We start from the raw sequence: 576,716 nt of genomic DNA on the forward strand, positions 1-576,716 counted from the left end.
GGTGGCTGTAGGATTCCTTTATGGCATAATTATTCCGGAACTGCTGGCGTGTGTTCATATCTGTGAATAAATTTGTGTTTAACACCTTGCGAATGTGTTGTTCTTTAATTTCTCAGACGCATGCGTAGTTGGTGCAGCAGGCCTTTCATCAATTTAGTTTTGTTTGAGACAATATTGACTTTCGTTCTCGGTGTTATGATCGGCCTGCCTGGCTTGGCGCCGCTTTGACGCCTGAGACGTTGCGGCTAAGACTACCCTGATTTCTTCCGGGTCAGCGGTTCCAGAGATGCCCCAAGAGCGGCGACAACACGAAGGTCGTTCGTCTAATATTCTCAGGTTGTCTGCGCCCCTCGTAAAACCCTTTGGGCACGCCTGACCGACTGACAGTTTAGGAAGAGTTGTTGGCCGTCGAGGCGGCTTGCTTTGTCGTCAAGGTGCCCAGGACAAAGGACCCAGCGTCTGGGAACCGTCTGCGGATGCATTTCCCACGTTCTCCGTGGCGCCTTGTTGCCGCTGTTTCCACAATTTCGTGGTCTGCCTCGCGCATACCCATCATTGCAACAGACTACGAAATTGACTTCCACGTAAGACTCAACGTCTTCGTGCTGTGCCGTGTGTGCGCGGTGGGCAGTGTTCTTCCCTCGCCATGGGACGAACTGGACGTGCCTCTTTCTCCTTTCGTGGGTTGGGAAGGAGGCGGCGTTTCACTTTCCCCTTTTGGGGGCGGAGGTGAAGATGGAAATTTTCATTGGACTGTCCTGGCCTCCATTGTTTTTTCCTACAGGGAACCCTGGGAAGACCAGGACATAAAATGCGAGCGCCGATGCGCTCCCGACAAGCTCTCACAAGTTCTATCAAGCTCTCACGAGCTCCGAGAGCTTCCATGATGCTAACCCCATCATGTAGCAACACGCTACCTGTAAATAAACGTTACTGTTAACAGCTCCGGGCTCCTCTCCTCGACATCTCCCCGGGACTCTGGCTGGCTCCGGTCCTCTGGGCAGAACCCCGACTACATCAACTGGATGGCAGCGGTGTGATGCTGCTGACAACTGGAACACATCAACTGGTTAGCAGCAACGGGATGACCCATGCTTGACTCGGGCCTCAACGATATGGTGAGTGCTTGACTTTCTTTGAGTTTTGCCAGGTTTTAGCTTTTGAAGTTTTCTAAATCTGTGTGTAATCTTCTGTGCGTATAGGCTTCGTTGTACCGCTACCATACGTCACAGCTATTCACCATTTTAGCTTTCATGTTCTAAAACTGGCAGTGTTTTACCGTACGTCTAGGCTTCGCTTGTTCGCTACCTAACGTCACGGCGGGTAGAAAGTCCTCACTCGTGAAGACCATGGAGTTGGTAAAGAAGCTAGAGAGACCAGACCTCTTACTACTGTGTGAAGAGCTGGGAATTAAGGTTGGGAGAGAAGAGAGAGTCACAGCTGATTAGGGCTATTCAGGAATGCGGTGCGGAGGATGACGAAATTGAGGAGTGCTGGGAAGAAGTAGAAAAAAGGCAAAAAGAGGCCGAGAGAATCAAAAGATGGGCTGAAGAAGACAGGATAAATGAGAAAAGGCGATTGGCTTTAGCACTTTATCAGGCATCAAGTAACCCGAATAACGAGAAAGCAGCCTCAGATAAGAAAAAGAAAGGCAGTCCTGCTAAGTCCACGTCTACAGTGAGCCACCCAGAAGATCGAAAGAAAGAAAAGGCGTTTAAGGCTAGGAAGCCGGTTGTATGCCACCGTTGCAAAGAGCTAGGTCACATCGCAATCGGCGGCCGCAAGCCTAGGAATGTTCTCTGTTTTCGGGACAGCAGCGACAATAATCTGGAACAATTGAAACCCCCCATTCAGGAATTAGTTGAGGAAAACATACTGCGGGACTCTTCCGCAACGTTTGGTAGTGTACATCCGTTCAGACTGCTCGCCACGGAAACTTTGGTGTCCCAAAACCTGCCCGAGCATTATCCCTCTCAGAATGATGTGGATATGCTTTCGAAAGGCCTTTGTTTTGGTGACGAATCGGCGGCAGCTATGACGGATCCGATGGCCTGTGAGTCTGCTCATGAGGTTCCGGAAGCAGAAAGCGCTAACGAAGCAGACTGTAAAAGTTCAGATGATGAGGCGCTTAGCTTACCACGAGAAGGAGAGGCGCTCAACATAGCGCGAGGTGATGAAGCGCTTAGATTAGCGCGAGGTGATGACTCTCATCAAGGAGAGACATCTGATGGCGAGCCGGCTGGTTTAGCAAGTGTCGATTGTAGCGTTGTTTCTGAAGAGCAGACAGCTAGATATAACGCCGAGGATAAGCCAGTTGAGCCGCCTGGAGTTTTGAGCAATTTACTTCCGAGTATTATTGCTGAGTCGGGGAGCGTTCCGTGCAGCCCTGAAAGAAAAAGGCGCCAGCGAAAACTTCGGGGAAAGGGGAAAGGTCCAAGTTGCCTCGACGGAGGCTGGAAACCCCGAAAAAGTTCTCTAAAAGTCAAAAGTTGCGGATCTCGCACAAATCGAGATTAGGCATAAAGCGTGTCGCGAGGGCCAAGAAAAAGAGACGCCGAAGTGGTCGCCTGGTTTCATCATCTTTGGTGAAGGCTAAACGGTGGAGCAAAGCGAGGTGGTGCGTACGCGACTGTAACGACAAAGGTCCTCCCCCAAGTTTGCGAGAGAGTGACCGCTGCTCTGGGCGGCCCACAATGAGGAAGCTTAAGCGTCCGGGTGCGTCTTTGTCGAAGTTCGGGGCCCGCGGAACAAAGGTCACCGCCACTGTGTGCTTCGGACGGGTTGGCTTTTTGTCCCTCCGTCGCGATCTGGCCCATCGACAACTGTGGTATGCGCGTCCCCCCAGAGCACGTCTGAAAGGGTGCCGCATTAAATTACGCAGTGTCACGAAGGATACTAAGAATTTGTCTTGTATCCAGTTTTATTATTGTTTTGTTTAGCTGTCTAACGTTTGCATGTCTGCCGATGAGCAAGGACTGTGTCGATTTTTGAAAGTTTTATTTTCCTCCTCATCTTAACTGCAGACATTGAGATATTTGCTAAACTGCTTGTTTGCTTACATTTTGCAAAAGCTAGCACCCGAGTAGAGGGTTTTGCGCTGATTTTAACAGAGAAGTAGGCTGAAGGTAAAATCCTCTGTTTAAACCTTCTGTTCTTGCAGTGAAGTGTAGGTTTTTTTTCTCTGTTTGTTTTATGTTTTACGCGCAAGTTTATCTTAACAGAGAAGTAGGCTGAAGGTAAAAAGCCTCTGCAGTGTAGTGTGGGTTTTTGCTTTTGTTGATTTTATTTTATCCGCATAATGTTCGGACAGTGTAAGGCTACCAAGAATTTCTCTTGTATCCAGTTTTGAATCGTTTTGCTTTTAATGTTCGCGTGTCTGCAGATGAGCAAGGAATATGTCGGTTTTTGTAACTTTTATTTTCTTCCTCATGATAACTGCAGACATTAAGATACTTGTTGTACTGAGTGTGCTTACATTTAGCGAAACCTAACACCCGAGTTGAGGGTCTTGCGCAAGTTGATTTTTAACAGAGAAGTAGGCTGAGGGTAAACGCCTCTGTGTAAACCTTGTGTAAATTGCAGCACACTTGTTAGTATGCGCATCAGTGTAGTGTAGGTTTTTTTTTTCTCCGTTTGTTTTATTTTCATACGCGCAAGTTTGATTTTGAGTTTTACTTATACTGTGAGAGGCGTAATTCATTAACTACCTCCTTTCGTTTTGTTTCGCCCGTAGCACCTGCGTGCCTTGAACGCTGTGAATCTCTCTGGGAAATGATACAAAACGTTAGGCTGTTGATTTGCTTCGCACGTAGTAGGTCTGAGTTTGTTATGGCTTCGTTATCTGATTCTTGATTTTCACGAGTGAGCGCACCAATTATAAATTTCTAGGGAGTTTTACCAAAACTGTAACCTGGCATTTCTCGAGGTCAGTTGAGTGCCCTATGTTTGTTGTGCCTCGGGTCTTGCGTGGTTCGTTTCTGGCGTTTGCTGGCCATGGCTCAGGTCCAGAGATTGGTGCAGCCTGCGTCAACGTCTACAAGGGAGCAGATCTACGGTCTCTGCGGAGTGCTTTGGTGCTGCAACCCCTTCGAGACCTCCTGTGACGGTGGACGGGCTGTTATGATCGGCCTGCCTGGCTTGGCGCCGCTTTGACGCCTCAGACGTTGCGGCTAAGGCTACCCTGATTTCTTCCGGGTCAGCGGTTCCAGAGATGCCCCAAGAGCGGCGACAACACGAAGGTCGTTCGTCTAATATTCTCAGGTTGTCTGCGCCCCTCGTAAAACCCTTTGGGCACGCCTGACCGACTGACAGTTTAGGAAGAGTTGTTGGCCGTCGAGGCGGCTTGCTTTGTCGTCAAGGTGCCCCGGACAAAGGACCCAGCGCCTGGGAACCGTCTGCGGATGCATTTCCCACGTTCTCCGTGGCGCCTTGTTGCCGCTGTTTCCACAATTTCGTGGTCTGCCTCGCGCATACCCATCATTGCAACAGACTACGAAATTGACTTCCACGTAAGACTCAACGTCTTCGTGCTGTGCCGTGTGTGCGCGGTGGGCAGTGTTCTTCCCTCGCCATGGGACGAACTGGACGTGCCTCTTTCTCCTTTCGTGGGTTGGGAAGGAGGCGGCGTTTCACTTTCCCCTTTTGGGGGCGGAGGTGAAGATGGAAATTTTCATTGGACTGTCCTGGCCTCCATTGTTTTTTCCTACAGGGAACCCTGGGAAGACCAGGACATAAAATGCGAGCGCCGATGCGCTCCCGACAAGCTCTCACAAGTTCTCTCAAGCTCTCACGAGCTCCGAGAGCTTCCATGATGCTAACCCCATCATGTAGCAACACGCTACCTGTAAATAAACGTTACTGTTAACAGCTCCGGGCTCCTCTCCTCGACATCTCCCCGGGACTCTGGCTGGCTCCGGTCCTCTGGGCAGAACCCCGACTACATCATCGGCCTTGCACGGTTCGATAGAATTGTGGGTCTTAATCGCACACTAAGACATCAGTGGAGCAGTCGTTCTAATTAGGAAGCATTTTTCGAATATGGCACCAATGGCAGTCGATGAATGTCGTTGGGCCGCTAATAGTCTATTTTACTCACTGTGGTTACTGTACTTACAGTACAGTAACCACTGTAATACCGAACTGCCGTGGTCGGCACGCAGCCATTTTACTTTATAACACATGTATCAGCCTGCCTGATCAGGTTACTTTACGTATCGAGCAGCTACCGCAGGTGTCTCCATATAAACTAGCTACGTGCCGACCACGACGGTACAGTACTACCGTACTTAACGCACGGTAAGCCACCACTTCTAAAACATAATAACGTGTGTAAACGGTCAGGCCGACGGCTACCCGACGTCGGCGGGGCCGACACCGCGCCAGCATCGGCTAGCATACATAGGCCCAATGACGGCTTGCCATCATCGGCTGAATAACGGCAGGCTCGTCTCGGACCGACGCTGGCTAGCCCACGTCGGCCCGAAGCCGGCAAGCCCGCATCGGCCCAAAGGCGGCTAGCCGACGTCGGGCCGATGCGGGTGAAAGTAGCGCGACCGTGATTTGCCGACGTGGGGCCAATATTGCTGCCGTCATTTGCCGACGTTGGGCCGAGATCGGTCCAATGGCGGCGTGCTGCCTGGGAAGTTTCTGGAGAAGTCCTCAGAATTTCTGGCGGAATGCATTCACGCGTCAACACGGCGGTTGAAATCTTTTCATGTCCTAGATTTATTTATTTGGCTGTAGCGGAAGCTTCGCTTTTTTGTGTAGCTTTCTCTAGCTGTGTTTCTCTGTGTTCCTGTAGGCCATGCCTCGCGAGAAGCGCATTGCGTCCCCAGCACTGAAAAGTAATTTCATCGTTGGGGTGTCTCTATTTTTGGGCAGGCCCTCAAAAGACCGTGAAGAGTTGAAGGAATAATTGCAAGATCCTCAACTTGGCGGTACAATTTGAAATTTACACAAAAAGCGATCGGTTTGGTTACACGAGGTACTTTTGACCGCGATCAAGTCGGCTGCAATCCGAGCGGGGATCGATCGCCCTCGAAAGTGTCCGTGCGACATCGTGGTATTAATGAAAGTATGCTTCCAGCGCAAGGACACGAGGACGACCCACATACTGTCATGAATTTCCAACAAGCCCAAGCCACCCTCGTGGTAATAAGCTGCGAACACCAAGGTACTCACCAACGTGTTCTCAGTGACAGCAGTTAGTGCTGACAGTGCAGCGACGAGCTCTTCTTGTTGCCCCGTCTGCAGCGTTATTATTTTCGCTGGCCATTTTCCAGAATGGCAAGGCAAACGACGCTGCTTGCCATAACACGTCGTTGTTAGGAAAAGCTTCAGCAATCAACACCACAGGACACCGACACTACCCTGCGAAGAGGTATTTTTGACTGACGCGGTTAACTCGCATGCTCCGATCAACAACAAGCACTGCAGCACATGGCAGCACCAGGTGGCACACGCACTGGTCGCATAGTGTGGCGCTTGTGGCTGCCAGTATTGCCACGTCAAATTTGTCGACAGAAGTAAGTTTCTACGAACATCAATCCATGTATTCTCCTCAAAGCATCTCGGATAAGCAAAAAATATTTGTGCGATCGTATAACAAATCAAGATCGTTTAATGCAAAAGAAAAAAAGATAAACTTGTGAAACTTGTGAGTCCTCGGTAGCTTCGGTACATCGTAGCAACGACAAAACTCGAAAAGTGAAGGAGGCGTTGGTGTGCTCAGAAAAAAAATGGCGACGAGATGAGCCTTCATATTTCCTAATAAAATGCTTACGCTCAATCAACATTTCACGGGAAACATCTCAGGCGACGCAGAGCGCTGCGTAACTTGCAAGTGGCTGCCAATGTACCACAGACTGACATGCACATTTTTTGCTATTTTCGGTTATTTTCAGCGATACATTGGAACGTATGTGATGTTCAGTGTCTTAATCCTAACGTGTGTGTGTGTGTGTGGTGGGGGATAGCAAGGAGACTAGACTCATGCGAATGTTTCGCTACTCAAAGATTACATGTAATGTATTGATACGGAAGTGATCAAGGCCGGATTAACAGTGCTGAGGGTCCGGTTCAAAAAGACAAGGGAGGCCTCTCCCCCCACGTGCCTGTCTCGTCATTCTTTGGACTTGACGATTTTTAGAATTCACTACAAAGAACACATGCCGTATTCACTCGAAAAAAATTTTCCAATGATGGTATCCCTACGACACCGGGAGCAACGACTCAAACTTTCACTTTTTCGCAGTGATTCCAGAATCTGAGTTCCATATAACACAAATATTTCATTGGGCGTTGTTTACACTATCGTGAAGGCATAATATAACTTGGACACATTTGCGTCAGCTTATTTCAGGCTATTATTATTATTTTTCTCAGCCCATGAAACGAGATTTCATCAAGAAACCGCTCTCTATGCGCGTTCGCATTGCGTGTTTCGGAACTGCTGCGTTTGTACTGAAATCCCAGTCCGGCTGCTCTCTGTGCACATCCCAATGGACCAAACTTATCCATTGGATGTCCGATTTAGAGCCAAGCGTCCACGTCCGGCAAATAACATCCGTCGTACAAACGGAGGACGTACATTTTCGGATGTAAAGAAACGTCCGCACTCTAAAATACGGTGGAAGTCTAGTGGATGTTTGATTGCGAATTTACCAGCAGCGAGCGTCCCGCAGATGTCCTCCCATGGACAATAATTGGTTTATGCTTTTGTCGGCACATTAAGCACGTACGTGGAGCTAAATGATATATGATCACGATGATTTCAGTAATATGTAAAACATTAGCAAAAGTCGTTTGATTTAACATTGAAAGTGACTGCCACTGCAAGTCGTACTGCAAAATCACCTCCTGGCGTAGTGCTCAAGAAAGGATAAAATCTTCGAACCACCTATTTTTAATTGTTTTAGGGGCGAAGCTCCTTAAAGCGGCACCCGTTCGTCCCTCGTAGTGCGTAACCAGTCGTAACGCTAGTACCAGATCTTGACCTCCAAGGTGGTGCCGGTGGGAGATTTTTCCTGTGCGTTGTTGAACAATAAAAAATTCGCAGCGTGCACGTTAACTAAAAGCCGAATTATTCTGTCTCTCATTCCCCATCAGCAGCCATTGGCATGTTCCAGTAGGAAACGTTAGTAGAAGTAGAAGTGTAAGTGTTAGCTAAAAGCCGACTTCTTCTGTCTCTCATTCCCATTAGCAGCCATTGTTTACCTCCAAGGTAGTACCTGGTGAGATTTCTCCTGTGCGTGGTTAAACAATAAAAATTTTGTTCAAAACGCCGTTGATTGATGAAATAAACCAACGAAAGACGCCAGATGTTTTCTAAAGCAAAACGAAAAGACGCCAGATGTTTCTAAAGCAAAACGAAAAGACGCCAGCTGCTTAACGAAAGACGCCAGATGTTTCCTAAAGCAATGCTTTTGTAAACAATGAAAATTCACAGCGTACATGTAAAATTAAAGTGAGCTGCAAGTCGTCATAACTCTCATCGAACCTTTAGTATAAACGCGCCCGATCTCACGTCGGTGATGATGTACTGGGCAGAATTCACGGAAGATTCACGGTTTACCGATGAACCTCCGCAGCTTCGCCCACTCATCATCATTCACTCCGTAGATATGCTGTGATTTTTTTTCGAAAACCGGAACAAAACGGCTAAAGAAAACCGCTACTCGCTGAACCGGTGTTTTGGTCGGTCTTGTCGCCGTACGTTATAGTGGCGTTTAGGTTTCGCGTTGCCCGTTCACTTCCAATCGTCATGGCCATCAACAGTGAGAACCGACGGAACAATCGTCGAATCGACGGAACAACGTTGCAGCTGGGCTTTTCGCGCGCCTTTCGAGACGCTACAAGTGTCGCACCACATCAACTGTGCGCATTGGAAACACGGTGAGCGAATTTTTATTCTGTGCATGTTGTTAGAGGGCCATTTTTTGCGCGGGGAGTGCTGACGCCGTTAACAAAACTGCGGTTAGGCCTACCGTCACAACTCGCGTACTGCAAGTCAAACTTTTGTTCTGGCTTCCTACGCACGTCGCGACCACCTGACAGGCGTGCGTGCGAGAAGACAATCAAGGAGACTAAGAAATTGATTGAAGTTTTTGCAAATTGTTGTAAACACAACCGTCTTTAACAAGACTGTTTGTTGGCCTAGTTGGTACTTGCTTAGTGACATCTTTTAGCCGCGAAAGAGCACAACACAAAGGAAAGAAACACACAACGACAGGACGGGCGGTGTGTGTTTCTTTCCTTTGTGTTGTGCTCTTTCGCGGCTAAAAGATGTCACTAAACAACCGTCTTCGTTCCGAGGATTCCTTGCTAAACGTACCGAAGCATCATGGTCAAGCGGTCGGAACAGCTCAGAAAGCTTAAATCTCATACGTGAGCTCTGAATAAGAGGACTGCCGCGAATACCTAGCACCCGTAGACACACCGATGACGGGGAACAATGTACAGATGTCGCTTGAGATCTGCTCACGTTTGTGCGTACAGTAGTGACAGTGATGAAGAGCGCGAATGCGAACTCCCATAGTAAGTGCAAACGCATGCAGTCACCGAGGTGTTTCTTCCGTAGACATGGGTGTCACTTCCACACTACAACATTGTCATAAACCAGTTGAACAAAGGTAGGCGTATAACATTAGTAAGGAAGAATAGGCATACCAGTGTGGTGCATTAACAAGGCACCGATAACGAACAACGATAGGATAAGTAGAGGCAAAGAGCGCTGATTTGTTGGTGCCCACCCGACCTTTTAACGTCTATGCGCTGTTAAATGGATCCTTACCAACTAGCCCAACCTTCATGCGTGGATCCGATTGTACTGCAGAAGTGTCCTTCGACTGTTAAAATTAGCTGTCTAGATCACGACTCGTCCCTTGAGGTGGTCATTCAAATAGGCTATATTATGCGATGTCTTGATGATTATCCACAAAGCAAGCTTGCACTGTTCTGTTTTCCCGTACCTCACACGTTTATAATCACTGTGCACCTTTATGTTTCTGCAGAACAAGTGGAGGCCATTGGCATTACCATTGGGTTGCATATGATGGGAGCCATGATCAAGGGACTGTAGGTGCATCTGAGAAAAGTTCCTGTTTGGTTGTGTGTGCCTGTGCGACTGAACCTTGTGCAACTTTGGGAATCTTTTGGGGACTATGCAACACCAAGGCATGTTCTGTACACTGAAGGTAGCTACTAGAGCTGTGCACGGGCCGTATTTCTGGGCCCGAGCCCGGCCCGGGCCAGCTGACTTTGTCGAAGGCCCGCCCGAGCCCGACGGCAAAGGGCTGCGAGCCCGCCCGGCCTGGCCCGACGTACGAAAACACAATCCCGAGCCCGGCCCGGCCCGGCTTTTTGAAGGTTCGCTGTGAAAACAAACATCCTTTTCCGGTAATTTGGCATTTTATTGAGCATATAAAATATGATCAAACGACACACGACGAACAGTCTCTATTGCACAGATTACAAATTGTCGTGCAAAAACAGCAAGCAGTCCACCGATTCCGGCTTCAACGATGTGCGGCACTTTTGCATTATGTAGCCCGCCGAACTGAAGTTACGTGCGCGTCTTGCACTCGTCGCTGGAATCGCTAATATCTTTTTGCCAGCCTGGCAAGCTTGGCATATCTCTGCTGTTTGTTTTTTCCAGAAGACTAAAACTTCAGATGGACAGGACGGCGATTCCAGAGAGACATAATTGGAGAGCTCATCTTTTGTAACTGCTACATTCTCACCACTGTCGCTCCACTCGCTGAACAACTGCAATGGAAAGGAAAAGCGGAAAAGGCGCTGTATGCGTGCTGGAAAACAATTCCCGCTCATTCTCTATGTTTCGGGCTTGATTCGGGCTTTGCGCCGGGCCCGAGCCCGGCCCGATAAAACTCCAAGCAGCCCGAGCCCGGCCCGGGCCCGAGGTGAAAATACGTCGGCCCGCCCGAGCCCGGCCCGCGGGCCGGGTCGGGCTCGGGCTTTCGGGCTACCCGGAGCCCGTGCACACCTCTAGTAGCTACCCCATGGTATTTTTGTTTTTATTTTTGGAGATATTTTCACGTGCCTATTGATAGCTTGCACGTGCTTTCATGGATTCAGGTTCTTACCCAGGCAGCACACAACGTCGGGCCGATATTGGGTTTACGGCGGCTGTGCGCGGCCCCACCTCGGGCCAGCGTTGCCAACCTGGCGCCGATATCGGCGGAGCCGCTCACTTTCGGCGGCAAAATAGGGCCGATTTTGCCGCCTTTCAGCCGATGTTGGGCGTTCACCGGCAACATTGGGCCAAGTTTTCCGGCGTTCAGCCGTCTTTCCGTCGATATCGGCTTAGCCGATTTCTTTCACCGGCAACAATGGGCCGATTTTGCCGGCGTTTTGCCGTACTTTCGCCGACATCGGCCGAGCCGATGGTTTTCACCGGCAACATCGGGCCGAGCATGCCGTCATTCTGCCGTGCTTCAGCTGACATCGGCGATGCCGATGGCTTATCGACGATGTTTGAACTTTCTTGTCTCCCTTCAGACAGTTATACATGCCCTGTTGAGAACGTCCTCCTGCGTCGCGGCGCTCCAAAAGTCCTCGTCACCGACAGAGGTACGGCTTTTACGGCAGAGTTAACGGAAACCATCTTGAAATAGAGCCACACAAGTCACCGACGGACATCACCCGCAGGCGAATGGCCTCACCGAGCGGCTAAATGAAACGCTCGCCGACATGCTGGCAATGTACTGTACGTCGAACACATGACATGGGACGCCATAATATCTTCCGCACATAACCTGAAATTAAGAAGGCAGTGTAAGAAACGGCGCACATATCACGCCGTTCAAAGTAGTTCACGGAGGCCCCTCAACGACACTGGACGCCATGTTGCCGGCCGTCAGTGACCAGAATAACCTCGACGTTGCGCTCTACCTTCAGCCCGCCGAAGAAGCCCGGCAGCTCACCCGTCTAGGATACAATCGTAATGCAATAGAGCATTAGGCGCTTGAATATTTGTAGCTTAAGCTGCAGAATGCCTCTACATGAATTGCTGTACTAGCAAAAATAACAAAGTTCAAATATTGTACCGTGCTAATGCCACACGTACGACTCGGGGCGCGATGTATCGCCGACTGAATAGCTTGCATTCTCTTATTAGTTTCTGCTATGACAATGACTAACAACTATCACTAGCACAGTCACTTGTCTACCAAAAAAGGTGGTCTTTAGAAGAATAACTGACTCAAATTAGATGGCCACTTCGTTGACCAGCTGTTCAACGCTATCAAAAAATGTTGAAACGTTATAACACATATCATTAACCTCATGGGCCAAATTCGAGGTACTTTTGTTTTGTAAAAGTGTTTGCCACTGGTCGGCCGACTTGACTAATGTATCCAGCATCAAAATTCACCCAAACATTACCGCACGAATGCTTTTAGCGGAAGAAGTTTTATGTGAATATTAATTCTCTGCATAAATCGAGCCTGTCATCATATTTATAGCGCTATATTCTTTCAGCCGCGGAATGTGTGGCGCGAGCGCTCATATACTACACGGACAGTTTCCGATCTCTGTGTTTATACATATTTACTCACGCGCGTGTTTGGGTCAAGCGTAGCAAGCGCATTTGCTTCAGTGATGTCACATAATTTTACTTTATGAAAATAGTAAAAAGCTCAGCAAGGCATGTTGCTGAGCTAGTTGGTTCATTACTTGAGAAAAATAGGTATGGTGCAAAAAATACCAGACGAAGTGAAGACACGTTTTGTCGTTTGAATGTTTCCAAATCAACTAGCCCGCTGACCAACTTTAACGTACTGACAAACACGTGTTTGCCACGCGTTTGTCAGTTCGTATTTGCACTTCGTTGCCATCCATTTTGTGACATACATATCTTTTTCAAGTAAAAATCTCGCTCAGCGATTGCTTCCCACGTGCTTTCACAAACAGTCGCATAAAATTATTATTATGGCACGTGAAATACGATGAAAAATGCGGCTCCAACGTGGTGTACGTTTTCATGTAGCGACATGGGGCAACAAGTGATGCATCGAAAATTCGACGAACGCCTTTCTCAAACGGCATGCCCATAGACATGCTGGGGGGATCGCACACCATTGTGGTAGGCTGAGCCGTGCTTTCAAGAAGGGAGAATTCGACTTTTTTTTAACTTTTTTTTTTCGCCTTCTTCAACCTATACTCCCCCCCACCCTCCCTCCCTTCCCCTCTTGAAAAAACTATGAGCGCACAGAAAACACGGACGACTAAAAGACACACATATGCACACACGTACGCGCTACTTCCAACAAAATTTATTCTTGTGATCCACTGCTACTTATAGCACACAATCAGCCCATATCGATGCGCCGAACTCCCAAACCCCCCAGATGACACTTTTTATTTATTTTTTTTTACGTTGTGATACCCAGATATTCAAACTCTTTTTTTGTTAGTGCAATGGACGGTATGCTTACGCATTTTTCGCCCAGCTTTTCAATCTGCTCTGCCTCGACTATCTCTCTTGTCAACTGATTTCGATTCTTGTTAACAATTCTACATGTGTCAAACAAAGGCACGCAGCCACACTTCTTGCAATGTATCCCTAAAAAGCCACCAGCCACGTTCTGGACATTGTACGAGTGCTCACGTAAGCGGTCGTTGACGCAGCGACCTGTTTGTCCTATATAGCTGCGGCCACACGACAACCGTAGGCAATGAACAACGCTTTCAGCACATTCTACAAACGTGTTTTTGTGCTTCTTTTCACAGACGCGTTTTCGCTGTGCTCCTGGAGCTGTCATCTTGCAGAGCTTCTTCAATTTTGTCGGAGCTGAAAAAACAACCCGCACGTTGGCTCGCTGTGCGATTTTTTTCAAGTTATGGGAGACAGTGTGTATATACGGCAACACACTCATGCGTCGTCCGCGCTCGAACAAGTTAGTCGAAGGTTCATGTACACTTTTCAGGTCTCGCAAGATGCGCTCCGCTACAGATACGAGTACAGGCTGTGGATAGCCAGCATCAGTAAGTCTTTTCCGCTGCAATTCAAAGCTCAAGGAAACCGAGTGGTGACACGACTTCCTCAAGGCGTTCTTGAAGCAGAGGTTGGCAATTGCCCTCTTAACCAATTTAGAGTGTGCAGAATGGTAAGGAAGCAAGGGTTTATTTGCACGTGGCTCGTAATGCCAACAAGAGTGATCCCCCTTACTTGACAAGCATAGGTCCAAAAAACGCATGGTTCCATCTTGCGGTTTTTTGGACCTATGCTTGTCAAGTAAGGGGGATCACTTTTGTTGGCATTACGAGCCACGTGCAAATAAACCCTTGCTTCCTTACCATTCTGCACACTCTAAATTGGTTAAGAGGGCAATTGCCAACCTCTGCTTCAAGAACGCCTTGAGGAAGTCGTGTCACCACTCGGTTTCCTTGAGCTTTGAATTGCAGCGGAAAAGACTTACTGATGCTGGCTATCCACAGCCTGTACTCGTATCTGTAGCGGAGCGCATCTTGCGAGACATGAAAAGTGTACATGAACCTCCGACTAACTTGTTCGAGCGCGGACGACGCATGAGTGTGTTGCCGTATATACACACTGTCTCCCATAACTTGAAAAAAATCGCACAGCGAGCCAACGTGCGGGTTGTTTTTTCAGCCCCGACAAAATTGAAGAAGCTCTGCAAGATGACAGCTCCAGGAGCACAGCGAAAACGCGTCTGAGAAAAGAAGCACAAAAACACGTTTTTAGAATGTGCTGAAAGCGTTGTTCATTGCCTACCGTTGTCGTGTGGCCGCAGCTATATAGGACAAACAGGTCGCTGCGTCAACGACCGCTTACGTGAGCACTCGTACAATGTCCAGAACGTGGCTGGTGGCTTTTTAGGGATACATTGCAAGAAGTGTGGCTGCGTGCCTTTGTTTGACACATGTAGAATTGTTAACAAGAATCGAAATCAGTTGACAAGGGAGATAATCGAGGTAGAGCAGATTGAAAAGATGAGCGAAAAATGCGTAAGCATACCGTCCATTGTACTAACAAAAAAAGAGTTTGAATATCTGGGTACCACAACGTAAAAAAAAATAATAAAAAGTGTCATCTGGGGGTTTGGGAGTTCGGCGCATCGATATGGGCTGATTGTGTGCTATAAGTAGCAGTGGATCACAAGAATAAATTTTGTTGGAAGTAGCGCGTACGTGTGTGCATATGTGTGTCTTTTAGTCGTCCGTGTTTTCTGTGCGCTCATAGTTTTTTCAAGATGGAATACCAACGTGCCCAAACAGCCGCACTGCTGCCCTTCCCCTCGTTCAGCGTCATTGTCGCGAAACTCGCTTGACCAGGCAGGTAGGGTGGCCGTCCCGACGAAGGGCCAATCGCAGCTGCGGGAGCAGATTTTTTTCACTCCGACCAGCAGAATTCTTCAAGAAGTGCGGTGTGTGGACATGTGTGGTGGAAAGTCAAAATCGTGCACGAGACGGATACGCGACAGGATTCCGGCATTGTTTTCGGCAGAAATCACCGCAGCGAGAAACCAGTGGCCCCCTGCTTCCATGTTGAACTCGCTCACCACATATAAGGCCACGTGTTCACTACTGTTATACGTCATCAGATTTTTGTTCTCTTCTTATCGCGTATTTTCTATTGACCATCGTGTTTTGTGTATTCTGATATGGTACGCTTGCATTTTTTATTCGCTCGTGTTTTTAGCGATCCAACGGGCACACGTGAGTGGTTTTTATGCACGATTCCTTTCTGTTACGATCAATGCGTGCGTGTCTATCTTGTTTAGATGTAGAGTTCATGGGATCTTGTGGTACCGCTCGCAATGTTTTTCGCGTCGCGTGCAGCAGTTTATCCATCTTTTTGGCCCTAAAGTTATCACTGAAAAGTTGGAATTTCCGCTTATAGGATAACGCTAATTTAATTGCCAGTCATATGTTGCGAATGCCTACCGTTCCTTGGTGAATAAAATAAAGGTCGGGGGGGGGGGGTGCTCCTCTGCTCCTAATTAGCTCACGCGTTGCACAATCTTCTAGTCTAGTTGCCACTCTTAATCTCGCTTTTCCGGCAAGCCGCCTAACATTATCTTTCTTTTCTTCGGGTCCGTCTTTAATCCTACTTTGATGCTGCTGTCGTTTACATCTCCAGAATTTTTTTCGTGATTCGGCATCGTCGTTACTGAAAAGCGCGATATCGTCCGCAAAACGCAAGTAGCTAAGATATTCTTCGTTAATCCTTATTCCTATTTTTGCGCGTTCTAGTTCTTTCAATATTTATAGTGAGTGTACCGCGCATAACGTTGATGAGATTGTAACTCTTTGCATAGGCGTGCGCACAGTGGGGCAGGGGGGCGGCCGGCCCCCGTAGTAACCTAAGAAGATATGGGCCCAAGGTCTGCCAAACACATTGACTTAATAGGGAGGGGGGGGGGCGCCGCGATGAACCTTCGCCCCCCCCCCGTCCTATGAAGGGGAACCCTGCTCACGCCTATGATTTTGCGCCTGAGCCCATTCTCGATTAGGATTGTCCTGCTTTTTTTGAGGAATACGGTGGCTGTGGGGTTGTTTTAGATGTTGGCTACGGTATCTATAAATGTTTAAGTATTCCTTTATGCCATAATTATTCCGGAACTGCTGGCGTGTGCTCATACCTGTGAATAAATTTGTGTTTATCACCTTGCAAATGTGTTGCTCCTTAATTTCTCAGACGCATGCGTTGTTGGTGCAGCAGGCCTTTCATCAATTTAGTTGTGTTAGAGACAATATTGACTTTCGTTCTCGGCCTTGTACGGTTCGACAGAATTGTGGGTCTTAATCGCACACTAAGACATCAGTGGAGCAGTCATTCTAATTAGGCAGCATTTTTCGAATATGCCAGCAATGGTAGTCGATGAATGCCCTTGGGCCGCGAATAGTCTATTTTAGCGCTGCTGACTTACAGTACAGTAACCACAGTAATACCGAGCTGCCGTGGTCGGCACGCAGCCATTTTACTTGATAACACGTGTATCAGCCTGCCTGATCAAGTTACTTTACGCATCGAGCAACCGGTGTCCCCATATAAACTAGGTGCAGACAACGACGGTACAGTACTACCGTACTTAACGCATGGTAAGCCACCACTGCTAAAACATAATAACGGGTGTAAACGGTCACGCCGGCGGCTACCCGATGTCGGCGGGGCCGACACCACGCCAGCATCGGCTAGCATACATAGGCCCAAGGACGGCTTGCGATCATCGGCTGAATAACGGCAGGCTTGTCTCGGACCGACGCTGGCTAGCCCACGTCGGCCCGAAGCCGCCAAGCCCGCATCGGCCCAACGGCGGCTAGCCAACGTCGGGCCGATGCGGGTGAAAGTAGCGCGAGCGTGATTTGCCGACGTGGGGCCAATATTGCTGCCGTCATTTGCCGACGTTGGGCCAAGATCGGTCCAATGGCGGCGTGCTGCCTGGGTAACGTGCTGTATTCCAAAGTGATCGCTTTGATGTCATCTATGTAGCATAATTAGGTCACAGTTAACCGACTTCGATGTGATCACAATGCCGCTGGATTGTTCTGGGCTCTGTGCATGCATAAGAAAGAACCTGATGCGGTGTACTCATAACATTAACGTGACATGGCAATTACGGTGAGGTCACTGCAAGCCATGCATTGCTTCTTTTTATTGTGCCTCTGTACAAAATATGCGCGAAGAAACCACAACATTAAATACGAGATATTTCTTGCCTAAATTTCTGTTTGTCCGTTATGTGTATCTCTTTGTTGAACCACTGTTAGCATTGAAGATGCCAGTGCATGGTTCATACGCAGTGTAGACTGCAAGCGGTTTTTTTAAGTTTCATTTGTCATCTGCATTGCATCACGTAGCACTATCTTGATGTCACTGCAAAGCCGTACTTTTGTGAGACCAGTATTCAGCCCTCTTGTAAAATAACCTGCAAGGAGCCTGTTAACATACATAATTTTACGTCATAAAGGATTCCGTTATCTTCTACGTAATATACGTTGCTGTTATTGCATAGCCATACTTTTGTGAAACCACAGTGTTATGCGTATAATTTAGTGCGAGATATTTTCACCACGTCTTATTTTTTTGTGTTTGTGTTTTAGTCACATATACCGCGTGTCCCAGCTATCTTTAGTCAAGGGTTAAAAAATACAGTATAGAGGCAGGTGAGTGAAATCAGTTGCAAATTGCTGACAGCCACCTTGCGCACCACAGACAATTTTCTGTTACGTAATTGATTAATTTATTAATTAGGATTATTTATTTAAGTTGCTAATATTGGCTTTAGGTAAGAAATGCAACTTGCAAAGTTTGAGAGCGTCTTCAGAAAGCGCCATTGCATAATTTGTGATAAAGAAAGTATCACGTACACAATTTTTTCCAAGCTGCAAATAGAAGCACGTGGTAAAGCAACAGCTGAGAGCAGCATCACGTGGTTCTTTTTGCAGCTTGGAAAAAATCGTATATGTGAGACTTTCTTTATCACAAATAATGCAATGGGGGTTTCTGAAGACACTCTCGAGTTTTGCAAGTCGCATTTCATGCCTAAAGTCAATATTTAGCAATTTAATTCATTAATCCTAATTAATCAATTACGGAACAGAAAATTGTCTGTGGTGCGCAAGGCGGCTGTCAGCAATTCAGAACTAATTTCACTCGCCTGCCTCTAATATTGTATTTTTCAACCCTTGGCTAAAAATAGCTGGGACACCCAGTATATTTGCTGCACCAAGAACAGTTTCCTGCTACAGGAAAGGTGTGCCTTAGCGAAGTATCCCAATCAGCTTTGTACATTGTGTATACATTGCTGTATGTTGCATGCCGTAGTTCTACTTTATATAGATTAACTTTTCTGTGCAGTCCATGCTCTGGATATGCCTACAGATAATGTGTCATTGCTATCAGTCTATATTTATGACATCCAATGAAAGAGCCCATCTGTTTTTTGCATCCTGTGGAATACTATTTATTGTTGGAAACATGCCATTTCATGTCTGTACAAAATGTGTGTATTCCTTGTGCCCGATATTTGTTCACGTCTATTCTGTTCCTTGAGGTTGCAGTATTGTAGTTCAGGCGTAAGCGTAGTCAATTTATTCCAGTAATTTCATTTTCCTTCAGAAAAACATGTTAACATCACTGCTCTAGGTGGACAAGTAAAACAAGTTAAGGGCAGATTGCTTAGTAAAGGAACACTCGACTTTATGTTGTGTTAAGTGACTTCAAGGTGCATTTATTATTTCTCTTCTGTGCTACTCTACTGATGCTGAAATTTACATGTACAATTTATCTTGTTATTTTTAATTCTTGTGTGTCCTTATCGGCTTTTAGTTAATGTGTTCATATGCTAGGGTTTGCTGTGCCAGGTGTTTTTATGCATACAAGTAATGTGTTTGCAGTATGCTTTTTAATAAAAATGCTGTTGATCTGCTTTATGTGCAAGTCTATACCTCAGTCAGATCGTCACAAAAAGCTGTACAAGTCTTATTAAAATGCTTATATGCATTATTTCTGATGACTGTGTACCAATTCAGTCAACATGAAAGATGTTGAACTTGCTGGGGATGCTATGGGTGTTGTTGAATGGGCTGCTGTTGTGGATCTAGTGCCCTGTGCTAATATGTTGTCACTCATCCAACTGTTACCAGTGAGACTGGCCTATATTTGCCTTGGGGTACGCATTAGTGAACGCAACAGCACAGTAAAGCAAATGAAGAATGGTGCATATAATTGGTGCTCTGATTCTTGAATAGAGTACAACCTCTAAAGCACGGAAAAAGCTGAAGTATGACAAGCGATACACCAACAAAAACCAACTCATACATCTCCGTTTTCAATGCTTCAGAAGCTGTACTCCTGACAACCTATGCACCATGCTTCACTTTCTTCACTTTGCTATTATTGACAAGTGCGGCGAGTTGGGCGGGTTGGTAAAGATGCATAACTAGGGACGTTCAACGCAATAACACGGAGCCACAAGAGCGCATGTGTTGTCTGCGTCTCTTTCTTGTGGCTCCGTGTTATTGCGCTGAACGTCCCTAGTTATGTGCTATTATATACTGTGATGTTATATGCGTTCACAAATATGTGCCCTCAAAGCAACTAAAAGACCTTCTTACTGGTAAAGTTTCCATGGGTGACAACATATTACCTCAAGACAGAACATCCTCAGCAAGAGCCCATTCAACATATTTAATGTAAGTTACATTGGTGTGCAGTCATCATAAATGTATGAAAACTGCTTCCACGTGCACCAAACTAGCCAAAATATGCATGATAAAGGCACTGTATATTAACTTGAATAGTCATAACTGTTAATTTAAATATTAGGCTTGTTAATGTGGAACTGAATGATGCATGCAAGTATTTTATTAAGCCGTATGTGCCCAGTGTCCTACATATAGGACGCTTCTTTGGTGCACTCCCCAGTACATCACTATTTCTTTAGCTGATGAGTAGCGCCACCTACAGCACATCAAGCAGGCCCCAAAGAGGCCTGCTTATTTCGATGTGCGGTGGGCGGCGCTAGTCATCAGCTAAAGAAATAGCGATGTTGGATTGCATCAAAGAAGTGCCCTATATGTAGGACACTGGGCATACATGGGTTAATTAAGGCTTCAAAAATTCCAGATTTATCACGGATGTCCGCATTTAAAATCCGACAAGTGTCCCGTGGACGTTCATGTCCAAATTATTGAGTCCGGTGGACGTCTGAATATCCGTGAAAGACGTGTCCAGGACGTCCAGTTTAACGCCTTTTTGTTTGCGCGGGACGGTCCGTCAGATATCCGCCGTACGTCATTGGGATGTGTACGGATGTCCACTGGACTCACGAACATCCGGCACTGAACATCCATCGGATGTACTGGGGATTCTTTGAGGTCCATTGGGATCAGCTTCATCAGCTCCGTCGCTCTACGCGGTGCATGGTTGTGGACGATTGCAACATTTATACCTGAGACTGAATAACTTTGAGCTGACTTCAGGAAGATGCGCATATGCAACGAACACCTTTTCTGAGAGTTCTGTTTCGAGAAATCGGCTGGAGGCTTAAACTTCAAACAATTTTTTTTCTAGCCCTCAGGGGGCCCCGTAAGTATGGCCCAGGTCACTTGAACCCTTTGAACCCTGTATAAACCGCCCCTGGATCATGTGATATCTTATCAGCTGTGTAGGAAAAAATGTCTCCAGAATTTACCTCCCCTCTGGCATTGCTCTCTAGGAAAAGAAAGTCCCCAAGGGAAAATAAACCGAGAAACGAATCCTGTGGGAACCAAGGAGATTGGAATTCACTTGACAAAAAGTGCAGTCTCTATTCGACACTTCGCAAATCAAGTCGCCAGCTCTCTTTACCCTCCTTTAAGTATCCGAAACATATACGTTTCGTCAAAATATTCTAGTATTTCTCAGCGATCTTCTGGCATTAATTCTTTAAAAGTGGTGCGAGCAAACTGCTGCCTCCGGATGATATGCATGGGCGCTGAACTGCCATCCCCTTTATGTCGCTTCGGGCTCGTGTAATAGCTAAATAACGCTGTATCTGACATGCGCATTGTATGTGATATTGCATCTGACATGAAACTTTCATAGATAAGTCAGAAAGCTGGGCGAGTTAGTCGGTAATTATTGCGCCCCATTTGTATTGTCGCCTTGTACGCCGTGGAAATAATACAGATACATATTTATTGCACATTAAATTTCAGTATAAACTGCAATCTTCGCTCAGATCCTTCTTTTTTTCAATGAGAATTAAAGAATTAGCTACTTGAAGGCGCAACGTATTGGCGCCCCCGTCTGGGGCGTCTTTTCCAACAACGCAAATGGGGACCTTTTTTCCGGGGACGTATCTTCCGGGGACATTTATTCGGGGGACGTCTTTTCCGGAACCCCAGCTTGAGCATTTAGTGTCGTGAAAACTATTGCGCCCTTGGCAACTGCGTTTAGCCGCCTTGGCCATATTTCTCGCGACCAGGCGTCTTTTAACATGACAAAGGGCTATAGCTTCTCCATAATTTATTGTATTCCATATTATTGTTCTTTTCTTATTCTATCGGCTCATAATTGCTTTTTTAGCGCAAAAAACGACACCACAAGAAAGAAGACGGAACACAGCGCTTTTTTTTAGCAAGTTTGGTGAGGCCTACGTTATCCAACAAGGAAACTGCTTTGCTTTTTACCTTGTGAGGTTTCGCTGTGGACGGAATGAAGTTCTTGTTGACAGCCTGGATGGCTTTGTCGTTGAAGACTGCAGCCGGGGCTCATAACCCAACCATTCTTCTATTTTCGATACATACTTGACGACCAATTTATTCCTTTTCCTTCGTCTAAATTCTAAATTACCCCTTAATATTCCCCGTCGGTTTCATGGCCCCCCCATAGGTAGATAAGATCCATTAATGATCGAAGGATCAAGCAAGCAAGCAAACAGCCGGCCCAGTGACCTGATGCGGTCTCTCTCTCTGTCCCTCTCTCTCTTGCAATGTTCTATATTAACGTCGTATTAAAGCAGACACTCTCGGTAAAACCGCATCCTTTATATCTGTAAATACGTGCAATATTGCACTTACAGATTTCGTCTCGGCCACACATGTGCTTGCTGAACAACTGTGCGTTTCCTTGTTACGAAGCATGGCACGGAGATATTCTGCGAACCAAATGTCTGACTGCATGTTTCGTCAACACATTAAAACTGTTGAGTCCAGTGATGGAATTAAGTGCTGCTCCCATAGTGTTTTACTTATGACACGATACGGTTGCACCAAACTGCTCCAGAAAAGAAAGAGCCGCTCATTGCAAAAAGTGATATTAAATGCGAAGCATTTCTTAGCGAACCTCTGGCACTTTGGCCGTTTCTATCTACGTATCTATCTATCTATCTATCTATCTAGCCGCCTACGTCTGGGTGCTCTCCTGGTCGTCTCCATCACTTGTGACATACCAAAATTTGCATAGCAGGGGATCAGAGTGTGACGAACACGATTCACTGGTCATGAAATGAATAACGCAAAGTACCTGTCACGTACGTCATGAAACCCTTTCTCTCAGTCACGTGTGGCACATACCCTAAACCAGAGTTAATGTTATGCGGGTATGTGCCACAGGTGATACTGTCACAACCAACACAGTAACTGCGAACACACACATTGACACGCAAGGAAAGTGATAATAATAATATTTCTTAAGTTTTTATGTCCGAAAACCATCGGGTGTTCTTCATCGTGCACCGAGATCGCACAGAACACGGGCACCTAGCATTTTGCCTCCATGGAATTGTGACCGCCGCGGCCGGGATCGAACCTGCGACCTTCGGGTCAGCAGCCGAGCACCTTGACCGCTACACCACCGCGGCGGACGCAAGAAAAGTGAGGAAACTGTACACAGAGCCCCTTGGAAGACGCTCAACTGCCATCCAATCATCCACGTGGTCCGCAACGTGGACCACTTGGATTACGCAAAAACTGGCGTCAATGCTTCCTACAATAAATCTGCTGAGAGAAGCAGGCCTCTCATCATTACCGGTGACTTCAACATTGATTTATCAAGACCCAACAACGCTTGGTCCTTATACTGCGTGCAAGACGGATTGGATCTAGAGAGGGCATCAAAAGACATCGTTTCCACGTCCACGACAGGAGGCATCATAGATCATTTCATCTTAGGAGGCATCCAGGATTTCCACCAGCTGCACTATACTTCGCACTTCGCTACACTTAGACTCCTCATAACCGCGATCACGAACGGATCCGATTAACAAGTCCGGTCCAGCTGCTGGTGCTCACTGATCACGATGATGATGCCCTTGTTCAAGAACTGTCAAGAACCCCTTATACATATACACACGGGTACGTGAAACGTGCGCGCGTTCTTTGTCATAACGGACAAGTATAAGCATAACAACTGTAATTGTGACGGTAACATACGTGCATTGCGCCTGCGCGTGCAGCTCGGCTGTGTATATATGTAGGGAAACTTTCCTGAATGAAGTTTAGTTGGGAGTAAGGCCTGTCCTGTGCATCTGTCTTCCTTCTTTGTTGTGTTCGGATTCGCGTTATCGAATATTGAAGAATATAAGCACTACATATCAGCTTACCGCGTCTGGTGTTGGTAACACCCTTGTTGCTGTTGCCATCATTACGCAACTGTAAACAACTGGTTATATATTAGATATGCGACTCTTTAACATATGAGTGTGCGTATACCACTTCCATATTTCTGTAGCGCCATTTCGTAACGTTTCGCTTAATGTGAAAAATTACGCCACAGTCACCATCCCACGCATGCTTCGCATAACATCGATGCCCACGTTAAGTGGGATCTGCCAAATTTTTGTTAGGAACTGCTCCAAAACGCCTCTGTGAAACGAAAGACGGGGAACTTTAACTCTGCGACCAACCCGCAAGTCCTAAAAAACCACAACAATCATCCTAGTGTAGAATATACCACAATGCGCAGCTTTATTAGCTCGGTCTTATACCTCTTTTGTGTAACAAAAACGACATATCAAGTATACAGCTCATCCTAACGTTGTTTTTATTTTGTCCACCTTGAGATGCATGCATACAGGCTAAATTGGTACGTGAAATGTGAAGATTCCCCACCCCCATATTAGGGGCCACAAATTTTCTGTTGTCCTGACCCGTTCGCGCGTACTGCGAGAGCCGTAGCGCCCCCCCCCCCGCCTTTTTTTTTTTGTTACACAATCGCCAAAGTGCGAGAAGTGGCCTATAGTGATGCCACCGTGGTCTAATGATGACGCCCGTCTGCTGAAACGGCTGTGGAGTAAAACTGTATAGTGCGCTAAAAAACCACAAGAAACACACAGAGACTGACGAGGCTTGTTGAAAGTGTTGAAGTGCTCCTCGTCAGTCTCTGTGTGTTTCTTTTGGTTTTTTAGTGCGCTATACAGTCTTATATCATGGAATACCAACTAGCCCAATCATCCACCCGCCTGTGGAGGTGCTGGGGCTGTTCGGCAGTTCAGTCTAACAACCCTAGTTCAGTCTGCCATATTTTTTGTCGTTCTTTTGATCGCACGACGAACTGACGTGCACACGTGCTTTTCAACAAGCCTCGAGAGTTGCTGTACTTGGTGCACTGGAAATGTTTTCGTACTCGGAGCTGCATTGATTCTGACGGAAGGTGAGTCAATACATCTTTGGCCGTTTTTCTTGTGCAGTTACAAACTAAGGCGCGTCGGGTGATGCTGTAATCAATATCGCACACGTTGATGTAACGCCGTCGGCTATCGCTTTGCTCTTCGCCGGAAATGCAACACGCCATAAGCGGCAGCATTTCGATGGGGGGAAATGCAAAAGCGCTCATGTGCCGGGGATCGTAGGCCCGTTAAAGACCTCCAGGTTGTCAAAACCAATCGGCAGACCTTCACTGTACGACATACCTCGTAACTAAATCGTAGTTTTGAAACATAGAACCCAGGAATTCAATTCACGCAATTAACTGCAGTTTACCGATCTGCCACGTACTGGTTCTCTTGCGTTAACAGTTGGAGACAAGCAAGTTGCCTTTAATAGATTAGAATTAGGTTGATGCCGATTCTAACTTTGCATTCACAAGTAATAAGTTATTATGAGCACCTGAGTTTTGCGAGGAAATGAATCTCACAAACTTTGGAGAACAATTAAAAAAACATATCTTCATTTCCTTACTTCATAATCCTGGCAATCAGCTTCAGCTTAATATTCAGTTGCATGATTATAAGTTCCTTAACGCACTTGAAGCATAAGGCGTTGCGTCAAAAATAGCCCTCCTCAATCTCCTTCAGATGCTGCTTGCCATTTGTAAAACAATTCATTTATTACAGTAAGGTACCTAAGTAGCCTTAGTGAAGCCATATTGATCATTTGTGAAAGAATATATGATTTCTAAGGTTTTATATATGTGTACAGAGAATCATGGTGGTTACAAAGTTCAACAGTGCGTGTCAAGCATGAAAACTGTTCATGCACATGCTTTTCATCAAAGGCCAGCGCATCTCGAATAGATCTTTTTATCCCTTTTGCATATGGCTGGTGGCTCTGAGCTGGCTGTGTTTAATGGTAGTAACTGCGACCTTTTCACAGCAGTCTCCTGTGTGAATCAGTTCTGCTAAATCCTGCAAGGTGGCGGAAAGGATAAGGAAAGTAAATTGAAATCGCTCAACTGGTAGAGTGACCGCCCCAGAAAGGCGTTGGTCCCAGGTTCGGTCTCTGGGCCAGGACAAATTTTAGAGAGCAGCTCTTAGGTGCCCGTTCCTGTGTTGAGCTGCTAGTAACGTCAGCATAATCGAGCAAACGAGTATGCGTCATAGGAATTGGGCAAGTCCCACTGCCGGTACAGCAGGTGCGAGTGTTGTAAAGAAATAGAGGAAGAGGGAAAACAGAACCCGGCCGTCTGGCTGTATCGAAGGATTAGAACCAACTGAGCGTGCCAGCGCCCGTGGCAGTTGCTCCTGAGCCTCGCCCCTTCGTCCTCTTTTATTTGTAACACACTCCCGCGGCCGACAAACTTATGACGTGCTGCCTGCTTCGAGGAGGTAAACTTTCTGGACGGGACGTCTAATTATGGAGCCCGACGCCAACCTCAGGCAGCACGCTCGTGCGATGTTGTCGCGACCCGGTAGCAGTTCGGTCACTCCAGCCATTTTCCACGTTATTGGTGGTGAGTCGTCGTGCACCGGGACGATGTCGCCGACCTGAAGCCGTGGTGGTATTTTGGGTGCCGCTTCGTGGGCCGACCTCAGAAGCAACAGGTACTCCTTGCGCCAGCGCTTCCACAGATGATCTGTCAGCGCTTGTCTATGTAGAACTCGACGTCGCAGATTGACGCCCGTTGACTGAGGGATTGCGGCGCCGAAATCTTGCGGCAAGCATGTCGCACGTTTGCCGAGCAGGAAGTGCGAAGGTGTCAGTGGGCGTGGGTCGTCGGGTTCAGCAGATAAAGTCAGCGGGAGGCTGTTGATGTTCGCTTCCACCTCGCAGAGAACCGTCGAAATTTCTTTGAAGGACAGATGGCTGCGACCCAGCGCTCGTTTGAACGTGTTCTTGGTGATGCGTACGAGTCGCTCCCACCATCCGCCCAACCAAGGGGCTCCCTCGACACTGAACTTCCACTCGATGCGGTGGTCACTGCAGAAGTCTTCCAGACTGGAATTTGCGTGATTTCCGAGCTCTCTTGCGCTGTGATGGAAGGCCAGTGCGTTATCCGAGTATATGGTGGTCGGTGTTCCGCGACGGGAGATAAAACGCCGAAAAGCTGCGACAAAGCTGATGGCAGTCATGTCCGTTGTGAGTTCTAGGTGTAGAGCGCGCGTTACAGCGCATGAGAAGATGGCTATGTAGGCTTTAGAGCTAGTCTACTTCGCTGCATGACAATAAAGTGGTCCGCAGAAGTCAATTCCGACAACCGCAAATGGGCTTGCTTCCGTAATTCGGTCTTTTGGTAATGACGCTGTGGGTGCCGATTCCGGGGCAATCTTGCGTCGTCGGCACATCAGACAGCCTCTTAATGCGGACTTTATAGCTTTTCGACCTTTCAGCACCCAGAAGCGCTCACGTAATTCGGTGAGTGTGTGCTCGACACTTGAGTGAAGCATTCGCTCATGAGTGGAACGAATCAGCAACTCAATGACAGCGTCGCCACCAGGAAGCACGATAGGGTGACGGAGGGCCATGATGCCGGGCAGAAGTTGGAGGCGCCCTCCAACGCGTGTGAGTCCGTCGTCATCGATGAACGGACGCAGAAGCAGGAGATGGGAGGAAGTGGGCACTGATTTTCCAGCCGACAGTGCTGCAAGGTCGTCAGGAAAGTGCGAATGCTGGACTTGCTTGATCCAGTAATATTCAGCTCGTGAGATTTCTTGGGCATTTAGCGGTCCGACTGTCGACGCTCGCCGTGTTGCTGCGTTATCGATGAAACGGTAGATCCACGCCGTTACTCGAAGAAGGCGTGAGTACCGGCTGTAGTCGGTGACCTTGAGTAATGCATGTTGTTGGGCAAGGTGGACGACGCCTTCGGCCTCAGGTCCTACTTCTTCAGCGGTTAAAATGGGCTTTGGGCATCTCCCGTCATCCTCCCAGGCGTGCTTGGGCATAGAAAACCATGAAGGACCTCTCCACCATAGAGATGAACGAAGAAGCGCGACCGCAGTGATACCTCTTGTCAATAGGTCGGCCGGATTTTCCTTGCCTTTGCAGTGCTGCCACTTGTGGCCCGCTGTATGCTGCTCTATTTCTGTGACTCGGTTTCTGACGTAGACGTCGCGGTGCCCTCGTTCTTGTGACATCCAGTGAATGACAATCTGAGAGTCAGTCCAAAAAAACGGTCTTGTCTTTTGGAAACATGGTATGTTCTTGCTGTGGTTGTAGATGCCGGCCGCTGTAAGACAGGCTAGCAGTTCCAACCGAGGCAGAGAGACAGCTTTCAGTGGTGCAATTCGGCCCTTGCTCATAAGAAGGTAAGTACTGCGTTCTTGCGAGTGCATTGACTCAGCACACACGTAGACAGCTACACCGCACGCCCGCATGCTAGCATCTGCGAAGACGTGTAGCTCAGTGGTTTTAATTGGATGCCCTAGCGCCCTGTTGACTTGTCGTGGCAGGCGAACCTCGCGTAGCGTCGGGATCTCGGAACACCAGGCGTTCCATGCTGTTAGCTGTTCTTGCGGTAGTGGGCAATCCCAAGGATGCTTCATTTTCCATAGATCTTGGAACATCAGTTTAGCTCGAATAGTGAACGGCGTGAGGAAGCCGAGAGGATCGTACAAGCTAGCGAATCCTTGGAGCGTTGTTCGTTTTGCGGTGGGCATGGTTGATACCAAGGAGGTTGAAAAAAAACTTCTGGAGTGGAGGCGGCGCGCCGCCGCTGAAGCCGACGACCGCCATATTGCTCCAGGCAGAAAACGTGTGGGTCGTCGCTTGAGCCCGCGCGGAAGTTCCACAGATGGCAAATTTCTCCATTCTTTTGATGACAAGCGAGTGTTGTGGATGTATCATTTTTTGGACTGCGATCCACCCGATAACCCCATTTACAATTTGTCGAAGACTGCCAAGCTGTACATAAAAAACGCCGGGCCTGCGCGCAGCACAGTCACCGCGAAAGCTGGAAGAGCGGCCTTTCTAGATCCAGTTCTAAACTCTCTTGGGGGAACTAATACAAGTACACTTGCAAGGTACCCACTACGCCGCAAATCATAATTTTTGTAAAGTACGGAAGCAATCACTATGCCATTATTCATCTTTCTGCGGATAAGCGAGGCACCCGCTACACATCTGTAAGGCATTATGTGAACTTTGTTGATGCTGCCTGCAGTTGCTGGATGAAGAATTATGGCTGAGCCTTTTGTAATGGATTTGAAGCAATTAACGATCCGGTCACTCGTTGCGCAATTAGCAATATGTGACGCCTGGTGGTTGTTTTACTCTTCTGACACGCTATATTACACATTTAACGCAATTCCTTGCCCGACATGACGCCTGTAAGGATGCTTATGCAAAGGAGTTCCAGTCACTAGCGTGGCTCTGTGGTAGAATACTCGACTGCCACGCTGAGGACCCGGGTTCGAATCTCATCTGAGCCTGTTTATTTTTATTTATTTCATTTTTTTCTTATTTCACGCGATAGTAGTTACGGACACCGGCGGCGGCAGCGGACAACCACCCCACAGCCGTAGTGATCTGATAACAGCTTTCGCTGTAAAATCAGGCTTCACCACATTTCGAAAGAAATCAACCGGAAGAAAATTCGGCAGATCCCACGCGTTGTGGAAATCTGTTTCATGCGAAGCAGTCAGCGAGTACTTCTATGCTGTATTTTATGGCTTTTAGCCAAGCGTTACGAGGTGGATCAACGTGTTTTTGTAAGTGCAGTAGCTGTGTCCACATCGTGGGCTTACCAGGCACGTCGACAACACTGGCGTTTAAAGGGTAACTTATGGTGCAGCGTAACGCCAGCCCTCACGTAAGAGTACATAGGTCAGTATTATCGAACCTAAGTGCACAATATGGTACAACCATGTGGATATGATACGTAACTTTCGTTAATGTATTCCTCTGGGTCGAGCAATGCTTCAATATAGCTTGATGAAACAGAGGAATACAAATGTAATGTTTATTACACTGCTATAAAAGCGTAGCCAACACTGGAACCGCAGACGTTAATCTGATATGACGCCTGTATCGTAGGAGTACATACGTGCTACGTATTGCTTTCTTGCAAAATTAGATAGGCAGCACCACAACCACACTTGACCATCTTTGCGCAGCGCACGAAATTGACAAGGACACAAGAGAAGAGGACGGGACAAGCGCTGAGCCCGAAGAACTAGCAATAAGTTTATTGCTAGTTCTTCGGGCTCAGCGCTTGTCCCGTCCTCTTCTCTTGTGTCCTTGTCAATTTCGTGCGCTGCGCAAAGACGGATAAGTTCCAACTCGCCCGCCTATCAATCCTACTACAGTTTATTGCTAGTTCTTCGGGCTCAGCGCTTGTCCCGTCCTCTTCTCTTGTGTCCTTGTCAATTTCGTGCGCTGCGCAAAGATGGATAAGTTCCAACTCGCCCGCCTATCAATCCTACTACAGTTTATTGCTAGTTCTTCGGGCTCAGCGCTTGTCCCGTCCTCTTCTCTTGTGTCCTTGTCAATTTCGTGCGCTGCGCAAAGATGGATAAGTTCCAACTCGCCCGCCTATCAATCCTACTACAGTTTATTGCTAGTTCTTCGGGCTCAGCGCTTGTCCCGTCCTCTTCTCTTGTGTCCTTGTCAATTTCGTGCGCTGCGCAAAGATGGATAAGTTCCAACTCGCCCGCCTATCAATCCTACTACAGTTTATTGCTAGTTCTTCGGGCTCAGCGCTTGTCCCGTCCTCTTCTCTTGTGTCCTTGTCAATTTCGTGCGCTGCGCAAAGATGGATAAGTTCCAACTCGCCCGCCTATCAATCCCACACTTGACGTTGCACCGAAATTACGCCTGCAGAGGCTCTTTTTCCAAACCAGTCTATATACCCGACGTACCTCTGTGGTAGAATACTTGATGGCCACGCAGAATGCTTGGGTTACATTCCTGCTGTGATCTTAATATTTATTCTTTCCATTCGTCGGGTCAACGCTCCCGATGTCGGTTTTTCTTAACGCTCTCGCATTTAAAGTACCAATGTCTGTTTTCGCCGTTCCTGGGTAGATATAAACTGTCAATCACATGTGGCTTATACCCGTACACCACGGCCAGTGGTAAACGGCTATGTGCCACACGTGTCTGGAGGAAAGGGTTTGACGACCTACGCGACAGGATTTTCCTGTTATTCATGTCATGATACGACAGCCATATCCGTCAAATCCTCTTACCCTCCCATGCCGATCTTGCTGTACACCAAGTTAAGGAGGCGATTATGAGAGCACTTCGGCGTAGGTGGCTAGGTAGATAGATTCGTAGATAAAAACGCTGAATATGCCAAAGGTTCGCTAAGAAATGCCTAGCATTTAAAAATCCCAGAGCGGAGTAAGAACACGGCTGACAATTAAGGACTGTTATTTTAAAAAAAATTATAGACGAGTGTAAACAAGAGCTGCAGCAAGCTAGTCAATTAATCTGCTTTCGTATCTCTTCTTTTTGCTGTGTTTACTTTTTAAGGGTGCGTGTTTCATATAGTTAGTTTCGTGATTGTCTGCATTATGCGTAAACCAGAGCAGCAGCAAGCTGGTCAACTAGTTTGCTTTTGTATCTTTTCTTTTGCTGTGTTTAGTTTTTAAGGGCGCGTGTTTCATACGGTTAGATTCGTGGCTGTGTGCATTATGATGCATTTTGAAGTTAGTTTGGATTTGTTGCTTTATCGATTCACGTATAAACCACATTGCATATTCTTATTTTTTCTTTTGAAGTTGTGTAAAAGCCGGGGGTGAATAAAATTTTATGTACCACTTATTAACTCCTCCATGTGCTTCATTTCGGGAATGCTGGAAGCGAATTCTACGTGTTATCAGGCACGCTTCAGCCCATGTATTATGGTGGAAAAAACTGCCTTCTTCAATCCTGCAGGACAACAAAAAAATTCGGCCAAATAAGGGACACTAACTATCCAGTTCTCACGCTGAAACGCCCCCGCGGAAGCTCACAATTACGCTGTCCGCGCTCAAGCTGCGCTGCCTCTTGCCCGGAGCAAAATGACTGCCAACCGGTTTCCCAGGCTTCACCCGCTCGCGTGGGCGCGTATAGGGGACCTCCACTCCAGAAGTTTTTTTTAAACCTCCTTGGTTGATACAAATTTGATGACGTGGTCGGTGCTCACGATAACGGAATCATTGTCTCTTTCCCAGCAAAGCCCGAGGACCTTCATTGTATGTGGATCGCCGCCTTCATCTTCCAATGATAGTCGGTCCGTCCGGAGCTGTTCTCTTAGCAAGGAGCTTTTTGATGCCCACTTACGAAGCTCCATGCCGGCGTCCGCTAGAATGATTCTCGCCTCCGATTAAATCCGTTGAGCCGTCTGCAGGTTGTCCGCACCGACCACTAAATCATCGACGTAAAATGATTGTCGGAGGCATTCCACTGTTTCGGGGAATCGCTCTTCGGAGACTCGGAAATGGTGATGTAACGTTGCTGCTAGGAGAAAGGGGCTGGACTTAGCGCCGAAGGGCACGCGGGTCATTCGCCACTGAACGATTGGCGGAAATGGTTCGTGTTCCGTCGGGAGATGAGCAACCCATAGGAAACGCAGCGCGTCTCTGTCCTCCGGGCGAATGCTGATTTGAAGGTACGCCTTCTTAATGTCAGCCACCATGATTATTGGATGCATTCTGAAGTTGAACAAAAGTTTAAGTAAGTCGTCATCCATCTTAGGCCACTTCATGAGCACGTTGTTCAAGGATGGTTGACCGGGAGCATGAGATGACGCGTCAAAAACAACCCGAAGCTTGGTGGTGGCGGCATCACGACAAATTTCTCCATGATGCGGCATATAGTACGTGTTGGGCTTGGGCACCGTGTCGTTGTCTGGAACTCGTTCTGCGTGGGATTCATTTAAGTATCCCTTGATGGTGTCGTCATAACGAACAAGAAGATCTGGTTGCCGTCGGAAGCGACGGAGCCGCATCAGGAGCCGCTGTTTAGCGAGGTCGTAGTACCTTTGTCCGGTTTCCAGACCAGGCTCCCGAAGAAGAAGGGGAACCTCGTAGCGCTCTCCTTTGTTGGGCACGTCATTTTCGAACAATTCAAGGGCGATGCTGTCGCTTTGGCTGCCGTCAGGACTGTCTTGCACACCTAGAGAGTCGATGCACCATAGCTTGGCAATTCGCATGTACAGGGCGGTATCGCTTTCAGTGACTTCTTTGACAGCGATGAAGAGAGAAGAAGCTCGCGTTCTCGATCCTTGCGCTAGGTTGCTCGGAGTACCCTGAATGGTCCATCCAAAAAGGGTTTCTGCCGCTGTTATCTGAGGGGAAAGCCTGGGTGTTTGTCCGGTTGCCACGTCCCAGTAGATGTCCGACCCTATTAATACACTGATCTCGTCCTCCCGGAATGTTGTCGCTTCTGGAAGTGCATCAGCCGTGAACATACCTTGTCGTGTCATCATGGTGACGAGCTCGCTGTCTGCTGGAGGGTTTGTCACTGGGCTAATTTCTGGTATTGCCAGAGCTTCTGTTGTGGTCTGGTTACTGCTATGTTGGCTCCGAAGCGTCACCGCAACGCGCTCACAAGTCAGAGTCGCGGGACGTTGCGTTTTCCCGAAAGTGAACAAGGTAAGACGCTCAGTTCCTCGAACGGGACAATTCAAGGCACAAGCGATGTCCTGCCTAACGAAAGAGCGTATGACTTCCTGTGTCGAGCAGGAAGCGAACGAGCACTGTCTTTTCTGGAGCGATAGCCCATGCCCTGCCAGTCTGCAGCAGCACGGGCGTGAGACCAGCGCGGCTAGTTGACACTGAAGTTGTTCGAGGTGGGGTTGTGGCAGACCCTAATGTGCGATCTTGTGGTGCCGAGGCGTTGGCGGTGCGCTGTGACCTGTTCCTGACCTTGTTGATGTCGCATAGCGAAGTCAAATGCCGTCCAGCGCATTGGTGGCACTGCAGGGATCTGGAGGTTCGGCAATCGTTGGCGAAGTGGTTGCGTTTGGCGCAGCGGAAGCATAACTTGTCCACCTGAAGCCTCTTTCGTTTCTCTTCCGGAGTGAGGCGTTCGGAGCACTCCTGAGTAATGTGTTCGCGCGAGTTGCAGGCAGGGGCGCGAGTAGGGGGGGGGGGGGTCGAACTTCGGCTGATAAAGCCACAGCGGATGGTAGGGGTGGTTGTGGTGGCCGGAATTCTCGCTGCGGATGCTGCCGGCTTGTGGACGATGTCGCTTCTTCGAGACCGCTTTCCTCCCGTATTTCTATCTGAACTCGACTGAAGTTCATGAGGTCTTTCACTTGTTCTGACTGGGATCCTTGAGATGCATCAGCGTTTTCCGCTAGCAGGGCTTCCTTTTGCCGCTGACGATACAGGAGGCTGAGGTCCGGAGGTAACGCCTTCAAGAGGATGCGCCGCAGAACCGTGCAATACTCTCCTGGAGACACTCCGAGACCTTCCAGTGCGTTGATGCGAAACGCTGTCTCATCATAGAGATTCCTTAAGTTGGTCACGTCGGCTGAGCTTCGAAGTGGCGCGACAGACAGCAAACTGTCTAGATGATCGTCGACTAGCATGTCGCGACGGCCGAAACGGTCGGACAAGGTCTGAATGGCTACGTCGTAGTTAGCTTCGGCGAGGCAAATACCTTGAATGGCTGCCTTGGCTGGCCCAGTCAGGTATGTCAGTAGGTATTTGAATTCGTCAATTTTTGGGATCCAGTCGTTGTCATGAATGCTGACTCGGTATTGGTCCCAAAATCCTTGCCACTCGCGCCGCTCACCGGCAAAACGTGGGATGTGCAGCTTGGGCAAGGCGATGCGAGATGGCGGCGTTGGAGTTGAGAGGCCGGGCGAAGGTGAATTTGCTACCTGCGTCGATGTCGATGCGAGAGGCTCACTGGTAGAACTTGCGGTAACAGGGACGGATGCGGGTGGCGTCGGGGGCCGCGGCGCGTTTACGCGGCAAACTCTCGTTTGTGCATAGCTGACTTTCTCCTCGTACTCGTAGGCGGTAGTCAGGTCTGCTTCCAACTCATCATCGTGAAGTGCGGCCTGGATTTCGCTGTTGAAGTGGACGAGTTGGGCGTTCTTTACCACGATTAGGTCGAGGATCTTTTGGAGCCTGCCAGCCGGGGTGGTCGAATCTGCGAGCAGGGCGTCGAGTGTTGAGAGGGCTTTGGTTATGGCGGTTCGGGCGAAGCCGTGCTTAGTGCGTAGTTGGTCCATGGTGGAAGGTCGAGGACTAGACGACCGGGCGATTTTCGGCACCAGAACGAATGTAACGAAATAGACCAAGAGAGAAAACAGAACCCAGCCGTCTGGCTGTATCGAAGGATTAGAACCAACTGAGCGTGCCAGCGCCCGTGGCAGTTGCTCGTGAGCCTTGCCCCTTCGTCCTCTTTTATTTGTAACAAGTGTCAAGCAAACTGGGGAAAATGAGAGAGAGAAAGAAAGAGTAAGAGAAAAACTTCATGCAGTTGCAGTGGATGTGAAAGCTGTAGGAAGTGCAGAACAGTCACCAAATCACGCTTGGAACTCTTCGATAGAAGTGAAGTCTCCCCTTTCGAGGGCCTCATGCATTCCCTCGTAGCGTTGTTTCAGTCACTCTCGGCGCACTTTTTCTACTCCGTCTTCTGTCGACATGAGTGAGCTGCCCGGTGTCCATGACAAGCAAGGGTGCAGTCCTTTTCTCAGCGCTTACTCCAGTCTTGCTAGGTGCTAGATCATTTAATGCTGCATGCGACAGGTCTAGCTCTGCTCGTGCCTACGCAGACTTTGTTGTCCTCGCTGCACAAGCCCGGGCCCCTAAATTGCTGTGCACTTAATATCATTTCAAGACATTTGAAGAACAAGAGGAAGAGGACTTCTCTTTGCTGCTAGCATGCACTCAGTATGCTGCAGATGGTACGTTATGCCAAGCGATGACAGCATAGACCATATGACAGCCCAGGCCCCTGAACAGCTCCGCACTTAGTACAGTGAGCAATAAAGGGAGAGTGAGAGAATGGTTGATGAAAGACAGGGGAGTCAACCAGGAAGAGGTCCGGTTGGCTACCCGGTACTGGGAAGGGGAAAGGGGGTATGAAGACATAAAAATATAGAGACAGCAAAAGCCGTAGAAAGAGAAAGAGACAGAAATAAACAGACGTGAAAAAGAGAGAGAAAATAGAAAGAGATAAAAAAGAGAAAGAAGCGGAGAGAGATAAAGAGAGATAGAAAATAACAGCGGAAGACATAAGGGAAGATAAAGAAAGAGACACGAAAAAGAGATAGAAAGAAAACAGAGAGCAAGACAGAAACATGAATGAAAATAGTAATACAGTTCAACTCCTTTATAAGAGACACCTCATATAAGAGACAAGAATTTCTCCCCCGTGCATGGCTCTTATAAAGGGGCTCAACCGTAAAGAAAAACTAAGAAAAAAAGCAGAGAGAAAGAAACGAGGACGAAAGAGCACATGCAGGGCTGGCACATGAAAGGCAGCTGGCTTCGCTTGCTGTGGCAGGACTGTAAACATTTCGCTTGGTTTACGACACCTGCAATGCCCAGAGTGATGTGCATAGCACTCGGGGCGCTAGCACTTTCTGCGGCAGCATTTAACGAAAGTTACATTGGTACGACTGTGGATAGCCGAACCTCGAAGTGCTCTTTGTGGCACACATTGATGTGTGCCACAAATTGCCGACAGCTAAGCATAATGAGCATAACATATTGTTCGATTTGTGCGCCGCATCAAGAGGAACGGTTTCCTTGCTAAAGCAAGAAAGAAAAAACTTGACACCAGAATGCTTGGTTTTGATGAAAATCGCCCAGTGTTCATCAATGAGCACTTGACAAGGCAAGGCAAACAGTTACTGAGTGCTGCAAAACAAAAGAAGAATGAGGTCGGTTGGAAATACGTGTGGACCACTGGAGGGAAAGTAATGGCCAGACGTAATGAAACATCTCCTGTTCTCCATATTTATAGCATTGATGACATCAGCAAGATGGTTACCTAATCTTATTCACTCAAAGCCTTTTCTTTTTTACTTTTTTCAGTATAGTCATGGCTTCAATCGATAAATGTCTCTATCATGATTACGTTTCCTTTAGAAATACATCTGCCGGGCTTGAAAAACATATTTCAGTCTTTCATTTAAACGCCCAAAGCTTAAAGAACAAGCAAGATAAAGTTGAAGAGTTGCTTCAACAGATCGAAACCGATCTCGATGTGCTTCTTTTTACTGAAAGGTGGCTTTCTGATAAGGACTACCCCTTCCTGCTTGGTAACTACAAGTATCACGGATTAGACCGCCCCTATGCTCGGGGTGGTGGCTTGGCTGTCTATGTACGAAATGACCTAAATTCGGAGATAATTTCGGATTTTCCTCTGAGTAATCAAAACATTGAATGCCTCACTATTCGTCTTAAAACAGTAACATTTTCAGTAGTTTACAGACCACCTTGCGGAAACAAAAAAGAGTTATTTTCCTATATGGATAAACTTCTATCTTACCTCAGCGAAACAGGCAGAATGTTCGCCATACTAGGTGATACGAACATAGACATGATGGCTGAAAATGCAACAACTAGAGAATATAAGCAGTTGATGTACACTTACGCATGCTCGAATATTATAACACTGCCAACACGAGTTACTGCTTCTAGTGCCACCCTATTAGATGTTTGTATCACCAATGTACATGCTCCTGCTGTGACTGCCGGTGTCATGTCCGTTGACATAAGCGATCATCTTCCAATTTTTTTGTTTTCTGCCCTGCTCTACGAAATTCAAGCGTAACACCTTTTCCTATCGTCTCATTGATACAACGACGCTAGCCCTATTTCGCTCACTTATTAGTGAAATAAATTGGGAATCTGAACTGCTTGAAAGTGACCCGAATAAGGCGTACAATTCATTCTTTGATAAACTGATTGTTAGCTACGATAAAGCCTTCCCGCAACATAGTGTTATAAAACGACCTAAAAGAATTAGGAAACCGTGGGTTAACGCTGCGCTTTTCACAAAAATTAAACGAAAAAATCAAATGTACCACACATTCATTAAAACACGGGATAATAATCAATTAGCCGAATTTAAGACTTATCGTAACCAGGTAAATTCAGAGCTAAGAAAAGCGAAGGAAAAATATTATGAAAAGGTTTTTTCTCGCATATATACGAATCCAAGAAAAATTTGGCTAGAAATTAACAAGCTGTCTGGAGTGAATGCTACTTGTGAAGGCGTACGAATATCTTCGGTAAATGGTACTCTTACAGACCATGAAGCCGTCAGTGCCCTAAATAGTCACTTTGTTGAATGCTGTAACAGTACTTCCTTTGACAATCCAGAGGATATAAGACTCACTGTAGCGAAACAATCTGTGCCAAATTCTTTGGTATTATTTCCTACGACTGCAGGTGAAGTAGAAAGGGTAATCAGTAGTTTTAAGTGCAATGCAGCTGCAGGATTTGACGGTATTCTGGCATCTCCCATAAAATACGTATCCGATATCATATCTGCAGTTCTAGCCCACATTATCAATCGAATGTTCGAATGCGGAATTTTCCCAAGCAAACTTAAAATAGCCCGCGTCTCCCCAATTCACAAAGGGGGCGCAGACTACTCTGTAAACAATTTCCGACCTATTTCAATACTACCGCTCTTTGCAAAACTTTTTGAGGCTGTTATAAACTCACGACTGGAAGGATTCCTAAATAAGTATGCTATAATTAGTACATCTCAGTATGGATTTCAGAAAAATAAATCATGTGAGGATGCACTCCTCAAAATAAAACATCAAATACTACAAAATATTGAAAATCGTTTATACACGGTCGGTTTATTCCTGGATCTGCGTAAAGCATTTGACAGTGTGAATCATGAAATACTGTTATCTAAACTTCATAGCTATGGGATACGCGGTACAACTTTAGATCTCATGCGAAGCTACCTAACGGATCGTTTTCAGTATGTTTCACTCAATCAGGTCACCTCTCCACATCTTAAAATACGGACTGGCGTACCGCAGGGATCCATACTTGGCCCAGTATTATTTAACATATACATTAATGACCTCCCAAACATTTCACCTGCACCGAACATAGTCATGTATGCGGATGACACCAACCTTTTCTTTTCAAATGCATCGCTACAACAGATTGAAAAAGACATTAATGATTATTCAGATTTGTTATCTGACTGGCTGAACTTAAACTAACTTCAATTAAATGTTAGCAAAACTAAGTATATAATATTTAAACCCATAAATAAGCCAATGCCTGTTAATATTACTGTTTCATTTAAAGGAAAGCAGATAGAACAGGTAGCAACGCAAAAGTTTTTGGGGGTGTGGTTTCAAGAAAACCTCTCTTGGGACAATCATGTAAATAAACTCAGCAGCGACCTCAGTAAAGTAGTAGGCTCTATGTATAAAATTAGCAGTCTTATACCACTAACACTAAAGAAAGCAATGTACCACGCCCTCTTTTACACAAAACTGAGCTATTGTGCATCAATATGGGGAACAACAACTGCAAAAAACTACGACAAATTAATAAAACTGCAAAAAAGGGTAATACGATGTTTCGAAAACTATCATGGTAGAGCGCGAGACTTACCCACACACAATCTTTTTGATAAACACTCATTAATCAGAGCAAATCAAATTTACTATTATAGATTACTTTTGCACATAAAAAAGCACAGGCTCCATGTTAGTAACCTACCCATTTCTTCCCCTCGATATAAATTATGCCACCAAATGAGAATGCCACCACTCATGCGAACTAACTACGGGCGTCAGGACCTTGAGTATCAAATACCCCGGCTATTAAACATTGTTGAGAATCACATAGATTTTCATGCCCCCCGCTTTAAACAATTTGTAAAAAACTTCCTGTTACATTCCACGATAACTTATCAATAAAATATATCCCACTAATAGCAATGTAAATGCGCTGAATGAAGCACAGACGAGAAACGTAACAAGGGACAGGACAAGTGGTGCGCAATTGTTACGTTTCTCGTCTGTGCTTCATTCAGCGCATTTACATTGCTATGCCGTACCAACTAGCCCAAATTGAAGCTTTGCTGAAATATCCCACTAATCTTTTTTATGTACACCGCATACACATGTTTTTTTTCGGTCTGAGTTGAATTTTGAAAGTTCACAATTTAATGCGTATATGTATATGTTCTTGAAGTGTTCGTATGATATGTTTGTTTTTCATGAAGTATCATGAAGTGTTTTCATGTATGATGTCTACGTGTATTGCTTTATTTGCAGTGATAATGATGCACATACATTTTTTATTTCTCTGGTTGCTCCATTGTTTGTACTCGCTTCGAAAACGTGTACATGCATGCCGAATGCGCATAGGAGTAAGAGCCTCTGTCAGGCAATATGGCCTTTAGCTCTTACTCCTCTTTCTGTATCAGAAAGAAAGAAAATTAAACTTCAAACTTCAAACCTCTTGGCATTGCCCCAACACGATGCTGCGCTCAGCATTCGCATTAGGGAGTATTGTGATGGGCTGTGAATTTTTTTGGCTACCAAGAAGCTTTCTTTCTGAGAAATCTGCGTGGATTTCCTAATGGGATTCGTGCTACAATCAGGCGGTAGTCTACTTCCCTTTTTTAGTAGTCTCCTTCATTCCTTCTTTGGATAGCGCATTTGCATGTTTTGTTTGAACATAGTAGACATTTTTTGCATCACAAACAAGTGTGAAGATTAGCTCAGGCATTTTCCCCAAAAATTGTGTGATGTTGGCATGATGTCCACATATACGAGGCTTCCAGGCTGACGACTTAGTGCACTGTTAGAGAACAGAGGGAGTAGCTGCTTTCATTGAAAATTTCGGACATGTCACTAACAAAGTAAAAAAAGCTACCTGCCTGCTTACTCATCTTGCATGTTCTGTTCTGTGTATTCTTGTTAGTGGAACTGAAGCTGACAAAATCTTTTTGCCAACAATTATCCTTGTCACTTGAGCCAACAGCTGAGATGTTTCTTGATCTCTTATCTGCATCAGCTTGTCTAAGGTTCTTCTCGTAACACGAGGGAGAAGGCAGTTCTATGAGCTTTGTAGTGATATACCAGGCAGCTGAGTAGAGCCCGAACTATGCTGCACGCTGCTTTGTGTAGTGTTCGGAGCACTTCCACCATGATTCTTTGTGCACGCTTGTGAATGTACACACATTCCGAAACTGGTAGGCACCCAGTTCACGTGGTTGCTGTCATTTCTTCTCAGATCACTCATAGTCATTGCATCAGTGGGCATTCTTGTTTTAAAAGCTGCAGACAATGCTGGAGATGCAGGGGGAAAAAGGGTCATGTGCCTAGGTAAAATGGCACTGTCATCTTCAGTATTTTATGCAATAGTTTTATGTGACTTTCCCATAAGGTGCATTAAGCCCCACAAATTCAAGAAGTGGAGAATCCATCTGAAACCTCAAAATTGGCAGCATCTGTAACATGCTAGGAGGAACGGTGCGAGTTCGCAATGCACACTACTGGACAGGTAGCATATGAAAGGGTTGAAGGCTGCTTGCAAGTAGCATGCACATAATTTCATTTCTATGCTTGGCTTGGGGCTGTTATAATAGGTTTGCATCTCAGTAGCTCTAATTTTTGGAGCTCCTGGGGCTTCTGCCTCTTTTGCCTGTTTTTAGCATACATAATGTTAGTTATCGATGTTTCAACCCTTTTTCATTATAGATGGATGGAAGGAATATATTCACGTGTAACCGCTGCCAGCACAGGACACATTCTCTGGCTTCCCTTTTCCGGCATTTTTGTGCCTCGCATGGCACAGGGACGGCTGGAATTGTAGCTTTGAGGGCTGCATGAGAACGTACAGGCTGTACAGTTCTTTCCGGAAACATGTGACCCGCCATCACAAACATTTGTTCCTCTCAAGTGCCATCGAAAGCTCTGTGGACCTGCTGCTGCCCAACTTGCATGATGGAGTGGATGAACCCACCGAGGAACCCATCGAGGAAACCAGTGATGAGCCTGGTGATTATGTTTTTAGTGCAAGTCATCACTGTGTCATGCATTTGTCATCACTACTTTCAAAATGGCAGGAGGGCAGGCAACCACCGGAAAGTACTGTAAATGAAATAGCAAATGATGTTATTAACTTCGTTTGACATTGCAAAGAAACTCTAATTCAGATGCAGTGACACAGCTCGAGATGCTTGCCAGCAAATCAGGCAAGGAAAATCATTGGAAAAGGTTTTTAAGTTTGTACCTTCTGAGACGATAAATCTTTCTGGGCCAGGTAGCAGTGACTGCTTTGAATATGTTTCAATTTTGGAAACCATTAAAGCTGTTGTGAGAGTTCGCAAACTATTTGAAGAAACTGGAAAAGGCTGCTCAACCCTTCTACGGGACGTGTGCGACGGCACATACTACAAAGAGCACAGTGTCTTCAAAAATGCTGACAGAGAAAAGCGAACAGCTCTTCAGCTATATTTTGATGATTTTGAAATTTGCAAGCCTCTGGGCAGCAAACGAGGGAAGCACAAACTTCTAGCCGGATATTTAACTATCTTGAACTTCCCTCCAAAGTTTCGGTCCAGGACATCGGACAAACACCTGGTCCTTCTAGTGAAAAGTGCCCTCGTAGCCAAATACTCTCTGCTTGAAATTGTTCAGCCACTTATTCAAGATCTCAAGATACTTGAAGTTGGTATTGAACTAAATGGCGAAGTTGTTAAGCGGTCGCTTTTGTTCGTGTGCGGCGACAACCTGGCCAGTCATCAGATAGGTGGCTTCCGCGAATGTTTTCCATCTGGGCCGATGTGCCGTTACTGCATGGCAACGAAAGCAGTAATTAATGAGAAGTGGCACGAAGAGGACTTCGCTATTCGAAATAAGCAGACACATGATCGTCACGTCGAGCTGATTCAGCAAGACCCTAACCTGTCTAGCATCTATGGCGTAACGGGTAAAAGTTGCCTGAGTTCCTTGCAGTCATTCGATGTTACTCAAGGACTACCACCCGATGTCATGCATGATCTTTTTGAAGGTGTAATACCATTTGTAATGAAGCATGTCATCCGGCACATCACTGCAAGTTGCAGCCTGACCCTTGAAGAATTGAATGAGAGGCTTGCTTGATTTCCTCTCCAAGGAGCTGACAAAAAGTCCAGTTGCCTGTTCTGACACGCCAGGCAATATTTGGAACATCAACTATCAAGGGGTCAACTGCCGAAAAGCTTTGTTTTTTTTCGTTTTTTTCTTTGCTTGTTGGGGACATTGTCCCAAAAGGAAATGCAGCTTATGAAGTGTATCTTGCTCTGCGTGCTGTGGTAGATGTCGTTCTGGCTCCCCAAGTGTGCTATGGTGCAGCTGCACATTTGAAAGTGCTTATTGAAGACTTTATTTTGCCTTTAAAGACACGTTTGTTGCCGTGAACATCATACCGAAGATGCACTATTTAGTGCATTACCCAAGACTCATACTTTTGTAGGGCCGTCTGTCGAAGCTCTCTTGTATGCGCTTTGAGGCCAAACATCATTTTTTTAATCACTTTCTAAAAAGACCCGCAACTTCAAGAACATTTGTTCAACACTTTGTCGCCGACACCAAATGCAATTCATGTATACGTTGTCTCAACCCCAGGAATCACAGAGTTTTGTGGGAAGCAAGAGAGTGGATGTATACACATTGCCTGACCTCTTGCGTGATAGGCTCCAGGAACTGAGTTTAGATTTCGAAGACATTCATTGTGTGAGCTCAATTACTGTTCCTGAAAGGACACTCAGTGTAGGTTGTGTTATACCCATTCATGTGCCATGTGATGACTTGCCACATTTTGCTCAAGTGAGATTAATAGCTGTGAGTGGCCTGAAGCTGTTTGTGGTTGGCTTACTACTTGACACGAGGTATTTTGATAATCATTATCATGCTTTTGATGTACAGGCCACAGCTCACAGTGTCATCATAGAAGATATTAGCCACTGTGGGGAGTTTTTTGAACAGATTTACATGTACAAAAACAGAAATTTCCACTTTGTCACACCCTCGCTCTGCTTTTTTCACTGATGCAGACTAGTAACTCCTGGCATTATAGTTAGCCATGCAGAAATTGGGAATAATCATATGCTTAGTGCTCCGGCAACTATGGGCTCGTCTGCCATCTTCTATGGGACGCCGTCTCGGAATCGTCTGCTAGCATCTCCATAGGGAAAGGCCACAAAGAGGCTGATCTGTATTCGTTAGCGGAGCTCTCGGACCAAGAAAATGTGGCTGTTTCTTTCGTCACCTAACCCCCCTGTGCTGCCGCAAATCAATGTGAACTCAATATCGGAGCTGTGTGCGCTTAAAAGCTCAGCTGCAAGAGGCGAGCACCGCATCGCAAAGCCGAACTGCTGTGCTGTAGTGGCGTGCGCTTCCGATCCGAGGTAGGAGTTTAAAAAAAAGTGTTCGTTGCAGAGGAGATGTCAGTGACAAACTTCTAAGATAACCGTGCACTGCAGTACATGCGCACTGTATTTCGCACAGCGATTTTTTTCCACGTATCATAACCTCTCGTCAGATGTCGACCCCACGTTTTTTCTACGCGACCTGTGCAACACTGTTTCGTTTCCGCTCTACCTTGGCTATAAAGGCGGCCCACCCTGCCTGCGACAACTGGGACACGACGCTCTTCGTGGCCTGTACTCACCTCACTTTATGTACCAGGTTGGTTACATGAAACACTCGCTCTGTTACCGGTCGAATAACGTCTTGCTTATAAGAGTGTCGTGCCCCATCAACAAGCGCTTATTGTGGCATTGTGCGTATTGCTTTTGGTTGGGTATGTTGTCCGGAATGGAATGCGCGGCCTTTGACGTGTGTCTCTTGTTTCGCGATGGGCTATTACTTCTGTGTGGGGATGTGGAACTAAACCCTGGTCCGATGACAAAATCCGAAGCTGAACATTTTGAAAAAATCACACAGGTGCTCGCGCAGCTACAGGCAGACCAGGCAACTGTTTTGTCCAAACTAACTGCCATTGAAACGAGCCAAATAGAACTTGAAAAGAAAATTGACAGCGTGATAGTGAAGACTACTGTGATTGAAAACCGTATTTCACAAGTTGAGGATTCAGAGCGGAAGCTTGCGGCTAGAATCGACGACCTCGAAAACAGGAGCCGGAGGCTAAATCTGGTCTTTTTTGGCATCCACGACAATGAGCCGAAAGAAACATGGCAAAATTCTGAACAACTAGTCAAAAGAGTATGTCAAAACAACCTTGGCATTGACGACATACTTATAGAAAGGGCGCATCGGGTGGGAGCATACCGGGAGGGGAAAAATCGGCCTATTGTAGCGAACTTCTCGAGTTGGAAAGCACGTGAAACTGTGTTACAGAACGCTAACAAATTTAAAGGCACGGGTCTCGGCGTTTCGGAAGATTTCAGTCACGCAGTCCGAGAAAAACGGCGTCTTCTCTGGGATTTCACTAAAGAAAAACGTCAAAGCAAAGAATTCCGTGTGCGTCTAAAATATGATAAGGCGATCATAAATGGGGACGCATATGTATGGGACTTTAACACAAGGCAACCAGTTTTACTGAGAGCGCCTGCGCGCTCTCATGGCGGGGAATGACATGCGCAAGATAAAACCTCTCAAAGCCGCAACAAAGGCTCGGTTGGGCTCAAAGAATTTTCAGTGCTCCTAGTAAACTGCAGAAGCATAAAGAATAAAAGAGATGATTTTGCCTCTCTGGTTGAAACTGTACAGCCACATGTCGTACTAGGCACCGAGTCCTGGTTAGATAACAGTATCGCTAACATCGAAGTGTTCCCACCAGGGTTTACAGTCTTCCGCAAAGATAGACACCGGCACGGTGGGGGCGTTTTTATTTTAATATCAAATGGCTTGCCTAGTGAAGAACTTCATTTTGAAACCGATACAGAATCAGTATGGTGTCGAGTACACTTCCCAAAGGGGCATAAGCTCGTATTTGGATCCTTCTACCGCCCACCCGATAGTAATGAAATTCCGATTCAAAATCTTGCTGACACCTTATCAGTGCTCTCTGATACTGTCTTTTTGGGTGGTGATTTTAACCTCCCAGATATAACTTGGACTAGCGATGGTGCAATAACTAACAAATCACGAATTAATACAAGTTTTAAAGAACTACTTATGTTAAACAACTTAACCCAATATGTTCTCGTTCCTACTAGACAACAAGCTACATTAGATCTTGTCCTTTGTAACGACCCCAGCGTTGTAACCAAGGTATCAACGCAGCCTGGACTAAGTGACCATGAGGCAGTCGTTACAAATTTAAACATTTCAGTGGTCCCGACGCGGGTGCAAATCCCACGGCGAGTATTCTTGTACGAGAAAGGTAACTTTGACGCCATTCAAGCAGAATTAGAAACATACTTGCCAATTTTCCAGCGTCTGTCAGAAAGTAGCGATGCAGAGCATTTGTGGTCCACCTTTCACAGGAAATTATTAGAACTACTAGAGAAATATATTCCTACAAAATTCCTGCGGCAAAAGAAAAAAGATAAACCGTGGTTTAATTCTGAAGTGCGCAAGTTGATACGGAGAGCAAGAAGCGCGTACAAAAACTTCTGTAGCAATAACACTTCACTTAACCGCCAGAACTTAGCTGATGCAAACAGGATGCTAAAGCTAAAAATAAAGGAAACAAAACAATCATTATTTGCCCAATTAAACACAGACCTGAAAAAAAACCCTAAAGCCTTCTGGAAATATGTAAAAACAAGCAGAAGTGATGACACTTCCATTCCAGCTCTAAAAAAATCCGATGGAACTACTACAACGACAGACGCTGAAAAGGTTGAAATGTTTAATCATTACTTTAAATCGGTGTTTTCTGACGGTATAATCACCGGTACAGCTGCATCCCTTTTTTCCAATGTTAGCCCCGCCGACGGGATGCCTGAAATAACCATAGATGTAAACGGTATTGACTGTCTCTTGCGGGAGCTGGACACCTCAAAAGCTATCGGTCCTGATAGAATTCCATCATATATGCTAAAGAAATGTCATGGTATTATCGCACAGTATCTATGTATTGTATTTCAAATGTCTTATAAGACCGGGTTGGTTCCACAGGACTGGAAAATCGCGGCTGTTAATCCTATCTTTAAATCAGGAGACAGAAGACTGGTGGAAAACTACAGACCCATTTCCTTAACGTCGGTATCTTGCAAGATTTTTGAGCACATAATATACAGTCAATTATTTAAATACCTTGAATCAATGAGCTTTTTTGCTGCGTCACAGCACGGATTTCGCAACGGTCACTCATGCAATACTCAATTAGTTGAATTTCAACACTATATAGGTAAATCCCTTGACAATAATAAACACGTCGACGCACTATTCCTCGATTTCAGGAAGGCGTTCGACACAGTATGTCACCGCCTGCTAAATACTAAGTTAAAGGGCTTAAACATACACAATAAAACCGAAAACTGGATTTGTAACTATCTAAACGGTCGTAAACAGTGTGTAGTCCTTAATGGTTGTAGCTCATCATACATAACAGTATCATCGGGAGTGCCCCAGGGCAGTGTTCTGGGGCCACTGTTGTTCCTCATATACATTAATGATATTGTAGATGACATACAGTCCCCCATTAAACTTTTTGCAGATGACTGCGTCGTCTACAGAGAAATTAATTCTATATCAGATATAACAATCCTGCAGACCGACCTTGATAAAATAGTAAATTGGTGTCAGCGGTGGCAGATGAGCTTGAATATTAGTAAATGTAATCACATCCGCTTTTCAAACAAGAAATTGGAACGTCAAACAAAATACACAATTGAAGGCACAACGATAAACACAGTCCCAGAGTGCAAATACCTCGGGGTATACTTTACGCCGAAACTAAAATGGAACGAACATATCCAACACACAATATCTAAAGCAAGTAAAATGTTGTTTTTTATTCGCAGAAATTTCAAATCAGCGTCCAAAGATGTCAAAGAAACACTATACTTTTTACATGTTAGATCTATCCTAGATTACGCCTCTATGATCTGGGACCCTTATCAGGACTATTTGATAAAAGCAATAGAAAAGCTTCAAAATCAGGCTGCACGATTCGTCTCCAGTAATTACTGCCCTTTTCAAAGTGTCACTGAATTAAAAGCATTACTGGGCTGGGAAACTTTAAAAGCTAGAAGAAAAAACTTAAGACTCAAATTTTTCCACCGTATTTTTTATAATCAAACAGGCATTAACAGCCGCACCTATTTGTCGGAACCATCCTACGTCTCGACTAGGCACGACCACTCCAAGAAAGTGCGTGCATACAGCTGCAACACAAATCATTTTTCCAGATCTTTTTTTCCACAAACTGCTCGAGATTGGAACCTGTTACCGGAAGACTACGTTTCTGTACCTGATAATCATGATTTTTATTCCCGATTGTGTTTACAATAATGTATAATTGTGCTAGTTTTTGTTCCAACTTTATGTTACCTTTGAACATGCTAACCTATTGTCCTTTCACTTGTTTATCTTGATGTTAACCTTGTCTCATATATTTTTGTTGCTTATTTTCACTGTAAAACATGTAGCATATGATCATACAGATGTCTCCCCTGCGATAACGCCTTTGAGGCAACGCAGGTATCTTGTAAATAAATAAATAAATAACACTGTGCTGTTTTCCTCGGTTCGGTTTTTTAGCCACTAGTATCTGTACACCCTCCGCTGCAACGTGTCGCATAGCTGTTACGAAATAAGCAAGGCGTGGACATGTGCATGAGCGGTGCGCCGCAAACCAAACAAAAATACTGATGGCGCGTTTCAGCGTGTATACAAAGAGAGTGACCCGATTTGTGCTCTTATAATGTACACTGGTTGTTTGTAATGTTTTCTGGTCGCAATCTATCGCCCGAATATAGTAAATTGTCGCTCTATTTTTCTTGCACAGTAGACGTGAGCGTTCACTGACACATCCCTTTAAAATATTGTGCTATTTGCTTTCGCATACCACGGAGGCGAGCATGTGAGGGTCCGATGTATCGCGGACAAAGAGCTCCATCTAGCTGGACTGCTCTGTAACTCTGCTCCGTCTTCACAGCGCACACTAACCGAGGACAGCGCAAGAAAAATAAAAGTAAAGGGTTAACGGGGCGTACAGCGAAGGGCAGATGCGGCAAGCGGACTTCGGCGCGCGCTGCGTTGCGAAGCTTGCAAATAGATGCCAGGAAGAAATCTTGCGCCAATCGTGTTTCATGTGGCTGCACCGTGGATGCGCGCAGCAGCGTGTGCCTGGCTCTGCTTACACACATTTATATGCGTAAATCATTGCGTTCGTCGACCTGCAACACCGACAAGGTAATGTCGATCAATTGTGCTCTCCCGTCTGCGACGTCAGCAGTCTGCTTTATGCATATCGTAATATACTGTTCTGCAAGTCAAGCTTATGATGGAGGCGAGCAACTGAATTACACGGAGAAATAAGAACTGAGGTTTAAAAGCGCTCGTACGCGTGCCGGTCATTTTCGAACCAAAGCAAAGTGCCGATCTTGTTGACGATACAAGTTCGCGTCGGTACACTCTTTTTCTTCGTTCAGGTAACTGATAATTCCGATTAAAAATAGTGTTACCTTGTTGCCGGCATTCTCAGGGCTCCCTCGCCACCTGAACAGCGCACGAAGCATTGGGAAGTCATCGCAGAACGAAGATAAAAAACCAGTAGCTAGCACCTGAAAGGCTGCGATTTGCAACTGGTTTCGTCTTCGCGCCCCATGCAACATGGTGGATCGAGCTTATGAGACCGTCGACAGATGGCGGTGTACATTTTGAATATCCCCTATTCTGTAGTTTTCTGTAGTATTCTGTTGAATATTGTGCAGGCTATGTTCACTGTTCACGCTTCCTAAAGCAGCCATAGTTTAGGGCTCAGTGCGTGTTGATATTCAAGGAACGTTTATAGAATTGACCACCATTTCATGTTGCTTAGCCCTGGCAGTCATAACTGCCGGTATGCGTCCTGATTCAAGTCAATTCTGCACCACTATTAGAGGCCTTTTTCCCCCCGTGGTTTGATTCGCCACTGAATACAAACCACAAGGAAATCCTCTGACTGGACGCATCTCTCTGTTCTGAGCACAGAGTGAGCATGTAAACATGCCTTGGATCATATACTCTGCCACTAACTGTGAATCACGTGCTGTAACCCAATTTCTGCATGTTGAGTGGTGCAGTGCAGCTGAAGTTCATTGACGAATGAATGGTGTATAAGGCAAAACTTTCCTGAGTGACGGCGAGGTGCGGCAGTGGTGTAGGGAATGGGAAGCAGAGCACACAGACATTCACGATGCAGGTGCGCAGGGAAGGAAGCAAGTGCCAATTGATCTTATTCTGCAAGTGGATTAGGTGATTTAAGAAAATTGTTGCAAAACAGTTTCTGTGCTGAGTGATTCATTTCTAAAAACTTCATGGTCAGGTGTCCATACCATCGTGAGTGAGAGACTCAAGTACTAGAAAGTCTGCGTGAAGTGGATTTCCAAGATGTTGATCGGCCATTACAAAACGCCGCGAATGGGCTTAGCCTAAATGTTTTCCAGTGCTACCTTGATGGAGAAGCTTCTTTGAACACAATAGTGGCTGGGGACCAGATGTGGTTCCATTTTGAAACTGAAGAAATGAAGACACCATTTAAACAGAGAAGCAGTCAGATTTACCGAACGTGAAGTTCAAGTGAACCTTCTGCGCCAAGAAGTGTATGGCTGCTGAGTTCCAGGACAGAAACGGTCTTCTTTCGGTGGAATTTATGGAACCTAGCATGACCATCACTGCAACCTCCCAAAGCGTGGCTCTCGAATGTCTACGAAGGGCTAACCACGACAAGTGAAGAGCAGTGTTGGCATCAGGCATTGTCGCCCTTCATCACGATGCGCAACTGGCTAGTGCAGCTGTTACAAAGAAGCTTCTGCAGCATTTTCGATGAGAAGTGTTGGATCACCCACCTTGCAGCCCCTACTTGGCTCTCTTTGATTACCATCTCTTTTTTCTCATGAAACTGACGTGGAGGACAGGAGTTCTTGGACAGTGAGCTGCGAACCGCTGTGCAGAAATGGTTGAAAGCACCGGTGACTGAGTTCTAGAAGGATGGTATAGGAAGGTTGGTGCCACACTACAGCGATGTCTTGACCAAAACAGTGATGAAAGTAGAGAAGTTCCTGATATGTGCACCTGAACGCTCGAAACAAGGCAATTTTAGTTTTTGCGCTGTTCTTTTTATTTCGCTAGTGATGAGGTTTTGAAAAAAGTCACAGTTTCGCCGCAAGGGCGAAGCAATGAATGCGATAGCAAGAAACTAATGCTATATGAAGCGAGGCTCGCCAATGGATACTCTAAGTTTGAACAACGCTCCTATTGCAAAGGTGGCCGAAGCAGCGAAAGAAACTAGCGTGCTTCAAGTGTCGAGCTGTGACACTTGATAGTTCGCGCTCATCTTCTGTTTGTTCGTTTAGCGGCGTCCCTTGAGCTCGAGTGGCTTTCGTACGCTGCGTAACATGAGCGCGGACATCACGGTGAAAGCGTGAAACACTCCTCTTCCCCTCAGCACAAGAAAACCGCGCGAGCAGACAGCGGAAGGGCAAGGTTCTCCCTGCGCAAGTATAAGAAGAAGCGAGCGCGCGAGCTGACGACTTTTAAATGCGCCTGTCGTGCTCCTAACGCCATCTCGCCGGTAATGAAGAAACGCTTATAAGCGCAGCCGTCTCTGAGTCCGTCCAGCGCTAAAGGGTATGTATATAACGCTCGCCGTTACCTACGTGGAGGATCTGCGTTTCGTGGCGTAGTGGCTAGCGCCACTCGCTGCGGAGGAAGAGGTCCCTGGTTCGATTCCGCGCCTCGGAAGCATTTTTCTGAATTATTTTTCTTTGGGGCTTTTATATATATATACATACTTATACATATACGGTGCATGACGGCGACGGCGACGGCAAAATTCAGCCGAGACTGTCCATATAATTGCTATCGCAATAAAAGAAAAAGCCTTCGTAATTTTCAACAGGAGTAGGTGTTGTATTTCTTGACAGTTAAAGTATCGGCTGTAATCCACAAGTGTAGTTTGTTTCTACTGAAGTTTAATTAGTGCCTTACAATGTTTTCTTGTGTGCTTTGCTATGTCCTTTTCATTTCCCGCTATGTTCTCTGGAGAACATCTTTGGTTCAAACAGTGCATAATTACCCTTCATGTTTAGTTATCAGTACACATGGTCTTATAATGTGCATAGCTGCCATGAAGCAACATGAAAAGAATGAACTGTATTTACAGCCACATGTTTGCAATGTTTCCTCTTTTAGAAAAGTTGCGTTTTTGCTGCATGCTTACCGCGAAATCTCCAGGCGTGTATGCTTTTTTTTCGTTTTTGTTTTTTGTTTTGTTTGTTTTACTGGTCCATCACGGTTTTTCAAGTCTAATCAGTGCCTGAAATGATGTATGAGATGTGCTTAGGTTCTCAGCACTAACTTGCAGATAACTGCATTTATGGCTTTGTATACTGTGCTGCCATTCTTTTGTCCATTGGCTTGTTTTGCAGTTCTGTCTGTGTGTGCAGTTTTGCATAACCTCTACAACCTAAGTTTGTGTGTTTCTTAAGTACCTCAGTGCTTGCTCACTGATAATAGTGTAATCACATTTGTTTTACTAATTTATCAGATGTTTTCTATTTTCATAATTGGCTGAAGTACAAAGAGCGTTACTTCATTTCAACATCATTTCCTGTATGTGACTGAATCTTTGGCTTTGAATTTTCCTGTATGGTCAGTGCCTTGCCCATGTCTTTTTTGCAGTTTTGTATGCATGTGAAGCTTTACAGCCATTGTTACTTCGGTTTGTGTGTTTCTAGAAGAGCTTCAACGCTTGCAGGCACTGGAAAATGCATTCTTACATTTTTTCTTTGCTAGTTTTTGAGAGATTTGCCAGTCTCATGAATGGCTGAAGTAGAAGAGTTGTTACACTGATTCAACAGTATTTACTTGTATTTTTGGATTTTCATATTTCTCTATTGTCGCTTGTTGTTTTGTTTTCCTGTTGTTTTCTTGACTGCATGTGATGCTTTGCATTGCCAATGTGGCTTAAGATTGTGCGTTTTTGAGGAGCCTCGGTACATGCACACACCGAGAAATAAGTGTATGTCTTTCATGATGGCACTGAGCGCAGAGAGTAAACGTTTGGTGGATAATCTTTGTCTGTGACGTGGCACATGCGCGTGCGCAAAGAAATGTATTGTGCCCTTCATGTCGATTAAATAATCCGTTGAAGTCTAGCGGTCGTCCTGCCTCTTTCTATGTCGCCCTTTGTGCGTGTTCGCTAGCAGTATGGAAGCATATAAACAAAGGACAAGCAAGGTGACTCAGACTCTGTGCGTACTTCGAACTAAAATTTATTTCAAAGGTGGACACATATAAATACATACAGACAAAAATAACCCAGCAAAAAAAACGAAAAAACGAGGGCTTGAGAGAACAAACAGAAAAGCACCGACACAAATGAAAGTGCCAGGTTATGAAAAGAATCTTGCGTCACCTACATGCAGTTTGACAGCCCCCATCTCTACGTCGTGCCAGAAACAAAAGTTCTTTACCAGAAAGGTGCAACAATGACATACTTATGCATGTGTAACCAGGCCATGTGGTCTCCTCCGCCTTCATTACTTCCCTCAACCTTTGATCTGGACTACGTACAAGGACTACAGTGCCATCGAAGACTGGCGTCCACTCGCAATACCGCATGTGGACGCCAAGGTGCCCCGACACCATTGTTTGAATGCTGTAATGATGCTCACGAAGCCTGTCATTCAGACAGCGTCTTGTCTGGCCCACGCACATCCTACCTCACATCAGAGCAATAGCGTACACGACACCTTTAACAAAAGCCTCAAACTTTTGTCTATGATCTGTGTTGCAGTCTCTTCTCTTAATCATCACAGACGTCGACTTGCACAAGCCATAGAGCTTCTCAGGCGCTGAGAAAACCACCCGAACTCCAGCACTTTAATTTATCCCTAAGCGTGTGTGAGACATCATGCACATATGTTACATCTCGTGTCTTCGATCTGACTCGGCGCTCCTCTTTGCCCCTGAGATTCCTCACATCCCTAAGCGGGCCTTCGACCACAGACGACAACACGTCTTGAGTGAAACCTGCGACTTTAAATGAGTACTGACACGAATATATATTTTCAGATTGCTGCTCTAGATGGTTGTTGAGATCCCTAAATAGAGTGTCGTAGTGCCTGGGAATGCATTGAATATAGTTTTACTACCGCTACCTTAAAACAGCAATTTCAGTTTCGATATGGTCATGTCAACACAAGTCTGACGTCATGGGAAAACAGCAACTTGCAACATACTGGCAGCAGCTTCAAAACTTCAGAATCAAAGTAAAATATTTTATATGGGTTGTAAAGCTCCAGTGTATCGAGAGCGTTAATAGTACGCACCATAGACATGACAAATGTCCCTTTTAGGGTGCGTCAAAATCGTGTCCGTGCTCCTTTAACTCTGGAAACTTTCTCAAAAATTGTCCTCAACCTTGTGATGAGAAATTTGCACAGGGCATTTTGCAAGGCCAAGTGCACAATCACCCTTTCACCAGCTTCATGTGCGCTGACGAGAAGGGCAGCAATGGCTTCCGAGCACAAGACTAATACCGCTAACATGTGCGCTGTTCCGTAAGAAATGGCCTCAAGTCAAAAAAATTGGATTAAGCCAGATCACGAATCTCGAGCAGGATGCTAATGTTGCATGTGGGTGAGGTAACATTCTTTTCCTAACCTGACCCTTTTTTGTGCATGTGCTTTTTATAGCTTTTTTTTCGCGTGCAATGTTTTTCTTTTTTTGTTGTTGTTGCTTGGCTCTATTTGTCTGTACTCATAAATAAGTGTGCACCTTTCGAATAAATTTTTGTTAGAACAATGCACTGTGGTTTTGTCATGTTGCCTGTCCTTTGTCTACCGTTTGCGCTCCGTACCAATCTGATTTACTTGTTCCAACTTGCCAACTAGCAACCCTGTTGCGTATATCTATTTCTTTCATTACTACTTTATCGCATTTTCGCCAAAGAGTTGTTACATCACTTCAACAGCCTTTACTTGTAACTAAAATTTTTGGCTTTGAATTTTCCTGTATATTCATCCTCTTGGCCACAGCCTTGTTTGGCTGTTCTGTGGACCGTTTGTGATATTATGGCTCACGTTTTGTTCCTGAAGATACTTGGCACTTGCCGAAAGTAATGTACGGCACCTTTTAAGTTTCCAATATTGCTTGCCCTTTTGTGTGTGGTGATGCCTGTAATGTACAGTGGTATACAGTAAAACACCTGTGTAACGGAGCTTGTGGGCCAGTGATGATTCTTCATTGTACTCATCACATCATATGCATTGCACACTTTAATGAACTAAATAACGTAGATAAGCATCATGAGAAATAATAAAAATTCGACAGATCCCACGCCCCGTGGGAATCGGTTTCATGCGAAGCAGCCTGTGAGTAATTGGTTATGCACCATTTTTTTGGCTTTGAGCCAAGCGTTACGAGGTGGATAGACATTAGGTGCATTAGTTGTGTGCACATCACGGTTTACACAGAACATCCACTACACTGGTGTCTGCTGGTGACTTTACTGGGTAACTTATGGTCTGACATAATGTCAGCACTCGCGTTAGAGCACAGACATTATTATCTAAACGAGGTGCGCTATATGGTGTGGCAATGTGAATATCACACGTAACTTTCGTTAGTGTATTCCCCCGGGGTCAAGCAACGCTTGAACGTAGCTTGCCGAACCATAGGAATGCAAATGTAATGTTTATTAGGCTGCTACAAAAGTGGAGCCAACATTTGAACCAGAATTGACGTTAGCCCGGCATGATGTCTGTGTCGTAGACTTAGGTATGTAATGTTTATTGCTATGTTATGAAATTAGATAGCCAGCGCTGCAATCACAATTGCACCGTCCTAACGCCTGCATAGTGTTTTTTTCCAAAACAGTTTCAAGACTTTGCGTGGCTTCGTAGTGGAATACCTGATTGCCACGCAGAACACTTGGGTTTGATTCCTGCTGAGATCCTGATTATTATTTGCATGGGTCTGGTAAATGCTGCTGATGTCAGTTTCCCTTGACATTTAGTTACTAATATCTGTCCTTGCTGTTCCTAGATAGACGCAAAGTGTGAAACACCTGTGTCGCATACCACGGCCCATGGTGTACAGCATGGTTTCTCAAAGTGGGTTCCCCAGGCCCCTCCTCGGGGTTCCGTGAGCCACTAATAAATTTTTCCTGGTTCCACACTCGCTGAGTCACTTAGATTGATCCAAGAAACATCCATTACTTGCGTCCATTGGTTGGTGCTACTAATGCGACTTCATTTGCACGTCAATGAATAAGTTTTTTTATAACCTTGCTTTTCAATTTATTGCATGTGATTGTAACGTGAACCGAATGTAAAATTCTTACATGGGGTAGTCGTCATTGCTTAGGTATGCTTGACTGTGGTGCTGAATGCATTTTGTGAAAAAAAATTCGGCAGATCCCACGTACCGTGGGAGTCAATGTTATGCGAAGCATGCGGCGGGTAGGTGACTGTGGCGTAACTTTTTTACTGAGCGGCACGTTACAAAATGATGCTAAAGATTTGTATAAATTTTATACGCACACATATATATGTTGAAGAGCCGCATATGTGTTATATAACCAGTTGTTTACGGTTGGGTAACGCTGCCACTGGCAACATGGGTATTACCAACACCAGAAGCGGTAAGCTGACATATAGTGCTTATACGTGTCACGAGAACTCACGCACGTTTTACGAACCGGTGTGCATGTGTGCAAGAAGTTCTTGACAGTTCTTGAACAAGGGCGTCATCATCGTGATCAGTGAGCACCAGCAGCTGGTCATGACTTGTTATAGGATCCGGTCGTGATGGTGGTGACGAGGGGTCCATGTGTGGTGAAGTATGTGGTATAGTAGAGCTGTTGGAATTCGTGGATGCCTCGGTCATTTCATCGACAAATTGTCTGTGGACAGAGACGGCGACATGTCGGAACCTGAAGCCACCCTTCGCGTTGGTGAGGTATAGGCCGTCGAGGCTGGTAGGCCTGGATAGTGCTACGTAGACCAACATCAATGGATGGTGTTAGTCGTATTCGTACACTACCTGAGCGTATGTGTCCTACGTAGCCTAGTCTACAAAGCGGCTGTCAATCAATCTGGCATCATCCTTGGTCAGCATGAGGCCATCGCCCAGCCTCGTTAGAAATAAAGAGGCCACTGCATCGTTCTGGTGGACGAAGTGCACTTTACGGTGCAGTGATGTGGATATCATATGTAACTTTCGTTAATATATTCCTCCGGGCTCGAGCAATGCTTCAATATAGCTTGCTGAATCATAGAATACAAAGGTAAAGTTTATTAGACTGCTATAAAAGCGTAGCCAACACTGGAACTACAGACGTTGATCTTATATGACGCCTGTATCGTACGAGTACCCATCGTAGGAGTATCATGTAGTGTTTATTGCTTTCTTGTAAAATTAGATAGACAGCACCACAACCACAATTGACTGTCACCGCTATTACGCCTGCGTAGGCTGTTTTACCAAACCAATTTATAGACCTGGCGTGGCTCAGTGGTAGAATACCTGATTGCCACGCAGAATGCTTGGGTTCGATTCCTGCAGCGATCTTAATTTTCATTCTTTCCATTCGTTGAGTCAAGGCTGCCGATGTTGGTTTTCCTTAACGCTCTAGCATTTAAGTTACCAATGTCTGTTCTCACCCTTCCTGGGTAGATATAAATTGTCAATCACCTGTGGCGCATACCCGTACACCGCGGCCCGTGGTAAACGGGTATGTGCCACACGTGACTAGTGGAAAGGGTTTGACGACGTACGCGACAGGATTTTAACGTTATTCATGTCATGACCCGGCAATCATATTCGTCAAATCCTCTTACCCTCCCATGCAAATTTTGGTCTACACCAAGTTAAGGAGGCGATTATGAGAGCACCCAGACGTAGGCGGCTAGATAGATAGATAGATAGATAGATAGATACGTAGATAGAAACGCCCAAAGTGCCAGAGGTTCGCTAAGAAATGCTTCGCATTTAAAAGGGGGCGAAGGTAAATACCAATATTGGGTGCTACAGTCAAGCATACCTAAGCTATGTTAGCGCCAGCTCGCCCAAAAAGAAGTCCTTTCGGGAGGAGTCGTCGTTCTGCTGGCACGTTCTCCTGGGGGGGGGAGGGGGGGGGGCTAGCGGATTGCCCCTGTCAGTCTTGTAACGGTCGCCATGGGGTCAACATATTGGCAAATGCTGGCACATTAGAGGGGTTGGCGCTTAGCCTAGAATTTTCAGAACTGATATTTCGAAAATGTTAATAGTCGTCACTTGCGTTGAACTGGTATCTTCGATGGTACTCTTTCAGTGCGAAATACTGGGGTACCACGACTCTCATTACCACACGCATTACAGCCAGAGGCGGCGCCAGGAGGGAGTGCAGGGGGTAGGGGTGCAGTTGCCCCCCCCACCCCCAATATCAAATATAATTATAACTCCACACATACGTTTCCCGCCTCACTGCTCCCCTCAGAAGCACCTACCTGTCGTCACCCCCCAAGCCAAAAAATCCTGGTGCCGCCGCTGCTTGAAGCAGACAGCACTGTTGACATTCTTAAAGGATTGTGCTCAGCGAGCATCGCATCCCCTTTAAGCACCATCACTATGGCTGTTTGTACAATATTTGTGTGCCAGTTATGTAAATTCATGTCAAATGGAAAGGAAGCAACCCTTTGAGACGCTATGTACACAATTGTGTACACCACTTGTTTTTGCTAATCGTGTCAACTAGGGGCTAAGAGGGCTAAGAAGGAGCAAGATATATTGAGCTTTGGATCAATTGAGCCTCCTGCATACTAAATTTGTCTTCATTTTACTTCACTTTGCAGTTTACTGTTGCATATGATCACTTTCCTGAAGGCACTACCACTTTCGACGAGTTGGTCGACGGGCCGCTTCCTGCGAGCCATGTGGAAAGTGTAATTTTTCTTTGCTCAAAATAGACATTATCAAAAATGAATTTGCACTATATTCAAAGCCAAAGATTTAATTCTATTTATGTCAAAACAGAGCATCAACGACTTAAGGATAAATAGAAATTTATTGAACCTAATTACAATTACTATAACGCACATAAATGTACATAATATGGCCTTACCTTTGTTGCAATAGAATATTGAGTCGCTCAAAATAACGTTGTCACATTTGTCACATATGACACATTTGCCCACAGTTCTTCGTAGGTGGCATCTGAAAGGGTTAAGCTCTGAACATATTGTTTGGCCGAGATGATAAGAAACCGATTATGCCACCTAAAGGTGGGGTCTGACAAATGGAGAGGCTCGTGCAGATAAAAAAGTCGAAAAGACTGATCAATGATACCAATGAACACGTGATGCTTGCAGTAATCTATCTCTGCATTTAGCATGCCACTACGTAGTTCATAAGTGCGCAGTGCATCACACAGAGGCGTATTTATGTCCAAAGCTGAAGCACAGGATTAATCACAGAAAGCACGCCTTGCTTTTTGTGAAAACCTACCAGGCACTTTGACGAAATGAATGCTGTCTGGGCACCAAGCATGTTCTTTAATGAATGCAAAGAATTTAAGGCACAGAAGTGCAGAGAAGAACGCGCCAGATCCTTGAAATTTTGGATAACATATTCCTATGCGGTAGCAATAAGCTACACAGCTTGATTAGCCCACTCAGGCCCAGGCACTTAACAATGGCCATTCAATGTCACACGTTACACACTATCACCTAATGTTGCCTGCCATATGTCATGGTACTGAAAGCGAGGCTGCCAGTGCTGGATGCCCCCGCCCCGCTCATTCTTTTTGCAGATGCACCCCCGTGCGAAAGGTTCTGCAGAAGCCCTTGGTAATGTGCACATGTACATGCTTTCTCAGTGAATAGCTATTGCTAATTTAACTTCATTGTACTGCGCATTGCTGCAGACAAGCACTTTGCTGAAAGCACTACTATATTTGATGAGCCGTTCGATGTTCCCTGTTCCAGGAGCTATGCTAAAATGACAATTTATGTTTGCTTGAACGACTACAACTGATGCTATTCCCTGAATGCTGTGGAACCTCTTGCTCCTGTACTTTGAGCCTGAGAGTTGCTAACTTTTACACGAAAACAGGACATGACTAATTTCAGAATAGGTATTTAATTACACACTAAGACTAATTGCTGAAAATGCACAGATCAACATATCACCACCTTCTCTTCCTTCCAATAGAATATCAAGTGCCTTGGAATCAAGTAGTAGAAATTTGACACATTTACAAACAGCACATCAGAATTCTTGCATGAAGGGTATATCTTTTAAGAGTTGTAAGTTTCCGTCAGTAAGCCTCTTCCATAAACAATGGTGGGTGACATTGGCCCACCTGTCACATGTATGAAGGTGACGTTACTAAACCTCCTTTGTTTTCTATGTTGTGCTAGGCCAGTTTCTCCTGGCATTAGTTTATTGAAATCCTATAGTTACAATACTGCTCAGCTCTCGACATATTTACATGATTAGGTATGTTCAGCTTTTTCGAAATAGCTTTGTGCAGGTAATTATGTTATGAATAAGCTTGTACCACCCAGACAACACCTGCCAGAAATTTTTAGGGGCGAAGCTCCTTAAGGCGGCACCAGTTCGTCCCTTGTAGTCGTAGTCGTAGTAGTCGTAGTGCGTAACCAGTCTTACGCTTTGACCTCCAAAGTGGTGCCGGTGGGAGATATTTCCTGTGCGTTGTTGAACAATAAAAAATTCGCAGCGTGCGCGTTAACTAAAAGCCGAATTCTTCTGTCTCTCATTCCCCATTAGCAGCCATTGGCATGTTCCAGTAGGAAACGTTAGTAGAAGTAGAAGTGTAAGTGTTAGCTAAAAGCCGACTTCTTCTGTCTGTCATTCCCATTAGCAGCCATTGTTTACCTCCAAGGTAGTGCCTGGTGAGATTTCTCCTGTGCGTGATTAAACAATAAAAATTTTGTTCAAAACGCCGTTGATTGATGAAATAAACCAACGAAAGACGCCAGATGTTTTGTAAAAGCAAAACGAAAGAGCGCCAGATGTTTCTAAAGCAAAACGAAAAAAACGCCAGCTGCCTAACGAAAGACGCCAGATGTTTTCTAAAGAAATAGTTTTCTAAACAATGAAAATTCACAGCGTACATGTAAAATTAAAGTGAGCTGCAAGTCGTCATAGTATAAACGCGCCCGATCTCACGTCGGTGATGATGTACTGGGCAGAATTCACGGAAGATTCACGGTTTACCGATGAACCTCCGCAGCTTCGCCCACTCACCATCATTCACTCCGTGCATATGCTGTGATTTTTTCTTTCCGCATTGGTTCTGCACTTAAAGCACACCTCGACCTTGAAATGTGGCAAGCTCCCAAAGGGCCTGGCGTTTTAAAAGTATAGCCTGCCGGTCACTGAGGCACGATTTTGAATAATGTAGACACAACTAGAGATCCGCGATATGGGTTGACTCGTAGGCGGGCAGCGCAGCGCACATCTGTCACGATGATTCGCCCGGTTTACGTACTAGTACGTGTTTGCCCTTCTCTGCCAACAGTGCCAAGAAAACGGATTACACTTTCATTCAGACGCGACAAAACTGTGGAGACGTTAATTCATTGCATGAGTACAGACCGGGGATCCATTACGAATGAGCTGGCGAAGAATCGCAATGCGTCGGCCGCGAAGCGACATCAGCGGCTGCACGAGTCGGAAGCCAACATTTGGACGGCACCCCATAGCTCACCGCTAGTATTCGTTTACCTTCAGTAACATCGTTTATGTTAAACGAAGCAGCGCTCAACATGGGCATTTGTTCGAAGCTACTTGACCTCGAAGCATTCCGATCGTGCTTGCAGGCGCTCGTTTTCGCTTACCGGAATCGCCGTGGATATACGACACGCAGCGCGACGGATCGCACGACGGAACAGAGCGCCACAATATTGTGATGGTCTCGAGTCTAGTCTCATAAATGATCGTATGTTCGATGCGCGGCATTCGGCTTCTGGTCTATATATAAGCACCAACCGGCAGTTGCAAATACTCGCTGCACTTACAATTTCGTTGTCTGTCGACAAATGCACATCCATGGTACGCACACAAGGCACTACACAAGGCACTGGAGCTTAAACAGATGCCCGTACACACACACACACACACACACACACACACACACACACACACACACACACACACACACACACACACACACACACACACACACACACACACACACACACACACACACACACACACACACACACACATCACGACATACAGTGATTTTTAAAACTCCCACAGGGAGTTCGTAACCACGCGCACGCCTGTCACGACCAAAAATACTTCTTCAAACTCCCATAGGGAGTTACTAACCACCTGACCAGAAACTCCGTGGGGAGTTTAACAGGGTCATGTCGTTCATCAACTCCGTCATTAAGCGAGGGGCGTTTTACGACGACATGTGCCGACTTCACTCCCCTACCATGGAGTAAATGAATGGGGCATGGGAGTTTTGGGGACTCATGTGCCGGAAAAACGCCCATCTCGGCTAGTTTTTGCTTACATTGTACTCGCATAGATTTAGTAGTGTCTGCGATTTCTTCCTTTTCGATCCTCCATTTTTGCGATCTGCTATGCGAAAGTTCGCTTGGCATAGGCGGAATGTTCTTAGGGAAAGCGATCCGTTACCTCGTTAAACAGGTTACCCTTATGTGCAGTAAAGCTTTTATTTGGGCTAGTTGGTGCAGTCTTGAACACATAATTAGGTTGAGCGAAAAAAACACGGATGAAGAGGAGTACACAGGACGGGCCCGTACACAGGTGTACCCTTATGTTTATGTGCGTACACATATGGATATAAAAGTGTGGGTTTTTTAAATGCGAAGCATTTCTTAGCGAACCTTTGACACTTTGAGCTTTTCTATCTACGTATCTATCTATCTATCTATCTAGCCGCCATGGGTGCTCTTATGATAATCGCCTCCTTAACTTGGTGTTGACCAAAATTGGCATGGGAGGGTGAGAGGATTTGACGAATATGACTCTCGGGTCATGACATGAATAACGCGAAAATCCGGTCGCGTACGTCGTCAGACCCTTTCCTCCAGACACGTATGGCACATACCCGTTTACCACGGGCCGCGGTGTACGGGTATGCGCCACAGGTGATTGACAGTTTATATCTACCCACTAACGGCGAGAACAGGCATTGGTAACTTAAATGCGAGAGCGTTAAGAAAAACCGACATCGGCAGCGTTGACCCGACGAATGTAAAGAATGAAAATTACGATCCCAGCAGGAATCGAACCCAAGCATTCTGCGTGGCAATCAGGTATTCTACCACAGAGCCACGCCAGGTCTATAAACTGGTTTGAAAAAACACCCTACGCAGACATAATGTCGGTGCCGCGTCAGCTGTGGTTGTGGTTCTGGCTATCTAATTTTGCAAGAAAGCAATAAACACTACATGATACTCCTACGATGTGTAATCCTGCGACACAGGCGTCATATCAGATTAACATCTGTGGTTCAAGTTTAGGAGAACTTTTTGTTGGGCAAGTTGGTGAACGTTCATAATTGATTTTTAAGGCGCAAAGCAGGACATACACAAGAAAGGACACGGGACGGAGCGCCACTAACAACTGAAGTTTATTCGCAGAAATTCACATAAAAATGTATGTCGTCCTCAGCGCGTGCGCAGAAAGTTGTATTGCCATCAATGGGGGCGGGATAAAGCATGTTCAATGAACTTTTTCTCTGATTTGTACAATACTATAGACGTGTCGCTGACGCACATGTCACCTTTTTTATCGATAAAAAATGCTTCCATTAATTCTCTGGCAGTTTGGTCTGAGCTTTTAGCGATAACCCGCACGTCAGTAAATCGCGGTCCACAAGAGCTTAACGGGCACTGCCTAATGTGCTTAGGTAAATTGGGGCCCTGTTTATTTTGCTCTACATTTCGTTCGTGCTCCCTGATTCGCTCATTTAGGCATCTGCCGGTTTGTCCAATATAGGAGCAGCCGCACGCAAGAGGAACCTCGTACACTACCCCTTCAGCACATTTCGTGTAGGATAGCCCATGTCGAGTTCCACAGCCTCTTACATTCTGAAGGTGTTTTTCTTTTTCTTTTCCTATTTGAGAGCAAAGCCCTCCGAGCTTCCTGGGCGCAGAAAAAACGAGCGGAACACCATGTCTGCTCGCAACCTTTTTCAGGTTATGGGCCAACTTGTGCACATACGGCACGGCCACCAGTCTGACCTCTTCACGAGGGACCTCAGCAGCGGCCCTAGGAGCCCTTTTCTTCATTTTTTGCATGAGGCTTTCAGCGACTCCGGTGACGAGCGAGCCAGGGAACCCAGCTGAAGCCAGCCTGACCAATTGGTTGTCGAAACTAGACTGCATCTTGTGAATACACGACTTTCAGACGGCGGATTCCAAACATAGCGATGCGATTCCCCGTTTAACTAACTTTGAATGACAGGAGTCATATGGCAGAAGCGCCTTCTTTGTACGAGGGGCATACCCCCAACAGACCTGATAGGCACAAAACACAATTTGCAGATCTAAAAACTGCAAGTGATTACCATTAGGCAGTTCACTCGTAAATTCCAAGCCTTTTCCATGTTGTCTGAATAGCGATTAAATCTGGTCCACAGCCTCATCGAAGTTAACGCTTCCTTCCTTGGTTAAAATGATCAAAAAATCGTCCACGTACCTAAAAACTTTAAGAACAGTGTTAGAAGGTAAAAGCTGCTGCAAGACCCGGTCAATTTGTGAAAGGAAAATATTACATAAAACAGGCGCGACACAGGATCCAATGCATATACCGGTTTTCTGCAGATAAAACTGCTCGTCAAATGCGATACAAGTCGACTTCAGGTAAAAGTTTAAAAGGTTTAAAAAGTCATCAATGGAAACGCCAGCAGTGTTTTGAAAGGAAACAGGGTCATTTCTTTCAATGCACTCTCGAACTGCAGCAAATAAGGCTTCATGTGGAACAGAATAAAATAAATCAACCACATCTACAGAAAAGGCCCGTCCAACATCACCGTTTGCATGGAAAAATTCACACACATCATCGGACCTTTTCGTTAAGAACGGGTCGTCTACGTTTAACATGCGCAAGTGTTTCAACAGATAAAGGCTCAGCTGGTTCTGCCATGAACCCTTCTCGGTAACGATTGCTCTAAACGGCAAACCATCCTTATGCGTTTTTACTGAAAAGACTGAGTGCGCTACTTTTACATTTGTTGATTCCTTTAGCGAGGTTGTCCAAGCCGAGGCGTTCACACAACGCCACAGCTTTGCTTTTAACCTTCGTAGACTTAACAGGTATGGGTGAAAAATTCTTATTAACTGCCTGGCCAGCTCTTAGTTTAAAGTCATTATCAGCCATAACAACAAACCCACCCTCCTTATCAGCTTGGAGCAATGTTAAACAGTTTCTGCTAAAATAGGACACGATACATCTGGTGGACATTTCCTTCCCACGTGCAGGCTTCGGAAAACCTGATTTTAGAAGGCAGTCTACTCCTTCTAGCAGGCACTTTTCTCGCTGTTCTGCTTCTGCTTTCCGAGCGATTCGGCGATTAACGGCGATCAGTTCGTGAGGGGTAACCTTTGGTTCTAAACCAAACTTGGGTCCTTTTTGAAGCACCGACGACACTTTCTCAGGTAGATTAATATCCCCCACAATCACTACATCACTTCCTACTTTCGTCTTGCTCTTTCTAACTTCCCTGAGCAGCGAGTTCAACTTGCACAGCCATAAATGTTCCGTCATCTGGCCGGTCAACCTCTTGACAGGTCAACCTCATTCAAAGTTAGTTAAACGGGGAATCGCATCGCTATGTTTGGAATCCGCCGTCAGAAAGTCGTGTATTCACAAGATGCAGTCTAGTTTCGACAACCAATTGGTCAGGCTGGCTTCAGCTGGGTTCCCTGGCTCGCTCGTCACCGGAGTCGCTGAAAGCCTCCTGCAAAAAATGAAGAAAAGGGCTCCTAGGGCCGCTGCTGAGGTCCCTCGTGAAGAGGTCAGACCGGTGGCCGTGCCGTATGTGCACAAGTTGGCCCATAACCTGAAAAAGGTTGCGAGCCGACATGGTGTTCCGCTCGTTTTTTCTGCGCCCAGGAAGCTCGGAGGGCTTTGCTCTCAAATAGGAAAAGAAAAAAAAAAGACCTTCAGAATGTAAGAGGCTGTGGAACTCGACATGGGCTATCCTACACGAAATGTGCTGAAGGGGTAGTGTACGAGATTCCTCTTGCGTGCGGCTGCTCCTATATTGGACAAACCGGCAGATGCCTAAATGAGCGAATCAGGGAGCACGAACGAAATGTAGAGCAAAATAAACAGGGCCCCAATTTGCCTAAGCACATTAGGCAGTGCCCGTTAAGCTCTTGTGGACCGCGATTTACTGACGTGCGGGTTATCGCTAAAAGCTCAGACCAAACTGCCAGAAAATTAATGTAAGCATTTTTTATCGATAAAAAAGGTGACATGTGCGTCAGCGACACGTCTATAGTATTGTACAAATCAGAGAAAAAGTTCATTGAACATGCTTTATCCCGCCCCCATTGATGGCAATACAACTTTCCGCGCACGCGCTGAGGACGACATATATTTTTATGTGAATTTCTGCGAATAAACTTCAGTTGTTAGTGGCGCTCCGTCCCGTGTCCTTTCTTGTGTATGTCCTGCTTTGCGCCTTAAAAATCAATTATGAAGGTGGTTCAAGTGTTGTCTCCCCTTTCATAGCAGCCTAATAAACATTACATTTGTATTGCAATGATTTAGCAAGCTATATTGAAGTATTGCTCGACCACGGAGGAATACATTAACGAAAGTTACGTATGATAATCACATCATCGCACCGTAAGGTGCACTTAGTCCGCCAAAACGACGCAGTGTCATCTTCATTTCTTACGAGGCTGGGCGATGGCCTCATGCTGACCAAGCATGATGCCAGATTAACTGACAGCCGCTTGGTAGACTAGGCTACGTAGGCCACATAGGCCCAGATCGTCTACGGATAGGACAAACACCATCCACTGATGTTGGTCTACCTAGCACTAACCAGGCCTACTAGCCTCGACGGCGTTTACCTCACCAACGCGAATGGTGACTTCAGGTTCCGACATGTCGCCGGCTCTATGGACAGACAATTTGTCGACGAAATGACCGAGGCATCCACGATTTCAAACAGCTGTACTACACCTCATACTACACATGGGCCCCTCGTCACCGCGATAACGACCGAATCCAATAACAAGCCATGACCAGCTGCTCACTGACCACGGTGATGATGACCTTGTTCAAGAACTGTCAAGAACTTGTTCGTAAAACTTTGGTGCGTTCTCCATCATAAGTGACAAGTATAAGCACCACATATCTTGCTTTTCGTGTTGGTAATATCCACGTTGCTTTGGCAGCGTGGCCCAACTGTAAACAACTAGCTATATAACACATATTGGGCTGTTCAACATATATGTAGGGGTATAAAATTTATGCATGTCATTAGCTTCATTTTGTAAAGTTTCACTGAGTAAAAAGAATTACGCCACATTCACCTTCCCGCCGCATGCTTCGCATAACATCGACTCCCACGGTACGTAGGATCTGCCGATTTTTTTCTTTATTACTCTCATTGTTCGTGAGAAAGACTACCTTGTCCTTTGTACACTTTATCGTGCACCTGGGTTTTCTATTTTCGTAATTTTTGTATCCTACCAATTACCCTATTAGTAAGTTTTATATACATTTATAAAACTGCCCAATTCATGGCCAACCCGCCGCAGCGGGTTCGAGGCACGAACAGCCGGCTAATGACGATGACGCAGTCTGCAGGAACCGAGCCTCAAGTCAGACGCGGCCAACCACCTACGGGGTAGCTTTCCCTAGAGCGAAAATTTACAACCTATGAAATTTACAGCCACCACCATGGCACACCATCTTGACGTACACTCGAACCCGCATGTATCCAAGTCGCAGAAAATGTAATCAGTTCGGTATATAGTATAGTTCTACATAAAATTTTTCAATAATTTAGCCTATTTTCTCTGCGAATTTTGGTGCGCAAGTTGGCTTTACGGTACTGGTTGATGATAACGCAAGAAAAGCGGCTTCCGATGCTTCCGAATAATGCTTCCGATGCTCGGACGCGTTATTCGAAGGCCGCAGGTTCGGTCCCTGCCGGCGGCAAGTTATCGCTTCGTCCACTTTACTTTCTTCACATTTATATCCTGTTTACTACAATTAACATCCCCTATACTTTCCTTGGCATTATATTGTCTGTTAGTTCTCATTATATCTACATCAATGACATTCGTACGGCTATAGAACCAGGTATTACAATGAGACTCTTTGCAGACGACTGCGTCACATACTCTCCTACTGACACAACAGAGGACCAGCTAAAACTCAACAAATCTTTAGAGAATATTGGATAATGGTGTGAAAGACACGGTATGCAAGTTAATACAGATAAAAATATGTGTATTAGAATTACCCATAGAAAGACACCACTCCACTTTAAATACACCCTCTCTGTGGCAGACATCAAACACGTGAATACCGTAAAGTAATTGGGCCACAATAACGCAGTCTTTAAAATGGGATGTTCATATTCATCAGATTTGTGCACGAGCATTCAAGCGACTAGGCTTTTTAAGGCGTAAACTGACTGACACTTCTCCTCAGGTTAACCTTACAAAACACTATTTAGACCCGTCCTACTAGAATACGAAGCAATAGTTTGGAACCCGAAGCACAAGAATATGACTGATGTATTAGAAAAAAATGAAAATACCGCTCTTAGATTGACTTATTCAAAGTATGCCAGGCAGGAGAGTGTTTCCGTGATGCGTTTGCAAGCACGTGTCGCAACTCTCGCTAGCGACGACAGCTCGCTTGTCTGAAGTTTCTTTTCCTTCTTTCGAACGACTCAGTAAATATAAATAAGCACACGTGCCTAAAAGCTCCGAACCGTCGCTCCAGGAGAACTAGCAACGAGAAATGCGTACGCCCATTCTTGTCACGTTGTCACACGTTTAAGTATTCTTTTAGTTCCGCAGTTATAGAGTTGTGGAATGACCTGCCGAATGACGTCGTGAGCGCTGAATCACTTGATTCATTTTCGTGGCTGCTGGAATGTCACTTAGAGGCATTGCAATAGGTTCACTGGTATCGGTGCGCAAATAAAAGGAAAAACAATGTATGCCGCATATACTTGCACATTAATGCACGTGTTCAAGGGTTTTCACCTGTGTGTATTTCATGTTATCTTGTTCCGAGGGCCTAACCTTGTTATTGCAACATTCTTATTTGTCTTGATCATGTATGCTAGCTTTTTTTTCTTTGTTACACCCTTCGAATACTTATGTGCATGGTTCATCTGTTGCTTTTTCCTTTTTGCTGTTGTCGCTGTTATGCTTACCTTGCACTGCGGATTTTCCCATTTTATTTTCCTAATATGAAGTCCACTTTATTTTGTATGCCCTCTCCTGTATAAGGCTTAAAAGGCCCACAGTATTGAATTAATTAAAAAATGATAAAATATGACCTCCGTGTGGCAAGAGGATCAGAGATGAGTGCATGAATCTATTTGAGGAATGTCACCAAGCTGGTAAATGATGTCCGATGGGTATTTCTGGATGGTCGGCGAAGCAATCGAATTTCCATGTTGGAGGAACTATTGGAATCCGGTGGACAGTAGCAGACACCAACCAGTCAGTATTTTCGCCGTTGATGTAGTTCAGGCACACACACTACTTCAAGGCAGGAGTCGGTATTTGACCGAGACGACGCTAATCCGTTTTGGATAGCTATAAGGACACCGCCGCCTTTTTTAACGGTGAGATCATGTCTATATAGGCTATACTTATTTGCGTTGGCAAACATTTCCTTGTCCATTACGTTGAGATGCAGCCAGGTTTTCGTAAGCGCAACGATATCGCAATCAGCATCTACAAGAAGGAACACACTTCATCACTTGCAGCAGAAGGCTTCCAATATTAGTAAAAAATAAAGATAATTGATGACTACTATGACTGCGACTAGCAGGGACAGTTGGGTGAGTTGGTGCACATTCATGTTTGAAAAAAGCGCGAAAAACCACTGCACACAGGCACGAAGGAGACAGGACGCGTTTTGGCACTGTGCTGTGAACTTTAGGTTTCAAAATATGAGAATTTCTGAGTACACAAACAACTACTGTTGCGCGGACGCTATCAGAGCAGCTCAAAAACAATTTCGTTACAACTACGACTTCGGTGCGCCTATGTCAACTTTCTGATGTGCCGTCGCGAGGATTTAATGTTTTTTTTTGTTGTTTCTTTTTCCGGTCTAAACTTGTGTACGTTTCATGACAAGTTGTCTCGCACTGTATATTGATCGGTCTTCTCAGCGGACAAATGCAGCTGATTCTCTTTCTTAATTCAGTGCCTTTGTTTAGTTCGGTGCTCTCACAAAGCATGAGCAAATGCGACGCCTTTTTAATATGCTCTTTAATTATCGCTCACTTTACATTCCATTGAACTTGCCGCTCTCTGCCATCAACAAATTGATAGACCAAAGCTTCACTTTGAGATTGCTGGTGGAAGGAGAAGCGGTCTACGAGGTCAACCATGCAGTAGCATGTGACGCCAAGGAAACGATAGAAAATACAGCAACGTTTGCCTGACTTGTTCTGCAAACATCGGCTGTGAACAAGGACCCACAGGAACTTGAAATAGCGGTGAAAGAAAGAGAAGTTATTGCAGCAACCACCAGCCGCAAAACAGGGTAACAGCAACGCGTAAAGAGTAAAATGCAAAATTTTAATGCGCAGCATTATTTGGTGAGTAACCCAGCAATTTTGGCAGCAGTGTCACGTCTTACGCAAACAGCGTGACATCTTTTCCACATAAATAAATAAGGCTCCAAGGAAATACATGAGGTCAGAGAGGCCCAACTTGAGTTTGAGAGTGGCGCAAATGAGTTTGGGCTTTTGAGCACCAGAGCTACCTCGTCGACGCCACCACATCGCTTCCATCACCAGCTCACCTGCCTTCATGGAAGAAATAACAAGATTTATTCGTGGGCAAGTTCTGTAATCTTTGTTTGTAAAACCACCCCTTATGTAACACCGCTCCGGGGTCTTTAAGGTAAATAAATGAAATGCCTTCCTTTCAATTCACTGTTTCCGTCAGGAGAATGCAAGCATGACTCAAAAAATGTTATTGCCAACATAAATTCAGCACACATCAGTCGCAGCATTTGACTCGTTCTTTATGTACGGTACGGTCCACTGTTAAGGGAGCACTCGAATGAGCACCCTTCATATTGCTAGCCCCCTAGCGGCAAGTGGATGGGGAAACTTCGTTCGTGCATGGCACTGTTCTGTCAAAAGGAGTCGCAAGCGTCAACCACCAGCAGTCTTATACAAATCTAAGCCACTATGCTTTTGCAAGAGAGCGAAATCCGAACATGCCCGGCACGCAAGCGTTCCCTTTAACAGTGGACCCGTCTGTACATCCACCAGGAAACGATGTAGCTTATGAAGGCGAAAGCCTTTGATGCCTCATCAAACGGAAAGATTGACCGTCGGCGTCCCTCGTCGGCGGCGTCAACACGAATGATGAAAAAAAACATGGCTGATCCCTCTGTCCTAGGAATCGGTATAACACGAAAGTGAAACGTGTCTTCACAGACGTAGTTGAGCGTTTGTTGCGCATTCTCTCGCCCCAAGGGCGAAGGAATGAATGCAACAGCAACAAACTGTAATGTCACGCGAAGAAAGGCAAGCAGCTCGAAACTTGCAACGTGCTGCTCAAGCAGAAAGGACGCACGGAACGAACATACACAGGATGTGAGCGAACTAACTGTCACTTTTGTAACTTATTTCTGCGTGAACACCGCGCTCCTTTCGGAAAAGCGGCCGCTGCAGTGAGCCAAGTGACCTTTGTGCTCTCAACGCGAGACGTACAAACCACCGCGATCACGAGATAAGAGCACGCAAGAGCGACCACGCCATGTAGACGTGGGCGCTCGTCGCAATAGCGACGACCTCTAAAGGGCGCTCTTCGAGCCCTTCGCGACATCTTGCTAGTGATAACGAAAACACGCCGTAACGTCGATCTCTGAGTACCGCCACCGGCAAATGGTGTATATAAATAGCTCGCCGTTAGCATTGTGAAGAACGTGCCATCCGTAGCCGAACGTTTCGCGCTGCACGCTGCGGAGCGAGGGATCGTAAGTTCGATACCCGGGGGCGGAACCTTTTCTTGTGGTTCTTTTCTTTTCAGTAAACATGCCCTATTGCTCACGTTACCAACTAGCCCAACTTTCCTCCTTAAATGTATCTCTTTTCTTTGCCCACTGTTAGTTTTTATATTTCACAACGTCATATCCGTGAGGGAAATACTTCAGCGGAGCCGTGGTGGGCCCCGGCATAAAACTTTCATGTTAAAAATAATCGTCGCGTGATGACGTCACCACATATGACGTTTTCATGACGTCACAGATAGCGAAAATTTGTAACGGCATTAGGGCGTCACTTAATGCGACGTCACATGACGACATATTCACACGACATGGTCGCTTTGCATTTCCTCCGTGATCTGTGGGCCGATCACGGAGGCTGTGCAAAACCGCGTTAGATGCAGAACGCTTTTGGAGGGGAGCGCGGGAAAATCAGTGCATCAACTGACAAGAAGAAGATGGCTTTCGTCTTCTAGTCATTTTTGGTGGATGTATAAGAGACCATGTGATTTTTTAAATAAACCTATCTAAACAATGACTTCCGTATCTGCAGCTGATATTGTGGACGGGGCCGACGTTAAAGAGGCCGCACGGGAAGGTTCTCAGATGGTATCGCGCCTGGTCAAAAGTAGCGGCTTTTCCATCCTGTGGCAGATAAGCATTATTAGCAGGCGGGAAGCGCGCGCGAGCCACCGTCTTAGTACGCGCTGTCTGCTACTAACCGAACATCGCAGCCCCGACGCAGTAGCGAAAGCCTTCGTCGCGGAAGTTCCTGTTGCACACACGACTCGTAGCCGATGGCTACTTGTCGGTTCTTAGCTTCACAACCCACGCTTCACGCAGTTTCTTGTCGCGCCGTTAACGGTTCATGCTGACACTAGGCTCAGTTGCGTAAGCCTGGCACTGCGGCCCCGAGCGGTAGAGCACCATGTTAGTCGCCTTCGGAGGTAGCCACTCTGATTGATTACAATATGCGAGAAAACCTCCGCATTTGAAAAGACCGCAGCGCAGGCGGAACTTGGAACTCGTTTTCAAAGCACGCGGCAGTGTTCCACAAGCAGCCGGTGCCGCCGCTGAGACCACGTGATCCTGCCAAGCACGTCACGCCGACGGTGGCGCCGGCGTTCCCAGTGGTGGGCCTCGTGCCCAATATCCAGTAAATGTACGTATGTGAAGCTAATTCATTGTGCCCGCCCTGTAACAACCCTCAACAGAGGGTTAACAGTATGACTAAAAAAATTACACCATTTCCCGCTAAAGGGGACCATGAGGCGATGCGAAGCCGGAGCACTTGCACGATCGCGTTCCGCTGGCATTCTTTGGGCATGCTACCGACCTCGCGTCGTGGAACGCGAAGAGGAACGCTACGCGCGTTTTATCTTCCCTGTATCCTGGCCGTTAATTCTCGCAGGGCGAGCGGGGAGCGCAGTCGGCAGGCGTGCGAGAGGGGCCAGCGAAGGGGAGGAGAGAGAGGGGGAGGGGACGCGCACGCGCTGGTGCTCATCGCGGCGTTGCGCAGGGGAGAATTTCGGCATGTCTAGCCCGCGTTTCAGAGGACGAGCGGAAAGGGGGAGGAGAGAGGGGAAGTGGAGAGGGAGAGGGAGAGGGGAAGTTGAGAGGGGAAAGGGGAGAGGGAGATGGGATGTGGAGAGGAGAAGTGGAGATGAGGAGGGGAGAGGAGAAGTGGAGAGGGGGACGGGAGAGGGTGAGTGGAGAGGGTATGCGCATGCGCAGTAAGGGTGGTCACGCCGCACACCACCACCACCACCACCGGATTGAACTCCGCCATAAGGTACTTCTCATCTAATAATAAAGTGGACGGGGGGACGACCGCTGCCGTAGCTCAAGTGGTAGAGCATCGCACGCGTGATTAGAAAGTTGTAGGTTCGGTCCCTGCCGGCAGCAAGTTGTCTTTCCGTGCACCTTAATTTCTTCACACTTATGTCGTAGTTACTACACCAAACATCCCCTATATTTTCCTTGTCTGGATTTTCTGTTGGTTCTCATTAAAGGGGCCCTGCGACACTTTTCCAAGTAGCCGCGGAATGCCTTCACTGAACGAACTCATTGCCTCACGAATCAAACGCCGCCAAAATTTTAGATCCGTCCAGAACGAGCGGAGTTACAGATTTGTCGCACGCTGTAATTGCTTTCTTTCTTCTCTCAACCCGACGAAAGCGCTGGAAGCGCAGCGGCGGGGGCGGGGGCCTCCTGATCTTGAGCGCATTTTCTTCTTTTTTTAACACGAAAGTGTTTTATGCCGGGGTCCACCAACTACATCCGTCACGGATATGACGTTGATAAAATGGACGCCAACGGGTGAGAAAGAAAAAAACCAAGAAAAAGATACCCCGCTGGGAATCGAACCCACGACGTGGCGGCCGCGACGGCAAGCGCCCGACGCTCTACCGACTAAGCCAACTCGGGAGATGCTAGGAACGGCGCGAACGCGCCTTATATCTTTCACACCTTCTCTTTCGCGGCGGGCGGAGCGGGGCGGTGCCGCCGTCTGTGAGAGGTGAAAAGAAGTAATGCTTCACGATGGACACTTACTAGCGCTTACTCCGAGATTGCACGTGATATCGGAGGTCATGGTTAAAGCGTCTCGGTACCAGAGAGGTAGACTGGCCGCGCTGGCGTCGCCGAGGCGCCCTTGACGCAGTTACGTTCTTTGCCTTTGGGTTCGTGGTAGCGTGCGTCGGCTCATCGGAGTAGTGCAGCTTCCACGTGCACGAACGGGATTTCTCTGCCGCCGACTGCTTCAATTGCGAGAGCACCGACTAACAAAACTGCTGCAATATGCGTTGCAGAAAGGACGCGATTTCGACGGGCGAATGTCGTGCCTTGGTGGAGCGAGAGCAGCGCCTGTGAGACAGAGGCCAGCGGGACGCACGCGTTTGTGGCTCAGGCTACGAACCTCTACCTCCCGCGTTGCTGAAGTGCAGTGTGTGTATGTATGCATGAGCACAGGCGTCGGCTACCCATTACTAGAAAGCGCACACCGTGCCGTTTCTCTCCTTAATTGACGACGCTTTGAAGAAGTGCAAACCGGGTACCAGTGTTGAGTATGAGCTTGTTGATATCATCCTTACGCGGGATTCACGATTCGCTGTGTCAAATATATGTTCACACCGTCAGCTACCTCAACGGTTTAATCATGATCATGGGCGTTGGTCGTCGCTATAGAGACATGCTGTCAACATGGGTGCATCCACGTCAAACGGTGCTATAGCTGCCAAACACGAATAGACATTGTACAAGCTCTCATATATCATAAGCACTACTTCTGTGAAGACACGTTTCACTTTCGTGTTATACCGATTCCTATGACGGAGGGATCAGCCATGTTTTTTTTTCTTCGAACGCGTGGTGTATTTCAGTGTAAGAATGACAGACTGGGTTCAACATATTTGAAGTGGGAGGCGCGACGACGACAACAGACAAAATGGAGAGTACACACACACGGGCTCTCCGGGTGTGTGTACTCTCCCTTTTGGTTGTTGTTGTCGTCGTCGTGCCTTACACTTCAAGTATTTCAGTGCGATCGCGCGCGCGGTCGAGTGGCGGCCTCTCGCGGCGGCCGCCGTCACTACCGAGCGCGCCATGTTCAATTCGGCCAATGGCGTGGAAACTGCTTGCAACGCCGTAAGCATCATTTTTTATCGAGAGAAGAGGAAGCGCTTTTTAGCTAACTTTGCGAATTTATTGTAAATCCCAGGCCGCGTGCTGCGGTATAATGTTTGGCTCGCGTGTTCTCGGGAGCCTCGACTACCGACCGGCAGCGTTTTGCAGGGGCGTAGGAAGAAATTTTTTTCGGGGGGGGGGGGGGGGGGGGCACCTCCTTGATCTGTAGTGGGGACGAGCAGGCAGATGTGGTCGAGTGTCATTTTCTGCACTGTATGCTATGGCAAAAAAAAATTTCGGGGGGGGGGGGGGCACGGGCCCGGTGTGCCCTAACGTGGCTACGCCCCTGGCGTTTTGTGACTATGCTGAGAAAGTGTTGCAGGGCCCCTTTAACGTTTTGTCTACTTTTAAATTCCCCTACAGAACGGAATGGCCACTTGCGGGGGCAACTGTATTGCCGTGCCTTCTTTAGACGCCGACTGCATCGTCTGATTACCTGCGGCAACGTTTCTGTCCTATTTTCCTTCTGCAATAGTGCAACATTGCCATACACCAAGTTTAGCAATTGTCAAACACCGTGATAACAGAAACTCGCAATTGTGTGCCGTGAAGAAAACGCCTTAACATTGTCGGAAGCAGAACGTGGTAGCGACGAGTATTGTTGCTAGTACTCAAAACGGTTGCTAGGGGCGAAGATAAGCGCGCGCGCCCGCAGCTGTTGCTATGGGAGAGGGAGTGAGAGCGGAGAGGAGCGCGGACAACGCCGGGTGCCTCACATAGCCCGACTAAGAAATGCATTCGTATTTAAAAAGGGATACATATACCCACACATATGCGCCTTAACATATTTTTAACAGCAGAGCTGTTTCAGCTTGGCAGAAGTCCGGGATCGTCCGCACAAAACAGGGCGGGTATGCGCCAAGCACCCCCTAGCAAAGCGTGGCCGCGCACAGTATAGTATAGCGAGAGGTGGGACAGGGAAGAGAGGGTGAGGGCGAAGGAAAGAAGGAGGGAAGAGGGTAAAGCACTGCATAGCCTTGTATAATATTGTTCAGCGAGGGGATAGGAAAGGGAAGTGAGGGTGAGAAGGAACGATGATATGGTGCCGAGGAGGGAAACAAGGAGAAGGAGGAGGTGAGAGGGTAAACCATGACATAACCTTGTACAGTGTAGGTGTGGGGGAAAGAAGTACGTGCCAAGCAGTCCCTACCATCTAGCGTGTCCATTCCATATGGCAGAGTATACAATGGGGAGGGAAAAGGAAGTGAGGGTGGGGAGTGGTAATGGGAGGATGAATCAAAGCACAGCCTTGTATTTTATAATATAGCAAGGAGTGGCAAAGAGAACTGAGGGTGAGGAGGATGGAAAAGAGGAGGGGAGGGGATATAGCATAGCCATGTACAGTGTGGGGTGGCCTTTTTGGACCTACCGTTTTGCTTTCCTTGTCCGATCGAGTAATCATGAGTTGCAATTCGTCCTCTGTGTTCAATCAATCGATGCAACGACATCAGCGAATGCCAGGTTACTAAGGTACTCCATATTAACTCGTATCCCTAACTCTTCCCATTCTAGGCCTCTGCAAACCTTCTGCCAGCACGCGTTGCATAGAATTGGATAGATCGTATCTCCTCGCCTAACACCATGGAGCCAGGAAAAACTGAAGAGGGGCCCTGAAGTCACGCTCTGTGAAGCCCCGCGAAGCCAGAAGAATGCGCAGATTCTCCTTCATACTTTACAGGTCAACACCGAAGCGTTTCACCACACTTCACTTCACTTCACTCAACGCCGAAGTACGTGGTTTTCCGTTAAGGGCGGGTCGATATTGACAGCCTGTGGCGGCCACGTTGTTTTGGTGGCGCCTCTCCAACCTGTTGCTTATTGGTCAGTCACTGTTGCCGAACCCCCATGGCAAATTGGACGATTGAGAAGCACGTCCAAATGATAAAAAATATTGCCACGTGCCTTTCTTTATCACTTTTGGTGTATTCGGTTTTCGGCCACAAAGACTGTCAGCAACGCTCAGCGCGAACCGCGCCTCATTGTTCGAGAACCTTCGCGACCATTGTAGATCGTTTTTTAAGATTGCGCGCAAGACGCGCACACTCGAGCTTATTCTAGAATTTGCACGACAGCCAGCGATAACGCTGGAATATTCGACGGCACATGTTTAAATGCCGACGCGCTTCACCGCTAGTCAGTTGATCGACGAACGACGCCCTGTTCGCCGCTATCATTGTACAGCGTGTATCGCTGTAGTTCTAGTTCTCATTTTCCCGGCCACAAGTTCGGCCAAATAAACAGTTTCATCCCGCAAACGCCGACTGCTGTCTTCGTCGACGTCACGACCACGTGACAATATGCTATCGAGGCGACTTTTGTTTAGGGCAGACGTGCTGCGCGCGTGGCACTCACTTTACGGCAGACGCGGTGGACTTTCAAAGCCGAGTCTCCAACGTTTGGTGGCCAAATTCGAGACAACCGGTACGGTAAACAGTCGGCCAACACCCGCTCGTCAAAGGAACGCCAGATCGGCCGAGAATGTCGCCGCGGTCCGTTGAAGTGCACCGGAGAACCCGAGACAGTCAATTTTTCGCACTCAATAAGAACTCGGCCTTTCGCAGACTTAGGGAATTTTGCGTCGATACTTGAGCCTACAACCGTACAAGATCCAACCGACTCAGGTGCTCATCCTTAATGACTATGCATAAAGCCGTTTTTTCGCTGACTGCACTTCTGAACGCTTGGAGGAGGACTTGAATTTTGGTCGAGTAATCACCTTTAACGATGAGGTGCATTTTGGATGAATTGCTGTGTGAACAAGCGCAATTTTCGTTTATGGAACGATGCCAACCCACAACAGGTTAACCAGGTAGCAATACATCTACAAAAAGGTGCTGTTTGGTACGGATCTTGGGCCAGCACCGTCATCGGTCGACACATTTTTGAAAACTACGGTGGTGAGGTTATAAAGGTCAACGGCGAGCGCTACAGAACGATGTTAACCAATTTCTATTGGCCCAAAATTAACGATATGGACGTGGACGACATGTGGTTCTAGTAGCAGGACCACGCTACGTGTCATACAGCGGACGTCATGATGGACATTCTGCATGAACGTTTTGACGGTATGGCTATCTCTCATAGAGGTCGCGACACGAAGATCGTGCTATTTGACTCCGCTAAACCTTTTCTTTTGGCGTTTCCTGAAGTGGCAGGTCTGTGCCAATAGGCCGCAATCGACCAATGCCCTTAAATCAACATAACCCATGCCATCGCTGAAATTCGGTGGGATCAATGTGTCAGAGTCACCGAAAATTGCACAACTCGGTTCCGCACCACCGCGAGAAGCCGCGGCGGACATTTGAACGATGTTATATGCCATACATAATGGCATACATGGGCCTTTCAAATAATAAAAAAAAAGATGGAATTGTGTTATTATCTCACACACAGATTGTTTTATTCCATTTCAACATCGACCCGCCCTTCATGCAAAACCCTCCTTCTCAGGCTCAAAATCACGTGCAGTGCGCGCGAAAAAGGGACTTAACAAATAGTGATAGTGAATAACTGTGCACTTTCGCTGCCCCTCCTACTCTTTCTGTGCGCAGGATAACAGTGTGATGAATTTACTGAAGAACCTTGAGCGCGCCAAGCAAGACTGCAGCATAAACGAAACCCTGCCAGCGCCCAACGCAACACACAACAGATCCGCGCTTTCCTTCACTGCAGCGGATTTCGTGGTGTCAGGTAAGCTTTCCCATAAAGCTGGGCCCTTATCTTCCTCACGTTTAGCAGGCTCCCACGAATGTAGATAGGTACTGCTGTGAGTGTTCTCTGCATACGGATTAAAAATAACACGCCAGGCACACGCACAGCACAGCCACAACGAAAGTTCGAAGAGCGGCCTTTCTAGAGCTCGTTCCAAACTCTCTTGTGGCATCTAATACACGTACACATTCAAGGTATCCACCACGCCATAAAACATAATTTTTGCGAAGTACATAAGCACTCACTATGCCAATCTTCGTCTTTATGCGGTTAAGCGAGGTACTCGCTACACGTTTAGGCATTATGTGCACTTCGTTTATGCTGCATGTGCCTGATGACAATGAAGAATTATCGTTGAGCACTTTGCAGCGGCTGGGAAGCTTTAAACCGTACACTGGTTGCGCAATTAGCATTGTGAGACGCCTTGTTGTTATTTTACTCTTCTGCCAAGCTATATTATATTGCCACGCCCACTTCTTGTTTTATTTTGATGTGTTCCAGTTTCACCAGCAATGATGGTCAGCAACGCTCGGCGCTCACCGCGCGGCAGTGTCCGAGAAGCTTCACGATTGTAGTAGATGACTTTGTTAAGATTGCATGCAGGCCGCGAACAGCCTAAATTATTCCAGAGCTTGCGCGACCATCAGTGATAAGACTGGAAAGTTCGATGCAAAGACGGCGCGTCCCAGCCATGAGCAGTTTTTCGACGGCCGACGCCCAGTTCGCCGCTATCAGTGTACAGCGCGTATTGCTGTAGTTTGAGTTTTCATTTCACGTCCACAAGTTCGGCCAAATAAAGAGTTTCATCTTGACCACGCCAGCTGTTGTCTTCGTCGACGTCGAGGATCCAGAAAGCTGGCTGGAGGCATACGACCGGGTCTCCACGTTCGACAACTGGGACTGCGACGAGAAGCTACGCCACGTCTACTTCTCCCTTCAAGATGTCGCAAGGACCTGGTTCGAGAATCGAGAGTCCACGCTAACATCATGGGACCTCTTCCGCACCGGATTTCCGAACACTTTCACGAGCGTCATCCGGAAATAAAGGGCTGAAACCCTTCCGGAGACCCGTGTACAGCTCCCCAACGAGACCATCGGGCTGTACACCGAAGAAATGACTCGCTTATTTCGCCATGCCTACCCCGCCAGGTCCGAAGAAAAGTTTCGCTTCCTGGTGCGGGGAGTGCGCAGATATCGTGATAGCCGCGCCCGGGAAATTTATGAAACACTCGCAATTCATTCCATTGGACCATCATGTGTAAGCACACCATCGATCGCACTAACCGACAAGGAAATTAGGTATCTCCGCACGTGATCATAGCACCGTCATGGACTAGTTGGGACGCATGCGTTGACTTTCCCCCCTCTCTCTTTTGTTTATTTCCGTTTCGCAAGAAGCGTATATATTTGTGCACATACGAAATAAACGCTCATCTTGTTAGCCAGCGCCAAGTCCTGTCAGTCTCTCTTGTCTCGTGTTTCTGCGCTGTTCCCTGCTATGAAGCCAAGCCAACAAGCTCAAGTTTACGCCCTTTTGAAGGAAGAACGTTTCGCCGGACTTGTGCGCAACCCGCCGAAGACGGTCTCGGAATTCGTTTCGGAGGCTGCCACACTCGAAAAGGCGCTAGAAATCTGCACTAGGCAATATAACCACCGCATGCCCACGTCGAGTTACGGGGATGTTGAAGCGCTGGGAACCAACGACCTGCTCGAGACGATCAGAGTGGTCGTGCGTGAGGAGATGCAGAAGATGTTCCCCAGATCGCAAGCTCAGGTGGATTCGATAGCCGTGATCATTCGCTGGTAGTTGCTGCACCGCCGCAACCTGAGCCGGAAGCCATGAGCTATGCTGCTGCTGCTGCTATATGTTAACGGGATTCCTTGCCCAACGAGACGCCTGCACAGGCATCTTTTCAAAGGAGTTTCCAGCACCAGCGTGGCTTTGCATGTTTCTTGTGTCTTGTAACATAGGTCTGTTGTCCCCATTTGTCTGACGTACAACCTGGAATAAAAAATAATAAAACCATCGTGGCTCTGCGGATGAATACTCGATTGCCACGCAGAGGGCCCGTGTTCAAAACCCATCCGATCCTGAATACTTTTTATTTATTTCATTTTTTCTTATTTCGCGCAATAGCGGTTATGGACACAAGCGGCGGCGGACAGCTGCGTACCGTTGTGATTTCATAACAGCTTTCGCTGTAAAACATAGTTGATCCTTCAGTCCAGACCCGTAGCCAGGAATCTCTCCGGGGAGATGGGGGGTGCACTTGCTGAAAAGCTGGACTGTTTGACAAAAACACCTATTTCCATTATTTGTTGTTGGTAAAAACACCTACTGCACCAAAATTCCGGCGGGGGGTGGGGGTTGCTGGGGCCGCAAGAGCCCCCCCCCCCCGCTTCTCTACGGGCCTGCCTCAGTCATGGGAATCGGTATAATACGAAAGTTAAACGTGTCTTCGTAGAAGTAGTTCACTGTTTGTTGTACATCGTTATACGAGAGCCTGAACAATGCCTATTGACGTTTGGTAGCTATGGCACCGTTCGACGTAAATGCACCCACATTGATGCTTAAAGGCACAGCTCCATCCCGGAGGCTAACGCCCGTGATCCTTTTTCGTGGTAGTTGATGTAGATAACATACAACTGCACGCAGCATATGTTGAATCTTTTTTTTTTCAAGTGAAGTCAAGTTTATTAAATAGTTCAGTTGACTTACATTGTTAGCGTATTACAGCAGGTGGTCCCAATGTTTCAGAGAAACTGACAGGGGGACCTCCTATGGCTACATGAATGGCGTAATTACAAAAAATACAGCAATAGTATATGGACGTGTGAGTAATAATGAATAAGCTTGATTAACAGTAATAATACGATCAATACATAACATAATGCTAATGCTCACTATTAAAAATATGATGAAAATAATCAAAAGCGAGTGATGACACACGAAAGACAAAAAAACAGTATTAATGAACAGCTCTACTTGACAAATGCAACTCGTTTCATTAACAGTGGTATCAGTTATACAGAAGCAAATTTAATAATTCAATAGCACAGAAGTGTTGAGATCTGTAAACAACTAAATGCACAATTCAGATGAGCTGATAAATTCCTGAACGAAATATTTCTTGCTGCACGAGGTGAAGATATGAATGTTGTGCGATGATTTTAATTCGAAAGGCAATGAATTCCAAATGGGTACGCTAGTAAATAAGGTCGAGAACTTGCCGTAGTCTGTCCTTAAGGCCGGCAAAAGAAGAATATTGCACTGGAAAAACCGGTTAATGTTGGTATTAGTTAAGTGACGATGGTCAATACATGCGATAAAAATGTCATGCGTGATGAGTCTAAAGGCGACTATGGACATTCTATGACAAAATAATTGTCTCAATGGGAGTATTTTAAGCTGTGGAAACAACGAGCTACAGGAGAAATAAAATGGGCTGAAAGTCATTAGTCTAACTGCTTGATTCTGAAGTCGCTGCAAACGTTCGATGTGCGTAAAATAGGTGTTGGCCCAAGATGATACACAATACGAAATACGGCTATGAATATAGGCAAAATACAAAGCACGTATGCAGTAAGGCGGAAAATAAGTTCGTGTCTTGATGATAACGTGGATACCAAATGCAATCTTTTTAACGAGTGATGCGGCATGTTTATGATATTTCAGGAGGATCGAAAGGTGGGCCAGTTGGTAATTCATTTTCTTCGTTCAGCGAACTGGGAGCGCAGAAAAAACACACAAAGGACGAAGCGAGGAACCACATAAGACACATAAGAACCACATAAGAAAAAAAAAAGATTATGATATTTCAGTTCGTTATATCTAAGATGACGCAAGAAACCGCGCTTCACTGGAAATGTTTATGACGGTATTACCGATGTGAAGGGAAGGCTGTATGCCAAGGGAAATGCGCGGGGAATCGAACACTATACAGACGGTTTTAGTAGCATTGATCCGCAGATAATTGGCCTGGCACCATAAAGTTATGTTATGAGAATCTACGTTGTGGTCAGACTGGAGTGTAGAAACTGATTTAGATGATTGAAAGATGGTTGTCTCGTCAGCGTAAAGTATGCACTTGGTCCTTGTAAGAATGGTAGGTAGGTCATTAATAAACATGAAAAATAAAAGTGGACCTAAAATTGATCCCTGTGGAACAGCAACGCTAACTTGGGCGATGAAAGATGGCCATTAACATGTACCATTTGAGACCTGTTACTGAGGTAGCTTTTAATAAATTTTAGTGGCGGACCAGACATACCAAATGATTAGAGTTTAGTAAGCAGTACGAGATGATTTATAGTGTCGAAAACCTTCGTCAGATCTAACATGTAACCCTCTGTCAATAGCTTGTTTAATTTCCTCCATTAACGTAATTAGTGCCAGCTCAGTTAAATATCCTTGACGAAATCCGAATTGTTGTGGAGATAAAAGAATATTTTTTTTCGGATAACCCATTAATCTAATGTGGAATAGCGTTTCAATTACCTTACTGAAGAAAGGCAGGATACAGATTGCCCTATAATTCTGTACAGAAGTCTTATCAGCCTTCCTAAAAACTGGAACTATTTTACCAGCCTTAAGGCAGCTCGGAAACACACCCGCAGAGAACAGCTGGGTAATAATTACTGCAAAAGGCGGTGATATTGTGTTTGAAACTAGTTTTACTTTAAAAGGATCAATATGATTTAAAGCAGCACTCGTGGTCTTTAGTGATGTGATGACCTGAAGGACTTCATCTGCAGAGGTCGAATGAAGATAAAAAGAATGAGTACACCGTGGTATATCACGTAAATGACCTGGTGATTGCTGCGTATCCGCAGATGCGCAGAAGTGCTCACTGAACGTGGCGGCCACTCCTACAGGGTCGCTATACATTTCGTCGTCTTGCTTTATTTTTATTGTGGGCGCTGAGCAGTTCTTCTTGTTAAAAAATTCTTTAATGACTTGCCAGCAGCGTCTCGTGTTACCTGTGTTTTTTGCAATGAGATCGCGGTAGTAATTGCGATGAACACGCCTCAATAAGGAAGATAATGTTGCTGAGTATTTCTGAAAGCGGGATTTTAATGCGAGGTTATAAGGCTGCGTCTTTAGTTCCTAATGAGGTTATTCTTTTTATTAATGGACTTCAACAACGAGCTGCTTATCCATGGATTTCTAGGTGAACGATACCACTTCGTCACAGTAGTGGAGGCGGTGGATGCTTCTATACCTGAAGCTACTACTGCTGAGAAAGACTCAAAAGCCTTTTCTGCGCAGTCATGATTAGTCACCGATGTCCAGTCTACTGCACTATATTATTTGCACAAATTTGGCCGCATCGAATCGGCGTTTCGTAAAGATGTCACTGGCCTTGGTATTTTCGGAGCCCAGAATGAAAAAAAAAAAAAAACAGGATTATGATCTGTAATGCTATGATCTATCACACCTGCAACGTGTTAAGTGGAAATGTTGGAGATAATATGACATATTAGCGTGTTCGAACCTAGTAAATCGTTTCTAGTTGGTGCTGAAATATGCGACGTAAAGCCAAAGCAGTATAAACAGTTCATATATTCTAAGCACGATGCACTATCAGGATCAATGATATTTATGTTAAAATCACCGCATAAGACGTTTTTATTTTCCCTCACTAAGTTATTAAGAATGATGCTTAACTGATTACAAAAATCGGAATACGATGGTGAAGGTGACCGCATCTCGCACAAAGATGGCATCAGCAAGCACAAAGCAACACTGCAGTAATTGATGTGAACTTATTCAACGAATCTTCCTTTGAGGAGAGACACGGCAAGGCGTGCGCTTTCCAGTAATAGGGCAACCTACGCCTGTGCTCATGCATACACTACCACCACACAGCGCTTCCGGAACGCGAGAAGCAGAGTTCGTAGCTTCAGCGGTGAACGCCTGAAGGCGTTCCGCTTCCCGCTGGCGTATCTCTTGCAACACCGAAGCACGCATTTGCGCAGCATTCTCTCGTCGATGTCATTGCCTTTCTGCGGCGCTTATTGAAGCAGTCAATTAATCGGTGCCATCGCACTCGCAGCGTTAGGCGGCGGAGAAACACCGTTGGCGCATGTGGAAGCTGCGCTATTTTGGCGACGAGGCGTCACACGCTAACACGACGCGAAAGGAAAAGCACGTAAATGCGTCGTCACCGAACCGCACACGCCGAACTGCGCCGTCCATAGAGTTACCTGCAATAATGCACCGAAAACCTCCGCTGCTCTGAGACTACCGACACGCTCTCTGTCGGCACTCGTTAGTGTCATCATGCAGTACTTGACCTTACCGCTCCCACACGACGTCACCGCCCCCGCCAACTATGAGCAGTGCGAGAGAGAGAAGGTGTGAGAGATATAAGGTGGGTTTGTAGAGCCTCGTGCATTTGCATCGGTAGCGCAATGGGTAGACTGCCTGGCAGCTTTTGCCGCAAACCGAGATGTCCTGGTTTCGACTCCCGGGTCAGGCTGAAAAGACAGGGCGTGCAATCACGGACACAAGAAGGAAGTCAGGACACCACAAACGTCGACTAACTACTACAACAACGGCGGAAAAGGACGAAGGCACGAAAACTTATCTGCGCATGTCCATGCAACTGGCGAGCCTATCAATCCGGCACGCGTGGGGTTCTATATGGAAGATAAGTGTTAAGGTATTTGATTTCATCTTTATGCAAGTTAATCGACGGTTGGCTCACGCATGCGCTACCACTAGTCTCGATATGCCATGCTTCAATCATCAGGCGCGTTTCTTCATTTCTATGCCGGTGCAACACTGCGCATTCATCGAATTTTGGCGTGCACTTATAATCTCGACAATGTAAACATAGATTATAAGGTGAGCCTCCGGTTAGCGATCTCTAATGTTCCAATAATCTCTGGTTAATGCAGCGGCCCGTCTGTCCTACGTAGAAGCGACCGCAGCTGAAAGGGACCTTATACACCACACTCGTACGGCAATCAGTGAATTTGTTGGTGTGTTTTACGAAACCAATATCGGCTTCGCTTCTTGTCTTTTACTCGCTCATTCTTCCTCTGCACAGCGGCACAAATCTTACCTAGCTTATTGGCAGCCGTGAAAACAACATTAACGCCGTATCTACTTCCTACTTTCTTTAGCCTGTCAGTTACGCAGTGAATGTACGGTATACCTACGAGACGTTTCTTCCTATCGCTTTCTATTGCTATTGCTTTGTCCGCCGTTGTGCGTCTCTTCAGTTGTTAGTCGGCGTTTGTGGTGTCCTGACTTGTTTCTTGTGTCCGTGTTTGCACGCCCTGTCTTTTTAGAATGAATACTTACCAACACTTACCAACTAGCTCAGCTCTCTGTTATTCTGAACTCCCGGGTCATCCGCAGGAACGACACTTTTCTCTAGATTTTCTTTGAGATTTGTTCATGTGTCTTTTAGCTTGAGGCCCGTATACTTAGATTTAGGCGCTCGTTAAAGAACCCCCGGTCGTCAACATTTGCGGATTCCTCCACTACCACGTCCCCCATAATCAGGTCGTGGTTTTGGGAAGTAATACCCAACAACTAATACTATTATCGTGTGCATTTTAGCGGCGTCATTTCCGTGACGGAAATGACCTTACTGAAGTCTTAGCGAAACCTGGCACAAAACACTTTCGTGTTAAAAAAAACATACAACCGTCAATACTGCAGTTGAACGAAAGAAGGGCCTTTTAAGCGCTCGATTTTCTTTGCTAGGCACACCATTAATTAGAACTAACAGGCAAGATAGCCAACGAATGTATAGGGGATGTTATTTGTGGTGAGTATAACGTAAATGTGGACAATATAAAGTGCACGAATAGATAACTTGCCGCTGGCAGGGACCGAAGTTGCAACCTTCAAATAACGCGTCCGAATAACGCGTTATTCGAAGGTGGCAGGTTCGGTCCCTGCCGCGGGGAAGTAAACTTTTGGTCCATTTTACGTCCACATAAGAGTGACGGGCTGTGACGTTGTATGTGTGTGCTTTCCTCTCTCTTTATACATTCCACGCTCTCTTTCTTTATACTAGAAACGTTTAGTCTCCCCGTCTCTTTCCTCATTGTAGGCTCACATACCGGTCATTCTTACGTGGTGAATATCCCTGCCTTTGCTCTAACTCCTGTTTCTTCCCCCCAGGTCGTGAAAACCGAAATATTATATACTTTGCTTTAGATTCTTAGCTACGCAGGATAAAAAAAGCACACAGTATCATTTATGTATTTTCCTAAGACTGGAAGACGACAGCCACCTTCTTATCTCTTCTCACTCGGTCTACTGACACTCCTCGCTCCCCTCTGAAATCCATCTGCACCTAACGGGGTTTGGCATGGCCTCCAGGTTCGGAGGCAATGCAAGCTTTCTCCACCTCACCTGGTTTTGCACTTCCTCCGTGATCGTCCCCTCTTTGACCAAGCGATTGCATGTGATGACGTCATCATGTGACGTCATGGTATGTAACGTCATGATGACGTCCCAAATTTTGGTGATCTGTGTCGTCTTGATGACGTGTAACGTCATCACATGATAACAATTTTTGGATCACACGTGTTGGCGCCGCCGACGGTCTATTTTCGCGTTGGATGAGGTTTTAGCTAAGGCTTTAGCCTTAACAACATGCACAAATTGCACAAGCAGGTCGTTTCATGACCGCAAGCAGGTGGCTTCACGTGAAATTCTTTTACTGTGTCCAGAACTGCGTTAGATATCCACTTATGAAACCGTAGCTGCAGCTCCTATGTGCATAGAACTTGAGCTGCTGTAATCAATGACCCCATTGCAGCAACCAATCGGTAGTCCAGTTCTGGACTCTCCTTAGACCCGTATGTCGCTATGTAAAAGAAACCATTCAAACTCCATTCTCCAGTGGGTTGGGGTCGACGATACATTAAATGACGAAGTTGTTGCAGAACGCCTGAAATTCAGAAGGCACCTACGAATTGCCGACCCGTTATACCAGCTCAATTACGATGAAGTAGCCTTCGTATCGTGAGAGCACTGTGCTGCACAATTGGAAGCGCATAAGTGTTGGCCCACCATACAGTCTGCGCATAGAGCGTGCGATAACTTTGAGCGGAGCCGCTATAGAGGAGAAGTTAGGCGCGCAGTGCAGACACGTCGACTGAAAACTACCCCAAATCAAACATTTCGAATGATACGGCGAGGGAAAATACGCAGGAAATGCCTTCGCGAACAGTTCGCTCGCCAGGGCTGCTGCGTGACGTAATGCATGAGCAGTTTGGGGGAAGCTAGGAAATAATAATATCTGGGGTTTAACGTCCCAAAACCACGATTTGATTATGAGAGACGCCGTAGTGGAGGGCTCCGGAAATTTTGACTCCCTGGGGTTCTTTAACGTGCACCTAAATCTAAGTACACTGGCCTCAAACATTTTCGCCTCCATCGAAAATGCAGCCGCCGCGGCCGGGATTCGATCCCGCGACCTTCGGGTCAGCAGTCGAGCGCCATAACCACTAGACCACCGTGGCGGGGCGCTAGGAAATTAGCGCTTGACCCTGACGGCTGTGGCATCACCTGGGACTTGAGAAAACAGTCGATACCAGACTCCAACTCGCGCACCATGCACAATGGCGCGGCATCACTTTCATACTACAGGTTTTCCCACTCACTTTAATCCAAGTGCCAGCTAAAATAATCCGCACGCCACTGAAATAATCTGAGCGCCATACTATTTAATCCATGTGCCAAACATTTAATTCTAGCGCCAACATATTTAATCCAAGCGCCAGCACGATTAGGCCGCGTGTCAGTGAATTTAATCCAAGTGCCACCATGTTTAATCCAAGCGCCAACAACTTTAATTCAAGTGCTAGTCAATTTAATCTATACAAAATAAACAGAAATACGGGGCATGAACACGGCAGTGCAATAGAAATACAGTTGCTACCATATGAAATACGATAGCCGGAAAGCAGAAGACTGCACTAATATTTGTATTCACCGCTATTATTCACCGAAAAAAAAAACTGACTGCCATAGTTTGCTTGAGCCGTGTTTAGAGGGCCTATACTTTGCTCTGCATGTGGGGCAATGTTTGCGACCATATTAGTGGGAACGAACGAAAGGCATGCCGCTCATTACAAACATGTTAACGAATATTTTGTAGTTCAGCAAAATTAAGTTTTACTCACTAGAGCTCATAAATGGATTTTGGTTTTGGCACACAAAAGAGCCGCAGCTCCAGGACAGGTCCTGTAATGCGAAGGAAAGACAATCTATGCTCAGTTAAAGTGACGCAATGGCTACCAAGATGTGGAATACCTAGCCGAGGGCGGCAATGGGTCTAATGGAGTACGGAATTAAGAAATTATCAGGCTCGCGCAGGGCAGGGCAAATTGGACGTAGCCTAATTCGAAGAGCTTTTCGTTCTGCAGTGTAAAAAAACATAGACTGCTGATTACGATATGTGGAAAACGGAAGTTATATTTTATATTCGTGTTAGTTTTTATCTTTTCCTTAAAACAAAATGTGTCCGATGATTTGAACAGTATTAACTGTTGGCCTAGTTCACACGGTGACATATTTAACGCAGTGAGAGAAAACATACGCAGAGAAAACATAAGGCACAAGGACGAGCGGTGGTCCTTGCTCCTCCTCTTTACTTTATACTCGTTTTTCCGCGCTGCAATATGCATCTCAGCGAGCATTTGAATCTTACGGATGTCAGCGGAAAGATAAATTTATTGGATCAATTTTGTATATCTAACGTGTACACTCACAAACACATATATATAATTTAGTCAATGAGAGGGGGCAAAATGGCATTATAGGTAAAACGAAAGAGAACCATATATTTGCACACTCCAGATCACTCGAGAAATGCAACATAAGCGCAGGTTATAATAGGTATTTATTAGAATAGCGCTTTCTCCTAGGGCTTGGAAACGGACGTTCACAAGTCATCTTCACGCAATGCGGCAGGCACAAAAGAAAAATTGTGCCGGTCAAAGGCCGCGCAGTCCACGCGCTCTATCTGCTGCATGGAGTGCCGAGCTGCGTCCAGCAGCAAAGAACGCCTGTGCTCCTTTTTCGTCATGCCTTGCGGTGTCACCAGCACTAAATCAGGGCGTTCGCTTAGGTAGGCCTTCACGTGCGACTTGAATTTCGAGAACACCTCTTCTATTGGGTTGAAGAAGGGACTGTACGCTGGCAGGCGCTTGATAGAGTACATTGAGTTAGCCAAAGCTGCCTGCTCTGCCTGAGCATGAGCAGGTGCGCCATCAAAAATGAACACAGCTTCTGTGTTTGGCTCCTCGCTTTCCACACGGGCCGAAACATCGCTGAGTAAATCGTTGAAAACAGCCCAATGAACACTGTCCAAGTCCAGTGAATAACGCCATCTACTGACATACATGCCATGATGTTCAAGTGCGCTCCTTTTGTCGTCGTGGTCGTGTGGACAGCTGGTTGCCCTTTAGCTGCCCTGCCGAAATTCCTGGAACACCAAATATTGCAGTTTGTCTCGTCCAAGTAGAACCGACACACACCTGGTCCATCGAACTGCAGCCACTGGGCGTACACCTTACGGCTGTGCCTGACGTCGTCCCGGTTGCTGCCTGCGGGCCTCTGCGTCACCAGCTTCACCGAGTAGCTGTGGGCATCCAGCAAGCGATCAACTGTGCTTGTGCTGATCGTCACTCCAGGCATTTGTTCCTCCAGGGCCGCCTTTATGTGTCTTAGAGTAAATGTACAGTTTTCGTTCGCAATTCGCCTCAAAGTACTCACGACGTCATCTGCAAACTGTTTTTAAAACCTCCACCACGCAATGATGTTTGTCTGCCGGTAGCTGCAATCGATCTTGCTGTTTTTATGTTGATGCCCAGGGCCTCCGCCAGTTGCCTTAGGTCGCCACCACCGCCTGTAGACGTCCACAATGCTCGCTCTGTCGAGCACCGACACCCTGCTGTTTTTTCGACGAGGTTCATCTGGATATTTGAAACGTGGCCCTCGCTTGCGTCCAGCCATGATTTCAAGCAAAGCTCTCTACTCGTCTCGAAATATTTCCCTCCGAAAACACGCGTGTTACAAGCGACGACGGTTCAGGAACACATCATCGTCTGTTACATGAACATGACCATCTTGTTTGACGCTTTTACATAAAACTCCGTTGCATATAAACCCAAATAAATGCACCGTTACTTGTTTTAAATGGTTATTCTTTGATTTCAGGAATGGGTGAATATCGTCTGTAAGTCACCATCGCTCTCATCGAGCCGAACAGACGACTGCGAACGCTTTTGCAGAAACGTAGCCTTAGTGCCGTCTACTAGCAGACGACGTGAATCTCTCCCAGATGCAATCAACGGAGTACGTGATTACCCAAAATTCTGCAGTAGCGGTGAAGCATAAACTGTCTCGATGCTTAAACTTTTACCACGTGCTTCTAATGAGCGCATAGATTTAGTAGCCTAACATATATAATTTAACCGTACTGCTTTTTGATTCCTAAGATAATTGACACCAAAACGTTCGGGCAAAATACCGTAGTGCCTTATTTCCTAAGCGCGACCATGCATTGGCAAAAAATAACTATTCCTCTCGCTTCATGTTTACCTTCTTCCGACATTTAGACTATATAAATTGGCAAACCGTCTGTTTCTTGTGTATGGATTAAATAGATTGACACTTGAATCAAAGTTGTTGGCGACTGGATTAAACATGGTGGCACTTGGATTAAACTCACTGGCACGCGGCCTAATCGTGCTGGCGCTTGGATTAAATATGTTGGCGCTGGGATTAAATGTTTGGCACATGGATTAAATGGTTTGGCACTAAGATTATTTCTGTGCCGTGCGGATTATTTTAGCTGGCGCTTAGATTAAAGGGAGCGGGAAAACCAGTAGTATAAGCTGAGAATTTTCGTGGCACCCCTGTCGCTGTCTGTAAATCGCTTAATGGAAAAGTTTTAATCAATTCAACCACTTAAATGAAACCTGAACATGGATGACGGTTAATTATTTTGCGCGACACTTTTTATCAATTAATCTATTAATCGTTCATCGATTTTAGCATCACGACGCGGAGGCGTGCACACTTTTTCATGAGCGCCCGTTGGTGCCGCTCGTGTGCTTGAACAAGGCTTTCATATCGTAGGGTGAAGAAGTGCACTTTTCATGAGGACAAAACGGCCAAGAAAGACACGACGCTCGTTACACTCGCAGGTAATTTTATTTCAGAAACAGAACTTCACATATATATGCAATCCCTTAACCCCATGCGACATAGAAATGAAGTGCGATAGTGTTCTTTGTTATCTGCTTCGCTTATGGTGGTGTTAACAAGTGTGTATCTATTCAAATGTAACCTCACCCCGTTTACTGTAACCCCCCCCCCTGTGTAATGCCCGGCAAGGGCCTTTAGGGTATGTGAATAAAAAAAACAGTCAAATGCATTCTCATCAAGGAACATACTTCGTGCACACTCAGGCGATAGCAGAATTAAGGGATGTGTAGCTAAATGTGTAGACAAGGGTAACAGCCAGATAAGATATGTTGGTAGTAACTCACGCGTGCTCAGAACATGAGTGGAAATAGATAACTGGGAGGGGTGCGTGGCAATTGGAATCACTAGAAGTTTAATTGACTTTAACACACTTGAGACTAGTGTTCTTCCAGGAAGGCGACTTTCAAATGACTAATTGAAACGGATGACTGAGTAATGCTACCCTCTTTTGTTAGCGTGCAATGCTTGTACAATTTCCCTGGTTAATTGGTTCCCATCTTGAAAAACCACGGTGGTGTCCTTGAACAATGGCAAGCACCCACACTAAGTGTAATGTCCCTTTTTGTGGGAATGAATGAATCAATCACCAGCTAACCGAGCTGTGAACCCGATCGATGAAGGTCCATTACGATAGAAAAAGGGGTCATGCAAGGCGCCACCAATACCAGCTACAAAATACCTGTGGGCAGAAAAAAAAAAACTGCCTTTTAGTGGCACAATAACTCCCACCAGTTCGTACGACACTACGTTCAGCTATTTGATAGGAATAAATCCCAGCAAAGTTACAAGTGTGCACAAAACAACGAATACAGAGAACTCAAACGATGACTGTCCTGATAGTCGGTGTTCTTGTAGTCTGTTTTAATTCTGTGGTGTTCTTGCCTGCACAACTAAGACTTTATATGGCGAATGCTCGTCGATTACCTGGCTTATAGCGAAGATATTTAGGTGCAGCTCGGAAGGAAAAAAGCTCTGAACTTCGCAAGGGGTCATAGAAAAAAAATCACAGGGTCCCTTGTGCATTCACGTAAGAGGAATCGAAGGCCATCTTCTTTTTCTTCTCAGTCGATGTGTTGGAGAGTCTACGTGAACTGCCGGTCATGCAGGCTCCTTCGATGTATTTATCCTGCGCCGCCACCATCCGAAAGCTTTGTGCAGCTAGCGTGGTTTCCCACTGCAGCCAGGATCGGAGGTATCTCACCTGGTTTGGCTCTGCCTCCGTGATCAGCCCACGTTTGACCTAGCTACGATGTCATGGGCTGACGGGGTAGCCTTATGCCGCAGTAGCGAAGGAATGAGACCGCCGAACCAGAATCGACGCCAGCAGGGAACACGAGCCGTGGCTTCACGTGCCACTGCGAAGCGCCGTCTTTATTTTGTTCTCTTGGGGTCGCACGCTCTCCGAGTTTGTTCGCCGCCTGAAGGAGGGCGATACAACGGCATTATGTCATCGTGACGTCATATTGATGTCAAGTTTTTTTTTCGATCTGCAACGTCACCACGTGACGATGTTTTTTTGCATCACTCGTCCCCGAAGCCGCAGGACGCCCAAGGTCAATATTTTTCGTGTTTAGTGAGGCATATAAGGTTTTCGTCTAAAAACTTGTTTTGCCTTCAAGAACGCGATAGCGTAATCGAGCCCCGTACGCGTCCCCTTCTCAATCGCTAGCCTGGTTTCGGTTTTTGGTGGATGCCGCAACCGTGGCGCTAGGAAACGAACGTCTGTGCGCGCAACATTGGCCGTTTCAGACTATCCTAGAATGCTTACTGCAAGTACAGTTGTGAAGTGCCCACAACGCATAATTCGTCCTTTTGCGAATGAGCGACTACGCGTCCGTAAGGCAACACGCGAACCTGCACGGCAGCTCACTTTGTTGATGATTTTGCTGATGATGATTATTAAATATTTCTGAGTACTTTATAATGGATGGGCCTTTAAAACACCCCCAGGTTGCACAATTCACATGTTTTGACGCCTGGCGCGATTCCACGATCCTGCCACGCAATATCAGGCGTTAAGAAGACTCCTCGCACAACGTTATTGAAAACCAGCAGATAATGAAGCCAGAAAAGGTATAGGGGACGTTAATTGTACTGTTTTATGCATACTGTAGTAACTGTGATGCGAAGCAAGGAAGTGGAAGAAAAGACAACTTGCCGCCGGCAGGGACCAAACCTGCAACCTTCGGATTACGCGCCCGATGCTCTTACCAACTGAGCTGCGGCATCGGTCGTCGCCTCGTCCACTTTATGGGGTATTTATGTGCATGAAAACCCTGGGAGTGTTAGTCAGCGCGGCTCGCTGCCATGACGGCTAGTGTGGAGCAATCTTCATTTACCAGCTGGCGTCCGTAGCACGTGACCTTTTAACGCGCGGACAGCTGACCAAAATGCATGGCTGCGAGCAGCGCTGGCTCCAATATGAACTGTGAAGGTAGTCAGATAGCGAAGCTCTAAACGACACCCAGGACGAGTACCCATTGCGACGTCGCTTGAATCTTCCGCATTAGAATAGTACAAAAGTGTGATTGGCGTCTGGCTCACAAGGAGCGATATCGAAGAAGTGCGTCTGATTTTAGAGACCGGCCATGCATGTTTCATGGTACACAACTGTGTGACTCGACGCATTCATAGCCATGACGCATTACTTTGTGTGATCCAAGTCGTAGACGTATATCGGCCTCTCGACCTCGTCTTCGTCCATTTCCCCTTCGTCCGGTAGGCGTTGGAAAGTCTGTGGGTTGAAGCGGATGTAGGTTGAACTTGTTGAGCAGACTCTGGAGAAAAAATTGGGGAGGGGCGAAGCATGTGGGGAAGAGTGTTTAAGCTCCACTAACGTGAAACCTTTGGAGGGGCGAAGCATGCAGTATGCGCCGGTGTTTCCCGCAGCACAATCACTGCTAATAGGCACTGAGAGACAGAAGAAATATTAGACACAGAGACCCGCACTTCGCTTTTAGTTAACGTCCACACTGCGAATCTTTATTGTTCAACTACACACAAGAGAAATCTCTCAGCGGCAGTGCCTTGCAGATCAAGATCCAGTGCCTATATATCTATGGGGTGGTCGGTGAATGGTTGTGCAGCGCGAGCAGTCGGTCTTAGGGGCGAAGCAATTTATGGTCTAGGCTTGTCCGGTGTGTAGTGTTGTCCGTGCTCACGGTACAGCAACGGGTAAAATCCCGTAAAAGTGGTTTCACAATAAACCTAGAAGCACAAACCCTTTATACTAGTGGAAGATTTCAACGTAGACATTATGGATCTTAGGACCTTGCTTTGTCGTCGACGCTGACTGTCCGCGGTCAAGGTGGTTAGAAAACCGTTGCTATAGTCGAAACATATGTGTGTATGTGAATAAAAAAACGTTTACAATAGACGAATGACAATCGTAATTCTGACAAAACAATATAAAATACCTACAAGCACAAACCCTTTATACTAGTCGGCGACTTCAACGTACACAGTATGGACCTTAGGACCAAGCTTTGTCATCGACTCTTTATGCAGAGCTGGGCAGAGATACTTGGAAAAGTATTCCGGAATAGAGATATCGAAATACCTGCGTTGGAAGCCTAAAATACAGATACTGAGATATATTCGCCTTTGCCATAACGGGATATTTCGGAGATACATTTGCGAAAAGACGACAAAAGATATTCCGGTATACAGATACAGCAATACAGATACTGGAATACTGTTTTTTATTTCAGGAATGCTCATACTCAGAAGACATTTACTAAGTGCCGCATAATGTTGTAATAAAGTTGCAGCGAATTGAAATTTGCAGTTTATTTATTCATTTATTACAGTGCCCTCGGCGCCATTAAGACACTACAGAGGGGAGAGTGGGTTTACAAAGTACATAAGTGGTAATAACGACATTATTGCCACGCCCACTTCTTGTCTTGTTTTGATGTATTCGGGTTTGACCGGCAGGGACGGTTATCAACGCTCGACGCTGTCCGCGAAGTAGTGTTCTAGAAGCGTCGCGATTGTAGTAGATCGGTTTGTTAAGATTGCGCCCCGCACGCGAATGTTCCAGTTTTGTCTAGAGATAACGCCGCCACCAGCGATATTGCTGGAAAGTTCGATAGCGCCTGTATAAAAGCCGACGCGCTTGATCGCTTGTCAGTTGATCGACGGACGGCGCCCTGTTCGCCGCTATCTTTGTACAGCGTGTATTGCTGTAGTTCGAGTTCTCATTTTCCGGCCACAAGTTCGGCCAAATAAACAGTTTCATCCTGCAAACGCTGACTGCTGTCTTCGACGACGTCACGACCACGTGACATTTTTACAGGTATCAATTGCAACAAAAAGTACACTATTTCACAGCAAGAGTAACAAGCATTGGGCACCAAAATCGACATGCTTGGTGACAAAAAAAATGAGCTGTGCTAGAAATAGCATAGTCCAAGCAAATCACTCGAATCACTAACGAACACCAGTGAATTGAGAAAAAGTATACATTCATTTTGCACGTAACATCTGTTTTGCTGAGAAGGCTGCTGTGTTAGTTGCACTTAAGCAAAAGGAACTTCTCAAATAGGCTGTCTTTTAGATAGCGTCGGTTCGGCCTCAACACAAGACTTGCGAAAGGAAAAAGTCTCTCTGCTGCTGCAGACGAGCACAAATTCGTGTTATAGTGAATAAATACCGCCTTCATAGCCGGATAGACCAGTTGCATGGCGATATCTTTTCTCAGGTCATCTAGGTACCGAAACACTTCCGCCTTACGTGGGTCTGTTCTGCAGAAGAATTGATGTCTGGGCAAGTTGGAATTGGTTATGCATCTTAGAAACGGGTGGCGCAAAAACAAGGACAAGGGAAAGACTACACACCACAGAGCGCCTTCTCACAACTATCTTTATTAGAAAGAACATCCTCCATTTAAACCTTCACCAAGTATCACGCGCTCTTACATCATTGATAGCCGAAAGCATACATAAACATGTGTTGCTGTAAAGATTAGAAACCGTTACGAAACGATGATCCATGTACACATTTTTATATGTGATGAAACGATTGAGGAAACAAATTTCATCGTCGTGCAGTGCTATTGATGGCATACTTAGACATAGATTGCCTTTTTTGTTAATGTAATGAGCCACAACAATTCCTCTAGTAGCTTTATTGTTACGACTGAAAATACATATGGTGTCATGAAAGTTGGGGGTGCATCCGGGTTGTGCACAGTGTCGAGCAACGTCCGAGTACGCATTGCTGTCCAATGAACGCCTGTGTTCGGACAGCCTTACAGTGAGGAAACGGCCAGTTTGCCCAATGCAAACGTGAGCGCAGGAAAAAAGGAAGCTACCATACAACTCCCATTGTGCAAGGCACAAACGGTGACGTCTGCCTTACAGTGCAGCCTTTTTTTTTTGTCACACCTGAACCTTTTTCTGCTAGTTTCCTTTCAACTATACCACAAATGCTATTAATTTTTTTAGGGGTGGAAAAAACAACATTTATTTTATACCGACCAGCTACATTTTTGAGCGCATGCGACAACGTATCACATACGGAATTACAGTGATTTTTTTTTCTTTTTCTACGGACTTATTATCTTTGGTGAGCGTTTCACTTTTACACGTTTTAGGAGCTTCTGCACATTCACCCTGATAGGACTTTCTGGAAAGCCTCCCACCCTTAGACGCTCAATTTGTTTCACACAGCTCTCGGCGGTTTTATGGAAACAGGATTTGAACAGGGATGAAAATAGTTATGAAAACGCTATGCCATTTTTTACGACTTTTGAATGAGCTGGTTTGGAGTTAAGAACTGGTTTTTCGGATCTTGGACTGTAATTCCAGCAAACATGATTGTCGGTTACTTCAAGCTTCACTTGTTGGAACAGTAATTCTTTATTCGGCGGTACTTCATGAGTGAAGTTTAACGCGGAACCACATTTGTGAAACACCTCGACAGCGTTAGTAACCGACATTTCAAAGTTAGAACTATGAACCATTACTAGAAAATCGTCCACGCATCTTAGCACATTGACTATGTTGTCACAGAGATTACTTTCAATGCGTTTGTCTACCCTGCCTAGAAAAATATTAGTGAGCACCGGGGCAACTCTGGATCCAATACAAATACCGGACCTCTGTCGAATCAAATTGCCCTTCCACTCTACACAGGTTGAAGCTAAATAAAAGGAGAGTATCTCGAGAAAAGCGCACACAGGTACACCACTCCCACAAGTAAAGGCTACTTCATCGTTGTCCTCAGTAATGCAGTGCTTTACACTTTCCATCAAAGCATCATGAGGTATGCTATAATACAGTTCTTCAACGTCAACGCTAAAAATATTGCGGTCACCTGGATTCGAGTCGACAAGGAAGTGAACAAGGTCGTTTCAATTTTGTATCGAAAACGGATCTATAATTTCTAATGACTGCGAATGTTTCTGTATGTAGGTCGACACGCACTGCTGCCAACTGTCAGTGCTGGGCAGTATCGAAGATACATGTATCCTAGATACTATCTTAGATACTCTATGGGTATCTTGTATCTGTATCGCGATACGTCTCCGAAGACGGGTATCTGTATCTGTATTTCCGATACATTCGATAATGTGTCGTGTATCTTAAGATACAAGATACTCCTATCGCAACACAACCATACGGAGCAATAATCGCTGGCTAAGCTCCACTTCTCAAGCTGGTACTGGTGCCACTAAGCCATCTGAACAAGTCTAAGGGCAGTGAAGCAACTTTATTTATTTTTCCACCAAAGTCCTCCAGTGAGGGCAGAGGACGAGGAAGACAAGCGCGCAGACGTCTACGGCCAGTCGACGCACCTTTTGTTTTCTCGATTTCTTTTCTTTTTAGTTGCGCCACTGCCGCGACACTTGCTCTTAGCCACTGTCCTGCGCCGCGTACTCCACTGCGTGCGGCGTCTATCGCGCAAATTTTGATGTTGCTAAAGTGTCGTTATTGAAGATTCTCTTGCGTCTTGCTCCGTAACGAAATGTGATGCGTGCAAGAATGGAGTTGATTTGTGTCTCGTTGATTTTATACATCAGCGATTTGAAGGATCCCGTGGATGTTTGACTTGCATGCAATGAACTGACTTATATGCAAATAGGTTTCTAGCAACTTTAGCACCACTGGTACTGATGCTAGATCTAATAGAGCAAACGTGTGCCTAACAGAAACTATATTGGCGTACCGTATTTTTCACTTCCTGCTACATTTATTCAAAGAATGCATGAAATCATATTATGATTATTAGCACAAGTGCTTTCTTGGCTGCCATTTTGCATTCCATACGTTACCTAAGTCTCTGTACCGTTTTTTCGGTGTGGTCACTGCAGTATGTCTCTTGTAACGCGCTCCCAAAATAAGATCTCGGCTTTATTCTCCCAAATGTCTGCTTTATTTCTACTACTGTTTACACATTTACACTTTGCCAATGCGATACTGAAAACAAATACATAATTATGTGGGCGTGCCTTGAGTATACAGTATAAAACATTATGCTTACCGCTTAGGAAAATATCGAAATTGAGTTTGCATTATAATAATGGAAATCATTAGGAGCCATCTTAAGGATGTTAGGAAGGGGATTCCAGAGACGTTGTTTTACTGAATGTTCCGTTTTACTCATGAGCGTTCCAACGAGCCATTTCAGGCAATTTTCCATAGGCACTGAATTTTCTATTGTCTCAACAGGTAAGTGGACGATACTTTATGCTTATAGCTATTAAGGGCACCGTCTGTATTGTGTTTCTGTACTCATTCAATCTGAATGTATGATACAGAACCACCTCTCTATTTTACTTATAGTTGTTTTTCTGTTTTAGGCCTTCCTAAATATTTTTCGTATTACTACTCGCCACGTTATGGGAGCTATAAGCGGCAATAGTGCGAATAGCGGCGGTGTCCTGCGGCGCTTTATGCAACCATACAATACGTCTGAGATGTTTCTGGGTTGCACATGTTCTCTCGTTTAATAAAAGTTGCTAAGAGATTGCACGTTAGTGAGTATATCAACAAAGAATCCTTTATGCCAGCAGATAAGTAGAATATGAAAATTCATTGCAGTTTTACGTCATCTACGTATATACCAGGGGTCTCAAACTCAGATATATAAATTAAGAGGGTGTTGAGGCGAGCTCGTTGGTACGGATCCATTATAATGCAGCTCTTAAAGAACACAAACACTTAGAACGAAAACGAGGACGGGCGCTGACTGCCAACAGTTGGTTTATTGTGCGTTCACATATATAAAGAGGGCGAGAAAAAGAAGGGAGGGGGAACATGGAAGGAAGAGGAGTTATGCGCATGGGTGTGACTATGACATTATGCCAAGCTGCTTCTGATTACTGGCTGAGATATCTGAATTCCTTGTCTGTAAGTGTGAGCGAAGGGGCACTGACACAAGCCGCGCCTTTGCACATCATGGTGTACGTTTCAAAAAGTTTCGCTCACACTTACAGACAAGGAATTCAGATATCTCAGCCAGTAATCAGAAGCAGCTTGGCATAATGTCATAGTCACACCCATGCGCATAACTCCTCTTCCTTCCATGTTCCCCCTCCCTTCTTTTTCTCGCCCTCTTTATATATGTGAACGCACAATAAACCAACTGTTGGCAGTCAGCGCCCGTCCTCGTTTTCGTTCTAAGTGTTTGTGTTCTTTAAGCGCTGCATTCTAATGGATCAGATATATAGCCAGCCGGCCGCAGTCGCCAAGTTTAGTTCCAAGGGCCAGGGCAGTGAAGATGGTGGGAGAGAGTCTGAACAAAATGACGTTTGAAAGAAAGCCTTTCCCATATCTCATATATAGGTCATTTCTGAAGGGGATTTGGAGTCAGGGTCCGAGAAACATCGATACCCATGTACACAACGAGTGAAATCTGGACGCGGATTGTTAAATATGGAGTTTTGTCCCACCGTTATGTTTCAGCACATGGTGACCACATGTTCCTCACGAAAGGAATTCTTGAGACCAGTCATGTCACGAACTCACTTATTTAGAAAATAAAAACAAATGGGACGAAGACGGTCATGTGTGCGGGCCGGCCCTCTAGCGAAAGGTCTCAAGTACACCATGCGCCCCCCCCCCCCCAAAAAAAAAATGTCGCTACCAGCGTTGTTGCTGCTGTGTCCGGATGAACAGTTTTGTGCAGACTGTCTTCTACGGACGAGGTAAAAGTCCACACGGGTATTTGCGCCGTCGTGCGAAGGCTTCTTATTGAAGTTATTGTGATTATATGGCAGCCCGCTAGCTGGTCGGCAAGCTGAGCAGCGACTCCCATCAATTGCAAAAATGAAAAGCAAGAACCGCTGTCAGCGAAGTGTATAAGGAGTTGGCCTGTGAAGAAGCTAAAACAAACCCCAATAAGTTGTTTTGGAAGGAAACTAATGTACTTTGAGCAAGAAGGGCAAACGCTTTGAGATACTAACAGTCATTTTATTCAAGTGAAGGAAAATACGTCACTGTTGCGAAATTTTCAAGCAGACATTTTCGTGCATAGGCGTTGGCTGCTACATTATAGGCATCTATAAAAACAAATTTGAGATTCTATCGAAGCATCTTAAGATACAATTGCCAAGTATCGTATCGGATACATTTATTGCGGCAGTATCTTGTATGTGTATCTCAAATGCTTCTTGCATGAGTACCTTGCATCGTATCGCGATACAATTTCAATATATCTTTGCCCAGCCCTGCCAGCTGTGCCGTTCAGTGAATATCGCTCGGAATGAAATGTTAATTTTGTGTGTTTTGGCAGCAAAAAAGCTATCCAAGTTAAGTCTTTTTGCCTTCTGTACCATTGTCACCAATTGTTAAAGATTATGGCTATGAAGCAACGTCAGCGCTCGCTCCTTGCACTTAGTTGGCTTTCGATCTACTATCTTAAAATTCTTGTCTATTTCAGCCATTGGCTTTTCCCCAAAAAAACGCTCTCTGGCGCTAAAACAATAAACCCTGCCTTATCTGATGTCAAAATATGAAGATCGTTACTCACAGCGTACTGCACCACATCCTTTATAGTCCTTCCTATGCACTGAGTATTTTTTCCCGATCGTTATATCACTTCGACGCATTCAGCTATGAAGCGTGGTCTCTCCTCTTCGGTGCCTCTGCGGTTGACGTTCCTAGCCATGGCTACCTTCTCCGGTGGGCTGAGGCTAGGCTCGTGGGCAAACTTCGGTCCCAGACCAAGCGCTCTCCTATGCCCGTCCGGGATGGTTCCTCCTCCAAGAACTAACACTTATGCCTCGGGTGCATTCATCTTCGGAGCTTTCGGAAGAGTAGGTCGTGCGGCGTTCCGCATCCAATCCGCCAAGTGGTTTGATCTTTTCCGCCACGCCAGGAAATCCCTTCTGCTCTTGCCCTTAGCTTCTTCCTGTCAACATGCTGTTCGGAGACACTGTGAAGCACCGAGCTTGATTCCGAAAGCTCCGAAGATAAAGGCAGCCGAGGCAAAAGTGCTAGTTCTTGGAGAAGGAACCATCCCGGACGGGCATGGGAGAACGCTTGGTCTGGGACCGAAGTTTGTCCACGAGCCTAGCCTCAGCCCACCGAAGAAGTCGCCATGGCTAGAACCATCACCCGCAGAGGCACCGAAGAGGAGAGACCACGTTTCATAGCTGAGTGCGTCGAAGTGATAGAACGAAACGAAAAAAAAAAGACTCAGTGAATAGGACTGTAAGGCATGTGGTGCAGTACGCTGTGAGTAACGATCTTCATGTTTTGACATCAGATAAGGCAGGGGTTTTGTTTTAGCGCCAGAGAGTGTTTTTTGTGAAACGGCAATGGCTGCAATGGACAAGAATTTGAAGATGGTAGATCGAGAGCCAGCTAAGATCAAGGAGCGAGCGCTGACGTAGCTTCATAGCCATATTCTTGAACAATTAGCGACAACGGTAAAGAAGGCAAGAAAGACTTAACTTGGATAGCTTTTTTGCTGCCAAAACAAAAAAAAATTAACATTCCGTTCCGAGCGATAGTCACTGAAAGGCACAGTTGCCAGCAGTGCGTGTCGACCTACTTACAGAAACATTCGCAGTCATTAGAAATTATAGATCCGTTTTCGATACAAAATTGAAACGACCTTGTTCACTTCCTTGTCGACTCGAATCCAGGTGACCGCAATATTGTTAGCGTTGACGTTGAAGAACTGTATTATAGCATACCTCGTGATGCTTTGATGGAAAGTGTAAAGCACTGCATTACTGAGGACAACGATGAAGTAGCCTTTACTTGTAGGAGTGGTGTACCTGTGTGCGCTTTTCTCGAGATACTCTCCTTTTATTTAGCTTCAACCTGTGTAGAGTGGAAGGGCAATTTGATTCGACAGAGGTCCGGTATTTGTATTGGATCCAGAGTTGCCCCGGTGCTCACTAATATTTTTCTAGGCAGGGTAGACAGACGCATTGAAAGTAATCTCTGTGACAACATAGTCAATGTGCTAAGATGCGTGGACGATTTTCTAGTAATGGTTCATAGTTCTAACTTTGAAATGTCGGTTACTAACGCTGTCGAGGTGTTTCACAAATGTGGTTCCGCGTTAAACTTCACTCATGAAGTACCGCCGAATAAAGAATTACTGTTCCAACAAGTGAAGCTTGAAGTAACCGACAATCATGTTTGCTGGAATTACAGTCCAAGATCCGAAAAACCAGTTCTTAACTCCAAACCAGCTCATTCAAAAGTCGTAAAAAATGGCATAGCGTTTTCATAACTATTTTCATCCCTGTTCAAATCCTGTTTCCATAAAACCGCCGAGAGCTGTGTGAAACAAATTGAGCGTCTAAGGGTGGGAGGCTTTCCAGAAAGTCCTATCAGGGTGAATGTGCAGAAGCTCCTAAAACGTGTAAAAGTGAAACGCTCACCAAAGATAATAAGTCCGTAGAAAAAGAAAAAAAATCACTGTAATTCCGTATGTGATAAGTTGTCGCATGCGCTCAAAAATGTAGCTGGTCGGTATAAAATAAATGTTGTTTTTTCCGCCCCTAAAAAATTAATAGCATTTGTGGTATAGTTGAAAGGAAACTAGCAGAAAAAGGTTCAGGTGTGACAAAAAAAAGGCTGCACTGTAAGGCAGACGTCACCGTTTGTGCCTTGCACAATGGGAGTTGTATGGTAGCTTCCTTTTTCCTGCGGTCACGTTTGCATTGGGCGAACTGGCCGTTTCCTCAATGTAAGGCTGTCCGAACACAGGCGTTCATTGGACAGCAATGCGTACTCGGACGTTGCTCGACACTGTGCACAACCCGGATGCACCCCCAACTTTCATGACACCATATGTATTTTCAGGCGTAACAATAAAGCTACTAGAGGAATTGTTGTTGCTCATCACATTAACATAAAAGGCAATCTATGTGTAAGCATGTCATAAATAGCACTGCACGACGATGAAATTTGTTTCGTCAATCATTTCATCACATAGAAAAAAGTGTACATGTGATCATCGTTTCGTAACGGTTTCTAATCTTTACAGCAACACATGTTTCTGTATCCTTTCGGCTATCAATGATGTAAGAGCGCGTGATACTTGGGGAAGGTTTAAATAGAGGATGTTCTTTCTAATAAAGTTAGTTGTGAGAAGGCGCTCTGTGGTGTGTAGTCTTTCCCTTGTCCTTGTTTTTGCGCCACCCGTTTCGAAGATCCAAAGGGTCTGTTCTGACTGTTGAGAAGCCGAAGTAGGTCTCTATCTTCAGACTCCTCAGGCTCTGGCCCGGTCGGCGCCGCACCAGGCGGCTGAGAATACCCCTGCCCATAAAGCTTGCCATAATTACCTAGGCGCAACGAAGCCCAACATGTCAGAACTGCACAATTCAAAAACTGGCTTCCTAAAATCATGTTCTTTGCGGGTGCGAGGGTTTAGGCCCTCTCGGGTAGCTCCTGCCAGCTCTCTTAAACAGATGTGAAAGCAGGGACAGCTACTCAGTGCTCCCTATCAGAGGCTACAGCAAGCATTCGTCGCCTGGTCCGAAAGGATCACTCTTCAAAAACGCAGCCACCACCACCCATTTCAGTAAGTCACAACAGGCGAAGTCGGCTCCGTTGGTGGGGGAGCCTTGTACCCCAAAAGACCGTTTCACGCTCATAAATGAATTAGGAACGCACCCTGACACGCTGGCGGGGTGTATGAAAGCACGTCAAAGATAGCCATCTTCTAATCTCTTCCGCCCCCACTACAGGAATTGCTGTTGGAAGTGCCGCCGCTTTGAGAAATGAACGCACACGAAGGGTTGCAAAGCCTCTGTTTCAAGGCGGCATCTGCACGGGAGGTCACGAAGCTTCCCATCCGACAAAAATTAGGCGTGCTGCACTAGCCTTGAGAGACAGCGGCTTTCATCGGCAGAGTCGGACAATACTGTCTCCGCGATTTTGCCGCAAGCGGCGTCGCGCGCTTTACCACATGGGCAATTCTGTGCATGAGGGGAAACCATCACAGCATTTCCTGTGTCACCGACCGCCAGCGCGCCTTTGCTTGTCTTAGCACATAAAAAGAAAGAACCTTCATTCCCCATTTGGAAACACGGCTCAACTAATATCCGCCAAAGAAAAAAGAATGTAACGAGATACCCTTGTCCTGCATAGTATCACGATACAAGCGATACATAGTAAAAATATTTCACTACTGAGATACAAATACACTTTTTCAAATATATCTCGATACAGAAATACAGATACTGAAAAGTATCTCTGAAATACTATCGCGATACTGCCCAGATCTGTCTTTGTCACTTTATGTCACTCAATTTACATTATATGCGGCAACGCTCGGGCAACATATGTGACACACAAAAAAAGGTTGAACAGTACACTAATATCAATCATAATTGTGACAGTACAATATAAATATCCTACAACCCCAAACCCTTTATACTAGTCGGCGACTGCAACGTTGACATTATGGACCTGAGGACCTAGCTTCGCCCACTCGTCATCATTCACTTCGTGGAGGTGCGTTCCATACCACGCATTCTCTTTGTGCCACAAAATAAAAAGGTCAGAACACCTAAAAAAAATTCACTGCATATCCACGGAGTGAATGATGATGAGTGGGCGAAGCTGCGGAGGTTCATCGGTAAACCGTGAATCTTCCGTGAATTCTGCCCAGTACATCATCACCGACGTGAGATCGGGCGCGTTTATACTAAAGGTTCGATGAGTTATGACGACTTGCAGCTCACTTTAATTTTACATGTACGCTGTGGATTTTCATTGTTTAGAAAACCATTGCTTTAAAAAAATCTGGCGTCTTTCGTTAAGCAGCTGGCGTCTTTTCGTTTTGCTTTAGAAACATCTGGCGTTCTTTCGTTCTGCTTTTACAAAACATCTGGCGTCTTTCGTTGGTTTATTTCATCAATCAACGGCGTTTTGAACAAAATTTTTATTGTTTAATCACGCACATGAGAAATCTCACCAGGCACTACCTTGGAGGTAAACAATGGCTGCTAATGGGAATGAGAGACAGAAGAATTCGGCTTTTAGTTAACGCGCACGCTGCGAATTTTTTATTGTTCAACAACGCACAGGAAAAATCTCCCACCGGCACCACCTTGGAGGTCAAAGCGTAAGACTTGTTACGGGCTACGACTACTACTACTACTGCTACTACGACGACGACGACTACGAGGGACGAACGGGTGCCGCCTTAAGGAGCTTCGCCCCTAAAATAGCGACATTCAGCGCCCATCAATCAAGCATATGAGAGCACGATGCACGCAGGAGTGAAAATACTCGAGAGGACGCTGCGGTGCAAATGCCTATGTAAGCGCGTTCCAGACCACACATTCTTTTCCTGTCATGAATGAAAACAAACGTAAGGCGCGGCATGCGGCGGCTCAACGGGAACGCCGGCGACAAGCTACTACTGCGGAGGCGAGGGCGCGGGAAGCTCTCCAAGCGTTGTTATAGCTATAGGCTCTCCAAGCGTTGCTTGGAGAGCCTGTAGTCGACGCGCGCCGTTCGCTCTCTCTCGCCACACGGCGAGCGCTAAGGCGGTGGCGCGCTCTCTTGCGCTCAAGCAAATTTAGCGGACGACGATGCAAGATGCACGCCGACATTCCGAGGTGCTACACTCCTAAAACATCTATTAAATTTAGAATCTGCACCACCCCTGAAGCGGTTGATAGCACTGCATCTTCGTTGCTTACTCTGGAAGCACACGAGAAGCGGCGTCGAGAACGTCTATTAAATTTAGAATCTGCACCTTCGAAACAGAGCTTTGGAGCACGACGCTGTGTTCTTTTGTTTTTACGGAGCGTCCGAGCGCGTTGCCTTTTTCTTGCCCACTCGTTTTTTCGCCCATGGAGAGGAAACCGCTCGGGGGCAAAGGTATGCAGCTTCGTTATCGAACTGAAACGACACCTTCGACAGAGTTAATACGCGTACCTGTTGATGTCTCACCTCCAACGCGGTTTCACTGTTCTCAATAGACCTCTCCCTGTTTGCAAACAGTGTGACGTCACTGGCAGTGTCCCGCCCCCAAGTCTCGCCTTCGGAGCAGGGGCTGGTTGGCAAGAAAGTTCCGCCGGCGGGATCTCTCTGCATAACAACGCTGCGTGTGTCTGCGTTACTTCGATAGAAGTTTTTGCAAATTGCTATTTTCTGAACTCACAGCTGTTAGAAGGAAGAGTTACTGCCTGTAATGAACGATTCTGTTTGGTGAACATATGTTTTGCTCGTCGTGGATGACAGCCATAAAAAATCTTATGCTCCTCGAAAGCGAACGTTGTACATTTTCACGACGACTGGTGTTTGGAGAAATATTAGCATGGCATGGATGTAAACGTACTCAATTTCTGTAGCGAGATCTTCACTGCTGTTTTAAACGATGTACAGAATTGGCGGCTACTGTGCGCGAGGTCACGGATTAGATTCTCACTCAAGGCGCAAAATTCTGATCGGAGAATGAAAGAAAAAAAAAGACGAAGGAAACACTCATTAGCGTGCGTTCGGTTGACAAATCCCCGTGAAAATTCAAGCGAAGCTTTCCCCTACGGCGTTCCTCATAATCCACTGAGCAGTTTTGAGATGTTAAACACAATAATTTAGTTTTAAATAATCTCTTGCGCGGTTACTTCGCTGTATCTGATGCCTACAACGTCTTTCCATACTAACTCCCCTTCTTTAGACTTGGTACACAAACTCGAAATGTCACTTCATAAATATCGAGCCGTAAAGATAAGCTAACTAGAATATGACAAACGGGAATTTCCACTGCTTCCATTAAGAAGTACATCTCCAATAAAAGGCGATACGCGTACAGGTCTGGATATTCGCCGTGGTAAATCGTACATGCATGTTCGGAAATGCTAAAACACGCTGGTAGCTCATGCGTAGTCTCACCTTTCAGCTCGGACATCATGCACCTTTTTTTTTCTTTTGTGCACGCAGCACAAACACTGAGATGTACGCACTCGCAAATCACAGCGTCAAATAAAATGTCCGATCCTGCTGTTCCGTCGACAACCGGTCACTGCAAATTGCCCTGTTAGATACGACGCGCGCCAATGTTTTCGCAAACAAGATGCATCGTTATTCACACAGCACACACCGCACACAATATTGTCAGTTTCAACGTACGCAAATGTGAACCGATATCGTCGCTGCCTTTAAATGCACACTACACGCCACAGTAAACGAGGCACATTTTCGAAGCTGATATCGCTGTTCCTCGCACAGACCACCACGTGGGTCGCCTTCTCCAAGTTGAACAGCCAGCAGCGTGGCAAATTTTTCGTCACGCAGTCCACTACACATTTAGATGTTCTTTGACACATCCCACAAATAATCTTGGAACCGAAAGATTAAGGAAAAGGTTCAAAAGAAAAAAAAAAAACGTGCGCCAAACACCGTGCCACTGTACCACGGTGAGCCGCTGAGCCGGCAGCGGGAGTGTTTTGCCAACCACCCGCCGTTGCACGTGCGCCGAGAAGTCACGTGACCTGACGTCATGGGGCGTGAGTGACGTAGGCCGGTAGAGGTCTATTGAGACTAAAATCGATAAAGCAGTTACTGAAATACGCCGTCTCGTGGGCAAAGAACCCGTGTGGTACCGATCAAGCGTACTAATTTGCTTGTGGCTGGTCTGCTGTTTTAATAGTTTTAGGGGCGAAGCTCCTTAGGGTGTGGGTCGTTCCCTCCTCTGTAGTAGTAGTATGTAGCCACCTCGCCCGATCGGGAACGGGCGAGGTGAATCGGCAACGGGCGAGCGCCGATCCGCGCTCTCTGCGTTGCAGATGCGTGCTCTAGTCCCCCCCCATCCTCTCTCGCCTCGCGAGGCCGACGCAAGCAGCGTCTGCTAGCGAGTTTCTTGATTGAAAAAATCGACTACTCGCGCTGCACAACCGTTCACTGACCACCCCGTATATATAGGCACTGGATTTTGACCTCCAAGGTAGTGCCTGTGTGAGATTTCTCTTGTGCGTGATTAAACAAAAAAAAAATTGACAGCGTACATGTAAAATTAAAGTGAGCTGCAAGTCGCCATGACTCTCATCGATCCTTCAGTATAAACGCGCCCGATCTCACGTCGTTGATGATGTACTGGGCAGAATTCACGGAAGATTCACGTATGGCGCGTGTCGTTGGTGGAAGGCAATCGTTTGATTTAGTGCGGCGACGTACGCTAAGGTGACCGTTGTAATAAAATCCGCTCGCTGTTGGCCCGCTTTCACTTTCGCTCGGAGTATTCACGGTTTACCGATGATTTCCTCCGGAGCTTCGCCCCACTCATCATCATTCACCCCGTGGATATGCTGTGGATTTTTTCCCCCTTGGAGACCCGACGGTATTTCGCCGGTGTGAGAAGAAGACTATACTCTTGAATGAAGAGACAGAATGAGAGTCTGCCTGCGAAGCGTATCTGTAGGCTGCTACACCTCGCCTGGGCAAAGGGAAAGGGAAGAGAAAGAAGTACGGGGGATTATGATGGCAGGTGACTATGGTATCCGCTTGGAGCACTGGTATGGTGGCGCTACCGCTCGGCTCCTCTAGTGACTAGTGAGAAGGAAGGCGGTTTCCCCATTGCAGCCCATGCATTTTGAATGAAGTTTGCGATTCCGTTGCGCAAAAACAAACTAGCGCCATCTCTCCACAACACGCCACACTGACGATGCAACACCTCTTCTTGCTTCCACCGATCTGCTACGCTCCATGTTAACCCCCATTTCCCTTTTTTTATTTCTTTCGGTTGCCGTGGGAGCGCACGCTGTGCAGTCGGCAGCGCACCTGCCAAGACCGGCTCTGCTCGTCGCTTTCGTCGCGTCATCCTTGGATGTTGCAACGTTAAAATTGTGTTAAAGCGGTGGCCACACGTCGGACGATGAGCCCTGATTTCGCTCAGCTGCCATCCCATCAACGACAATGTTTTCAGACGCCTCAGTTGTCAACTTTTGTCCGTTAGTTGCTGGACAAGATGGCCTCCTGCAAGACGTCAGCTATGTGTGCAGTTCTCGGCGTCGCAACAGCTTCATGACGCGAAGAGGTGAACTGGTGCTTCATCGTGGGAACCACTGAAATGACTGCAACCTTTGCGGCTTCGTGCCAGAACATTCTAGCGTACTATATGCGCACGATTGTGCTACAGGGAAAATACCACACTTGACCTCGCGCGTCAACTTGATATGACTTTGTGAAACAAGTGTGTTGTTATCGTTGTTGCGTCGGTTAATATTGAACTGTAATTTGAATACCATTTTTGCAAAGGTGAGTGAAGCTGTAAGTAGTTGCCCGTTTAATGCTCGCTACTCCATGAACATTACAGATAAAAACGCGTGTCATTTGGACGTTTCTGAAGCAGGCATACAATCGTAGTATCCATTGTCCTAGTACTGCTTAAGGTGCACAATAAAACTAGAATACTTTATCGTATTGCAAAAGTCTTTATTTCGTCTGTGTTAACAGATCACGCGAACAACTTAGACGCATGTAAGAAACGTATGCAGTGCATCGCACGCACGCAAAGACAGAAAACAAGAAAACGGGCCTGCCATAATAAAACAAATAAAAGAGAACAATAGACGGAATAAACGGCGTACTTGTCGAGTGGAGGAGCGTCGGCGGTGCAAATATCAAACCAGAATGGAAAATTAATATAAAAATGGCGAGTAACGGGCGCTTTGCGCAAGGCTTCTATGCGCCGCGCGCATCCAGTTTTCGCAACCGTTCGCTGTTAGTGGCGCCACCTGTAGAGCTCAAAGCAGCAGCGCACACAGGGCTATTGTACACACGTTGCGTTCACTAAGGGCAGGAATCTTCACACCCCTAGTTTCAGATAACCTAAAACTTGAAAAAAAACAGCGCAAAGGCAGGACAAAGGAAAGTGGCACGAGCACGGGCTCGTGTCACTTTCCTTCGTCCTGTCCTTGCGCTGTTTTTCCAAGTCTTAATTTATGTGCCAACTAGCCCGCCTTTCGCCACTTCTTCAGATAACCTCTCTGCAGTGATACTGATACTGCAAAACAACGGTAGTACGCGTGGGCTACCGGAAAGTGTCCAATCAAGGTAGGAAGGTCAGCCGCCTTTCGTATAGCCGGGATAGAAATGCACACAAGGTCAATCTAAATAGGTCGCGAAAGTCGGAACGAAAAGTGGTCGGAAACCTATTGCGACAAACATCAACACCCGCGTGACGATTAAAGCGCTACTAGGTGAGGGGGGGACAAATAATGAAAACAAAAAATTAATTAAGCGTTTATTTTCATTAGTTTTAAATTTATTTGTCACGAAATAAATTAGTAGATTACTTTAATCAAACTTTAGTCTTGGGTATGTGGTTGAGTGGCCAATTTTTTTCGTTTATTTTCAGAAACAGCGGGCACATGCACGCAGTCTGGTAACATGGGCCAACGGTTTTGCGCATTTTGAGATGCAAATGGCGTCGCTCGTTTTTGCGCAGTAGGTTTGTGCCTGTCGTCCGTAGATATTTCCTCGCATAACCGTTGTTTTCTAGTCGTGGTACTTGGCAGAAGGTAATATAGCCCATCGCAGCCATCGGGAACCGTTTCAGTGACTGTGTTTTGCCAGCGCACGGCCGGCGTGCTGTCGCCCATCGGGACGATGAGGCCGCCACGCTACGCGAAGAAACGCTGCTCTGTCTACGGATGCAAGAGCAACACGTGTGCAAGATTTGTGTGTGTGATGATGTGGATTGTGTGGCCCGTGACGGAGCGAAGAGGGAACGACAGTTCTGCTCTGCTGTACGCCTTGGAGGGGAAGACGACGAAAAGGAAGCGCGAGCGGGGCGTGCGGCTTGAGGAGTTGGAGCGCGACACGGTTGGAACGGCAGCCGCTGGTCGGCGGTTCGGGTCGCGACATCGCTTAACCAGGCGTCCGGCAGCCATGTGGACCTGGTGAGCCTGATTCCCGCTTTGTGCCCGTTGCTGACACGGAGACCGGCAGCCTAGTCTGTTCCTGGCCTGAAGTCCTGGGGCCCGAGTGGTGTCACGAGGTGGCCGCGGCTCATGTTGGCGACGGGCAGCTAACCTGCGCTGCAGTGGCCTGGTGATCTACCGGCCTGCAGTGCCATCATCACCACCACTACCACCTCGCCACGGTCAAGGCAGCGTGACTGTTGACTACCCAAGGAGTACCGGTGACGACCGACCTCGCCGCAGCGGCAACAGTTCATAACGGCGAGTAGGACAGTTTGTGTGCGAGGCGCGTAGGACGTTTAGGATGTAAATAAGGAATGCTGTAGTGTGTTGTGTGTGAATCGTCAGAGTTATCGGGTGTGTTAAAGTCTGTGTTGTGTGTACAGAATCACCTGACTGCCGGTTGAATTATTTCGGATCCTGGGCCCACATTACACCATCACAGTGTCCACGTTGAATTGTTATGCTACTTCTGATTTCTGTGTTATATATTTTGGGGTAATATCCTGTTCAACTGCAATATTTCGCCAATAAAATACACCTTATTTATCAAATCTGTCTTTTTCGTCTTCCCGTTATCTTGCAGGCTTCCATTATGGAGCCGTCATAGTGATAAGAAAAAGAACATGCAGCTATAAAAAAAGTAAGAAGCGGCGTCCTGTCAAAAAATTTCGTAATTTCGCGCCCATCGCGTTAAAACGTGACGTCATTTCCGCTTCCGGTCGTGACGTCGTCTTTTTTTTTTTAATTCTGTTTGTCCCCTCCTCACATAGATGGCGACTGTTGCAACAACTAGCCACCGGCTTGACACGTGGGCTTCTACGGAAGTTACGCTACCAGTTTACATATACCTTGATGCACACGTGAAGTTGTTTACAGTCGTACCTAGGCGGCATGCGCACTATCCTCACAGAGTTCTGTACAAACGTCTGTCTCTGCTGCTTCAAATAAGCATTTGTTGATAGTTAGCGATTTTGCCGTTTACCTTACTCCTTCCCTGTCTGAGTGCGTGCTGTTCCATCAACGTAATGCACCAACAAGCACAAGCTACTGTTTTCAGATCTGTACAAGTGAATATCGAGTACCAATGCTTATTTTGAGCTTGTTGATGCCATCTTTGCGCGGGATTTCCCGTATGCTGTATACAGGCACATGCTAACTACTGCAACTACCACAAATGTTTAATCGCGATCATCGACCTTAGCCGTCGGGGTGGAGGTGTGCCACCAGGCGTCAACATCGATACGTCCACGTCAAACGTCAACATGGATGCATCTACGTCATACACATTGGCAAGCTCTCATATATCAATGTACAATGAGCAATCAACTGCTTTTGTGGCGACTGCTTTCACCACCGGTTCCTAGGACGAAGACATCAACCATGTTTTTGTGGTATAACTGCTGCACGTTGAATCTATGAATATAGTGCGACTACACCAAAAGCATTGCTGCGCTCTTCAGTCAAGAGACTCTCAGTGGTGAATAAGGTAATTTTTCGCTTAATAAAGAGTAGTCTTGATGAAATCAACACTTTTCTTTCCAGGAAGCCTTTGTCCGAGAGTGTGGGATGGCATCTTATGCTGGGACAGCGTACCGGCTAATACCACGGCCAAGGCCCCTTGCCCGGCATACCTACGCGACTTCGACACAAGCCGTACGTACCCTACTTACGATTTACGTAGTTTGTGGCACAATACGAGATTCTCCTTATTCTGTCTGGCATTACCCTGTCGTCCGCCATTTTCGGAGACGTCTCCAGAATCGTAGAGCGCTCGTTCATATGCCTCCTTTTTCACTTTTTTTAGTAGTACTACAATTGTAAAATGTATATTGTATGCAGCCTTCTCGAGAGACACAGCACTTCAGGAAATCTTTGAAGCATTAGGAAATACATAGCCTCGAGTTCCCAGCAAAGAGCTACATTCAACCCACTTGCACTGACGCATACCGCTCAGGAAAAATCAAGTGGGGGCTCGCGTGTTTTTCATCATGCTCAGCCTGTTTACGTCCACTGCAGGATGAAGGCCTATTCATTTTAACCTATCCGCTGGCCTATCCAGTTTTCCCTATCTTACTTTGTATCTGTGTGCGGTAGTGAGCAGTGTCTGAAGTAAAAGCTTCACTGTCAGATGTGGCACTGCTTATAAAGGGCACACACAAAAGGAGACATGCGCAGTGGGTGCCTGTCTGGGGCGCGTGTACATGACGAAGCCTCTAGTTAAATCTTCCTTTTTTTCGAAGAGAAATCATAACATAAGCTAACAACGGTCAGAGAAAGGGAAGAAAATGCTAGAAGCGAGCTCATACATTTGACAAGGGGCTACCACTGTCGTCTTTCAGGTAGGAGATAACGTAGTGGGGCTCTGCGGACGCAGTTACTCCTGCGAATTGCGTCTGGTTGTGCCAGCGCCGTCGCAGGGCCAGGCTGAGAAGATGGCGCCGGCGAGCGCGTCCTAGGGTTGGCCTGCGGTTGTATTTCTGTCAGATGCTCCCTGGTACGCCTCAGCTGTTGTCCGCTATTTGTGTGGCTAGATTGTACGACCTTGGTGTACCTGCAGGCCCAATGACCACTGATGGGGGCCTGGTTCTACGTGTAGTGTTGTATACCGATCAGGCCCGTAGCCAGGAATTTTTTCGAGAGGGGGGGGGGGGTGCTGAAAACCTTGACTATTTGAGAAAAACACCCATTTTTTAAATTTATTTTTGGTAAAAACACCTACTTCACCGAAATTTTTGGGAGGAGGTGGTGTTTAGCCCCCTTCCCCCCACCCCCTGGCTACGGGCCTGGTACCGATACTGCAGAACCACTGGGAAGTGCTGGCTGAAGCTTGGCAGTGCTGTTGTAGAAGATCCCTTGTTTTTCCCGTATTTATCGAAGGCGGTTGCTCATCTTCATTTTTTCTCCCCCTCCGTGGGCGGCGTGTGGCAGGCGGAGTACCTTCGGTCGCTTGCCTGGATGAATGACGATTTTGTTGCTCCTGAGTAGCAGACTATCCTCGACGTGCAGCTCGTCGCGGTAGCGCCAGTAAGGGCGCTGGGCATGCGATAGTTTTTCCCTCGTTTCTGGCCATTCTGTGCTTGAGTAGCTGCGAAGTTCCGCCATGGCAGCATCTTTGTTCGTTTCGTTGCGAATGCTCTCGAGCGGTTGATCTGACACCGGAAGAGAAGAAATGGTGTTAACTTGGAGTTGTTCTGTCTCATCTTTTAGCTGAGTAGGACTTGGGAAGCGAGAAAGCCCATCAGCCAGGAACAGGTGTTTGCCTGGTTTATAAGTCACTTTGTTTGGGTACCTTTGTAAAACAAGGCTCATGCTTTGCAATCTTAGCGGGCATTCGCACAGTGGTTTCATGAATATCTGTTCTGAAGGTCTGTGATCGGACTCGACGACAACTTCGGACTGCCCAAATCTTGAAATTTTGTACAGCCGTGAAGAATGGCGAGCTTCTCGGGAAGGGATTGGTGCTTACACACGAGTTGCCGACCGATGGTGCTTTGCAGTTTCTAGATTTGAGTATCAACCTGCAGGAACGTCACGCCTGTTGGCTTTACTCGCCTAGGTCTAAAAACGAATTGCTGCCATACGAGTCGGCACATTCCAAGACCGTGAAAAGAGCCATAGCCAAACACTGTCTAGAGTCTGCACTAACCAGCTTGTGCCCACACGTCATGCAGAAGAGCTTTCAAAACCAATTGGATTGCTTGACCTTTGCTGGTTTCCCTCGCACGCTCCTCAACGCCATCGCCGAGTCGCTCCTCCAGAAGTTCAAATGTGAACACCACAGTGCTGGGGTTGAGCAAGATCGGGGAACGGTGAGACCTGAGGTCGTCCCGTATATGCACCGGATTTCACACAACCTCAAGAATGTTGCGAACAGGCACGGCATGCCAATTGCTTTTTCCGCGCCACGGAAGCTATCTCAGCTTTGCCCGCGTATTCTAAATGACGGGAACAAAAAAAAGTGGCTGTGGCAAGAAGCACGCAAACTCATACACAAAATGTGCCACCGGTGTTGTGTCTACGAATTTCCGCTCTCCTGCGGCAAGACATATGTCGGCCAGACGGGAAGGTGCGTGAATGAGCGTGCGCGGGAACACGAGCAGTCACTAAGGGACACATTTGCCGGTCCACTGCAATTCCCACAGGTGTGAGCCGTATCTGCATAAAATTCAGATTCTAGGGAGAAGCAGGGACACCACTGCTCGAGAACTGATGGAAGCTTTTCACATAAAAGCACGAGGTTTACTATGCATTAGTGACACTTCAGTGTTCCTTTCGCAGGTAGAGAGCACGTTCTTGCATCGCAGGTTGTGATTAAGATGGTATCCGATCGTTGTGAGCCTGCCCTTTTGCGCATGTCTATACCTATGTAGTGCATTGCACAAAACGTTATCTGTTCGATGTTTGTCTTGCTTTCCGCGCATGCCTTTGCATATATATACTACTGCAGTAAATTTGGAAGAAACAGTCGAAAGTTTGCGCTCCCCATAACCCTTTCATTGTGATTTCTTTGCGCAAAATAGCCACATCCGTGGCTTCTGAAAAAACCGCAAGGGCTGTGCTGAATAACAATGACGTGCGCCTCTCTTAAGGGGGCGCTAAGAAAATGATTTTTCGTAATAGTTATACACTGTCATACAATCTTGGCACATAGCACCTACATAATATTGTACGGGAAATAAATGTAATTTGTAAGACATAAAGATTGCTTTACCCTTGAATAAAACTTGGTTTTTCGCTATTAGTATTTGTTGCCTCCAAACATAATCGCGCTTCAATCGCAGCACCCATATTTCCCCTTGCTGGTGTCGTTGGCAATAAGTTCTGAACCGCTTTTCGCCCGAAGCTTCGCGATCTATTTGTATCGACCTTGTCCTGACAGCGCATCTAGGGTAGAAAAATTTTGTGCTTAATGCCGTCTTGACAAAATATCTTCCAATCAAGGTGTGAGAGCGGGCTAGTTGGTATTCCATAATACTAAAACTTTAGCGCAAAACGAGCACGTCGGACAAAGAAACGACGAAGACAGGCGCTAACTTCCAACTATCGTTTATTAAAGCAACACACACATATATACCTGTCACATGTGATTACACAGATATCAATCAACGCAAAAGGCAGGGTTGCCACTGACTTTCGAGTAAATGTCGCCAAACGACGAGCAGAAAGTCGCCAAAAGTCGCCATTTTTTTACGAATTTCGCCAAAAAAGTCGCCATTCTAGATATGTGCGGCATATCCTAGTAATAAGAATTTCCACTGATGTATAGCCCCGTAGAATACAGTGCCATTCAAAGCCCTTAAAGTATATTTACATTTCTCAATACCAGGAGCATCGCACGTTCACCATGGGAGTACTTGGTGCACCTGGTTCTCCGACTAGCCGCAAGATGTGCGCGGAGGCGCAAGTATGAAAGGATAAAACGCTCATGATATCCTTCCATCCCTGTCCGCTCGTTTCAAGGGTAAAAGTGTGGTAAACCTTAGGCGAAAGCCGCGAAGGCGTTGTTTGTAGACAGCTTTACATCCCCTCGTATGAAAAAAAGGATTAACAGGTTTATTGAAAGTAGCAAGACAGAATTCTTACATGTATCGTTCATTAGTGATTCTTATGCCTTTCAGTGTGAACTAATATGATACCGGACGCCACTGTCCCTTTCACATATAATCACTTTTATCTACCCGCGTCAATCCAGTGCGTTATAATTGAACAGGTAGACATTGTAAAATGTTATATAGCAATTGTTTTCATTGCACGCGTCCACCGAGAACAGTAGAAAATGCCCGAATAAATAATTTTTTATTGCACGAACACCCGCGTATCCGCCCATCTTCGCTATACGAGCTCGATTAGGGGATACTGCAGCAGTGAATAAGTCGCCAAACTATTCAGAACAGTTGCAACTTTGGCGGAACAAATGGCCGGAACACACGACCAACCCGTCGTCTAGCCCCTTCAGAAGCGAAACTTTAGCGAAGCTCTGAAGCATCTAGATGAATCTAGATGAATTGAGTTAGAAGCATTTAGATGAATTGAGGAGATACACACGAGTTACAGGACGGACACACAGATGGGCGCGTAATGTGCACCTCAAAAGCCAGAAAAATACAGAGAATAGTGCCGCTCATTCGTTGGGAAGGCGCTGAGCTTAGGATGCATAACTCAGTGGAGACCTAAGCTGAAAATCGCCAAAAATTCGCCATGTCGCCATTCAGAATTTTAGGTCGCCACGGGCCTCTGGAATTCGCCAATTTGGCGAAAAGTAGCCACCATTGGCAACCCTGGCAAAAGGGGACACTTATATAAATAAAAGCAGCAAAACTACGCAGGACCTACACGTGCGGGTGAATTTAAGTAATCTAGTTCCTCTTTTGTTAGTGCGATGGATGGCTTGCTGATGCAGCTTCCATTAGCAATCGCTGCCGCCTCAATGATGAGCCTGATGCTATCCTTAGGGTGAGATGCCAGAACTGATGTAGTGTCAAATAAAGGCACGCATTTACATTCTGCGCAATGAGCCGCCAAGAAACCATCACTGCCTTTTTTCACTTTCTGGTTGTGCTCGAGCAATCTCACATTCAGGCATCTGCCTGTCTGTCCGACGTAACTTTGACCAGAAGACAAAGGAATGTGATACACTACGCCCTTCACACATTCGACAAATTTGTTTCGGTGCCTAATTTTGCAGCTATTGGAAGGCCTTCCTACCGGACTGGTTCTGGCACATAACTGCGACAACTTATTAGGCGCTGAAAACACAACTGATATCCCCGCTTTTTGACCAATCTTTTTCAGATTGTGGGATAACACAATTGGAAGGCCTTCCTACCGGACTGGTTCTGGCACATAACTGCGACAACTTATTAGGCGCTGAAAACACAACTGATATCCCCGCTTTTTGACCAATCTTTTTCAGATTGTGGGATAACACAATCTCACAATCCCACAATCTGAAAAAGATTGGTCAAAAAGCGGGGATATCAGTTGTGTTTTCAGCGCCTAATTAGTTGTCGCAGTTATGTGCCAGAACCAGTCCGGTAGGAAGGCCTTCCAATAGCTGCAAAATTAGGCACCGAAACAAATTTGTCGAATGTGTGAAGGGCGTAGTGTATCACATCCCTTTGTCTTCTGGTCAAAGTTACGTCGGACAGACAGGCAGATGCCTGAATGTGAGATTGCTCGAGCACAACCAGAAAGTGAAAAAAGGCAGTGATGGTTTCTTGGCGGCTCATTGCGCAGAATGTAAATGCGTGCCTTTATTTGACACTACATCAGTGTTGGCATCTCACCCTAAGGATAGCATCAGGCTCATCATTGAGGCGGCAGCGATTGCTAATGGAAGCTGCATCAGCAAGCCATCCATCGCACTAACAAAAAAGGAACTAGATTACTTAAATTCACCCGCACGTGTAGGTCCTGCGTAGTTTTGCTGCTTTTATTTATATAAGTGTCCCCTTTTGCGTTGATTGATATCTGTGTAATCACATGTGACAGGTATATATATATGTGTGTGTTGCTTTAATAAACGATAGTTGGAAGTTAGCGCCCGTCTTCGTCGTTTCTTTGTCCGCCGTGCTCGTTTTGCGCTAAAGTTTTAGTATTATCTTCCAATGTCGGCATATGGTAGCTCTCTTTGAGAAGCGCCTTGTTCAAATCTGATGGGTCTAAGCACATGCGCACCTTATCTTACTTTAGTATCAAAATAATATGGCTTGATCAGGAAGTAGGTTCTGTTACCTTCGTAATGACTCCGCCTTGCTCCATCTTGTCAAGCTCCGCTATGACGCGTTCTTGAAGGGCAACGGCGATGCGCCTTGCCGACTTCATGGTACCTTGAGCTTTTGATTTCGACCAACCCTTGAAAACCATGTTGAAAACCTTTGGCTAGTGCTTCAAGCCCTGAGGCGCCCACCGCGTTTATGCGGAAAGTCAGTCCTAAGTGTTCGGCGACTTTTCCACTTAGTGTAACCGCGACTGCTTGTTTCACAATAGAGAACAGCAACGTTGACGCTTTTCTTGCACTAGCAATCGGCAGCTCAATCCTTTGTGGTGTCTTTTCCTTGTGCCCCAAAAACGACCGCAGCGTAGAGGAGCAAGCTTGCACTGGCTGCGTCGTTATATTCCTTGGAGTAGCCTTGGACATGGAGCAGCAGTTGGTCCTGATATCAGTCTTACACCTGATGGAAGTCCCAGCGACATCTAGAGTAGCCGACCAAGGGTCATGCTCATCAAGTGCATTGACTTGTAACATTTGTAGGAAATAATCCTGTTCCTCTGCCGCCTCGACATGCTGTTTTCTGCGTCCCTGACTCCTCAATCATGAGTGCAAATGAGCGCAGCCGACAGGACGGGACAGAAGAGAAGACGCTCATAACACTCATAACACACTCATTTGCACTCATAATCATATTGTACTAACACGCCCAGTGCTACAGTCTTCTTGACTCCTCGTTATTGCTTGTGGTTTACGACACACGCGGGCGAAGGGGATCGGCCACCACACTTGTTACAGCGCTTGCCTTGACAGAACACCTTGCTTTTGCGTGTTCTGCGAGACCACAGCCTCGGCACGTACTGAGAGTGGTTCCAGTCTTCACAGAATTTACACCGCTTTCATCTGCTGTGCTCGCCAAGACCTCCTGGATTTCGTTAAAAGAATTCTGTCCTTGCTCTTTGGCGCGGCAAATTTAAATAGCTTTGGTATACGAAGGATTTCCCGCCAGAAGTTTCTGCTGCAAGCTCTTCTCTCTGATTCCCAGGACAATTCGACTGCGCAATACTCTTTAGTTATCCGAATAAGCGCTGAGGAGCGAGGATTCTAAGGTCGGTAACAACGATAGTTGGGCAAGTTGGCATGGGTTCATGATTAAACTCGGCGCAACGGACACGAGATACAAACGAAGAATACACAAGGACAGGCGCCGCACTCTCAACTGATCTTTATTCACGTCGACACACACTTATGTAACATCCACGTGGTCACACAAAAATCTCGCGAAGGTGGTAAAAAATATACAGGGTTTTTATCACGCTTGCCTGTTCAAATACGAAATTTCTTCTTGCTGCAGGGCGATGGACGGAACGCTGATACACGAGTTGCTGTTATGAATGTGCAAAGCTTCTCTTATCTCTCTTATCTATTATCAGGAGTATTGTTTTGATTCGCGTGTAGCGGCGCTTATTTGCTGCACTGCGCATCAGCGTTCTCGTGTGCCCGCTCTCGCTGGTGCATTTTCAAGCGAAGTTTGCATTGACTAACCTGTGTAGCTGGTGATGGTAGTGTTCCTGAAAACCCTCCTCCCCCATAGCTGGCGCATACCAACGAAATAGTAAATAAAACAAAATAAATTTTCTTTCCGAGGCTGCTGTTTGGTCTCGGGTTCCCCCAGTCCGCGAGCGAGTGCCTTGAACATTAGCCCGCGCGCCCATGCTTGTCCATTGTGAACTGAACTCAATCATACGAGTCCGTTCTAGCGGCGTTGCGAAAAACAACTGGAAAGCAGTACACCTGCTATGGCCACTTTATTGAAATGTTTCGTGTTGGCGGACTCAAAGCGATCTGCAGAACGCGTACGGTCGATATCAGGAATTGCATATTTCAGAAAAGTTCTCACTTCGAAGAAACTGAATTCTTAGTCAGCACTTGCAAGATCGCGTGATGATCCTTTCGTTGGGCCGTTGTATAGGCTGACGAAGGCTGGAAAGAGCGTGAAAGACTCCATGTCGATTCAGCCCAAGAACAGCGTGCCAGGAAGGGACGCTACCTGTAAAGAAAGAAAGAGAGAGAGAGAGAGAAGGAAAGAAAGAAAGAAAGAAAGAAAAAAAGAAAGAACGAAAGAAAGAAAGAAAGAACGAAAGAAAGGAAGAAAGAAAGAAAGAAAGAAAGAAAGAAAGAAAGAAAGAAAGAAAGAAAGAAAGAAAGAAAGAAAGAAAGAAAGAAAGAAAGAAAGAAAGAAAGAAAGAAAGAAAGAAAGAAAGAAAGAAAGAAAGAAAGAAAGAAAGAAAGAACAGCAGTACGTCAGGTACACCAACGCCAAGCTTCGCTTGCCCCCATTTTTCCGTTTCGGCAAGGGCCGATCTTGTAGTTCTCTTATTGGTGACTCCGTCAGTGCTTGAGTGGAAAACTGGCGACTTCCCCTTCCCAACCCTGTGAAGAGTCAAGTGTTCTTCCCCATCACCACCTGCGTTGACCTGCATTCTTTTGGCAATTGAAGGGGGTCTCTCCCCGCGTCCACACGGTGTGTATCGCGGATCTCCAGAGTTCAGAGCTAGCAACCTGGCTTGAACGTCATTGGCTGCTTTCGACGCTGCCGCTCTGATGACGCGCCATAGCACAGGCGATGCAACAATCCGGCCGCCGGCCGCGCCGCGCTTTCAATGCGTTTCAAGGCGAGTGGGCTGTGCGGAAATCTCCACGAAGAAAATGGCGTCTCCCGCTTCACGCAGAAGAGCATCCCCTCTTCGCTTGACTTCTAACCTACTTTACAAGAGTGTGAAGTTGGGCTTGTTGGTGCTCTGTTCAAGTAGCGCAGAAATTTTGATAGGACAAGAGAAGGGACGAAGACGAGCGTTCAACAATGTTCATTTCGGAGAGCGTACGGAGATGTTCTCTCGTAATGCGAAAAACAAAAAAAAAAATCATTCAAGATGCACACAACTGCCTTGCGCGAACATCTTAAAATTTGAAGTAATCTTAACCCACAGTGCCCAAGGTATCAATATTGATACGGCGAATTCAAACGTCCCTTTTACGGAAGAGATCGAAACTGAGTCCCTGAAGGCCGCTGTAGGGCGCTCTTGACATGTTGAAAAGTGTTTTAGCTTGTAGCTGCTTCCGATTCTTACCACCAGAGGTCTGCGAGGCGAGTTGGAAAAATGGCGACAGCCAGCAGCACGCGCGCCGGAATACCATGGCGAAATTTCTATTCCAGGAAAGGTAAGCAATTGTTCATTTATGGCAGTGACAGTATCGATGCTGTTCTGTGTACGTTTCCGGATCTTTGACGTAATTGTCTGCCCTAGACTGTAGTTCTGCGCTGCATGACGACGTCGCGAATTTATCCGTATCATATATGATACAGTGGGCCTTAGTGAAGTCTTCTTTCTTGCCATGGGTTTCTTGCCCTGGTGACTCGTATGCCTTGATCGCGATAAGCTATTGCGCTGTCCTTGCATTTTGAACATAATATTTTTCTCTGCACAAGGCGAAGTGATACAATGTGACTGCGCAGTTACGTTAGTTGTGTTCACAATTCACTGCTGTTCTCAAAGGCACAAACTGCGCTTCGCCGCGTACGTTCACCATTGATCACAGTTTGTTTTTGTTTGTTTTAGGTGGTACCGTGAAGGATATCCTCGCACGTGTCGCTCCAGGGGATGATGTGAGTGACTTCAGCGACCTTTCAGAAAGTGACGAAGAGGGATGGACCGCACCAAGTATCGGTGCCCCTGATCACTCAAGTGAAGATGAAGAGGCGGATGACATTTGTGGCGGTTCCGCTGTCGCATCGTCTTCTCCTCCTGCAAGAAACAGGGAGAAAGCTTTGCTCCAGGTAACCCACCCAGAGTTTTCGGGGACATTCAGCGAACTGAACGACCTGAAAACCCTGATCGTGATTTTCAGGCGGCTTCTAACAGACGACATGCTTGCAATTCTGGTCGACCAAACAAACCAGCACACAGAAGTATGGAAAATTTGTGACCACAAGTGTCCCCGAAGTTGAGCAGTACATTGGCGTGTTCTTGAAAATGGGCCTCGTTCAAATGCCAAACGTGAGGCGCTACTGGGAGCGAGGCAGCAGGCATTCGCTCATAGCAGATACCATGCCAAGGAATCGCTTCCTGAAGTTGATGGCGTGTGTACATGTTGTTGATAACATGGAAGTGCATGAGCAAGAAAAAAAAAAACACAAAGTGTGGAAGCTGCGACCTTGGATTGTGGAATTGCAACGAAACCTTCAGCAAATTGAGCAAGAGGAATATAATGCAGTTGACGAAATGATGGTGCCCTTTAGAGGAAAACACTAAAGCAATATATGCCCAACAAACCGGTACCATGGGGCTTCAAGGCGTGGGGCCGGGCTGGAACAGGTATCCTGTATCAGTTCGACGTGTACCAAGGGAAGGAGGACGGTAACTATACATTTGGACTGGGTGGCGATACCGTCCTGAATATATGTAGCAAGCTGCCCTCTGATGAGGGCTTCAAGGTAGCTGCGCATAATTTCTTCAGCGCTTTGGAGCTGGTTGAGAGGCTTTCTGGTCGCGGGATTCAATACGTCGGTACTCTGCGCAAATCAGCTCAAAGATTGTTCTCTCTTGAGAGAAAAAATTGGCCGCGTATCTGCGTGCTTCGCTGCAAATGTCGTCTAAAGACGACAGAAGAGGCGCTGCGTGAGATATGGACACCATCTGGCAATACGTCGGGAAACATGAGTGCTGTGTTGGGGGCTGGTAGTCCCGGCGCAGCGGCAGGCGAGGACCGGCGGTGACCAGCGCGACCGGCGGGGACGCCAGCCAGCCCCAACACGTGGTTTGGCGCGAAGCGCCGAAGCAGAAGAAACGTCCGCACTCAACGAGTACTCTCCACACATTCTTTTATTTACACGTCGCCTGGGTAAAACAGAAATGCCAGAGCGGCGCCTCATGGCATTCGTACAGTGCAATACTGAACCGAAACCGAAACACAACAATGAGCTCATGCAGAGGGCACGGAGGAAGGCAAGTTTCAGCGCAGTCGCATTTTGAGCGCAGCTTAAGAAACTAGGGTCTCTAGAATTTCGTATCTATGTATTTTCTATTAAAGGAACACACCACCTAATACTTACCTAGTGATGTTGCACCTCAGATATGCGTAATGTTTGCTTTTTGATCAACAATGTACACAAGTATGAACCTGGTCAGCCGTTCAAGATGGCTGGCTCTTGGGCAAGTGGTTCAACTTTGGCCGCGTGGCTGAATCGAGTGCCGTGCCGACAAACAGAAAGACAGACAGTTTAGGTTCCCCAAGAAAGACTATCGTCTTTAAAAAGCCTGAAGCCACTTGGGCAAGGTGCCTGTGATCATCGTGTTGACAACGGCACGGGTATTTCTGCTGTGCGCTGGTTCGACAGAAAGGCAGTGACATTGGCGTCGAACTATGCGTCATTAGCGCATGTCAAAAAAAGTCGAGCGGTACGAACGCAAGGCCAAAGTACATGTTGATGTACCACGACCTGCTATCGTGGCTGTGTACAAGTTTCATGGGCGGCATTGACCAGCACAATTATCAAGTTGCCCTCTATAAATACAGGATTACATCCAGGCGCTGGTACATGTATATTCTCTACCACACGTTGTATATCTGTGCGATAAATGCGCGTAATATTCACAGGCGTCAGTGTGGACAACTGGGAAGAAAGGCAGTGAGGTTGATAGTATTCATTGCAGAGCTCTCAGAAAACTTGATGCTCTGCGGAAAGACTAGAAGAGGACGGCCCGCTAGCCTCTCATAATCTGTCTCAAAGAAAAGGAAACTAGCGCCGAAACAGCCCCAAAATGATGCCAGGAAAGATAGTGTTGGCCACTTTCCCGTCATAACAACCAAGAGGATGCGATGCAAGCACTGTTCTCCGAAAGAAAACACGTTCAGTTCTGTTGCGTTTTCTAAATGCGAGGTGGCACTTTGCCTGAACGAAGAAAGAAACCGTTTTTTTTTATTTCCACAGGCAATAAGTTCCCGCTTTGCTCCACTTGCCTTACGTAGCAAAGAAGCCCACTGTATCAAATGTAATACGGACTACGGTTTTGCAATACTTATATATTTCTGCAATATTTTTGTATAACTTGGTTCATGGTGATCAAAGAATTCAATAAACAAGGTATCGTATTTTTCCTTCATGTGCTTGTGCGTCCGGGCTTTCCGGATACAGCGAAAGCTGTTATGAGATCACAACCAGGGCCGTTTTTGGCGCCGTAGTCGTCCACCGCCGCCGCCGGTGTCCGTAACCGCTATCGCGAATAATAAGAAAAAAATCACCCGCATCTTCCCACAGGGGGAACTCGAGTAAACGCGTCGCACAGTGGTGGGGGTACCGCGTGATTGTTGCGTAATTGGGTATGGTTTGGGAATGCTTAATTGTTACAGGATGCGCACACCAAGTACGACTTGAACGGCACCAGCGTGCACGAAGTTCCGGGTCCGCAGCTGGCTTCAAACGCTTGCGTTCAGCGTCGTATGCTCGTCTCTTCGCAGCCTTGTCTTCTGCGTTGCTTGCTCTTGTTGACGCCGACGACGGTGAGGGTTGGGTAACGTTGCCTTCAACGAGTGGTGGGACGCTGGTACTGTTGCTTCCATCGCATCTACTCGAGTCAAGCAAAGCCTCAAGCGAAAGGCAAGTAAAGACGCCCTTGATTGAATTCCGAACGCGCGCTCCGCCGCTTATATACACACCGCCCGCGTTCGAGGGAGAGGAGGGAGGGAGAGGAGAGTTTTGCTGCCGGCACGAGACGAGCCGAGCATGCGCAGTGGGGGTTCGGACGGCGCCGCCGACGCCGCAGGTGCAACTAAGACATGCTCCGCATTTAAATAAAGACGGAATAAGAAAAAATATCCAGGATGGAACGGGGTTCGAACCTGGGCCCTCTGCATGGCAGCCCAGTATTCCACCTCAGAACCATGCCGGTGCTAGAAATTGCCTCACAAAAAGATTCTACACAGGCTTCATATTGAGACGGAACCACACTGACACATGTAATGTAGCTTGGTAGAAGAGTAAAATTACAACCAGGCGTCACACAACGCGAATTCTGTAACCAGGCCTCACACAATGCGAACTGCGCAAAGAGTGGGTTGTTAAATGCTTCCAACCCATACAAAGGGATCTGCCATAATTCTTCATTGCCATCAGTCACATCATCAACAATGTGCACATAATGCCTTACAGGTGTTTAGCAGGTACCACGGTTCTCCGCAGAATGAAGAAAAAAAGACGCCGGCATCTTCCCACGGGGGAAACTCGAGTAAATGCGTCGCAGAGTGGTGGGGGTATCGCGTGAATGTTGCGTAATTGGGTATGGTTTGGGAATGCTTCATTGTTGTTTCGTCTTTATTATTATTATTTATTGAATGAAGGAGAAGCGAAGGCAAGGAGTGTAAAGTTAAAGTGTGTCTTTATTGCTTGGTGCCGTCGTTGTATTGGACGGAGAGGATGACTGCTTTGCGGTCGCTAAAGTGCACTGTCAAGGGGTCTTTGAGGCGCGGTCGTGTGATTGCGTAACTGGTGAACAGGAGGTCGATGCAACTGCCGTGGATGGTGGTGGGCTGGTTGCCGTTGTCGACGCTGTTGTTGGACACGCAGTACAGCCCGTGTCGAGTGCACATGTAGTCGACTAACCAATCGTCCTTGCGTATGTCGACGTTGAAGTCTCCGACGAGCACGAAGGGGTCAGACTTTCGCAAACGCGCGTACACGCTCTCCGTTGTACGGTCTACGCACTCGGTGACTAGCATTCGAGCGAGGTTGGGCCCTATACTCGGCAACAACTTATCTTGGCATTGGAGCGAAGGCTACGGAGGCGGGGCATCCGCACATTTGTGTTACTACGCAAGTAGTTCGGCATCTTGCAGCCGATTTCAGTTCTAGTTTTGGTATCGCTTGCTCGCATCGCTAAAGCGTTTAACACCACGTCTACATGCAGAATGGGAAGATCAGTGCGCGTAGATGCATCTACCTACTGTACTGTATATTGTCACAGGGTTGTTACGTTGACGAAGGCAGCAGTGGGTGTGTCGAAGATGAAACTCTTTCATTCTAAAAAGACAGGGCGTGCAAACAAGGACACAAGAAAGAAGTCAGGACACCACAAACGCCGACTAACAACTGAAGAGACGCACAACGGCTGAAAAGAAAGAAGGCACGAAAACTTATCTGCGCATGCCCATGCAACAGGCGAACCTATCAATCCGGCACGCGTGGCGGTCTACGTTGAAGATAACTGTTAAGGCATTTGATTTCATCTTTATGCAAGTTAATCGACGGTTGGCTCACGCATGCGTTACCACTATTCTCGATATGCCATGCTTCTATCATCAGGCGCGTTTCTTCATTTCTATGAAGGTACAGCACTGCGCATTCATCGAATTTTGGCGTGCACTTACAATCTCGACAATGTAAAGATAGATTAGAAGGTGAGCCTCCTGTTAGCGATCTCTTATGTTCTAATAATCTCTGGTTGATGCATCGGCCCGTCTGTCCTACGTAGAAGCGGCCGCAGCTGAAAGGGATCTTATACACCACACTCGTACGGCAATCAGTGAATTTGTTGGTGTGTTTTACGAAACAAATATCGGTCCGCTTCTTGTCTTTTACTCGCTCATTCTTCCTCTGCACAGCGGCGCAAATCTTACCTAGCTTATTGGCAGCCGTGAAAACAACATTAACGCCGTATCTACTTCCTACTTTCTTTAGCCTGTGAGACACGCAATGAATGTACGGTATACCTACGACACGTTTCTTCTTATCGCTTTCTGCAACCATGCTCGGACTTAACACAATAGACTTCTTTAAACGTTCAGCGACCGTGGCCACTGCATCACGAGGATACCCTACATCTAAAAGACGCGTAACCTGTGCGTTAAAGCTATCACTCATTTTGTGCTCACACGACTTGGTGAGGGCTGATTTAAGGCAAGACATGGCGATACCGTTTTTTACAACCTTCGAGTGCTTCGACGAAAAATTTAACAGCGGTTTCGAAGATCTAGGAGAATACTGCCAGCACACGTGGTTCTTCTGGAACGTTAAAGAAATGTCTAGAAATTGTATTCCATTATTCTGAGGCACCTCTTTAGTAAATCTCAGCCCACCTCCATTAATTTCAAATTTTTCGCTCACGGAAGTTACCACCTTTTCAAAGTCCTCACCACTACAAAAGATCAAGTAATCGTCCACATAACGAAAAACCTTAATAACCGAATTACCTAAGGCGCCTTCCAAAAGATTGTCAGTCTTGCTAAGGTATAGATCACTAAGAACCGGAGCAACCTTAGAACCAATACATATCCCTGATTGCTGCACATAAACGCCTTCCTTCCAACCTACAAGCGTCGACTTTAAATACATGGAAAGGATTTCTAGAAAAGCCCCGGTAGAAACACCACATTTGTCGGTGAAAACGGTCTGGTGCGCTTGTTCGTTAATACATTCATTAACACAATTTAACAACTCCTCATGCGGCAAAGAATAATACAGGTCTTCAATATCCATACTAAAAGCCTTACAACAGCCGGGGTTCTCCTCGGAGAGGAACTGCACTAGTGCCTGAGAATTACGCATACGAAAAGGGTCTGAAAAACTCAAAGAGGTTAAGCAGTTCTGCAAATAACTAGATACAGCGACTTGCCAGGTGCCTTGCTCTGAAACGATTGCTCGAAATGGGATCTCGTTCTTATGTGTTTTGGCTGAAAAAAACAATTCTAAAGTAAGTGATTTAGCCTTCTTGACATTACAAGCTATTCTCTCAAGATTATGTCTTAACAAAAGGTCGACAGCACGTTGCCTGACTACCGATGGCTTAAGTTTTACAGTCCTAAAATTCTTTTCTATGGCTGTTAATGCTTTTTCTGAGAACAAACTGTCCGGCATAATTACAAAATACCCTTCCTTATCTGAAAATACTGGCCTGAGTTTCTTTTCGACACAGTAATTAACCAAAGGCTGGACAGGATCAGAACACTTGAGATGCATATTTGAACCCTTGATGCTAGCAACGCAGTCTGAAATGCAGTGGGAACGCTCTTCTTCAGGAACAAGTCTAGTGATTGTACGCGGCAAACTTAAAACGTCTATTGGTTTCAGGTTCGGCTTAAAACAGTATTTAGGACCTAAGGCTAGGGTTTTACGGTGACTATCATCTAAGGCAGCTCCTCCAAGGACTAGCAAGTTATTTTGCGATGAAACAGTAGAAATAATCTTCCTCTTACATGGTTGAAGTTCTCGAAGTTTTACCCTCCATATGAATTCCGCATGCTGGTTAGCTACCCTCATCCAGTCGGCGTACATCTGCTTCTGGCGGCGATCGTCACGCGAAGTCGAACAACGGACCTTGAGGCATTCCTGGTAAAATCTCACTTGACGCCATGATTCCGTGGTCAATATGGCACATATCCTCCTGGCATGTCCGGTAGATGGTTGCAGAAACCCGCACAACAGTTGAACTTCAACTGGGCAAACTCTATTCTTAGAAAACCATGAAAAAGTTCTAGCACGGACCAAGCAAATAGCAATTAAAGAAGCCAAAGAGGCAGGATTGTTCAGATAAGTAGGAGAACACGGAAAAGGGCTCAGAGTACTAGAAATGAAGCTTAGAATAACAGAGAGCTGAGCTAGTTGGTAAGTATTCATTCTAAAAAGACAGGGCGTGCAAACAAGGACACAAGAAAGAAGTCAGGACACCACAAACGCCGACTAACAACTGAAGAGACGCACAACGGCTGAAAAGAAAGAAGGCACGAAAACTTATCTGCGCATGCCCATGCAACAGGCGAACCTATCAATCCGGCACGCGTGGCGGTCTACGTTGAAGATAACTGTTAAGGCATTTGATTTCATCTTTATGCAAGTTAATCGACGGTTGGCTCACGCATGCGTTACCACTATTCTCGATATGCCATGCTTCTATCATCAGGCGCGTTTCTTCATTTCTATGAAGGTACAGCACTGCGCATTCATCGAATTTTGGCGTGCACTTACAATCTCGACAATGTAAAGATAGATTAGAAGGTGAGCCTCCTGTTAGCGATCTCTTATGTTCTAATAATCTCTGGTTGATGCATCGGCCCGTCTGTCCTACGTAGAAGCGGCCGCAGCTGAAAGGGATCTTATACACCACACTCGTACGGCAATCAGTGAATTTGTTGGTGTGTTTTACGAAACAAATATCGGTCCGCTTCTTGTCTTTTACTCGCTCATTCTTCCTCTGCACAGCGGCGCAAATCTTACCTAGCTTATTGGCAGCCGTGAAAACAACATTAACGCCGTATCTACTTCCTACTTTCTTTAGCCTGTGAGACACGCAATGAATGTACGGTATACCTACGACACGTTTCTTCTTATCGCTTTCTGCAACCATGCTCGGACTTAACACAATAGACTTCTTTAAACGTTCAGCGACCGTGGCCACTGCATCACGAGGATACCCTACATCTAAAAGACGCGTAACCTGTGCGTTAAAGCTATCACTCATTTTGTGCTCACACGACTTGGTGAGGGCTGATTTAAGGCAAGACATGGCGATACCGTTTTTTACAACCTTCGAGTGCTTCGACGAAAAATTTAACAGCGGTTTCGAAGATCTAGGAGAATACTGCCAGCACACGTGGTTCTTCTGGAACGTTAAAGAAATGTCTAGAAATTGTATTCCATTATTCTGAGGCACCTCTTTAGTAAATCTCAGCCCACCTCCATTAATTTCAAAAGAGATCGCTAACATAAGAGATCGCTAACAGGAGAAATAAGAGATCGCTAACAGGAGGCTCACCTTCTAATCTATCTTTACATTGTCGAGATTGTAAGTGCACGCCAAAATTCGATGAATGCGCAGTGCTGTACCTTCATAGAAATGAAGAAACGCGCCTGATGATAGAAGCATGGCATATCGAGAATAGTGGTAACGCATGCGTGAGCCAACCGTCGATTAACTTGCATAAAGATGAAATCAAATGCCTTAACAGTTATCTTCAACGTAGACCGCCACGCGTGCCGGATTGATAGGTTCGCCTGTTGCATGGGCATGCGCAGATAAGTTTTCGTGCCTTCTTTCTTTTCAGCCGTTGTGCGTCTCTTCAGTTGTTAGTCGGCGTTTGTGGTGTCCTGACTTCTTTCTTGTGTCCTTGTTTGCACGCCCTGTCTTTTTAGAATGAATACTTACCAACTAGCTCAGCTCTCTGTTATTCTAAGCTTCATTTCTAGTACTCTGAGCCCTTTTCCGTGTTCTCCTACTTATCTGAACAATCCTGCCTCTTTGGCTTCTTTAATTGCTATTTGCTTGGTCCGTGCTAGAACTTTTTCATGGTTTTCTAAGAATAGAGTTTGCCCAGTTGAAGTTCAACTGTTGTGCGGGTTTCTGCAACCATCTACCGGACATGCCAGGAGGATATGTGCCATATTGACCGCGGAATCATGGCGTCAAGTGAGATTTTACCAGGAATGCCTCAAGGTCCGTTGTTCGACTTCGCGTGACGATCGCCGCCAGAAGCAGATGTACGCCGACTGGATGAGGGTAGCTAACCAGCATGCGGAATTCATATGGAGGGTAAAACTTCGAGAACTTCAACCATGTAAGAGGAAGATTATTTCTACTGTTTCATCGCAAAATAACTTGCTAGTCCTTGGAGGAGCTGCCTTAGATGATAGTCACCGTAAAACCCTAGCCTTAGGTCCTAAATACTGTTTTAAGCCGAACCTGAAACCAATAGACGTTTTAAGTTTGCCGCGTACAATCACTAGACTTGTTCCTGAAGAAGAGCGTTCCCACTGCATTTCAGACTGCGTTGCTAGCATCAAGGGTTCAAATATGCATCTCAAGTGTTCTGATCCTGTCCAGCCTTTGGTTAATTACTGTGTCGAAAAGAAACTCAGGCCAGTAATTTCAGATAAGGAAGGGTATTTTGTAATTATGCCGGACAGTTTGTTCTCAGAAAAAGCATTAACAGCCATAGAAAAGAATTTTAGGACTGTAAAACTTAAGCCATCGGTAGTCAGGCAACGTGCTGTCGACCTTTTGTTAAGACATAATCTTGAGAGAATAGCTTGTAATGTCAAGAAGGCTAAATCACTTACTTTAGAATTGTTTTTTTCAGCCAAAACACATAAGAACGAGATCCCATTTCGAGCAATCGTTTCAGAGCAAGGCACCTGGCAAGTCGCTGTATCTAGTTATTTGCAGAACTGCTTAACCTCTTTGAGTTTTTCAGACCCTTTTCGTATGCGTAATTCTCAGGCACTAGTGCAGTTCCTCTCCGAGGAGAACCCCGGCTGTTGTAAGGCTTTTAGTATGGATATTGAAGACCTGTATTATTCTTTGCCGCATGAGGAGTTGTTAAATTGTGTTAATGAATGTATTAACGAACAAGCGCACCAGACCGTTTTCACCGACAAATGTGGTGTTTCTACCGGGGCTTTTCTAGAAATCCTTTCCATGTATTTAAAGTCGACGCTTGTAGGTTGGAAGGAAGGCGTTTATGTGCAGCAATCAGGGATATGTATTGGTTCTAAGGTTGCTCCGGTTCTTAGTGATCTATACCTTAGCAAGATTGACAATCTTTTGGAAGGCGCCTTAGGTAATTCGGTTATTAAGGTTTTTCGTTATGTGGACGATTACTTGATCTTTTGTAGTGGTGAGGACTTTGAAAAGGTGGTAACTTCCGTGAGCGAAAAATTTGAAATTAATGGAGGTGGGCTGAGATTTACTAAAGAGGTGCCTCAGAATAATGGAATACAATTTCTAGACATTTCTTTAACGTTCCAGAAGAACCACGTGTGCTGGCAGTATTCTCCTAGATCTTCGAAACCGCTGTTAAATTTTTCGTCGAAGCACTCGAAGGTTGTAAAAAACGGTATCGCCATGTCTTGCCTTAAATCAGCCCTCACCAAGTCGTGTGAGCACAAAATGAGTGATAGCTTTAACGCACAGGTTACGCGTCTTTTAGATGTAGGGTATCCTCGTGATGCAGTGGCCACGGTCGCTGAACGTTTAAAGAAGTCTATTGTGTTAAGTCCGAGCATGGTTGCAGAAAGCGATAAGAAGAAACGTGTCGTAGGTATACCGTACATTCATTGCGTGTCTCACAGGCTAAAGAAAGTAGGAAGTAGATACGGCGTTAATGTTGTTTTCACGGCTGCCAATAAGCTAGGTAAGATTTGCGCCGCTGTGCAGAGGAAGAATGAGCGAGTAAAAGACAAGAAGCGGACCGATATTTGTTTCGTAAAACACACCAACAAATTCACTGATTGCCGTACGAGTGTGGTGTATAAGATCCCTTTCAGCTGCGGCCGCTTCTACGTAGGACAGACGGGCCGATGCATCAACCAGAGATTATTAGAACATAAGAGATCGCTAACAGGAGGCTCACCTTCTAATCTATCTTTACATTGTCGAGATTGTAAGTGCACGCCAAAATTCGATGAATGCGCAGTGCTGTACCTTCATAGAAATGAAGAAACGCGCCTGATGATAGAAGCATGGCATATCGAGAATAGTGGTAACGCATGCGTGAGCCAACCGTCGATTAACTTGCATAAAGATGAAATCAAATGCCTTAACAGTTATCTTCAACGTAGACCGCCACGCGTGCCGGATTGATAGGTTCGCCTGTTGCATGGGCATGCGCAGATAAGTTTTCGTGCCTTCTTTCTTTTCAGCCGTTGTGCGTCTCTTCAGTTGTTAGTCGGCGTTTGTGGTGTCCTGACTTCTTTCTTGTGTCCTTGTTTGCACGCCCTGTCTTTTTAGAATGAATACTTACCAACTAGCTCAGCTCTCTGTTATTCTAATGAAACTCTTTATTTGGCCAAACTTGTGGGCGGGAAACGAGTCAGTCAGAGCGTCGTCCGTCAATAATTCTGACAAGTCGTAAAGCGTGTCGGCTTTCATACATGTTCTATCGAATGCTCCAGTGTTATCGCTGGTGGCCACGTAATCTCTGACTATTCGCGTACCGCGCGCAATCTCAACAGAAAGATCTAAAACAATCGTGACGCTTCTGGAACATCGCATCGCGGTCTGCGCGGAGCATTCCAAACAGTTTTTGCGGGTGAAGCCCGAAGACAACAAAATAAGACACATGGCAATATGATAAACGCTGCCAAGTGCACACCACAGCCTGAATACGGTATTTGCTCGATTGTAACGCTATCACGATTGTGACGCGAGGGGCGACTTTAGTAGCAAAAAATTGGAGAAAAAGCTCGCATTGTATTCGAATAAATACGGAATGCAAGTACCATGATACCGCTGAATTGGGTTTAGATTTAAAGAGAGCTCACGCTTAATGAAAAAGAGACTGACGCATATTATTTTATCAAGCTTCGCTGGTCACACACCTTCACAGAGCATAACGGCCACCGATGTTTTTCCATCTGTACATGCAGTATGTAACAGGTATTGTCATAATACCGATTGTCACTGGTAGAAAAAAATAAAGCATAAAAACCGTTCTTATCTTTTATCGCATTGCATCCAGCCGTGATTTGAAACAGCAGGAAAGCAAAACGCAAGTAAATATATTTTACAGCACAAGAAGGCACATTGCAAACAATAAGACCAAAAGTTCTTGTTGCTCTAAATCAGGATTTTCCAGACAGTTAGCTAACAAATCAGTCTTGTCCAATTCACAAATCACTTTACATTTTTTCAAATCAATCATTATGTCCGACAACAAAAGCATTTCCACATAGGCTTTCAAGGTCAAATAAGAAAGCTTTTCTGCAGTGGGGAATACAATATTTTTGGGCACTCTATGTCAACATATTGTTTTGCGCTTATGGTACAGAACGTGATAACCATAACAACTTTTTGCTGACATTCATAACAATAATGCACTTGCGACATAGAACATCATAACCATTACAACCATTTGCTGGCACTCGATGTCAACATTACATTTTACACGCGTGAGTCATAACACAGAACATAACCATAACAATGTTCAGCTGGAAATGCATGTCAACTGAGATTTCGCACTTGTTACCATAGGTCCGCAAAAAAATATCCGAAGTTCACTCAAAAATATATTGCTCCGAGAGCTCAATGTGACTCAGGCTCACGAAATTCCCCTCATCCGGACTACCTAAACCTTTTCTCGACCACTCACTCGATTTCAAACTTTTTTTATTTAAAAAGAAAAGAAAATAACATCAGAAGGTAGGCTATATTAGAGCCGGCGGTCTCACCAAGAAGAAGAAAGAGGCCATAACAAGAAAAATGAAAACAAAGAAAAAATAGAAAAAGAAAAACAGTCAGCTGAACCATGCACATATGGAACATGCGTCGCACAAATTCGCACTTGCAGAGTCCAAGTGCAGAGCCTAGCACATAGAGGGTTATGTCGCATAACACCTCGGATGCAGTCCACACAGCCAGTCTCCCATACAAGGACATATGACATGACTAGAAAGTATTCTCAGTAATGTAGTGCTATGAAAGTAAAGAATCATCTTGAGAAGCTTTTAGCGCAAAATAAGACAGGGACACAGAGGGAGGGAACAACACCAGCGCTACTATCAACTGAAGGCTTTATTAGGCCAGAAGAAAACATATATACTCGGACTACGTCACCCGCGGCACATGCGCACGGTCAACGGTGCAAACCAAGGCCCTATCTGTCCGTACCTATTGTTAACCCCTTTCCTTTAGGAGCGAAACTTCTTTGTTAGAAATCGTTACTGACGGGTGACTGATGCAAGATGATCCCCTAATGTGTATGTGATAAGCCTCTGCCAGTTCTCGCGTGGTGCGATCACGGTGCTTAAATAAGGTGACCGTGTCAGAGAAGCGTGCTTGGCATCCACACTTTAGCGTGAGCGGCTTTCCTTTTAAAGACGAGAGGTGCTCCCTTAAACGTATGTTAAGGCAGCGACCCGTCTGCATACGTCCGTCCACAACTTAATGGAATGCAGTATACAAGGTTTGAGGCACATGTAACAAAGCTAATTTTGTGCTTGACGTTGCAAGTACGAGAGGCCCCTCTGTCTCCAGCGTCCAGCTTATTTCCAATCATGGAGCACATCTTGCCCAGTTTATTCTTGGCTGAGAAGACCACATTCAGTCCATACCTATGGGCGGTCTTTTTTATACGGTGCGAAAGAGCATGCACGTAAGGAATTACCGCCCATCTGGGTCGTTCCAATTCTTGATCACGTGGAAGGCCCCCTTTTATATGCTACGTGGATGCTCTTTCGCACCGTATAAAAAAGACCGCCCATAGGTATGGACTGAATGTGGTCTTCTCAGCCAAGAATAAACTGGGCAAGATGTGCTTCATGATTGGAAATAAGCTGGACGCTGGAGACAGAGGGGCCTCTCGTACTTGCAACGTCAAGCACAAAGTTAGCTTTGTTACATGTGCCTCAAACCTTGTATACTGCATTCCATTAAGTTGTGGACGGACGTATGTGGGGCAGACGAGTCGCTGCCTTAACATACGTTTAAGGGAGCACCTCTCGTCTTTAAAAGGAAAGCCGCTCACGCACTTAGCAATGCATTCTGCGCAGTGTGGATGCGAAGCACGCTTCTCTGACACGGTCACCTTATTTAAGCACCATGATCGCACCACGCGAGTACTGGCAGAGGCTTATCACACACGCATTAGGGGATCATCTTGCATCAGTCACCCGTCAGTAACGATTTCTAACAAAGAAGTTTCGCACCTAAAGGAAAGGGGTTAACAATAGGTACGGAGAGATAGGGCCTTGGTTTGCACCGTTGACCGTGCGCATGTGCCGCGAGTGACGGAGTCCGAGTATAGATGTTTTCTTCTGGCCTAATAAAGCCTTCAGTTGATAGTAGCGCTGGTGTTGTTCCCTCCCTCTGTGTCCCTGTCTTATTTCGCGCTAAAAGCTTCTCAAGATGAATATGTACCAAATAGCTCGACTTTCGGTCTTACTTCATTAATGTAAAGAATAATGGCAATCGTAAGTCTGCATCAATTAAAAAATCCAAAAGAGCACTCATAGCCCATCTTTTATTGTCAGGATTTGGCCATAGTCCAACCTTGCAAATTGAGAGTGGTCGTTTGTCAAGTCTCTTGAGTAGGTCAATAAGTCGAACACGCTGTCCTTCATATTTCGGGCATTCTATAAGGAGATGCTCCACTGACGCATCAGAATTATCACAACGGTCGCTGGTATTGCTCGGCAGAGTAACCATTTCTAATAACCAAATCTAAACAGGCAAGAGTAGGAGCACATTGATAACAAGGAAAGCCAGGGTAGAATAACTCAGTAAATGAGTAAATAAAACACAAAAATTAGTAGTGGTATTACAATTTCAGGTCCGATTGCGACAGAAATGAAACAAGGCAGCATGCGCCATTGACATGAGGTCAGAAAGAAAAGGGAACCGTATTTTGATCCTTTCAAGTTCTAGGACAAAATGGAAGCCAATAGAAAAATTCTATCCTCAATTCACTAGTGCTGATTTTCTATGTTCTTTTCTTTTTCTTTTTTTTACATTGCGTTTTATTTATTCTGTTCCGCTTGTCTATTTAGTGTTGTTTCTATTAGTTTCATGTGATACTGATGATGTTTATTGTTATGAAACTTTACTTTATGATTGTTTTTTTTACGTATTATAATACTGTCACACGTAGCTGCTTTTACACCATTCGATGTTTACTTATTCATGTACGCTGATTTCATTGTTCAGTGTGTATTTTATTTATTTGCCACATTAACTGTATCCCCCCCCCCCCCTATGTAATGCCTTCTGGGCCTTTAGGGTATCTGAATAAAAAACTAAGCAATGTGGTTCTCGCTGATGCAGCATATAATGTTAACATTTGCGATCAAGATAATCACATCCCAGCCACAGTGACGGTACAGTGCTTACAGTACGTGGCTGCTGACACAGAAGACTCATGTTTGAGCGTGTCGCATTTCAATGAACGTGAAATGCCAGATGCCCGTGTACTTATATTTGGGTGCACATTAAACAACCGCCAGAGGTCAAAATCTGTAGAACCTCAAGCACAGCATGCCTCATAATCACATGGTTTTGGCACACAAAATCCCCGCAGTCATTATCACACCACGATAACCTAACCAGAACATGCACGAAGTGCAACGAAAGAAATCAGCAGATAAAATCACAATGAATTGAATAAGCGATAAAAGTGTAAAGAAACAGCAGTCACCGGTAGTCCTCAGAAACAATATCGCAGTTTTGGTTAGGTACATGTGTAATCATTTGCTCGAAGCATTGGCAAGGCACACATGGTGATGTCATGGCAGTTCATCAATTCCACTCATGTCGGAGCTGCTCGACTCATCTGAAGAACTTCAGTCTATGCACAAAGAAATAATAGGACTGTCTGTTTGGCTGTCTATAATGCCATCACGCTCCCATGCCTCATCCTCAGCCTCTTTACGTGAGTGCAGTCATGGAGCCAGTTCTGTTGGGTCACACTTGCGATTCCTTCCTGCAGCAGCTTCTCGACAGATTCAGTCTTGAAGTCTGTGTTCCTTGAAGCAACATAGCCTTTCACTTGGCTCCATACAAGCTCTATAGGATTTAGCTCACAGTTGTAAGGAGGCAAGCGCACAACCTCATGCCCGGCAGCACTGGCAAGTTTGTCAACCTGGTAAGCAAGGAAAAGATGCTTATTCTGCTTAACGAGCTGCAGCAGTTCACATTTCAGTTGGTCATCCGAAAAAGGAATATTTTTTGATATCAACCAGGACTGGATTTCCTCTTTTCTGGATGATGAGCTTGGTAGCTTCTCAACCTGAGCACTGTAATATGGCGCATTATCCATCACGATCACACTGCGTGGCTTGATGTTCGGTAGCAACTGTTCAACAAACTTGTTCTGGAAACGCGAAGCATCCATTTCTGTGTGGTAATCACCAGCGCCCTTCTTGGCACGGAAAACTAGGGCGGCTCCATCAACAAAGCTGCACTTCCAGCATGTAAAACAATTAGGCGTCCTCCTTTACCGCTGGGTGCACGGAAGCCAGTTGAGAGCCCTTGACGAAATGCGTCTTTCCAAGTCAACACGCTGGTGCCGTTCCAAACTCTCCCCTTTGTATGGCCGGCGTTTACCCAGGTCTCATCAAAGCAGTAGATGGTCCTGTAAAAAAGAAACCAGTCTTATTGTTAACAGCGCACTTTCCCTGGCAAGAGCCCATTAACAAAGCAAACAGCCTTCATCCGAGTATATGCCTCTGTTTAAGGGCAAAAAAGTGCACTGACAAAACCTATGTGAATACATATAACATGCATAATCTGGCAAAACTCTTTGTGAAAGAAAACTTGTTTCAGGCTGCCAGAAGCGTAGCCAGAAGGCGGCACTCCAGGCCTGTGCCGCCTCCCCCCCCCCCCCCCCCGAAATTTTCTTTCTTCCACGGAATACAGAGCAGAAAATGACACTTGACCACATAGTCCGACCCGGCCCCAGGCTCAGACGAAAGCGGTGTAAAAAAATTCTGCCTACGCTCCTGCAGGCTGTATATCAACGCTGATGCAACCACGTCCCCAATCCCCAAATACATGCGCAGCGTATTCGCTCCATAAAATCTGCAATTCAGAGGGCCATCACTAGCTATTCCTTTCTCCAAGCCATTGAGACTCCTTGCTCCTACGCGGAAAAACGGCAATAAGTCTTCTCAAACGATGCCACGGCAAATGCTGCAATACACAACGCTGAGTTAAACCTACACCACATGCAACGGAATCCTCGGCGAATACTATTATTTACCGTACAAGCGCAAACATGAACAGCCACCATATCTTAATGGGGAATTTCGCTGCTTCTTCAGCCAGGATTATGTAAAGCTTTCAATCACGTGATCACGCCAATATCACACGTTTGGCGATCGCAAATGCAAAGCACACCTATCGTTTTCGCTAACCAGTTGGTCAACACGCATGCTCACCATTCGCGTCAACTTTTTTACCAACAATCACGCGTAGTGAACAGAAAGTTTGCAGAAATAAAAAGAACATAAGGACTTACCGCCGCTGCCTCCGCATTTCTCGGATGGTCCGGAGGTACTTTCGACGCCAAGCAACGATGTCGCCTCTCTTGAGCAACGCGAAATTCCTTGTTCTTTTTCTGAAGGCGAACCCCAAGTCGTTCAGCATTCTTTGGATCGTACGATTGCTGATGGTCGGCATGTCCATGTCAGGGTCGCTGATCACGTCGTTGCGAAGCTTCTCTGCCGTAGTTATTTCATTGAGCATGAAGTAGCTGTGCACTTTGCGACGCAGTGCTGCCAACGCAAACGTGTCATAGCGTAGGAGCCGCGGCTTGCCAGTGATGCGCTTCTCAGCTTGGCCCGAGAAATTCAATTTCTTGCGCTTTGGGGAGGCAAGTGGGGCCCGCAGAGCTTCAGCCTTGACTCGCTTAACTGTTCACTCGCTCACTCCGGTGAGCTCGGCGACAGTCTGGCACACTGTATTTGTAGACAAGTCAGGCTGACGGCGCCTCACTCCAGCGTAGACGTTGCAGATAACTTGCTTGGTCTGTTTTGATAGCCACTTTTTGTCACATTTAGTGTACAGCTTCCTCGGAAAAGGAAACGGTGAGTTTGCGGCCGCACACGGTTCAGCCGGCATCACGGACGCCATGTTTACCAAGAGAGCAGGCGTGAGGAAAACGTGGTGCTGTCCAAGAAATAAAAAAGACAGAAAGATAATTGAAGTTTACAATAACTTTTTTTTACGAACGGCTTCCCATACTTGTTCTCTTTTTATAGCGAACCACTCTTTATTTATTCGAGCTAGGTAACATTTCGCATTAGAAATTAAATATAAGTACTATTTCTTGGCGCGCGCGCATGCAGGCACTTTGGCTCTGTAGCTTCCACAGTGGTGCCAAGAAAAGTTGTCACCGAGTATAGATCTGTGGTGGCAGTAGTGCAGCCTGGAACACCTTCGCCACCAACTGCTTCGCCCTTAGACTGGACTGAATTCAACTTCGGCCCGAACTTAACTCCTTCGCAGAAATCCGAGATCCAAGCGCTTCCACAAAAAGTCCGTGACTGTGTGGCCATGTGACCGAGTGAACTTTGCCACGCTCCTTCACTGCGCACAGAATCGACACCGGCTCTGAACCTCCTTTTCGGCATCCCCCACGTCGTGTGTCTGCCCCCGAACGTGCAGAAATCACTAGGCATGTGGATGACATGCTTAAGCGTGGTATATCAAATCGCGCTCGTCTAGCCCTTGGTCGTCCCCCGTAGTCCTCGTAAGGAAGAAAGACAGCACGATCCGTTTCTGTGTTCACTATCGACGCCTAAACAGTGCCAACAAACCGGACGTATATCCGCCGCCTCGTCTTGGTGATGAACTTGACCGCCAGCATGGTGCCCACTTTGTCACTACGCTGGATCTTCTTTCCGGCTATAGGCAGGTGGAACTACACCCAAACGACGCTGAAAAGACCGCCGTTACACCTCCGGGCGGCCTATAGTCCTCGTGCGCTGCTGTTTGAAATCGGACATGCAGCGCCGCTGCGGCAGCTGCTGGTGACATGTCCCTGTTCCCTCCGCACAGCCGCGCTTTGCCGCAGCAGGTACGCGGCGAAAAAAGTCGACTTCTGTCTGCTCTTACGAGTTCGGATGTCATAACAGCCACAAGAACATGGCTGGTAAACTGCCCAAGCTGCAATTGTATCATTTTTCATTGAAATCAAATGAGGATGATCAGCGAAAACGGTGAATCGCAGCCGTTCGGCGCCCGATACGCAAACTCGTCCGGTCTTCGCACGGTTTATTTCGCTTTCTATCCAAGTCACTGGCGTAGCCAGGGGGGTTCACACAACGCCCCTCCCCCCCTCCCCGAATTTTCTCTAAATTTTACATGTGTATGCAAGTGCGCACACTTACAAACGCACGGTCGAACACGTATAAAGTATACTTTAACCCCCACTGAAAAAATATTTCTGGCCACGCTACTGCTCCAGGTAAAATTAACACATTTTTGGGTTCCTTCTAACTTTTATTATTGCTAGCCCGAACGGACATTTGTGACAACCATTGCGACCCAAAACAGTCCTCCGCAGTGTCCGCTTTGTCGGCTGCGCACGACTGTATGGCCGAGAGGCCTTGGGATGGGCTTTATGATGGGGCGACATGGACGAAAGACGAATACGAACGTCGTACTGCACGCTGTTCATTTGTGCGGCGCATTTTGCGAATATTTCGGACGGACCGACGGCACTGTGCAGTTCTTATTAATACGACATTAGAGTTCAATCAACCAAGAGACCAGGCAGGATTACGTACAGGCTTCTCAACAATAGACCATATTCATACGATCAATCAGGTGATAGAGAAATGTGCGGAATACAACCAACCCCTATACATAGCCTTCATAGATTACGAGAAGGCATTTGATTCGGTGGAGGCATCAGCAGTCATGCTGGCACTGCGGAATCAAGGCATCGACGAAGCTTATATAAACATAATGGAAGAAATCTACAGCGGATCCACAGCCACTATAGTCCTCCATAAAGAAAGCGACAGAATCCCAATAAAGAAGGGCGTACGGCAGGGAGACACGATCTCTCCAATGTTATTCACCGCGTGTTTACAGGAGGTTTTCAGGGCCTTAGATTGGGAAGAGTTAGGGATAAGAGTTAATGGAGAGTTCTCAGTAACCTACGATTCGCTGATGACATTGCATTGATGGGTAACGCGGGAGACGAATTACAGCTCATGATTACTGAACTGGATACGGAAAGTAGAAGAGTAGGTCTGAAAATTATTATGCATAAAATTAAAGTAATGTGGTACAATCTTGGCAGAGAACAGCGCTTTGCGATAGGTGGCGAGACACTGGAAGTTGTAAAGGAGTACGTCTACTCAGGACAGGTAGTAACCGCGGAGCCGAACCATGAGAGTGAAATAACTAGAAGAATAAGGATGGGATGGGGCTCATTCGGCAAGCATTATGAAATCATGAATGGTAGTCTACCACTATCCCCCGAGAGGAAGGTATATAACAGCTGCATCTTACCGGTTCTTACCTACGGATGAGAAACTTGGAGACTTACAAAGAGGGTTCAACTTAAATTGAGGACGAAGCAGCGAGCGATGGAAAGGAAAATGACAGGTGTAACCTTAAGAGACAGGAAGAGAGCTGAGTGGGTCAGGGAACAAACGGGGGTTAAGGACATCATAGTTGAAATCAAAAAGAAGAAATGGATATGGGCCGGGCAGGTAGCACGTCGGCAGGATAACCGGTGGTCATTAAGGGTAACTGACTGGATTCCAAGAGATGGAAAACGCGTGGGGGGAAGAGAGAAAATTAGGTGGGTAGATGAGATTAAGAAGTTTGTAGGTATAACGTGGCAGCAGAAAGCACAGGACCGGGTTGATTGGAGGAACATGCGAGAGGCCTTTGCCCTGCAGCGGGCGTAGACAGGCTGATGATGGTGATGATGATGATGATGATGATCATGATGAGACGAGAGACACAGTTGCACATGTTCAAAAATGTAATTTCGGACGCACTAACAGCGCTAGAAAACTAAGAGACGGGCACTTCATGCGGTCACTATCTTTTTATCGTTGTAATGTGTTATTTCAACTATCCCAGCTTTCTGATAATGCGCGCCGGTCATGGGAGAAACGACACGCGAGGCTGCCAATAAAAAGTATTTTATCGTATGCCACGAAAAAAGTTGTCTCGCCTCTAAACGAACGTCGTACTCCACGCTCTTCATTTGTGCGGCGCATCTTCCGAATATTTCCGACGGACCGACGGCACTGCGCAGTTCTTATCTCACGCAGTAAAGTTGATTACCGGCATGCAAGTCGCCGCGCCGAAGCGAACTACTTCATTTGAAGTACTCCTGAACATTTGCCCTTCATCCGTAGCCACAAAAAAGCAAGCTGGGCTCGTTTTGCGTTGCCATTTTCACGCACCGACGTTGATCGCACACAACTTAGAGCTACGCGCCGGGAAGGGAACGGAGACAAAGTGCGCGAAGTGGACGCATTGCCGCTGCTCACTCGGAGAACGTAGAGTCAGTGTATATGCTAGCTTTAGGTAGCAGAGTTGCGCATCTGTCTTCCAACGCCGCTAGGAACCATGCATTGCGGAGAAGCTGCCGCTTGGGCCAATTTGTTTTATTTCTCGACGCTGCCGCTGCAGCGAACTGAATTAACGCTAGCCATCGACAGCCAATGTTTGCCGCCGGTCTTCGACACGCCAGACAGGTTAATCGGCGACACGGTAGGCATGTCGCCTGCAAAAACGAAGTGCGACTTCACCGCATAGCTGAGGTTGCTAGCCGGACCTATGCGCAACTCTGCTACCTAAAGGCAGCATATACATTGACTCTAGGAGAACGGTAGCGCTATCAACTGAGCGCACGAGGCCTATACCAGTTAAACCACCAGCCATTTGGCCTCTCCAACGCTCCTGCTACATTTCAGCGATTAATGGACCGGGTTCTTGGACACATCAAGTGGTCGGTGGCATTCGTTTATTTAGAAGACATCATATGCTCCAAGTTTCCTGAACGCCTCAGGCGTTTGGAAATGGTCCTACGTGCTGTCCGAAATCCTCACCTTCACGCTAAGCCTTCCAAGTGCTTCTTCGGTTTCTCGGAAGTGACTTACTGGGGACACGTAGTCAGTGCTCAAGGCATCAGCCCTGACCCTATGAAGCTCGAGGCCATTGCCTGTATTCCGGCCGCCTCCCACCACGGCTAAGCAGCTTAAAAGTTTTTTTGGGTTTGCTCCATATTTTCGACGCTTTGTCCCTGACTTCGCTTCTCGCGCGGCACCTCTCAGCGAGCTACTAAAGAAAGACATTCGCTGGAAATGGGGTCCTGATCAAGAAGCTGCCTACCGCGACATCAAGCCTGCCCAAAAAACGTGAACTCTATGCAATTTCCTGCACTGGCATGGGACACTACATCTATGATCCGCGGTGAGTGCACGACGCTTTGCTAAAACTGTGAAATACAACCTGTAAAGCTGCAACGTCGCAGCAAATCAAGAGATCTAGCGGTCTTCAGCCTCTTTGAACAACAAAGGCGCTGCTTGAGTGCTATGAAACGCACCCCACTACCCACGCCTCGCGAAGAACGAAACTGAAACTGTAGAAAAAGATCCGTAGACAGGTCGCTAGCTAACGCAATCCAATCCGAATCCTGTACTTCCCGTCATTCTCATGGTGGCTGAATGATCGCAGCGCCAGTTTCCTCTCTAGGTTATTGTATGAAACTCTATGGTTAGACGATGAAATGATCTTTTGAATATGCGTACGCCCGATCAAGTCGCTGGATACAGTGATACCGAGGTATTTATAAGAGGTAGTTGATTCCAGGGCCAAGCTGTTAATTGTGTACGGAAACTTCAGCAGATTAATGCTGCGCGTGAATGACGCAGTTTTGCATTTATTTACGTTTAATGTCATTTACCAGGTGTCACACCATTTGGGAGACATTAGCAAGATCGTTCTCTAAGGTTAACTGGTCAGAAGTGTTATGTATGGCGTGTTAGATAACGCAGTCATCTGCGAACGTACTTGTATTACTGGTTACATACAAAGCTAAGTCGTCTATATAGAATAAAAATAGTAACAAGACGGTGAGATGGGCTAGTTGGTGAACATTCATGTTAAAGCACAAAGCTTTTAAGCGCACATAAAACGAGGACCGAAGATTTAAGAGACAGGACAGCGCTTAACTCACAACTGAAATTTTTATTGAACAGAATAACAGTTAAAAGCACAAGAGAACCAATTGCACATGCGTAGTCGAACAAGAGGCCTAACTGCCTTCAGGCCCAGAACAATGATAACAGAATAGTGAAACTAACAATCTTCACTTATAAAGAAAGTCAAGCTCCTTATCCTGTAACGTGATGGAAGGTTGACTAACACAGACACGGCCTCTTTTTCTAATATGATATGCCTCCACTATTTCACGTGTTGCCCGATCTTTATGCCTAAACAGTACCTCGGTTTCATGCAACACAGGATAACATCCGCATTTATGGCAATGCATTGAGATATGCGAATGGGATGAAGCTTTCAAGGAAGCGTGGTGTTCCATAAGACGTTCATTTACGCACCTACCAGATTGGTCAATGTATACCTTACCGCAAGAAATCAGAATCATATAAACAACTTTCAAGACACTCCACATATTGGTTCGGTTTTCGATGTTTCACGGTACAGCCACTTAACTCCTTCGGTTTGTTAACCCTAGGGCACAAGCGTGCCAACTTGTTCCTCGCTGTGAACTTCGCACCCACGCTATATCTGTTTCATATATGCTTCAAGTTGTGTGCGAGCCCGTGCACGTAGGGCGTGAAAGCCATCCTGCGATTTTTTGAAGCGGCTTCTTGCTGTGTGCGTTCCATTTTCCCCTTCTTGAGTTCTTTGATTAAACTGTGACACACTGAATTCATCAACTGCTGGGGGTATCCAGATTCCTGGAATTTCACTTCTTGGCTTTTGAAACAATTGCTTACGAGATGCACACACAATTTCTGCAATGATGCCATGAAACATGCTTTCACGATGCCCCTTTTGCTAATTTAGAGTGCCCGGACCTGTAGTCTAGCGCTGGTTTGACACTTCTTGGTTGGTAACCCCAGCAAACAAGATCATTATTAAAAACCAGCCGTAAATCTAGAAATAGCAATTTTTTGTTGTAGGGCAGCTCTGAAGTGAAGCAAAGACCCATGCTATTTTCCCTGAAAATCTTTATCGCGTTCACCACTTCTCTGGACGCGTCCCTACCCTGTGTGAACATAAGAAAATCATCCACATACCTAAAGATGTGATTAGCAATACCAGAGAGGCTTCATTCAATTCCCTTGTCGAATTTGCTCAAAAATATTTCACTCACGATGGGTGCGACAGACGGCCCAATACATATACCCGATCGTTGGAGGAACGAGTTTGCTTCCCAAGAAACAAAAGTGGATCGTAAAGTGGATCGTAAGAACAAAAGCAAAAGCAATCGTCGAACCACCCCAGCCTCAGCCACAAGCCATGAGCTACGCTGCTGTAGCCTGACGGGACGCTCCCCCTAGGCGCCACACTTCAAGACGCCGCACAGGAACACTACCTTCGCCAGAGGACGTCACCACCGCCGCCGCCATACCGTCAGCCTGCTGGCCAGCGCTACGCGCCAAGAAAAAAAATCACAGCATATCCACGGAGTGAATGATGATGAGTGGGCGAAGCTGCGGAGGTTCATCGGTAAACCGTGAATCTTCCGTGAATTCTGCCCAGTACATCATCACCGACGTGAGATCGGGCGCGTTTATACTAAAGGTTCGATGAGTTATGACGACTTGCAGCTCACTTTAATTTTACATGTACGCTGTGAATTTTCATTTTTTAGAAAACCATTGCTTTAGAAAACATCTGGCGTCTTTCGTTAAGCAGCTGGCGTCTTTTCGTTTTGCTTTAGAAACATCTGGCGTTCTTTCGTTTTGCTTTTACAAAACATCTGGCGTCTTTCGTTGGTTTATTTCATCAATCAACGGCGTTTTGAACAAAATTTTTATTGTTTAATCACGCACAGGAGAAATCTCACCAGGCACTACCTTGGAGGTAAACAATGGCTGCTAATGGGAATGAGAGACAGAAGAAGTCGGCTTTTAGCTAACACTTACACTTCTACTTCTACTAACGTTTCCTACTGGAACATGCTAATGGCTGCTAATGGGGAATGAGAGACAGAAGAATTCGGCTTTTAGTTAACGCGCACGCTGCGAATTTTTTATTGTTCAACAACGCACAGGAAAAATCTCCCACCGGCACCACCTTGGAGATCAAAGCGTAAGACTGGTTACGCACTACGACTACTACGACTACGACTACGAGGGACGAACGGGTGCCGCCTCAAGGAGCTTCGCCCCTAAAAATCACAGCATATCCACGGAGTGAATGATGATGAGTGGGCGAAGCTGCGGAGGTTCATCGGTAAACCGTGAATCTTCCGTGAATTCTGCCCAGTACATCATCACCGACGTGAGAGCGGGCGCGTTTATACTAAAGGTTCTATGGGAGTTATGACGACTTGCAGCTCACTTTAATTTTATGTGTACGCTGTGAATTTTCATTGTTTAGAAAACCATTGCTTTAGAAAACATCTGGCGTCTTTCGTTAAGCAGCTGGCGCCTTTTCGTTTTGCTTTAGAAACATCTGGCGTCTTTTCGTTTTGCTTTTAGAAACCATCTGGCGTCTTTCGTTGGTTTATTTCATCAATCAACGGCGTTTTGAACAAAATTTTTATTGTTTAATCACGCACAGGAGAAATCTCACCAGGCACTACCTTGGAGGTAAACAATGGCTGCTAATGGGAATGAGAGACAGAAGAAGTCGGCTTTTAGTGAACGCGCACGCTGCGAATTTTTTATTGTTCAACAACGCACAGGAAAAATCTCCAACCAGCACCACCTTGGAGGTCAAGATCTGGTACTAGCGTTACGACTGGTTACGCACTACTACGACTACGAGGGACGAACGGGTGCCGCCTTAAGGAGCTTCGCCCACAAAAATCAAAGTATATCCACGGAGTGAATGATGATGAGTGGGCGAAGCTGCGGAGGTTCATCGGTAAACCGTGAATCTTCCGTGAATTCTGCCCAGTACATCATCACCGACGTGAGATCGGGCGCGTTTATACTAAAGGTTCGATGAGAGTTATGACGACTTGCAGCTCACTTTAATTTTACATGTACGCTGTGAATTTTCATTGTTTAGAAAACCATTGCTTTAGAAAACATCTGGCGTCTTTCGTTAGGCAGCTGGCGTCTTTTCGTTTTGCTTTAGAAACATCTGGCGTCTTTTCGTTTTGCTTTTAGAAACCATCTGGCGTCTTTCGTTGGTTTATTTCATCAATCAACGGCGTTTTGAACAAAATTTTTATTGTTTAATCACGCACAGGAGAAATCTCACCAGGCACTACCTTGGAGGTAAACAATGGCTGCTAATGGGAATGAGAGACAGAAGAAGTCGGCTTTTAGTGAACGCGCACGCTGCGAATTTTTTATTGTTCAACAACGCACAGGAAAAATCTCCAACCAGCACCACCTTGGAGGTCAAGATCTGGTACTAGCGTTACGACTGGTTACGCACTACTACGACTACGAGGGACGAACGGGTGCCGCCTTAAGGAGCTTCGCCCACAAAAATCAAAGTATATCCACGGAGTGAATGATGATGAGTGGGCGAAGCTGCGGAGGTTCATCGGTAAACCGTGAATCTTCCGTGAATTCTGCCCAGTACATCATCACCGACGTGAGATCGGGCGCGTTTATACTAAAGGTTCGATGAGAGTTATGACGACTTGCAGCTCACTTTAATTTTACATGTACGCTGTGAATTTTCATTGTTTAGAAAACCATTGCTTTAGAAAACATCTGGCGTCTTTCGTTAGGCAGCTGGCGTCTTTTCGTTTTGCTTTAGAAACATCTGGCGTCTTTTCGTTTTGCTTTTAGAAACCATCTGGCGTCTTTCGTTGGTTTATTTCATCAATCAACGGCGTTTTGAACAAAATTTTTATTGTTTAATCACGCACAGGAGAAATCTCACCAGGCACTACCTTGGAGGTAAACAATGGCTGCTAATGGGAATGAGAGACAGAAGAAGTCGGCTTTTAGCTAACACTTACACTTCTACTTCTACTAACGTTTCCTACTGGAACATGCCAATGGCTGCTAATGGAGAATGAGAGACAGAAGAATTCGGCTTTTAGTCAACGCGCACGCTGCGAATTTTTTATTGTACAACAACGCACAGGACAAATCTCCCACCGGCACCACTTTGGAGGTCAAGATCTGGTACTAGCGTTAAGACTGGTTACGCACAACGACAGGGACGAACGGGTGCCGCTTTAAGGAGCTTCGTCCCTAAAACCGGCATTTGGCGCGCCCCTGATTACCGCCCGCTCTGCTACCACTGCGTAAATGGCGGCCACGCCTACGGCCGCTGCCAGTACTGCCAGATGGGCATACGCGGCTTCGCCGTCAACGCACCGCGTCCACAGCGTGGTGAGCGGCGACGTGACATCGCCGACTACTTAGCCACAACTGAATAGACACCTCGAAGTCCCTAGCATTCACCGCCTGCTGAACAACCGGTCCCCTCAGCGAGGACAGTCCTACAGCGGCTCTAACAGGGGCCGTTCCGCGAGCCCATATCCAGGAAACTCAGGGCAGCAACCGATGGAGGTGGAGGTGCTGTACGACGAACTACCTAAGATCCTCCGCCACCGTCGACGACGCCGCGACGAAAGCTTAAGAACATGACGCAAACCAGACTGAGCCCTGACGACGAAACCTCCGGGCCTGCAGAAGACCTCTCGACGCGACGTAGAAGCAGCGGGACCAGCCGACGTGGCCGTGACCCGACGCCGCGACTTAACCGTAACGCAAAGCGACGGACTAGCGACCTCGACGTAGTATTCGACGGCCACAACGTCACCGTTCTGGTCGACACTGGAGCCGAATATCCCGTCATCAGCGGAACGTTCGCTACGAAGTTGAAGAAAGTGAGGACTGCTTGGCAAGGCCCCGAAATTCGGACCGCAGGAGGCCATTTAATAACGCCGGCTGGAGCCTGAACCGCAAGAGTGGCCGTCGATAACCGGACTTATCCTGCGAGCTTTGTAATCTTACAGCATTGCTCCAGGGGTGTGATACTTGGGTTGGACTTCCTAAGTCACCACGGCGCCGTCATCGATACGAGGTCCGAGTCAGTAACACTAACCTCAGAAAAAGCGCTGCCTCCCCACACGGCGCCAGGGAACCACGCATTGAATGTGTTAGAAGAGCACGTCACCATTCCGCCTCTCTCCAGCATTATCATTTCCGTCGGCACCAAAGAACCCGCAGACCTTGAAGGCGTCATCGAGGGCGATGAGCACCTGCTTCTGAACCGCCAGATTTGCGTCGCAAAAGGTATAGCCGAGCTGCGTGATGGCAAAGTTACGGTAATGCTGACAAACTTCAACCACGAATATAGGTACTTCAACATTGATATGACGGTTGCTTACACCGAATTCGTGGACGCCAACAATGGTTTCGCTCGCTTCGATGCTACCGAACCTGCATCAGTGGATCGAGGTCAGCAGTGCGGCGGTTTGGGCACGTTGGTATTCCATCTTGAAAAATTGTGCCTTTTAGAGTCATTATCTCTGAGTATGACACATGGCAAAAGCCAGTCGCGTTGTTTTTACAGGCCAAGCTTGATGTTTTACCCCTATGTGACCCATTCCTGATTAACAAATCGGAAGCAGTTGTTAATTTTATGAGACCGAACCACGAAAAATGCATGCAATTTTTTTCTATTGACGTAAAGGATTTGTTTTACTCCCTTCCTCATAATGAATTGTTACTCTGTGTTGAGAAGGCCATTGATGAATATGGTGTCATTAGCTTCCAGAACGTGACAGGTCTGTCGTGTGGGCATTTCTTGGAACTTCTCCAGTGCTACTTGAAATCTACCTTTATTTTGTGGGATGACACCCCGCATTTACAGAAACAGGGCATTTGCATCGGGTCTTGCATTGCCCCCCGCCTTAGTGACTTGTTTTTGGGCCATCTTGGTAAAAAGCTAGCCGAAAGATTAGTGGGAACTAAGGTAGAAAAAGTGTTTAGATTTGTGGATGATTTTCTGTTTTTTGTTGATTGTCATGACGATCTGTTTGAAGCTGAGGTGCAAGCGCTGTTGCCGATTATTCAAGATAGCCTGAAACCCCTAGAAGTGACACACGAGTTACCGCAAGATGGAACCATGCGTTTTTTGGATTTATGCTTGTCAAGTAAGGCAGATCACTCTTGTTGGCATTACGAGCCACGTGCAAATAAACCCTTGCTTCCTTACCATTCGGCACACTCTAAATTGGTCAAGAGGGCAATTGCCAACCTCTGTTTCAAGAACGCCTTGAGGAAGTCGTGTCACCACTCGGTTTCCTTGAGCTTTGAATTGCAGCGGAAAAGACTGACTGATGCTGGCTATCCACAGCCTGTACTCGTATCTGTTGCGGAGCGCATCTTGCGAGACATGAAAAGTGTACATGAACCTCCGACTAACTTGTTCGAGCGCGGACGACACATGAGTGTGTTGCCGTATATACACACTGTCTCCCATAACTTGAAAAAAATCGCACAGCGAGCCAATGTGCGGGTTGTTTTTTCAGCCCCGACAAAATTGAAGAAGCTCTGCAAGATGACAGCTCCAGGAGCACAGCGAAAACGTGTCTGTGAAAAGAAGCACAAAAACAAGTTTGTAGAATGTGCTGAAAGCGTTGTTTATTGCCTACCGTTGTCGTGTGGTCGCAGCTATATAGGACAAACCGGTCGCTGCGTCAACGACCGCTTACGTGAGCACTCGTACAATGTCCAGAACGTGGCTGGTGGTTTTTTAGGAATACTTTGCAAGAAGTGTGGCTGTGTGCCTTTGTTTGACAAATGTAGAATTGTTAACAAGAACCGAAATCAGTTGACAAGAGAGATACTCGAGGCAGAGCAGATTGAAAAGATGGGCGAAAAATGCGTAAGCATGCCGTCCATTGCACTAACAAAAAAAGAGTTTGAATACCTGGGTATGACAACGTCAAAATAAAAATGTGTCAAATGGGGGGGGGGGGGGGTTGGGAGTATGGCGCATCGATATGAGCTGATTGTGTGCTATAAGTAGCAGTGGATCACAAGAATAAATTTTGTTGGAAGTAGCGCCTACGTGTGTGCATATGTGTGTCTTTTTGTCGTCCGTGTTTTCTGTGCGCTCATAATTTTTCAAGGATCGAGGTCCCCAACCGGATTTCGACGTCAATGTGACCCTCCGAAAGCATAAGCAAGGCTAGCTCAAAGCCCTGCTCCTGCAATTCAAGGACTGCTTTTCGTCATCGTCAAGAATACGACAGACCCCAGTCGCGAAACATCGCATCATAACAGAAGAAGGTGCCCGACCAATCCGTCAGAGCACTTACCGAGTTTCGACGCGAGAACGCGAGGCCGTTAAAAAACAGGTCGACGAAATGCTACGTGACGACATCATCCAGCCATCCAAGAGTCCGTGGGCGTCACCTGTGGTGTTAGTCAGGAAGAAGGATGGAATCCTACGTTTCTGTGTCGACTATGGTCACCTGAACAAATTCACGAAGAAGGACATCTACCCTCCCCCGCGAATACACGACGCCCTAGATCGACTTCACAACGCAAACTACTTTTTTCGATAGACCTCAAGACCGGTTACTGGCAAATCGGGATCGACGAGAGAGATCGAGAAAAGACTGCCTTTATAAGACAAGACGGCCTGTTCGACTTCAAGGTCATGCCCTACTCATTGCTCGGCACCCGCGACATTTCAACGTGTTATGCATACAATACTGGCCGGTTTGAAGTGGCAGACGTGCCTCGTGTACTTGACGGCGCTGTTTTGTTTGCCTCAAACTTCGACGAATACCTCTGGCGCCTTGATGCAATCAAGACCTCCGGACTCACCTTGAATCCTGAAAAGTGCCGCTTCGCGTACGAGGAGCTCTTGTTCTTGGGTCGCGTGATCAGCGAGGATGGTGTTCCCTCAGACCCGCGGAAAAGAGCTACCATCGCTGCCTTTCCGCCACCCACCGACAAGAAGGCCGTACGCCGATTTCTCGGCTTGTGCACCTACTACAGACGCTTCAAGGAATTTTCACGAATCGCTGAACTGCTGACGCACCTCACGAAGACCAACGTGCCATTCAAGTGGGAAACGGCGCAAGTCGAAGTATTTCAATAAATAAAACTACGCTTTCAGATGCTTCCGATACTTGCACATTTCGACGAATACGCCGATACGGAAATCTACACCGACGCAAGCAGCATAGGGCATAGCAGCATAGGTCCTTGTGCAGAAGAGTGACGGGGTGGAAATGCTCATCACTTATGCTAGCCGGTCGCTATCAAAGGCAGAAACCAACTATTCCACAACAGAAGAGCAGTGACTGGCCATCATCTTGGCTACATTGATGTTTCACCCCTACATCTACGGCAGGCTCTTCAAAGATGTGAGCGACCACAACGCTTTGACTTGGCTAGCTAACTTCAAGGACCCTTCAGGTCGCCTCGAATGGTGGAGCCTAAGACTTCAAGACCTGGACATTACTGTTGTTTACAAGTCCGGAAGAAAACACTCCGACGCTGACTGCCTGTCTCGTGCCCCCGTCGACCCACCGCCGCAGGACGACCAGGGTGATGACAGCTTCTTGGGGACCGTAAGTGCCGATGACTTCGCCGAACGACAGCGAGCCGACCCGGAAATCAGAGGCCTTGAAGCCTCGAGTGCACGACCGCCGTTTTTCCAAAGGTATTCAAGCAAAGACTGGCGTCGTTTTTCTTGCGAAACGGCGTTCTTCTAAAGAAGAACTCGCGCCTTCGAGCCAACTACCTTGTCGCGATGTCTTCATCATTGAGACCAAAAGTCCTCCAGGCCCTACCCGACGACCCGACGAACCGACGGCTGGACACCTCGGTGTTTCCCGCATGCTCGCAAGGATACAGGAAAAGTACATCTGCTCGCGCCTTGCCGCCGATGTCGCTCGATACGTAAGGACATACCGAGACAGTCAGCCACGCAACACACCGCCGACAAGACCAGCAGGCTTTCTTCAGCCGATCGAACCACTTAATTCGCCGACCATTCCAGCAAATCGGTATGGACCTACTGGGGCCGTTCCCTACGTCGACTTGCAAATTAAATGGATCGTCGTAGCTACCGACGATCTTACCCGCTACGCCGAAACAAGGGCAGTGAGGCAGTGCCGCTGGCACGTAGAGGCAGTGCCGCTGAGGTAGCGAAGCTCTTCGTTGAAGATACGGTCCTGTGTCACGGGGCCCCAGAGGTTCTCATCACCAGCAGAGATACGGCCTTTACTGCGGAGGTAACTCAGGCGACCTTGAGACACAGCCAGACAAGCCACCGGCGGACCCCCGCCTACCACCAACAGACCAATAGCATCACCGATCGTCCAAACAAGACCATCGCCGACATGCTGGCCATGTACGTCGACGTCGAGGACAAGACGTGGGATGCTATCCTTCCGTACGAGATTTTCGCATACAAGACGGCAGTACAAGAAACGACGCAGCTGTCGCCGTACAACATTGTCTCGGAAGGAGCCCGGCAACGACGCTCTACGCAATGCAGCCAGTTACCACCGACGAAGACAATCCTGACGCCGCCAATTATTTGCAACGTGCCCAACAAGCTCGACAGCTCGCCCGCCTGCATATCAAGAACCAGGAGATGATCGACAACCGTCAGTATAATATTCGGCGAGGCCATATGGAATACCAGCCCGGTGACCGTGTGGGTGTATGGACGCCGATACGCCGACGTGGACTCAGTGAGAAATAGGGAAAAAAACAATAAGGTTACAATGTTTTTGCCACGTGCGTGACCTCCACCAAAGGGGTGATCGATGTATAAGCGTTCCGTCACTGCAATTGTTAGAAAAAGGAATGAGCTATTTGACGTCACGCACGTGACAAAAATCTTGTAACCTTACCGTTTTTTTCACTATTTCGTCTGTCTACTTATTGGTTTCGTCAATAAAAATTTCAGTGAGAAACTACGCCCGCGATACTTCGGGCCATACAAGGTGCTACGACGGCTCTGATCACTGGACTACGAGGTTGTTCCGGACGGCATCACCAACTCTCAGCATCGCAGAGCACGACCTGATGGCGCTCACGTCGAGCGCCTCAAGCCGTTTTATGCGCGTTGAGGAACCGGAGTACACTGCTTTTGCTTGCTTTGTTGTTGTTATTTCAAGTTACATGCATTTCTTTTACTCCATGTTCTCTTTTACGCATGGGGACGATGCTTTTTTTTTTCAGAGGGGGGCATTGCCACGCCTGCTTCTTTAATTTTTATGTACTCGAGTTTCACCCACCAATGCTGTTAGCAACGCCCGACACACACCGTGCCGAAATATTTGTGAAGCTTCACGATTGCCTGAGATCATTCTGTCAAGATTGCGTGCAGGACGCGAGCAGTCAAATTTTTTCCAGAACATTAGCAAGCGCCAGCGCTAACTCTAGAACCTCCAATGCCGCATGTATAAATACCGAGGCGCCTTACCGCAGATAACGTTATCGACGGACGACACTCCGCTCACCCCCGCGGTGCGTATTGCTTGCAGTGTGACTTTTCGTTTCCCTGCCACTAGTTCTGCCAAGTAAAGACTTTCATCTTCGACCCGCTGACTGTGGCCTTCGTCAACGCCACGACCCCGTGACAATATCGAATACCAGTGTTGAATACGGGCTTGTTGCGCCCCCCCCCCCGAACTTTTGGTGAAGTATGTGCTTTTACCAAAAATAAATAATAAAAAATAGGTGTTTTTCTCAAATAGTCAAGGTTTTCAGCAAGTGCCCCCCCCCCCCCCCGAAAAAAAAATTCCTGTCTACGGGCTTGGCTTGTTGATGTTATCTTTACGTGGGATTCACGATTCGCTGTATTTCAACAATTTCATTTACCCTATGGTTTGATCATGATCATTGGCATTAGTCGTCGCGATGGAGACATGCCACTAGGCATGGGTGTATCCACGTCAAACGGTGCTATAGCTGCCAAACAAGAATAAACATTGCACAAGGTCTCATATATCACTACACAGTAAGCACTACTTCCGTGAAGACACGGTTCGCTTTCGTGTTATACCGATTCCTATGACGGAGGGATCAGCCATGTTGTTGTCTTTCTTCCCTTTCTCTCTGTTTCTCGCTTCCTCTTTTTTTCTCTCTCTTTCTTTCCCTTTCTGTCTCTCTATTTCTCTCTTTCGTTCTGTGATATGCTTTATTCTTTCCACTTTTATCCCTCCTTTTCACCCTCACTTCTCTACTCATCACCCTCACTTCCTTTTCCACTTCCTTGCATATTCCTTTTCATATTCCTATAGAAGAATATGTTATGCTCTGGTAGCGTGCCTGGATAAGCTGAGTGGTTGCGATGCTCGACTTTGGGTCGTGGGTAGGCGTGTTCGAATCCCGCCTCGTCAATCAATCGTGTTCGCCAATAATTTGCCTCTTTCGCTTTCTTTCTCTCTCTCTCTTTCATACTCACTGGCGAAGCTCGCACTAAGCCGAGCAATTTCTCTGGCACATCCCCGTTTATGAATCGTACCGTACAACTTACGGCTAGCTTAAAGAGCTTCGCTTTTAAAAGCAGTGTTTGGTATTACAATGCTTATCGAGTCCTACCTGCTAACGTTTCAAGGTGTTTGCTCGTAATTTCTATTAAATGCTTCGGGGAACATCTAGGAAAGAACGTCGATGTATGTCCGCGGACCTCTTTTAATTTCGCTGAAAAATATATATTTTGCTGTTCGAGTCCCCAGGGCCACGAAACGACTGTTAGTTTTGTAAAAAAATGGCCCGAGTAAAAAAAAAATTCGCAAGTCTCACTCAGCAGAACCGCTTTTTGTGCATTGCGCGAAAATGGGATTTTGACGAGCTCCTACAAAATAGGTGTTGTAGCTGTGGGTCTCCAAATTTTTCTTGGCATACTCCGAGTAACGTAGGTTCACAGAATGTTGTTGTCGTGCAGTTTCTTTGCCCGCAACTTACAGTTAAAAATTGCAAATACGTCACATGGCGCAATAATGCTCTAGCTTCAGATTTTTCACTTTGCGTCTATATTGCCACGTGCGTTTCTTTATCACTTTTGCTGTATTCGGTTTTCGGCCACAAAGACTGTCAGCAACGCTCAGCGCGAACCGTGCCTCATTGTTCGAGAAGCTTCGCGATCATTGTAGATCATTTTGTTAAGATTGCGCGCAAGACGCGCACACTCGAGCTTATTCTAGAATTTGCACGACAGCCAGCGATAACGCTGGAATATTCGACGGCACACGTTTAAATGCCGTTGCGCTTCACCGCTTGTCAGTTGATCGACGGACGACGCCCTGTTCGCCGCTATCATTGTACAGCGTGTATTGCTGTAGTTCTAGTTCTCATTTTCCGGCCACAAGTTCGGCCAAATAAACAGTTTCACCCTGCAATGGTCGACTGCTGTCTTCGTCGACGTCACGACCACGTGACATCTGGTGGAGGTGCTGCTTCATGATCCGGACGCCACCGCGGAGAGCTGACCCAAGCCCAAGCCGCGAAGAAGACGACTCTAAGGACAACCCGGATCTTCGAACCAGCCGCCGGCAGAAAGGACTACCCCCCCCCCCCAATACGGACCCCTACCGGAGAAGACAAAAGCCACGGCTACTAGAACAACAGGCACGATGACGGCCGCAGCGAACCCTGCCGCGATAGTGACGCAGCCGCCCAGGGAGCCGCCGACATTACGTGGTTCGCCATGTGAAGACCCCGAAACCTGGCTGGAGACGTTCGAAAGGGTCGCAACATTTAACAACTGGAACGCCGACGACAAGCTGCGCCACGTGTACTTCTACCTGGAAGAAGCAGCAAGGACATGGCTCGAGAACCGGGAGTCCACGCTTCGAACCTGGGATCTCTTTCGCAGTGCTTTTTTGGAGACGTTCACGAGCGCCGTCCGAAAGGAAAGGGCCGCAACCTTGTTGGAGACACGGCTTCAGCTCCCGAACGAAAACGTGACCATCTTCGCGGAAGAAATGACCCGGCTGTTCCGCCACGCTGACCCCAACATGCCTGAAGAAAAGAAGGTTCGTTTCCTCATGCGAGGAGTAAAGGAACAGCTCTTCGCTGGCCTTATGAGGAATCCGCCGAATACCGTCCAAGAATTTGTCTCCGAAGCAACAACAATCGAGAAAACGCTTGAGATGCGAACACGGCAATACAACCGCAGCTTCTCGACCACAAGCTACGCCGACGTTCAAGCGCTAGGATCCGCCGACCTGCGAGAGACGATTCGAGCGATCGTGCAAGAGGAGCTGCGAAAACTTCTACCTTCGTCGCAACCTCAAGTAGATTCCATCGCCGACGCCGTGCGCCAGGAGATCCAGCATTCACTCGGTGCGCCTCAGCTAGTAAAGCCACAGCCGCAAGCTATGAGCTATGCTGCTGCAGCCCGCCGTCACGCTCCTCCTCCACGCCCACGCCAAGACGACACACCGCCGCAGTACCGTCGCCAGACGCCGTCGCCGCCGCCGCCCTACCGCCCACCTGTCGGCCAGCGCTGCACCCCGAGGAAGACCGATGTCTGGCGCGCCCCTGACAACCGCCCGCTCTGCTACCACTGCGGGGAGGCCGGCCCCACGGACCGCCGCTGCCAGTACTGTCAGATGGGGCTACGCGGATTCGCCGTCAACGCGCCGCGCCCGCAGCCAGGTGAACGGCCTCGCGACATCGACGACTACCTCACCGGAACACAGTGGCAAGAACGACGACCTTCCGGCTCGCCGTCGCCCGGCCGTTACATGTCGCCGCACCGCCGGCAGTACACTGGACCAAACCGGGGCCGGTCGCCTAGGCCGTATCCGGAAAAGTAAGGGCAGCAACCGATGGAGGTGCGGTTGCTGAACGACGAAATGCTGAAGATCCTCCGCCGTCGACGACGACGCCGCGACGAAGTTCCGAGCCCCCGCCGCACGCCCAACAACGTCCTGAAGACGAAACTTTGCGACCGGAAGCAGACCTGACGACGCAACGCGGAAACAGCGGTGCAAACCGACGTAGCCGTGACCCGACGCCGCGACGTAACCGCAACGCAAGACGGCGGACTAGCGACCTCGACGTTCTGATCGACGGCCACAATGTCACCGCTCTCGTCGATACTGGAGCCGACTACTCCGTCATCAGTGGGCCGTTCGCAGCACAGATGAAGAAAGTTAGGACTGCTTGGGAGGACCCCGAGATCCGGACCGCTGGAGGCCATCTGATAAAGCCGATTTGTGTCTGCACTGCGCGAGTCACTATCAATAACCGGACTTATCCTGCGAGCTTTGTAATCCTACAAAACTGCTCCAGGGATGTGATACTTGGAATGGACTTCCTAAGTGACCACGGCGCCGTCATCGACCTGAGGTCTGAGTCGATAACACTGACCTCAGACAAAGCGCTCACGCCCCACGCGATGCCGGGCAACCATGCATTGAATGTGATAGAAGAGCAGGTGACCATTCCACCGCGCTCCAGCGTCATTATTTCCGTCGGCACCGAAAAACCTGCGAACCTTGAAGGCGTCATCGAGGTCGATCAGGACCTTCTCCTGAACCGTCAAATTTGCGTCGCACGAGGTATAGCCGAGCTGCGTGACGGTACAGCAAAGGTAGTGCTGACAAACTTCAGCCACGAATATAGGCACCTCAACTTTGGTACGACGGTTGCTTACATCGAAGAATGTGTAGCCGCCAGCGATGCTTTCGCCCTCTTCGATGCTGCCGAACCTCCTTCGACGAATAGAGGTCCCGAAGCGGATTTTGGCGTCAACCCGAGCCTTCCGAAGGCCAAGCAAGACCAGCTCAAAACCCTGCTCCTGCAATACAAGGACTGTTTCTCGTCGTCATCGCGGGTCCGACAAACGCCCCTTGCGAAGCACCGCATTATAACAGAAGAAAATTCTCGACCACTCCGTCAGAGCCCCTACAGAGTTTCTACTCGAGAGCGCGACGCGATAAAGAAACAAGTCGACGAGATGCTACGCGACAAGATACGATACACTGCGCTTCTGCGTTGATTGTCGGCGCCTGAACACAATTAGGAAGGACGTGTACCCCCTCCCACAAATAGACGACACCCTGGATCGACTTCACAACGCGACGTACTTTTCGTCGATGGACCTCAAGACCGGCTACTGGCAAATCGAAGTCGACGAGAGAGTGAGAAAAGACTGCCTTTATAACACCCGACGGCCTCTTTGAGTTCAAGGTCATGCCTTTCGGTCTTTGCTCGGCACCTGCGACGTTCCAGCGTGTCATGGACACCGTACTGGCCGGATTGAAGTGGCAGACGTGCCTTGTGTATTTGGACGACGTCGTCGTGTTTTCCTCGACCTTCGACGAGCATCTCCGGCGGCTTGAGGCTGTACTTGAAGCAATCAAAGCCTCTGGACTGACCGTGAAGCCAGAAAAGTGCCGATTCGCGTACGACGAGCTCTTGTTTCTGGGCCATGTGATCAGCAAGTCTGGAGTGCGCCCAGACCCGCGGAAAACAGCTGCCATCGCCGACATCGCTCCACCCACCGACAAGAAGGCCGTGCGCCGATTTCTAGGCTTATGCGCCTGTTACAGACGCTTCGTCAAAAACTTTTCACATATCGCCGAACCACTGACGCTTCTCACGAAGAATAACGTGGAATTCAGGAGGGAAACGGCGCAAGTGCAAGCCTTTCAAGAACTTAAACGACGCCTGCAGACGCCACCCATACTTGCGCATTTCGACGATTGCGCCGATACGGAAATACATACCGACGCAAGCAGCGTAGGACTCGGTGCCGTCCTTGTGCAAAAGACTGACGGGCTTGAAAGGGTTATCAGTTATGCTAGCCGGTCACTATCCAAGGCAGAAGCAAACTATTCCACAACAGAAAAGGAATGCCTTGCCATCCTCTGGGCTACGTCAAGTTTCGCCCCTACCTCTATGGCAGGCCCTTCAAAGTTGTCAGTGACCATCACGCCTTATGTTGGCTAGCTAACTTAGAGGACCCTTCAGGTCGTCTCGCACCATGGAGTCTGAGGCTTCCAGAATTCGACACTACCGTCGTGTACAAGTCCGGACGAAAACACTCTGACGCCGACTGCCTGTCTCGTGCCCCCGTCGACGCGCCGCCGCAAGACGACGACGTTGACTGCTTCCTCGGAACTATAAGTGCCGACGACTTCGCCGAAAGGCAACGGGCCGACGCGGAACTGGGGGGCCTTATTGAGTACCTCGAGTGCAAGACCGCCGTTGTTCCGAAGGTATTCAAGCGAGGACTGCCGTCGTTTTTCTTACGGAACGGCGTTCTCCTGAAGAACTTCTCGCCCCTTCGAACCGGCTACCTTCTCGTCGTGCCCTCATCATTGCGACCAGAAGTCTTCCAGGCCCTACACGACGACCCGACGGCTGGACGCCTCGGTGTTTCCCGCACGCTCGCCAGAATACAGGAAAAATACTACTGGCCACGCCTTGCTGCCGACGTCGCCCACCACGTTAAGACTTGCCGAGATTGCCAGCGACGGAAGACACCGCCGACTAGGCCAGCGGGACTTCTGCAGCCAATCGAACCACCTCACCGGCCGTTCCAGCAAATCGGGATGGGCCTACTGGGGCCGTTCCCGACGTCGACTTCCGGCAACAAGCGGATCGTCGTAGCAACTGACTACCTCACCCGCTACGCCGAGACAAGGGCCTTGCCCAAAGGCAGTGCCGCCGAGGTAGCGAAGTTCTTCGTGGAGAACATCGTCTTGCGTCATGGCGCCCCAGAGGTCCTCATCACAGACAGAGGTACCGCCTTTACTGCGGACTTAACTCAGGCGATCTTGAAATACAGTGAGACGAGCCACCGCCGCACCACCGCCTACCACCCACAGACCAATGGCCTCACCGAACGTCTAAATAAGACCATCGCCGACATGCTGGCCATGTACGTCGACGTCGAACACAAGACATGGGACGCCATCTGTGGTGGTTCTTGGGCCCTCAGATGCAGGAAAACCAAGACACGAACATGAAACACATTTATCGACTTGACACACACACAATTACACACGCTTTGTCTGACTCAACAATACAAATATCCCTCAAGTCTTAAATCTCAGAGTTTATAACCCACACGCGAGAGGATCGGCGCGTCCTGACGTATAGGCCCGTCGAGCGTCACTCACAGTACCGCAGTCAGGTAGCGACGATGCCAGCACGAAGCGGACAGGTGCGTGGTGCGAAGGTGCACGAACAGACGACGACCTGCTCGTCGCGGTACTCACAGGCCCACGCTTACGACGGCCAACTTGGATGTGGCACCACGGCCACGATGTCGGCTCCGGAAAAGGGTCCGCTTGGACGTGGCGCCGAGGCCACGATCTCGGCTCCGGAACGGGGTCAGCTCGGGTTGCGCCGGAACCGCTTGGACGTGGCACCGAGGCCACGATCTCGGCTCCAGAACGGGGGCAGCTCGGGTTGTGCCGGAACCGTCTGGACGTGGCACCGAGGCCACGATCTCGGCTCCTGGCCCGCACGCTCGTTCACCACAGGAACAGCTGCTGGGCCCGGCCCGTAACGATTGCTCGTTCCCGGGACGCTCGTTCCTGGCCGCGTTCTTCCAGCCCGGCGACGTTCTGCAGCTCTCGAGCTTCGCGAGCGTCTCGCTCGCGCACACCGTCGTCGTCCTCTTTGGTTCCGTTTTCTCCTTCGGTTGTGGGTTACAGTCTCTTACTACCACACCATCCTTCCGTACGTGACCTTCGCGTACTATACGGCCGTACAAGAAACGACACAGATGACGCCATACAAATTCCCCGCAGGGGCGTCTGCGCAAGTAGGCGTTTGGTGTGTAGCGACACCACGGACCCGAGCTAACGGGGGGTTTCGACCCCTCCCACGCCTAGCCGTGCGTGGCTTTGCCGTGTCCGGGGAAAAGGGGATCCTGGGGGTTGAGCCGACGCTGGGTGATTGGACCTTTAAGGCCCCCCGGCAGAGGTAACACACCCCTTTGGCCCCGGCTTCACGTAGACGGCACCCCTGGGCTGACCCACCCAGGGGAAACCGGCAGTCGCCTTTTCCTGTCTCTCTCTCTCTCGCCTCATCTTCGTCTTTCTCTCTCACTTTTAAACTTTCCTGTCTACTTCTCCCTTCTCGTTACTTCCGATTTTTCCTGGCGGCAAGGGTTAACCGTGTGTGGCTCCCAACCTTGGGTAGACCATATTAGGTTATAGTGACGGCGTACTGCTGGCGTTGCGCAGACTTTTCGTATGTTCTGCCACGTCCCCCTGTTGGGCTCCGTGGTGGGTGGTAGGCGCCGTTGCCGAACAAGCGACTTTTTCCATGGGACCCTCGAACCCCTCTTCCACCGATCGTGCCCCAAAAAGGGTACGCACCGATGCATCCCAATTCTTCTGGCCCAAAAACAATGACAATTTTCCGAAATACCACGTGGTTCACTGTGAACAAACATCTGAAAAAGCTAGAGCCATTTCACCTTTTCTTGTTGCTAAGTGCTTGAAAGACACCATAGGAACGGGATATAAGGCCACAAGGATGGCAAGCGGGGACCTACTCCTCGAATTAAAAGACAAGGAACAGTACATTAATTTGTCACATCTAGTCGCGTTTGGAAACATCCCCGTCTCTGTGAGCGCGCACAGGACCATGAACACTGTCAAAGGTGTAGTGTCCGATGAGGACCTCATTGGCCTCAGCGAGGAAGAACTACTAGATGGATGGAAAGATTCAAATGTCACTCATGTCCAAAGGATCAAGATAAGGCGCGACAACACCGAAATACTGACCAAGCATTTGATACTTACTTTTGCCTCCAGCACACTACCCGAAAACATTGAAACCGGCTACGTCAAGCTTGCTGTACGACCTTTCATACCAAACCCGCGGCGATGCTTTAAATGTCAAAGATTTGGTCACGCGTCTCAAAGCTGCCGAGGGCAGCTGACCTGTGCAAAATGCGGAACGACGGGTCATTCTGTTGATGACTGCGCTGGTGATGGGACTCACTGCGCGAACTGTGAAGGTGATCACCCTGCGTACTCCAGGGCCTGCCCGGCCTGGAAGAAGGAGAAAGAAATACTCACGATAAAAGTAAAAGAAAACATAACGTTCCGAGAAGCACGACAGCGAGTTTCATCGTCATTTCCAGCAAGAACATCTTTTGCCGAAGTGGTGCGACGGGGGGCAGCACCACAACGGCCTATCGCGTTTGCCCGGACCACTCGCAGCGTGCCGAGGCAAACGCCACCCGCCCCCATGGTGGGAGCAGCGAAGGCTGCCCCGCCTACTCTGAATCTGACCACACCGGCGGCCACTACAAGCTCCGGCACCGTAGAGGCCAAGGAGAGCACATCGCCCTCCGGCTCGGTGGCGTCCAAGACTTCGTCACACCAGGCGAAGTCCCCACCTGCCAAGCCAGAGATCCCGGCGACTCCAGGGTCGTCGGGTCTCACGACCACGCCTCGCCAGGCGAGGTCGGACAAACAAGCCAGTAGCTCGCATACGCGGGCGTCCAGTGCCTCAAACGAGGCAATGGACACAACTCCGGTGCCTCTGGTACCGAAAGAGCGGCGTAGCTCCCTGGAGCGCGCTAAGAAAACCAAAAAGCCGATAATGGGGCCCGACGACGGCCCTGCTGCCTGAGCTCTAAATTTCGACCTAAACAACACCCACTTCCTTCTCGTACACACAGCACTACCTGACATCCAATATGGAAGCACAAATTATACAATGGAACGTGAGAGGACTGCTTAGAAATCTCGACGATGTCCAAGAACTCTTACACAAACATACACCAAAGGTGCTGTGTGTACAAGAAACACACTTAAAATCCAAACACACGAACTTTCTACGCAGCTACATTATTTTCCGGAAGGACCGGGATGATGCCATCGTGCCATCCGGGGGTGTAGCGGTTATAGTTAATCAAGGAGTAGCATGCACACATTTACCTCTTCGAACTTCCCTTGAGGCAGTGGCTGTTCGAGCGGTTCTTTTGAACAAACTCGTCACCATTTGCTCTCTCTATATACCTCCACATTACCAGCTGCAAAAACATGAATTTCAGTCTTTAATAGATGAGCTCCCTGAACCTTACCTTGTACTTGGGGACTTTAATGCGCATAGCTGTCTATGGGGTGACTCCCGCTGCGATGCGCGAGGTCGTCTAATTGAACAGTTCCTTTTCTCTTCTGGCACGTGTCTCTTGAATAAAAAAGAGCCAACATACTATAGCCTTGCGAACAATACCTACTCGTCCATAGACCTCAGCATCACATCTCCATCACTTCTGCCCCTTCTAACATGGAAAGTCATTAATGATCCCTATGGAAGTGACCATTTTCCTATAGTTCTGAGCACCCCAATAGTTAATGGATGTCCTCCACAGGTTCCCAAATGGCAAATTGACAAAGCCGATTGGGAACAGTTTCGTAAAATGGCTCTCTTAAGTTGGACCAACATGCATGCTTTGAGCATAGATGAAGCTGTAGACTACTTTACAGTTTTTTTGATTGATGCCGCAATGAAGTGTATCCCACAAACAGCTGGACTGCCCGGCAAACGACGTGTGCCATGGTGGAACACTGAGTGTCGAAACGCGCGCAAAAAACAAAATAAAGCATGGAGGCTGCTTCGGGACTCGCCGACAGCCGAGAATCTGGACAGCTTTAAAACATAAAGTCACAAGGCAGGAGAACTCGCCGACAGGCAAGAAGACAAAGTTGGCAGAAATTTTTATCGGGAATTAACTCATACACACAGGAGGCTAAAGTCTGGAACATGGTTAGTAGGGTAGCAGGCCGACAAGCGCATTCACTTCCCCTAGTAAACACACAAGGTGACAGCTTGGAAGACCAGGCGAACTTCCTAGGTGCACACTTCGAACAGGTATCGAGCTCGTCACACTACACGGAAGCTTTCCAACGACACAAAGCAAAAATCGAACAACAGAAACTAGAGCGCAAATCCACAAAACACGAGGAAGCATACAATGAACCTTTCGGCTTAGCTGAGCTACAGGCATCGCTGAACTCATGCAATAAATCCGCCCCAGGTTCCGACCGTGTTGTATATGAAATGTTGAAACACCTGCCTTCTGAAACCCAAAAAACCCTCCTTTCCCTGTACAATGCTGTTTGGTTTTCCGGCGAGATCCCCTCGGCCTGGAAAGAAGCCATCATAATTCCGATTCTGAAGCAGGGTAAGGACCCATCCTTAGTTTCCAGTTACAGGCCAATAGCCCTAACAAGTTGTCTGTGCAAGGTTTTTGAAAAAATGATAAATCGGCGGCTCCTACATTTCCTCGAAGCCAGCAAATCACTTGACCCATACCAGTGCGGTTTTCGAGAGGGTAGATCTACCTCTGACCACCTTATCCGTATCGAGGCACAAATTCGCGACGCTTTTGTTCACAAGCAATTCTTCCTTTCGGTGTTCCTCGATATGGAAAAGGCCTACGACACCACATGGCGATTTGGAATATTAAGAGACCTATCCCACTTAGGTGTCCGAGGAAAGATGCTGACCATAATCGAAAGCTATTTGTCCAATCGCACGTTCCGTGTTCGAGTGGGTAATGTCTTGTCCCGAACATTTGTCCAGGAAACTGGAGTGCCGCAAGGTGGTGTCCTGAGTTGCACACTTTTTATTATAAAAATGAATTCCCTACGTCTGTGTATTCCACGGAATATGTTTTATTGCACATATGTCGACGACGTGCAGATCGGTTATAAATCTTGCAACCTTTCAATGTGCGAGCGGCAGGTGCAACTTGGTTTAAACAAGGTAACCAAATGGGCAGACGAGAACGGGTTCAGCCTTAACCCGCAAAAAAGTACTTGCGTATTATTCTCAAGAAAGAGAGGCCTACATCCCGATCCAGACATTGATCTGCATGGTCAGCGGCTACCTGTGAAAACGGAGTATAAATTCCTCGGCGTAATTCTAGACGCGAAACTTACCTTCATATCACACATAAAGTATATAAAGAACAAGTGCATAAAAACCATGAACATTCTAAAGGTATTGTCACGCACTACGTGGGGTAGTGACAAGAAGTGCCTGTTGAATCTCTATAAAAGCCTCATACGCACGCGTCTAGATTATGGGGCGATAATTTATCAGTCTGCGACACCAAGCGCGTTGAAGATGCTTGACCCTGTCCACCACTCGGGCATTCGTATTTCTACGGGTGCTTTTCGCACCAGCCCCGTGGAAAGCCTCTACGTCGAATCGAACGAGTGGGCGCTCCACCTGCAGCGATCTTACATGTCGTTTCTATACTATCTCAAAGTGAACGCAGACAACGAACACCCCTCACACCCCACAATTAATGATATATCTAGTTCTGCCCTTTTCGACCACCGTCCTTCGGTGCGACAGCCCTACTCACTTCGTGTGAGGGGCTTAGCTGAGGAAACGGGTGTGCCACTTTCCGAACACTGTCTATTGGCTCCCGCTGCACAACTACCGCCGTGGCGGTGGCAGCTTATCGACTGCGATCTTTCTTTCATGGAAGTAACGAAACACGCGCCTATTGCACATATCCGTACATACTTCCTTGAACTACAACACAAATACACTTGTGCAGAATTCTTTACAGACGCCTCAAAGTCCAATACTTCTGTGTCTTACGCAGCCGTTGGGCCATCCTTTACGGATTCCGGTATTCTACACCCTGAATCAAGTATCTTCACGGCAGAAGCTTACGCGATACTTGCGGCCGTTAAACACATTCAACAATTAAAACTACAAAAGGCAGTGATTTACACAGATTCTCTAAGCGTGGTAAAAGCTTTAAAAACTCTGAAAAGACACAGAAACCCCGTCTTTGTCTCGCTGTATTCTCGCTTAAGCACGATCTACGCACTCGAACAACATGTCGTAGTGTGCTGGGTGCCAGGGCACCGCGAGATTCAAGGCAACGTGTTGGCGGACCAGCTAGCAGCATCCGCCCACGAAAACAGTCACAATAGATCCTTAGGTATTCCCCCACTAGACTTAAAACACTTCCTGAAAAGAAAGCTCAGAGCCTTTTGGCAGACCACATGGGATATGCATACACGAAATAAGCTACACGTTGTCAAACCGCATCTAGGTAATTGGCCGCCAATATCAAAATCACGCCACACAGAAGTTACACTCTGCAGACTTAGGATCGGTCACACATACAGTACACACACACACCTTCTGTCCGGTGGCGAACCACCTTTGTGTGATAGATGTGGGCAGCCACTCACTGTCCTTCACGTCCTCATCCAGTGCAAGGAACTCGATGCTATAAGAAAAAAACACTTTTCATTACCCTACCGACAGCAATTTCCACTTCATCCTTCAATGTTCATCGGTAGGGACCCGCTTTTTACATATCAGTCACTGTCTGCTTTTTTAAACGATGTACAGAGTTTTCATGTCATATATCAAGGTGAACCGTAGCACGGCCTCTAAGCGGAGGTCGCTGCTGCGGGGAATACATTAAAGATAGCACTTGCCTCGCGGCCCTTGGGCTCAAGGGCATTGACGAGGCATTCGTGCTGATGTCATATCTTCAGTTTTATTCTTGCGACCACTTGTCATTCATTCCACTACACATATTTCACGTCACTCTCATGATTTTAATGTATATATATATATATGTTTTACCCGCCTTTAGCGCGAGGAATTTTAAAGCCCTTATACAGCTACTTAGCGCAACCATTGTTCTCATCCTTTGTCCCATGAACTGGCGCTCTTTGGCCATCTCTTGGCCCTTGCGCCAATAAACACCACATATCATCATCATCACGCCATACAAATTGGTCTACGGACGGAGCCCGGCAACGACGCTCGACGCCATGTTACCAAACGTGACCGACGAGGAAAACATCGACGTGACCACCTACCTACAGCGCGCCGAAGAAGCACGACAGCTCGCCCGCCTACGGATCAAGAACCAGCAGACGACTGACAGCCGTCGCTACAACCTTCGACGACGCCACATGGAATACCAACCTGGTGACCGTGTATGGGTATAGACGCCAATACGCCGACGGGGACTTAGTGAGAAGCTTCTTCGACGATACTTCGGACCGTACAGGGTACTTCGACGCCTCGGCGCACTCGACTACGCGGTTGTCCCTGACGGCATTACGAACTCTCAGCTGCGCCGTGCACGACCTCAAGTCGTCCATGTCGTGCGCCTCAAACCATATTACGCGCGTTAAGCGAATCTGAGGACTGTCATTTTGCTTTATTATTGTACTTCCTTGCTTGTGCTTATTGTTTATTGTACTTTGTTGCTTTATTGTTGTGATTTATTGTTGCATGTATTGGCCAAACCCCCCTCCCAGTGTTCTGCTTTAAGCATCGGGACGATGCTTTTTCAGAGGGGTCATTGCCACGTGCGTTTGTTTGTCACTTTTGCTGTATTCGGTTTTCGGCCACAAAGACTGTCAGCAACGCTCAGCGCGAACCGCGTCTCATTGTTCGAGAAGCTTCGCGATCATTGTAGATCATTTTGTTAAGATTGCGCGCAAGACGCGCACACTGGAGCTTATTCTAGAATTTGCACGACAGCCAGCGATAACGCTGGAATATTCGACGGCACACGTTTCAATGCCGTTGCGCTTCACCGCTTGTCAGTTGATCGACGGACGACGCCCTGTTCGCCGCTATCATTGTACAGCGTGTATTGCTGTGGTTCTAGTTCTCATTTTCCGGCCACAAGTTCGGCCAAATAAACAGTTTCACCCTGCAAAGGCCGACTGCTGTCTTCGTCGACGTCACGACCACGTGACAATATCACTCAGCATTCACAAAACTTCCCATAGCGTCGCCACAGATTACTTTAACAATTGTGTTAAATATGATTGCCGGGAAAGATGTAAAACGAAAAATGCATAAGTAAATGCAACATTTTGAATGCAATTAAACAAAAGGCTATCTTCGATTTACACAGAAGTAAACCCCAGTGTGCACTGTAACTTGAACTGTGAAAACGTGTTGCATTATTTTTGTGAGATTGGAGTTACAAATCCGCCAAAGTGCCCAAATTGACTTTCCCCTGCAACCACTTAAATAAGCGAGCATGTATCTGTAGTTGCCATTCTCATACTATTTAAGTCTTAAATGTTATTTCGTGTTCACGAAACATGAAATTAGCAGAAAAAAGACGAAGAGATGCTTGAAAGTGCAAATGTGCACATACGTGTGTTTTTACTCGTCGTACTATTGTTCCTGGCGAAATCAGTTATGGGAAAAAGTTCGTCCAGATGCACACTCGGGTCAGGTTTTCGAATGCAACAGTTGCTTCACCCCTAATACACACAGGACGTGAGACAGGCATTCAAGGAAGTCTAGATCCGCGCAGAAGGTGTCCTGCAGACGGCACCCATGACATCTGCCTTCTGCTCCTGGCGTAGGACGAACGACAATGATGTTTCCCTTCACTGCCATCCTCAGAAGAGAAATTTCTGTTATGTAAATTACTAACTCTAGCTCCTCATTCTAAAAAGACAGGGCGTGCAAACACGGACACAAGAAAGAAGTCAGGACACCACAAACGCCGCTGTGCCGCTGTGCCGCTGTGCGTCTCTTCAGTTGTTAGTCGGCGTTTGTGGTGTCCTGACTTCTTTCTTGTGTCCGTGTTTGCACGCCCTGTCTTTTTAGAATGAATACTTACCAACTAGCTCAGCTCTCTGTTATTCTAGCTCCTCGACAGCATTTTGCTCAGGAACAAAATTTTTGACAGAAACAGATGCATCTGTACATTTTACGACGACCTGATTGAAGAGGCTGAAGTTTCGAAGACGGAAAGAGTTTCTTCTCGAATAAAGCTCACGAACAAGGCGTTATCCAACTCTTTTATACCCCGAAAGTTCCGCTTATAGCTAACATTTTCTTGTGCTTTTTGAAATAGCGCTAAACGCTCGCTTTGAGCTGTGCAACTGAGCCATAAATACCAAAATCGCCGCATATCCACGAAGTGAATGCTGACGAGTGGATGAAGCGCGGAAAGCGTTTCGGTGGTACCGTACATTTTCCGTCCGTTGCCCGTAGAGCTTGTCAAGATGTTTTTCGTTGTGCAGGTGTTCAGTTTCGGTTTCGGTTTCATGTAGCGTGACGGACACCGACAAAGAGAGGTAGAGGTTGTCACGATGTTTTTCGTTGGGCAGGTGTTCAGTTTCGGTTTCGGTTTCATGTAGCGTGACGGACGCCGACAAAGAGAGGTAGAGGTTGTCACGATGTTTTTCGTTGTGCAGGTGTTCAGTTTCGGTTTCGGTTTCATGTAGCGTGACGGACGCCGACAAAGAGAGGTAGAGGTTGTCACGATGTTTTTCGTTGGGCAGGTGTTCAGTTTCGGTTTCGGTTTTGTGTAGCGTGATGGCGCCGACAATGAGAGTTACAGGTTGTCAAGATTTTTTTCGTTGGCCAGAGACTGCTGCGCCGCGCGGTGCACGAGCCGCTCCCACACAAAAACGACTCCTGCACCGCACGGAAGTGACGTCATGCATTTTCCGGTTAGGCGCGCCGTTTGAATATGCCATTAAATCGCGGAATCGGCAAGCGAGTATGCCTCCCCATCGGCCTCCCGTCAGCCGGACTTGCTGCCGCTTGTGGCCTTGTCTACAGGCCCTATGATACTGGATGTTTGATGACCACGATGATGATAACGGCCGAGATGATAACGGCCGACACGTGATCGCACTTTGCCAAAAACCTGCAGTGCAGGAGCAGTGGCCATCGGAGATCACAGGCTGTGCAAAAACACTTCGCAGCCGCACTGGTATTTCTTGGGCGTCCGAGCGTTCACACGAACTGTGCAACAACATTTATTTCATCGCCGACCATGTACTTCGCGACAAGCAAAATGAGGTACTCGGCTGCAAGGGCACTCTCACCTTCGACAACACCACGTTTTGACATTGCAAACTAGAAAATGCAGTACTCCCAACAGCAACAATCCGCAAATCATAGTGAGAAACTCTGCGCCGCACATGGACTTTATCGCAACTGCCATATTTGCCACTGCTATTAGCCCCGAGAACGAACACTGGCGGCTCGGCAGTCGCGGCGATCTGACGTCAAGGCAAGGTCTCGCTTGCGCCGCGGCCGAGGATCGCCTTTTTCTGCGCCCGCCACGTACCCGCTCTTTCGCGATATGGTGGTGATTACTGCTCATTCTTGCGATGCAAATCTCCCAAGGGGGAAGGTAGAAGTTTACCCTACTAGCGAATGTTTAGTAAGCTGTAAAAAGTTTGGATAATATAGCTTATAATGGGCGAATTCCCTCCCGAACGGAAGCTTCACCGTGAAAATGGTGATGCACGAGAGCAAGACATTGGCTGTTTTCACCGCGTGCTCCAAGACATCGGTGCTAAAAAAATTTACGCTAATGGTTCTAACTTCATTACAACTTGGCGTAGATCCAAGGTTAGAACACGGGTCCCGAAGATTACAAATTAAATTTGCACGTTTTCAATTCACTAACTACATCGCGGCTTATCGTACAAGTTATGTATGCCTTTGCAGACTATCTAGATGATTTGACAGAATTGCGCTTTCTGCTACAGAAGACTTTAGATGAATCTGTCTATCGTAAATAATCACTTAATACATCCGGGAAATTAAGCAAATAATACTGCCACGCACACAATTTTTTCGGGAAATTCTGAGGTGTTAGTATACTTGGATTATGTAAACATTTCTTCTCAACACTCGTCTGGGATTATGTGGCCGTGTACCTTGATTTGCATGAACTGCTGGTCTGATCAACCGCCGGGTCACGAGCGGTAATGTTAAATTCTCGTGGGATCACTGTTGATAACAATCGTCTGCAAAACAAACACCTGAAAGTCGAAATGAGGGTTTTGAACTGTTTCGATGGCACTCTCAGTGATGTGGCCCACGTATTAATTGAACGTCCTTCGCTTTAATGGTCTCGCACGTCATGTCCATATACACATAAAGGTTAATGATGCTCAGGGGTAATCAAATGCAAAAAAATAATAATAATTTATGAGCTGGCTATCCAAACTAGTACTTATACAAGTGTAACAGCGCCGTTGCTACGATGCTGCATGAAGACACAATCTGACAGCAATAAGGAGTTTCCACAATTAACCTCAATTTTTTTATGTTGTGAAATGAAGCCCCGAAATTACTGCGAGAAAGACGTGAAACTAAACAACATGATGAGTGAACGAGTACAGAAGAAAAACAAACACAACTGCGGCAGTATTCTCGGGCGAGCGCTTTCGAGTTATTTTGCGAAGCTCTGAAGCTCCGAAATATTGCGAGAAAGACGTGAAACTAAACAACATGATGAGTGAGCGAGTACAGACGAACAACAAACACAATTGTGGCAGTATTCTCAGGCGAGCGCTTTCGAGATATTTTCGAAGCTCAATACTGCATGCGCTTTCGTGCACGGGGCTTGGACACCGGCAAGAACGCTGTCCGCCGATCGCGGATGCGTCCGATGCAAATAACACTTGTGGAGGCGAAGCCATCATATTTTTTAAAGGAATCGCCCGTGAACAACGCAACCTAATAATGTAAATAAGGTGTCTTGCGTGTCAAGACCACGATATGAATGTGAGACACGCTGCAGATTATAGTTGACCGTCTCAAATTCTTTAACGTGCTCCTGTATCTAAGCAGAGGAATGTTGCTTTTCACACCCGTCAGAATGCGGCTGCTGTGGTCGGGAATCAGACCCATCCCCGAAGTTAGCAGCGCGACACAACAACAAACCTGGTCACCGCTTTCAAAGTGTGCACGACGGCGCGTGGGCACAGTTGGGGACTGTGAAGCAAAAATGCATATAACTTTTTGCCGTTTTACTAGGAACTTTATCGATGCTGTTTTCGTCATTCATCTGAAGCTTGAGACAGGCAAAAAGCGAACGTAAACAGCGGAACAGCGCACGAAGCAAGCGCGTGACATGCCGACGCGTCACGGCGGGCGACAGAGAGTCCTTGCCGTGACGTCATCCACGCCTCCCGCCAGGCGGCGCCACTCCAACTTCTCGGGGCTAATAGGGAGCCCGCATGAACGGCCGTTTTTAGGGTGGAGACATCTTAATAAGTGCCTTCAAGAAACTCAGCCAAAACCAGCGGGCAATGGGGCACGCTGTTGCCAGCTTCCACCAAATTCAGCATAGTTTTCCGTGCGCCGCCATATTGGGGCCAGCCGCCGCTCCCTCCAGCTACGCGAAGCACTCTTGCTCTCCACAAGGGTTGCCATGAATGGATTTACTCGTGATCTGCACGGTTAGCAGTGACTTGCTGTGTATTGAAAGGCCCTTTTTTAGGCGAAACCCTTATTAAGGCGAAAGCCTTAGATTCATCCAACGCCAATTGTAACCGTCGTTGGCGTCCAGCGTCGGCGTCAACACGAGCGATACATCAATTAGCAATACCATGGTATGAAACCAAAGTGTGATGTTATCATGAGAATCACTATGACGTAACACGTATGATATCGCCATACAATGTCGGCGGCGGTGTCAACACAATTGATTCAAGAAAACAGAATAAAGGTAGGCAGATGTCACGTGCTGGATAGGTGAATGAGTGCGAGCCGACGGCGCATCGAAAGTCGCATGACCTGAATGTCAATCGATCTCATCAAGGAGCCGACCATGTGACGCCGTCATGAAGTCAAAGAGCTCCGAAAATTGTGACGTGATCATAACGTTTCATGATGACTTCATCACATGACCTCACATGATGACGTCATCACACGCCATGGTCGCTTGATGAAACGTGTGCCCATCTCGGAGGCAATGCTTAACTACGAGAGTGGAAAATAAAAAGTTGCAATGCGTATGATCGCGGAGGCAATGCAAAAGCAAGTTAGGTGCAGAAAGCTTCCGGGGTAAGGATAAATATAATCGAGGGAAATGAGAAGGCTTTCTGCTTCTTGTCATCTTAGGCAAAGGCATCAGGGGCCGTATGGTGACATAATACTGAGGTTACGCTGACGAGAACTCACGCAAGGGAGGCAACAGCTCAGACTAGCGAGCGCGTCTCCGTACGAACGCGCGGACGCGTCCCGTTTGTAGGCTGCCTACTCCCAATGCGTGGACGCAGCAACGACAACTTCGTTATCTACGCATTCGCGAACACCGTGAAACACATATAATGTGTGCTGCAGCAAAAAAACTGAACGAAATACGCAGTACTCACAGAGAAAGTACGAGACGCACTCTCCCAGCCGTCTCGCTTCACTTGAGCCAGCCAGAGTCGTCGTCGGCCAGGGCTCGCTGAGAAGCGGAACATTCGCACGCTCTTTCTGTTGTGGTTACTGCAGAGTGGTACGCAGTATCCAAGGCTTCACCGGCAGCGTTTAACACGCTACCGCAACGTTCGACGACGTATTGTCGAGAACTAAACGCAACCGGGCGTAGACGCAGTGCGGGCACCAAGATGGGGTGACAGCGCGGCGTTGCTGTCTGGCAACATTGTGTTTTGGCGGGCGGCGGTGCGTTGGCGGCATGTAGTGGGTCAAAGGCTGACATCACCCTAAAACGGCCGGTCATGTAGGCTTCCTACACTGCTATCTTTCGCAGCGCCCCCTGGATTTAAGGTGCTTGCGATATGTCATTACTTGACAAATGCAGATTAACTAACTCGTCAAACACTTTTTGTTTAATATTTTTGTAGGTTTAACGCATTATGAAGTAATAATCAGTCAATTTCAGTTGTTTAAAATTAATTTATTAACGTGACGTCACTTCTGTGCGGTGCAGGAGCCAGTAGGACGTCTCCTGCACCGCGCGGCGCACGAGGCGTTGCCTTTCCCTTGTACAGGTGTTCAGTTTCGGTTTCGGTTTTGTGTAATGTCACAGACGCCGACAAGAAGAGGTAGAGGTTGTCAAGATGTGTTTCGTTGTGCAGGTCTTCAGTTTCGGTTGCGTAGAACGTGACGGACGCCGACAAGGAGAGGTAGAGGTTGTCAAGATGTTTTTCGATGTGCAGGTGTTCAGTTTCGGTTTCGGTTTTGTGTAGCGTGACGGACGCTGACAAAGAGAGGTAGAGGTTGTCAAGATGTTTTTCGTTGTGTATGTGTTCAGTTTCGGTTTCGGTTTTGTGTAGCGCGACGGACGCCCACAAGGAGAGGTAGAGGTTGTCAAGATGTTTTCAGTTGTGCAGGTGTTCAGTTTCGGTTTCGGTTTTGTGTAGCGTGAGGGATGCCCACAAGGAGAGGTAGAGGTTGTCAAGATGTTTTTCGTCGTGTATACTCCGCGACAACTTTTCTTGGCACCACTGTGGAAGCTACAGAGCCAAAGTGCCTGCATGCGCGCGCGCCATGGAATAGTACCGATATTTATTTTCTAATTCGAAAAGTTACCTAGCTCGAATAAATAAAGATTTTTTCATTATAAAAAGAGAACGAGTATAGGAAGCCATTCGTGAAAAAAATGGCATTGTAAACTTCAAGTTTGTTTCTGTCTTTATTTTTTGGACAGCACCACGTTTTCCTCACGCCTGCTCTCTCAGAGTCTCAGCAAACATGGCGTCCGCGATGCCCCGTGAACCGTTGGCCTGAACCGTGTGCGGCCGCCAACTCGCCGTTTCGTTCTCCGAAGAAGCTGTACTCTAAATGTGACAGAAAGTGGCTATCGAACCAGACCACGCAAGTTATCTGCAATGTCATCGCTGGAGTGAGGCGCCGTCAGCGTGACTTGTCTGCAAACGCAGTGTGCCGGACTGTCGCCGAGCTCACCGGAGTGAGTGAGCGAACAGTTAAGCGTATCAAGGCTGAAGCTCTGCGGGCCCCACTTGCCTCCCCGAAGCGCAAGAAATTGAATTTCTCGGGCCAAACTGAGAAGCGCATCACCGGCAAGACGCGGCTGCTGCGATATTACACGTTTGCGTTGGCAGCATTGCGGCGCAAAGTGCACAGCTACTTCATGCGCAATGAAATACCTACGGCCGAGAAACTACGCTCTGTGAAGGTGTGTGACCAGCGAAGCTTGATAAAATAATCTGCGTCAGTCTGTGTTTAATTAAGCGTGAGCTCTCTTTAAATTTAAACCCAATTCAGCGGCATCATGGTACTTGCATTCCGTATTTATTCGAATACAGTGCGAGCTTTTTCTCCAAATTTTTGCTACTAAAGTCGCCCCTCGCGTTACAATCGTGATCGCGTTACAATCTAGCAAACACCGTATTCAGGTTGCGGTGTGCGCTTGGTGGCGTTCATCATATTCCCATGTGTCTTATTTTGTTGTCTTCGGGCTTCACCCGCAAAGACTGTTTGGAATGCTCCGCGCAGACCGCGATGCGATGTTCCAGAAGCGCCAGGGTTGTTTTAGATCTTTCTGTTAAGATTGCGCGCGGTACGCGAATAGTCAGATATTACGTGGCCACCAGCGATAACACTGGAACATTCGATAGAAGATATATAAAAGCCGACACGCTTTACGACTTGTCAGAATTATTGACGGACGACGCTCTGACTGACTCGTTTCCCGCCCACAAGTTTGGCCAAATAAAGAGTTTCATCTTCGACACACCCACTGCTGCCTTCGTCAACGTAACAACCCTGTGACAATATACAGTACAGTAGGTAGATGCATCTACGCACACTGATGTTCCCATTCTGCGTGTAGACGTGGTGCTAAACGCTCTAGTGATGCGAGGAAGCGAAACCGAAACTGGAACTGAAATCGGCTGCAAGATGCCGAACTACTTGCGTAGTAACACAAATGTGCGGATGCCCCGCCTCCGTAGCCTTCGCTCCAATGCCAAGATAAGTTGTCGCCGAGTATAGGTGTTCAGTTTTGGTTTCGGTTTTGTGTAGCGTGACGGACACCCACAAGGAGAGGTAGAGGTTGTCAAGATGTTTTTCGTTGTGCAGGTGTTCAGTTTCGGTTTCGGTTTTGTGTAGCGTGACGGACGCCCACAAGGAGAGGTGGAGGTTGGCAAGATGTTTTTCGTTGTGTACGTGTTCAGTTTCGGTTTCGGTTTTGTGTAGCGTGACGGACGCCCGCGAGGAGAGGTAGAGGCTGTCAAGATGTTTTTTGTCGTGTAGGTGTTCAGTTTCGGTTTCGGTTTTGTGTAGCGTGAAGGACGCCCACAAGGAGAGGTAGAGGTTGTCAAGATGTTTTTCGTTATGCAGGCGTTCAGTTTCGGTTTCGGTTTTGTGTTGCGTGACGGACGCCCACAAGGAGAGGTAGAAGTTGTCAGGATGTTTTCCGTTGTGCAGGTGTTCAGTTTCGGTTTCGGTTTTGTGTAGCGTGACGGATGCCGACAAAGAGAGGTAGAGGTTGTCGAGATGTTTTTTGTTGTGCAGGTGTTCAGTTTCGGTTTCGGTTTTGTGTAGCGCGACGGACGCCCACAAGGAGAGGTTGAGGTTGTCAAGATGTTTTTTCGTTGTGTAGGTGTTCAATTTGGGTTTCAGTTTTATGTAGCGTGACGGACGCCGACGAGGAGAGGCCTCTCTGCATAGACGACGACGAAGAGAAGTACAAGATTAAATATATCTGCCTTAAAGAGACACTAAAGAGAAACAGATTATTCGCATATTGGTAAACTGCAATTTCAGCATACCGAAAGCACCACTCTTACCACGAGAGGACGCTCAGTAGTCGAGAAAACTAGGGTGTCTTGATGTGCTCCTCCGGAACAGGGTGGAGACACTGCTTTTGTGGACGCCATATTGGTTCAAACGTTCGCGTTCCGCGGCAATGCCTGGCATGCAAAGATGGAACGCTTTCAGCGGAATGCGCGGTAATTTGGCCCAGTTTATCTCTTCTGACGGTAGGGCTTGCACATATAATGTTGGCAACAAATGGATTAGACACTAATTATTACGCGCGAAGCATTCGATGGCGAAATAAAGGCATTTAGAGCGTATCTATCGGTCTATATCATTGACTGCGTAGGTCCTCGTGCTCTCGCGGCCGATTGATTAAGTTGACGAGTACCAAAATTGGGGCATGACAAGAGCACGTGAAAAACATAAATGACTGCTCATTACATGAAAATTATGACATGCCTTTAATGTACGTCATGACATACCTGACGTGGTCAAGGCGCTACAACGGCCGTTTGGTCAACTTCATGTATACTAAAATTGACGTGGTATAATAAGAGCATGAGGAAAATATACATGACTGGTCATAACACAAACACCTTGTCATGCACGTCATGTAGGGCATGACATACATCACGCGGTCGTGGAGCTCTAACAGCCACTTTATTATTTGATGCCCACCAAAATTGACACGAGATGATAAGAGGGCGTAACTATCATAACTGACTGGTCCTAACATGAAAATCATGTCATGCATGTCATGTGCGCCATGACACACGTGACCTAGTCATGGGGCTTAAATGGCGGATTTTTAACTTGTTGACTACCAATATTGGTATGGCACGGTAAGAGCGTATAACTAACATAGGTGACAAGTAATAACACATAAATCATGTCATGCATGTCATGCAGGCCATGCCATACATGACTCGGTAATACAGCTCTAAAGGCTCTTTTATTAACTTTCAGTATACCAATATTGACAGAGCACGATAACAGCGTAAAATGAATATAAATGACAGCGCATAACATGAAAATCATGCCATGTACGTGCATGACATACATGACCCGATCATGGAGTTCTAACATGGAGCTCTGTCAGAGCTCTAAGATGACCCGGGCATGGAGCTCTAACAGGCAAGACAATCTCACTCTAAATTTTCTTGCTTGTGATTAGCTTAATGCGTATTAGCTTAATCCGGCTTAATCCACACTAATTTGTGGCCCTACTCTATCACCCAACTGACTAGACAAACTGAATTTACTCAAAATGGCTGACTCGGAACCACATTAGTCCGGATTAGCTTAATCCGGTTTAATCCGGGCCAGATTATTCCGGCTCAATCTCTATTGTCTTATTGAGACCATACTCAGTCATGCAAATAGCTAGGCAATTTCTACTTACTGATAAGAGACTTGCTCAAGATTAGCTTAATTCCGATTAGCTTAATCTGGCTTAATCCGTATGGGCTTAACCTGGCTATGCTCCGGCATTCAACAGGCTAGACAATCTGAACTCACTCCAAATTCACTTGCTCGTGATTAGATTATATGTAGATTAGTTTAATCCAGCTTATTCCACATTGCCTTATTGTTTCCATACTGTGTCATCCAACTGAAAAATTTTGCAGCGCAAAATGACACAGGGACGCGAAGGGAGGACACAACACTGTCCCTGTGGTATTTTGCGCTGCAAAAGTTTTCCTAATGTCTTACCAACAAGGCCGAATTCCTCCCCTTGTCATCCAACTGGCTAGGCAATCTCAACTTACTCAAAATTGAATGGTTCAAGATTCGCACTACCTTAATCCAGCTTAAAGGGACGTTGAAGTGGTTTTGACGATTTTGTACAAACACATTGGTCCGGTAGAGCAAGTCGTAAGGATCTTGTACAGACCGATTTAAGCTATGTGCGTAAACTGTGTAATTTATTACAAGTTTTTAAATCTGCGAATCGCCACCGATCACAGCGGCTCAGCTGTGATCCCCGCCCACTTCCAGTGCGTGTTGCACTGGAAGCGCGACGTCATGCAGGCGGCTGATCTGATTGGATATGTCCAGTCCACGTTACTGAACCTCCTGTGGGCAACGAGCGTCGTCTGCCTTGTGTTACAACGTGCTCTGTGTTGACGTGAGCTGAGCGACAGTGTTTATCTGGAGGTTTCTTTTCTTGGACAAAATGAATTGACCTAGCCGTGTTGAGTACCACATATCTAGCAATTGGTGACTAGTGGCTGCGACATCGTGCAATGTTTGTGAGGCATCTGGCGAGCGGAATCCCTTCAGCTCGTCGCTGCAATGAGCGTCGCGCTTTCGCTATCCGTTCAATACCACGATCCACATGTCTGCGGCTGTAACTTCACCCCTGAAGACACAACCACATTACCAGGGTTTACGCTTATCGTTGATCGTTCTCGAACTCTGTTTGCCCGCATGCTTTTGCAGGTTGTCGCCGTACAGGAGAATGAAATAAGGTTGACTGGTAGTGTGGCGACACCTGTCGGAGCATCTATTAACCACTCCGCGAGCGGCGTGCTGCTGGGCACACGGGGCCTCCGAGATTGCGCGCAACCTGTCGGCGCGCAATATCGGAGGCCATGACTGGGCGAAGCTCAAACCGTCGAGTGCGCCTATGACAGCGCTGCGATCGCCGGCGATGCCAGCGTGTCTGTGAGTTGAGGGTGCAAGGCAGAGTGTGGAGGAGGGTATATATATATAATTGTCCGTAGTGGAATTGGCACACGGTGCGTCGCTTAATTTATGGTGCGAATGATTTAGGGATGCTCTTACCTAAACGCTGACAAAACTTAAAAAAAACCGTTTCAGGGCCCCTTTAATCCAATTTATTCGGACCGGCTTAACGTGACCATACGCAGTCACCTAAACGGCTAGTCATTCTCAATTCACTCAACATTGACTTGTTCAGGATTAACTTAACCCGGATTTACTTAGTCATGCTTAATCCGAAAGAACATAGCCTAGTCGGGTATAATCTACCTCATAGCTATGCCATCTCGTCTTGGACCGGATTAGCGTGGTGCGACATAATCTCCACTAAGCTTGCCTAATCCCACTTGATAGGTATCTACCAGTAGAGATTGGTATCGACTAGCGTTAAATTAGCTTCTCCAAACTCAATTAGGCTGCGATATACTGGTTTAACTAGGCTTTTTCTAAGCTTACCCTGGTTTAATTCGCCGGCTTAATTGGTATCAGTGAGTATCAATCAGTATTAATTTGTATCGATTACTACTGATTGCTTCGACTATGCTTATTTAGCTTGAGCTATGATTAACATGTCTTGACCAAGCTTATCTAAGCTGATCGGCAAGGTGGCCGAAGCATCTATTCACTCCGCACGGCTTAACGCAAAGCTTAACATCCTCTTTGCAAAAACAGCTTCACGCGATGATTATGCGATGCAGCTATAGCGAGACAAGCAAGGTTTTCTTTAACAGCGTGCTCGCTACCAGCGATAAAAAATGCACGGCTACATGCTGCACAACTCAACAACTAACCTCGCATATATTCGTGCTGTCGGTCAGACGCCAGCGGTCGCTTGTACTTCCCATTTTTACAGCGAAAGCTGTTATGAGATCATTTCACCGGCCGTTTTTGGCTCCGTAGTTGTCCGCCGCCGCCGCCGCCGGTGTCCGTAACCAGTATCGCTCGAAATAATAAAAAAAAACGAAATAAGAAAAAAATTCCAGGATGGAACGAGGTTCGAACCTGGGCCCTCTGCGTGGGAGCCCAGTATTCAAGCTCTGAGCCATGCCGGTGCTTCAAACTGCTGTGCAAAAAGGTCCTGTACAGGCTTCATGTCGGGAAGGAACCACATTAGCATATGCCATATAGCGTGGTAGAAGAGTAAAATAAGCACCAAGCGTCGCACAACGCATATTCTGTAACCAGGCGTCACACAATGCGAAGTGCGCAACGAGTAGGTTGTTGAATGCTTCCAACCCATTACAAAGGGCTCTGCCATAATTCTTCATCGTCATCAGGCACAACATCAACAAAGTGCGCATAATGCCTTACATGCGTTTAGCAGGTACCAACGCTCTCCGTAGAATGACGAAAAATGGCACAGTGCCTGCTGCCCTACTTCTCAAAAATTACAATAATTTATAGCGTAGTGGGTTCCTCGCAAGTGCACTTGTATTGTTTGCCAAGGAAGCCCATAAGCGCATGATCCATATCCTCGGGGTCTCAGTAAAATTACAATGATTTATAGCGTAGTGGGTTCCTCGCAAGTGCACTTGTATTGGCTGCCAAGGAAGCCCATAAGAGCAAGATTCATTTCCTCGGGGTCTCAGAAAAGTTCTTCGCCCCCCCCCCGTCTCTCTCCCACGTCAACGTATGTTATACAGCATGACGGGAGAGGGAAATAGCGACCGGGCGTCACCCAATGCAAATATATAACTGGTGGGCCGTTTAAAGATTCCAACCCATTACAAAGGGCTGAGGCATAATTCTTCATCGTCATCAGTCGTCGCGTCAACAAAGTGCACATAATGCCTTACAGACGTGTAGTTGGTGCCTCGCTTCTCCGCAGAATGACGAATAATGGCTTAGTAGGTGCTTCCCAACTTCACAAAAATTGTGATTTATGGCGTAGTGGGTACCTTTCTAGTGTACTTGTATTGTAGCCCCAAGAGAGCATAACGGGCTCTAGAAACGCCGCTCTTCCAGCTTTCGCTGTGACTGTGCTGCGGTTTCAGCGCAGGCCTGGCGTTTTTTTCTTCGCTCGCTGTTACGAGGGAAGCGAAACATCCGCTGGCCTTTCACGTGTGAACTAGTACACACGCAGTGGCACACATGCAGTGGCCTGTCATAGCGGCGAAATAACAACGTGTTTACAGCACCGTTCCCGCGCTAGCCTCTGCGCGCCGACGGACACTTTTGAACCAATATGGCCACCAGGCGGCGCGGAGTCTTTCAAAAGGTGTCTCCACCCTGTAAGCGGAGGCGGGCGCACATCGAGGCACCCTAGAGAAAACGCACAAAAATTAAATGCGGGTGGCGCCGCCGTTTTAATATTCCCCACCAAACGCTGTTACGGCATGTATTTTGACGGCGTCTACTTGGTCATACGTAGTCCCTAATCGGTAAAAAAGAAGTGCATTTTCCTCTGAGGGGGCCGTAGACTTAACATGCCAAGTTTCAGGAAGTTTCGTAGAGCCAATGTCGCCAAATTCGAAAAATATTATTTAAGATCAGTGACGTAACGCACGGAGTTTCAAAGGTCAAGGTTTCATTGAAGAATGAAACTTTGGCCTTGAATTTCTATTTTATTAACGAGCCTATGATGGTGAAATTAAGGACATTACATTTCTCAGAGTACATATTATCAATCTAAGCCGATTCATTGTTTCACTTTAGTGTCCCTTTAAAATATCATTTTTTTTCTTTGAAAAACCCGCACAAGCGATAAAAATGTTGCGCCCCTGATTCGAACAGAAATGACCTTCTTCGAAGCAGTACATGGATCGACGCTGTGGAGCCCGTATACACGATGTGGAATCGTTAGTGACAACATATTTTAAAGAAACCGCGAGTTCACAGAACACGTTCATGGTAAGATCTGCAGAAGACATTCAAGCGGGAATGAACAGCTTCATTACTGTTGCTTGACTGAGACATACGGAACGCTACCCGTTTCAAGGAGTGCGCACAAGAGCTACCGAAGAATTTGACAACGAACAATGCTTGTGTGGTTGTGTGGACGCAGCTACCTTCCCGTCCGCGTCGTAGAATCAAATGTTCAGTCACGGAACTATGAACCGCCACCAACGCAGGAATCATGGCATAAAGCTTAACGAACTCGCTCAATCGACAATTTTCAGTGTCACTCCGGCTGAGTCATGCTCAAAACTGGTAGGTCTCTTTTATTCTTATCACTGCTTAGTAATTCTTTTATTTGCTCAGCTGTTCTAACCAGATTAATGAATGAAGTTGGTTCACACGGGCCTTTTTCTCAGAACGCAGTAACTTAACGAACGTAAGAAAGTAGCCGGCAATACGCATTTAAATGCAAATAATTTTGGACTGCAAACCTCTGGTTTTGTTTTTATGCGGCATTTATACAGACACTGCATGCTCATTTTTGCCGCCGTCGTCATGTTCGGTATAAAGTCCAAATCAATAACATCGCCCCTCGCGTCGTATGATCTATGTACGAGTGAAAGCGCGCGAGCACTGTCGAAGGTCGCAACTCTAGCCGAGATTGAAAGAGCCGGCCGTCTCCGTCGCGCGAAAGCTGCATGGAGGGTTGCCGGAGGGGGTGGGGCTGCATGACTCCTAGAGAAATTGCGTTCTTTGACCAGCCGGACGTAGTCATCCGCGGTCGCGCGTGCCTTATCGTCATAGGGGATCAGCCGACGGTTCATACTTTTCTGTGTGTTGTGTTCTCATCGCCAAGTTTGCGTGGAAGCCATATCCAGCACGAACATAATTTCGCTCTCGGCAGCGGCCGCGTTTACTTACGCCAACGTTTTGTTTAAGTTACGCCAGGTCTCATGTTTAAAGGAGTGATCTGCTATCCTTACTTCATCTAACGCTTTGATTTCGCATTCACTGCTGTCTCCATTGTGCCGAAACAGTGACATGCTTTGATATTTCAGATAGATGCGTTGTTACGAAAATATGGTACTCAATGATGCTACTTAAGTAAACCTACATCCTCCTCAGTCATCTCCAAAATTTCTGAGTAATCGTCAGCCACTGCGAATTCTTCTGGATCATTCTCATTTTTTAGAAAATTTGCGAATTAGGATAACGAACTTCTAATTGCTAATGATCTGCCAAGACTCTTAGTGCATTCATAGTCATGTTGCATGTTGTCACTTAATACGTAAACAAGCATATACCTCAATAATCTTTGTTCTTCACACGCCATTATTAACTCCTGTTACTCGGTGCAATTCTAATCGACATATCTTGGGCACCTGTCACTTGACGCATTTCATCGACTACTTGCTAAGGTTTTCAGCAAAAATTATCTTTCATACTAATTATCGATAACTAGCTCTACTAATTTTTTGTTACCCTTCCCTGGCATTACATTGGCATACATTAATATGCTATCTACTTATACTATACACATCCTCTTAAGTAGACAGCTTTCAATGGTACGCTTCCAGTTTGTGATTTCATTATTTACATTATAGCAGTAGGACGCGATTATGAACGAATGATGCTGAGTAATTCTTATTCACTGCTACTTATTCTGAGTCGTTCTCATTTTTTGTAATGAAATACTTAATTAAGCTTAAGGTTACTCTACCTACTACTAATTAGCCACTTAAGATTATCACTGCATTCATCATCTCCTTCTCCGTTTTCATTTGACACATCACGAGATCGTCCAAGTAACTGTATTATTAATTGCCACATTTCCCAATTAACCGTAAATGTCAAAACTATTATTTACAAACAACCATCGTCAGCTCTTATATACATTTTCTCTTACATGCTTCGCCATAAAGTTGTTACTAGCGTGAGTCATTAATTGCCCCGGACCACTATTATTCCTATCCATCAAAAATAGCAGTTACAGATATCATACCACTATCTCCGGTCGTATCGTATTGTGTACTTCTAATTATTAAGTATATGTACTATAATGTCCATCTGGAATGAGAACTTTTATACAGAAGCTTAACTTGAATTTATAGTTGTCATGGAAAACATAAAACTGCCCTACATACAGGACACAAAAAGAAAGAAGTGGACGGCACCAGCGCAGTCTAGCTCAGACAGTGATTGAAACGGTTAGTCTGCGTTGGTTCCGTCCACTTCTTTCTTCGTGTGTCCTGTATGTAGGCGCAGTTTTATGTTTTCCATGTCTTACCAACAAGCCCCCCCGCCGTACGCTTCTTATAGTTGCCATTTATTAGTCACCCTACAGCTTGGAAAACAAATGTGCGTAAATGTTGCAAGATAATTATAACTCCCTGTGAATGCTGATGAATCATTCTAGTTCCCGTATTGCGATGTTTATACAAACCTTCTAAGTGCTAATTACAAATTAAGACTTTCCCTGCAGTCATCATCTCCCTTTCGTCATACAGTTACGTCGCGCAATACCACTTTTGGAATATATCGAGCTAGTGAAACGGCCGCGAGTAGACCATGAGCGTGGCATGTAAGGCATGCCATGCATGACATGCATATCATAATTTGTTTGTTAGGACCTCTTATTTATGTTCGTCATACAGTCATGTTGCGCCATATAAAATTTGGTATATATCCAGTGAATGAAACGGCTGCGAGCGCATCGTGAGCATGACATGTAGACCATGCCGTACATGGAATACGTGTCAATATTTTTATGTTATAACTTAATATTAATGAGAACTAACAGAGAGCATTGCCAAGGAATGTATAGGGGGTGTTACGTGTAGTCATGAGAACACAAATGTGAAGAAAGTAAAGTGGACGAAAAGATAACTTGCCGCCGGCAGGGACCGAACCTGCGACCTTCGAATAACGCGTCCGATGCTCTACCACTGAGCTACGGCGGCGGTCATCTCCCCGTCCACTTTATAGGGTATATATGTGGATTGAAACTTAGGAGTGTCAGTCAGCGCCAGTCGCAGCCATGGCGGCGAGTATGGAACACTCTTTTTTCTGCCTTTTTTGGCGTCACGTAGCACGTGATCTATTTACGAGCACGTAGCACGTGATCTATTTACGAGCACGTAGCACGTGATCTATTTAGTTCTCAATAATATTGTGTCTAACCAAGAAAAAAACGAGCCCTTAAATGTAATCTTCTTTCCTTCATTCATAGCGGGGGTCTCGTTCTGGCAGACATGATGCCTTCAGGTAGTATGCGAGGGATTATTGGTCAGCTGCCTGCTCGTAAACAGATCACGTGCTACGTGACGCCAAAAAAGGCAGAAAAAAAAAGTGTTCCACACTCGCCGCCATGGCTGCGACTGGCGCTGACTGACACTCCTAAGTTTCAATCCACATATATACCCTATAAAGTGGACGGGGAGATGACCGCCGCCGTAGCTCAGTGGTAGAGCATCGGACGCGTTATTCGAAGGTCGCAGGTTCGGTCCCTGTCGGCGGCAAGTTATCTTTTCGTCTACTTTACTTTCTTCACATTTGTATTCTGATGACTACACGTAACACCCCCTATACTTTCCTTGGCATCGCTGTCTGTTAGTTCTCATTATCATTGTGTCTAACCAAGAAAACAACGAGCCCTTAAATGTAATCTTCTTTCCTTCATGTTATAACTTCTCATTTATGTTCGACATACAGTCACATCGTGCAATACTAATTTTGGTCTATATGAAGCTAGCGAAACGGACACGAGCGCACCATGAGCTTGGCACGCAAGTCGTGCCGTACATGACGTGCTTATCATAATTTGCTTGTAATGACCTGTTATTAATGCTCGTCATACAGACATGTCACGCCATATGAAATTTGGTATATATCCAGTGATTTAAACGGCCACGAGCGCACCATGAGCGTGGAATATATAAGTCATGCCGCACATGACATGCATTTTATGATTTTAATATTACCACCTGTCATTTATGTTCGTCATACAGAAATGACAGGTGGTACTGTCATAACAATTTTGGTACATATCCGTTTAGTGACAAGGCCGCGAGCGCCCCAACATCGTGTCTTGTAAATCATGCCCTACATGACATGTATATCAGGACTTGCGCGTTACGACCAGTCAGTTATGTTCGTTATATATTCTTGTCACGCCTTACCAATTTTGGTACACATTAAATTAACGAAACCGTAGCGAGAGCACTAAGACCGCGGCATGTAAATCATACCGATCATGACTTGCATGTCATAATTTCCATGTTATGGCCTGTAATTTATAATAATAATATCTGGGGTTTAACGTCCCAAAACCACGATATGATTATGAGAGACGCCGTAGTGGAGGGCTCCGGAAATTTCGACCACCTGAGGTTCTTTAACGTGCACCTAAATCTAAGTACACGGGTCTCAAACATTTTCGCCTCCATCGTAAATGCAGCCGCCGCGGCCGGGATTCTGTCATTTATGTTGCTCATGCAGTCACGTCATGCCATACCAATTTTGTTGTACATCCAATTTACGAAACGGGCCAGAGAGACAAAGTCGTAGGCGGCTAAATAGATAGATAGGTAATATGATTGTGTATATATATATATATATATATATATATATATATATATATGATAATACGGTGTTTACTAAATAGATATAGCTGTTAGTGCTATTTAAAAAAATTCAGCAGATGCGACGTACCGTGGTAATGGATGTTATGCGAAGCATGCGTAGGATAGTGACTGTGGCGTACTTTTTCACATTGAGCGAACCGTTACAGAATGACGCCAGAGAAATGTGGAATTGGTATACGTACACTCATATGTTGAAGAGTAGCATATGTATTATATAAGCAGTTGTTTATAGTTGCGTAACGATGCTGCACTGCTAGTCAGCGATAGTTACATTGTGACGCACCACAGATGTATTCCGAGAGCTCTGCGCGTGCGCCGAAGTGGGGGCGGCAGTGTTGTGGCCGTGGATGCCCCCAGTTGCGATAAGAGCTGCGGCGCCGCTCGACGTTGCTTTGGAAGCCTATTGTTGGGGTCGAACTTCGTACGTTCGCCGAATGCCTTCATATTGTTACCCGCCCCACGGCCGGCGTTCCCACGCCAACACGGAAGCGGTGGTTCCGGATGATGGAACGACGACTGTCTGCTGGTCATAAAGGACGCAAATACTCACGTCTCCCGAGGGGTACAATTATGGTGCCTTACAGGAGACACTGGCCGAGCCGGCCTGCAGGGACGGAAGGTACGCTTGCGCCTTCGCTAAAAGCAGCGGCAACGGCGGCAATGATGCACGTATTGATGCAAGTACGTACTCGGAGGTGCTTTCCTACGACCCGTCAACGCCTGATGCCGAACATTCCGGGAACCGGGGTGAAATGAAGCTGAGCGGCGGCGGCGAACCGACGAGTGGGCGAGAGGCGCCGGTTCTTCGAGGAGGTGGCGAGCAGGAATCCAGGCCTGGTACTTTCAGAGGCAGCCGACTGGGAGTCGAGGAGAGAGTTATTCCTGCATTTCGATTGGACTGTAAGAGTGTTTGAATGGGGAGATAGGGAATAAAACCAGGGGTGCAGCGACAGTAAGAGGAGGGAGAGAAACGAATAAACGTCTCTATCCAGATGATGCCGGAGCGGTCGTTTCCTCAAGGTGCCAGCAGATGAAAGTTCTCGTCTTCAGCTTCCTTGGCGGCAGCAGCAAATGTCGCGCAACCAGCGAGGCGAGTGGAAGAAACAAATACAACCTAACTCCTATGCTTGCCTGTTATGACGAAGAACGCATGCACGTTTCACGAACACGTGTTCATGTGTGGAAGGGGTTCTTGACAGTTCCTCGACAAGGTCATCATCACCGTGATCAGTGAGCACTAGCAGCTTGAGCGGACTGGTTAACCGGATCCGTTCGTGATCGCGGCCATGAGGAGTCTAAGTGTAGTGAAGTGCGAGGTATAGTGCTGGTGGTGGAAATCCTGGATGCCTCTTATTTTGAATGATCTATGATGCCTCCGGTCGTGGATGGGGTAGAGAGATCTTTTGGTGCCCTTTCCACATCCAAGCCGTCCTTCACGCAGTATAAGGACCAAGCGTTTTTGGGTCATGATAACTCAATGTTGAAGTCACCGGTAATGATGAGAGGCCTGGTTCTCTGAGAAGATACATTGTAGGAAGCGTTGACCCTGGTTTTTGCGTAGTCCACGTCGTCCACAACGTGGACGACGTGGACGAGTGGAGAGTAGTTGAGTGTCCTCCAGAGGTGTTCTGTCTTCAGCTTCCTCACTTTCATTGCGTCCGCCGCGGTGGTGTAGCGGTTACGGTGCTAGGCTGCTGACCCGAAGGTCGCGGGTTCGATCCCGGCCGTGGTGGTCGCATTTAGATGGAGGCAATATGCTAGATGCCCGTGTATTGTGCGATCTCGGTACACGTTAAAGAATACCCGATGGTCAAAATTTCCGAAGCCCTTCGGTACGGCGTCTCTCATAATCATATCGTGGTTTTGGGACATAATACCCAAACACCTATTATTATCACTTTCCTTGGTTGAGACTCTGTATTATCTGTGGCACATACCCGCATAACAGGAAGTCTGGTATACGGGTATGTGCCACACGTGACTCAGAGAAAGGGTTTCATGAGGTATGCGAAAGGTATTTTGCGTTAGTATTGCGATAACAACTGTATGGACTCTCTCGGCTGATTTTTGCCGTCGCCGTCTCTCGACGCCGTCATGTCTCGGATATGTATTGTATGTATATATATAAGAAAGGCCAAAGAAAAATAAAGCAGAAGAAAAAATTCTGAAGTACCCGACCGCGGATTCGAACCAGCAACCCCTCGATCCCTAGCACGCTGCGTTAGACAACTCAGTCACATGCCATGTATGCGCCGACGAAATAACGGCGAGCTAAATATAGACACCATGTACCGCTGGTGGTAAGCAAGTCTCGGAGGAGCGTGAGCACGTTTTCTATCACGCAACGCTCCTAATTTTCTTTCAATTTGAAAACTGCCCATGAGTCGCGCACGCCAAAGTGGCCCTTTTCTGTACCCACTCGGGATGTGGAAGGAAAAAAAAAAAGAAAGAACACCGGGAACACCTTGCATGAGACGCCCCCTGTGGTAGGAGACGCAGAGGGTCCATCCACGCGCCGCAGTTTAAAAGAAGAATGAATATCTAAGAACCTAAAGTCTAAATTTCCCCACTTCTATTAACCGCCGGTTTCATGGCCAATCCTCCGTAGTGGGTAAGAGCCAAGAATTAAGGGTCAAACAAGCAAGCAAGCAAGCGTCTGATTCTCCACTGTCGACACTTGCGGCGTGTTGCTCAAGCACATAGGCGTAACAACTTTGACAGTTGTTAGTTCACGCTTGCCCTGTGCATGCCTGTGAGTTCATTTAGGGCATCCTTCTTTTTGCTTCAGCGGCACGCTGCATGTATCGAGCTGCATCTTGTTCTTCGTGTGACATCTATTTCTTGCTATCGCATTGATTGCTTCGCCCTCGCGGCGAAACTGTGACTTTTTCATGTAATGACCAGTGCATCGTGCTCGTCATATACTGATCCCCTGCTCTGCCAATTTTGGTATAGTACAAGTTATGGAGACGACCAGGACCAGGAGAGCGCCCAGACGTAGGCGGCTAGATAGATAGATAGATAGATAGATAGATAGATAGATAGATAGATAGATAGATAGATAGATAGATAGATAGATAGCAGGCCCGTAGCCAGGGGGGGGGCTTGGGCCACCCCCCCCCGAAATCTTGGTGAAGTTGGTGTTTTTAACAAAAATAAATAATGAAACTAGGCGTTTTCCTCAAATAGTCACGGTTTTCAGCAAGTGCCCCCCCATCGAAAAAAATTGCTGGCTACGGACCTGATAGATAGATAGATAGATAGATAGATAGATAGATAGATAGATAGATAGATAGATAGATAGATAGATAGATAGATAGATAGATAGATAGATAGATAGATAGATAGATAGATAGATAGATAGATAGATAGATAGATAGATAGATAGCCCCGCCACGGTGGTCTAGTGGTTATGGCGCTCGACTGCTGACCCGAAAGTCACTGGGTCAAATCCCGGCAGCGGCGGCTGCATTTTCGATGGATGCGAAAATGTTTGAGACCCGTGTGTTTAGATTTAGGTGCACGTTAAATAACCCCAGGTGGTCGAAATTTCCGGAGCCCTCCACTACGGCGTCTCTTATAATCATATCGTGGTTTTGGGACGTTAAACCCCAGATATTAAAAAAAGATAGATAGATAGATAGATAGATAGACAGATAGATAGATAGATAGATAAAGAAAAGCTACAGATGGTCACTTGGCTACTCACTGTAAAGAGTGTGGTTGCGTGCCGTATTTTCACAACACATGCCTTTTATATCGTGACAGAGATTTGTTAACCCGTTTGAATGTGGAAGCAGCTGAAATGACATGTGATGACTTTAAGTGTGTAAGCGCATCATCCATCTCGCTCACGGAGAAAGAACTTTGTTTTTGGATGGTGTGGTTAATCATAATGGATGAGTTGTATGGCACGACACGTGGGCTTTTGGTGGGTTGTTCTTCGTTCCTCTTTCTTTTTTCTTTTCTTGCCCCCCTATATATACTGACATTTTGCAATAAACGCTTAGTTGAAGTTAAGCGCTTGTGGCTCTTCTTTCGTGTCCTTTGTGAAAGTTGTGCGCTTCCTACCAAGATGGCTCGCATCCACAGCGAGCAAAAGATCGACTGCTGGCGGTACAACCTTCGACGACGCCACATAGAAAACCATCCCGGCGACTCTGTCTGAGTCTGGACTCCGATACGCCGACGTGAACTCAGCGAAAAACTTCTTCGGCGATATTTCGGCCCATACAAGGTGCTTCGAGGTCTCGCCTCTCTAGAATATTATACCGGACGGCACTACTACAACTCTCAGCGCCGCAACGCACGACCTAAAGTCGTTCATGTCGTGGACTTATCGGGGCGATGCCTTTTCAGAGGGGGGTGTTGCCATGCATGTTTACAGATCCAGCTTTCTCCGACACCAACGTTTAGTTCGCGTGTCCTAAATGTATTTAATTAAAGTAATCAACTATATTTAGGCCTAGATTGACTTGGGATGCAAGCTATATGTGACCAATCCTGAAATATTCAAGTGAGACCAATTAAGTTCACTGAGGTCATTAGGGTACTTGGTGCTGTGATTGCCAAGCGATCCCCAATGGAACGCGCCCGATACGTAGTCAATACTCGTGAATTACAGTGTGATCACGTGAACACTTTGTGTGTGCGCTTGTGATTTTCTGTGTGCCTAGCCAAGCCAGGACTAGCCGAGGGCCTGCTCTGCTCTGCCCCGGTTTTGCGCGACTCAGCGCAAGCGGCGCGACTATGTTGCTGGGTCGAAAAGCTCGGCCGATGGCAGATATCAAGGGGTTGGAGTACATTTAACAGTCTAATGACAGCATTTCGCAATATCGAGCCCTAAGTTTCTTAGTTTGCAGCGTCTGGTCACTTGCCTTCCCCGTGTTTTTAGAGCTTTTTACTTCCAGTTCGGTTTCTCTGGCTACAGAGAAGTTGGTGATACACTCTAAGAAAAAAGAGAGTCAAAAGAGGGTCATGGAACCGTGACTCTCTTCGGGTGTCCATCTGACCCCTTTTGGAAGGTACAGGCAGAAAAAAAGAGTTCGCATTTGGGAAGGAGTCACTGGACCCTCCTGAAGCGCGTTTCGATTGGCTTCGCTATACGGAAGAGCCGCCGTATACGCCATACATATCGCACGCTCGCCCTTTGGCGCCGTTGTGGCGCCTTGCTCGCCAACGTAGTCGGGGTTGGCGCCGGGGTGGCGCGCCGCTTTCCTCTCTCAGTCGTCTCAGTCTCCTGGTCTATTGGAATGCGCTGCGTGGTTGCGTGGGTTGTACGTCTTCGGTGGTGTTGACGCCGGCTCGAGCCGTGCACGAAGTGACGCTTGGAGGGCGAAATATTCATGGAGCTGCGGACACCGACAACGGGCGCCAGTTAACGGTGAGTGTACTGCTTTCGTAGGTACTAATTATACAGCTTTAGCTTGGCGTCTGCAGCAGCTCTGCGGAACCTGCCAGCCATTTCCAACAGTAGCCTGTATCCGCGAGGCTGTTGCGGATGCCCAATTAAAGCTGTCAGTTAACAAGTTGCCACCGTTATGCGCGTTGCTGTACAAGCTCCCATAAAGTGAGCGATGGAAACAATAATCGAGGGTCATTTCTTGCTGATCGCACGTCGTGTCTGCACTACTGAAGGTGAAAGATGTCGTTTTGAGATGAACTTTAGTCTACTTCATAATAACATTTCCATCGACCTTGAGTGTGCAGCGTGCTTCCACGCGTGGGAACGTGAAAAAAAAAGCCTGCGTACAGAACGCTCAGACGCACTATATGTAATGGTTTTTGTTGGCTTAAAGATGGTAGTTTGAGGTGCAGATATAGTACGGTGGCTTCCAGAACGTACGCGGTAGTCATTCAAGTTAGACACGCCTCGCCGGTAAAGTGAAAAAGCTCTAGAATTTCGACGGCGCGCGTTGTTGCGGCCGCCGGCGCGCACTCTTTTCCCTCGTTTCTGTTTGCTGTTTTCGTGGTTTGCATACACTGCGATGACGTTGGGCGCTATAACAGAATCGAGTGAATGTACGTGATTGTAGGAGTTATGAGCGCTAATTCTAGCATATGACATGTCTGATCTCGACGTATAGACGTCGTACGCACGCGCTGGGTGTCATTCGGGCCCTAGTACTCGCATCTGTTTATCTGAGTATTTTAGGATGGGTTACCTTTGTAAAACATGCGGTCAATAACCGCTCACGGCATGCCCCTGGCTGCCGGAGGATGTGCTTTGTTGTTTTGTTGTTAGCCTTTATTATGCCTGTGTAAACCACTTATTGTGTAGGTTTTGCAAACCTTTACTGCAATTTAATTTTCTCATCATAATATCACGTTCTGCTTTTCAGATACCGTTTTCCATGTGCTCACGCTGGACAGGAGCGACAACATAGCAAGCCACAAGTCTGATGCCTCAAGCCGTCACCACTTTTTGATTTATTCTTAATCACGAGGAATAAATATGGAAACATGATTGCGATTTCTGCTGTTCATTTAGCACCATATGACACTGTGCACATCACAGTCACACATTTTAGTTGGCTATACTCATAGAAGCATGTAAATGAGGAATACCCAAACCTCTTAATTGGAAATCACAGACCATCTTTTCGCGCTTTCTATATAACTTTGCTGGAAAATATGTGTTGTTTTGACGAGTTTTGTTAAAATAATGCTAAAACTGAATTATTCTTTTTTTACAGTCGCTGGGCAGAACGGCAAGTATTATTGGACTTGTTTAAAATGAATACTCCATTATTTTCAACAGTAGTCGCGCAAAAGTAGAGCAAGGATCAAATGAGTAGCTTAAAATACTTGTGGAGTCGCTTGATGCTTCGGTGTGGGTCCCTTGACCCCCCTAGCAGCGTTACCGGCAAGAGTCGTCTGACTCCCTATAAGCGGTAACGTGATCCTCCCGATGAGAGTCTTTGCACTCTTCCTAGAGGGTCAGGGGACTCTCCTAGAGCGAGCTGACCCTGACCCACCAAGAGAGTCACCGTGACTATTTAAAGAGAGTCCTATACGTGGCAAGTCAGAACTCTCCGAAAAGAGTCACGCATACGCTTTTTCTTAGAGTGTACTTTTTACAATAATTGTTGTGGTTTTATGCCCCGAGAACACGATATGTTGTGAGTGACGCTGTAGTGGAGGGCCGCCGATAGTTGGACACTGTGATGTCCTTTATCGTGCATTAAATCTAAGCTCACGGGCTTCTAGCATGTTGCGTCCATCAAAATGCGCACGCCGCCTCCGAGATTCGCTTCCGTCACCTAACGCGCTGTTGCGTGAGATCTCTACGCACGCGTCTTTAGTGAATTGTTCATGTTATAGTTTGTGTATACATGAATGAATTGTGTATTGAAATTACTGAGTGTGTATACTATGTGTCTGCCTAGCGAATGTGTGCGTATTAATAAAATGTGTATCAACATTCCGGTGTCCTTGAGTAATCCATGAATGGGCCCACCTCGCCCAAATGTATAGCATAGTATCAGCGTACGCCACCGCAGTCAGAAACATCTATTTTTAGTATCGTTTAATCCCTCTAGATGGTACCAGCTACCACCTATTTCGCGGCTTTGGCGCCTTCACAGCTCCACCTACTTATATGTTGTTGAACATCTATCTATCGAAACTTTCCTCTGCTGCGCCGGGATTGTCTTGATGCTACAGATTGTACATTTTGGAGGCACATGTCGGAGCCTATTGCCCTGTAAGCGCGTGGATAACGTCGCTACACCGCGTGATGCTTCGAGAAATAAAGACAGCAAGCCTAACGCCCAGTCTTCGGGTGAGAGAACTTTTGCAGTATCCGTCTCTTTTAAAGTGAACGCCGTCTCGCTGGCCGAGCGAGACGTGCGAGTTCCGTCGTTCCGTTTCGCGAGGTTTTCATCACCACAGGTTTGTCTGCTTGATTTTATTGTCATATCGTTCGATATTAAAGGGGCCCTGCAATACTTTTTAAGCAGGGTCAAAAAGCACTGCCAATCGGTAGTCGAGGCTCCCGAGAACACGTGAGCCAAATATTATAGCGAAGCGCACGGCCTGGAATTTGCAATAAATTCTCAAAGTCAGCTGAAAATCGCTCCCTCTTCTCTCGACAAATGATGTATTAGTCCGCAAAATATGACGCGATTGTCAGCAGCTCCACCATTGGCTGATGTTATAATCACAATAGCACCCTCATTATTACTGTCGTTGTTAATTTTGAGTTCAGTAAGTAGATAATATGTATGTTTATATTAGGTTATGGCGGTAAAAACACCGAACAAACATTAATATTAGCACTTCCGGTCTCACCGACAGCTCGTCTGCTCGTAGTTGCGTGGTTGCGTTTGCTTCACCATGCGCAGTGCCGAAAACATGAATATTTTTGTGCTTTTGACCATCGCCGGTTGCCGTTGAGAGTGGCAGCCGTTCGAGTGTTGCCTCGTCAGCTGGGAACAGCATCGTTGGCACGTTCTCACGACCGACCGAGGCAGGGGTGCAGCATTTCTTCGATAACAATGCTGGCGCCGGCTAGTTTAGGATACCTGCGTTCGCTGTATGGCGAGAGTCCCGTTTACTGTCTGTTCACTATATCATCGAGCCGTACCTCGCGTCTGCGTCTCCTCCCCGTAGTCTCACGTTCCTGAGAAACCGCGAGCAATCTAGCAGGCTCGCATTTTCACGGCAGCTGCAGACAGCCGGGGGATGGGTTCGTGCCGGCCCGATGCCCCACGATCCTTTCTTCTAGTCTTTAGTTCATAGCAAGAGCGCCGAGCGAGCGTGCTCAAGGTTCGAAGTCCACATTCACATCGAGTAGTGTTTACTGTGCTGGCGCCGAAGGCTGCCGGTGAACTCAAGTGACAGCCAGTGCATCCCTGACCTTCGCCGATCGTCTCTGTTTACGTTGGAAACACAGCGGCCGCGCGCAAGTTACGGCAGTCGCCTCGTCGTGCTGCCTCGTTCGCCTCGCAACGCTTTTACTGCGTTTAACATGTCCGGGAGGACACGCAAACGATGTGATGTTGCTGGCTGCGAAAGTGACAGTAGTGAAATGCATCGGGTTCCTGAAGATGTCGAGCGTCGGCAAACGTGGTTACGGCGCATTGGTTTGCAGCTTCAGAAAAGCGCGCACGGTTACGTATGTGGACGGCATTTTTCTGACGAGGATTATACTCGAAACCCGGCTGTGATGCAAGCCATGGCGTTTCAAGCCGGACGCGCACGTCTGAACCCGGATTCCGTACCGAGCTTATTTCTGCCGACCATTCCGGTAAGTGTACATGGTGTAGTGGAGCACTCCAAACATACAGCAGGTGCTGTTGCTTTCTCCAATCAAACGGTGATGCATTTCATAAATAATACTGCAATGGATGAGATTCGCCTGTCATAGTACATACACAATTAAAATATTTGGGTGTGAAGTATGACAGATAAAGCACATCCACTGGAGTTTTCGACTTGACATGCACAGCACATAATTGCTATAATGTAATATTAAGCTGCTGCACTAGTGCACTTCACAAGATGTAAGTTAAGATTATCGACTCATACATACAGCTCCTATTTAACGTCCGAGTTGAGTGCATAAGAGACCAGTATAACATGTCCTAAAGAATGTGGTTATGGTGAATTTCACTTATTAGTTTCGACACAAACAAATTCACTTTCATTCAACCCTTCTTAATTTACCTGCAATCTTGTCTTCACGCAATCTTCAGGCAACAGTCACGTGTGTATCACCTAAAGGTTGCATGTTAACCAAAATAGTGCTCGACTATGTTTGGCATTCATCAAATATTTAAGTGTAGATTTGATTTTACTACTTCAGCCACATGCCACGGATGCTCAGTCATCACAGGAGGCTGCAACATCAGCTGCATCAAGTAGCAGTTTCATGGATGTTCCTCCAGTCAGTCATATTACTTTTTAAAACCAGCAGGGTTGCTAGAGGTAATGTGCCCATTCTCAATGCAATACCTTTCAAATTCGTTTTCCTGTCAACCTGTTTGATTGAGCCACCTGTCAATTACCATTAGATTGTTCAAAGTTCATGATGCATGAATATACTGACTTAAATGCAAAAGTTTTTTCTCACATCACGCTATAGGGTAGCAGCTGTATTGCTTTTTATTTATATCTTTTTGTGTTATGCCTTCTTAGAAGTTCACCCAAGGAATATGGCACAGTTCCGAAGGTCGCGGGATCGAATCCCGGCCGCGGCGGCTGCATTTTCGATGGAGGCGAAAATGTTTGAGCCCCGTGTACTTAGATTTAGGTGCACGTTAAAGAACCCCAGGTGGTCGAAATTTCCGGAGCCCTCCACTACGGCGTCTCTCATAATCATATCGTGGTTTTGGGACGTTAAAACCCCAGATATTATTAATATGGCACAGTTGTACAGCTTCATCTTTATACTAGTATGGTTCTTCTGTTTCTTTACTGTGTACTCGTGCTGATTTTAAAAACTTGCCCGAAGTAAATTAAACAGCTGCACTTCAACTCGGCCATTTGAAAATATGTAGCAGGATTCTTTCCCTAGCAGGATGTGCAGATTTCTAAAACTCACAGGAGGTGTAAGTACACTTGGATGTAATTCAACTTTGTTACCTAGGCAGGCTGAGAAATCAACGCTCATATTTAGATAAATGTTGTCAAGCTTTAAAGTTCCTAAATGATTAGGTACCTCCAGAAGTGCATATTATTCGTTAGATTGGAGCTCATGTCTGCAAAAGAAATGGCCACAACTATGTTTTGTTCATGTAGTGAATGGCTCCTTCCGTGATCTATATGTATAGAAAAATTGTCACAGAGCCATGGACGAAAATCGTAAGGGTACAAAACGTACACTTCAAACTTAGTGTTCCTCTGCGCAATTACATGTGATAAACCTGGCGTGGTCACCAATAATATTCCTAAGAGTCACACCTCACAGCAAATGTCATTTCAACTACGCACCGAGCCAATCACTGCAAACCCAAGCAGCTCCAAGCAGCTGTGTCAGTAGCACCTGGCAGCTGCTCTTCTGAAGCATTGCACACGTTGCTATGCACCTCCTTTTCAATTAACAGATATCAGCTGCAAAAAGGACTGGCTATGGATGGAGGATGCCTATGCACTGTTTATCATGGTGCAAGTGCTATAATTGAACTTTAAACTACTGCACCACTATCCTTCACAAAATATAAGTTAAAATTATTGTTACAGACATAGAGCTCCTATTTAACACTTATCTTAAATCTACCGTCAGAGTTGAGTGCATAAGAGGTCAGTACAACCTATCCTAAAGAAATGTGGTTATGGTGCATTTTACTAGTTACTTTCGACAAAAACGAAAGCAGCTTTCATTCACCCCTTGTTGATTTACCAAACATCTGTTCTTCACGCAATCCTCGGGCAACAGTCAAGTGTGCATCAACCTAAAGGTTCGTTGTTACTAAAATAATGTGACTACGCTTGGCATTTGTCAAATCTTTAAGCACAGATTTGATTTTACTACAGCGACATGCCATGGATGTTCAGTCATCATAAGGCGCTGCAACATCAGCTGCATCAAGCAACAGCTCCGTAGATATTCCTCCAGTAATTTATACTTCTGTGTTATTCATCGCAGTCGTCACTCATCGGTAGCAAAAATGAAGTCAAATGTTGTCAGCACTTTTCTTCCATTTTCACATTGTAGCGATGACAAAGGATGGAAGAAAGAGCAAAGGTATTAGCAGAAAGTGTAGTTATTTATTTAAAAAAGCTTTTTCTGTGCCCCCTCTCCCTCTAAAAGTTTTTTGCATGTACTGCACTGCATTTCAGGGTCGTTATACATATGAGAATCTATAACATCACTTGTGCTGAGCACAAAACATGATTGAACAAGATTTCCAATGCGGAATCTCAAGCACATGGAGCTGGCATGTCTTGCATTGAGCCAAAGATCAGAAATAATGACAATGTGGCAGAGAGCAGTGGTCATTACAAAGAAAAAGAATGTATGCATGAAAGTTCCCCATTTTCTAAGCATTACAAAGGTGTTGCAAGCACTACTTGTAAGTATGCCAGACGCATGATAATTGATACCAATTGCTGGTTCAATATTTGCAGGGAAAATATCAGCCCTGAAGTATTGTTCATTGAGCAGATGAAGTACGCATTTTCGTAAATCCTTTTAGTAAATTCAAATGCTCACTACTTACAGACCACAGTGTGCCAGTGCAGCTGCCACTATCCTGCAAGTGTGTCTGTGGCTACACAATGCTCACTTGGCATGGAGGCAACAAGGGATATTGGTGAGCATCCATTTATTTTGCTTAATAATGCTGCCCTCTGCCAGGAAATTCACACTATGGCTAACATGCTAAGATTACGTGATAATCCCAGGCAAGCAGAACATTGTTATAATTGCGACCAGTACCGTCAGGTAGAAAAATATTAATTTACAGGTGTACTGGCTCAGCTGGACATCAAGCTTCATGTTCTATGCTAATGCCACTGCAACTAAACATTAATGAGCGCAGTCCTTGTTTTCGTGTGCCTTCATATTTATTCATGCATATCATGCTCAGTGCCAAAAAGCCTAAACTAAATGACTCACTACCTCAATTTCCTAGATAGCATGTGCATAGAATTCAGGTAAAACCATAAAATGTTTGCATAAAAACTGATATCCTCATCAAGAACATAAAACTATACCTCGCAACAGGACACAGGAAAGAATTGAACAGGACGAGTGCCGACTAAAAACAGATTTATTTGAGCGACACTTTTTTTTACAACAGCAAATCGCATGCGAAACAGTCGTCCATAGCCGTACATCCTAAGATAACATTGTAACAACCAAGAAAGTAAAGTTATTTTTTGTACAGCTAGCTCTAAATATGCCAAACACATTTATCAGGCTCATCTCTTATTATATGCAAGACTCACACGATTTCATGCCGTTTTTTTTGCCTTTTGCACAGTCGATAATTTTGGTGTGCCTAAAAAGCGGCTTGTATTTTTTATTTTATTTTATTTCACACAACTGGCAATGTCTAGGTAAGTGCATTGCTCTGTGGGGACAGAAAGAGTTACAGTGCTCTTGAAGACTTAATATTTCAGCCTCCTGGCTGCCCAACATATACTAAACTGCGGCTGAGCGGAATCTCGTAGACAACATCCATTTTACAAGGCACATACTAAGTTCTGTGAAGGATTCCACGGCATGCTTTGTTTTAAAGTTTTGGTTGGTCGTTAGCAGAAATGGGTCACCTTGTAGGCTTTCAGGAAAAGTTGCGTGTCCAACAATGTGGCACATGTATATGTTCGAGCATCACACCTGTTCACACTAAGATCTGTTTAGCCGAAGTTGACGTGTTGCTCTTACGTATCCTTTTCAAGTCAAAACAGCACCCACCTTTGGTACGCATGGTATTAAGTTCTTTTTTAGTTGAATGATGTCACCAACATCTGTTATTAGTGAGAAGATAAAAATATAGCCCATACTGCTCGCCAAAAATGACAAGTATACCAAGTGTTTTCTGCTCTCCTGTTATCCCTGCCCAGTCTTTTCAATGGTCTGATAGCATCAACTGAGCATTAGGAAGCTGGAAAATGGTTCATAAACACAGGCTAAGTTATAGTCATACCTTTTCACCAGAATAGCATTTGAAGCCCAGTAAAGGTGGGCACCTGATGTTGCGATGAGAAATGAGAGGGATAAATTAAACTTGACGTCACGTTCCTTCTTTAGGGTATTTTCTCCATAATTTCAAATTGTCACTGATTGCACGTTGGCACTAAGTAGAAATTTCTGTTCACATTCAGATGCCCTGTATAATATCTTAAACAAGAGCAAAACTATAAGACTAGCAGGCTTCCTAACAATGAAAATGCCCTTTTCTTATTGCAGCATATGTCCGGCTCCTCCTCCAGGATGTCACTGAACGCTGCAATGTCTCAGTGAGAAAGTATTAGCCAACAAAGCAGCTCACAAGGCTATCACATGACTGATCCTTATGTCGACACGCCTTCAAAAGAAGAGCTCCTGATGACACAACAGCACCGATATCGAACACAAAACTAGCTGGTTTTTTTTTTCAAGATAGTCGTTTGCTTGTCCAGTAGCTGCAACATATTGTGAAAGTGTGAGCTGTTTGGTGGTATGAATACAAAATGACATTCTTTGTAAGGGAAGTGTAATGCATACAGGATCAAGCACAGACTCATCATTCAAGTGAGCTGCTTGGCCAGCTTAGGTTTCTGATCCAATCTGCTAAACGAGCGGGGGGGGGGTGCTTTTAAAAATGTAAGAAGGACAATATTGTAGTACAATTACTAATAATAATCATGTAAGGTCTTATATGTGTCCAAACCACAATATGATTATGAGGCACGCCGTGCCTCGTAGTCGTATTCTCTCTGGAACATTTACTACCTGGGGTACTTTAACGTGCACCGAAATTTAAGTACACGGGCTGCTAGCACTTCACCTACATCGAAATGAGACTGCAGCTGCTAGGGTCGAAACTACAACTTTTGAGTTAGCAGTCGAGCACCATAATTACTGCACCACCGTGGCAACTCTGTTTTGTAGTTCGGCTGTCATGAGCATGTCCAAAGGCTTACTGGCAAGGGAGATTACCGAAACTGCGTAGATGAGCGCAAACTTGACAATGTGCGTCAACGTACACTCGGTACCGCTCACTGATAAATAGGCTTAAATAGGCTTTATGAACAGTTGGTGTAACCGTTTTTAATGATAACTTTTATTTTCAGCCCTGCTATCTCACATAACTACTCCTCACGATGTGTTTGAATGAACATGCATGAGTAAATCCTTTCGTGAACTTTCCAATGACAACCTCTTGAGAGTGTCTGTCGTGTGACATCCCCATTTGCTCATGCCATCAAACCACTCATGCCTTTACAATAGCTGTTTTGTGTTCATTCTAGTTCTGTGCTGGATATGTCAGTACAAAATAAGATATCTAATTGGAAATGTGATATCGTACTGCAGCGCAGCCTCCTTCATGCATTCTTGAAAAAAAAAAACTGGGAAAAAGTGTACTGCGTGAGAAAAAGTACAATCCAAGTTCACTAAAACATCACACAATTAGGCTGGCAAAATAATTGGGTAATGTTGGCATCATGCAAAATGAAAACATATTAACGAGGTTCCACTGTACCAGCGAAAGGAAAATCATGGCTGGCTGGGGAAGTGTAGCAATTTACTTTGGCAGCGGTCTGAAGAAAGGGGAAGGACAAGAGCAGCCAAGAATATAGGAATAAGACAATGAAGTCATTGTCTGCATAACAATTTTACAATCTATATCAATCAAGCAACACGTGCACATGTGGCCCGAGAAGCAGCGCCCTGTCCACTGTAGTGGCAAGAGGAAAGAACAGGTTGGTGGAATACCATGAGCATAACTAGCCATATAGAAGGCCAGGGAGCAGTTGCACAAGATAAATTCTGTGCTCCTGTTGCGACACTGAATCGTTGAAGTTTCTCTGTACTCTAATCCTCCACCAGCCACGAGTTGAACATCTCGTTTTCATTACAGCACTAATGCATTTAAATGCAGTTTTATGTCCGCACTATATTGAACTGCGGAATTCTGTTCCAGTCATGTTCTTTGTCAACTTCTGAATTCCTGTTGCATATTGCGAACCACTGATATTCATTGCATCTAGTATTCTCTGTATTGCCACATCCACCTCTGTATTTTTGCTACCCACTTTTGTAGGGCCCTTTCACCCTGCAGTAGGTTGAAATAAAATAAAAGGCAGGTGCTATTGATGCGGTAAATGAATGTGTGAACAGTTCTCTCTACTTACCAATGCCATCAAATCACCTTTTCCTCAAAGTGCTCGATAGTGAAAGCCGACATAGGTGGCTGATGGAAATTCATTGCGCATACAGCCTACAACACATGCTGGCAGCACCACACGGTTTCGTCGTCCCAGTCGGCCCCAGCACGTAAATAAACCTAAAGGCGTGAAGTGGTACTTCCTGCACAAAGACATATTTTTATGGTGCAAATGTCAACAATATTTCGGTGATGTCCGTGACAACAGTTAGGTGGAAATCGCACCAACCCTTGGGCTTGGCTTGGGCGTGCACACGGCCCATTGGGAGGCACGAGGGTCAAAGCCCCCTACCTCGGTTGACCGAGTCCAAAAGACATGCTTCACACTGAATGAAAAAAATGAATATGATGCGATGACATGCTTCCCACAATGCCTTACTTATGGTTCCCGACTTTCCGGGAGTAAAGATTTGAAGTAAACAGCTCTTCAAATGCAACAAAAGGGGCCTTCGGCCGCCAGTACTGTCAAAAACCTGCGTGGCCATAACCCTGCACCTAAAACAATGAAGGGAAAAGCGCGACTGAGTAAATTGGGCAGATTTTGCGTACCCACTTGGGAGTTTAAGGGGGCGGCTTACCACCCTCCGTGCGCACTCATATGCCTGCAGCCACAATGCACAATTATATTGGCACACTACCTCCTCCCCCACCAACCCCCTTTATTTCTTTTTTTTTCGGGAAAATGGGAAAGCAACCTAATTACTTGTGCAGGTCGGATGGAGTAGGTACGCCATGATCCTCAAGTTTCCAATACATGGCTTCCAGCACGGCGGGATTTAGACACAGGCTGGGGAAATGTGCGTGCCGTGTTACGCAATCGTCAGTGCCTTTAGCAAAGACTTGCGCAATCACTCGACGACGCACATTTTCCACAGCTCTTGCGCTGCGCACACAAAACCCACAAAGGCACCTGCAGGAAAAACAATAAATGAGTGTGCGGAAAGATATCTCTTCCCACGTCCTAAACAACAGCCCGGTACCAAACGTAACACATAATAATCAAAACGAAAGGGAGTTAGGCGCGCACGGCCTACATTTTCACACTTATATAAGCGCAGCGCGACGATGTGGCCCACTGCGACATTCCGATAGTTCTAAATATTTATGGTTTCTCCCGACGGCTGCTGCAGCACTACAGCAGGTCATCGTTCGCGCTACATTCTATCATTCTATGTTGCCGAGCCGCGATGGACAGGAATCTTTCCGTCAAACACTAGGTCGGCAGTGTCATTCAGTCTCAAATATGACTGCCGTTCAGCCTTAAATATGACTTTGATCGTTATGCCAGTACACGTATCCATCAAGAGAACGAGCAGGTATCACACTTACCATTGCATACCGTCGGCTCCTGCGTCCGGTGACGGCGGCGGTTCGGGGTCGTCGTCTGCCAGTGCGGTGTATCGGAGTATGGGTACCCATCTCAGCTGTCATTCGTTCCAAACGCGCGCGCAGGTTTGCGTCCATGGTTGGCAGGTCGAACTGCGGCAGTTCGAGGCGCACACCCAACGTTACCAAACCGACTCGCAGTTTCAAGCACGCGCGATACACGGTGCGATGGGCTCCACTCGACGACCACGCAAGCCGACCGGAAGTGGCGCCACGGACCACGTGGTTGCGCCCAGACGTCAGAGAGAACAAAAATGAAGAAAAAATTTCCGCCGGCGCTGAGGTACTCTTGGGCGGAGCCTCACACCTCCGCGCTTTCTCCCTCCACGCCCTGCCTAGCTTTCCGCGCGCTGACGGCGTTGAGTTGAGGGAGAAAGCTGCGGATCGTGATTTCTATAATTTGGTAACACCACTTAGACTTGACGGATTCGAAAAATTTTTGCGGCATATGACTCGTGAAAAGTCATACGTCAATAATGACACTATTCGATTATAACTCAGAAAGGTGTTGCAGGGCCCCTTTAAGCTCAGCGGGACCGTTTTTTTGTGATTACCAGTGCCGCATGCTCTTTATCAGTCGAGAATCGATGCACTCGCTAGGCCTAAATCTATTGCTCGCTTGACTGGCTTGGCGTCAGCCATCTTGATTTTGACGGGGGAGGAACTATTTCTCCACTGAAAAGGGAGGAAAGTTCGTCCATTTGAAGACGAACATTGGGGACATCGCCGTTTCTCCCTTAAAGGAGAGAGGGTCACTCCATTTTTTTTAAGAGTGCACCGCCGGTGTACCTTAAGTACGGAAATACCGAACCATCGGGGCCGGTACGCAGCTTTTTCAGTGTGCGAGACTTCTCTTAGCCACTGATAATCGCTTCTCGTTACCGAACACAATGAGTAAATCGCGCACCCGGAAAGGTCCGAAGAAACTGCGTGCCAATCACGACGTGTACGGTATTTCCGTACCCACCGTAAGGTAAACCGGCACTGCTTAAATACTGTGGCAACACAGCGAGCTTGACTTGCATTTGTTTTGATTTAACGCGAGGCACACAGCCGCTGTCAAAACGATATCGCAAGCGAGGCATTAAAACGTATGGCCACCTGATCTGACGGTTCAACGGCACTGATTTTCTGGCGTTAAGAGAACTAGCTTTTTTATGCTGCCCTATTATTGAAACATTCTTGCGGCCCTCTCCGTGGACAAGAAACCCTTGGCAACTTTAGTTTTCATAAAAGTTCACATTTCAATAAAGCGAAATTTTCCTAGACCGAAGCAAATTGCGTATTTTATGGACTTCTCATAGCGGGGTTTACGTATATCGCTCATTTCAGTTCCTGCTCTGCCTGCCTCACTCCAGCGGCTCGAGCGTGGCCACTCCGTTACTTGCGATTAAGGTCAAACTCTCGGTACCCAAAGATAGTGCGTATGGCACCCTCTTTAATGGGGACGAGCTTGTAGGCACGAGTTAGAAGCAGCATGTTCGTTTTCACATCTCGGTCGAGCACAGATTGCGTGGTGGGCTTGCACACAGGCGAACTCAGCAGTAGCAGTGTGTTATAATGTGCGATAATGTAGTGGCTCATGAAACAACTCACATGCTTGAATGGTATAACCCAATGGCTTTGTATGAAATTCCAAAGCATGAGAACATGCGATTTTTTTTGCTCCGCATGAGTGCAGGAACTGCGACCAAATACTGCACTGAAAATGGCACATGGTACTTCAGCCTCCAGCACGGGCATCTCTGGACCAACTATTCCCAATGCATCACGGGAAGGACATCAGATAGCCTCACTATACTGGAGGTGAGTGGCTGAGAAGACTCAGAAAGCAGCGTCAGATATGCCGTATTCTAATCAATTATGCTTTAAAGGATGCGCAACGTAACTGCGGTTCAAATTATAACGCGCTAAAAATATTCAAGATAGTGTGCCTATCAACTTAACGTTGAAATATTCACATTTCGTCCGCAGATTAATAATTTCCGAACGCTTGCTGACAGCGTAGTATGTTAAAGTAATAATAAACTCTTATGCCACAGTCATTATCATTGTGTTATGCCAAAGCAAGGCAGCGACGTTGAATTACTGCAATCGTTAGGATTTTATCATTTTCCCTAACTCCACCGCGCTGTTGGCATGAGCATTCTGGTGCTTGACTATTTACAGCCTCACCTTCCAAACATCAAGCTAATCTCAAAGGTTGGATACACCGTATCTTTGGTCAGCCTTTTCATCGCTTTCATCATCCTGGCTTCAGTGAAGTAAGTTCACGCTTTCTTCTGCACTATTGGCTAGTTTGCGACGCAATTCCTTCTGCGATTTAGAATACCGTGTCAACGACGTCCCTTCTCTACGGATTAGCCCTCCTTGGCGTTAAGGGGCTGGAGTACACGAAAATGGGGAAGCAAGCTTATTCACTATGTCAAAATTTGAAGTATTTCATAAGATATACGTGCTATGTATAGCATTGATTTGTAAAAGCGTGGATGCTGCTTTGCTGGCGGTCTTATGATGCTGCAGCCTCCAGAAGGCGCAGGGATAACATTTGTATTACATATTGTGACGACTGTTAGTGCATTGATGGTGCAGTGATAAGGAACGCTTGCTTGCTCAGTAAACGCGTTACACAAGGAACACTTGCTCGGGCAGTAGAGCAGCAGCAAAATATAGGAATGGGTACAAGTGCGAAAAAAAAAATTTGCAGAACAGCGAACTAACCTGCAAAAGTGGGCAAAATTTCTCAGATGCTGCTCCTGTGTATCCGCCGCCGCCACCACTACCGAGTGTGAACACCGGTGTGCAGTAGCCATTTATAGCGTATTAGATGGAGGTAGCAGCATGTCACGTGGTGCGTTGACGCTTGAATATTTTTTCTGCAGTGTCGTCGTATTTCGGTGTCCGGGACCCTTGCGTCAGTGGATTCTTCGGTAGAAACCTGAGAGGGGTGGGGTGCCGACACTTCGACGGCGCGTCGTAGTCCCGAGCTTCGATTACCAGTTGGCACTGCAAAAGTGAGGAAAATTTCTTAGATGCTGCTCCTGTGTATCCGCCGCCGCCACCACTGCCCGAGTGATACTACACTAGCAAGTTGGTTTCGGTCTTCTTTCGTTGAAGAGCGAGTACCAGTCTTTCACTTCTTTGAGACGGCTTTCGGCGACAGACGCCACCAGTTCACGATGGAACCGCGCACCTACCAAGCGCGACACTTGCGCTTGTAAGCGTTCAACGGCTCAATGCCGGCATGACTTCTGTAGAAAACCAGACGGACAGTTCTTCGCTATACCACGCTTGACCACCTTCGAATGCACCGAGCTGTAATTGAATAGCAAATTTTCGAAACGGGGTTGAGATGCCCTTTGCCCGAACACTTTAACTGCCACTTTGTAAACATGGGAAAGCCATCACATAGTTTCCCTGACGTTACTGCGAATAATTCTTGCAAGAAATGTACTTTCATTGCAAGAATGCAAAGGCAAATCTTGAGACAAATTTCGAGCCCAGAATTGACCTCAAAACTTTTGAAGTATTCGTGCACCTAAAAAACAGTAAAGCTGTCGACGTTGATGATATACAGATGAGACTTGTCTCAATGCTACATATTTCTCCTTTGGGGGCGAATTCTACAAAGAAGCCACTAGAACAGAGAAAGGTTTCGCCATTTCAGTCACAGCGGCGAACTTGACGATGGAGCATATCGAGAAACAATCCATGGACATCGCCGAAAGCGTTTCTGAGATATGTAGATGACACCTTTTGCGTGATCAAGCAGTCTAATATCGGCAGTTTTTTAGCACGCCTAAACTCAATCGAGCCGGTGATTCAATTCACCGTGGAACGTGAAAAGAACAACGTTCTTCCTTTTCTTGACGTGCTCGTCAGACGGATAGGAGGGTGTTTGAGCTTTTCGGTTTACCGAAAACCAAGGCACACCGGCCGATATCTAACGTTCAACTCCAACCACCCCACCGCCCACAAAGCATCCGTTGTCACCATAGGCGTGCGCACGGGGTGGGCAGGGGGGGCCGGCCGTCCCTCCTAGTCCCCTAAGAGGGTGGAGGCAACATGTGGCCCATACGTTGACTAAGTGGGTGGGGGGGGGCTGCGATGAACCTTTGCCCCCCTGATGGGGAATCCTGCGCATGCCTATGGTTGTCCCGACGCTCTTGACCCGCGCAAAGGTCATCTGCAAATCGAAAGAGGAGCGCACAAAAGAAGAAGGAGCGGTCGCTGGCGACCTCTTGAACAATGGGTACACAAGGAGCTCCATCCGCAGTGTATGCCGATTACGTCACTACTGTAGTAATTCCCCCCTTGTAGCCGTTGCTGCAGAGGCTGCCGCCAACAATGAAACCTCCTCCAAACAACCCTTTCGTGTCGCCGTCCTATACATCTAGAGAATAAGCGGGCAACAGGCGAAGATATTGGGGAAGGAGGCTATCCGGTTGGCACACAAACACACGTCAGCACTTGGACGACTCTTTCCGCGACCGGCAGTCGAAATAAAGATTCCCCAGGGCTATTCTACGAAGTTGCCTGTACTGATTGCCACACCGCTTACATTGGCGAGACGAAAAGCTTTCGGAAATGATACGTCAACACAGAAACGACCTACGTATCTTCAATGCAGTACGGAACGCTCTGGCAGAGCACAGCGAGAAGCTGGCCAATCGCTTGCGTTGCTCGATTGCGACATGGCTTACTTGAACAGTACTTAAATTTGCTGTATGCCTGCAATCTCCTTTAGGAGAACTTGCGTTTGGCCTAGTTGGTGCGTACTGTTTGACATTTTGACCGCACAAAAAAGACGAGGACAGAGGGAGGTACGACGACACGGGCGGTACCGCCCGTGTCGTCGTACCTCCCTCTGTCCTCGTCTTTCTTGTGCGGTCAAAATGTCAAACTGCAATCTCCTGTCATGTGTTTAGGGTGCGCGCGCATTTCTGTTTCTTTCCTTTCTTTTTCCTTTCTTTGTGCTTCAATACAAAGCATTTAGTTGTCATTCAGCGCTCATGTTGTGCAGTCTCTTCTTTGTGTCTCGTTTTTTGCGCTGTTCAATATGAACCCCAACCAACTAGCTCAACTCTCCCTTTTGCTGCAATCGCATCAACCTTGAAGCCGCCCGGGGCATCCAAACGGAAAGTAGCCGCACCAAAAGACAATACTTGGAATCAATGAAGGAAGGGAATACTTGGAATCGTGGCGTATACAAATGACACCGGGAAACATCAACTGGTCTGCGGGGACGCTGCGAATATTGTATGTATACGGCCATCGAAATCAATGGAGAAGGCAACGCATTGAGAAGAGTGGTGGAAAGGGACACAATTGCTAGCTTCGCACCCGGCCGGACAGTCACCCCTTCAAGAAGAACGGGCCTTGATTTGTAGGGCCAGTCTTTTTAAATAAAGAAGTAAAAAAAAAGCATAAAGTGGCTGGAGTCTTTCCTTCTGATAATTTCACCCAGCCGGACAGGTATCTGCCCAATAGGTCTACCTTTAGACCCGTGAAGTGCGTCACTGATATCATTTTCCGCCCTTTCGGGGATATAATTAATAAGGTATTAGAATCTGGTCGTTTCCAAAGGGCGATGAAACAAGCGATAGCCACTATTATTCATGAAGGTGGTGAAAGGAAGCCGGTTACTAACTATAGGGCCACATCTATCTCCCAGTATTTTTGAACGGTCTTAAAGGGCCAGTAAACAGGCTCCAACTTGTTTTTTACACCCCGCAAACAAGCTCGCCAATTCGTACAGTAGACCGCGGCGATCACATTTTCCGAATATTACAGCGCCACGCGCCGGGGAGACCCTCCATTTCAAAAAACAATTCCTGCGCCTCTTTCCTTCACCTGACTAATCCCCCTCGGGCGCGCAGTGACGCAAACTTCTCCATGGGCAACTTGACGTACCACTGAGCTCGTCGATTGGTCTAAACCAGGTCTGAACAAGTTAACGTCTGTTCCTGTTCCCACCCACCGCGACGAAACTACGCTTTGTTTCTTGGCCCTGCGGTAATGCGGTTTCGGCCCCGCAGTTGTCGGGTTGTCGCGCGTATATTCCTCGCACTGCATAGCACCTGCACGCACTTCGCCTTCGACATGAGCAACACTTGGAGGAAGCGTAGTTGAGTTGTCGGCTGCAAATCGAGCGGAGAGAGGGGGACTCTCCGGACGGCTCGCGCTTGCTTTGTTTTCCCATTGCACGCGCGGCAAACGGGGTTCCACACGCTTTTATGTGGCGCCCCTTCGTCGTCTCGGAAAGCAAGCACGCATTCCTGCTGCATTGTGAACTGTCACAACGGTTTAATACTACCAAAGAGCTGAAAACTGCCCCTCAAGTTACCGAGCACGTGCGACAATGTAAACAATAAACAACCAGGAGCCGCAGCAAGCGGAAGTGCATTGCGACTGATCGAGCTCGCCGATGACCTCAATTGCTGACGTCGTGTCACGTTGCCGAAGTGGGCGGAGTCATGGCGACGGGCTACGCCTTTCCCTCCCTGTAGCGGAGAAGGGTGTCGAGGCCGCGCGAAAACGTGAAACCACCTGAAACGGATGTTCTAACCCCTGTCACTTCCTTATTATAGCGCGTACTCGCAAAATTCTTACGGCAGCATGTTCGCATAACAAAAGTGCGCATTTCTCTTCATTGAGATTTTTGCACCTCGGAGTTGTTTACTGGCCCTTGTGGGAATCTCGCCCATCGCCAGGTAGGCTTGACACGTGCTGCGCACCAGCGATGCGCGTGGCCCACTCTCAGGCTTTAAAAGCGGCAGCCATGGCACGGCCTGGACAGTCGGTGACGGAACGCTGCGTGCGCGGGAGGGGTGTACCCCGCCCGGGCCAAGGTTAGGGGCGCGTGCGTGTGCCCACGTTGTTGCACCGTGAATCTTTCCCATAGTTTTCTTAGTGTTATGAAACATTTACTTTGGAGTTCAAACGGCCAGAATCACTTCCTTGACAGCATGACGGCGCGAACCCGTCATCCTAGCCTTGGCCCTAGCGGGGCACACCCCTCCCGCGCACGCAGCGTTCCGCCACCGAGTGTCCGTCCCGCGCCACGGCTGCTGCTTTTAAAGCCCGAGAGTGGGCCACGTGCATCACGGGTGCGCAGCACGTGTCAAGCCAACCTGGCGATGGGAAAGGTTCCCACACATTCCCCCCTGTGACGAAAGCGTTCGTGGCAGGTGTCGAAGGGTCGTTCGCTTTGGGTAGGACTCGGCGGCCGTGTCGGTCGACTGCAGTGCCAATGCTACTTTACGTCTGAGTCCGGTCGTCCGATGCGGTCAGCTGGTGGGTGCATTGAAGAGACTCCCGAGTCGTCACGTAACTGTGTATCACAGCCTGCCAGAGAGCCATGCTGGCCACTTTTCGAAAGGTGACGGCCGTCGTTGGTGCCCTGCTGCGAGGGTGGATGCCGTCCTCCATCACAGTAGGAATCACTGCCAGACTCCGAGGAACGCCGTTGTCTCTGTGAACCCGAGGTGACACTGGAGCGCCGCACATGGTCGTCCATGCGACTGTCCCGAAAGGGCTCGCGGTTCCCGATTCGTCGGCGCTCTTCTTCCTTACGCTGCCGTACCAGGCGCGCCTCAGTCTCACGCTCTCGGGCAGCCGTGTCAACGGGTCGTGCTTCGCCGAAAATGGACGATGGGGCATTAGGTGCAAGCCTGGCGGCCTTCGGCACAGCAGCACCCTCCTCATTCGCTTCCACGGGTACCGAGTGGGGCTTGAGCTGGAGCCCCCTGCGTTCCCGCGGCGCAGAATCCCGATCGCAGTCATCCCGGTCACCTGGCTCTCCGCTGACGTATTGCGGCGTGGCCCCGGAAACAAGCGCCACCGAAGGGGACGCGGACGGATGTGCCCCTTCGTCGTCACTCAGCGTCAGCCCGCCCTCAGCGGTAGGGACCGCCAAAAGGTCCGAGGCATTCTCATTCTCTGCGGGTTCCACGACCTAGGCCTCCTTGGTCCGACCGCCGGCGTCTTCATCCTTGCTTTCACCGAAATCCTCGGCCTCGCGCTCTCCTAGAACCTGTGCCGGTGAGACCGTTTATCGAGCCACAAGCGCCGCCCATTGTCCCTCGGCCACAGTCGGGACCTGAACTCCTTTTCCCTCGAAGTAGGCCGCGGTCATCTCGTCCAGTCGTTGAAGCGCCTCGCGACACTGTTGCATCGCCGTGCCCATCTTGCTGGCAGCAGATGGCTAAATCCACGTTGGGCGTCAGATGGCGGGTTCGCGCTGTCGTGCTGCCAAGGAGGTGATGCTGGCCGGTTGACCTCCAAAATAAACGTTTAATAACACTAAGAAAACTATGGGAGAGATACACGGTGCAATAACGTGGGCACACGCTCGCGCCTTTGCCCCGGCGGGGCACACACCCCCCGCGCACGCAGCATTCCGTCATTGACTGTCCGGCCCGCGCCACGGCTGCCGCTTTTAAAGCCCGACAGTGGGCCACGCGCATCTCTGGTGCGCAGCACGTGTCAAGCCAGTCTGGCGATGGGCGAGATTCCCACACCCTTTAAAAGAAATAAGTTTGAACCGCTTGAAGAAATTCTTTGCGAAACAAAACAAAATTTCCGATTGCGAGCAATATTATTGCCAGGGAGAATAAACGGAAGCGACATTACAACGCCTGTATTATTAACACAAACAGAAATAATTGCCCATAACATCGAGAAAAGGAGTAGCTGTTGCTGTTCTTATAGACTACACAAAAGCCTTTGACTGTCTAAACGATAATACTCTTTTAAACAAATTGTATTGCTATAGCGTACGTGGTGTAGCGCTTTCCTTGTTTGATACCCACTTGAATTATCGTCAGCAGTGTGCCACGATTAATAATTGCGTGTCCTCATTTAAAATGTTGTAACGCGGCGCTGGAAGAGCATGAAAGAAGAACGAAGAAGTAGAACGGGCGCGAGGGATTTATTTGGTGATCGGCATCATCGGACCATTCCTTGTCTTTTGCCTGCCGCTTCATTGACTTCATTGTAAATAAACCCATATCATCCGTAACAGTTTAATGGTGGAGGTGCGGGGTAACCGACGCCCTGCACAACACTGTCGCAGACGACCTTCGAAGAAGCCGACGCCTAGCCGGACTACCTCCGGAACACACAGACATGACCGACGCCCGCGAAGGCACGTCGGCCGGCAACGCCACCGAGCAAGGCAGCCACCGACCAAGACAACCTAGCTACTGGGCACCTGAGCCACGCATATTTTCAGGTAGGACCGATGAAGACGTGGACGATTGGTTAAAGCACCACGAAAGAGTGAGCCGCTATCACGAATGGAGTACGTCGGCGAAGCTCGTGAACGTGGCATTCTTTCTCGCCGGGACCGCTCTGCTTTGGTTCGAGACCCATGAACACGTGCTGACCACTTGGCCAACCTTTGTTGAGGAACTGGAGGCCTGCTTTGGGGACAGAAGTTACAAGAAAAATAAGGCTGAACGGACACTCGCACGTAGAGCACAATTGCCCGGCGAAACGTGTACGACGTACATTGAGGAAGTACTGAAGCTTTGTGGCATTGTGAACACGAACATGTCCGACGAAGACAAGGTGGGACATCTGTTAAAGAGCATCGCTGAAGGTGTTTATAGCTTTTTAATTACAAAGGAAAACCTGTACACACCTTCCGAGTTTAGGCAGCAATGTCGGGCATTCGAGGCGCTGAAGACCCGACGAATTTTGCCGACATTCGGGCGCTTGGACAACGTCCCTACGGTTGCAAGTATGGGCGTCGCCACCTGCGAAGACCTCCCTCTGATCGTGCGTCGTGTAGTTCAAGAAGAGCTAGCATGGCTTCAGGGAGCAGAGGCTGGCTATCAATGCGCATTCGACGAGTTTCCCGAACCACCATCCTTCTGGAAGCGAGAGCGTCGCATCGAGTATCAACCACAATCTGAAGAGGCGCGCTCCAACACGGGCTTCCGGTTGCTCCCGACGTCACGGTCGCCGCCGGATGTCACCAAATTCTTCGCGCCCGTTCTACTTCTTGTTCTTTCGCGCTCTTCCAGCGCCGCGTTACCTCGTTACCTCTGAGATAACGTTACCGCGTTATCTCCGCGAACCTCTGCTACCACTAATTTGAACCGTGACATGCCAATATGCTACACGTGCGGCCTTCGAGGGCATATCTCGCGCTGCTGTCGCCGCCAACCGCGTGCGCCACGTTTCTCGGCATACCCGGCTCGTGTACACGAAACCTCAACCCCTCAATCTATCGTTAGCCCTCTGCGACAGCAGTGGCCTAACAGATTGCGTGACGAGTCCCCAGCATCCGAGCGAAGCCTTACGCCGCCTTCGAGACGACCACGCCGTTCGCCGTCCCCGCGTCATCGGTCGCCTTCTCCTCCCCAGCTGGGAAACTAGCTGGTGCGACCGTTGGAGGTGCGGTCGCGGGACGGTCCGATTCGCCAATTCCTCCTTTTGCTGTGATGTTGAAGAACAAAGTGCGTGTGTGTATAGACGGTGTAAACACTGTAGCTCTTGTGGATACTGGTGCGACTATTTCGGTGATGAGCCTTCATTTTAAATATCACTTTTTAGGACATAAGGTTATGTTTGCGTGGGATCGCAATGAAACTTTTCGTGGAGTTGGAGGAGAAATGTTGCGCCCCGTTGGTATTTATTCGGCTTTAGTAACGATTGTAGGACAAAGTTTTAGAGCAGAATTCATTGTATTGGCGCAAGCAACTCATAGTGTTATCTTAGGGATAGACAGACCTCCTGTGTGAATGTGGCGATACACTTGACTGTGGGACTGGGGAAATTATTCTCCAAAGCACGTTGCCAACTGCCGTAATTGACGATTTTCGGGCTCAACCCGCCGACGTTCTTTGGTTGTCTGAAGATGCGTTGATCCTTGGTCATTCAGCCATGTTTATTCCCGTGTGCTCTTCTCGTGTCCTGTTGGGATACTGCAGCGGCCTAGTGGAACCAGATCATACCAACGCACTTAAAAATAATGTGCTGGTCCCTCCGTCGTTTATTCAAGTTATCGACGGACGTGCTCTCTTGTGGACAGTCAATGCATCTGCAGAGTCCGTGTGTCTGTCAGCCGGATTGAAATTGGGAATGTTTGAGGAGATGACCACAATAACGTCCGGATGGTTGAAGGGTCCCCAGACATCCGTCGCTGTCTTCTACTGAGCTGGATGAAACAAGTCGCTGTCTTCTACTGAGCTGGATGTTTTTCAAGAAGTACTCGCCAGGTACGCGCGAGTCTGATTTTGCTCAAAGCGATCATTGTTTTACGCTGACAAACTCCCGTATGCACCACCGTATCAACACGGGAGAAGCCTTACCGCGTATCAACTTCGGAAAGGAAAGTGATCGCCGAACAGGTCAACGAAATGCTGCAGAAGGGCGTTATTCAGGAGTCATGAAGCCCCTGGGCAGCTCCGGTTGTACTAGTCAAAAAGAAAGACGACTCATGGAGATTTTGTGCCGACTACCGCCACCTTAACGCGGTCACGAAGACGTGTATCCTTTACCACGCATCGACGATGCTGTTGATTGCCTGCACTCCGCCTCGTACCTTTCATCCGTCGACCTCCGGTCTGGATACTGGCAGATACCAATGCATCCGCCTGACTGAGAAAAGACTGCTTTCGTTACGCCCGACGGTTTATTTGAGTTTAACGTTATGCCATTTGGCTTATGTAACGCTCCAGCTACCTTCGAGCGATTCATGTACTCCATCCTTCGCGGTCTCAAATAGGAGATTTGTATGTGTGATCTCGATGACGTCATTATTTTCGGCAGCACTTTCCACGAGCATAACCAGCGGCTCAGCGTTGTTCTCAATTGTATCAAAGAAGCTGGCCTTATTTTAAGCTCCAAGAAGTGCCACTTCGGTGAGCGCCAAGCCGTTGTTCTTGGATATCTAGTCGACCAGGACGGCATACGACCATATCCCAACAAGATCACTGCAGTCCGCAACTTCAAGTCACCAAAGACGGTGAAGGACCTTCGTAGCTTCCTGGGCCTTTGTTCTTATTTTCGCCGGTTTATTAAAAACTTCGCCCAGATAGTTCATCCACTGACAGATGGATGGATGGATGCTATGAGCGTCCCCTTTATAACGGGGTGGTGACATGTCTGCCACCAGGCTCGAAGATCAACAAAAAAACAAAAAACCTTCCTTGTTTTATGTTGGCCTAATACCTCATCCACATTGGTTAAATCTATGTTATTATACAAAAAAATATAAATTCACGGTCCATCTCTCTGCCTCTTAAGGCAGAATGACCTTATTTTTTCTCATTATATATTTTTGTACTTTATCTCTACCTTTCTGCCACCAATACTCTAATCGTGTCTTACTTAGTTCTATCGCGGACGTGTTCAGCTTTCCATTGTTGTCCCTAAAACCCAAGGCTTCCTGTAGACTCGGGCCCACACGTATACCTGGGTGACTATCGCCACATTCAATCAGTACTTGTTCCATCGTTTCCTTAGTTCCCCCGCAGCATGTACATTGTTCTTCTTCGTTACTGAATCTCGCTTTATAACTACGCGTTCTAAGGCAGCCCGACCTTGCTTCAAACAGTAAAGCGCTTCCCCTTGATTTATCATAAAACCTTTCCCTCCTTATTTCGTTTTTTCCCTTTCGGTAGTTACTCAGAGCCGGCTTCTTTTCCATCGCGGTCATCCAATAAGTCCTCTCCGCCTCTCTGACCTTCCGCTTAATGCTCCTTGTTGTCATATCGCCCGCACTGCTAGCCGTATATTTACTGGTGAGCCTCCTAGTTCTTTTTCTCCACTGCGTGTCAACGCTTTTTCTATACAAATACCTGAAAACCTTCTCAGCCCATCTACTCTTCTTCATTTTCCTCAGCCTCTCTTCGAATTTCATTTTGCTCTGAGCTTCCCTCACTTCAAAGCCTGTCCATCCCATATCTCCCTTTACAGCCTCATTTGTCGTCTTCCCGTGAGCGCCCAACGCAAGGCGGCCCACCGTCCTTTAATTTACATCCATTCCTGATTGTACCTCTGACTTCATGCACACCACTGAGTTCCCAAATGTAAGCCCCGGGACCATCACACCCTTCCACAGCCCTCGAAGCACCTCGTACCTATTGTATCCCCATAAAGCTCTGTGCTTCATAATTGCAGCGTTCCTCTTTCCCTTTGCTACCAATGCTTTCTCTTGTACCTCCATATATCTATCCCCCTCATTTACTCATACTCCCAGGTACTTGTACTCGCTTACCCTCGGTATTTTTTGGCCCTGTATGAAGACCGCATGGTCTTCGTGATAATTGAATACCATCAATCCACATTTTGTTGCACCACATCCTAGTCCTAGAGCCTCACATTCCCTTCCGCATATATCTGCCAGTCGCTGTATATCATCTTGACTGTCCGCAAATAAGACAATATCATCAGCATAAAATAGACCTGGAAGCTTCTGCTCAACCATCGGGCCGACCTGTTTGTGCGACAAATTAAATCCGATTTTGCTACCTTCTAGCGCTTTTTTTATCCTCACCATGTACAGCATGAATAACAGCGGGGACAAAGGACATCCCTGTCTCAGCCCCTTGCTAATTTCAACGCTGTCCTTGCTACTTATTCCTTCCCATTCTATACAAACTGTATTTTCTCGGTATATTTCCCTCAAAAGCTGTATACAGTCGTCCCCTATGCCCACTTCTTTCAATATATCCCACAAAATTTCCTGATTAACGTTGTCATACGCCCCGGTGATATCTAGATATGCTACGTATAAGGGCCTGTTTTCTATTTTCGATATTTCTATACACTGGGTAAGAACAAACAGATTATCGTCTAACCACCCGTCGATTCGAAATCCATTCTGAAGTTCTCCCAAAATATCATTTTGTTCTACCCACGCTTCTATTTTTAATTTTACTGCCTGCATCGCCAACCTGTATAGCACCGATGTAATGGTGGTTAGCGGTCTATATGAGCGAATGTTATCCTTTTCTCCCCTGCCTTGATAGATTAAATTTATTATACTTTTTCGCCAACTGTCTGGTATTTCCCTCTACTGTAAGCACTTTTCTACGGCTTTCAGCAGTGCTTCTTTAGTGTTATGTCCGACTTCGTTATTGAGGCTGACGGGAACCCCAGCTAAGCCCGGAGTAGTGTGCTTAGGAATTTTTCCTTCGGCCTTCTTCCAATTGAAATTCTCTAGTACTACATCTTCGTCAGTTGCACTCCTTTGCGTACTTTTACTCACCGGGGGAGTCCCCTGGGTGACCTTTTTAAACGAATCGGCTGTTATCTTTCGGATGTAACCTAGCGCTTCATGCCCTTCCAATTGATTTCCTCCTTCATCTACCAAGCGTTGTTGCATTAGGACAGACTTCCTACCTAGCGCTTTTAGGTGGCTCCAAAATATCCTAGGCGCGGACTTCTTCTTTTCGCGAATCTCTGTCATCCAGCGTTCACTTTCACCTTTAATTTTTGCCTCGACTAATTTCTGCACAATGGATTTTCGCTCTAAATATATTTCCCATATTTGGTTGACTTCGTCCTGTGGCCGCTTCTCCTTTTTTGCCTGTCTGTGCTCCCTTCTGCCTCACGTCGCTTCTCAATCGCCTGCCGGATTTCTTTGTTCCACCAACTTTTTGACTTTCTCTTTCCTTTCCAACAAATAGTTTTGTGAGCAAAAACTTGTTTCGAAAGACTTGCTTCGAAAGGACACCCCCTACCGGTGGACCGCTGAGCATGAGGCTGCTTTCGAACAGTTGAAGTTTTTGCTCACTTCTGGGCTCCTTCTGCATCATTTCGACCCGGAGGAACTCACAGGACTGCATACCGATGCAAGTGGCGTGGGCGTTGGTGCCGTCCTCGTCCAGTTTCATGAAGGACGCCAACACGTTGTTGCGTATGCAAGTCGTGCTCTGACAATGGCTGAAAGCAATAATACTGTAACAGAACTGGAATGCCTCGCCGTTCTTTTCGCCATACACAAGTTCAGATCGTATTTGCAGGGCCGACATTTAAGGATCGTAACCGACCATCATTCCCTATGTTGGCTTGTTGGACTACGTGACCCAGCTGGCCGGTTGGCTCGTTGGTCCTTGCGGCTTCAGGAATATAACTTTTCTGTTGCCTACAAGAGTGGGCGATGCCACGCCGACGCCGATTGCTTATCTCGTCTGCAATCTCCAACTACAAGCACCGATGACGACGATTTCGACAATTACCTTGCAACGGCCTCCTTGGACTTTCCGAGTCTGGACATCTTCAGTCAGGAGCAGCTGCACGACCCATCACTGAGACCAATTATTGATGCGACCAACAGATCTCGACACACAACGCAATTTGTGATTCGTGACGGTGTTTTGTACCGCAAGAATTACTCAAGCAATGGTGCCCCACTGCTTCTCGTCGTCCCAGAACGCTTGCGCCTTGCGATGTTCCGAGCAATGCACGATGACATTACGTCTGAGCACCTTGGATTTGCTCGGACGCTTCACCGCATCCGACAGCGGTTCTACTAGCCTCGACTGTGGAAGACGACGAAGCACTACGTCGCCAGTTGTGATGTATGCCAACGCCACAAGCAACCGACAGCTCTTTCTGCAAGTACACTGCAACAAGTTACGCCACCGACTTCGCCTTTCGAAAAAGTCGGCATAGATTTGCTCGGCCCTTTCCCCAAGTCTTCCACCGGACGCCGATGGATAATCGTCTGCGTGGATTATCTAACACGTTAAACTGAGACGATGGCACTTGCTTCCGCCACCTCATCTGATGTGTCCTGGTTCCTACTGCATTCGATTATCCTCCGTCACGGAGCTCCCCGTGTGATATAAGTGATCGTGGCCACCAGTTCACCGCTGACGTTGTCGAAGAACTACTACGGCTCTGTGGGTGCCACTATCGGCATTCCACGCCTTACCACCCGTAAACCAACGGGCTAACCGAGCGCACCAATCGTACCATCATAAACGTGCTTTCAATGTATGTCTCAGCATACCATAAGAACTGGGATGCCGTACTACCTTTCATAACGTATGCCTTTAACACCGCCAAACACTAAGTAACAGGTTATACACCTTTATTTCTGCTCTACGCTCGCCATCCTCAAAGTTTCCTCTACACCGTGCTTCCTTTCTCGACTAACGAAAACGCAAGTGTCGCGCAGACCTTGTGTCGCGCCGAAGAAGCACGTCGACTGGCCCGGCTCAGAATTCTCTCGTCCCATTCCCGTGCTAAGGCCCGTTACGACGCACGACATTTGCCAGTAACCTTTGCAACAGGTCATCTCGTATGGTTGTGGACACCAGTAAGAAAGCAGGGACTTTTCCAAAAGCTTCTTTTTAAGTACACCGGTCCATTCGTCGTCGTCAAAGGTTTGAGCGACGTCACCTACGTCATCGCAAAAGTGACAGCTGGCAACCGCCGTTCACGCAAGACGCAACTTGTCCATGTTGCACGACTGAAGCCCTGCACTCAGCGAGCGCTGACTTGCTCGGTGAGCTTCGTCTGGCCCCGAGGAAAATGTAACGCGGCGCTGGAAGAGAGCGAAAGAAGAACGAAGAAGTAGAACGGGCGCGAGGGATTTGGTGATCGGCATCATCGGACCGTCCCTTGTCTTCTGCCTGCCGCTTCATTGACCTCATTGTAAATAAACCCATATCATCCGTAACAATATTACCTCGGGAGTTCTACAGAGAAGTCTCCTGGGGCCGCTTCCTTTGAATGCGTCATAAACGGTGTGACAGAGCTAAATAATGACATCGGGTCCGCAGGCAACCCCGAGAAGAAATTCCTGGCTACGGGTCTGAATGGCATATTCATTGCAATGTAGTACGCGCATGCAGAAGCCTGTTCGTAACCGGCCATGATGTAAACGAAGTTTTTATGAAGTCTCACAAAGTGCTTTTTCGATCTTCGGGAGTGGTCGAGCATTAACTTCCCGAAACCGACGCTGGCAAAACTGAAGCCGTCTTTTCAAGACCCAAAATAAATATGCCCTACTACCAGCCGACTTGTCTTTTGGTGGTAGTGTAATCGAGCTTGTAGAAATACGGTAATCGCTGGGCGTCATCCTTTCTTCTGATATGACGTGCACGGCTCACAGTGACTATCTTGCTAGGTTACTTCCTTCAGCTACAGGAGCGCCATCGTGGTGCCGCCATTTATTTTCTAGAGAGGTCAAAATGCAAATATGTAACTCAGCGTTTAGCGCTCGCGTAAGCTTTTACACACTTGTATTGGGAACAATTACGCTAGCAAATCTGCGCAGATTCTTCTTGTTGCAGAAGAAGCCATTACGGTGCGTCGCTAACCATTAGTACAATCATCCCCCTACAATTTTTTCCTTCAGACATCCCCCTAGGCGTGCGCAGGGTTCCCCATCAGGGGGGGGGGGGCGTCGCCCCCTTTGCCCGCCTCGTGCTGACACCTATGCTCATCCCACTACAGAATTGTTTGTCTGCTATCAAGTAATAAATGCCACATTGATTTGCGAGTACCGCCTATTGCACTCGTTTTTTTTTTCTTTTCAAATAAAAGCGCTAAGGACTTTTTAAGCAGTAATTTCAAGTTCGAAAAACAAGTAGGCGGTCTTAAAACCAGAGGCAGCAAGAAATTATTGGCAACCAATCAGTGGCTCTTGGCACTTTTGGCAAACATTCAGCAACTTTTGGCAAACAATCAGTGGCTTTTAATGTAGCGTATCGTTTAAGCAAATATCAGAAGCAGGGTATTGATTTTAAGAACTTTTGTAAAAAAGAGTTGCGCCATTATTTATTATCTTAACTGTACTAAACAGTGCTATCTGTTCTTAAAACTACACTTTTTTTTTTTCATTTTACCATGTAACTTTAAAAAAAAAAGAAACGTGCTGTAATTATGCATTGATATAAAGTTTTCAAAACACGCATGTCTGAATGTACGTATCATGACGTTTACCGCAATTCAACCTCACCATTTTTTAGTACACTTATGTTTCCGTTTGTGTATGCACATGTACGCATTGTATACGGGGTAGCTAATGAAATCAAATGTCTTAAGAATTATCTTCCACTTAGAACCCCACGCGTGCTGCATTGATAAGTTTGCCTATTGCATGGGCATGCGCAGATAAGTTTTCTTGCCTTCTCTTCCGCCGTTGTCGGTCTCTTCAGTTGTTAAGGCTCGTTCACACCGGCGACTAGCAATGGTCGCGCGACCGTTTGCGACTGGCGGTCAAAAAGCGACTGAAAGCGACCGGTGTTCACACCTGCGTGCGACCTATCTGCGTTGCCATATCTGCTCGTATGCAGCTTGCATTGCCGTTGCCCCGTAAAATAGGCTGATGTCCTGTTCCTGCGCATCGGATTGGTTCAGATGTTTGCGGCTGCAGTTGCGCGACTGAAAAATCGAGCAGCGAGCGACTGAGCCAAAGCAGTCGCTTTGCGACCAAGACGGCCATTTGCGACCGTTTGCGACCAGTCGCTTTGCGACTAACATAGTGGCCGGTGTGAACGAGCCTTTAGTCGGCGTTTGTGGTGTCCTGACTTCTTCCTTGTGTCCATGTTTGCACGCCCTGTCTTTTTAGAAGGGTCTTTCAATAAATATGTCCAACATCCTCAAAATTAGGAAAATGCGATATTTGTTCGATGCCTTTACAATTACTTCTTCTGTAGCCGCAGACATCTTAAGATGGTAAAAGAAATTATTCTGTACAATAATTAAGGAAATATAATTAATGAACTTTTTAGGTATGGAGTTATGCGGTTATGTCAAATGGGAAACTGGAAGTCCTTCACGCGAAGAACCAATTGCAGCTTTGAGAATTCCAAAAAGCGTCCTCTAGTAATAATTTCAAAGGAATGAAATTCACGCAAATTCAGCGGCGAAACCGAAGCCGAAACGGGAAAGTCGCGGGATCGAGTCCCGGCCGCGGCGGCTGCATTTTCGATGGAGGCGAAAATGTTTGAGGCCCGTGTACATAGATTTAGGTGCAGGTTAAAGAACCCCAGGTGGTCAACATTTCCGGAGCCCTCCACTACTGCGTCCCTCATAATCATATCGCGGTTTTGGGACGTTAAAGCCCAGATATTATTGATTGTCGAAACGGGAAAGAGCGCAGCTGACGTATTCTTCTGGGTCGCCCAGAATAGGTGAGCGTCGTTACATGAACCATCAACCGACTTCGTTGTGTGGGTGTGCGGGCTGTGCTTGCAATTATAGCACACATACCCCACATACGTTAACGAACGCTGAAGAACTACACCGCTGTAATCATTGTCTTGAATAGTGACGGCATTCTGGTCGTCGGCTTCTTGCGCTGACCCGTGCTTCGGTTTCGCCGCTTAATTTCATTACGTCACACTAATTAGTAGAGGCTGCTTTTCCTATACCTCAAAGATGCGATGGGTTTTTCGCATGAAGAACTATAAATGTCTCCTTTGACATAACCGCCTAACTCCGCTAATTAAAAAGTTAATCCATTTAACGTTTTTAAATACTGCATCAAATTAGGTCTTTAGCCATCTTGGATGCCGGCGGCTACAGAAAAAGTCATTGTGATGGCATCGATGAAATATCGCATTCTCCAGATTTTTGAGGATTTGGGACGCATTTCTTTAACACCCGGTATACGTACATCCTATGTTTACCAGTATTTCATGCCCTTTCTTTGTTTCTAAGCTTCCGTAAATATATTTTGTTCAATATGTACGCTTATCTTGCCTGGAAATGCACGTGTACACTGCCTAGTGTATCGGCACCTTGACAAGCTGAATTTCGGCGCTTCTCGGCTGATGTGAGCCCCAACTTTCTTGATTCTTGGTATACTCCTTGGCCGAGTATCTTGTATGGGTCATTCCACGCCAACTGTCCCAACCTTGGCGCTCGACCACCTGCGATTTGCTTGAAAAAAATTGAGGACTATCTATGTAAAGAGGAAAGTCTTCCACCAAGATATTTTTTGCGAAAAAAATTTTTCTGTATCGTAATGCTCATGTGAAGTTTTTGGAGAAGCTCGAAACTATGGCACGGAAAATAATTTATTAAAAATTTCGTTCTTTCTGAATTAGGCCGAGACACATTTTTTGCTGCAGAACGATGATAGACTTTACACTTAAAAAATGTTTCGTCAATTCTGACGCTACCGCGCTTTTTTTATATGAGCTTTATTATGAGAAATATGGTCTATGTTGGGACTTTTTTTCTGGAACGATTGCATTTAGTGAAAAGAGAAATTTTGCGTTGGACGATGGTCATGAAGTTGTACATTGAGCGAAAAATAGTTTCAGCCGCATATAGTGCGAAATAGTGCGTACAGCTGGCGGCAAACTTTCAAAAAAGTTAGTTTTTGCCAATGTTCAGTCGTAAATTGAACATTGAGGTGGTCCTAGTAAAAATGCTCCAAATAGCGCATTTATCAGCAACGTGCACTCCCCACAAAATGAGAAAGTTTTATCAAATTACTTTTTGTTTTAAGCAAGAAAAATTTTTTTGAAGTTGACTCCCACTTGTGCCTGCCCTTGTACACATTTTGTCCTCGCAGGAAAGCGTCCGTGCAGTAACTACGACTTGCGCGGGTGTGAGCCTTCCTGCGCTGATGGGCGTACATGTAGGTAACATAGTCAGCTTTTCTACGTGTTTATTGAAGTTATTTATTAGCCAGTATTAGAACGAGGACACTACTAGACTGTATTTGATAGGATGTCAATGTCCGCTGACAGCGGGCATAGCGTTCTCGCGCACCTCAGTCAAGCGACACTGTTGTGTTCAATAGATCGTTACCTGCGATAGGATTTAGTAATAGGAAAATACGCCGTCGTCATGAAAATCATCGCTCGCTATTTCAGTAATCATCGCTCGATATTTCAGTAAGGGTGCCGTTATCCAGCATATACAAGTATGTAGATAAAGCTTGTGAAAGGTCGCGGTGCCTCATCGAGGGCGAGGCGGTGTACGACGCCGGCCACGTTGTTGAATGCACGGTCGAGGCTGTCAACGGAGATCGCATCACCGTCGCAGCTCTCGTCCTGCAAACAAGTGCGCAATAGCCGCCTTGCTGCACACCACCCTGCCGATGCCCATGATCTCAGTTTGTCCCGTAATGTTGGTTCAGTGAGAACGATATTACGTGGTAGTTTATATTAACACCGCACAGGGCCGTCGCATGGGTATTAGAATATAACAATTAGTTAATCTCTGATTATACCACTCACAGGGCCACAGATATTAACGTGGCAAAGGCAAGCTGGGTCGAGTTCCACGCCAGGCAGACTAACGAAAAGCTTAAAGAGCTCCGCTTTTAAAAGTGTCTGTGCTGCCTCAGGTGGAACTTTTTAGAGAATGTACACTAAACAGCGGCAACAGGTTTCGCTTATGAATTTATGATAAGTATTCCGCTAGGCGCGCGCTTGCCTTCATAAGTAAAATACGTATGTACACCATCCAAATGCAGCCGTAGTCTCATATCCTGCGCCGCTCAGCTGAGCTCACGAGGCGCGCTTTCCTGCAAGGCGATTCGGAGGCCGCGTCGTCGGCTCCTTCTCTGGGGGCCTCCGCGGTAGGTTGTGGGACGGCACTGCACCTGGTGTACGTCGCCTATGCTTATAGCCTGCGTGCAATAAACGGCTTAAGTATTGGCGAGGCGCTTAAACGCGGTCACAAGCTTATGTAAGAGTGGCGCGTATACGGTGGGTAGCAGAAGTCACTGTCCGCGAAGTGCTTGCTGCACACGGTCGATGAAGGCGTGGGGCGCTTTCCCATTCTGAACTTGACAATCCACTTCTTCTTCAGCTTCGGGTCCTTAGGATAGTTGTGAAAGCTAACGCCTTTTTCACGAGCGGACGGAGTACACTGAGAGCAGTACTTCACCATTGTGCAGCACTCGCCGCCGAGACACGCGGCCGCAGTTCTAAGAAACGAAGAGCTGTAGTTCTAAATGAACGTTAAAAGCAAACCCACGATTGTTTCAACAGCGTCAGTAGCCACCATACGCAAGATAACCAATTGAACTGCTTTCATGTTGAGATTTACCACAACGGTGGTTTCGACACGGCGCTGGGCCTACGTAGCAGACGAAAGCGCGCGAATCCCCGCTCTGACGTCATACAGGCGCCGTTCGCCGAGCCGCCAACGGTCGCACACCAGGCCAATAGTTAAATTTGTGGATTTCCGCTGGTGGTTGTCTTGCAGAACTTTGAGGATGAAGCAAGGGTGGCGTTTTTAAGGAGGCTGCAATAAGAGGTTTAAATAAAGCGTAGGAGCGGCTAAGTGTGAGCATTTCAGGAAGTCACAGCTGCAAAGTCCAACTATTATAGCTTTACTAAGGCTACCGATTTCATTACTGGTGATAGCCGCCTGCGAAGTAACACTCAAAAATGAATCAAACATGAATACAGAACAACTAGTCCGGCTATCAGTTCTGCTCTGTATACAAATCTTAATGCGTGGAAATACTGTCACCCAGATGAACGTAGAATGATGCGCTATTGGCTTGTTCACTTTTGCGCTATGATTTAATTAGCTGACCGGTTGTGATGATTTTGATGACGACGGCGTATTTCCCTATTACTAAATCCTATCGCAGGTAACGGCATATTGAACACAACAGTGTCGCTTGACTGAGGTGCGCGAGAACGCTATGCCCGCTGTCAGCGGACATTGACATCCTATCAAGTACAGTCTAGTAGTGTCCTCGTTCTAATACTGGCTAATAAATAACTTCAATAAACACGTAGAAAAGCTGACTATGTTGCCTACATGTACGCCCATCAGCGCAGGAAGGCTCACACCCGCGCAAGTCGTAGTTACTGCACGGACGCTTTCTTGCGAGGACAAAATGTGTACAAGGGCAGGCACAAGTGGGAGTCAACTTCAAAAATTGTTTTCTTGCTTAAAACAAAAAGTAATTTGATAAAACTTTCTCATTTTGTGGGGAGTGCACGTTGCTGATAAATGTGCTATTTGGAGTATTTTTACTAGGACCACCTCAATGTTCAATTTACGACTGAACATTGGCCAAAACTAACTTTTTTGAAAGTTTGCCGCCAGCTGTACGCACTATTTCGCACTATATGCGGCTGAAACTATTTTTCGCGCATTGTACAACTTCATGACCATCATCCAACGCAAAATTTCTTTTTTCACTAAATGTAATCGTTCCAGAAAAAAAGTCCCAACATAGACCATATTTCTCATAAGAAAAGCTCATATAAAAAAAGCGCGGTAGCGTCAGAATTGACGAAACATTTTTTTAAGTGTAAAGTCTATCATCGTTCTGCAGCAAAAAATGTGTCTCGGCCTAATTCAGAAAGAACGAAATTTTTAATAAATTATTTTCCGTGCCATAGTTTCGAGCTTCTCCAAAAACTTCACATGAGCTTTACGATACAGAAAAATTTTTTTCGCAAAAAATATCTTGGTGGAAGACTTTCCTCTTTACATAGATAGTCCTCAATTTTTTTCAAGCAAATCGCAGGTGCTCGAGCGCCAAGGTTGGGACAGTTGGCATGGAATGACCCGTATCGTATCGCGATACAATTTCAAAGAACATTTGCCCAACCCTCGCTGCCGTTCTATTTTGGCAGAAAGGCAGACCCGTTGTCTCCTTTTTTGCTTTCGCTCGAGCATAATCGCTTGTCCTGAACACTGCGCTCATCGCACGTGTGTACTTCATATCTGTTATACTATCGCATTTTGAATTTCCCGAGGTAAATGTTTGTGTCTTGCAGGAGGTTACGCTGCCCCCGAAACAACCTGCACCTGCACCTCTTCATGTCTTTCATCTTTCGCGCACTCGCCGTGCTCGTTAAAGACGCCATCTTTGTCGACGGAGTGGGACTCAGCCCAGACATGGACTTCAATCAGAATGTGAGTGACAACGCCTCTTTATAGCTCTATGAGCGCAGAAATGCTGCAATAAAGTTGCCGTTGTTCTTGAATGCTGGTGTAGCGAAAGGCAGGTGAAACGAGTGTCTCTATGTATGCAATCGAATGCAAGAACCAACTCCAAAAGATTTATTTTAGATCTCACGCGCTCACTCTGCGCCCACTGCTCGCGGCTCTTCATAGTCGCCGTGGGGGCTCCACGTGAACACCGACGCTACTGGGCGTGCTCCGCATGGGCTTCCGTTTTACGCCTGGAATAAGGAGGTGCAGCCAACTCACCATCCCTGTCGTTGGTTACCCTTCACGCATCAACTCGTCTGCATCATTTTGAGCCCACCCCGACACCTGTGAGTGTGATATAGATCATTTTTCGCTGGCTTCAATCTTCAGAACGGCGGCGGCCAGAGACGCACACAGAGTTCCTTAAGCCGAGGCGCGTCGCTACCACGGACGAGCCGTCGGGGAACGACGGTGGCTGTGTTTGAGGACAGTAGCATTCCTTGATCAATGTTCACAGGTCCGTAGGCTCATGTTAGCGTCCCTGCTTGTTATGCAAGATTTTCACATTATTTAACGTGCCTCTTCGTACACCCGCACGGCACGTACATTTTCGCCATGGAAAACGCAACCGATCCGCCAGAGAAAGTTACGGAGGATGCTATCAACATGGCTGCGGCAGCAGCTATGGACACGACTCCGCCTGCGCCTACCAACGATGACGAAACGTCCTCCTCCAACGAAGACGGCTCTGCTTGGGTGCTGTTGCAGAAGAAACGACGCACGCAAGCCGACCTGTTGGAAGGCACTAAGACAAGCGAACTTCAAGGCAAGACCACTCACCGTAAGCCAACTACATCGCCGCCGCCACCCCTGCCTCTCCACGATTGCAAAGCCACCCTGCGCCCACCTGGGGGGGGGGGGGATACGCTTGGACCAGTGGAGTCGCAAGGGCTGGGCAAAGATACTTTAAAATTGTATCGCGATGCGATACAAGATACTCAGACTAGAAGTATTTTAGATACAGATACAAGATACCACAACGCCGATTGTATCCGATACGATACATTCTAATTGTATCTTAAGATACTTCGATACATTCGGAAATTTGTTATTATATATTTGTATATATGGTAATGTAGCACTAAACGCAGATGCACAAAAATGTTCGCTTGAAACTTTATTAACTGCGACCATTTTTTTTTCATTTTAATGAAATGTCTGTTACTATCTCAAAAGTTTTGTATTTCTTGCTGCAGGTATCTTACTTTCGTTTCGAAAAATGTTATTGGGGTTGCTTTAGCTGCATAACACGACAGCCGTTTATACACTTCGCTGATAACGGTTTTTGCTAGCCACTTTTCTAATGGGGCGGGGTCGATGCTCTGCTTGCCGACCAGCTAGCGGGATGCCATCTAATCACAAGAACTTCACTAAGAAGCCTTATTGCAATAAGAAGCCAACGGTATTTGCACAATGGTGCAAATACCTTTGTTAAGTTCTACCTTGCCCGTTACCGTGTCACGATTTTTTCCCCGATCACCGAACAGGTGTACATCAGCGAGAAACTGATAGTGACATTCTTTGCGATGCATCGTGTTTACGTACAGGACATAAAACTACAATTAGTTTTATATTCTACTAATCTGCTGGCGTAAAACGTTTGTTAGCGACGTACTCGGTTATGCGCGATCTTTTAACACTTTTTTTTTCTTTTACGAGAGAGCATCTGCAGCCCAGAAAACGTGTCAGACGTGTTCTACTAGTTGCACAAAGGGCCGCAGGACACCGCCGCTATTCACACTATATTGCCACTTAGGCGCCGATTACGTGGTGATTAGTAACAGTAAAAATATTTAGAGGATATTAAGAAAGAAAAACAAATATACCCGAGTAACATAGAAAAGCGGTTCTGCATTAAACACAGCAAATAGTATAGGAACAACATATAGGCGGCACCCCCAAGAGCTAATAATAAATGTTACGTTTCACGTCCCACAGAACCACGATATGATAATGATAGAGACCGTAGCGGAGGGCTCCAGAAATTTCGACCACGTGGTGTTATAAAACCTAAATATAAGCACACGGAAATCGAACTGCGGCCGCCGCGACCTACGGGTTAGCAGTCAAGTACCATAACCACTAGACCACCGTTGCGGGCAACCCCCAATAGCTATGAGAATTAGGCATTGAATGTAAGACCACAGAAAATTCAGTGCCTATGTAAAATAGCGTAAACCAACTCGTTGAGACGTTCATTAGAAAAACGGAGCATTTTGTATAACGATGTGTCTCCAATCCCTTATTAGGAGCCATATCTTTGATATGGCTCCTAATAATTTCAGTTATTAGCGAGTTTTAGTATAGCGGATAACAGCAAACGCAAGGATTTAGCGTTAGCGTTAGCGTTGCGTGCTCCTAACTGCGCATGAGCAGAACGTAAACGTAGCCCGAGCTCTTACGTGCGAACGCTATTTCTGGAATATAGCGTTCAACGCTAACGCACGCAAGAGATCCCGTACGTAGGGCAAGATGGCGGTGCCTGTTGAAGCGAGAGCCGTCCACTTCGAATCTTTGTAGCCATCGTCCTGCATTATTAAACTTATTCATTCCCTAATAATGTTCGTATTTGATTTAGATTTGAGTAATGAGGCTTCGCCAACCGTGTACCGCCGATAAAATAGCTCCGTTTTTGAGATACAAAGTGGATTCGCGCTGTAGAAGGCTTAGCAAGATTTGTTTGCAAGGTTCGCTCATGTTTTCTGTAGCAGCGCAGAGATGGCGACGCTGTCTTTAGTCGCCTCTTTCCAAGATACGGCCACAACTCAAGCAGATACATGTCAGGCGTCCTTTCCCTTCATGCCTTTCGCGGCAGTGCATAAATGTGACGCGTGATGCGTCCCAGCTTAAAAAGGCTAAGTAATAGGGGTCTTGAAGAATTCTCGAACGCGGCATGTCGACAGAAACCTATGTGTCAGAAGTCAACACTTCTGCAAACGCGACATGGAGACGCAACAGTGGTGACTTTGGATCAGCTCGACTTGGTGGCGCTTTTGTGGATTCTACAGTGCATTTAGTGTTTTTATGTCTAGATGGCGCTGTATGTGCTTGCGTTAGCGTTAGCGGGAATGCCTTCCGCTCCTTCCGCTGTACTAAAAGACCACCAGTTGACACGCAGCGCGTTCCGTTTTAGCGTTAGCGTTGAGACGCACGCTAACGCTAACGTAAGCGTTTCCCGCTATACTAAAACTCGCTATTATAAGGGTCATTCCACGCCAACTGTCCCAGTCGGGGCGCTCGAGAAAAATCAATTTCTCTCAAAAAGTCTGAGAAAATTACACACATATAGACATTAGTTCTACAGTATTTTCCCAAATAATTTGAGCGGCAAAAATTTTTTGGGCACGTGAGCGCCACTTGAACTTCACGAAATGTTGTAAAACCAGGTACGAAAAATAAAATCGCTATAAAGCGACCGTTCCAGGCATTCTTTCAACACTTGCTTTTTTGCCTTTTTCGAGCATCGTTAATTCAATATAGGGCAGTTCCTTATAGCAGCTTTATATTTTTTACTCCTTAGAGCGTAGGTAAAGTTGAGTAAATTTTAGTGTATTCGGGAATTTTTTTACAAAAGACAATTATCGATCAAATGCAGGAATTATTTTTATAAAACTTTCCATAAGACGTACTCTCTCCTAAATTTTTGTTTTGCTTGTGTACGGCGCATAGGCTCTAAAATAAAATCCTGAACTTGGCGAAAACGCTACATTGGCCTATGTTGAGACGTCTGTAACACCCTAAGGTGGTCCAAGAAAAAATAAGCGGGCAAGCGCATACGATTGAGAATCATACCAACTTTGTCCAGAGAAAGTTTATTCAGAGTAGTTTTTGTCTTAGTCGAGAAAACTTTTTTTGAAGTTTAGTCCCACCGTTGCATTGTTTTGCTGAGGGGGCAATACCAACCAACTGAATTTGCTGCATAAAAAAAGAGTTAATGTATTCGTATGACATCGTTTTAAGTTCCTTTTGTTAGTACTTTATATTGTTTACTGCATATAAAGGTGATAATAAACAGAAGTAAAAATATACAGCGCTTGTCCCGTGGTCTTCGTTCCTTTGTCGTCCTTGTTTCATTCGCGCTGTTACTTTATCTGTTCTAATTATGAACCAACTAGCCCACATCAAGTTGTTACTAAAAATATAAAATCGCCATTAGCTTAGGCGCCACAATTCCCCCTTAATGAATCGCGTTGCTTATTGCATTTTTACGTACACCGGAGGTGACGAGAGCGGCGTACAACTATGCCACAAATATCGTGGCCTTATATGCCACAAATATCGTAGACGCTTATATGTGTAATCACAGCTTTAAAATTGCATTTACCAGACTGACAAATCCTACTTTAACCAAAAATCTGCTGCCTGTAACCACACAAATTAAGATGTAAAAAATAGATTTGGATATTCCGTCCCTATTGTTACGGCCGACGTACGGACGGCGTGAATAAACGCGCGTCGTCACATCGTGCGTCGTTCCTTGCGGAGTACATAGATGAACTTAGTGTGGATACGCTATAGACGTTCACGCTTACGCCTCCTATCTACGGCTTACATGAACGTCGAGACTTAACTTATTGTGACGTCCGTTGATTCAGAGAGCCCCATGCAATAAGTAACGCAATTCATTATTGGGGAAATTGTGGCACCTAAGCCAATGGCATTTTTATATTTTTACCTCTGTTTATTATCTTATTTATTTGCAGTAAGCAATATAAAGTACTAACAAAAGGAACTTGAAACGATGTCATACGAATACACTAACTCTTTCTTTTATGCAGCAAACTCAGTTGGTTTGTATTGCCACCTCAGCAAAACAATGCAATGGTGGGACTAAACTTCAAAAAATTTTTTCTCGACTAAGACAAAAACTACTCTGATTAAACTTTCTCTGGACAAAGTTGGTATGATTCTCAATCGTATGCGCTTGCCCGCTTATTTTTTCTTGGACCACCTTAGGGTGCTACAGACGTCTCAACATAGACCAATGAAGCGTTTTTGCCAAGTTCAGGATTTTATTTTAGAGCCTAAGCGCCGTACACGGGCAAAACAAAATTTTAGGAGAGAGTACGTCTTATGAAGAGTTTCATAAAGATAATTTCTGCATTTGATCGATAATTGTCTTTTGTAAAAAAACTCCCGAAAACACAAAAATTTACTAAACTTTACCTACGCTCTAAGGAGTAAAAAATATAAAGATGCTATAAGGAACTGCCCTATAATGAATTAACGATACTCGAAAAAGGCAAAAAAGCAAGTGTTGAAAGAATGCCTGGAACGGTCGCTTTATAGCGAATTTTTTTTCGTACCTGCTTTTGCAACATTTCGTGAAGTTCAAATGGCGCTCACGTGCCCAAAAAATTTTTGCCGCTCAAATTATTTTGGGAAAATACTGTAGAAATAATGTCTATTGTGTGTAATTTTCTCAGACTTCTTGAGAGAAATTGTTTTTTCTCGAGCGCCCCGACTGGGACAGTTGGCGTGGAATGACCCATAATCAAAACTCAATTTCGCTATCTTACGAGTACTACGCAGTAAGCAGAATTTTTGTTACAGTATACTCCAAGCACGCGCAAATTATCATATATTGGTTCTAAACGTCGCCTTGACATAGCAGTAAGCTTAAGTAGAATATAAGTCTGTAAACTGTAGCATAAATGATGCAGACAGCTAATAGCAAGAATAAAGCGGCGAGCTTACTTTGTGCCAGCACGTTAAAGGCATATTGCTGTAAGCAGACCCGAAAAAAGCAATACAAAGACATAGGTAATGTATGGGATGAAAAGGACAGCTTAGGAAGAACTTGTGCTCACAATCCAATTAGGATTTCGAAAACGTATTGAATAAAAGAAAAAAAAAGAGACGTACGCCAAGATAACTTCTGTTAGCTGAATGTTTGTTCTTATAGATCCAGCATCGGTACCGGTGGTGCTGTAGCTGTTCGAATCTTGTTTGCACAGAAGTCGATCTCATTGCATGTAAGTCAAACTTGCATCGACGAGGCCCTTCAAATCGCCGATGTGTGAAAGCCACGAGACGCAAAGCAACCCCTTTTCTTGCATTCTTCGGACTTCGCAACGAAGCACAACGCAAGAGAAACTTCGATAACGACACTACAGTGGCGTCAGAATTTGTGCAAAAGACACCGGACGCATTGGAGTACGTGGCACAGGTCAGTGGCTAAGAGCCAAGTACCAAACACTGACACAACTAAAAAGAATAAAAAAGAAACCGTGAAAATAAAATGTCATCTGGGCGTAGACGTTCGCGCGTTTGTCTGTCGAGACGATGCGAGCGCCACCACGTGACTCTGCTTCCTCGAAAGGGACACTCAGAGCTCATCGCCTGCCATCGCTGGAAAACTCTGGCGAAAAGATAAAATAATGTCACTGTCTTTAGATTTATTCTGGTAGCTTAGTGGGAGCAGTATCGGCTTGAGAAACGCAGTTCAACCAACGTTTGTTTCTTACCGTGGTGTTGCGATCGCAGCATCTTGTATCTTAAGATATACGATACATTCTTCAATGTATCGGGAATACAGATACTGATACACGTCGTGTGAGACGTATCGCAATACAGATACAAGACACCCAAAGTGTATCTAAGATAGTATCGAAGATACATGTATCTTCGATACTGCCCAGCACTCCGAGTCGCCCCACACTGACGCGGGCTATTGGAGTAGCCGCAAGCCTACCACCTGCCGAAGTCGACCGGCTAGTTTTCCGCTTGCGCCCTGAACAAAACATCGCTGTTGTAAGCACGCCACATGAGCACATCGCCCTGAACCTCTACAGTGTCCAACACCTGCGCCTAGGCGAGCGTACCTATCCTGTGTCCATCTACATTGCTGCTCCAGACAATTCATGTAAATGCATTATCTATGGCGTCGACCCGGGAACGAGCCCCTCCGAACCTATGGATCATCTTATTACGCCTGGCCACGCCATTCTACAGGCACGAATGATGGGTAAAACGAGCACGGCCCTCATTACCTTCGAAGGACTGCAGGTTCCCCATTACATACGTCATTACAGCGCCGAGTACCGGTGCTACGTGCATCGTCCCCGCAAGCAAGTTTGCACGGTTTGCCTCCGGTTCGGACATCGTTCTGACAACTGCCCTACACCGAATTGCGTCACGTGCAAGACATGCGGCGTAGATAACCCGACACCAGGGCACTCGTGCACGCCGAAATGCCGATCATGCGGAGATGATCAACCCACAACGGACACGGGTTGTCCCGCCCGCGTCCGGCCTCCCTTGAACAAGGAACGGGTTCGGAAGGCACTTCAGCAAGGACAGACACAACGAGATGTAGAATATCACTCCACTCCTTCATCATCGACTCAGGGCGAGTTGCAAGCAGTAGGTCCCAACCCGGGTAGGACATCCAGATACTACTCCCGGTCCAGACGGAGGTCGCGGAGCAAGGCCCGTTCTCGTACCCACTCCAGGACGGGGTCTCAAACGCCGCCTGTAAAGCGGACTACCACTTCGGAAGCCACCGGACCACTGGTGACGAACCAGCCTTCCCTCCCGTTGAAAGACTCTAACCAGCCCGACAAGAATCAAGCAGCCGAGCAGCGCCCGGCGGAACCTAGGGAGGTAAGCTGGGCGAAGGGGCCTCTCTCACTTTCCTCCGCTACCCCGTCCCAAACCTTAGCTTCAGCTTCACAGACGACTCAGAATTCCGATCCGAATGCGCTTCATCAGCTCCGCGCAGAAATAGACGTCAAATTGCGTGCCCTTGATGCTCGACTTCGGCGCGAGATAGAGGTCGCGTGCGCTACTATCCGGCAAGAGTTCCGCGATATGCTCAATCAGGCGGTGTCTACGCTCAAGGACACACTCAACGACACCGTAGCGACGCTCCACAACTTAATCAGTAGCAGTATCTCTACTCTATCCACCGATATACAGCAGCAGGCTGAGCAAATTATGGAATAAATGCGCCAGGAGTTCGCCTCTACACTGACATTGGCACCGAACACAAAGCGCTCCCACCCTTACACACGGCTTTCCCCTCTCAGGAGTGAGGATGGGGACGCGTAACGCGGACCATCTTGTGGTCTGGGAATAGAACTGCACGGGGTTCCGCCGCAAGCGGGGCCCCCTGCAGCAGTACATAGCCATGACCCCAATGGCTCGCGACGTCATACTCCTTCAGAAGCCAACTGCACTCCTTCACTTGCGGGATTCGAAGCGTACGGCAGTGATTCGGGTCTCATAGGGGCAATTGTGTCTAACCGCTTCACGGTACGCATACATTCAGTAGCCACTGACATACACCAGCAAATATAGAAGTCATCACACACACCAAGCGCAGCGACAGCCTGTTCATTCTCAATCTTTTTTCATTACCTCTTTACAGAATTTAGCAAGCTCGGGGATAAGTTGTTGATCTGCGGGGACTTCAACGCCGCGCACTCGGTTTGGGGGTATCCCAAGAACACACGAAAAGGAACGAAACTGTGGAACAACATATGTAATATGCGCTTCACCTTACTTTCTGACCCCGCACAACCCACCCGCATCGGGAACAGCGTCTCGCGAGATACGTGTCCCGATCTCAGGATAATCCGCGGTACTGGAGCGGTCATATCTAGTGGGTCCTTAGACGAGACTCTTGGTAGTGACCACTACATCGTCGCAACCGTCCTTCCTCTCGCTAGTTCGCGCAGTCCTGAGCGTAGTGTTCGTATAACGAACTGGGCTAAATTTCGAGAACTTCGGACTGCCACTCCAGAAGTGGATGGCTACGACGACTGGCTCGCGGCTCTTACGGCTGACCTCGAAGCCACCACGCGGTCGATCACCACTACGCCTATCAATCCCTACGTCGACCCGCACCTGCTCCACTTGTGGGACGCTGGAAGGGGATTGATGAAGCGTTGGAAGCGGCAGCGCCTGAATCGTAGACTAAAACTTCGGATTGCGCTTATCACACGAGAAGCTCAAGAATACGCCCAGACTCTCACGAGTAACAACTGGAGGGGATTTTGCAACAGTCTGTCCGGCACCCTGAGTACTGCTACGACATGGAGCATTCTCCGAGCACATATAGACCCCTCGGGCACCAAGACGCAGACACAAAAGCGGTTGCACGTCCTTACCCACTCGGTTCGAGACTCTCCCGACCGCCTTCTGCAGGAACTGCAGGCGCCCTATATCCCTTCTGGAGCGAGTCCCCAGTACCACCCGTACCAGTACGTCACAAATATGCCCAATGCTCTGGACGCCGAAATCACGATTCAAGAGGTCCGCTCCGTGTTAGTGGACATCCGCAAGAATTCAGCGCCGGGTATGGACCACATCCGATACACGACGCTTCGAAACCTGAACGACGCAGGTCTTACGCACCTGGTGAACACGTTCAACGAGCATTGGCGAAACGGCACGCTATCCCAGGCATGGCGACATGCGGATATTTCCCTTATCCCAAAACCTCGGAAGCCCACCTCCGTCGCAAATCTGAGACCGGTCTCACTTACATCATGTACAGGCAAGCTCATGGAACACGTTGTCCTGCGACGCCTGCAGCCGTTATGGAAGGCAAGTCTTTTTTCTCGCATACGCAGTTCGGCTTTCGTCCGCACTTGTCAACGCAGGACGTGTTACTCCAGTTGAAAGACCAGGTCTTGGGTCCATCGCGGGGGGCTCAAACGCGCGCTTTGTTGCGCTGGACCTTAAGTCGGCCTTCGACATTTTGGAGCACAACGTCATTCTCAGGAACCTCGCTGAATCACGCTGCGGCGTTCGAGTTTATAACTATGTCCGAACCTTCCTTCGCGACCGTACCGCAGCAAGTGGTATAGGCCCTCATCGCTCCAGTATCATACACCAGCCGGGCAGAGGCACCGCTCAAGGGGCTGTGATCTCGCCAGCACTCTTTAATACCTCTGTCACACGGCCACCACCGAACTCTATTTCACTCCGTTCGGCATTTAACTACCTGATGGAGCATTACGAGAATGGAGTTGTGTCCGTGCTACACGGCTTCGTGCAAGCGTTCGACGGTTGCCGCATGGGGCAGAAACAGCGCTGCTGCGCTCGTCGAAACGTCCAATTTTTTGCCTGTGCAGTCGCCTTTAAAGCAACAAAAACGTGTTTTTGTGTGTTGATGAAGTGCTCGGAATCACCGTTGCTGTCACAGTGCTTGTGCGTGCGCCTCACACGTGCAGAAACAAATATCGCGCGACGCTTCACAGCGGCTGCTTGGCGAGGCGTTGGTGTAGAGAGTACAAGCGCTGATGTCCGAAAAAATACAACCAAAACTTACACTACGGGGCGTGAAATGCTACGCTAAAAAGTGCATAGTTTTTAAAATTATAATTGAGCTGATTAGGACGATTTTGCTAGTGCGGTTTTCAGCGTAGCAGTAGCTGGCTGGGAACGAGAGTACTCCATCGAGCCGAAATGGGCATAACCGAACTTCCTCCACCAAAAGCTCCATTTACCTTCCTCAGCGAAATGGTGACCGTGTGACATGAACCCCATCTCCCTCGAGGAAAAGACGAGGGAGTTAAACGGAGTTCACGGGTGCCCGTATGACAGGGGTATAACATTGCTATGCCAGGTCTTCCCAAACAACTTCAGCAAGTTGAGGATCTGCACCATGCCATCTATGCCGATGAGATCACATTGTGGACGTTTCGGGGTTCTGACGGTGCCATTCAAGACCGCATTCAACAAGCAGTCGAGGTCGTGTTAGACTATGCTCGACAGGGCGGCCTCACTTGTACCCAGAAAAAGTCTGAGCTCCTTGTCTTCCGTGGCCGCAGTAAGAATCCCCCACCCCACATCAATGTACTCGTCGAAGGGACACTCATCCCTCAGGTAGAGCGAGCACGCATCCTCGGACTTTACGTTCAAGCAGATGGCGGGGCTAGACACACCATCTCTCTACTCTCACGCCAGACGGAACAGATCATCGCCATGCTCCGACGCGTAAGCAATCGACGCTCGGGCCTTGGGGAGCGGGACATGCTTCGACTAGTAGTCACGTGCATTCTAGGCCGCTTTAGTTATCACCTTCCCTTTCACCGGTTAATGTAAGGACAACGTGAACGAGTGGACACGCTCATCCGTAAGGCCATCTAGGTCGCGTTGGGGGTTCCACACAATACTTCTACGCAGCGCCTTTTGTCGGTAGGAGTGCACAATACCCTCGATGAAGTGCTCGAGGCCCAGTGGATTAGTCAGCGTCAACGCCTCCTCCTCACTCCAACAGGTAGACAGCTACTCACCCGCCTGGATCACCCAGTGCTCCCTGCACCTGCCGAAAGACAGGGGACTTCCGTGCCACTCCAAATGGCTCGAGTACTTCGCGTGCATCCCCCACCATGCAACATGGACCCTGAGCGCAACACCGGTCGCAATACCGGACGGGTGAGATTCCTAAGCCGCAGTCTCAGCGAGGTTGAGTAGGATAGGATCTATTACACGGATGCGGCTTGCATGGCAAACGCACTCACGGCAGTGGTGGTTTGCGGCACTCATGAGATAGTAAGTGCTGCCTCGATCTCCTCACCATGTTCAGCCACCGACTCGGGCAAAATCCTGGCAGTTACCCTGGCCATCTAACACACCTTGAGCCTCCCCGCGGAAATGTACTACATAATCACCGATTCGCAAGCGGCATTTCAGCTTTCCTAATAGGTCGCGGTATTCCCAAAACATCATATTCTATTCTTTTACGTACATCCAAAGTTGCATCAGACATAAGCCACACAATACACCTGCTCTGGACTCCTGGTCATGCCTCACTGTCGGGTAATGAACGCGCTCATGCGGCCGCTCGAGAACTCACCCTCCGAGCAGCCCCGCGCAGTGAGGCGGCCAACACAGAGCTAGGTTCCCCACTTCTCACTTGTCACGAGGTCAAACAGCATTACATACACCAACGACAGCGATACCAATCCCCACCAGCGCCCTTCACACGCGAGGAGGCTGTCGCACTTCGCCCACTGCAGACCCGAACTTTTCCAAATCTGCATTTCCTGCACAAATTATATCCGACTCGCTATACCAACACCTGTCCAGGATGTGGCGCCATCCCCACAACATTTCACGTCACCGTAGAGTGCACACTGCCTACTTCCCTCCCCTCCCACCAATCCTTCGGTCCACCCGTACCCCAGAGCAGTGGGAAGGCATCCTTTGCGAAGGCGCCCCCGAGGTCTGTCGGGCGCTCGTTCAGCGGGCCCGGGCTATCGCAGAGGTTGCCATAGGAGTCCCGGAATAGGGACCCTCCCCGTTTTCTTTGAACTTTAATAAAGTGTTAAGACGTTTATTGACGGCGAGATTGACGGCGACGATGCACAACGACAGAGCGCAGACTCGCAGACTCTCACGAGCACGAGCACGAGGGGCGTGCTCTCCGAGGATAGGCGAAGAGGGTGACCCACTAGGAGGCGCTTGAGAGGACGACCCATTAGAGCGTTCCAATGCTTCTCTACAATTACCCCGGGTACGAAAAGGGAGCCGCCTGGCGACCTAACAGCTGGTCACTATGAGCGGGTCATGGTAGGGCTTGAGGCGCTCCACGTTGACAATGTCGCGCCCTCGACGGCGCATGTCGGAAGATGGTTCAATAGGTTCAATCAGGTAGTTCACCGGGGATGTGCGTTCGACGACACGGTAGGGGCCTTCGTATTTTGGTAATAGTTTGGAAGAGAGGCCAGTTGCAGTGGTAGGAACCGAGAGCCATACGAGCGCTCCAGGGAGGAACGTGGGTGCAGAAGTGTTGGTGGCAGTGCGAATGCTCTTCTGCCGCTCTTGGTCCTGCGTAGTAACGGTCCTGGCTAGCTCACGACACTCCTCAGCAAGTCTGGCTGTGGCAGAAATAGGCGCACACTCCGATCGATCCGGCGTGTATGGAAGGATTGTGTCGATTGTGTGCGACGGGTGCCTGCCGTACAATAAGAAAAAGGGTGAGAAACCAGTGGTGCTTTGAGGGGCGGTATTGTAGGCGTAGGTGACGAAAGGCAGAATCGAATCCCAATTTGTGTGATCGGCGGCGACGTACATCGATAGCATGTCGCCGAGCGTGCGGTTAAAGCGTTCGGTGAGGCCATTCGTCTGCGGGTGGTAAGCAGTAGTTTTGCGGTGAACAACGTTGCACTCTTTGAGGATGGCTTCGACGACTTCCGACAGGAAGACACGGCCTCGATCGCTGAGCAGCTCCTGGGGTGGACCGTGGCGCAGCATGAACCGGTGGAGCAGGAAGGAGGCTACATCGCGCGCTGTAGCCGCGGGGAGGGCAGCAGTTTCGGCGTATCGCGTAAGGTGGTCTACAGCGACGATGGCCCAGCGGTTACCAGCCGACGTCAGAGGAAGTGGCCCATACAAATCGATGCCAACTCGCCCAAACGGCCGGTCAGGGCAAGGTAAAGGCTGTAGACCTGCTGGTGACTGGTGCGTTGAAGCTTTGCGGCGCTGACAATCGATGCAGGAGCGAACGAACTTCTGCACGTAGCGGTACATCCCTCGCCAAAAGTACCGTTGGCGAATGCGGTGGTATGTTTTCGATACCCCAGAGTGCGCACACTGCGGATCAGCGTGGAACGATTCGCATATGTCAGAACGGAGACTGCGGGGTGTTACTAGTAGCCACTGGCGGCCGTCGGCGTTATAATTGCGTCGGTGAAGGAGGTCGTCGCGAATGGCGAAATGATGGGCTTGACGACGCAACGCGCGAGTGGATGGTGTTGCCGATGGATCAGTGAGCAAGTCTATCAGTGAAGCGGTCCACTGATCCTTGCGCTGTTCGGTAGCGATGGTGTGAATGTCGATGGAAGAAACGGCATTGTGAGACATTGAGCTGTGGGTATTGTCGTCAGGCAAGGGGGAGCGCGAGAGTGCGTCGGCGTCAGCATGCTGGCGTCCGTTGCGGTACAGCACGCGGATGTCGTAGTCCTGTAGGCGAAGTGCCCAGCGGGCAAGGCGGCCTGATGGATCCTTCAATGATGACAGCCAGCATAGTGCATGGTGGTCGGTGATGACATCAAATGGGCGACCATACAAATAAGGTCGGAACTTCGTAAGCGCCCAGATAATCGCCAGGCATTCTTTTTCGGTGACGGTGTAATTAGTCTCGGCTTTGGTAAGCGTACGACTTGCATATGCCACGACATATTCAGGGAACCCTGGCTTGCGCTGCGCAAGGACAGCGCCAAGGCCAACACCGCTGGCGTCCGTGTGTACCTCTGTAGGGGCCGTAGGGTCGTAGTGGCGTAGTATGGGAGGCGACGTCAACAAACGACGGAGCTTCGCGAAAGCTTCGTCGCACTCTGACGACCACGAATTGAGCGGCCCATTACTTCCGAGGAGCTTCGTCAGCGGCGATATGATAGTCGCGAAGTTTCGAATGAAGCGCCGAAAGTAGGAACACAGTCCTACGAAACTGCGCAGTTCCTTGACGGACGTAGGTTTGGGGAACTCGGTCACGGCCCGAAGCTTGGCTGGATCGGGGAGAATACCGTCCTTGGACACGACGTAACCGAGTATTGTCAGCTGCCGTGCCGCAAATCGGCACTTCTTTAGATTCAGTTGCAGACCGGCCTCGCTCAAACGCGTCAAAACATGCCGCAGGCGTTGAAGATGCGTGGAGAAGTCCGGAGCGAAAACAACGACGTCGTCGAGGTAGCATAAGCATGTGTGCCATTTCAGGTTGCGCAGAACGGTATCCATCATGCGCTCAAAGGTGGCGGGCGCATTACACAGCCCAAACGACATGACGTTGAATTCGTACAAGCCGTCGGGCGTGACAAAGGCGGTCTTCGGTCGAGCGTCATCAGCCATGGGTACTTGCCAATACCCTGAGCGCAAATCGAGAGATGAAAAGAATTCTGCGCCTTGCAGGCTGTCAATTGCGTCGTCTATTCGCGGTAGTGGATACACGTCCTTGCGAGTGATCTTGTTAAGTCGTCGGTAGTCCACACAGAACCGCACAGAACCGTCCTTCTTCGCCACAAGAACGACAGGAGACGCCCAGGGGCTGTTAGAAGGTCGAATAACATCGCGGCGAAGCATCTCGTCGACTTGCTCGTTGATTACACGGCGTTCTGTGGGAGATACGCGATATGGACGTTGCCGCAGTGGCGGCTGGGTGCCAGTGTCGATGCGATGCGTAACGGCGGACGTGCGGCCGAGAGAAGTTTGAGCGACATCGAAAGAAGAGCGAAATTCTTCCAACAGGCCCAGAAGCTGGGAACGCTGGACTGGCGTAAGGTTGTCAGCAATGGAGGAACCAAATACATCAGCGGGTGATGAACCAGACGTGGAAACAGCACCGAGCGTACTGGAACTGTGGCAGTGCATTTCATCTGGTTCGTCCATAACTTGTGCGTCTTCGAGGGGTTCCACGCTACCGAGACATTCCCCTTGCACCAACGTGACACTGTACGGGAATGGATTGATAACAAAAATAGAGGTGCTGCCCTGAGTGACTTGCACGGTCGCGAAAGGCACCAGCAAGCCTTTCCTCGTGCAAACACGGTCAGATGGCGAGAGGAGTGCAACGGTGTCGGAAAGACTTGCGCAGTAGACTGACACCGCCGTTGACGAGTTTGCAGGCACCTTGGTGTCGGCTTTGACATGTACCTTGCCCGCAGCCGATGGATTGTCTGCCGGCGTCCAATCAGGGAACGGTGAGAGCTCTATTTCGGCTGGTGCGCAATGAATGACGGCGTCGTGGAGGGAGAGAAAATCCCATCCTAGGATGACGTCGTGAGAGCAGGCTGGAATTATGATCAATTCGACGGCGTACAGAGCATCCTGAATAATGACGCGGGCGGTGCACACCGCTGTAGGGTGAATACTTTGGGCGCTGGCTGTACGGAGGGAGAGACCGGAAAGTGGCGTCGTCACTTTTCGCAGTAATCGGCTAAGTTTGGCGTCCATGACGGATACGGCGGCTCCAGTGTCGATAAGGGCAGATGCGCGAACACCGTCCACAAACACGTCTATCACGTTCGATGGGCTTCGCTGAGGGCTTTCGCAGTTCGATAGCGTCGCAGCCCTTGCCTCGTGGACTGCGACGACTAGTTTTCCTGGTCACGTGAGACCGGACGTGGCCGCATGGGCGACAGTGAGCGACGTCGTGGAGACGGTGACCGGCGGGTAGATGTTGCGGCGCGGGACGTCGGTGACATAGGCGGCGCTTGGTCATAATAAGGTCGGCTTGATTGGCTGGGGAGGGCTGATGCGACCCGAGGCGGCTCCATGCGATTGCAGTAGCGTGCGACGTGACCGGCGCAACCGCACGCGAAGCAGATGGGGCGGTTGTCGGAAGTGCGCCAGCGGTTCGCGGGTCCCATCCATGTCGCAGAACGGGACGGACGAGACGGTTGCTGATATGAGGGCATTGTGGGAAGGAGTCGGGGCCTGGGGACGACGTCGACGTACGTAGGCGGCACAGCCGCGTCGAAGGCCTGGGGTCCGACGACGGCTTCGGCGTAACTTCGCGGTGCAGCCACAGGAATCGCTGGGGGCGGCCTGGCTACAGCTTGCGCGTAGCTTAGTGGCGCATGCACTGGAGGCGGTTGGTGGTATTCAGGAATGACCTCTGCGATTTCCTGCTGAATCGCTCGGCGGAGAGGAGGCAGGAGGGTAGTGGGTGGCTGGTCAACACGCTGCGGTGGAGCGAAAGCCAGTAGAGAGATCTGGCGGGCAATTTCCTCACGCACGAACGACTTGATTTCGGCGAGCAAGGTGGAGTGGTCGGAAATGGCCGACAAGCCCGCGAGATCAGCATCGCGTGATGGCGGTCGACGGGTCATCAAGCGCTGCCGGCGCAGCTCCTCGTAACTTTGGCACAGCGTGATGACCTCTGCCACTGTGCGAGGGTTTTTGGCCAGCAGCATGGTGAAGGCATCGTCGTCGATGCCTTTCATAACATTCCTGATTCTCTCAGACTCCGGCATGCTCGTGTCGGCTTTTTTGCACAAGTCAAGGATGTCTTCAATGTAGCTCGTGAACGATTCACCGGCCTGCTGTGCCCGTTCACGCAACCGCTGTTCGGCTTGCAGCTTACGGACGGCAGGGCGGCCAAACACGTCGACGATGGCAGTCTTGAAATCGGACCACGTCGGGAAATCGGATGCATGGTTGTTGTACCACATGCCTGCCACACCCGCGAGGTAGAAAACCAAGTTGCTCAGCTTTCCTGCTTCGTCCCATTTATTTGGGACACTCACCCGTTCGTAAATCGTGAGCCAGTCCTCCACGTCGGTGCCATCCGCGCCGGTGAAGACAGGAGGGTCACGGATGCGGGGGACACCAGGACAAGCGGTCGGAGCAGGAGGCGGCGTTTGCTGAGCGGCGTCTTGCGGCATGGTAGATGGCACGGTACGGGATCGAAGCTCCAGGGGCATCGAATGGAGACAGAAGTTGTGGTGACGGTACAGCACTCTCCACCACTTTGTTAAGACGTTTATTGACGGCGAGATTGACGGCGACGATGCACAACGACAGAGCGCAGACTCGCAGACTCTCACGAGCACGAGCACGAGGGGCGTGCTCTCCGAGGATAGGCGAAGAGGGTGACCCACTAGGAGGCGCTTGAGAGGACGACCCATTAGAGCGTTCCAATGCTTCTCTACAAAAGGAATGTTTTCAGCATCATCATAGTCGCCGTCATGTCGGCGCTGCTCGTTCCCCCCCCCCCTGGCGTGGCCACCCAGGGCTTTACGAACCCACGAGAGGGAGTGCCCAGCAGCCTCGCGTAGTTGTGTGACAGCGGGAACTTCAGGCGCCGTTGAAGTAACAGCTGCCTGCCAGCCCATATGATGTGGCGGGTGTATTGCAGCGTTGGCAATAGATGGCTTTTTGGACACTGCTGTCTACGCCAGGTGGCAGGAATTCGAGGCATCTGGTGGGCATGCTATTTGTTTTGTTCGGCTAGTGCAGAGAAATACAAAACTACGCTCTGATGGCCTTGTAGTAAACGGTGGCAGAAGAGAAGCTGGAGCGTTAATACATTGTAGAGCGTGAACGCACGATGCAGGTGATGTAGGCAGAGTGGTCACAACGAGCGCTGGCGCGTAACCAGTCTGCTGTGCGGCAGCAATCATATGACGTGCACTACGGGTTGCGTTAGGGCTAGCACTAATGAGCGTCGTGTGACTGCGGCAGAGGAGGCGGCGCATCACATCGCAGCGCGACAGCTGCCGCATACTCGTACCTGTGCTTCCTGCTGACGAAGGAGGAAGTACAGCCATGAGTATGCGGCACTTGTAGGGCTGCCACGGAGGTAGAAACTTTCCTTCATATTGATAAGCCAGATAATAGAGCTTCCTGGACAAAACCCGGGTATGGCAGTGGCTCCGGAATGCATAGCAACGAAGCTTCTTTTGCTCGGACCACAATTCTGATGGGCGGGTCAGGGGTTGGTCGACCCGGTGCGTGCCACACCAGCTTTTTAACAAGAAAATGCTTTATGCTGGGGTCCACCAATGCTTCACTGACGTATTTTCGGCACGGATATAACGTTGTAAAATGTACACTAACATACGATAAAGAGAAAAACAAGGAAAATGTTCCATCGCTGGGAATCGAACAAAGGACCCCTAGCTCCACAGCGCGCGGCGCTAAACGACTCGGCCACAAAGCGTATGTTCCTCGGCATACTAATGGCGAGCTATTTATATGGTCACAGGGTCGTGACGTCTACGAAAACAGCAGTCGGCGTCTCCAAAATGAAACTCTTTATTTGGCCGAACTTGTGGCCGGGAAACAAAGTCAAACTGTAACGAAGGGATACACGATGTGTACTGACAGCGACGAACAGAGCGTAGTGAAACACACAGCGCGAAACAACGACGGGGACACAGAAAGGAAACACACACAGCGCTGACTTACAACAGTTTATTAGATGAATTTCCTTGGCATATATACAGAAAACAGCCATACCAATGCGCATGTAAAACAGATACGCTCCCCATCATCTTGAAAAACCCGATCGAAGAAATGCTAACTCTTTATTTGATAACATGACTCACGGTGAACTGACACATTCATCACCCAACCTATGAATCATCTCAGCTTCGATAATCTCACGCACAAGCTTCTTACTATGTTTGCTTACGACATCAGCTTCATTAAAAATTGGCGAACACGTACAGTCCTTACAGTGCAAAGCAAGAAGACCCCCCTGAGCTTTCGTTACGTTGCTAGCATGCTCTCTGAATCTGTCATTTATACATCGACCAGTTTGGCCGATGTACTGCTTCCCACAACTTAGCGGAATAGAATAAACTATACCAACTGCGCATTCTTGAAAAGGAACACGGTGCTTCTTTGTGTGTTTCACTATGCTATACCAACATGCCCAAATTCGCTCTATGACGAACAGAGCGTCAGCCGTTCATAATCTGGTGAGCGGTAAAGTGTGTCGGCATTTATACATGCGGCACCGAACATTCGAGCCTTATCGCTGGTGGCCGCGTTAGTTCGATAATGAACTCAACTGTTCGCGTTTGCGCGCTCAAGCCTATAACAAGATCCTGAAATAATCTGGAAGGTTCCCAGATATTCGGGCGTGGTTTGCGCAAGACAGTGATTATACGTGTAACGGACCAGTTACATAAACATAGCAAAAGAAGCGCGCGTGGCATTGCCCCCTCTGAAAAAGCATGGTCCCGATGCTTGTGACAGAACAAAGGAGGGAAGAAAAAATTGCGTACGCAAACAACTTACAATACCAAAGCAAAAAGTAAAGTCTGCAGATTCGCTAACGCGTAAAAAAACGGCTGAAGGCGCGCGACATGCACGAATTAAGGTCGTGCGCGGTGTCGATGGGAGTTCGTAATGCCGTTCAGGATGACCCCGTAGTCTATAGAGTGCCGAGACATCGAATTACCTTCTATGGCCCGAAGAATCGCCACAGAGGTTTTTAACATGAAAGTGTTTTATGCCGGGGTCCACCACGGCTGCAATGATGCATTTCCGTCACGAGTATGACGTTGTAAAGTATAAAGACTAACATATGGCAAAGAAAAAAACTAGAAGAAAAAGTTTCGTCACCTTGAATCGAAGTAAGAATGGCAGACTGGGCTTGTTGGTTTAACATATTTGAAGTTTAAGGCGCGAATAAGCCACGGGCCAAGATAAGGAAGGGCTCTCCGTGTGCGTGTTCCTTATCTTCGTCCGTGTCTTATTCGCGCCATAAATTTCAAAAACTTGAATCGAACTTACGACCTCTCGATCCCCAGCGCGCAGCGCGAAACGACTCCGCCACAAACGGCACGTTCTTCGTCATACTAACGGCGTGCTATTTATATACACCATTTGCCAGTGGCGGTACTCAGAGATCAAGGTACATCAGCGTGTTTTCGTTATCACTAGCGAGATGGCGCGAACGGCTCGAAGAGCTAAAGTCACTGGAACAGGAAAAGTACCGCGTTCGTTTTCTCTTCGCCGTCGCGCCCTTTCGGTGGCTTCGCCACATAAAGGTTCCAGCTCGCTCGCCTCGTTAGTGTCTCCCGCCCGCCGACACACGGTGCTTTGAAGGGCGATTGTTTCTATAGCCTCAGAAAAGCATGCAGGAACATCACGACATCCCGTATCGTTTTGACACTTCATCGCAAGCCTGTCGAGGCATCGAAGAAGGCCTGGATGCTTCCTTTTTGGGTCCACAAACCGGCGGGAAACGGTCAAAGCCCTCTTTGCTATTCCCAGCGGGAAAAATGATGCCAAGCGACCGGCTGCGTGGTTGCGTGCACAGAATACGGCGCAAAAAATTTGTTCCCACGACTGATACCCGCCTTCGTGAGGCAAGCGTTTCCTTGAGAGTTCGCGAATGTTGTTTAGGGGAATGTTTGCGCCTCCGCTGCACTAGTGCAGCTTCTTTGCGTGGTTGTCGCAGAAGGTTCATGCACAATAATGGTTGCCGGGCAGCTCTTACTTATGTTTGACGTAAAATGGTCGCCTTCGGGCTCACATATAACGATCAGTGCGCCATGGAAACTGACTGCTACAGATTGGTAGTCCGTGACGTCACCGTATGACGAACATAAATAACAGTGTGTACCATGAAAATAATGGCACGCATGTCATGTAAGGCATGTCATTTATATGCCATGCTCGTGGTGTATTCGCGGCCGGTTAGCTACCAAATCATGCAATACGAAAATCCGTATTGCATGACGTGACTGTATGACGAACATAAATACCAGGTGGTAACATGAAAATAATGAAGCGCATGCAATGTAAGGCATGATTTACATGCCATGCTCATGGTGCGCCCTCGGACGGTTCGCATGCTTGATATGCACCAAGATTGGTAGCGCGTGACCTGACTTTATGTGGTAGAGTCGCACAACAGTTGCAAACGTCGCCTTTTTCGTCTTTGAGGTAGATGGAGTCATTTATGTCATGACATCTAGTTAACTATATATCGCATGTTTGTCACGCACGCATGCATGTAGAATCTGGTATACTCAACACATGACCTGTAATTTATGTTCGTCCCACACCCATATCATGCCATACCAACTTTGGCATACATCCAAATAACAAAACGGCCGGAAGCGCACAAGGACCGTGTAATGTAAACCATGCCGTACATGTTATGCATGTGACGAATTTCACGTTACCACCTGTCATTCATGTTCGTCGTACAGTCACCTCGCGCTATACCAGTTTTGGTGTATATCAAGCCAGCGAACCGTCCGCGAGAGCACTATGAGCGTGCCAAGTAAGTGATGCTGTACATGACATGCAAGTCATGAATTTCATGTTACCACCTGTCACTAACGTTCGTCATACAGAAATACCTCGTCATATCAGTATTGGTATATATGCATTTTCTTAAACGACCACGAGCGGCCCGAGACCGTGTCATGTAAATCATGTTTTACATGGTATGCCTGCCACGATTTGCACTTTATGACCAGCAACTTATGTTCGTCATACACTCTTGCCACGCCATATCAATTTTGGTGTGTATCAAGCTAGCGAAGCGGCCGCGAGCGCACTATGAGCGTGGCATGTATGTTATGCCGTACATGGCGTACATGTCATTATTTTCGCGTTACCACCTGTAGTTTATATTCGTCCTACAGTCATGTTCTGCCGTTCCAAATTTGGCATACATCCCATTAACGAAACTGCCAGGAGAGCACATAGTCGTGGGCGGATAGATAGATAGATAGATAGATAGATAGATAGATAGATAGATAGATAGATAGATAGATAGATAGATAGATAGATAGATAGATAGATAGATAGATAGATAGATAGATAGATAGATAGATGTGGAAACTCGCAGAAGTTCGCTAAGAAATATTTCGCATTTAATGAATGCCGACAGCCGAGCGCATAAATGCCGCGCAGTTCGCATTTCTTTATCACCTTAGCACGCGTGCGTGCGCGTGCAGGCAAGTGAAAGTGCTGCTATTTCTTTCCTAATCAGGTAGACAACAATGATATGCTTCATTCGGGGCTGCAAAAGCCATAGAGTTAATATACTGACTCTAGAGGAAAAGCTGCGCCGCGAGACCTATAACCACAAGAACGCTGACATCTTGGAACGTTGTCATTCTTGCCATCACATATCAATCCTAAAGAAGCATCTGCACAATTAAAAACTTGCGGATATTGTGTTGTGTTTATTTTGAATACTTCTACGAAGGAATACGACGGCTATTTATGCAATTTACTGCGCGCGGAAGGGAGCGTTTGCAGGCTGGTTAACTAGATGGCACCACCATATCAACACTCGCGAGTACGCGAGTGTGTGCTTGCGGCCGATTGCGCCGGTTTGCGCGTTGTGTTAAAGCCCCTGAAATTTCGTTCGCGTCGTGTATCTCGTAGTTGTCATAGTGTCCCGTTGTGTGCGTTTTCTGTCGCCGCATACCACTCGACTTCATGTGACAGTCCTTTTTTCTTTCAAGCTGGAAACTTCAGTGCAAACCAGGACGGAAGGCAAAGAAGAGATGAGACAAGCCCTGAAAGTTATGTACGACCTAGTCGCAACCGATTTTTTTAGACTTTTTAATGGCGATGAAGCTTTCGGGAGATGTCTCACTCACATTCGCCGCTGCATGCTGCAATCGACATTTTTCTGCTTTACGGCTCTCCGCGCTGAAGTACGGCAGCAATGAGCTGAAAAAAAAAAACGTGGATACAGGTGTCTCGCCATTGCAAGACGAGTGACCTTTGTGCCAGCGAACGGAGAAACTTTGGTAAGGAGTGCCTAGTAAAAACCATGCACAAACAGGTGGAAATTTTAACCGTTATAAACCGGACCAGCTGCACAGACGACCGTACACTGACACACGGCGTCACGCATCAAAACACAGCTGATGTTCTCTGAACAGCGCGTAGCTGGCTTAGGTTGGTAGATAAAAACTGATTACTACCGTCATATATAGCGAGCGTCTCAGGTTCTGGCAACGCTGGCAACGATCATTTTGTTCCATCATGGCGGAACCCATGCGGTTATAGGTTTCAATGCATGGGCTCTATGGGGAGCTTCTCCTCTAGAGTCAGTATATTAACTCTATGGCAAAAGCGCACGCAATGCGTAAAACATGCGTTACTCCACGTGAAATTAAAACCGCGCCGCCGCAGCTTCGGCCGCACTGGACCAAATGTGGCGGCGGGCAGGACGGTCGCGGTACTTTTCCCGTTCCAGTGATTTTAGAAGAGCGCGCTTTAAATGTCGTCGCCCCCCGCGTTGAGATGGGCGTGTGCCTCTACAGAGCGTCGTGGTGGTGGTAGTGGTTTGAGGAGGAAAAGGCGCCTAATTTCTGCAGCCAGCTCGGGAGCACGGCGTAGCGCCTATCTTGTACGCCTTGCGCTCTCACCGCAAGTTTGCGTTCAAGTTACGGAGAGCACGAAGATCATTTCGCTCACTGCAGCGGCCGCTTTTGCGAAACGAGCGCGCTGCTCACAAACAAATAAGTTACAACTGTGACAGTTCGCGCTCATCCTGCGTATACTTGTGCGTTCGTTTCGTGCGCCGTCCTTTGTATTTGACGAGCGTTTTAACTGTCGAGCTGGGGCAGTTGTTAGTTCTCGCTCATCCTGTGTATGTTCGTTCCGTGCGGCCTTTCTGCTTGAGCAACGCGTTGGAAGTTTCGAGCTGCTTGCCGTTCTTCGCGTGACATTACAACTTGTTGCTACAGCGTGCATTCCTTCGCCTTCGGGGCTAAACAATAAACAACAAACGCTCAACTACGTCTGTGAAGGCACGTTGTACTTTCGTGTTATACTGATTCCTATGACAGAGGGATCAAGCATGTTTTTTTCAATCGTTTTTCGGTCACGAGAAAATTTCGCAATCCAGAACAACTGAGCCCATGCAGTGTGAGCATATCACAGGGCATAGTATTTGCGCGTTCCTCAGACAGGAATTCCAGAGCAAAGGTATGTTGAAATTGTGCGAAGAACGAAAACAGTGGCTACCATAGATGTTTATATTAACGCAAGGGGACTTGGGTTATATTAACGCAAGCAGGCCAAAGTGGAGAGGGCATTGTCGGCGCTGAAATTTGTTACAGCGAGAGCTGTTATGAGATCACAACAGCCGATTGTGGCGCCAAGTTGTCCGGCGCCGCCGGTGTACGTGACCACTATCGCGTGATATGAGAAAAAATAAATGAGAAACAAATTTCTAGGATCGGATGGGATCTTAATCTGCGCCCTCTGCGTGGCAGTCGGGTCTTCCAGCACAGTGCCACGCTCGTGCTTGTAACTCCATCGCAAAAATACTCTATACAGGCGTCATGTCGGGCAAGGAATTGCGTTAACATATGTAATATAGCGTGGCATGAGAGTAAAATAACAACCAGTCATCACACAATGCTAATAGCGCAAAGAGTGTGTGGTTTATTGCTTCCCATCAGTGTTGCGGAGTTGCTACTCCTGAATTGGAATGACTCCGGAATCATTCCACATTTTCGCGACCCCGGAATGGAATGGGAATGGAATTAAGCGCCTTTTGCACGGAATGGAATAGGAATGAATTACGTCTTTTTCCCAAAATAGAGCACGTTTCGTATACGTGCTGTTTTTCAAATTTCAAACGTTAGTAAGTCAGAGCCTCGCAAATTAACAATAAAGCAGTATTTTTAAAATGGCTTGGATGATTACAAGCACGGTACATTTATAAGCAGCGCACCTACTACAAAATGAGGCATAAGTTAGTGTACAAACAAATGCATTATCCCAGCAGATACCGAAGGGAGAAAAAACTACCCCTGCGCGTTGGTTTGCATTGATACCCCCACGAAAGTGGGGGTATCCATGCGAAAGTAGCGAATACTCTTTGCACAGCCTGATCATTATCTCACGAGCAGTTTAGTACCTGACCCACGTAAATAACCTTTGCGTCAAGGAAGACACTGCATACCTGCGCTACATGGCGAACAAAGAAAGTTCTCCTCCCCCCATCCATGCTTGCGAGGCGCGCTTGACAAGCGTGAGTGCTGACGAGCAGTGCGGCCCAGTGTTCCGTGTTAGATGCAAAGGCACTTTTGTCAGCATAAAAATACGCTATGTCGTCATTTTAGCATTGACAGATTTAAGCTTAAATAATATTGAAACACCATCATTCGCTCAAACATGTTGACCATGCAAATACTATAGGTAGCAGGGTACTGCCCTTTGGGAATTAGTAGGGTGGTTGTACTGCACGAGATATGTCACCAAGCTACTATCCCTCGACCTTGGTAACGTTTTTTACGTACTTTTGCAGTTCCTAATGCATCTGATGATATCAGCTTTATGGGGCGTTCATTCTTAACTCGATAAAACAATCAAGATGCCTTTCCTACGTTGAGGAATCACATTGATGGAATCGAACTGCCGGGCCACTCCCAGAGTGCGAATGGGATAAGTTTTTTCATTCCGAGGAACTGAAATGAATGGAACTGTGGCAAGTTCTAATTCACCGGCATGGAATTGCAATGGAATGGAGGCACCCATTCCGCAACACTCCTTCCCACGCACTGCGAAGTGCTCAGCCATAATTCTTCATCATCATCAGCCACAGCACACAATGCAGATAATGCCTTACAGATGTGTAGCGGGTACCGCGATTCTCCGAAGAATGACGAAAAATGGCATAGTGGGAACTTCGCTACTTAAGAAAAATTGCGATCATTTATGACGTAGTGGGTACCTTGTATGTATACATGTATTAGTTGCCCCAAGATGCTCTACAAAGTCCGCTCTACAAAGTCCGCTCTTCCAGCTTTTGCTGTGACTGTGCTGCCTCTTCCACTCAGGCCTGCGATCTTTTTATCAGAACAGCGGTCTCACATCAGAGAGTACACTCAATGACGTGCTGCTTCTGAGATCGTGCTCACTCCCTTGACAAAAAGCATTTAGCCGACTAAAAAAATTCGTATTTGTCTTGTGAGAAAATAAATACCATGACTTTGAAATGAATACTGGTTTGTGCTAGTTGGTAGGAATACGTGATACAGTTACTTCCGCTCCTCTGAAGTACGTGTTTTACCCTCTTCCCACTTTCCGAAGAGGAGGGCAAGTAACTACATCACAAATCCAATGTTTTTTTTTATGATTGCCTTGCCTTCAATTGTTTTCATGCAAAAGAAAAAAAAACCGTTACGAACCGTTACGGAACGTTTTTTTTTTCGTTCCGGAACAGAAACGGAACGGAACTTTTTGCGGTGGAACGAAACTAAAACCGAAACGAAAAACATTTCGTTCCGACACCCTGCCTGTAAGACACGATCAGAGCGATCGTGCGGGAGGAGCTGCGAAAACTGTTGCCGTCCTCGCAGCCTCAAGTAGACTCGATTACTGACGTCGTACGTCAGGGAATACAGCAATCCCTGGGAGCGCCTCAACTTGACAGCCTGAGCCACAAGGGATCAGCTACGCCGCTGCAGTCCCCGCAACACTCCTCCTCGCCCGCGTCAAGACATCGCGCCGCCGCAGCAGTTCCGCCGCCAGGCACCGCCGCCATACCTCCCGCCGACGGGACAACGCTGCGCCCCTCGAAAGACCGACGTTTGGCGTGCCCCTGACAACCGGCCGCTCTGCTATCACTGCGGGGAAGCCGGCCACACATACCGCGGTTGCCAGTATCGTCAGATGGGCCTACATGGCTTCGCCGTCAACGCACCGCCTCCACAGCATGGTGAGCTGCCACGCGACATCGCCGACTACTTGGCCACCACTGAATGGGCACCTCGACGTACCTACAGCAGTACAGCGGCCCTAACCGGGGCCGTTCCGCGAGCCCATATCCGCAAAACTAAGGGCAGCAACCGATGGAGGTGCGGTTGCTGTGCGACGAACTACCGAAGATCCTCCGCCGACGACGACGCCGCGGCGAAACATTCAGAATACGACGCGAACCAGACAGACTCCTGACGACGAAACCTCGCGCACCGAAGATCTGACGACGCAACATGGAAGGAGTGGAACAAACCGACGCAGCCGTGATCCGACGCCACGAGCTAACCGCAACGGAAGACTAAGAACTAGTGACCTCGACGTTCTGGTTGACGGCCACAACGTCGCCGCTCTCGTCGATACTGGAACCGACTATTCCGTCATCAGTGGGCCGTTCGCCGCAAAGTTGAAGAAAATTAGGACTGCTTGGGAAGGCCCCGAGATCCGGACCGCTGGAGGCCATCTAATAATGCCGTCTGGTGTCTGCGCAGCGAGAGTCACCAATAATAATCGCACTTATGCTGCGAACTTTGTAATCTTGCAACATTGCTCGAGCGATGTCATACTTGGCATGGACTTCTTAAATCATCACGGCGCCGGCATCGACCTAAGAACCAAGTCGATAACTCTGTCGTCGGAGAAAGCGACAGCGCCGGATACGAACCCATGTCAACATGCCCTGAACGTGCTCGAGGATCAAGTCACCATTCCTCCTAGATCCAGCATTATAATTCCCGTCGGCACCGAAACGGCTGAATGCATCGAAGGTGTCATCGAGAGCGATCAGCGTTTGCTGCTAGACCCTGACATTTGCGTCGCAAGAGGCATTGCTCGGCTGTATGAAGGAAAAGCAAGCGTGATGCTAACGAACTTCAGCCAAGAATACACACACCTGAGCAGGGGCACGACGATCGCGTACATCGAAGAAATCTTGGCTGTCAGGCATGCGTTTGCCTTTTCAGATTCTGACGAAGCTACAACGACAACCGCAATGCCTGAGCCATCCTTCGACGTAAACCCAAGCCTTCCCGCTCGCCAACAGCAACAGCTCCGATGCCTTCTGAAGAAATACATGGACTGTTTCTCGTCGTCATCGCGGGTCCGGCAAACACCCCTTGCTAAACACCGTATCACAACGGAAGAAAATGCTCGACCACTCCGTCAGAGTCCCTACCGGGTTTCGACGCGAGAACGGGACGCCGTTAAGAAACAAGTGGACGAAATGCTACGCGACAACATCATCCAGCCGTCCAAGAGTCCGTGGGCGTCTCCCGTAGTGTTAGTCAGGAAGAAGGATGGAACCCTACGTTTCTGCGTCGATAATCGTCGCCTGAACAAAATCACACAGAAAGACGTGTACCCTCTACCACAGATAGACGACGCCCTGGATCGACTCCAGAACGCGAACTACTTTTCGTCGATGGACCTGAAGACGGGCTACTGGCTAATCGACGTGGACGAGAGAGACCGAGAAAAGACGGCCTTTATAACACCAGACGGCCTGTTCGAGTTCAAGGTCATGCCCTTTGATCTTTCTTCGGCACCTGCGACATTCCGACGTGTTATGGACACAGTGCTAGCTGGCTTGAAGTGGCAGACGTGCCTCGTGTACTTGGACCACGTCGTTGTGTTTGCCTCAAGGTTCGACGAACACCTCCGGCGCCTTGAAGCTGTACTTCAAGCAATCAAGACCTCCGGCCTCACCTTGAAGCCTGAAAAGTGCCGCTTCGCGTACGAGGAGCTCTTGTTTTTGGGTCACATTATCAGCAGAGATGGTGTTCGCCCGGACCCGCGGAAAACAGCTGCCTTCACTGCCTTCCCACCGCCCAACGACAAGAAGGCCGTACGGCAATTTCTCGGCTTGTGCGCCTATTACAGACGGCTCGTAAAGGAATTTTCACGGATCGTCGAGCCGCTATCTCACCTGACGAAGACCGACGTGGAATTCAAATGGGGAACGGCGCAAGTCGAGGCATTTAAAGAACTAAAACGACGCCTGCAGACGCCTCCGATACTCGCGCATTTCGATGAATACGCCGATACGGAAATCCACACCGAGGCAAGCAGCGTAGGACTCGGTGCCGTCCTTGTGCAAAAGAATGACGGGCCTGAAAGGGTTATCAGTTATGCCAGCCGGTTACTATCCAAGGCAGAAGCCAACTATTCCACAACAGAAAAGGAATGCCTTGCCATCATCTGGGCTACGTCAAAGTTTCGCCCCTTCCTCTATGGCAGGCCCTTCAAAGTTGTTAGTGACCACCACGCCTTATGTTGGCTAGCTGACTTCAAGGACCCTTCAGGTCATCTGGCACGATGGAGTCTGAGGCTTCAAGAATTCGGCATTACCGTCGTGTACAAGTCCGTACGAAAACACTCGGACGCCGACTGCCTGTCTTGTGCCCCCGTCGATGCGCCGCCGCAAGACGACGACGATGACTGCTTCCTCGGAACTATAAGTGCCGACGACTTCGCCGTAAGGCAACGAGCCGACGCAGAACTGGGGGGCCTTATGGAGTGCCTCAAGTGCAAGACCGCCCTTGTTCCAAAGGTATTCAAGCGAGGACTGCCGTCGTTTTTCTTGCGGAACGGCGTTCTCCTGCAGAAGAACTTCTCGCCACTTCGAACCGACTACCTTCTTGTCGTGCCCTCGTCATTGCGACCAGAAATCCTCCAGGCCCTACACGACGACCCGACGGCTGGACACCTCGGTGTTTCCCGCACCCTCGCCAGAATACAGTAAAAATGCTACTGGCCACGCCTTTCTGCCGACTTTGCCCACTACGTTAAGACTTGCCGAAATTATCAGCAACGGAAGACACCGCCGACTAGGCCAACGGGACTTCTGCAGCCACTAGAACCACCTCACCGGCCGTTCCACAAATCGGGATGGACCTACTGGGGCCGTTCCCGACGTCGACTTCCGGCAACAAGTGGATCGTCGTGGCCACTGACTACCTCACCCACTACGCCGAGACAAGGGCCTTGCCCAAAGGCAGTGCCGCGGAGGTAGCCAAGTTCTTCGTGGAGCACATCGTCTTGCGTCATAGCGCCCCAGAGGTCCTCATCACAGACAGAGGTATCGCCTTTACTGCGGACCTAACCAGGCGATCTTCAAATACAGCGAGACGAGCCACAGCCGCACCACCGCCTACCAGCCGCAGACCAATGGCCTCACCGAGCGTTTATAAGACCATCGCCGACATGCGGGCCATATACGTCGACGTCGAACACAAGACATGGGACACCGTCCTTCCGTACGTGACCTTCGCGTACAACACGGCCGTACAAGAAACGACACAGATGACCCCATACAAGTTGGTCTACGGACGTAGCCCGGCAACGACGCTCGACGCCATGTTACCAAACGTGACCGACGAGGAAAACATCGACGTGACCACCTACCTACAGCGCGCCGAAGAAGCACGACAGCTCGCCCGCCTACGGATCAAGAACCAGCAGACGAATGACAGCCGCCGCTACAACCTTCGACGACGCCACATGGAATACCAACCCGGTGACCGTGTGTGGGTATGGACGCCAATACGCCGACGGGGACTTAGTGAGAAGCTTCTTCGACGATACTTCGGACCGTACAGGGTACTTCGACGCCTCGGCGCACTGGACTTCGAGGTTGTCCCTGACGGCATTACGAACTCTCAGCGGCGCCGTGCGCGTCCTGAAGTCGTCCATGTCGTGCGCCTCAAGCCATATTACACGCGTTAGTGAATCTGAGGACTGTACTTTTGCTTATTGTTTAATGTACTAGTTATTTATTGTTGCATGCATTGCCCCCCCCCCCCCGTATTTTGTTTTAAGCATCGGGACGATGGTTTTTCAGAGGGGGGCATTGCCACGTGCGTTTTTTATTATCACTTTTGCTGTATTCGGTTTTCGCCCACAAAGACTGTCAACAACGCTCAGCGCGAACCTCCGCCTCATTGTTCGAGAAGCTTCGCGGTTATTGTAGATCGTTTTGTTAATATTTCGCGCAAGACGCGCACTCTCGAGCTTATTCTAGAACTTGCGCGACAACGAGCGATAACGCTGCAATATTCGACGGCACATGTATAAATGCCGACGCGCTTCATCGCTTGTCAGTTGATCGACGGTCGGCGCTCTGTAGTTTGACTCTCAGTTTTTCGGCCACAAGTTCGGCCAAATAAACAGTTTCATCTCGGACGTGCTGACTGCTGCCTTCGTCGAGGTCAGAACCACGTGACAATATGATGGAAAAAGACATAAGCGAAGACACGAAGTGAAGTAACGACAGTATCAATGCAAAATATCAGTATGAGTGCGACATAAGCGAGGTAACGACAGGGCCCGCATTCTCAAACGATCGCAAAAGGCGGTAGTATCACGTTTGCTGTCGTAGTATCTGATGCGTTCAATAACTGAAGAAACACTTGCCTGTGACGTCATTGTAGCACTGGTGGTTGGTGTTACGAATGTTTCACAGCATAGGAATGACCGTACAGTGCTAGCGCAGAGCGACCCGAGTGCGGCGTTTGCGAGCGTACGCTGGCTTCTACGCAGTGGCCAGGCTTGGCGGTAGCTACTTGAAATATAGGAGGTGTTGAAAGTGCTTTGAACGTTTTTTTTTTTTGCGCGATTGTTTAATGCACAGTATAATATTTAAACAACCGGCATTGATGAGTAACGCGGGAGACTAATTACAGCTCATGAATGCTGAACTGGATACGGAAAGTAGAAGAGTAGGTCTGAAAATTAACATGCATAAAACTAAAGTTATGTGGAACAATCTTGGCAGAGTACAGCGCTTTGCGATATGTGGCGAGACACTGGAAGTTGTAAAGGAGTACGTCTACTTAGGACAGGTAGTAACCGCGGAGCCGAACCATGAGAATGAAATAACTAGAAGAAAAAGGATGGGATGGAGCTCATTCAGCAAGCATTATCAAATCATGAATGGTAATCTACCACTATCCCTCAAGAGGAAGGTATATAACAGCTGCATCTTACCGGTACTTACCTACGGATCAGAAACCTGGAGACTTACAAAGAGGGTTCAACTTAAATTGAGGACGACGCAGTGAGCGATGGAAAGGAAAATGATAGGTGTAACCTTAAGAGACAGGAAGAGAGCAGAGTGGGTCAGGGAACAAACGGGGGTTAAGGACATCATAGTTGAAATCAAGAAGAAGAAATGGATATGGGCCGGGCACGTAGCACGTCGGCAGGATAACCGGTGGTCATTAAGGGTAACTGACTGGATTCCAAGAGGTGGCAAACGCGTGAGGGGGAGACAGAAAATTAGGTGGGTAGATGAGATTAAGAAGTTTGTAGGTATAACGTGGCAGCAGAAAGCACAGGACCGGGTTGATTGGCGGAACATGGGAGAGGCCTTTGCCCTGCAGTGGGCGTAGACAGGCTGATGATGATGATGGTGGTAATATTTAAAGACTGCAACTCTATGTGAAATGCATTTTCGTTGAGTGTTTAACACAGCGTACTCGGAGAGCTCAGCTGTAGTGTGCCGCCGCAGCGACATCGTCTCAACATCTCAACATGTTGCCGGCGCGCGATAAACCACGCAAGCAACGCACGGTTCATGTTCCTGGAAACGGTCAAACCATGAAAAAACACGCGGTGGAAAATAACGAGCACTGAAGAAAACCCTAAGGTAATGCTCTCTGAACCCTTCAGCGTAAAAAATGCTGCGCACATCCACTGAGGATTGAATACTAGAGGCTATCGTCTGTGCCACTTAAATGCTAGACTTCGCTACCAACCGATCGTGATAAGGTGTGTTTGTTTATTCTAGGCATGCCAGGAGCGTCATAGAGCACTGTCACGGGAATACTAGATGGCGCCCTCACATTTCCGGTTTTGCTCAATAGCCAATGAGCGCGCACGAAGGGCGACACTTGCGATTGTCGCCTTTTGCGATCGTTTGAGAATGCGGCCCCAGTATCAAAGAATAAAAATCTCACTTCAATCCGCAATCGAACCCAGACATTTTGTGTGGCAGTCATGTATCCTACCTACGACAGAGCAACACCAATCCTTGAAACTGCTTCGGACACACACTACACGGGCGTCATGTTGGGGCGATGTCAGTTGTGGTTGCAGTGTTGGCTAACCGCTTGGTTAACAATGCAATGTACACGATATATGTATTTGTAAGACAGAGCAAGCTGTAGTCAATTGTCGCTCGACCCCGGGGGAATACGCGAGCGACAGCTACTCATGGTACGCACCTTAACGCAACATATAGCTTCCACTTCGCTTCGATGAAACTGATATATATATGTGCTCTAACGTGAATACCCATCTTACATCGCCCCATTGAGTCAGAGTTTACTTACTGCATACAGTAAGTGGTTGGGACAGGGAAAGAAAAGCTGCATTAAAGAGCTTGACCAATGCCCCACATACCCAGGTTGACTGCGGCAAGACGACTGCAAGAACAAAATAAGTTTCAAGACGATGCAAACGAGGAATACACATGAACTATACATTGAAAGAAGAAGTTATAGAAAAAGAGAAATATTACTACGGGCGTACTTAAGAAAGCATATTCAAAATAGAAGTATTGGAGAGTGTGCGTACATTTTCACAGGTAACATTGAAATTATTTAGTGCATTTGGCAAACAATACAACAATGCCACAAAACCATGGTTATTGCGCGGCGTCACAACATACCAATCAATGTTCACAGTGTCGGTTTAGGCGCGTAGTAGGACTTAGGGGCAGGTTTGCTACACTGCGTACATAACCGCGACTTTTTACGGTGTAAGATCTAAAGCAGTTTCATATCGCGTAATGGTGAAGCGGCTTTAATGCGAGTATTTTATATTTTACGAATATTAGGGAAGTGTTGGCACTAAATGGAAGGTTCGCAACAGAACTAAGAGCCTTTTTTGAAAGATAACATTATTTATGGATCGCTTTGTTCCATTACCACAAATTAAGCTGCAATAACGCAGATGTGATGTAAAGAGCGCATTGAATATTAAACGTTATTGACAGTGATTCCACTCCTTCGCCAACTGCGCCAAAGTGCGACAAATTTTATTTACTGCACCGTCCTGATAATATCGACGAAAATTGCGCCAAACTGCGCCAGAGTCTCGGATTTGGGGGCGCCTATCACCGACAGTCGCAACGCAGGCGCATCAAAACAAGTGCAGCTTGATTTTGGGGCCGTCAGTTACAACCACGGACCAAGAATTATTCCACTCAATAAAGAGCGCTCGCGCATGCGTGCCGAGTAAGCCATTACGCCATGCACGGTGCCAACGCAGTTTCTGTTCTGCAAGTCGGCTTGACAGCAAAATGCGCTCTCCGCAGAGACTCGTGACGGCTGCTTGAAAGTGTGGCGGCGATTCATCGGCGGACGTCATCAGTTCCAGAAACAGTGCTGATAGCTCGTTTCAAGCATCGCACGGCACGTTATAAAAGCAATGTTCAGTAATAACTACACACGTGCCGCTAAAATGTCTGTCACAATTCTGTTTCTGGACATCACGGAATGAAATGTGGGATCACTAGCAGTAGATATATGGGAAAATATCAATTTTTCCATGCTTCGCGTCTACGGAAGAGCACGTGGACGGTGGGAACGCATTGACACTTTTCCTCAGATGTATACTTTATACATGGATCTTCATCCAGAAGAACTTTTTCGTAATTCCTTCCATCAGCACATCCAGGTTTGTAATCACTGCGGTAAATACCCCTTAAAAGGCCCTGCCTTTTCGATCTTGTGAGTGCTAGGGTTCCAATTCGAATTTTTTGTTTGCTTTTTAAAAGAAAGTCACAGTTTCACCGCAAGGGTGAAGCAATGAATGCGATAGCAAAGATCGGATCTCGCGTAAACATACAAAACTCTGGTGTAAGATAATACGTCCGCTCCATGGAGATGCTCTTTCCGCACAGTCTGCTCGCGTTGAGAGCGCAGCACGTAGAAGGGTATACGAGCCGCCCACGCGTGGCTGCCGATAGCCCGCGCCGCGCGTCAGCGATCGCGACGGCGCCCTTAGAATCAAAGTTAAAAGTTGCTGCGCTAGCGATGCCCCCTCCCCCCCCCCCTCGCGTCTTTTCATGCACTGAAGACGGGCGGGGCGTTTCCTCTCTGCTTCGACGGTAGGCCTTCCGAGCGGGGTGATGTTATCGCATGCGCCCTCCGAGCGATGGAGATGGGCCGGCTCGTTTATCTCTGCTTCAGCCGCGTTTGTCAGCCCCGCTCGCGCGCTTTTGCTCGCGGTAGAACATACGATTCGCGGGGCGATGCTATCAATTTGGACTTTATACGTACGGGACATGACGGCAAGAACCCGCCGAGAGTGACCATATTGCCACGTGCGTTCCTTTATCACTTTTGCTGTATTCGGTTTTCGGCCACAAAGACTGTCAGCAACGCTCAGCGCGAACCGCGCCTCGTTGTTCGAGAACCTTCGCGATCATTGTAGATTGTTTTGTTAAGATTGCGCGCAAGACGCGCACACTCGAGCTTATTCTAGAATTTGCACGACAGCCAGCGATAACGCTGGAATATTCGACGGCACATGTTTAAATGCCGACGCGCTTCACCGCTTGTCAATTGATCGACGGTCGACGCTCTGTCCGCCGCTATCAGTGTATTGCTGTAGCTTTCAGTTTCTCGGCCACAAGTTTGGCCTAATAAAGAGTTTCCTTTCGACTTGCTGACTGCTGCCTTCGTCGACGTCACGACCACGTTACAATATAATGACTGTCGCACAAAATTTCATGTCATCAATAAAAACATGCCTCCTGGTCGGAGTAGCCGCAATTGCGTTTTAATATGCGCAGCTGTCTGTAGCGGGCTTGTCGCTGGCGGCCCACTGCGAAGCGGCTACGCCATGTTACACGTACGCTCCTCGCTTTCCAGGGTCAATAGCTGACGGTTAAAAAAACCCAGTTTCGCTTTAGGGCGAAGCAATGAATTCGATACCAACAAATTGTATTGTTATACGAAGTAAGGCTGGCAGCTAACTCTTTTGGATCCATTCTCGCGTAACTCAACCAAACGCTGGTTTAAGGGAATATGGCCGCTCCAGGAACCGAAGCGGTTTTCGCGCTGTGAGTTCTCTAAACTCAAAGTAAGCGTTGAGAGTACAAGTTTACAAGCCGTCTCCTGATGCCTCGAGAAAACGCGCGCGCCGGCGACTGGGCTGTTCATGCGATGCAGTCCCCCAACAGTGTCTATATAATTGCTATCACAGTAAAAAAATTAAAAAGAAATCGAGGAGTCATTCCACTCTTTGAAGTGGATGATAAGCGAGGCAGTTTCGCGCACGGCACAGAGGTGGCATGACGGAGGAGAGTTGTGTATGTAAGGCCAGGTTGTTAACGGCCAGGTTGTTAACGTTCAATACGCAATATTAAGCGAAAGCCTTAGATCTATGCTTCATCAAACACGAAAAGTGACCGTCGGCGGCGTCAATCGATATATGCAAAAAATAATCATCACATGATGGGTGTCATAGAGCGTCAGAACTTGTGACGTCACCATGGCGTCATATATCGTAATGTCACGTGATGAAGTCATCACATGACGTCGTCGCTTTGCACTGCTTCCGTGATCGGTGCGCCGATCATGGAGTCAGTACAAAGCCATGTCAGGTGCAGGAAGCCTGCAGAGAGGAAGGGGCAGGATCAACACATCGATCGAGAAGAAAAAGCACCTGGCTTTCGCCTTGAAGTCGTCTCAGGGGAATGCATTGGGACCGTGTGACTCTTTAGCATTGATGCACTGTTGTACACGGCACCGATGCACTTAGTGTTATTTCATAAAGTGCAGTTTTATGGATCCGCTATTCTGTTTATTTGCTAGTATCGAAAATAACCACCGAAGAGGTTAATCCAGAACACCCAACTGCATGAGCCCTTATTTTTGCATTATCGAATGAAATACGGAGTTCTCCTGAGTTTATTTTTTCCATGAGATTTGCAATGAATCGAAATATTTCTAGCTCTTCATAAGAGCCCCGTAATAATTATTCACGCGCTTCAATGTTAATGGAATTTGCTTCTCTAGTGCACTCCGATATGTAAAATTAGCTGCTCCAGAGTGCTCGCAGATGCAAAATCATCTGCTTCAAAGTGCTCCAAGAAGAAACTTTTTGCTACTCCAAAGTGCTCCAAAATGGATATTTTGCTGCTCCAAAAATTGCTCCATATCAGAAGTCCTCGGTGGCATCACTGTGTTGAGTAACTAGGAATATACGTGACATTTGCTCAAGACACCTAAGACCTCCCAAGGTTTATTGTATAAAACTTCCGTATGATAATCCAGTTTCACATTCTCATGAAGAATAACGCCTTAAGATTTTGCAGTGGAAGACAATACAGCCTAAATGATAATTTGACGTACTGTTTAGAAGCCAGTGAATTCAGCGTGCCTGGTAAGCCCTTGATATGCCCACAACACCTCGATATGCCCACCAGACAATGGACAAGGCTCAGAATTACTTATTCTTCCGACGGACAAACTCTTCGCAGCGGATACGACGCCGCTCAAGCAGAAAGGCGAACCTGCTTCCATGGTTTTTGCAGACCTTGTCTTCTTCAGGGGGACCACTTTCTGTCTCTCCCCCCCCCCCGCCCTAAAGACAATATTACCACGCCCACTTCTTATTTTATTTTGATGTTTTTGGGTTTGACCAGGAAAGACGGTCATCAACGCTCGAGGCTGTCTGCGAAGCAGTGTTCGAGAAGCTTCTCGATTGTAGTAGATCGCTTTGTTAAGATTTCGCGCCGCACGCGAATGCTCCAGCATTATCGAGTGATAACGCCGCCACCAGTGATATCGTTGGAAAGTTCGATAGCGCCTTATAAAAGCCGACGCGCACTTGACCGCTTGTCAGTTGATCGACGGTCGACGCTCTGTTCGCCGCTATCAGTTTATTGCTGTAGCTGGAGTTTCATTTTCCCGGCCACAATTTCGGCCTAATAAAGAGTGTCATCTCGGACGTGCTGACTGCTGCCTTCGTCGACGTCACGACAACGTGACATCTGGTGGAGGTGCTGTTCCTTCATGATCCGGACGCCCCCCCTATCGGAAAACCCAGGGGCACTGTCCCAGTGCCATACCTGATTATTGGACCAGTGTGGCGCTGGGTACTGGGACGCTGGCACGCTGCACGAGGCACGCTGGACGCTGGCGCACTGCACACTGGGCCACCCGTTACGGGCCGAAATCGGCCTTTTGAACTGTTTCTAAAAGCTGTGGTCATATCCGATAGTAATTAGGGCTGATACGCGAGCACTGCGACAAAAAAAAAACCTAAAAAAAGAACACGAGCGAGCGGGAGTCGAACCCACCAACTCGACGCAGCATACATCCTGAGGCTGACACGTTACCGCTGCACCACACCTAGAAGACGAGAGACGGTCACATTTTTTTTCGTGTTATAGCTACCTCCGGTAGCCAGTATTTTCATTTTTCTCGTTTAAAACGCAGATTTCAGTTTCTTCGTGCTCGCGAGAACCTAAGGGGAGGTAGTTAATTTGTTTTTTATGTGCTGCCTAGGATCGGAACGTCTATCTGGCCCGTTTTGCCGCAAAAAATATTAGCGTAACCGCAGATGTGTTGCGGCAATCGCACTGACTCGCTAAGCAGTGAGTCGTACCTACGTAAACAACAATGTGCATCTGACCTGCACACTGAAGGCTTGAGTTTTCGTCACCCGTTTGAACACATTTTCTGTCCTTTTTGTTTACGTTCCACGTACTACAAAGCCCGAGTAGTTCATCCTAGCCGAACCGGCCTTTAGGCTTAGAGCTGTACTCCGTGCGCCACGATCGCTGTGAAGAACGTGGATATTCAATTGCGAAGAATCTAATAACCGTTCGAATGTAGTTTCGATCATACTCGACTCAAGCGAGGCCATATTAGGACCTTCGACTGCATGAATCAGAAGCTAAAAACGCCGAGATTGAGCGTTACATTGACTCACTGTTGCCGGTGACGTGCGGCTTTCAGCGGTACGAGCTCATATGGAAGGACCGGCGGTTAGAGTAGGTTCATGTTATTATCAGACTAATACTAATGTCATATTGTGTTGCGAATGATAAGTTGTTTCGATGCAGTTATATGAACTACATTTACGACACTTGATCACACACTTCAGAGAAAGCGCGCGCGCGCGCGCACGACATATGATTGCTTTAGCGTATACAAACCTCCGTCGCTTAACTAAAAATAAAGCTAGAAATGTGCGGGACACAAAATAGAATATTTTCAAGATATTCCGTAAGCTTTTCTTTCGACTTCTCGCGACCCATTACCAAATCTTATATGAATTCCACCCAGCGCGCCCAGTTTTTTTTTTCAATGGGCTGTGAGTGTTCCCAGTGCGCGAGCAGACACTGTACAGCGTGGCCAGTGCCTCCCAGTGCGCTGTAAGACACTGGGCCACACTGTACAGTGTTCCCAGCGTCTTTCAGCGCACTGGGCGGCACTGGCCACGCTGCACAGTTTGTCCCAGTGCCTCCCAGCGCGCTGTAGTACACTGGGGCACACTGTACAGCGTTTCCAGTGCCACCCAGTGCGCTGAAAGGCACTGGAAACGCTGCTTTTTCCGATAGGGCCCGTCAAGCCGTGAACCCAGCCCCCAGCGCGGAGAAGACATCGACGCCAACCACGACCAGCGAGCTAGTCGTAGGCAACAAGGCCTAGCACCGGAGTACGGGCCTCTACCCGACAACACTCGGAACAGAAAGGCCAGGACCACGACTGCGGCAACGATGACAGACGCTGTGCCGCCCGCACCGATCCTTCTCCGGGCGCCCAAGGAGCCACCAACCTTCCGCGGATCGTCATTCGAAGACCCGGAAAGCTGGCTGGAAGCCTACGACCGAGTCGCCGTTTTCAATGCCTGGACCAGCGAAGACAAGCTACGGCATGTCTACTTCGCCTTGCAAGATGCCGCACGCACCTGGTTTGAAAACCAAGAGCGAACCCTGACAACGTGGGACACATTTCGCACCAGGTTCCTCTCTACGTTCACGAGCGTCATCCGCAAGGAGAGGGCCGAAGCGCTGCTTGAAACCCGTTCGCAGCTGCCAAACGAAAACGTGGTGCTCTTCACAGACGAGATGACCAGACTCTTCCGCCACGCCGACCCCGAAATGCCGGAAGACAAGAAAGTTCGCTTCCTCATGCGAGGAGTAAAGCAGGAGCTGTTTGCGGGTCTGATGCGGAACCCAGCGAGTACTGCCCAGGAATTTATCTCCGAAGCGACGACGATTGAAAAGACGCTGGAGATGCGCACCCGACAATTCAATCGCCGCTCGACGCCAGCTTACGCAGAAGTTGAATCATTCTGCTCCGACGACCTCCGTGAAACGATTCGAGTGATCGTGCGGGAGGAACTGCGAGAGCTTTTACACCCGCCGCAGCATCAAGTGGATTCAATCACCGACGCTGTCCGCGAGGAAGTCCGGCAATCGCTTGGAATTCCCGAAGCACCGCAGGCTCAGCCGGAAGCCATGAGCTATGCTGCTGCAGCCCGACGCAACACCCCCCTCCTCGCCCGCGTCAAGACGCCGCGCCGCCGCAGCAGTTCCACCGCCAGGCACCGCCGCCACCGCCGCCACCGCCACCGACGCCATACCGCCCGCCGACAGGACAACAATGCGCCCCCCGAAAGACCGACGTTTGGCGTACCCCTCACAACCGCCCGCTCTGCTACCACTGCGGGGAGGCCGGCCACACGTATCGCCGATGCCAGTACCGTCAGAAGGGGCTACGCGGATTCGCCGTCAACGCGCCGCGCCCGCAGCCAGGCGAACGGCCTCGCGACATCGACGACTACCTCACCGGAACACCGTGGCAAGAACGACGACCTTCCCGCTCGCCGTCGCCCGGCCGTTACATGTCACCGCACCGCCGGCAGTACACTGGCCCAAACCGGGGCCGGCCGCCTAGCCCGTATCCGGAAAACTAAGGGCAGCAACCGATGGAGGTGCGGTTGCTGAACGACGAAATGCTGAAGATCCTCTGCCGTCGATTACGACGCCGCGACGAAGTTCCGAGCCCCCGCCGCACGCCGAACGACGTCCTGAAGACGAAATTTGCGACCGGAAGCAGACCTGACGACGCAACGCGGAAGCAGCGGTGCAAACCGACGTAGCCGTGACCCGACGCCGCGACGTAACCGCAACGCAAGACGGCGGACTAGCGACCTCGACGTTCTGATCGACGGCGACAACGTCACCACTCTCGTCGATACTGGAGCCGACTACTCCGTCATCAGTGGGCCGTTCGCAGCACAGTTGAAGAAAGTTAGGACTGCTTGGGAAGGCCCCGAGATCCGGACCGCCCTTTGATAACGCCGATTGGTGTCTGCACGGCGCGAGTCACTATAAATAACCGCACTTATCCTGCGAGCTTTGTAATCCTACAAAACTGCTCCAGGGATGTGATACTTGGAATGTACTTCCTAAGTGACCACGGCGCCGTCATCGACCTGAGGTCTGAGTCGATAACACTGACCTCAGACAAAGCAGTTAGGACTGCTTGGGAAGGCCCCGAGATCCGGACCGCCCTTTGATAACGCCGATTGGTGTCTGCACGGCGCGAGTCACTATAAATAACCGCACTTATCCTGCGAGCTTTGTAATCCTACAAAACTGCTCCAGGGATGTGATACTTGGAATGGACTTCCTAAGTGACCACGGCGCCGTCATCGACCTGAGGTCTGAGTCGATAACACTGACCTCAGACAAAGCGCTCCCGCCCCACAAGATGCCAGGCAACCATGCATTGAATGTGATAGAAGAGCAGGTGACCATTCCGCCGCGCTCCAGCGTCATTATTTCCGTCGGCACCGAAAAATCTACGAACCTTGAAGGCGTCATCGAGGGCAATCAGCACCTACTCCTGAACTGTCAAATTTGCGTCGCAAGAGGTATAGCCGAGCTGCGCGACGGTAAAGCAACGGTAGTGCTAACAAACTTCAGCCACGAATATAGGCACGTCAACTTTGGTACGACGGTTGCCTACATCGACGAATGTGTAGCCGCCAGCGATGATTTCGCCCTCTTCGATGCTGCCGAACCTGCTTCGACGAATAGAGGTCCCGAACCGGATTTTGACGTCAACCCGAGCCTTCCGAAGGCCAAGCAAGACCAGCTCAAAATCCTGCTCCTGCAATACAAGGACTGCTTCTCGTCGTCATCGCGGGTCCGACAAACGCCCCTTGCTAAGCACCGCATTATAACAGAAGAAAATTCTCGACCACTCCGTCAGAGCCCCTACAGAATTTCGACGCGAGAACGTGAGGCCATAAAGAAACAAGTCGACGAAATGCTACGCGACGACATCATCCAGCCTTCAAAGAGTCCGTGGGCGTCACCCGTGGTGTTAATGAAGAAGGAGGACGGGACACTGCGCTTCTGCGTTGATTATCGGCGCCTGAGTAAAATCACGAAGAATGACGTGTACCCCCTCCCACGGATAGACGACACCCTGGATCGACTTCACAACGCGACGTACTTTTCGTCGATGGACCTCAAGACCGGTTATTGGCAGATCGAAGTAGACGAAAGAGACCGAGAAAAGACCGCTTTTATAACACCCGATGGCCTCTTTGAATTCAAAGTCATGCCTTTCGGTCTTTGCTCGGCACCTGCGACGTTCCAGCGCGTCATGGACACCGTACTGGCCGGATTGAAGTGGCAGACGTGCCTTGTGTATTTGGACGACGTCGTCGTGTTCTCCTCGACCTTCGACGAGCATCTCCGGCGGCTTGAAGCAGTACTTCAAGCAATCAAGACATCTGGACTGTCCCTCAAGCCAGAAAAGTGCCGATTCGCGTACGACGAGCTCCTGTTTCTGGGTCATGTGATCAGCAAGTATGGAGTGCGCCCAGACCCGCGGAAAACGGCTGCCATCGCTGACTTCCCGACGCCCACCGACAAGAAGGCCGCACGCCGTTTTCTCGGCTTGTGCGCCTATTACAGACGTTTCGTCAAGGAATTTTCACGGATCGCCGAGCCACTGACGCAACTCACGAAGGCCGACGTCGAATTCAGGTGGGAAACGTCGCAAGTTCAGGCATTTCAAGAATTGAAACAACGCCTGCAGACGCCTCCGATACTTGCGCATTTCGACGAGCACGCCGATACGGAAATCCACACCGACGCAAGCAGCGTAGGACTCGGCGCCGTCTTTGTGCAGAAGACCGACGGAATGGAATGGGTCATCAGTTATGCTAGCCGGTCGCTATCAAAGGCAGAAATCAACTATTCCACAATAGAAAAGGAGTGCTTGGCCATCATCTGGGCCACATCGAAGTTTTGTCCCTACATCTACGGCCGGCCCTTCAAAGTTGTGAGCGACCACCACGCCTTGTGTTGGCTAGCTAACTTGAAGGACCCTTTAGGTCGTCTCGCACGATGGAGTCTGAGGCTTCAAGAATTCGACATTACCGTCGTGTACAAGTCCGGACGAAAACACTCTGACGCCGACTGCCTGTCCCGCGCCCCCGTCGACGCGCCGCCGCAAGAGGACGACGACGACTGCTTCCTCGGAACTATAAGGACCGACGACTTCGCCGAAAGGCAACGAGCCGACGCGGAACTGGGGGGCCTTATGGAGTACCTCGAGTGCAAGACCGCCGTTGTTCCGAAGGTATTCAAGCGAGGACTGCCGTCGTTTTTCTTACGGAACGGCGTTCTCCTGAAGAAGAACTTCTCGCCCCTTCGAACCGACTACCTTCTCGTCGTGCCCTCATCATTGCGACTAGAAGTCCTCCAGGCCCTACACGACGACCCGACGGCTGGACACCTCGGTGTTTCCCGCACGCTCGCCAGAATACAGAAAAAATACTACTGGCCACGCCTTGCTGCCGACGTCGCGCACTACGTTAAGACTTGCCGAGATTGCCAGAGACGGAAGACACCGCCGACTAGGCCAGCGGGACTTCTGCAGCCAGTCGAACCACCTCACCGGCCGTTCCAGCAAATCGGGATGGACCTACTAGGGCCGTTCCCGACGTCGACTTCCGGCAACAAGTGGATCGTCGTAGCAACTGACTACCTCACCCGCTACGCCGAGACAAATGCCTTGCCCAAAGGCAGTGCCGCCGAGGTAGCCACGTTCTTCGTGGAGAACATCCTCTTGCGTCATGGCGCCCCAGAGGTCCTCATCACAGACAGAGGTACCGCCTTTACTGCTGACTTAACTCAGGCGGTCTTCAAATACAGCGAGACGAGCCACCGCTGCACCACCGCCTACCACCCACAGACCAATGGCCTCACCGAACGTCTAAATAAGACCATCGCCGACATGCTGGCCATGTACGTCGACGTTGAGCACAAGACGTGGGACGCCGTCCTTCCGTACGTGACCTTCGCCTACAACACGGCCGTCCAAGAAACAACGCAGATGACGCCGTACAAGTTGGTCTACGGAAGGAGCCCGGCGACGACGCTCGACGCCATGCTGCCCAACGTCACCGACGAAGAAAACCTTGACGCCACCGCTTACTTACAACGTGCCGAAGAAGCTCGCAGCTCGCCCGCCTGCGCATCAAGACCCAGCAGTACACCGACAGCCGTCGCTACAATCTTCGACGACGCTTCGTGGAATACCAGCCCGGCGACCGTGTTTGGTTCTGGACGCCGATACGCCGACGTGGACTTAGCGAAAAACTCCTTCGGCGATACTTCGGGCCATACAAGGTTCTTCGACGTCTCGGCGCTCTTGACTACGAGGTCATCCCGGACGGCATTACGAACTCCCAGCGACGCCGCGCACGACCTGACGTCGTCCATGTCGAGCGCCTTAAGCCGTTTTTTGCGCGTTAGCGAACGTGGGGACTCTACTTTTTCCTTTGTTATTGTAATTTATTTATGTATGCACTTGTTTTTTTTTTCTCTTTCTTCTTTCACAAGCATGGAGACGATGCTTTTTCAGAGCGGGGCAATGCCACGCCCACTTCTTATTTTATTTTGATGTTTTTGGGTTTGACGAGAAAAGACGGTTATCAACGCTCGAGGCTGTCTGCGAAGCAGTGTTCGAGAAGCTTCTCGATTGTAGTAAATCGCTTTGTTAAGATTTCGCGCCGCACGCGAATGTTCCAGGGCCCGTATTCTCAAAAGGCGACAATCGCAAAAGTATCGCCTTTGGTGCGCGCTGATTGGCTATTGAGCAAACCGGACGGTGCTCTCGACATATTTGCAATAAACGAAGGCACCGTTAACCGTCGGTTCGTGGTGAAGGCTAGCATTTCAGTGACGTAGGCGGTAGCTTCTAGTATTCAATCCTCGGTGGATATACGCAGCATTTTTTGCGCTGAAGCTTTCATCGAGCATTACCTTGCGGTGTTCCTAGAACTCGTTCTTTGCCAGCGCGTTTTTTTTTTCGTGATATGAACGTCCCAGGACCATGAACCGTGCGTTGCTCGCGTGGCTTATCGCGAGCCGGCAACACGTTGAGATCTTGAGACGATGCCGCTGCGGCGGCACGCTACAGCTGAACTCTCCGAGTGCGCCGTGTTAAACTCTCACGAAAATACGTTTCAGGCTAAGCTGCATTCTTTAAATATTATACTGTGCATTAAATAATCGAACAAAAAAACGTTGAAAGCACTTTCAACACGTCTTATACTTCAAGTAGCCACAGCCAAGCCGGCCAAGCCCGGCCACTGCGTAGAACCAGCAGCACACGCTCGCAAACGCCGCACTCGGGTTGCTCTGCGCTCGTACGGTGCGCTCACTCCTGTGTTGTGAGACATTCCTACTACCAACGCCCAGTTACAACAATGAAGTCACAGGCAAGTGTTTTTTTTTTACTTATTGAACGCATCAAATTCTACGTCACCCTGAAAAGACAGGGCGTGCAAACACGGACACAAGAAAGAAGTCAGGACACCACAAACGCCGCGTTTGTGGTGTCCTGACTTCTTTCTTGTGTCCGTGTTTGCACGCCCTGTCTTTTCAGAATGAATACTTACCAACTAGCTCAGCTCTCTGTTATTCTATTCTACGTCACCAAACGCGATACTATCGCCTTTTGCGATCGTTTGAGAATACGGGCCCAGCATTATCGAGCGATAACGCCGCCACCAGTGATATCGCTGGAAAGTTCGATAGCGCCTGTATAAAAGCCGACGCACTTGACCGCTTGTCAGTTGATCGACGGTGGACGCTCTGTTCGCCGCTATCAGTTTCTTGCTGTAGCTGGAGTTTCATTTTCCCGGCCACAAGTTCGGCCTAATAAAGAGTTTCATCTCGGACGTGCTGACTGCTGCCTTCGTCGACGTCACGACCACGCGACAATATTTGAGGTAGCGGAATCGCGGCACGAGTTGCCGTATCCCTTGAGATATGGCACCACGTTGTGCGGGGCGCACCATCCTGCTGTCGCGCCGTGGCCGCATCGGCCGCATACGCTGGGCAAAGGCAAAGATTTTCTCCCACAGTGAGAGCAAGCAACGGCGTTCACATGGAGGAGTGCTCAGTGTAGTGTGGCGTAGTTTGGTGGGGTGTGTCCCTGCCAGCATGCACAAGAGTGTGGCTCGTATAACCACCAACAAATCTGCTTTACCAGTAGTCATTTCATGCTTACTACTCTCGATAACGGGAGAGCCAGCCATTTTTCTGTCGTGCTATTAGCGCGAGAAGGGCGACATTTTAGGCGCGTAAAAGTTCGTCAGTGCTCATATTCGTAAGGACCACAGTGCTTGTTTTGTATCCATTTTTCTCATTGCATTATATATATGTCAACATGATGAAATTAGATGTTTTCTTCGCGCCCTTCATTGTCTGTGAAAGCCTCCACATATCGACAAAATAATATTTTATACTTGTTAACTGGATTCCATCGAAAAATTCTGTGGAACCCCATGTATTAAGCTGTCGTCGTGACAAGATTAGTGAGCGATACCTTCACCGTGCTTCCTTGCGCTTGAGTGCAGAACGTGGTGTGCAAGGTGTTCACCAGCTTCTGGCATTACGTGCTCATGGCCAACTACTGCTGGATTCTCATGGAGGGTCTCTACCTGCACAGCCTTGTCTTCCTCGCCTTCTTCACGGACAGCTCTAGCATACTGCGATACATCGCCCTTGGATGGGGTGAGTAAACAGGATATTATGAACAATATAACAAGTTATGACACCGGCAGCAAGGTCGACCATTGGACAAGTTGGTAAGGTTCCATTATGCTTAAAGCAGCGCAAATTACACGGACGAAGAAGGACACACAAGGAGCGCTTACTTGCAACTGAAATGGTTATTGAACCAAACATGAAAAGAAGTGAACTCAAACGAACTGCGCAAGCATTTCCACGTAGGAAACTTGCCAACTTGCAAAAAGGCAAGGGAAGCAAGATCTTCACTAAACATATCTAACATCTTAACATCAGAAAGTAGCACATAGGTATGACAACATTATCTTCAAAACCTTCAAAATCCTAAACAACCAAAAGTACCTATCACCGCGCCTCCAAAATCACATGTGGATGATTTTCTAAATTTTATTCCGAATTTGGACGCTGGAAGGCTCCTCGTAGATATTGCCACGTGCGTTTCTTTATCACTTTTGCTGTATTCGGTTTTCGGCCACAAAGACTGTCAGCAACGCTCAGCGCGAACCGCGCCTCGTTGTTCGAGAACCTTCGCGATCACTGTAGATCGTTTTGTTAAGATTGCGCGCAAGACGCGCACACTCGAGCTTATTCTAGAATTTGCACGACAGCCAGCGATAACGCTGGAATATTCGACGGCACATGTTTAAATGCCGACGCGCTTCACCGCTTGCCAATTGATCGACGGTCGACGCTCTGCTCGCCGCTATCAGTCTATTGCTGTAGTTTGCCTTTCAGTTTCCCGGCCACAAGTTCGGCCAAATAAAGAGTTTCCTCTCTGACGTCCTGACTGCTTACCCTCACCACAGCCTCAAGTGGACTTGATCGCAGAGGTCGTTCGATCAGAAATCCAGCAGTCGCTGGGCAACCTTGAACCACCACTGCCCCAGCCGCAAGCCATGAACTACGCTGCTGCAGCCCGACGCAACGCTCCCCCTCCTCGCCCACGTCAAGACGCCGCGCCGCCCCAGCAGTCCCGCCGTCAGGCACCACCGCCGCCGCCACCGACGTCATACCGCCCACCAGCCGGCCAGCGATACACGCTAAGGAAGACCGACGTTTGGCGCGCCCCTGACAATTGCCCGCTCTGCTACCACTGCGGGGAGGCTGGCCACACGTACCGCCGCTGTCAGTACCGACAGATGGGGCTTCGAGGATTCGCCGTCAACGCGCCGCGCCCAGAGCGAGGCGAACGGCCTCGCGACATCGACGACTACCTCACCGGAACACAGTGGCAAGAACGACGACATTCCCGCTCGCCTTCGCCGGGCCGCTACATGTCACCGCACCGCCGGCAATACACTGGCCCAAATCGGGGCCGGTCGCCTAGCCCGTATCCGGGAAACTAAGGGCAGCAATCGATGGAGGTGCGCTTGCTGTACGACGAACTACCGAAGATCCTCCGCCGCCGACGACCGAACGAAGCCCTAACGACGAAACCTCGGTCCCTGAAGAAGACCTGTCGACGCGACGTACAAGCAGCGGGACAAGCCGACCTAGCCGTGACCCGACGCCGCGATTTAACCGCAACGCAAGACGACGGATTAGCGACCTCGACGTACTATTCGACGGCCACAACGTCACCGCTCTCGTCGACACTGGAGCCGACTATTCCGTCGTCAGTGGACCATTCGCCAAAAGATTGAAGAAAGTTAGGACCGCTTGGCAAGGGCCCAAAATCCGGACCGCTGGGGGCCATCTAATAACTCCGGCTGGAGACTGCACCGCAAGAGTCACCATCAATAATCGCACGTATCCTGCGAGTTTCGTAATCTTGCAACACTGCTCCAGGGACGTCATACTTGGCATGGATTTTTAAACCATCATGGCGCCGTCATTGACTTAAGAACCAAGTCGATAACCCTATCGTCGGACAAAACGACACCGCGGGATACGAATCCATGTCACCATGCCCTGAACGTGCTCGAGGATCAAGTTACCATCCCGCCTCGCTCCAGCGTCATAATTCCCGTCAGCACCGAAAAAGCTGAAGACATCGAAAGTGTCATCGAGAGCGATCAGCGTTTGCTACTGGACCGTGACACCTGCGTTGCAAGGGGCATTGCACGGTTGCACGAAGGAAAAGGAAGCGTGATGCTAACGAACTTCAGCCAAGAATACAGACACCTGAGCAGGGGCACGACGATTGCATACATCGAAGAAATCTTGGCCGTCAGCGATGCATTTGCCTTTTCGGATTACGACGAAGCTACGACGACTACCCCAGCAGCTGAGCCACCCTTCGACGTAAACCCAAATCTTTCCGCTCGCCAACAGCAACAGCTTCGATGCCTTCTGCAGAAAAACAAGGACTGTTTTTCGTTGTCATCGCGGGTCCGACAAACGCCCCTTGCTAAGCACCGCATTATAACAGAAGAAAATGCTCGACCACTCCGTCAGAGTCCCTACCGGGTTTCGACGCGGGAACGGGACGCCGTGAAGAAACAGGTCGACGAAATGCTACGCGACGACATCATTCAGCCGTCGAAGAGTCCGTGGGCATCCCCCGTGGTGCTAGTGAAGAAGAAGGATGGGACTCTCCGTTTTTGCGTCGATTATCGTCGCCTGAACAAAGTCACGAAGAAGGACGTGTATCCCCTTCCCCGGATTGACGACACCCTGGATCGATTACACAACGCAAAGTACTTTTCGTCGATGGACCTCAAGACCGGTTACTGGCAAATAGAAGTCGACGAGAGAGACCGAGAAAAGACTGCCTTTATAACGCCAGACGGCCTGTTTGAGTTCAAGGTCATGCCTTTTGGTCTTTGCTCGGCACCTGCGACTTTTCAACGGGTTATGGATGCAGTGCTGGCCGGCTTGAAGTGGCAGACGTGCCTCGTGTACTTGGACGACGTCGTTGTATTTTCCTCAAACTTCGACGAACACCTTCGGCGCCTAGAAGCTGTACTTCAAGCAATCAAGACCTCCGGACTCACTTTGATGCCTGAAAAGTGCCGCTTCGCGTACGAGGAGCTCTTGTTCTTGGGTCATGTGATCAGCAAGGATGGTGTTCGCCCGGACCCGCGGAAAACAGCTGCCATCGCTGACTTCCCGACGCCCACCGACAAGAAGGCCGTACGACGTTTTCTCGGCTTGTGCGCCTATTACAGACGTTTCTTCAAGGAATTTTCACGTATCGCCGAGCCACTGACGCAACTCACGAAGGCCGACGTCGAATTCAGGTGGGAAACGTCGCAAGTTCAGGCATTTCAAGAATTGAAACGACGCCTGCAGACGCCTCCGATACTTGCGCATTTCGACGAGCACGCCGATACGGAAATCCACACCGACGCAAGCAGCGTAGGACTCGGCGCCGTCCTTGTGCAGAAGACCGACGGATTGGAAAGGGTCATCAATTATGCTAGCCGGTCGCTATCAAAGGCAGAAATCAACTATTCCACAACAGAAAAGGAGTGTCTGGCCATCATCTGGGCTACATCAAAGTTTCGCCCCTACATCTACGGCCGGCCCTTCAAAGTTGTGAGCGACCACCACGCCTTGTGTTGGCTAGCCAACTTGAAGGACCCTTCAGGTCGCCTCGCACGGTGGAGCCTAAGACTTCAAGAATTCGACGTTACAGTCGTTTACAAGTCCGGAAGAAAACACTCCGACGCCGACTGCTTGTCTCGTGCCCCCGTCGACGCACCGCCGCAGGACGACCACGATGATGACTGCTTCTTGCGAACCATAAGTGCCGACGACTTCGCTGAACGACAGCAAGCCGACCCGGAACTCAGGGACATTGTGTAATACCTCAAGGGCAGGACCACCGTTGTTCCAAAAGTATTCAGGCGGGGATTGGCGTCATTTCTCTTGAAAAACGACGTCCTCGTAAAGAAGAACTTCTCTCCGGCCCGGGCCGACTACCTCATCGTTGTACCTTCGGCACTGCGACCAGAGGTTCTGCAGGCCCTGCACGACGACCCGGCGGCGGGCCACCTCGGCTTTTCCCGCACGCTCGCGAGGATACAGGAAAGATACTACTGGCCACGCCTTCCTGCCGACGTCGCCCACTACGTCAAGACTTGCCGAGATTGCCAGCGACGGAAGACACCGCCGACTAGGCCAGCGGGGCTTCTGCAGCCAATCGAACCACCTCACCGGCCGTTCCAGCAAATCGGGATGGACCTACTGGGGCCGTTCCCGACGTCGACTTCCGGCAACAAGTGGATCGTCGTAGCAACTGACTACCTCACCCGTTACGCCGAGACAAAGGCCTTGCCCAAATGCAGTGCCGCCGAGGTAGCCAAGTTCTTCGTGGAGCACATCGTCTTGCGTCATGGCGCCCCAGAGGTCCTCATAACAGACAGAGGTACCGCCTTTACGGCGGACCTAACTCAGGCGATCTTCAAATACAGTGAGACGAGCCACCGCCGCACCACCACCTACCACCCACAGACCAATGGCCTCACCGAGCGTCTAAATAAGACCATCGCCGACATGCTGGCCATGTACGTCGACGTTGAGCAAAAGACGTGCGACGCCATCCTTCCGTACGTGACCTTCGCTTACACCACGGCCGTCCAAGAAACGACGCAGATGACGCCGTACAAGTTGGTCTACGGAAGAAGCCCGGCGACGACGCTCGACGCCATGCTACCCAACGTCACCGACGAAGAAAATCTCGACGCCGCCGCTTACTTACAGTGCGCCGAAGAAGCACGACAGCTCGCCCGCCTACGGATCAAGAACCAGCAGACGACTGACAGCCGCCGCTACAACCTTAGACGATGCCACATGGAATACCAACCCGGTGACCGTGTATGGGTATGGACGCCAATACGCCGACAGGGACTCAGTGAGAAGCTTCTTCGACGATACTTCAGACCGTACAGGGTACTTCGACACCTCGGCGCACTCGACTACGAGGTTGTCCCTGATGGCATTACGAACTCTCAGCGGCGCCGTACACGACCTGAAGTCGTCCATGTCGTGCGCCTGAAACCATATTACGCACGTTAGCGAATCTGAAGACTGCCATTTTGCTTTATTATTGTGCTTTCTTTCTTGTGCTTATTGTTTATTGTACTTTGTTGCTTTATTCTTGTTATTTATTGTTGCATACATTGGCGTGTTCTGTTTTAAGCATCGGGACGATGCTTTTTCAGAGGGGTGCATTGCCACGTGCGTTTCTTTATCACTTTTGCTGTATTCGGTTTTCGGCCACAAAGACTGTCAGCAACGCTCAGCGCGAACCGCGCCTCGTTGTTCGAGAACCTTCGCGATCATTGTAGATCGTTTTGTTAAGATTGCGCGCAAGACGCGCACACTCGAGCTTATTCTAGAATTTGCACGACAGCCAGCGATAACGCTGGAATATTCGACGGCACATGTTTAAATGCCGACGCGCTTCACCGCTTGCCAGTTGATCGACGGTCGACGCTCTGCTCGCCGCTATCAGTCTATTGCTGTAGTTTGCCTTTAATTTTCCCGGCCACAAGTTCGGCCAAATAAAGAGTTTCCTCTCTGACGTGCTGACTGCTGCCTTCGACGACGTCACGACCACGTGACAATATTCTGAAGGTTTTCAGAGAAGTGAGTTTTAGACTTACCTTCACGTTTGAACTTCCCAAAGACGAACGTCTACAGTTTCGAGATTTGCAATTACCGTTTTCGTGTGACCACAGGTGATGGATGTTCTGCCCTAGATCAACAAAACCACTTCTAAGTTACAGGTCTTCATATTCTAAAACAGTTAAAGGCGGTATTGCACTTTCTTGCTTCCGTTCAGCACTCAGAGAATCATGCAAGCACCTGAATAGCAGCATCTCCTCCCTTCAATTACAGACTGTTGGTTTTCGCTGTTCCGCCTCAGACCTTGGTTGCTCAATGTGAAGAACTTTCGAAGCAGGTAAAGTTGAAGTTCGCACAACAATACAAGGATCAAAACAAAAAAGAAGCATTGCTGTCATTCTTTATGCTCACAAGCTTTCCGATAATCTAAAAAAAAGTTGGCGCCCGCTACGGCGTACAGGTGGTCTTGAGTGCGCCTAACAAACTTGGAAAGATCTGATAAGAGTCTTACCTCACAGAAAAGGGAATCTAGCACGAAAGACCAGAATCAGTTTGTGCCTTGCGCTTCCGGTGTTGTTTATCAAATCCTGTCACCTGCGGGCTCGTATACATTGGGCAGACGGCGCGCTGCCTAAACGCCCGCCTTAGGCAACATAAAAATAATTTGAAATCTAATTTTGGTTCACATTTAGCTGCCTATCGCAGGGATTATAAGTGTACGCCTATTTTTCATAAGACGACAATTATGTATAAGCACAGGAATCACACGGCACGCGAGCTTACGGAGCACACTTCTTTAAGAATGCTGGTGAATGCTGTGTCAGCACAAAATTATTTATTTTTTTATACATGCCATACCCACAGCGCCTCATGGCATTACAGTGTGGGGAGGGGGGGAGGGGCAGAAGAAAAAAATTCAAAGCATAAAGTGTGGAAGCAAGCACTAGCAGCATCAAGGCAACATACGTAACCACATATACAAGAATATCATTACTGCAAAACGAAGGTGTATTATAAAAATCAGTTAAAGCATACCTATGCAAACAGTAATAAACAACACAAAATACAAGTACACAAGCGTACATATCATTAATGTACCAAGAAAGTGTATCAGAGTAATCAATAAAACATAATTACATTGACAAGATTAAACAATATAAAATTACGAGTACACAAGCTTACAGCAGTGATCACAAGCAATAAGTTGAGCGATCAATGACTAACGACACAATAATTATTTTACCAGCGCAAAAAATATTCATTAAATGATGTAATTATGACAAACTCATCTAATCGATTCCAGTCACGTATTGTTCTGGGAAAATCGACATGCTAAATGAGTGTGTTTTGCAGGGAAATTCCCAAACATTATATTCGTGGTCAACTCTATGGGAACAGTAGTTAGGCGCGTTCATGTAAAAATGCCTGTAAATGCCAACTTTTGAATGAAAGATATGAAAAAACGTGAAGCGAAGTCTGCGTCTTCGGCAATCTAATGTATCCCATTGCAATAATTCCTGCATGCGTGTAGGACTGAATTTTCTGTCATAACGTCCACAAACAAATCGAATGTCTAAGTTCTGCACCCTTTCAAGTTTTTCTGTGTCGCGCACTGTTGATGGGTCCGAAAAAACACGCGCATAGTCAAGAACAGAACACACGTATGTTTTATAAAGCAATTATTTAGTTGGCATATGAAAGTTCTTCGCGTGACGGCGAAGGAACCCTGCCTGGCCTGTTATGTTGTGAACATGTGGCTGCCAATTTAAGTAAGACGAAAGTATACTCCTATGTATTTGTATTCATTAACCTTACTTATATTGACATAGTTAGTTGTGTATGAGGTTTGAGACTGCAACTTTTTACAAGTAAACTCCGTGTACACTGCCTTGTTCAAGCTAAACTGCATGCGCCATCTTGTACACCAATCGCTAATTTTGTCCTGAGGATCCCCGATTTCGCTACCCAAAACGCAGTCGTCTGCAAACAACCGTATGTGAGATTCTATACCTTCACTTATATCACTGACATACATAAGAAATAAAAGTGGTACTAACACCGACCCTTAGTGGACGCCTGGTGTTACCTGCGATGAGCGTGACCGGGTACCATTAATAATTACAAACTGCTGGCGTAATGCCAAACAATCGGCGACCCATGAGATGACCTGAGGATTAATGCCATACGTAGTCATCTTCTCAAAAGTGAACTGTGCGGGATAGCATCAAAGGCCTTCTTGAAGTCTAAGAAAATACAGTCAATGGTTGTTCTTTTGCCTAACGCGTACACTCACAGCGGCAAGAGAGTGCTAGCAACTCTCTTTGCGAGAGTAAACGCTTGTCCCATATTTCACTCTCTTTTCAGGAGTGCTGGGAACTCTCTGCTGCAGAGTAGCTACACTCTCTCGACAGAGTTCTGGTGCTCTGGCTGAAGCAGAGCGAAGAAGCTCCCTCGCCAGAGTAGAGTCACGCTTTTGAAATGGAGTACATACACTCTCGACTGGAACTGCACTACTCCCTCGCAGAGTTCTACAACGCTGGTTGGGCTAGAGTGCACGAACTCCCTCCAAGAGTAAAATCACTCTTGCTCCTAGGACTAACGCCTAAAAAAAGAAAAAAAAAACTGTCGTGCGTTTTGTACAATGTAACAATGAACCTTGCTGCAATGCCTGAGGCATAAAGAGACACTAAAGAGCAAAACGATTTTTCTCGCATTAGTAAAGTAGTCTTCCACGATACCAAAAACACCACGCTTGCTGCGAGAAGACGCTTAATAGGCGAGAAAACGCGCAAAAAGAAAATACATGTGGCGACGCCACCTTGGAATTCCCGCACCATTTGCCGTGACGTCACATATTTTTGACGGCGCCTGCTTGGGCCTATGTAGTTCCTAATCGGTTAAATCGAAGTACATTGTCCTCTGAGGGGGCCAGAGACTTGACATAACGAGTTTGGAAATTTCGTCGAACCAGTGGCGCCAAAATACGTTAAATGCTCTTTTACATCACGAATTACAAAGTCACGCGCGAAATTTAAAAATGAAATTTTGAACTTGGTTTTCTCCTCTAATAATAAGCCTATGGTGGTGAAATAAACTACACAAGAGTTCTCCGAGCACACTTTATCAATGTAAACCAATTCATTGTTTCTTTTTATTGTCCCTTTAACCTCACACAGAACTCACATCAGCACACTTATTCATACATCACATAGAAACACTGAACATATGCACTACTAACGCTGCACACAACCACACACCCGGTAACCGGTATATATATCCATGATGTTTTGCCCCCCTTCCAGTGCTGATGGCAACAGCTCTGCTCTGCGTATTTAAACAGCAAATTAGACGGAACACGTGTAAGTATCTAATGATCTATTGGGATACTCTTAAACGTCCACCTTTTAGTATAAAACAACATAATATTCAACGCTATTTTCATTCGCAAATGGGAAATATCAGCTGGGACTCCATCGTATTGGCTCAATGCAGTACAGCCGCTCATGCCCAAGTCTCAGAGTTGTAACCACGCGCTTACAAATACACTTGCGACGATCTTTTACCAGGGCTGGCTGAAGAATACCTTACGACTTTATGATCTGGCGTCCGATCGGACATGCGGTGCCGCGGTAGGCGCGGCATGTACGCCAGAAAAGCAACGCCGGTCAACAGAACCACAATGCAAACACATCTCTGGCGATTCTCGCACATTCGCTTACATCGATTGCACTTTAATGTAACAGCGAAAAGCTTTCGACGTTAAAATGCGCATTCTTCAACCTTCGCCAGCCACTTCAACCTTAGCCGGCCAAAATCGGTCGCACTGCATATGACCCGTACGACTCTCAGCTAAAGTAGGCCTAGCGCACCTGCCGAGTCCGTGTGTACATGCTGTCGGCGCTTCTTGGTTTAAGGATACGCAATTCCGACGTGTAAGAATGAGTGTACAATAGAGCTTTAGTATCCGTTAACCTGAATGAACCATTTTTTCTTGCGTACGGTGTCCGTAGAAGAAGCGCTGGGCATCGTTACGACGCGCATCCCGGCAGCCTCCGAAAGCCGCCGGGCGCACTCGCCGGCACTTCGCTGACACAGGCTTGTCAATTAGTACGCCTTTTTGAACTAACATGATGGCATACTTCCTTGCACGTTGAATTTGGTGTTTGGCGATCGGTTATGTATCGATTGAGATTCAAATCAGCACAATGACACGGCCGCTGCACTGGTGTATCGTCGATTGCGCGAGAAAATACACGTTATCCAATGTCATCTGTGGTCGGCAGCTGTTTGTGTGTTATGAAGACGCGAATTTTATTTCGAAAGGAAGATCGCGTCTATCTTCAGTATGCGACCCATAAAGATGAAGCGGAGTGCATGTTGAGCTCTGTCTTAACAGTCTTTACAGCAAGACTGTTGTGTTGGAGCGTGGCGTAGTGGTAGAGACCTCGGCTGAAAATCTGAGGGTGGCAGGTTCGCTTCCTCCTGCCAATCGTTTTTTTTTTTCAGGGCTCTTTTTTTTATTCCAATAATACTTAAGTGTCTACCTTATTTCAGTGGCAGTTAGTATGTGTCGTAAATTAAGTTGGCGGTTTGTTAGAAGTTGCCGATGTTCGAGGCTTCGAAGCTGCCTCTGTTGGCGTTTCAGAAACCAAAGGTTGACGATCACAAACACTTTCTTATTACTGAAAGCTATCCTATTAACTTACACATTTAAGTGGCATCTGTGGCGTTTAGACGCTCGGAGGATGATGGTTCAGAGACAGTGATATATCGCTGTGCGGCGTCGGCCAGATTGTACTCCGGCTGCTTAGCAGGGAGTTCCCAACCGCGTTCACATTACCTCGGGGCGGGATTTCCGTGGATTGTGAACTCTATCTGAGTAGCAGAGAGTGCGCGGTCTCTTTTACCCTGCCTTCAAGGAAAGAGTGAGTTCCGCGGCTAACTCTCCACTACTCCCCCACTGCGTTAAAGAACTCTGGCGAGAGTAATACAGTCGCTGTACTCTTGCAGTACTCCCTCTACATCTGTGAGTGTATGGTATGTCATCCGCAAAATCGGTAAGTTGAACAGTACAAGAAAAACTCCTGCGAAAAATACGGTGCTGTGGCGTAAATACTTAATAGCTATTCATGAGCTGAACTATAGAGGTATATATTACATGCTCGATCATTTTGTATGCTGCTGTAGTCAGCAATATCGGTCGGTAATTAGAGACGTCGCTCCGTGGGCCAAACTTATGTATCGTGAAAATCATTGCTTTTTTTCCGGTCTAACGGAAGGCTTGCATGAAGGAGTGATTTATAGAAGAGTACCTTTAATAACTGTGCTAGTGTTGACGCGCAGAGCTTAAAAAGCGCGTTCGTCAGACCTTCTGGACCGCATCCTTTTGAGCTATCTAGTCTTTGCAGGAACACTTGAAGGCCATGCGTGCTGATACTAGTATTGTCACATGCGCTCCTATCTTTGTATGTTTTACGCCCCTTACATGTGTCACTACTGCATCGCGCAAGCCACTAGCGACACGTGTAAGGGGCGTAAAACATACAAAGATAGGAGCGCGTGTGGGATTTCTACCATACGTTCCGACGACTTTGCTGAATGACAGCGAGCGGACCCAGAACTCAGGGGCTTTGTGGAATACGTCGAGGGCAGGACAGCCGTTGTTCCTAAGGTATTCAAGCGAGGACTGGCGTCGTTTTTCTTGCGATATGGCGTTCTTCTAAAGAAGAACTTCTCGTCACTTCGAGCCAACTACCTTCTCGTGGTGCCCTCAGCATTACGACCAGAAGTCCTCCAGGCTCTACATGATGATCCGCTGTAGCCTCTTTTCTTTATGCTCAAACTGAGCTGCGCTATACCAATACGATATGACAATGCACCAACTTGCCCATTCTGCAGTACTTGATGATTCGACGGGTGGACACCTCGGTGTTTCCCGCACGCTCGCAAGAATACAGAAAAGATACCATTGGCCGCGCCCTGCCGCCGATGTCGCTCGCTACGTAAGGACATACCGAGACTGTCAGCCACGCAAGACACCGCCGACAAAATCAGCAGGCTTTCTTCAGCCAATCGAACCTCCTCGCCGACCATTTCCTCAAATCGGGAAGGACCTACTGGGGCCGTTCCCAACGTGACTTCCGGAAATAAATGGATCGTCGTAGCTTCTGACTACCCCACGCGCTATGCGGAAACAAGGGCACTACCCAAAGGCAGTGCCGCTGAGGTTGCCAAATTCTTTGTTGAGAGCATCGTCCTTCGACACGGCGCCCCAGAGGTACTTATCGCCGATAGAGGTACGGCCTTTACTGCTGACCTAACTCAGGCGATCTTGAGGTACAGCCAGACAAGCCACCGTCGGACCACCGCCTACCACCCACAGACCAAAGGCCTCGCGGAGTGTCTAAAAAAACACGGTTGATCCCTCCGTCATAGGAACCGGAATAACACGAAAGTAAAGCGTGCCTTTACAGAAGTAACTGAATGCTTACTGTACATTGATATAAGAGAGTTTGCACAATGTATATTGATGTCTGGCAGCTAATGGCGCCGTTTAACGTGTATGCACGCACTTTGATGATTGGTGGTACATCTACATCCCAACGACTAACGTTCATGCTAAATGATTAAACAAACCCTTGTGGTAGCTGTAGTAGTTAACGGTGAAAGCGTAATCAGAGAACGAGGTGTGATAGCCAGAAGAGCGCCGCATATTGGACGCAGAACTTGGTCGCCATCCCGCGGCATGTTAAAATGTGATTGAACACCACGGCCGGACTAAAGGGAAACGCAAAGCGCGTCGTGCCGCCCCGGTAGCCCGGCCGCAATTTTTCTCGGGGCGAGCGCGTGAGCATGGAACGCGGTGTTACAGCCAGGTGAGGCAGACGCGCGTCGCAGAGCTATTTTTGGTTTGTATTAGCGTGATGCTGAGCGAGGCCGACGCTTTTACGACGCTTGGGCAAAGGTCGCCACCTCGCGGTGTGTTAAGGCATTGACAAAATTCAACTTCTATTGAAAACGCACCGAATGGGACGGGCGCGTAACGCGTTGCAAGTGTTAGTCGCGGAGGCCACAGCAATGACGAATTACTTTACCTTACCACTCCTAGAGGATGTCACCTAGTCTGTAGGGCCCTTTCAGGGGCTCATACACTCTCTTTTATAATAAAGTTTTTCACCACCACCACCAGAGGTCAACACCACCCAGCTGACCGGGAGAGTGGTAGATATAAAAGGCGCGTTCGTAAAGCCTCGAGAGTCTGTGACCGTGGCGCAGTGGATAGCGTGCCCGGCATCTGTTGTTGCGTACCGAGCGGTCGTGGGTTCGATGCCCGTTGACGGAACCTTTTTTTCTTTGCTATCTGATTGCGCAAATTTTTTCGACGTCATTTCCGTGACGGAAATACGTCACTGAAGTCTTGGTGGACCCCGGCATAAAACACTTTCGTGTTAAAAGACCATCGCCGACATGCTGGCCATGTACGTCGACGTTGAGCCCAAGACGTGAATGGCATCCTTCCGTACGTGACCTTCGCATAGAACACGGCAGTACAAGAAACGACGCAGCTATCGCCGTAAAAGTTGGTCTACAGAAGGAACCCGGCAACGATGCTCGACGCAATGCTGCCACCTACCACCAACGAAGACAATCTCGACGTCGCCACTTATCTGCAACGCGCCAAAGAAGCGCGACAGCTCGCTCACCTGCACATCAAGAACCAGCAGAGAGTCGACAGCCATCACTATAATCTTCGACGACGCCACATGGAGTGCCAACCCGGTAACCGCGTGTGGGTCTAGACGCCGATACGCCGTCGTGGACTCAGTGAAAAACTTCTTCGACGATACTTCGGGCCATACAAGGTGCTCCGACGTCTCGGCGCCCTAGACTACAAGGTCATCCCTGACGGCATTACGAACTCTCAATGACGCCGCGCACGACCTGAAGTCGTCCATGTCGTGCGCCTTAAGCCGATTTTTGCTCGTTAGTGAACCTGGGGACTGTACTTCTTGCTTTAATATTGCAGTTTATTTCTGTATCCACTTCCGTCTTCTGTTTAAGCATCGGGACTAATAAAAACGCGCGCGAGAAAGAGAAATGTTTTAATGAAAAGCTGGAGATATTTGCCTGGCTATTCGCCTGACATGCTACTCCAGGTGCTCCAGGGTGATCATTATGATATATACACTGATAACCACACACACATACATAGACTACACTGTTTACAAAGTTTCGGTCAGGCTTGTGGCCCGCAAGAAAGTCAGCAGCGCTTTCGTTCCGCGTAACGCACGGGTGCTGTTTTGCCAGACTGACGCAGACACATAGGGCCCATTCGAACCTCATCGTCATCTTTTCTCTACGAGCCCCCATCCTTTATTAAACCACTTCTTTTTCTAGATTCTCCCGGCCAGCCGACACTGATGGTATTTATAGTGGGTACAGTTTTTGCACAGGCTTCGTAATCTTTCCGCCTTGAGTCTGAACTCGGCATGCTCGTACCAGTCCGTCGCGTCTAGGATATACCTCCGTTTTTCTTCCGAGTGGCCAAACACATCGTGAGGCATTGGGTTCCTCGACGAACACTATGTCGTCGACCTTTTGAGCCCTTATCTCTCGCTGTTGGGTAGTGATGAAGTGAACGAAGCTCAAGTAAATATTCTTTCTTCCAAGGAAGCCACACGTGCTTGAGGAGCTTGTTCCTATATCGTAGTTTTTTAATTAGGTTTTCCTGGCTTGTCTGCAATATTCGGCTCTGGTATTCCTCGCCGCTTTCCACCGGTTCAGCTAATAGAGATTTTCCGACTAAAATTTGGCTGGACAAATCGGAGCAGGTTCTCTTGCGTCCGTATACATATAAGTCAGTGGCCTCAAATTAATTACGCCCTCCACTTCCATCAGTAGTGTTGTTAGCTGTTCGCTATCGAGCGTTTGTTTTCCGAGTTTCTTGCGAAGCGCCGTCTTCACTGACCGTATCAATCTCTCCCACCATCCTCCCCACCGTGGTGCACTAGGTACAATGAACTTCCATTCGATGCGATAGGAAGCAAGAGAAGTGGAAAAAGGGGATTGATTTATGACGCTCCAAATGTCTTGCAAGTCTCGCGATGCTCTCTTGAATGCCAGGGCGTTGTCAGAGTAAATAGTAAGAGGAATTCCTCTGCCTGATAGAAATCTGCAAAACGCAAGGAGGAAAACCGCTGATGACAGGCCGCTTGTCAGTTCAAGGGGCACCGCTCTGGCACTCTCACAAGTGAAAAGCAATACGAGAGTCTTCGCTGTGCCAGACTTCCGCCCCTTTGCTTGACGTAAAGCGCGCCTGCAAAATCTACGCCCACCACTTCAAACGGCCAGATATTCCGATTCTGTCTACGGGTATAGGCGCATACTTGACATCAGTACGTTTCGCACTGTATCTCTTGCACAAAAAACAGGCGTTGATGAACTTTTGTGGCCTCTTGTCTAGCTTGTATAACCCAAAACCGTTGTCGCACTTGCATCATTATGCTTGGCACATTACCATGTAACGCACGGCAGTGTGCCTCTGTCACAATTAATCTGGTGAACTCATGTTTATTTGGCAGAATGACGGGATGCTTCTCTTGGTAAGTACCGTCCAACTCTTGAAGTCTTCCGCCAAGGCGAAGTTCTCCTTTGGGACCAAAGAAGGGATGTAGATCTCTCAGCGAAGAATCATTGTTAGCGGTTGGCAAAACTGGGACCAAAGAAGGGATGTAGATCTCTCAGCGAAGAATCATTGTTAGCGGTTGGCAAAACTGGCAAATGTCTTCTTTGAACACCTCTTTCTGCACTCGAAGGATCCATAATTCTTTGGCGTTCTTCATTTCTGCTGCGGATATTTTGCCTTGAGTGGTTTTTATTGCGATAGAAATTATATGGACACTCTCGGCTGGATTTTGCCGTCGCCGCCGTCATGCACCGTATATGCATAAGTATATATATATATATATATATATATATATATATATATATATATATATATATATATATAAGCGCTCAAGAAAAATAATTCAGAAAAATGCTTCCGAAGCGCAGAATCGAACCAGGGACCTCTTGCTCCGCAGCGAGTGGCGCTAACCACTACGCCACGAAACGCAGATTCTCCACGTAGCTAACGGCGAGCGTTATATACACACCCTTTACCGCTGGACAGACTCAGAGACGGCAGGCGCTTATAAGCGTTTCTTCATTTTTGCACATGTCGGCACTTCTCAACAAAGCGAAATACCAGCGCAGTTACGCGTAGTAACTTCTGTAAGTCACTGAATCTTGCGAGATCGATGAATGTGTCATCTTTCCTTTTCGCCTGAATGAGTACCTTAAACACTACAGGCTCAGGTCCTAGGTCCACATTTTCCTGTGAGACCATCACGGGTTCTGTAGGCCATCCGAACTCGTTCGCGGGAGCCATTCTGGACCGCCCCAACAGACGCAGCTTTCCAAAAGAGACTTTGCAGACATGCCGCGTGTAATCAGGTCTGCGGGATTCTCTTGTCCTGGACAGTAACGCCATTCTTCTGGGACCGTTACGCTAGAAATTTCCTTCATCATATTTGTGGCGAACTGGTTCAGTTTGTCCCTGCTTCCTCGGATCCAGCTGAGCACAATAGTGGAGTCGGTCCACATAGTGCAAGGAAACTGCCGGTGATCCCACGCAGATCGGATGCACCTCAATAGTCTTGCTCCGATAACTGCGCCCATCAACTCCAACTTCGGCAACGTCAGTGATTTCATCGGCATAACTCTACATTTCGCTGCTGCGAGCGTAGTATTAGACTCGCCTCGCAGGTTGGTTGCCTTCAGGTAACCACATGCGCCGTCTGCTTTCAAGCTAGCATCCACAAAAATGTGAACTTCCGCCGTATCCGTGACTCCTTGGAGACTGCTTTTACGCACCGCGGAATTCTAAACGAGCCAAGCTGCAGGACGTCCGTGCACCATTTATTCCATGGTGTGCCGATTTCCTTGGGCAACTCTTCGTCCCAGGCAACATTTCGAACCCACAGTTGCTGAAAAAGAAGCTTGGCTGTTACTGTGAAGGGTGAGAGTACTCCTTGAGGGTCATAGATCCTGGATTCCGTCTTTAGTAGATGCCTCTTTGTATTTGCCTTTGTTGACGTTAAGTATTCCATTACTGACTTAAGAGTAAACTCAAAACTGTCGCAGTTTGTATTCCACTGGATGCCCAATACAGCCGTATTGCCCAATACAACCGTATTAATGCCTCCAATCTATCGGCTTTTCTTCCGCCAGAATCACTTCTTGCAGTGTGTCGTGATTGGTTCTCCATTTTCGAAGATTCATCCCAGCGTCATTCATGATTGACTTCGTTCTTCCGTAAACTTCAAGGGCTTCTTTGAACGTATCTGCTCCAATGAGCAAGTCATCAACATAAAATGACTTCTTCAGATTAGCCGCAAGCTCCTCGTCTTTAGGACCAGCGTTGTCAAGGTGATTATGGATAGTAGCCATCAGCAGGAATGGGCTTGACGTCGACCCAAAAGGCACGCGCGTCATGCGCCATTCGACAACGTTAGCGTTCTTCTCGTTGGGTGTGTTAGCGAACGAAAGAAATCGAAAGGCGTCTCTGTCTGGCTCTTGTATCTCAATCTGCAGGAATGCTTTTTCGATGTCCGAGTTCAGGGCGATTAAAAACCATCGAAAACGAAGTAGCACACGCTGAATCTCTGCATTTAGATTAGCTCCTTTTTCCAGACAGTCGTTGAGTGATAGTAGTCCTGGAGCATGGGATGATGCATCGAACACAACCCGGAGTTTGGTGGTCAGTGACTCTTCTTTGATGACCTCCCGGTGTAGCATGTAGTAAACGGAATGGTGATCGCGAACATCCTTGGGTACAACTTATGCGTGACCACGCAACATATACTGTCGAATGACTGTATCGTAGCGGTCAAGCAAGCCTTCTTCTCGCGATAGTCTCTTGACCAGCTTCCGTAGACGGTTGACGGCAATGTCGCTATTTTCTCGGATGAAGTGCTTGCATTCCTTTTTCCACGGCGAAGCGACAGTGTATCGGCCATTGGACTTTCGTGTGGTCTTTCTGAAGTGATCCAAGCACTTGACTGCAGATGATTCATAAACGTCCTCAATGCCCATCATTTCCAGTTCCAAGAAAGATCGTAAAACTTGAGAAGTCCTTTGATCTTCAACTTCGCTGGTGTCCACTCGCAAAACATAAACCATCAAGTTAGTGCTGTGATCGAGAAAACCTCTCTAACGAACCCGTCCTTGCAGCGTCCAACCGAAGCAAGCGTTGACGGCTGTGAGCCCTTGAACTTCCGTGCTGCGAATGACTTCACCAGTCAGAATGTTCCACAGATAGTCAGATGCGATCAGAACACTAAGTTCTGGCTCTTCATTGACTTGCACGATCATATGGTCGTCAGCCACGAACGTGTGTTCCTAACGCAGCTGGCGTACGAATTGGCTGTCAGCTGATGGCGCAGCGATGTCGTGGCATATCAGCGGAACAACAATAGCTTGTATACGGTAAAGCCCAGTGCCTTGTTCACTGCGTAAAGGTACTTCAACTATTTTCCGACGTTCAGTTCGAGAAGGAGATGCGCTGCCGAACGTGTTGAACGATATCCTTGTCTCCGCTACGATGTTAAGATTCATCTTCATGGCTGACACTTCTTTGATGAAGGACCTCTGGCTTCCGCCATCTAGAATGCCTCTAACACAGGGGTGCTTGTTATCTTGGATGATCGAAGCACGAAAGGTCTGCAGATATACAACGGTGTCCTTGTTGTTTACTCGCTGCCCACTGCACGATAACTCTGTGGAATTTGACACTGCTGTTTCGGGGGGAACGAACACTGCTGTGCAGCTTCCTGATGAATCTGCATCGACCCGTGGTTTGCGGTACGATGGATCGCACATACTTGTGGCATGCCTTCCATGGCAAGATGAGCACGTTAGCTTAACTTGACAGGCTCGTGCCTGGTGACCCCTGGACGTGCAGCGAAAACATCTGTTGTCCTTGGAAAGTTTCTCCTTCTTAGAATCAAGAGACAGGTCGCTGTCACAAGCACGCGTGTCATGCTTCTTCGAGCGGCAGAAAAAGCAGTCCGCTTTCTTTAGAAACAGAAGCTATGGCACCTCTTGTTGTCATTTCAGGTCGTTCACAACGTTTTTCGCTTGGCGTCATGCATTGCGCGCGACTTTCCAACTCGACACGAATGAATGCCAGTAGTTCTTTCAACTTGGCATCTGAAGAAGCCGCTGCTGAAGCTGATTCAGACAGAACTTGGGTGCCGTCTGATGAGTCATTCCTCAGTACTTTTGCATTTGCAGAGCCTTTTGCAGTATGTCGATAAGCATGGCGGAGAAGCTTAGCGTAGGCAGGTGGAGAGAATTCAGGCAACGAATGTGCAGCTGCGTAGTATCGTAGAGCCGTCTCAGACCTCGCACGTCAGTGCCTTGCTTAACGTGACCAAGGTCTCTTAGAGCGGCTAGGTGATACTGCTCGATTCGATTTCTGTCCCCAAAGCGCTAATTGAGGATATCGATAGCGTCGTTTTAACAAGACTCAGATGTTGGCAGCCCTACTATGGCCGCTGCTGCTTCGCCAGTGAGATATAGCCGCAGGTAGAAAAACTTCGTTATGGACGAGAAGGCGTTATTTAGGTGAACTGTCTGCTCAAACTGTTTCCAGAATCCATTAATACTTCTTCTTGGGCGAGTTGGTTCATATTGTAGATTAAGGGGGTACCAGCGCGAACACACACCCACAAGAGAGACGACACGGACACAAAAGCGCTGACTGACAACTGGTTTTATTGGCAGAATGATGCACCTTATATACGCCAAAGTGAAGCATGAAAAAGAAAAGGAAATAGAGGGATGAATAACAAAGATTAACAACCCGCAGCGCCAACAACGCATACCAGCCAACCAAAGAAAACCGCAGGAAAACGTGACCTAAGACCCGACAGCCGCATCTAGAAGATAAAACTCACAGTCAAGGAGGGCAAGAGATGGGGCGCTAACACACTTGTTATCAAGTTTCTTAATATGATAGGCTTCTAAACTGACACGTGCAGTCTTGTCTGCGCTCCTACCAAGAATCATGGTCCCTTCAAACCGGGCCACACATCCTGTGCATTTAATGACATGCGCAACTAAATGTGCGTACTTATCATCTAGCTTTTTTAATTTTTGTGCGTGTTCCCCCAAACGGTCGTTGACACAGCGCCCAGTTTCGCCAACGTAGAACATCCCACATGACATGGGAATGCAATAGACCACTCCAGTGGAACACTTGGCGAACGGCGTTTGGTGGTTCTTCTGGCAACCACGTTTGCTCGTGTTGCAAATACGTGGGCACAGCTTCCCCAGCTTATTGGGGGCAGAGAAACAAATTGGGACCCCGTGCCTACTTGCCACCTTCTTTAGATGGTGGGAAAGCTTGTGAACATACGGTACAACCTCAGGCCTAAGGGCCTTCCGGTGGTCCTCAGCCGTTGTACGTCCCGTTCCACGTTTCAACTTTTGAAGGAGGGTCTCAGAAACAGCAGTCAAGACCGAGTTGGGGAACCCTGCAGCCGAAAGACGGCGTACCTGATTGTCGAAACTAGGCATCATTTGATGCGGGCACGATTTTTTGAGAGCCGATTCCAGACACATCATGGCTGTAGCTCTCTTAATCGTCTTAGAATGTGCCGAATCAAAGGGCAGCAATCCCTTCTTAGCCCTCGGGTAGTAGCCCCAGCAAGCGTGTCCATCGCAGAACGTTATTTTAGAAGAACGTTATTTTTTTTTTAGAACGTTATTTTTTCCAGAATCCAGTCCACTGATTTATGTCTCCACTAAACGTTGGCATATCGAGCTTGGGAAGACTAGGTCGACAGAAACTGCGCGGTAGAACAGCGTTATCCGTGACGTTAGGCTGCACAGGTGGTGCTTGCGAAGGAGTAGCGCGATCTCTCTCAGCTCGTTCCAGTGCCTAGATCCGACAAGTTAATGCGGCAAGCATACTGATTGCCTCGTCGTTGTACTCGGCAGCAGTCGCATATTCGACTTCTAACTCATCCTCCGGTATGTGTTCCTCGATATCGTCATCGATCTTCGATAGCCTGTCGTTACTTGAAGAAAGACGATCACGCATACCTTTGAGCTTGGGAATGTCAACATCGGGCATACTCAGAAGAGATCTGGCTTCCTGAATGGCCTTGGTGTTCTGTGCTCGTCGGGACGCTCGCTTGACTTTCAGTCGATTCATTCGTCGAAGTTAGGTTCGTTCTCGCAGCTGGCTTGCAATGGACTCAATCTGCGCGTCGGCGTTTATCGTTCCTCACCATTATAGCGGCAGGGTAGAAAGCCCCTCGATGCATGCGAAGAGAGTAAGACGTGTCCGCACGGAGTGTTCGGCACCAAAAAATATTATTATAAATGCGAGAGACTGACGCAGACACGTAGGGCCCATTCGAACCTCATCGTCTTCTTCTTTTCTCTACGAGCGCCCCATCCTTTATTAAACCACTTCTTTTTCTACAGGGACGATGCGTTTTCAGAAGGAAGCAATGCCCCACGCGCTCCTATCATTCTATGTTTTACGCTCCTTACACGTGTCATTACTGCCTTCCGCAACCCGCGCCAGAATGTCTGGGAAAGTTCCAGATTGCATTATTTCACACAAGGCTACACCAACAGGCATGCAGTTTAGATTGACTTCACAAGCCAGATAGCCGGTAATCCTGCCGTTGGAAAACACTACCAAGTGTATGAGCTGGACTACTACATAAGCTAAAGTGGATGCTTGGTTCGTACGACATAGTGAAAACAAATCAGTGCAGAAGACCGAGCACACGAGTACAGCACTCTTTCTCTTCCTTCCTTTGTTCTTCTTTGGCGCTGTTTTTTTGCACTACTGCATTGATTGCGGAAGCAATTGGCTGCCGCCTCTTGGTCATCTAGGTGGAACATTTTGGGCCTTGTACCAGGCTAAAATATTCTGCTGTGCAATGGACCTATGAAAGCAACAAGGTGTAACAATATTGCACTACAAATCAGGGAATACAAAGCGACGATAAGAATGTTCAGCCAAAATTGAAGGTTTGAGGGAACATTTTAAGACACATGCTCAAAGGTTAATGCTCATTCACAGCTTGCGTGGCAGCCACATTATTTTTGTGTCCATCTGTGCATGCTTTCCTTGCGCCTTTGCGCAAGTTTGTGTACAATGTCTGCCAGGAAAACAAAAAAAAAACGCCAGGCCTGCGCTGAAACCGCAGCACAGTCACAGCGAAAGCTGGAAGAGCGGCGTTTCTAGAGCCCGTTAAGCTCTCTTGGGGCTACAATACAAGTGCACTAGAAAGGTACCCACTACGCCGTAAATCCCAATTTTTGTGAAGTTGGGAAGCACCTACTAAGCCATTATTCGTCATTCTGCGGAGAAGCGAGGCACCTGCTACACGTCTGTAAGGCATTATGTGCACTTTGTTGACGCGACGACTGATGACGATGAAGAATTATGGCTCAGCCCTTTGTAATGGGTTGGAATCTTTAAACGGGCGACCAGTTATGTAATTTGCATTGGGTGACGTCCGGTCGCTATTTCCCTCTCCCGTCATGCTGTATAACATACGTTGACGTGGGAGAGAGACGGGGGGGCGAAGAACTTTACTGAGACCCCGAGGAAATGGATCACGAGCCCATGGGCTTCCTTGGCAACCAATACAAGTGCACTTGCGAGGAACCCACTACGCTATAAATCATTGTAATTTTTTAGAAGTAGGGCAGCAGGCACTGTGCCATTTTTCATCATTCTACGGAGAGCGTTGGTACCTGCTAACCCCATGTAAGGCATTATGCGCACTTTGTTGATGCTGTGCCTGATGACGATGAAGAATCATGGCAGAGTCCTTTGTAATGGGTTGGAAGCATTCAACAACCTACTCGTTGCGCAATTCGCATTGTGTGATGCCTGGTTACAGAATTCGCGTTGTGCGACGCTTGGTGCTTATTTTACTCTTCTACCACGCTATATTGCATATGCTAATGTGGTTCCTTCCCGACCTGATGCCTGTATAGGACCTTTTTGCAAAGCAGTTTCAAGCACCGGCATGGGTCAGAGGCTGAATACTGGGCTCCCACGCAGAGGGCCCAGGTTCGAACCTCGTTCCGTCCTTTTCTGATTCTTTTCTTATTTCGTTTTTCTTATTTCCAGCGATACTGGTTACGGACACCGGCGGCGGCGGCGGCTGCAGCGGCGGCGGCGGACAACTACGGCGCCAAAAACGGCCGGTGAAATTATCTGATAACAGCTTTCGCTGTAAAACATCAGAAACAAGTTCACTTTTTCTAGCATGCCTCACGTAACCCAAATTAACTTTTATCGCCCCATAAGGTAGCAGTGTAGGAAGCATCCGAACAGCCGCTGCTTCTTCTATGTATAGCTCATAACCAATTAGTATCATCCAACATGTCACCTGGTCATTGTCAAAGCATAGAAAGACATAAAAACTGAGACAAGTATAAGCAAACAGCAGGAGGCTATATTTCTCCATTATATCGTTTCCTAACGCAGCTCGATGCATTCATCGCTTACATTTAATTAACACTGTTATTTTGGTGTGAGCTCTAAACTTAATTTCCAAATATCTCAATAGACAACCTATTTGTCTTACACACTATATGAATACATGTTAAAAAGATGGGGCATGCAAACATGGACACAAGCGAGTCAAGACACCTCAAACGCAGAGATCGCTAACCGGAGGCTCATCACATAACCTATGTTTACCTTGTCGAGACCGTAAATGCATGCCAAAATTCAATGAATGCACAGTTGTGTACAAGCACATTAATGAAGAAATGCGTCCAATGGTCGAGGCCTGGTATATCGATAATGGCAGTACACGCGGGAGCCAACCGTCGATTAACTAGCATAAAGAAGAAATCAAGTGCGTGAGCAGTTGTCTCTTACCTAGACTATCGCACGTGTCAGAATGATAGTATTCTCCTCTTGCCTGGGCAGGCGCAGATTTTTTGTGTCTACTTAATTTTGTGCCACTGTCCACCTTTTCAGTTGGCGTTAATGGTTTCTTGACTTCTCTCTTGTGTCCATGTTTGCATGCCCTACCTTTTTTAACATGAATGCCTACTAACAAGCTCAGCTGTCTTATTTGCTGCATTTGGGTTTCGCCCACAAAGACTGTCAGCATTGTTCAGCGCAAACCGCGCCTCATTGTTCGAGAAGATTCGCGATTGTTGTAAATCACGATGTTAACCACGATGTTAAGTACTCACCAACTTGCCCAACAACAAGTTCTTATTAAGTATATTTCTAGTACAACGGGCCCGTCTATATGTGTTCCTTCTGTGCCTCCGTTAGCGTGGATGAACGTCGATGCGCTCGTCACAAGGACCGTGACAACCACTTGTCGAAATAGGCTCATCGGACTGTCTTCCAAAGGGCGTGATCCCAGAAGAAGTAAGTGCCATATTTGGAACTGTTCCTCCATGCTGGGCCCATGTGAAACGTGTGAGCAAGATACTCCGTTCGGAACTGTCCCGCCAAGTTCGTCTGTTTAATGACTGGCTTCGGGTGCTCTGCTTTTCTCATGACCCGCCGTGGAGGGCGGAAATCAAACTCTGTCACATTAGAAAACTTATAGCACGCCTGACAGAATCTTTGTGGCAAGTGTATCTTAGGCATTTCCTTGAAAATTCGAAGCGAATGAAAAATCATGTCTCTAGAGGTAGTTTATTTGTAATTGGAGACGCTACCATCCCTGATAACATTGCCAGCTTGTTGAAGAAGGGTCCCAAATACAGTTTAGAACCCAGTGTTCCCACGCATGAACTTGCAGCGTTCAACCGAAACATCGCAAAGAAAGCCCCCAGTCAAAGCCAGGAGCGGTGCCTGCTAGAAGGTGTAGACAGCCTTCTAAAGGCCACTTATGGAAATACAAACTGTCACACGAAAAAGCGCCTAGATAATGTGGTAGCGTATTTTAGAGACAATGATTTGTGCTTGCTACAGGCCGATAAAGACGGCGGGTTTGTTGTGTTACCGCATGGAGTGTACAATGAAAAAATTACACCATCTCCCGCTAAAGGGTACCATGAGGCGATGCGAAGCCGGAGCACTTGCACGATCGCGTTCCGTTGGCGTTCGTTGAGCTTGCTACCGACCTCGCGTCGTGGAACGCGAAGAGGGACGCTACGCGCGTCGTATCTTCCATCTAGCCTGGCCGTTAATTCTCACAGGGCGAGCGGGGAACGCGGTCGACAGGCGGGCGAGAGAGGGGCAGCGTAGGTGAGGAGAGAGAAGGGTAGGGGACGCGCATGCGCTCGAGCTCACCTCGGCGTTGCCCAGGAGAGAATTTCGGCATGTCTAGCCCGCGTTTCAGAGGAAGAGCAGAAAGGGGAGGGGAGATGGGTATGAGAGAGGGGGAGGGGAGAGAGAAAGTGGTGAGGGAAAGTAGAGAGGGAAGGGGAGAGGGGGAGGGGGAGGGAAAGTGAAGAGGGGAAGGAGAGAGGGTGAGTGGAGAGGAGGTGTGTGGAGAGGGTATGCGCATGCGCAGTAAGGGTGGTCACGCCGCACACCACCACCACCGGATTGAGCTCCGCCTTAAGATACTTCGCATCTAAAAAGCCATTCAGGCATTAAGCAAAAACTTCACTCCCATCAAGACGAGTGTGTCAAAAGCAAAAGCTAGCGTAGCGAAACTTTCCAAAAGTTTAAATCTCGAAAAACTAGCTAAAGAAATAAAGGAAAGTCAAGGTAACACGTTGACAGTCTTTTTCAGTGCAAAAACGCACAAACCGGAAGTGCCGTTCAGGACGATCGCAAGTAAGGGAGGCACCTGGCAACAAAATGTTAGTCAATTCCTTTTACGTACACTTACCAGCCTCCAGATAAAGGATCCCTTCTATACCCGAAATGCTGATGAGGATGTAAAGTTCCTTCAGGATAACAAGTGCTCTGGCAAAGCCTTTTCTATTGATGTTGAAGACTTATTCTATTCCGTCCCCCATGCCCACCTCTTTAATGCCGTGCGAGCGTGCATAGAAGAGAATGCTGTAATTCCCTTTCAAAACAGCGCAGGTCTCACGGTAGAGAATTTTTTAACCCTTTTAGACGTTTGCCTCAGGAACACTTTTGTCTCTTTTAATGAGCAACAATTTTTGCAAGACAAGGGAATTTGCATCGGGTCGTGCGTGGCGCCAATCTTATGCAACATTTTTCTCGCTAACATTGACCAATGCCTTGAGCGGGTTCTAAGCCATGAGGTTAAAAAAGTTTTTAGATACATGGACGATTTTTTGATTATTTTAAGTGACAGTAGCACAGTGCCGTGCCGAGACCAGGTGGACCTAGTGATCAACCTTCTCAAACAGCATGGAAAGGGCTTATCGTTCACGCGAGAGCTGCCCCAAAGTAACATGTTGCAGTTTTTAGATCTTAATTTGCGCTTTTGTAGGAGTCACACATGTTGGATGTATTCCCCTAGGGCACGAAAGGAACTCTTACCCTATGACTCTGCCCACTCAAAGCTTGTTAAGAGGGGCATCGCTATATTCTGCCTGGAATCGGCCTTGCGAAAGTGGCGTTCACATGTAGTAGAAGCGGCCTTTGTGAAACAATTGGAAAGACTATTGTCCGCGGGTTTCCCTGGACCGGTCTTGGTGGCGGTGGTTGAGGCCCTACTCCGAAAACTGAAGGGCAGCGCCAAGCGAAAAATTACACCATCTCCCGCTAAAGGGGACCATGAGGCGATGCGAAGCCGGAACACTTGCACGATGGCGTTCCGTTGGCGATCGTTGGGCATGCTACCAACCTCGCGTCGTGGAACGCGAAGAGGGACGCTACGCGCGTCGTATCTTCCATCTAGCCTGGCCGTTAATTCTCACAGGGCGAGCGGGGAACGCGGTCGACAGGCGGGCGAGAGGGAGCAGCGTAGGTGAGGAGAGAGAAGGGTAGGGGACGCGCATGCGCTCGAGCTCACCGCGGCGTTGCGCAGGAGAGAATTTCGGCATGTCTAGCCCGCGTTTCAGAGGAAGAGTGGAAAGGGGGAGGGGAGAGGGGTATGGGAAAGGGGGAGGGGGAGAGGGAAAGTGGTGAGGGGAGGGGAGAGGAAAAGTGGAGAGGGTGAGTGGAGAGGAGGTGTGTGGAGAGGGTATGCGCATGCGCAGTAAGGGTGGTCACGCCGCACACCACCAGCACCGGATTGAGCTCCGCCTTAAGATACTTCGCATCTAAAACAGCGGATGAGGGAGCACCGGGGAAGAAACCTGAAGTTGTGCCGTATGTGCACAAGGTTTCGCACAACCTGAAGAAGGTTGCCAATAGGCATGGGGTCCCGCTTGTTTTTTTTTGGCGCCTAACAAGCTTGCACAGATGTGCCCTCGCACAACAAAGGTGGGCTGCAAGAAGAAAGGGTGCTCAAAGAAGCATGCCTCGCCCTTTGTGAAATGCGTGCAAGGAGTGGTCTATGACATACCGCTCTCTTGCGGTAAGTCGTACATAGGGCAAACAGGCCGATGCCTTAATGACCGGTTAAGGGAGCATGCGCAAAATCTAAAGAAAGTAGATGGGGCCCATCTTTCGTCCCACTGCCGAAAATGCATGTGTGAGCCGATATTTCGAGAGGCTAAGATTCTAGGAAGAAGCTGGAACAAATCAGCCCGCGAACTCTGGGAGGCGTATCATATAAAGAAAAAAGGTACTAACTGTGTTAGCGACACATCTATCTGCTTGTATAGAAATGAGATTAGGCTTTTTGATGCCACATGCCTGTAGCCTGATAAGTGATGACGTCTTGTTACGCGTTCGTCACGTCTGCGCACCAGTGTGGTATTTATTCCATTGCAACCCTTGCAATAAACCATTTGTTAGTAGCGCCTGTCCTGTCTCTCACATGTGTCTGTCTTTTTTTAGCGCTAAACCACGACGTTAAATGTTGTAGATCGTTTTGTTAAGATCGCGCGCAAGACGCGAACACTCGAGCTTATTCTAGAGCTTGCGCGACAGCCAGCGAGAACGCTGGAATACTCGACGGCAAACGTATAAATGCCGACACGCTTCACAACTTGTCAGTTTTATCGACGACCGACGCTCTGTTCTCCACTATCAGTGTACAGCGTGTATTGCTGTAGTTTAGTTTTCCTTTCCCAGCCACAAGTTCGGCCAAGTGAAGAGTTTCGTCCTGAACACGTCGACTGCTGTCCATCGACGTCACGACCACGTTACAATATATATAAAATCTAGAATTACCACTCTGTTCACTTGCTGATGTAATAATAATAATGGGGTTCCGTATAGTCAACGTCAATTTAAAAGCACATGACCCTGTAGGATTTTCGCCTTCATCGAAAGTGCAACCACTGCACGAAGGATCGAACCGGCACAGTTCAGACGAGCAGCTCAGCATTATAACCATTGTATTACAGCGGGCAATGGTCAATTGGTGATGCAGGTTAAATTTAAGGATTATGGAAGGAGATGTAGGTTGAAGTAAGACACGCAATTAAACAAGCAGCTACAGACAATATGCAGTTTCGATAGTTCTGTAACCCAAAGGGCTGGTGCTCAGAGCATAAGAAACTCCCGTTCAGCTTCTCTTGTTGAACCAAAGCTTAGCAGAATCGAAGTCACTGTCTACACATTTCTCTGAAAACCATAATTAAATAGCTGAAAAATAAACACTAGAAGACAGAAAAAATTCCATTACTTGTATGATATTAAACACGTCAGGATGCCAATACACCAAACACCCTGGATTGTGAAATGCATTGATTGAAAAGATCAAAGCAGCATAGCAATGAACTTCCAGGTGGCTGCCACTGGGCAAAAAGGTGGCTCTGGTGCCATGAAAAATCTATAATGGCACTTAGTGCATATACCAGGAAGTTTTGTATGCTAAATGCATCAATTATCACTCACAGAAGCTGACATGCTGTTTTAGAAATGAGCATTGCAAAGCCTAAATGAAGAAAGCCATGTGACGTGTGAATTTACCATTTATAAATTAAAGCTTGAGGGCCACTAAACAATCCCGTAGTCTAAAATTTGTGACAACTGCACGCTGGTACAATGTGAACGTGTTGCCACCAGAATTTTTTGATTAAGTGGTGTAATAATGAAGCCACAGGGGATAAAACAAACATTCCAGCTGGTTTCAGTTTTTCGCTCAGCATCACCATCGTGAAGAAGGGCTTCCTCGATGCGCCACTGTGCCAGAGCGGTGTGGTGAGGAAGCACAGTTCAAAGCACTGGCAAGATAAATTCACAACACTCGTGACAACCGCACAGCCTATACTGCATCATCGCAGAGCGAAAATGCGGTTTCATATCCTGCGACTATTCGACAGTCAGCGTTACTTAACGTTGCTCATAAGCAACATTACACCACTTTGCTAGCAATGCTCATTTCTATTGGTCAAGCACTGAAGAGGAGGCGCGGTTATTGTTTTTAGAAGTGGAGTGTTTGTGATATTTGCACAATGTGATTGCTGCGGCGCTCTGTACGAATTAGCGAGCTTGTTTGGGAGGTGTAAAAAGCAGAGGTCAGAGCCTGCTGACTGATCCTTTAAGAGAATCTAAACATACGTTGCAAGGAAGTACACTTGTATGTATACCACTATAACCTATAAAAAATAGGCAATGAACCTGCTCACTCCAGGCAGCATAGGGATGTCCCACACCTTTGCAAGAACTTTACAATGGTGGCAGCATGTTCGTGCAGGCCAGAAGCAGCAGGCACGGGCTTCGATGAATCTAACTAATTCGTTGAAGGGGAACTGCTGCTGACATCCTTGTAGCACTGCTTTTTGAAGATGCTTCCTACGATAACAAAATGAGCACAAAACAATTATGATCTGTAAATAACCACATATAACCTACATTGCTGCCCTTTCTCATTAAATCAGCTCTAGACTAATCAGTGCGACAGCAGCATTCTTCTACATTACAGGGCATGATACTGCTTTCCCTGGCCTGTTTTTTAGTTAAATAATTGTTTTCACCAATAACAGAATGTAGCAGTAGTGAAGCTTCGGTTGCGGAGGGTGCAGTCGTAAAGCATGCATGTAAAGTAACAATATGAAAAAAACAATGGCATAATTTCACATGGGATATAAGGAATTATCATAATTCTTGTAATGTCAGACACCCAAGAAGTGTGTAATTCAGCAAGTTTTGACTTTAAAGTAACACAAACAATGCCCTTTTGTAGAGTGGGATAGGCAGAGGGAACTGTGCTGTTGAAATTGGCTGCCTTTATTGGCTCTGTAGCTGCAAGTGCATAAGCTGGTTATGGGAGTCCAGACAATTATGTACAATTCTTACAGTGATAACGTAGAACCGGTGCAACAACAATCAAAACCTTCCGTTCGACGCCAAGAGGACGATCAGCAAGAATTGGTCTTCGTCGTTGTAAACTGTCGCAGCATCAGAAATAAAAACGATGTGCTTTTGGACCTCGGGGCTACTACGAATGTCGATATAAAGTTGGGCGCCCAGTGGTGGCTCGACGACAGTATATATACAGAACAAGGGTGTCAATGCAGGCTAGTTGGCATTTCATTGCGACGACAGTATTTACAACGCAGAAGTTTTTCCTTCACATGTGAATGTCCATCGCAAAGATCGCGATGCTCGCGCCGATGGAGTTTTCATATTGGTTGATAACAGAATAAAAAGCGGGTTGGTATCACACAGCCTCGAGTTATAAGTAGTGTGGTGCTAACATGAGCTGTCACAAAGGCAACACGTTGCGGTGGGTTGTTCATTTTAAGAATCACATTTTTCATGCGTTTTCGGCACTCGTTGTGTTCACGAAAAACTCGCTTAAATGAGCCGAGTATTAAAATAACAATTAAGAGATAACAATAGTATAATAATATGCGGCGTATTACGTCGCAAACCACGATATGCTTATAGAAACAATAAGAGAAGCAAAAGGTAGCTTTTTCTTTCCTAAGAAAGGTTATTACTAATTCGAAGGGGCTATAGAAATATTTGAAATTGAATTTATTTATTCATGCTTATTCATGTACCCTAATGGCCCGAGGGCATAAATAGGGGGGGGGGAGGGGGCGTAGTAGCATACATACATAAAATCAACACTAACAATAACACAATAAAAAGTTTGAAAATATAAATAACATCGTATAAATAATAAGAATCGTAGAGAAATAATTAAAAAGGCAAAAATACACTAAAAAATGAAAGCGCAACACGAGAACAAACGAGGCTGGACATTTCTCTCCTAAACATTAGTCAAGTGACCGAGTTATACAGCAAGCTAGATAAATCACTATATAAGTACATGTACATCTGAGTCAGTTATACGAACTCATTCAAACACCAAGATGAAGCTATAATTTGTGAGTGAATTCTTCGTGGTTTTTTAAACAGACAATATCGTTAGGAAGTTGATTCCAATGATTAACAGCAAGAAGTAATGGTGAATATAAAAACAGGTTTGTCGGACAAATAAAGGTTCTAATTTGAATTCATGGTCACTACGAGCGTATATTCGATGGGCAGGTTTAATAAGTGCCGACAGTTGCGAATCGTTATGGTAGAGATTGTGAAAGAGAGACAGAAGGGAGAACAGTCTGCGTGACTGCAAAGACAGCAACTTTAGAGACATTTTTCATTTCGTTTATGCTAGAAGTTCGAGAGTAATTCTTTGTTATGAAACGGGCGCTTTTGTTTTGAAGAGGCTCTATTTTATTTTTGAGGTAAGCCTGGTGAGTGCTCCATATATGGGAAGCATAGTCAAGTTTAGAGTGGACTAGTGTATTGTAAGCTAAAAGTTTAGGAGCAAAATTGGCGAAGTGTAAGTTACGTCTGATGAATCCGAGTGTCTTATAAGCGTTGCTGGTGATAGTGTCAATGTGTAGTTTCCATGATAAGTCACTCGTTAAGTGAACTCCCAAATACCTAAAACTGGATACATATTCAACTGGTTTCTCATTCAGTATGTAATGATTAGTTATTGGGTTTAGTTTTGTAGTAAATGAAACGACCTTTGTTTTGTTCACGTTGACTTCCATCTGCAAGTCCTGGCACCATTTACTTAACATATTAAGATCATTCGTCAAGTTATTAGCATCTTCCCTGTTAGGCACCTTTCCATATATCACGCAGTCGTCAGCGAATAACCTTACCGTGGAAGTCATAAAATTAGCTATATCATTAATGTAAATTAGAAATACAATCGGTCCCAGCACCGATCCCTGAGGCACTCCCGATTTGACGCGCACAAAAGCGGGGTGTTTGTCGTTAACTACAACGGATTGGTACCGGTTAGTTAGGAATTCCGATATCCCATTAACAACGTGAGTGCTTAAGTTAAGGCTGGTAAGCCTTTTTATTATTCTGGCGTGAGGGACTTTATCGAATGCTTTTTTAAAATCTGCAAAAACTGCATCGATCTGGCATCTATCATGCAAAGCAATATAAGTGTCTGTAATTAATTCAAATAACTGTGTCTCGCAAGATCGAACGCGCAGGAAGCCATGTTGGTTGGCAGAAAAGAAGTTATGTTCCCCTAAGTAATTCATGACTGCCGACGAAATAATGTGCTAAAGTAGTTTGCTGCCGATACCAGTTAGAGAGATTGGCCTGTAGTTAGTTGGGCTAAAGCGGTCTCCGGATTTAAATATAGGTATTACGCGGGCTATCTTCCAATCGTCGGGTCGCCTGTGTCGAGGGACTTTAGGAAAACGGCAATTAACATAGGACATAATTCTAGCTTGACTATTTTAAGCAGTTTCGGAAATATCTCGTCAGGACCTGGTGCAGAATTTGTAGAAAGGCGATCAATGGCTGCTGCGATGCCTCGCGGAGTGATAAGAATATCTTGCACGTGGGAAATTAAAGAAATAGCGGGTGGGTTAGCTGACATTGCACTTTCATCCGTAAACACAGAGCTAAAGAAATTACCGAATTCTGTCGCGGCGTCTGACGTGGGAAAGACTTTTCCGTCATTCGCTATTGATAATAGGGCCTTGGAGTCGTAACTTGGACTCACAATTTTCCAAATTTTTTTACTATTGCTTCTTAACACGTTTGAGATATCATATATATAAAATTTGTCTTTTGCTGTTTCGATTTCCGTTCTACATACCTGCGCGTGTTCACGGTAACGCTTCCAGTCGTCCTCAGATGCTGTCAATTTCGCTCGCGAGTACAATCGTTTCTTTTTGTTTATGCAACGTTTTACGTGAGTCGTAAACCACGTGCTTTGTGGTGATGCGGCTATGGTGACTTTGGGAATGTATTTTCCTCTTAGCGAGATAAGTTTGTCGCGGATAAGTGTCCAGTTTTTGTTTGCATCACGGCAACTAATAGAACTTAAAAAATCAATAGGAAAAGAAGAGAGTTCGCCTAATATCGCGTCAATATTTGCTCGCCCATAGTCGAAGATAGTTCTCTTTGCATCACGTGTTTTTTCTCTGAATATTTTAAATTTAGAGTGCGATATTTTGTGATCGCTGGCGCCTTGTAACACATTAACACACGTGCTGTTTGTATCAGTGGGGAGCACGAGATTAAAATCGATTCGCCGCGTGTGGACACGGAAACCATTTGGCTTAACCTAAACAAAGAAAGCACATTAAGAAAATTCTGACACTCTCGTTTTCTTATGCCACCGAGAGCCATGCATGCCCGCCAGTCAGTATTGGGATAATTAAAATCCCCAGCCATAATTGGTGACAGTGGGAATTGGTTCTGCACTGTATTAAGGGACTCGTTTAGGCATTCCGGGAAATCGTGTGTTGAATCTGGCGCGCGATAGCAGGCCCCGATAGCACAAGTTGCAGCTGCAGAGGGACGGAGTGCAACCCACAAAATTTCAAGGCATGTGTCAGTTACGATGACACGTGCGTCCATACTTTTTCTTGTAGCGATTAACACTCCACCACCGCGTGCGGCCGTTCTATCTTTCCTAAATATTGTGAAGTTTTTAGACATGGACAGTTCACTGTCTGACACATCACCAGACAACCGTGTTTCTGTTCCCAGAAGAATATCAGCTGAACACGTCTCGAGGAAAGCACAAACATGGTTTTGTTTATCGAATAGGCTCCTGAAGTTGGATACTACGATTGATAAAGGTCTACACGAGCTTTGTTGTCCAAGTCAGTGCGTTGTATCACGGCTATCAGGCTTTTGCAGAGCACGAACCTGATTGCTCGATGAATCAACATAGTACATGGTTTTGTTTAGAACAAGCCTATCGAATAGTAGTTTATACCTGTCTTATGGTTTCTTACTTTCTCGTGCGAAATCCCTGAGCTTCTTTCTGATTTGCTGCACCCTGGGCGAAAAATCTTCCTCGATCCATACACGCTTGAAGGTGTTTAAGCTTGAAGGCATTTGTCAGGATGTTGATTTTATCTTTAAAGTTCAAGAACTTTACAATGATAGGACGAACGCTGCCCTCTTTACGTTCACCCAACCTGTCGGCACGCTCAATTTCACCTGCTGGTCAGAAACTTTTGTCAGAGACTCCGCTCATTTCTTTGAGCAATTAAGAAGTGTGCGTCTTGAAGACGATGTGGTTATGGTATCATATGTCGTGAAGTCAATGTTTACTTGTGTGCCCGTTCACTATGCTGTGGAATGCTGCAAGAAACTTCTCGAAGCCGACTCTACCCCAGCGTACGCCTTTTGAAGTCCAGGACGTCTGCCGCCTTCTGAAGTTCTGTCTTGACAACCCACACTTCGTGTTAAACTAGCAATACTTCAAGCAGGTGTTCGGAACAGCAATGAGCGCATCCGTGTCCGCCGTTTGCGCCAACATTGCACTGGAGGATCTGGAATGTTCCGCTCTTTCCTCATTCGCGACGCGACCAAGGCTTTTTCTAAGCTTCATGGATGATTGCTTCTGTATCATCCACCGCCAACACGCAGCACAGTTTCTCGAGCACCTGAACTCTTTCAAGGCGAGCATACAGTTCACGGTGGAAGAGGAATCAATGGACCAATTCCTTTTTCTGACGTCCTTGTGGAGAGAACCTCTGGCGGCTTGAAAACAAGCGTGTACAGAAAGCCAACGCACACGGGAAAATACCTCACCTTCGACTCTGCACACCCCATCGGACAAAAGCGATCCGTTGCAGCGGCACTCAATTCTAGGGTATTCCGTGTCTGCTCCAGCCCTACGAAACGTAAGCAAGAACTGCAGATTGAGAGAAGGGACCTGTTAATGAGCGGTTACCCTAATCAACTGCTCAGGACTCAGGAGCACAATGCAGCTAAGCTCCGCCGTGAAATGTCCAAACAATAAAGGGAACCATGAGGCGATGCGAAGCAGTGTTTCGGCATGTAGAGCCCGCGTTTCAGAGGTGGAGTGGTGAGGGGAAAGGGGAGAGGGGTAGTGGAGAGGGGGGAAAGCAAAGGGTAGGGGTGGGGGAGGGGAGGGGGAGGGGAAAGAGGGGAGGGAGAGGGGAGAGGGGAAAGGAGTAGAGATGGGAGGGGAGAGGAGGAGTGGAGTAGGAAGTGGAGAGGGGGTGGGAAAGGGAAATGAGAGGCGGAAAGGGAAGGGGGAAGGGAAGGCGAGAGGTGATGTGGAGAGGGAAGGGGTAGAGAGGGAGTGGAGAGGGGAAGTGGAGAAGGTTTGCGCATGCGCAGTAAGGGTGGTCACGCCGCACACCACCACCACCGGATTGAACTTCGCTATAAGATGCTTCACATCTAAAAAGAACAGGTGTAGCGCGCAGCCATTCCTTACGCAGCGGGAACAAGCGAGGCGCTTGCAAGAATTTTCAAAGGCTATCGTATTCAAATAGCCCACGTGCCGACTGGAAAACTTCGGCAACAGCTTGTTCACGCAAAGGATCCTTTGAAGCACACGGACTTCCCGGGAGTTATCTACAAGGTACCGTGCGGGGAATGTGACGTGTCGTACATCGCCGAGAACGGGAATTGCAAACGGCGTTTATAACAACACCAAAATAACGTCGCCAAGGGCCACACAACTGCGAATGCCTTGTCGGAACACCACAATAAAACTGGCCACAGTATTGACTGGGACGCGGCAGCTATCATCGCCACGGAGACATTTATCTGCTCTGAGAATCATTTTACATTCAGTCGACTAACCGCACAACAAACAGGACAAAGGGCAATCTACCAGAGATATACACGCGCACGTTGCGCCACCTGACCCAAAAATAGCCGCATGCCCACGCTGACATCTTCATTGTGATCAAGGGACCCGTACGGCCCCGAAACGTCAATGCCTTTTTAACACGAAAGTGTTTTATGCCGGGGTCCACCAAGACTTCAGTGACGTATTTCCGTCACGGAAATGACGTCGAAAAAATTCACACAAGATGGCAAAGAAAAAGTTCTGTCAACGGGCATCGAACCCACGACCTCTCGGTCCGCAACAACAGATGCTGGGCACGCTATCCACTGCGCCATTGTCACAGACTCTAGAGGCTTTACAAACGCACCTTTTATATCTACCACTCTCCCGGCCGGAGGGGTGATGTTGGCGTCTGGGAGCGGTAAGGTAAAGTAATTGGTCATTACTGTGGCTTCCGCGATTAACACATGCAATGCGTTACACGTCCGTCCAATTCGGCGCGTTTTCAATAGAAATTCAATTTTGTCAATGCCTTAACACACCGCGAGGTGGCGATCTTAGCCCAAGCGACGTAAAGCCCCTATACTTCGTAAAAGTACCGCCATCTGCTCTCCCCTCCACCGCCTCCTCTCCTGCGCGCTCTCGCGCGCGACGGCGGCGCCCCCTCGAACGCGCCACGCGGACGCGTGAAGCTTTCAGGCCGGTTGCGCGCTGGCGCTGCCACTTCAGCCACAGCTTTTCTAGTCCAGCCGTGGTCGCGTGCCATGTCTCGCATACGGCTGTGTGTAATGACTCTATTATTTCTGCGTTCATTTTCTCAGTTGGTGTAGGTGTGCGCACCATCTTACAGCGCGCCAGGAGAGCCCTTACAGCGCGCCAGGAGAGCTGCTGCAAGCAATGTACAATTTGTAGCAAATTGCATGTCGTTTATGGTTCTTTTCGGAGCGCAGCGTTTCCCCGTGTATTTATTGCATCGGCAAGAAATATTTACATGGCAGCTGTGATGTCAAGCCACGCCGTTTGGGAAGGAATAGTTCCCGTGCGTATAAACTATCTCTATCATATATAACTGCAGCAATGCCTGCAATTCCCATGAAGGTGCTCGATCAAAATTTCATGACATTTCACATATGTTACTTCTCCTCGGCCTGCCCGCCGCGGTGATGTAGCGGTTTCGGCGCTCGCCTGCTGACCCGAAGGTCGCGTGTTCGGTCCCGGCCGCGGCGGTCGCAATTCGATAGAGGTGAAATGCTAGAGGCCCGCGTACTGTGCGATGTCAGTGCACGTTAAACAACACCAGATGGTCAAAATTTTATTTCCGGAGCCCTACACTACGGTGTGCCTCATAATCATATCGTGGTTTTGTGAAGTGGAAGATTTATGCTTCAATAAATTCAGTTGTTAGTCTGCGCTCGTCCTGTGTACTACTTCTTCTTGTGTTCCGTCAACCGCGCAGTTTTTTTACCATTCTATGTCATACCAACTAGCCCCCCAACGCACTTTACTCAAGTTAGGTGGAATTCTTATCACAGCAGCAAAACACCATAAGCGTCGGAGAACGTTCTAAACATGAATGAACGTTTATTAAAATAAGCGCATGGCTGCGTTTTAATTGACATTTTAAATTTATTGCTTTGATCTACTGCGCGTCAAACAGGCATCTGCTGCAACTACCGCAGCATGTTGAAACTTATGCGCTAAATCTGTGACGCGATAATTCATGATGACACGCCGGCCGATGAGCCGCGGTCCGCTGAACTAAAGCCCCGCTCATGTTCCGAATTTGCAAAAAGTTCTGACTGTCACCCAGAAGTGGTTCGCCAAATTGGACAACATGATGGAGGAGCTGCACGCAAATGCACTGCTTTCGACAAATCCTGCGCGCTAGGTTCTTTTTCTTTTCTTTTGCTATCGCACTTTCATTCCGACGATCGCTCCGTCTTCGCCCTTCCATCCGCACATCACAGTGAAAGGTTAGTAGAATATGTGGAACACAACCTAGTGTTCTAGTGCACGACATTCGTTCTTTCAGAGTTATTAATATGTGGGGTTTTACGTGCCAAAACCGTGATATGATCAGGAGGCACGCCGTAGTGGACGCCTCCGAAAATTTCGACCATCTGGTGTTCAAGACAGTCACTTGCTCGAGAAAGTGACTGCGTTGGTGCATGACAAATAACACGAAATTTCGCGTGACATTGAGTAAGTAATACACCACATATCTCACACGGCAAAGCAAGACGCCTGTCAAGAGTAAAAACGCACGAGCACTTACCTCACAAAGCCGCGCCGATATCGCCTCGAAGTTTGCTCGACCGATTCTGTGGAGCCAGATTTTGCGACAACCTGCATTTTCTTTTCCGCACGGAATGCAAAAAAAAACTTTTTCCCATGGGTGTCACGGTTATGGCAGCCAAACGCACAGCAACCCGGCATCGCGACAATACGAGCGAGACGCACACGTACGCTTCAAACTTCGTGCACTTCACATGGGGCGAACACACGGCACATGGCACGTCGGAGCGTTCAACATGGCGCCGAGAGGCGAAGGAGACAAAATACCGAGAAAGAGGGCGCGCGCTACCACGTGACCGCAGTCGCCCTATCAGAGGCGTGGAGAGGAGGAAGCGGCGTAGATCAAGAGAAATCTGTACTTTTCCGAAGGTATAGGGACTTTAAAGCGACGTAAAAGCGTTGGCCTCGCTCATAGCACCACCCTAATCCAAACCAAAAATAGTTCTGCGATGAGCCCTTGCCTCACCTGGCTGTTTCAATATCGTACTGGTATAGCGCAGCTCAGTTTGAGCATGAAGAAAAGAGGCAACAGCGGAGAAGGAAACACAGACAACAGGATGAACGCTAAACTTCCACCTTTTCTTTATTGTAGAATTGTTAATGTGATTTTTGCGTAAACGGCGGCTTCAGGTCATGTGTGCTGCGTAACATGATTAGTTGTTTTTTTTTTTTTTGGTCAGGTTCGACGTGACGTGGGCTGTGAGGTGAGCCATATAGTGTGCTGTAGGATCATGCAATAAACAAAAGTTGGAAGTTTAGCGCTCATCCTTTTGCCTGTGTTTCCTTCTCCGCTGTTGCCCCTTTCCTTCATGCTCAAACTGAGCTGCGCTATACCAGTACGATATTGTAATGCACCAACTTGCCCAATCTGCAGTACTTGGCTGTTTTACACAGCGTTCCCCGCTCACGCGCTCGTCCCGAGAAAAATCGCGGCCGGGGGACGGCACGACGCGCTTTGCTTTTCCCTCTAGTTCTGCCGTGGCGTTCAATCACATTTTAACATGCCGCAAGACGACGACCAAGTTCTGCGTCCAATATGCGACGCTCTTCTGGCTATCGCACCTCGTTCTCTGATTACGCTTTCACCGTTAACTACTACAGCTACCACAAGGTTTTGTGTAATCATTTAACATGGACGTAATTCGTCGGGATGGAGATGTACCACCAATCATCGAAGTGGGTGCGTCCACGTTAAACGGTGCCATTAGCTGCCCGACATCATTATACATTGTGCAAACTCTCTTATATTAATGCACAGTAAACATTCAGTTACTTCCGTAAGGGCACGCTTTACTTTCGTGTTATTCCGATTCCTATGACGAAGGGATCAACCATCTTTTTTGTTTTTATTTTAACCTTGGCGAGTGTATGTTTATTGCACAAGTAATCTATAGCAGTATTATGAAACAGCTGGAAACGCTTATTTTATATTTCTACTGTGTATCATGTGTCTGACCTATGATGTGTTACACAACTGTGTAAATTTTTCTCATGGTGTAAGTTCATATGATAAGGGCCACCAAGTCGATTCGGTAGTTTTAGATTTTACGGGCGAAGCTCCTCATTGTCTAACCTTGTCACGTCTCCGTTTCCGGCGTAACCACCTTTGCAAACTGCCCACTACTTCATCTGTGCAAACATCCCACTACAACCCATCACCGATCCTTTGCAAACTGCCCACTACTTCGTCTTTGCAAACGTCCCATTATGATCCATCACCGATCCATTACTTCACCGACCATAAAGCCGTTATAATGAAGGGGGAACGGAAGCCACGTCTAGCTACCACTTACGACTAATAAAATTTCTTGTATAAATATATACAGGGTTTGTCACACCTTGGATGATGTACTGGGTATCGCTTTGATTACTGCTGGGTGAAAGCACTGAAGATTTCACGGTGTAACCATGAGTGCTTCAGGAGATTCGCCCAAGCTCTTCATCATTCACACGTGGACATGCTGTGAATTTTTTTAGAAAGCATTTAACACGGTTTTACACGCTCTTCTACTGCATCAATTAGCTTTGTTAATGTCTGCCCCCTTCTTACTCTTGATTTGTTGAGGGATTATCAATCGTGTAGAAACAGTCCGTTCTCGTAAAGGGTTCTTCTGCATATCAAGAGCCTATACATATACCCTCATTCTGGATATACAGACGACCTTCATGTTCGACGAACGTAGAACGTAGGTAGAACCGCAGCAACTACATGAAGGCTGACGTGTTGGTGCCACACGCATTCTGAAAGCGAACGGTGCCGTGTTCATCGATGCTCTCACAAACAGCTTGACATAGGGGATCCTGAGGCAGAGAGTAATATAGATCCTTGACATCCACAGAGAACGCACCAACCCGTGTGTTGCCAAGGTTGCCTATAAATAAGTCAACTTCATTTGGTCTTTTAACGAGGAACGGGCCATTTATGGTTAAGACCGACAGACACCGCTGGAGGTACAGACCTACCGAGTGCTGCCAAGTGTCCCTTTCGCTCACAATGACTCTGAAAGGGCAGGCTTCCTTGTGCGTCTTTGCCGAGAAGAAAGACTTCAGAGTCAGAGCCTCAGCTTTTTTGATTGACGTAGCCAATCCCTCGAGCCCCGCGTCATTGCACAGCTGCACGCCCGCTTCTTGACCTTACTTGGCTGTACGTCTTCGACTAAGGCAAAGTTGGCATGGACTGCATCACTCGCCTTCTCTCTGTAAATTGCTGCTGGCATGACGGCAAATCCCCCCTCTTTGTCTGACTCAAGCAGCCTTAATCCACAATCGCGTAAAAGCGACACAATCTTGCCTGAGTGAATAGAAATGCGGCTGTTGATTTTCTTCGGAAGCACGTCCACACCGGCGCTCACGCATCTGTTAAAGTCCTCCGACGAAACTCTCGAGGCACTGTTTCGGACCAAGGAAAGAAGTTCTGTCTTATCTAGCCTTGGATGCTCGCAGAACTTTGGGCCGAGGTTGACCACCTTTTCCACAGGTTTAGGCAAATCTGGCGTGCCTACTAGGTGAATTTTCTGCTAAGCTTTGGCAGGGCGATTCTTCCGCGGAAGGGTCGCAAGCACGTTCAGCCACACGAACTCGGTCACCTGAGATGCAGACCTTAATTCTCGATAATAGCGTTCAAGTCCTCCTCCGGGTGGGGCTTCGCGGAAACAGGCGACGCGAAGACAGTCCGTTGAAGAATCTTGACTGATTCCATGCCTAAGAACGCAAGATGCGGCACAACCGTGAGGCGTGGCCTCGCGAAGGGTTCAAAGTCCCCACGAGGGAAGCTACTTCGCGTGGGATGACGCCATTCTTGATAGAATACGAGTAAATGCGAGCGCGGATCGTAGCTTGGGTGAAAAGATTGAAGCACAATGATGCGTTATGCAGAACACTGGGGGTGAAAGAGGCCGTTGTAAGAGAAATAAATTGCAGAAGAGTTTCTTGAAGGGCCAGTTCGTACATGATACTGAGGGGAACAGCGCAAAAAACGGGACGGAGAAAGATTGAACACACGACACAAGCGCTGACGAACAACTGTGTGTAAATTTATTACACCTGGAAATATATAGCTGAAAACAGAAAACAAGAACCATCACGTGCACATAAGAGTGAAAGGCAAAAACGAATCTGCCACGAGTCAAAATGTGCGAGTTAACTACTCAAGAACATTGTCTCTTTTTCCAGGAGGGCGAGTGAAGGCTCACTGACGCCCATGTCCCCTTTCGTCTTGAAATGAATAGCCTTCTCGAGAGTATCTTGCATTCATGAAAGAGCGGGGCGCAGCCGCACAAGGAGCAATGGGCTGCCAAGGTGCTGCTCGTTGAAGTCCTAAAATTATTTGCGTGCTCTCTCAGGCGGTCGTTTAAACAGCGACCGGTCTGTCCAGTATAGGACAGACCACAGGTCAATGGAATGTCGTACACTACGTTGCTCACACACTCAACGTACTGCGTCCTGTGTTTCTTGACGCACGCATGCTCCTTGGTATTGTCATCGTTCACTTTCTTGCAAAGGCGGCCGAGCTTACGAGGAGCCGAGAAAACGAGTCTCACGCCTGCCTTGCCAACAATCTTCTTGAGCGCAGGGCTCACACCGTGTACGTAAGGGATGACGAAAACTTTCTGTCTCTGCTGTGTTGGGCGTGTCCTGGAGCCACGTTTCGAAAGCTCGCTCAGTAGAATTGCCGCCAAGGCACTCAGTAATTCAGTCGGATAGCCGGCGCGTTTCAGTCGCTCGACCTGGGCGCTAAAGGATCTTTGCACTTGATGAGGGCAGGACCTCTTCAGAGCACTTCTGAGAACACCCAAGGCAATTCCGCGCTTCACAAGCTTTGTATGCGCCGAGTTGAATGGAAGAAGGCCCTTCTGTGACCTCGGCGCGTACTCCCAGCAAGTGTGCAATCCACCAACATCCAGCACCAGGTCTAAAAACCTTAAGCAACCGTCACTGGGGAGTTCCATGGTTAATGTGAATGCGTTGAGAATGGCCGCGAACACGCCAAATATTTGCTGTGATTCTTCATCGATTGAACTGTCAAGCCTCAAGAGCACCAGGAAATCATCCACGTATATGAAGACCTTCAGTACACTGTGGCCTGAAAGGGCGTCCTGCAGCTGCCTGTCGAGGCGAGCCAGAAGCAAATCGCTCAAAACGGGGGCAAGACAAGAGCCTATACATATACCCTCATTCTGGATATACAGACGACCTTCATGTTCGACGAACGTAGAACGTAGGTAGAACCGCAGCAACTCCATGAAGGCTGACGTGTTGGTGCTACACGAATTCTGAGACCGAACGGTGCCGTGTTCATCGATGCTCTCACAAATAGCTTGACATAGGGGATCCTGAGGCAGGGAGTAATATAGATCCTTGACATCCACAGAGAACGCACCAACCCGTGTGCTGCCAAGGTTGCCTATGAATAAGTCAACTTCATTTGGTCTTTTAACGAGGAACGGGTCATTTATGGTTAAGACCGACAGACACCGCTGGAGGTACAGACCTAGCGAGTGCTGCCAAGTGTCCCTTTCGCTCACAATGACTCTGAAAGGGCAGGCTTCCTTGTGCCTGCCCTTTCAAAGAACCTCTAGCGCCCAGGTCGAGCGACTGAAACGCGCCGGCTACCCGAGTGAATTACTCAGTGCCTTGGCGGCAATTCTACTGAGCGAGCTTTCGAAACGTGGCTCCAGGACACGCCCAACACAGGAGAGACAAAATTTCTGTCATCCCTTACGTACACGGTGTGAGCCATGCGTGATGAAAACTGAAGAGGACGATGCGCGGCAGAGCGCGTGGGCGCGGACGTGGACCGCGCCGCGAGAAAAAAGACGTTAAGTTCGATCAATAAACCGTAACCGAAGGGGACGTCAGTCTCTCTGTCTTCTATATAGTTTGGTGCCGTGAAATCGGGGAGAAGACTGACGTCCAGTTCCGAAGATGGACCGCCTGCGACGCACCAGAGGAGTAATTCGAGCCGCTGCTACAAAGCTCATCACGTCCGCTACCGAAGCTTTGCAAGCGGAGAATCCTTCTCCGACCGATCTGCAAGTCATCTTGGATGACCTCCAGGACAAAGACACGACGCTTGCAGATCTCAACCAAAAGATTGCTGATATCACGACCGACGGCGCCGAGTATGAGGAGGAAGTGACAATGGCTCTCGACTATGACGACAAGATCCGCAACACTATGAGCCGTGTCCGCTACCTTCTCAAGTCAGCTGCAAGCTCCGCGGACGGTGCTGCACCTGGCGTCGCTACCGAAACCAGGCCCCAAGAAGTCTCCGCTCAAGCAAGTAACCGATCACAGCTACGAGTTGCTTTGCCGAAATTACAGGTACCCGTTTTCTCCGGGGAACTTCGCGAGTGGCAGGGATTCTGGGAACATTTTGAGGCCACGATCCACAACAACTGCGAGCTGTCGGACATGAGAAGTTTTCTTATTTGCGATCCTACGTAACCAGAGCTGCGAAACGTGCGATCGAGGGTGTGCGCCTGGAGCAAGCAAATTACGCGGTGGCAGTCAAGGCGCTGAAAGAAAGGTTCGGCCGTCATACCACTCTTGTAGACGAACACATTGATAGCTTGCTTGCAATCGCTTCTGTGGATCATTCGTCCAATCTATCGCAGCTGCGGGAACTATACGAAGAAGTACGATTTCACACAAGCTGCCTGGATAGCCTCGGAGTTCCAGCATCGTAGGACGCTGTTATTCTCCACCGAATGCTCATGCGAGCTCTCCCCGAAGACATCGCCATTCTCTACCGGCAACGCATGAAGGAGACCGAAGCGAACGACGGGGCTACTCCAAGGTCACGGCAAGAAGAGGTGCGTGACGTGATGAAGTTCCTGCAGATACAGATTGAGAGCAGAGAAGAGAGCTCTCGTTCGAGGTGCCTACGAAAATCTAGCCCCGTGGCAGAGGAGCGAAGACATCCTCGCTTACAACTGCCGGTACCGTCAGCATTAGCGCTGGCCGCAGGATCTGCAAACAACAGCCATGCCTGCTGCGTACTGTGTGGCCACCGTGACCACACTGTGAAGGACTGTCAGACTATCATGTCAGCCGACGAAATTCGGCGGCGACTAATCGAGAAGAACTGCTGCTTCAGATGTGCCAGAGAGGGACACGTCGCACGAAGGTGCCGCAACGCAGCGTGGCTCAAGTGCAAGCATTGCGCAAACCATCATCTTACCGCACTTTGCGCAATATGGAAACCTTACAACCACCCGAATGCCGACAGAAGTGACACAACGAAGACCGACAGCATGCCAGTCACTACCAGTGCTCCCGCAAGCAGTTCTACGTCGCCATCTCCGGCTGTTCTCATGCAAACGGCCACAGTATGGGCATCGGGAAGGCACAATTCCGTGCTGGTTCGTATACTGCTTGACACCGGCAGCCAAAGAACATTTATAAGACGCGACTTGTCCACCAGACTCGACCTACCTTCCGTCGGCACAGAAGACCTGTCTCTGCTAACATTTGGCAGCTCCAAACGTTCCCGAACTTACAGATACCGAACCGTGCAACTCAAGCTGCAGAGTCGTTTCGATACGCATGGCATCACGGTGGATGCTCTTGAAGTGCCAGAAGTCTGCATAGTGAGGACACCAGCTATCGGACAAGATCTCCTGGTGCAACTGCGTGAGCGCAACATGCTTGTTGCCGATGAACAGCAGCTAGGAGACCGACCGACCCAAACCATTAGTGTCATCATTTGATCGGACAACTATTGACGTATAGTAACGGGTAGAATCGAATGCCTGAGTAGTAGTGACCTATGCGCCGTTGAGACGATCTTTGGTTGGCTGGTGCAAGGCATTTCTCAAGTCGAAACCGCTAAAGAATTGCATCACGGGAACCACAGCACCTCGGCTCTATTCCTTGCGTGTGAGCGCCATAGCCAAGCTACACCTTGTATGGTTGACCCGATCGAGATGTGGCGACTCGATGCGATAGGAATCACCTACCCTTCGGAAGATGTCGGCACTTTGGATCAAGCATCATTGAATTTGTTCACACAGTGCGTGCACAATGAAGCCGGTTGGTATGTGGTTCCTCTCATGATAAAGCACCAGGGACGATTGACTAGCACAAACCGAAGTGTCGCGGAAACCCGACTTAAACGCCAACTTCAGCACTTCGAAGGACAGCGGGAGCTGTTGGAGGAGTATGACCGCACCATCCGGGAGTACTTCACAGAAGGTCACGCCGAACGGGTCGACACCTGTTCAGAGCCAGGAGCGACAGTTTACTACCTTCCTCACCTTGCCGTCGTCCGTCGAGATGCTATCACTACAAAGATCCGGGTAGTGTTCGACGCATCTTCACACGAACGCGGCGAGTCATCGCTCAACGATATCTTAGACAAGGGAATCAAACTTGGTGCCGAGCTCTTGCAACTCCTGGTACAGTTCAGAATGAATCCAATTATTTTGACTGCGGACATCCGGAAGGCTTTTCTACAAATTTCCATCCGACAAGAAGACCGCGACACTCTCCGCTTTTTATGGGTCAACCGAATTACTGATGAAGAAGGTAAACCACCTTCCATCGTCGAATGGCGAATGACTCGAGTGCACTTTGGAGCGTCATCAAACCCTTTCCTTCTGGCTGCTACTTTGCAGCATCACTTCGACACGTGGAAAAAGACTGAGCCAGTACTAGCTACACGCCTACAGAAAGCATTCTACGTAGACGACCTCGTCATAGGAGCTTCCACCGACGAAGAAGCTCTCGAAATCTACCGTGCTGCATTGAATATTTTAGCAGACGCAAGTATGGAGCTGAGAAAGTGGTGCTCCAATTCACGCGTTCTTGGTCGTCAATTTCTCCAGGACAACACTTCTATCGACAGCATTGGAGCAACCAGAGAAACAACAAAGTTGCTCGGCTTAGTATGGGACCGCAAGAATGACGACATCGTGATCAGCCCGCAGGCCGTTTCCGCGTACGTCTCTGCACACTCAGCCACGAAACGCACCATTCTGCAGTCATTCGCTAGACTTTACGATCCGTTAGGCCTCATTGCTCCGTTCGTCATCAGAGCGAAATTGTTGTTCCAACAACTGTGGCGAATGAACTCACCGCGGGACGATCCTTTACCGAAAGACATTGGCAGGCAGTGGGAGAGTTGGACCTCTGAATTACCAACGCTCGCCTCGCTGCGCATTCCACGCTGCACTGTTTGTTCGACTCCTCGGCAGGTTCCACCATTTGATCTTCACCTGTTCTGTGATGCAAGCCCACTGGCATACGGTGTAGCTGTCTACACGCGTCACAAGACCAAAGGAGGAACGTTCAAGGTTCAATTGCTCATGAGCAAGAGCAGGGTCGCGCCGCTCAAGACTACCTCGCTGCCACGTCTAGAGCTGCTTGCGTGCTTGCTGGCTGCCAGGCTGTGGAACTACTTACTAGAAATTACGGAAACAGCCTGCTGTCAGGGTTTCTTTTGGAGCGACTCGTCGATAGCCATACAATGGATTGCGGCTGACGCTAAACGATGGGAGACTTTCGTGAGAAACCGTGTTCTCGAAATCCAACGTCTTACCTCGGGATATTCGTGGAGGCACTGCGCCAGCAACGATAATCCGGCGGCTTTGCTCACCCGTGGAGTCGCAGCCGAGACATTGACGCGCAAGGCGCTGTGGTGGACCGGTCCTTCGTGGTTGTCGCAGCATCATTTGCAATGGCCTTCGAAGATTTCGTCGACTCTTTCACCAGATGCTATTCATAGCGAGACCATTCAAGTGACATCAGTTTGCCCCACCACAGTAGTCGTACCCTCTGCACCACCCTGTGAGCCTCTGCTTGAAGTTGCTAACTACGAACGCCTATCTCGATTACTCCGAGTTACTGCTTGGATCATGAGGTTCCGCCAGAACGCTTCGTCGAGGAAGCCATCTTCAGCAGGACCACTGACGGCTTCAGAGTTGAACGAGGCAGAGATTTATTGGTTGAGATTGGTCCAACGTACCGCATTCGCAAGCGAAATTATGGCCCTGGAAGCAGGACAACAAGTTCCCAAGATATCCAGTGTGCTGTCCTTACAACCGTTTCTCGACAGTGACAAAGTACTTCGCCTAGGAGGCAGGCTACAGCAGCTTGACGACCAAGAGAAGCTGAAGCATCCGATCTTGCTTCCTGCTGATCACCGATTCACCAATCTCTTGGTTGACGCAACGCACAAACGGCTCCTGCATGGTGGACTTCGGCTCACCCTCCTAGACATTCGGGAGCGCTTTTGGATCATCAAGGGGCGCCGTACAGTGAAGCGCGTTCTAAAAGCGTGCTTACCATGCCGACGGCGCTGCCTACTTCCCGAAGCTGCCCCGGTAGCACCCCTGCCAAAGGAAAGAATTCATGAGGCAACTCCGTTTGAGGTGGTGAGAATTGATTTCTGTGGGCCACTCTATTGCCGTGATGAATTAGCCTCGACGGAAAAGGGGTACATCGTTGTCTTTTCTTGCGCTGTGACAAGAGCAGTACACCTGGAGCTGACAACAGATTTGACAGCACGAGCATTTTTACTCGCTTTCAAGCGCTTTGCTGCGCGACGTGGAATACCTGCGATCGTGTACTCTGACAATGCGAAAGCATTTCGCTGCAGTGCCAAGCAGTTGTGCTCGCTCTTCGAAGACGACGTTCAGGATTATGCCAGCTCTCACAGAATCAAGTGGCGCTTCATAGTTGAATGCGCACCGTGGTGGGGCGGTTTTTGGGAACGCGTCATTCGCACTATTAAGGAAGCACTCAAGCGCTGCCTCGGACGGAGCAGCTTGCGTTACAACGAGCTGCTCACCGTGCTAGCGGAAGTCGAAGTGGCAGTTAACTGTCGCCGCTCACGTACCTAGAGGATGACGTCACGTCCACAAACGTACTGACACCATCGCACTTCTCAGTTGGCAAGCGTCTAGTCACTCTGCCAACAGAACGAGAAAACCTTGCCCTCAATGCCCCTTCACCCGACCTTCGCTGAAGAGTGCGGCATCAGGAACATCTACTCCGGAACTTGTGGAAGTGGTGGAAGAGGGAATATCTTCTGTTCCTACGCGCTGCTCACCACAACAAGCCTACGCCTTCCCCCAGCGTAAAACCTGACGATCTTGTCCTGGTAGAGGATATAAATACACCGCCTTTCACATGGAAGATGGGTCGTGTCATTAAGGCATTTCCGGGAAAAGACGGTATTGCGCGTTCCTTCCTGATACTGCTGTCGAACGGTCAGCAAGTCCGACGTCCCGTGCAGCGACTCTACCTCCTGGAGGCGCACTCAGGCAAAGCGGCCGCGGGAGTGTGATGAAAAGTGAAGAGGACGATGCGCGGCAGAGCGCGTGGGCACGGACGGGGACAGCGCCGCGAGAAAAAAGAAGTTAAGTTCGATCAATAAACCGTAACCGAAGGGGACGTCAGTCTCTCTGTCTTCTATATGCGCTCAAGAAGATTGTTGGCAAGGCAGGCGTGAGACTCGTTTTCTCGGCTCCTCGTAAGCTCGGCCGCCTTTGCAAGAAAGTGAACGATGACACCACCAAGGAGCATGCGTGCGTCAAGAAACACAGGACGCAGTACGTTGAGTGTGTGAGCAACATAGTGTACGACATTCCATTGACCTGTGATCTGTCCTATACTGGACAGACCGGTCGCTGTTTAAACGACCGCCTGAGAGAGCACGCAAATAATCTCAGGACTTCAACGAGCAGCACCTTGGCAGCGCATTGCTCCTTGTGCGGCTGCGCCCCGCTCTTTCATGAATGCAAGATACTGTCGAGATATCGTAACAAGACAGAGCGCGAAATTAACGAGGCTTTTCATATCAAGACGAAAGGGGACATGTGCGTCAGTGAGCCTTCACTCGCCCTCCTGGAAAAAGAGATAATGTTTTTGAGTAGTTAACTCGCACATTTTGACTCGTGGCAGATTCGTTTTTGCCTTTCACTCTTATGTGCACGTGATGGTTCTTGTTTCTGTTTTCAGCTATATATTTCCAGGTGTAATAAATTTACACACAGTTGTTCATCAGCGCTTGTGTCGTGTGTTCAATCTTTCTCCGTTCTGTTTTTTGCGCTGTTCCCCTCAGTATCATGTACCAACTGGCCCTTCAAGAAACCCTTCTGCAATTTATTTCTCTTACAACGGGCTCTTTCACCCCCCGTGTTCTGCATAACGCATCAGTGTGCTTCAATCTTTTCACCCAAGCTACGATCCGCGCTCGCATTTACTCGTATTCTATCAAAAATGGTGTGATCCCACGCGAAGTAGCTTCCCTCGTGGGGCCTTTGAACCCTTCGCGAGGCCACGCCTCACGGTTGTGCCGCATCTTGCGTTCTGAGGCATGGAATCAGTCAAGATTCTTCAAGGACTGTCTTCGCGTCGCATGTTTCCGCGAAGCACCACCCGGAGGAGGACTTGAACGCTATTATCGAGAATTAAGGTCTGCATCTCAGGTGACCGAGTTCGTGTGGCTCAAAGTGCCTGCGACCCTTCCGCGGAAAAATCGCCCTGCCATAGCCTTGCAGAAAATTCACCTAGTAGGCACGCCAGATTTGCCTAAACCTGTGGAAAAGGTGCTCAGCCTCGGCCCAAAGTTCTGCGAGCATCTAAGGCTAGATAAGACAGAACTTCTTTCCTTGGTCCGAAACAGCGCCTCGAGAGTTTCGTCGGAGGACTTTAACAGATGCGTGAGCGCCGGTGTGGACGTGCTTCCGAAGGAAAGCAACAGCCGCATTTCCATTCACTCAGGCAAGATTGTGTCGCTTTTACGCGATTCTGGATTAAGGCTGCTTGAATCAGACAAAGAGGGGGGATTTGCCGTCAAGCCAGCAGCAATTTCAGAGACAAGGCGAGTGATGCAGTCCATGCCAACTTTGGCTTAGTCGAAGACGTACAGCCAACTAAGGTCACGAAGCGGGCAGTGCAGCTGTGCAATGATGCGGGGCTAGAGAGATTGGCTACGTCAATCAAAAAAGCTGAGGCTCTGACTCTGAAGTCTTTCTTCTCGGCAAAGACGGACAAGGAAGCCTGCCCTTTCAGAGTCATTGTGAGCGAAAGGGACACTTGGCAGCACTCGCTAGGTCTGTACCTCCAGCGGTGTCTGTCGGTCTTAACCATAAATGGCCCGTTCCTCGTTAAAAGACCAAATGAAGTTGACTTATACATAGGCAACCTTGGCAACACACGGGTTTGTGCGTTCTCTGTGGATGTCAAGGATCTATATTACTCCTTGCCTCAGGATCCCATATGTCAAGCTGTCAGCGAGAGCATCGATGAACACGGCACTGTTCGGTTTCAGAATTCGTGTGGCACCAACACGTCAGCCTTCATGGAGTTCCTGCGGTTCTACCTACGTTCTACGTTCGTCGAACATGAAGGTCGTCTGTATATCCAGAATGAGGGTATATGTATAGGCTCTTGTCTTGCCCCCGTTTTGAGCGATTGGCTTCTGGCTTGCCTCGACAGGCAGCTGCAGGACGCCCTTTCAGGCCACAGTGTACTCAAGGTCTTCAGATTCGTGGATGATTTCCTGGTGTTCTTCAGGCTTGACAGTTCAATCGATGAAGAATCAGAGCAAATATTTGGCGTGTTCGCGGCCATTCTCAACGCATTCACATTAACCATGGAACTCCCCAGTGACGGTTGCTTCAGGTTTCTAGACCTGGTGCTGCATGTTGGTGGATTGCAGACTTGCTGGGAGTACGCGCCGATGTCACAGAAGGGCCTTCTTCCGTTCAACTCGGCGCATACTAAGCTTGTGAAGCACGGAGTTGCCTTAGGTGTTCTCGGAAGTGCTCTGAAGAGATCCTGCCCTCATCAAGTGCAAAGAACCCTTAGCGCCCAGGTCGAGCGACTGAAACGCGCCGGCTACCCGACTGAATTACTCAGTGCCTTGGCGGCAATTCTACTGAGCGAGCTTTCGAAACGTGGCTCCAGGACACGCCCAACACAGCAGAGACAGAAAATTTTCGTCATCCCTTACGTACACGGTGTGAGCCCTGCGCTCAAGAAGATTGTTGGCAAGGCAGGCGTGAGACTCGTTTTCTCGGCTCCTCGTAAGCTCGGCCGCCTTTGCAAGAAAGTGAACGATGACAATACCAAGGAGCATGCGTGCGTCAAGAAACACAGGACGCAGTACGTTGAGTGTGTGAGCAACGTAGTGTACGACATTCCATTGACCTGTGGTCTGTCCTATACTGGACAGACCGGTCGCTGTTTAAACGACCGCCTGAGAGAGCGCGCAAATAATCTCAGGACTTCAACGAGCAGCACCTTGGCAGCCCATTGCTCCTTGTGCGGCTGCGCCCCGCTCTTTCATGAATGCAAGATACTCTCGAGATATCGTAACAACACAGAGCGCGAAATTAACGAGGCTTTTCATATCAAGACGAAAGGGGACATGTGCGTCAGTGAGCCTTCACTCGCCCTCCTGGAAAAAGAGGTAAGGTTTTTGAGTAGTTAAGTCGCACGTTTTGACTCGTGGCAGATTCGTTTTTGCTTTTCACTCTTCTGCATATGTCGACGTAACTTGCGGTGTGCTACAGGGTTCTCTTTTAGGCCCTTTACTCTTTCTGGTTATATTAACGACCTGTCAGTGACATCGACTGACATTCACCCAAGTAAACTGGAAGCCCAGAGCAATCTCCTCCCTCGTTTTCTTCTTAGTCGATGTGTTAATCCTCACCTGTTTCGCTTGCGAAAGCTTTCTGCGCCTAACCAAGTTTTGTACTGCCTCCAGAATCGGACGCATTGCTTTTCTTACTCACCTTGCACTCCCTCCGTGATCGGCTCATCTTTGACAAAGCACTGATGTCATGTGAAGACGTCATGTTGTTGTGTTACGTTGTGTGATGTCATGATGACGTCAGAGTGACGTAGCAAATGTTTCATTTATCTGTGGCGTCATTATGAGATCATCACGTGATGATGGTTTTTAGCATGACTTGTGTTGACGCCGCTGACCCGGGACGCCGATCGTCAATCTTCGCATTTGATGAGGCATCTACGGCTGTCCCCTTAAAAAGCACTAGGCCTTTGCGGTCTCTGCCGGCGGCAAGTTGTCTTTTCGTCGACTTTAATTTCTTCACATTTGTATCATAATTATTACAAATAACGCCCATGTGACGAGACTTATTGGCGCGTGGACTTCACGGAAGGCCAGGGAACGTCATCGTTAGCGTATCACCAAGAGTGCGATTAAATCGTTTGGTGAGGCCATTGAATTGCGGATGATATGTGGTCGTCATGCGGTGGACGATCTCGCACTGAACTAACAAGGCTTTAATAGCTTCAGACAGAAAAACACATCTTCTCTCGCTCTGAAGTTCACGGGAAGCGCCATGGCGCAGGACGAAGTGGCGTAAGATGAAAAACGCAACTTTTCTGGCTGTTTCTGTGGGCAAAGCTGTGGTCGCGAAGGTGGTGTACGCCGACGATGATCCATCTGTTCCTTGAAGTGGTAGAGGACCGTATAAATTAATACCATCTCGGCGAAATGGACGCGCTGGACACGAGAGAGGCTGAAGTGTACAGGCCAGTCGTTGAGATGGAGCCTGTCCTCCGCTGACAGGCAGTGCAAGTGCGGATATACTTGCACACAGGACTGGGCAAAGATACTTTGAAATTGTATCGCTATACGATACAAGATACTCAGGCAAAAAGTATTGGAGTTACAGATACAATATACTACCGCAATAATTGTATCCGATACGATACTTGCCAATTGTATCTTAAGATGCTTCGATGCGTTCCTAAATTTGTTATTACAGACCCCCATACCATGTAGCGACCGCCTATGCGCGAAAAGGTTTTCTTGAAAATATCTTTACTGTCACCAATTTTGTTTCACCTTAATAAAATATCTGTTAGTATCTCAAAAGTTTTGTCCTTCTTGCTCAAACTGCATTAGTATACTTCCGACAAAACTTATTGGGCTTTGTTCTGGCTGCTTAACAGGACAGCTCTTCACTAACAGCGGCTCTTTCTCGTCATTTTTGTAATTGGTGGGATTCGCTGCTAAAGTTGCCGACCAGCTAGCGGGTCGACATGTAATCACAAGGACTTCAATAAGAAGCCTTCGCACGATGGCGCAAATAGCGGTGCGGAGTTTCACCTTGTCTTAAATACCTTTTACAAAACACCAACTCAGCGGTGTAGAGCAACAACAACGCTGCTAGCGACATTGTTCGTGACGCACTCTATACGTAGAGCTCATAAAACTGCGGTGACTTTTCATATTCCACTTATCTGCTCGCGGAAAGCGTTAGTTATCAATATACTCATCAACGTGCAATCTTTTAACAATTTTTCTTCAACGAGATGACATGTGCACCCCAGAAATGCCTAATACCTATTGTATTGTTACGTGGCGGTGATGATGCAGAAGGCGGCAGTCACTCTGGTAGAGACGAAACTGCTCACGGGGCAAACTTGGGCCCAGAAAACTAAGTAACTCAAAGTACAAGCAAAGCACGCTGTATACTGTCGTCCTCTATGAAAGAGAACACGCGAGCTCGTGGCCTGCGCTCTGCGGCGGCTGCCTACAGCTCCGTCAACCGACAGCTAAAGAAAGCACGTCCGCTTTTAGCGGCATCGCCCGTTGTGATACCGGAGCGCGAGTGTAATCTGGCAGCGCTTGTCCACCGGCCATGACTCGTTATTAGATGCGAAGCAGCTTATGGCGGAATTCAATCCGGTGTGCGGCGTGACCACCCTTACTGCGCATGCGCAGTGAGGGTGGTCACGCCGCCATGACGCCAAAAGTGGACTTGCTTTCTTTAGCTGTCGGCTGATAGTGCTGTAGGCAGCCGCCGCATAGGGCAGGCTACGCGCTCGCGTGTTCCCTTTCATAAAGGACGGCAGTGTACACTGATAGCGGCAATAGGCTTCCAAAGCCACGTCCAGCGGCGTCACTGCTCATCGCAACTGGGGGCATTCATGGCCACAACACTGCTGCCCCCGCTTCCGCACACGCGCAGAGCTCTCGGATTGCATCTGTGGTGCGTCACAATGTAAGTATCTGACAAGCACTGCTCCGGGCCGAATGAAGAGCGCATGCGCGCACGTGTCCTTGCCGCCGCCGCTGGCCTTCACGGGCAGTGCCTGCCACCAGAAACGCATAGCTCAGCCTCACGAGCGCCGCGCCCAAGGTTGAGCTTGGGTTCCCTATAAAAGTCGTCGGCCTTCGGTATTGTGATCATCGGTGGAACGCGTGGTCTATTATACATCAGCGATCGAACCTTCCAGCGTTACCGCTGGTTTCACTTTTTGAGCGCACAAAAGAACACGGACGAAAAACGACGCGCTGTGTACGCGTCGTTTTTCGTACTTGTTCTTTCGTGCGCGTAAAAAGTGAAACATGGATTACCAACATGCCCAAGCATACGCTCTTTCAAGTCACCGCTGGTGTTCAGGTAAGCTCTCGAATGAACTAGAGTGCTCACGTCCTGTGCATATTTTTAATAATAATTGTTGCGATTTTGCATTACACAACCACGATATGATTATGATGGACGCCGCAGGGGAGGGCTCCGGAAATTTCGACCACCTGGGGTTCTTTAACGTGCACCTAAATCTAAGTACACCGGCCTCTAGCATTTCGCCTCGATCGAAATATGGCCGCCGCGGCCGGGATTCGCGAGTAATCTGAATGGAACAATCTCAAACAAATCACGAAGATTTAAGTCGAAAAGTCGCGGCGCGGCTTGAGCCTAATGCTGCTAATATATCTTTCGTGGTTTAAACCCGATCGCACCAAAATTAAGAAATAAGAGCGCGTGGCAGGACACCGCTGCTATTCAGGATATTGCCACCTATAGCTGCGATTACATGGTAATTAGTAATAATAAAAAATTAATGGAGGCCTAAAAAAACAAATATACGTAAATAAAATAGAAAAGATGTTCTGTATCATATATTCATCGTGAGTAAGTTTTGAAACACGGTACAGGCGGCACTCCTATTAGCTATGGCAATTAAACATGTAGTATCGTCAACTTACCTCTTAATGTAAGACAACAAAAAGTTTTAGAGACTATGAAAAGTTTACTGAAACGGCTCGTTGGGACGCTCATGAGAAAAACGGATCATTTAGTACAGCAATGTCTCTCGAATGCCCTTCCTAACGACTTTAAGGTGGCTCCTAATTATTTCCTTTATTATAGTGCTAACTCAGTTTCACTACGGGTGAGAAACAGCGCTAAAAAGACGGGACAAGAAAGGACACGAGACGACGGCGCTGACTAACAACCAAATGTGCTTTATTCCTTCAGTCAGCATAAATAGAATAAAGCACATTTGGTTGTTAGTCAGCGCCGTCGTCTCGTGTCCTTTCTTGTCCCGTCTTTTTAGCACTGTTTCTCACCCGTAATCATGAACCAACCAGCCCAAATGCGTACCCTTCTTCAGTTTCACTGTTTTACTAAGCAGTAAGCAGGATGATTGGTACTCTATGCTCAGTGTGCGCCTACATAATTACATATTTGTTTTCAATATCGCCTTGGCAGAGCAGCAAACTCAAGTGAAATATTCATTTCATTTCATTATACTGTCAGCCCCATTTGGGCTATAACAGGGGTGGAAAAAACCAACATACATACAAAAAATAGGCACTCCCTATACAACTTCTATTATACATAACAATGAATGACAAGAAATAGGCAAAGTACTTTGCTCTTGAGGACAGAAAATAAGCAAAATATCAACTATACATCTTTATACACGACGTCATTTAGGTTTTTTAAGAAAGATGGTACACATTCTGATAAGACAGTGGAATTTGGCAGCCTGTTCCACTCACTGATCGCCCGCGGAAAGAAACTGAACTTAAAACAATCGTTGTGTGACCTGGGAGGGGGGATGTACATGTTATGCCGGTGCCTTGACGTTTCCCCAGTTTTTATACACATGTACTTCGATTTGTCTATTTTTACTTGATCTTTAATGATTAAAAAGAGTAATTTAAGCCTTTCATACTCTGTCCTTTGTTCTATGGGTTGAAGGTGGGCCAGCTTGCAAAGCTGAGCTGGGGAGTGGCAGCGCTGGTATTTGTTAAATATGAAACGTGACGCCAATCTTTGTATTCTATCTAGCTCAGTGCGATTACTTGTTGTATACGGATCCCATACCACCTTTGCGTACTCCATAATTGGCCGTACGAGAGCCTTGTAAGCCAAGCATTTGATTTCCGGGCTGGCATGGTGCAGATTTCTCCCAAGTCTCCACAATGCTTTGTTAGCCTTAGCACAAACGGTGTCTACATGCAAATTCCATCGTAGATCGGAAGTTATGAGTAAACCCAAATATTTGTGTTGGTCGACTCTGCCAAGCTCATGATCGTTTACAGAGTACGTCGTACTTAGAATGCGTTTTTTCCTGGTTATGGTCATCGTTACTGATTTTGCGGCGTTTAGATCCATCTGCCACATGGTGCACCAGTTTTGTATTTTTTGGAGGTTTAGATTTAGTTCTAATTGATCAGTAGGAGATTTGACTGTTTTATACATTACGCAATCGTCTGCAAAAAACCTTATGGGGACCGTAATATCTCTAGGTAAATCGTTGACAAAAATCAAAAACAGTAGTGGGCCCAAGACACTGCCTTGGGGAACTCCAGAAATAACATTAGCAAGGGTAGATTTTTTCGTGCTCACTTGAACGTACTGCTTGCGATTGGAGAAATAGGAGGAAAACTACTGCGTTAGGTTTGGGTTTTTAAAGATGGTGTTTATTTTTAACAACATTTTTGCATGTGACACCTTATCGAAAGCTTTCGCAAAATCTAAGAGTATTATGTCAATCTGACCTTGCGAGTTAATTTCAGAGGAGAGATCGTGAACAAGTTCAACAAGCTGAGTAATAGTAGATAGCCCTTTTCGAAATCCATGTTGCTGTGAATATAATATGTTGTGAACATGTAGATAAGCCAAAAGATGCTTGGAGACAATATGCTCGAGAATCTTGGAACAAGTGCTTGTGAGCGAGATGGGACGGAAATTTTTGCAGTCGTTAGTAGTACCACCTTTGTGTATCGGTATGACCTTAGCAACCTTCCAAGCAGTGGGAAAGCATCCACTACTTACTGAGGACTGGAAAATAATTGTCAAATACTTCGAAACCCAAACTGCGTACCTATATAAAAATTCATTTGGTATTCCGTCAGGACCTGCACTTTTCTTTTTGTCAATTTTAAGGAGCAGGTTCAATACTCCTTGTTCACTAATCGTTATTCCTTCTATGGCAGGTGTGTCAGAAGCCTCATTAAAAGTCGGTACTTGTCTGTCATCGTGGGTAAATACTGACGAAAAAAAGGCATTAAAACTTTCAGCACGTGCTTGTGAGCTTTCTTTATCTGCATCAAGATGGGTTTTTGTGTTTGGATTCACGTGTCTCCAGAACTTTTCGGGTGCTTCGTGCAAGAACTTTTTCAGTTTAACATTATAAAAATTATCTGTGGAATTTTTAACTAGACGTCTCAATTTCTGGCTCATAGTGTGAATTGTTTTCTTCCCTTCAGGGCAAGGATTCTTAGAGTAAGCTTTCCGTTTTCGTTTCAGTTGCCTTTTAGCATGGATCACGTCACGCGTTATCCAAGGATTTTTCTTTGCTATCTTTTTTTGACGTGTAGGAATATACAATTGAATGCATTCAGTGACTACCTGTGAGAAATAATCCCATAGTCTATCTGTATTTGCATTTGAATTTTGCAGGAGAACAAAAGTATCGAAAGAGTTTTCAAGTTTTTCTAAAACAGTGAAGTCATCAGCAGCCGCGAAGTTCAGAACTGTATTTTTGTAATCCTTATGCAACCTGGTGGACGCCATATCTAAGGAAAACATAACCATCTGATGATCTGATATGCCCTCGATTACATCACATGTTCTAACATTTTCCTCCAGGAGCGAAGATACAAATACAAGGTCGAGAATAGAGGATACATCCTTAAAAACACGTGTGTAGCTAGACACAATTTGGCATAGATTAAAACAAAAGGCAATGTCCAAAAGATGTTCACAATGAGCTACTTCGGTTCCTATAATATCATGCGAATCCCATTGCCTGGTAAGTTGAAATCGCCAAGCAAAATTATTTTGTCATCCTGGTGCATATTAGAATCCATAAAACATCTTAAGTCGGTCAGAGTCGTAGCAGGAGAACAGGGGGGTCTGTACATAACTCCAATGTACACAAGGTGATCATTTAATCGAATCTTTACCCATACGGCTTGAATATCACCAGCATCTGGCAAAGTTTGATACTTTATGTCTCTTTTAATCATAAGTGCTACCCCGCCTCCTCTCCCGCCTCGGTCCTTCCTTATTAAGACGTAACCTGGCGGTGTAACTTCCACATCATGTACATCACTGTGCAACCATGTCTCGGTGATTGCCAATATGTCAGGATCATGTTCCAAGGTTACACTTTCAATTAAGTGACTTTTGTTCAGTAAACTGCGAGCATTTAAGTTGATGATCTTAAAGTCAACCTGTTTTTGTCTTTCAGGTCATTGGTGGTTGGGTTTAGCAGACCTTTTCCTTGGCATCATCACTCCAGGTGTACAAAACATTGTTGATGAGAACTTTGTCATAAACCAGTCTAACTTTCGCTCCTTTCTTTCTTTCTTCTAGACTTGAGACCCACAAGTTTCTCCGTATCTCAGTAACACGTTTTGAGTAGTCCTCACTAATGTTATTATGAGTGCCTTTTAGCTTGAAACAATTTTTCAATATCTTTACTTTGTCTCGGTAGTCTGCCACTCTAAGGATTACAGGGCGGTCTTTGCCAGGAAATTTCTTTCCCAGTCTATGTATTCTTTCTATAGAATTCAGTTTCTGGTTAAGAATGGAGCCAAATATATCGTCATTTATTTTTTTTCAGCAAGTCATCATCACTCTCAGGGCCTTCTTCTTTTACGCCTCTAATAATAAGGTTGTTTCGTCTCGAGCGGTTTTCTAGGTCGTCAACCCTACTGCACAGAGCACTCAGTTCAGTATGGCTCCTATCGACTGCATTCTCAAGCTTTTGCAGCCATCCACTTTATCTATGCACTCCAATTTTTTCTCAATTGTTAATAATCTGTTCTGAACTTGAATCATAGCGGACTCAGATAAGGCCTGTTGCTCTTGCATTTGCGAAATTTTAGACAAGATAGTTTTTTGCGTTTCTAGCAGTTCCTTAAACATTGCATCCGTAATAGGCCCAGGGTTTTGCTCGATATCTCCCGACAGTGAAAGCAACAGACCCGCTAGCGCAAAACAGTCACTTATGCAGTTTAGAATGGTGTGTGGAGACGGCAACACTATTAAGCAAGGATCGTCACTACGGAAACCATATTTCCAGTCACCAACCTGCACGAGTAGGGGTACGTTAGGTGACAACGTCGCGGCTTGGTTGCCGTGTCCACTGCAGCTTGAAGCAATAGGCGTCCATTTTATAGCCGCTGGCGTATCGCTGGCGGGCTGAACTGGTGACGTGATCATGCCAGGTAGGTGTGCGCAGTAAAGATGATGCTCGGGCTGCAGGCGCGGCGCCACTGGCGTATCGAAGATATCACCACCAACGATGCCCGTGCCGAGCTTGAACGGTGCATCAAAGGTGTGACGTAGATCAAAGTGGCCCGTGCAAAAGGCCGATGAGCCGGTCGACGAAAAAAGGCATCCCGTCAAAACCTGCACGAGTAGGGGTACGTTAGGTGACATCGTCGCGGCTTGGTTGCCGTGTCCACTGTGTAATAATATAGTGTAATAAATATAGTGTAAACAGTAGCAGGTATAAAGCAGACAGTTCAAAGTAAGAATAAAGGAGAGAGCTTATTTTGGCAGTACGTTACAATAGACGTACTGATGTGACCAGACCGGGAAAAAACATTCAGAGCCCTAGGTAATGTACGGGATGCAAGAGAAGAACTAAGAAAGCACTTGTGTTAACAACCAAATTATGATTTCAAAAACTCTTTGAATAAAGATCGCAGGAAGATAATAATAATAATTCTTAGGGTTTAACATCCCAAAGCCACGATACGATTATGAGGAAATTTCGGAGCCCTCCATTATCAGTGGATAAGGGTAAGCGTCATGGCACTGGCATAAGCAAAAAGAAAGCATGGCTGGTCCCTCTGTCATAGGAATCGGTATAACACGAAAGTGAAACGTGTCTTCAAAGACGTGGTTGAGCGTTTGTTGTGCGTTCTTTCGCCCCAAGCGCGAAGGAATGAATGCTACAGCATCAAAATGTAACTTGCAATGCGCTGCTCAAGCAGAAAGGACGCGCGGAACGAACATACACAGGATGAGTGCGAACTGTCACAGTTGTAACTTATTTCTGTGTGAGCAGCACGCTCCTTTCGCAAAAGCGGCCGCTGCAGTGAGCGAGGTGACCTTCGTGCTCTCAACGGAAATTTGCAGACAGAGCGCAAGCCGTACAAACCACCGAGATCACGAGATAAGCGCCCACACGAGCGACCACGCCTTGTCGAGGCGCGCGCTAATCCGCGTGGGAGACGACTTTTAATGCGCGCTTCGCGCCATCTCGCTAGTGATAACGAAAACACGCTGTAGCGCCGATCTCTTAGTACCGCCACCGGCAAATGGTGTAAATAAATAGCTCGCCGTTAGCATAGCAGAGGACATGCCGTCTGTGGCGGAGTCGTTTCGCGCTGCGCGCTGGCGATCGAGAGGTCGTAAGTTCGACTCGCGGTGACGGAACTTTTTCTTATAGTTTTTTCTTTGCCATATGTTAGTCTTTATATTTTACAACGTCATATCCGTGACGGAAAAGCGTCAGTTGAGGCGCGGTGGACCCCGGCATAGAACACTTTCGTGTTAAAAAAAATCAACAAAACGAAAGACACGTGAGCTAAGCATAGACGTTCACGCTCTTGTTCTGTCGAGTCTACGCTAGCGCTGTCATGTTGCTCTGCTCCAACAAAACGGACGCGCACACCTCATCGCATGCCCTCACTGGTGGACTCTTCTATAAATATATAAATATGTCACTGCCGATAGCTTTATTCGGGCGGTTTAGTGGCACCAGTACCAGTTTGAGAAGCTGACTTGAGCCAGCGATTATTGTTTCGTAGGGTGGTCTTCCTATAGGAGTATTTTGAAGGAAAGGAGACGGCATTTAAGGGCTCGTTTTTGTTTGTTAGAAACAATATTAATGAGAACTAACAGGCAATAATGCCAAGGAAAGTATAGGGGATGTTATTTGTAATAATTGACATATAAATGTGAAGAAAGTAAAGTGGACGAAAAGATAACTTGCCGCCAGCAGGGACCGAGCCTGCGACCTTCGAATAACGCGTCCGATGCTCTACCACTGAGCTATGGCGGCGGTGATCCCCCCGTCCACTTCATAGGACATATATGTGGATTTAAACCTAGGAGTGTTAGTCAGCGCCAATCGCAGCCATGGCGGCAAGTGTGGAACACTCTTTTTCTGCCTTTTGGCGTCACGTTGCACGTGATCTTTCTAAGAGCTGACAGCTGGCCAATAATTCCTCGCATACTACCTGAAGACATCAAGTCTGCCAGAACGAGGCCCTCGCTATGAATGAAGGAATGAATACGACATTTAAGGGCTCGTTTTTGTTTGTTAGCAACAATAATAATGAGAACTAACAGGCAATAATGCCTGTGAAAGTATAGGGGATGGTATTTTTAATAATTGGGTTATACATGTGAAAAATGTAAAGCGTACGAAAAGATAACTTGCTGCCGGCAGGAACCGAACCTGCGACCTTCGAATAACGCGTCCGATGCCCTACCACTGAGTACCTTGTATCTTAAGATACACGATACATTATTGAATGTATCGGAAATACAGATACAGATACTCGTCTTGCGAGACGTATCACGATACAGATACAAGACACCCAAAGAGTCTCTAAGATAGTATCTAAGGTACATGTATCTTCGATACTGCCCAGCACTGCTTGCACAAAAATTGATACATTTTGCGCCAATAGTATCGCTGACGCAGGCGGTTGTAGGGCCGGCGTGAGCGCTTTGTCGGTCGGTGTGAAAAGCAGCGGATATTTCCGTGTGCTTGTGGCGAGGTATCAGATGCAGCCACCTCCGGCCATCTTACGCGTGATTCCTTCGATAGAGGAGACCGTCTCGAATAGCGAAATGAGCCGCTTCACGGCGAATGCTTCTTGAAGCTTGGTAAGTTGATGGATCATCCGGAGATTCGAGCACGTGAGAAACTCATGCTTTCTTGCGTAGCCTCGAGGGCATAGCTGCGACGTCGATCGGCGACAAAGAATCTGGCGGAGAAGCAGTGTCGGACGTTAGCAGCGAGCGGGACAGCACATCAGCGCCGGAGTGCTTCTGTCCTGATAGGGATACAACACGAATGTCAGGCTTTTAGAGTCGCAGCGTCCAACGAGCGAGGCGTCCTGACGGATGTTTGAGCGACGAGAGCCAACATAGAGCATGAGGGTACTCGACCACATTGAAAGGGCTAGCATACAGGTACGGACGAAACCTAGCCAAAGCCCAAATTATTTCAAGGCATTCTTTCTGAGCAACGGAATAATTGCACCTTTCTTTCTTGAGTGTTCGACTCGCGTAAGCAACGTATCTTGTTTTTTATTGCGATACCAATCATAAGGACACTCTCGGCGGAAGTTTCCGTCACTGTCGCCGTCATGCCCCGGATACGTATATGCATGTATTTATATATATAAAAAAGGCGCAAAGAAAAATAAACCAGAAGACAAAATTCCGAGCACCCGACCTGGGATTGGAATCAGCGACCCCTCGCTCCCCAGCACGCATCGCTAGACAACTGAACCACACGCCATGCATGCGCCGGCGAAATAACGGCGAGCTATTTATATGCACCATTTACCGCTGGTGGTACGCAGACCTCGGAGGAGCCTGACCGCGTTTCCTATCACGCAATGCTCTTACATTTTCTTCCAGTTTGAAAACTGACTTTGAGATGCGCACGATAAAGTGGCACCTTTCTGTACTGACTCGTAATGTGGAACGAAAAAAAAAGGACACTGCTCACACCCTGCGTGAGACGTCCTCGTGTGGCAAGAGACGCAGAGGGGTCACTCCACGCGCTGCAGTTTAAAAAAAAAAGAAATATAAGAGCGTCTGATTCTCCATTGTCGACACTTGCAGCGCGTCGCTCAAGCACAAAGACGTAACAACTGTCACAGTTGTTACGCCTCTTTTCTATGTATACCTGTGCGTTCTTTGCGGGCGTACTTCTTTGTGCTGCAGCGGCACGCTGCAAGTATCGAGCTGCTTGCCGTTTCTCGTGTGACATTTCACTTTCTTTCTATCGCATTCATTGCTGCGCACTCTCAGGCGAAACTGTGACTTTTTTCCCCGTGTAGGTATCCTGTTCGTATCCTCTTTTCTTTTTTTGAGCCAATATTGCACCAAGGCCAACGCTACTGGTGTCAATATGGATTTCCGTTGGCGCATCAGGGTCAAAGTGAGGAATAATTGGAGCCGAAGTTAGTAATCGCCTTAGCGTTACAGAAGATTCGTCGCACTGTCGTGACCAAGCAGACATGGCGTTAGAGGCTGTCAGAAGATTGGTAAGAGAGGCGATGTAAGCAAAGTCGCGCACAAACTGGCGAAAATACGAACAGAGCCCAATGAAACTTCGAAGCGTATTCACAGAAGTGGGCATGGAATATTCGGCAATGGCACGGAGTTTCGCTGGCTGCGGAAAAACGCTTCCCTTGCAGATGACATCACCCAGTATTGTCAAGTGGCACGCGCGAGATGACACTGTTTTGTTACGTTGAAGGCCACCTGAGGTGAGGCACGTCAGAATCTCACGAGAGGGGAGTAGGAAAATTCCTACAAAATTGGGAGACCCTTAAGCTTCGCCTTTAAGAGTTGAACGCGATAGCGAAATCCGGCCCCTAGTGCGCACTTCAACCACTAAGTGCATACTTATTAATGTGTATTGTTACACTCACACACGCACGCACGCGCGCGAATTTTACAGGCTTTCGATCTAAAGCAAGAGTCGCATGGCCTCCAAGATATACGCCGCGCGCCGGCCCTCTCGGATGCCATGAAAAGTCGAGACATATTTATCACAATGCCTCACAGATGACAGCACATTATCTAGCGTTTGCTGCGTTGGCTTGATATGTTTTCCTCTAGATGGACATAGTTGTCCATTTTTAGAGCTGTTTGAAAGTTCGTGTGTGGATTTAGCGGCGATGGCTGCACTATCCCGGCGTTTTTCGACGTAGTTTGATGGCCTCGCGAATGCGCCTACCATATGGGCTCGTTTTCGTCGTGACACCCGCCGAACAAAATGCGTTAAGGAGACTCCTTCTACTACATGGCATTTATGTAGTGTTTTTGTCCGAAGCAGCTGCAAGCAACATCGTGGCTTTGTGGTAAGACGCCTGCTTGCCACGCGAACGGCCTGGGTTCGATCCCCATTGGGACCGAAGATATTATCGTTTATTTTATTTGCTACTTTCTCGATTTTTCGCTCACGGATGATTTTTCGCTCACAACCAACGGTGCCGACGCCGACAGCGGAATTTCTGCGACACGAGCTCTCTAACGCTACCGCGTTAAAAGACTACGGTGATGTAAAGGTAGCAAAGGCAGGTGTTCCGCTTGTAGCCACGAAGGATGTCGTCTATCATCCGTTCGAAAGTACCAGGTGCGTTGCACAATCCGAACGGCATGACCTTAAACTCAGAGTTCACCAGGAGAGACACAAGCAATCTCCGGACGATGAGTGTCAGCCATTGATTCTTGCCAATAACCCGAGTGTGAATAGAAAGATGAAAAATATTCTGCCCTTTGCAAGCAATCAAGAGCATGTTCGATGTACGAAACGGGTACACCAACCCTTTCGAGTTATCTTACTGAGGTGGTGATAATCGACACAGAATGTAATAGAGCCACCTTTCTTGCGCAGAAGTAGGACTGGAGAGTACCAGGGGCTTTCGGACGTCTGAATCACTCTGCCTTTAAGCATGTCGTCGACTTGTTCGTTGACAAATTGATGTTCTGCCGCGGAAGCTAGATAACGTTGCTCGCTAAGGGAGCACGAGAATCGGGGTCGATGTGGTGCGGGGAGCTCGTCGTGCGGCCGAAAGTAGGCCGGACGCAATCGAAGGATAATAATAATAATAATTGTTGAGGTTTAACGTCCCGAAACCAGGACATGATTATGAGAGACGCCGTAGTGGAGGGCTTCGGGATTTTCGACCGCCTGGGATTCTTTAACGTGCACCTAAATCTACGCATACGGGTCTCAAGCATTTCCGCCTCCACCGAAAATGCGGCCGCCGCGGCCGGGATTTGATCCCGCGACCTGCGAGTCAGCAGTCGAACCCCAAACCACTTGACCACCGTGGCGGGTGGGCACAGTGGAAAAAAACGCCAGGCCTGCGCTGAAACCGCAGCACAGTAACAGCGAAAGCTGGAAGAGCGGCGTTTCTAGAGCCCGTTAAGTTCTCTTAAGGCTACCATACACGTACACTAGAAAGGTACCCACTACGCCATAAATCACAATTTTTGTGAAGTTGGGAGTCACCTACTAAGCCATTATTCGTCATTCCGCGGAGAAGCGAGGCACCAGCTACACGTCTGTAAGGCATTATGTGTACTTCGTTGACGCGACGACTGATGCCGATGAAGAATTATGGCTCAGCCCTTTGTAATGGGTTGGAATCTTTAAACGGGCCACCAGTTATGTAATTTGCATTGGGCGACGCCCGGTCGCTATTTCCATCTCCCGTCATGCTGTATAACATACGTTGACGTGGGAGAGAGACGGGGGGGGGCGAAGAACATTACTGAGACCCCGAGGAAATGGATCATGCGCTTATGGGCTTGCTTGGCAACCAATACAGGTGCAATTGCGAGGAACGCACTACGCTATAAATCATTGTAATTTTTTAGAAGTAGGGCAGCAGGCACTGTGCCATTTTTCGTCATTCTACGGAGAGCATTGGTACCTGCTATACGCATGTAAGGCATTATGCGCATTTTGTTGATTCTGCGCCTGATGACTATGAAGAATTATGGCAGAGTCCTTTGTAATGGGTTGGAAGCATTCAACAACCTACTCGTTGCGCAATTCGCATTGTGTGACGCCTGGTTACAGAATTCGCGTTGTGCGACGCTTGGTGCTTACTTTACTCTTCTACCACGCTATATTGGATATGCTAATGTGGTTCCTTCCCGACATGAAGCCTGTATAGGACCTTTTTGCAAAGCAGTTTCAAGCACCGGCATGGCTCAGAGGTTGAATACTGGGCTCCCACGCAGAGGGCCCAGGTTCGAACCTCGTTCCATTCCGGAATTTTTTTTCTTATTTCGTTTTTTTTTCTTATTTCGAGCGATACTGGTTACGGACACCGGCGGCGGCGGCGGACAACTACGGCGCCAAAAACGGCCGGTGAAATGATCTCATAACAGCTTTCGCTGTAAAAGAGCGGAAGTCCTACAGGGGAGCGACAAGTTTGCTGCGATGCGATGGCGGTAGATCGTCGGCAATGGAAGGGCGGAAATTATCTGGGGTTGAAGGCGTAGGAACAGGTGACGTCATGGCGTTCAGCTGAAGGTAGGGTTGGTCCTCAGAGAAGTCCGGGGAAGGCTAGAGGTCTACGTCTTGTACATGCTCTAATAACCGCCCACGAAGCGGGGTACCGGCGGATTTGAGCGAGTTGGGAATGAGCATTATCGTAGCGCCAGATTTCATATATAGTGCTGCATAGGGCAGTCGTAAGCCGCGACGGCGTAGAAATACTTCCGGCGGGGCAAATAGTGCTATTCCGCCTGGTGTGGTCGTACAGGCCAGTGTTGCAAGGGTCCGCGTTTTTTGGGGGAATATCTGTGTCCACAGCGACGACAAGTTTGGGAGGGCCCGTCGAAAGAGAGGTCTGCAGCTGCGTAAGATATACTTCTGCACGAGAACAGTCTACGATGGCGCTATGACGTGACAGGAAGTCCCACCTGATAATAATGTCATGGGAAGAGGAAGACAGTACGAAGAACTCTACCTCATAAAGTATGTTTTATGATGACCCGCGCAGTGCACACAGCTGACGGCGCGATGTAGTGTGAGCCGGCAGTACCGAGCATTAGTCCTAATAGCGACGTCGTTGACTTCTTTATCTTGCGGCACAATGTCTGAGAGATGACGGAAACGGCGATCGCTGTATCAAAACTTGGATGCTTCAGCTTCGTCTTCAAGGGTAGAACGCGATAGCGTAATCGGGCCCCGTGCGCATCGGCTTCTCAATTGCTAGTCTGGCTTCAATTCTTGGTGGATGCTTGAACCGCCCCGCAAGAAAACGAGCGTCGGTGCGCGTAACATTGGCCGTTTCAAGCTGTCCTAGAAGGCATGCTGCAAGTACAGTTGGGAAGTGCCCACTACGTCATGATTCTCCTTTTTGCGAATAAGCGAAGGGCCCACTACGCGTCCGTAAGGCAGCACGCGAACCAACGCAGCTGCTCAGTTTGTTGATACTTTCGCTCATGATGATGGTTAAACGGACACTAAAGAGCAAAACGATTTTTCTCGCATTGGTAAAGTAGTCTTCCACGATACCAAAAACACCACGCTTGCTGCGAGAAGACGCTTAATAAGCGAGAAACTGCGCAAAAAGAAAATACAGGTGGCGACGCGACCTTGGAATTCCTGCACCATTTGCCCTGACGTCACACATTTTTGACGGCGCCTGCTTGGGCCTACGTAGTTCCTAATCGGTTAAATCGAAGTACAGTGTCCTCTGAGGGGGCCAGAGACTTGACATAACGAGTATGTGGAAATTTCATCGAGCCAGTGGCGCCAAAATACGTTAAATGCTCTTTGAAATATTTTACGTCAGGAATTACAAAGTTCGGCGCGAAATTTAAAAATGAAACTTTGAACTTGGTTTTCTTCTAAACCAATTTATTGTTTCTCTTTAGTGTCTCTTTAAATATGTCGGAGCGCTTTGTTATGGGTGGGCCTTTAAAACACCCAATCGCTACGCAATTCCCATGTATTGACGCCTGGCGCAATTCTACGCTTTTGCCACGGGCTCATAATTGCGTTAAGGAGACTCCTCCCACTGCTTGAAATTCAAACATGTTTTTTTTTCCGAAGCAGTTTCTAGCAATTTCTAGCAGTTTCTGTTGTAGCTGCACAGAAGGTCTGGGTTCGGTTCTCACACGAACCGAAGATTTTTATTATTTATTTTTTTGCCTTCGTTCTTGACTTTTCGCTCACGGACAGCGCTGATTTCTCGCTCGCAAATAACGACGCCGAAGCCGGAATTTCTGCGAAGCGAGCTCTTTTGCGCTAACGCGTTAATAAGCGCTGCGGCAGCTGTTCCTTCAAAATCAACGTCAACTACGCTTTGCGGCGAAATACATGGAGGCCTTGGGCAGTTCGACTTGCATGCACCTTTTGCATCCGGAACTGCAGCAATCGTTTCCTTGTTCCGCAGTTGACCAGCGAAGCATGGGTGGTAGGGAGCGCCATCGAGGAGGTTGTGGGCGGCTATTAGATTAAGATGGGCGATTATCGACGGCGCATCTGGTTGTACCAGGTTGTCGAACAGAGCGGGTGGACATCGGCGGCAAGGGTGAGCGGCGTGTCCAGCGACGCCACAGGCGAAGCAGATGGGCCTGTTGTGCGGCGATCGCCACGCGCTTTTGGCGACGGGAAAACGAAGCCGAAGGCTTGGCGTATTGAAGTGGCGCGAAATTTGCGGTCGGAGGCATGACATGGATCGCAGTTCGAGCATATGGCGTAGGCTGCTGAGGGGGTGGAGCAGGGATGGCAGCGTAACTAAGCGGCGCAGTGACGAGTGCCTGTTGGAGCACAGGCGATAGGGCCTCAGCAACTTGGGTGCGAATGACGTGCTCAAGGTCAGGGGTCAAACGCTGCGCCGCCTCGTTCGTGATAGGTAGTAAGAAAAGCTCACGCGCTACCTCTTCACGAATAAATTCCTTCATGGTGGATAGCAGCGGCTGTTGCTCTGCGGGACAAGCAGTAGGCTGCAAGCTTGATTGCGTGTCCACCGTCGCGAGGGTTCGGTGTGCGATCGTGTGCTGCCTCCGCAAGTCGTCGAAGCTTTGACACAATTACACGAGTGCAACGACCTTGGTGGCATTTCTCGCGAGCAGCACCTGAAAAGCGTCGTCCTCGATACCTTGCAGGATGTGCTAGATTGTCTCTTTTTCAGTCATGGTGCAGTTGATGCGCTTGCAGAGATTCAGCACAATCTCAATGTAGCCTGTGAAGTTATCGCCTGGCTGCTGTGCATGCTGAAGCAAGCGCTGCTAACCGCGAAGCTTGCGAGCCGATGGCCAACCAATGACGTCCGTTATGGAAATCTTAAAAACGAACTAAGTCAGGATGTCACTCTCGTGTTTGTGATACCACAGTTGCGCGATTTCCGCGAGATATATCATGACGCAACTAAGCTTCATTTGATCGTTCCACTTGTTACTGGCACTGGCACGTTCGTATTGGGGCAACCAATCATCCACATTCGAGTCACCTGAGCCGATGAAGATAGGCGGATGTTGCTGGAAATACATGGGGCCACAGGTGACGTGGTCTGCCGAAGGTCCAGACCGGAGAGGGGTCTCGTCGGCCATGGTGGTAATTAGGTCACAAACAGGGGGGGGGGGGGTCCGGTAGCGAAGCTGGGTACTAGAAATCCACGTACCTCCACCAAATGTGAGGTGGTATATTGGCTCGTGGACTTCACGGAGCGTCAGGGTGCGTCAAGGGCAGAGCGTGAAAGAGCAGAGTGTGAGGCCAGAGCGTAATGCAGCCAAAACCCGCTCAAAGCGTGAGCTCGTCTCCCGTGGCTATTATTGACAACGAGGCTTTCGTGATCGTTTGCTTCGTCGTCGTCCTCCCTTCACTACATCCCCTATATTTTCCTTGGGCTGCTTGTCTGTTAGTTCCCATTAAAATTTTATCTAACTAAGGAAAACGAGCCCTTAAATTCCCCTCATTTCATTCTTTCATGTCGAGGGTGTCGTTCTGGCAGTCTTGATGCCTTCAGGTAGTATGCGAGGGATTATTAATCAGCTGCCAGCTCGTAAGAAGATCACGTGGTACGGGAAGATCATTGGCAGAGGCCCTCGTCCTGCTATAGGCATAAGAAAGACTGGCGACGGTAAACTGGACGGTCGACTGGGACCTGTTTCAACTGGTCACACAACCTACGAGAACAACGAGTTCTGCTTCAAGTACATTTGACCTAATTTTGACTAGGCAACTCACCCGACATAGCTTTTAAAATCAAGTATCTGCGTGGTATCAGTGAACATTCTCTCTTTGCTTTTCACCTTAAAATACCACACCCAAACGATCCATTGAGAAATATTGCACCATTTCCCGCTAAAGGGGACCATGAGGCGATGCGAAGCCGGAGCACTTGCACGATTGCGTTCCGTTGGCGTCCTTTGGGCATGCTACCCACCACGCGTCGTGGAACGCGAAGAGGAACGCTACGCGCGTCTTGTCTTCCCTCTAGCCTGGCCGTTAATTCTCACAGGGCGAGCGTGGAACGCGGTCGGCAGGCGTGCGAGAGGGGGGCAGCGTAGGAGAAGGAGAGAGAGGGGGAGGGGACACGCATACGCTGGTCCTCATCGCGGCGTTGCGTTTCAGAGGAAGAGTGGAAAGGGGGACGGTAGAGAGGAAGTGGAGAGGGGGATGAGAGAGAGAAAGTGGAGAGGGGAAATGGTAGAGGGGCAGTGGGAGGGGGAGGGAAAGGGGGAAATGGGGAGGGGCGGGGAGAGGGTGAGTGGAGAGAGTATGCGCATGCGCAGTAAGGGTAGTCACGCCGCAAACCACCACCACCACCACCGTATTGAACTCCGCCATAAGATACTTCGCATATAAAAAATAATATGCAATTTCAAAAAACCAAACTTCAATGTCAGTAATGCGGAACTATCAAATTTCGTCGATTCCTTTTTTATTCATTGCGGTGATCGCCGTGTTCAATCAAACTGGGGTCTTTTTGCTGCAAAAGTACACAAACTTACCAAGAAACACATTCCTAACCGTATCATCATGTCTAATCACCAGGCACCATAGTACAACGCCTATACCAGACGCATATCTTACCATAAAAAACCAGTTTTATAGATCAGCGAGACTAGCGCCCACTGAAGACCGTTGGGCGATTTACAAAACTGCACACAACTATTACATTGCCGCCTTAAAGTCCTCTAAGATACATTTGCTTTCTCGAACACTGCAAGAAATGCTCTCAACTAACGTACGTAAATTAACGTACTAACGTACTAACGTACGTACGTAAATTTTGGCGCTCAATTAACCCTTTACCAGAGAACAGCATAGCTCTAGTAAATGATTTCGACAATCTAGTTCCTACTAATATGTGTGCCGATTTTCCTAATGACACTTGTCAAAACAACTTTTGTCTAGTTGCTAACGTCAACCTACCCCATGTGCAAAGATTCAATGCCACCAATTTTCTTTGATCCTTCCAATGCCACGCCCAATTCTTGTTCTTATTTTGATGTATTCGGGTTTGACCAGCAAGGACAGTTAGCAACGCTCGTCGCTGCCCGTGCCGCAGTGTTCGAGAAGCTTCGCGATTGTAGTAGATCATTTTATTAAGATTGCGCGCAGGACGCGAATAGTCTAGATTATTCCGGAGCTTGCGCGACCACCTGTGATAAGACTCGAAATTTCGATGCGTGATGTATAAAAGACGGCGCGTCCCAGCTATGAGCAGATTATTGACGGTCGACGCCCAGTTCGCGGCTATCAGTGTGCAGCGTTTATTGCTGTAGGTTGAGTTTTAATTTCCCGGCCACAAGTTCGGCCAAATAAAGAGTTTCATCTTGAGCACACCGGCTGTTGTCTTTCTCGACGTCATGACCACGTGACAATATGGATGGACGCTATGAGCGAGGCTTGGGCTAAACCCACCACCTCGCGGTGTGTTATAGCGTTGACAGAATTACACTTCTATTGGAAACGCGCCGAATGGGGCGGTCGTAGCAACGGCGCGTTTTTTTTGTTTTGTTTTTTTAACCTGGTGGCACATATGTCAAAGTAAATGTATCTGGTAGCGAAGCTTCCATATAAGCCCATAAGTTCAGAAAAGGGTGCTCATCAGCTGTTCATGGGGCTTATAACCATCTGTGAGAGGAGGGAACACTTGTGCCGAAACAAAAAATAAAGCGGATGTGACGCAACATCCGGTAAAAAGTGACGTCATTTTCTTGGCACTAGCACAAAATTTGACCTCAAATTAGTTTTATTATGCCCCTGGTCGCTAAGGAGTCGCGCTACGGCGAGCCGGCAAGTCCTTGGCGAGTGCGCTTGACGCCAACGCTAGCTAAACTAATATCGACTCATGACTAAACAGCGGTGTTTAAGTGTACCGCCGTATAATTCGTCTTAGTTTTACCAGGGACCTTAAAGGGACCCTGAAACGGTTTTTTGAAGTTTTGTCAGCGTTTAGGCAAGAGCATCCCCAAATCATTCGCACCAGAAATTAGGCGACGCGCCGTGTACCAAGGCCGCTACGGAATTTATATATGTACCCTACTCCTCACCACTGCCTTACACCCTCAACTCACAGACACGCTGGCATCGCCGGCGATCACAGCGCTCTCATGAGCGCACTCGACGGTTTGAGCTTCGCCCAGTCATGGCCTCAGATATTGCGCGCCGACAGGTTGCGCGCAATCTCGGAGGCCCAACAAAAACGAAGCTCGCGGAGTGGTTTATATCAGCTCCGACAGGTGCCGCCAAACTACCAGCAGATCTTATTTTATTCTCCTGTACGGCGACAACCTGCAAAAGCATACGGACAAACAAAAATAATTCGAGAATGATCACCGATAAGCGTATACCCGGGCAATGTGGTTGTGTCTTCAGGGGTGAAGTTACAGCCGCAGACACGTGGATCGTGGCGTTGAACGGATTGCGAGAGCGCGACGCTCATTGCAGCGACGAGATGAAGGGATTCCGCTCGACAGATGCCTCACGACCATTGCACGATGTCGCATCTTTAGAAGTCACCAATTGCTAGAAATTGCTAGATATGAAGTACACAACACGGCCAGGGCAATTCATTTTGTCCAAGAAAAGAAACCTCGAGATAAACACTGTCGCTCAGCTCACGTCAACACGGAGCACGTTGTAACACAGGCAGACGACGCTCGCTGCCTACAGGAGGTTCAGTGACGTGTACGGGACATATCCAATCAAATTAGCCGCCAGCGTGACGTCGCGCTTCCACGACGACGCGCACTGGAAATGGGCGGACACGTTTGGCTGAGACGCTGTGATCGGTGGCGATTCGCAGCTTTAAAGCCTTGATATATTACACAGTTTACGCACAGAGCTTAAATCGGTCTGTAAATGATGCTTAGGAGTTGCTCTACCGGCCCAATGTGTTCGTATAAAGTCGTGAAAAGCGTTTCAGGGTCCCTTTAAAGAGCGCATTGCTTGTGCGCTTCAGTTCTAACGAGAAAAAATGACGCCTGGTCACGCCACAATGATGACATGTTAGTTTCAGTGGTCACAATAACGCAATTTCATCACACTCTACACAATGAGCAACGGGTGTTGTAATAAGTACAAAGAGTGCGTACACTATGTGCCCTATGTTTTGCCTCGTGTTCCGATAAAGTAACCTTACGTGTAACGTACACAGGTATGCGACTTGTAGAGCGACAGCTAACTCAGCGATTTGCTCAACGATAACAGGAAATGCAGTAGGCACTGTATGTTGACGAAGGAAACCGGGCTGCAGGAATAGTGATCCATGAAAATCCAGCGAGCACACTACTCCGGACTGTTGCCCAGGTGTCTTATCTAGAAGAGAAGGCTCGCCAGGCGTACGCGTGTTGCTGTTGCATCCTTGGAACAACACATCGTTTTCGTGAGTACCGTGGAAAGCGTTCGGCGTTAAATATTAGCCGCCTAGTCCCGATGCCCGTTCAACACCATAAGAAACACATTAAACAAGGATGAAACGCACCTCGCAAGTTCCGCGCACAGCAAAAATCAAATTTTCACCACAATAATTCAGAGAATGCATGCAAGTGCGAAACACCAGAACACGTGGGGGGGCGTGCCGTCGGAGACGAACTTCACGAGTGCGCCTTTCGATGCCCCGCAACGGCTGCACTGGATAACAATGACGTGCCCTTCTCTTCAGGGGGCGCTACAGGTTATTCTTTTTTTTTTGTAATAACTAAGCAGTGTCATATATTCTTGGCACATTGCACCTACATAATATTGTTCGCGAAATGTAATTTGTAAAACCTAAAGATTGCTTCGCCTTTGAACAATACTTGGTTTTTCGCTATTAGTGTTTGTTCCCTCCAAACATAGTGGCGCTTCAATAGCAGCACCCATAACTCTCCTTGCTGGTGTCACTGGCAATAGGTTCTGAACCGCTCTTCGCCCGAAGTTCGCGACCTCTTTGGATCGACCTTGCGCATGTCACCGCCCCGTTATAAAAGGGACGCTCGTAGCATCTATCGATCCATCCATCCATCCATCCAAGAGCACTGTGAGAGTAAACTGTGAAAGATAAAAGGCGCGTTCATTTAGCCTTTGCTAATTGTTTGGCAATAAAGAAAAAAGTTGGGTGGTAGCTCAGTGGGATAAACGCCCGCCAGCTATCGTCGTGGACCGAGAGGTCATGGGATCGACTCCTGGCAACGGAACTTTTTCTTATTGATTTCTTTCTTTTGTCATTCGATGGCGTTCATTTCGCTGACGTATTGCCGTCACGGAAATACGTCATGAAAGTCTTCGTGGGCCCCGGCATAAAACACTTTAGTGTTTGAGCATATTTTTGTTTTGGATCACCGCAAAGCTGCCGTGCTTGAAATGAGCTGGGATGTGCCATGAGCGCGTAGTTAGTATTCAGTAACATAGAACCAAGTATCTCTCTCTTGTTCCACATGCGACCGGTGGTCACGCTCTCTATGAACGATCTGAGAACTTTCGTCAGTGAGTTTGGAATACTACAGTCCACCAAGCGGGGCCTTCCAAGGTAACAAGTAACATTGGTCTCGCACTTGAAACGTACGTCTTTTATATGAGAACGGCACGTGTTTCTACGCTGGAGGGAGATCGTATCTAGAAGGCAGAGCGGCAAGCCTTGAAAGAAAAATTGCCACGCTATGCCACGGACGCTCTTGAGCGTACTGGAATAGAACTGAAGAGTTGAACTGTTTCAAAACGTTTGGAAAGTAGTCAGAATGCTGGCAATGCTTTCATCGGCGGAAGCAGTTCATGAGCACAGTTTCATATCACTGAAAAATTTGAAAACGTTGCTGTTATTTACGTCTTCACTGCGACTTCATCGGTTGGTTCTTAAGTTATCCACCTGTTGCCAGTCTACGTCGAAGCAGTTACCTCAGCGTTCATGTAACGCGTAAAACGCACGTTCTTTAAAATCCTAATATATTTGAACTCCAGATTGGTTGAAACATAATTTTATCGAGAGCTATCAGTTGAATTTGTTAGGGCATTGAGAACTGCATAATATGGTTAATATTACTGGGTCTTGCTAGAGATTTCTTCAAATTTTGCAGGGCTGCCTGTGATTTTCTTGGTACCCTGGATTATTGTGAGGGCAACGCTGGAGGATATATTGTGAGTGGAGGCGAGAAAAGCTACTAAACTTTAAGAGCAATGTGGTTTTCGTTTGTTACATCAATATTGTCACTCGCAGGTGCTGGACAACAAATGCTACAAAGTCCTATTTTTGGATAATCAGAGGACCGATCACCATCTCTATTATGGTCTGTATGCCTACATACCTCCATATATATATATATATATATATATATATATATATATATATATATATATATATATATATATATATATATATATATATATATATATATATATATATATATATCAAGAGAGTGAGAGGGAAGAGGCTCTAACAAGTTTTTTTTCGCAGGTCAGCTTTGTCCTCTTCATAAACATCACACGAGTACTCTTCGTTAAGCTCTTCACGACAGGCACTCAAGAGGCACGTAAATACCGATACAGGTGAGTACCTGCCATCCTACTACTTTGAGGGCTTATCATTGATGTCAGGGCGCAAGCTCGACTGCGTTACTCATATGACGCTACATGCAGAATTATTACACCGTTCGTTATTATTGGTTCACTCATTTCTCCAACTGCTCATCATCTGTTGTAGGCCTTAGTAAGCGTGCAACAGGAAAGTAAAACATAAAACCCGAGTAAACAGCGGCACGGGAATGTAAAAAAGTAAATTAAATAGGTCAACATCACATAGCAAGGTAATATTGTGTCAGAAGGACAATACGTGAAACGTACGAAAAGTATACGTATTCTGCAATACATTGCAGAATACGTATAATACCGCTTGGGGTACAAATTAGAGGTGTGCACGGGCTCCGGGTAGCCTGAAAGCCCGAGCCCGACCCGGCCCGCGGGCCGGGCTCGGGCGGGCCGACGTACTTTCACCTCGGGCCCGGGCCGGGCTTGGGCTACTTGGAGCTTTATTGGGCCGGGCTCGGGCCCGGCGTAAAACCCGACTCAAGCCCAAAATATAGACAATGAGCGGGAATCGCTTTCCAGCACGCATACAGCGCCTTTTCCGCGACCGCCCTTTACCGCTTTTTCTTTCCATTCGCCACTTTAAACAAATGGAAAGCAGGTAAAGCACTGCCTCTGTTGCACTCCGAAAAACAGAGAAGTAACACCCCCTGAGCTAGTGACGGCGCCACGCGACTGTTCGCGTTAGATTTAAGGCCAAATCCCATATGAGTGAAAATGCACGCGATAGCGACGAGCGACCCGACGTAGATCGCCTTCGTGCAAGCTGACCCTTGCATTGGCATGCCACATACACGTAACGGCTTTGGCAAGCGAACTCCATGATTGCTGGCATGAGGCCGTCTACTTGTATAGCAAAAGTGCCGCGAACAGTCTCTATTAGAGACTGTTCGTCGTGTGTCGTTTGATCATATTTGATATGCTCAATAAAATGCCAAATTACCGGAAAACGATGTTTTGTTTTCGCAGCGAACCTTCAAAAAGCCGGGTCGGGCCGGGCCGGGCCGGGCCCGGGATTGTGTTTTCGTACGTCGGGCCGGGCCGGGCGGGCTCGCAGCTTTTTGCCGTCGGGCTCTGGCGGGCCTTCGACAAAGTCAGCGGGCCCGGGCCGGGCTCGGGCTCGGAAATACAGCCCGTGCACAGCTCTAGTACAAATTACATTACGCAGAAAATGCAGGGGTTGCTCAAATGATGGTCAGGCACGCAGAAAGTTACTGCCCACAGTAAGCACAGGCAAGACACGCGCTTGAGAAATATTTTTGCAATAATAGGTAAGCGCAATACTTTCGCATTATTTCTCAGGCTCTAATATTAAAAATATACACGCCGTGCCAGATACCAGTTGCGCAGGATACGAACAAGACATCGCTGAAAACGCTAAATGTTTCGCCCCTTAATCAAAGAATTGCCCACAGTTCGATAGGTCCCAAATCAATCTTTATCTGGATGTCCGAATTTGCTGTCACTCTTGTTGTCAGGCGTAACTTTCTGTTAGATTCACCACGGTAAGCGCTGAAATCCTTTCGATGAAGGACAATAACACATAGACACGACATGGTATGTATGTGTCTCGCCTTGTAAATAAATTTGAGCTGGGAGTAGCGCCTGTCCGTTACTTTTTGTCTTGTCCAATTTTTTTGCGCTTACGGCGGTGAATAGTGGAGTAACAACTAGCTCGAATCCAAACGTTGCGATTTTTGTAAGGTGCATTAGCAGCGCTTGCAATATGTTGCAAAGTTACACGGAAGTCAATCAGCGTTCCCAAGTCGTGTGTCTAACACGCTCTTTGCAACGTTTTCTCTTGGATATTGGCAATGGCGAAGTACACACTTTTCGACTGAAAGAAACAGTAGGGGCTTCAGTTGGATTGAGTCGCAAAACGTTGGAAGCACTCTACTGATTGACAGAATTGACGTCTTCCTGTAATATTGCACTATCATTGGCTCATTTGATATTAAGTTAAAATAAAAGGTGAAAAAACATTTAAACAACAGTCAGGTGCCTGGAGCCACTTTTCTACTAGGGGTCGTGTTTAATAAGACATGTACCTGGACGGGTTGGTCCATACTTCACGGAAAAGTGGTATGCACAAAATGATAGAGAGGGAGGACGGCAAGCGGAAGCTTTCAATGTACTTTAGCAGAACAGACTGTTGGGCTAGTTGGTTATCCACGAACACATAAAGAATAAGCGCTAAAAATTGACGAGCACAAAACGGAGAACAGACAAAGGGCTGGCGCTGGAAACTTTAAACTGACATTTATTTGTTGTTCCTCTTCAATGTACACGCACAAACAGACATGCGCAAGCGAAGTTGGTCACATTGTCATGAACTCGCAGATTAAAGCGAGGCACGCAAACATTTCAACTTTCTTTCTTTCTTTCTTTATTTGTTTCCATTGTAAACATCGTTACACAATGGCAGGGGCTAAGATAAAAGCTGCTATAGGCAGCTTGAGAAGCCCTTAGCTCCTGGTGCTATATGGTGGCAGCAGGTGGCGGAAATGGCATATGTGACGTTATTCAGTATTTAAACCAGGATTGCATCTACAGTGAACGACATCAATTACACAATCAAGCAGAAAATTACAAAACAATGTAAAGTACGCAGTCATTAGTACAGGTAAGGAAGGAATAGATTATCGTACAATGTGATTTGACAACATGGTAACACAATTCTTACAGTATACACTTCTTACAGTTTGCGGTAACTTTGAACAACAGGAAAAATGTTCTACAAAAAATGTCCGACATTTCAACAGAAGTGCTCAACAAACATGTTCAACAAGTGTTCAACAAAAAATGTCCAACAAAAAAAAAGAAATCTATGAAAGTGACTGCATCATCGATACTAGTTGAGACCGTGTTATGTTTGAGGTTAGAAATCCAGCATTTTCAAGTGCATTCAGCAATCTCGGTAATCTATTTTTTATCATTTGCAGGCCATAATTTGTTCTTGATATTGGTACAAACCATAGTTCACCGTAACGGGTGGCATAGGTAGTTGTATTTTTATGTAGACAGGCTATTTTGTTGAATACGCTATTTTCCAAGTTTACATTGGAGTGCCATATGCGAAGAAGGAAACGATTGTATAAGGAATAGATAGAAGAACTCACTATCGAATAACGAAATTGAGCTGTCGCTTAGGCAAGCAGTCCCTCTGAAAGATACATAAAAAGCCTCCATCAATTCTCGGGCTGTCGTATCGCTGCTCTTGCCCAATAGGTAGCTTGCATGCGGGCACGATTTTCCGAAACGTTAAGATATTGCGCAAGAGCAGTGATGCCCCAGCCAATTTATGCTTATCATTTTGCGTATAGCAGTTTTCCTTGAAGCAGTCTTGTACTCCTGCAACGGCAATCTTTGCTTCTTGAAGAATGCAAGAACACACGTACAAACGCTGGCTCCAGCGACACCCAGTGTTCAAGGATTTTTCACCTCTGAAATCCTTGTCCTCAACTTCTGCGAAGTTAAATGAAGTGGCCTAAGTGCGAATGAGGAATGAGTCAAAGGGCCTAAGTGTAAATAAACCTATATTAAAGGCACGAACAGCGATTCGGGCGAATTAAGAATGCCTCGCAGAGTATAGGCATTCGCGTGTGATCTGAAAGTAGCAGGCGACATTGTGGTGAGAGAAATAAGCGCTGTGAATGACGGAAGGCTTCATGTGCCAATCTTAGCCGAAAAACGTCTACCACCGCGACCACGGCCGATAATTTTCAGTCATGCCTTTTTGTGACCTTTCGTGAAAGGCAATCCGCCCGTGATATTATCAACGGTATTAGCCGACCTTGAGTGGTGCGTCATAAAGCTGGCAGGGTATCAACGCCATTCTTGCACATTTCAATGCCGTGATGTGACACATGATAGCTACCAATATTATTATTGACAGATAACAAATAACAAGAATATAAGAAATCTGCAATTAGAACACTGTTCGTCTGCTATGGAGCACGATGTAGGCACGACGCTATCCATCACGCTTACGTGCTTGCTGCTGAACTTTCAATGCATAGACATTCCCAACGTAGCAAACTCTTGTGTTTCAATTACTATGAAAAAGAAGCCCAAAGTTTGCCTTGGGCAGCGAAGGATCGTGCGATGGGGCAGTGCTGTTTCCCTCAGTCGCAGTACAACTGGGAAGGATGAAAGTCGTTATTGTACGTTACAAGTAGAGTTCCACACAGATACTTGGCACCGCGAGTTCAGAGAAAGAAAATAGGTGCGCAGGACAAGCGCAACTCGCGACTAATCGTTGTTAGGAAAAGGCTCCCTGCATTTTGCCACGCGCGCTCCACGTGACAATGTATACACAGCCGCATTAGCACACGCAGGCGCACTGCCCGTTACCGTCCCGCAGCAGCCATCAAGATCGGGAGACCAAGAGAAATATGCATTATGGAAATGGAAATATGGATCTTTCTGAGAACTGTTTTACGGCGGAACTGTTATAGTCGAGGTTTGCCGCGGGTCGTAAATACAAAATCGTCATCATGAACCGGCACCGCCCAAGCTCTTTGTGCATACGTTCAGCAAGAGAAGCTGCAAGGTGCGGCCCTTTAGCGGCCCTCGTATTTCCTTGTTAATCATTAGCGTACCAATGTGGCGAGTTGTGGGTTTTGCCCAATTTCAGTGGCACGTAAGTGCTATAGGAGCATTGCGGCAGAGCTTCATGGTCGAGGTTTGAATGTGTCGCAGATAGAAAGATATAGAAAGAAAGAGCAAGAGAAATAGATAGATAGATAGATAGATAGATAGATAGATAGATAGATAGATAGATAGATAGATAGATAGATAGATAGATAGATAGATAGATAGATAGATAGATAGATAGATAGATAGATAGAAGGGAAGAAAGAGTAGAAAAGGTAGAAATACAGAGAAACAGACACACAGAAAAAAAGTTAAAAAGACAAACACTAGAAAAAAAAGATAAAAAAGAGAGAAATCAAAGTGTAGTAGAGAGACGGGTGAGAGGGCAAAAGCCTAGCCAAGTCAGGTCTCCCACCAGCTCTGCGTTACCCAGCTTTGCACAACTTAGTGCAAGCTGCGCTAATTTTTTAAACAGCGCAGCTGTTTAAGCTGGGACAGGGGGGTGGGTTGTTATCAGCCCCTTTAAAGTCGTTTGCACCTCATGGCGCACACGCGTCTTGCGTATTAGTCGCAGTTAGGTTTAACAGCCGTCGAGCTAGCGTTGGCGCTGTAGTCGCGCGGGTTAGGGTGAGCGCGCTGGCGCCGACAGCGCCACCTGGCGGGAGAGTTTTGGCCGGCGCGCAGAAAACAGCAGCGAGGCTCTTGTTTTTGGGTCTGGCGGCGTGCGCAGACGGACGTCTCCCGCGGTGGGTCCAAGGGGACGATGGCGCGGCTCGTTTACCGTGGTGAGTCGAACGTTGGCGACGCCGCATCCGCGGTACCTTGTGTATGCGTTACTTTGCTTGCGTGTGTTATGTTATCTGTGTATTGTATTGGCATTATGTGCGTGTTACTAGTTGTGCATGAGTTACGACTCGCGAACTCGTTGATCTTAAAAGGAGGGTACAAATCGGCCGCGTATCTGCGTGCTTCGCTGCAAATGTCGTCTAAAGACGATAGAAGAGGCGCTGCATGATATATGGACGCCATCGGCAATACGTCGGGAAACATGAGTGCTGTGTTGCGGGCTGGTAGTCCCAGCGCAGCAGCAGGCGAAAACCGGCGGTGACCAACGCGACCGGCGGGGACGCCAGCCATCCCGAACACGTGGTTTGACGCGAAGCGCTGAAGCAGAAGAAACGTCCGCGCTCAACGAGTACTCTCCACACACTCTTTTATTTACACGTCGCCTGGGTAAAACAGGAATGCCAGCGCGGCGCCCCATGGCATTCGTACAGTGCAATACAGAACCGAAACCGAAACACAACAATGAGCTCGTGCAGAGGGCACGGAGGAAGAGGAAGGCCAGTTCTGCGCAGTCGCATTTTCAGCGCAGCTTAAGAAACTATGCTCTTTAGAATTACGTATGTATGGATTTTCTAATAAAGGAACACACGACCTAATACTTACGTAGTGGTGTTGCGCCTCAGATATGCGTAATGTTTGCTTTTTGATCGACAATGTACACAAGTATGAACCCAGTCAGCCGTTCAAGATGGCTGGCCCTTGGGCAAGTGGTTCAAATTTCGCCGAGTGGCTGAATCGAGGGACGTGCTGACAAACAGAAAGGCAGACCAAAATTTCTGCGTTTAAGTATTTCAAGAAAGATTATCGTCTTTAATAAATGCGCACATGTTTGTTGCACGAGAGCATCTGCTGTGTCCGTGTGTACCACGAGCGCGGCGGTATTCCAGACCCCACAATGCCGACCGTTAGTCCGTGCAGATCGAACAGAAATCTGTCATCATAATGAAGCAGCACGCACTCTCTTCGTCGTCTCCTTTATCTTCTGCGTCATTCCCAGAATAAGTGCGCCAATTTGGCCGGCGTGGGATGCAGTACCTCTGATGGGCGAGAGGATGAGTACAGCGAGAGAGAAAGAAAGAAAGAGGAAGAGTGAAATAGAGGGAATCATAGGCAAGAAAAATACAAAAGGAGATAAAGACAGAGAAAGAAATAGGGAGATAGAGAGCTAGAAAGAAAGAGGAAGTGAGTAATGGGGAGAGAGCTGAAAGAAATGGAAGAAAGAGAAAGAAAGTTAGAAAGAGCGAGAGAGAGATATACAGAAGTAGAAATAAGCAGAGACAAAGAGAGATAGAAAAAATACAGAGAAAGAAAGAGAAAAAGAAATGGTTGGTTGATCCCTCCGTCATAGGAATCGGTATAACACGAAAGTGAAACGTGTCGCAGAAGTAGTTTATTATTTATAGTGCATTGGTATTTGAAAGCTTGTACAATGTCTACTGTTGTTTGGCAGATATAGCACCGGTTGATGTGGACGCATCTCACTCACGTTGACGCCTAGTGGCACATCTCCGTAACGACGACTAACGACCATGATCCTGATTTAACCGTTGTGGTAGCTGAAGTTCTTAGCGTATACGTGGACTCCGCATATGGTGAATCCCGCGCAAAGATGGCATCAACAAGCACACAATAAACACTAATGCTCGATATGCACTCCTTCAAAGCGTCGCGAAAAGCGAAGAGAAACGCTACGCATGTCGTGTCTTCCCTCTAGCCTGCACGTTACTTCTCACAGGGCGCGCAGGGAACGCGGAGCGACAGCCAGGCGAGCTTCGGAGAGCTATTTGTCTATATGGATGGATGCTATGAGCGAGGCTTCCGCTAAAACCGCCACCACACGGTGTGTTAAAGCGTTGTATTGGAAACGCGCCGAATGGGACGGTCGTTGCAACAGCGCGTTTTTTTTTTCGAGCCTGGCGGCACAGATGTCACCGCCCCGTTATAAAGGGGACGCTCATAGCATCCATCCATCGCTGATCACTGCCAGACGCAAGTGTGAAAGATAAAAGGCGCGTTCATGCCGCCTCCGCAATGCGTTTGGCGGTAGCTCAGTGGGCTAAACGCCCGCCAGCCATCGTCCCGGACCGAGAGGTCACGCGTTCAATTCCCGTTACGTGAACTTTTTCTTATAGTTATTTTTTTCTTTGCCATCTGATGGCATTCATTTTGCTGACCTACTTCCGTGAAGGAAATACGTCATGAAAGTCTTGGTGGACCCCGGCATAAAACACTTTCGTGTTAAAACAATGGCTCAGAGTATAGCTCAGAGCTTGCACTAAGCCGCGCAATGCTCGATACCCAGTGAAGCTGATCGGTCTCATGCCTATTTATTGCTGTATCTAGGCAGAACTTGGCTTGAAGTTGGCTATAGCGGGATTGGACTTTGCTGTTACGACGCATGAGACCAATCAGCTTCGCTGTGTATTGAGCATTGCGCGGCATAGTGCAAGCTTTGAGCCATTTTTTAAGCAATTAGAGACCGACGTTCGCAGAACGCATACTCATAAGCCACTTCTTGGACCCGGTTAGCGTGAGAGGTTGACGCGCTGCTCTAGCAGGCGGCCTCTCGTTCGTGTGCTCGACTGCTGCCCTTTGTGTGATGGTCGTAGCGCCGCTGGCAAGCGTACTCGATCGGTCTTGCGGAGTTCCCTTTACGGCCTGCAAGCCCATGACTGTCGTACTGTGCTGCATCTTGGTTTAATAAACCCGTGTTGTTTGTTGACCTCCTGCCTCGAGTGCCTTTTCTGCGCCGTGCCGGAGAATCGACGAACCTGGCAGTAGCGTCTTTGTTCGCTGCGGCAGTGGAGAACGTCGCGTCCCTTGCCGGTCGCCTCGTAGGGTAAGCGTCTCGCAAACCTATCTCCACATAACTGGCGCCCAACTTGGTTTCGGCATGGCATCAGAGCAGTCCCCCTCGAGGCGCTCGTTCCTGCTCGAACCCGTGGCGACGGACTTGATCTCGTTCGATGCGGACGACGCCGGCAGCACGAGGCAAGCTCGCCTTAGCGGCCCTCGGCTTTCGGCCACCGGGAGAGATCCCGTCTTGGGGCCTCCTTTGGTGATGACCGCTCGAATGTGGACTACAGTCCTAGCCTAGCCAGTCTCGGGTTTTCTCATCTGTTCGAGACACACGCGGAGCACGTGCTTTCGGGCCTCTCCAATGCGTCGTCTCCGCTTGCTGGCCTTTCTTTGTTAGCAGCACAGCTGAGTGTCCAAACCGCCGCACCAGAGCGTCCCTACCTAGGACACATTAGGACACATGGTGCTGGCATTCATACGCTCGCTGGCCCATCGTTGTCACGAGCGTAAAGGGTTGACGATGTCGTCCGCGTTTTCCGACGATCATTTTCCTCATGCGCGCTTGGGTGACGCTTTCGGCAAATGTGAGCCACCGTGCTCCGTTGTCGATTCGTTTGCCTGTCGCATGAGGCATCATGTGTCCGTCGGTGCGGAAACCCTACTCTTCGCTGTGCCGTTTATTGGCCCCTTTGGGTCCGGCATGCATGGCGGAGATACAGGCGCACGACCCTCGAACGGCGGCGCCTGCCTCGGAGCCGCTGCACACAACTGCGGCACAGGTCCAGGCAAAACACGGCCTTCCATCTCGCGAGCAGCATCGCTGTTTCGTGCGGCGCTTCGCGGTTGGTTGTGCACTGGCAGAATCGCGCGCGCTGACAGCCCTTTGTGCATCTCCCTGGTCTTTCGCTGCCCGTGATTCTCGGTCGCGTCTTTCTCGCGCGCACGGGTATCGCGAATGACTTCCCAAGCGGTGGTTACAGGGTCGTCCCTTTCGGCGCCCTACTACCATTTGCAACCCTCGTAGTGGCTACCGCTGCCTTTTAAGTTCGGGACGCCACTCGAGATTTCTCTCGCCAGTAGCTTGACTGCTATGTCAACATAATGCCATTCGTGGAGGAAACGAACCCCATGGCGCTAGTCTGGCTTAAGCGCTTGCGCGAGCCCTCGGGCCGCCTCGCGCGCTGGTCGTTGACTTTGCAGCGGTACAACTTCGTTGTGCGCTACCGGAAAGGGAGTTCAAACGTCGTGGCTCACGCCTTGCCGCGTGCTCCCGTTTCGGTGTGACACTTGTGTTCGCCACTCCCGAGAGCAATCGCATCGAGTAGACTCCGGGGCCTCTGGCTCCAATGGGTCGAAAGGAGCGAACCCCGACGACGAATTGACTTTCGAGTCGATCGCCTCGGGTGAGCACGTCACGTCAGCCGGTATCGTGTTAAGCAGAGAAGAGACACCAAAGGCACAGCAGTGCGATCCGTTTTGGGCTCCAAGAGCCGTGCTCCCGAGGAGCGGCCGCGTATTGACAGTCTGGTATTGCTGTCGGCGCCGTGTGCCGTTTACGCAGTCTGGTATTGCTGCGGGCACGGTGGATTCGCATCTGTTTGTCGCCGGCGGAGTTTTCCTGCGCTCCACATCCCACCAGAGGAAGCTCCCCAGGAGTCTTTTACGGTGGGGGTACCCCGCAGTCTAAGGAAAGCCACCCCCGTCTATTTCCACGACTCGCGGTTGGCCGGACATACGAGTGGCCGTAAGACTTTCCAAAAGTTGTGCCGCTCTGCTACCTGGCCAGGCATAAACGTGACGCTCTTCACACCTCCTGTGACAATACGTGCGGGCAAGACCCCCGGGCTCATGCAGCCGCCCTCAAACCCTTTCGTCGCCCGCAGCAGCGACTTGGGAGGGGGGGAGGCGGTCACACAACCGCAGGAAAACCGTAAGGCTGGCCCCAAGTCACGCCCCCGGTAGAACCTGTGGAAACGCACTTAAGCAACCTTTCTCCCACTAACAGGTAGCTGGACTTTATTCCATACCTTGACAGTGAATGGAGATAACCGCTAAGGTGCGGCGGCACACGTCTGGAAGTGGTAGAAGGCCCTCTTGGCCGAAAATACCCTCTGGTGTGTTGTCCAAGCCATAACCTGGCAAGCGCCCCCTTTTGTTGGGCAGCACTGTCAGGCAGGCACCCCTTTTTGGCAAGCCGGCTATGCCGGGGGCACTACTGTCCACTCTTGCGTCGCCCAGTCGTCTCCCTGCGCCTGGCTCTACCGTGCCACCAGCCTGTTGCTGAACCTGTGGCCTGCTGTTCCCTGGCCGTACCTGCGGGGGGCCTGGTTCCTGCCTTCTGGCCTGCAGACACCACCACCCTGCCTAACCCACCTGGCAGCTTCGGCAGCCGCCTCGGCGGCTAGTCCGCCCACTCAAGCTGTGGCCCAGGTCCGAGCGTGGTCGCTCCGGCCTCCGTTCCTGGCTGCCTGCTGTCCCAGCCTGCCGTTCCTGTGAGGCCCCCCGTCCCAGCGACTTTCGGCGGTTGGCTGCCGCACGCAACTTGCAGCCACGCCTCGTACGTTCCCGGCTGCCAACCTCTCCAGTCCGGCGAACTTCAAGCGGGCTGGCTGCCCGGCCTTGTGCAGTCTTGCCCCCGTTCCTCCTGGGCTGCGGACTTTCTCTCGGCAGTGGGCTCTCCCCGGTGGTGGAACTTTTGGTGGGACGTTTCGTGTGGCCATGGCCGACCTATGGACTTGTACCTTCGGGAAGACGACACCCCCTGTTAGACTTTGCCCCGTTCACCAGCCCCCTTGCGGCTGAGCTGACCTTGCCACTTGGCCTCGGACAGCCTCTTTCACAGGCTGGCCTCGGTAGTTATGTGGAGATAGGTTTGCGAGACGCTTACTCTACGAGGCGACCGGCAAGGGACGCGACGTTCTCCACTGCCGCAGCGAACAAAGACGCTACGGCCGGGTTCGTCGATTCTACGGCACGGCGCAGAAAAGGCACTCGAGGCAGGAGGTCAACAAACAACACGGGTTTATTAACCCAAGATGCAGCACAGTACGACAGTCACGGGCTTGCAGGCCGTAAAGGGAACTCCGCAAGACCGATCGAGTACGCTTGCCAGCTGCGCTACGACCATCACACAAAGGGCAGCAGTCGAGCACACGAACGAGAGGCCGCCTGCTAGAGCAGCGCGTCAACCTCTCACGCTAGCCTGGGAGCATCTGACGCAGGCAAGCCCGCGCCAGACAGAAGCGAGCTCAAGGGGGAAGGGGGTTGTCACTGGCGGCCAATGAGGACAGGCGTTGCGCAGTGACGTAAGCTAGCTTGGTGGCGTGAGCATGTGAGCATGTCGAGGCATGCCCGGACGCGTGCCCGCGCGCCGGGAAGCTGACGCATGGCTCGCACCAGACAAAGAGGCCTGGCGCTGCCGCCGCGGTCGCCATACCGCCGATTAACGGCGGTCCCCGGCGCTCGAGCCGCGCGGGGCCTACACACGCGCTAGCTGGGGAACGAGGCGCCAAAGGGGAGGGCGCGCTCGATTCCCACAGTGTATATCAAGCAAGCGAAACGGCTGCCAGCGTTCTATGAGCGTGGCGCGTAAGTCATGCTGTACATGACACGCGTGTCATGATTTGCACATTAACTCCCGTTATTTATGTTCGCCACACAGTCATGTCGCGCACTACCAATTTTGGTGTATATCAAGCAAGCGAAACGGCTGCCAGCGCTCCATGAGCATGGCGCGTAAGTCATGCTGTACATGACACGCGTGTCATGATATTCACATTAACTCCCATTATTTATGTTCGCCACACAGTCATGTCGCGCACTACCAATTTTGGTGTATATCAAGCAAGCGCAACGGCCGCCAGCGCACCATGAGCGTGGCACGTAATTCATCTTATACATGACACGTGTGTCATGGTTTTTGTATTAACTCCTGTTATTTATGTTCGTCACACAGTCATGTCGCGCAATTCCAATTTTGGTGTATATCAAGCTAGCGAAACGTCCGCCAGCGCTCCATGAGCGTGGCAGATAAGTCATGCTGTACATGACACGCGTGTCATGATTTTCATAATAACTCCTGTTATTTACGCTCGCCATACACTCTTGTCAAGCCATACCAATTTTGGTATATATCAAATTAACGAAACGGCCGCAAGTGCACGAAGACTATGGCATGTAAATCATGCTGTACATGACATGCATGTCGTGATTTTCATGTTATGGCCAGTCATTTATGTTTGTCATACTGTCACATTATGACATGCCAATTGTGGTATACACCCCATAAACGAAACGGCCAGGAGAGCGCAAATTCGTAGGCGGCTAGATAGGTAGATAGACAGATAGATACGCTCAAAGTCGCAGAAGTTCGTTAAGAAATGCTTCGCATTAAAAAAAACCAAGATGGACGCAAACCCACAGGTCTTCATAGCTCGAAAAGTCACCGATGATCACGATACTCCCTCATGCGAATTCTGAGTGCAGCTTTGTGTTGAGGCAACGCGAACTGTGTTTGAATTTCTGGCTATCCGCATCGGAACATTCGTTACATATTGCCAAAGAAACTGCCAGTGCTCGAATGCTACGCACGCCACTCTGTGCATTGCAGGCGTCATCGACCTCCCCGTCACGACAAGCGAGACAGTAGCAGCGCACCCACCAGCCCTGCATGCGCACGAGCTCCGACCAAAAGACGAGCACGCATGACAGAGGAAGAAAGCGATGTTAGAGGGCAGTGGCTCGTGATATCGACAGAATCCACGTTCGCTGTCTTTTGTCCTCGTTAGCTCTATCGGTTACGCCGACTATGCCAACGGCGATGCCGAACAACACAGGAACAGACGCCTAAGAGCTGCGCTCTAAAAGCACAGCGCGTATTGTAGAACGTCATGGACTCGAATCCCCGTGCACAACTCAGTTTCACGATGACTTGGACACGTCTAATTCACTCCATATTCTTCATTAAATTTGTATAACAATGTTCTTGCACAATTTCGCTTTCGCAATTTGTTTAGGAGCGCTAGATTTCACGAATGAACAGCGCGCACTTAACCATAGCCGTGCGCCCGTCGCGCGGAAAGACTATTGGCCTCGAGGAGTTACGGAGTCGCCCTCTGTCGGACGCGCCTCGATTGCGTGCTAGGCAGGATACCGCCGGCGCGCTCCCCATAGGTTTTGCTGTCGGCGCTCTACAAAAACACCTCGCGGAAGCCCTTCAGGGCATTTCTGTAAGTACTTTCGAAATGAACTGTGTTCTTTACTGTCAAAATAATTATTTTCGACGAACTGAAAGCACAAGATAGTCTACAGTCGCTGTCTCTTTGCAGAAAAGCGAGCACCTGCGTCACTCTGTCACCGCGTTGAAGACCCCTGAACCGGCTTCTTGCGTGAAAGGTAGTCACTCGCTGAGTGCAAACTACGTGAAATATCTCGTTAGAGTAGACTGCCTGTATAACCAAACGGAGCATAACAGAAAGAAGCCTCAAGCCAGCGATCGCACGGGTTCGCGACGACTGACGGTGCCTCTGCATGTATGAGCGTCTGCATGTATGTTCGTACTGATACTTTCGCTTTTGCTACGAGCGCGTTTTGGCACCGCGCTGTGAACTTTAGGCCGCAAAATATGAGAATTTGTGAGTAAACAAACAACTACTGTTGCGCGGACGCTATCAGAGCAGTTCAAAAACAATTTCCTTACAACTGCGGCTTCGGTGCGCATGGCAACTTCGTGATCTGCTGTCCCGACGATTCAGTGTTTTTTTTTTCCTTTTCAGTCTAAATTCGGGTACGTTTCAATGTCATTTGACAAGTCTCGCACTGCGTATTGATCGGTCTTCTCAGCGGGCAAATGCCGCTGCTTCTGTTTCTTTATTCAGCGCATTCGTTTCGTTTGGTGCTCACACAAAACGTGAGCAAATGCGACGCCTTTTTTTAATGCTCCTTAATTATCGTTCCGTTCGCATTCCAGTGAATTTGCCGCTCTCTGTCAGCAACAAATTCATAGACCAAAGCTTCACCACTTCGAGATTGCTGGTGGAAGAAGAACCATTCTATGAGACCGAGCATGTAGTAGCATGCGACGCCTAGGAAAAGAAAGAAAATACAGTAACGTTTGCCGGACTTGTTCTGCAAACGTCGGCTGTGAACTAGGACCCACATGAACTTGAAATAGCGGTGAATAAAATAGAAGGTATTGCAGCAACCAGCAGACGCAAAACAGGATAGTAATTATTTGGCGTGTACCCGAGCAATTTTGGCAGCAGAGTCGTGTCTAACGCCAACAGGGTAGCATCTTTCCCACGTAAATAAATGAGGCTCCAAGAAAATACATGGGATTGGCCGGTGGGCCGATCATCGGTGGGCCGATCACGGAGGCAATGCAAAATTTATGTAGCTTATGAAGCAATGCATGCCTGATCAAATGGGAAGGTTGCCCGTCGGCGTCCCGCGTCGGCGGCGTCAACACGAGTGATGCAAAAAATAATCGTCACGTGATGGTGTCACCATATGACGTCATCATGACGTCACAGATCGCCAATATATGTAGCGTCATTATGACGTCACATAATGTGACGTCACATGATGACGTATTCACACGTCATGGTCGCTTTGCCTTGCCTCCGTGATCGGTCATGGAGGCCATGCAAAACCGCGTTAGGTGCAGAACAGTTTTGGAGGGGGGCGCGGGAGAATCAGTACATCGACTGACAAGAAGAAGATGGCTTTCACCTTCTAGTCATCTTTAACGAATGCATAAGGGACCCTGCGCGTTTTTAATTTAACGTATCTAAACAATGACTTGCGCATCTGCAGCCGATTTTGTGGACGCTGAGCACGGGGCCGACGATCAAGAGGTCGCATTGGAGGGTTCTGAGATGGCATCGCACGTGGTAAAAGGTAGCGCTTTTACCATCCTGTGGCAGATAAGCATCATTTGCCGGCGGGAAGCGCGCGCGAGCCATCGTCTCAGTGCGCGCTGTCTGCTACTCACCGAACATTGCAGGCCCGACGCAGTAACAAAAGTTTTCGTCGCGGAAGTGCTTGTTGCACACAAGACTCGTAGCGGATGGCTACTTGCCGGTTCTTAGCTTTACAACCCATGCTTCGCGCTGTTTCTTGTGCCGCGGTTACCGGTGCAGGCTGACACTGGGCTCCGTTGCGTAAACGCGGCACTGCGGCACCGAGCGGTAGAGCCCCATGTTCGTCGCCTCCGGAGGCAGCCACACTATTACAATGGTTTCAATTGAGTAGAAAATGAGAGAAAACTTCCGAATTTGAACAGACCGCAGCGCATGTGGGACTTGAAACTCGTTTTCAAAGCACGCGGCGGTGCGCCACAAGCAGCCGACGCGGCCGCTGAGACCACGTGATCCTGCCAAGCACGTCACGCCGACGGTGGCGCCGGCGTTTCCAGTGGTGGGCCTCGAGGCCAATATAAGGCGGACGCCGCCGGAGCGGAGGCGTGGCGGTGACGTGAACAGCGTCATCGCCGCGCCGCGACGTCACTGCCCCGCCCATTCGCCAGACTCTCCCCATCGACGGCTCTGACTAGTTCCCGCAGCTGGCGCTTGTTGGGATCGGCGCCGCCGATGTACGAGCGCACCTGGCTTACAGCGTCGTCTGCGCTTTGTTAGCTCGTCACTTTTGCGACTGTTCTTGACCTGGCTTAGCGTCTTGTACGAAGACACGTGCATGATGTACGAAGCGTAACGAGGGCGAACAGATTCACAGTGCGGTATGCCAACTTACTTTGCGCAGGGCTGCAAGAGCGGCTACCGCAACGACGACTCCGCTCAAGCTTAGCATCGCAAAGATAGAAAGCTTACTGCGAAATGCAAGGTCTGTGGCATCCATTTTGACGGTGACGACATTGTAAAGCACTATCGTCATGTCGTTGCGGGACAAGAAGTTTTGATCCCACGTGGAAAGTGGGAAATCGCGCCCGGTGCCGTGCCGCGCTTGTTCCCAGCACTTCCACCCCACATTTCAAGACCAAAATGTTCGGGATTTAGGCCAAATCCCCCCCAAAACGCACGGCGTCCCGCGAAAGCCCAGTGCCCAGTTTGGAGGAGCCGCCAGAAATAGAACAGCAAAACGAAAGGCAGGCGATTACCTATATACGCTACCAAGACTGAGAGTTGCATCACACTGACATTCGATCAGTTGTCAGCTGTCGCTATGCCTTCAAAGCAGTGGATTTTCGAGAGATTTTACGACGAGGTATTCAACAAGGTGTGCGGAATATTTTACACTCGCCGGCTCGGGAACGGGCTGCTCAGCGCAAAAATTTGACGCGGTACTGACGCGGTAAATTTGACGCATAGAAAAGACGAGGACCAGCGCTGGTCCTCGTTTTTTCTATGTGTACCGTGTCAAATTTTTTGCGCTGAGTAGTTTAATAATGGAATACCATCTAGCCCAATCCCACACTTCGCTTCGAGAACGGAGAATTACTTGTGTAAAAGATAATTGTAGTTGACGAGCAGTTTAACTGCGTAGTGAACGGCTACAGCACGAAACGCAAACGGCTGTCCTACAGTGTAAGAAGTGCTGCGGGCATGGAACATCTGCTAGGTGAAGTTGAAAAACTGAAGTTGAATACTGACGACTCTTCTAGCGACAGAGTACGCGCGAATAACTGCTCGGTGCTCACATCACGGCCGATCTGTTCGAATTGTTTAAGGCACCGTAGATGGATGCGACGTAGAAAGATGAGACACCGAAAATACAACTATCCCCTGAAAAAATTGCTCAGAGACGACATATGTCCGATGTAATCGCACACTGAGATTTCATTTACCGAGTTCTCGTAAAATTTTCCGATTTTGGGTCAGTATCCCTTTAACCGTCGCGAAAACGTGTCTTGTAAACATTGTTAAAGCATTGGTGATGTTTTTCGAGAAAGTTTTTTTCAATAAATTGTAGAAACATGAGTACTGTTTTTCTATAACGTTTTTGTATCTCCAGTGAGTACGCTTCTTTGTACACTATAAAGGCTTTTACAAACGTGTTGGGTTGTTCTTGGTCTAGATAAGACGGCAGCGGCTAAGATGGTGGTGGTAGTTATAAAAATTGCGCTGAAAACCCTAATTCGCTTAGAAACTCCTATGATTGGAAGTTAAGCGCAATGTAGACAGCTTAAATATTGTCACAGGGTCGTGACGTCGACGAAGGCAGCAGTCAGCAGGTCCGAGATGAAACTCTTTATTTGGCCGAACTTGTGGTCGGGAAATTGAAAGTCAAACTACAGCAATACACTGATAGCGGCGAACAGAGCGTCGACCGTCGATCAAGTGACAAGCGGTGAAGCGCATCGGCTTTTATACAGGCGCTATCGAACTTTCCAGCGATATCGCTGGTGGCGGCGTTATCTCGCGACAAAGGTGGAACATTCGCGTGCAGCGCGCATTCTTACCAAATCGATCTACTATAATCGTGAAGCTTCTAGAACACTGCTTCGATAACCGTCCTTGTTGTCAAACCCGAATACATCGAAATAAAACAAGTGGGCGTGGAAATATAGACCGAACATCGATTCTTAGTCAATCAATCAACAACGCACGCGGGCCAGTGCATACAGACGACCTTATGCATATCCACCAAGGTATCCACCTAACTAGTACAATAAGAAAGTTGCCGTGTAGTTGCCGCGAGCAACTGCGTGGCGGACCGCAGCGTTATGCCGTGGCAGCAGACGACGCGCCGATAATGTCGCAAGACTAAAGTCACTGGAACGGGAAAAGTACCGCGTTCGTTTTCTCTTCGCCGCCGCGCCCTTTCGGCGGCTTCGCCACAGAAATGGTCCAGCTCGCTCGCATCGCTAGTGTCTCCCGGCCGCCGACGCATGGCGCTTTGAAGGGCGGTTGTTTTTGTAGCCTCAGAAAAGCGTGCAGGAACATTACGGCATCCCGTATCGTTTAGACACTTCATCGTAAGCCTGTCGAGGCATCGAAGAAGGCCTGGGTGCTGCGCTTTTGGGTGCAGCTACCGGCGGGATACGGGCAAAGCCCTCTTTGCTACACCCAGCGGCAAAAAGGATGCCATGCGACGTGCTGTGCGGCTGCACAGAATACGGCGCGAAAAATTTATTCCCACGACTGATACCCGTCTTTGTGATGCAAGCGTTTTGTTGAGAATTCGCAAATGTTGTTTCGGGGAATGTTTGCGTCTCCGCTGCGCTACTGCAGCTTGTTTCGCGTAGTTGCCGCAGAAGGTTCATGCCCAATAACATTGCCGGGCAGCTTTTAATTATGTTTCGCTTAAAATTGACGCCTTTGGGCTCACATATAACGATCAGTGCGCCATGAAAACTCACTGCTAGAAATTGGTATTGCGCGACGTGACTGTATGACGAACATAAATAACACTGTGGATCATGAAAATAATGGCACGCATGTCGTTAAGGCATCATTTACTCGCTATGCTCATGGTGCACTCGCGGCCAGTTCGCTGGATTGATACGCACCAAAATCGGTATTGCGTGACGGGACTGTATGACGAACATAAATACCAGGTGGTAACATGAAAATATTGGCACGCATGTCATGTAAGGCATGATTTATATGCCATGCTCATTGTGCACCCGCGGCCGGTTCTCTGGCTTGGCATGCACCAAGATTGGTAGCGCTTGGCGTGACTGTATAATTGTGCCTTTTGTGTCAATCCGGCCGATCCTACGCAGTGTGGGAATCAGTCTAATGCGAAGCAACCAGCAAAGAGCTGCATATATCGCCTTGTTCGTCTTTGAGGCAGATGGAGTCATTCATGTCATGATATCTAGTTCACTATATATCGCATGTTTGTCATGCATGCATGCATGTAGAATGTATATACAACGCATGACCTGCAATTTATGTTCGTCACGCACCCATGCCATGCCATACCAAATTTGCTATACATCCAGTTAACAAAACGGCAGGAAGCGCAAAAAGACAGTGTAATGTAGACCATGCCGTACATGTCATGCATGTCATGATTTTCAATTACCACCTGTCATTCATTTTCGTCATACAGTCACCTCGCGCTATAGCAATTTTGGTGTATATCAAGCTATCGAACCGGCCGCGAACGCACCATGGGCGTGGCATGTAAATCATGCCTTACATGCCGTACATGTCATTATTTTCATGTTACCACCTGTTGTTTGTATTCGTCATACAGTCATGTTATGCCATACCAAATTTGGTATACATCCCATTAACAAAACGGCCAGGAGAGCACATAGTCGTGGGCGGATAGATAGATAGATAGATAGATAGATAGATAGATAGATAGATAGATAGATAGATAGATAGATAGATAGATAGATAGATAGATAGATAGATAGATAGATAGATAGATGCGTTACTCCGCGTGAAATCAACACCGCGCCGCCGCAGCTTCGGCCGCACAGGACCAAATATGGCGGCGGGCAGGACGGTCGCGGTACTTTTCCCGTTCCAGTGACTTTACGCAAGACGGAACTGCAGCGCCGCTAGTTCTCGCGACCGCCGTTCGGACCACCCTCCTCCGCTGGCGGAGATACGGAGCTTTGAAGCTGAGTTTGTTCTAGTAACGTTGGTTTGCGTGGCAAGCAGGTGCCCTACCACAAGGCCGCAATATTACTTGCAACTGCTTCGGGAAAAAACAGTACATAAATGCCATGCAGGAATCTCCTTAACGCATTTTCTTCGGCTGGTGTCACGAAGAAAATGAGCCCATTCGGCGATTTGTAGGCGCATTGACGAGGCCGTCAAACTACGTTTTCTGCGCGATGCCATGCTTCGAAAAAAGCCGGGATAGTGCAGCCATCGCCGCTAAAACACATACGAACTTTCAAAGAGCTCCAGAATTGGACAACTATGTCCATCTAGCGGAAAACATATCAAGCCAACGTCTCCTTTGTATGACCTCCGAGATGGCGGGCGCGCGGCGTCCCCGCCATCTCGGAGGCCATGCTCCTTTCTAGAGGCGTTGATCAAGCAAACAGCAAACATTATATAACGTGCTGCCATCTCTGAGGCATTGTGAGAAATATGTCTCGACTATAGCCCAGGGAAGTGCTTTAGATCGAAAACCTGTACCAGTGCCTGTACCATTACTATATAGATACATAGCGCACGTGCGTGTCTGTCTGCGTGCGTGTGTGTGTAACAACACACATTAATAAGTATGCACTTAGTGGTGGAAGGGCGCACTGGGCGCCGGATTTCGCTATCGCGTTCACCTCTTAAAATCGAAGCTTAAGGGTCCCCCAATTTTTTACTATGGTTTTGATAATCTCAGTTTATCAAGAGAGTTCGAATTCAGGTACCTTGGTATCCTTATGAAACAGATTTTTTCATCGTTCTAACACATTGATCTCACATGCTACAAGGCGGTTAAGAGATTAGCTTATTTACATCGTACTTGCTCGTCTTGCTCCTCACGAAATCAAACTTCTTACGTGCGAAACTCTCATTCGTCCAATTCTCGAATATGGCACCACAATAGGAAATGTGGTGTCAAAAAAACTAGAATCCGTTCAAAAAAGGGCTGTGCATTTTATATGCAAACGATACGACATGCATTTTTATTCGTCCAATTTTCTTCCTCAGCTAGATCTCACTACACTTGCAAAGCATCGCCATGTTGCATGCCTGAGGTTTCTTCACACTCTAGTCAGGTCCCCCACCTTGACACCCCAGACAATTAATTACCTTAAGTTTTCCCGAACTTCGTTTACGAGGAGCGACCACGCCCTTAACTTTGCAACCTTTTTCACCCGCGCTGACTTGTTCAAGCACAGTTTTTTTTCTACAATGATCCAAGCGTGGAATTTGTTCCCCCGAAGTGTCCGTTCCTTAACACTTAAAGAATTTTTACAAGCCTGTTCATGAATGTTCATTTGTTTTTTCCCGCTCCTGGAATAACCTCATTGAGGGTGCACTAAGCAAAAATGAATTAAAAAAATAAATTATAATGTTATAGTCAGCACTGGCTCACAGGCACACGTCATACAAGGTAAAGACGATGAATTGTCCCGTCCTCTTCTCTTGTGTGCCTTGTCAATTTCGTGCGCTGCGCAAAGATGGATAAGTTCCAACTCGCCCGCCTATCAATCCTAGCCAGTCCTCGTCTGGCAACCAAGGTCGGCAACAGCGACGCTGGGAGTGCGCACCGCGGGATATATAAGCCAGTCTGGTGCCTCCCACTTCGGGCTCGACACCGCATCGAACATGCCACGCTCACAGCCCATGTTTTTGCAGATTGCCGTCACCTGGGTATTCTGTTCTGGCCTGCTCAGCTCTTTCCGACTCGCAGCCGTTCCAGCGCCTTTCGACGAGCTGCTGCCGACATCATTCCTACCAGATGTGAACGGAACCGTCAACTTCAGCTGGAAGCCGATGTCTGCGACAGTGCCCACTGCGGCTTCCTGTGCTTTGTGTCCCGGCGTGATCGGCTCTGGTCGACTCACAGCCGATTCACTGCCCATCAGTGAGCCGCCTCGGGTGCCATCAATGCCAGATCTGGACGCCACGAACTACCTCGTCTGGCAACCAAGGTCGGCAACAGCGACGCTGGGAGTGCGCACCGCGGGATATATAAGCCAGTCTGGTGCCTCCCACTTCGGGCTCGACACCGCATCGAACATGCCACGCTCACAGCCCATGTTTTTGCAGATTGCCGTCACCTGGGTATTCTGTTCTGGCCTGCTCAGCTCTTTCCGACTCGCAGCCGTTCCAGCGCCTTTCGACGAGCTGCTGCCGACATCATTCCTACCAGATGTGAACGGAACCGTCAACTTCAGCTGGAAGCCGATGTCTGCGACAGTGCCCACTGCGGCTTCCTGTGCTTTGTGTCCCGGCGTGATCGGCTCTGGTCGACTCACAGCCGATTCACTGCCCATCAGTGAGCCGCCTCGGGTGCCATCAATGCCAGATCTGGACGCCACGAACTACCTCGTCTGGCAACCAAGGTCGGCAACAGCGACGCTGGGAGTGCGCACCGCGGGATATATAAGCCAGTCTGGTGCCTCCCACTTCGGGCTCGACACCGCATCGAACATGCCACGCTCACAGCCCATGTTTTTGCAGGTCAGTTACCTCAGCCATGCTACTACCATAAAAAGTAGCAATTATTGCCTTTTCGCGGTGTCGTGCCCACCAGAGCTTACCGATGTATTGAAACGACTGTCATCTTGCCTGTCTAGTGCATGTTGTACTTTATTCGACCTTTTGTTATTGCTCGCTGGCGACGTTGAATTAAACCCTGGGCCTATGTCGAAGTCTGAGGCTGACACATTTGCGCAGGCTCTGGAAAGTGTACGTGAACTCAAAGATGGATACGCTGCTTTAGTAACTCAGCATAATACAGTCCTCGACGAAATGAAGCAACTTAGGCTAAAGGTCGACGCGTTGGAGAAGAATCATGCCACCCGGCTTACGGCCGGCGACAGCGCAGTACCTACTTTTAGCGATATGTCTGAGAAACTGAAGTCTGCTGAACATGAAATTAAGCGCTTAAATGCAAAGGTGGTGTTACTTGAGCAGGCAGGAGCTTCGGCAGCTGCCACTGCTCCGGCCGCACCTGCAGACACACTGCGCGGAGTGACAGATCAGCTGATGTCGATATCTTCGCGATGTGATGAAGCGGAAAACAGGATGCGTCGATCCAACCTCCTGTTCTTCGGTTTGGAAGACCATGCTAATGAGGATTGGGCAGCTTCAGAACAGAAAATTATTAAGTTCTGTTCTGAAAAGTTACAGCTTACACTAACAAGTACACAGTTCGAACGGGTTCACAGATTGGGTAGACATGATAAAGAAAAGTGTCGGCCGATCATTGCCAAACTGACCTTTTTTAAAGATAAGGAGCAAATCTTGTCGCAAGCACGTAACCTGAGGGGAACAGCGTTTTCAATACGCGAGGATTTTTCGTTAGCAACGCGACAGACTCGCAGAAAGCTAATAGAATTCGCAAAAACTCAAAATAAGCCATTTAAGCTTCTAGTAGACAAGCTGCGCATCGAAAACGTAAGCTACGTCTACGATGCCATCACCAAGTCCGTTGTACGCTCACGCAGGTAGCTAGAAGTAAACACACGAACATCTAGGCAGCAAAAGCGGCATCAGCCTTGCACTCCTCCATCACTAACAGTATCATTCACTAATATTAGAAGTATCCTTTCCAAACGTGACACGGTCTCATCTTACATCGATGATAGCCTTTCTGATATTCTTGTCTTCACCGAGACGTGGCTGAACGCTGACATCAATGACAGTGAAATTTTTTCTTGTACCAACAGATATAACATCTATCGATGTGATCGTGTTGACAGAAGGGGTGGTGGTGTTCTTCTGGCCATTAAAAGATCCATCACGTCATACGCCATCACTTCAAATTCTAAGATTGAAATTGTCTGGGTAGGTTGCACTATTCATTCCAGAAAAGTGTTGCTCGGCAGCTGTTATCGTGCTCCTGATTGTCATCATTCCTTCTTAGATGAGTTGCGCAGCAGCATTAGTACTGCCATCGAAGTTTGCCAGGCTCGCACTGTATATCTCTTCGGCGATTTTAATCTACCCTTTATTGACTGGGAGCAGTTGTCGTCTTCTTGTAAACACTCAGCTGACTTCATTAACTTAACTTTAGACTTTAATTTTGCTCAGGTTATTACTCACCCAACACGCGGTTCGAATACGCTAGACCTCATTCTGACAACTGCACCTGAAACAATTAGCCACATTGACTATTTGAATGGATTTAGTGATCACAAATTACTACAAGTAGCTCTTGCTATCCAGCCGCCTTTTGCAGGAACAGAAACTAAGAAAATTAGGGATTACAATAAAGCCAACTACCATGCCATTAACATGGAACTTGCTTCCTTTTCTGATAACGTGTTACTACCCTCTTTTTACAGTCGCTCAGTAGAAGAAAACTGGGTTCTTTTCAGAAATAAGATTTCGGCGCTAATAGAAAAACACGTGCCTTTGATAACGATTACTAACGATAAAACCAATCCATGGTTCAACAAGTCTCTGCGCAGACTCAAAAACAGAAAGAAGCGTCTCTATAGGTCAGCGAAAAATTCACGTTCGCCGTCTTCTTGGGATAGGTACGAAGCATGCCTAGAAACATATTGCCACGAAATAGCAACTGCCAAAAATAAATACTATTCCCAGGACTTACCATCACTCCTTAAATCTAATCCGAAGAAGTTCTGGAAAGTAATAAATCCTGACTGCGACGATAACTTCATTTCTTTGCATGATGAAAATAACACTCCTCTTGCCGACACTGATTGTCCATATATTTTTAACTCATTCTTTTCATCTGTCTTTACTAGTGAAAACGACCATCTTCCCGAAATTCTCGAACGGGACTACTCATACATGGCACCCATCGATATTACAATTGAAGGTATCTCTAAAATCATAGAAAATCTGAAACTGTCTTCGTCTTCTGGTATTGACGATATAAATTCTAAAATTTTAAGGAACACTATATCAGTCTCTAGTAGAATTCTATTCCACATTTTTCGGCAGTCACTAACTACAGGATTGTTGCCTACCGACTGGAAGATAGCCAAAGTAGTGCCGGTCCATAAAAGTGGGAGTAAAAGTTCACCTGGTAATTATCGACCCATTTCCTTAACATGCATCTCTTGTAAGATGCTTGAGCATATCTTAGCTTCTAACATTTACACTCATTTAGAATCTAACAAATTCTTCTTTTCTAACCAGCATGGGTTTCGAAAGGGTCTTTCTTGTGAGACTCAACTTTTCGAATTTACTACCGACTTACATTCTAACATGAACAATAATCTACAGACAGACTGCATATTCCTTGACTTTGCAAAGGCTTTCGATCGTGTTGCTCACTGCCGTTTGATTTTAAAACTATCATCGCTAAAACTAGATTCGCTTACGCTAACATGGCTCCGCAACTTCCTAACAAACCGGCAGCAATTCACTATCGCAAACAATTCCTCTTCATCACTTTGTTACGTTTCCTCTGGTGTTCCGCAAGGAAGTGTTCTCGGCCCCTTACTTTTCCTCATCTACATTAATGACCTGCCGGACAGTTTATCATCTTGTATGCGCATATTCGCCGATGACAGCATTATTTACCGTCCCATCCGCAGCAGTAGTGATCATCTTGCCCTTCAACAAGACCTTGAGCGTATTGGTGAGTGGTGCAATACCTGGCAGATGACATTAAACGTTTCTAAGTGCAAACTAATCACTTTTAGTCGAAAACATCATAACTTTAGTGGCCTATACATAATTGGTAACAGCATTGTGGAACGCGCTCAGCACTATAAGTACTTAGGCATAAACCTAACTCCAAATCTTTCCTGGTCCACACATATCACTTCCATCTGTGCTAACGCATCAAAATCATTAGGTTTTCTACGCCGTAATTTATACAGTTCTCCTTCCGATGTACGGAAACTCGCGTATCTTGCTTTAATCCGTCCGCAGCTAGAGTACGCCTCCTCCATTTGGTCACCGCATCAACAATACCTAATTAATATGTTAGAATCTATCCAGAACCGAGCCAGTCGATTCATTACGCGTAATTACAGCTACCCATCTAGCATAACACAGATTAAACAAGGCCTTGCACTCGAGCCACTAAAAATCCGCCGTGACATTTCCCTTTTATCACTATTCCACAAACTCATCCACACTAGCATGATGCCATCTGTTCACCTTAATCTAGCTCATCGAACTTCACGCCGATTACATAACAACCATAGCTTATCACGCATGTACGGTGAAACTGACGCGTTCAACCTTTCGGCTCTTCCACGAGCGATTCGATTGTGGAATGACCTACCAGATGATCTCGCATCACAGCGAGATCACGCAAAGTTTTTAAACAACCTTAAAAAATATTTATGCATCGAAATTTGATGTATGGCGTTGCAATGCTGTAACCGGTACGTTTTCTTTTTCTTTTTTTCCCCTGTTTTTATTTTATCCTCTGTATTCAGTTATTTGCGAAAAACTCTTTCGGCAGTTATCATATCTTGTTAAACTGTTCGTGTTTAAATAGTTACTTTATATTATCTTTTGTGTAACGCCTTTAGACACTACATTTCGCTGTTTTAGTATATTTTGCATTACTATGTTCGTGTGTTCAGTTACATCTGTAATAATCTGTATTTCACCTATGTATATTTATATCTTTTTTGTACACGCTGTATTGCCCCCCTTACACAATGCCCCACGAGGGCGCTGTAAGGTACTCATAAATAAAAAAAAAAAAATACTACAGTGAATTGTTACTAACAGATCGCTCGCGTTCTCGTGCTCGATCGTTGACGCATTGACCTGTTTGTGCGATATAAACGTTTCTGCAAGTGCATGGGAATTCGTACACGACTCCTATGGCGCATGTAACCCAGGGCTGAACGTGCGTTTTTGGGCTCGTTAGCTCCTTAGGTGGTCCCGAAAAGCGTGGGCATAGCGCAGCCAGTTTATGCGGCGTTGAAAAAACAATAGGTACGTTGTATCGATTGGCCAAATTTACAACTTGTCCGACACTTTATGCACACAGAGCTCCAGTTGCGGCGTTTTAGTTGTAAGAGCAGGGTCAGGCTTCATCTTGACTTTCAGTTTCTGAAAGACTGTGTCCGACACAACAGTCAAGTCTGAGCAGGGGAAGCCCGCTGTCTGTAAGCGCTCAATATGGAAAGTAAAACTCTCCTGAGCCCAGTGAACACAGATCTTTGCCAGCACCGGTTCAAGGCACAGTGATGCAATGGCTCGTTTTACTGCCTTACTGCGAGTAGAATCGAAAGGCAAAAGCTGTTTTTGAGCACGGTGAGAGTACTTTCAGAAAATATACTGCCCCCTAGAAAGCACATTATTATATCTAAAAATTGCAGGCGTCATTCTTAGGAAGCACATGGATGAAGGCTACGCCTTTTCCAAGTCTCCTAAACAAGTTTGAAACATCCTCAACCGCACTTGCATTCGTCTGCGTGGGATTACACTTCGAAATGACGAGAAAGTCATCCACGTACCTGAAAACTCGTAGTATCATCTCGCTGTCCAAAAAGTTATTCCATTTATGCTCAACAGATGCTAAATACATATTACAAAGTACTGTATGAGGTAATACACGAACCGATATAAATTCGCTTTGGCTAGATGAATATCTCACTGTCAAAAGAAACACAGCTTCAGGATAGGTAATACTCTATTAAAACCATATAAATATCGACAGGGTAGAATTCTGGAAACATCACCGCTCATTTCTATACAACAGCTCACATGAGGCAAAACAGAACATCGTGCGAAACAAAGCAAAGCAAGTCCTCTACATCTACCGAAAAGGCAGACTTACTGACGGCTCTGCGCGGTTTCGCATTGGCCAACCGTTCGCGCCATGTCAGCGCGGCGGCGTATGCTGGTCGGCCCGTCCCAATTCACTGCTGCTAGTGTTCTCTTTCTCCGGAAGTTGGTTAAAACAGAGGACAGGTTCAACTCCATAAAGTTCCGAACAGTCAATGTTTTCCGGAAACATGAATAAAGGTCTCAAACTGCACTGGAAAGCGTAACTTGATGCTAAGTAGTGTTCATACGGCCATCAATTTTGAAAAGAGGCATTTATAGGCACTTATAGCAATTTAGGCCCAAACGCATAAAATAGGTATTTATAGGCACTACAAAAACGCTATAAAAGTTCCTCTTAATCTCTAATTTATGCTCAAAGTGGGGCGATAGGAGCGCAAGGAACAAAATAGGCATGCACATAAAATCTGCTCTCTACTCATCCCCATTCGATCCTCTTACCGCTTTCCAACCTCATCCCATACAACAGCTAATTGAGTCGTCCTTTTCTTTAAATAAAGCTCACATTCATTCATTCATTAAATTGTGGAAACGTGTACATAGGACAGGGCCAATGCGTCAAAGAACGAACATGGGAACACGACCGATCTGTTGACAATAATTTGTCTTTCCATTCACTTATCTCAACCGCTCACCCGAAGGCCGGGGGATCGAATCCCAGCCGGGGCGGCTGCATTTCGATGGAGGTGAAATGCTTGAGGCCCGTGTGCTTTGATTTAGGTGCACGTTAAAGTACCCCAGGTGGTCGACATTACCGGAACCCTCTGCTACGGCGTCACTCATAACCATATCGTGGTTTAGGGACGTAAAAATAAATTATTATTATATTCATTTACCTATGCTCTGTAGGATCTGTGCCTGTCAGCAGTGCGGATAGATAGATAGATAGATAGATAGATAGATAGATAGATAGATAGATAGATAGATAGATAGATAGATAGATAGATAGATAGATAGATAGATAGATAGATAGATAGATAGATAGATAGATAGATAGATAGATAGATAGATAGATAGATAGATAGATAGATAGATAGATAGATAGATAGATAGATAGATAGATAGCTTTATTGTACACCGAGGTAGGAGACTAGTATTCGAATTCTTGGCAGAAGCGGGAATGCGCTTGCCAGTGAGCTCATTCATGGAAGCTCATCGCATTAGGAAGAAAAAGAGCAACGACATCAGCGACACGTCTGTCGCGCTACGCAACTAAGAAAAACAGTTCTTTGAAATATGGTTATCATCTGTATTTTTATTAATCTTCCAATCTTCCGACGCCGCAAGTCTATCCCGAATCGCTGGAATGATCGACGAGGTGTCTCGATGGGCTGAAGAAATCCCGCTGGCATTCTTCACGTGTCTCGCGTCGCTGACAGTCCCGGCACGCCCTCACGGAAACAGACAAGTTGACAGAAAGGCGTGGCCAGTAGTACTTTTCTTGTATTCTCGCGAGCGTTTGGGGAACGCCGAGGTCGCCAACCGTAGGGTTGTCATACAAGGCCTGCAGAACGTCTCGCAGCAATACCGAGGTTACGACCAGGAGGTAGTTGGCGCGGGCTGGCGAGAAGTTGTCTTTGAGGAGAACGTTGTTTCGGAAGCAAAACGACGTCAGTATTAGTCTAAATACTTTAGGGAAAACGGTGTTCTTGCCATCTAAATATTCTGCCAGGCTTCTTAGTTCCGGATCACATCACTGTTGCTCGGCGAAGCCATCGGCATTTGTGGGTCCCAAGAAACGGTCTTCGTCGAGATTGTCTTGCAGAGGCGGGTCAACCGGACGAGCAGTTTGCATCAGAATGCTTCTGTCTGAGCTTGTAACCTACAATAGCCAGGAAGGAAATCACAGGCAACAGGATGAGCTATGGTGACACAAATTGCTGAACTCTTAGGAATCCCCGTGCTAAGCGATTTGAAGGGTCCTTCAGGTTTGCTAGCCAGCGGAAGGCGTGGTGGTCGCTCACGACCTTCAAGGGCCATGGTATGGGCGAAGCATTGCTGCAGCGCAAGTAGTGTTCATGTGGTGTTTTTCTGTGATCGAATCATTTGATTCTGTCTTCGATAGCGAAGTTTGAGATTGGGCTAGTTGGGAATCCATCTTCCACTTTGAGAGCGACCGCTTAGACAGCGACCGGCTAGCGTAAGCAAGCACCCTTTCTCGACCATCCGTCTATCGTACAAGTACGGCGTCAAATCGTACGCAGCTTGCATCGGTGTGTATTTCTTTGTCGGCGTCACCGTCGAAGTGTGCCAAAGTCAGTGGCGACTGCCAGCGTCGTTTCAGTTCCTGAAATCCGTCGTCCTGCGGCAGTTCCCCCGTGTACGCGTCGTCGGTCTTTGTCAGGTTAGTAAGTGGCTCGATGACGCCGGAAAAGTTCTTAACAGAGCGTTTGTAATGAGTGCACAGACTGGGAAGCCTGCGCACTGCCTTCTCCTGTCTGGATGGCGGGAAAGAAGCGATAGCGGCTGTCTTCAGTGGGTCGGGGCGAAATATCATCTTCCTAGTTGCGTGTCATAAAAAGAGGAGCTCTGCGTATGCAAATCGGCACTTTTCCGGTTTTAGAGTGAGCCCAGATGACCTATAGCTTCAAGCACGAATCCAAAGCAAGGAGGTGTTCGTCAAAGCTGGATGCGAAGGCAGCAACCTTATACAAGAGGACATGAGAAGTGCGCCACTTCAAGTGTGCCACTTCTAGCCTGACACGATATTAATGAGAAATAACAGACAGCAATGCCAAGGAAATTCTTTCCTCTGTTCTCATTAATATTGTGTCTAACAAAAAAAAACGAGCACTTATAAAGTAATCTTCTTTCCTTTATTCTAGCCTGCCAGTAATATGTTCGTCACGCGTTGAAATGTAGTAGGCGACACGCAAAAACCGAAAGTTTGACTTTAAGGCATAACCTTGAACTCAAACGGTCCGTCTGGTTATACAAAGGCAGCATTCTCTCGGTCTCCATTATGAACTCCAATTTGCCAGTAGCCACTTTTGAAATCCATCGACAAAAAATAGCTAGCGTTATAGAGACAATACAACGCGACGCCTATCATAGTAGAAATTTTACCTGTATAGTGCAGCAAAATATTGACACAAGAAGCAACGAAGAAGACCAGACAAGCTCTAGCTTTCAAGAACGAAAATTTATTTGTGGGATTGGTCTTAGTTATACGAACCCCAAAAAAGAACGTGCACACCAATGTGACGTTGAACATACTCGTATTGCATACTACATACTATACATTACATATACTCGCATGAGAACAAATTGATACCAGTGTATCAGGAAACTCGAATGATCAGGAAACTCGAAAGAATGATTTCGTGGCCTCGCACAGTCACTGTCGCTCTTGTCTTCAGAGACCATTCTACTTGGTGGCGATTTTAACGTGCCTGAGGTTACTTGGTGTAATCAATATCCTGTGGTGGCGAGTGGCTCAGCACTTCACTCAGCCATCATTGAACTAACGCGGAACCATGAACTTGCTCAGTTTGTTGGTTTTCCAACGCGTTATGGCTCATTTCGAGAGAGTACGTTAGATTTGCTAGTTAGCAACAATGACGAATTGGTTGAAACAGTAACGGATGTACCTGGGATAAGTGATCACGAAGTCGTACACGCTACAGTAGTATGTAAAAGGTTACAGGTTAGCAAGAATTGTCCGAGAAAGATTTTTATGTATGAGCAGGGTGATTACGATGCCATCGATGATGAGTTGGCCTTATTCCTACCAGTACTGGTACAATGCAACAATCAGAGCAGTATACAAAGTCTATGGGTCTCTTTCCGCGACAAGCTCCGCTCTTTGGTTGCAAAATATATTCCCTCGAGAATGGCATCATCTAGACGTAGAAAGGATAAACCCTGGATTAATAGGGAACTGTGTTTGTCAATAAGAAGGAAGACCAGATTATATTAGGCATTCTAAAAAACACCAAACCAGGACTTAAATGACAAGCTTAGATCTTCAACAAAAGCATTTAAACAATAATCAAGAATAGCAAAAAGAACATACCCCTCGACATTGGCTGAAAAAATGAGGTCTAATCCAGAGGAGTTGTGGCGATGCGTGAACAGTAACAGGAAAGAAATTAGTGCAGTGTGCTAATGAAGTGAAACACGTGGGTGTAAATTTAACTGCGACATTGGACTGGACATCGCACATTGACAAGACATGTGCCAAAGCGTGTCGCTTATTGCACTTTTTTCAAAGAAATTCCAAGTATGCGCCCAAAGCGTTAAAGGAAACTTTGTATGTGACTAATATTAGGCCCGTGTTGGAATACGCATGCGCAGCGTGGGACCCTTTCACAAATGTTCTTGAAGATAAGCTAGAACGCGTTCAGAAAAGAGCTGCAAGATTCGTCACGGGTAACTATGATTAGAAAATTCGAAGTTCACAAATAAGAGAACTAGGATGGAAATTACTTTCCACGCGCAGAAACATAGTCAGGCTAAAGCTTTTGTACAGCATTTACAGTGGTAACACGGGGATTGATAGAAACGTATATATAGAAGAGCCTCATTATCATTCTAAGAGACGTCACAATTCAAGAAAGATAAGGCCCTACCAATGTGGTATCAAGGTTTTTAAGGCTTCATTCTTTCCTCGAACAATTGAAGAATGGAATCTGCTTCCCGATAATATAGTATGTGCACCAAACTTTTCGTCTGCCGTAGAGACCTTCTTGTGAATCGATTTAAGTATCACATGAAACGTCAGTAAAATGGACTGTCTTAAGCTCGGTAATACTGTGTTGTCTCTTTTACCATGATGTCTGTATATGCTAGCCTGCAGTTTTGATATTGCTTTGTGCTATTTTTATGTATGTAATAATCCCCTACGATAATGCCCAACTATGGCGCTGTACGTATATGCAATAAATAAATAAATAAATAAATAAATAAATAAATAAATAAATAAATAAATAAATAAATAAATAAATAAATAAAAACCCATTTTTGCACACTGACAGGGACACTTTGCTGACACGTTGATTAGCGGCCAAAGCGATTTGCTCAGCTTCTATTACTCACCCCACATTCTCACGCTTATCCCTAGGTAAAATAACGCCATCTTCGAGACTACCCACTGCCTTGTGCCTTCCATTTACCCATATGTGTGTTATCGCGTGTTAATCGTGTGTTATCGTGTGTTAAACTTTTATTCTAGCATAATGAAGAAAATTAAAGATTGTCCAAATTTTGCATAAGACTGTCACAGTTACAGCATAATATACTGCGGCATCAACGAAGTCTCTGGCGCAAGTGTGGTTTACCACACTTGCGCAGTTAAAAAGACTAAGAAAGTCTCCCTGGTTAGTAACAGCAAAATGTACTGGCTTCAGCAGCTGCTGCTGGCTAGTAAAGGGATGTTGCGAAGGTAGCAAAGTACCAGGGGCGTAGCCAGGGGGGGGGGGGGGTTGGGGGGTTCAAGCCCCCCCCCCGAAATTTTTCAGTTTTGCTTGCGTATATATTGCCAGCCCACTTCTTGTTTCATTTTATGTTTTTTGGGTTTGACCAGCAAGGACGGTTATCAACGCTCGAGGCTGTCCGCGAAGCAGTGTTCGAGAAGCTTCTCGATTGTAGTAGATCGTTTTGTTAAGATTTCGCGCCGCACGCGAATGTTCCAGCTTTATCGAGAGATAACGCCGCCACCAGCGATATCGCTGGAAAGTTCGATAGCGCCTGTATAAAAGCCGACGCACTTGGCCGCTGGTGAGTTGATCGATGGTCGACGCTCTGTTTGACGCTATCAGTGTATTGCTGTAGTTTGAGTTTCAGCTTCCCGGCCACAACTTCGGCCAAATAAACAGTTTCATCTCGGACGTGCTGACTGCTGTGTTCGTCGACGTCACGACCACGTGACAATATACATCCACACATACAAACGCACGCACGAACATACATAAAGTATGGTTGAACCCCCCCAGAAAAAAATTTCTGGCTACGCCCCTGGAAAGTACGCTCGAAACTAGTAAATACATGCGTTTATTAACTGTTCAAACTTTTTTTAGAGTACAGACGACGGGCCACGGTATGCGGGTGTGTTCCATACGTGTCTGGCGGAAAGGGAATCGCGCTACTCACGTCATGACGAGCGAATGGTGTTCCTCATACGGTCATGTCCATCTAAGCCAATTTTGGCATCTGCCACATAAAGGTGGCTACCAATAAAGCGCCAAAACCAACGCGCTATGGTGCGGTCAAAGCGCCTCTAGTTCGCTAACTCGCTCTCTCTCTCGCCTTTGAAAGTATGATATATAGTTGTAAGCAGGGGTGCTATCGCGGAACGATTCTATTTTTTATTCCAATGCTTTTCGTGCTTTTTGCGCTTGGCCATTGGTCAGAACGACGGTCCGTCCGCATTATCAACGCGATCAGCCAGCCGCGAGTGGTGGATGATAAGAATAGCATAGAATATGGCATTGGAATCGGGAATAGCGTCGTTCCGCGATTGCACCCCAGTATGCGCTGGAACAACAAAATTACCTTTTGGAGGTCATAGCGGCCAAATGCAGTTGACAAGTGCGAAAGTGTTCGTGACACTAAATGCTTAGGCGCAAACATATGTCTTGTTATTCAGTATTTAACATTCATATTATTGCAAGTAATCGTTGAATAAACATGAATTTGGTGTTAAAGCTCATATTGCTCAAGATGGCACACAATAGACCTTATGAAAAATCTGCTGCCATCTAGCGGCCGCAGTGCGCATTTCCGCCATGTTGAAGGCATAGCGCGCTCCGCATGTGCGCACACGGAGCGTGCTTATTGACCTGTGGCGGCTCATAGAAACGGCAATGCCGACATATTTGATGTGCCGTGTTTCTGAGATTGAGGAAAATGGGATGCTGAAAAAAGGTTAGCAGGAAACTAGCCTCCATGTGTTATTACATTTCCTTGCGACCGACGGGAAGCGGCAGATCGTTCTGTTGCTCCGGCTACTGCTTACGATTAACGCCGTGTTTACGTTCTCCGTTCTTAATAGAGGCGTTATGTGACAGCATCGGCACTCATCGGCGAACACTCTTTTGTGTCATGCCGGAACGAGACAGTTTTCGCGCCGTGTACTTTTGCAGGCACAGACAAACCGACTTCGTGTACGAGCTCCACAGCTGCATCGCCGCTTCAGCGCATGCCTGCGCTGCTGTTGACAGTATTACACTTTGTTTATTTCATTTCGATAACAATTACATGTTAGACAGGTAGCTAGTGCGCGTCGATTCTCAGCGAACCAACCGATTGTGCCGGAACATGTTGTTTGTAGTTTGTTTTCGATTGTGTAGTTTAAAAAGGTAGCGTCTGGCGGGGTGCTTTGCGCGCGTATTGCTTCACTATGCGTATTTTTCAAGCATTTTATGTGCTATCGCTGCGGAATTCAGAGGGGTGGCCCGGATGACTTGACACCCCCTCCCCCTACTTTCTTTTTTTATTTATACCCCAAGAAGAGCACATGTCAGGTTCTCCCAGCTGACGCTGATCGCCCTTCGGAAAAAAATCCTGTATCCACCCTTTGTGCTATGAAATATTAAGAGATGCTTCGGTGTGGCAGTTTTCGTATGAAATTGAAAAAAAAAATGCTGTTCCCGCAGATGTGTTATTCGAGCATCGGTGCGCTACCGTTGGTTACGCGCTGAGGTGGTTTCGCAAGCGTTCAGTCGGCGACGCAAAACTGCCTTGCTGCAACGGGTTGAAATTGTAAGGCGCGAGTAGGCCCCGAAAGCGACGATGTGAACGCGAATACTCTTGGCGGGTCGCGCTATTTACGAGTACATGTCGGAAGGCTATTCAATAAAATACTAGCTAATCGGCGCCTACTTCTTGGAGTAACTAACGCGTTTCATGTTCACTTTTCACGTGCGTGAGAAGCGGATCTTTCTTACATTTTAATCGTGTGGTAGCTCTATGCCAAACATACATCAGTGATTACATTGTTTCAAAAACAACAAAAGGACAACGTTTTTTTTAAATAAGATACACAATACATTAGGTCGATGTACCTGTCCCTTATGAAATACACTTTGAAATGGGTCAACCAGCACTTTCTTACCGCCATCGCTGTGCTCATCCGCGTCGCGCGTTAAACCACACGCATGATATTCCGATAGCTATATAAGAACGCTTCATTCGCTACACTAAAACGAGACAAAATTTATAACCAAGCGCAAAGATTCAATCTCAGCGACAATCGGCTTACATGTCACTCGGTGACAAAGATGTACCTTCTTCTCGTTGCGAGGCAGTTCTTCACACGTACTAATTGCCAACGTAAGAATCACAGCATATCCACGGAGTGAATGATGATGAGTGGGCGAAGCTGCGGAGGTTCATCGGTAAACCGTGAATCTTCCGTGAATTCTGCCCAGTACATCATCACCGACGTGAGATCGGGCGCGCTTATACTAAAGGTTCGATGAGTTATGACGACTTGCAGCTCACGTTAATTTTACATGTACGCTGTGAATTTTCATTGTTTAGAAAACCATTGCTTTAGAAAACATCTGGCGTCTTTCGTTAAGCAGCTGGCGTCTTTTCGTTTTGCTTTAGAAACATCTGGCGTTCTTTCGTTTTGCTTTTACAAAACATCTGGCGTCTTTAGTTGGTTTATTTCATCAATCAACGGCGTTTTGAACAAAATTTTTATTGTTTAATCACGCACAGGAGAAATCTCACCAGGCACTACCTTGGAGGTAAACAATGGCTGCTAATGGGAATGAGAGACAGAAGAAGTCGGCTTTTAGCTAACACTTACACTTCTACTTGTACTAACGTTTCCTACTGGAACATGCCAATGGCTGCTAATGGGGAATGAGAGACAGAAGAATTCGGCTTTCAGTTAACGCGCACGCTGCGAATTTTTTATTGCTCAACAACACACAGGAAAAATCTCCCACCGGCACCACCTTGGAGGTCAAAGCGTAAGACTGGTTACGCACTACGACTACTACAACTACGACTACGAGGGACGAACGGGTGCCGCCTTAAGGAGCTTCGCCCCTAAAACTAGGAAATGCCTGTAACGTGAACAGGTTCTTCTGAAATTTTTATGCCACGATTGCCGACTATCAATGCAGATACAAGCAAGAATTACAGCAGCGATAGCAATACGATTCGGACACAAGCCTCCAACATGGCGCCGAATCGGTAGTTTCGTCAAACCTCCCACAGATGGCAGCAATATTGCATAAGGTCTATAAAACATAGCGCAGACAGCTTGGTGACCTATTTACCCTATTAAGACTGAATTACGTGAAAACTGCGTCAAAAACGTAGACAAAGGAAGAAACGGACGACACAAGCGCATTTGTCGTCCATTTCTTCCTTTGTCCACGTTTTTCGTGTAGTGTTCACATAATGCATTACCAACTCGCCCAACAGTCTGTTCTTCTAAGACTGAATATCATGGTGAAGTCTAGCAAGCTTCCCAGGGGATGGCAAGCCGCCAGATAATACGTTGGGAGGGGGGGACTCGGTATCTACCAGGGTTATCGCCCATACAATAGCTATTTCACCGCCGGTGTCTTGTGCGCACGAGATAATCCGAATGTACGTGGATCTGTTCACCACACGCTGCGTCTTACTGTCTTTGTAGGAAGTGGTTCAAGTCTACCTTGGTGCTGGTGCCTCTGTTTGGCGCCCACTACGCACTGCTGCTGGGCATGTCCCTAGCTGCTGCCGGAGACATGCTGGAGCTCGTCTGGCTGTACATCGACCAGCTTTTCTCGTCTTTTCAGGTGGGCACGTAATGAGCAAATCGTCTTTGTGCATATTATTATTTCTCGCAATATGAATATGTCGTTGATGTTTAAGGGCAAGACAGCTGCAACTCCAACCTTCGGTTCGCTTTTGTAATGCTTCAACAATTGTTTCGCAATTCCTTTTAACGGTACGGAACGCCAAATTTTCGAGCTGTCCCTAATAATATCGCGTGGGCGCCGCACTGTGCTGGAAATTTTAGATGCGAAGGCATCTCTTGCTCGGGGATATGTCCCGCGGCATGGTAGTCCACACTCACACTACGCATGCGCAACTCTCCTCCTTCCCTCTCTCCAACAGCTGCGCGTTACTCTCTCCACTTCTCTATCATCCCTTGCTTGCGCTTCTACTGCGTTCTCGCTTCTACTCTCGCGACGCATGCGCTACTCTCCTCCTCTAGTCTCCTCTCCTTCAAGTGGTAGAGCGCTGCGCGCGTTCAGTCCAGCGCTTGCTTCGGTTGACTCCTCTGAAATGCGGGCTCGACATGCTAAAGTTCTCTCCTGCGCAGCGCCGCGATGAGCGCCAGCGCATGCGCGTCCCCTCCCCTCTCTCTCCTCTCCTACGCTGCCTCCCTCTTGCGTGCCTTGTCGAACACTTTCGAAACACACTCAGCGCCGCGATGAGCGCCAGCGCATGCGCGTCCCCTCCCGCTCTCTCTCCCGTTCCCCTTAATCCACCGCCTTCCATGACAGCACGTGCTGTGGTGCCCTTTCACCCTCTGTGATGGAGGACAACCTGCCCCCGGGCTACACGTTGAGCGGCAACACCATCCACTCTAGGGCCTACGACCTTCTTGTGAAGAAGGCAGCAGGCCTCGTGCGACAGGAGGAGGCACAACGGGCCAGCCCACCTCGACTCTCAGCCACCGCCACCACAGCAAAATGTCGCATGAGGAAACTGAGAGACCCCACCAACCTCCTGCGCAAGGAAGAGGCCCCGAGCACTCCCAGGCGTACTCGAAGGGCGACGAAAACCTCGGCCTTCCCGCGGCGCACACCACGGGCGAAAACAGGCAAGGCAGAGAACGGCACAAACCTCCCTGCTTCCATCGACGTTCCCCCTCAATACCAGGCAACACAGCAGACGGCCGCCGCCAATTTCTTGCCGCAAACACCGTCTGCCACCGCCATTGAAGGAGCCCCCGCCATCCCTGCACTTCCCAAGAGTGGCAAGGAATGCGACCAAGGAGAGACGGAGCTCGAGGAAAGCCTTTCTTCCCTCCCTCACCAAGAGAGCCACAGGAACAGCAGTCACGAGTTCCCTTCTCCCTCCTCGTGCTCGCACGTCACCCCGGCCTTCTCCTCTCCCGCCGTCTCCACCGCGGAGAGCAGCCCGACCGGTTCCCCCTTGCCCCCTCCACAGCAACTGCCTCCCCGCCTGAACAAGCTCGAGAAGCGGCGGCCACCGCAAACAGCCCTGCAGCCCTTTCCCCTCCTGCCCCCAATCCTGATGTCATGGCGTCAGCGAAGAAGGGAAGCAAACAGCTGACACAACAATAAGCACAAAACAAGCGAGCGGCGAGGCCCCCCAAAAATGAGCCAGCCCCTCACTCGCCCAAGTTGTACCTTGAGCACCCTGATCACTGAAACGGAGGCAGCAGCCTTTCCCCTGGCAACCCTCTGTGCGCCCCACTTGTTTCAGCACCACAAAGTGCCCTTGCAATACCAAAAACGAAAGCAAGCGCTCAGAATGCTGCTGCGCCTCGCCGCCCCGCACCCCGGGCCAACGCCCGCGGCCCTGTGAAGACGGTCCTGTACCGGCCCAGTAACAGGACAGACTTTCGCTCCTCCACACAGGAGGTCATCTCCTCGTTCCTGGCCACAGTAGCTGTGTGGTTCGCGTCCGTGTCAATTTTCGACGCAACGTCGTCGCTGCAGACACGCCCACCGGCTCTCCACTTGACCCGCTGCTCAGCATCAGCAACATATGCGGCATCGCTGTGCGTGCGAGGCAAACCGCAAACAGCACGTGCAGCGGCATCATATTCGGTGTTGACACGGCACTCAGAGAGGAAGAGATCCGGGAGAACATCTCATCGAACCTCCATGCGACCTCATGCTCTCGTTCCGGGCACAACATCATCGTCCGCTTTGAGGGCAGCAAGGCACCCACGGAGGTTGCCCTCTACAAGCAGCGCCGTACCGTCGAACCACGACGCCCGCGGCCTATCCTGTGTGGCCGCTGCCTACGGTACGGCCCCGTAGAAACGGCTTGCACTTTCGGCAAGCGCTTCCTTCGCTGCCCGAGATGACCCGCCGAATGCACGGCCGCAACGCCGAAGTGCATTTTCTGTGGCGACAAACACCCCGCCACAGAACCACGCTGCCCTCGCTGGCAGAGGGAGCGCCAACTGGCACAAGCCCGCACCCAAGCCAAGAGAGAACCGGGACACCAAGAGCCACATCCACAACAGGGCGCCATCAAGGCCCCAGCCCCGAGCCCCTTCTGGCAGACCATGCCTCCCAGCAGGGCGTGCTCTTCGCTGACATCGCCGGCGGTCAGTCTCGGAGTGACTCACCGGCAACACACACAGCTCCCGATGATCATTCCACCAGTGATCGGCGCGAGTCGGCTATTGCCGTGCTAGCGGCAGCAGTGCGTACAGCGCTGGAGTTCCTCCCACCCAGCTCCCCTGCCTACTCGCTTGTGCGCGGCGGCTCTCACCACACACCAGGCCCTGAACGAGCATGGCGAGTAGTCCACACCACCGCCCCAGGTCGCGCATCCTGCAATGGAATTGCCGTTCACTGCGCCGCCGTCATGCTGAGCTAGCGGAGCACCGGTCTCTGCGCGACTTTTACATTCTTGCTCTGCAGGAGACGCACGCCCGCCCGGAGGACCTCTCGCTTCGCGGCTTCATCGGCTACAGCGGCCCGACGGTATGCGCGGAGAACGGCTGTTCGGATGTGCCTTGCACGGATTCCGATCACGCCCCCGGCGCCTCCCGAACTGCTCTGTATGTGCGCCCGTCCATTGCACATGCGTGCATCTCCTGCGAGCGGTTCTGTGATGAAGACGTGGAGTGTGTGGCTGTGACGGTCGCATGGGTGGTGTTGACACCTCGGTGGCCTGTGTGTACGTCCGCCCGAACGTCAGCTGTGACTTTGCTTTCGCGCCACACCTTGTCGCGGCGCTATCAACTGACTGTATCTTGTGTGGAGACTTTAACGCGCACCACAACAGCCGGGGCCCCGCCAACGTAGACCTACTTGGCCGGTGCCTGTCGGACGCGATTGGCACCGCAGGTCTCGCTATTCTAAACACCAGCGAGCCAACTTTCGTCCGCGGCGGAAGCCGCCCTTCCTGCATCGACCTGGCACTGGCGTCACAGTGCTGCTCCTACTCGTGGACACGAGCCCATGACACCACCGGGTCGGATCACTACCCCATCCTTCTCTCGCCCACTCATCCGAGTCGCGGCGCGACGCGAGTGTACGATGTGGTGAGGTGGGGTGTCTTCCGTGAGCTGTGTTCTTTGCGACAGCCCGCGGGTGACTACTTCTCGAACGTAGCTGAGTGCGCCCGCATGGCCACTAAGCGTTGTGTAGTTCCAGCCGGCTCCCCGTGCCCTGACATTAAGCTTCTGAATCTTCGTGCTGCCCGTCGCCGCGCACAGCGCCGTGCCATTCGCACTGATCGTGCAGAACACTGGACGGAAGAAAACCGTATTGAAGCTGTGTGCAGACGACAAGCGCGGCGCCTTAGGCGCAACAGCTGGACTTGTGTCTGCTCGTCTCTGAGTGACCCACGCCGCCGCAACCGCGGCTGGCCCATTATGAGGTCTCAGAAGCCGCCGTCTGGTTCTGTCGCTTCCTGCGCCGCCTAACGCTGCCCTTTCGGAGCACCTAGCCTGTCTGTCGACGCAGGCTTTACAGAACACGAGCTTGCTTGTGTTTTGAACCGCAGACGTCACCGCAGCGCCCCGGGACCGGACGGCATCACGCACAACATGCTCCAGATCCTCGATGGCAGCCAGCGCCATCACCTTCTCGCTGCATTCAACGAGGTCTTTTGCAGCGGCTCCCTCCCGGATTGTTGGCGTACAGCGATGGTTTTCACGGTTCTGAAGCGCAGTAAACCGCCGCGAGACCTGAAGTCATACCGGCCTGTCTCTCTCACCTCGGTGCCGGGAAAGACCATGGAGGGGATGGCGCTTCATCGCCTCCAATGGATAGCCACTGCGCGCGACACTTTCCCACCACAACGGCTGTGGCGCGCAGGGCTTCCGTGCCCTGCGCGCCACAGCCGATTGCATAGCCGTGGTCGTCTGCACGCTTGAAGATGCACTGCCCGACGGTGAGACAGCCCTTCTCCTCGACGTGCAGTCGGCATTTGTCTGCCTACCACACGCTGCTATCATCGACGCGGTTTGTGCGCTAGGAGTACAGGGCAAGCTCGTCCACATCAAGGGCTTCCTCACCGAACGCTCACTGACTGTCCGTGTGGGGGTGATGCCCAGTACTCCACGCCCTGTCACCACCGGTGTGACTCAGGGGAGTGTGCTGAGCCCTTTCCTATTTAACCTGGTCCTCGCACCTCTCACTGAATGCCTCCTGGAAGGTTATACGTTTGCTGGGCGCGCAGTGATATACGCGGACGACATCGCCCTGTATGTGCGCATATCCACCCGCTACATCAATACCGTCCGCCAGTGCCTCCAGAGTACTCTCGTGGCCGTGGCCGGGTTCTTGGACGACATTGGCCTGTGCATCTCAGCTGCAAAAACTGAGGCACTTCTTGTGCATCCGCGCGCCAGTGCTCGCCGCACCACTGCCCCCATAACACTTGTGGCGAAGCAATTGGTACTGCTTAACGGTTGCGCTCTCCAGCGGCTCCTAGTGGGTCGTCCTCTTCTTAACGCCGCTCGCGCTCGGAGCCCGTGCTTTTGCCTTGACTGTCGCCATAGTGCACTGTCGCCGAGTGCCGTCCAATAAACAGCTTAACAAATTGATGGAGAGTGCTGTGCTCCCATTCAATGCCCCTGGAGCTTCGTTCCCGTACTCTGCCATCTACCATGCCCCAAGACGCCGCTCAGCAAACGCCGCCTCCCACACCGACCACATGTCCCGGTGTCCCACGCATCCGCGATCCACCTATCTTCACTGGCGCCGATGGCACCGACGTGGAGGACTGGCTCGCAATTTACGAGCACGTGAGCGTACCCAACAAATGGGACGAAGCAGGCAAGTTGAGCAACTTGGTCTTCTACCTCGCGGGAGTAACAAGCTTGTGGTACAACAACCACGCGTCCGATTTTGCTACTTGGTCGGATTTCAAGACCGCCGTCATCAACGTTTTTGGCCGCCCTGCAGTTCGTAAGCTGCAAGCAGAACAGCGCTTACGCGAACGAGCTCAGCAGGCAGGTGAATCTTTCACCAGTTATATCGAAGACGTCCTGGACTTGCGTAAGAAAGCCAACGGCACCATGTCCGAGTCTGACAAGATCCGGAACATTATGAAGGGCATTGACGACGATGCCTTCACCATGTTGCTCGCTAAAAACCCTTCCACCGTGGCCGAGGTCATAACACTGTGCCAGAGCTACGAGGAGCTCCGCCGGCAACGTTCTATGACCCGTCGCTCTTCATCATGCGACGAAGAGCTTGCTGGCTTGGCGGCCATACCTGACCAGGCCACGCTGCTGGCAGAAATGAAGGCATTCGTGCGCGAGGAAATCGCACGCCAGTTCTCTCTCCTGGCCTTCGCCCACCCGCCGCACGTTCAGCAGTCGTCGACGACCCTTCTTCCTCCCATCCGCCGAGCGATTGAGCAGGAAATCGCGGAGGTGATGCCTGAGTACCACCAGCAACCTCCGGCTCCTGCGCCACAGAGTTACGCTCAGGTTGTCGCCAGGACGCACCAGGCACTCCCTGCGGCTGCACCGTTGAGTTACGCCGAAGCCGCCGCTAGACCTCCGTCCTTCGAAGCGGGCGTGCCTGCTACGTTTGCTGCCGTCATCCCTAGGCCCCGATTGCAACCCACCTTGCAGTCATTTCAGCAGCCGCCCCGTCAATCGCATCCTGCGACGTGGGCGGGACCTGCCCCGGCGAACCGATGGCGCACACCCGACAATCGGCCCATCTGCTTTGCATGCGGTTATGCCGGTCACGTGGCCGTTACTGCCATCGCGTGCAGCCGCCTCGAGTCGCGTCAACCACCACCAGCCAGTCCAGCCGTGCATTCTACTACGACCCGCCTATGTCGCCGACGTCACGCCCAGCTCCATCCACTCGCCGCTCTCCGTCTCCACGCCGTCGCTCACTGTCACCAATGCGGCCACGTTCTGTCGCACGAGAGCAGGAAAACTAGTCGTCGCAGTCCACGAGGCAAGGGCTGCGACGCTATCGAACTGTAAAAGCCCTCAGCAAAGTCCATCGAATGTCATAGACGTGTTTGTGGACGGTGTTCGCGCATCTGCCCTTGTCGACACTGGAGCCGCCGTATCCGTTATGGACGCAAAACTTAGCCGCTTACTTCGAAAAGTGACGACGCCACTTTCTGGGATGTCCCTCCGTACCGCCAGCTCCCAGAGTATTAGGCCTACAGTAGTATGCACTTCTCGCGTCGTCATTCAGGACGTTCTGTACGACGTCGAGTTCATCATAATTGCTGCATGCTCCCACGACGTCATCCTGGGATGAGATTTTCTCTCCCGCCACGACGCCATAATTCACTGCGCACGAGCCGCCCTCGAACTCTCACCGTTCTCACATTTGACGCCGGCAGACAGTCCATCGGCATTCACCAAGACCCTCGTCAAAGACGATACCAAGGTTCCTCCGAACTCGTCGACGGCTGTGCCAGTTTACTGCGCCGGTCTGTGCGACACAATTGCACTCCTTTCGCCATCTGACCGCGTTTGCACTAGGAAAAGGTTGCTGGTACCTTTCGCGACCGTGCAAGTCACTCAGGGTAGCACCGCTATTTTTGTTACCAACCCATCCCCGCACATTGTTACATTGGTGCGAGGGGAATGTCTCGGCAGAGTGGAGCCCCTCGAAGACGCACAACTTCTGGACGCACCCGATGACTCGCACTGCACCAGTTCCCGTACCATCAGTGCCGTTTCCACGTCTGATTCCTCACCCGCGGATGTATTTGGTCCCTCCATTGCTGACAACCTTACGTCGGTCCAGCGTTCTCAGCTTCTGTGCCTGTTGGAAGAATTTCGTTCTTCTTTCGATGTCGGGCAAACTTCTCTCGGCCGCACGTCCGCTGTTACGCATCGCATCGACACTGGCGCCCAACCACCACTGCGGCAACGTCCATATCGCGTGTCTCCCACAGAACGTCGGGTAATTAATGAGCAAGTGGACGATATGCTTTGACGCGACGTTATTCGACCCTCGGACAGCCCGTGGGCGTCTCCTGTTGTGCTCGTTGCCAAGAAGGACGGTTCTGTGCGCTTCTGTGTGGACTACCGAAGGCTCAACAAGATCACTCGGAAGGATGTTTATCCACTGCAGCGAATCGACGACGCGATTGACAGCCTTCAAGGAGCAGAATACTTTTCATCTCTCGATTTGCGCTCGGGGTACTGGCAAGTACCCATGGCTGATGACGCCCGACCGAAGACAGCCTTTGCACGCCCGACGGCTTGTACGAGTTCAACGTCATGCCGTTTGGTCTGTGCAATGCGCCCGCGACCTTCGAGTGCATGATGGACACCGTTCTGCGCAACTTGAAATGGCACACGTGCTTGTGTTACCTGGACGACGTCGTCGTTTTCGCTCCGGACTTCCCCACGCACCTTCAACGTCTGCGGCATGTTTTGACGCGTTTGACCAACGCCGGCCTCCAACTGAACCTGAAGAAGTGCCGATTTGCAGCACGGCAGCTGACAATCCTAGGCTACGTCGTGTCCAAGGACGCAATCCTTCCCGATCCGGCCAAGCTTCGGGCCGTGGCCGAATTTCCCAAACCTACGTCCGTCAAAGAACTGCGCAGTTTCGTAGGACTGTGCTCCTATTTTCGACGTTTCATACGCAACTTTGCCACCATCATATCGCCGCTGACGAAGCTCCTTGGAAGTAACGGGCCCCTACATTCGTGGTCGTCCGAATGCGACGACGCGTTCGCAAAGCTCCGTCGTTTGTTGAAGTCTCCTCCCATACTACGCCACTACGACCCTACGGCCCCAACGGAGGTACACACGGACGCCAGCGGTGTAGGCCTCGGTGCTGTTCTTGCGCAACGCAAACCAGGGTTCCCCGAATATGTCGTCGCCTACGCAAGTCGTACGCTTACTAGAGCCGAGACCAATTACACTGTCACGGAAAAAGAGTGCCTGGCGATCATCTGGGCCCTTACAAAATTCCGACCTTATTTGTATGGTCGCCCATTTGATGTCGTCACCGATCACCACGCACTATGCTGGCTGTCGTCATTGAAGGATCCCTCGGGCCGTCTCGCCCGTTGGGCACTTCGCCTGCAAGACTACGACATCCGCGTGCTGTACCGCAACGGACGTCAGCATGCTGACGCCGACGCGCTCTCGCGCTCTCCCTTGCCTGACGACAATGCCTCCTGCTCCGTGTCTCACACTGCTGTTTCTTCTATCGATGTTCACACCATCGCTACCGAGCAGCGCAAGGATAAATGGATAGCTTCGCTAATAGACTTGCTCACTGATCCGTCGACAACACCAACCACTCGCGCGTTGCGTCGTCAAGCCCACCATTTCGCCATTCGTGACGACCTACTGCACCGACGCAATTACAACGCCGACGGCCGCCAGTGGCTACTTGTGATACCCCGAAGTCTGCGTGCTGAAATATGCGAGTCCTTCCACTCTGATCCGCAATGCGCGCACTCTGGGGTATCCAAAACTTACCACCGCATTCGACAACGATACTTCTGGTGAGGGATGTACCGCTACGTGCAGAAGTTCGTCCGCTCCTGCCTCGATTGCCAACGCCGAAAACCTTCAACGCACGTGTCACCAGTCGGTCTACAACCATTACCTTGCCCTAACCGTCTGTTTGGGCGCGTGGGCATCGATTTGTATGGACCACTTCCTCTGACGTCGGCTGGTAACCGTTGGGCCATCGTCGCCGTTGACCATCTAACACGATACGCCGAAGCCGCTGCCCTCCCAGCGGCTACAGCGCGTGATGTTGCCTCCTTCCTGCTGCACCGATTCATGCTGCGTCACGGTCCACCCCAGGAGCTTCTCAGCGATCGAGGCCGTGTCTTCTTGTCGGAAGTCGTCGAAGCCATTCTCAAAGAGTGCCATGCTGTTCATCGCAAAACTACTGCTTACCACCCGCAGACGAATGGCCTAACCGAACGCTTCAACCGCACGCTCGGCGACATGCTCTCAATGTACGTCGTCACCTACGCCTATAATACCGCCCCTCAGAGCACTACTGGGTTTTCACCCTTTTTCCTGTTGTACGTAAGGCACCCGTTGCACACCATTGACACGATACTACCCTACAAGCCGGATCCATCTGATTGTGCGCCTATTTCTGACACAGCCAGGCTTGCTGAAGAGTGTCGCGAGCTTGCAAAGGCCTTTACAACGCACGAACAAGAGCGGCAGAAGAGCCTTCGCGGTGGCACCACCACTTCTGAGTCTACGTTCCTCCCCGGAGCGCTCGTATGGCTCTCGGTCCCTACCACTGCAACCGGCCTCTCTTCAAAACTACTGCCGAAATACGAAGGCCCCTACCGGGTCGTCGAGCGCACATCCCCGGTCAACTACCTGATCGAACCCATCGAACCAGCTTCGGACATGCGCCGTCGAGGGCGCGACATAGTCAACGTGGAGCGCCTTAAGGCCTACTATGACCCACTCATAGTAACGAGCTGTTAGGTCGCCGGACGGCTCCCTTTTCGTACCCGGGGTAATTGTGGCGAAGCAATTGGTACTGCTTAACGGTTGCGCTCTCCAGCGGCTCCTAGTGGGTCGTCCTCTTCTAAACGCCGTTCGCGCTCGGAGCCCGTGCTTTTGCCTTGACTGTCGCCATAGTGCACTGTCGCCGAGTGCCGTCCAATAAACAGCATAACACACTTCACGGTTTCCCACTGCCGTGGAAAACACACGTGCGCTACCTTGGCCTCACCATCGACCACAGACTCCAGTGGAACAACGAGATAGACCGTGTGCGCCGTGAAATGCGCCGTGTTGAGTGCTGTGTGCGTCGCATACTCGCGCGAGGCGACGGATGTCCCGTCTCCTTCGCGATGGCCATCTACGGGGCCATTGGGATAGCCAAGGTGCACAACGCGCTGCCCCTGTGCCTACAGCGCCCCATCCAGTGGCATGCGATCGACGCCGACCACCGCCGAGTGCTCTGATTGTTCCACGGACTTCCGCGCAATTCGCGCATTGCGGACACACTCGCGGAGACCCGCGCCTGGCCGGCGTCACTTACAGGCGAAATGCGCGCGCTCTACCACCTGGAGCGCCTCAACCTTGCACCGGATGGAACAGCCATCATATCTCAGTTGTGCGCACTGCCCGACTCCCGTGTGTGCTTGCTACTCAGCACATTCGACGCCATCGTAGCGAACAGCGCCACAAAGATTTCCCTGTGGCCTCCCCATCATCAGCGAGTGCCTCTCTCCATCGGGTTCGAGCTCCCAGGGGTCCGCTCCAAGCGGAACACACCCGCCTGTGCCATCGCACAAGAAGCCGCTACAAGAATGGAACATGACCTGGAAGGAAGAGTGCAGTTTTTCACTGACGACTCCGTGCTTCAGGACCATTCTGCGGCCGCTACCTGCACGGCACCGCAGCTGGCATTGAAGCGCCAATGCCGGCTTGCCTACCTTGCGTCCTCTACCACGGCGGAGCTGGTAGGAATGCACCTCGCTGCTGACCTCATCCCTGAATCGGCGCACATCGATCGCGCCGCAATCTTTACGGACTCGCGGACGGCACTCCGCCAGCTCGCCAAAGACGAGCGCGCCCCCCAACTCGCACAGCGTGTAGCCCTGAAACTGCGCGCACTGCTAGAACACGGTTGCGACGTGGCTCTCCAACGGATAACGTCACACGTTGGAATCGCGGGGAACGAAGCTGCTGACGACCTGGCGAGGACTGCACACGACCCCGCGGTTCCAGTGACAACGTACGCGGACTCCGCAGATTCTGCTCGCCAGAACCACTTTCTTGCGAAACTAAAACTCTGGTCATGTGGTAATAATTTAAGCATAAACACAAGTAAAACAAAGGCGATACTATTTCGGCCAAAAAATAAGCCTGTGAACGACAACCTGCATCTTAAGTATGGCGATACTCATATTGAGCTAGTAAACTGTATAAAAATTCTTGGAGTTACATTTTCTAGCAATATGCTGTGGAACGAACATGTTGACAGTGTGCTGGGGCAGTTATCGCGCGTAGTGGGTATGGTGTACAGTGGAAAAACGGTGCTACCATACTGGGTAAAGCTCTTGCTTTATAAATCTCTTTTCTATTCACATCTTACGTATTGCTCTTTGGTATGGGGGACTACAACAAACACGAACTTGCAAAAACTGTACCTGATGCAAAAGAAATATATTAGAATCATTTTCAACCTACCGTATGATGCTCACACTAGCGAACTGTTTCGACAGGCTGGGATACTACCCGTCCATCACCTCTACGATTTTAAGTTAGCATTGGCGATCAGGCGTGAAGCGAAAGAAAGTCGATATTTCTTGCATGACCTCTCAAAACTACAGCCAAATACTACATTGTTCGACACACGAAATAAGGAAACATGGAAAATAAAAACTTCCAAAACAAAGTACTCCAAATATAAGTTATCCTACATAGTTCCTACATTACTTAATAAATATGTGAAAGCTGGCATAGATTTCCTACACTGTACACAGAACCAATTGCGCGAAATACACATGTTCAGTTTTTGATCATTCTCTGCAATTGCTATATTGTTCTTAGTGCTGTTATTTTTCTTTTTTGGAATTTGGGCTTCGTTTGTCTTGTTGCATGAGTTTGTACTGCTGACTGTTGCCACTGCTGTCGTGTTCAAAGGTGGCTGTGGGCCCTTGTCAAGCTGCCTCTTTCGGAGAGCAGCTTTTACCTGCAGCTATCCTTCATCAAATGTATTGATGAGAAATAAACATTATTATTATTATTATTATTATTATTATTATTATTATTATTATTATTATTATTATTATTATTATTATTATTATTATTATTATTATTATTCGCCAGTATACACCTAAACAACGTAAATATCCCCACTGGTTCTCATCTGAACTTATCAGTGCACTGAAGCATAAAGATCACGCACACAGGAAATCTAAATGTTCTCCATCCAGCGAGTGGAAGGAAGAGTTCAGCTTTTTTCGAACTCTCTCTAAACGCCTATATAAACGGGATCATAGTTCGTACATTCAATTCTTAGAAAAAAGCGCCTCTGACAGGCCGGCTGAGTTTTGGAAGTATGTGCGTAAACGGTCTAGCAAAAGCGGAGAGTCCTTCAGACTACTAGACTCAAATGGGGTAGAAGTGCATGCCGTCGCTGACTGTTTTGCCACACATTTCTCATCCGTTTATAAGGCCTCAGACTCCAGCACTGACATCAGACAACAGCCCAAGGCAGTTAGCTCATCCAGTGCTTTGTCGCTGGATGAAAATCTTATCAGCGAATGCATTAAGCGCTTAAACCATCCTTATCATGTGGCCCAGATGGCATCCCCTCCGCCATACTAAAAGCATATGGTACTATATTTGTCCCAGTACTGACTACGATATTTAATAACTGCCTGGACACTTCCACATTTCCTAGCATGTGGAAAACTGCTCGTGTTTTCCCAGTATTTAAGTCGGGCTCTAAGACAGATGTTTCTAATTATCGCCCGATTTCTCTACTATGTGCCACATCAAAGATCTTCGAACTGGCTCTTCACAAAATATTGTCTTTTAGTGTGAAAAACTCACTGATTCCAAATCAACATGGTTTTCTTGCTGGCCGCTCAACTACCACAAATCTTGCTAGTTTCATGACGCAGATCTCCACACCTATTTCTCAGAGAGGACAGGTTGACGTAATCTACTGTGACCTGAGCAAGGCTTTTGACGTAGTCAGCCACACACTGATTATGGTTAAACTTGCGAACTTTGACGTTGACTTGTCGATTGTGAATCTCTTGCACAACTATCTGCTCAATAGATCTTGTTATGTTGCCGTAAATGGCCAAACCTCTTCTTTGTATAAAGTGACTAGTGGGGTCCCTCAAGGGTCGGTATTAGGCCCACTCCTATTTTTAATTTACGTTAATGATGTTTCTTTTGCCATTCGTAATTCTTCTTTCCTCTTGTATGCCGATGGCATCAAGATATTTAAGGAAATTCATTCAGTTAACGACTGTCGCTTGTTGCAGTCAGATTTGTGTTCTTTTTCCGAATGGTGCAACGGCAATAACCTTTCTCTAAATACCGCAAAGACAAAATTCATGTCTATCACTCGCAAAACATCTAGCGTGTCATTTCAATACTTTGTCAATTCTGTGCCGTTATGCAAGGTTTATGAAATCAGTGATCTTGGTGTTGTTGTTGACAGCGCGTTAAACTTTTCTTCTCACGTTAAGCGTGCTGCTATACGGGGCCTTCGTTCTCTCGGATGTGTTTGTAGAATATCTCGAGAATTCAGGTCTCCCATGGCCCTACACAAATTGTACACGGCAATATGTCTTCCGCAACTTGAGTATGCGTCCGTGATATGGAATGGCATTGCTCAATCCAGCGGTAACACCATTGAACGAGTCCAGAAAAAATTCCTCAGCATATATAACCATCGCTTTGCTAAAAATGACTCTGGATCTCGTTCAAATACTGCTGAGTCATTATCACTGCCATCACTTCACTGCCGACGAAATCGTTCTGATCTCTTATTTCTCTACAAGCTAGTCCACGGTTTCATATCCTGCCCTGTACTTCTCAATTGTGTTAATTTTCGAATTCCGCGTAAGTTAACCAGAGAGAACAGACCGTTTCATGTACCCGCCTGCTTCTTCCAACACTCTACCGTTCACAGAATACAAAGTCTTTATAATATTAATTTTCTTGATCTTGACGTTTTTCATTGTCCACAATCACTGTTTTTATCCGAGCTTTGCACTGCTTTGACATAGTATGGCACAGTGTACAAAGTCTTCCCTTCTCCGTCTTTCCGCATAGTTGTATATGTGCAATCTAATTTTTTATTCCCCTTCAATATTTCTCATATTGTCTTATTTTACTCCTCCCCTTTAGTGTTCATTTCTCTTTGTCTACGTGTTTTTCCTCTTTTTATTTCTGAAGACTGTCTGTATTGTATTGTTTATTTTTATTGATTTTATTTTTGCGTGCGCCTGCACAAAGACCTCACGGTTGTTCCTGGGCACGTTAAATAAATGATTGATTGATTGATTGATTGATTGATTGATTGATTATAGAACTTCCGGCGATAGCTCGCTCGCAACCACCCTGATGCGCGCGTAGCCTCCAGCTGCCCCCCGCGTTATCCACCGGAGGGAATGCTAAACCAAAAGAAGCGCTCCCTCCTGCTCGCACTGCGGACCGGCTCTGTCTGGCCCGCCGAGCGCCGGCACCGCCTTCGCGGTACTCTCTCACCCCTATGCGGTGACTGCGGTGAGGAAGAAAAGCTCCAGCATCCCCTCATCTCCTGTACCGCCCTGGCTCCGCAACGGGAGCACCTCGTGCGCGCCTTCAGGAGGCAAGGGTTGCCCTGCGCGACCATGAACGATGTGCTGCACCCGGCCGGAGTCATGGACTGTGTTCGCACTGCCCTACGCGCGGTGCTCGAGTACATTGATGCCGCGCAACTCGCAGACCGCGTCTCTCCCGTGCTCAATGCCTGATCGCGATGACAACGAGGGATCTCCCTCTTCCTCTGCCCCCAGCCCTCTAGGCCTTCCCTTCCCTCTCACCATCTATCTCCTCCTTCCCTTTTATCCCCTTCCCCTAAAGTGAGGCGGTTGTGGTGTCCTCGACTGAGAGACAGTCACTGTGTCACTCCCTCACCTTTCTATTTCCCATTTTCCATCAAGAACCTCTCCTCAGCGCCGCGATGAGCACCAGCGCATGCGCGTCTCCTCCCGCTCTCTCTCCTCTCCTACGCTGAATCTCTCTCGCGCGCCTGTCGACTGCGTTGCCTGCTCGCCCTGTGAGAAATAACGGCCAGGCTAGAGGGAAGACACGACGCGAGTTGTGTTCCTCTTCGCGTTCCACGACGCGTGGTTGGTAGCATGCCCGAGGTCGGTAGCATGCTGTTACGCAGGTTTATTGTTTTGAGATTGTTTTAATTGAGGCAAGGCCTCTGACCGGGAAAAGAAGGAGCCATTTTTTTTCTTAGTGCACACACAACAAAAATAACTTTATCATTCACGAAAAAGAGAAAAAAAAATACAACCAACTGTAACCAATAGAGTCAAGCCCCGCCTTCGGTAATGCTACAGCGACCGGTACACTAACCAAAGACGGTTCTGCGGACCGTTCAAGGAAAGGATGACAATCACCGGTTATAGCGACGCTTGAGTGGACGTGAGCGGCGGTCTCGTTGTTGGTAGGCGCTTGCGTTGGCGGCGAGGGCCGTCACAGAGCGGACGAGGAGTCAAGTCGTCGCAGAGGTCATGGAAGGCAGCACACTCAGGCACAGGATGCCGACGACCTCCCAGCCCACGTACGCAGCATGGAGGTTGGTGGTAGCCACTCGGGATCGTCCCGTGGCAGGAAACCGGCCGCAGGAACCCACTCCCCCAACCGGGACGGCTAAGTCTGCTCCACACGAACCGGAACCAGCTGGTCGGACGGCGGGAACGCCTCGTACCCACGAACGCCCGTTTCCGAGGCCGTCTAGAGAGCCTTCGACGCTGTCGGGCCCTTCGTGTTCGGCTCCGTAAGCCGACGACACTGACCCTGACACCAGCGTGTCCTTCTTCCGGGCTCTCCGAGTCCGACTGCCTCGCGTTCGAGCCCGTCGTGGTCTTTCTCCGTCTGCCGTGCCACCAGCTCATTGGTTCTCGGCCGATATCCCTCGTCCGCTTACACGTGCCATTCCCCGCCGACGTCGTTCTTTTCAACGCGCCGCACGTGTCTGTTGTGTGGTGCCTCTGTCGTGTCACACCACCGCGTTTGCAGCACTCGCGACACCACAGCACAGCACCGAGTACACCGCACCGTCATACTGGTGTCACACTCACTCATCACACATGCCCAGCGAACGCCGACGGAACGCAATCGTGCAAGTGCTCCGGCTTCGCATCGCCTCATGGTCCCCTTTAGCGGGAGATGGTGTATTTAAAGGTATTCATGGCTGGGTAACACAGGGGTAAAAAAACTGTAATAAAATTATCGTGTAGAAGTTATATTGTCGATCATTCTGGCAACAGTGCATGCTAACAAACTCGTGCACTGCGCGAAACAACTTTCTTGTAGTAATGAGTGCCGACTTTAGTAGCGATGCTTTTGCAAACGGCAAATTTGTTATCATGATGTTGCTCAGCCTGCGAGGTGTCCGTTACAGTCGCTCTTAGTGAAAGTAAAAAAAGCAACGCACAACGAATCCGTGTAGACTTCCGGAAATTGATGGATAGCCGCACGTTTCGATGACTCACCAATTAGGCTGCGTTGTGAAAAACTTTTCGGCAGAGATCTCGTTTTATTTTGATTTATTTATTTCAAAGTACCTTAGAGGACCCATTGTGATCCTTGAGTAAGAGGGGCATCATAGAACAAATCACAAGAACACATTCCTCCGTCATAGGAATCGGCTTAATAAGAAAGTGAAACGTGTCTTTACAAAATTAATTCAATATTTGTTGTGCATTGATAAATGAGAGCTTGCGCAACGTCTATTGGTTTTCGGCGGCTATAGCACCGTTTGATGTGGACACGCCTAGGTGGATCTTAGTGGCACATCTCCGTGCTGGCGGATAGCGTCCATGGTCACGGTGAAACCTTTGTGGTAGCTGAAGCTGTTAACATAAACTCGGACAAAGCGTACGGTGAATCCCGCGCAATGATGACATCAACAAGCACGTAACCACTGGCATTCAATATGCGCTCATGGAAAGCGTCGTCATTCGAGGAGATTAAACGACAAAGTGCGCGCTCTCCAGCCGTTGGGTAACCTATACTTCTGCTCCCGCATACACTACCACACAGCGCTTAGGAAGGCGAGTGGCAGAGCTCGTAGCTTGAGCCGTCAGCGCGCGAAGCCGTCCCGCTGCCCGCTGGCGTAACTCATGCAACAAGGTGCTCACTCTCGCCATATTGAAACGACACGAACTGTAAATCGGCAAGCCAGCGTCCGATGCACCGAGTAAAGTAAAACAGAGGCGACTTAGCGCAGCGACTACCGAAGCGCGTCCTGTCGACGCTCGTTAGTGTTACAATACAGCACTTGACCGCTCCAAGACGGTGACACCACGCCTACGAAGGTCGCTGAGAAAGATACAAGGCGCGTTTGTAAAGGCTCATGTACGAGCGTCGGTAGCGCAGAATCACCTCTCGCTTGATTTACCATCTCTTACTCTCACATCACTTGGGGAAAATTGTTCGCTCTTTGGGTTTCAAGAAACAATTGATGTATTTCTGCAAGAAATATTTTCAATGACCTATTTACTTAGCGCAAGCAGAATGGAGTTGATGAGGAAGGTTATTGATGTGGGCTTTCCAATCCCACTATATCGGGCTACGTTTGGAAATCGTCAGTTCTCTGATGTGTTAACTCGAGTTAATAAATGTGCGTGTCTCCGGGAACAGAGTTTCTTTTTTAACATGCACACAGGTACTCTTCCTGTGAAGGCATGGCAAATGACTAAAACTCGTTTTGTTCCCTGGGATGTAAACTGCAGACCCTGCAAAAAGCCAGAGACTATTGGTCATTGTGACATTGACAGTTGTGATGCGATGCTCTCTTATAGTGTACTGCAGCGAACACTGAAAAAAGGCTTCTATACCAACCACGTGAACATCAGGTACCTTGATGTGACAAAGGACAGTACCTAAGGCAGGGCAGGACCCTGTGACATAATTTTTCTTATTGTTCTGCATAGTCTCTGGAGAGCAAGATATTGACAGAAATGCCGAACCTCCGCGATCAACAAAAAAGATCTTCCAGGAACAAGTAGTTCAAATACACGGTTCCAATGATGCTCTAGACTGGTTTCCTGTGTGCGATACTTGTTTAAATGTGCCTTATTTTTTTTTTTTCAAATATCAATCTAAGTACAGCGGCTTTGTTCCTTGTATTAAAGGTTTTTTTGGTGGTTTTCCTTGGTCATCTGTTGGTGTGCATTTTATCGAGACGTCACATCCATGACGGAAATGATGTCAGCGAAATTTCGTGGACACCGGCATAAAACACTTTCGTGTTAAAAATCAGGGCAGCTAGGCACTAGTGGTTCGAAGACTGAGGCAACAGCGTAGCTGGTGGCGTTTCCCTTGTTTTTTTCATGCTCCTAACCCTCATGTCAGTCCTCCTCATCCGCAATTCCCTTTCCCGACCCCTTGATATACAATAATATACATGGCTATGCAAAGCTTTACCCTCTCCTCTCATCATTCCCTCCTCACTCTCACATCACGCCTCCTCACCTTCACTTCCGTTCCCTATCTCTTGCCATGCATACTATACGTGGCTATTCTGTGCTTCACCCTCTCCCCTCATCATTTCTCTTCTCTTCTTCCTGGCTTTACTTTCCGACCCCTTGTTCATACAATACAGGACTATGATGTGCTTCACCCTCTTTCCATTCTTTAACCTTCTCCTAAGCCTCACTTCCCTTTGCGACCCCTTGCTATACTATCGCCACACGCGCTCCTTTCTTTCTGTTTTACGTTATCGGCCCGCTGTACGCGTAGCTACTGCGTTGCGCAAACAGCGCCAGAATGTCTGGAAACATTCAAGATTATTTTAGCGTCATCGTTTAGGCTAGAGCGCGCAAACACGAACAGCTGAGATTATCCTCGAACTAACGCGGCCAACAGCGATAAGGCTCCAATGTTAGAAGCCGCATGTATAAATGCCGACGCCCTTTGACGCGGATCACATTATCGACGGCCGACGTACTGTTCGCCACTCTCAGTGTACAGCGTCTCTTGCTTGTACTTTCACTTTTCGTTTCCCCCGCACAAGTTCTTCCAAAGAAATAATGTCGGCGTGAAGACGCCGACTCCTTCCTTCGTCAGCGTCACGACCACGTGACATTTGGTGGAGGTGCTGTTTGTTGATGTTCCGGACGTCTCCTTCAAGCAGTGAACCCAGTCCAAGTGGCGAAAGATACATCGACGCCAACCCTGACAGGCAAGCAAGCCGCAGGCAGCGAGGCCTAGCACCAGAGCCCGGGCCACTACCCGATAAGACCCGGAAGACCGATCTCATGACCACGACTGCGTCGACGATGACAGCCGCTGTGCCACCGGCAGCGACAGCCGTGCTACATCAATCCAGGGAGCCGCCAACCTTCCGAGGATCATACTTCGAAGACCCATAAAGTTGGCTCGAAGCGTACGACCCGGTGGCTGTTTTCATCGCCTGAAGTATTGTAGGCAAGCATGTTTCCTTCTACCTAAGAAGATGCACCTAGGACATGGTTCGACAACCAACAGCGAACCCTGAAAACGTGGAATGTTTTTCGCACCAGGTTCTTAGCAATGTTCACCAGCGTCACGTGCAAGAAGAGGGCCGAGGCTCTGCTCGAAACCCGCCTGCAGCTGCCAAACAAACGCGTGGCGCTCTTCACAGAAGAAATGACCAGACTTTTCCGCCACGCAGATCTTGACCTTCCCGAAGAGAAGAAAGTTCGCTTCCTTATGCGAGGAGTCAAGCAGGTGATCTTCGCGGGTTTGATGCGGAACCCACCGAGCAGCACCAAGAATTTGTCTCTGAAGCGACGACGATTGAGAAGATGCTAGAAATGCGCACCCGACAGGACAATCGTCACCTGATTCCAGACAGCGCAGCTGTTCAAGCCCTTGGCTCCGACAACCTGCGCCAAGCTGTCCCAGCCGTCGTGCTGGAGGAGCTCAGGAAGCTCTCTTTTCCACAGCCGGAGGTGACGTCGATAATCGAGCAGTCACTTGGTGTTCCTCAGCCAGCGCCACCGCAGCCGCAAGCTATCGGCTATGTTGCTGCAGTCCGCCGTGATTCCCTCTCCGCCCCCACGTCAAGACGCCACACCCCTCCACTTCAGTAGCCAGACACCGCCGCCACCACTGAGGCGAGCTCTCCTGCCTTTCGACCGGCGCTACGCAATGGGAAGGGCTGACGTTTGGCGTGCCCCGACAACCGCCCACTCTGCTACCACTGCGCAGAAGCCGGCGACACGTACCGTCGCAGCCAGTACCGCGAAATAGGAGTGCGTGGGTTCGCCGTGAACGCGCCGCGTCCGCAGCCAGGTGAAGAACTTCGTGACATCGCTGACTGCATCAACGGAGCACAGTGGCAACAACGACGATCATCTCGTTCACCGTCACCCGGCCGCTGCATCTCGCCGCACTGCCAGCAGTACGCAGGCCCGACACGGGGCCGGTCGCCTAGCCCATATTCGGAAAACAAAGCGCAGTAACGGATGGAGGTGCGGTTGCTCCAAGACGAAACACCAAAGATCCTCCGCCGCCGATGAGGACGCCGGGACAATGTTGTCACCGGGTCGTGACGTCGACGAAGGCAGCAGTCGGCGTGTCGGAGATGAAACTATTTGGCCGAACTTGTGGCCGGAACGCTGAGGCAGAAACCAGTCAAAAAGACGCCGGACAAGGGGAAGAAGTGACACACACAACGACTGTCGTTGTGTGTGTCACTTCCTCCCCTTCTCATCTTTTTGACTGGTTTTTGCCTCAGCGTCATGTACCAACTGACCCAGACTTCGACGTTATTGTGGCCGGAAAACGGAAAGTCAAAGTATAGCAATACACACTCCACACCGATAGCGGAGAACAGAGCGTCGGCCTTCGATAAACTGATCATGGCTGGGATGCGCTGTCTTTTACACGTAATACATCAAATTTTCCAGCCTTATCACTGGTGGTTGAGCAAGCTCTGGAATATTCTTGACTATTCGCGTCATGTGCGCAATCATTACAAAATGATCTACTACAATCTGGAATGTGTCCAGACATTCTGGCGCGGCCCGCGCAAGACAGCGGTCACACGTGCAACGGACCAGTTACAAAACCATAGCAAAGAAGCGCGCATGGCATTACCCCCATCTGAAAAAGTATCGTCCTGATGCTCGTACCAGGACATGGAAGGGGAAAAAAGTGCACATAAAAATAAAGTACAAATGATAAAGGAAAAAGCAGTCCTACGGTTCGCTAACGCGTATAAAACGGCTCAAGGCGTACGACATGGAAGACTTCAGGTCGTGCGCGGCGCCGCTGAGAGCTCGTGATGCCGTCCGTGATGACCTCGTATTCTAGAGCGCCGCGACGTCGAAGACCCTAGTATCGCCCGAAGTATCGCCGAAGAAGTTTTAGACGCAACGCATCTCTTGCTCGGGGGTATGTAAAGCGGCGTGGTAATCCGTACGCGCCGTGGTAGTCCGCACTCACACTACGCACGCGCGCCTCTCCTCCTTCCCTCTCTCCGACAGCTACGCGTTACTCTCTCCACTTCTCTACCAGCACCTACTTGCGCTTCTCCTGCGTTCTCGCTTTTGCTTTCGCGGCGCATGCGCTACTCTCTGCGCTACTCTCCTCCTCTAAGCGGTTAGAGCGCAGCGCGCGTTCAGTGCAGCGCTTGCTTTGGTTGACTCCGCTTGACTACATCGGTGCTTCCTATGAAGCGTGATGGAAGCAACAGTCCCGTCAGTGAGTGGGCTGAGGCAAGCACGCGTCAGCATCAGCCCAATTGCGTCCACTCAAGACAAAGCTGCGAAGCGAAGAGAAGCGAACTACCATTCACGGCACATGCATTGATCACGTCTTCATCAATTTCAAGATCCACCCACTGCACCAAGATCCCCTCACGGTTCACTTCAGCGACCACAAAGCCATCCTGATCAAAGCAAAGTGCTCACATCAAGTACTAGACGCTGCTCAATAAAGACCTTCGTTAACCGTTTCACCTTCGTCTACAACGTTAATAGCACCGTTAATAACGATCCGAGGTCGGTACCATGCCCAACGAACGGCAACGGAAGGCGATCGTGCAAGTGCTCCGGCTTCGCATCGCCTCATGGTCCCCTTTAGCGGGAGATTGTGTAATTTTTATTTCAATAAGCCCACATCGGCGTATCGGCGTCCAGACCCAAACACGGTCTCAGGGCTGGTATTTCACGAAGCGTCAGCGAGGGTTGTAACGGCGGCTGTCGGTCGTCTACTGATTCTTGATGCGTAGGCGGGTGAGCTGGGCTTCTTCGGCGCGATGAAGTTAGTCACGTCGAGGTTTTCTTCGTTGGTGACGTTGGGTATCATGGCGTCGAGCGTCGTTGCCGGGTTCCTTGCGCTTACCAACTTCTACGGCGTCATTTGCGGCGTTTCTTGCACGGCCGCCTTGTATGCGAAGGTCACGTACGGAAGGATGGCACCTCACGTCTTGTGTTCTACGTCGATATACATGGCCAGCATGTCGGTGATGGTCTTATTTAGACGCTCGGTGAGGCCATTGGTCTGCGGGTGTTGGTCCGGTGGTGGCTTGTTTCGCTGTATTTCAAGATCGCTTGAGTAATGTCAGCGGTAAAGGCCGTACCTATGTCGGGGATGAGGACTTCTGGGGCGCCATGACGCAGGACGATGTTCTCAACGAACCTCGGAGGCACTGCCTTTAGGTAGGGACTTTATTTCGTCGTAGCGGGTGTGGTAGTCAGTAGCTACGATGAACCATTGCTTTCCGGAAGTCGACGTCAGGAACGGCACCAGTAAGTCCATCCCGATTTGCTGGAACGGCCGGCGAGGTGGCTCGATCAGCGGAAGAAGTGCGGCTCGTCGGCGGTGTCTTGCGTCGCTGACAGTCTCGGCAAGTCTTTACGTAGTGGGTGACGCCGGCAGTGAGGCGAGGCCAGTAGTAACTTAACGTGCGGGAAACACCGATATGTCCAGCCGTCGGGTCCTCCTGTAAAACGTCCAGAACCTCTGGACGTAATGCTGAAGGTACTATGAGGAGCTAGTTAGCCTGGAGTGGCGGGAAGTTTGTGTTTAGGAGCACGCCACTCCGCAAGAAAAACGACGCCAGTCCTCGGTTGAATACCTTTGGAACAACGGTGGCCTTGCCCTCGAGGTATTCTACAAGACCCTTGAGCTCCGGGTCGGCTCGCTCTTGTTCGGCGAAATCATCAGCACTTAAGGTTCTCAAGAAGTAGTCACCATCTTGGTCGTCGTGGGGCGGTGTGTGAACGGGGGCACGGGACAAGCAGTCGGCGTCCTAGTGCTTTCGCCCGGACTTGTAGACGGCGGTAATGTCGAATTCCTGAAGTGGCAGAGTCCACCGTGCGAGGCGACCTGAAGGGTCCTTCAAGTTAGCTAGCCAACACAAGGTGTGGCGGTCGCTCACAACTTTCAAAGGCCCGCCATAAAGACAGGGGCGGAACATTGATGTAGCCCAGATAATGGCAAGGCACTCCTTTTCTGTTATGGAATAGTTGGCTTCTGCCTTATATAGCGACCGGCTAACATAACTGACAACCCTTTCTAGTCCGTCAGTCCTCTGCGCTATGACGGCTCCGAGCCCTACGCTGCTTTCCTCGGCATGGATTTTCATGTCGGCGCATTCGTCGAAGTGCGCAAGTATACCGGCGGCTTCTGGAGGCGTCGTTTCAGTTCTTCAAATGCTTGAACTTGTGACGTCCCCCACTTGAATTCCACGTCGGTTTTCGTGAGGTGCGTTAGCGGCTCTGCGATCCTTGAAAATCGTTCGATGAAACACCTGCAACAGGCGCAAAAGGGCCCGGAAATCGGCGTACGGCCTTCTTGTAGGTGGGCGGCGGAAAGGCAACGATGGCAGCTGTTTTCCGCAGGTCCGCCTGAACTCCAGACTTGCTAATCACGTGTCCCAAGAACAAGAGCTTCTCGTACGCGAAGCGACGTTTTTCTGGCTGCAGAGTGTCCAGAGGTTTGGATTGCATGAAGTACAGCCTCAATGCGCCGGTGATGCTCGTCGAAGGTTGAGGCAAACACAACGATGTCGTCCAAGTACACGAGGCAAGTTGACCACTTCAAACCTGTCATTACTGTATCCATAATGCGTTGTAAAGTCGCAGGTACCAAGTAAAGACCGAAGGGCGTGACCTTGAACTCGAACAGGCCGTCCGGTGTTATGAAGACAGTCTTTTCTCGGTCTCTCTCGTCGACTTCGATTTGCCAGTAGCCGGTCTCGAGGTCCATCAATGAAAAGTATTTCGCGCTATGGAGTCGACCCAGCGCGTCGTCTATATGTGGGAGAGGATACACGTCCTTCTTTGTGATTTTGTTCAGGCGACGATAATCGACGCAGAAACGTATGGTTCCATCCTTCTTTTTGACTAACACCACAGGTGACGCCCATGGAGTCTTGGACGGATGGATGATGTCGTCGCGTAGCATTTCGTCGACTTGTTTCTTTACGGCCTCGAGTTCTCGCAATGAAACTCTGTACGGGCTCTGGCGGAGCGGTCTGGCACTTTCCTCTGTAATCATGCGATGTTTTGCGACTGGACTCTGCCGAATTCTCGACGACGACGAAAAGCAGTCCTTGTATTGCAAGAGCACGGTTTTGAGCCGTTCTTCCTTATGGTTGGGAAGGCTAAGATTGATGTCGAAAACTCGTTGAGGAGCTTCGTTTTTCGGAGTAGGATTGGAAGAATCGGCGAGGGCGAAAGCATTGGTCGCTTCCAGAATGTTTTCGATGTAGGCGACCGTCATGGCATGCTCACGTGCCTATACTCGGTGCTGAAATTTGTGAGCATCACTGCTGCTTTCCCTCCCCGCAACTCGGCTACTCCTCTGACGACGGAAATCTTGCGGTTAATCAACTGGTGCTGCTCGCTTTCAACGGCACCTTCCAGGTCTGCTGATTTCTGAGTGCCCATGAAAATGATGACGCTGGAGCGCGCGAGAATCGTTACCTGGTCTTCCAGCACATTCAAGGCGTGCTTTCCTGGCGGAGTGTGCGGTAGTAGTGCTTTTTCTGTGGACAATGTAATCGACTTGGATCTCAGATCGATGACTGCACCACGAAGGCTTAAAAAGTCCATGGCAAGGATGACATCTCTCGAGCAACGCTGCAGGACTACAAAGTTCGCGGGATAAATCGAGTTTTTACTGGCGAATCTTGCTGTGCAGAATCCATCCGGCGTTGCTAGATGACCTCCAGCTGTCCGGATTTTGGGGCCTTCTCAGGCTGTCCTTTCTTCAGCTTCGTGGCGAACGGTCCACTGATGACAGAATAGTCGGTTCCGGTGTCGAAAAGAGCTCTCATGCCGTGGCCATCGAAAAGAACGTTGATGTCGTTGCATTTAAGTCGTGGCGTGGGGTCACGGCCACGTAGGTTTGTTCCGCTGCTTCCCCGTTGCGTCGTCAGGTCTTCTTCTGGCCGCGAAGTTTGGACGTCAGGGCTCCATTCGACTTGCGGAGTGCTACTTCGATTTCGTCTCGGCGTCGTCGTCGGCGGTGGTGGATCTTCGCTGTTTCGTCGTATAGCAACAGCACCTCCATCGGCTGCTGCCCTTACTTTTCCGGATACGGGCTAGGTGATCGGCCCCGAGTTGGGCCAGTGTAGGGTCGGCGTTATGGAGAGACGTAGCGGCCTGGCAACGACCAATGGGAAGGTTGTCGGGGTTGCGCTCTTGCAAGGTAGTCGGCGATGTCGCGTGGTCGTACACCCAATGTGGACGCGGTGCGTCAATGGCGAACCAACGCAGTCCCATCTGTCGGTACTGGCAGCGGCGGTAGGTGTGGCCAGCTTTTCCACATTGGTAGCAGAGTGGGCGGTGGTCAGGCGCGCGCCAAACGTCGGTCTTCCTCGGCTTGTATCACTGGCCGGTTGGCGGGCAGTAGGACGTTGGTGGTGGCGGTGGTGGTGCCTGGCGACGGAACTACTGCGGCTGCCCGGCGTCTTGACGTGGGCGAGAAGGGGGGGGGGGGGCTTTGGGTCGGGCTGCAGCAGCGTACATCATGGCTTGCGGCTGAGGCAGTGGCGGTTCAAATTTGCCCAGCGACTGCTGAATTTCTCTTGGAACATCTGCGACCGAGTCCACTTGTGGCTGCGGTGTGGGTAACAGCTTGCGCAGTTGCTCCCGCACGATCGCTCGGATCGTTTTGCGCAGGTCGTCGGAACCGAGGGCATGAACAGCTGGGCTGTCTTCAATCTATCGGCGATTGTAGTGGCGGGTTCGCTTTTCCAGCGTCTTCTCGGTGGTCGTTGCTTCGGAGACAAATTCTTGAACTGTCGGGGCCTCGAGGGGTGTTCCGCATCAGCCCGGCTAAAAGGTCATGTTTTAGTGCTCTCATGAGCAAACGGACATTCTCCTCGGTCATGGCAGGGTCGGCGTGGCGGAATAGCCCGGTCATTTTCTCCGCGAAGTAGGTTGCGGCCCTTTCCTTTCGGACGACGCTTGTGAGCGTTGCCAAGAAGGCGCTGCGAAAGATGTCCCAGGTTCGAAGAGTGGATTCTCGATTCTCGAACCAAGTGTTTGCCACGTCTTCCAGGCAAACGTACACATGGCGCAGCTTGTCCTCGGTGTTCTAGTCGTTAAATGCTGAGACGCTTTCGAACATCTCCAGCCAGGTTTCGGTGTCATCGCTTGGCGATCCATGGAAGTTCAGCTGCTCTTTGGGCGGCTGCATCGACTGCTGCAGGGGACACTGCGGTTGTCATCGTGTCCGTTGTTTTCGTCGCCGTGGCTCTTGGCTTGTCCCGTAGGCGTCCAAATTGAGGGGGTAGTCCTTTTAGTCCACGGCTTGCTCGACTGTCCCTGATGGGTTTGGTGTCTTCTTCACGAACGGAGCTGGGTTCACGGCTTGACGGGGGCGTCCGGAGGATGAACGTATCCAGCACCTCCACAAGATGTCACGGGGTCGTGACCTTGACGAAGCCAGCAGTCGGCCTATCGAAGATTAAACTCTTTATTTGGCTGAACTTGGGGCCGGGAAACGGAAAGTCAAACTACAGCAATACACACTGTACACTGATAGCGGCGAACAAGCGTCGGCCGCTGATAAACTGCTCATGGCTGGGACGCGCCGTCTTTTATACATTGTACATCGAACTTTCTAGCCTTATCACTGATGGTTGCGCAAGCTCTAGAATAATCTAGACTATTCGCGTCATGTGCGCCGTCTTGACAAAATGATCTACTACAAACTAGAATGTGTCCAGACATTCTGGCGCGGCCCGCGCAAGACAGCGATCACATGTTCAACGGACGAGTTACAAAAACCTAGCAAAATAAGCGCGCGTGGCAATATATAAAGAAGCAGCCGGAAGCCAAATGCAGCCCTGACGTCGAACTTTCGCAGCTCGAAGGCCTGACGACACAACGTAGAAGCAGCGGCAAAAACCAAGTAGCCGTGATACGAAGCCACGACCTAACCGCAACGCATGACGACGAACTAGTGGCCTGGACTTTCATATCAACAGCCACGACGTCACAGCTCTCGTCGACACTGGAGCCGACTATTCTGTCATCAGTGAATCATTCGCCATGAATTTGAAGAAAGTCAAAACCGCCTGGGCAGGCCCCGAAATCCGGACAGCTGGAGGTCACCTAGTAACGCCGGCGGCAATCTGCACAGCAAGATTGTCCATTAACAACCGGATATATCACGCAAATTTCGTAGTCCTACAGCGTTGCTCGACAGATGCTTTCGTTTAGACTTAGGCGTTCATGGTTTCAGCCATCGACCTGAGATCTAACGCGATAACACTATCCACAGAAAAAGCACTACCGCCGCACAGGCCGCCCGAAAAGCACGAATTGAATGTGCTGGAAGACCAGGTCACCATACCCTTCAGTCCTGCGCCATCATTTCCGTCGGCACTCATAAATCAGCAGACCTGGAAGGTGTCGTTAAAGCTGACCAGCACCAGTTGATTAACCGCGAGATTTACGTCGCAAGAAGAATAGCCGAGCTGCGTGGAAGGAAAGGAACAGTGATGCTCACAAATTTCAGCAACGAGTACAAGCATGTGAACAAAGGCACGATGCTCCCCTACGTCGAAGAAATTGTGGAAGCCACCAATACTTTCGCCCTCACCAATTCTTCCGAGCCTACTCCGACGAAAGAAGCTCCTGAACCAACTTTCGACGTCAATCCCAGCCTTCCGCAGCATAAGCAAAAACAGCTCAAAAGCCTCCTGTTGCAATACAAAGAGTGGGATCGAATCCCGGCCGCGGCGGCTGCATTTTCGATCGTGCCGAAAATGTTTGAGGCCCGGGTACTTAGATTTAGGCGCACGTTAAAGAACACCAGGTGGTCGAAATTTCCCGGGCCCTGCACTAAGGCGTCTCTGATAATCATATCGTTGTTTTGGGACGTTAAACCCCAAATAATATTATAAGTAATGCAATACAAGGAGTGCTTTTTGTCGTCGTCTAGAATTCGCCAGGCCCCAGTCGCAAAACACCGCATCATAGCAGAGACAAGGGCCAGACCACTCCGTCAGAGCCCGTACCGAGTTTCGACGCGAGAAATGAAACCAGTCGACGAACTGCTGTACGGCGAAATCATCCAGCCGCCCAAGAGTCCGTGAGCGTCACCCGTGGTGTTAGAGAAGAAGATGGACGGAATCCTACGTTTCTGCGTCGAATATAGCCGACTGAACGAAATCACGAAGAAGGACGTGTATCCTCACCCACGCATAGACCACGCCCTGGATCGACGCCACCACGCGATATACTATCGTCAATGGACCCCAGCACCGGCTATCCACAAATCGAGGTCGACGAGAGAGACCGAGAGAAGACTGCCTTTATGACACCAGACGGCCTCTTAGAGTTCAAGGTCTTACCCTTTGGTCTTTGCTCGGCACCTGCGACATTCCAGCGCGACATCGATACAGTACTGGCAGGGTTGAAGTGGCAGGCTTGCCTCGTGTACTTGGAGGACGTCATTGTGTTTGCCTCAACCTTCGACGAGCACCTTCGCCTCCTTCAAGTTGTACTTCAAGCAAACAAAACCTCCGCACTCACCCTGAAGCCAGAAAAAGTGCCGCTTCGCGTACGAGGAGCTCTTGTTCGTGGGTCATACAATTAGCAAGCCTGGCGTTCACCCCGACCCACGGAAAAAAGCTGCCATTACCGCACACCGACAAGAAGGCCGTACGCTGATTTCTCGGCTTTTGCGCCTATTACAGACCTTTCGTCAAGGGAACTTCACGCGTCGCCTAGCCGCTAACTCATCTCACGAAAAGCGATATGGAATTCAAGTGGTACACGGCACAAGTCGAAGCATTTCAAGAACTAAACGACGCCTGCAGACGCCTCTAATACTTGCGCACTTCGACGAATAGGCCGACGCGAAAATTCACACCGACGCAAGCAGCGTAGGGATCAGAGCCGTCCTAGCCCAGAGGACTGACGGACTAGAAAGCGTTATCAGTTATGGTAGCCGATCGCTATCTAAGGCTAAGCCAACTATTCCAAAACAGAAAAGGAGTGCCTTCTCATCGTCTGGGCTATATCAAAGTTTCGCCCCCACCTTACGGTAGGCCTTTAAAAGTTATCAGCCACCACCACGCCATGTGTTGGCTAGCTAACTTGGAGGACCCATCAGGTCGCCCCACATGGTGGAGTCTGCGACTTCAGGAATTCGACATTCCGGACGAAAGCACTCTGACGCCGACTGCCTGTCCCGTGCCCTCGTTGGCCCACCGCCGCAGGACGACCAGGACGGTGACAACATTTGGAAACCTGAAGTGCCGATGACTTCGCCCAATTACAGGGAGCCGACGCGTAATTCAAGGGCCTCGTGGAATAGCTCCTGGTCAAGGCCACCGTTGTTTCAAAGGCATTGAAGTGTGGACTGGCGTTGTTTTTTCTTGCGTAACGGTGTTCTTCTAAAGAAGAACTTCTCGTCACTTCGGGCCAACTACCTCCTCGTATAACCTTCAGCAATACGTTCAAGCTTTGCATGACGACCCGACGGCTGGACACCTTGGCTTTTCCCGCACGCTCACGAGCATACAAGAAAAGTACTGCTCACCTCGCCTAACTGCCGACGTCACCCACTACGTAAAGATTTGCCGAGATTTTCAGCAACGGCAGACACCGCCTACTAGGCCAGCCGGACTTCTGCAGCCCATCGAGCCTGCTCGCTGGCCGTTCCAGAAAATCGGAACGAACTTACTTGGGCTGTAGAAAACAGCGTTAAGAGACGGGACGAAGAAAGGACACAAACGACGGCGCTGACTAACAACCCGTCTTTTAGCGCTGTTTACTACAGTTAATCATGAACCAACCAGCCCAAATACGTACCTTATTACTGGGGCCGTTCCCGACGTGGAATTCCGGAAACAAATGGATCGTTGTAGCTTCCGACTTCTTCACCCGCTACGCCGAAACAAGGGCCCTTGCCCAAAGGCAGTGCCAAGGAGTTAGCCAAGTTATTCGATAAGAACATCGTCCTGCGTTATGGCGCCCCAGATGTCCTCATTACCGACAGTTAGCTCCGCCTTTACTGCGGAGCTAACTCAGGTGATCTTGAGGTACAGCCAGACATGTCACCGCCGGACCACCATCTACCACATGCAGACCAATGGCTTCACCGAGCGTCTAAATAAGTCCGTCACCGACATATTGGCCATGTACGTCGAGCACAAGACGTGGGGTACCATTCTTCCGCACGTGATCTTCGCATACAACACGGCCGTGCAAGAAACGACGCTGATAACGCCTGACAAGTTGGTCTACGTAAGCAGCCGAGCAACGACGCTCGACGCAGTGCTGCCAGCTGCCACCGGCGGAGAAAATGTCGACGTCACCGCTTAGTTGCAACACGCTGAAGAAGCTCGACAGCTCGCCCGCCTACGCATAAAGAACCAGCTGATGGTCGACAGCTGACACTATAATCTTCGACGACGCCACATGGAATACCAATCCGGTGACTGTGTGTGAGTCTGGACGCCGATACACCGACGAGGACCTATCGAGAAGCTTCTTCGGCGATACTTCGGGCCATACAAAGTGATTCGACGTCTCCGCGCTCTAGACTACGAGGTCATCCCGGATGGCATTACGAACCCTTAACGGCGCCGCGCACGACGTGAAGTCGTCCATGTCGTGCACCTTAAGCAGTTTTATGCACGTTAGTTAACCTGGGCACTGTACATTTTCTTTAATATTTACGTTCTTGCTTGTGCCTATTGCTTATTGTACGTTCTTGCTTTAATATTTTGCCCCGCCACGGTGGTCTAGTGGTTATGGCGCTTGACTGCTGACCCGAAGGTCGCGGGATCGAATCCCGGTCGCGGCGGCTGCATTTTCGATGGAGGCGAAAATGTTTGAGGCCCGTGTACTTAGATTGAGGTGCACGTTAAAGAACCCCAGGTGGTTGAAATTTCCGGAGCCCTCCACTACGGCGTCTCTATAATCATATGGTGGTTTTGGGACGTTAAACCCCAGATATTATTAAAGACGATAGTCTTTCTTGGGATACCTAAACGGAGAAATTTTGGTCTGTCTGTCTTTCTGTTTGTCGGCACGTCACTCGATTCAGCCACTCGGCCAAAGTTGAACCACTTGCCCAAGGGCCAGCCATCTTGAACTGCTACGGCTGTTCATACTTGTGAACGTTGTCGATCGAAAAGTAAATATCACGCATATATGAGGCGCAACATCACTAGGTAAGTATAAGGTGGTGTGTTCCTTTAATAGAAAATGCATACATACGCAATTCCAAAGACCCCACTTTCTTAAGCTGCGCTGAAACTTGCCTTCCTCCGTGCCCTCTGCACGAGCTCATTGTTGTGTTTCGGTTTCGGCTCTGTATTGCACTGTACGAATGCCATGGGGCGCCGCTCTGGCATTCCTGTTTTACGCAGGCGACGTGTAAATAAAAGAGTGTGTGGAGAGTGCTCGTTGAGTGCGGACGTTTCTTCTGCTTCAGCGCATCGCGCCAAACCGCGTGTTCGGGCTGGTTGGCGTCCCCACCGGTCGCGTTGGTCACCGCCGGTCTTCGCCTGCTGCTGCGCCGGGACTGCCAGCCCGGAACACAGCACTCATGTTTCCCGACGTATTGCCAGATGGCGTCCATATCTCACGCAGCGCCTCTTCTATCGTCTTTAGACGACATTTGCAGCGAAGCACGCAGATACGCGGCCACTTTTTATTATTGCTTTAATATTTTACTTCCATTTTATGTTAAAGGGACTGTCTACCACTCGGAAAATTTTTTCTGCTTGTGGTGAAAATGAGAAGCTCGTTCGTCACATCGGCGGCAACGAGCATGCTTTTGCCCCTGATGTAATCTGGGTTCTGCCCGGATGACCGGAGCCAGCCAGAGTCCCGGGGAGATGTCGAGGAGAGGAGCCCGGAGCTGTTAACCAGTAACGTTTTAGATGCGAAGTATCTTAAGGCGGAGCTCAATCCGGTCGTCGTGGTGGTGGTGGTGGTGTGCGGCGTGACCACCTTTACTGCGCATGCGCATACCCTCTCCACACACCTCCTCTCCACTCACCCTCTCCCCTTCCCCTCTCCACTTTCCCTCCCCTCTCCATTTTCCCTCCCCTTCTCCTCTCCCCTTTCCCTCTCCCCTTCCCCTCCCCACTTTCCCTCTCCCATACCCCTCTCCCCCCTTTCCACTCTTCCTCTGAAACGCGGGCTAGACATGCCGAAATTCTCTCCTGCGCAACGCCGCGATGAGCTCGAGCGCATGCGCGTCCCCTCCCCTTCTCTCTCCTCTCCTACGCTGCCCCCCTCTCGCCCGCCTGTCGACCGCGTTCCCCGCTCGCCCTGTGAGAATTAACGGCCAGGCTATGGAAGATACGACGCGCGTAGCGTCTCTCTTCGCGTTCCACGACGCGAGGTCGGTAGGATGCCCAACGAACGCCAACGGAACGCGATCGTGCAAGTGCTCCGGCTTCGCATCGCCCCATGGTCCCCTTTAGCGGGAGATGGTGTAATTTTTACATTATTTACAGGTAGCGTGTTGCTACATGATGGGGTTAGCATCATGGAAGCTCTCGAGCTTCTGGGAGATTCTCGGAGCTTGTGAGAGCTTGAGAGAACTTGTGAGAGCTTGTCGGGAGCGCATCGGCGCTCGCATTTTATGTCCTGGCCTTCCCAGGGTTCCCTGTAGGAAAAAAGAATGGAGGCCAGGACAGTCCAATGAAAATTTCTATCTTCACCTCCGCCCCCAAAAGGGGAAGGTGAAACGCCGCCTCGTTCCCAACCCACAAAAGGAGAAAGAGGCACGTCCAGTTCGTCCTATGGCGACGGAAAAACACTGCCCACCGCGCACTACACGGCACAGCACGAAGACGTTGAGTCTTACGTGGAAGTCAATTTCGTAGTCTGTTGCAGTGATGGGTATGCGGCGCCAGGCAGACCACGAATTGTGGAAACAGCGGCACCAAGGCGCCACGGAGAACGTGGGAAATGCATCCGCAGACGGGTCCCAGACGCTGGGCCCTTTGTCCGGGGCACCTTGACGACAAACAAGCCGCCTCGACGGCCAACAACTCTTCCTAATCTGTCAGTCGGTCAGGCGTGCCCAAAGGGTTTTACGAGGGGCGCAGACAACCTGAGAATTTTAGACGAACGACTTTCGTGTTGTCGCCGCTCTTGGTGCATCTCTGGAACCGCTGACCCGGAAGAAATCAGGGTAGTCTTAGCCGCAACGTCTCATACGTCAAAGCGGCGCCAAGCCAGGCAGGCCGATCATAACACCCCATAAAAAATGGAATATATTTTTAATTTGATGTTGAAAATCGTGAAAGAATCACCGCTAGCGTCACCCAACGGCGATGTGGTTCAGTCTACTGGTAGGACAAGAAATCGTCGCAGGTAGACTCTTTTTGCCTACAAACAAATATGTATAACTTGAAATTGTATTTTACGCACTTGAGGCACCTTTCGGTTGCGTCAGAGAGTAATTTTTTTTCTTTTTTTTCTCACGCATCCAAAAAGGCGGCCGGTGGCGCTGCTTGCGGTGCCGTCTTCGACTTCGTCTGCTTCAACTCATGCGCTATGTCATGCGGCTCTCCGCGCTGGCTCTCCGCACTGTGCCGCTGTATTGTTGTTAGGATGTCTCACATGTGCTGCGCTGTGAAGGCGCGCATTTATTAAATTGTCTCTTTTAGGGGCGAAGCTCCTTAAGGCGGCACCCGTTCGTCCCTCGTAGTCGTCGTCATCGTTGTAGTCCGTAACAAGTCTTACGCTTTGACCTCCAAGGTGCTGCCGGTGGGAGATTTCTCCTGTGCGTTGTTGAACAGTAAAAAATTCGCAGCGTGCGCGTTAACTAAAAGCCGAATTCTTCTGTCTCTCATTCCCCATTAGCAGCCATTGGCATGTTCCAGTAGGAAACGTTAGTAGAAGTAGAAGTGTAAGTGTTAGCTAAAAGCCGACTTCTTCTGTCTTTCATTCCCATTAGCAGCCATTGTTTACCTCCAAGGTAGTGCCTGGTGAGATTTCTCCTGTGCGTGATTAAACAATAAAAATTTTGTTCAAAACGCCGTTGATTGATGAAATAAACCAACGAAAGACGCCAGATGTTTTGTAAAAGCAGAACGAAAGAACGCCAGATGTTTTTCCTAAAGTGTAGTAGTAGTAGTTGTATGTAGCCACCTCGCCCGATCGTCAACGGGCGAGGTGGACCGGCAACGGCGCGAGGACCCTGCCGTACGAGAGGTAAATCACACTAAAAGACATACTTTGCGGGCGATACACTCTAGTGAGCTTTCAACTTTTCGTCTTAATGTACATGATAAAGAAATTATTTCTACGAAAAACGCAAGGCACACCTTGAGCAATATATTTGGTTTTGGGACGCTAAATGGAACCATGAGGCGATGCGAAGCCGGAGCACTTGCACGATCGCGTTCCGTTGGCTTTCGTTGGGCATGCTACCGACCTCGCGTCGTGGAACGCGCGTCCTGTCTTCCCTCTAGCCTTGCCTTTAATTCGCACAGGGCGAGCGGGGAATGCGGTCGCTCTTGGCGCTCTTTCGCTCGGGAGCGGACTTCTTCCTTGCATTTCACCGATCACAAGTGATAATGAAGGGACCACGTAAACCAACAGTACAATAAAAGTTTGATGTTTAATATATACACGATGTTTCACACTCTTTATATTATGTACTGGGCGCATTTCACGGAAGAGTTTCACGGTTTACAGATGATTCCCTCCGTAGCTTCGCCCCACTCATCATCATTCACCCCGTGGATATGCTGTGATTTTTTTGGTGAATCGACTTGGCTTGGCTTGCGGCAGCAGTGCTAAAATCAATGCATAGACTACGATTACAGCAAAACAAGTGTTCTATAATCGTATAATAAGGCTTCATTTAACCGCTATCGCGCTGAAAACGACTGGTACATTCATTACAATAGTGTTCAGCGAAAATAAAGTAATCCTAGAGAAATCATAATTGAAAAAATTTATAACTGCGCTAAGGACGATACACCAGAAACGAAGTGGACAGGACGATCGCAGAATAGCAACTGGTTTATTGAAACATACACACCCTTATGAAACAAACTAAGCGCGTGCGCGGTGACATTCATGACCACGTGACAGGTTTCACCACCCCCGAGACTCCTATCTACTACAAAGGAAATCACGCTCTTTTCTGGAAAGATACACGGATGTGTCGCTGACGCACTTATCAGGCCCGTGTCTAGCTATCCAAGATGCCTCCAAGATTTCTCTTGCTCTTTGGCTTCTGGCTCGCCCTATCACCTTGGTGCTACTGAAGATGGGCTTGCATCCCTGCGCGCATGCGCCACAATGAACTGGTAGGTGCTTCCCACTCCCGTCTCCTAATGAATTAGCATGCTCCATCTAACGCTTGTTAATACACCTTCCGGCCTGCCCCACATAAACCATTCCACAGGTCAGGGGGAATTCGTAGACCACTTCAGATGTACAGGGTACATACGCACGTCTGTGCCTAACATCACATCCTCCATTGTTTACTTCGCTCGCGTTGGACATGGCACACGAACGCGATACCTTGCAAGGCGCAGAAAAAACCAGATCAACCCCGTATCTTCTCGCCACCTTTTACAACCAAAGCTGTTATGAGATCATTTCACCGGCCGTTTTTGGCGCCGTAGTTGTCCGCCGCCGCCGCCGCCGCCGCCGCCGGTGTCCGTAACCAGTATCGCTCGAAATAAGAAAAAAAAACGAAATAAGAAAAAAATTCCAGGATGGAACGAGGTTCGAACCTGGGCCCTCTGCGTGGGAGCCCAGTATTCAACCTCTGAGCCAGGCCGGTGCTTGAAACCGCTTTGTAAAAAGGTCCTATACAGGCTGCATGTCGTGAAGGAACCACATTAGCATATGCAATATAGCGTGGTAGAAGAGCAAAATAAGCACCAAGCGTCGCACACCGCGAATTCTGTAACCAGGCGTCAAACAATGTGAATTGCGCAACGAGTAGGTTGTTGAATGCTTCCAACCCATTACAAAGGGCTCTGCCATAATTCTTCATCGTCATCAGGCACAGCATCAACAAAGTGCGCATAATGCCTTACATGCGTTTAGCAGGTACCACGGCTCTCTGTAGAATGACGAAAAATGGCACAGTGCCTGCTGCCCTACTTCTCAAAAATTACAATGATTTATAGCGTAGTGGGTTCCTCGCAAGTGCACTTGTATTAGTTGCCAAAAAAGCCCATAAGCGAATGATCCATTTCCCCGGGGTGTCAGTAAAATTACAATGATTTGTAGTGTAGTGGGTTCCTCGCAAGTGCACTTTTATTGGTTGCCAAGGAAGCCCATAAGCGCATGATACATTTCCTCGGGGCCTCAGTAAAATTACCAGTTATTGCGTAGTGGATTCTTCGCAAGTGCACTTGTATTGGTTGCCAAGGAAGCCCATAAGCGCATGATCCATTTCCTCGGGGTCTCAGTAAAGCTCTTCGCCCCCCCCCCCCGTCTCTCTCCAACGTCAACGTATGTTATACAGCATGACGAGAGAGGGAAATAGCGACCGGGCGTCACCCAATGCAAATTACATAACTGGTGGGTCGTGTAAAGCTTCCAGCCCCTTACAAAGGGCCGAGCCATAATTCTTCATCGTTATCAGTCGTCGCGTCATGACTTACAGACCTGTTGACTTCGTCGCGTCATGACTTACAGACGTCAATGACTTACAGACCTGTTGCTGGTGCCTCGCTTCTCCGCCGAATGACGAATAATGGCTTAGTAGGTGTTTCCCAACGTCACAAAAATTGTGATTTATGGCGTAGTGGGTACCTTTCCAGTGTACTTGTATTGTAGCCCCAAGAGAGCTTACAACGGACTCTAGAAACGCCGCTCTTCCAGCTTTCGCTGTGACTGTGCTGCGGTTTCAACCCAGGCCTGGCATTTTTTAATGCCGGGTGACACCTTGTGTATGTACGGCATCACTTCAAACTTGCGCCTTTAAAACATCGCGTTAAAACATTCGACAGTTTTACACACTTATCGACTCACAGTGGTAGCAAATTGGATACAGAGCAGCGGTGATGCTATTTCTTTCCTATGAAAGAAGATGAATTTCCTGAAACAGGAAGAGCGTTAGATCGGTCTATGAAATGTCTACTGGTTCCTTCCCGTATTTGCGTCGTCGATTATATAAATTTCAGGCCAGGCAGAGCAGAATAAAATCATGACATAGCGCTCTAACACTAAGAGCCCCTACTCAGTCTTCTCTGTAATGCTGTAGCGCAAAGCGTCGCATAGGCGGCCTGCACCGCAGAGAACTTATAGTGCGTGGTCGTGAGACACTGGAGGCATTCTCCACAGCAGAAGCGCAGGACAAATTTCATTATATAATTAAGTTATTCCTGTGTAGAAGTAAAAGTTCGCCTCAAGTCATGGTTTTCCAGTGTTCAGCCGACAGTGACCACTGTCGAAAGTGGGGGAGCTCAGCCCCCCTAACATTTCTCAGATGGGGGGGGGGCTAGCGCCCCCCTTGCCCCCCGGTAGATACGCCTATGCGCCCAAATAAAAAGTTTCGTCGAGAACACGCCCACTGCTTCCTTCATCACCGTCATAACCACGTGACACTATACCCGGCCCTTAGCCAGGCATTTTTTTCGGGGGGGGGGGCATCTGCTGAAGGCCCTGAAAAACACCTATTTCCATAATTTATTTTTGGTGAAACACACCCTTCCATCAGAAATTCGGGGGGAGCCCGGGACCTTAGCCTCCCCCTGTGGCTACGGTCCTCAACTATGCTATACCTGGCTATGCTGCGCTTTACCCTCTTTCCCTCCTCCTCACCCAGACATCACTCCTCAGCCTCAGTTTCTTTTCCGACACCTTGCTATACTAAACATGCCTATGCTATGCCAAGTTCTATGTATCTTCCTTGTGCTATGCTTCACCCTTTTACAGAGAAAGCTGTTATGAGATCACAAGGGCCGTTTTTGGCGCTGTAGTTGACTGCCGCCGCCGCCGGTGTCCGTAACCACTATCGCTCCAAATAAGAAAAGAAAACGAAATCAGAAAAAAATTCCACGATGAAACGAGGTTCGAACCTAGGCCCTCTGCGTGGAAGCCCAGTATTCTACCTCAGAGCCATGCCGGTGCTCGAAACTGCTCTGCAAAAAGACCCTATACCGACTTAATTTTGGGAAGGAGCCTAATTAACATATGTAATGTAGCGTGGTAGAAGAATAAAATAACAACCAAGCGTCGCACAATGCGAATTGCGCAACGAGTAGGTTGTTGAATGCTTCCAACCTATTATAAAGCGTTCTGCCATAATTCTTCATCGTCATCAGCCACAACATCAACAAAGAGCAGATTATGCCTCAGAGTTGTTTAGCGGGCACCACGATTCTCCGCAGAATTACGAAAAGTTGCATAGTGGCTGCTTCCCTAATTCAAAAGTTATGATGATTTATTGCGTAGTGTGTTCCTCGCAAGTGCATTTCTATTGGTTCCCAAGGAAGACAATAAGGCTCCCATGATGCATTTCCTCAGGGTCTCAATACAGGTAATTCCCTCTCTCTCTTTCTCACGTTAACATATGTTATACAGCATGGTGGGAATGTTAAATAACGACCGGGCGTCACAGAATGCGAATTGCGTAACTAGTGGGCCATTTAAAGCTTCCGACCCACTACAAAAGGCTCAGCACTAATTCTTCCTCGTCATCAGCCGTCAAATCACGAAAGACACGTAATGCCTCACGGATGGTACCTCACTCTCCGTAGAATGACAAATAATGTTGTGGTGGGTGCTTCCCAACGTCACAAAAATATGATTTGTGGCGTAGTGGGTACGTAGCTTGTGTAGTTGTCCCAAGCGAGTTTATAACGGGCTCTAGAATCACTGCACTTCCAGCTTTCGCTTTGACTGTGCTGCGCTTTCCGCGAAGACCTGGCGTTTCTTTCCCTCCTCCGTTTTCTCCTCCGCACCCTTACTTCACTCCTTCTCAACTTCACTTCTCTTTCGCACCAGCAACACGTTCAATGGTTCCCATAAATCCACTCTGTAGTGCGGCTTGCCCGATTCGCGTGACGCGTACCCGCCAATAGTTCTTCGAGGGTGCCAACTTGAGCTTGTTGGAATGGCTTCATCATAGAAAACAGCGCGGGCACACGGGACCATAAAGACAGACAGGACTTTGCGCTGTAAAAACGCATAAAGAAGGTTCACCATTCCTGGTCATTTTGTCGGAAGTCGGCAACTGGCAGAGATGCTTGGGCCTCAAGCTGCTCGAAGTTGATGACCCGTTCCTCATCCGCAAGCCATCTGAAGTGTCGAGGTTCCTGGAAGTGTGTTGTCTTCCCGTGTACAAGCCTTCTCAATCAACTTCAAGGATTATTCTCTGCCCCAAGCCACCCTTGCGGTGTCTGTAAGGGACGGCATAGAAAGACACGGTGCCTACACGTTTCCTAAATTTCGTCGGCACGAGTGTTTGCAGGTTTTTGGACTTGGTTTCCGTGTACCTCAGCTCGACCGTCATCAAACAAGATGACCACTTGTATGTGCAGAAAGAAGGCGTCTGCATCGGGTCGTGTATCGCTTCAGAATGGGGCATAGCGCTAACACACACGGACGAGGAAGAGACAACAGGACAGGCGCTAACTTTCAACTGATTGTTTATTTCCGAAAGCAACGGTATAAATAGATCCGTACGCAAAGCACCACTTATCGCCCATGGAAACCTGCAGCATCAAGAAAGGCCAATTCATTAGCAGGCCTTTCTTGACGCTGCAGGTTTTCATGGGCGATGAGTGGTGCTTTGCGTAAGGATCTATTTATACCGTTGCTTTCGGAAATAAACAATCAGTTGAAAGTTAGCGCCTGTCCTGTTGTCTCTTCCTCGTCCGTGTGTGTTAGCGCTATGCCCCATTCTGAAGCATATAACCAACTAGCCCAAAAATCCACGTGTATCTCCCCGATTCTGAACCACCTGCTTCTGGCCAGTTTTGACAGGCAACTGCAAAATTCAGTCGCCGTGACTGGTTGGGTGAAGGTCTTTCGGTATGTCGACGACTTCTTGCTTTTTTATCGTGAGAACTCGGCAGAGAGCCGCCGCAAGGTTGACTAGATTTTCGAGTGCTTTTGCGCGAACTTTTCGGGACTTTCGTTTACGAGGGAGCTTCCCGAGGACGGTCAACTACGCTTCCTGGACCTCAAGATGAAGTTCAGTGCAGAGCACACATGTTGGGAGTATTCACCTCGTTCAAGGAAAGACTTGCTTCGATTTTCATCTGATCAATCTAAGCTTGTGAAAAGGGCTATCGCGCTCTCCGCTATGACGAATGCTCTTGTTAGATCATGTCAGCATCAAATCGCCTCAAGCTTCACCAATCAAATTTTTGCAGATTGAAGAAGGCTGGCTTCTCTGACCAATTCCTGTCGGGGTTGGCCGAAGTCATCCTGAAGAAGCACCGTAAGACGGCAAAGCCTCGGGCTGTAGATGTCAGGACAAGAGTGGCGGTCATACCCTATCAGCACGGTGTTTCGCACAAAATCAAGAACGCTGCCGCACGGGCCAGCGTAAGGGCGGTGTTCTCGGCGCCAATCAAACTGGGATCACTGTGCGAAAAAGTGAACGCCCATCCCCCAAGCCCTTCCATTTGCAAGAAGCAACATGAGACGCGGTTTGTGCCCTGCAAGACTGAAGTCGTCTATGAGATACCAACGTCTTGCAGTGGCCACTAGGTTGGGCAAACAAGGCGTTCCATTAATGATGGGCTGCGAGAGCACAAGAACAATCTCAAGGACAAGACTGGAAGCAATCTGGCAATCCAATGTGCCGAGCGCGGCTGCACTACGAGTTTCCAACAGGCCCGCATCGTACGCAAATATCGTGATTCCCGCGCCCGGGAAATCTCTGGAGCGTTCACGATTCACTGCATTGGGCCATCATAGCGCACAGTCCGTCGTACTAACCAACAGGGACATTAATTACCTCCGTGATTGGTCTTTCCATTTTCATGTACTAGTCACTACGCATGCGTAGGGCTTCCCCTTTCCCTCGTCTTTTCTTGTCTATCTCTTCCTGAGGAAGCGTATATATTTGTTCAAACGAAATAAACGCTCATGTTGTTAGCAGCGCAAAGTCCTGTCTGTCTTGGTACTCCCGTGTGCCCGTGCTCTTACCTATGATGTATTTTTTTCGAGTCCGCGGATCACACCTTACACCCCGCTTTAACAGTTGCACTGTTAAAAGAAATCAGAGACATGACAGCCAGAAACTTGGAGGACGCTTGAGCTTCGCCTTCAAAAGTAGAACGCGACAGCATAATGGCGCCCCGTTCGTATCGCCTTTCCAATCGCTCGCCTGCCGCCTTCGCTTTACGGTGGGCACCTTAACCGTGCCGCAAAGAACGTCTGTGCGCGTAACCTTGCCAGTTTCAAGCTATCCTGTATTGCCTACTGCAAATGCTCTTTCAATGTGGGCTACGCCGTCATTCTTCCTTTTGCTAATTGGAGAAGAACTAACTATGCGTCCGTAAGGCGTGTCTGAGCGTGTTCTTCTCTGTCTGCGTCTAGTCGCGCTGTTCAAACTTATTAAGACCGCCAACCAACTAGCGGGCAACGCACTTTAGTCCGTAAGGCAACCCGAGCACCAGCACGTCTTCTTGATGCTGTTTCTGCTGATGATGGTGATTAATTATGCCTGAGCGCTTTTTATTGGGTGGGCTTTTAGACCACCAGCTCGTTGCGCAATCTGACTGTTTTGACGCCTGCCACGATTCTACGCTTCTGCCACGCAACATTACACACGTAATGGAGTCTCCTCGCACTACACCACATTCCTACAGAGTTTCTCCCCCAAGCACTGGCGTGGCTCTGCGGTAGAACGCCTGCTTTCTACGCCGAAATCCGAAGACTTTTATTATTTATTTATTTGCATCTATCTTAACTTTCACGTTATGGAAAACGGTGATCTTTCGCTGAAAATCATCGGCGCCGACACTGGAATTTCTGCGTAACGAGCTCTTTAGCGCTATCGCGTTAGAAATGTTTGCAATAATAACGTGCTTGTAAAATAGCGTTACTGAAAAGGAAAACAGAATGGCCGATTTGTTTTAAATGCATGCTGCATGAACAGCCCCAAGGGCAGGCCAGAGGAAAGACCCCATGTGTCTTCTCTTCTTTTCTTCCCTCTTTTGCGATGTTGTTCAAGTACTATGCATTAGTGAAGAGGAAGGTAATGATAACTACAGTTTGGAAAAGAAATAATAACATTTATGGTATCAACCAAAAATTAGGGGCCTATCCCCAATTTGGGAAATTCGTGCAAGTGAAGCTTGGCGTGGGCGGGCCCTACCTACGGCTTTTATTTTCAATGCGAAGCATTTCATAGCCAACCCAAGGCACTTTGAGCGTGTCTATCTATCTATCTATCTATCTATCTATCTATCTATCTATCTATCTATCTATCTATCTATCTATCTATCTATCTATCTATCTATCTATCTATCTATCTATCTATCTATCTATTCGCCTACGTCTAGGTGATCTCGTGATCGCCTCCTTAGCTTATTGCAGACCACAATTGGCATGGGGGGGTAAGAGGGTTTGACGAATATTACTGTCTGGTCATGACATTAATAACGTGAAAATCCTGTCGCGTACGTCGTCAAACCCTTTCCTCCAGACTCGTGTGGCACATACTCGTTTACCACGGGCCGCGGTATACGGGTATGCGCCGCAGGTAATTGACAGTTTATATTGTCATGGGGCCGTGACGTTGACGTCCGTGACGTCCGCATATGCAAGAAGAAACTTTATTTGGCCGAACTTGTGGCCGGGAAAGGGAAACTCAAACTACAGCAAACAATGCACGCTGTACACTGATAACAGCGAACGCAGCGTCGGCCGGCGATAATCTGATGCCACGTGGCATCGAATATTCGAGTCTTATCGCTGGTGGCCGTGCTACTTCCAGAACAAACTCAACTGTTCGCGTCTGAGCTCTCAAGCCGATCAGAAGATTCTAAAATAGTCTGGAAGCTTCGTAGTAGTAACTTCTACTTGTCGTGACACACACCACTGCTTATTCCAGCAAGATCTTAGATGTGCGAAGTCGCTGAATTAATCTAATGAAAATTTGCCTATTTCGTTATGCAGACACGCATTTCGAAATATTATTGCGGTCACGTAAGCAGTATCGTGTATAACCGGTGTAATGGGTCCCCTTTAAGATATTGTGGCTAATGAGTCCGCCACCTCATTTAAATATAATCCGCAGTGGCCTGGTACCAATAACAGCTGAATTTTTTGCAAGTTTGCCGGTATTAAATGATGAAATGTATTATTGAGCGGTGAGTTTCTCGCCGAAGAGAGCGCCGAACATACTGAAAGAGCATCTGTAATTAAAACTGCTTCTGATTCGCTTGAAGAAAGTTTTCGTAGAGCCAGAACAATAGCAAATAATTCTGCAGTGAATATAGGTGTGTAATATGGAAGTCTAACAGGAAAAGACCAGTCAAGAGAAGGAGAGAAGATGCCTACCCCAGCCTTTTCGTTTGATACGGATGAATCAGTCGCAATTGTTAATTGTCAGGTGCGCAACATAACTTTGCGAGTGATCATTTAAATACCGAATTGGCATTTGTTTCGCATTCGGAGGAAAAATATTATCATAATCTATGTGAAGTTTTGAATGAATTGTACGTGTTAAACCAATATGTTTAATTTTAACTTTTAATGATTCTAGCAGTGGCTGAACGACTATAATCTGTGGGGTGTGTAAGTGCGACCGCTGTTTTTCAAAAAATAGGCTCGGATCTTTCATAAAAACGTAAAATAGCTGATTCTGAGGCGAATTATATATGTTTAAAAAGGTTTGAACGTTAAATATTTTGAATCTATTCATCAAAGATGGCATTCGCGCTTCGATATACAACACATTACTTGTCACAAACTTCGGAAGACCAAGGCACAGCACAAAGCTTCCTTGTCTAGTAGTATTAAGGGTCTGATTTTAGAATTCGCACTTCCAGAAAATAATACACACCCGAATTCCATATTAGGCCGCACATACATTTTATAAATCATTATCAATGTATTTCTTCGCAACCCCGTTTTCCTGTTTGCAAGCTTACGCAGCCACCCCATGGCGAATGTTGCCTTAGAGCCAACTTGTTCATTGTGACTTCTCCAGTTTAATGTTCCATTATATATGATGCCTAAGTATTTAAGGGAATCAACTTGGGGAATGATTTCTTGACCATACATTAGTGAGATGTTGAGCGGGTCCCTAAAGGAAAACGCGAGCAGCGCGCTTTTGTTGACATTTAACGTCATATGAATATCTTCAAGCCACGCTTCTAACATATTTATATAATTGTGTAATGTCTGGTAAAAAAGTGCAAATCACTATTGGTTGCGAAGAATGCAATGTCGTCCGCATAGACATATAATTGAATATCGCGATGGGCTGGAATGGAGCTGATGAAAATATTGAACAAAACAGGCGATAGCACTGCTCCTGGTGGCACACCGCATTTCTGCTTAGATCTGTTAGAAGAACCCCCTTGAAAGCAATAAAATGATCTTTTCCTTAAGAACTGTGCACCCCATGCCGTTATGTGTTCGTCTCGTACTTCTTCTTTGTCCTTGCCCGCTCTATGCTACTAGCCAGTTTACGATGAACCAACAAGCCCATATTGGTACCCTTGTGAACACGTTATTTTTCGTCACCCGTTTGGATATATTTTCTGTGCTTTTTGCTAACGTTCCGCGTACTATACCGCCGCAGTAGTACACTCTAGCCGAACCGACCATTAGGCTTAGAGCTGCACTCCGTGCGCCGCGATCGCTATGAATAACCTGGATATTAAATTACGAAGAACCTAATAACCGTTCTTCTGTCGCTTTCTGACAGACGAAAGCGACAGAATCCCAATAAAGAAGGGCGTACGACAGGGGGACACGATTTCTCCAATGCTATTCACCGCGTGTTTACAGGAGGTTTTCAGGGCCCTAGATTGGGAAGAATTAGAGATAAGAGTTAATGGAGAGTATCTCAGTAACCTGCGATTCTCTAATGACATTGCATTGATGAGTAACGCGGGAGACGAATTACAGCTCATGATTACTGAACTGGATACGGAAAGTAGAAGAGTAGGTCTGAAAATTGATATGCATAAAACTAATGTGGAACAATCTTGGCAGAGAACAGCGCTTTGCGATAGGTGGCGAGACACTGGAATTGTAAAGGAGTACGTCTACTTAGGACAGGTAGTAACCGCGGAGCCGAACCCTGAGAGTGAAATAACTAGAAGAATAAGGATGGGATGGGGCTCATTCGGCAAGCATTATCAAATCATGAATGGTAGTCTACCACTATCTCTCAAGAGGAAGTATATAACAGCTGCATCTTACCGGTACTTACCTACGGAGCAGAAACCTGGAGACTTACAAAGAGGGTTCAACTTAAATTGAGGACGACGCAGCGAGCGATTGAAAGGAAAATGATAGGTGTAACCTTAAGAGACAGGAAGAGAGCGGAGTGGGTCAGGGAACAAACGGGGGTTAAGGATATCATAGTTGAAATTAAGAAGAAGAAATGGATATGGGCCGGGCACGTAGCACGTCGGCAGGATAACCGGTGGTCATTAAGGGTAACTGACTGGATTCCAGGAGATGGCAAACGCGTGAGGGGAAGACAGAAAATTAGGTGGGTAGATGAGATTAAGAAGTTTGTAGGTATAACGTGGCAGCAGAAAGCACAGGACCGGGTTGATTGGCGGAACATGGGAGAGGCCTTTGCCCTGCAGTGGGCGTAGACAGGCTGATGATGATGAATAACCGTTCAAATGTAGCTTCGATCCTACCTGACTCAAGCGTGGCCATATTTGCACATTCGACTGCACAAATTAAAAGTTAAAAACGCCGAGATTGAGCGTTACATTAGCTCACTGTTGCCGGTGACGTGCGGCTTTCAGCGGTACGAGCCTATATGGAAGGACTGACTGCTAGAGTACGTGAGTGAGTGTACTTTTATTTATATAAGTTCGTGACGCTAATTAATAAGTAAGGGAAGAGGAGTAGCCGGAGCCATGTATAGGCACCAACCTCTCCCTAAACACATTTAATAAAAAAAGTACGTTGATGTTGATTATCAGACTAATACTAGTGTGATATCGTGCTGCGAATGATAAATTCTTTCGATGCAGTTATATGAACTACGTTCACGACACTCGATCACACACTTCAGAGAAAGGGCACGCGCGCGCTCGACGGATGATTGCTTTAGCGTATACGTACGTCCAGGGTGTCGGAACAGAACGAAAACCAAAAACGAAAAACGAAAAAAAACGATATTTTTCACCGGAACGAAAACGTAACCGAAACTTTATCTATTATTTCGTTCCGGAGTGAAACAAAAAATTTTAAATCGTTTTTCGTTTCACGAGAAAACTTGGCAATCCGGAACAACTGAGGTCATAAACGTGAGCAATTATGCACATCTCAGAGTACACTATTAGCGTGTACCTCAGGCAGGAATTCCAAACCAGCCGAGTAGCGTACGACTTTCCATTCATTCTGACATCTGTATATGGACAGCAGCTGTGACGCGGCTTCAACTTCGCGCTCGACTTCATAAGGCAGCCACAGTGACATCGCGCTACCTGCGTAATCAAGAACTCGACATCGCGAGTGAAGAGTGCGCAGTCGTGGCATTCAACAGGAAGCCAATGTCCGCTTACGGCATATCAATTAACGGCCAATGTGTGTCATCCAGCAGGAGTCACAGGTTCTTGGGAGTCATAATCGACAGAGAACTGTCTTGGACCCCTCGCGTAAACTATGTGAAAAAAATCGGCAGATCCCACGTACCGTGGGAGTCGATGTTATGCGAAGCATGCGGCGGGTAGGTGACTGTGGCGTAACTTTTTTTACTGAGCGACACGTTACAAAATGACGCTAAAGATATGTTTAAATTTTATACGCACACATATATATGTTGAAGAGCCGCATATGCGTCCCGAGAACGCAGGCACGTTTCACGAACTCGTGTGCATGTGTGGAAGAAGTTCTTGACAGTTCTTGAACAAGGGCATCATCACCGTGATCAGTGAGCACCAGCAGCTGGTCATGACTTGTTATAGGATCCGGTCGTGATCGTGGTGACGAGGGGTCCATGTGTAGTGAAGTATGTGGTATAGTAGAGCTGTTGGAATTCTAGGATGCCTCGGTTCCTACACCTACACCCGTTCATTACGTCACAATTTAACATAAAAAAGCGACACACGGCACTTGCCTGCTTAGTGTGAACAAGGAACCCGTATGGGTCCCGAAACGTCTCTGTGTTTTTCACCTTGACTTGGTCAGTGACCGCATCTACATCCTCATGCCTCGGTCATTTCGTCGACAAATCGGCTGTCGACAGAGCCGGCGACAAGTAGGAACCTGAAGCCACCCTTCGCGTTGGTGAGGTATAGGCCGTCGACGCTGGTAGGCCTGGATAGTGCTACGTGGACCAACATCACTGGATGGTGTTTGTCGTATTCGTAGACTACCTGGGCGTATGTGGCCTACGTAGCCTAGTCTACGAAGCGGCTGTCACCCAATCTGGCATCATCCTCGGTCAGCATGAGGCCATCGCCCAGCCTCCTAAGAAATGAAGTGGACACTGCGTCGTTCTTGCGGACTAAGTGCAATTTACGGTGCGGTGATGTGGATATCATATGTAACTTTCGTTAATGTATTCCTCCGGGGTCGAGCAATGCTTCAATATAGCTTGCTGAATCATATGAATACAACGTAATGTTTATTAGACTGCTATAAAAGCGGAGCCAACACTGGAACTACAGACGTTAATCTGATATGATGCATGTATCGTAGGAGTACACATCGTAGGAGTATCATGTAGTGTTTATTGCTTTCTTGTAAAATTAGATAGCAAGCACCACAACCACAATTGATGTTGCAGCGATATTACGCCTGCATAGGCTGTTTTTCCAAACCAGTTTATAGACATGGCATGGCTCAGTGGTAGAATACCCGATTGCCACGCAGAATGCTTGGGTTCGATTCCTGCAGGGATCCTAATTTTCATTCATTCCATTCGTTGAGTCAACGCTGCCATTGTTGGTTTTTCTTAACGCTCTAGCATTTAAGTTACCAATGTCCGTTCTCGCCGTTCCTCGGTAGATATAAACTGTCAATCACCTGTGGCGCATACCCGTACACCGCGGCCCGTGGTAAACGGGTATGTGCCACACGTGTCTGGTGGAAAGGGTTTGACGACGTACGCGACAGGATTTTAATGTTATTCATGTCATGACCCGGCAATCATAATCGTCAAATCCTCTTACCCTCCCATGCAAATTTTGGTCGTCACCAAGTTAAGGAGGCGATCATGAGAGCACCCAGACGTAGGCGGCTAGATAGATAGATAGATAGATAGATAGACACGTAGATAGAAACGCTCAAAGTGCCAGAGGTTCGCTAAGAAATGCTTCGCATTTAAAAATCGGCTGATCTGTCACTTGTTCATGTTCCTCGCAGGGAAAACTTGGGGAGTGTCCATACATTCTATGCTACAGCTGTACCGGGTATTGTTTATTGTGTTCCTGCGAAACAGCCTACCTGCAATATCCAATACCTCCAAACTAACATTCGTATGATACAAAGCATTCAAGCTCAAGCTCTAATGATATGCCTTGGTTTACCACGCTGCTCTTCAACAGCTGAAACCATTGCCATTGCTCAGGACTACTCGATCACGACACACATCACCGTTGAGACCATGCGCACTTACCTTAGGCAATATGCTAGGAACCCTTCGCACCACCTGGCAAGCCTCGCTGCTGAAAGGCCCCGCACGACATTTAGTGCAACTGTTCATGCCCATCGCGCATCGTTTACATCAGGGTGTGCACTTGCCGAGAAGCCGGTGTTTCCTCCATGGTGCTTGTACCTTCCACAAGTAAGCCTAGCAATTCCAGGACTGCAGCAGAAATCAGCTTCACCCGCCCCAGCACTAAAACAATTGAGCCTACTTTTCTTCCATCAAACCTACAGTGACCACGTACCCATCTACATCGATGGGCCGACCACTGTGTCCAGTTCCGGCGGTGCGGTGGTGATATTAGCATAATAAATAACTCTAGGACTCAAAATACCCAATGTAACTATATCTACGGCGGCAGAACTTACGGCTCTGCGTTGTGCACTAGAGTAGATTGATTCGGAGAGACCGAGCAAATGGGCTGTTTTCTCCGACACAAAACCGGCGTTACAGTTCCTGCAGTCAGCTCTCCGACGCGGATGCCACGAACAGCTTACGTACCAAATTCTGAAGATTCATCACCGCGTCGAAAAAAAACGCCACGAGGTTGACTTTCAGTGGCTACCTGGTCATTGCGGGATCAGTGGCAATGTTTCCGCAGACAATGCTGCTCACACCTCCCATCAAGAAGAGACCACCGTTCCGATTCCTCTTTCTAGGACAGACGCTGCAAGGCAGCTTCGTCACCTGGCACGTAGTCTCTGTTTGGCGGAGTGGAACATGCCAAGTATAAGACGTACGAGACTCCACCAAATAAACCTTACGCTGGAACTCCCACCTCCATCCGGACTTCGTCGACGTGAAGCTTCGCTTCTTTGTCGGCTTTGGATCGGAGTTGCCTTCACGAAGGCATACACAACATTAATTGGAGTGACAGACAGTGCGGCATGCGAGGTCTGCATCGCTGAGGGAGAAATTGATATCTGCTATGCCGCTGCCCTCGATTTGCCTCTGAAAGACGAACTCTTTCTGATGCGATGCGACGACTGGATGACCGGCCGCTCTCCGTGCAGATGCTGCTGGAGCGCCGTCCCCGTCACTCGGCAGCCCACAAGGCAGTTAAAGCACTTTTGTGCTCCTTAAGGACTACGGGCCTTTGTGAACGCCTATGACTTGTAGGGTTTCGCGTAGGGTTGTACTGTGAAACCTCCACATACGTGTCAGCGAATTTATTGATCATTTCCTTTTTAGATGCGGAGTATCTCTTGCTCGGGGGTATGTAAGGCGGCGTGGTAATCCGCACGCAGCGTTGTGGTCCGCACTCACACTACGCATGCGCGACTCTCCTCCTTCTCTGTCTTCAAGAGCTGCGCGTTACTCTCTCCACTTCTCTACCAGCACCTGCTTACGCTTCTCCTGCGTTCTCGCTTCTGCTCTCACGGCGCATACGCTACTCTCCTCTAGTCTCGTCTCCTTCAAATAGCAGAGCGCTGCGCGCATTTAGTCCGGCGCTTGCCTCGGTTCGCTCCTCTGAAATGCGGGCTCGACATACCGAAATTCTCTCCTGCGCAGCGCCGCGATGAGGGCCAGCGCATGCGCGTCCCCTCCCCTCTCTCTCCTCTCCTACGCTGCCTCTCTCTCGCGCGCCTATCGACGTTCCCCGCACGCCCTGTGAGAATTAACGGCCAGGCTAGAGCGAAGACACGACGCGCGTAGTGTTCCTCTTCGCGTTCCACGACGCGAGGTCGGTAGCATGCCCAGCGAACGCCAACGGAACGCGATCGTGCAAGTGCTCCTGCTTCGCATCGCCTCATGGTCCCCTTTAGCGGGACATGGCGTAACTTTTTTTCTCGCTCCTCCCCCTCTCTTTTTCTCTCCCATGTTTCCACTCCCCTTGCTTTTCCCCCAGCGTAGGTTAGCCAACCGGACTGCTGTCTGGTTAACCTCCGTGCCTTCCACCTTTTTTGTTCCTTCCTTCCTTCCTTCCTTCCAAAGCAACGATATGCCGAATTGTGTGAAAAACGAAAACAGTGGCAACCAGAGATGTTTATGGGTCATTCCATGCCAACTGTCCCAACCTTGGCGCTCGACCACCTGCGATTTGCTTGAAAAAAATTGAGGACTATCTATCTGAAGAGAGAAGTATTGCACCAAGATATTTTTTGCGAAAAAAATTTTTTAGTAGCGTAATGCTCATGTGAAGTTTTTTGAGAAGCTCGAAACTATGACACGGAAAATAATTTATTAAAAATTTCGTTCTTTCGGAATTAGGCCGGGACAAATTTTTTTCTGCAGAACGATGATAGACTTTACACTTAAAAAATGTTTCGTCAATTTTGACCCTACTGTGCTTTTTTTTTATATGGGCTTAATTATGAGAAATATGGTCTATGTTGGGACATTTTTTCTGGAACGATTACATTTAGTGAAAAGAGAAATTTTGCGTTGGACAATGGTCATGAAGTTGTACAATGCGCGAAAAATAGTTTCAGCCGCATATAGTGCGAAATAGTGCGTACAGCTGGCGGCAAACTTTCAAAAAAGTTAGTTTTGGCCAATGTTCAGTCGTAAATTGAACGTTGAGGTGGTCCTAGTAAAAATGCTCCAAATAGCGCATTTATTAGCAACGTGCACTCCCCACAAAATTAGAAAGTTTTATCAAATTACTTTTTGTTTTAAGCAAGAAAAAAGTTTTTGAAGTTGACTCCCACTTGTGTCTGCTCTTGTACACATTTTGTCCTCGCAGGAGAGCGTCCGAGTAGAAACTACGACTTGCGCGGCTGTCAGCCTTCCTGCGCTGATGGGTGTACATATAGGCAACATAGTCAGCTTTTCTACGTGTTTATTGAAGTTATTCATTAGCCAGTATTAGAAACGAAGACACTACTAGAGTGTATTTGATAGGATGTCAATGTCCGCTGACAGCGTGCATAGCGTTCTCGCGCACCTCAGTCAAGTGACACTGTTGTGTTCAATAGGCCGTTACCTGCGATAGTATTTAGTAATAGGGAAATACGCCGTCGTCATGAAAAGCATCGCTCGCGTAGGGTGGTGGATATGCTGCAAAGTTTACCAGCACAAAAGCGTTCAAGCGAACGTGGTGACCACGGCGTTAAAGAAGCCGTGACAATTTGCCTGTAAGCGTTTCGGCAGGCTTAAATGGCATGTACTGCATTTAGTAAGATGGTAGTAAAAATACGTTGTGCTTTACTCCCTCCTCTTGTTATAGTCATACCGAGTGGGAGAAAACCTTAATCCGCTGATCTTTGTTAGTCCCTAGGATCGAGTGACGATGACTGAAACCTCAAATGGGAAGACCGGCCGGTTATAGTAAACTATCAGCAGTAAAGTGGTGGCTGCTTTGCTCCCAAGACGGACAAGATTTTGCGTGGAATTGGCACGGCCGCTGGATAAAAAAGCTCTTTATCCAGCGGCCGTGGTATTGGCCTCGAGATCTTGGAGTGGCGCCCTCTCGTGTGTGACGTCAGAGCGGGGGGACTCCGCTCTCAACCGCGCTGCAGCAGCCGCTGCTCCTGTATGCGGATCGTCTGCTTCAGGCGGGAACTTTGTCGAACGAGCAGTCTCGCGACGGTCAACTAACGCATGCAACGAATGTTTTCGAGTGTAATCTTGAACTTGTTTTAGTTGCGGCCCAATCGACAGGGCCAATAAATCCCCCGGATGGCCGACGAGTGCGTCGATGCCACCGACCGCATTGCTGGTAAGAAAGTGAAACTATGTGTGAGTGTTCTCGCTCGTTATCTAGTTTCCGACGTACGATACTAATTAGTTTGGGTGTTTCTTTCGATATTTCAGTAAAGGTGCCGTTCTCCAGCATCTATAAGTGTGTAGATAAAGCTTGTGAAAGGTCGCGGTGCCTCATCGAGGGCGAGGCGGTGTACGACGCAGGCCACGTTGTTGAATGCGCGGTCGAGGCCGTCAAGGGTGATCGCATCACCGTCGCAGCTCTCGTCCTGCAAACAAGTGCGCAAGTGCCGCGTTGTTGCACACCCCCCTGCCGATGCCCATGATCGCAGTTTGTCCCGTAATGTTGGTTCAGTGAGAACGATATTACGTCGTAGTTCATATTAACACCACACAGGGCCGTCGCATGGGTATTAGAATATAACAAATAGTTAATCACTGATTATACCACTCACAGGGCCACAGAGATTAACGTGGCAAAGGCAAGCTGCGTCGAGTTCAACGCCACGCAGCCTAACGAAAAGGTTAAAGAGCTGCGCTTTTAAAAGTGTCTGTGCTGCCTCAGGTGAAAACTTTTAGAGAATGTACACTAAACAGCGGCAACAGGTTTCGCTTATGAATTTATGATAAGTATTCCGCTAGGCACATGCTTGCCTTCATAAGTAAAATACGCATGTACACCATCCAAATGCAGCCGTAGTCTCATATCCTGCGCTGCGCCGCTCAGCTGAGCTCACGAGGCGCGCTTTCCTGCAAGGCGATTCCTTCCGCGTCGTCGGCTCCTTCTCTAGGGGCCTTCGCGGCAGGTTGTGGGACGGCACCGCACCTGGTGTACGTCGCCTATGCTTATAGCCTGCGTGCAATAAACGGCTTAAGTATTGGCGAGGCGCTTAAACGCGGTCACAAGCTTATAAGAGTGGCGCGTATGCGGTGGGTAGCAGAAGTCACTGTCCGCGAAGTGCTTGCTGCACACTGTCAATGAAGGCGTGGGGCGCTTTCCCATTCCGAACTTGACTATCCACTTCTTCTTCAGCTTCGGGTGTTTTTATATATAGGATAGTTGTGAAAGCTAACGCCTTTTTCACGAGCGGACGGAGTACGCTGAAAGCAGTACTTCACCATTGTGCAGCACTCGCCGCCGAGACACGCGGCCGCAGTTCTAAGAAACGAAGAGCTGTAGTTCTAAATGAACGTTAAAAGCAAACCCACGATTGTTTCAACAGCGTCAGTAGCCACCATACGCAAGATAACCAATTGAACTGCTTTCATGTTGAGATTTACCACAACGGTGGTTTCGACACGGCGCTGGGCCTACGTAGCAGACGAAAGCGCGCGAATCCCCGCTCTGACGTCATACAGGCGCCGTTCGCCGAGCCGCCAACGGTCGCACACCGGGCCAATAGTTAAATTTGTGGATTTCCGCTGGTGGTTGTCTTGCAGAACTTTGAGGATGAGGCAAGGGTGGCGTTTTTAAGGAGGCTGCAATAAGAGTTTTAAATAAAGCGTGGTAGCGGCTAAGTGTGAGCATTTCAGGAAGTCACAGCTGCAAAGTCCATCTATTATAGCTTTACTAAGACTACCGATTTCATTACTAGCTGGTGATAGCCGCCTGCGAAGTAACACTCAAAAATGAATCAAACATGAATCAAACATGCTCTGTATATAAATCCTAATGCGTGGAAATACTGTCACCCAGATGAACATCGAGTGATGCGCTATTGGCTTGTTCACTTTTTCGCTATGATTTAATTAGCTGACCGGTTGTGATGCTTTTCATGACGACGGCGTATTTCCCTATTACTAAATCCTATCGCAGGTAACGGCCTATTGAACACAACAGTGTCGCTTCACTGAGGTGCGCGAGAACGCTATGCACGCTGTCAGCGGACATTGACATCCTATCAAATACACTCTAGTAGTGTCCTCGTTTCTAGTACTGGCTAATAAATAACTTCAATAAACACGTAGAAAAGCTGACTATGTTGCCTATATGTACACCCATCAGCGCAAGAAGGCTGACAGCCGCGCAAGTCGTAGTTTCTACTCGGACGCTCTCCTGCGAGGACAAAATGTGTACAAGGGCAGACACAAGTGGGAGTCAACTTCAAAAACTTTTTTCTTGCTTAAAACAAAAAGTAATTTGATAAAACTTTCTCATTTTGTGGGGAGTGCACGTTGCTAATAAATGCGCTATTTGGAGCATTTTTACTAGGACCACCTCAATGTTCAATTTACGACTGAACATTGGCCAAAACTAACTTTTTTGAAAGTTTGCCGCCGGCTGTACGCACTATTTCGCACTATATGCGGCTGAAACTATTTTTCGCGCATTGTACAACTTCATGACCATTGTCCAACGCAAAATTTCTCTTTTCACTAAATGTAATCGTTCCAGAAAAAATGTCCCAACATAGACCATATTTCTCATAATTAAGCCCATATAAAAAAAAGCACAGTAGGGTCAAAATTGACGAAACATTTTTTAAGTGTAAAGTCTATCATCGTTCTGCAGAAAAAAATTTGTCCCGGCCTAATTGCGAAAGAACGAAATTTTTAATAAATTATTTTCCGTGTCATAGTTTCGAGCTTCTCAAAAAACTTCACATTAGCATTACGCTACTGAAAAATTTTTTTCGCAAAAAATATCTTGGTGGAAGACTTCTCTCTTTACATAGATAGTCCTCAATTTTTTTCAAGCAAATCGCAGGTGGTCGAGCGCCAAGGTTGGGACAGTTGGCATGGAATGACCCTTATACTAACGCAAGTGGATTTTTGCGCACCTGTCACGCAATCCAGCGTGGAGAGGGCATGGTCGGCACCGAAGTTTGTTACAGCGAAAGGTGTTATGAGATCACAACAGCCGATTTTGGCGCCAGAGTCGTCCGCCGCCGCCGCCGGTGTCCGTAACCGCTATCGCGTGAAATAAGAAAAAATGAAATGACAATCAAATTCCTAGCGTCGGATAGGATTTTAATCCTCGCCCTGTGCGTGGCAGTCGAGTATTCCACTGGAGTGAACTTGGTCGTGTTGGTTAAGCATGATGAACCACACAGCGCGAGTAAACTGCATTCTCGGCCCCGCTTAAGTTGGCCTCTTTGTGTAGGTTAACTCAACCAGACAAAGCTATCGATGAAGAAGTTTCTCGCGCAAAGAAACACCGAGCGCCTTTTCAAGACTGCGCAGTAGGCGTAGTTTATTCTATACCGCTAAGTTGTGGTAAACATTACATCGGCCAAACGGGCCGATGTATCAATGAAAGGTCCCGTGAGCATGCCAGCAATGTCACGAAAGGACAGGGAGGCCTTCTCGCTCTGCACTGTAATGACTGCACGTGCAAACCAGTCTTTCAGGAGGCTGACGTGGTTTGTAAACATAGAAATAAATGTGTCCGAGGAATACTTGAAGCAGAGATGATTCAAAGGTTGGGTGACAAACGTCTTAGTTCGGCGTCGATATTTTTATCAAATAAAGAATTGCAATTTCTTCGTTCTGCTTTTCCAAGTTGATCAGAAAGTTATCTGCTATGACATGCGCAGTGGTTGGCTGATCCCCTGTATATATGTGAAATGTTGCTTCAATAAATTTTGCTGTAAGTCAGCGCTGTGTGTGTTCCCTTACTGTGTCCCCGTTGTTTACTCGCGCTGTGTGGTTCATCGAGTATTCCACCACAGTGTCACGCTTGTGCTTGTAACTTCTCCGCAAAAACACTCTGCACAGACGTCATGTCGGCCAAGGAATCGTGTTAACATATGTTATATAGCGTCGCAGAAGAGTAAAATAGCAACCTGGCGTCACACAATGCGAATCGCTCAAGGAATCACCGTTACAAAGGGCTCAGCCATGATTCTTCATCGTCATTAGCCACAGCACAAAGTGCACATAATGCCTCACAGATGTGTAGCAGGTACCACGATTCGCCGAAGAATGAGGAAAAATGGCATAGTGGGTGCTTCGCTACTACAGAAAAATTATGATGATTTATGGCGTAGTTGGGACCTTGCATGTGTACTGGTATTAGTTTCTCCAAGAGAGCATAAAACGGGCTCTAGAAATGCCGCTGTTCCAGCTTACGCTGTGACTGTGCTGCGTGTTCCACGTAGGCCTGGCAATTGTTTTATGAGAACAGCGGTCTTGCACATCAGGGAGTGCACTCAATGACACGCTGTTTCTGAGATCATGCTCACTCCCTTAACACAAAGCATTGAGGCCGCTAAGAAAGTCCTAATTGACTTTTGAGAAAATAAATACTATCACCTTAAAGGGTATAGATCTGCTTTGTGCTAGTTGGTAGGAATTCTTGGTACAGTTTCTTCCACTCTCTGAAGAATGTGGAAAGAACGTGTTTTACCCCTGTCCGGCTTTCTTAATTTAGAGGAGGGCAAGTAACTATATCACAAATCCAATGTTTTTTATTGCGATAGCAATTATAAGGACAGTCTCGGCTGAATTTTGCCGTCGCCGTCGCCGTCACGCACCGTATATGTATAAGTATGTATATATATATATATATATATATATATATATATATATATATATATATATATATATATATAAAAGCACCAAAGAAAAATAATTCAGAAAATATGCTTCCTAAGCGCGGAATCGAACCGGGGACCTCTTGCTCCGCAGCGAGTGGTGCTAACCACTGCGCCACGAAACGCACGTCCTCCACGTAGCTAACGGCGAGCGTTATATACACACCCTTTACCGCTGGACGGACTCAGAGACGGTAGGCGCTTATAAGCGTTTCTTCATTACTAGCGAGGTGGCGCTAGGAGCGCGACGGGCGGATTTAAAAGTCGTCGGCGAGCTTTGCGCAGGGAGAACCTTGCCCTTCCGCTGTCTGCTTGCGCGGTTTTCTTGTGCTGAGGGGAAGAGGGATGTTTCACGCTTTCACCGTGATGTCCGCGCTCATGTTACGGAGCGTACGAAAGTCACTCGAGCTCAAGGGACGCCGCTAAACGAACAAACAGAACATGAGCGTGAACTATCAAGTGTCACAGCTCGACACTTGAAGCACGCTAGTTTCCTTCGCTGCTTCGGCCGCCTTTGCAAAAGGAGAGCTGTTCAAACTGAGAGTATCCATTGGCGAGCCTCACTTCGTATAGCATTAGTTTCTTGCTATCGCATTCATTGCTTTGCCCTTTTATGATTACCTTACCTTCACATTTTCGCATTAAAAAACTGTTACGAATCTTTACGGAACATTTTTTTTTCGTTTCGGAACAGAAAAGGAACGGAACTTTTTACGGTCGAACGAAACTAAAACCGAAACGAAAAACCTTTCGTTCCGACACCCTGCATACGTCCGTCGTTTAACTAAAACTAACACTAGATATGTGTAGGACACACAACAGAATAATATTTTGAAAATACTCGACAAGTTTTTCTTTCGCGACTTCTCGCGATCCAATACCAAATCTTATACGAATAAGATTTGGTATTGCCCAGCGCGCCCAGTTTTATCCAATGTGCCACCAGTGTTCCCAGTGCGCGGGCAGACACTGTGCAGCGTGGCCAGTGCCTTCCACTGCGCTGTAAGATAATGGACCACACTCTACAGTATTCCCAGCGTCTTTCAGCCCATTGGGCGGCACTGGCCGTGCTGTACAGTCTGTGCCAGTCCCTCCCAGCGCGCCGTAGTACACTGGGACACATTGTACAGCGTTTCCAGTGCCAACCAGTGCGCTGAAAGGCACTGGGAGACACTGGAATTGCTGTTTTTTCCGATAGGGAACATCTATAGGGTCTCTCCGCGTCAAAGCAGCAATATCTGTGGCCTGCAGAGGAGACTTCGCAGTCAATTCCAGCTTGAAGACCTCTCGTAATAGCGGCGGTGCACAGACAGTCGCAGGCGAAGGCAGTCTGCTGAGCGCGTCGGCATTGGCAGCCTCCTTCCACGGACGATGGACCAGTGTGTAATTCATAGGCATTCAAGAGAATGGACCGTCGGAACATTCGAGTGGACAGGATGGGCGAGGTTACCTTGTCAGGCGCAAACACGGTCGTGAATTTGTGATCTGTTACGATCCCAAATTCATGACCGTAGAGATAACTATGAGATTTCTTCCCGCTCGACACTATGGCCAGTGCCTCGCGATCGATCTGAGCATAATTGCGCTCCGGCTCCAGTAGTGTGCGTGAGTAGAATGCAATGGGCACCTCCCTGGTGCCTTCTATGCTGTGGCTAAGCACTGCCCGAATATCCACAGAGCTAGCATCACATGTCAGGACGACAGGCTTGGTTGGGTCGTAGCGAGTCAGAACTGTGTCTGAGGAGAGGAGGCTCTTCAGAGCATCAAATGCCTCTTGCTGCCTCGTTACCAAGACCCACGCTGCCTCTGCGTCCAGAATACAGTGGAGGGGTTCCGCTACTGTGGCCATACCCTTCAAAAGACTGTGGTAGAAGTTGAGCAAGCCGAGGAACGCCTGAAGCTCTTGCTTGTTCCTAGGGGGAAGTGCCTCGTGAATTGCGGCAACCTTCGCATTTGTGGGAAGAATATCTGCAGTACTCACACGAAAACCCAGAAAGTCGGACATACGAGCGCTATGGGACGGGGACATAGACAAGAGGTACACAGGACAGGCGCTCATACTTTGATGCCGTTTGAGCGCCTGTCCTGTGTACCTCTTGTCTATGTCCCCGTCCCATAGCGCTCGTATGTCCGTATCATGTATGAACCAACTTGCCCAAACACAAGTCTTGCTAAGCCAGAAAGTCGAACACCGGCACAATAATTACACAGTTTTCTCTCTTGTCCCGGAGGCCTGCGTCCTTGAAACGCTGAAGCACCTCGCGAAGTCGAGATGCAAGCTCCTGTTTTGTAGCAGCAGCGATAAGAACGGCATCAAAGTATGCCATTACTCCGGGAATGTTCTTGAGGAGGCCATTCATTAGCATCTGGAAAATTCCGGGAGCACTGCTTACCCCGTACTGCAGCCTCTTTACCTTCTATGCCCCACGATGTGTGGCAATTGTCTGAGCATCAGCCTATGCTTCATGAACTGACATTTGTTGGTAGGCCTGTGCAAGGTCTAATTTCGCAAAGCGCTTCCCCCCAGACTCGGACGACAGCAACTGATTCACAGCGGTAATCGGATATAGGTGCTACTTCAGAGCCTTGTTAATTATGATCTTGCAGTCCCCACATATTCTAACATCACCGTTGCTTTCGAGTACAGTCGCTATGGGCGTCTCCTACGTTGGCTGTGTCACAGGCTCCAGCACTCCCTGCTGAACGAGGTGGTTTAACTCTTCTTCCACTTTAGGTTGGATTGTAAAAGGTAGTTTTCGTGCTTTGAAGCGCACTGGTTGTATGCTGGAGTCAAGGTGCAGGGAGAATGGTGGGCCCACATATAGTTCCCCATGACACCTCTTCAAAAACCTCACTGAACTCTGTGAGCGCAGTGTCGATCGTCAACTTCTCGATCTGGGAGACAGCTGTGATGACAATGCCCAGTGGTCGAAACCAGTCAACTCCCAGCAGGTTGGTACGGGTGCCCCTTGCTACCAGTACCCTCAGCGGACCCAGAAACTTCTCGTACTCTACATGCACATTGCAGGTCCCCACAACATCCACTGGGCTCAGCTGATAATCTACCACTGTCGAAGAGAAGTCAGTCAGTGTCAGCTCTCCACTGAACTGCTGGAGACGGCGGAATGTCTCTTCGGTGAGGAGCGAAACACCCGATCGAGAGTCCACCTCCATTTCGCAAGTCTGGTCCTCAATAGCAACCTTTGCTCGGAACTTGGGAGGCACCGGTAATCCTTCTGCGCCGGCGACGTGGTTGCTGTAGTAGCACTCGTCAGAAGGCAACGCGGTTACGTTGTATGCCGCACTGGAATTCCCTGGCTTTCGAGGCGGCAGGTTGCGCTGCTGGCCACCGGAGGCGCCGGCGCGGCAAACTCGTTCGATGGGGCCGGTTTTCCAGCATCCCCCGCACTGCGCGTTCGTGAAACGGCAGTCGGCGCGGAGATGCGCCCCACAGCATCCGTAGCAGATGCCGTAGCTCGTAGCCGGCCGGCCCGTCTGCCCGAGTACGACCGCTTCCTGGCGTTGCACTTGATTTGGGTTGCGAAGTGAAACGATGCGCTGCGTAGATGAACTTAGACGAAAGACAGATGAACATGAAACGGACAAGGACCTTGCGCACTAACAACTTTTATTCAATCGCTTTCGCTCGTCAAATATATACACAGATTATGAAAGGTGACGCGTGCAATGACACAAGAAGGTGCAAAGAATCAACAAGAAAGTGTGACGCAACAGCTCCAGTGAGCACGTGCCTTCAAGACGTGGCGCCAACAGTCACGGCAGGGTGATTTTCTTCAGACTATCGGACAACCTTCGTGCTTTTCGCGGCCGCCTCTGCTGCCAGAGCGTCCTCCTGGGTCACGGCAAAATGAGCTGCTGCTTTGCGAACAGTTGGTTCTGCTTGTGATCGCCGCGGAGTCCGCACACGAGACGATCTCTGAGCATTTCGTCCAGGTTGAGGAAATTTCAGTGCCTGGCCAGGCGCCGGAGCTCGGCGATGAAAAAAGATAGTCTCCTCCGGGGCTTGGTTCTGCTTCTAAAATGCATTTCTGCGGACTATTTCCGATGGCTGCGGTCAAAAATGAGCCTCGAGCACCTCAAACACCTCGTCAAGTGTTTTGGATTGCAGCGTCGTCAGGGCCACGAGTGACTGCAGGAACTCAGTGTCCGCACCACACATACTGAAGAACACCGCCAACCGACGCTTCGCTCCCGCCACTGCGTTTGCATCCAAGAAGAAGTTGAACCTTGATATGTACGAATCCCACTTGGCTGGCGTGGAAGTACCAAAAGGCTCGATCAGGCCTAGCGTGGAAGTCATTGTCCCGATGAATTTACACTATATCTGAACGTAAGTACTTGCAGGTAGAATCCCACCTTCGTCGCCACTGCTGTGTACTGCTCGCACCTCTGCCTAAATGGCAGGAAGGTTCTTTCAAACTAGTTTATTGCCACAGCCTCGCAAAAGGCGGCAGTCAGGCAAACGCCTGCAGAAAGCAACATGGCGGCCTCCTCTGCTCGGTCACAGGGGTTCGCTACAGGGACACCACCTGGCGGCTACACAACACTTATATTGTTGATAACTTTGACGGATCATCGTTCTGACCATTGGCCAAGCATGAAAAGCAGCTAAAGGCATTAGCATAGCAAAAGGCAACGATACAAAATAACTGCAGCGTAGCAGCAAAGTTGTGCGTTATAACGAAACCTCGTGGTTCATTTTCCTTTTTATTAGAAGAAATAATGACGATACTGACATTCACCGTGCAACGCAGAATAACGAGGAATATGGCAGTAAAAACTCTCTACAGCAAAGATATATCGGCGTGACCGCTTTATATTATATGCACATTTTTCATTCTGGCGCGTTTGAACGAAACGTTGTCAAACAAAAGATCTGTGTTATACTACAAAACGGGCTACAAAGGCGGAGGGGCGTCTTATATGATTCCACCACCCAACCTTAGCAGAACACGTTCTTGTGAAGTAGGTCCTTAAAGAACCCTATAAGATGTCTCCTAATACAAAGAGAATCTCCTTTCCTAAGAGTAAATCATTAGACACCAATGTACAGTGGCATCTTCTGAGAATAGAGAAAAAAAAATATTATCAGTGCTTAAAATATTACCATATGAACCCATGTTACGCTCTGTAGTAATTTAGAAGGGTAGTCCTTTGGACAAGTTGTTGCTCAGTAATACTTTAATTTTCATTTCATTTCATTTATGGCTTTTCAACATGCTACATATCTCTAGCACGGCACGGCTAAAGGCAGATTACATGCCTCACAGTTCGAATAATGACTTACAGTGGCGATGGTGAAAGACACGGACGAGCGCACATGCTGACAAGCGTCATTCGCAGTGATGTAATATTTGTCAAATATCAGAGCCATTTTTTTTTGCAGGGCTTTCTAGTGGCGACGCTTTACTGCTTCTTGAACATGGAGGTAAGCAGTTTTTCATCACAATTTCCTTAGATCGTTGTTGGTGCTAATATGAACTTAATCAGTGATCTGAACGCTCAAATAAGTAACATATTATACACACAAACGCAGGCGCCTCCTGCGATGTGCCTGCTATCCAACCTACGGACCTGGAAATCTAGCTTCTGCACTTCACCGTTTGCCAGAGAACGCACTTGAAATGATGGGCACTCTTATTTCCCTCCCGGACGAGGAAATAGCATTATGCCAACGTTCTTAGATTATTTCAGTTCGCAAACCGGCTTCGAGAGGAGGAACCGTTTTATCGCTGTTGCAAGAGGTGGCGGTACAGTCGCGTTGGGATGCAGAATGGATAATAATAATAATAATAATAATAATAATAATAATAATAATAATAATAATAATAATAATAATAATAATAATAATAATAATAATAATAATAATAATAATAATCAATCGTTTATTTAAAGTGCCCAGGAACAACCGTAAGGTCTTTGTGCAGGCGCACGCAAAAATAAAACATTAAAAATAAACAATACAATACAGACGGTCCTCAGAAATAACAAGAGCAAGAACGCGCAGACAAACAGAAATAAACACAAAAGAGGAGGAGTATAATAAGATAACACGATAAATATTGAAGGGGAATGAAAAATTAGATTGCATATACACAACTGTGCGGAAAGACGGAGAAGGGAAGACTTTGTACTTTGTGCCATACTATGCCAGGACAGTGCAAAGCTCGGATAAAAATAATGACTATGGACTATGAAAAACGTCAAGATCAGGAAAATTAACATTACAGAGAATTTGTATTCTGTCAACGGTAGAGTGTCGGAAGAAGCAGGTGGGTACATGAAACGGTCTATTCTCTCTGGTTAACTTACGCCGAATTCGAAAAATAACACAATTGAGAAGTACAGGTCATGATATGATACCATGAACTAGATTGTAAAGAAATAACAGATCAGAACGATTTCGTCGGCAGTGAAGTGATGGCAATGATAATAATCCAGCAGTGTTTCAACGAGATCCAGAGTGATTTCTAGCAAAGCGATGGTTATATATGCTGAGGAATTTTTTCTGGACTCGTTCAATGGTGTTACCGCTGGATTGAGCAATGCCATTCCATATCACGGACGCATACTCAAGTTGTGGAAGACATATTGCCGTGTACAATCTGTGTAGGGCCATGGGAGACCTGAATTCTCGAGACATTCTACAAACACATCCGAGAGAACGAAGGCCCCGCATAGCAGCACGCTTAACGTGAGAAGAAAAGTTTAACGCGCTATCAACAGCAACACCAAGATCGCTGATTTCATAAACCTTGCATAACGACACAGAATTGACAGAGTATTCAAATGACACGCTAGATGTTTTGCGAGTGATAGACATGAATTTTGTCTTTGAGGTATTCAGAGAAAGGTTATTGCCGTTGCACCATTCGTAAAAAGAACACAAATGTGACTGCAGCAAGCGACAGTCGTTAACTGAATGAATTTCCTTAAATATCTTGATGTCATCCGCATACAAGAGGAAAGAAGAACTACGAATGGCAAAAGAAATATCATTAACGTAAATTAAAAATAGGAGTGGACCAAATACCGACCCTTCAGGGACCCCACTAGTGACTTTATACAAAGAAGAGGTTTGGCCATTTACGGCCACATAACACGATCTATTTAGCAGATAGCTGTGCAAGAGATTCACAATCGACAAGTGAGCGTCAAAGTGCGCAAGTTTAACCATAATCAGTGTGTGGCTGACTACGTCAAAAGCCTTGCTCAGGTCACAGTAGATTACGTCAACCTGTCCTCTCTGAGAAATAGGTGTGGAGATCTGCGTCATGAAACTAGCAAGATTTGTGGCAGTTGAGCGGCCAGCAAGAAAACCATGTTGACTTGAAATCAATGTGTTTTTCACACTAAAGGACAATATTTTGTGAAGAGCCCGTTCGAAGATCTTTGATGTGGAACATAGTAGAGAAATCGGGCGTTAATTAGAAATATCTGTTTTAGAGCCCGACTTAAATACTGGGAAAACGCGAGCAGTTTTCCACATGCTAGGAAATGTGGAAGTGTCCAGCCAGTTATTAAATATCGTAGTCAGTACTGGGACAAATATACTACCATAAGCATTTAGTATGGCGGAGGGGATGCCATCTGGCCCACATGATAAGGATGGTTTTAAGCGCTTAATGCATTCGCAGATAAGATTTTCATCCAGCGACAAAGCACTGGATGAGCTAACTGCCTTGGCCTGTTGTCTGATATCAGTGCTACAGTCTGAGGCCTTATAAACGGATGAGAAATGCGTGGCAAAACAGTCAGCGACGGCATGCACTTCTACCTCATTTGAGTTCAGGAGTCTGAAGGACTATCCGCTTTTGCTAGACCGTTTACGTACATACTTCCAAAGCTCGGCCGGCCTGTCAGAGCCGCTCTTTTCTAATTCAATATACAAACTATGATCCCGGTTATATAGGCGTTTAGAGACTGTTCGAAAAAAGCTGAACTCTTCCTTCCGCTCGCTGGATGGAGAACATTTAGATTTCCTCTGTGCGCGATCAGATTTCCTGTGTGCTTCAGTGCACTGATAAGTTCAGGTGAGAACCAGTGGGGATATTTACGTTGTTTAAGTCTATATTGAGGAATAAAATTACGCATGCTGCTCATTACAAGCTCCGTAAACCGATCAACCTGGTCATCAATATTTGGTTTGTCAGTTACCTGTGACCACTCTACGGTGGACAAGTAATGATACAGGCCCGTGTAATCACCTCGCTGGAAAACAAATCTTGGAGATTTGTTTACGTAACTGCTCTAGCTCGTTCTTTCGGCTGATGCAGATAATCTTACGTTAAGTGGTGGGTGGAATTTGTCCGGACGTACAAGAGAGGTGTTGGAGCGGGAAACTTCAAGGGGTTGATCGTTTGATACATCACAGGTCTAAGACGTTGCCATTGGAATTGACGACTGAGTTATGTTGCAGTAGGGAATTAAACGCCAGAAAGTCCAAGAGCAGGCAGCACTTTTTCTCTGTGAAATGATTGTAATGAGAAAAGGTAAGCGTGCTCCACTCAATTCCAGGTGCATTGAAATCCCCAAGAACAATAGTTCTGTGCCCACTATGAGAAGATATCACAAGTTCAATAGAAGACATGACATCATGAAACAAGGCAGGGGAAATGCTGGGTGGTAAATAGAAACATCCAATCAACAGGCATGATCGCAGAAGCATGCAGGAAAATACTTTTTTTTGTTAGCAAGAACATGTAAAATATAGGCGGGCACGTACAGCAATGTGCGAAGAAATAAGTTCAAGCTAAAAACAAATGACGTAGCCTAACATTAGATCAGGTCGACGCTCATATATGCAACAGCAAAAAACTCACAGGGTCCCTTGTGCGTTCACTTAGGACGACTCGAAGGCGAAAGCCATCTTCTTCTTTCTCTTCTCAGCTGATGCATTCATGCTGCCCCGCCACCGTTCGAAAGAGTCGTAAGTTGGGCTAGTGGGTAATGATCCATACTTAATGTAACTGCGCAAAAAACGGACGGAAACACGAAGGGCGAGAAAAGGACAAACAAGCGCAGACTATCAACTGAAGTTTTATTGCACGAACGAGGCAATATAAAGGGCAGAAAAAAGCGAGAGAGGGCAAACAAAGAAGGAGACAAAAGGCACGAGGGACCAAATCAACAAAAAACATTGGCCACATCAGGCAAGGCACGCCCGTCATACAAAACCAAGATAACTGGAACACTAACGCAGGACTCAGAATTCTTATGAATATGCGCAGCCTCAATTAGTTCCCGCGCTCTTTGGTTCTTATGCCGGAACAACACAGAGGTATCACAAAAGAGCGGAGTGCAGCCGCATTTCTTACAGTGGGCTGCTAGATGAAGACCGGAGTGGCCTTTCAGAGAATTAAAATGTTCTCGAAGTCTAACATTAAGGCAGCGACCTGTTTGTCCCACGTAAACACGTTTGCATGTCAAGGGTATGGAATAAACGACACCAGTGACACAAGATACATAATTATTAACATGACTAACATTACATGTACCTTGCCGAACATTTTGGTGATTTGCGATTCGTCTGTCTACTTTGGCGCATAAAGTGGACAACTTGTTCCTGGCAGATATAACCACTTGGACGTCATATCTTGACGCAACCTTTTTTAGGCGGTGGGTAAAACCGTGAACATATGGCAGAACAGCAAATTTCTTATGCTGCGCCTTCTCAACCAAGTCACAACCATCACCAGGACCTCTCTTTATTTTCTTAATCAACTTTTCGCAGACCTTTATTAATACGTCCCGTGGAAAGCCTGCCTGTCGCAGTTTTTTCACCTGCGCAGAAAAACTGCTTTCAACCAAATGCGTGCAGGTTTTCTTCAGTGCAGAGGTAAAACATGAGAGTGCAATGGCATTTTTTACCAGTTTTGTGTGACCCGATTTATAGTTTAGCAGAGGTTTCACAGACCTAGGGGCGTAGCACCAACACACAGCTCGGAGTGGTGGCGTCAAGTCCGGCACTACAAGGATTGCCTGAGTGTATGGTGCAGTGCGAGGAGTGGTACGCCGTCCCACCGGGTCTACAGGAATCGACTCCACAGACATTGGTGTGCTACCGCCGACCTAGCTACTGAGACGCTCTGGAATATAGTCCGCGCGACGTTGCCTCGTCGTGAAAGGACTTCTGCTACAAACGGACATGTTTTCACGTTGGGGAATGCGCATCTACCGGACCAACACAGGCAGGTTCTTGAGCTAGGGCCCAAGTTTGCCTTTGAGCCTCGTTTGTCGAATGTTGACAAGGTCAGTCTGTTGCATGATATTTCCCGCCATGTACCAGAGGTTAAAAAACAGCGGTGTATTAGAGACTGCATGGACGCTATAGGTGGGTGGCCAGGCAAGCCAGGGATGACTTTTAACTCGAAAGGGATGGTTGATTTTTTAGCTAACAATGCACTTAGATTACTTGTTTCTGACAAAGAAGGCCAGTTCGTTGTTTTGCCGGAGGGAATGTATTGCGAGAAGGCGTTACAAGCTGTGCGAAAGAATTTCCGGACTACGTCAATTAAACCAACGGAAAGGAAAAAACAAGCTGTCGCCCTGTTGCTGGATATGAACCTGCAGAAGCTTGCGCAGTCTGTAAAAAAGGCGAACAAATTGCAGCTTGAACTTTTTTACACTGCAAAAACGCACAAGCTTGGGATGCCTTTCCGTGCAATAATCACGGAACGTGACTCGTGGCAGTATTGTGTGTCTGGGTTCTTGCAGACTTGCCTATCGTCTCTATATATAGATGACCCTTACGTTGTTCCTAACTCGGAAACGGTTGTGCAATTCTTGCGAGTTGACAACCCCGTTGATTGTGATGCCGTGAGCATTGACGTAGAGGATCTTTTTTATTCTCTGCCCCATAATCACCTCTTGACCGCAGTGAAGGAATGTATAACGTGTCACAATGATGAACTTGCCTTCATAGGTTTAAGTGGCATGTCTGTTGATTCCTTCACAGAACTTTTGTTCTTTTACCTGGGGTCTTTATTTGTTTCTTTCCATGGTGAGGTGTACCTGCAAAAGAAAGGTGTCTCTATTGGGTCTAGGGTGGCACCGGTTCTATCTGATATTTTTCTAAGTAGAGTTGACCGGGAGCTCCAACTGGTTTTACAGGCATCCATAATCAGAGTTTTTCGTTACGTCGACGACTACATTGTTTTTTTCCGTAAGGGCACTGTAGATATCTCGGCAGGCATCCTAAGGAGTTTTGAGCAGTGTGGTCTTGGCCTGAAGTTTACTTCGGAATACTTAAAGGACCAATGTATCCAATTTTTGGATCTGCAGCTGCAGTTCTCGTCTAAGCATGTGTGTTGGTGCTACGCCCCTAGGTCTGTGAAACCTCTGCTAAACTATAAATCGGGTCACACAAAACTGGTAAAAAATGCCATTGCACTCTCATGTTTTACCTCTGCACTGAAGAAAACCTGCACGCATTTGGTTGAAAGCAGTTTTTCTGCGCAGGTGAAAAAACTGCAACAGGCAGGCTTTCCACGGGACGTATTAATAAAGGTCTGCGAAAAGTTGATTAAGAAAATAAAGAGAGGTCCTGGTGATGGTTGTGACTTGGTTGAGAAGGCGCAGCATAAGAAATTTGCTGTTCTGCCATATGTTCACGGTTTTACCCACCGCCTAAAAAAGGTTGCGTCAAGATATGACGTCCAAGTGGTTATATCTGCCAGGAACAAGTTGTCCACTTTATGCGCCAAAGTAGACAGACGAATCGCAAATCACCAAAATGTTCGGCAAGGTACATGTAATGTTAGTCATGTTAATAATTATGTATCTTGTATCACTGGTGTCGTTTATTCCATACCCTTGACATGCAAACGTGTTTACGTGGGACAAACAGGTCGCTGCCTTAATGTTAGACTTCGAGAACATTTTAATTCTCTGAAAGGCCACTCCGGTCTTCATCTAGCAGCCCACTGTAAGAAATGCGGCTGCACTCCGCTCTTTGGTGATACCTCTGTGTTGTTCCGGCATAAGAACCAAAGAGCGCGGGAACTAATTGAGGCTGCGCATATTCATAAGAATTCTGAGTCCTGCGCTAGTGTTCCAGTTATCTTGGTTTTGTATGACGGGCGTGCCTTGCCTGATGTGGCCAATGTTTTTTGTTGATTTGGTCCCTCGTGCCTTTTGTCTCCTTCTTTTTTTGCCCTCTCTCGCTTTTTTCTGCCCTTTATATTGCTTCGTTCGTGCAATAAAACTTCAGTTGATAGTCTGCGCTTGTTTGTCCTTTTCTCGCCCTTCGTGTTTCCGTCCGTTTTTTGCGCAGTTACATTAAGTATGGACCGTTCGAAAGCTCTCTGCACCTAACGTGGTTTTGCACTGCCTCCAAGATCAGAGGCACCTCACCTAGTTTTTGATTGCCTCCGTCATCGGACCACCTTTTACCAAGCTACGATATCCTGTGATGGCGTCATCATGAAACGTTACTTCACGTGACGTCACAAATTTCGGAGATCTGCGACGTGATCGTGACGTCATCGCGTGATGATGATTTTTGCATCACTCGTCTCCGACGCCGCGGGACGCCGACGGTTAAATTGCGTGTTTAATGAGGCATTTAAGGCTTTCGCGTTAATAACAACCACACAATACTCGAATATTATCATTCTTTCGATGCGGTAATGCGACGAAAGGGGCTAGTTGGTTCATGCTGGCTTGGCGATGCGCTTACGGTAGGGAGACGTTACACAGCACACAGGACACACTGTTAACAGGACGAGCGCAAACCTCCACTGGTTTTTATTATTCATGCGTAAACATATAAATATAAATTCACAACAACACGTGGAAAGAGATAGCACACTTGACTGCGAACCATCACGAACTTGATTTCCGCAGAAGATAGTTTTATCGAAGGTTCGCTGACGCATGATTCGGCGCCTAGAGATGCCATGACAGCAGCTTCGTAAACTATCCTCTCCCTGTCGTCTTTATCCGCTTTAGAATAGTTGTTTTTTCGAACTGGGGTACGCATGCGTATTGATTACAGTGAGTAGCTAATTCCCGGGATGGGTCATCTGTTGACAGTTGTACCGGTGTTCTCTAAGCCTAGTGTTAATACATCTTGAGGTCTGTCCGATATATTTATTTCCGCATGTTAATGGCAAACTGTAAACTACTGCTACATCGTACTGGACGAAGCTTGGTCTGTGGCCTATTTTACATATCGTTCCTTCTTGCGTTTCTTGTGTGTTATTAACCTTTTTACACAACCCTAGCAATTTTTGAGGTCTGAAAATGAATCTTGCACGTCGTGTTTTTTGGCGACCTTCTCTAATCTATGCGATATTTTGAGAACATAGGGGATGACCACGGGTTGTTGCCATTGTTTTTCGCTTCTTACTTTTTTGTTTTTTGTAGACATGTTAAGAAGCATTTTTCCAGCGATAGCCACAATTATGGAAGCAGGAAAGCCGCTAGCTTTTAACCTCTCTACCTGTACATTCAAACTCATTGAAATCATGTGGTCGCAGGATGTTTTAATCGATTGTGAAAGACATGCCTGCGCAACAGTTCTTTTTATGAGCTTTGAATGACTGCTGTGATAGCTCATAAGGCCTTTGTCACCTTTCGTCATATAGGCAGCGTTAAATTATTGCTTTTCAGAATGAGACTTCTCGTTTCTGAAAAGCAATAATTTAAGGCTGCTTTTATCAGACAAGACCACGCGATTTGTGGTTTTGAATCATCAAGATTAGGAAGAGAAGGCATCGCAAGCTCTGAGCAGGAATTTCAATGCAACAGAAATGGACCAACACGGGCTAGATGACTACGCAAGAAAGCTAGTAAAATATACGGTAGAATAGGCCTGCCCAACCTCCAGAAAAAGGTCAAAGACAGCAGAGAAGTCTCACACCGTCCTTTTTTGGCGGGAAAAACACACAAAGAGGACAACCCGTTTAGGGTAATTGTTGAAGACAAGGAACCTTGGCAAAACCAAATTGCAAGATATTTAAAAACACACTTGCCGGCTCTCCCAATTGAAGACCCGTACCTGATAAAAGGACCTCAGGAGGTCATAGAATTTCTGCAGAATGACCGACCGATTACGTGCTTATCAGTGGATGTAAAAGACATGTTCTATAACATTCTGCAAGCACAAGCCGTTCAAGCCATCGAACACAGCATCGACGCATATGGCAGCACGAAGTTTATGAATGAATGTCTGACTGGGGTGCAAGATTTTTTGGAACTGTTACGGCTTTATCTGCAGTCATTATGTGTAAAGCACGACGGAACTGTATTTGTGCAACGAGAAGGAATTGCAATCGGATCGTGTATCGCGCCTGTTCTGTGGAACCTGTTTATGGCAAAATGCGACCGTATTTTTAAGCAACGATGGGAAACAAATTAGGTGTCATATACTCTAAAAACTAAAACTCCTTCAGTGAGAGTTAAAGAGCTGTGTTACTCCTGCAGATCTCATTATACTCTCTCTAGAAAGAGGCGCTTTACTGTCTTTTGGCAGGAGGAGTGAAAAGGCCTTTCACTCCTCCTGGCTACACAGAGTAAAGTGCCTGTTCGACTCGTGTATCCCACGATAGAGTGAAAGGTTGTTTTACTCTCTTGTCATATAAGAGCTTGTTTCAAAGCTTGTTCTAGTCTTGCACCTCTCCAAATATAGGGAGCTGTAAAGAAAACTTCGCGCAGTCTAATATCTTTGGCAGTAGCTCAATCGATGAAGTGACGGCGATACATTCCTCGTCAGCTTATCGCGACGAAAACCGCTGACATGCGCAAAGAATCTGCGATCATAAATGTGCGCGATTATAGGCACACGTACGCACACTCTGAGTCAGGTCCTAGTTATAAACTGACTAGAGGCGGCGCGCCGCAGTGTACGCATTAAAATGCTGTGGACAAAAAGCCCGACAAAAAAATAGGGGAGGGGGACTCTTAAGTTTCGCCTTTAAAACGCGACAGAGATATTCGTACACACGCATGCACACACAGACACAAACACACACACACACGCAGACACACACACACGCACACACACTATCGCCTTCTCAATCGCTAGCTTGCCTTCGCTTCTCGATGAAGACGTATACACAGTGCCGCAAGGAAAGCCAAAGTGCAAACGCTCTCGAATTTTCGTTCACGACCAACGCTGCTTTTTCGCTCAGAAACAATGACGCCGCCGACACCGGAATTTATGCGAAACGAGCTCTTTGACGCTGTCGCGTTAAAAAATAAATACACGCGACTTCCTTCAAGCGGCCGCTAAACGGGAGGGCTGGTACATGCGCCCCCGAGAAAAAAACGCGATAACGCAACCTTACGAGGCATGCGCAAGCGAGGAAAGAAACACACACACCAAGACAGGAGAAGCGTGCGTGCTAAAGTCGAAGTCTCGCCATCGCCCCGGTCCCCCGTTGCTGCCTTCGCCATTTTCTTCCGTTGCCAGGTCATCGAAGTTTCCTAACTGCTCAGCTGTGTCGGCAGTGCGTGCCCGTGTCCAGTGTGTGCGCGACTGTGATCTCGACGCTGGACGTGAACGGCATTTAGCGACGGCAGTGCAACATCCCGTACTGTGAGCGTGTTGATTTCATGATGGTCTGGAAACTCAAGCGAGCTTGCACCTTTGTGTATGCGTGTTCGGCCAGCACCTGGTTCGGCACATTCGGAAATGCGGACGGTAAGTGGTGCTTTTGTGTTCTCAGTTTCGCGTTTCAGTGTCTCGTCGCTCAGGTGGGTAGTGCTGCACAGTGTGTCGCGTGGAAATACAATAAAAAGCAGAATAGAAAAGCATTACGCGCACATACGTGTGATGCCTGATGCGCGTTTAAAAAGCTTTTGTGAACGCACAGGCTTCGCACGGCCAGTCTATCGAAGAGCGCGTACGTCTCAATAAAGACAATTTGTGCTATATAATTTCTTTGCTTGCCATAAAGCGTGAATGTGGCAGCGGGCTTTCAGAAAGTACACACAAGCGAGAGGCCGTGGTTATCACTCCGTCATGTGTGCATTAAAGCTAACTTTTGTTTTCATTTGATTCAGTTGTAGTAGTCAACCTCAGTGGTACGATGGTTGTGGTGCTCGGCTGCCGTCCCGAAAATCGCGGCTTTGATCTCGGCCGCGGCGGTAGCATTTCGATGGAGTTGAAATGCTAAACACCTGTGTACTCTGCGCGTTAAAGAAAAACAGATGGGCAAAACTTCGGGAGCCCTCCTTTGTGGCCTTCACTTTTTAAGAAAAATGCCTATTTTCATTTATTTTCGGTAAAACACCCCCCTCCATGAGAATTTCGCCCCACCTCCCCGGTGGCTAAGGGCCTTGCGTACGCTATTCCAAAACTCCCTAATATTAGTAAGTGGGAATACTTTCCCACTTACTAAGTAAGTGGGAAGCATATTTGTGGAGTCTTGGATCTAGTACACAGCGCATAGATAAAATAAAATAGGTAAGTAATACATATCATTGCGTTAGTACACTTTTTTTCCTCTCACGTTTACTAGAGGAAATCGATAAATAAATATGGATGTAAAGGCAATGAAGAACTTAGAATAACAGATAGCTGAGCTAGTTGGTCGGTATCCATTTTAAAAAGACACGCCTTGCGCCCAAGCGCCAAGCGTCCGGCAGGCTCGGCCTGGCGGTCCCGACGTGGGAGTCGCCCGCTGCGCGCTGACGTGCGCCTTGCAAGATCTCAATAAAGTTTTGCAACCAACCGACCGACCGACCGACCGACGCCTTGCAAACACGGACACAAGAAAGAAGAGGGAACAGTTATATCTCACGTAGACCACCGCGCGCATCTGACTGATATCGCCTCTTGCCGGGGAATGCGTAGATAACTATTTGTGTCTACCTTGTTTTCCACCGCTGTACGATTTTTCACTTGTTAGAGGCGTTTGTGGTTCCTTGACTACCCTCTTGTGTCCGTGTTTGCCCGCCGTGTTCTCTTAAAGGGCCCCGAGACAGCCTCTGGAAATACAAAATCGAGCGCGTTATTCTTTCTTGGTGTTTGTCGTCTTTTTGGCACACTTTCTGACGCCAGAACGGTGATCCACATTACATCATTAGGGTACATACTCTCGATTGGTCCATATGCGAGAAGTATCAGTTGTGAATTGTCTTCCACCCTGCTTTTTCATGCAGTCGCCCACCCCTTCTTCCTTGTCTCGCATGACTATCGAGCGCGACCAACTGACTTCACTCCATTTTGTGCATTTACGATTGCGCAAGCGGAGATAACATGGCGTAGCCGACAACGCGAAATCCCGATAGGCCACGGTGTAAGAATCGATAGGCTCAACGCTAACTGCTGACGCTGTACGCGTACTTTATGAAGAAATACGAATGTGGCGAGGAGATATCGCCGGTAAGAAGGGCAGCGAATGTGATAACTAAACCATTCGAAAAGGCGCCGGATTATTTGATTCTTCCAGCGGACGAACATTTTACTCTAGCAAAACTTTGGTTTTGGCGAGCTGGTTCATCGTCGAACTTGTTTGGGGCAGCGCTAAGGAAGCGCCCGTGGCGTCTACTATGTGTCTTTGTCCGTGTGTTCCTTAGCGCTGCCCCAAACAAGTTCGACGATGAACATTTTACAGCGAGGACGATGCAGTTGTGCAGAAAAAAAGGCGGGCCCGCTTCCACGGTTTTTGTATTTTGATTGCGATAAATATTACATGGACACTGTGGATATATTTTCACCGTCACCGTCATGTTCCGTATAAAGTCCAAATCGATAACAGGGCTCCGCATATCGTATGCTGTAGTCGCGAGTAAAACCTCGCGAGCGCTCGTGAGGAACACTGCTGAAGCAGAGATGAAACAAACTGGCCATCTCCGTCGCACTGAGGGCGCATGATAACATCATCCTGCGTGCGAGGCCTACCGTCCGATTGCTCTTCGACCAGAAAACAAACGCCCCGCCCGTCTTTCGCTCGGTGAAGAAGCATGAAGGGACACTGGTGTAGGGGGCGCTGCGTGGCTTGAGCAGCAATTGTGAACTTCGACTTTAAAGGCGCGGTCGGGAGCGCTGGCGCGCGCGTGCTATCTCGGCTGACATCAGCAAACGGCTCGTATGCCCTTCTGCGCACTGTGATCTCAACGCTTCGTTCTGTAACTTGTCATATGACAAACTGCACGAAAACCGCTTCGCTCCCTAGAGCGGCCGTATTCCCATACACCAGCGATTTGTAGAGTTACGCGAGATCGGATCAAAAAGAGTTAGCCGCTAGCCTTAATTCGTATAACATTACGACATGTTGCTAAGTCACTGCCTCGCCCTTTGCGTGAAAGAATTTTTTTTTTATTTCAAGGAACAAATTACTCTCCGAGCCAACTTCTCAATTTACCCCGCCCCCCCTCACCCCACCTGCACCGCGCCGCCGCCGATTCGATGAACCCCGCGCCTTTCACGTGCCGCCGGAGGTGGAAACACCGGCGCGCCGCCGCCGGGGATTTTGTGCCCGGCGCACATCTCTAGGTGGGAGTATACATGACTATAAATGTGAGCGATAGTAATGCTGAAGTTGACTATATAGGACCATAGGTCTGCAAGAAATGTGGCGCTCACTCCAACTCACTCATGCAATATATTTTGCCCTAAGGGCTCACCAAGACTCAGACTCACCAAACGTTTGCTCAACCGGACTCACTCAGACTCACCATAATTTTTGCCAACCGAACTCACTCGTACTCAGACTCATAAAAACTTTACTCACCAGGACTCACTCAGACAGACGTCTCGATATCAGTCTGAGTGAGTTTGCCGACCTATGCTTGTGACTGCTTGAAATGAGGCTTTAGCCCTGAACTATGAAATTTAGGTGTAAATTTTAATTCACAATGGCAGATCTTTTTGGCTACTGCGCTTATTCAAAACCTTGTCTTAAGAAAGTCAATTTGAAAGGTAATGCACTGCCTCTATGCTCTGATTTCTATCTTGAAATCACAAGGTTGAACCAGCTTGTTGGGAGTTTCATAGACTTTCCAAAGAAGCAAATGTGCTGAACATAGGTGAACATTAGACATGATGGGCTGCATGCGCCTCGCGATTTGAGTTATCACTGTTAGGAAAATTTTATATTCATTTACACATGATAGTTATATTAATTTCTTGTCTAGTTTGTGTTGGCTAGGTGACATTTAAGGTAATAACAAGCAGTAAGCAGCATAGAACTTTTTCAATGTGCACGCATTTCATAGTTGGCAGAAGCAGGATGGTGCAGTGCTTATAGGCAGGTGCTGTGTACACCGCTGGTTTAGTCAGATGTGCAGACAGAAAGACAATGTCTTGATGCTGCTTTGGCATAAGGAGAGTTTTATGTTTAAATGTAAATTAAAAAATCGAGGATGTCCACTGTGGCATGCCTCATAAGTATATATCTCTATTTTGTCCCGTCTAGCCTAGAATTTTAAATAATTTCTTTGGGAGAACATGCAGTAAGTTTTGAGGATAAGTGAAATATTTTTCTAATAGGAGTTGCCTCCACGAAACAAGCAACACTGCACACTAGCTATTGTACCTTGTTCTTTTGCTACGTGTATAAAAACATGGAATGCAAGTGAGCGCCGTCTTTCTGTGTCACAAGCTGCGTCTTTCTAGATATTACAAGAATAAAAGTGTGCTGCACACTCACTGCATATCTCACAAGAAAAAACTTGGCAGCCTATTAATTTTGTCTTTTTGTGTTTTTTATAAAACTCTGCAGTAAGAGAAGTCATGTTGGTATTTTGTATGGATGCAGAAAGTTTAATGGACTTCTTTACTTGAAATCTTTTTCAGGAGGACTGAACACTTTTGGCAAAGCAGCAACAATTCTGGCCCACCTGTTTGTCTACAAGACGGTCTCTTCTGCGAGCACTCCTGTGCCTTACAGTATACTATACTGATGATCTTGCACATCTCTCAGTATTGAGGATTGTCAGCACTTGGGCTGCTGCAATGTGTTATGCACGATGCTGAGTCCAAACTTTCCAATAACAGTGTGCATTTGAAAATTTTGCATGGCTTGAAAAGATGCTTAATGTAAACTCATAAATAAAGCATTATTCGTGACTGTTTTACAGATGTTGTTTATTGCCTGTTCAATTTTTATTCAACCTCATGGCATGTCCAGTCCTTGGCTCTAATGTGCCAAGCCACCACCAGTATTGATAGGCAATTTTTATTTCAAAGCATGTTATTGCCTCCGAGTACTAGCTATTGTGTAAATATTGTAACCACTGGTCTACTACTTATGCATAATAATACGAGTGAATAGGGTTTTGAAATAATGCCATGTTCCCAAGCTTAACTTTATAAATTTACATTATTTCTTAGAAATATGTGAATAAAAGCGACTGTGTTTACAAACCTTGGCAAGTGGATCCATGGTCGTCACCCCACGTCTTGATACAAAAACGTGAACTGCACAATCATGTGTAACATGTTTTTATACCTGAGGGCAAACTAATGCAATATAAAGAAAAATGGTACACCAACATGCCTATTGCACAGCCACATTTCTGAGAAGTGTTGCAAGCCCTTATTGACTTATCGAGTTGCCGTCATGTGTAAGCGGACACCAAGTTCTCTGTGCATCAGGGGCATAGGCAGGAACTTGAAGTGGGGGCCGGTCAGGCAGATGCGGTGAAGTGTCGTTTTGGGCTCTGTATGCCATAGCAAAAAAAATTTTTCAGTGGGGGGGGCACACCGCCCCCCCTCCCCTGGCTACGCCACGGCTGTGTATGCAATCTCTTTAGATTGTACTTGCATACTGGCATTGCGAAGTGTGCGTGTTATGCTATGTGATGAATTTTAGAACTGTACTTTCATATTATTTTACTGCTGTGAATTAGTGCTCAGGTTGCATGTGTATTTGTTTCATCTGTTCAATAATGAAAGTAGGTTCTGTGGTAGATGAAAATGTATATTTTTACATTGACATTGTGGATGTTATTGTTTTGGTTCCAATAAAGCACTACAAACAGTACTTGTTGTATCATTTGAAGTTTAAGAATTTGTAATGCATTCAAACAAAGAGTCATTGTGCAAGTAAAAGAAATTGTTCACGCTCTGACATTTAGGTCAGTGGTTCTCAGTCATGGATGTTTTGGGGACCCCTGTGGACTGGTGGAAGTGATGAGGGACCCCTTGCAGTGAGAGATAAAAGGGGGGGGTGGCTTCTAAATCAGCGCAACATGCAGCTTGAAATACGTGGCTTGTGTTTCTCCGTGGCAAATAATGGTCAAACTAAAGTGTCACTCCAATTCAATCTCAACAGCTTGTCAATTAGTTGTGCGGTCTGCGCCACATTTCAGCTGTTTCTTGCTACGCTCTCTCTTCAAATACGCAAGCCTCGAAAAGCACATGTCGTAGAAAATTGCAGTAAAGGCTTTACAGCCATCTCATGGAGAAGGGAAAGCATAAGTCAGCTCCACCGCAACGCAAAACCGTTATGCGCTGAAGCGTACAAAAAATCAGAATTGGCCGCTGTCATTGGGCATATTGCTTCTTCAAAAAAGGCGTATTTTGTATTTTGTTCAAAGATGTGTTTCTCGGACCCCCAGAAATGGCTTCGCTGACCCCCCCCCCCCCCTTGAGAACCACCGTATGCTACAGATAATGCTTGTGTTCTACCAGATGGGTTGAACCGGTGCTTCTTGCAAAACATCATGCAAATAAGCGAGAGGCAGTAAACGGAAACAGATCAACTGTGATCGAACATTGATGGGTTGATCATTTATCAATGGTCGCATAATTTGTGTAATAGATTTGGACATCAGCTACAGGTACACGAGGTAGAAGGAGTGCACATGGCACCCACTTTTATCAGTGTTTATTTATCTGCTGAAGTCATGTTCGTGATATGTGCAATCCTGAATCACGAAAATGTCAAGTTGTGTCCTGCCGTGACAAAAATGTCCTACCAATAAAATGAAACCTTATTTTCTGAAGAACAGCTGTTTCACTGAGGCATACAATAATGCCATTTTTTAATAGGTACTGCACAATCTCTTCGGGAGTAGTGCCAACTACACGCGGACGTTCGCAATACAGAAGTGCAACAGTATTATCTTTTCTATTTAAAGGGAGACATGTCACTCGCGAATTAATGGACATCGTGCTTAACCTATGTGGACGCCTTCGACATACATTTTAACGGCGGCGTGATACAGAAGAGGAGAGGTTATTTAGTAAAGGGGTAGCTAGTCTCCGAGTATAAAAGCAATTAAATACTGACTATGACTAATTCAGAAGCACTGTATGTCGTGCCTCAGCGCGCGTAAGTGCTCATCACGTAAATATTCGTCCAACTGCTTAGAGGTACCGCTGACCCTGCGTGCAGCTCACAACAGTACCTACACGCGCAATAAATGCACATGCTTGTATATGTGCACGCTAAAATGCCCTTGGAACTCTGACATCGACGTATATAAAAAAATATGCGACAGATGATGGTCTTCGAACAGCTGAGGACGCACTGTAGACACTTGTAGCTCGCGGCAAAAATAAACTTAACCCAAACTGCTCCAACAGCACACGCTCGTAGAATACACATACGTGAGTTTCGTTTGAATGAACAGGTAGAATGGTTAAAAGCTAGCGGCTTTCCTGATTCCATAATTGTGGCTATCGCTGAAAAAATGCTTCGTAACATGTCTACAAAAAACGAAAAGTAGGAAGCGAAAAACAATGGCAACGACCCGTTGTCATCCCCTATGTCCACGAAATATCGCATAGATTAAAGAACATCGCCAAAAAACGCGACGTGCAAGATTCATTTTCAGACCTCAAAAATCGCTAGGTGTGCAAAAAGGTTAATAACACACAAGAAACGCAAGAAGGAAAGATATGTAAAATTGGCCACAGCCCAAGCTTCGTCCAGTACGATGTAGCAGTAGTTTACAGTTTGCCATTAACATGCGGAAATAAATATATCGGACAGACCTCAAGATGTATTAACACTAGGCTTAGAGAACACCGGTACAACTGTCAACAGATGACCCATCCCGGGAATTAGCTACTCACTGTAATCAATACGCATGCGTACCCCAGTTCGAAAAAACAACTATTGTAAAGCGGATAAAGACGACAGGGAGAGGATAGTTTACGAAGCTGCTGTCATGGCATCCCTGGGCGCCGAAAAATGCGTCAGCGAGCCTTCGATAAAACTATCTCCTGCGGAAATCGAGTTCGTGATGGACGTCACATAGGCGGAGTCAAGTGTACTATCTCTTTCCACGTGTTGTTGTGAATTTATATTTATATGTCTACGCATGAATAATAAAAACCAGTTGAAGTTTGCGCTCGTCCTGTTAACACTGTGTCCTGTGTACTTTGTAACGTTTCCCTACCGTAAGCGCATCGCGAAAGAAATTCTTTCGATGTATAATTACTATAATGATAACTAACACAATTTCTGTATTTAATGTGTTCATTGATGTCTCTACTGATCTTAAAGCGTCGGCCACTACAGAAAATGTAGCATTCCTCTGCTGTTCGGTTTCGCCGGCAAACTTGGCAATGTTTCATCTCTGCTAAAGTTACTAGCGTGCGCTTTTTGGACATCTCAAAGCGGCAATGGGTTTTTTGCAAGAAGAGCGGCAATTCCCCTATTTGACCCGACCATCTGTCTGCATTAATAAAAACTAATTAATTTTTTGCTTTGACTACTGCCTTGACATATGCCTCTTGTCATTTTAGGTTGTCCGCCGCTACAGAAAATTAACAAGGTAGCGGTAAACATTGCATTTCGCTTATATTTTAGAATTTTCGGACGCATTTCTTCAATAGATAGAATATATTCAAGAACATTTATTCAAACGTCGATATACAAGTCGGGACACCGTCGCACAATCAATCTGGTCGACCTAGGAGATGTCTGGATCGAACGTGTGCGCAGGCGTTCCGCCAGGCTATAACTATTTGGCGTCACAGTGTAGTCCGGGTTCCTAGTCAGACCGTGTCGCGTAAGCAACTGCTCGACTTGCACGAAGACATCGATCCGCTTGTAACGCTTGGCTCAAATCCAAGTGTTTCGCGTAATATCCCTTCCCACAGTGTGTGGGATCTGTCGCAATTTTGTTGTCATTACATCTATTCACTTCGGTAAGAGACAAGCTCCGCTTCCTACACCGACACGTGTCTACCTTAACGTGTATTATTGTATTCCTTTGACTTATAATCGTTTGTTCCAAGCTGCCGAATGATTCGATTGCCCACGGTGGGTTCTCAGCAGAGCCAGCCCGATTCCCAGCAGAAACAAGGTGAAAATAATAAAACGTAACGCGGAGGTGATTCTTAAGACGTACTGGTGCGCTTTTGGTTCGTGATAGCTTATGTCAGCGTACATCAAAAACAAGCGCAAGAAGGTCAGCGCTTAGGTGTTTGCCTATCGTTGTCTCTCCGTTTCGTCGTTTTCTTTGATGCACGCTGCCGTAAACTATTGAAGCGATGCTTCCTGGATGACAGGTGCTGTGGACGAGTGAAAGCGTCTCCTTGGAGGACGCTGCTAACTCCGCCTTTGTCGGGAAAGGAAACCGCACACTCGGCACCTGCTGCCATGGGACAGCAGACATAACTTCGTTCACTGGTGTCCATTCGACTCTTTGGGGAACAACGGCGCTAATACAGATTACGCCAAAAGATGGCTGTCAGCCGCAGCAAAATCGGTTGCAGACGCTCTGCGGTAATTTTTCCCAAAGCAAAACTTAGATAATTACGTTCATCACTAACGTCTCTGCCTACGTTCGAGAGCCCGACCCGTGTAGTCTTTATAGCTCCCAACTCCATACTGTTTCTTCCATCAACGTTTGCGCAAATACTGTACCCACCTGCCGCAAATACTGGACCCAACCTGCCTAGCTTATGCATCCGGCGTGCGTCGCTAGAAAGAGTCACAGAAACAACCGAAACTGAAAGCTCGCGACAGGAACAGATTATGCTTGCCTAAGTAGCAGCAGTAGTAAAGTGAACAAAAAAGACCGTCCGTATCCGCTGCCGGACAGTGCCAGCGGGCATTCACGAGTTCTTCTGATGTGCGGACGGGTACCGCGCCCTCGCGCTCAGTGGGGAGGCATATACAGGGGGTTTCAAGAAATGTGTCCGAAAATTCTCAAAAATAAGCAAAAAGAGATATCTGCGCGCAGCCTTCATAGGTACTTTTTCTGTGGCGGCAACCATCTTAAAATTTGTAGAGGCATCATTTACGACATTCATAAAAACAAGTTAGGTTCATTAAACATTTAATTGGTGAATGCAGGCGTTCAGGTCAAATGGAAAATTACAACCGTTCCTGTGAAGAGCCTGCTTTCACTTTCAGATTTACGACAAACAGTCGCTGGGAAATATCAGCGAATAACGAAAACTGACCAACTTCGCCGGCGAAATTGAGACCGAAACTCGGAAGAGCGCAACTGGTATACCTTTTTCGAGACTTCCAGAATGAGCGAGCGTCGTTGTACCAATCATCGATTTACTTCGCTTCGTGGTTGTACGGGTTTCGTTTGCGATTAGAGCACGTATGGCGCACGTGCGTTAACAAATGCAGAACAAACTCGCTAAAACCACTGCAATCGCTGTCCCAAACAGTGACGTCATTCTGTTCGCCTGCTAGTTGTGCTTATCGGAGCATCGGTTCCGGTTTCGCAGGTGAATTTTGCTGAATTTCATTTCTCCGCAATAATTACCAGAGGCCAATTTTTCAATATCTCAAAGCGGCGTTGCCTCTTTGCAGGAAGGACATCAATTCTCTCATTGGAGCCGACCGCCTGTACCGTTAATTAAAAAATTAATAAACTTGTTTTAATTACTGCTGTAATTGCTGTGTCTAAACATCTTAAGGTGTCTTGTACCACAAAAAAGTTACCATGAAGACAGCGATCACATATTCCAGCTCCCTTATTTTCGATGATTTTCAGACACATTTCTTGAAACACGCTGCATGGTCCCTGAGGGAAGGACGAGCGTGTTGCTGCAATCGTTGCGAGGGCATGACTCAGCGTAAATAGGTGAAGGGACTAGAAGTTGAGGACGGAGAGCGTAAAGTGGGGCCTGGTCCGTTTTGTGACGAAAGCCGAGTGCGATGTTCAAGCAGGCGGCTTCAAAAGGGAAGCTCAGACGGTGCGGTACTCTGCCTCTAGGTTCACTGGGACAATTATTATGACGCACTGGCCTGGTGTTTCGTGGACTTTCTGCTCACGTAATGTTTGATATCGCAGAAATTTTCTGTTTCTTTATTGTGCCATTAGGGGCTGACTGTCGTTAGTTAGCTTAGGTAACGTACGAAAGCATATGTGGCCTTGCTTGCTTCCAATAGACTTTTTTTCATAATCGTAAAGCTAGCTTTCCTACTGTCAGTTTGCCCAACTAATGGCGGCTAGCCACTTACTGCAAACAGCGTATTCAAGCGCAGTTTGCTTGCGCTTGAATACGTGGAAAATGTAGACTCGGCTCTCTTGACATGAACACGCATAATAGGCACACGTGCAACCAGGACCTCGTCTCTATTTGAAGCACGACAGGTGCCGCCATTAGTTAGGTGAATGTGCAGCGCAGGGAAGCGCGCTTGCGTATTATTGGAATGGTCTATTGAATGATTTACCTTTTCCGGTTCACCGCTGAATAAGTTGAAGTTGAAGTTGAAGTTTATTCAAAATATATACATTTTTGATATACATTTGTTTTGCGTTGTAATTGAACAATCAGAGGTCCCAAAGTAAGAACTGTCAGGGGGACCTCCTAACAAAAATTTAACAGAGGATTAGTTCAACAATCAGCAAACAGTGGCGAAATTGCAGAAAAATATAGAAAAAAAAAGTGCGAGAAAAAGAAGTATGGCAACATAAGTAATAATGACAATTTCATTCAAACAAAGAAAAGAAAAACAAAGTCACAAAATGTTTAACAATTCAATTTTAAGACGTTTACAAAATGCGTGCATTGTGCATGATTTCAAATCAAAAAGTAGCTTGTTCCACAGTGTTACACATGAAAATCTTGTCGTCATTCGACCACTGTTTGTGCGTACGTTAGGTAAAAGTAGATTACGGTTAGTTGAAAACCTTGTGTTGTTGGTATTAACAAGAGTGAAATCAGAAAAACTAGAAATGTATAATTCATGATTTAAAAAACGAAACATGATTATTAGGATTTTGTGGCTAACAAGTTTACGCAAAGGCAAAATGCTTAGGCTGCGAAAAGTGTAAAAATTTAAGCACGCACGCGTGTCCAGTGCGAGGTTCATTCAACAATATCTTCTGTCCCTCATGATTACTTTATGTGGCAAGTTGACGTAGCCGATATTATTTCTTTCTATTGTGGCCATTCTACAAGGCAATGGCACGCGCTTACCAAAACAGCTTTTTCAACGCGTAAGAACTGCTTTAACTATTCATTCTTCGCTCGCACTACAGCCGACTGGAATAAACTAAATAACACAATTCTGTCAACACCCTCACTGTCACTATTCTCCCCTCATTTGGAAGGTGCACTTAATAATTGATCATGTTGCGTTACTATCGTTAGTACTTTCTCGTTCAAGTGGCGTAAATATATCAGCTTCCAGTGTACATAAATATATATCCTTAATTATTGTGCCTAATGATTGCATAACGCATATATGCTATCTACTACACACCTTTTTTTTTATTATGTTATCCTAGCAAGGAATAGAGTAATTTTGTACATTGTATGCTCACTTTTTCCCCTCATTTCTTTCTTTTTTCAGTCTTTGTAATGTATCGTCGAATCTTTATTCACTCTATGTTTCCGCCATTTTGTTCAAGTTATACATGTACCACCCTGCCATGATCACCAGACGGTGATTGCAGTATGTATGTATGTATGTATGTATGTATGTATGTATGTATGTATGTATGTATGTATGTATGTATGTATGTATGTATGTATGTATGTATGTATGTATAAATATTTAAATAAATAAATAAATAAGTTAACCCAGTTTGCGAGACTTCAGCAGACATAAGCAGCAAACTGCAGCACTAAGGCTAAGGAAGGTTTGCTTAGAGCTCATCCAAGCACATATAATCATAGTCAGGTAGAAATCTAGAAGATGGACACAAGCGTGCACCAATGGGCGCGCGCTATAGACAGACGTCTGTTTGTTTGGCCGAGACGAGCCTTTCAGTCAGTACGGTTCAGTAGGTTAAGTTAGTGTGGTGTTAGTAGGTTAAGTTAGTGTGGTGTAAGTTAGAGCGGTGCACGTTGGAACCACGCACTAAAAGATACACCTTTTTGCAGGTGAGATAAACGTTCTCGGCAATATTGAGGCCGCTATTTTCCTTACATTTGTGCATTGCTGCCAGACATAGTTCTTTGTTTTGTTTTTACTGATTATAGCTCTGTCTGAGTGCATTGCATGTATCTTGTTCCCACCCGATAATGACGAAGGACTCACGTGACACGGCTAAGGCCATCGATGACCTGCGTCGCGAACTAAGAATAGAGCTCCGAGAGATTAAGCATAGTTTGAATGAAGTGAAGGACCTCAAAGAGGGCCTTAGTCAAATACTGAATGAAAACGAGGAGCTAAAAGCTGAAAATGCCAAATTGCGGAGCAGGGTCGAGGAGCTCGAGCAGTACCAGCATTCCAATAACTTGGAAAACAAGGGCGTTCCTACTGATATAGAACCATTTGAGGCTGTCAAGAAAATTGGAGCCATTGTGCATGAAGAAATTTCTGAGGATGATGTTGACACATGCCATAGAGTGCCCACTGCTCGGCATGATGTAAGCAACATAGTTGTTCGCTTTGTACGAAGAACTAAACGGAATGCCTTGCTACGCAAAGCAAAAAAAGCTAAAATTGACAGTGGGGTACTGGGCAGTCGAGTGTCATCCCCAGTGTACGTTAATGAACACTTGACAAGGAATGGCAAACAACTGCTTGGGGCCGCAATACAACGCAAAAGGGAGATGCAGTGCAAGTTCGTTTGGACAACAAATGGGAAGGTATTCGCTCGTCGAAACGAAAGTTCGCCGGTGCTCAGGATAGCCACTACTAGCGATCTAAGTAAAATGACCGCAGAGGCTGACTAGATCAGTGACAGTTGTACTGGTGGTTATTACATTGTCGGAACACTACCGAAATGGCAAAAGCGTGCTATTATGAGCTTGACTCTTTCAATTCACTGCTGCATAACCCACATAAGCGATTAACATTGTTTCATGTGAACGTACGCAGCATACGGAATAAAAAAGAACAGCTGGTTGACTATTTCTCTCGGCTTTCCTTTGCTTTTGATGTACTTATGTTTTCGGAAACCTGGCTAACGACTGGCGAAGATCCTCCTTATTTTCAAGGTTTCACTTATAATGGCCTAGTGCGTACTGAAGGACGAGGAGGTGGTTTGGCCATTTACGTCAAGGAAATATTTAACCATGAACTTATTCCTCAATTTTCCAGTGTAAACGAAAATATTGAATGCTTAATGATACGCCTGCCTAGGGCGCTTATAACCGTGGTCTACAGGCCACCCTCAGGTAGCAAGCCAGCATTTCTGGAGTCGATTGAAAATATTCTGAATTATTCCTGTCATTCTGGTTTAGCTTTTGCGGTTATGGGTGACGTCAACGTCGATATGCTTTCATTGGATGCCTCAGCTAGACAGCTAACAGAGGTTACGAATTATTTTGCTTGTGAAAACGTCATCACAAAAGCCACGCAACTGACGGCTGAAACGGCAACTCTGCTTGATGTCTGTATCACGAACGTATGCTCACTATCGCGTGTCGCTGGGGCACTTTCTTTAGAAATAAGCGACCATCTGCCAATTTTTTTCGCCTTTCCTATATCACGTGATGACTATCAAGCTAATAAGACTGAAAAGGTAATATTTCGTAAAATCAACGATCATACGTTGGAGTTATTTCGTCAACGAATTATAGAAGAAGACTGGGAGCGCGTGCTAGCAGACCCTAACGTTGCGTATGAGATATTAATTGGAAAACTGAAAAAATGTGACGATATTGCTTTTCCGAAGGTTATGAAAAAACACCAGAGCAAAAAAATAAGAAAACCATGGATTACCAATGCCTTGCATAAAAACATAAAGAAGAAACACCGCATGTTCCATGCATTTTTCCAGTCCCGCGACATTAATATGCTAAAGCAATACAAGAAAACAGAAATCAACTTAATTATGAATTGAAACAGGCCAAAATGAACTATTACGCAGATGTTTTCAGCAGAATAAGCAATGACCCAAGGAAAATTTGGGATGAGGTCAGAGACCTGCTGGGCCACAAAGCTCATAGCAATGTAACCATCATAGAGACAGAAGCGGGAGTCCTTAATAATGTTGATGCAGCAACGTCATTCAACAAGTATTTCATAACTAGCTGTGACACCCAAGATGACATCGATGGTGAGGATCTACATCTGTTGTTAAACAATTGCAGCATTCCCAATAGAATTCTGTTAACCCTTGTCACATGCACCGAAATTGAAAAAAAGTATTAGGAAAATAAAAAATAAATGTGCAGCAGGGTACGACGAAATAAAACCTGTACCGATAAAATACGTAGCCGATGTGTTATCCGCTCCCCTAGCGTATATTATCAACCTTTCTTTTACCACGGGCATTTTCCCAGACAAGCTGAAAATTGCTCGCGTATGTCCTATCTTTAAAGGCGGCAACCCGAAACATATGACCAACTATCGTCCCATATCAGTGCTACCTGTTTTGTCGAAAGTATATGAAAGTGCAATGAACAAGCGGCTCCAGAATTTCTTTGATAAATACAATATTATAAATGATGCACAATTTGGCTTCCCAAAAAACAAGTCTGAAGAGCTTGCATTAATTCAAATAAAAGATCACATAATAGATAATTTCGAGAAAAAAATTATACACAGTTGGGCTATTCATAGATCTGCGTAAAGCGTTTGATACCGTATGTCGTGACGTCGTCTTACATAAATTAAGCTCATGTGGTATACGAGGAATCGCACATGACCTATTGAAAAGCTATTTAACAAATCGATACCAATTTGTGAGCATAAATAACGAGCCATCAGAATACGTCGTGGTGATGAAAGAAGTGCCGCAGGGATCCATTCTGGGTCCCCTCCTATTTATAATTTATATTAATGATCTCTGCCACATCCCAGATTGCCCCAAACTAGTAATGTATGCGGACGATACTAACATCTTTTTTGAGGGTTCTTCACTTGTCGACCTAGAAGGGAACGTGAACCTTTTTTTTGAACCAGCTCTCGTCATGGTTGAAACTCAATAAGTTGTGCTTAAACGCAAATAAGACCAAGTACATGCTGTTTGCCCCCGTGAATAAGCCAAGAAATTTTAATATGACTATTAGATACCAGGGCCATATATTAGAACAAGTTAAGAGTCAGAAGTTGCTAGGTGTCTGGTTTCAAGAAGACTTATCTTGGAATGAGCATATAGCGAAGTTAATGTCAGAACTGAGTAAAAGTATTGGATGCTTATACAGGTTAAATTCTTTCATACCACTGTGACTAAAAAATACACTTTATTACACAGTCTTCTACTCACGACTTTCTTATTGCGCGCTTGTGTGGGGGACTACAACACTAACGAACTATTCTAAATTGGTTATTTTGCAAAAGAGGGTCCTGAGAATCTTTGAGGATTTTCGTGGCCCTATACGTGACTTGCGGACAGAACCGCTATTTTCGAAATATCGTATGCTCAAAGCCAGCCAGATTTACTATTTTAAGTTATTTCAGTACACAAAACGCAATAGGCTCTATCATTCGCAGGATCCTCGTGGTTCTCTGTATGATTTTCGTACTTATGCTAGAAGGACTCCAAAGACTCGAACGATCTATGGACGGCAACACACATCTTTCCAGGTGCCACCTTTTTAAACAAAATCGACAGCCTTCTAGATATAAATTGCACAGTTTCTAAGCAAATGATCAGGATGGTACTGATTGAAAACAACATTGAATTTTCTTGAGTACTGTTTTTGTTTCCTGTTTGCCCATATTGTATCTCATGTTTTTTTGTTGTTTTTTCTGGTACAAATACTACACCGTATCACAATTCCTAATCGTATATTTGTGTACTTTTTCCCCGAGCATCCCTGTGTATTTTTTATTATTTGTCGTTTCTGTATGCTTTATGTAATTGCGATGAGCACTCGCAACTAATGTCAAATTGGTATGTTGAACATTACGATTGTAGTGTATACATTTCCATTCTAGAAATAATGCTTTATTATTGCTGTATTTGTTATATTATTTTGCACATGTACCTTTTTTACTTTTTCTTTAATTCCTATTATTTGTATCCTGCAAAGTGCTTATGACGACCTGCGTGCCTCCCTGCACCTGGAGCAAAGGCCCTTTGTCAGGCTTTCAAGATTTTCGCCTTCGCTCCATTTTCTGTACTTGCACAGAAAGAAACAAATAAAGAAAGAAATAAAGAAAGAAAGAAAGTGTGGTGTTGTCGGGTGCGATCTGCCCTTGCTAAGATATTCGTTTTAATATTGTGGCTAGCATCATCTTCAATTCATCTGCTTTGTCGGTAGCGATTTAATGCTTACGTCTACTCTCTATTACGGGAGAGCCAGCCATTTTCTCTCCCTCCAATCGGCATAAGCTCTGGAAATGCTTTCATGACAAGTCTGACGAAGCAAACATCAAAATACAGGGTATGCAATATCTTAGCTACGTATAGAAGTGTGCTCTTTAGAAGTACGACAACATTTGTGACGGCATTATTTCTCTGCGCCGCCATTCAATACGTTGCCACGCTTCTGTCATAGAGACGGGACCTCGCCTGTCGTCTCGAGTTGTAGCCGACTGCAGGGCATGCATTCCGTGTATATTAGCTGGCGGTGGCACATTTATCGCGCTGAGGATTTGAGAGATTGTATTTCTGTTTCAATCTGCGCAATTGTTTCAGTCAAATGCAGCAGCTCATCACGATGTCGGCAATTTTATTGTTGGTAACGGCATTCAGATGAGCGTAGCAAACCTTGGCCAGCACAGTGGGGGTTTGACATTTTGAAACAACTAGTTATTCGATAATTCACATGAAAGCAACAACGATTCATGTGTAGCAAAGCGTAGCCATTGATTGCATTTCATTCTTTAGTACCGCTGGAACGTTTGGTTAATTATGTTAGGGGTGCAGGGAAGAACAATATGTAAAAGAGCTGGCTCGAAGAAGCATGCATGTCGATTTTTCAAGTATCTACGCTGCTTTTACATGGAATTCAGCGCACTTGTATATGTTGTTGGATTGGGCACAGGGGAGATGCATATAAAAAAAAAACGACAAGCTCTGTGAACATGTGGCTTCTTTTAAGGCCACGCATTGCCAGAAGTGAGGCTTCTGTGCGATTTCTGATAAAAGGTGATAGGTGCCCCGGAGACGAACAGAGCACTTTTCGAAACGTTGGCCCCGGCGACGCCCCGTGTTCAAGGATACCCATCTCTTCCATCTTGTCCAAAAGATGTGTTTATATGTAACAGCTGTTATACAAAAAGAAAAATGTTGGCACTAATTATGACTGTTGCCAACGTATGTCATCTCGGATCATAGAGTAGTTGCACCGTCGACCTCTACCAAAAAAGTGAACACTTGACCACACTGGATGTCGCTTATCGCTTTACTCGGGTCATGCGTCACGATCTCCTGTTTTGCGCCACTAGCATTCTATTTGCGTGATTTTTTAGTCGTCTTTTGGGCGCGTAGAGTTACGTCATGTTCATGCATTGTTTTAATTTGTCTCACTGTGTGAATCCCACGTTAAGCTTTAGTGCATCCAGGCGTTCAAATGGAAATAGTGGAGTCCATTTTTGGTGTGGTAAAAGCCAAAGGGCGTGAATCTGCCACAAGCCATGTGAGAGGTGTTATTCCGCAGACTTCGCTTTAAGACACCACGCGCGTGCCCCAAATAAAGAATGTCAAAGAAGCAACAGTGCGATATTGCTCACAAGTCTATTTATGCGGCAGGTGGGCGCCGAGGCACGCACCGTCGTGGCCGCACTTCGGTACGCGTTGTCCAGGGAGTCCGGTGGCTGGCGGCTGGCATGCTGGTCGCGCCGACCGATGGACGAAATGCGCGCCGCCCGTCTCTCACTTCACGCACGGTCCATCACTGCAGCGACGCGAGCAGAAGAGCGCCATCCCAAACAGGACATCGGTAAGTGGTTGCAACGAGGTAGGTACTGTGAGAGCGCGGCCTCCTCTGAATGGCAAACATTTCGTAGCTTCAATTGCAGTATCTAGTGGGCATGCGTGCTGCTGAAACGGGTCGTGTTCGAAATGGCAAAAGAGTGGCTACAAGTTAATGTCCATATTCAAGTTATAAATGGTGATATTTCTTCCAAGAATGACAAGGCCGTGAAAAAAAAATAGGTCCACCAAATAGGTCCACCTCGCAGGGCTGGGCGTAGATACTTGGAAATTGTATCGTGATGCAACACAAAGGGGGTTCTGGCCTTGGGGAACCCCAATAGCTTTTCCAGAGTGTCGCGGGACCCCTAACTGTTTCTTGAGCATGAAGTCAATTGAAAGCGGGGGGAGACAGGTGATCACGCCTTTCGACACGCGCAGCCACAGTATTAACACTGCCCGTGTTCGCCGTTGATGTAGAACTCGCGATAATGCATAGACATGACTTGCGCTTCCCACCCGCACCGATCCGCGAGCCTCGTAAAGCGCCTGCCGCACATACAGTCCATGCTTCAGATACCGCGCAGCGTAAGCAATGTGTTCACGTAGACGAAGCAAGGCTCCGTGCAGACGTAACTCCGCTGCCTGAGCGAAGGCGTCCCTAGCGGCAAGAAGCGAAGATTTGGCGGGATGCTCTCACGCGCTCGCAATGGGGTGAAATCGAGGAACCGATGCCTTTTACGATGACTATACTTTTCGTGCTTATCGACGCGACGGTCCGTCGCGTTATCGACGCGACGGAGCGACGGTCCGTCCGCGTTATCACCATGATCAGTCAGCCGCAGGTGGTGCACGATAAGAATAATATAGCATAAAACATCGCTCCGCGATTGCACCCCTGCTCGCTCCATGCTCCCGCTGTATTTTCGCGGGCAGTTCGTTTTGTGTCGGTTGTGCTGTTCGTAGGAACGCCGAACTCCAGTAATAATTGCTGCGCTGCTGGGGGCAATAACACCAGCTGGAATTCTCCGGGCACGCATTTTTGCCGGTTTGCATTTAGAAAATATGAACGGAATCGGCGTGAACGGTGGATCGCACTCGTTCGACGCCGAAAGTGAGTTTTGTGAATATATGGGGTATCTTTCTTTCTTTGCGAGTCAGAATTTATGGATGCTACATTGCACTAAAGCAACGATGGGTCTAATTGGACACCCGGGCCGTACAGCAGAAGATACAGCAGGCACTTTGTAGGAAATGCCAAGTCAAACGAAGAGGCGCACCCAGCATACAATCCATCGATATTTCCTGAGCGCTACACGTTAGCACAGATGGAAAGCGTTTTTTCATTCAGCGACCGTGACAGTTTCAAGCTGCCGCTGAGTTCGCTGCCGGGTTAGTCCGAGGGTGATAAGCTGTGATTGTTCAGTGAGCGGGGCAGCCCGCGTTACATGCGCGCAGTTTCGCTCGACGGGCTCGTCACCTCCGTTGTCTTCCGCCAACTCATGCATTTTATGTTGCCGCGTTCGCCTGAGGATACACGAGGTCTCGCGAAAAGAAGCACGCGCGCTAACACTACGTTCTCTGACAGCTGCTAACAATTTGACGTCTTTTGGAAGCAAACGGGAAAGAAAACGCCTCAAGCGAAGCACTAAAGCACGGCGCAGAGTCTTGCCGCCGCCTGCGTCGTCTGCTCCCTTATCCCGCCAAATCTTCTGCCGTGGACGCTTTGGCGCTGGAGGCAGCGCGTGACTGTGGCGGCTCTTAACATATGCACGGTGCCCATACAGAGGCCTATTTTACTTTTGGGAAAGCAGAAAAGGAGGCATGCCATTCGCACAGCGACACGGCCGTCGGCCATTGCACCGGTCGTAAAACAAAGCTTAAATGCTCGTGTTGCCCACAGCCGGCACGAAACGACGCCTTTTACGCGTATCAAAGCGCTCGTTGCGCGCCTTCATTACAAGACCGAGCATTGGCAAATCACCGTGTAGCAAAACGGCGCCACGTGATCGCCAACGTGCCACGATCAAGGAATACAGCGCCGAGGTGCCCGTGAATGTCCTTTGAATGATTTGAACGCTGACAAGCATCAACTACCAGCGCTCCGCGCGTTCCTTCACCACTGGTTTGCAGTTCGTGCAAGTTTCATGGCGCGCACTAGACGACGAGCCTTTAGTGCTGCTCCCACGTGGGTCTCTCGCTACTCGCAGACACCCGATGTGCGGATTCGGCGTGTGATGGCTTCGTTAAATGCAAAATGCAATGCAAGTTTGCCTGTCTAAATGAACAAATTAGTTGCCAGTGGGGGTAAAACGGGAGCGGGTTGTATTCGTTCTGGCGGCTCGGGGTACCCTAAGACGTCCTTCGCGGAACCCAGTTTGAGAACTCATTCAATAGAAGATAATCAGCCAAGAATTATTTTCCATATAGATAACAAAACAATGATTGCATCCAATACGTTACTTTACAATTGTACCTTTTAAGATACTTGGACACGTTCGCAAGTTTGTTATTAAAGATCTATATAATGTAGCAGCAAACGCCTATACACAAAAATGTCTCATTGAAAATTTCTTACCTGCAACCAATTTTGTCTCATTTGAATGAAATATTATTCCGCTAGTTTCTCAAAAGCTTTGTGTTTATTGCGCATATTATATTGCCTTCATTCGAATGAACTTATTGGGGTTACTTTACCTGCCTTATATGACAGTTCTTTATGCATTCCGCTGACAGCGATTCTCGTTGTTCGCTTTGCTAATTGATGGGGGTCACTGCTCCGCTTGCCGATCAGCTAGCGGGTTGCCTCGTAATCACAAGAACATTAATAAGAAACTTACGCACGATGTCACAAATATCGTTGTGCAGTTTGAACTTGTCCAGAAATGTATTACCATTTACGCAAAACCAGATCACTGGGCAGATGTACAGCAGCACTAACGCTGGTAGCCGCAGTTATTGTGATGCATAGTCAGTGTGTGCGAGTGTGCTTAACTGCGCTGGTTGGTACATGATTAAGGCGAGAGCAAACAGCGCTAAACACGGGACGGAGAAGAAGAACGACAGACACAAGCGCTGAACTAACAACCACTGGTTTATTGCTTGGATATGCGATATATACGGAAGCATTGCGCAGAATAACAACAAAAACACAGTAACTGCGCAATGCGCGAAGAGGGGGGTGAGAAGTCATCATAATAGAAGCGTCGGCAAAACAGGCTGTCGTGTTTTCAACAAGTAATTAAGTTCACACTTATGCAGATAAATGGAAGGAACAATGACGCACGCATTTCCGTGTGCATGGATATGGTGATGCATAGTGCATACCTAGGCGGCGCAAAACTGCAATGGCTTGTCAAATTCTACTTACCTCAAAGTCAAAGTTTATTTCACCAGAAAAATCTGGATGGTCTTCAGGGCTAAAAGCTGCTCTAGGCAGCTTGACTTGGTCCCTGAAGACCCTTACATTGGCAGCATACGACGTTTACAGTACAAATGGGCATGTAAGATCATACTTAAACATACATGAGTAGTACTGTAAGAGTTGCATTTAGGATTACATCAAGCAATAGCAATAGCATACAGAGAGTCACAGTAAAATTTGCATTTAAACGTTTAGTACAGCATAAACAACTTTGTAATACAAAAAAGTACTGCAATTGCAAAACAAACCACAAAAAAAACAGCATACTGTGAACCTGAAGGTTTACTGAAAGTACAGAAATTTTAAAGAATAACAATATCGCGTAAAGATGGCAAAACAGAAAATTGAAATAGAAATGCGGTATGACAAGATAGGCTAAAGTTTGCACAATCAAGACATATCAACGTGAGAGCTACAACATAGATGCGAAAAATTCACGCAACTGCCGGTGTGTAGCAGTAGTAAGTTCGGCATATTCATTTAGGATGGATGGTAAATTATAGTGCAGTGCGTGTAAGCTGCTGGCGTAAAGCGTTCATTAGCGACATACTCACCAACGTTCAATATTTAAGAAAAATTCCTTCTTCGAGGAAACATGTGCAACCCAGAAACGTCTCAATCGTATTGCCATGCTCGCTTCTTGTTTTATTTTGATGAATTCGGGTTTGACCAGCAAGGACGGTTAGCAACGCTCGACGCTTACCACGCCACAGTGTTCGAGAAGCTTCACGATTGTAGTAGATCACTTTGTTAACATCGCGCAGGACGCCGTTAGTCTAGATTATTCCAGAGCTTGCGCGACCACCAATGATAAGACTGGAAAGTTCGATGCGTGATGTATAAGGGACGGCGTGTCTCAGCCATGAGCAGTTGATCGACGGTCGACGCTCTGTTCGCCGCTATCAGTGTGCAGTGTGTATCGCTGTAGTTTGACTTTTCGTTTCCCGGCCACATGTTCGGCCAAATAAAGAGTTTCATTTTGGATCCGCCGACTGCTGCCTTCGTCAGCGTCACGACCACGTAGCAGTATTGTAGCGTTGAACAATGTGTCGCGGAATACCGCCATCATTCGCACTATCGTCAATTATAGCTCTGATTACCTAGTGATTAGGCGACGTAAAAAAATTATCGAGGTCTCAAAAAGGAAAGTAAAAAGGTTGCAACACATCCCACGTATTGTGGAATAGATGTCATGCGAAGCAGTCTCCGAGTAGTTGCCTACGCAGAATTTTGTTTGTTTTCCTTGGATCCGGATCCAAGCGTTACGAGGTGGACAAACGTCTTTGTGTACTTTAAGTACTTCTGGGCACGTGGAGGGCCTGCCAGGCACATCGACTGCATTGGCGCCTAGTATCAAATGGTGCGACATTTCATTTTTACCGCATTATTCATTTTACCGCATTATTTCATCAGGGTGTGTCCGAACACGAGGTCCCGGTCACCATTCCCGATTTTGACGAAACTTGTGACCAAGAAGTGCACCATCTTTTCCCTAGGCGCGCTCAAAATTCAGAAATCGCGAAACTGGCGGAAAAGTGTTTCTTGCGGCCAAACTTTGTATATATTTCTTTCAGGCGAACAAAAATTTTTTTCGCGAAACTAACTTCGAAACCATTGTTCTGGATGTAATGCCTGGATCTACAGTAAGTTTCATCAAAATCGGGAATGGTGACCGGGACCTCGTGTTCGATCTTATCTGGACACACCCATCAAGCGGCCATTTATTTATGTTTTGCCTTGCCATAGACAGAGCCTCCTCTATGTCAATCGACCGCATCTGGCTGGCATTGATAAAATAGAGGAGGCGCTGCGTGAGATATGGACGCCATCTGGCAGTGGCGTCGGGAAATATGACCTTGTGCAGAACCCAGGGCCACTGCCAGATGGCAGTACCATATCGCCGGCAGAGGGCTTTTTCGTGCATAGCGTCGCATTTTCAGCGCAGCCTAGGAAACACAAGAGTCTTTAGAATTACGTATTTATGTGTATTCTAGTAAAGGAACACACCACCTAATACTTACGTATTGATGTTGTGCCTCAGATATGCGTAATATTTGCTTTTTGATCGACAGTGTTCCCAAGTATGAACGCAGCTACCAGTTCAAGATGGCTGGGCGTTCAGCAAGTACTTAAGCTTTGGCCCGGTGGCTGAACTGCGTGAAGGACCGACAGACAGACAATTTCTACGTTCAGGTATCCCAAGACAGACTATTGTCAGGCCCCGGAAAGTCTCAAGTTCCAGCGATCGCCGCAGAGGGCGAAAAAATCAACCGCGGCGAGTTCCAGCTTCAAACACCGGGAGTGGATCTACTAACCTCTGGGTTAGGATGACATGGCGGCCTTGTGGTGGCCGCCATTCGCGCTATTTTACTTTTAACACGAAAGTGTTTTATGCCGGGGTACACCAAGACCTCAGTGACGTATTTCCGTGACGGAAATGACGTAGAAAAAATTTACACGATCATATGTCAAAGAAAAAATGTTCCGTCATCGGGCTTCGAAACCACGACCGCTCGGTCCGCAACAACAGATGGCGGGCGCGCTATCCACTGCGCCACGACCACAGACTCTAGAGGCTTTACAAACGCGCCTTTTATATCTACCACTCTCCCGGTCGGCGGGGCGGTGTTGCCCTCTGGGAGCGGTAATGTAAAGTAATTCGTCATTACCACGGCCGCCTGGATCGGGGCGCGCGGCGGTGTTCCCGTCGCCCGCCGATGATCCAGCCGGCCGTGTCATTACTGTGGCCTCCACGATTAGCACCTGCAACGCGTTACACGTCCGTCCCATTCGGCGCGTTTTGAATAGCAGTTCAATTTTGTCAATGCCTTAACATACCGCGAGGTGGCGATCTTAGACCAAGCGTCGTAAAAGCGTCGGCCTCGCTCATAGCTCTGCGACGCGCGCCTGCCTCACCTGGCTGTAACACCGCGTTTACCGCTAACGCGCTCGCAACGAGAAAAATCGCGGCTGGGCTACCGGGGCGGCAGGACGCGCTTTGCGTTTCCCTGTAGTCCGGCCGCGGTGTTCAGTCACATTTTAACATGCCGCGGGATGGCGACCAAGTTCAGCGTCCAATATGCGACGCTCTTCTGGCTATCACTCCTCGTTCTCTGATTACGCTTTCACCGTTAACTACTACATCTACCACAAGGGTTTATTTAATCATTTAACATGGACGTTAGTCGTCAGGATGGAGATGTACCACCAATCATTGAAGTGGGTGCATCCACGTTAAACGGTGCTAAATAATAATAATATCTGGGGTTTAAAGTCCCAAATACACGATGTGATATGAGGGACGCCGTAGTGGAGGGCTCCGGAAATTTCGACCACCTGGAGTTCATTAACGTGAACCTAAAGCTAAGTACACGGTAAACGGTGCTATAGCTGCCAGACATCAATAAACATTGTGCATACTCTCTTATATCAATTCAGTTACTTCTGTAAACATTCAGTTACTTCTGTAAGGGCACGCTTTACTTTCATGTTATTCCGATTCCTATGAAGGAGGGATCAACCATTTTTTTAACACGAAAGTGTTTTATGCCGGGGTCCACCAAGACTTCAGTGACGTATTTCCGTCACGGAAATGACGTCGAAAAAATTTGCGCAATCAGATAGCAAAGAAAAAAAGGTTCCGTCAACGGGCATCGAACCCACGACCGCTCGGTACGCAACAACAGATGCCGGGCACGCTATCCACTGCGCCACGGTCACAGACTCTCGAGGCTTTACGAACGCGCCTTTTATATCTACCACTCTCCCGGTCAGCTGGGTGGTGTTGACCTCTGGTGGTGGTGGTGAAAAACTTTATTATAAAAGAGAGTGTATGAGCCCCTGAAAGGGCCCTACAGACTAGGTGACATCCTCTAGGAGTGGTAAGGTAAAGTAATTCGTCATTGCTGTGGCCTCCGCGACTAACACTTGCAACGCGTTACGCGCCCGTCCCATTCGGTGCGTTTTCAATAGAAGTTGAATTTTGTCAATGCCTTAACACACCGCGAGGTGGCGACCTTTGCCCAAGCGTCGTAAAAGCGTCGGCCTCGCTCAGCATCACGCTAATACAAACCAAAAATAGCTCTGCGACGCGCGTCTGCCTCACCTGGCTGTAACACCGCGTTCCATGCTCACGCGCTCGCCCCGAGAAAAATTGCGGCCGGGCTACCGGGGCGGCACGACGCGCTTTGCGTTTCCCTTTAGTCCGGCCGTGGTGTTCAATCACATTTTAACATGCCGCGGGATGGCGACCAAGTTCTGCGTCCAATATGCGGCGCTCTTCTGGCTATCACACCTCGTTCTCTGATTACGCTTTCACCGTTAACTACTACAGCTACCACAAGGGTTTGTTTAATCATTTAGCATGAACGTTAGTCGTTGGGATGTAGATGTACCACCAATCATCAAAGTGCGTGCATACACGTTAAACGGCGCCATTAGCTGCCAGACATCAATATACATTGTGCAAACTCTCTTATATCAATGTACAGTAAGCATTCAGTTACTTCTGTAAAGGCACGCTTTACTTTCGTGTTATTCCGGTTCCTATGACGGAGGGATCAACCGTGTTTTTTTATGCAGGGGCTCCCTCATCGGGGCCAAACTTCAAATCAAAATATTCTTGAAATAAGGAAGTTTAGTTGTTCGCTTACTGTTACGCTTCAATAAAACAAATTGCTGTTTATACGAAGTGGCCTTGCCTTGCCAGGTACCGCGTCATAATTTTTTTGTAATAGCTTTTGCTCCAACAGACTCGTAGTTGTCAGCAGGCTATCGGCATCATTATCTTCATTTCAAAATATACGGCGGCAGAGGCGGCGCAACGGTAGGTAACGGTTCGCGGTGCATTGGGTTGGGTCTCGCGCTGTTTCGTTTCGCTGTAATGATTTCGAGCCACTGCCGGCCGACACTCTCGCTTTTGTTCTGTTCGTTTTGACTCGTTAAAATGCTTTCGCGAAGTGGATTCAGCTGACTTCAGGGGAACGAAGGGACCGTTGAAGCTTTCACCGGATGACACTCGTTTCAAGCCCGAGAATATACGGACCGGTGAGTAAAAACCCATTGCTTCAGTTTTTTTTTTTTACCAATGGCATTGTGTGGGTGTCACACGGAGGCGACGCACTGCAATATTCAATTTTTCAACGTCATACTCTATCGATGAGAAAACATGTGTTCCTTGCGGCGTGGCTTCACGTGGGAGCGAGTTGCTGAGTTTATCGTTCGGTTAACATTGACCAGGCCGCTGCAATAAAGAAAGGCAACTGCATCATCAACGCCTCGCATGTATCATCGTAACTAGCCCGTATATCAGTCCAAGAAACATAAATTACAGTTTGCCGGAGTCGCATTTGAGAAGCCAGGTCTAGAGGTCTCATTTCTCCTGTTCTCAGTTTAGGTTATCCTTACTACACATTTAGTGTAACAAAAGCTTCACATAATTATGACTGTACTTTCACTTCAGTGTGATAAAAAACCGTCACTATAATCAGAAATATTTTTTTTCTGCTGTAGCCTCCTGGCCTGACAAGGAAACAGCTGTGTGCAATGAGTAAGGCACCTGTTACATGACACGCCTTGTAAAGAAGCTAGCCCGAGTGATACAACATGCATTATAAGGTACGTTTACATATATGTATAACAAACCGCTGTTTTTGTTCACTATGTTTATATGTTTGCTTTTGCTAAATTTAATATTAATTGATTATGCTTATCAATATCTGGTCATGTCATTACTTGTTTTTCTAGGATTGCCAGGCAACGACAGGGTGACTACCCCCGATTGTCCACTCTACAAGTGCGGCGAAACATGTGAACGTCTGCTACAACAGGTCATCTTGAACCTCACACGTGCAATGCTGTATTTGTGAATGGTTTACCAGGCATCTCATGAAGGTGTGCTTACAGTCGCCTACAAGCATTAGCTGTCTACTGTGTCATGCAATGTACACTGCAACAGCGTTGAAATTGAACACTAGCTCGGTGCATTAGTTACATTACGTGACACTGCTGAGCTCAACGACCGATGTTTTATTCCGTGTCATGGTGGTCACATTTCAATGGGGGCGAAATGCAAAGACGGTCGTGTGCTTAGATTTGCTCCCGAAGTTCAGGGAAAGACGGAAGCTTGAAGAGACAAACATTTGTGAACATGAGCTGTTGCTGGAGCAAATGTTTTTTCGATAAGTAGTCTTGTCTTCTTCAAGGCTACAATTGCGTTTGTTTTAACCCCAGGCAGTCAGAAACAATCTTAAGTTGCCGACTATTATATGACTCATAATCATATTATGGTTTGCATGTGAATCATCAGAAACGATAAATTTGAAGGTAAATATATAGAAATCTGTGAGACTGGGCGAGATTTTAAGAATAAAAAGACTCTCCAGCCACATTTAATCATTAGTCTTCTTAATTTAAAAAAAAAAACTGAGACCGAACGGGTCTCGAAACGTAGGGTCAGTTTTTTTTAAATTATAAATCACATTACAAAACGAACATCACGGCCGTGAGGGGAATTAAGTCTTTCCAAAATCTAATAATATCTGGGGTTTAACGTCCCAAAACCACGATACGATGATGACGGACGCCGTAGTGAAGGGCTCCGGAAATTTCGACCACCTGGGGTTCATTAACGTGCACCTAAATCTAAGTACACGGGCCTCAGACATTTTCGCCTCCATCGGAAATACAGCCGCCGCGCAATATAAATGCAACATTTAGTTGTGGCTTATGAGACAGTTTGCAAACTACGCTCAAAACTGTTTTGCCTTAATTAACTGTGTTTAGATCATAGAAGTTTACAAAAAGGTACGACAAAGCTTTACAAGGCTGTGCTCAATTACATAGCCTTTGCACATATGTTCAATGGGCTCCCACAAATTATTTACAGCTAATAAACAAATTATCAGTGTGACGAGCACTTCTTCCAGCAAAGCTTCACCAAGCACGTTTACGTTGTCGTGATGAGTGAGATTTAGTTCATTCAATATAGTAGTGTTTTTTTTTATATAGCAGAGAAACGTCCCAAATTTGTTTGAGCAAACCTACTTCTGTTTGTTCGATTAAATTAACATGTCACAGCTGTAGCACCTACCACTATGAAGTGAAATTCTGTGAACTACTGTCACGAAAAAAACCTAGGAAATCGAAGAGGTAATTTAAAACATACATGAACTTGGGCTTATCCACAGCCACACTACAAGATTTTACGTATTGTCAACATAAGACACACTGCGCTTCAGCAACACGGCAGGTAGAGGTTCGTAGCCTGAGCCGCAAACGTCTGCGTCCCGCTGGCCTCTGTCTCGCAGGCGCTGCTCTCGCTCCACCAAGGCACGACATTCACCCGTCGAAATCGCGTTCTTTCTGCAACGTATGTTGCAGCAGTTTTGTTATTGGGTGCTCACGCAGTTGAAGCAGTCGGCGGCGGAGAAATCCCGTTGATGCACGTGGAAGCTGCACTACTCCGATGAGCCGACGCAGGTTAACACGAAACCAAAGGCAAAGAACGTAACTGCGTGAAGGGTGCCTCGGCGACGCCAGCGCGGCCAGTCTACCTCTCTGGTATCGAGAAGCTTTAACCATGACCTCCGATACGGCGTGCAATCTCGGAGTAAGCGCTAGTAAGTGTCGATCGTAAAGCATTACTTCTTTTCACCTCTCATAGACGGCGGCACCGCCCGCTCCGTCCGCCGCGAAAGAGAATGTGTGAAAGATATAAGGCGAGTTCGCGCCGTGCCTAGCATCTCCCGAGTTGGCTTTGTCGGTAGGGCGTCGGGCGCTTGCCGTCGCGGCCGCAACGTCGTGGGTTCGATTCCCAGCGGGGTATCTTTTTCTTGGTTTTTTTTCTTTCTCACCCGTTGACGTCCATTTTATCAACGTCATATCCGTGACGGATGTACCTGGTGGACCCCGGCATAAAACACTTTCATGTTAAAATTCTCTGTCGACAGAGCCGGCGAACTCTCGAAACCTGAAGCCACCCTTCGCGTTGGTGAGGTATAGGCCGTCGAGGCAGGTAGGCCTGGATAGTGCTACGTAGACCAACATCAGTGGATGGTGCTGTCGCATTCGTAGGCTACCTTGGCGTATGTGGCCTACGTAGCCTAGTCTACAAAGCGGCGGTCAATCAATCTGACATCATCCTCAGTCAGCATGAGGCCATCGTCCAGTCTCGCAAGAAATGAAGAGGACACTGCGTCGTTCTGGTGGACGAAGTGCGCTTTATGGTGCGGTGATGTGGATATCATATGTAACTTTCGTTAATGTGTTCCTCCGAGGTCGAGCAATGCTTCAATATAGCTTGCTGAATCGTAGAAATACAAACGTAATGTTTATTAGACTGCTATAAAAGCGGAGCCAACACTGGAACTAGAGACGTTAATCTGATATGACGCCTGTATTGTAAGAGTACACATCGCAGGACTATCATGTAGTGTTTATTGCTGTCTTGTAAAATTAGATAGCCAGCACCACAACCACAATTGACGTTGCACTGATATTACGCCTGCGTAGGCTGTTCTTCCAAACCAGTTTATAGTGCTCAGTGGTAGAATACCTGATTGCCACGCAGAATGCTTGGGTTCGACTCCTGCTGTGATCCTAATTTTCATTTTTTCCGTTCGTTGAGTCAACGCTGCCGATGTTGGTTTTCCTTAACGTTCTAGCATTTAAGTTACCATTGTATGTTCTCGCCGTTCCTGGGGAGATATAAACTGTCAATCACCTGCGGCGCATACCCGTACACCGCGGCCCGTGGTAAACGGGTATGGGCCACACGTGTCTAGTGAAAAGGGGTTGACGACGTACTTGACAGGATTTTGAAGTTATTCATGTCATGACCCGGTAATCATATTCGTCAAATCCTCTTACCCTCCCATGCAAATTTTGGTCTACACCACGTTAAGGAGGCGATCATGAGAGCACCCAGACGTAGGCGGCTAGATAGATAGATAGATACGTAGATAGAAACGCTCAAAGTGCCAGAGGTTCGCTAAGAAATGCTTCGCATTTAATACCTGCCGCGTACGCCATGAATCCATTTCTCTCAGTCACGTGTGGCGCACACCCGCATATCAGAGTTCATGTAATGCGGGTATGTGCCACAGGTGGTCCAGAGTCTCAACCAACACAGTAACGGCGAACACACACATTGACACACAAGGAAAGTGATAATAATAATATACGTTGTGGTTTTATGCCCCAAAGCCACAATATGATTATGAGAGATGCCATAGCGAAGGGCACCGGAAATTTTGACCCTCTGGTATTCTTTAACGTGCACCTAAATCGCACATTCCACGGGCCTCTACCATTTTGACTCCATCGAAATGTGACCGCTGCGGCCGGGATTGAACCCGCCACCTTCGGGTCAGCAGCCCAGTACCGTACCCGCTACACCACCGCGGCGTACACAAGGAAAGTGACGGAGCTGAAGACAGTACACCCCTGGAAGACGCTCAACTACCATCCACTCGTCAACGTGGTCCGCAACGTGGACCACGTGGATTACAAGGAAACCGGGGTCAATGCTTTCCTATAATAAACCTGTCGTTAGAACCAGGCCTTTCATAATTACCGGTGACTATAACATTGGCTTATCAAGATTCAACAACGCCTGATCCTTATACTGCGTGGAAGACGGCTTGGATGTGGACAGGGCATCGAAAGAACTCGCTGCGACGTCCAGGACAGGAGGCATTATACATCATATCATCGTAATAGGCATCCAGGATTTCCACCACCTGTAATATACATCGCACTTCACTACACTTAGACCCCTCGTAGCCGCAATCACGAACAGATTCTTTAACAAGTCTGGTCCGGCTGCTGGTGGTCACTGATCACGGTGATGATGACCTTGTTCAAGAACTGTCAAGAGCCCCTTCTACACATACACACAGGTTCGTGAAACGTGTGTGCGTTCTCCGTCATAACGGACAAGTATAAGCGTAACAACTGTAACACAACCGTAACAACTGCAACTGTGACTGTAACGTACGTGCAGTGCGCCTGCGCGTGCCACTCGGCTGCGTGCCATATACCTAAGGAAACTTTCCTGAATGAAGCTTAGTGGCGAGTAACGCCTGTCCTGTGCATCTGTGTTCCTTCTTTGTCCGGCTCGGATTCGCGCTTTCCAGTATTGAAGAATATAAGCATTACATGTCAGCTTACCGCATCTGGTGTTGGAAACACCCATGTTGCTGTTGGCAAAGTTACGCAACTGTAAACAACAGCTTATATAATACGTATGCTACTCTACAACATATGAGTGTGCGTATACCGCTTCCACATTTCTCTAGCGTCGATTCGTAACGTTTCGCTCAATGTGAATAATTACGCCACCGTCACCATCCCGCGCATCTTGCATAGGGGAGCGCGGATTTGGTTTAAAAGAAAGACAACACGACAGAAAAGACTACAGAAAAGCGTCTCTTCTGTCGTGTCGTCTTTCTTTCTAACCAAATGCGCGCTTCCCTATGCAAGATGTCGAACCAACTAGCCCAGCAACTGACCATTCTGACCCCGCGCATGCTTCGTATAACATCGATTCCCACGGTGCGTGCGTTCTGCCGAATTTTTATATCACACTTGATATTGCCACGACCGCTTCTTCTTTTAGTTTGATGTGTTCGAGTTTGACCAGCAAGGACGGTTATCAACGCTCGACGCTGGCCGCGAAGCAGTGTTCGAGAAGCTTCACGGTTTTAGTAGATCGTTTTGTTAAGATTGCGCGCCGCACGTGAATGTTCCAGCTTTGTCTAAAGATAACACCGCCACCAGCGATATTGCTGGAAAGTTCTATGGCGCCTGTATAAAAGTCGACGCGCTTGACCGCTTGTTGATCGACGGTCGACGCTCTGTTCGCCGCTATCAGTGTATGGCTGTAGCTTTCAGTTTCTCGGCCACAAGTTTGGCCTAATAAAGAGTTTCATCTCGACGTGCTGACTGCTGCCTTCGTCGACATCACGACCACGTGACATCTGGTGGAGGTGCTGCTTCTTCCATGATCCGGACGCCCCCGCGAAGCGCTGACCCAAGCCCAAGCCGAGACGAGGACTACGACAAAGAAAACCCGGATCGTCGAACAAGCCGCAGGCAGAAGGGACTAAAGCCAGAGTGCGGGCTCCTTCCCGAAAAAACCAGGCAGCCCCAGATCCCAACATCGACCGCAACGACGATGACCGATCCCGTGCAGCCTGCGCCAATTCTTCTCCGGCAGCCCAAGGAGCCGCCAACCTTCCGCGTATCATCACTCGAAGACCAAGAAAGCTGGCTTGAAGCCTACGACCGAGTCGCCCTTTTCAATGGCTGCACCAGCGAAGACAAGCTACGGCATGTGTATTTCGCTTTGGAAGACGCCGGTCGGACCTGGTTCGAGAACCAAGAGCGAAGCCTGACAACGTGGGACATTTTTCGCGCCAGGTTTCTCGCCACATTCACGAGCGTCGTCCGCAAAGAGAGGGCTGAGGCTCTGCTCGAGACCCGCATGCAGATGCCGAATGAAAACGTGGCGCTCTTCACGGAAGAGATGACCAGGCTGCCTCGCCACGCAGACCCTACCATGCCTGAAGAAAAGAAAAGTTCGCCTTCTCATGCGAGGAGTTAAGCAGGAGCTCTTCGCTGGGCTCATGCGGAACCCACCCAAGACAGTCCAGGAATTTGTTTCCGAAGCCACAACCATCGAGAAGACGCTGGAAATGCGAACCCGGCAGTACAAACGCCGCGCATTCCAAGACAGCGCAGCAGTTCATGCCCTCGGCTCCGACGACTTGCGCGAAACGATCCGAGCCATCGTGCGAGAGGAGCTGCGAAAGCTCGCACCTTTTGCACAGTCCAAAGTGACGTCGATTGCGGACGTTGTACGCGAGGAAATCCAACAGTCACTGGGTGTTCCTCAGCCGGCACCGCCGCATCTGCAAGCAATGAGCTACGCTGCTGCAGCCCGGCGCAACGCCCCCGCTCCTCGCCCATGTCAAGACGCCGCGCCGCACCCGCAGTTCCGCCGCGAGGCACCACCACCGCTACCACCGACGTCATACGGCACGCCAGCCGGCCAGCGATCCGCGCCGAGGAAGACCGACGTTTGGCGCGCTCCCGACCATCGTCCACTCTGCTACCACTGCGGAGAAGCCGGCCACACCTACCGCCGCATCCATTATCAACAGATGGGACTGCGCGGGTTCGCCGTCGACGCGCCGCGTCCACAGCAGGGTGAACGACCACGTGACATCGCCGACTATCTGGCAGGAGCACAGTGGACCCCCCGAGGACTTTCCCGATCGCTGTCGCCAGGACGCTACGCCTCTCCCCAACGCCGACCATACACTGGCCCAACCCGGAACCGGTCACCTAGCCCGCATCCGGAAAACTAAGGACAGCAACCGATGGAGGTGCGGTTGCTGTACGACGAAATACCGAAGACCCTCCGCCTGCGACGCCGCCGCCACGACGAAGGCTTCAGGACAAGACGCGAACCCCTGATGACGAAACCTCGTGGACCGAAGTAGACCTGACGACGCTGCGTGGAAGCAGCGGAACAAACCGACGTAGCCGTGACCCGACGCCACGACCTAACTGCAACGCAAGACGACGAACTAGCGACCTCGACGTTCTTATCGACGGCCACAGCGTCACAGCCCTCGTCGACATCGGAGCAGACTATTCTGTCATCAGTGGACCGTTCGCCACGAAGCTGAAGAAAGTTCGGACAGCCTGAGAAGGCCCCGAAATCCGGACAGCTGGAGGTCACCTCGTAACGCCGGAGGGAATCTGCACAGCGAGACTCACCATTAACAACCAGATTTATGCCGCGAACTTCGTAATCCTGCCGCGTTGCTCGAGAGATATCATCCTTGGTATGGACTTCTTAGGCCTTCATGGTGCAATCATCGACCTCAGGTCTAAGTCAATAACACTGTCCACGGAAAAGGCACTACCACCGCACACTCCGCCAAGAAAGCACGCCTTGAATGTGCTGGAAGACCAGGTCACCATTCCCCCTCGCTCCAGCGTCATCATTTCCGTCGGCACTCAGAAATCAGCAGACCTGGAAGGCGTTGTTGAAGGCGACCAACACCACTTGATTAACCGCAAGATTTGCGTCGCAAGAGGAGTAGCAGATCTACGGGTATGGAAAGCAACAGTGATGCTCACGAACTTCAGCAACGAGTACAAGCACGTGAGCAAAGGCACGACGGTCGCCTACATCGAAGAAATCGTAGAAGCCAGCAATGCTTTCGGCCTCACCGATTCTCCCGAGCCTACTCCGACGAATAAAGCGCCGCAACCAGCTTTCGACATCAATCCCAGCCTTCAGAAGCACAAACAAGAACAGCTCAAAACCCTGCTCTTGCAATCCAAGGACTTCTTTTCGTCGTCGTCAAGAATTAGGCAGACTCCCGTGGCAAAACATTGCATCATAACAGAGGAAAGCGCCAGACCACTCCGTCAGAGCCCGTACAGAGTTTCGACGCGAGAACGCGAGGCCGTGAAGAAACAGGTCGACGAAATGCTACGCGACGACATCGTCCAGCCGTCGAAGAGTCCGTGGGCATCCCCGGTGGTGCTAGTGAAGAAGAAGGATGGGACTCTACGTTTTTGCGTCGATTATCGTCGCCTGAACAAAGTCACGAAGAAGGACGTGTATCCCCTTCCCCGGATAGACGACACCCTGGATCGATTACACAACGCAAAGTACTTTTCGTCGATGCACCTCAAGACTGGTTACTGGCAAATAGAAGTCGACGAGAGAGACCGAGAAAAGACTGCTTTTATAACACCAGACGGCCTGTTCGAGTTCAAGGTCATGCCCTTTGGTCATTGCTCGGCACCTGCGACTTTTCAACGGGTTATGGATACAGTACTGGCCGGCTTGAAGAGGCAGACGTGCCTTGTGTACTTGGACGACGTCGTTGTGTTTTCCTCAAACTTCGACGAACACCTTCAGCGCCTTGAAGTTGTACTTCAAGCAATGAAGACCTCCGGACTCACCTTGAAGCCTGAAAAGTGCCGCGTCGCGTACGAGGAGATCTTGTTCTTGGGTCACGTGATCAGCAAGGATGGTGTTCACCCGGACCCGCGGAAAACAGCTGCCATCGCTGACTTCCCGACGTCCACCGACAAGAAGGCCGTACGCCGTTTTCTCGGCTTGTGCGCCTATTACAGACGTTTCGTCAAGGAATTTTCACGGATCGCCGAGCCACTGACGCAACTCACGAAGGCCGACGTCGAATTCAGGTGGGAAACGTCGCAAGTTCACGCATTTCAAGAATTGAAACGACGCCTGCAGACGTCTCCCATACTTGCGCATTTCGACGAATACGCCGATACGGAAATCCACACCGACGCAAGCAGCGTAGGACTCGGCGCCGTCCTTTTGCAAAAGACCGACGGATTCGAAAGGGTCATCAGTTATGCTAGCCGGTCGCTATCAAAGGCAGAAATCAACTACTCCACAACAGAAAAGGAGTGCCTGGCCATCATCTGGGCTACATCGAAGTTTCGCCCCTACCTCTACGGCCGGCCCTTCAAAGTTGTGAGCGACCACCACGCCTTGTGTTGGCTAGCTAACTTGAAGGACCCTTCAGGTCGCCTCGCACGGTGGAGCCTACGACTTCAAGAATTTGACATAACCGTCGTTTACAAGTCCGGAAGAAAACACTCCGACGCTGACTGCCTGTCCCGCGCCCCCGTCGACCCACCGCCGCAGGACGACACGGAGGATGACTGCTTCTTGGGAACCATAAGTGCCGAAGACTTCGCCGAACGACAGCGAGCGGACCCAGAACTCAGGGGCCTTGTGGAATACCTCGAGGGCAGGACCACCGTTGTTCCCAAGGTATTCACGCGAGGACTGACGTCGTTTTTCTTGCGCAACGGTGTTCTCCTTAAGAAGAACTTCTGGCCGTTTCGAGCCGATTCCCTTCTCGTAGTGCCCTCGACATTGCGACCAGAGGTCCTCCAGGCTCTGCATGACGACCCGATGTCTGGACACCTGGGTGTTTCTCGCACGCTAGCAAGAATACAGGAGAAGTACTACTGGCCGCGCCTTTCCGCCGACGTCACCCGTTACGTAAAGACCTGCCGGGACTGTCAGCGACGCAAGACACCGCCCACTAGGCCAGCCGGACTTCTGCAGCCTATCGAGCCACCTCGACAGCCGTTCCAGCAAATTGGGATGGACTTACTGGGGCCGTTTTCGACATCCAATACCGGAAACAAATGGATCGTCGTAGCTACCGACTACCTCACCCGCTACGCCGAGACAAGGGCCCTACCCAGAGGCAGTGCCGCCGAGGTAGCGAAGTTCTTCGTTGAGAACATCCTCCTGCGTCATGGCGCCCCAGAGGTCCTCATCACCGACAGAGGTACGGTGTTTACTGCTGACCTAACTCAGGCAATACTGAGGTACAGCCAAACAAGCCACCGCCGGACCACAGCGTACCACCCACAGACCAATGGCCTCACCGAGCGGCTAAACAAGACCATCGCCGACATGCTGGCCATGTATGTCGACGGCGAACACAAGACGTGGGACTCATCCTTCCGTATGTGACCTTCGCATACAACACGGCCGTGCAAGAAACGACGCAAATGACGCCGTACAAGCTGGTCTACGGAAGGAGCCCGGCAACGACGCTCCACGCAATACTACCAACCGCCACCGACGAAGACGATCTCGACGTTGCCGCCTATTTGCAACGCGCCGAAGAAGCTCGACAGCTCGCCCGCCTGCGCATCAAGAACCAGCAGAGGGTCGGCAGCCGTCACTATAATCTTCGACGACGCCACATGGTGTACCAGCCCGGTGACCGTGGGTGGGTCTGGACGCCGATACGTCGACGTGGGCTCAGTGAAAAACTTCTTCGGCGATAATTCGGCCCATTCAAGGTGCTTCGACGTCACGGTGCTATTGACTACGAGGTCGTCCCGGACGGCATTACGAACTCCCAGCGACGCCGCGCACGTCCTGAAGTCGTCCATGTCGTGCGCCTTAAGCCGTTTTTTGGACGTTAGCGAACCTTGGGACTGTACTTTTTCCTATTGTAATTTATTTGTGTATGCACTTGTTTTTTTTTCCTTTCCATGTTCTGTAGCAAGCATCGGGACGATGATTTTTCAGACGGGGGCAATGCCACGCCCGCTTCTTCGTTTATTTTGATGTGTTCGAGTTTGACCAGCAAGGACGGTTATCAACGCTTGACGCTGGCCGCGAAGCAGTGTTCGAGAAGCTTCACGATTTTAGTAGATCGTTCTGTTAAGATTGCGCGCTGCGCGCGAATGTTCCAGCTTTGTCGAGAGATAACACCGCCACCAGCGATATTGCTGAAAAGTTCCATGGAGCCTGTATAAAAGTCGACGCGCTTGACCGCTTGTTAGTTGATTGAAGGGCGACGCTCTGTTCGCCGCTATCAGTGTATTGCTGTAGCTTTCAGTTTCTCGGCCACAAGTTCGGCCTAATAAAGAGTTTCATCTCGACGTGCTGACTGCTGCCTTCGTCGACGTCACGACCACGTGACAATATCATCACTTGATAGCATCATCAAGGCGCTGGAAGAAGAAGCGGAAGAAGACTTCTCCCTGGCTCGAGTGCGCGCTCAAAATGGCTATGCTATGCGTGGTTTTGCCAGCGTTACTCCAAGCTACATGAGACGACGATAGCACACGACAGCCTGGGCCGTAAAGCGTTCCGCACTTAAAGCCCGCTCGAGTGCATTTCGACTACACAGCGCAGAAGGAACGCATAGAGCGCAATAGTTGCTTCGGTGGAAACGTCCACATAATAGTGGTCCACTTGGCGCAGCTCAACGATCTAGACTGCGTGCTTCACATTGAGCGTGTAGCAATCAGTGGAGAGGACACGTCCCGGCTTCGGCTGGCGGACTCACATTAGGCTTCCAAACTTCTCATCTGTGCACTCGGACAGGGAGAGGGGTGCATCGAAATGTTGCAATAGTCATCCTTGAAAGCTACGGAAAGTGTTATTAACAACGAAATGGAGAGCCCCCAGAGCAGTGGTTCTCAAATGGGGGTCCTCGAAACACATCCTCAAAAAAAAAAAAAAGTTACAGCATATCCACGGGTGAATGATGAAGAGCTTGGGCGAAGCTCCTGAAGCAATCATGGTTACACCGTGAAATGTTCAGTGGTTTCGCCCAGCAGTAATCAAAGCGATACGCCGTTTTGATTACTGCTGCGCTCGCTTGGCGGCAGCCTCTCGAGCTCGCACCTCAGGATCCTGCCGACGAGCACGAGACGCAGCGGCCTTCCGCACCCGGCGCTCCTCGTCGTCCATGGTCCGCCAAGCAGCACAATCCAGCAAGCGCACTCCTCCACGTACGGCGACGATCAAGGAGAATGAGAAATAACGGGCGCAGCAGCCAATCTGAGAGCAGCGGCACCTATAACGCCATCTAGCGTGCATTTACCCAAGCGCCATATTGCACACATCTCTATGGGACAGCGCCATCTATTGAATGATGCGGGAGACGTGAAGGCGGGGGAATGCCGGACGGCGCGGCGACCGACCAGGTGATGCTATAAGGAGCTTCGCCCGTAAAAAAAGGCCTCGTTCTTTGGAGACACCTGATGTCCCGTGACAGCGGCCCTTTTTGATTTTTATATGCTTCGGTGCATAACACAACTGCACTGCGGTGGAGCTGACTTATGTTTCGCTTTCTCCTTGAGATGGTTGTAGAGCTTGTTGCAATTTTCTACGACACTCTTTTTCTGTGCGTCTATTTAAGCACTATTTTTCTGTGCTTGAATATTTAAAGAGCAAACATCGCCAAAACACGTTGAATATGGCTGCAGACCGCACAACTTACTCACAAGCTACTGAGATCGAATTGGCGTGGCACTTTAATTTCACCATTATTTGCCAGGGAGAATAAAAGGCATCTATCTTAAGCTGCATGCTGAGTTAAATTATGACTCCCCCCCCCCTTTTCCTCACTGCAAGGGGTCCCTCGTCACTTTCACCGGTCCACAAGGGGTCCCCGAAACGTCCATGGCTCAGAACCACTGCCCTAGAGGAACTGCAACCTCTGGAAGAAATATTCAGCTCAATGGACCACCCTTTCCACAGTTTACCCACGGTGACAGACCCGTGTAACTGCCAAGTGCTTCACAACATTCACAGCGAGACGCCCATGGACTTTAAGGCAGTACACCTTGTGGGGTTCCCCGTCCACTCCAATGAATTTGGGCCACTCGTCGACGTAACTCAAAAGAACATTTATTACTTCGGCTTCAAAAACTGTTAAGGCAACAAATGAGAATACGTATAAAAGCAACTTCCACAAACACTTCCGCGTCGGTCCCGCTAAACCTGGCTTCGGCGGACCGCACGCCGCGCACACACGCGCGCTTCACGGCAGTTCGCCGGCAACTCCCCCCTGGCCGCTTGCCGTGCCTCTTTATGAAGCATGTCCTCATCCGCACGCATGCGCAGTGGCCCTTGCTGCTGTGTCTGGTCACCACCGGGGCGGCCGAGGGCGAGGGTTCTTATCCGCGATCCCCACAACCTCTACAAGAACAATAATCATATGATTGCTGATAAACCTTGGACTTCTGCTACGTCAGCCTGCTGCTGTTGATTAACGATCATATGCATCATGATTGCCGATGGACTTAAATCGTTTCACTACAGCCAGCTCAGTAGGAAGAACATTACACTACTAAGGCACCTCGAGAGCGACGCTGACGACGCCAGCATTTGATCCCGTCACATTTCCTTCTGGGGAGGCGCACCATTTCGCTACGACAGCAACCTTGCTCCTCCATAATGTTGTCCACATGGCGAAGGCGAGCGAATGTGCCACGTGTTCCTAGCAGAATTGTCGGCAGCATGGAATTATGAGGGTGCGAAAAGTGGCGGGCATTACCGTCGAAACGGCTCAGATTGGTCATTGCGTGAGGTGTCGAGAACCGTTGGTTGAGGCATCAGCGAGCAATATGTCCAACGCGGTGGCATAGAGAAGTATGCTAACGTGAAGAGCAGACACTCCCGTAGGGTCCTGCGGCCGAGCTAATGCACTACCTTCAGCGTCACGAGCTGCTGGTCAGACCGATGTCTTCCGAGATTTGGGACGATCATTCCCATAAAGAAATAAGTGAATAAAGCAATATAGATTTTCTTTGCGCTGCTGCGATTTTAACCCATTCTCTCCCGATCCGAAGGTGAGCGTCTTTTTGACTAGGCTACAGATCCATGCTAGTAGAAAGTGAACATGTGCACATATAATCATTTGAATGCATTTTACGCACGGTCCGAAACAAATGTACAAGGATACCACTTTCTATGCAGGTTTTACTAAGTTTTTTGACAGCGCAATAAACGTCCTCTGCGTGATACGACGTAGAGCCGACATGAAGGATTGTACACATCAGGAACATTTTTGCTTTACGCAAAAAATAGTAAATTAAAGCAGCTTCGCAGTAATGGTGCCAAGCCTGAAGGAAGCGCGGAGCCTTCCTTGTTTCTCTTCGGCTTTCTCTTTCTTTCTTATTTTCCGCTTTTTCTGTATTTTTATGTATAATTTTATATATTTATTTCTCCCTCTCTCTTTATCTATTTCGTCCTCTCTCGCGCTCCTTTTATCATCATCAAGGCGCTCGAAGAACAAGAGGAAAAGAATTACACCATCTCCCGCTAAAGGGGACCATAAAACGATGCGAAGCTGGCGCACTTGCACGATTGCGTTGCGTTGGCGTTCGTTGGGCATGCTACCGACCTCGGGCATGCTAGCAACCTTGCGTCGTGGAACACGAAGAGGAACACTACGCCCGTCCTGTCTTCCCTCTAGCCTGGCCGTTAATTCTCACAGGGCGAACGGGGAACGCGGTCGTCAGGCGCGCGAGAGGGAGGCAGCGTAGGAGAGGAGAGAGAGCGTGAGGGGACGCGCATGCGCTGGCGCTCATCGCGGCGCTGAGAGTATTTCGAAAGCGGCCGACAAGGCGCGCCAGAGGGAGGCAGCGTAGGAGAGAAGAGAGAGGGGGAGGGGACGCGCATGCGCTGGCGCTCACCGCGGCGCTGCGCAGGAGAGAATTTCAGCATGTCGAGCCCGCATTTCAGAGGAGTCAAGCGAAGTAAGCGCTGGACTGAACGCGCGCAGCGCTCTACCACTTGAAGAAAAGGAGACTAGAGGAGGAGAGTAGCGCATGCGCCGGGAGAGCAGAAGCGAGAACGCAGGAGAAGCGCAAGCAGGTGCTGGTAGAGAAGTGGAGAGAGTAACGCGCAGCTGTTGGAGAGAGGGAAGGAGTAGAGTTGCGCATGCGTAGTGTGAGTGCGAACGACCATGCCGCGGGACATACCCCCGAGCAAGAGATGCCTTCGCATCTAAAAGACTTCTCATTGGCGCGAGCGCGCGCTCACTTACCATGATTCATGAAGGCTCTCAAAGAACAAGAAGAAGAAGACTTCTCCTTGAAGCTAGCGCGTGCTCACTAAGCTACAGATGGCTATGCTGTTCGTGTTTTTGCCTGCGTTACGCCAAGCTACCACATCATACTAGAGCATACGACAGGCCGGGCACCTCAAGTGCTCTGCGCTTAAATGTAGGGCAGCTTCACACTAATCTTCACAATCAGCGCAAGAACGGACAAGGGACAAGAAAGGGAACATAGACGAGCGCTGTCTTCCAACTGGAAGACAGCTCCAACTGGAAGATGGTGCGAAGACTGAGGTAGCAGCGAAGATGGGGGCGTTCCCCTCCTCCTCACCCTCGCCTGTCTATTTCGTTCTCTTTATCGGTCTTTCTATCTTTCTTTCTCTATCTGTTATTTCTTTCTCTCTATCTCTGTATTTCTCGCTTCTCTCGCTCTCGGTATCTTCATTTCCGCCTTTTTCTTTCTGTCTTTCGATCGCCCTTTATTTCTATGTCTCCTTTCCTGCTTTCCCTCCTCCTCACCCTCACATTTGTCCTTCTTTTTCTCACTTCCCTTTCCCACCCCCTTGCTATATTGTACTATACAATTAAGGCTATACTGTCCTCTGCTAGCCGCTCGCGTTCGAAAGGTGTGTACGCGGGTTCGAATCTCGCCTCGCGAAGAAACTTTTCCCCTAGAATCTCTCTCTCTCTCTCTCTGTACTCGTAGTCTCGCCCATCGGAATTATTGCACCCTGAGCCGGAGAAATCGGCGCTTGTGTTTTGGGAGCGAAGCAAAACGTGAAGACGACGACGAAGAAGAAGGCGTAGAGAGCGCCGCGTTCATGGTGGCGTCTTTCCGGTGAAACTACGGTGAGCTACAGCTGCTTCGCTGTTAAAATTTAATGCGAAGACTGCGTTTCGGTGGTCCTCCTGCGGCGGCTGTTAGATGTGCTTGCTAATAGAGAGTTTCCAAACTGGGGCCCCAAGGAGCTTGGGGACCCAAGAAGCTTGCGAGCCGCCAGGGCACATGCGCAGAACCCAAGCTACTCCTGGGCTCTCACGCTCGCGTTGACCCAAGACGCAAAAATCGAAAACTAGCGTGGGTCGCCAAGGCGTCTTTGGTCACCAGCGAGACGATACAGACGCAGCTCGCGCCACGGCGCAGTGTGAACCGCGTCTCGTATGATTTCAGTTGCGTCACGTGTGGCGCTTCTTGCGCTTGACCCAACGCGCAGCCTACGTTGGCCGAATTCTCAAACTCTGCTGATCATCCGAACGCAAGCGCAGGCTTCCCAACACAGCTTCGGGACCCAGCGTCTTGGGTCCCCAATTCTCAATCTCTCTAACCAATGGAAATGCGCATAGGTACGCGTCCTGGTGGGTGTTCAGATCCTTGCTTGCTCGGCCGCGAAAAGGTTCGAGTGACCACTCTCCACTATAGTATATATTTCTCTATGGCGGAGGCAGGTGAAACATATTGGGCGGTCGTATGCTGTTCTCCACTCAGTCGAGCTACGATAACGTGAAGAGAGCCGGCGGTTCAGGAAGAGCAGAAAGGCGTTCTCTGGTTCGGAGAGTGAACGACAGAACACACGGAATGCACTCCAATATAGTCAAACTCCTAAAGAACGGTGGCTTGGACGAGAGCAACTGAAACGTGTGATATCTGAACTGCGTGAATAGAATGCCGCGGGTGCCATCGCTTTCAGTTCACTACGAACGATGGCCGGTCTTCTCAAGTTTACGTTGCAGCAGTGTTCGGAAGACTTGCAAATGGCTGCAGAATGCGGTGGTGTTTTGCTTACTCGAGCTGGCAACACTCCTTGATGGTCGCATCCACGGCGGAGTACCTTTTAAGCTTCCAGCACGACAGAGCACAAAAGAGGAAATGTACACACTCACACATGGGCGCTACTGACAACAATAACTTTATTTCCGTCTCCATGCCGCCAAAGAAACCTGGTTTGTACACGGCGGCCACGTGAACACTTCGCAGTAAACAAAATCAACAACTAAGACAAGAATTTTTTCTTCTATAGGCGAGAAGGTAAAAGTGCAGCAGGCACAGACAACTGAATGACAAGCCTCAGCGCATTATTGCGGAGTAAAATTCAGATCTCCTGAGCTCAGCAAAAGGCAAGGACGCAACACAAGGTGAAGAAAACAAGACGACAGGAAAGAGCGTCAACTTGCAACTGGATTCAGTTGAAGAAAGGCTCCTATTAATATATTGCAGACAGGTGCGCAGTTACATTTGCGCAGAACAATGATGTGCGATCCCATGTTTATGAAATCACGCTTTCATAAAATTGCGCTTATGCTCTGCACAGGGTAGCGGATGTATCGTTCGTACAAACATCTCGTTTTCACATTGATAAGTAGGCCTCCTATAGTTCACCTGCCGCTTGCTCCTTCCGAGTATGCGAATATTTGTGAGATCCGACCCACACATGCAGGGTTCACAGTGCATCGGTAAATGAGCACTGATCTTATTTTTGATCGAAAGCTCATGCTCCCTTGCCTTGTCATTAACGCATTGTCCAGCCGGGCAAATATACACTTCGCCGCATGTAAGTGCAATTTCGTAAACCACGCGCACCACGCAAGGTACTACATACGGCCTCGCAGACTTTTTCCCACAAAGGGTGAGCCTTTTCGCCGCTGCCATGCGTGGGCACAGGCTAGCCAACTACCGTGGGGCCGAAAAAACAATAGCTACCTTGTACCTGTTGGCCACCGTCTTGAAGTTATGGGCAACTTGGTGCATATATGGCACGACCTGCGGTCTTTTATCTACCGGCGGCTTTGCTTTCGGCTTGCCCTTCATTTTCTGAAGCAACGTTTCTGCTACTGCTACCATAACAGATGAAGGATATCCCGCTAAACGTAGTAACAAGACAGTGAGATGGGCTAGTTGGTGAACATTCATGTTAAAGCACAAAGCTTTTAAGCGCCCCTAAAACGAGGACCGAAGATTTAAGAACTTGACTGGACAAGTCCTGTCAAGTTCTTCAATCTTCGATCCTCGTTTTATGTGCGCTTAAAAGTTTTGGGCTTTAACATGAACGTAGTATCTCTACTTGGTGGTTAAAACGTTCCTGTATTTTGTGAGCACAGGACCGCATCAATGCAGATTCAAGGCACATAGAGGCCATTGCCCTCTTAACAAGTTGAGTGTGTGCTGAGTCGTACGTCAAAAGTTCTTTGCGGGAGCGAGGGCAGTAGGCCCAGCAGATCTGTCGCTCTGATAGCGTTAAAGTTAGATCTAAAAACTGCAATTTGTCAACTAAAGGCAGCTCATGCGTAAAACAAAGCAATTTACTATGTAGTCTAAACAAAAATCACAGCATATCCACGGGGTGAATGATGATGAGTGGGGCGAAGCTACGGAGGGAATCATCTGTAAACCGTGAAACTCTTCCGTGAAATGCGCCCAGTACATAATATAAAGAGTGTGAAACATCGTGTATATATTAAACATCAAACTTTTATTGTAGTGTTGGTTTACGTGGTCCCTTCATTATCACTTGTGATTGGTGAAATGCAAGGAAGAAGTCCGCTCCCGAGCGAAAGAGCGCCCGCATTCCCCGCTCGCCCTGTGCGAATTAAAGGCAAGGCTAGAGGGAAGACAGGACGCGCGTTCCACGACGCGAGGTCGGTAGCATGCCCAACGAAAGCCAACGGAACGCGATCGTGCAAGTGCTCCGGCTTCGCATCGCCTCATGGTTCCATTTAGCGTCCCAAAACCAAATATATTGCTCAAGGTGTGCCTTGCGTTTTTCGTAGAAATAATTTCTTTATCATGTACATTAAGACGAAAAGTTGAAAGCTCACTAGAGTGTATCGCCCGCAAAGTATGTCTTTTAGTGTGATTTAACTCTCGTACGGCAGGGTCCTCGCGCCGTTGCCGGTCCACCTCGCCCGTTGACGATCGGGCGAGGTGGCTACATACAACTACTACTACTACACTTTAAGAAAAACATCTGGCGTTCCTTCGTTCTGCTTTTACAAAACATCTGGCGTCTTTCGTTGGTTTATTTCATCAATCAACGGCGTTTTGAACAAAATTTTTATTGTTTAATCACGCACAGGAGAAATCTCACCAGGCACTACCTTGGAGGTAAACAATGGCTGCTAATGGGAATGAGAGACAGAAGAAGTCGGCTTTTAGCTAACACTTACACTTCTACTTCTACTAACGTTTCCTACTGGAACATGCCAATGGCTGCTAATGAGGAATGAGAGACAGAAGAATTCGGCTTTTAGTTAACGCGCACGCTGCGAATTTTTTATTGTTCAACAACGCACAGGAGAAATCTCCCACCGGCACCACCTTGGAGGTCAAAGCGTAAGACTTGTTACGGACTACTACGACGATGACGACTACGAGGGACGAACGGGTGCCGCCTTAATGAGCTTCGCCCCTAAAAAGACCGTCCGTATCCGCTGCCGGACAGTGCCAGCGGGCATTCACGAGTTCTTCTGATGTGCAGACGGGTACCGCGCCCTCGCGCTCAGTGGGGAGGCATATACAGGGGGTTTCAAGAAATGTGTCCGAAAATTCTCAAAAATAAGCAAAAAGAGATATCTGCGCGCAGCCTTCATAGGTACTTTTTCTGTGGCGGCAACCATCTTAAAATTTGTAGAGGCATCATTTACGACATTCATAAAAACAAGTTAGATTCATTGAACATTTCATTGGTGAACACAGGCGTTCAGGTCAAATGGAAAATTACAACCGTTCCTGTGAAGAGCCTGCTTTCACTTTCAGATTTACGACAAACGGTCGCTGGGAAATATCAGCGAATAACGAAAACTGACCAATTTCGCCGGCGAAATTGAGACCGAAACTCGGAAGAGCGCAACTGGTATACCTTTTTCGAGACTTCCAGAATGAGCGAGCGTCGTTGTACCAATCATCGATTTACTTCGCTTCGTGGTTGTACGGGTTTCGTTTGCGATTAGAGCACGTATGGCGCACGTGCGTTAACAAATGCAGAACAAACTCGCTAAAACCACTGCAATCGCTGTCCCAAACAGTGACGTCATTCTGTGCGCCTGCTAGTTGTGCTTATCGGAGCATCGGTTCCATTTTCGCAGGTGAATTTTGCTGAATTTCATTTCTCCGCAATAATTACCGGAGGCCAATTTTTCAATATCTCAAAGCGGCGTTGCCTCTTTGCAGGAAGGACATCAATTCTCTCATTGGAGCCGACCGCCTGTACCGTTAATTAAAAAATTAATAAACTTGCTTTAATTACTGCTGTAATTGCTGTGTCTAAACATCTTAAGGTGTCTTGTACCACAAAAAAGTTACCATGAAGACAGCGATCACATATTCCAGCTCCCTTATTTTCGATGATTTTCAGACACATTTCTTGAAACACGCTGCATGGTCCCTGAGGGAAGGACGAGCGTGTTGCTGCAATCGTTGCGAGGGCATGACTCAGCGTAAATAGGTGAAGGGACTAGAAGTTGAGGACGGAGAGCGTAAAGTGGGGCCTGGTCCGTTTTGTGACGAAAGCCGAGTGCGATGTTCAAGCAGGCGGCTTCAAAAGGGAAGCTCAGACGGTGCGGTACTCTGCCTCTAGGTTCACTGGGACAATTATTATGACGCACTGGCCTGGTGTTTCGTGGACTTTCTGCTCACGTAATGTTTGATATCGCAGAAATTTTCTGTTTCTTTATTGTGCCATTAGGGGCTGACTGTCGTTAGTTAGCTTAGGTAACGTACGAAAGCATATGTGGCCTTGCTTGCTTCCAATAGACTTTTTTTCATAATCGTAAAGCTAGCTTTCCTACTGTCAGTTTGCCCAACTAATGGCGGCTAGCCACTTACTGCAAACAGCGTATTCAAGCGCAGTTTGCTTGCGCTTGAATACGTGGAAAATGTAGACTCGGCTCTCTTGACATGAACACGCATAATAGGCACACGTGCAACCAGGACCTCGTCTCTATTTGAAGCACGACAGGTGCCGCCATTAGTTGGGTGAATGTGCAGCGCAGGGAAGCGCGCTTGCGTATTATTGGAATGGTCTATTGAATGATTTACCTTTTCCGGTTCACCGCTGAATAAGTTGAAGTTGAAGTTGAAGTTTATTCAAAATATATACATTTTTGATATACATTTGTTTTGCGTTGTAATTGAACAATCAGAGGTCCCAAAGTAAGAACTGTCAGGGGGACCTCCTAACAAAAATTTAACAGAGGATTAGTGCAACAATCAGCAAACAGTGGCGACGCGAGGTCGGTAGCATGCACAACGAACGTCAACGGAACGCGATCGTGCAAGTGCTCCGGCTTCGCATCGCCTCATGGTCCCCTTTAGCGGGAGATGGTGTATTACTCGATCTTTTCTTAGAGTGTATGACACACGGCAAACCTCGACCATAACAGCTCTGCTGCAAAAGTAGCCTATATGTATACACGCTGGAACAATGATCAAAAACAACGTGTAAACAATCTCGTGCATCAATAGAAATTCTTCTCGGGCTAGCTGGTGTTGTATCCCAGGCGTCATATTTTTGAGCGCAAACAGGAAGAGAAAAGAACGAACTGGCTGAGAAGAGGAGAAGAACATGAGTTGTCATTAAGAAGAACATTAGTTGTCGTTGAAAAATGGTAGTAATGCGCATTTACCGGTCCGTTGCTCAGCCTGCCCGTGTGCACCGCGGCTAAGCGAGATCAAGACTCTGGGTAGGGGTGGTGATACCTTGGGAAGGGAGTTGCTGGAAGCTTTCCATATTAAGAGCAAGGGCACAGAGTGTATTAGTGACACGTCCATACATTTGTACGGCAACGAGTTCAGACTATTCAGGCCGATGATTGATTTGCTATGCCACGGCTGCGCGCATGCGCTTTAGGTGATTTGTCTTTTCCGTGGTTTTTTTTCATAAATAAAGCCAGTTGATGTTTAGCGCTTGGCCTGTGCACTGTCTTCTTCTCTTCTTGTCCTCTTCTCAGCTAGTTCGTTCTTTTTTCTTCCTGTTTGCGCTAAAAAAAATCACAGCATATCCACGGGGTGAATGATGATGAGTGGGGCGAAGCTACGAAGGGAATCATCTGTAAACCGTGAAACTCTTCCGTGAAATGCGCCCAGTACATAATATAAAGAGTGTGAAACATCGTGTATATATTAAACATCAAACTTTTATTGTACTGTTGGTTTACGTGGTCCCTTCATTATCACTTGTGATCGGTGAAATGCAAGGAAGAAGTCCGCTCCCGAGCGAAAGAGCGCCAAGAGCGACCGCATTCCCCGCTCGCCCTGTGCGAATTAAAGGCAAGGCTAGAGGGAAGACAGGACGCGCGTTCCACGACGCGAGGTCGGTAGCATGCCCAACGAAAGCCAACGGAACGCGATCGTGCAAGTGCTCCGGCTTCGCATCGCCTCATGGTTCCATTTAGCGTCCCAAAACCAAATATATTGCTCAAGGTGTGCCTTGCGTTTTTCGTAGAACTAATTTCTTTATCATGTACATTAAGACGAAAAGTTGAAAGCTCACTAGAGTGTATCGCCCGCAAAGTATGTCTTTTAGTGTGATTTAACTCTCGTACGGCAGGGTCCTCGCGCCGTTGCCGGTCCACCTCGCCCGTTGACGATCGGGCGAGGTGGCTACATACAACTACTACTACTACACTTTAAGAAAAACATCTGGCGTTCTTTCGTTCTGCTTTTACAAAACATCTGGCGTCTTTCGTTGGTTTATTTCATCAATCAACGGCGTTTTGAACAAAATTTTTATTGTTTAATCACGCACAGGAGAAATCTCACCAGGCACTACCTTGGAAGTAAACAATGGCTGCTAATGGGAATGAGAGACAGAAGAAGTCGGCTTTTAGCTAATACTTACACTTCTACTTCTACTAACGTTTCCTACTGTAACATGCCAATGGCTGCTAATGGGGAATGAGAGACAGAAGAATTCGGCTTTTAGTTAACGCGCACGCTGCGAATTTTTTATTGTTCAACAACGCACAGGAGAAATCTCCCACCGGCACCACCTTGGAGGTCAAAGCGTAAGACTTGTTACGGCCTACTACGACGACTACGAGGGACGAACGGGTGCCGCCTTAAGGAGCTTCGCCCCTAAAAAATCACAGCATATCCACGGAGTGAATGATGATGAGTGGGCGAAGCTGCGGAGGTTCATCGGTAAACCGTGAATCTTCCGTGAATTCTGCCCAGTACATCATCACCGACGTGAGATCGGGCGCGTTTCTACTAAAGGTTCGATGAGTTATGACGACTTGCAGCTCACTTTAATTTTACGTGTACGCTGTGAATTTTCATTGTTTAGAAAAACATTGCTTTAGAAAACGTCTGGCGTCTTTCGTTAAGCAGCTGGCGTCTTTTCGTTTTGCTTTAGAAACATCTGGCGTTCTTTCGTTTTGCTTTTACAAAACATCTGGCGTCTTTCGTTGGTTTATTTCATCAATCAACGGCGTTTTGAACAAAATTTTTATTGTTTAATCACGCACATGAGAAATCTCACCAGGCACTACCTTGGAGGTAAAGAATGGCTGCTAATGGGAATGAGAGACAGAAGAAGTCGGCTTTTAGCTAACGCTGCGAATTTTTTATTGTTCAACAACGCACAGGAAAAATCTCCCACCGGCACCACCTTGGAGGTCAAAGCGTAAGACTGGTTACGCACTACGACTACGACTACTACAACTACGACTACGACTACGAGGGACGAACGGGTGCCGCCTTAAGGATCTTCGCCCCTAAAATAGGTCGTCCACAATATTAGTGATCGTTGCAGAAGGATTAGGTTTTAAAATTACTAAACATCGAACAGAATGGAATACTAGCTTTTGATAGAAGCGCAGGCATATCAGTTGACAACTTTATTACTTTGCTGGACTTTTATTTTTCCCCTGCCTTAATTTCTTACGATGATCAATGCTATATAAACGTGAGGGTATCTGCACTGGATCTCCTGTCGCGCAAGTGTTCTGTCATTTGTTTACAGCTGCTATTGACCGAGGGTTCGTTTTTATTCTTGACGATGCACTAGTGGCACACGTTTGTTGGTATGTTGACGATATTTAGTGATTTTGGCATTGGTCCCAGCCCCTGAGTTATTCGTCGTTTCCGAGCAACAACTATGTCGTGGCTCATAAGTCATGGTTGGGCGGCGACGCGACGTCCGCTGCGGAGCTCCGCCGCTTGCTGTAGTACCTCGCACCTTCAACAATATATTAGGGGGCTGATTGAATGTATCTGAAATGTATTTACAGAGTAAACTAGTAAAAAAAATTGGGGGACGCTTAAGCTTCGCCTTTAAGAGTTGAACGCTATAGCGATACTCGGCCCCATCCTCATCGTGCTCTGTTTCGCTTGTCATTATGTTCAGTCGCCCGGTATCACACACGCACACACGCACACGACATACCTATAGTAAAGGTAAAGGTTTCCGCCCTCCTCAACAGCACTTTTACGACAACAGTGTACCCACTACGTGTGTGTAGGAGAATGCGCGCACTAATGTGTATGCCTTTTGTAATGAGTGGCATGCTTTAAACCAGCAGCGCGTGATACTTTTTAGAAGTTGCGGTGCACCCACTACGTGTTCGTAAGGGAATATGCGCGGTAATGTGTGTGCCTTTTGTAATTTGTGGCCGGCCCTAAACCACTAACACGTTATGCAGTCCACATAGTGTGACGCCCGATGGCAATATACGTTTGTACTTCGTTTTACTGCGATATTACATCTCGTACTGTGATACCTGTACACAGGACGCGTATGTTTGTAAAGCATTAAAGTTAATTTTAGCGATGTTCTAAGCAATGGAGTGGCTGTGTGGTAGAACACATGCTTGCACGCAGACGGCCTGGGTTAGATTCTCACTCGAACCTAAGATTTTTTGATTATTTTTTTATACAAGATGAGGATTTTTCGCTAACAACCAACGACGCCCACGCCGGAATTTCTGCGGAACGACCTCTTTAACACTATCGCTAAGAAGCCAACCTGGTGGCCGACACACTCGCGCACCATTCAGCCTCTCAGTCTTCCTTGACTTCATCCCTGCGTAACAATATCGCATGTATATCCGCCCTTTGCAACTCTCTTTTAGCGGCGGAGCTGTTTAACGCGACCGTTAGTCCGCGCAGAGCGAACAGAAAACCGTCATCATCATGAATCAGCACGCGCTCTTTGTTCTCTTCGTCTTCTGCTTTCTTCCACAACACTTGCGCCGATTTGCCCGGCGTGGGATGCAATAAATATTATGGCCGAAAGAAGTAATACAGAGAGAGAAAGAGGAGAAAAAGAAGCAGCCAGGAAAGAGCTCCATACATCGCTTTCTTTATTTTTGAGCCAAATGAAATCATTCATGCCATGGCATCTAGTTCACCATATATCGCATGTTTGCCATGCACGCATGCATGCACAATGTGGTATACACCATGCCAATGAAACGTATATTCTGGTATATACACTGCATGACCGGTCAATTATGTTCATCACGCACTCCTGTCATGCCATACCAATTTTGGTATATATCCAGTTATCTAAACGGCCGGAAGCGCACCATAACAGTGTCATGTAAATCATACCGCACATGACATGCATAACCTGATTCGCATGTTAGGACCTGTCATTCATGTTCGTCATACAGTCACATCGCACGATATCAATTTTGGTGTATATCGAACGAGCGAAATGGCCGCGAGTCAACCACGAGCACGGCATGTAAATCATGTCACACATGACATGCATGTCATGGTTATCATGTTACCACCCGTCACTTATGTTCGTCATACATTCGCGTTACGCAATGCCAATTTTGGTGTATATCAAGCTAGCGAAACGGCCGCGATCGGTCAATGAGCGTGGCATGTAAATCATGCCGTAAATGATATGCATATCATAATTTTCAAGTTACCACCTGTCATATATGTTTATCATACAGTCACTTTGCGCAATACCAATTTTGGTGTATATCAAGCGAGCGAAACGGCCGCGAACGCATCATGAGCGTGGCATGTAAATCATGTCGCACATGACTTGCCTGTCACGATTTTCATGTTACCACCTCTCATTTACGTTCGTCATACAGGCGCGTCGCGCAATACCAATTTTGACGTATATCAAGCTAGTGAAACGTCCGCGAATGCTCCATGACCGTGGCATGTAAATCATGACATGCATGTCATGGTTTTTATGTTACCACCTGTTATTCATGTTCTTGATACAGTCACATCGCGCTATACCAATTTTGGTGCATATCAATCTAGCGAAACGGCCGCGAGCGCACCATGAGTGTGCCATGTAAATCATGTCGTACATGACACGCATGTCATGATTTTCATGTTACAACCTCTAATTTACGTTCGTCATGCAGTCGCGTCGTGCAATACCAATTTTGGTGTATATCAAGCCAACGAAACCGCCGCGAATGCACCATGAGCGTGGCATGTAAATCATGACATACATGACATGCATGTCATGGTTTTCATGTCACCACCTGTTATTCATGTTCTTCATACAGTCACATCGCGCAATACCAATTTTGGTGTATATCAACCTAGCGAGACCGCCACGAGTGCGTCATGAGCGTGGCATGTAAATCATGACGTGCATCACACGCGTGTCATGATTTTCATGTTAGCACGTGTCAGTTATGTTCATCATGTCGAAATGTCTCGTCATACCAGTTTTCGTATATGTCCATTTATTTAAACGACCGCGAGCGCCCCGAGACCATGTCATGTAAATCATGCCGCACATGACATGCGTGTCATGATTTGCACGTTAGGACCTGTCATTATGTTCGCCATGAACTCTTGTCACGTCATACCAGTTTTGGTATATATGAAACTAACGGAATGGCCGCAAGAGTCCCAAGGCCGTGGAGTGTAAATCATGCTGTTCATGACATGCTTGTCATGATTTTCATGTTATGATCTGTCATTTCGGTTTGTAATACGGTCACGTTATTCCATACCAATTTTGGTATGCATCCGATTAACGAAACGGCTAGGAAAGCACAAAGTCGTAGGCGGATAGATAGATAGATAGATAGATAGATAGATAGATAGATAGATAGATAGATAGATAGATAGATAGATAGATAGATAGATAGATAGATAGATAGATAGATAGATAGATAGATAGATAGATAGATAGATAGATAGATAGATAGATAGATAGATAGATACGCTCAAACTCGCAGAAGTTTCATAAGAAATGCGTCGCATTTAAAAGACCACGAATGAAAGAGGCAGACAGCAATATGGAGAAGTAAAGGGAAGAAAGAGAGAAGCACATAAAAAGAAAAAGAAAGAAATAGACAGAGAAATGTACAAAAAAAACATACACATAAAAGAGATAGAGAAAAAGAGAGCAACACAGAAGGAGAAAGAGAGAAACAGAGAGAATTAAAGAAAACGAAACAGATACGGAAACAAAGAGAAAGACGGAAAGAGCGAGAAAGAGAAAGAAATCGAGAGAAAAGACAGAAATAGAAATAAATGTAGAGAAAAAGTAGATACAAAGAACTGAGAGAAATAGGAAAAGATAAAGAAAGAGAGGAATAAAGACACAAAAAAATAGAGAAACAAGGCAGGCCACCCAGCTCCGCACTTCCTTCAGGGCCAGGCTTTTCGCCTCTACTGCGAACCTGGCTTAATTTTTCAACGCGAAGCATTTCTTAGCGAACCTCAGGTACACTGGCCGTTTCTATCTACGTATCTATCTATCTATCTATCTATCTATCTATCTATCTATCTATCTATCTATCTATCTATCTATCTATCTATCTATCTATCTATCTATCTATCTATCTAGCAGCCTACGTTGGGCGCTCTCCTGGTCGTCTCCATAACTTGTAATATACCAAAATTAGCCTAGCAGCGGATCAGTGTATGACGAATACGATTCAGTGGTCATAACATGAATAACACAAAATACCTGTCTCGTGTGGCACATACCCGTAAACCAGAGTTCATGTTATGCGGGTATGTGCCACAGGTGATAGAGAGAGAGAGAGAGAGAGAGAGAGAGAGAGAAAACTTTTATTTGTGAAGGCCTCAAGGATTATCCTCGTTGGGTGGAGCCCTTAGTTCAGGGCCCCATTGGCTCGCGCCACACAACGTGCCCGCTGGATCAGCCGACGCTGCTCCTGCGGCTCTGAGCTGGTCAGCGCAGTCTCCCAAGAGGATTGTGAGGGTGAAGGAATAGGGCGGCAGCCCGGTGGTTGTGGACATTCCCAGGTGCAGTGATACACCGTGGGCTTCGCTCCACAATAGGGACAGTATGAGGGATATTGTGTGGGGTGGAAGAGATGAAGGATGTAAAGGCAGGGGAATGAATTAGTCTGAAGCTGCCGCCAGGCAACAGCGTCTTCTCGGTTGAGTGATTTGTGTGGTGGTGGGAAGTACATGCGGCTTTGTCGGTAGTGTTGTAGCGTTTCAGTGTAGTTGAGTGGTGCTGTTGGTGCATCGTCTGGGTTGGACAGCTCTTCCGATGGCGCCCGGTTTGTGAGCTCTCGAGCTACCGCATTAGCGCGTTCATTGCCATGGAGAGAGGCGTGTCCAGGTGTCCAGACGATACGCACCCTGTGTAACAAAGTGGGGTGTATTGATGACAGGATACGGTGTGTGTAGGGTGTGACCATTCCTTTCGCTATGTTCCGACAGGCAGTTTGTGAATCGGTAACCACGGTAATTGGTTCGTCCGGTGCTGGTAATTGTGAAGCGTGTAGAATAGCCAGGGCGATAGCAGCCTCCTCTGCCGTGCCGCTGTCCAGGGTTTTAAGTGTAGCCGACACCTCAACACCTGATAGAGACCTGATAGAGCCGACACCTGATAGAGAGTCTCAACCAACACAGTAACGGCGAACACGCAGTGACACGCAAGGAGAGTGATAATATTAATAACTGTTGGGGTTTTATGCCTCAAAACCATAATATGATTAAGAGAGATGCCACAGCGAAGGACTCCGGAAATTTTTACCTCTGGTGTAACGTGCACCGAGATCGCACAGTACACGGGCCCCTAGCATTTTGCCTCCATCGAAATGGGATCACTGCGGCCGGGATCGAACCCGCGACCTTCGGGTCAGCAGCCGAGTACCGTGACCGCTACACCACCGCGGCGGACGCAAGCAAAGTGACGGAGCTGAAGACAGTACACCCCTGGAAGACGCTCAACTACCATCCACACGTCCACGTGGTCCGCAACGCAGACCACGTGGATTACAAGAAAACCGGGGTCAATGGTTCCCTGCAATAAATCTGCCGATAGAACCAGGCCTCCCATAATTACCGGTAACTTCAACATTGACTTATGAAGACCCAACAACGCCTGATCCTTATACTGCGTGAAAGACGGCTTGGATGTGAACAGGGCATAAACAGAGCTCGCTGCCACGTCCAGGAGAGGAGGCATGATCGATGCTATCATCGTAAGAGGCATCCAGGATTTCCACCACCTGTAGTATACCTCGCACTTCACTACACTTAGACCCCTCGTAGCCGCAATCACAAATAGATCCTCTAACAAGTCCGGTCCAGCTGCTGGTGGTCACTGATCAAGGTGATGACGACCTTGTTCAAGAACCGTCAAGGACCCCTTCTACACATACACGCAGGTTCGTGAAACGTGCGTCCGTTCTCTGCCATAACGGACAAGTATAAGCATAACAACTGTAACACAACCGTAAAAACTGCAACTGTGACTGTAAGGTATGTGCAGTGCGCCTGCGTGTGCCACTCGGCTGCGCACCATATATCTAAGGAAACTTTACTGACTGAAGCTTAGTTGCAACTTGCGAGTAACGCCTGTCATGTGCATCTGCGTTGCTTCTTTGTCTAGTTCGGATTCGCGCTATCGAGTATTGAAGAATATAAGCACTACATATCAGCGTACCGCGTCTGGTGTTGGAAAGACCCATGTTGCTGTTGGCATCGTTACGCAACTGTAAACAACTGCTTATATAATACATATGCGATTCTTCAACATATGAGTTTGCGTATACCACTTCCACATTTCTCTAGTGCATTCCGTAACGTTTCGCTCAATGTGAAAATTTACGCCACAGTCACCATCGCGCTCATGCTTCGCATAACATCGATTCCCACGGTACGTTGGATCTGCCGATTGTTTTAGACACTTACGCAGTTCGCTTACATTTGAATACTTAACGCACTCACCTTTTCATAACCAACTTGATCTACTGCTTTCTAAGTATATGTAGAAGTCCACAGTTTCTCGCGAGATAACTCAATAATGAGTAGCGCTCTGGTCAGGGTTTCTCTGCCGTCTTGGTATTTGCGGGCATATCTTGGTTCTTTGCAGCATCTACCTGAATTGCCCAATTTTCAACAGGATTGTCCAGCACTGTTCGTCGAGAAACCGACCCTACATATGAACGCGCGATAAGCCACGGAAGGCGATACATACAGCTGATCTTGTTGGAGAAAATGATGTACTCCAAAACACATTTCTTTTGTGAATAATAATGTGCTTCATTGTCTAATCTTCAAGAAATCAACCGGCTACAGCAGATGTCTACGCCTGCTAGACACGCGTGCATAGGATATTTTCTTATACCGAGCTGTCCTGAATGCCTGAATGAGAACGTCAGCATGGTCCGCACTGCTATACTCAAGGACGCGGGTTTGATTCGTGGTCACGGAAGCAAAACGGAAGAGGCCAGGTGGCCTTAGATTAAGGTACACGTTAACAAAAACCCAGGTGGCCAGAATCTTTCCGGAGATCCCTAATAAAGGGTGCCTCATAATCATATTGTGGTTACGGCACGTAAAACTCAGAAAATTGTATATTAATGACAACTTGTCAGGCAGACAGAAATATCAGTAACGATCAGCAATGTCGAAAACGTGGCTAAGAAAACTTCGCTTGAGAAGTTATTCAACCGATTATCCGTCAGGCTGATAAGGGCTGCGTTTACCAGCATCATTTCTCATACGAGAAGCACTGTGAAGGTGGTCATTAAATGGGTCTGACGCCGTGTCAGAACAGATAGATTCGCTGCACATACGGTGTCTTTACAACGATACCAAGGTTTTACGCTGCATTTCAACTTCTCGGACAAGTGTGAGTGACTCTAAAGCGAAGAATTCCACGCATTTCAATCACCATTCATCTGTATTTTGCGCAATCCTGCTGCGCTGCCGATATATACGCTGCTGTAGTGCTAGGTTGTGGTGAGTCAGAAGTGAAGTAGCCCTAATTCTTCAACTTGTGCCATAGGCTTGACTGTTTGCAATACGGTGAATGCCAGTCATGGCGGCTTGCTGCTCTAGTTGAGCTGCCCAGAAAGAGCACCCCACTCCAGCGGAATTGTTAGTTTATTATAAAAAGCGGCGGTATTTCACCGCAATATTTCATGGTATAAAAAGCGACATAGGAGTAAGTGTCAAAAATTGCGAATCAAATCCTTCATGACTGAAGTTTGCACGCTGAAACTCTCTAGAATTGAGGATGAAGTATGGTGGTTGTAACTACCATGGTGTCACGTAAGTACTGACGTTACGTGCGGCCGCAGGTGTAATTGACATGCATTTTAATCCGACAGTATGCACATAACTACTGAATTTACAGAAAGACATTCCATGACGGAAAACAGCTCAAAGCCAAAAAACTAAGCATATGCTCCTACTCGCTGCTGATTCGCATGAAATCGATTCCCACTATGCGTAGAATTCGCCATAACTTTTTTTCTAATCAGCATTTTCAATAAATGAAGAGGCGGAATGCGGCTCATTAATGCTATTACATATATTGTAGTGGATGTTTGGAGAGGTGCAACTTTAAAGCTGAGACACTGCATTAAATACCAGCGGTTACAAATTACGTTTGCAAATTTCTGAACAGTTACTTTCCTTCCGGGCTGTGCGTTCGACAAGTATTTGTTCACTTTGCTCGCGTTTGTGTTGCCTTAATATTCTCTCGAGTGAACATGTATGCATCTTGTTTTCTGTTCTAGCTTTATAGAAGAAAAGGAAGGAAAAACCAAGGTGGTGTCTTCTGTGATCCATGACCCCTACAGAATCCAGCAACCGTCAAGCACTTGAACGTCAATGATGCGCCTATGGCTTCGGGAACCAAGTGCTGTCGTTCTAAGCATGCAGTCACTTCTCACGCACGACACATGGCTACCTCAATGTTCCGGAGGCGGGCAGGCGGCTGCGCCGCAGCCGGTGGATCCAGAAATGTAAAAGCCGCTCCTGTACAAAAAAAAACACTGCACAACACGAGCTGAGCATCACATCGGGATTCTACGAACAAATTTTAAAAGCTCAACTGCACAGCGTGAAGGAACGGTGCACGTCCAGCAGCCGAAGTTCGGGCAAGCGTGCCCTCGTATCCCATGACTACCAGTGACAGTGCGCTTCCTTGCTTGCTTGCTTGCTTGATCCTCTTCTACTGGCTCTTACCCACAAAGGGGGATTGGCCATGAAACCGGCGGTAAACATTACATGGAAATTTAGAATTTAGACAAAAGTAATTGAATTAATCGGACTACAAGCGAGAATTGAAAATAAAATAAGAATCTTTGGGCTATGTGCCAATAGAATGAGGAAAGAACCTTAATATCGAAAATAATCAATTAGAGAAAAGAATTATAAAATACCAAATTGCAATAGGAAATAACTTAATAAGGAACTCTTCTTGTGTCTCGAAGAAATTCGCAGACAGCTATGCAAACGTTCCTGTTGCTGTGGCCCAGAGAAGACGCTCCAAGGGAAAGAATATTTGCATAATCTAGAGGAATGTTCAAATTTCTAAATAAATATTCGAAATCTTTTTTCCTGTGACTGGAGAAACGACGGCAATGTATTAAAAAGTGATCAATGTTTTCAGGCTCTTGACATAAAAAGCAAAGAGGGGACGGAACCAGACCAGCCCTGTGTAAATAAAAATTTAGGGGAGGAATACGGCATCGAAGTTTAGTAAGGGCCACCTCCAATTTACGAGAGGGACACCATTTATTGTTCCAAGGAAAAGAAAGGCGACCATATTCTTGCTGTGGTAATCTTGCTTTCATGGAATCCTGATGTAATGCGTATTTTCCTTTTTGCTTCGTCGTCACCTTGTCTTCTTCAATGCAACGCGTGCATGTTCGCTGCCGGGCTTCGAAGTAATGAAATTTTTGCAATGAGTTTCGCCTTTGCTGTTACCAAATAAAGCAGCTTAAACAAGGAAGCTTACGCAAAACGAGTGCGTTTTCTTTTTGTGTGCATTTACTTGTCGTTGAGAATGCGCTGATTGGGGTCATTAATGAGAATTAGTTTGTAATGATTAAAACAGATAGCAGAATGTTCATACGCAAAAGGAGGTCCCGAAATTAGAGACTTCAATGCGATCTCATTTAGAAATTACACCCAAAAAGAAGGTTACAAGAGTTTTTATATGTCGGCTATAATGGACAGTGGTTGTCATTCAGTATTACCTATTATGAACATTGGTTTAGCGAACTGGGAGCGCGGGAACAGACAACGTACGAGGAAGCACCACACAAGACGAGCTCCTCCTCGTCCGTTGTCTGTTCCCGCGATCCCTTCCCGCGAACTCTGAAAGGGAGAAAGAGAGAGGGAAGGACACCAGCGCTGGGGTCGTTCGCTCCCTGCGCCCAACGTTTCTCAGATGAATTACCAACTAGCCCACCTGTCGATCCTTAACTGTAATTAATGCACATAAAGTGTGCGAGGAATATATATATGGGAAGCGATGTGAGACAGTGAAGTTTAACATTAAGAAACAGTGTAAGTTACGTGAAATAAAAAATATGATTAGAAAATACATAATAATGAATAACAGTATAAATACTATAATGCCCATATAATAATTGCATGGCTAAATGGAGGTGGAATGCAAAGAGCACCCGTGCTTTAGTTTTCAGAGCACGTGAAAGATCTTCATGTGGTAGAAATTATTCTTTAATCTCACACTATGGCACGCTTCATAATCACATCGTGGTTCTGGCAAGTAAAACCCCTGCGAATATATTTATTGGTTTAGGGACTTAACGTCGTTTACTCTATTTTCACTATAATCGCCCCATTTACGCTCTTTTATTGCTGCGTTTGCATTCAAAGGAAAAAAGAAGTGAATAATGGCATTCCCATTGACGTTTAGCGGAAATTGAACAAAATGCTTCCCTTGACAATGGAAAAGGCGGAAAAGGATCGTCGAAACAGTCACGCATTGAGTAAAATTAATAAGAAATCGCATTTAAAAGGGTACAGAAAGCACTCAGAAATAAACACAAAATAGTGCACTCAGTGGAAAAAAAAAGTGAATTAGTGCCGTTCACTTTGATATTTCACAGATTTTCAATAAAATGCGACTCTTGACAATGGAAAATGAGGAAAAGGCTCGTTGAAATACTCGTGATGGAAATCGCGAAATGTTTCGCTGCTCCTTCGCTATGAGGCGATGCGGGTGTTTGCAATGTCGAGGCTTCACGAATGTGACGTCAGGGCCTCTCCTTAGTATTCCTTAATGTCTTTAGTATTCCTTCCTCCATGGCGCCGCCGCAGTGTCACCGGAGGCTTACGTCACCGACGGGGGCTATAAACCAAAGCGGCCAAGCTCGGAAGTCATCATCCCTTCGCTAACCGTTCGAGCGCAGCGTCGGTATGCTCGCCCCGCTACTGCTACTACGCTAATAAACAGTCGTTATGTTTTATGTTGGGATGCGTCCTTCCGTCAACACGGCATGCCACAACATTATACGACTTGTTATAGCATTCACTGCTTCGCCATTTCGGAAAAACTGTGATTTTTGTTCCGAAATTCAAGAGACAAATTTCACTCCCCACCAACTACAAGGCGAATTTGTAGAAGCTCATGTGTGTGCTTCGTGGCGCAGTCCCATCATCGCGGGCCGAGAGGTAATAGGTTCGACTCCCAGGTCATCCAAATTGTCGAACCTTCTTCTTCTGTTTTTCTTTGTCGTCTGCATTTTACTGACGTATTTTCGTGGCGGGAATATGTCAGTTACGTCTTGGTGGGCCCCGGCATAAAAACACTTTCGTGTTAAGAAAAGGCTAATATGAGTGCACGCCAACGTACCACGTGATGATGACTTTCACTGCCACAAAGTTATAGCAGTTTTCGATGATCTTCCAAAAAAGACACTTCAGAATCGCTAAGAACAACTGATGCGTAATAATAATAATTTTGGGGGTTGAGGGACGCCGTAATGGAGGGCTCCGGAAATTTTGACCATCTGTTCTTCTTTAACGTGCACCTAAATCGAAGTACACGGGACTCAAGCATTTCCGCCTCCTTCGAAAGTGCGGCCGCCGCGCCCGGGATTCGATCCGGCAACTTGCGGGTTAGCAGCCGAGCACCTTACACCACCGTGGCGCCCAACAACTGATGCTTGGCTGATACAATTCTCTCTTCGTTTAGTGATGTGGAAAGTCGCGGTCGCTTCTCTGGACAGCTGATCCCTGCGATTTGAAAGTATCTCAGTTTCAGTGAAAAGCTGTATGCAACCCCATTCCAAGCAATGCCGTTTAATGTGTGAATGAACGTAGCAGGACTCAAAGTCCTGCTACGTTCTTTTTGCCCATTATGAAAGTCCTTTTTGCCCATTATGAATGAACGTTGTTTGTTAACGGCCTCTTGTGTTCCGAAAGCCATGCATTAACGCACCCGCCAGTTCGGTCGATGTACATATTGCCACACGACAAAGGCAAACAGTACAACACTGCAGTTCTACACTCGACAAACGGAGAAGCATGTTTAATAGTGTACCATTATGCATCATTTTTGGCCGATAATTTGCTTGGCACACACTTTCCCGAGTTTGTCACAGAAAAAACAACTTTCAAGCCGTACCTGCTACCAGCATCCTTTAGATTGTGCGCTATTTTGTGCGCATAAGGTATTGAGACACATTTCTTTTTCTTTTCTTCGGAATCCTTATATTTTTGAAGCTGCATCATCTGGAAGCTCAGTAACGTAGCTTTCTGGGCGAGTTGGTTCATAGTAATTGGAAGATGAAACAAGCGAAGAATCACACGAATACAGCGAATACGAACAACCAGACGCCAGCGCTTGTCCTGTCTGCGTGTTCTTCGCTGTCTTCGTGTGGTTTTTCGCTGGTTTCATCTTCCTATCTCGAAGCCGGTGCCCACATCCCGAACCAACTTTGGAGCCGATCTCCGCAGAACACGCTCCTCGTAACCAGCCCTTGCCAATCTAACAACGTGTTCGCTGAAACTTTCACTAATGCTTTCGGGACCCGACTTTGCCAAAGCCGCGCGCAGCGAGAGTACGATGATTGATCAACTTTCCCAGCGAGCTTCATTACTAGGCTATGCCGTTTTTTTTTTTTTGTTTTTGCTTTGTTTTGCGGTCTCTGAGGGGCCAGAAGCGTAGTTAAGCAGGAGCTTTTCCGATTGCGGACTGTACGACCAGCGAACGTGGTCTGGCTTAAGTGTCCAAGAAATGGCAATTCACGAGTAATAATAATTCTTGGGGTTTAGCTTCCCGAAATCACGATATGATTTTGAGAGACGCCGTAGTGGTGGGCTCCGGAAATTTTCGCCGCCTGGGGTTTTATTCACACGTTTCATAATTTTCTTACAGAAAACCAAAGGGGTGAGGGCTAAAGGCGCGAGCATGCGCCTGACTGAGGCCCTGACCCCTGTGCAATCAGTGCTCGGCGAAGCAACATATTTAAAAGAAAAAAAAGAAAAAAAAGCTATGTAGACAGTAAACACATGGTCGAGTAACATAAACAACATGATCAACATGATTAACATTAGTACAATAAATAACATAGGCGACAGAAGCGAAGCAACATATTTAAAAGAAAAAAAAGCTATGTAGACAGTAAACACATGGTCGAGTAACATAAACAACATGATCAACATGATTAACATTAGTACAATAAATAACATAGGTGACAGAACTAGCATAAGGAACAATACATCATATTATTCCACCTGCAGTCATTGGCACTGACAACACAACAATGTGCGCCACATATAACGATATTTGCAGATTTTTCTTTTATACACTGTTAAGAGGACGATTCTTTTATTATATCTAACAGTTCTTTGTTTGAATTTAAAAGCCTAGGAATTTTGTATCTCAAGCATTGCGTCCCGTAATTTGTTCTGGTCTTAGGTAGTTTATAGTTTATCACACGTAGGTTACGGTCTGTGGTTGTTTGAAGATAGCTGGACTCAAAATTTGTCCAGTTTTCTTTAATTTGCATGAACATATAAAGTGAGAGCTTTTATGTGTAAAGAAGACTTGGTGGAAATAGTTTATACTTTATTTTATATGGAGATGAGGTATCATAGAAAGGGGTGCGTTCAAGAGCACGAACGGCACTCTTTTGCAAAACTTCTAGTTTACCTAAATTAGTTTTCGTAATAGATCCCCAGATCAATAAGCAATATTGCAGATGTGACTGAGCTAGAGCATGATATATAATTGGTTTCAGTCTGTTTGGAAATAAAGATCCTACTTTCCACAGTGCACCGATTGTTCGAGATAGTTTATTTTGGAGGTGAGATATGTGGTCATTCCACGATAAATGTTCTTGAAAAAATACTCCCAAAAATTTAATACTGCTCGTCTTTTCAAGCAATGAGTCTTGATAACGTAGTTTGAAAGTAGTATTTATACGAGAGTTTCGAGCTCTGAAAATGACATATTTAGTTTTTTTGTGTTCAGCTGTAACTCATTTGTATCTAACCACAGGGAAAGCTCTCTCAGCCATATATTTGCTTTTATTCCGGCATCTTTCAAACTTCTACTGCAAAAAAAATACGTTTGTATCATCAGCGAAAAGTATCATTTCCTCAGTGTGGGGTATATTGCAGATATCATTCACATACTAAAGAAATAAAAGGGGACCCAATATCGAGCCCTGTGGAACTCCCGTAGTGATTAGATTGTGGTCTGAAGAGTAGCTGTTTACTGTTACATACTGTTTGCGATTTTCCAGATAGCTCATTAATAACAGATGAGCCTGGCCCCTCAACCCATAATAAGGTAACTTAGCTAGTAATATGCTGTGACTAACGGAGTCAAACGCCTTCTTTAAATCTAAGAATATTCCAACCGTAAACTCCTTCTTTTCAATGTTTTCGACCAATTTTTCTTTAATGCCTAGTAGTGCTAACTCATTGAATTCCTTTTTTTTTTGAAATCCGAACTGCTGCGGTACTATCAGCAGGTGTTTCTCTAAAAAGGCGGTTATTCTTTTAAGTATAACACGTTCAATTGCTTTTGAGAATACATTCAAAACAGAGATGGGACGATAATTTCCCACATCACTTTTTCCACCTTTGTGTATAGGAGTTACGCGTGCAACTTTTAGTTCACCGGGAAAGTGACCATCTTTCAGAATGCAGTTACAAACGTGGGCTAGCTGAAATGAAATTGTTGATGCTACTGCTTTTATCGGATCAACCTTAATCTCATCGGGACCGGCAGCAGTTTTACTTTTAATAGATTCAATTATCTTACTTATTTCGAAAGCACTTGTGGGCGCTAGGTATAAAGTATCGCGACAATTTCTCTTAACATAACTACTTGCGTCAACATTAGTCGTATGATTTAACTTCTTGTCGCAAGTCAAGAAATGCTGATTAAATTTGTTTGACAGGTCTTGACTTCTGATAGCTTTGTCCTTAAATTTCATTTTATCAGGGATAGTAGCAATACTCTTTGAATTACAGATCTGCTTATAGAGATGCCATAGTGTTGTGGAATCGTCAACACCATCAAATTTATTACCATAGTAATTGTCTTTTGCTTTCCTGATTGCCTTATTTAGTTCATTTCGATACTTTTTGTACTCATTGAATTTATGAACATCTTTCAGTCTCAAAAACTCTTGAAAAAGCTTGTTCCTGTGTTGTATTTGTTTATGGAGAGATGGGGTCATCCATGGTTTCCTAACTTTTTTCCGCTTTTTCCACATAACTAAAGGGAAAGCCTGGTAGTACAAGTCCAGTATTTTTCTATAAAATCTTGTAAAACAGACCGAAGCGCTCTCCTCGTTGAGGACTTCGGACCAGTCTGCATCATGCACACTCTGCTTGAACATAACGATTTTAAATTCGTCTATTCTTCTAAATGTATGGCATTTGTCCTAGTTTAGTTTTTCCTTTTCACTGTTTTACCTAAGATGCAAAAGATCGGCAAATGATCACTGATATCGATTGATAGCACCCCAGAGGCTGTATCATTTGGCACAATATTTGTATAACAAATATCTAACATTGCTTCATTGGTAGCCGTGATTCGTGTAGCACTCTTTACGAGATTTTCACAAAAGTAACTAGACATAAGAGATGAAGATTCTTTTGCCGCAGAACTTTCTGACAAGAGATTTATATTAACATCACCAGTAACTATAATTTTTGTCGAAGTAGTTGACAGGCACGCAAAGACACGATCAAGATGTTCAATGAACCGCGTGACATTTCCCGATGGAGGCCTGTATACAGTAATGATGTAAGTATTACAAACAGTTATTGTAATGATTTCATAGTCCATTGTCATCACTGAGTATTCTTGTTCCATAGAGCAGTCAACATTTTCCCTTACGTAAACGGTAATGCCACCACCGCGTTTTGACTTGCGAAATACACTGAATTCCTTGTAGCCACTGAACAAGAAGACATCTGCATCACTTGCAAACCATGTTTCAGTAACACATAACACATCAAACTTCAGAGATATGTTTTCTAATTGGCACTCAATTTCCTCCCCTTTGTTTTTCAAGCTTCCTGCATTGAAGTGTAGCACAGAGAGTGCGTTGTGTGTCCATGCATTACCTCGTGTGTATTGGTTGAGGTAATCTGTACTATACATTAAGCCCTTCATCGTATTTACTAGTTCATCGAAGACACTCCTTTGTTATGCAGCGGAGAATACTTATACCATCTTTTCAAGGTCGCTTTCGCTTGAATTTTTTATTGCAGAGTTCCCTGGTTTCTTGCGTGCTAGAACTGTTCCGCGATTTTCCCAAACGAACTGGTATCCTCTTTCCGCTGCCTTTAAACGTGCAAGATGCAGAAGCTTCTTATTCAGCGGCGTCAAGTATTCAACAAACCTGACTTCTGACTCTCTCTCTCTCTCAGTAGCTTAGCCTTTGCCTTCCATTGTTCCTTTGTTTCACGAGCGGCAAAACGAACGATGATGGGTGGCACACTGTTCGGGCGTGAGGGCAACCTGTGAATGCTGTCAGTATCGGATTCAGGCAATTCCTGTAGCCCCAGTGACTCACCCACGGTGTTTACTACAGCCAATAAGTTCTCATTTGTTTTCACTTGAATGCCGTGAATCTCTAGGTTCTGCCGCCTACTATACTGCTGAAGTTCATTTAAATCTTTCTTCAACCGCGTTATTCTTCCCTTGAATTTACAGCTTCGATTTCGGTCACTCTTTTCTCAAGATTATTTATTGCCGGCTCTTGCTTGTCCAATCGCATTACAGACTCATCATACTTATCAGAGAGCATTTGCACAGAATGCTCGATGCTATCAATGGTTTTCTTCATTTCAAGCACTGATTCCATTTTCTCGGAGAGGGGCAGCAAAGTAGTTAGCATTTTCCGGATATCGCTCAATTTATCAGCACTATTTGGCTCTTCTGTTGCTTTATGGTCATCATATGATGGCCTTCTTTGGTCAGGATTTGCGCAATCACTGCATTGCCAGTCATTTTGCAACTGCGTGTTCATCTGCTTGAACGCCCTTGCTGTCACTCCCGAGCATTTTCCTACATGAAAACTTCTTTCACACTCACTGCATTTCAGTAGTTGCTAATCATCTGAACATTGTTTCATGCAAATGCGACAAACATCACTTCGCTTCACTGAACCTTCTGACCCCGCCATTAAAACACACAAATGACACTGTTACAATATCCCAATAGGACGGCAGAGGCAGCAGCAATGCTGTTTTGGTAGTGCCTTACGAAATAGCAAGGGAATTTGTTCACCAACCTGCGAATATAGAGCCAATGTTTTAGGTCGGGAAAAGCGTTACAGATACCTGCAGCTGTCTAGCCCAGAGTGAGTGGGTGAGCACGATGAAATCGTCCAGCGGTAGGGACGTTCTCGCACGGTGCTTGTCTTTCTTTCGCAGCTATCGACGAGTCTGTTCCGCAGCCGAGGCGCAGCCCTTCCACGTTAAGAGCAGTAAACCCGGTCGCCAAGTCTTCCAGTACGGAGTCACTGGTTTTGGTCGAGCGAAGTGTTACAGCTACCTGCCGCTGTGGCTGCCGAGCACTGAATGAGTGGGCGTGCACGTTGAACTTGTCCAGCGGTAGTGACGTTCTCGCTCGGTGCTTGTCTTTCTTTCGCAGCTATCGACGAGTCTGTTCCGCAGCCGAGGCGTAGCCCTTCCACGTTAAGAGCAGTAAACCCGGTCGCCAAGTCTTCCAGTACGGAGTCACTGGTTTTGGTCGAGCGAAGTGTTACAGCTACCTGCCACTGTGGCTGCCGAGCACTGAATGAGTGGGCGTGCACGTTGAACTTGTCCAGCGGTAGTGACGTTCTCACTCGGTGCTTGTCTTTCTTTCGCAGCTATCGACGAGTCTGTTCCGCAGCCGAGGCGTAGCCCTTCCCCGTTAAGAGTAGTAAACCCGGTCGCCAAGTCTTCCAGTACGGAGTCACTGGTTTTGGTCGAGCGAAGTGTTACAGCTACCTGCCACTGTGGCTGCCGAGCACTGAATGAGTGGGCGTGCACGTTGAACTTGTCCAGCGGTAGTGACGTTCTCGCTCGGTGCTTGTCTTTCTTTCGCAGCTATCGACGAGTCTGTTCCGCAGCCGAGGCGTAGCCCTTCCACGTTAAAAGCAGTAAACCCGGTCGTCAAGTCTTCCAGTACGGCGGCACTGGTTTTGGTCGAGCGAAGTGTTACAGCTACCTGCCGCTGTGGCTGTCTAGCCCAGAGTGAGTGGGTGAACACGGTGAAATCGTCCAGCGGTAGGGACGTTCTCGCACGGAGCTTGTCTTTCTTTCGCAGCTATCGACGAGTCTGTTCCGCAGCCGAGGCGTAGCCCTTCCACGTTAAGAGCAGTAAACCCGGTCGCCAAGTCTTCCAGTACGGCGGCACTGGTTTTGGTCGAGCGAAGTGTTACAACTACCTGCCGCTGTGGCTCCCGAGCACTGTTCTTTAATGTGCACCTAAATCTAAGTACGCGGGCTTCCAGCATTTTCGCTTGGATCGAAAATGCGGCCGCCGCGGCCATTTCACAAGTAAACTCTAGCCCCCTGGTTATATTCCTTGAAAACTTTTAAAATATCTAGTACAGCTCTGTCAAGCGCACTGTGTCCAACAAAAACCAAATAATCATCTACGTACTTGAAGATGTTATGGGCAAGGCCGCTTAAGTTAGTTTCAATTTTTTTGCTCACACAAACCAAGAAACTTGTGCTGAGTATCAGAGCCACCTTCGATACATCGACTGGTGAGTTGCCATATATTTGTCTGTACAACTCACCATTCCATTCGACTAACCATGATTTTTTTAATAAACTAGTTGCGTGTGTAGCGGTGCCTTCCTTTTGTGCCTAGTCTTCGTGCGCTGCTTCACACGTGAAAATGAACTGTCACCAACTCGCCCAGCTATAAACTTTACTGGACTGGTCCAAAAGGTAAGGAAGCAAAGGATAAGTATAAGGATAGGCGTACGCAGCGTTCCCCTTCAGGGAGGCGAAAGTTCGTCACGGCGCCCCCCCCCCCCCAACATATTAAATCAATGTATGGGGCAGACTCTGCGCGCCCGTCTTCTTAGGTGACTGGGGGGGGGGGGGGACGCCCCCCTGCCCCTCCTCTGCGCACGTCTGTGAGTATAAGGTTGGTTTGTGAAGTGCCTGTTCAATTTGCCGCGTTCAGCCCGCAAGAAGAAGACTGCAAGCTATATGCTACTGAGTGCGTGAGCGCCTTCTACCAGAAACGAAGAAATCATAACGTTCTGGGCTCATACAGACGCTAATAAACGTGTGGGTGAGTTCTTAAGTCCGCGTCGACTATTCTGTTTGCAATATATTGTCACGGGCTCGTGACGTCGACGAAGACTACAGCTGGTGTGGTCAAGATGAAATTCTTCATTTGGCCGAACTTGTGACCGGGAAACAGAAAGTCAAACGCAGCAATACACTGATAGCGGCGAACAGAACGTCGACCGTGTATCAACTGACAAGCGATCAAGCGCGTCGGCTTTTATACAGGCGCTATACAACTTTCGAACGATATCGCTGGTGGCGGCGTTATCTCTGAACAAAGCTGGAACATTCGCGTGCGGCGCGATCTTAACAAAACGATATACTACAATCGCGAAGCTTCTCGAACACTGCTTTGCGGACAGCATCGAGCGCTGCCAACAGTCCTTGCTGGTCAAACCCGAACAGATCAAAATAAAACAAGAAGTGGGCGTGGCATTGCCCCCCTCTGAAAAAGCATCGTCCCGTCGTCCCGATGCTTGCAACAGAACATGGAAAGGAAAAAAACAAGTGCATACACAAATAAATTACAGTAACAAAGGAAAAAGTAGAGTCCCCAGGTTCGCTAAAGCGCAAACAACGGCTTAAGGCGCACGACATGGACGACTTCAGGTCGTGCGCGGCGTCGCTGGGAGTTCGTAATGCCGTCCGGGACGACCTCGTAGTCAAGAGCGCCGTGACGTCGAAGCACCTTCTATGGCCCGAAGTATCGCCGAAGAAGGTTTTCACTGAGCCCACGTCGGCGTATCGGCGTCCAAACCCACACACGGTCACCGGGTTGGTATTCCACGAAGCGTCGTCGAAGATTGTAGCGACGGCTGTGTTTAAGCGAAAGTCACGTACGGAAGGACGGCATCCCACGTCTTGTGCTCAACGTCGACGTACATGGCCAGCTTGTCGGCGATTGTCTTATTTAGACGCTCGGTGCGGCCATTGGTCTGCGGGTGGTAGGCGGTGGTAGCGCTGACAAACTTCAGCCACGAATATAGGCACCTCAACATTGGTACGACGGTTGCCTACATCGACGAATGTGTAGCCGCCAGCGATGCTTTCGCCCTCTTCGATGTTGCTGAACCTGCTTCGACGAATAGAGGTCCCGAACCGGATTTTGACGTCAACCCGAGCCTTCCGAAGGTCAAGCAAGACCAGCTATACAAGGACTATTTCTCGTCGTCATCGCGGGTCCGATAAACGCCCCTTGCTAAGCACCGCATTATAACAGAAGAAAATTCTCGACCACTCCGTCAGAGCCCCTACACAGTTTCGACTCGAGAGCGCGACGCGATAAAGAAACAAGTCGACGAGATGCTACGCGACCACATTATCCAGCCGTCCAAGAGTCCGTGGGCGTCACCCGTGGCGTTAGTGAAGAAGAAGGAGGGGACACTGCACTTCTGCGTTGATTATCGGCGCCTGAAGAAAATCACGAAGAAGGACGTGTACCCCCTCCCACGGATAGACGACACCCTGAATCGACTTCACAACGCGACGTTCGTCGACGGACCTCAAGACCGGCTATTGGCGGATCGAAGTACAGGAAAAAGACCGAGAAAAGACCGCTTTTATAACACCCGACGGCCTCTTTGAGTTCAAGGTCATGCCTTTCGGTCTTTGGTCGGCACCTGCGACGTTCCAGCGCGTCATGGACACCGTACTGGCCGGATTGAAGTGGCAGATGTGCCTTGTGTGTTTGGATGACGTCGTCGTGTTTTCCTCGACCTTCGACGAGCATCTCCGGCGGCTTGAGGCAATACTTCAAGCAATCAAGACCTCTTGACTCACCCTGAAGCCAGAAAAGTGGCGATTCGCGTACGACGAGCTCTTGTTTCTGGGTCATGTTATCAGTAAGTCTGGAGTGCGCGCAGACCCGTGGAAAACAGCTGCCATCGCTGACTTCGCGCCACCCACCGACAAGAAGTGCGCGTGTCAACGTCTCGGCAGTCGATGTGACGGTCTTGGGTTGCCTGGTGTTTTCGGGAAGAAGCCCGTACTCCGGTTGTAGTTCCTTCTGCCGGCGGCTGTTTCGAGGATCCGGGTTGTCTTTAGCGCCGTCTTCTTCGCGGCTTGGGTCAGCGCCCCGGTGGCGTCCGGATCATGATGCAGCACTTTCCCCAGATGTCACGGGGTCGTGACGTCGACGAAGACTACAGATGATGTGGTCAAGATGAAACTGTTTATTTGACCGAACTTGTGGCCGGGAAACTGAAAGTCAAACAACACCAATACACTGATAGCGGCGAAAAGAGCGTCGACCGTCGATCAACTGACAAGCGGTCAAGCGCGTCGGCTTTTATGCAGGCGCTATCGAACTTTCCAGTGATATCGCTGGTGGCGGCGTTATCTCTCAACAAAGCTGGAACATTCGCGTGCGGCGCGATCCTAACAAAACGATCTACTACAATCGCGAACCTTCTTGAACTCTGCTTCGCGAACAGCGTCGAGCGTTGCTAACCGTCCTTGCTGGTCAAACCCGAATACATCAAAATAAAACAAGAAGTGGGCGTGGCAATATCTTACATTTGGTGCCGAAACCCGGCAGACGACAGCCGGAACCTACTGTGAAGGGACATCGCTGGTGGCTACCAACTGGAACAACAGCCACGTACTACGGATGCTTACCGACCAGCTGACCGCCATGGACGGGCTCAAGACGAAGAGGACCACGCGAAGGGCCCAGAACACCAAGCTCATTCAAGAGGTAAGTGCGCTACTTGAGCATGATGACGCGAAAATGTGGCAGATCGACTCGATTTATGAGAGGCTCAAGAGCAATAACGAGGAGCTGTAGAAGATAAATGATGAAATCGAGAGCCACATAAGTGACGAGGCCTTCGAGGCGGGGTACGCGACTATCGTTGAATATGAGAATAACGCGACCGGCATATTAGCCGAGCTCCAGAGCAAACGCCGCCAGCATAGCGAAACGTCTTCAGTTACGTCGCCTATCGAAGTTCGCGACGTGCCGGTGGCTATAGGACCTGCTGATAGGCCAGAAGCCCAGTTACCGCAACTGACGAATAATTCTTTCGCCGGTGACTTGTGCAAGTGGAACGAGTTCTGGGAGCACTTCTATCACATCATCAACCGGAGCGGAAATCTTACGTCGACCGAGGAATTCAACTACCTGAGGCTCTTCTTGAAAGGAGACGCGACGGCAGCTATAGCGGGGCTTCCTACCACCGAAGCCTGTTACGAAGACGCGTTGGTCATGCTCAAAAGACGTTTTGGAGACCGAAAGCGCTTTTCTCAAGTATTTCTCAATTTCTCAAGTATTTCTGAAGGAGTATTTCTGAAGGAGTATTTCTCAAGGCTTTGAAGGCGTGTGCGCTCTTCTAACGAGGTGGCCAAACTCCGCAAGTTGTATGACCATGTGCTGATTAAAACGCGGACACTGGAGGTGCTTGGCATCAGCAAGTCGTCCTTCTCATCGATGCTATGCGACGTTCTTCTGAGGGCATTGCCACATGACAGCGTCGTAGCCTACCACAGGTCTTGCGCAACACAACCAGCAAGTTCCACCAACGGAAATGTTCAGCGCGTCACGCAACTTGATCGCCTTCTTCAATTCGTCTGTACTGAAATGGGGAGCCTCGAATGAAGTAACTTTGAAGAGCACAACGGATTTGATGAGGCAGCTCATCCTAAAGGCAACGAGAGTCCTCGCTGTCATCAGCGCTTCAGTGTCAAGTTTCTACTACTCCTACGAATTCGGGCTGCAATTTCTGCAAATCGACGCAGCATTTGACGGAGTCATGTAGCATAGAGTTATCGCTGCCAGAGAAGAAACTTCTTTCTGCCGACATGCGGTGTTTTATAGCGAAAGCTGTTATGAGATCATTTCACCGGTCGTTTTTGGCGCCGTAGTTATCCGCCGCCGCCGCCGGTGTCCGTAACCAGTATCGCTCGAAATAAGAAAAAAATACGAAATAAGAAAAAAATGCCAGGATGGAACGAGGTTCGAACTTGGGCCCTCTGCGTGGGAGCCCAGTATTCAAGCTCTGAGCAAAGCCGGTGCTTGAAACTGCTTTGCAAAAAGGTCCTATACAGGCTTCATATCGGTAAGGAACCACATTAGCATATGCAATACAGCGTGGTATAAGAGTAAAATAAGCACCAAGCGTCGCACAACGCGAATTCTGTAACCAGGCGTCGCACAATGCGAATTGCGCAACGAGTAGGTTGTTGAATGCTTCCAACCCATTACAAAGGGCTCAGCCATAATTCTTCATCGTCATCAGGCACAGCATCAGCAAAGTGCGCATAATGCCTTACATGCGTTTAGCTGGTACCTCGGCTCTCCGTAGAATGACGAAAAATGGCACAGTGCCTGCTGCCCTACTTCTCAAAAATTACAATGATTTATAGCGTAGTGGGTTCCTCGCAAGTGCACTTGCATTCGTTGCCAAGGAAGCCCATAAGCGCATGATCCATTTCCTCTGGGTCTGAGTAAAATTACAATGATTTAGAGCGTAGTGGGTTCCTCGCAAGTGCACTTGTATTGGTTGCCAAGGAAGCCCATAAGCGCATGATCTATTTCCTTGGGGTCGCAGTAAAGTTCTTCGCCCTCCTTTAAACCTCCTTCTGCCTTCACCATTGAAGTTGTCGCTTGAAATGTTCGTTTTCTTCCTGTTCGGCCCATACCACCTTCGCTCCTCCACACATAATGACCGCAGGGAAAATCAGATATGCAAAAGCGCGGCCCACGGTCTTGTCGCTGAAGGGTGTGATTGACCACATCGGACCCAAGCCGTGAGCACCACCGCCGCCATCAACCCCTGCAGCGCTCCGGCCATGGAGTGCGAACCACCGCCCCGGACCGGAGTGCAAAAGCAGCCACGCGAGGTGAGATGAGCCTTTATCATTCCCTCGACGTGCGCTAGCTATTTTGTTGTTGTTTCCCCCAGTAGTGCGGAACACTCCGCCTCTGAGGTGTTAACTTGATGTGCTTGCTATCTATTGTTGCAATTGGCATCTGAGGTGAATAAACACCTTCAGTTGAAAGACTTGTCTCTGTCCCCACTGGTCTGAAACCCGCCGCGGTCGCAACTCACGCGAACCGCGGGATAGGGGGTCACAGCTCTGACTGTTAGGGCTGCTGCGTAGCACTGGTAGGGAGTAACTACACTCCTCTAGTGCGCGGTGTGATCCAAACGAGGGACAGGTTCGCACGCGCGGCTTGTGTTCATGCTTGTGGCAAAAAGTAGAACCCCTATATTTGGCGCCCAACTTGGGGCCAGTGGTACGACAGAGCGAGTCAGTTTGTGTGAGTGACTGCCACTACACGAACGACCACGGCAGCAGACAGGGCTGACTTACAGCCGTTGCAATTGCTGTCACGGATGCTGCCAATAAGCAACAGTTCGAAGGTGCGGTAACGGCTACTGCACATTCGATTCCTGAGGCGAACTTTAGCCAAAGGGAGTAGAAGTAGCACAGAGCAGGGGTATGAGCGGCTGGCTAGCGCGATGGGCACCCCTCTTGCAGCGATACGACCAGGGGCGTAGCCAGGGGAGGGGGGTTGGGGGGGTTCAAACCCCCCCGAAATTTTTCGATTTTGCTTGCCTATATATACACGCACACAAACACACGCACAAACATACATAAAGTATGGTTGAACCCCCCCCCCCCCGAAAAAAATTTCTGGATACGCCCCTGGATACGACTTACTGTTCGCTGCAGAGGGAGAACGAACAGCGTGTAGCGGACGCACTTTCGCGTACGCTCGTTGTCTGTGAGAAGAGTAACATTACTACTCAAATCACCTTGCCCGACGTCGAGCCTGATAGCGACGTAACTGCTGCGACGCTCAATGTTATCAGGAGGGGTAACATTACCACTCATTCTGATAATTTGAAACTCAGCCTGAGAGCAGAGTAACTGCTACAATGCTCGACGGCGACGGTCCGAAACGAAGGGCGGACGACCCACCTTCGTAGGACGAGAACGCTAACCACTACGACTGCGTCAGTTTAGTGGAAAGCTTGCTTAGCCGAAGGGAGTCGTCAGAGGCACAGCGGCAGGATCTCTTTTGTAAATACTTCTGTAAGTCTTTGATGGGCTCCGGGAGCCCGGCGGCGCGGCCGCGGCGCACGTTGACGCAGCTGTTATTGCTGTTAGTGCGCGGCGCTCTGAAGCAGCTAGTAACGCTGTGAGCGCGTTTCCTCCTACTTTCGATTCCTGCCCGCTGAGAACTGACCACTCCTTGCTAAGATAAATCCCCGCGGAGAAGGATACACATGAGTCCTTCAAAGCGGTGATTTCCCGCACGTTGGCACGCACACTCGTGCATAAGCTCATCGAGGTGTTCACGTGATTCGAATATCCAAAGCAGGTTATGACGGAAAATTCGTCCTGATTCTCTGTCGAAATCTTCGTGCACTCCTGCGTAGCCTTCGGCATTAAGCGCAGGAGAACGACCACGTAATGGGCCCAGGCAAGTCTCATTGAACGTGGGAACCGCAACATCAAGCACATGCTCGTTGAAATTGCGGGGACGCACAATTGCTCTCAGGGCTACTGTGAACACGCTCGACTGGCTTTACCCCCGCCACCCTCAATCTTTGAAGGGAGCTGCCTAATGCCCTAGAACATACTCTAGCGGAATGCAGCATGGCACTGGTTGCTTCGTCAGCACGCGCTGATTATGCAGCTGGGCTGCGCGCGAAGGTGACGAAGGCTTTGTGCAAAGCGCGACGGAACCTGAGCACTGCTCGTGCGGAGCAGAAAACGCAGTATGACCGCTCTCATCAGGACGTCAGTAAAAAGTGGGCAACCTGGTGTTGAAGCGCAATCATGTCCTAAGCGATGCCAGTAAGAAATTCTCAGCTTCTCTGGCACCGCAGTGGATAGGACCGTACCGGGTAGGAGAGACTGTCTCTTCTCTCGTGTACAAGCTGACGGACTTGACGCTAAGACCGATCGGCTGACCGGTGCATGTCTGTGATCTCAAACCCTACTATGACAGAGAGAACGAGTGGCCCGAGGGAAACGCTTCCCCGCGCCCGCAGGCAGTGGCATCCGAAGGCACGGCTCGACGTACGAGCTCAGTGCGACGCTACAACTTGCGATCTCGGCAGAAATAACTCTGTCCGGTTCGTAGGGGCTTTATTATGCGTGATATCGGACGGGACGCTCCTCTGATATCTAGCATGCAGCCTTCGAGAGCGAGCACGCGCTTGCTTTTTCGTAGAGTAAGAGAGGGGCTAACTTATTGTTCGAGTCGCAGATCACCCATCGGCAGCATTTCAACAGCAGCCAAGCCGAAACGACCGTTTTCGCCAGCAGATGCCCTATAGCCTGGCACTTCATGAAGCCGTCAACGCAAGCGTCCTACAGCAGAGAGCGGCGACACCAAAGCCTACAGCAGCAGCCAGAGTCAAGGCGAAAGAAAAACAGCAAAACAGCTTCCGGTCCCGAATGGCCTCGGTGCACAGAAGAATTCGCGGAACCACTGCATAGCCCGGCGAAGAGTTGCAGACCCGGCGACCGGACTACGGGGTGCACCCGCGGTACGAGCGTGGTATCCCGCTGCGCAGAACGGGGGTTGCAGCCGGCCAGCCGCAAGCGTCGGGGAAGAGAGGCCGCAGGAGCAGAGCGGACCCCTGCTGAGCAACTAGTGGCGAGCCGCTGAGGACGGGTCGGCGGCGCCTTCTTTGCTGCTTTGCGTGCCGATAGTTCCAGAGCAGCGGAGGCGCGCGGCACGGAGAAATCTTTAACAGAAAAAGAAAGAACCATTCCACCACAAGCGGACATCTAATATCGGGACGGCCACCAGAATCGAGCCCAAAGCCGGGTGCCACCCCCCCCCCTTTCAACAGCACGGGCCCGCAAGTGCGAGCCAGCTATCGACGCCAGAGGCAAGCAAAAGCGTGCACGGTCCGAGCTGCCTGGTTTCCTGTCGCGCCCCCATCAGCTGTCATGCCTCCCCAGTGCCATCACTCAGCGATAACGGTGCTGTGATCTGCGTCTCCGTGCGGCTCCCTCATCGACACGGACGTCGCCGTGTTTCTGGTGGAGTCGCTAGCCCCCCTCTTAGAAAGCCCATGGTGATGGCGGTCCTCTTTTTTTTGGCTAAAGGGTTCAATTAAGGAGGGGAGGATGTGGGGTTGCACACGCAACCCATTGTCTTCAACGCGGCGGCACCTCTGCTTCGCGCTACGTTTGTACGCGCAGTGGCGAGAGGGGTTGCGTGGGAGAGGGCATTGTGCGGCTCCCGCAGCCTTTCGCGCCCTGCTCCCTGGCCGAAGTCGAGATGCCCCGTTTTCCCCCCTTGCCCTTTTCTGGAGAGACTCCTCTCCAGACCCCGAGGAACGCGCGCGCTTCCTTGGGGGCCCCCGGGGTCTTCGGTCTTGGGCGGTGTGATTGACCACATCGGACCCAAGCCGTGAGCACCACCGCCGCCATCAACCCCTGCAGCGCTCCGGCCATGGAGTGCGAACCACCGCCCCGGACCGGAGTGCAAAAGCAGCCACGCGAGGTGAGATGAGCCTTTATCATTCCCTCGATGTGCGCTTGCTATTTTGTTGTTGTTTCCCCCAGTAGTGCGGAACACTCCGCCTCTGAGGTGTTAACTTGATGTGCTTGCTATCTATTGTTGCAATTGGCATCTGAGGTGAATAAACACCCTCAGTTGAAAGACTTGTCTCTGTCCCCACTGGTCTGAAACCCGCCACGGTCGCAACTCACGCGAACCGCGGGATAGTTAGGGGGTCACAGCTCTGACTGTTAGGGCTGCTGCGTAGCACTAGTAGCGAGTAACTACACTCCTCCAGTGCGCGGTGTGATCCAAACGAGGGACAGGGCCGCACGCGCGGCTTGTGTTCATGCTTGTGGCAAAAAGTAGAACCCCTATACACTTAAGCACGATTTTAACCATGAACTTACCCAGGGGCGTAGCCATAAACTTTTTTCTGGGGGTCTGACCTCTCTTTATCTATGTTCTTGCGTGTGTTTGTATGGGTGCGCGTATACAGACACATGCAAATTGTAATAATTTCGGGGTGGTGAGGGGTTGAACATCTCAAACCTCCTACTAGCTTTGCCACTGAACTCATCGCTTGAAATGTTCGTTTTCTTCCCGTTCGAACCATCACACCTTGATTCTTCCGCACATAATGACTGCAGGGAAAATCGGAAAAGGCAATCGCGGCCCACAGTTTTGTTGCTGAAAGGTTGCAATCTAGAAGCTCAGGCGTGTCAGCCTCCAAGAACACGGCGAGCTTTAAGGGGCAGATGCCGGGGCAAACTGACGATTTGAAAAAAAAAATTAAGCATAGGCTTTCCTTCTTTCTTGCATTTTTTTTTCTAACCAGTAACTCGTTGACAGACTGCTTTTTTTAATCAAAGTACGTTCCCCCCCTCCTCAATTTTCTCTGTGGATCGGTACCCAACGCCGTGTTCCCAGATCAGTGTGAGTAGGATGGGCGATGATTATATGACGTTCCTGAAGCAATTTTTGAAAAGACTTCGAGGCCTGGTCGCTAGTGTGGGCGTCTTCACTGGAAGGTGGAGTTGTCACTTGTGAACTCACTGTTGCTCACCAAATTAACATTTGCGTTTTTAGTTCGCAGACAAAGTCGTCTTCTCGGAAGTGCTTGCTGCAAACACATGCGCGGGACTTCGGTTCATTGCCCTTTCTAAACTTTATGAGCCATGCGTCGTGATGTTCGTTATCCTTGAGTTAAAACCATAAATGTGAAATTACACTCGGCTCCGTTGCATGCGTGGTGCATTATTTGTGGCGCACAGCACCAGAGCACCATGCCGCCGAAAACATTGGTCAGGCTTTCCAAGCTCCTGTTATTTCTAAATGTCAGTGCACATTAACTGGTTGTGAAATGAGGCTGATTGAAGTAGGAAACCTAAAAAAATAACGCGCTCGGGCCGCCGGCTTCCTGTCATCAGAGCAAGGTTCCGTGAAGCAAGATGGCATCACGTGATCCAACTTAGCACGTCACAACGAATCCAGTACCTGTGTCTCCAGTGGCGGGCCTCGTGTACAATGACACTAAAGAGATGCAGAAAGTAGAACTGTAGTGGCAAATTATCTTATTACGATCACATTCATGCCATTCTTACTGTGAACTGAGCTTTAACAAGTGAGAAAATATCGAAAAACTATGTACTAACGCCCCTCCATGTTTCTCGTTGTGATCACAAACGCAGTCCGGTTGGGATTTGTCGAGAGCTATTCCTCGTCATATCCTCTTCATTCGTTTTTATTTTGCTTCTGCCGGTGAGCGCGGTGGTGATAACAGCAGCCAAGGTGTAGATTTTACCGCAGTGATGTTGACGTCGTTTGTACGAGCGAGCTTCGCAGCGATACTGCGTCGGATTTCACACACGTGTGCGGCCGCTTTCCCGCAGAGAACTATGGTGCCTCGATGGTTTTGATCACATGGTACATTTCTCCTCACTGGCACCCTCCCTCCTGCTCTTCGGATGCGTGCCGCATTCCACTGCATGGCTCCTCTCTCCACTGCATGGCGCCTCTGCTCGAGTTCTCCAAGAGGCAATTCGCCATAAATAAAAACGCAAAATGAAATACGCGTGTACACAAGCAGTATTTGGCAATTGGACGCCTCGCATGCCGTCGACGAAAACGAGGCTTCGCTTTCCGTCTGTTGGAGCCAGGCTTCGTACGCAGAAAGAGCTGCCGCCACCGCGACGGAGGATCATTGCAGACTCACTGAAATGCAATCCTGCTTCCACTGCGAGATCTTCCCTGCGATGTTCAAAGTCTGCAACCACAATCACGAAAGCTGCTGCCATGCAGCGGCCGTTTATTCACGTGGTGACGTATCATTGCGCCTTAACTCGCTGAGAGCAACACGATTCGTGAAGACATTTCTTCAGCGCCGAGTCTGGGGCGAAAGAAATTGAGTAAAAGATGTTCGGCCTTTGCTTGCAAATATCACCACGAATGAGTCATCTTTTCACACCCAACTGAAACTGCACGCATTTTTCAGTACCCCTGTTCATTCCAGTTGAACTTCATATTTGCCGTTAGTGTTCGTTTTTCCCTAACTGGCTGTGCATATCACACGCCCAAGCAGGTAGAGAATCCATATTGCTTTTTTAGCGCAAAAAACGACACCACAAGAAAGAAGACGGAACACAGCGCTTTTTCCGTCTTCAAGCGCTGTGTTCCGTCTTCTTTCTTGTGGTGTCGTTTTTTGCGCTAAAAAAGCAATATGGATTCTCACCAACTAGCCCGCCAACGCATTTTGTTGAGCTATATTTCAGGTAGAGAATGATCAAGAATATCGACCTCATTGTCGGCTTCAATATGGCGGTAAGCTACAACCAGACTTCCTTTTCTGCTTATACAGCTCTAGATTTCGCGTTTGATGTTTCGCGTAAACGTGTTATTGTCGCTACATAAGATGGTATCAGCGTCATCTGGTCGATATAGACTTTGGGTGAGGCAAAAAACAAGAAATAGGCTGTGAGCGACCTAGATCGGCAGTGTCTATTCTCCAAGCAGCCGATAAATCTGAAAATATTTAACCTGGCAGTCGCGTCATATTGGTAATCGGAAACCGCGTATATATATATATATATATATATATATATATATATATATATATATATATATATATATATATATATATATATATATATATCACATACACACGATGCAACATTCAACCCACGGACGTCGCCCCCACACGTCATGTATACTTCCGGAGTCCCTGCCGCCGTCTCTCTCCCACGTCAACGTATGCTATACAGCATGTCGGGAGAGGGAAATAGCGATCGGGTGTCACCCAATGCAAATTACATAACTGGTGAGCCGTCTAAAGCTTCCAACCCATTACAAAGGGCTGTGCCATAATTCTTCATCGTCATCAGTATTCGCGTCAAGAAAGTGCACATAATGCCTTACAGACGTGTAGCTGGTGCCTCGCTTCTCCGCAGAATGACGAATAATAGCTTAGTAGGTGCTTCCCAACTTCACAAAAATTGTGATTTATGGCGTAGTGGGTACCTTCCTAGTTTACTTGTATTGTAGCCCCAAGAGAGCTAGCTTACAATGGGCTCTAGAAACGCCGCTCTTCCTGCTTTCGCTGTGACTGTGCTGCGGTTTCAGCGCAGCCCTTACAAAAATTTGTACCAACCGTCAATAGACAGTTTATTGGGAAAAGTCGATAGAACCTACCGACGGTATATTGAAAGTCGTTAGACCGTCTTATATACCAGCAACCAACATTCCGTCGACTATTGGCCACCGATAACCAATAGAAATTTCCTTAATAACTTTCAATAGACGCTAAAAGAACGTTCAATTGAAAGTTGTTTGACCGTTTTTAAACATCTTATATACCAGCAACCAACATTTAGTCGACTATTGGCCTCCGATAACCAAGTGAAATTTCCTTTATAACTTTCAATAGACGCTAACGGAACGTTAAATTGGAAATTACACTGTTTTTAAGCGTCCTAAATACCTGTTACCAATGTTTCTTTGACTATTGGTCATTGAAGCTTGGTTGATGCATCTTGCCTAATAGAGATTACTCTTACTTTAGGAGAGCGGCCGAATGTAAATGCAGGCCCTTCTGTGCTACATGCCCTAGTCACCCTAGCTTGCGTTACAGAAAGGCCTACACTTACACATGGCCATCGTCCCAAAGTGAGATGGTCTCAAGCAGGAAATATAGCTGTAATAAAGGTTGCTGTAATGTGCAATAAAGCTTTTCATAATGTAGTTCTTCAACACACCACATGCTTAAAATTGTGTTAGGTACACCAAGTTTACTGTAAACATTAAATTATATGTAAAGTCCACAAATGTTCACAGAGGAAATATTTTGACAGTGTGCCAGCACATCTGAGTAAACATTTACCTATAGTGATGCCTGAAGTTAGTGACTGAAGTTCTTACGCATGTTAGCAAAGTTCCTGTCCAACTGACCAAAATAAGTGAACACAACTTTCAAACAATGATGTTTATTTTTTAGCACAACACGTGTTTACATCTATAAAGATCAGTGTCTTGATAGAGCACAGAACTTCGAAAAAGGTGCTTAATATGTAAACTGCCTACAGCGTGGCAAAACGACAATACTACTGAGGAAAAGATCACTTGCATAAATAAAAATTACTTGTGAGATAATCAGGTGTATATATACGAGGGGAAGTCAAAAAGTAAAGCGACTTTTGCTACCTCTCCCACTAGGGTTTGTTAACACTGCTACACTCGGCGACAACTTTTCTTGACAGCACTGTGGAAGCCACAGAACCGAAACGCATGCCTGCTACTGCGCCGCTAAAAAATAGTACTTTAGTTTGCTGATAATTTTCTCATTTGCCTTGCTGAAATAAATGCTGCTTTATTTATTATGAGACTGAAACAGTGGCGGAAAGTCATAGGTAAAATACAGTTATTGCTCACTTTGCAAGAATGTCGTCCAGTTCTTTCCATTTCATAGACAGCACCACCTTTTCAGCATGCCCGTTTTCCGAAGTAAACAAGGTGTCCATGACGTAGTGAGTCAGTGTGCAGCCGCAAACGAATTGTTTAGTTCTCCAAGAAAAATATACTCGCAATATAACACTACAACGTACACTGAACAATCAAAATGTCTCTCCCATTAACATTTCTCCTGTATATTTTTTTTTTAAACGCGTGAATGATGCGAGCAAGCAAAACCGAAATCAGCCGCAAGCTGCTGTACTTCTTGCAGAGCCACACGAATGTGCGGAAGCCCCGGCTCCGTAGCCTTGGCTCCACTGTCAAGATAAGTTGTCGCCGAGTATAGTATCCAGCACTGTATTAGTGTCTGAAACACTTCTCTGGAATGTGTCACTCTTATTCCTGCTTTAGTCAGAGTGTAGCAGACCGTTAAACATGGCTGCCCCTTTGTCAATCTTCACCAGGGAGGAAATGAGGGCAGTGATTCGCTTTTCGCTGCGGAAGGTGATAAACCTGCAGAAATTATTCGTCGAATGCAAGCACATTATAGCGACATTTGTTTATCATGAAGCAAGATCTCCAAATCGATAGTGAATGTCGAACATGGACTAACTATGTGACATGGAAAGATCGAGCAGGCCATCGACATTTGAGGGTATCATGATGGAAAGCAGACAAATCACAGCAGACGAAATTGCCAATACTTTACATATCAGTTTTGGTTCAGCATATTCCATCGTACAAAACAGGCTAAATTTTTCTAAAGTGTGTGCAAGGTGGGTCCCAAATGAATTATCAGCACATCATAAGGCACCAAAGTTTTGACATCTCTCTCGTAAACATTTGACCCGTTATTGTAGTGAGGGAGATGGGATTTTTTAGAGCAAATTGCTGCTGTATATGAAACTTGGATACATCATCACAAACCTGAAGGTAAAGCTGCGAGCATAATTCAGAAACACTCATCACCAGAATTTAAGGAATTTGAACGTCAACCATGAGCTCATAAGATTATGCTAACACTATTCTGGAACAAGGACTGTGTCGTAGCCATTCATTTCACCCCAAGAGGCGAAACTGTGAACAGTGTGAACTAATGTGATGTGTTGCAAACGAAACTGAAACCTCCAATCAGATCCAAATGTCATGGAAAACTGCGAAAAGGTGTCATCCTGCAGCAAGATAATGCTCGGCCACATTCTGCCAAGCGGACTGCCAAAACAATAAAGAAGTTGGGTTTTGGATGGCTGGGACACCCACTACACAGTTCAAACCTGGCTCCAAGCGATTTTCATATGTTTGGACCATTGAGAGAAGCACTCGGGGGTAGAAGATTCGCTATTGACGTAGAAGTCATGATGCTGTGCAAAAATGGTTACAGGTGCAACCCAAAATCTTTTTTCGGACGGAATCAAGAAACTGGTTAAACGTTACACAGAATGCGTTGAAGTTCAGGCAGGTAATGTAGAAAAAATAATGTATGCTTCAGTTTTCTATCATTAGAATAAGTGTACTGTTTCTCAAATGTGCCTTTACTTCTTGACTTCCCCTCATACAATGTAGTTAACAAGTAAACTATCTGGAACCATAAAAATTTACATTAGAGGCATCAGAAGTTAAAAAAGCATACTGACGCTGTTGACAGTGCACATACACAACTGAAAAAAAGGAAAGGAAAGTAAGAGAGTGTGATAACATTTGTAAAACGTATGTGCTGTAAACACCGCCAAATTGCATGATCACAAACTTGCCCAAGGCTTATTTACAGCTCACTCTATGTACCTGTGTATAAACTTGCGCATTACAAAATCACAAAATTTGACAAGGTAATGTAATTGGTGTTAGATTAACTTAACATGACTGTTCATACACTTGCACATTACAACATCACAGCTCTTCACTGCTGGTTGCACAATCCATCTTCAGCTGCCCAGGCGACTCTGGTTCCTTCGACAGAAGTGGGGCCACGGTGTTCCTTCTCTACAGTAGATTCATACCCGGAAGCCTAAAACAAAAACAGGAGTAATGACCAAAAGTTTCCCAAGAAAGAGTAACATACAGTATGCTCCCGTCATGCTGTAATTTTCTGTGTGGATATAAATGCAGTGCACGGCCAACATATTCAATAAAATCTGACTCCACACAATGATAAATGAAAAAAGGGCATGCTTAAGAATAAATGCAACAAAAAGTGTATTGTGGCAGAACTTTTTATGCATTTGATATCAAAGATCTGAACTTTACCCTTTTTAGCTCACTCATGCACTAACGCAAAGCTACAGCTCTTAAGCAAAGATGCCCCCTGTGAGCTGTACGCGTTGACCATGTGTAATTAAAAGTTAAATTCTGTTCTTGCGGCCAAACGTGTGCATGAGTGCATCCACACAGGTACATTTGTATTTCTGTAGATATACTATGATACTCATACGATGTGTTTCTTAAAGGGAATGCAATGCAATATGCATCATATGAAATTTTATTTATTGCACAAAAGCACAATACCACTGCACATACATGACGGTATGCACATTCATCATGCATCCATTGCAGGTAACATCTAAAATTAAATTTCGTGTTAATTTGTGAACACAACTAATGTAGCTTTTTTCAGGCTGCTCACAATGGGATGATTATATAATGTCAGAAATTCAGTTCGCTAAATGACTATTGTGTACTGCCAAATAGTGGTCATTAGTTTCCATGATTCTGGTTGGCTAAAAAAGGCAATACTCCTCACTAAAGCAGCACAGGCCGTGTGGGGAAAAAGGTGGAAATGCTAAGACTTACAAGGCATCAATCCTGAACCACATACCATCACAATAAAGCACGCAAGCTTTAGCAACCCCCGGCACCCAGAATCCTGGAAGCTACTGACCGCAATTTAGCAATACACAATAAGCATTCGGTGAAACTGGTGTTTGAAGTTGTATAATTGTTTCAATGCAACAGCTTGAAAAAAGGCAGTCTAGATCTGTTGTGTGCTCACATAAATACACTGTCTAATTTTACATTTGAGCAGCAACACATACATGACTTACGCATGCGTACCATGAAGTATGCATAACTTTACTGAGTTTTCACCAATAAATAAAATATTCATATGCTGCACATACCACAGACCCCTTTAACATCTGTAGAGTATGCCTAGAAAATTTACTATATCAGATAGACCGTTAGCCTTGTCATCATCAGAAAATGTCATTGGAGGTGGTGCTACCAACTGTGTTTTATAATGTTCGTACACGTAAAGGTATTTAGCGAAGTTTTTACGCCAAAGCGGGGCGACGCGCATACAATTCTTAATAACGAGAACAAAATCATTAAAGCTAAATATGGTGGAAACAAGCAGAATCAAATAAATTGTGCTCGAACGCATGCCCTAATGCTCAACCTAGCGCTTGCACAGTTAAGATAAGGCTATTCGGCCACACATAGATAAGGATCCGTTCGACTACAGTTCAAGTTTAACTAACGGCTCAACAGGCACGGGTGCCGGCCGCCTCAGGCAACCTATCGTTGCCTATGTTGCGGGCGAATTAAAACGTCGGTCCGAATTTAACTAAACTGGCTGTATTAACACCTAAGCGTAAGTGCAAGCACACGCATTAACACGAATATCACGGTAAAGACGTGCCTTTGCGGATGCATACACATACACACGTTTGGTCACACGCAAACGCGGACACCCCGTCATTCTTTTCCGACCTTGTTCGTTTTTTGCGCTAGAAAATTCACCATGAATTACCAACATGCTCAAGCGTACGCGCTTTAGACACGGTCGACGCTTACACGCAGGCGCCGTTGCCGCCCTACAATTATTAAACCAAAATAGTGATTCATCGCGAGCAGCCCCCCCCCCCCCTCCAACACCACTGCCGACAGAGGAGCGCGCCACCACAACTCTGTTCAAATCCCCCGCCGAAACACAGCCGCGCATGCGCACACTTTATACTCCAAACAAAAAGAAAAAGTTCGACTTTTTGCCTTGATCCTGATGAAATGATACACACCAACAGGCTCGCTACGTTAACAACAGCTCACTTATCGTCTACTAGTCAAGAAAAACATAGTTAACAGCGTTATTATCCCGCTCACGGTGTAAACAAAGCGCTGACAGCAGCAACGTTCACGTACGTACCTGTTTTCGTTCGGCGACGGCTTAACGATATGAAGCAGCAGGTCTTCGCTTGAGTCTTCGTAGTAAGCAGCACTGGCAGAACCCACAACACGAGCACAGAGCGCAAGCACAATTCACACAAGAGAAAATCCGACTTCAAACTCGGCCCTTTGGGAAGCGGCATGGACGCGACGAGCAACAAACAAGCAAAGGAGTCTTCAGCCCCGCATACATGAACGGGTCCGCATTCGTGCACCATTATTTTTTAATCCAAACTAAAAAGATTCATTCCTGCTTGTAAATACTTAGAAAAACATTTTTGTAAATACAAAATATATTTGATGCGTACAATGTCTTGACTTTCGCAAAAAAAAAAAGAAAAATTGGAATGTAAGCGCGCGAAATTTGAAATGTCTGGTGCAGCTACAGGGAACGTTATTTTGAACAAGTGAGCAAGAACGCTAATAATTGCTACAAAACGTATATATCTTGTGAATTAAAGTTATTCAATTGGTGCACACGTATACACGCGAGGTTTTAATGTAATGATTCATAGTCCTTATGTCAAACTAAATAGATACCAAATACAACTTTTATTCAGACAGTGGTACGAGAAAAAAAAATACTCGGGGGTCTGAGCACGGTGCATGAAAACTTTACACGTAATTTGTGTGTGTGTGTGTGTGTGTGTGTGTGTGTGTGTGTGTGTGTGTGTGTGTGTGTGTGTGTGTGTGTGTGTGTGTGTGTGTGTGTGTGTGTGTGTGTGTGTGTGTGTGTGTGTGTGTGTGTGTGTGTGTGTGTGTGTGTGTGTGCGCGCGCGCGCGCGCATATATTATGAGACGATATATATATCCGCCACGGTCCAGTGGTTATGGTGCTCGACTGTTGACCGGAAAGTCACGGGATCGAATCCCGGTCGCGGATGCCGCATGGATCATCTCATTCATTTTCATTTATTAACACTGTCAGCCCTGTTGTAGGGCTATTACGTACAGGAGTGGACGGTACAATGTAATATTATCATGCACTGAATGTACGTAGATTATGCATTATTATATAGATCCCCGGGCATATATACATGCATATATATATAAAGGTTAATATAATTAAATAGACAATCGCAGACAGAATGTACAATTGATGACAATGAAGTAAGAACATGACCGTCACCAAGGGCGTATACCACAGCTTCTTTTTTTTTCAGGGACGGGGGGAGGGGGAGGGATCGAAGACCTTTACGTCTGTTTGTATATGAGCGCGTACAAAATGCAAAATGTAAAAGTTGCGGTGCGTGGGCGGTGGCGTAGGCAGAAATTTGTTTGTTTTTTTTTTGGGGGGGGGGAGGGGGGTACGCCCTTGATCCGACATTGAGTCCGGGCAGGTAGGTGTGGTCAAGTGTCATTTTGTGAGCTGTATCCCATCGAAGAAAAAAAATATCGAAGGGGGGGGGGGGGGGCACGGGCCCGATGCCACCGCCTGGCTGCGCCACTGGCGTGGGGGCCCAGTGGGGGAGGCGCGTACACACATGGAAAATGTAAAACTTGCAATGCTTGGGGGGGGGGGGGTGAAACCCCCAGCACACCTCCCAGGGCTCTTTTTAACAAACATTATTTTCACATTCTTTAGAGAAATTGACTTTAGACTAAAGTAAAGCAACTTTCTTTAGAGAAATTGTCTTTAGACTAAAATAAATCAACTTTCTTTTAACGGTATGTTAATAGAACGTGAAAGTCCATAGCCCGTCACTAAAGTTGGTAGATCGTTGGTTAATCGTTTAAAGACCGTCAATGTCCATTTTTGTAAGGGAGGCCTGGCGTTTTAGGGGCGAAGCTCCTTATAGCGGCACCCGTTCGTCCCCGTCGTAGTAGTGTGTAACCAGTCTTAAAAACGGAGGGGGCGTGCACACATGAACGGTCCCTAAAGACAATGCGCTGCGACAGTACGTGATATGCATCGCCCTCTCCTCTCCTACGCTTCCCCCTCTTTCTCCTGTCCTACGCCCCCCCCCCCCCCCTATCTTGCCTCGCGGCGCAGCGGCGCCGACGCAGGCACCGTCGCGAGGCAGCGTCGCGGCAGCGTCTTGATTGAAACAACCGACCGCTCGCGCTGCACAACCGTTCACTGACCACCCCGTATATATAGGCACTGGATTTTGACCTCCATGGTAGTGCGTGTGTGCGATTTCTCCTGTGCGTGATTAAACAATGAAAATTCACAGCGTACATGTAAAATTAAAGTGAGCTGCAAGTCGTCATAACTCTCATCGAACCTTTAGTATAAACGCGCCCGATCTCACGTCGGTGATGATGTACTGGGCAGAATTCACGGAAGATTCACGGTTTACCGATGAACCTCCGCAGCTTCGCCCACTCATCATCATTCACTCCGTGGATATGCTGTGATTTTTTTTTTTTGTACAGCTTCCCACAACGCGTACATTTCAGCGCTGAAAATGGACATGACCTCCGGTATTCTAACACTGACAGCGCTTTCGTTTGTCACAATCCCAATGCCTCCATGGTGTTTTGTTTTCGAGCCGTCTGTGTATATTTCGGTATATCCTTTGTATTTGTCCTGAAGTGCACGGAATTTCTCAATTACGTATTCTGGCGCGGTGTTGTATTTCTTTAGATTGGTCAGTGAAAAGTCACACAGCTGCGTCAGATCAGACCATGGCGGCAGTCTCGGCGGTTTCATGGCGACATTGAGAGCGTCCTCACAAATATGGTATGAGCGGCAATGCTCTTCAAAACGTAAAATCAGTGGTTTGATGAAGTGTGGCCTATTAGAATAATGTGAGCGTGAGTGGCATTGCGTGGTGATGTCGTGGCATCGCTGGCATAGCGGAGGTTCATTGCACTCTATGTATAAACTCTGTACCGGAGATGTTCTATACGCGCCACTGGACAAACGGAGACCGAGATTGTGTACGGGGTCCAGACGCCCAATGTAGAATTTTCTGGCCGAGCCGTAAACAACACACCCATAATCTAAAATACTGCGGACAACAGAACGATAAACCTTCAGGAGGCATAATGTATCAGAGCCCAAATTCTTATGGGACAAAACCTTTAGTATGTTAAGCGCTTTATTTGCCTTTATTTTAAGTGCATTAATATGAGCAAGAAAATTCAGTTTACTGTCGAATGTCACACCTAAAAATTTTTGTTCGTGTTTTATCATCATCACCATGTTGTTTATTGTAAGAACTGGGTCTGGGAATAATCCTCTTTTTAATGTAAACATCACAGCAACAGTCTTTTGTGTGGAAAAGCGGAAACCATTTCTGTCGGCCCAATGTGTTAGTTTGTTTATGGTAATTTGAAGTTGCCTCTCACAGGTTGATAGGTTAGAGGCACGAGAAGCGATTTGCAGATCGTCAACATATAGAGAGTGCATTATTGTGGGTGGTATGATCTTATTGATTGAATTCATTTTTACTATGAACAAGGTAGTGCTAAGGATACAGCCTAGGGGTACGCCATTTTCCTGGACAAACGTGCGTGAAAGCACAGTGCCCAACCGCACCTGAAATGTTCTGTTAGTCATGAAGTCGGACAAACACTTTAGCATTTTGCCTCGAATGCCTAGATTAGCGAGGTCTTGCAGAATTCCGTGTCGCCACGTGGTATCGTAGGCCTTCTCTAGATCGAAAAAAACCGCGAGACAGTACTGCTTGTAGCGAAATGCTTCTCGTATTTCATGCTCAAGACGAACAAGATGGTCAGTGGTTGAACAACTTTTTCTGTATCCGCATTGATGATTATCAATCAAATTTCTTGAATAGAGGATAAAAGACAGCCTGCAATTGATAACACTTTCGTAAGTTTTCGCCAGGCAACTGGTAAGAGCGATCGGTCTGTAGCTGCTCGGGGATGCTGGGGGTTTACCGGCTTTCAGAAATGGGACTACTATGGCAGTTTTCCATTGTTCTGGCATAGACCCAGATTGCCATACCATGTTGAAAAATGTAAGTAAAACTTTTGTCGATGATTCGGACAGATGTGCCAGCATAGAGTAGCGTATGTTGTCGGGGCCTACTGTCGTTTTTTTACCATGTGAGAGTACAATGTTTAGTTCCTGTAGTGTTAGGGGTTGGTTGTAAGCTTCGTGTGAAGCACCTGTGAGCGGTAGTTTCTGCTTCTCTGCGGTTTCTTTGTGTTTGAGGAAAGTATCAGTGTAGTTGGCTGAACTAGAAATGTTGTAGAAGTGTTCCCCCAATATGTCGGCTTGTTCTTGTGTTGTTGTCTGGATGTCTGGGCTTGTGAGAATGGGTATAGTGTAGGCTGAGTAGTCTCCTCTGAATTTTCTCAACTGGTCCCACAATCGTTTAGACGAGACAGTACTATTTATAGAAGTTATGTAATCGCGCCATGACGTTTTTTCGGCCTGCCTACGGATATAGCGCGCTTTCGCTTTAGCCTGCTTGAAGTTTACGAGGTTGCTATATGTTGGGTACCTCCTCAAGACGCCCCAAGCTTTATTTTGCAGTTTCTTTGCTTCAGAGTATTCTTTTGTCCACCAGACATTTCTCGTTTTTCGGACATGAGTTGACGATCGTGGTATTGACTTTTCTGCGGCTGCAATTATATTTTCCGTGATTTTGTCATTAATGTCATCGATCGTAATATCTGGCGAGATGATGTCCTCTAGTTTCGCGTTTTCTAAAAATAGTGCCCAGTTCGCAAGATGGATTAGCCAGCGGCGTGGTTTAGAGGTGATGGTGGGTAGTGGCGATGGCAGTTTGATGACTGCAGGTAAATGATCGCTGCCATACGAAGAGTCCAGGACTTCCCACTTAAAATCATTAAAAATAGATGGTGAGCAAAATGCAAGATCGAGGCAACTAAACTTGCGTGAACTTGGTGAAAAGTAAGCTGGTGTGCCAGAGTTTAAAAGACAGATGTCATTCGATAGAATAAAATCTTCAATGAGTTGCCCCCTTTGGTCTGTTTGGTCACTGCCCCATAGCCTGCCATGAGCATTAAAATCACCTACGAGAAGAAACGGTTCTGGAAGTTGCGCTGTCAAGTCCTCGAGTTCTCGTAGTGTCAATTGTTCATGGGGGCGAATGTAGATGGAGCAGATGGATATGGTTTTGTGTGCTATAATGCTGACTGCTACAGCCTCGAGAGCGGTGTTTAATGTGATTGCTCGGGTGGGAATGCCACCTTTTACTACAATTGCAACTCCTCCCGATAAACGGCTACATTGTTGCCGGTCCTTACGGACAAGTGTGTAACCTTTTAGTATACGAGTGTGCTTTGCGCCCACGTTTGTTTCCTGGAGGCAAAATGCTTTCGGAGAAAACTTGTTAAAAATGTCTTTTATGTCACCTAAGTTTTGAAGTAGACCTCTGATGTTCCAATGAGCAATAAAAGCCGTGATGAAATTACAAGGAAGCAAATGTACTAATAATGTGGATCAATTGTTAAAATGATGGTAGGTGACATATGGTAGAAATTGGGTCCGTGAAGAGCGATATCCACTTGAGTTATCGCTTCGGTTGCAAAGTTATTGGGATCTTGTCCCGCTTGGCGCGCTCGAGGGAGCGCTGGTCCTTCGGGGCGACCTCCATCGCCTTTTCAGAGGCGCTGGGGGTCCGAGACTCGGGCACTGAGAGGCGTGTCTCAGGCCTCGAAGTGCGATTGATCTTAAGGCCCTGCGCGGCTGCCGCCTGCGGGGCCTTAAGTTTCGGTGGAGCAGCCGTGGCTGTTTCCACCTGGGGGGCAGGAGGAGATACCACCGCGTCGCTTTGAGCGGACACGGTGGACTCCTGAGGTCGTTGTGACGCTGCCCCCTTACGCGTCACCTCGGCATAGCTTTTGAGGGAAGAGGTGTGACAAGCGTTTTCTCGCTTCGACAAATGAGATCTTTTCTTTTACGGTTAGTGTGATGATTTCCTTCTCTCTATTCCAGGATGGACAGGACCGTGAGTAGGCGGTATGGTATCCACCACAGTTGACACAATGAGCTGAGGCTTCGCAACTTTCAGCTTTGTGATCATTTAAGCTGCATTTTGCGCAGGTGTCCTTCCCTCGGCATACTTGCGATGCATTCCCAAAACGTTTGCATCTGAAACACCGCCTCGGGTTTGGAATGTAAGGCCTTACATTGATTTTCAGGTATCCTGCCTCAATTGAGGTAGGCATGTCACTTGTTGCGAAGGTCAGAATGATACGTTTTGTTGTAGTTTCTTGATATTTTCGTCGTATTACAATTCTCTGAACCTTGATAGCTTGTTGATCTTGGAACCCGTCGAGGAGTTCCTCATCGCTAAGGCCAATGAAATCTTGCTCGGATATGACGCCTCTGCTTGTATTTAGAGATCTGTGGACGGTGGTAGATACTGTTGTGTTGCCAATGTTCGTGAGCTCGGTGATCTTCGGAACTTGTTCTTTTTCAGTTAGTTCAATGAGCAAATCGCCACTTGACATTTTAGTTACTTTATGCTTTGGTCCGATTTTTTTCTTTGAGGCAGTTGGCCACCAAAAATGGTGATAGCTTCCTTGCTGGTGTACTGTCTGAGTGTAATACGTGGTAATTCGGGAATGTTATTCTGGGCTGGAGAGAAAAATGGAAGGTTACTTCGGTGCGGTTCCTCTTGAGAGGCCGATCGAGAAGGGCGGAAGCTTGTGTGGCTACATAAGAATAATATGTAAGTTCGGCAACAGCGCCGACGGCCCACCACGGAGCCCTACAGGGGGACGCGGCAGAGCTTTGTAAAAAAGGACTGCCGCACGCCTGTCGTACGCCGCCACTATAACCTAATATGGTGTGCCGAGGTTGGATGACCACACACGGTTAACCCTTGCCGCCAAGAAAATTAGAAGTATCTAGAAAAGAGAAGACAGGAAAGATTGAAAGAGAGAAAAAGACGAAGATGTAGGTAGAGAGAGAAACAGGAAAAGGCGACTGCCGATTTCCCCTGGGTGGGTTAGCCCAGGGGTGCCGTGTGCGTGAAGCCGGGGCCAAAGGGGTGTGTTTCCTCTGCCAGGGGGCCTTAAAGGTCCAATCACCCGGCGTCGGCTCAACCCCCAGGATCCCCTTTTCCCCGGACACGGAAAAAGCCACGCACGGCTAGGCATGGGAGGGGGTCGAACCCCCTCGTTAGCTCGGGTCGTGGTGTCGCTACACACCAAGCGCCTGCTTGCGCAGACGCCCCTGCGGGGGAAGCATGAATGCGTATAGAGGCCCTTTAACACCGAAAGCGCCTGACTGTACAGAGGAGACACCGCTGCACGGCCGGGAATAGGTTGAATTTCCCGCGTTCAGCCCGCAAGAAGAAGATGACAAGCTATGTGCTACCGAGCGCGTGAGCGCGTTCTACCAGGGACGAAGCCATCTTAACGTACTGGTCTCATGCGGACGCTAATAAACGTCTGTTTGAGTTCCTAAGTCCGCGTCGGCTGTTCTGTTTGCGATATATCTTACAGTGTCTGTGCTCTTTTGAGCGCCAGCGGTGGGGCAATTCGCGGGTTTCACGGTGCGAGTTTCCGCATTCTTCGAGAGATGGCGCCACGGTGAGTGCGGCGCATCAGCTTGTCGCTTCGTGACCACATTTACCTCATGCGCTAGGCAAAGCCCAAGATTTATCTCGCACAGAGAGAGCAAACAAATTTTTATCAGAATATACTGCAGGCCCTTCCCGGCCCATGCCGGAGTGGGAACATGAATGGCTGAAAATGCATACATTGTCACAAATGCATGGTACAAATTCGGTATCCTGAATTAGCTTCATGAACGAGTCAGTCGCATGGCAACACACAATATCATTGGATAAGTTATTTTATTGAGAGATAGCCGACGGATACAGGCCATGTTTGTGAGCGTTAACACGACTTAATGCATTAACGTGAGTGTATGGGCGAGTTGGTAGTTCATCGTGAAGGAAATTTCAACGGCGCGCAAATAAACACGAACGCACGAAAAGAGAGCTGACACGGACAGCGCTTGTCGGTGTCAGCTCTCTTTTCGTTCATTCGCGTGTTTATTCCCGCACTGTTGAAATTTCCTTCACGACTCAATGGTTGCGGATTGCTTTAGAATGATTTAGTCGCGATGAGTGTTTAGGCGATTGGATTGGATAAACTTTTATTTTGTCCTCCACAACACAGATCACTGTGTCGCGGGCAGCTCCCACGTGGGGACCGAGAGGCCGAGCCCCTCAGCCGCCTCGCAGGCTTGGTGGACAGCCCAGAGTTGTAGGGTACGCATTTGGGCTGGTCGGTTCATGATTACGAGCGAAAAACAGCGCTAAAATGACGAGACAAGAAAGACAGCGCCGTGGTCTCGTGTCCTTTCTTGTCCCGTCTTTTCAGTGCTGTTGTTCACTCGTAGCCCAGAGTTTTTCTGCCAAGGACGAGCTGTGCAATCCGCCTCCCATCTGGCAGAGGTGATGTTAGGCAGTGGCGTACCAACTCCTTCGCGAGGTAGGGGGGGGGGGGGGGGGCTGGCGTCGCTCCTTTGTCCACCGTATACTCTCTCTCTCTCTCTCTCTATATATATATATATATATATATATATCTATATATATATATATATATATATATGTATGCATGTGTGTGTGTGTGTGTGTGTGATTTGAGGTGATATTTTTATACTCATAGAGCTGATCAGATGACTTGCTCTTCAAAACCGTTTGTTTTAAATCAAGCAAGAATCTACACAAACACATTGTGCAGGCCCTATACCGCGACAACACAGCAGTGTTTAACAACATTTTGGAAATATTACCGTGAAGTTTAAAAAGTACACCCAAATTTAACATGATCCTCTGAGCATTGCATCAGCAACGTTCCCTCTCTTAGTTTGGCGTTGTAGATAAGATGAGTACGAAGAACCTGCTATGACTCTAGTACCCTAACTTCTCACTTATTAAACAAAACATGTGGCTGAGAAAGCGAGGTACTTCGCAGAAGTCTTCAGGATAAGCCGAGTGCCGATTTCTTTACTGTTAGAGCCCTCTAAAGCTCTAATGTAAAGTCTTTCTTAAGAAGAAGACCAAGTTCAGTCGGTTAATACTTTAGCAAACCACATTGGGCTGGTTGTGTATAGTTGCAAATAGACATGTGCGCCGGACCCAAAATCACCGGCGGCGGCGCGCCGGTGTTTTCACCTCCGGCGGCGGCGCGTGAACGGCGCGGGGTTCATCGGACCGGCGGCGGCGCGGCGCGGGCGGGGAGGTGGGGTTAGGCGGAGGGGGGGAAGGCGAAGCAGTGAATGCGATAAGTAGACGCCGTAATATTACATGAACGAGGGCTAGCAGCTAACTCGTTTTGCTCCGATCTCACTTAACTCTACAAAACGCTGGTGTATGTCAATACGGCCGCTCCCGGGAGAGAAGCGGTTTTCGGTCAGTTTGTCGTATCAGTGGTCCGAGCGCGAAGCAGTGAGATCACAGCGCTCACAGCGCTGACAGCGCCTAGAAAGTATACCAGCCGTTTACTGGGGGATGTCTGTCGAAATAGCGCGCGTGCCAGCGCTTTCGAATGCGCCCTTATAGTGAAAGTTCACAGATGCTGCTCGAGTTACGCAGTCCCTCTCCCCAGACATCCCTTCCTGCTCCTTCGCCCACCAAATGACTGGCGGGGCGTTTCCTTCTGCTTGAGGAGCAATTGACGGCGGGCCTCGCACGCGGGTTGATGTTATTCCGTGTGACGGAGATGGCCAGCTTGCTTCATCTCTGCTCTAACCATGTACAATGCGCGGAGCGATGTTATCGATTTACAGTTTATGCGGAACATGACGGCGACGGTGAAAACCTGTCCTCAGTGTGCATATAATTCCTAACGCAATAAAAAATATACAAAAAACCGTCGAAGCGGGCTCGCCTTTTTCCTGGAAAGCTGCATTGTCTCCTCTGTAAAGAGTGCGCCCGTTGGAAGAATCATATAATCCGGCGCCTTTTCCATTGGTTTCGTTCTCGCCTTCAATACCCTTCTTACTGGAGACATCTCCTCGCCACTTATTTCTTCATAAAGCACGCGTACAATGTCAGTACTAAGCGTTGGACCTATCATAATTTCGCGCTTGTCGGCTGCAGTCTGTTATCTCTGCATGCGCCGTCGCAAACGCACAAAATGGAGCGAAATCATTTAATCGCGCACGATAGTCGTGCGAGAGAAGCAAGAGCGGGTGGGCGGCTACATAGCAAAGCAGTATGGGAGACAACTGTTATTTCTCGTATATGGACCAGTCGAGAGTATGTACCCTGATGATGTCACGTGAATGACCGTTCTGGCATCCCGAAGTACACCAAAACACAATATATGCCAAGAGAGAATAACGCGCTCTTATTTGTTTTTTGTTGTATTTTCAGTGGCTGTTAGGGGCCCTTTATAAAAACAGGGCGTGCAAACACGGACACAGGAGAATAGTCATGACACCAGAAACGCCGCTAACAGCTGAAAAATCACACAGCGGCGGAACCGACGGTAGACACAAATATTTATCTGCGCATTCCCACGTAAGAGGCCATACCTATCAATCAAGTGCGAGTAGTGGTCTACGTGAGAGATAGCTGTTCACTCTCTCGACTTTTCTCTTATGTCCGTGTTTCCACGTCATGTCTTCTTAACATGAATACCTGCCAACTAGTTCAGTTATACTCTAACTTTGCAATTCTCTTTACTTCTGTATCTATTTATTATTTTACTCGAGTAAGAATGAAAGAAAAAAGTGTACTAACGCACCGATATATATATATATGTATAATATATATTATATATATATATATATATATATATATATATATATATATATATATATATATATATAGATATATATATATGGTGGTGGAGTGGCCGTAGCGTTGCAAGTAGTCAAGTAGATCCTCCGTGAGAAGTCACAACGTTGATTATTTCGACGTTTCAGCCAGAGTCTGGCCTTCATCAGGAATGAGGGCACAGTTTGTTGGTGCTCAGCTTTATAGAATCTTAAAGGAGAGAGAATACGCGGGAAAAAAAAACAGTGAGAACATGAGGCAGACCCCCCCCCCTTTTTTTTTTTCCTCCGGCCGCCCCCTTCCACCCCTCCGACGATCACTGTTAAGATGTCCGCGGCCTGCATATCCTTCCCTCCATTAACGTATTGTTCCCGACCAGGCAGCGCTGCGTGGCTCCGGCGGTGCGGTGTGTGGAGAAAAGGAGATTTTTTAAGAAGTTAAGCCTTTAACTACTCAGTGCCACGTGGACGTCTCGTCCCCGGTGCGGTGTGGGGAAAAAAGGAGCTTTTTTAAGAAGTTAAGCCTTTAACTACTCAGTGCCACGTGGACGTCTCGTGCCCGAAAGGGGGGCCACCGCGTATTGCCGCAAAGGCTAGCGAGCGGGCGCAATGTCAATTTTGGCCCGCTCCTGGATTCCGCAGTCGGGGGCTCCTGATTGTGCACAAGGGTGCTGTCAGACATGTCATGCTTGGCACAATTGATTGGTTAGTAAGATAGAAACAGAAACAGATGACAGCTGTACTTAGAAAGAGTAGTTACACTTGGAAGTATTTTCAGTTGTCCAGTGACCGTCGCAGCTGCAGTGCCGTGAACTGTTCAGTTATTATTGTTATTATTGTTTTCTAATGTTTTAATTGCTGCAAGTGTACCTGGATTCTCATTTATTCCTCTTTCGAGGGTGTTAAATCGGTGTATGAGGTATGACTCTCGTTGTTCACGTTCTCGGTTTGATTTAAATCCCGTTTCTAAGAGTGTTACTGATAGTTTGTCGAATGCATGGTCGGGAAGGTTGAGATGTTTTGATAGAGGTAGACTTGGGGCTGATTTCGCATGGGCTCTGTGATTATTGAAACAAATCCTAAATGGTGTTTCTGTTTGTCCGATGTACTGAATACTGCACATGTTGCATTCGAGTAGGTATACCACATTAGAGCAATCGCATGTTAGGTTTCCCCGTATGTTATTTGAAAACTTGGAGTGTGTGCTGGTTGCCTTGTTTGTTTCTCGCATCGCTTAACATACAAGACATCGTGACTTTAAACAAGGTCGGCATGAATTAATAGGGGGTGAAGTATTGATCTGAGAGTGCACAAGTGTGTCTTTGAGCTTGCGTGGTCGTCGATAAACGACGCCAGGGGCGGATGGAAATGCGCGTTTCAGACGTTCACTTTGTTCCAGAATGTTGTAATGTCGTTTAAGGATTTTGTTTACATTGGGGAAGTTCGTGTTGTAAGTTAAGCAGAGGTTTGTCCGTTGCGGGTCTTGTTGCGGTGGCCGCTTCATAAGTAAGTCATCACGCTTCAGTATTCTAGCTTTTTGAACGGCGTCATCAATTACATGTTACATGTAGGGGGTATTTTTGTTTATCGAGCATAAGTTTTAGCCTCTGCGAGTTCGTGTCAAAATTCAAAATCAGCGTCTTTTGAGCAGCTTCGCTTAAACCGGTGAGCCTGGCTGTATATATATATATATATATATATATATATATATATATATATATATATATATATATATATATATATATATATATATATGTATATATGTTACTTATCTGTTTTATTTATTTATACACAGTGAACTAGGTCCAAGACTCCAAGAATATGCTATACAGTGAGTTGGGTCGTCGCCCTTTAAAGGGGAACTCCGGGGATTTTTCGGTATTCGCCGATTTCAATTAAACTTTGAACATATGTTCTCTTCTGTACCCTCATGATATGAGCCAAATTATACAACCGTAACTCATTTAGTTTTTTAGAAAACGAATTTTAAAAATTGGTAGCCAATTCCGGAATCACGCGTGTTAAAGCGGGCCACCCTGTGTATGTGACGTAACGCGCCTACTCTTTTCCGACCCCGCCTCGCCCAGGAGACGGTTGCAGCGCGCGCTTTCTTCTACGAGGCGGCGACGACGCGAGCAAAGTTCGGCTTTGTGAGCTGCATAGCGTCTTAGTCGTCATTGACATCGGGTTTTAGAGTAAGCACGCACAATATTGAGCAACGAGGAGATCGATGTGGGCCGCGTGAGCTACTTCACGCGCCGGCAAGTAGAAATCAAAAGGCGATGCTCCCGCGCTCATATAGTAGCTGCAATCATCGCTGAACTCGTCACTGGTAAATTGAGATGGGCTGGCGCAGCTTCATTCCGCGTCGGATGACATCGCCACCTTGCTTTTCGCGTGTGCTATGTTTACACCCTGGCCAGCCGTGGCGGCGTGTAGCGCACTTAGTGACCTCATCACATACCCGGCTTAGCTCGCTGTTTCGGTTTCGACTCATCGTTTATTGCTTATTTAAAATTATTGACTAGTCTCTCAGCAAAATGAGCTACCCTTGCCGTTACAGGACTGTTAATACTATTGGAAAACGGCATTATCTCACTATGGTCCAAAATGCACCAGAGTTCCCCTTTAAGGCTGGAGGACGCGGCAGCATTAAAGGGACACTAAAGAGAAATTTGTTTAGATTGATAAAGTGTGCTCGAAGAACTCTTGTGTAGTTTATTTTACCACCATAGGTTTATTATTAGAGGAGAAAACAAAGTTCAATATTTCATTTTTAAATTTCGCGCCGAATTTTGTAATTCGTGACGTAACAGATTTCAAAGAGCATTTAACGTATTTTGGCGCCACTAGCTCGACGAAATTTCCACAAACTCGTTATGTCAAATCTCTGGCCCCCTCACAGGACAATCTACTTCGATTTAACCGATTAGGAACTACGTAGGCCCAAGCAGACGCCGTCAAAAATATGTGACGTCACGGCAAATGGTGCGGGAATTCCAAGGTGGCGTCGCCACCTGTACTTTCTTTTTGCGCGTTTTCTCGCTTATTAAGCGTCTTCTCGCAGCAAGCGTGGTCTTTTTGGTATCGTGGAAGGCTACTTTACTAATGCGAGAAAAATCGTATTGATCTTAAGTGTCCCTTTAAGGTCAGGCAATACTCGTGACATTCCTCGAGAAGAAAAAGATACTACAACATCTGGGGAGCTATTCTCGATGCGTTCATCCAAAGTAGATGTCCACAGTCCATTTTGGCGCAGCGCATTCAGCGATTCGAAAAAGCGGTGAGCCGTGATATCACCTCGCTCTTGACCACGTCGCCACACCAAACCCGCCAGCACATTCCTAGCGTAAGAAGAGTGGACGAAATGCACAGAAACAGGAACCTTTGCATATGAATGTGTCCCACATGTTTGAGAACGATACAGGGAATGCATACCGACCTTACAGCTGCGTTAGACGAGCGGCCGCATTAAACCTAAATTGATGGCTAACACGATCAAAATACATGTGCACCGAAAATCGGATCTTTCAGGGCTGCGTCCGTTGCCTTGAAGCACATTCCGTCCCTATAATTTGTGTTGAGAGTGTTTGACAGCTTCGTGATGTCATTATGGGGCTGCACAACAAGAACCGGAAACAGGGGGCGAGCTTCTCGCCGAGCTCCCGCTATTCAGCGGCCGCTGAAATAGACAGTTCTTTACATGGACACATCGAGAAGAGCCCCTCCGGCTAAGTGCTGTATTTATTTCCAGACTCCCCATTCGAATTAAAAGAAAAAAACGCCAGGCCTGCGCTGAAACCGCAGCACAGTCACAGCGAAAGCTGGAAGAGCGGCGTTTCTAGAGCCTGTTAAGCTGCCTTGGGGCTACAATACAAGTACACTAGAAAGGTACCCACTAAGTCATAAATCGCAATTTTTGTGAAGTTGGGAAGCACCTATTAAGCCATTATTCGTCATTCTGTGGAGAAGCGAGGCACCAGCTACACGTCTGTAAGGCATTATGTGCACTTTGTTGACGCGACGACTGATGACGATGAAGAATTACGCCTCAGCACTTGGTAATGGGTTGGAATCTTTAAACGGCCCACCAGTTATGTAATTTGCATTGGGTGACGCCCGGTCGCTATTTCCCTCTCCCGTCATGCTGTATAACATACGTTGACGTGGGAGGGAGACGGGGGGGGGGGCGAAGAACTTTACTGAGACCCCGAGGAAATGGATCATGCGCTTATGGGCTTCCTTGGCCACCAATACAAGTGCACTTGCGAGGAACCCACTACGCTATAAATCATTGCAATTTTTGAGAAGTAGGGCAGCAGGCACTGTGCCATTTTTCGTCATTCTACGGAAAGCATTGGTATCTGCTAAACACATGTAAGGCATTATGCGCACTTTGTTGATGCTGTGCCTGATGACGATGAAGAATTATGGCAGAGCCCTTTGTAATGGGTTGGAAGCATTCAACAACCTACTCGTTGCGCAATTCGCATTGTGTGACGCCTGGTTACAGAATTCGCGTTGTGCGACGCTTGGTGCTTATTCTACTCTTCTACCACGCTATATTGCATATGCTAATGTGGTTCCTTCCCGACATGAAGCCTGTATAGGACCTTTTTGCAAAGCAGTTTCAAGCACCGCAATGGCTCAGAGGTTTAATACTGGGCTCCCACGCAGAGGGCCCAGGTTCGAACCTCGTTCCATCCTGGAATTTTTTTCTTATTTCGTTTTTTTTTCTTATTTCGAGCGATACTGGTTACGGACACCGGCGGCGGCGGCGGCGGCGGACAACTACGTCGCCAAAAACGGCCGGTGAAATGATCTCATAACAGCTTTCGGTGTAAAACGGCCGGTGAAATGATCTATAACAGCTTTCGCTCTAAAAGGCTAACGGCGGCGCGCCGCAATTATTGCGCGGCGGCGGCGGCGGCGTGATCTCTCTTGGGTCTTCGGCGGCGGCGCGAACAGCGTGACCAAAAACAGGCGGCGGCGGCGCACACCTCTAGTTGCAAGATTATAATTCATATACTATGCATTTATACAGGGTGTCCCAGCTATCACGCAGCGCGATTTAAAAAAAGAGGAACGGCGTTACGCGAATCAAGCATACAGCATATTGTTCCTAGTACACTAGAGTAGCCACTGCTATTTTTTTCGTTAATGAGGTTTAAATAATTAGTCGTAATTATATTTCTAACTCGACAAGTACTCGCCTAATTGTCAAAATGTCAATGAGGCGTATGTAGGCATGTTCAAATGGCATCTAACTGCGCTACTTTCAACAACGTGCTAATTCCGCACTCATTTTTCCCGGCTGATAAAGAAAGCCCGCTAAATATGAAAAATAACACGTGACTACACTCCCACCCGCAAAGGAAACCAGCGCCCTCAAATAAGCTTACTGCAAACAACCGCTTTGCCTGTTGCCTGTTGCGAAAGACAGCGTTCCGCGTTTTGGCAAGGGTACAGGTCGGGCGCCAGCGATATGCGTGCAATTTTGCTGGAATTCAGTTCGTTCGATAGTACGCCGCAATCATCCATATCTCAAGGCCGACTGTTCTCATTGATAACGCGGCAGGTGTTCCGATTACGGCCTGGCTCTGTAAAACCAAGCGGTGCGTTTCTAGGCCGGGGAGTGGCAGAGAGGGCGATACGTTTTTTTTTTTTTTTTGCTTTCTGCATTTTTCCCTTGATACTGTCTGCCTCATAGGGAGCCTGTTTGAGGGCGCTGGTTCCCGACGCGCGCAATACTCTAGTCACGTGTCACTTTTCATATTTCGCGGGCTTTCTTGATCAGGCGGAAAAAATGAGCGCGCAATTAGCACGTTGTTGAAAGTAGCGCAGTTAGATGCCATTTGAACATGCCTACGTACGCCTCACTGACATTTTGACAATTAGGCGAGTACTTGTGGCGTTAGAAATGTAATTATGACTAATTATTTACACCTCATTAACGAAAAAAACAGCAGTGGCTTCTCTAGTGTACTAGGAACAATATGCTTTAGGTTTGATTCGCGTAACGCCGTTCCTCTTTTTTTAAATCGTGCTGCGTGATAGCTGGGGGACACCCTGTATACTAGGTCTCGTTCCTTGCCCTCCTACTTTTCCCAGCTTGGGTGGGAGGTGTGCAGAAATGCGGTGAAGTGGCCCTTTACTCCTCCCCTCCGGTTCCTTCAAGTAAATAGCCTACATAAACTCTGTACGCTCAAATTTTTCTTGAAAAAATGTGGGCCATTATAGCGTTAAACTACCCCGCATTGTTTCCTTCCGTATAGGTCGTTAGCTGTTAATGATTGGTTGAAATTATCTGGTTCATGCTCACTGCACCTTTACGTAAAATGACGCAACAAATGACGCGTAAGTGATCCACCGCGTAATTACCACGTACACATGACTGCGTAAAAAAGTTATAATAGTGAACTAATTTTAATACGGCGTATTGTTTATCATTGGTTCCTCGCTATTCGTCAAAAATTTTCAATGTGCCATAAAATCGCCTTCTTGTTACGCGACGTCATAAGTCTGCGAAAACTCGCGGCGTTAATATGAAGTGTGCATAATAAGGAGCACATTACTGTGCTGAACAATAACTCATTTGTTTTTTTTTTTCGGAATAGCCAGACAGTGTCTCTTTCTGAACGTAATTTAAGAAGGCTGCCCGGCAATCACATTGCCAGCGGCTACATATAGCACCTGGCGAGATGGATTCATATGTGTATAATAGATACTTTCAGTTGTAGTATAACGATGTCGAGCTGTTTTTGCGCGTGTACAACTCTCTGTGAACTCATCGTTGCTGAGAAAGAGGTAGAGAGAGAAATAAACATTATTAGGAACAGACACAATCCTTTGCAAGTAGGCAGCCTCCTTAGTCCAGAAAACCATGGGCGCTAACCATCTCCCTGGTGAGGTAGATCAAGTAACGGGGCAAACTTGAAAGCTGGGTTTCTCAATGTGCTGATTACACTGCCTTGTTACAAGCCGCCGTGATCGCTGCAGGCTACCATATGGATGGCCAAGTGAAGCAGGCTAATGGGAGACTAAAGTGGCAATCTATTTTAGCTGCCCTGTCTAGACACAACTAAAATACTGGGCACTTCTGCACACTCATAACTCACAGCAGCTTGAATATGGAGCAGTGGCGATGCTCTTCGTTTTCAAGGAAAGAAATTGAATTTTCTGAAAGAGCAGAGCGTTTGATCGGGCTATAAAATGTGTGCTGGTTCCCGCCCATATATGCGTCGCGGATTACTTAAATTTCAGGCCAGGCGGGACAAAATAAAATCAAGACAGATTGATGTAATGTTATAAAGCCCCTGCTGAGCGATAGCCTCCTCTGCGATACTCGAGCGCAAGATGCACAAGCATGGAATAGGCAGCCCGCATCGCACGTAGCCTACAGTGCGTGGTCATGACACACGGAGGACAGTCATCACAGCAGAATCGTAGGACAAATTTTATACAAAATTACGTTATTGCTGGGTTCAAGTAAAACTTTGCCGGACTTATTTGTTAGTTTCCCAGTCTGCAGCCGGCAACAACCACTCTCGAAAGTAGGGGGGCTGCGCCCCCCCAACATTTCTCAGTGGGGGGGGCTAGCGCCCCCCTTACCCCCCGGTAGATACGCCTATGATGTTAGATAAATGAGCGAATTTGGTAGACTGCCAGAGGATATGGTTTAGGGTAGCTGTTTTCCCACAATATGGGTAGAGATTACTTTGGTGTAGTTCAGGGTAGAGCACTGCACGGGCTCGGGCCTACCCAAAAATCCGTGCCCGGCCCGGCCCGTGGGCCGCGCCGGGCCGGGTAAAGTAGTTTTCACGGCGTGCCCGGGCCGGGCTCGGGCCTGAAACTCCGGGCTTAGGGCCGGGCCCTGGTTAGAGGTGGCGGGCTCGGGTCGGGCCGGGCTTGGACTTTGCTCCGTTCTTAAAGGGACGCTAAAGTGAAACACTGAGTCGGTTTAGACTGATAAAGTGTACTTGAGAACTCGATTGTCGTTAGTGGACTTGGTGGCACCGTCGCAGGCGTCATGAGTAACCACTTCTTCTTTGTTGTACAGATCCTGCTGGGACTGGGAGGAATAGCCGACGGTTCTGCGTTGTCGCCGACTAATCAACCTAATCAACAACATGCCTGGGTGACGTCGGTTGTACCACGGGCCAGCAGGCAAGACATTCCAGTGTCATCACTTACTTCAACCACGGAAATCAACGCACATGAAGACAAAGTATCAAGCAAGACAGCGACTGGTAAAGCGCATGAGCAATTCGGCCGACCACCGACGGCAGCGACATCAGAGGAAATCTATAAAAGGACCCAGTGACCGGAAGCTCACTTTAGTGGACTTGGTGGCACCGTCGCAGGCGTCATGAGTAAGCACTTCTTCTTTGTTGTACTGATCCTGCTGGGACTGGGAGGAATAGCCGACGGCTCTGCGTTGTCGCCGACTAATCAACCTAATCAACAACATGCCTGGGTGTCGTCGGTTTTACCACGGGCCAGCAGGCAAGACATTCCAGTGTTATCACTTACTTCTACCACGGAAATCAACGCACATGAAGACAAAGTATCAAGCAAGACAGCGACTGCTAAAGCGCATGAGCAATTCGGTCGACCACCGACGGCAGCGACATCAGAGGAAATCTATAAATGGACCCAGTGACCGGAAGCTCACTTTAGTGGACTTGGTGGCACCGTCGCAGGCGTCATGAGTAACCACTTCTTCTTTGTTGTACAGATCCTGCTGGGACTGGGAGGAATATCCGACGGCTCTGCGTTGTCGCCGACTAATCAACCTAATCAACAACATGCCTGGGTGACGTCGGTTTTACCACGGGCCAGCAGGCAAGACATTCCAGTGTTATCACTTACTTCTACCACGGAAATCAACGCACATGAAGACAAAGTATCAAGCAAGACAACGACTGCTAAAGCGCATGAGCAATTCGGTCGACAACCGACGGCAGCGACATCAGAGGAAATCTATAAAAGGACCCAGCGACCGGAAGCTCACTTTAGTGGACTTGGTGGCACCGTCGCAGGCGTCATGAGTAACCACTTCTTTGTTGTACAGGTTAGTAAGAAATGGTTGTTCGTTAAATGTATTAGAAGTGACTTTACTTGTTTAGTGGTGCTACCAAGTCCTCAGTGCTTTTTGGCTTGTGTTCTTGATGCTGCCCGAATTTTGTTGTTGCTCTGCGGGGACATTGAGGAAAATCCTGGTCCTAACACGATTGATGAAATATTGAAAAATGTTATGGAAATTAAAACTCACAGAGAACACTAGAAGCAGGATTACAGGGAGTACAAAGCCGACTTGCGGAAATTGAGGTTTCCTGGCATCATTCAAACAATGCAGTGAAAAGATAGAGCAGTGTGAGCAGAAAGTGAGCACAGTCTGTAAAAAGGTCGAAACATTGACTGGCAGAGCTAGAAAATAGAAGCCGCCGTAACAATATTGTTATTTATGGGCTCCATGAAGCAGATAATGAAACGTTGGCGAACCTGAGAGAGGCCGTTGGTAAAGATATAATAAAAGACATGCTCGGAATAGAAGTTCAATCGGTTGAGCGTGTTCACCGTATCGGCAAGAAAGCGGACAGCCGTGTTCCTCCCGTTATTTTGCGATTTTTCAACTTCAGTGAAAAGGAGGCTGTTCTGCGAAACTGTTCTAAGCTGAAAGGCAGTCATTTATCTATTTCTGAGGACTTCTCGGCACCTGTTCGCGGCTTGCGTAGTAAGCTCCGGCGATCATCGAAAGCTGAACGGGAAAGGGGGGATAAGGTCGCCCTTGTCTTTGACAAACTAAAAGTAAATGATCAGCTATATGTTTGGAATGAAGCAGAAAATTCAAGGGTATTGCTTGATAGAGCTAGTTACAAAGGTGCCGGAAAGTGCAACAGTAAACGTACTTGACAAAGTGCAAGTGCGTCTTCATTTTCGTTGATTTCTTTTAACGCGCGAAGCATTGTAAATAAGACAGATAAACTTGAACAATTGCTTATTCTGTACTCTCCTGACGTTGTCGTAATAACTGAAACCTGGCTGCACTCTGATGTACATGACTCCGAAATTATTCCACCCTGTTATTCCTTTGTTCGTTTTGATCGTGACGGACGCGGGGGCGGTGTGGCTATCGCTGTAAAACGTGGGCTATCATATCACGCTGAACAAGGTATCCATAATCACGAAAGCGCTTGGTGCGCAATAAAAGGCCACAATACCTCCAACTAATAGGTGCAATATATCGAAAGCCGAATGCTCCTGACGAATAACCGACACAAATTCACGATTACCTAACCAAGCGTGCTAAAAATAGAAGTAAAATAGTCCTTATTGGCGATTTTAATCTTCCTTCTATTGAGTGGAAAACATTATCAATAACCGGCGAGGAAGCATCCAGCTGTGAGCTTCTGCTGAATATAGGCTATTGTTTCTCTTTAGATCAGCTTGTGACGCAGCCCAAGCGTATTCAACAGCAAACGAGTTCAGTATTGTATCTTGCATTTGTGTCACATACTTTGTCAACTGAACTAACAGTAGAGGATGGGATATCCGATCATATGCTTTTGAGACTGACACTGAACGTTGGTTGCAGAAATTCTGGTTCTGAATCACGAGTTCCCGTCAAAGTTTATAACAGAGCTGATGATGTTGGTGTTATTGATTACCTGGAAGCATTATCGTACAACTTTTGTCTAGAAAAATACGGTACAGTGGAAAATTTATGGCATACTTTTAAAGAAGCGATTGTTTACTGTGAAGAAAAGTTTGTCCCTACAAAAATAAAACGTACAAAGCGCAGAACGCCGTGGATATCACGCAACATTATTCACAAGAAATGAAAAATAAAGCGCATGCGCAAAAACAAAAGCTACTCTGAAGAAGTCCGTAGATTAACCCTTGAGCTAAAACAAGAACTTAGCACTGCGCGTAACAACTTCTTCGCTACAACACTCACAACTTTCATGACACAAGAACCAAGCAAATTTTGGCGTTATCTGTCCAAGACTGAAAACGGTGTCGCGCAGTCAGAAATCGAGTCGGTGTAATTCACGACGATGTTTCCACTATCGCAAAAGTGTTCAACGAATATTTTCAGTCCGTCTTCACTCGTACTTCGGGACCTCCGGAACACGTCGAACCGCTAGTCCACGATTCAACAATGGCGCCAGTAGAATTTTCAGAGCAGGGAATTCTAAACCTTCTCTTGCAAATGGACGTAAAAAAGTCACCAGGACCCGACAAAATTTCAAATATGTTTCTTAGACGCTACGCAGAGCAAGTGACCCCTTTCATTCATGAAATTTTCACAGCATCCTTTAAAACTGCTAACGTTCCAGCGGAATGGCTATGTGCAAAGATCATCCCTATCCACAAAGGCGGTAGCAAACTACAGGTAAACAATTACAGACCTGTATCATTAACCAGTTGCTGTTGTAAGCACATGGAACACATTATTAACAAAGCAATTATGACTTACCTTGAAGAAAACAACTTGCTATACACTAAACAACATGGCTTCCGCAAGGGTCTTTCGACAACAACACAGCTTTTGGAAACCGTCCACGACTTTGCTGCAGTAATTAATTCGAGGCTACA

The 576,716-nt window shown here is 47.7% G+C and overlaps 3 protein-coding genes and 1 long non-coding RNA gene across 4 annotated transcripts; 2 read left to right on the top strand and 2 right to left on the bottom strand.

Moving 5' to 3' along the window:
• Nucleotides 1-32,437: 32,437 nt before the first annotated feature.
• Nucleotides 32,438-33,541, bottom strand: LOC119403655 (uncharacterized). Its single transcript, XM_037670571.1, has one exon. It carries the CDS (start codon nucleotides 33,539-33,541, stop codon nucleotides 32,438-32,440), a length of 1,104 nt encoding a protein of 367 aa, XP_037526499.1.
• A 2,173-nt stretch (nucleotides 33,542-35,714) lies between these two features.
• On the top strand, nucleotides 35,715-81,590 carry LOC125759517 (uncharacterized). The gene is made up of 4 exons (XM_049418387.1): nucleotides 35,715-35,749; nucleotides 41,976-42,073; nucleotides 45,720-46,294; nucleotides 81,387-81,590. Exons 1-4 carry the CDS (start codon nucleotides 35,715-35,717, stop codon nucleotides 81,588-81,590), a joined length of 912 nt encoding a protein of 303 aa, XP_049274344.1.
• Nucleotides 81,591-210,270: 128,680 nt separating this feature from the next.
• Nucleotides 210,271-456,636, top strand: LOC119403657 (parathyroid hormone/parathyroid hormone-related peptide receptor-like). Its single transcript, XM_049418388.1, has 10 exons — nucleotides 210,271-210,405; nucleotides 210,769-210,863; nucleotides 232,281-232,419; nucleotides 279,565-279,721; nucleotides 355,677-355,737; nucleotides 355,817-355,886; nucleotides 356,054-356,145; nucleotides 393,346-393,487; nucleotides 456,400-456,441; nucleotides 456,550-456,636. Exons 1-10 carry the CDS (start codon nucleotides 210,271-210,273, stop codon nucleotides 456,634-456,636), a joined length of 1,020 nt encoding a protein of 339 aa, XP_049274345.1.
• Nucleotides 339,257-339,844, bottom strand: LOC125759625 (uncharacterized). Its single transcript, XR_007417256.1, has 2 exons — nucleotides 339,789-339,844; nucleotides 339,257-339,467 (listed from the first exon to the last, which is right to left on the bottom strand). It is a non-coding gene; the product is annotated as an uncharacterized LOC125759625 (long non-coding RNA).
• Nucleotides 456,637-576,716: the final 120,080 nt, after the last annotated feature.

The sequence above is a fragment of the Rhipicephalus sanguineus genome, chromosome 8 (assembly GCF_013339695.2).
Source record: "Rhipicephalus sanguineus isolate Rsan-2018 chromosome 8, BIME_Rsan_1.4, whole genome shotgun sequence".
NCBI classification, from domain to species: Eukaryota; Metazoa; Arthropoda; class Arachnida; order Ixodida; family Ixodidae; genus Rhipicephalus; species Rhipicephalus sanguineus.

Bases quoted from the DNA above. Each gene is read 5' to 3' on its own strand.
- LOC119403655 (XM_037670571.1), bottom strand. From the start codon at position 33,541: ATGATGACACGACAAGGTATGTTCACGGCTGATGCACTTCCAGAAGCG.
- LOC119403657 (XM_049418388.1), top strand. From the start codon at position 210,271: ATGAGTGCAGGAACTGCGACCAAATACTGCACTGAAAATGGCACATGG. The intron at 210,406-210,768 runs GTGAGTGGCTGA...GACTATTTACAG, and splicing joins ATAGCCTCACTATACTGGAG to CCTCACCTTCCAAACATCAA. The intron at 210,864-232,280 runs GTAAGTTCACGC...TGTGTCTTGCAG, and splicing joins ATCATCCTGGCTTCAGTGAA to GAGGTTACGCTGCCCCCGAA.
- LOC125759517 (XM_049418387.1), top strand. From the start codon at position 35,715: ATGAGTGAGCTGCCCGGTGTCCATGACAAGCAAGG. The intron at 42,074-45,719 runs GTGATTATGTTT...AAGAATTTTCAG, and splicing joins GGAAACCAGTGATGAGCCTG to TGCTCCTAGTAAACTGCAGA. The intron at 46,295-81,386 runs GTATCAACGCAG...TTCGTTTCGGAG, and splicing joins ACCCCAGCGTTGTAACCAAG to GCTGCCACACTCGAAAAGGC.